The sequence below is a fragment of the Myxocyprinus asiaticus genome, chromosome 10 (genome assembly GCF_019703515.2).
Source record: "Myxocyprinus asiaticus isolate MX2 ecotype Aquarium Trade chromosome 10, UBuf_Myxa_2, whole genome shotgun sequence".
Taxonomy (NCBI): Eukaryota; Metazoa; Chordata; class Actinopteri; order Cypriniformes; family Catostomidae; genus Myxocyprinus; species Myxocyprinus asiaticus.
In genome coordinates this window covers 6543495-7115633 of record NC_059353.1, presented here as the reverse complement: position 1 = coordinate 7115633, position 572139 = coordinate 6543495, and the positions used below count along the sequence as shown (strand labels likewise).

Sequence of the window (572139 nt, the reverse complement as noted above, 5' to 3'; positions counted from 1 at the left end):
AAAATTATTGACAGCCCTTTTCTAAAGTAATTTATAAAGTCTTCAAAAATTGGTTTACATTTTCATAAACAGCAATAATCTGGCTATGACAGTAATCTGAATGTGAAATTGACATGTAAGAAACATCATCTGATTACCTAAAATATTACATATTTAAAATATTTGGAATAAGCATGATTGAATTGAGATTACATGTAAATCTCAATTCAACTATGACCCTCTGGATTTTGCATCATGGAGCAGTCAAACCGCTTGATGACAAATTTTACCTTTCAATGTTTTTAAACTTAAAAATAAAATATACAATTATAAAATTACAGTTAAACTGTAAAATAACTGTGAGTACACTAAAATTAAACTGTAGCACGAATGTGTTACTGGATACTGGAGGGACTTCAGGAACTAATTTGGACCCATATACTCTACACAGGAGTCAGCAAATTTTATAAACTGTAATAACATCTCAATTGGAATTTCATTCAATTTAAAAAATTTTGAAACAGACCAATAGTCAGACTATTGCAGCCCATATAAATGTAGCTAATGTCAGACATGAAGTCCCTTGAAGAACTGCAGGTGACAGTTGATTTACTACATAAGTGCAATTCTCAACTTGAAATGACTCCTTCAGTTTAATCATAGGCTAGTATTCCATATCACTTTTATAAGCTTGGAACCTGAAGTTTCAACAGGAAAAATGAATACAGGAAGCTCCTACCTTCACAAGTTGGACTTTTATTGGCCCATATACTTTTAGTTTATATAACAGGCAATGTGCACACTTTACATATTCATTGCCACAAACTAGAAAAAATAACATGGCATACGGGTTTGGAATAACATAAGACTGAGTAAATGACATAATTTTAATTTTTAAGTGAACTACTCCTTTAACTGCTCCTTTTTTTTTTTTTTTTTTTTAACACAGACCTGACAAGGACATACTGTGCCCAAAATAATATGGTTGCATTTCATGAACCCTGGTCTCTTTTAAAAGAAGTCACTTAGGAGATTTTTGTGCAAAAGTCAGAATTCTTCAAAGAAAATTGTTAGGAAAGCTAAAATGTATTGTAAAATATTTGCAAATAATATTTTCATATATACAGTGGCAAGGAAAATTATGTGAACCCTTTGGAATTACCTGAATTTTTGTACACATTTGTCTTAAAATCTGTTACAATAATGAACAAACACTATCTGTTTTAACTAATAACACAAATTATTGTATTGTTCTTGTACATACTGAATACATCATTCAAACATTCACTGTGTAGGTTTAAAAAGTATGTGAACCCTTAGGCTAATGATGTCAACAAAAGCTAATTAGAGTCAAGAGTTGTCAAACCTGCCATTCAATTAATGAAACGAGATTGGAGGTGTGGGTTAGACCTGCTGTACTTTGACTTATAAAAAGCACTCAGACATTTTGAGTTTGCTGTTCACAAGAAGAGTCTGCTGACGTGGACCATGCCTTGCAAAAAAGAGATCTCAGAAGATCTCCTACGATCAAGAATTGTTGCTTTGCATAAAGCTGGAAAAGGGTTACAAAGTTATCTCAAAGAGCTTAGATATTCATCTGTCCACAGTCAAATTGTCTATAAATGGAGAAGTAACCATCCAGCCAAGATGACTCAAAGGGCACATCGCAGAATGCTCAATGAAGTAAAAAAAAAAAAAAAAAAAGAAAGAAAAAGAGCCCTAGAGTGACAGCTAAAGACTTAAAGAAATCATTGAAACTGGTTAACATCTCAAGTTCATGAGTCTACTATACAGAAAACATTAAGCAGGCATGGTGTCCATGACAGGACACTACTGCTTTCCAACAAAAACTTTGCTGAATGCCTGAATTTTTCCAAACTTTGGCACTCTGAAACTTTGAAATTTGTTTTGAAGGTTGAATTGTTTGGGAAGAACATGCAGCACTACGTATGGCTTAAAAAGGGTACTGCATACCAACATGAAAACATCATCCCAACCGTGAAATACGGTGGAGGGAGCTTCGCGAATTGGGGCTGCTTCAGGGCCTGGACCGCTTGCCATCATCGAGGAGAAAAATGAATTCCCAAGTTTATCAAGATATCCTACAGGATAATGTCAGAGTGGCTGTGAGCCAGCTGAAGCTCAGTAGAAGTTGGGTGATGCAGCTGGACAATGACCCTAAACATCAAAGTAAATCCACTACAGAATGGCTTAAAAAATAAAATCCAACTTTTGAAGTGGCCCAGTCAGAGCCCAGACCTTAACCCAATCGAGATGCTGTGGAATGACCTCAAGAGAGCCGTTCACATCAGACATCCTAAGAATATGTCTGAGCCAAAACAGTTCTGTAAGGAAGAATGGTCCAAAATTTCTTCTGAAAGTTGAGCAGGTCTAATCCGCAGCTACCGGAAACGCTTGGTTGAGGTTATCACTGCCAAAAGAGGATCGACCAGTTATTAAATCCAAGGGTTCACTTACTTTTTCCCAGTGCTGTGAATGTTTAATGGGATGTGTTCAATAAAGACATGAAATATTATAATTTTCGTGTGTGGTTAGCTTAAGCACATTGTGTTTGTCTATACTCGTGACTTTGATGAAGATCAAATTTATGACCTGTTAATGCAGAAAACCAGCTAATTCCAAAGGGTTCACATACTTTTTCTTTACACTGTAAATACTGACACTCTCCTTGCCGCAACCTAACTCAATGAATTCAAAGACACAAATCTTACCCTGTTCTTGTCCTAATCATAAGGTAAAAGTTCTCCTATTTTGTTTATAGTTTATGATTCATTTTCAAAGACCATGTCAAATGAATTTTCTAAAAGGCTACTTCCTTACCACAATAATTCACATTATGCACACATTTACTCTTTGAAAAATGCCTGATATGCAGAAAACTGCTTCGTTAATGCTGTCTTTTCACACGAGTTACATGCCTGAACTTCAGTCATTACTACTACCACTAAAACCAGCATCAGTTTTGTGGTTGCTCTGGTTTTACTACAAATACCAGTTCAACTATGGTTACTGTAGTAAAACCATGGTTAAATTTATTGCAGTTAATGCAATACTTTTTGTGAGGGAATGTAAAACTATTTAAAAAAAAAAAAAAAAAATCCCTGCCTTTCTACAGTAAGTCAGGAGCTCCGTAGTACGCAGAGGGAATTTTTTTTTAAAATTGGTCTAGTGTAGCAATAATGTACACAATGACAGATACTAACTCAATTACTAATGTGTACGTATATACTCCATATATAAAAGTAACGTGATTAAGTGAATGTGTTGATCAGATTCCTCAGGCCTCTGTCCATATAATAATCTCTGCTTGCTGTAGGTAAAGATCTGGTTGAGCTACCTCTACTGTTTCACTGTTAGTTGAGCTTTCACAAACCCTCCAACAGTCAATTAATTGAAATAACAGTCAGTCAATGATGACTTTTACAGTGATGTTTTTGATGCAAAGTTTTTGAAGCATTTGTTTAAACAGGCTCACTTTATTTCATTTTTGTTTTTCTTTGTATTTGAGGATTCGTTTTGTGTATTACTGTGTACAGTACCTACCATCTTTCATGAGGGAATGAACTACAATCCCATGAATGATGTGAATGCCATAATTGAACTAAAAACGATAGAAAAATAGAAAAGCCAAGTCGTTTTTATTTGTATAGCACTTTTCGCAACACTCATTTCAAAGTAGCTTTACAGAAATTATGCTGTAATGCAAGCAGTGGACACAGAAGTGTTCCTTGCTGTTCGATTGGATTGCAGTGATAGCATTGTATTCACTGTGTAGTCCATCTTAAGTTCGAGGTGCAGGCAGTGGCCACTGAAGTGTTCCTATTCATACTGCTGGAGTTTGCATTTGTTCATCCTCTGTGAAGTCCATTGTAGTAGACTAAAGTGATACAGACAGTGATCATCGCAGTGCCCCTGTCTGGTTGTCACAGGCTGCAGTTAGTAGTCATCGCTCAGCGACATATCGGTTGTGTGTGTGTGACATCGGGCTGGACCGAAGCTGGATCTGGCAGGCTCTGGAAACCTCAGGATAGGTATCCCGAGGATGAGACCAGTAAACAAATGGAAAAATATTAGCGTATATGCTATTTACTTTAATTTTAAAGCAGCCTTATATAATCAGAATCAGAATCAGCTTTATTGCCAGGTATGCTTACACATACAAGGAATTTGTCTTGGTGACAGGAGCTTCCAGTGCACAACAATGCAATACAGCAACAAGACAGAGATAATAATAATAATAAAAAATAAATACAAATAAATAGAAATAGAATAATAATAAAAATTGGATAGAAAATAAAGTATATACACAATAAGACAAAATATATATATACAGTACTGTGCAAAAGTTTTAGGCACTTGTGAAAAATGTTGCATAGTGAGGATGTCTTCAAAAATAATGACATAAATAGTTTTCATTTATCACTTAATGTCATACAAAGTCCAGTAACATAAAAAAGCTAAATCAATATCCGGTGTGACCACCTTTGCCTTTAAAACAGCACCAATTCTCCTAGGTACACCTGGACACAGTTTTTCTTGGTTGTTGGCAGATAGGATGTTCCAAGCTTCTTGGAGAATTCGCCACAGTTCTTCTATCTGTTTAGGCTGTCTCAATTGATTCAGTCTCTTCATGTAGTCTCAGACTGACTCGATGTTAAGTGGGGGGCTTTGTGGGGGCCATGACATCTGTTGCAGGGCTTCCTGTTCTTCTGTTCTAATCTTTTCTATTTGCAAAAGTAATGTTTGGGAGTCTAACATTTATATTTCCTATTGACACACTAAAGCTGAAGATATAAATAACCATCTTAAGACAAATGCTTTTGTGAAACATCTTATATGCCTAAGAATTTTGCACAGTACTGTATATATACACACACATATATATACATATATAAGTAGTGCATATATACAAATCTGTTATATACAGTGCAAAGGAATGTAATGGCAGAAAAGGTAGGATGTGTTGGATAGATATAAAAAGACTAAACTGTGAATTGCACATAATTATTGCTCAGTGGGGCAGTTTTAACAGTTCATGAGATGGATAGCCTGAGAGAAAAAACTGTTCCTGTTCCTGTGCCTGACGGTTCTAGTGCTCAGAACTCTGTAGCGTCGGCCAGAAGGCAACAGTTCAAAAAGGTAGTGGGCATGGTGAGTGGGGTCCAGAGTGATTTTTCCAGCCTTTTTCCTCACTCTGGAAGTGTACAGTTCTTGAAGGGGGGACAGGGGGCATCCAATAATCCTCTCAGCAGTCCGAACTGTCCTCTGTAGTCTTCTGATATCCGATTTCATAGATGAACCAAACCAGAGAGTTACTGAAGTGCAGAGGACAGACTCAATGACTGCTGAGTAGAACTGTATCAGAATATGAGAAGTGTTTCCAATTCTGACAAACCTGACTAATGCAACATAAATATGAGTTGAGGGATAAATTATTTGTATGTCTGGCTAAAAAGATGAGTCTTTAGTCTAGACTTAAACAGAGAGAGTGTGTCTGAGTCCCGAAAAAATGCTAGGAAGGCTATTTCATAGTTTAGGAGTCAAATAGGAAAATAATCTACCTCCTTTTGTGGATTTTGATATTCTAGGTACTATCAACAGACCGGAATTTTGCGATCGTAGTGAACATGATGGATTATATTGTGATAGATGGTTGCTTAAGTACTGAGAAGCTAGACCATTCAAAGCTTTGTAAGTAATTCGCAGAATTTTTAAACTTATACGGAACCTAACAGGTAATGTAAGGATAATTACATTTGGCTGATATGATCATATTTCTTGGTTCAATTCAGCACACTAGCTGCTACGTTTTGAATCAGTTGAAGCTTATTTCTACAATAGTTAGTTCTGGTCCTCATATCTGATTGGACGAGAGGGTTCAAAGTGTGCTGATAGCTCACACCATCAGCACTGGGACGCTTTCATGTTTGTATCACTCCACTTGTGTTCATTGCGTTCCAAACTAACATTTAAGAGCAGTGCAGATGTGTGAATTTTCATTCATCCCTGTGACATTAAAGATTTAAACCAGCAGGTGGCGACAAAAGACTGTCTTGTGTGTGTTGTGAGCGAGTTGAACTGACGTTTTCAAACTGTGCCAGCAAGTGCAGGAGGTTTTTTTAGTCATCCGGAATTGTCTCTCACTCCATGATTGCCCAGATTACTACTACACTATAGCTGAGAAATAGAGTTAAACTAACAGCTTTAGCATTACTGTCGATCACAGCTGAAAGTAGTGACAGACGGAGTAATAAAACACGCTCAGGGCACCTACCTGATACCCGCCGAGTTGGGAGAAGTTGTAAACTTTCAACATGGCAGACTAGAGTCTGGTTTCTGTGTTGGTGTCAAAATAAGAGATCCACAAGAAAACAACAAAATACTGACTGAAATACTCATAGAATAATTCCGATAGCACTTATATATGGGCTGCCCTGTGAATGCGCACAATGATTGCAATATTTTTAACACGTGCCTAAAACTTTTGCACAGCATGTTTTGTATACAGTATATGATGTTTTTGAATAATCTGAATTATATTTATTATTTATAATATTTGTAATTGCTATATTTGATTAGCCAAATGATCTTTATTTGGGGGCCTTTCTCAGTAAATATTGATATATGCGATAAATTCGATTAATCGGCAAATCATGTAATTAAAATTTTTAATTGATTGACAGCACTAATATATATATATTTTTCAATTACATTCTCATCCACATCAGACTATGCCTTGGTGATAAACCTGCAGAAGAATCTCTTTGCATTCCTGATTCATCTCTGTTAGACATACTGTATTTACATGATATTACAGTATAAACATTGCCTCTTTTGAAAAGATGGTCATGAAACTCTAAAGCTATCAGCTGTGGGAGGTCTAATTGTTTTCATTTTATTTTCCCATTTTCTAGATTATAAATATTCTTCAGTATCGAATTAATGCACAAAAGATGCTCATGGCTGTATAATTCAGATTATTTTACTGTTGTTTTTAAACAAACATTTAACAGTTTTTGAAAACAGTTGGCAAACATGTACAAAATGAGCTGCACTGTTTTGCTAATGGTTGTTTTAGTGAGAAAACATTTCATGAATTTTGATAGATGTGGTCTTTGAACGCATTTTGTACCAAACTTTAGCCCACAGACACTGTTGTTGGGCTGACTGTATGAAGAGTTTTAAAAATGTGTTCTCTATTGAGAAATTAGTGAAAGTGATTGTAAAAACTGTACAGTGACACTCCACTATAGCTCATTATCATTCTATAATATTTAATGCATTTCATAACGGAAATGAAAAATCCTAGGTTTAAGGATCTGTCCACATCGAATAGACTGTCAATATAAAAACTGGATAAGAAACAGGTCCCAAATGAATAATGTTCAGAGGTATTGTCAAATGAAAAATGGTGTAGAACCACAGATACCCTTAAGAACTGGCTGTCTTTGCTGAAAAAAATTAAACTAAAAAAAGGTGAAGAGGTCTGAACACTTTCTAAAGGTAATTAGTGTATTTTATTAGATGTTAAAACAACAACAAAACAATTGTGATAAACCAAGAAATGAAAACACAGGACACAATTCCATAGTTTCAGCATTTCATGTTTTAATTTTGCATGTTTAATTCTTCATTCCTGCTGCACTCCAAATCTACAATATTCTGAAAACGTGCACAAAAAAGGTTTTTAGGTTTTCCTTCCTCCTGCAAGAAATAAACAAAAACAAAAAACAAAAATAATACAAAACAAAACTATTACTCAAGCAGAGTAGAGGAAACTAGTGTTAATTCTAGAAAGTTTCTTCTAGTCATGTCATTGTTCAGTAACTCAGTCGCATCATATAAACTTGACAATTTGGAATCCTCCGGTCTGGGCTCCACACCACAAGGTTAAAAAAAATATTCTCTATTCTCTAAGAAATATTTTCAACTCATTATTATTTCAGTAATGTCATTTATGCAGAAACTACAGCGATACTCATCTCTCATCCCTCCCTCTAACAAAATCTCCTTCAGGATAAAAAAAAAAAAAAAAAAAAAAAAAGGAATGACATATTCAAAAGTTAATAGTCACCTGAAACCGATTCAAATGGATCTGATGCAGAAAAACAAGAGCTCATCTTCTTAAGCTCATCTCAGATTTTAAAACATCTGTAACTTCCTAGAGTTAAATTAAAATAAATAATGTTCAATACAGGGAAAGCATTCAATCTATCATAATTAGTTGCTCTCTTTTTTATTACTGTTTTTTTTTCTGTTTTTATAAGAAAAATCTGGCATAACAAAAACATATGTCTTTTCAGATTTTTCACACTTTCTCCACTGTCACTTTCTTGTGGTAATGTTAACTGACAGAATATGCATCAAAGGAAAAACAAGACATTAAAAACTGTACGCAAAGGGATTTTAAAAACATTTCCATGAAATAAATAAATAAAATACTTGTGTATATCCATGAAGCATAGCTCGGGTGGGTGAAAGGAAAGGATAGGTTGAGAATACTTGGTTTCTTTTTGCACTTAGTGTAAATGTGTGATGGAGGAGGAGTAAAGGGGCGGTGCGGGAGCGGAGAGCATTAGTTTGCAGCCAGTCCTGTTGCCTCAGATGAGAGTCTAAAACCACAAGATATCAATCAATGAAAGCTGTTTACATGTGCAAGACACAAAATGTAAATGTGTAACAACTGACTTCCACACAGCAATGCATCTTAAGGCAAATGTTAAAGCAGAGCTGGTTGTGTATGTAAAGGTTACCGTGCGTTGATGAGGTACTCGGCCAGACTTATGCTGGCTGGCGAACCGGTGATGGTGACCTGCCGGTCAGTCGAGCCCTCCACGGGGTTGGCGATCTTAATCTGTGCACCTGACATCTGACGAATCTCATTGATCTTGGCACCTTGACGGCCGATGATGCAGCCAATCAACTGTCAGATTTGATTAATTTAAAATGATTAGCAAAGACATCAGGTCAAACAAACCTTTAACCCTTAAATGCATACCTCAACTCTTTAGTGACATGGGACCAGTGTTGGGTAAGCACGAGTAATTTACTAATCGAGTACTTGTTCTCCACCAACTATTCAACTATTAAGAACACCACTCGAATTTTGCAAAATGATTTTCCTTTGCACATTTTTCTGTCATACGCAATGCTGAATTATACTGTGCTTTCCCTCTGCATCGCTCACCAAATATCAGTTACAACTGAGTTCACTGGGCAGTGCTGTGGATACGTGTCGTCAAGGTGTTGGTTGAGATTGCGTGTGCTTTAAGGCCAAGCCAACTGCAGCAAAACTTGCAGTATTTTGATTCTTATTGAATTCTAATCTATTGGTGTTTGACTGTTGTTAGAGTCATGCATACCAACTAATGAGGATCTGCTTTTATGGTGGAAAGAAATTGCGAAGCGGTACAAGAAACTCTGAAGCTTATCAGACCAGTATGGGTGTATGTACATGAAATCTCTGAACAAGAATCTCTGAATAAAAACATGTGAAACAACAAAAATGCAATAGTCTTTATGTACACTCAGAGTTTATATACACAATGCATTCAGAAATTACAGTATTCAGACCATTTTTTCCCCCACATTTTGTTATGTTGCAGCCTTATTCTAAAATGTTTTTTAAAAAAAAAAAAAAAAATCACATCAATCCACACACCATACCCCATAATAACAAAGCAAAAACCAGATTTTTTTTTTATAACTTTCCAAATTTATGCAGAAAATCCCCAAATCGAGGTGTGCTTGTCGCATCATACGAAGTACTGAGTTTGGGGTCTGAATACTTATTCCAATGTGATATTTCAGTTTTTCTTTTAATAAATTTGCAGTTACCAAAAATCTGTTTTTTTCTTTGTTATTATGGGGTATGGAGTGTAGATTTATGTGAAAAGAAAATAATTTAAATCATTTTAGCATATGGCTGCAACAAAAATGAAGGGGTCTGAATACTTTCTGAATGGACTGTATATGTGCATTACTCTGTGACACTGCCACATTAAGGCTATTTACTTACATGCACACACAAGTGTTTGCTACAATCAAGGAGAGAAAAGTGTAAATACATGTTAAAGTTGTTGCTGTAAGCAAGTTATGCTGTATGCATGCATTAATGCATGTTAATTATGTCCTGATCTGTGTTCACAAACAAAAATGTTTTACTAGAAAAAAATTGAGTTGGACTTCATATAAATAATTTACTTACAAGTTTAAGTTTATTTCTGGGACTTTTATTTAAACTGTTTTTGCTTCCTGTTAAGAACAGGAAGGACTCTTATTTTGAAACAGCCTCATGGCTTATCAGGACATGGGGTAGCCGTTTTGAGGAGAGAGTCAAAAGAAACTGGAGGATTACCTGTGTGGGGGCCTGCTGCCAGTATAAACAACTTTTCTCTTTCTTGGAATTGACTTGTGGATTAAGCTTTGTGGATTACTTGAAGCAGACCTTATTTCCAAGAGAAGACCATTTTTGGTGAGACTGTTTTTTCCATTTTTCTATTACTGTTGTTGGCCAACATGTTTGCATTTGGAACTTGTTGAAAAAATTATGCAATTTGAGAAGAACTGAGATTTTTGTTGGACTCTGGGATTTAATCATTTATTACTCATTTGGACTCACTTACTCTATGGGATATTTATAAATATATACACTTGTTTTGGTTTATGGTGCTGTATGTTTGTAGTTATGTTGCAGCATCATCAAATGTTTGTTCATTCTTATGTGCCACCTCATGTGTTGTGTTTACCAAGTTTGAACAATTTGGAACTGTTTGCACTACCCCAGATTCTCCGAACCTTTGAGGTAACTATTGAGTTTATTGATAAAGGTAAGCCCAATTTGTTACAGATGGTGGCCCATACGGGGAGATTTCTGTAAAAATACTGTGTGTATTGTTTCATTTTTACATTACAAATGGCTAAAACGGATTCCTCTATGGATAATGTTTCCTCTGATAATGTTAGGGATCAGGCTGAATCAACCCCTGATACTCTTCCTGATACAGTGGGTGGTGCAGAGTCCCTTCCCTTCATTCCTGCTCCTGGAGATACTAAATCCAGTTCCAGTGATTTAAATCAGTTCACTGTTGAGTGATATGTATAGTGATAGCCAAGCTGAGGAGAGTGAAGATGAGCCTCCAGTTCTGAACCCTGCTGGAAGTATGATTGAAAAACTTGGATCAGAAGTATCAAGTCTCACTCAAACCGTCCAAACATCGCAGACTGAGGTAAATTCCCTAAAAATGACTTCATATCATCCAATGAAAGTTCTGTAAATAGAGAAGCTAGACTCCATTGAACAATGATTTACAGATCTTGAAACAATCAATGCAAAGATCTTTAGCTCATCTAGAACAGGAAGTCATAAGCTGTCTCCAGAGAAGGGATGAGACATTGGAAAAAGAAAATTCCCTGCATCAGAAAAACCAGCACCCCAGTATCACAATTCACTTTGTCACACCCTTTCTGACACTGCCAACCAAAATGTATCCATTCCATCTGCATCTTACCCCAACCCTCCAATTAACTTGGAATTCCCCACTTTTGGAGAAAAGAGAGAACCATGTGATGTGCTGGAGTTTGAGAAATTTGAAAATTTCCAGACATTGAGATACCTATTAGATACAGAACTCATAGCCACACTAAATGCTGTTCTCATGAGATCTGCTATAAGTTGGTGGACGGCCGAAAAGAAGAAGATTCATAATTGGGCTGAGTTTAAAAGGTCATTTATGGCAGCTTTCCTCCTTACTGACAACCTCACTGAGGTAGAAGACCAACTGAAGCCATGGTTTAGGGTCAAACCAATGCATTCAGGACTTTGCCTATGACAACAGAGCAATGTGCTTGAAGTGGAAGGCTGACCTCCCAAAAGTGGAAGTCGTGAGGGGAATCTTGAACAGTAACTCTTCCCTGGTAGGCAGTCTGAGGGGCGCAGTGCATACTGTAGAACAGCTGGTAAAGGTTGGATCCATGGTCGAAAGATACCTGAACTCAAAGAAAGACTATTGGGCCAAAGTCAATCAACTCAAAGCCCATGAAAGAGGGAGGAGTGCCCCAGCTAGCCATAACATTACCACTAAAACCCCTGGTACTCAAACTCACCATGTGTCCCTAGTACAGTCTACTACTCCTCCACTGCTCAAATCTGCCATTGGAGTTTGTGGATTCCAAGTGGAAGCCATTGTTGACACCGGTTCCACCTACACTTTAATGCAAAACAACTGTGGGAAACCCTGGCGAAGCCCAGTGAGAACCTCCAGAATAGTTCAAGCAGGACTTTTGTATTAGCAGATGGAAAGGCACACACATCAGAAGGCTAAGTCTCCATGTCATACGAATATCACAGACTTGTGTGGACAGTGGACACATACGTCATGTCTGACAAAACAGCTAGCTTTTCCCCTCATCCTTTGTCTAGACTTCCGAAGTCGAACAGGCGTGTAGCTGAACATGGCAAAATGGAGCTATGGACTTATGATTAGAGGAAAAACTAATGTCTTCCCTTTCCTCCAACAGCCACTGTGGGGACAGCCCTGGATCCAGCAAAAGGAACATGCAACCTCCCTGTATATGGCTTTACCTCTAGAGAAACCTGAGGCCCTAACATCAGCCAAAATACATAGTGACATGATAATGAGCCATCCTCCAGAGGTACAACATATCTTGCATGCTTGGTCAACTGTCTGTTCCGACAAACTGGGACGAACAAACCAGACAACACACCACACCATAACCACCGATGATGCCCCAATCTGGAGTAAAGCATATGGAGTCTCACCCCTAAAAAAAGATGTTATTAGAGTGGAGATCGAAAGGATGCTCCAGGAGGGCATTATTGAACCATCACAGTCTTCTTGGTATCTCCAGTGGTCCTAGTCTCAAAGTCCAATGCCCATAATACACGATATACTAGAATCATTACATGGATCAAAATACTTCAGTACTCTTGACCTGAAGTCAGGTTATTGGCAGATGAAAATGGAGAGGAGCAGTAGGGAAAAGACTGCCTTCATTACCCCCTTTGGTCTCTCTAATTTTTTTGACCATGCCCTTTGGTCTCAAAAATGCTGGCGCCACCTTCCAAAGACTAATGGAGAGAGTACTGGGAGAACTGAGAGGACGCATTTGCTTTGTGTACATCGATGATATTGTGCATTCACCTACCAAACAACAACACCTGGAAGATCGAGGCAGTTTTCTGCAAACTCAAGAACTCCAACCTGACCTTGAATTTGAAGAAAAGTAATTTTCTCAAGACAGAGCTCAAATTCTTGGGACATGTCATTTCAAGGAAAGGGGTGGAGGTGGATCCTGAGAAGGTTGCCGCCATCACTGATTATCCCACTCCCCAAGGTCTCCTATCACTACAGAGATTCCTAGACCTGGCGGGGTGGTACCATAAATTCATCCCTTTTCTGAACTTGCTGCTCCACTGAACCATCTGAAGTGGAAAGGAGATGAGTGGAAATGGACCAGTGAATGCCAACAAAACCTGGACAGACTCAAAAACACTGCAACAAGCACCTGTGTTAGCACAACCCAACCTTACCCAGCAATTTCAAGTGCAAACTGATGCTAGCGCGGTTGGACTTGGAGCTGTACTTGCCCAGAACATCAATGGTGATGAGCGCGTAATTGCTTACGCTTCAAGGAGCTTAAGAGAAGCTGAGCTAAACTACTCTACATCAGAGGAGGAGTGTCTTGCAGTCGTATGGGCTGTTGAGAAGTGGCACCATTATCTGGAAGGAATTCCCTTTGTGGTGTTCACTGACCATGCTCTACTGTCATGGGCCTTCAACTCTCCGAAAGCCACATCATGGCTCACCAGACTTTGAGGTTGCAGCGGTTTCATTTCCAAGTTCAGTACTGGAAGGGATGGATGAATGAATGTGGTGCCAGATGCCCTATCAAGAGCTATCCAGGACAAAGCCATCATAGCCATGTGCATAGCAGAAAAATCCACCACATGGAACTCTGATCTGCCTTCAACGCTGGCTGAGATAGCTTTAGCCCAGAGCAAGTTAACGAGATGGAGATGATGGGAAAAGTTGGAACTAGGGATGATGAGGAAGACCGAATAAAGTGGAAAATCCAACAAGGTGTGTGCCAAGTTATGCCATATGCTGTAGGCACCAAGTACCAAATAGTCGTGCCAAATTCTCTCACACTGACTTTCATTTTATACTTTCACACAATCCTTTGGAAGCCCATCTGGGGAAGATGAAAATGCTCCTAAAAATCTTTGAGGTTGCATGGTGGCCAGATGTGCGCATGGATGTGTGGAAGCATGTAAAGGAATGTTCAGTGTGTCAGCAATACAAACCCTCTAACTCCAAGCCCCTTGGTTTCCTACAATCTACTGAAATAAAAGAACCTAATTACATGTTGGGTATGGATACCATGGGACTTTTTCCCAGGAGCAAGAAAGGCAACATCTTCCTTTCAGTTGTTGTTGACTATTTCACCAAGTGTGTTGAACTCTTCCCAATGAAGGACAGCAAGACCCCTTTGAATTTGCCAGATCCTAAAGGACGATATCTTTACAAGGTGGGGGGTCCCCTGATTGTGGACCCCAATCTCTTAGTCAGCTCATAGTGGATTTCTGCAAGAAATGGGGAATCACTCAGAAACTCACAACCAGCTATTATTCCCAAACAGATCTCACAGAACTAGTCAATAGGACTTTAAAGACCATGATGGCATCTTATGTGGGAGAAAATCATCGAGAATGGGACAAGTGGGTTTCTGAGTTTAGATTTGACATTACCACCACCAAACATGAATCCACCAACAGAACTCCTTCTGAACTTGCTCTGGGAAGACAACTGAAGGGACCCTTAGAAAGACTGATACTCCACTCTGCAAACCTCAATAAACCATCTTACACTGTAATGGAAAGACAACAACTCAACGAAGTACAGAAATCTGTGAGGAATGCTCAACTGAGACAAGCCAGTCACCGACTCTGTGACTGCCACATTAGGGCTATTTACTTGCATGCACACAAGTGTTTGCTGCAATTAAGGAGAGAAGAGTGTAATATACATTAAAGTTGTTGCTGTATGCAAGTTAAAACTGTTAATTTATGTCCTAATCAGTGTTCACAAGCAAAAATATTTTGCTGGACTTAATTTAAATAATTTACTTACAAGTTTGAGTTTATTTGTGGAACTTTTGGGGTGCTTTCACACTAGCATTTTTGGTGCGCACCTGGGGGTCGAATGACGTTCGGTTCATTTGGATAACGTGAACGCTGTTTTCCAAACTCTGGCGCCCACCCGGGAACCGCACCCGGGTCCGCTTGAAAAGGTGGTCTGGGGTACGGTTCATGTGAACTCTGGTATGGTTCGCTGCTAATATGAATGCAATCGTACCAAATTGCGGAAGTAAACCGCTTGTGATGACGTATAATTCGCATCTTTGCAGGCTCGCGATTGCAATTTCTCCTTCCTGCTTGTGTCCAGATACACCACCTTCAGAGAGCAGCTCACATTCTTCACATCTCTTGCAACACAAACGCTAATATTCATCACATCATTGCACATTCAATGCATCAGTGGGAGATAAACACAAGTGTTGTTCTGTGCATGGCAATTTTTCGTGATAAATCCAAAGAGACAAACTTTAATACTGCACTTAACACATTGACGTCTTCGAGTTGTTACCTAGTTAAAGTGGTAAACAGCTGCCGCTTGTACTCACATTGATGATGTAATCGGACTGCGATTCAGACAAATAATATGTGAATACAGATCGGCATGGGCAGCGGGAGGGGGAGGAAATGAACTCTGGTTCGGTTCAAGCAATCGGACCAAGTGTGAAAGCACCCTTATTCAAACTGTTTTTGCTTCCTGTTAAGAACAGGAAGGACTCTTATTTTGAAACAGCCTCATGGCTTATCAGGACATGGGGTAGCCGTTTTGAGGAGAGAGTCAAAAGAAACTGGAGGATTACCTGTGTGGGGGCCTGCTGCCAGTATAAACAACTTTTCTCTTTCTTGGAATTGACTTGTGGATTAAGCTTTGTGGATTACTTGAAGCAGACCTTATTTCCAAGAGAAGACCATTTTTGGTGAGACTTTTTTCTTCTTCCATTTTTCTATTTCTGTTGTTGGCCAACACTTTTGCATTTGGACGTTGTTGAAACTTTTTTGCAATTTGAGAACTGAGATTTTTGTTGGACTCTGGGATTTAATCATTTATTACTCAATTGGACTCTGGGATATTTATAAATATATACACTTGTTTTGGTTTATGGTGCTGCGTGTTTGTAGTTTTGTTTCAGCATCATCATACATGTTTGTTCATTCTTATGTGCCGCCTCATGTGTTGTGTTTACCAAGTTTGAACAATTTGGAACTGTTTGCACTACCCCAGATTCTCCAAAATTTTGAGGTATGAAACTATTGAGTTTATTGATAAGGGAAAGCCCAACTTGTTACAACCCTAATGCCATCAGTATTGGTTTCTATGTAATCTCTGGGTGAGTGAAAATGTTTATTTACTGTTATAAATTGTTTTTTACTAATGCATATTGTTCAAAATAAAGCATAGTTTGTTAAAGGTGGCTTTTTTTTTTTTAAACTGTTCTTGGTAATGTATTTGAATAAAACAAAATATAGATTTCACATACATTTTATACTTACAATGTACATGTACATGTTGTTGTACATACATTTCAATTTATGAGTAATCTGTTACTAATTTTCTGTGGGTTAAAAGTGTATGAGTACAAAATTACTTGATAATCCCCATCCCTAGAACTATTGTGAAAGAAAATTATAACAAGTACAACACATGAACAGCATGATATGGCTATTGCCATTTGGCTATGTCTGATACGCAACAAATAGCAACATCCTAACTTCAAATAAAACATTCAAGCTTCCAAGCATCTGAATCTTAAGATGGCATCATGTTTGTTTCAAAGGTCAATTAAGCAGAAACTCACATCATTTGGAATGGTCAGTTCATGAGAGCCTGTCTGTGCAGTGGCATCCATACCAGCTGCAGAGGAAAACAGTCAATGAAAGAAAACCTTCAAGCCAATAATGCATTACAGTTGAATAAATGGGATTTAAAGCTGAAGTGTGTCACTTTCCATGTTATAACACTTTCTCCTACTAAGCTTAACAGAGACAACAATAAGCCATTTGTTGGTTGATTTCCTCAAAAACACTATCTAAAGCACTATAAAACGTTGTTTGTTTTGAGCATCCCAACCTCCTGACACAACAACTCTGACTCAACCAATGGCGCAAGTTTGGGGTAGGACTATCAGTTTGTTCAAACAATGGCAAGATGGCTGTTTGAAAACTTTGTTTTCAGGAATGACCACTTCAGCTTTACGAGATGCCAAGTCCACACTAATACGTTTTTGTTTGATTTTGCTACACTAACACCTCATCCACACCAGAACGACAAGACTTTCGAAAATGCTCCCCATAACCGCATAATTTAGAAAATGATGTTAGAAAACTGGAAACTGAGGTTTCAAATGTAAACAGATTAGTGTGGATGATGTGGCCAGAGAAAATGTGTCCTCTCACCAGTGAACCCTTGGCTACTGGGAGCCAGAGGAAACGGACTCTGCTGCATTGCCAACTGGTGAAGTTTAGTGAGCTGTGAAGACAGAAAAGAGCACATAAACAACCTGAATACTACACTACAGAATTAAAGATAATAGCTGAGCATTATGTTATTCGCAAGAGCTTTTTCAGGGTTTTAACACTGTAAAACTGCCCCGCATCGAAGTCACAAATGCAGCCCTGAATCAGCAGAGCTCACTTATTTAAAACAAAACTGTCTCTTACATCAGGCTGAGGAATGGCATGTTGTCCCTGCACCGCATATGCCTGTAACACACACACACACACACAGACAAGCACACACCAGATGAAACACTGATATATCACACAAACACAAAACAGCTGCAGATAAACAGGTGCACACACACCTGTCCTCCTGCAAAAATAACAGGCGATCCTGAGGGTTTGGGTCGGTAAGGGATGGTCACACCTTTGGGAGGGGACTGAAATGAGAAAAAACAGAGGGATGATGGGTATAATAATTATGCATCAGATTTAGCTTAAACAAGCAACGTAAATTTCAACAGATCTGAGAAAACCGCATCCACACAAGCAACCCTCTAGACACATTGGAGAGAATTGTCACTTTTTATTTTTTACTCGCCAGTCTTTTGACATGACATGTAAGCTTAAAGCAACTGAAAACTGAAAAAGATAAAAGCAAAATGTACCTGTCTGAATTACTCTTTCCGGTATTCAGCTATATTAAAGCAACTTCACATGAGCAAGACTGCTGTTGGTCACGTATAAAAGCACAGCTGTGATTCGGCTGTAGACAGTATGCAGTTAAAGGATTATTCAGGGTTTAATACAAGTTCAGCTCAATCGACAGCATTTGTTGCATAATGCTGATTACCACAAAAATGGATTTTGACTTGTCCCTCCTTTTTTTAAAATAAATTAAAACAGGGTTACAGTGAGGCACTTACAATGGAAGTCAATGGGGCCAATCTGTAAATGCTAAAATGCTTAAAGTATAGCCACAAGACAAAGGATATGCTTGTTAACATGATTGTAGTGTGATAAAATCACTTACTAACCTTTTCTGTGTAGTTATATTTAGTTTTAAAAACTTAGTTGCCATGACAACGTGATACGTAAACCCTAAAACTACTGTAAAAAAAAAAAAGCAATGATTTAAACAACTTTACATACATTAAGTTTTAACAGAATTCTTAACAGAAAAGGTGCTTTTATAAAATTATAAGCTTCACATTTCTGCATTCAAACCCTTCAAAAAATGGCCCCATTCACTTCCATTTTAAGTGCCTCACTGTAACCTTATATTTGCCTTTTTTTTTTTTTTATATAAAGAAGAGGGTTGAAATAATTTTTTGTGGTAAATCAACATTATGCCACAAATCCTGAATTCATCCCTTTCATGTGCCATTGCAAGGCTTAATAAACCATTAAAGCATTCATTAATGAGATTTCTTGGCTGATGGAACTATTCTGCAATTGCCTGAAGTATTTTATTGCTCCACAAAGGTAGATACTTTTCTAACAGGCATTTAAAAAAAAAAAAAAAAAAAAAATGAATAAAGGCCAAGCATAGTAATAAATCGTTTATTTTACCATCTTTACATCCCTGGTAATTTATTATTCAATGTAACACTCTCTAAATCAGGGGACTGTTTTAATAATAAAAAAAACTGTCACAAAGCAGGCCAGTTTACTTATTACATTCTCAAGACATTACCCGTTTACACGCTAAAAGGGTCATGATGCGGGTCTCGTCAATGGGTTGGCTTTCCATTCAGCACACAACTGAATGAAACAGGCTACATGACTATGATAAATTATTACTGCAAGAGTTAGATTCACATACAGGTGTGAGGGACTTCAAAATTTCTAAATTGCACAAATAAAACAAAATTTAAAAAAAATACATATTCGTCTCTCACTTGTCTTCATAAATTGTAATTCTTTACCTTATATTACACTAAAAAACTAAATTTCCCTGGCTTGAATAGCTAATGCACATGCGCATTCTCGAGTTGATTGACAGGCAATGTCTGTATCTAAAAGGTGATTGGCTCTTTTACCTATAAGGCGGGACTTCCTTTCTACATCCATGGACCATTGGGCACTAGAGCTCCTTGGGTGGGTCTTCCAGTTTCGCCCATTCATTTGAATAGAAGTGGTCCATCTCTGCTAAATAGTCTCTGACTTGAGCACATCTGTTAAAGGTGCACTCAGCAACTTTTGTCTTTGTGTCATCTTAGACTTACACTGACGCCTAGTGGCTTGGATGCAGTATCATTTAAAATCAATAGTTTTCAGTTTCAGATGCTATAGTAGAAAGTATTCATTCATTCATGATTACTTTAATCAGTGAGTGAAAGTGTCCAATAACAGTACGGTTACTGAGATTAAGAAAGTAGTATTCAGCTGGTCATGTGATTCTAACATGGCAGCCCCCATTTGTGGACCCTCTCCATGTAGAATAAAACAGCTTTTATAAGGTTACTGATATGACTGGAGTCTTCATTTTAATGTGAGTGCTCATGATTTCCTACATACAGTATATTGCAAAATTACAATTCATGTCTTTAGGAGTTCAACTTTATTTTTTAAGAGAAAAAAAATTACTGAGTGCTCCTTTAGCTCCGAGCACGAGAAGGAATGTGTGCGTTTTTAAACAAAGAACTGCTCTCAAAACACTAATACTAGCTTCATGGATGCTCAGAGTACGTGTAATACACTACAGAGAACAGAGCTGCACACATACTGTAAGCACAGCGAGCAGCACTTGCAGGATATTTATTCATTTAATTAAATTGCAGCTCTTGGTGTTTGATAATCACATTCTCTCTGGTGCAGATCCAGCAAAAGCAACTGACTGCTTTCAGTTTACACAGCCCGGATCAACACCTGCTTTTTTCACGGCTAGACCGTCATGCAGAATTAGTGAATCAGTGACAGTTTTGATCCAGGCTGATATAATCCATGTTTCAGAGGAAGATCTATGAACGCTCCAAAGGAATATGCACTTCACAGGAAGAAATCGCTGGATTTGCACGAGTTTTGCAAGGTTCGTTAATTACATTTTAGATAGATATTGAACCCTGCACAAAATATACAAGTATGTGTGAGAACTGCTTTTTCTTTTGTAGTTTAATCATCACACTAGGCCATGTCACAATTTGATTTTAATTCAATACACCTTAAATGTCTCTGTCTTTCGGCAAATGGGTGATTCTCACGAAAACTGTAGTGGTACTATATTACTCCAAAATAAAAAATTATTTCTTCATTTTCTGTATGCTAATACAGACCCCCCAATTCTCAATACCACAATGCAATTTTTTTTAATTTAATTATGAAGTATTTATACAGTACATCAAAATAGTTCTCCTTTGATACAGCCTTTAATTTTGCTCATTTCAATTAGAAAAAATAATCAATGAACATGTAAATCTTGTACTGTAAATCCTTTTCAGTGTAATACAGTAAACAATTATGGTTATGAGAATCATCATTGAAATCAATGGGAATAGTCAATGTAAAATGTTCAGATGCGTTATGTTAATGAGAATTGAGGTAAAATGTTTCAAAGTGTCCCGAAAATAATGACCCAATGCAAATTATCTTAATGGTCCTAAATGTAGGCTTTGTTTTCTTTATGCAAAATATAACTTCATATCTTTTTCTGTATTTATTTGGGAATAAATATGACCAGAACATAATTTTGACAGGTTTCGTAAGAATGACCTACATTTAGGAGCTCTGAAAATTGCAAATTAAGATTTTATACTAAAGATATTTATACTAAAGATTAGGGCTGGGCGATACGGCTTCAAAAATTATATCTCAGTATTTTTCTGCCTATTGACAATATTCTATATATCTATATTATATATCAATAATTATGGATTTGCTCTGAAATGGCTCAAAAGTAAAACAATTTTTAATCAGAGGAACCATAATTTCATGCAAACAGCCATTGCTGCCAATTAGATTCAATATTGTAAAGGCATTAAATTAAAATCTATTTAAAAATAAAAAAGGCATGTTTCCCTACAGTTTTGCACTAAATGAACACAAGGGAAAATGAGATCTAATCATTGTCATTGATATGCACTTTTATATTTTAAATCCAATGATACATAGTAGCTTAAAAAAAGCATTTTTACCTTAATATATTTACCAAAATTTATTTGGTAAATGAACAATGTGTGCAAAAACTACACTTATTTTTTGAAGATTCCGGTTGAATATTGCAAGATACTAATCATTACTGTGGGACCCAGTCAAGTTTATTATTATAATACTGAATTATTATAATTATTTTGCAGATTAGATTTGTTTTATTTCAAAGTAATATATTTCTTTCCTATTTACTTTACCTTCAGCTGGAGCTTTTATTTTGACATCGAAAGTGCAGTGTGTAGTTTACAATGCACCACATCTGATGAAGCACTGTTGTCCACTCCTTTTCTGTTATACTCTGCCACCTTTGTAGATTTGTATAATAACTTGCAGCAGTTACTAAAGTTTGAAATTGCATTCAGTACATTATATATTTCACAATGCATGTGATCTGCTCTAAAAGCAGTAAAAACACGCATGAGTCCCACGTGCACAGAACAGCCCGTCACCCATTCTGAAGTGCACACGGACCATGTTTATCTGTCTTTTATCACAGCCCATTGCAATTTTATAATCACATGTGACCATATTGCCATTTTGGTGTTATTTTGATTATTTACGCTACCCAGAAGGATAGCGAAATTAGTCTACTGATGTGCTTTTTATTAAACTTAGAGGCCCTATTATGCTTTTGGGGATTTTACCTTTCCTTTTGTGTGTAACATAGCTCTTTGTGCATGTAAAAGGTCTGCAAAGTTACAAAGGACAAAGTCCACGCAAAGGAGTTATTCTCTCCCACAGACAACACTGCTCAAGAACTACAAGAAACAGCTGGATTGTAGTCCAGCTATTTCTTCCGTTAAGTATTTATATCACTATGTAACACATTTGCATAATGCCCGCCTAAGGGCTACTTTGGCCCGCCCTCAAACAATGTAGTTATAGCAGAGGCCAGGATGAGTTGGGTTTGTGTTGTCGCCATGTCGAGAAGACGCTGTTTTCTTCACTGCGAAAGCAAAACCTCTAAGGACTTCCAGAGGCAGACGAATTGAAGTATCAGTGGTTAAAATGTATTTTTACCATTATTCCTCAGCAGTACAACCACAACCAATGCCGGATTTTCAAGTCGGTTACCCCTGATAGATGGTGCAGTTCCCACTTTGTTGGGCCAATCTGGCGCTTCAGGATCACAACTTGTAAGTATGCTTGATTATTTGTGGATTTATCTGCTACCAAGAGTTCAAATGCGGAGTTTTGTGTTGTAGCTACGGTGTACACCCAGTGCACAGCTGTAAGTCTCTGCTAACCTGCTAGCTAATGATATTGTGTTGAAATAGTTTTGCTAATCAGCTGCGGGTCCACTTTTACCTACAATTGTGTAGAATTATGCAGATTGTTTGTCATTCTTAATATCATGAATAGTGATCAAGTGTGGAGATGGATTTCTTTTTACCAACGGTCATTTTATTTATGCAATCCACGGTAGTGCTAGGCTAACTTGCTATGTAAAATTATTGTTTTGGTAAGGGTTTAATATTCAGCTGTGGGCCGGCATTTACCTAAAACTGTGTAACAAAATGGTCGATCTCAAGAGTCTTATATAATCACAAGCTGTAATGTTACGGCCGCTATCCACGGTAGTCCACGGCTAACTTGTTCACTAACTCTCTAGTACTGCCAGTAATGTCCAACCGGGAGTAAGCCTCTGTTCTCCGTTCATACCTCAGGCGTAAAAAGTTTGGCTAAACCCATTCCAGCAAAAGATGACTAACTTAGATGCACTACATGTCTTTTACTTGAAGCTTTGTTAGGTTTACAATAATCAGTGTACTTGTAAGTAAGCTACTAAATTAAAACTTACCATTGTGAAACGTCATGCTCAAGCCGTGCTTGCGAAGGTGGTTCGGGCTGATCAGCTTGTTCTTCCAAACTTTCATTATTTCATTCATTATCTGACTCGGGCTAGAGCTGGTACGGCAAAAACCGACACCATTGTTACCATAGTTACAGTAGTGTTTACAGCTGCTCAGGAAGACTCAAGAGCTGAAATTCGGTTATGGTAAGGGCCGTTATATTTCTGACATGCTCTATGCGATTGACCAATCACAACAGAATAGGCCAGCTGACCAATCAGAGCAGACTGGGCTTTGCAGAAAGGGGAGCTTTAAAGAGACAGGAGGTAAATCAGAGCGTATCAGCCAGATCATGAAGAGCGGGGAAAAGAAATGCACAGTATGAGAAAAATAATGTGTTTTTTGAACATTAAAACATGTAAACTTATTCTAGCAGACCCCCAAAATTAAATTATGAACCTGTAAATTAGCATAATATTTATGGCTCTTTAATAGCCAAATAAAAAGCACATTAAAATTATCACTATATTGCTTACCTTTATAGTCACTCAAATTATTGCGATAATATTGTGAATATTCGAAATATCGCCCAGCCCTTCTAAAGATATTTAACAACACTAAATTTAAGACATTAAGACTTTTCAAGAACCCGTGGAAACCAATTAATGATGACAGTTTTCATTCTGCAAACAATCCCTTCAATCTGTGTACACCATTTCTACAAATCAAAAGCCAGTGAGCTAATGTGAATTGAGGCCAGTGTGTGTGTGAGAGCGTTACCTCCAGCATGACCACACAGATCTGTTTCACACACTCGATGATGGAGAGTGGTGTTCCAGCGATAGTGATGGCTCTCTCAGTAGAGTTAGGCAGCATGTCTCCAGCCACCTGTACCTGAGCTCCTGTCGACTACAAAACACAGGAAAGAGCTTTAATATTATGCCCTTGAGTTCCCCTCAGCAAGAACTAGAGAACAACAGGGTCAACAACATGTAAATGAATCTGAATAAAACTTTATTTCAAACACAAATTAACACTAACCTCCCTGATCTCTTTGATCTTGCAGCCACCCTTGCCAATGAGCGATCCACACTGGCTGGCCGGCACCACGATTCGCAGCGTGACCGGAGGCTTCGAAGTGGCTGTGCTGTTAGACATAGAGCTGCTGATGTCCTAGTGAAACACACACACATTTTTCACATTTCCATACTCACACTGAAAATGCTGCCTTAGGAATAATTTTCACCAGTGATCATCTCATTAAAGACATTTCCCAGGTTTAATACAAGTTAAGCTCATAGTTTTTGTGGCATAATGTTGATTACAAAAAAATATATATATTTTGACTCATCTGTCCTTTTCTTTAAAAAGCAAAAAGGTTACAGTGGCACTTACAATGGAAGTGAATGGGGCCCACTTTTGGAAGGTTTAAAAGGCTGAAATGTGACTCTTCTGTTAAAACTTGTGTATTATATGAATGGCAAAGTTGTTTAAATCGTTGTTTTTACGTTTGTTTTAGGGTTTACGGTTTTGCATCATCATGGCAACAAAGTTGTAAAATTGGCTATAACTTTACACAGAAAGGGTAAGCGAGCAATTTTATCACAGTAAAATCATATTAAAACACATTTTGTTCACATCTTGTGGCTATCATTTTTAAGTATTTTAATGTTAACGGATTGGCCATATTCACTTCCATTGTAAATGCCTCACTTTAACCTCGATTTGGTTTTTTTTTTTTTTTTTTTTTAAGAGGAGAGCGACTAGCTGAAATTTATTTTTGTGGTAATCAAAATTATACTACAAATGCTGTCGCTTAGCTTGTATTGAACCTGGAATATTTCTTTAGAGTTCATGAAAGTAATTAGTACCTCCTCGAGTTTCTCGATGATCATGGAGAAGGCTTTGAAGATGGCAGTCGTGGGTCCTGCGAGGGTGATGATGCGTTCTGGGCAATTGCCTTCAGAAATGTTGATCCGAGCACCGCTCTGCAGAAACACAAACAAAAACCTTTTACAACTGGGTCTAAAGACAATTACATTAAATCTTGATAGTAATATTTTAAACACCAAAGCACACAGACTTCACCACATATCTCACCTCCTCTCGCATCTTCTTCACCGATTCACCTTTCTGAAAAACGCAAAAATCCATGTTGGGAATGGGAACACAAAACTACAGAACAATCAGCTAGCTTGTACCCTTCCCTCTTAATTTGATAATTTGTCACTCTCATTCTCAATCATCTTTAGAAAAAGCAAAATAAGAAAATTTGTACAAATACAGGAGAGTTTCAGCACCTGTGGTGTTTGGATCCCTATTAAAGCATTCTTTTGCATATGTACATTTTCTAAAATCCAAACACTTATTGCACTAACAGAAGAGCCAACTGTATTTTTGACATTATTGTTTTATGTTAATAAATAAAAGGTACATCTCTAGTTTCAACATGATTTGTACATCAGACCCTTTTTTTGGACAAGAAAAACTAGCTTTATACCATGTGACCCACATTAAGGTCTAATAGGATATTTAGATAACTTGAATACATAGACTTACAGGCTCTCCAATTTTGCAAAAATACCACAAAAGTGTTTTGTTTTCCAGTCTTTGGATTTTAATAGCATATAATGCTACAAGGGGTGCTTAAGTCAACTGATTTTAGAAATAAAATAATGATGCTACCCTCTTCTGAAGTTATTTTTTGACCTGTGGATTTGCTCCAAAATCATAGGTTTACAATACAATACTCTACAATATAATGGATTACCCACTAAATTTTGATACATGACATTTTATATTTTGGCTTTCATCAACATTCATGTTTGTCTATCAAAAGTTAAAATAAAAATTACAAAATGTTTAGGCCGGAGACCTCTGGTTGAGTTGACATGGAATGACCATGAAGGTGTTTTTAAAGATTTCCTGTTTGTGACATACCCAAAATTAAAGGCTTATAACTTGAAGAAAAAAACAAGGATGGTCAAGTGTTTGGTATAATTTTAAAGAAAATTTTTCACATTTCTTAATTATATAGATTGATAAATTCTGAGACTCTTAGCCTAAAGAAAATAACTTGAGCCAAAAATGTACTTTTTGTTCTTATTTTTCTGATTTTACATTATATATCTCTAGGTGTAAATAAGGTTGCTCTGAAAAACTGCCTTCATTTTGTTCCCAATCATGTCACATGTAACTGAGTAAAATTGTGTTAATTGGACAAAGCAATCAAAAATAATTTATCCTGGTGTCCAAAAACATCTCCAAACAACTAAAACATAATAATTGTACATAACTAGTTATACATGCAAATACAACAATTACTAAAAGGTTTATTCTCACTCCAAAGCATGCAGGCATGAGAAACAAGATCTCACTCAGTTCCATTCTGTGTCATTTGAGCCATCATTGAGTCTGTGTCATGTACTTGGTGCCATCTCCTGGTGGCCATATGTAATTAGAGTGAACGATCCTCTCTGCCCATATTTGGATGACTTCCACCTCTGATTGCAGTGACCCTGAATCCTAATACGATTGGTTTAGCATTCCATGATGCTGGACAAAGTACTACATTATTTCAGATGAAGTCATCTGATCGAGAAAAGCTAATGTGTTTTTAGCCAGATTATATTCTGTGTGCATATTGTGCTTTGTGTGGATTATCTAATGATCAATGTACCAGATTACATTGTGTGGGGACTCATTTTAAAGATAATCACCTCTAAGTAATGGTATGTGATATTCATGTTCTGTTTATTTTTCGTGAATTTATAAGCGAGAATGTGCCATAAAAGCAACACCTGTTTACATGTAACATGTATGTCAATGCCATATACTTAGCTATTACTCGCTATATTTTTGTCTATGAGTAAAATACATAGTATGGCTGTATTCTACTCTTCAAGAGCTTTCCAACAACATATGACACATAGCTATTTAATCAGTTTGATGTTTTAACCGATTACAATAATACGTGAAGTGCAAAATTATTTATAAACTATAAAAACTGAACACTTCTGATTTGTCTGCAAATTTCAAAGCACTTGTTCAGTTTTGGTCAAAAAGCCTACATGCATGTAAAGTAGAGCTCCTTAGCTTTAAAACGATACCTAATTTGTGTTGGTCAAGTGTTATTAATATTTTTATATTTTTTTCCTCGCGGGCCTGTCAGCGAGCAATCCAAGCTTAAAGGGTTAAATTTGTCGTGACAAAAATGTCACTTGCAAAAAATCTTAACCTAAAAAAGGCTTTATTTGATTTTGGAGTGAAAACTGAGCTGGACATGTTCTTGAGATTCACCCTTTTAATGCTTATTATTGTTGCGTGGAAGCAGGCATGTACAGCTATCACCGAGATGTTGGCTGTGTCACAAAACCAAGTTAAACCCCTCCCTAGACAGCCTTTTTGGCTGTTATCTGCACCTTCAGAGTCAACAGCATTTAAAGGCATCATAGGTAAGTTTTGAGGTTGCTCTATAATTCCCAAAATGCTTTCTCACTAAATTTCTGTTGTTCAAACCCACCTTCCCAATGATGCTGCCCACTTCTTTGCCGTGCATGAGCAGTCTGATAGTGAGTGTGACATTGAGTCCTCCTTCAATCACACCAGAGTCCATGATGAGCGATGAGTCAAGCTCTGGATCTTTGGTCACGGGTGATCAACCTGCCACACAACAGACATGCATTCAACATGCACACAAACAAGCAATGTCAGAATACATTATGCAAAATAAAAAGCTTAGGGCGTAAAACTCTTACAAAACAAGTACTGTGGTAGTACCATAGCAAAAAGTACTGGAAATAAGCATATTCATAGAGCATTATATTTACAAGGAACTCCATGGACTTACGAGTGTACATTAGAAAAATAAGAAATAAAAAAATAAAACATACATAACACAAGTCTCATCTAAAAATATGTTTTTCATTGCTCCTGATGCCAGTTATGCATATAAATATATCAGGTATTTGCGATAAAAATCCATTTAAATTACCTGGTTATTCAAAAATACATTCACTTCAGCAGGTTGTTCATCGTGTTTACCAGCTGCGTAACACGCTCAAATAACAGCGGATTGCTCTTTAAACGACACAAACCCGTTTCTGCCGCATAAACAGTGTTTATTTAATGATTTAAAGGCCACATTCACAGTGTGAATGTTTAAACATCGTGCAAAATCGCCAGAGAATAGATGCGCGTGATTAGCACGAGCGCTAGCGCTCTCCTCGCGCGGCCTACAGGCCCGTCGCGCTCATGGATGCGTTCAACGCCCGGAAGACTCACCTGACGCGCGAGGCGAGGCGGGGAAGGGATGAGGGTCCGGGGTCCGGAGGGTGAAAGGGAAAGGTTCGGGAGGGAGTTTTGAAAGGATTCGGGGAAGAGGGAAGACACGGCTGCGTGATCGAGCTCCACTCTTACAAAGACAACAAGATGAGTTCCAGTCACCTCTCACCCACGACCTTTCTGACGTCACTGCGCACTGACCCGCCCCTCACTGCTTACTGCGCAGTGTACGTGCTGCCTTAATATGGAGGACCAAGTCTGCCAAAATTAGAAAAACAAAAAGTACACAGAAATAAATAAATAATTTTTCAAATGTGACATTATACTTTTAGTTCCTTATTTGTGTATTTATTCATTTATTTCCACATTTATTTATTTGCTAATTTATTTATTTCCAAATGCATTTATTTATACATGTATATATTGCCTAGTTTTTTTTTTTTTTTTTTTTTTTTTTTTACACATTTATATATTTTCACATTTCTTTCTATGTATGATAATAAGATGGTGTGTTTTCTACTTCAGGCATAGCAATGGAACTCACAGTACTTCTGAGTAAAGTTTGGTGGTTGTAGTTGAAAAAATTAAATATAAGTCTACAGACTTGAAATATAGCTTCAGATGGGCGTGGATGTTGGTGATATGAGCTTGGGTTTATTAAAGGTTGGTGCCAAGGGTTTTATTAAGCCTTCAATTCAAAAATGAAAAATCAACTGCTTGTTTGTCAATCCATTAAATTTCTTGTATGTTCCAATGCAGTTTCTATTTGATCCCTTTCGCACATTCCATGTCCATTATGCTTTGCTGTAGTCAGTTGCCGAAGCTGGTGGTGACAGCATATACGAGAGCATCACAGGACAAACCACCCCAGCATATAGACGAGCATTCTGTTTTGCTCCATGGTCCGATCTCTGTTTCATAGAAATCGCAAAATATGGACTAGCTGCTATTAAAGCATGTTTTTTGTTGTTTTTTTTTTTTTTTTTTGGTTTTTTTTTTGTCATTTTGTGTTCATTTACTGTAAATAAGCAGATTATCACTGCATACTTATATACATATAAGTATATTTTTATTATTTTACTGTCTGTTTCTTAAATCTCTTACTTTGCATATACATGTTATCGTGGCGCCTGCAGGATTTAATCTGTGGTTATGCACAGGAACCTGGCCAAGTAAAGAAGTGTACCCTTACTGTCTACGGGGGTCCGGGTGATGCACCATCGGGATAATTTTTTTGCAAAAACAACACCAAAGTGTTCAATTCTGGTTACTTTGAGAGAATCATTTTTATATATTCTTCAGTGTGTGTACTGACATTTATGTAACTATTTGCTAAAAAAGCATTTCTAAAAGACTTCACGTAACACAGCACTAGTTGAAGTTTCTCAAAGTTACTACTCAACTTATTGTAGACATATCCAGTTCATCCATTGCTCTGTTTGATCTCTGTGTTTTACATGATCCAGAAACTGTTTTACTCCGTGAGAAACAATCTGAACTAAATCTCACTGGTGGCTACTTTTCTCAATTCTCACTTCTAGTGTTTATTTATTTATTTATTTATTTTTTTTCCAGATGGAATTATTTTTTAAGTATACAGTACAGCCTACATTATGGCTCTTCTTAATTCACTAGTTTCCAGCCAGACTTAATGAAGTCATGTGCTAACTTACATTTATATTGTTGTTCTTGGCAGATACATTAAACAAAAACGTAAACAGGTAGTTAAAAATATAGTTCACCCCAAAATTGTATTTCTGTCATCGTTCCTCAACCGTTCTCTGTTTTGTGTAGCACAATAGAGATGTTAGGCAGAATGCAAGTTTAAGTTACCATTCACTTTCACTGCATCTTTTTTCCATACAATGAAAGTGAATATTCAGACTAACCATCTGCCTAACATCTCCTTTTGAATTCCACAGAATAAAGAAAGTCATAAAAGTTTGCAAAAATTTTAAAATGTGAAGTGATGACAAAATTTTCATTTTGGGTGAACTATCCCTGTAAAATAGGCCACTGTGTTTCTCTATTTTAACATGTTCCTTTAAATCTCTCTCTCTCTCTCTCTCTCTCTCTCTCTCTCTCTCTCTCTCTCTCTCTCTTTCTCTGTGAAGACACACACATGCATGTTGGTGCAGCTATCATTATGAGGACTCTCCATAGACATAATGATTTTTATACTGTATGAACTATAGATTCTATCCCCTAATCCTAACCCTACCACTAAACCTAACTCTCACAAAAAACATTCTGCATTTTTACATTTTCAATAAAACATTGTTTATTATGTTTTTTTTAAGCGATTTGAATTATGGGGGCACTAGAAATGTCCTCATAAACCACATTTATAGCATAATACCCTTGTAATTACCAGTTTGTAACCTAAAAAAAGTCCTCGTAAACCACTTAAACCTGCCCACACATACATACACACACCCACACACACACACACACACACACACACACACACACACACACACACACACACACAGCCTCCTCCTTGAACCAGTCAGCATCAAGAGAGCAATGCTGAGCGATCCTCCGGCCGCAGAGAGACAGAAGTTTAGTGAAAATGAAAATTCTCTCATCATTTACTCACTCTCATGCCATTCCAGAAATATGGCTTTCTTTCTTTTGCAGAATGCAAATGAGGATTTTTAGAAGAATATTTCAGCTCTGTAGGTCCATACAATGCAAGTGAATGTTGGCCAGAACCGTGAAGCTCCAAAAAGCACATAAAGGCAGCATAAAAGTAATCTATAAGACTCCAGTGGTCTTTAGAAGTGATATGATAGGTGTGGGTGAGAAATATATCGATAATCCTTTTTTACTCTAAATCTCCACTTACACTTTCAGATCTGAAAGTGAAACTAAACAGGCATCACATGTGACTTTAAGTTGTGAAAGTGGAGATACAGAGTAAAAAAACACTTAAATATTGATCTGTTTGTCACCAACACCTATTATGACTCTTCTGAAGATATGGATTTAACTACTGGAGTCTTATGGATTACTTTTATGCTGCCTTTATGTAATTTCTGAAGCTTCAGAATCCGCCATGTCGGATCTCGACTAGGGCACCAAGTAAGCCAGAACCGTCACTGTTTATATAAGTGCGTGTCAATCATACTCGTGTTTTATACCTCAGTTTTCAGTATGTTTATTGCTTGGTTTGCATGTTGAGACTATTTTTGGTCGTTAAAGTTAGTATTTATGTGTCATTTCGCCATCGAGAAGTTCATTTGCTCACTGTGCGCTCACACTAAACTTGACAAGCATACGGAATGCTGCATGAGAGAGAAAGAGAGACGCGGTATGTGCGCCCTGACGAAAATTGAGAGTACTTGGCAAATTTGCAGCAAATTTTCCGCTCGCTATTTTCACACGCAAATGAGCTTTGTGGCAAACTTGCTGCAAATTGTCCATTATTGCCAAAGGTTTGCAGGAGGTTCACCATTACCGGTGAAGAGCTGCAAACTTCTGGCAAACATTTGTAGCAAAGCAAAAGCTCATTTGCATGTGAAAATAACAAGCGGCAAATTTACGGCTAGTTTAGATTTTTAATAAGGGCCACTTTACCAGAGTTAAAAATGCAGGTTAATGAAGCTATATGAACAGAGAAAAGTAGTATTGCCAGGAAATACTTAAAATAAAACCAGTATTGCCATGGCAATACTGGCAACGGCAGCTATGGATCACAAGATCATACCACTCGAAGTCAAAAGACAACTCAACCAACACATTGTGAAATGTTTCACTGTTATTTGTAAATTTATGTGTGTACTCCATTTTTTGATTCAGCATTTATTTTATATTGTGTTTTTTATAGCAAATATTCATAGTGATTCACTAGTAAAAATGCTTCTATATTAAACTGTTTTATAATGTAATGCAGATGTTTTAATTACAAATTATATAATCAGAATAACAATCTGAGTAAAATGTACTTGTATAAAAGGTGTTTTCCTTTTGCCAAATTATTACAATAAGGAATTGAATAGCCTTGTATGGCAGTGAGGTGTGGTCGACTGGCAAATCCAATCAAGAATTCATCAAATGGGGAAAACATCCAATTGAGACCCTGTACACTGAATTCTGTAAAAAGAACATTCTACAAGTTTACCTGCACATAATAAATAATGCATGCAGGGCAGAATTAGGCAAATATCCACTAATTATAAAAACACAAAATGGGCAATGAAATTCTGGAAACTCCTAAAACTCAGTGACCCACACTCATACCATTATAAAGCCCTGCAACACCAAGAATATAGAAAATAAACCAGCCCCCTCTCTCAGCTGGTCCAGAGCTTTTTTTATTTATTTACTAACATCTACTAACCCCTGTTACACTAAAGACCAGGACCAGAACAATATTGCCAAACTAAATAGAATAAACCAAATACAGTACAAATGAAACATAATTATATCACTTATAGGAAAACTGAAACACAATTATAGAGGAAAATGCAATGCTATCTGGCCCTGAAAATAGAATTTATCTATCTGTACACAGTGACAGATGAAAAACCACGAGCCACCTTGACAAGATACAGACTCAGTAGACACAACTTCACAATAAAAACACTATAGAAAAACTATAGAAGCACAATAGAAACACAACCTTACTATAGAAACACTATAGAAACACAACCTCACTGCCACAGAAAGAAAGGTTGTGTCTAAACCAGTGGTTCCAAACCCTGTTCCTGGAGGCCCCACAACACTACACATTTTGAATATCTCCCTAATCAAACACACCTGATTCAACTCATCAGCTTGTTGTCAGACTGAATAGCCAATCGATTCAGACCTCTTTGCTAACCTGTTTGGCCAACTCACTGAAAAGTACAGACTCAATAGAATGATTTATTTGTGAACTGGGCATCACTAGATCTGATTCTATGCAGCAGACTGAAATGTGGGACAAACATCAAGATCTCTCGGGACATGTTCGAGTCCAAGTCAAGACCGAGTCAAATTGTTCACGAGTCCTTGACAAGACCAAGACCATGAAAATCCAGTCTTGAGTACTACAACACTGGTGTGTAGCTTCTCATTTTTTAAACAACCATGTCAGAAGACGACTCCCGTGGTGTGTGTTTCAGAAGGGGCAAATTATTGGCCTGCATCATGCAAAGAATACAACTAAGGAGATTGCTGAAATCACTGGAATTGAGTTAAGAACTGTCCAATGCACTGTGAACCATCAGCTTTGCTGAAGAAATGTGGTTGGAAAAAAATCTTGAATGATCGTGATCGGAGACCACTTCAACGCTTGGTGAAGTCACATCGTAAAAAATTTACAGTAGAACTCCACACACACAGTGTGACAAGAATTTACAGGATTGGGACTAAACAGCTGTGTAGCCACAAGAAAGCCACTTGTTAGTGAGGCTAATTGGAAAAAAACAACTTCAGTTTGCTAGGGAGGATAAAGATTGGACTGTGGAGCAATGGAAAAAGGTCATGTGGTCTGATGAGTCCAGATTTACCCTATCCCAAAGCGATGGGCGTATCAGGGTAAGAAGGGAACCGCATGAAGCGATGCACCCGTCATGCATAGTGCCCACTATACAAGCCTCTGGAGGCAGTGTTATGATCTGGGGTTGCTTCATTTGGTCAGGTCTAGGCTCAGCAACGTTATCCAGCAATAAAATGAAGTCAGCTGACTACTTGAATGTACTGAATGATCATTTTTTCACTGACTCATTAAGGGCCGCACACCCTGCAGCTGTCATAAAATGCAAACAGATGTACATTGGCTGTTAAGCAACCTTTTCAATATTTCAACTTGTGTGACTTGACCGTATGTGACTGCCCCACCAGATGAGATGTCTTCATTCAAATCTATGACTGCGAAATGAGAAATATCAATGGATTTTGATAAACCTTATTATAAATGCCTACTACTTCTGGATATTGTGTAATTAAATGTGTTTTTTTTTTTCTGCACAATGCAAATGAAAAACCTTCATTTTTAAAATCACATCTATGAATTTCTACTTCCTAATTGCTGAATTATTGTTGTTGTTAATTTTCACAATAATAACTATAAAGGCCCCAGCACACACTTCATCGAAATCGAAGAACGAACAGGTGTGACATAATTTAGAACAAAATCTGGCAAAACCTAAGGTGTTTTGATTTCGTTTCAGTGGTTTGTAACAGCTCGCCTGGGTAAACTTTCAGGAAAACTTGTACTGGCTCCTAAACACCTTCTTACTGCCATTGGTCCACATCACTGGTAGGTGTGACCTTGAGCTCCACCTACTTTGCAGCCGACAGCTAATTACAGTTACGTTGTTAAGTCAGTTCAGATCAGTCAACATGAACACACCGGCATGCAGAGTTGTTAGAGAGCTGATGCTAATTTATGTACATCTGTACGATCGCTCGCTTAGAAACATTTTTCAAGAGCATGTCATGTGAATTTTTTGTTTAATTAGTCTACAAAAGGAATCAAATCTACTCAAATACTCTTAAGTGCCCATTCACTCTATTAAGATGCTTCACTCATGTGCCATCTGCAGTTGAAAGCCATTTACACATCTGCCCATAGTTATCATCTTATCATCATTTTTTTGTCTGTATTTTGCCCATTAACACATTTTTATACACCCATCTTTGCAGTAGTATCAGTTGAATGGGTGCTATTAGGGCAATGTACAGCATGTAACCGCATTATTCATGAATTCAGAATGTAAACATAACAAATTACACATTATCTACTGCATATACAGTATATTACTTTAAATCATCAACAGCTTCTTTTACTGACCTCATGTGAATTCTACTCATAGAATGAGGCATAAAGTCATTGATAACACATTTTAATGTCACATTAGTTATTGTTTTACCGAGCATCCTCATATTTAAATGTACTTCTAAATGGCTCCCACAGCGGTGTGGCAGGTGTCTGAATGTTTGCAATAAGTATGTTGTTGCTCAGCTGTTTAGAACTTCTTTTTGCCACAGAGTGAAGAAGCACTTCAGCATGGGTATGCCAGGGCCTTGAGGGGGACACAACCGAAGTTGTGTGAGGTGCTTCTGTCAAAAGTTGAGAAAAGTAAAAAATCTCTTGCATCATGTTGTCATTATATTTTGATTTTTGTCAACTTCAGATTTTTTTTTTTACAGTGTAGCACTGGGGAACAAATATTAGTTTCTTAATTTACAAAACAAAATGAAATAAATTTTAAAAAATGCAGTAAAATAAAGGAAAGAAGCTAGTAATAAAAGTGATATTATTGTAATGCACAAATATGGGCTATTACCAATATGACATACTTTATTTTGGCGCTATGAAATGCACATTGTAAGATGTAAACTTACTAATATTAAGAACAGTAACATTATTATTATAAAAATTATTTATATACACTTAATTTATATAGGGTTAAATTGAAATATTCTGACTGCGTGACCGAGTTGGGACTCAAACTGATAAAGTACAGTAATCTCTTAGAATTTCTGAAGGCAAACAAAGCCAGTTACTTTCTCCTACAATTAAGATTTTAGACAAAAGGAAATCTGATAGCTTGATCCATAACAATTATGAAAATTTGCCATAGTTCTTCCAAAGTATCCATAGTTTTAACAGCGGTATTTACTGTATAAGGCCATGGTAACCACAGGTTAAACCATGCATGCATGCTCCTCACTTGCATAGTTAGTAACTCCCTTAAAACAAACTATGGCAATTTTGTTATGAAAATAATTACATTTAGAAACTTTAAATACAAGAGAAAAAAGCTTTTAGACAATAAAGAACCAATATTTTTTGTAAGACATTTCCACAGTGCAGATCTTCCTTTTTTCCCCCTCTTGTATGGACTTAATCATTTGGTCTTAGCACCTGGGTCAGCTGTGAGAGTCCAGTGATTACCTCTTTCTGAAACTTTAAATACAAAATATATTTATATATATTTTTTAAATTGCCATAGCCTACTAAAGTGTAGGTGGTGATGTGAGGATTGTAAAGCCTTCTAATGTACAGTATATCTGTGTATGGCACAGTGTTTTCTCCTTTTCAATGCTGTTTAGAATATCAGGCCTTTTATATATGGTTTTAAACTACTTTAATCACCAGGACATTTGGGGTTTTCATAGGGGTTTCGCGACAGAGAATTCTGTACCGAATATAAACGGGTTCCGCGACCCTGCTCTGCGCTGCTCTGTTTATTGAGCCGTTCTGATACTTGGTCCGGTTAGGGAATAGCGCTGTTTAGTTTTACCGCTTTTTGGCTGTTTAATGTTTGATGGTTCTCGAACGCAACAGATTTCTATTAAACACAATACAGAATTTGAGATGTGCTGGAAATTACACTGTGGTGGGAAATGTAAGCGTAAGCGTAGTTCTAGCAGGATGATCTCGGGATTCATTCTATCAGTCATCTCATCCAATCACAATACAGCCTCCACTTTATAAGCCCTCTCAGCTGTCTCTCATTGTTGGCATACGTTGTTTTCACCCCACTCCACGCCATCACCACCACTTTAGGTCCCGTCCTGGGTGGGGGTAAGTTTCGCTCCCCTGCTGCCATCACTTCCGGCAGGATCTGACGGTTCAAGCAAGTATCCGTGCACTGAACCATAGGACGGGGCTTACACCAAATGATATAAGTATTTCTACGTTCGAAATAATCCCAATAATCTTGAGAATTTTCAGAAAAAATGGCCAAAACAACATAAATCTCCTGTGATGCATGTACATACAGTACACAGTTCTAACTATTTAGTAGACAATTTAAATAAACTAGTGATGTAAAAAATTTTTTTAACGAGACCTTCTAGAAATCCACAGTTCTAAAAGTACCTGAGGTTGAAGAAACACCCAAATAGATTTCAGACTATTGGACTATTTATAACATATTGTTTACTGTCTGCTGCCTTTGATGTTTCATCTTAGGATAGTCGCAAGATCACTTGGGACTGTGGGTGTTCTTGTGGTGCCATCAGACAATCAGCGTCCATGGACATGGAAATGACTGTCTAGAAGCTACCAAACACCCTGTTCTTCTCAACCTTTGTAAGACCTAGGAGAAACGGCAAACTGTGAAATGCCCTTGCAGGCTTTAAAGTGGGGAATGTTCCCACTAAACAGCATGTCACAGATTCCAACTTTTCACACTTTAACCATTGATTGAGCTTTCAAGGAAGGAACTGAGGAACCTTCAAGGAAGGAACTGAGATGGCAGAGGAGGTGGTGATGGAGGCAAATCAGCCTTCAATGGAGCCCATCTACATTGACATTTCTGTCAAAATCACTTAAAGCAGTAGGTTTTAGTGGTTTCTATCCCTCAACATAAGAGAAGCTAACAAGCATACAGTTATCGAGTGCTGTGGACATACTATGGATATTCAGCTGTCATATGGTTCTTAATTGTTAAGAAACACAATGCTTGGTACCAGTAGGGTCTTTTCTGTTTGAAAGCTGTAGGGAAGAGATTATTGTTAATCTCCATAGCCTTGAGAATGTCTTTCCATTGACAGTTTAGCATGTCGAAATCATGTGAATAAATGATTTAAACATTTATCTTGATATGTCAAATAATGTGGAAAAAGTTTGTTGCTTTATAACTCATTTTCGAATACTGCAAAAGGATCCCAAAAAGTAGTTTAAAGTTTAAAGGTTACTGTAGTTAAAGGTAGTTAAATAAGTTTAAAAGTAGTTTTGATGTACAACCAAGTACAACCTCTTTTTTGCCAAGAGAGTTAAAAGTGCAAAAAAGTTAAAAGTAATTTTTTCCTCATTAAAAAAGTTTAACTTCTAAAGACATGAATTGTAATTTTGCAACATATGTAGGAAATCATGACTACTCAAATTAAAATGAAGACTCCAGTCATGTCAGTAACCTTATAAAAGCTGTTTTAGCTTTAACACATGGGGGCTGCCATATTAGAATCACGTGACCAGCCGAATATTATACTCTCTTAATCTCAATAACCGTCCTGTTATTTGACACTTTCACTCATTGATTAAAGTAATCATGGCTGACTGCGAATACTAAATTTCTACAATGGCATCTGAAACTGAAAATAATTTATTTTATACAATGCTGCATCCAAGCCGCTAGGTGTCAGTGTAAGTCCAAGATGACACAAAGACTGAGTTACTGAGTGCACCTTTAAATCAATACAAGTTAAGCTCAATCAACAGCATTTGTGGCACAATGTTGATTACAACAAAAAATACTTTTGACTTGCCTCTAGTTTAAAAAAAAAAAATGCTGTACAAGTGAGTTTTAAAAGTAAAGCCAGTGCTGGGTATTATGGATTACATGTAATCTGGATGACATATTCAGATTCTAAAAACCAAGTACTTGTAATTAGATTGCATTTCATATAAAAATGCTCATAATCAGATTATAAATACTTTTTGACAACTGACATTATTACATATTAATCAGGCATCAGCAGTAAATCGTTCATAATTTAGTTATCCATCTAAGTCTTCTTTTTTAATCTTTACAAATTTAACTCTAAATCAGCCAACCGCTGATATACTGTAGTCGGCAAATATTGTGTCTTTGAGTGTTTTTAGAAGAGAGGAGGAGGGTTGTGGAATTTCACACACATACCTGATACTAGCCTCTATAGCCATGTGAATATAATTACACTGAAGATGGAGCGGTCTCACTCAGCATTTGACCACTGGATTTAACTTTTAAGAGACACAAGGTAAAAACATTACTGTACAATGTAAACTCTGCCTTCTGAAACTTAAAATGCTGTCCACTGCAAATAATTCCACATCAAATCTAAAGAAACATTTGGAGATGTCCTTGCATGCATGGTTTCTCAACTTTACATAGCATGTCGAACCAAATCCTGATGAACACATTTTAATTATTATTTAAATGATCACTCTGTGTGTCATGTAACAGTGTGTCCCTATGTCTTTGGAAGGGTTTTGTCTATCCAACACATCAAAATGCACAAATATGCATCATTTTATATTCACAATGTAATCCACATATAAATGCTGAAACGACTGCATTAGTGCGTTCAGTTTCCCAAATTGCTTTTGTATTCTGCTTCAAAAATGTTAATTATGCACTTTTGCTTTTGTGATAACTTTTGAGACCATTTTTGTGACATTGGTTGACAAATATAACTAGTCTTATCTGTAAGCACACATGGATGGTGTTTGAAATGCAGAAATTGCCAGAGTAAAACCATGTTTGGTTAATGCGCACCTGGGGCACCTTTCAATAATTCCACAAACTTTCCAATAAGAAATGACTTTTAAACTCAAACATATTTTAATATTTCATTGATGGAGGGCCAAGAACTCTATCAGCAATACGGGTGGAAACAGGCAACTCAGTGTCTTCATCATATCCATTGACCTTCACTAATTATTCATTCTGGAAGTTAATAATAATAATAATAATAATTCCTTACATTTATTTAATGCTTTTCTAGGCACTCAAAGCGCTTTACATAGAATAGGGGGAATCTCCTCAGTCGCCACCAGTGTGCAGCATCCACCTGGATGATGCGACGGCAGCCATAGTTAAAAAATTCATACCTGGAATGCAAAAAATAATCTTTTTATGTCATCTTGGACAAAACATACATATTAGTTCAAATGTGATTTTGTGTTTCATTACCTTAGTAACTGACAAAAAGCAAGTAAAACAAAAATCTAATTCTCATATTCTCATTAAGTAAATACATTTTCTTAATGCATTTAAGCAACATTGTCAAAATGGTATAGATTATACTACTCAAATGTATGTGACATCAAATAAAAAAAGAAGTGAACCAAAAATAATCAGATTAGATTACCTAAAATATAATCCAAGAGATTACAATACTTATTGCAATTTTAGTCATGTAATTTGAAATCAGAACCAGATTACAATTTGGAAGTAATCTTTCCAGCACTGAGGTTAGCCACAAGATACAGACTTTCTACATGTTATCATGTTTTAGTGTGATAAACTAATAACCTAGTGCTAACTAACCTTATCTGTGTGAAGTTATATCCAATACTGGGATTACAGGTTTCCCTTTCAAGTCAGTCATTTCGATGGTGCATCATTAGCTGAAGCTATGGGAACTCCTCCAAGGAGTGACAATCTTTGAAGCCCTTATTGAGTCACAGTAATCTCATTGGCAAATGGCACTTTGCGCTCCGTCCCTTATGTATGCCGCATCGGAGCACAGCGCCGATGAGATATAAACTGGAGCACAGCACCATTTCATCAGAATTTTTCTCTTCAGGGTCTTGATTTTATCTTTGGTACTGTTCAAGCCTGACTGATTGCTTTGTTGTTTGAACTGGCACACCTGAACAGCGAGTGGATTATTTTCTTCTTCTTTTTGTGCTTCCAACGATCAGCGTATCCTTTACACTTCTGTGTATTGCAATTGTTTTGTTCTTTTAAAAGATGGCATTTTGCAAATGTTTCCCTCTGTGTGGATGATGCTCTTTCCAGTGGGTATGAGCTCTGCTTTATCTGCCTGGGTCAGGCCCACCCGAAAGTAGCGCTCATTGAGACTGACTGTGTTCACTGTGAGTGCATAAACTAAAGATGCTGGTCACCACTCCTCCCGATATCCAATGTCTGCGGCTGCTGAGGGACAGCATGAGGAAGCTAAGCGAGGACAGAATGCAAAGATTTTGAGGATGATTTGTTGCTGGCTCAGGCCTCGTGTCTCTCCTCTCCACAATTTCAAGCAGCTATGACGATGTGCACACCACTATCGATGTACATGGTACGATCACATTCGCTGGAGATGATGATGAGGGGGATGTTATATCACTGAAGGCCTCTGATGGTGAGACCTGGTCACACTCGGCTGACCAGTACACTGGTATTTCCACCTGCAGGGTAGCAAAACCGAACTAGGAAGGCTTCCGATACTGAGTTGATCGAGCATCTCATTCCATTGGTAGAGAAACTCAAGCTCGAATGGCCCATGCCCAATGCACCTGAACATTCTCGACTCTATGAATGTTTTTTAACTAGCCGACAGGACTCTGAGTCCCTTCGCCCTGTGCCGTTCTTTACCGAGCTGCACGAACAGCTGGTTAAGACATGGCGCTCTCCCTAGTCAGCGAGAGTGTATTTCTCTGGTGCAGCAGCCTTCATGTCACTTGATCGATCTGTGCAGAGAGGATATTCAGAGCTTCCCCCAGGCCAAGCTGCTTTGACCCTGCATACCATGGTGGTTTTGAAGGCTTACCAGGCAGACCTGCTGAAGGACATGGACGAAATCTGCCCAAACCGAGAGTCATTCAAAGAAATGTGTCACCCCACAGACCTGGCACTGTAGCTACCGAGATCCTGGTGTCCGTTGAGCGTCACCTCTGGTTGAACTTATCAGAGATACGTGACAAGGACAAGACCTTTCTGCTCAATGCTCCAATGTCGCAACAGTGACTCTTTGGTGATTCCATGAGTTCTTTCACTGGGAGAGTCCAGTCGGCAAAGAAGCAATAAGTTGCATACATGCACACCTTGCCTAGACGAGATGGTGCAACCAAGGTGGCGACCATGTATGCGTTCCCACCTGTGCACTTGCTACACCAAGTGTTGTACAAGGTTCGGGAAGACAAGGAAAGAGTGCAGTTGTTTACGCTGGAGCGGCCCAACCACCCTTGGTTTCCTTTACTAGGTGGCTCTATGCCCTAAAGTGTCTCCTTTTCGCTGACTGGTGTTCCTCCCAAAGCGAGGACCCAGCACATTGGCCAGTGCAGACCGCTTTTTGAGACTTCCTTCGAGAATTTGCAGATTTTCTGTCAGGTCTAGAAGTTATAATGGATAGAGCTTTAATTTTTGGTGATTTCATCATTCACGTAGATAACAAAAATGACACATTGAGATTATCATTTATCAATATTCTCAAATCTGTTAGGGTCAGACAAAATTTGTCAGAACCAACTCATTGCCATTATCATACGCTAGATTTAATTCTGTCTCATGGAGTTGATGTTGATAATATAGCAATTCTGACATAGAGTGATGACTTCTCAGATCATTACCTGGTCTCTTGCATGTTGCGCTTAGCTAAGGTCACTCAATCTACAACACGCTATTGATCGGGTAGAGCTATTCCTTTGACCAGTAATATTCTTACAGATCTGTCCTAAATATCAGTATGCCAAAATGTTCATAAGAACTTGATGTAGTCACAGAAAATATGGATACTTACTTCTCTACCACTCTAGATAGTGACGCCCCCCTTTGATTAAAGATAGTTAAAGAGAAAGGCCCCACACTCTGGTACAATGACATTACTCATGCTCTGTAGACAGCAGCTTGAAAAATGGAATGCAAGTGGAAGAATACAAAATTAGAGGTATTTTGTGGTCCATGGAAGTATAGTGTCTCTAGCTACAACAGTCTCTAAAAACTGCCAGGTCTGCATATTTTAGCAAACTCATAGAAAATAAATACAACAATCAATTCTGTATGGTGGCTAAATTCACAAGGAACAAAGCTTCGACTGAACCAGATATTCCCTTGCAGCATTGAGAAGAGGTTCTGAGATTAAAAGAAACACCTTTTTCCTTAGCTTAGTGGGAATAGGTTCTAGAATACACGTTGTTGCTTTTGAAAAAAATTTGTTAGCTCTTCCTGACCTAAAAGAGTGAAGGACTGAAGTTGCTCGTAGGGAATAATATGAAACACTGTCTTCTGAGATGCTGTGGCAGACGGTTGCATAATTCCAGTTTTCTTTCTAATTTTCTCAAATTTGTAGGGCTGAGCAAAATGGTAGTCTCTTTAGATGATACATTTGAATAAGATATCTCTTTAACATGACATAGTAGCATTTTCCATTTTACTGTAATAACTTTACTTGCTCTAAGGACTGTAATATCTCCTATTATAAAGGTCTTAGGATCTCTTTTTCATATTGAAAGCTTAAGCGATTCTAACTGTAATTCATTAAGTTTAATCCTACGCTTTCCATCTAAATGGCAAGAAAATGTATGTGAACCCTTTGGATTTAGCTGGTTTTCTGCATTAATTGGTAATAAAATGTGATCTCATCTTCATCAAAGTCACAAGTATAGACAAAGGACAATGTGCATAAGCTTACAGCACAAAAAAATTATAATATTTCATGTCTTTATTGAACACATCCCATTAAAAATTCACAGTGCTGTGTAAAAAAGTGAACCCTTGGATTTAATAACTGGTCGATCCTCCTTTTGTCATGGAATGATTCAGGAATAAGGACCCAACTGCTGGAATGAGTGAAATAAAAATAATTGTATTAAAACAACTTAAAAATAAAACAGGTAACCCAAAACTCTCACGGGGGAGACAGGACTGAATGAGTGGCACCTGCTGGGGACTAAACAGACAGAGCAACAGACTGGTAGCTGGTGTCTGACGGGTGCTGTTTACTGGGTTGAGCAACAAAATGGTAGCTGGTGTCTGATGAGTGTTGGCTACTGGACTGAGCAACAGACTAGTTGATTGTGTCAGACAGATGCTGGCCACTGGACTGAGTAAAAGGCTGGTCACTGGTGTCTGATAGGTGCTGGTTATTGGGTTGAACTGGACGGACTCAGTGACTTCCTTAGGGAACTGGACGGACTCATCGACGGCCACAGGGAACAGGACGGGCTCGTCGACAGCCTCAGAAAACTGGACAGACTCAATGACTTCATGAAACTGTTGACAGCCTTAGAGAACTGGACAGACTCGTCTACGGCCACAGGGAACAGGACGGGCTCATCGACAGCCTCAGGGAACTGTACAGACTCGATGACCACAGGGAACAGGACGGGCTCGTTGATTGCCACAGGGAACTGAACGGGCTCATCGACAGCCTCAGGGAACCGGACGGACTCGTTAGCGGCCACAGGGAACAGGACAGACTCATCGATGTCCACAGGGAACAGGACAGGCTTGTCGACAGCCTCAGGGAACTGGACGGACTCAGTGACTTCAGGGAACTGGACAAGCTCATCGACGGCCACAGGGAACAGGACAGGCTCGTCAACGGCCTCAGGGAACTCAATGACCGCCATGGTTGGGAGCGCTGGTAGTGACTGGGGAACGGCCTCATTGGCCATGAGCGCTGGCAGTGACTGGGGAACGGCTTCTGTGGCTGTGAGTGCTGGCAGTGACTGGGAATTGGGCACCTTACTCGGCTTCCTTCTCCTCCTCCTCTGGACAGTCAGAAACAATGCAGTAGGAATGGCCGCCGCTTACTGGCGGTTGGCTGCGGAAATGACCTCGGCCTCCTGGCAGTCAGCAGCAGCCTCCTATGCCTCCTGGAAATCAGCAGTGGCCTCCTCCTTGCAGTCAGCCACATCTGCTGCCTGTGAGGAAGTATCATTGACCTTGGGCAGGGATAAAGGAAGGAAGTCCTTCGAGGCACAGGCTGAGATAAACATCCCATTTCAAGGCAAACTTGATCGTAGCGGCAATACTTCCCCTTCACCTGCCTCTGGGACACAAGACCTGATGGGCTCATTTAGACCAGCCCTAAACAATTGCATAAGGCTGGCCTGATTGTGACCCAGACCTGAGGACAGCACCAAAAACTCCAACGCATGCACCTTCACCGACTTGTCCTCCTGCCAGAGTCAGAAGAGTTTCTTGGCCTGCTTGGCTCTGCATTGTGTGGGAAGTAGTGAACAAAAAGAAAAACGAATTCCTGCTGTGTCCATGTTGGTCAGATCGTTATGCCATGGAATGAGTCAGGAATGAACACCCAAATACAGGAATGAGTGAAAATAAAAATAATTTTATTAAAACAACTGAAAACAGAACAGGTAACACAAAACTCTCATGGGGAGAGAAAACAAAACAAAACATAAGCTAGAAAAAGTATAATAACTAAGACCGACAGGGAACAGGAACAAGACAGGAACAGGAAAAGACTAACTAGTAACAAAACTCACAAAATGATCTGACAAATACAAGAGGGAAGAGGGCACAATATATAGAGGACAAAACGAGGGAGAGTGACAAGGGTAATGAGGAGGCGGGGACAGGGAATCACATGGCTAACTGAAACACAGACACAGCCAATTACACATACGCACGACAAACACACACAAACAGAAAACAGACAGAATGGCAGACAGAAAAGGATCATGAAAACTTTGGCAGCAATAACCTCAACCAAGCGTTTCCGGTAGCTGCAGATTAGACCTGCACAATGTTCATAAGGACTTTTGGACCATTCTTCCTTGCAGAACTGCTTCAGCTCAGCAATATTCTTAGGATGTCAGGTGTGAACGTCTCTCTTGAGGTCATTCCATAGCATATCTATTGGGTTAAGGTCTGGGCTCTTTCTGGGCCACTCCAAAAGGTGGACTTTCTTTTTTTTTAAGCAAATCTGTAGTCGGTTTACTGTACTTTGATGTTTAGGGTCATTGTACTGCTGCATCACTTAACTTCTACTGAGCTTCAGGTGGCGTACAGCCACCCTGACATTATCCTGTAGGATATCTTGATAAACTTGGAAATTCATTTTCCCCTCGATGATGGCAAGCAGTCTAGGCCCCGAAGCAGCAAAGCAGCCCCAAATCATGATGCTCCCTCCACCGTACTTCACTCTTGGGATTATGTTTTCATGTTGGTATGCGGTGCACTTTTTACACCATGCATAATATTGCATGTTCTTCCCAAAAATTCAACCTTAATTTCATCAGTCCATAAAACATTTTCCCAGTAGTGCAGTGGAGTGTCAGTGTGATCTTTGGCAAACTTCAGGTGCACAACAATGTTTTTGTTGGAAAGCATCAGCTTCCTTTGTGGTGTCCTGCCATGGACACCATGCCTATGAGCAGAGATGTTAACCAGTTCCAATGATTCCTTCAAGTCTTTAGCTGTCACTCTATGGTTCTTTTTTACCTCATTGAGCATTCTGCTGTGTGCCCTTTGAGTCAACTGGACTGGAAGGACACTTCTAGGGAGAGTATCCACAGTACTAAATCATGTCCATTTATAGACAATTTGTCTAACTGTGGACAGATGAATATCTAAGCTCTTCGAGATAACTTTGTAAACCTTTCCAGCTTTATGCTAAGCAGCAATTCTTGATTGTAGGTCTTCTGAAATCTCTTTTTTGCAAGACATGGTCCACGTCAGCAGTTGCTTCTTGTGATTAGCAAACTCAAAATGTTTGAGTGCTTTTTATAAGTCAAAGTAGCTTATACATTTCATTAAATCTCATTTCATTAATTGGATGCCAGATTTTCCAACTAATGACTATATTTATGACATGTCCCCATAACTTTCAAGCAGGCAGTTATCTAACCGCTCAGGATGGACTTCACTGGAAATTAACTGCCACAAGTCGCCTCTTGCCTGCTCACTGGGGACCTAAAGATAAAATACATTTGTACATTTTTAAAGCATGATTTTCAATCATGTTTTTCATTTAAACTGCTCAATGAGGACTTTAAGACATTGCAGACATTACAGTATCATTTTCTGTTACAGCATTATTTTTTGTAAAGCTGCTTTGAAATGATGTGTGTTATGAAAATCTCTATTCAAATAAAACTGACTTGACTCGACTTGACTTGAAGACTGTGCTGCTACTCGCTTTAGCATCCATCAGACATGTTGGGAACCTTCAGTCTTGCTTGGACTGGGCTTGTGTTAAGTTGTTCTCAAACCTAGGGAAGGTTATGTGCCCAAAGTATTGTCCCCTCCCTTCAGGGCTTAGGTTGTCATCTAGCAAGCGCTTTCTCTTCCTCAATTCGAGTCGGTAGAGGCTAATAGACTGCACATGCTTTTTCCTGTAAGGGCATTGCACATGTATTTTCAAAATCACAAAGCATAGCATACAGTGCCCCATGGGTGTTAAAGCTCATTCCACCAGGAGCATGGCATCCTCCTGGGCTTGGACTAAAGGTGTGACCTTAGAGGACATCTGTCTGGAAGCAGGCTAGGTTTGACCCAATACCTTTGCCAGGTTGTATAACCTGGACCTTTTTCCCCCTCTCTTCCTATATTTTAACAGCAAAGGAGGTCTGAGGTGTCAATGTTTCACTACACTATTGGCTAGTGTCATTGTAATATGCGGCAGGTCTTTGACCTTGGTGTTTTCTCTCCCTTCCCATTGTGATGTGAAAGAGAGCTTCTTATCAATGTTTCATTACCCAGACTGGCTAGTAGCATTGTTGTACTGTGTTTCACAAAAACATAGTTTTGTTTCTTCCTCTCCCTTCCAGTTTATCAATACGAAGGGGTGGCTATTTCAATGCTTTTTTCACAACCCTGTTAAACCTTTTGCATGTATGATCAAACCAGTGTGATTACACTAGGCTGGGCTCAGAGGTGTACAATAAACCGGTCTGATCTGCATTTGTACTGCTGTTTACCAGCAAAAGAGGGACTGAAGCAGCTGTCATAATGGACCAGCTGCTCTAATAGTCTTTTCAACATCACAATATCTTTATTTTAATATGTTACAAACATTCAAACAATCACTAAATAAAGGTTTAAAGCTGTTAAGAGCACACTGTTTAGATGCAGCGATGCTGCCATGTTTTCTGACATCAGACAAAGAATATACAAACTAGTCAGCCCATACAAGCCTTCTCCCATTATGTCCGTCACTCATTCTAACCACTTCCAGTGCTGGGAAAGTGGAAGGGGTAGGTTTTTAGAACCTTCTCTGTCGAACTCACAAACCCATGCTGCATTGTTTGTAAACAATATGGCAGCATGCATAGCCAGCAAGCGCATTCGCGATCTCATCTTATCTATCATAATAAATCATTATAAACATCTAAAAATCACATTATATGTTTGATAATATATAATCTGTTCTCTAGTGCATCTGTTGTGAAGTGTAAGGTAAGATTTTATTTTAATTACAGCACACATTTAAGAACTCATGCTGGGGGGGTCCGTCAGTACAGGAGAAACTCACGTGCGAAGATGTTAATCAATATCACAGCATTATGGTTCCCATAGCATCAGCTACTGACACCATGTCTACTTACACGTACACTTGCCGCACTACTGATTTCTTGTTGTTAAAGGACCAAAAGATGGATCTGAAAAATAGCAAATTTCTGTTTGATTGCATGTTTACTAATGTTTCATGAACGAAGTGTTATTTGGTACCTAATACATTTAAAATTAATAAAAAAATTGTCATCAAAATATGCAATTAGTAATCCAAAAGTTATCAGATTACATTACCTATAATGTGTAATCTAAAATATTACATTACTGATAACAATTTAAGCTGTGTAATTTGTAATCAGTACCGGAATACATTTTAGAAGTAATCTAAACAGCAATGTTCAGTAGTTAGTTAATACTTGTATCAAAATGCAGTAAAACCAGTTTGCCTGAATGAACAGAAACATTTAGATTTATTTTACATACATTTAACATGTGGTCAGGAGCAAGTGTAAAAAAAACAAAACAATGTTGCCCAAGATAGAAGACAATGAGATCATGCTTGTATTTTCAATTTTAAGATAATTGTTTTTATTAAGGAAATTTGGAATAGGAATTTGACATTTTATCATCCATTTTTTAATGAAACATGGGAGAATGTCTGTAAATATTATGCTGAGATGTGTGATTTGTACCTCCTCATAATTATTCAAGAGAAGGTGTGGCCTTAACCTGTGACAGGTGTTTTTCCTGCTATCTTGAAGCATGGGCTGAAATGCATTTGAATAGTACAAAATCAAGCTGGATGTCACGACACCTCTGAAATGTTTGTTTGCAACATGTGGTTGTGGCATGGGGGGGGGGGTGGTCATGTGTTGGTCTGCGGGAGAGGGAGAGCGGTAAGGTTCGTCACCTGGGTTGTGAGTACTCTAACACCTGTCTCTAATTATAGTGATGGTGGAGAGAGACCTGAAAAGGCATGCCAGAGTGTCAGTGTGGTAGAGAGAGAGAGCGACCAGAAAGCACGACAGCCCCGAACTGAGAGAGTGTTTTGTTATTTAGTGCTTTCATTTGTCTGCAAGTTTTTTTTATGTTATCAATGGTTACCGTCGAATGTGTACTGGAGCCACTAATTAAAGACTGACCTTGAACATGTTTCATTGTCTCCTGACTCCTCCTTGGCCCACGAACTCAGAACTTATCACAGTGGTGCCGAAAACCTGGGTTTGGAGGATAACGCCGTTATGGAGTCTACACTGCTGGACAAAATTATCAAGTCCCTCGCCAGCATCCAGCAAGACCAACACCAAGCCCTCATGGAGTTACGCCTGGAGCTGGAACAATGGTTCCAAGCCCTACTCCAGGCACAAGCGGAGGACCGGCAGGTGTTCTGGAGCCTGATCGTCAGAGAGGGGGCTGGTGCTGCGACCCCCTCGGAGCCCACCCCACCTGTGTCCCTGATGAAGATGGGTCCAAACGATGATCCGGAGGCCTTCCTCCATCTATTTGAGAAAACCGCTGAGGTATGGAGGTGGCCTCCTGACCAGTGGACAGCCCACTTAGTGCTCTTACTCTCTGGGGAGGCGCAGCTAGCAGCACAACAGCCTCCTTGATTACCAACACCTGAGGAAAGTCATCCAGCAACGGGTTGGTCGTAGCCCCAAGGACGAACGATTTAATAAGACCTTGAAAAACATGATTTGTAAGTTCGTACACGAAGACGCTAAAAATTGGGATAAGTGGCTCGAACCCCTGTTGTTTGCAGTATGAGAGGTCCCGCAAGCCTCCACAGGGTTTTCCCCATTTGAGCTACTGTATGGGCGTTGGCTGCGCATCATGCTCTGTCATATGGGAAGCTTTGAAGGAAGGACCTTAGAATAGCAAAAACCAAATTCAATACATTTTTGACCTTAGAGCAAAACACGACACTTTGGGACAGGTAACACAGGAGAATTTGCTCCAAGTGGAAGAACGTCAATGCCGACTGTACAACAGGGGCACTCGAATACATGAATTAACTAACACAGGGAGATAAAGTGCTTGTATTGCTGCCCACTTCGAGCTCCAAATTACTTGCCAAGTGGCAAGGACTCTTTGAGGTCACACGACGAGTTGGAGATCTTGATTATGAGGTTAGGCGAACGGATAGGGGAGGGGCACGTCACATCTTCCACCTCAACCTCCTCAAACCATGGAGGGAGGCGGTGCCTGTAGCCTTGGCAATGGTAGTTCCAGAGAGGGTGGAGCTCGGGCCGGAGGAGTTAAATGCAAGAGCCTTAATTATTTTTATATTACAATTAAACAGCCTTAGAGGACAATGCAAGAAAGCTTTGGTAAGGTAATTTGTTATGTTTCCACTGGAACTGATGTTTCCAAACTATTCTAAATCATGCATCTCTATGACCTGTTGCCGGCTGCTGCCATAGCAGTCTTCTTTTGGCTTCTATTTTTGTCATTTGACAGATGATAAACATTCAGTTCTGGCTTTTTTTTTGTCTTTGTTTGAAGTGCAAATAACGACGCTACAGTTTTTTGTCATGTTTTCTGTTTTTAAAATAGCCAAATCTATTTCACATATCGGATTTTTTCCCCGTTTTCTTCATAGGAATCAATGAGTAACTATAGTAACAGGGCCCGAGTGTATGACGCGTTGCCAACTGTATCTATGAGCTCGACAGCCCCTGGTAATCATTGTATGGAAAAGGAGCTTGAACATTCTTTAAAATGTCTCCCTTTGTGTATGATGGAAGAAATAAAGTAACATGTTTTTAGGGGTCCAAGCAAAGAAGAGTGGCGCTGTGATAAGCACTTTTACGTTTTCACTAATGTCTTCATAACTTTATGGGCTAGAATCTAAGTTAAATCAAGCAAAACAAAATCTGATCTAATTTCCGTCGATTACATTTGACCTTTTTTCACCATTTTGAGTTTTCTGAAAAACAATTTTTTAACTCCTCAGACTGTTGGTCTGATTTGCATGAAATTTTGCATGTATTATTTAGAGACCCTCATGAAAAAAACGCTATCAAAAGAAGTTTGGTTTGCCAAATCATTTAGAATATATAAGCCAATTAATTTTTTACCTGTCATCCAGACTCACTTATCAGCCTAAAGTACATCTTCTGAACGATTTTATATATATATATATATATATATATATATATATATATATTATACTGACCACTTTATTAGGTACACCTGTACACATACTTATTCATGCAGTTATCTAATCAGCCAATTGTGTGGCAGCAGTGCAATGCATAAAATCATGCAGAAATCATTGCATGATTTTAGGCTGCAGTGGGCACAGGCTCAACAAAACTAGACAGTTAAAGACTGGAAAAACATAAGGAAAAACTTGATTTCTGCTGAGGTAAACAGATGGTAGGCCCACTGCAGCCTCAGCTTTCTGTTCTTGGCAAATACTGTAAAAGTATTGTTCATTGTTATTCATGTTAAAGGTGCATTCAGTAATTTTTTCTTCATTAAAAAGTTTAACTCCTAAAGACATGAATTGTAATTTTGCAATATATGTAGGAAATCATGAGCACTCACATTAAAATGAAAACACCAGTCAAATCAGTAACCTTATAAAACCTCTGTGACGAGGAGGAGGGCCTGGACAGTTGGCTGAGGAACGAATGGTGGCGTGGTCGGTAACCAGAGTTTTTTTTTTCTTTTCTCTCTCCCCCTTTCTCTCTCTGTCTCTCTCGCTCTCTTTCTCTCTCCCCTCCCCTCATCCTACCCAGGTACCCAGGAGGCGGAGAAGACCAGCTGGCGATGGAATGGCCAAAGGGGCATTCAAATGAAAGCACAAAATAACAAAACACTCTCTCAGTTCGGGGCTGTAGTGCTTTCTGGTCGCTCTCTCTCCCACACTGATGCTCTGACGTGCCTTTTTAGGTCTCCCTCCGCCATCTCTATAATTAGAGGGGGGAGTAAGTGAGACTGGAGGTTTCCCCAACCTGAATTGGGCGGTGGGGGTATGTGACGAGGAGGAGGGCGTGGCCAGGCCGAGAGGATGCACGCCGGGTACTGAGTTGCCCAATCAGCGGGAGAGAGATAAAAGGAGGAGCCGTGGACGCCAGAGAGACGCAGCAGTGTTCGTGTGTGTGCGCTTTTGTTTATAATAAGTCTTTGTCAGTGTTTTATTTAAAGTCTGTTGATTGTTATTCAGTTTTGCATCCTCCTGTCCCGAACAAGTAGAGATTTGTTACAACCTTTTTTATTCTACATGAAGCAGGGGAGCCTCATGGGGGCTGCCAAGTTAGAATCACATGACCAGCTGAATACTACTCGCTTAATCTCAGTAACCGTACTGTTATTGGACACTTACACTCATCGATTAAAGTAATCATGGCTGACTGTGAAAAAGTAATTTTCTACAATGGCATCTGTAACTGAAAACTATTGATTTTGAATGATGCTGCATCCAAGCCGCTAGGTGTCAGTGTAAGCCTAGTAAAAAATAACTGAGTGCACCTTTAACAAATGCACTTGACTAATGTTAACAGATGGAACCTTATTGTAAAGTGTTACCCATATTCATTTCTTAAATATTTTACAAATCAGCAAATGGTTTGTCATGTTCACAAAACATACAAATAAACTTTCTCACATCTTCAAGATGAAAAACACATTCTATATCACAGTTTTCTTGGATTTACATTTATTTCTTTGAACAGGCTTGCAGCAAACTATACATATAACATAAAACAGCCTTCAATAAAGATCCAGTATCTTGGGTAAATCAGCAATTGCACACACTCTTTTTATCTGATTCGCAAGTACTTTCTCTTCTTATCGTGACAGTACAGGATTACATTAAGGAAGGAGTGAGTAGCGTACATTTCAGTGTCAACTAAATCTATGATTAAAACTTCATCGTAATACAGTTTCTACGGCCTCAGGCATTGTCTTGCTAAATATACAAATGAATCTGTGTCAATCTGAATGAGAACTGAGAAAAAGGAGGAAATGTATACACACATTCATGTCAGAGACCCTCAAGAGAAACAGCACTCCAGACCCTCAATGCTCGTGATTCTCTCATCCTGACTGGCTGATCAGGATGTTGTGAGAGAATTCAGAGCTGTGATTGGTCAGAGCTTTCAGTAGAATAATTGAAGCATTTGGGATATTTTGTAACTCCAGCAGCTGTAGTTCATAACTAAACTCTTTTTGATACGTTTTGTTGATATATCACAGCCAATATCATCCTTATTCATTGTCGTTGTGAAAACATACTGTAGACACAATGCAAATTAAATACTATGTCAAATGGTTTATGCACACTGGAGGTAGTCAGTACTTATAATATGTATCAAAAGCTACACAATGGCATACACTGTGTTATATGTGAATCTAGTAGTGTGTACTTGTATACACAATGATGAACAGTTTGATTTTAAGGCTCAGCCTTTCTCAGACTAAAGGGATGTTATTTATAGGACTCTCCTGTATTCTAATGCAAGCAGTATAGATGTATTAAAATATCTATGTGACAAGCTAAGTGCCATTTTCTTACTAAACAGGACCAACATGCAATGGTGAGCTACACAAGACAAAATACATAATATGAATCATGACAGAGCGAGTATTCTTTACAATTTAAGACAGTACAGAGCAAAGGATTGTGAGAATGAAGGCAATGAGGACTGAATGGCTGCATGCAGAGAACTGGAACATCTGAAGGGAGCAGAGAAATAAATAAGAAATTATAGAGAGTACATTGACCGTAATCATAGTTGCTAAGCTCATTAAAGTTTGTGTGAGAGTGCTCACCTGTGTTGAATGATTAACTGGCTGCAGTCTGCTGTTGCATGATGTAAATTTGTGAAGTATCATCCAGCACACTGCCACAGTGAACATCACTCCTGAAACATCAATAAGTGGAAATGTCATATGTGCATGAACTGTTCTGAATGAACCTTACACATTCAGTTCAAATGACATCAGGAGCTGATGATGACAAGCTTCATCAAAATTAAAATTTTCTGTTTAGACTTCATTAACAGAATTTACGCTGCACTTAAAGGTGCACTCAGTAACTTCTGTCTTTGTGTTTCATCTTGGACTTATGTCGGGTTCACACATCCTCAGTGAGCGGGGCGTGAGTGGCGTGTATTAACAGGTGACACCGTTTACACTGCAAGCGTGAGTCGCGAGGTGACGCATCCCAGAAGCGTCCCAGACGTGGCAGTGAGCGGATAGTTTCGCGGTTGAGCCTATTTTGCCGCGCGGCTCATGCTGAGCTCAGTGGCTCTGGGTGCAGTACAACACTAAAATAATCAGGAGGTTATTGAAAAGACAAAAGCAAATCAAAATGATTCAAACTGAACCTATAGTACACTACAATATATATGTCTGCATGCAAGTAAACTCAATAAAATAACTTAATAAAGGAAAGAATTAATAAACTGCCAGACATTTTGCCATTCTGTGTATATTGGTGTACAGAATAGACACAACATTAATCAATCACAACCAAGTGTGCTAATAAAGATGAAGTGCATGTTACTGCCTGCTGTTGTCCTTGAAAGCAGTAATAACCTTATTATGACCTTATTAAAGAAAGAAATTGGCGTAGGACCCCACTGATAACTTTATTTCCTGCGCACAGGCGCTGCTGTTTCTCGCGGAAGAGTTGCGGCCAACATGAAGTCCAATGCGACCACCCTGCTCACGCGCCGCTCACGCTTCGCTCACGCCATGCTTGCAGAGGATGTGTGAACCCGGCGTTACACTGACACCTAGCAGCCTGGATGGAGCATCATTTTAAATCAATAGTTTTCAGTTTCAGATGCCATTGTAGAAATTTAGTATTCACAGTCAGCCATGATAACTTTAATCAATGAGTGAAAGTGTCAAATAACAGGATGGTTACTGAAATTAAGTGAGTAATATTTGGCTGGTCATGTGATTCTAACATGGCAGCCCCCATGTGTGGACTAGGGGTGATATGGTTCTAATTTATCATGATTTGGTTTGTATCATGGTTTAAGGTCATGGTTTCAGTACAGTTTGGTATTTGCTTTGTTCAGAAAAAAAATATTACTGCCAAATCCAAAGAATAATCTGTTTGGTAAACACTTCAGCAGGTTTGCCCTTAAATAACAATCATTGTTTTACAACAGTAACCATAGTTTAACCATGGCATTTGTAGTAAAATCGTAGTAACCACAATATAAACATGGTTACTGTCATGGTTACAATATCTAGTAAAATCATGGTTACTATATAGAAACTAAATTTGTACTGTTATAAAACCATGGTTAATTGTATCAAAACCATGATTTCTGCTCAGAAAACCATGGTGACAGCAGTCATGGTATTGACTGAAAACTACAATATTACTATAGTAAAACCATGGTTAATTTTCATCAGGGTCCTTAACTAAAAAAACATTTTCTCTAATTACAAAATCAACATTTTAAATTAATACCTGCACTATTACGCTACATGCATCAACATAAAGTGCACTTCAAACTCATCTCAATATATTCAATATTCGGAAGCTGTACATCACTATAGAAGGAATAACCTTTCTATTAAAATGCATACAAGAAGGGATGTTGTGATAATGCTGCTAGAGTATTTTAATAATACATGGAAATCCCATATGAACACCCCAAGCGCTTCAGTTATTGTTTCATGCCTGTCCGAATTAGCACAAAGTGCCTGCTTAAAAATGGAAGGGAGTGTGTGCAGTTTCAGCTCACCTGCGGCTCTTTCCCTGGGTGATGTCGGCGTAAATTATTATCATGTATCAATGTATTACTATAACGGCATTTTAATGCCATTAATCAAAGCGCATTATTGATTATTGACAGATTACAGCCGCGCAAGGAAACAGGAAGAACTTGCGTGCGCCTTTTAAATAAACCCTCATGCGCATTATTGATATATATTACCAGTATACAGCACTCGCGCTGAGCGATGTCTGCATACAGTGCCTGTTTTGTAAATGTATTTTGACCATCGCTGTTGTAATTGATGGCAAAAAGAAAATGTTCCCAGATGGGGAAACGCAGGGGGCTTCTCTATCAGTGGCTCGTTTTCTCCACTTGCCATTTTCAACAACACACAATGCGTCAAAAACTGTGATGTCATCAAGTTGACCGACCTGAAACACAGGCGGCGCGTATGCATTTACAGATCCATTCAGGTGCATTAGCGGAGGTTATAACTGTGCCTGTCTGTTTGGCACTTTGTTTTCTTGACCAAAACGTATACTCCAGATGCGTCAATAAACTTGAGGTGAACCGACCGCGGTGCCAATGCTTACCGAACCATGGGTGGCGAACTCTACAGTTAGTTTTTTTGCTGAGAACCGTTTCACCCCTAGTGTGGACCATCTCCTTGTAGAATAAAACAGCTTTTATAAAGTTACTGATATGACTGGAATCTTAATTTTAATGTGATTGCTCATGATTTCCTACATATATTGCAAAATTACAATTAATGTCTTTAGGAGTTCAACTTGTTTAATGAGGAAAAAATTACTGAATGCACCTTTAAGATGACACTGAAATTTAGACAGACTGAAAGTCTATCCCAAGCCCTTTCGACATTTAATCATGTGCAGAATATGAATTAAAGATATCTATTATTACATTTTTACTAGTTTTAATTCTTAATATAAACAGTGGAATTACTACTAGTGAAAATGCAAATGTTTGATATCAGTTTTTACTTTTGCACTTCTTAAAATCTAAAATTATATTATTACTTTTGGAAATATCTATTCTTGATATAAAAAATCGAATTTCAACTATAAAAAACATAATGTGTCAATAATAACTGCATTTAACAGCATTTTCAATAGTAGAATTTCACAATTGTCTGTAATTCACTCCTGTTGAATACACAATTACAGATATCTATAATTAATTTCTTACTAGTTAAAATTCCAAATATACATATCAGCTATCTTACTAGTAAAAATATTTTTGATATCAATAATTACATTGTTACTAGTGAAAATGTCCATTCCTGATATCAACAGTTATTACAACTGGAAAATGTTTGATATCTGGAACGTGATTGCAACTAGTAAAAAAGCCTTTTAAGATATATTTGGTAACACTTTACAATAAGATTTCATTTGTTAACATTAATTAATGCATTAGGTATCATGAACTAACAATCAACAACATATGTTTAAAGCATTTATTAATCTTTTTTATGTTAGTTAATATAAATACAATTGATCATTGTTAGTTCATGTTAATTCATAGTGCATTAACTAATGTTTACATATACAGTGCAACTTTTGATTTTAAAAATGTATTATTATATGTTGAATTTAACATTAACCAAGATTAATAAATGCTGGAGAAGTATTGTTCATTGTTAGTTCATGTTAACTAATGTTGTTTACTTAAGTTAACAAAAATAAACTTATTGTAATGTGTTTCAGTTACTCTTCAATTTATTGATAGCTGAAATACATTTACATATACCTAAAATACTGAATAATATGTTAAAATGAATTTACAGATACCAAACATTAGCATTTGTACTAGCTGTAATTAAATTATTTATATCAGAAAAGGACATTTGCACTAGTAGCAATGTAATTCTTGATATCAAAAAATATCATTTTACTAGTAAGTAGTGTATTTTGCTACTGTATGTGTATATTAAACTACTAAAAAATTAATTATAGATATCTGTTATTGTGTTTTGAACAGGAGTGAATCACATATTATTGTGAAATTCTGTGAATGCAGTTACAGATATCAGTAATGATCCTTTTTACTAGTTGAAATGTCATTTTTGATATCAAGAATGGGTATTTCCATGAGTAATGATGTCATTTTTATATTAAGACATTTTCACTAGTGCAAATGAACAGTATTAATTTATATCAAGAATTAGCATTTTCACTAGTAGTAATTTAATTGCTATTATCAAGAATTAGCATTTTAACTAATAATTGAATCGAAGATATCTATAATTTCTACTGTATCCTGCACGTGTTTAAATGTGGAAAGGGCTTGTGATAGTGTATCATGGTACAGGAGATCACTTACCTGTTATCATTTTTTATTTTTTTTCTCCCCTTTTCTCCCCAATTTGGAATGCCCAATTCCCAATGAGCTCTAAGTCCTTGTGGTGGCATAGTGATACGCCTCAATCCGGGTGGCGGAGGATAAATCCCAGTTGCCTCCGCATCTGAGACGTCAATCCGCGCATCTTATCACGTGGCTTGTTGAGCGTTTTACCGCGGAGACCTAGCGCGTGTGGAGGCTTCACGCTATTCTCCGTGGCATCCACGCGCAACTCACCATGCGCCCCACTGAGAGCGAGAACCACATTATGGCGACCACGAGAAGGTTACTCCATGTGACTTTACCCTCCCTAGCAACCGGGCCAATTTGGTTGCTTAGGAAGCCTGACTGGAGTCACTCAGCATGCACTTACCTGTTATCATTAATATCTGTGCTGTTTCCTACAGAAGAGAAAGGAACAGAATGAAAGGTTACTATTGTTACAAGTTTAAACAAATAGCATTCACATTGTTATGTAGTGCAGTCAAACAAATAAAGGCTACATTCACACAGTGGCAGAATACAGTTGTGGGTCCTATTTGGAGTTCTACATACGCTTCTGTTCATACACAGTTTGGTTATAGTGACAACCATAGATATACTGTACATATGTAGATGCCTCATTAGCAGCTGTTCCCTATCTGTCACTCACTCGACGTTGTGTCAATGTAGTGACACTAGGGGTCACTCTTGGGAGCCCCAAACACCTCTGCTTTTTTGAAAAATTGGAATTTGCATGCCACTCCCCCGGACATACGGGTATAAAAGGAACTGGTATGCAATCAATCATTCAGATTTTCTCTTCAGAGCCGAGCAGTTCTATTCATTGAGCTGAATTCATCCACCGAGTTCATTCACATCTCTCTGCTGGATCTTACGCCGCATTTCAGCGGCTTCTCCCCCTCTGCATCTGTGGTTTGAAGAGAATGCCCCTGGGCGCTTTGGCAGAACATTTAAAAGAGTATATTCTAAAAGAGTATATTTTCTTTCTGAAAGAGCAGCACACATGGAACGTCTTTTTAAAGACGCGTCTTTTTAAAGATGCCTTTCTGTTTGTGTGTTATTCCTGTTTGCGGTTGTTATCTCTCAGCTTCTGATGGCCACGATCACTGTCTTACGTGTCTGGGCACAGCCCATGCGGAGACATCGTTCATGGATGAGTCATGTCCTCATTGCGAGAAAATGACCACGAAAGCAAGCCACCCTAGCGGCTCCCCACACTGGTCCTTCTACCTACGGGTTTGAGGCCGCGTCGGTTAGCACTGGGGGCAATTTGGGGATATTAATGGGGCCACCTCTGTCAGGTATCCCCCCACGGACCTCCCATTCCCCAGTTAGACTTCTCGTTTGGAGCACCGGAAGACAATGAGTTATCGAGCACAGCATCGGAGAGCGGGCTCGTCCAGTCTGACGCAGAGGCTTCGGCTCAGCTTCCTCCTTCGGGAACGGTCACCCAGCCTCACGGCAATGCGGAAATGACGGACGTGATTTCCCGGGCGGCCGCGAGCGTCGGGCTAGAGTGGAACCTTCCACTCTCCCCTGAACCCTCGCGGCTTGACGATCGGTTCCTGGGCATGGGGCGCCGCCCACGGCCACGCCCCGCCCCATTCCTTTCTTCCCGGCAGTGCATGAGGAGCTGACAAGATCAAGGGAGGCACCTTTTACTGCCCGGTCCCGGTCTTTTGCTACCCTTGATGGCGGACCAGCCAGGGGGTATTCGGTGATCCCCAAGGTGGACAAGGCGCTTGCGGACCACCTGGCATGGGTGTCTGAGACTCCCGTCCAGGGCCTGTAGGTTTACGTTGTCCCTGACGGCTAGAACCTACGGTGCCGCTGGATAAGCCGCCTCCGCTCTGCAAACCATGGCTCTCCTGCAAGTACACCAAGCCAAGGCACTAAAAGAACTGCACAAGGGTAGTTCTGACCTGGGATTGATGCAGGAACTGCGCTCGGCGACCGACCTCGCTCTCCGGGCGACGAAGGTCATGAAGCGGTCTCTCGGGCAGGCGATGTCCACCCTGGTAGTCCAGGAGTGCCACCTTTGGCTCAACTTGGTTGAGATGGGAGAAGCGGACAAGGCATGGTTCCTTGACTCCCCCATTTCCCAGGTTGGTCTGTTTAGCGACACCATCGAGTTCTGGACTTTGCCCAGCAGTTCTTGGTGGTGAAGAAGCAGATGGAGGTTTTACAACATATCCTGCCCCGGTGCAGCTTAAGATCCCACACCCTGTCTGCTCATCGCCAAGGGAGTCTTCCTGCAGCAACAACACCGGCTCTGCCACAGCCCGCCCCCGTGGCCCGGCTCCGGCGTGGAGCCCTCCGCAGGAAGCAGACGCCACCCGTCTCGCGGCCGGCCACTAAGAACCCAAGGAAGGCTTCGAAGCGCCCCCGAGACGGGTGACCCAGGGGCGAGGAGATCCACTTCTCTGGGGCTGGTCGACAGACCACTCCATCCCCCAGTGGATGGCCGGGAAGAGAATCTTTTGTCGCCACATGCCCAGGAGGCTGCGGCACCCAAAAGCCTGACAAAAGAATGATTCCCTTGTCTCCTGGGTCACATTTCCGGTGCGCACGGCCGTCGTCACATCCATCGTCCCATTTTGGCAGGTATGGCGCTCCAGCAGCAGACCCCCAGCCCCTGTGCGCCCAGCTGTGGCACAAACACACCCACACGGGATTGGTTCCAGTGGACTACGGGGATGAGATTCCTCCTCCTCAACCAATCTTATGGTGGGTGGCAGGAGCCAGGTAAGTGCTTCGATGTCCCTGGACTCAGCGCAGCCACGGGGCCCGAGTCCCCTCGACATGGCACCTCAAGCTCCGCCCCGCCACGAGGCCCCACCCGCCGTGATCCGGCCACATCCGACGTGATCATTCGCTTGGTCCCCCTCGCCCAGAATTTGGGCGCATGGCTTGCGCTTTCCAACTCTTTTCTCGGTCTGGAGTTGGACTCAGTCTCCATGACAGTGCCTAGAGTTGTTGGCAGTACTGCTCGCCTTGCGGAGGTTTCGGCCGTTGATCCAGAGTAAGCAGGTGTTGGTCCGGACGGACAACACAGCGACGGTAGCTTACATCAACTGTCAAGGTGGTCTACGCTCCCATTGCATGTCACAACTCGCCTGCCGTCTCCTCCTCTGGAGTCAGCAGGACCTCAAGTCGCTACGAGCCACTCACATCTCGGGCGACCTCAACACCACAGCGGACGCGCTGTCACGTCAGGTTACCCACAGTGGAGAGTGGAGACTCCACCATCAGGTGGTCCAGCTGATTTGGAGTCGATTCGGTTGAGCACAGGTAGACCTGTTTGCTTTCCGGGAATCCTCCCACTGCCTGCTTTGGTACGCCCTGACCGAGGCACCTCTCAGTATAGACGCGTTGGCACATAGCTGGCCCCCTAGACTATGGAAGTATGCGTTTCCCTCATTGAGCCTACTTGCACAGACCCTGTGCAATGTCAGGGAGGACGGGGAGCAAGTCATCCTAGTAGCATGGTTCTCGGATCTCACGCTCCTTGATCGCACGACTTGACAATCAGGTTCCTGAGAGGCGATAGTAGGTTGAACCCTTCTAGACCGTGCCTCGTTCCCCCATGGGACCTCTCTGTAGTCCTTCAGGGTCTATGGGGAGCTCCCTTTGAGCCCTTGGAGTCAGCTGAGCTTAAGGCACTCTCTTTGAAGACTGCCCTTCTGACTGCGCTCAATTCCATCAAGAGGGTAGGGGACCTGCAAGCATTCTCTGTCAGCGAATCGTACCTGGAGTTCGATCCGGGTTACTCTCACGTGATCCTGAAGATTCCCATGACCCCTTTTAGGGATCAGGTGGTGAACCTGCAAGCGCTGCCCCAGGAGGAGGCAGACCCAGCCTTTGCGTTGCTGTGTCCGGTGCAAGCTTTATGCACCTATTCGGATCACACGCAGAGCTTTAGAAGCTCCGAGCAGCTCTTTGTCTGCTTTGGTGGACAGCGGAAAGGAAGCGCTGTCTCCAAACAGAGGATCGCCCACTGGGTCATTGAAGCCATCACGATGGCATATCAGGCTCAGAACGTGCCACCCCCTGCGGGATTACGAGCCCACTCTACCAGGAGTGTGGCGGCCTCCTGAGCCCTGGCCAGTGGTGCCTCTTTGGCAGACATCTGCAGAGCAGCAGGCTGGGCAACACCCAACACCTTTGCGAGGTTCTACAATCTCCGGATTGAGCCGGTCTTGTCCCGAGTAGTGGCAGGCATGAGCAGGTAAGTTCCGGGACAGCTGGCCGGGTGCACCGCTTCCGCAAAGCACCTTTCCCCTACACTCAATTGTACACTCTTGACTCCCAGTAGTGTTCACAGACTGTGATCCCTGGATGACTTCCTCCTTAGCCCTGTGGCAGTCGAGTTTGCGTAGAAACTCGCTGCCAGCTCAGTAAGTGTGCTGGTAAGGCCCTGTAATGAGGTAGGTGCTCCGCATGTGGTGGTTCCCCATAGGTAACCCCATGTGTTATATCTTCCATAAAATCGTTTCCCTCTTGGTAAACTACGTCTTCCTTGAGCAGAGGGCCCTCTGCTCCAGTCGCCATGCATGTAGAAACTCCTCCCCCCTTGGGTAGGACCTACCATGCGACTCTCCACAGACATACTTCCAACAAGACTCGGTAGGACCATGTGATGTATTTCCACTTGAAGTACCCCCCCCCCCCTTCTCTGGAGAGTGACACCCCCCCCCCCCCCCAATGTGGAAACTTGCAGATCCCAGTCCGTCAACAAAATTCCACTCTTTTTGGGGAGAAAAAAGAGGGAAAAGAGGCCTCGGCTGGGCTAGCCTGTCCATATAGTTGGGCAGTCGACTTGTTCCTGATGGACCGTTCGATGCTCATAAGAGCATTGGGGGAGGTTACGTGACAGCCTGTTGCGCTGTCTACGAGGCACACAGCAGTCTGCCCGTCACACACCACCAGTTCACACAACACAGTTCAGCTAGTTGTGGCGTTTTGTATAGGGACCCCTAGTGTCACTAAATCGACACAACGTCGAGTGAGTGACAGATAGGGAAAGTCCTGGTTACTTTCGTAACCTCCATTCCCTGATGGAGGGAATGAGACATTGTGTCCCTCTTGCCACAACGCTGAACTATCCGCTGAAATGGCTGGGACCTGGTCTCGGCTCCACAGCACAAAACCTGAATGAGTGGTTGCATACCAGCTCCTTTTATACCCGTATGTCCGGGGGAGTGGCATGCAAATTCCACTCGCCAATTCTCATTGGCCTTTTTTAAAAAGAGCAGAGGTGTTTGGGGCTCCCAAGAGTGACCCCTAGTGTCACTACATCGACACAACGTCTCGTTCCCTCCATCAGGGAATGGAGGTTAAGAAAGTAACCAGGGCATTCCTTTGGGCTGCGATATGTCGGTGCATCCACCATATTGGAAAGCTCAAGTACCGTCCGAAAACACATGAAAGTGAACTGACAGATGTGGTCTGCAACAGTCTTTTGCAGCTAATTTTCGCGAGATTAGATTTGCCATAAACATTGGAAATATTCTAGATGATATTCTAATATTGATAAAATGCTCTAATGAATCAGGTTGTTCATCAGAGCACACTACCTGATGCTTGACGTTTTTAATAAAAGTGGTGGGAATAGTGATCATAAACGTAATGGGATGGATAGGTCATAAATAGGGTGCACACTACGATTTTTATGATCCTTTATGATATTTGCTTGTCAGACTGTACGATATTATTCCAGTGATATTTTGCATAAAAGCCATTGCACACTGCATGACATTACTGTATGGTGACAACTACATTCTTGATCCTACGTAAATGTCTTAAATTTAGTGAATAAGACACAGGGTTTTGTGTTGAATACCTGTTTTGTGAATTTGTCCCTGACTGTGTGAAAGCATGCAAAGACAGTTACACACTCTCACACTCACCGTTCTCCACGTCGAGCGGACAGGAGCTCAGTATGTCTGTGGATCTCACAGTGCTGTATCCGACTCTGAAACACACAGCAGTGTGTGAGAGGAAGACAGGAGAACAGGAGAGAAAGAGACAGACACAAGGCAAAGCCACACAGACTCACGTGCTGGTTTTCTGGAGAGCGGTTTTATCCTCCTGCTGGAACAATGCGTTGCTGTAGGAGGTGACGGGTTTGCTCGCGCGTGTGGACGAGAAACTGATAGGTGACGTTGCAGCAACATGGTGTCCAGGTCTCACCGGCTTAGCTGTGACAAAATACAAACCATATTGTGTGTTTATACAGAATGTTCCATTTGCATACTTGCTTCAGCTAAATGCTAGCAGATGTCTAGAGTCTTAGACAGTGGCCCTTTCCCAAATGGCGCACTTGTTGTGGACTTGCGGTCTAATGGCCTTCCTTTTCACATGCCCACAAAGTCCACAAAACCTTAGGGTGTCCCATTTGACATTTTAGGGTTCAAAGTTCAGTTAAGATCATAACTCATTCTAGGTTGATTAAAGGAATATTCTGGGTTCAATACAGGTTAAGCTTAATGAACAGCATTTGCAGCATAATGTTGATTACCACAAAAAACTATTTTGACTCGTCCCTCTTTTATTAAAAAAAAAAGCAGAAATTGTGGTTACAGTGAGGCATTCACAATGGAAGTGAATAGGGCAATTTCATAAATGCTATGATACACATAGTTAACAAAAGTATAGCCACAAGACATAAACATTACACGTTAACATGATTTTAGAGTGATGTAATCGCTTACTAACCTTGTCTATGTGTAAAGTTAAAATTAACTTGTTTTGAACCTGGAATATCCCTTTAAGGTCAAAACTCAATTTTGGCAAAATGTGTAGTTATTGGAATTTTCATTTCCAGGGAAGTGTATCTTTATCTGTATTCACTGTCTCAGAGGTGAATGCTGTTGAACATATAGATAATATGAAGTGAAAAAAAAACTAAAATTGATTATGAAAATACTGAATGTGAAGAAAACAAATGTTGCATGTTGCAGTACCAATCTGCGCAGCATTGGGACGACGCAGAGGATAACGCAGACGCATGGCGTCACGGATGCGCTCAACCTCCTGCTGGTAGCGACGGCGGTCGTTCATCGCACCCTGTTTAGCATCCTTCAGTGCTGTCTCCAGCGCCCGAACGCGCTCAGCCGTAGAACGAAGACGCTTCTCCAATTTCGGAAGTTCACAGCGCAAATCTGCATTATCACGTACCAGCTGCGCAAACAGAAAGTGACGAGAATGCAGTTTAAATATAGGGTGCAATCTGATAACACGGTAATTAGTTGCTGTAATCTTATTACTTTTTGTCAAAATGTAGTGCAACACATTACATTTTACATTATTGTAATCTGATTACAGTTACTGACTTTCAATTAAGGTTAATCACTTTTAAGTACATTACTTGGGTTACACATATTCCAAAATAATATTGTTTATCTAGAACACATCTAAAATATGGATATATATGTACATATCACATGTACATATCTGTTTGCGTTTCTGTGTAAGCTGAAGGGACAACAAGGAAGAATGAACAAGGAGGAAATATACAGTACGTAGACATTTTTAATTTGCGAGTGGAAAAACAAACTTTTCTGTGAATAGTATTTCAGAAAGTAATTCATAAGTAAAGTAATTAGTAATGTGAATACTTTTAGATAAAGTAATCAGTAAAGTAATCTTATTACAGTTTTCAGAAGTAATCTGTCATTTGTCATAGATTACTTTGTGAGTAAGTTGCCCAACACTGGTACCACACAACAGCTCAAATAGCTTTTGTAATGTGAAGGGTTAAATTGTTTATCAGTATTTTTGTCGAGTTGTATAATTCAGTGTCAACAACATAAAAGCCTGTCCAAACCAACCTGATGCAACTAAACGATATTGCAATATGTAAATATATGCAAACAAATTTTCACACCAAAAGTATTCACACCAAATCCAGTGGCAAATTTTCATCATTCTTTAAAAAAAATGGGTAACACTTTAAATTAAAGTTCCCTCTGTTAGTTGCTTATAAACGGGTTAATTAATGAACAGTAACATATTTCCAGATGTATTATAAATTACTGACATGCTGTTTTAACAACATTAATTAAAAAGGCGACTGTCATGCAATACTTGCCATATAGTGAGCTATTTTACCTCACATTATATATGCTTAATAACACTTCTTCAGACCTATTAATCTATGGAAATGTACCTTGAAGTAAAATGGGCACGTGTTAAGCATTTATTAAGGAGTTGCCAACATTAGAAACCTGTAAAGTTCAGTATGGTTTAATGGTCATCAGGCTTTATTATATGATATATGCTGTGAATGAGCATGAAGACCTGAAGTGCTTCTGCAGAGGACTTACTAGGACTAGTTAGGTTGTGACTAGGGTTGCCACCCATGAAATCGTTCCAGATCGCTAATTTAACACTGATACAAGTTGGAAATTTTGCATATGGTGGGTAAGGGACCATCTGAAAAGTCCACACATTGTGCTAAAACGTGCTAATAATGTGGAGGGTGTGGTAAGGGACCGTCTAAAAAGTCTGTGGATTTTTTTCTATATAAATGTTCGATAAGATGTACAAAATTACATAGATTGAACAATGTATGAATACAATCACTGAGGCATAAAGACAAAAAGTACAGGTTTAGGAAAAAAAAACATAATAATAAAATAAATAAAAATGATTACAAATAAATACTTCTAAACCAACCAAAATGTAAATAAGTAAATAAGATAAATAAGTAAATAAGACATAGTAAATAAGATAAAGAAGATAAATAATCGAAAAAATAAAAATTTATATATATATGTTTTTATATATAAAAGATGTTTTTTTATGAGTCATGGGTCAGGAAAGTACTAATTTTAGCATATAAAAAAGGATATAAAATTTGTATTATTAATAACTCAACACATTTGAGTGTTAATAATGCATTTGAGTTAATAACTCAATGCATTTGAGTGTCCCATATTTTACAACTTCAAAAGTGGCAACCCTAGTTGGGACAGCACTCAGACTAGCACCATTGTTTTGACATTAACGTGACAAGGAAAGTGACAAGACATGAGAGACATTACAGTAATGAATATAAACACAAAATGACTTAATCCCTCCTTTTAATCTCACTTTAATAGTCTATTTTTGCGGCAATGTGACATAAATCATGAATTAGGCCATTTTTTGTTTTTATTAATATAAATATGAATTAGTTTAGATATTAAGTATTGATAACATGTAAGTTAAAATGCACACCATTTGGCAAGTATTGCATGAAAGTCAACCTTTTTTCACATTGTTAAAACCGAATAGCACTGATTTATAATTCATTTGTAAATTTCTTATTAGTCATTAATAAACCCTTTTATAAACCCTTAATACAGGAAATATAAATGTAAAGTGTTGCCAAAAAAGTGTTTACCTGAATAAATTGTTCTTTTTGTCCTTATTTGTCTGAATTCTATTCTATTCTATTCTATTCTATTCTATTAATCAGTTACCAAAGTAACACACTCTGTTTCATGTGTTAAACAAATATCACCATTTCACAATAAATATGTCAATCTGTGTGTGTGTGTGTGTGTGTGTGTGTGTGTGTATAAGTGTGTCCCGACCTGTTTATGAACCTTTGTAAGCTGATCCAGGTTGTTCTCAAGAAAGGAAATCTTCTGTTTCTGAGTGTTAGACCCCCCACTATCATCAGGTCCAATTTCTGTACTCTACACAAACACAGCATGTCAAAAAGAACATTTGTTAAAATGTATATTCATCCGATAGAGTAGAAAATAAAAACAATCCATCAGTCAGACAGATAATGTTCATGTGCAGAACTGACTTTTTTAACCCGCGTCGTGAGGTCTTGAACGAACAGTTTGCGCAGGTTGTGGAGGGTCTGGAGTTCACGGGCCTGAGACAGAGTGAGACACACATGAGACCACAAACAAGTATATGAAAGTCAGTCTGTTAATATTCACTGTAACTATCGTGTTCATACATTTTTGGCATACTGTACATCTAATCATCTAAAATCTAATAATCATGTTTATTGCATTTGTTTCGTTGCAATATGCACTTTGTTTCACCTCAACATCTTGATGCATTTCATAATTTACAGTTTTTTAAAATAAATTCAGAAGACTTATTAAGAATGTGAGACCAAATCCTCCCATGACACCACCGAAATTGTGTTTACTGAATTCACGCAGATGGATGCAGGCTGTTTTTAATCATAAATCTATCGTTTGTACATTGTAAAAAAAAGAAGAAAAAAAAAGGTATGTTTTCAAACACTTTATTGCTTAATTTATTTCTTTATAACTTATATCTCTTTACAATATAAAGCACCTCAAAAGAGTTTAACAGTCAATCTGGCGTTTTCTCAAAATGAAAAGAAACAATTTTGCTATAAAAATTAAAAATAAAAGTCTTTTCATTGTAGTACAGAAATTCAGATGTGCACTACGTACAGTAAAAGGATATGATTTCAAACTTTAAAATAAATAAAGAGTGTATATGTAAGACTTACAACGGTCTCCTCCAGACCTTTGAGATCTTGTTTCGATTGCTCATGCTTCTCCTGCTGGAAGCTGATGAGAGAGAAAACACATACAAACATCATTCACACACACCTTAAGGGGACCAAGTCAAAACCTGACCCACACTCACATAACATCATTTAAACACACATATGTAAGTAGTACTAACAAATGACAATAAAGCACAACAGTGCCCGCCCACTTTTTCAGCCGTCTTGGATCCGGAAGTATTTTTCCCATTTATTTCTTCCATAGGGATTTCATAAAAGAGTTCTAAGCCAACCAAACCGAGGGAAATGACAACATTACAAACTCTGATTTGAAGCATAAAAGTATTTAAAAATCTGACAAAAAGACAAAGGTATCTTCACTATATTCAATAAGGGAATGAACTACAATCCCATGAAGCACTGCGAATGACATAATCAAATTAAAAACTATGGGAAAATATAAAATTTTTCATTTGATGTTGTTGATTATACGTATAGAAACAATATTGTTTTAGTTATATTGCTAAATATTCAGATATTTGCAAATATATAAGTAGTTTACGTCATTCACATTGGATCGTGACTGTCTGATTGGTGGATCCTTTACCTTCAGGATCATGGGTAGTCTAGTACTTCATCAGGAATTCTGCTATTAAACTCAATGTCTATAAAATGAAGTTGAAATAAAGTGGACTGATGGCTTCAACAGAAGCACATATCATCGATTAACAACCTCAGAGCTGACGTTAGGCCTGTCTTTAAAGAGGTCATGTCATGAGGATTCAAATTTTCCTTGATATTTGTCATATAAGAGGTCATTGAACTATAAAAACATACTGTAAGTTTCAGAACTCAAAACATCCTCTCTAGTCCAAAAAGAGAATTTATGGTTTCCACTCTGCAAAAACGACTCGCGTGGCTTAAATTGATTTAAAACAAAGTTCCTGAACATGCCAATGTGGGACTATACCTTTGTCTGACACATTTCTCTAAGGATTCTTTTGAGAACCAAGATTTAGGCTCTGCGAAGAAACGAATATTGAAAGAATATTGCCAACTACTGTATATTGGACAATTTGAACAAAGTTAATACTACTGTTTCATTTATCTGAGTTTGTTTGATATGTTGAATTGTATAGTCAGCCATTTTTATTGCAAAATAAACCATTATCAGGACTGGATAATTGCTCATAAAATATTGATTTCAGATTAAATAATTTTATTATGTAGGAAGAATGCAACAAAGGACAATTGTGTAGTATACGCTAGTAAGGTTGCAAGCTGTCCCAACTGTCTCGTATTAGCCAGGACGTCCCATATTTTGGCAGAAATAAACGCGTCAGGATGCCCATTGTCCCGTATTTAAGTATGAAAGGATTGAGGGGGACTCCCCACCTGGCAAACATCCCATATTTACCTTTGATTTGCAAAGATTTTAGACAGTAATAACAGTGGGCGTGCATACTGAAGTCTTAAAAGGGACACAGCGCAAAAAAACAAAACAGACAGAGGGCCAGAGACAAGGTGGAAAAGGTCATGCAATACTATATTAAGACTAGTTTTTTGTGCAAGAACCTTTCCTAACATTAAAAGTTAACCTCAAGAAAAAAGTTACAAGTAAATGAATTCACCTATAGAAAAAATAAATGGCATTTTTACTTCTGGATCTAGACTGTTTCGCTCTATAAACTCACACTCTGCTCATGCACACTGTGTTTAATAGTTTGTATTTGTGTATTTGTGTGTAGTTTAACGTACGACAGTTGCTCCAGACATGCGCTCTTGGTGTCGTCCTGCATCTTCAGATTACTGAAGCTGGACCTCACGTGCACTAACTCCAACTCCAGAGCCTGATTCTTACTGTAAGATCAGTTATGACATCATCAGCACTGCATGTGATTTATCATATTCCAGGATTCGACTGAAATGTTCACTGTTACTAGATTACATTTACAGTGTGCTCCAACAGTCTGAGACCACTAGTAAATATTTAGCATTTTTCTTATTTAATTCATATTTTTTCATTACAAATTATATTATCAGCATATTTAAGTAAAAAATTGAACCAAAAAATTAGCATGAATTTGAGAAGTGTTTGGTATGTCCCCCTTTTTCTTTAATGACAGCATGCACTTGAGCTGGCATGAACAAAACCTGATGGTCATGTAAGGAATTCAAAACTAAATGTTTTTAATTTAGGTTCGTTTGTATTTTTTTGTTCCGTTCCGGTGTTCCGCGGCCTCCTTTCCAAATGGTAACTGGTTACAATTAAATAAAAATGGTTAATAATGTTCTTTTTAAAATGACAGTACTCTGTGCTAAGGGTGGGTGATTTAACAGTTGCTGTGTTGCCAGATCTTGCAAGAGAAACAAGCGACCTGGTCTGGAAAAATAAGCTCAAAACAAGGGACTTGTCTCAACAAAATAAGCTAAATCCATTTGCTAGATTTATTAGCATAGTATACAGTAGCCTATATAAAATAATGTCTATTAAATATGTCCCCAAATATAATTAAAATAAAAGCATTTCAAATACACAACTGGCCAACTACAATCAACTAATAATCTCTCTCTTGTGCGCAAACACTGGTGTAAATAAAAAAATGAACTGTTATAAACCCTTTGGTCCTTGCTTTTATATATATATATATATATATATATATATATATATATATATATATATATATATATATATATATATGATCAGAATGAAATAATAACATTATTAACTGGTTACCAGCATTTAAAAGAATGTTAACAAGCTCAGTGTCACAAATCTGCTTACATTTGATTAATGACTTGGAAATATCTGAGAATCTTCTGCTACATCATAATGACTGATCTGCATTTTTCATTGTTTTACATTTGTCAAAATACTAAAACATTGTTTATTTCATGGATTTAATGGAATTCTCAGACATTTGGACCCCACTGCACACAGTATATCTATATTCATCTGTACAGAAAAAAATTGTTTAATATGACTGACTCGGTAAGCTCATCAATGAGTCGCTGTTTCTCGTTGATTTCGTCACGCAGGTGACTGAGCTGCATCTGTCTAGACTCAGCATGCACTGCAGGACGACCAGAGGCCTTCTACACAAACACACACACCGAAAAACATGACAATAACACAATTAGATTTCCCACATCTGTACAGGGCAGTAAGATGTAATATTCAGTTCAGATACTGTATAATCTAAAACTATATTTGACTTTCACTGATCATATAAAATCATATTTAGTGTGCAGACTGGGAGAGATGTGTGGAGAAGGTGAATTCAGTCCTTCGAGGTGAATAACCAATGAGTGACCATCATGAACAACATCTCCATTATTTTTAGAGATCCTTTTACAGTTATTGCTGGGTGGATCTTCATTTGAATGTCAGGCAATAATCTTTCAAATAAAAAAATATTTCAATAATTCTACTTGTTTGTGTACAAATATTTGTCTCCAAGACTTTCTGCTTAACAGACAGACTGATGTTTCACAGTAGCTTACTTTTTAAGATTTCCCTTTTTATCCATTTTTACTAATGTCAGTGACTTTTGGAAATCACAATTTTGAAAATGTCCTTATATTTCCAGACTTAGCAACTTAATGTATTAAACAAAAGAATGCAAGTTGACTCTTACCTTCCCATCAGCTTCTCTGTCTGCCTTCTCTCCTCCATCCACATCTGTCCCATGACTCTCTGATAGACACACATACAGCACCATTAATACAGCAGTGTGTGTGTGTGTGTGTGTGTGTGTGTGTGTGTGTGTTTGTGTATATATTAACTTAAATCCTTTAGGGACAAATCTTACAAATATCTGACAAAACTTTCCTTTGGGGACATTTGTTGACATCCTCAAAGTTTTGACATACTGTATTGACTGTCAATTATATTATTGTGGCAGACGAGTAAAGCATTGATTAGACCAAGCATACTCAACTTTGGAAAGTTCAGGGGCCACAAAGCAAGATCCGTTTAACCACAAGGGCCGCACACTTTTATTCACTTTTTTCATTTTATAATAAAAGATTTTACATACTTTTTTATATTAATGAGGTGAGTAAACCATATGTTTGCTAAACATGTTCTTTTTTTTATTACATCAATATATCAATTATTGATCAGGACGTTAATTTATTGATACATTTTTGAGGCATCGATATATTAATATCGGCCGACATTTAAATTAGAAGCCTAATTTGTGTGCTTTCAATTCAATGCCAGTTGCATTTCATTCAATCTAGTCTGACGTAATAGCTTTGGGAGACCACAAGGAGGCAACATAATATTTATTATGCAACAAGCAGCCTTATTTATATCTGAAAAAAAAATCACAATATATATCGATAATCATCGCGAATATTTTCTGATTATTGATACGTGAAAACGGCATCCATCCCAAGCCTTAAAATATATATAAATATATGGCTTAATTCTTGTTTTGTGGTCATTTCAAAATTAAAAAATTAACTGTGAATATATATATATATATATATATATATATATATATATATATATACATACACACACACAGCTGAAGTCAAAAGTTTACATACACTTAGGTTGAAGTTATTAAAACTAATTTTTTAACCACTCTACAGATTTCATATTAGCAAACTATAGTTTTGGCAAGTTGTTTAACACATCTACTTTGTGCATGACACAAGTAATTTTTCCAACAATTGTTTACAGACAGATTGTTTCACTTTTAATTGACTATATCACAATTCCAGTGGGTAAGTTTACATACACTAAGTTAACTGTGCCTTTAAACAGCTTGGAAAATTCCAGAAAATTATGTCAAGCCTTTAGGCAATTAGCCAATTAGCTTCTGATAGGCTAATTGGAGTCAATTGGAGGTGTACCTTTGGATGTATTTTAAGGCCTACCTTCAAACTCAGTGCCTCTTTGCTTGACATCATGGGAAAATCAAAAGAAATCAACCAAGAACATTTTTTTTGAACCTCCACAAGTCTGGTTCATCCTTGGGAGCAATTTCCAAATGCCTGAAGGTACCGCGTTCATCTGTACAAACATCAGTACGCAAGTATAAACACCATGGGTCCACGCAGCCATCATACCGCTCAGGAAGGAGACACATTCTGTCTCCTAGAGATGAATGTAGTTTGGTGAGAAAAGTGCAAATCAATCCCTGAACAACAGCAAAGGACCTTGTGAAAATGCTGGAGGAAACAGGTAGATAAGTATCTATAGCCACAGTAAAACGTGTCCTATATCGACATAACCTGAAAGCCTGCTCAGCAAGGAGGAAGCCAATGCTCCAAAACCGCCAGAAAAAAGCCAGACTACAATTTGCAAGTGCACATGGGGACAAAGATCTTACTTTTTGGAGAAATGTCCTCTGGTCTGATGAAACAAAAATTGAACTGTTTGGCCATAATGACCATTGTTATGTTTGGAGAAAAAGGGTGAGGCTGAAGAACACCATCCCAACCGTGAAGCATGGGGGTGTGCAGCATCATCTTGTGAGGGTGCTTTGCTGCAGGAGGGACTGGTGCACTTCACAAAATAGATGGCATCATGAGGAAGGAAAATTATGTGGATATACTGAAGCAACATTTCAAGACATCAGCCAGGAAGTTAAAGCTCGGTCGCAAATAGGTCTTCCAAATGGACAATGACCCCAAGCATACCTCCAAAGTTGTGGCAAAATGGCTTAAGGACAACAAAGTCAAGGTATTGGAGTGGCCATCACAAAGCCCTCAATCTGATAGAAAATTTGTGGGCAGAACTGAAAAAGCATGTGCGAGCAAGGAGGCCTAAAAACCTGACTCAGTTACACCAGTTCTGTCTGGAGGAATGGGCCAAAATTCCAGCAACTTATTGTGAGAAGCTTGTGGAAGGCTCCCCAAAACATTTGACCCAAGTTAAACAATTTAAAGGCAATGCTACCAAAGTGTATGAAAACGTCTGACCCACTGGGAATGTGATGAAAGAAATAAAAGCTGAAATAAATAATTCTCTCTACTATTATTCTGACATTTCACATTCTTAAAATAAAGTAGTGATCCTAACTGACCTAAGACAGGGAATATTTTCTACAATTAAATGTCAAGAATTGTGAAAAACTGAGTTTAAATGTAATTGGCTAAGGTGTATGTAAACTTCTGACTTCAAATGAATATATCTTTAAACCGGTTTGTCACCCAAAACCTGTTGACTCACGCTGCTGTGGCTGAGACGAGTGTGTGCATCGCTAAGAGAAACTGAGAGTGCGCACAAACTGTTTCTATCAACTTGCATGCAGACTAACATCGCAGTCATGTTATACTAAGTAGCCAATAAAAAGATTTACATTTACATATTTTTTGTTTAATTAATTCTTTACATCCGTAATTGTATTTTATTTAATGATAAACATCACACGGGACAAAAAAAGATGGTTCGAGGGCCATAATTACCATGGGATAAGACAATACAAAAAGTGGCTTCAGTAGTCAATATATTGTTTGGTTTATTTCCATATCATTGAACATAAGTCTATTACTGGCCTACAGTCCACAGCAATATATTTTGCAATTGAGTTTGTCAATCTGTCTGAGGTAGACTTAGGAGATTCTTGTGTTCTGTCTCCTGCACATGTGCCAGTGGGACACTTTTGGAGTACCTCTAGCCATTAAGATTGTGTTTTTAGAATGCTGTGTCAATTTAATTATAGTTGGAAACTTCCAAAAATACTTCCCGGGGGCCTGGGTAGCTCAGCGAGTATTGACACTGACTACCACCCCTAGAGTCGCGAGTTTGAATCCAGGGTGTGCTGAGTGACTCCAGCTAGGTCTCCTAAGCAATCAAATTGGCCCGGTTGCTAGGGAGGGTAGAGTCACATGGAGTAACCTCCTCGTGGTCGCGATTAGTGGTTCTCGCTCTCAATGGGGCGCTTGGAAAGTTGTGCGTGGATCGCGGAGAGTAGCATGAGCCTCCACATGCGGAGTCTCCACGGTGTCATGCACAATGAGCCATGTGATAAGATGTGTGGATTGACTGTCTCAGAAGTGGAGGCAACTGAGACTTGTCCTCCGCCACCCGGATTGAGGTGAGTAACCACGCCACCATGAGAACCTACTAAGTAGTGGGAATTGGGCATTCCAAATTGGGAGAGAAAAAAAAAAAAACACTTCCCGAGAGAGACCCCTGTATATAATTTAATTTAATGGACCCTTTTCACAAGTCTGCGTTCGTGAAGCGGAAGTCGTCATAGTTGGTTAAACTTGAATGGCGGTGAATGGGGCACCACATCAAATTTAATTTTTGCTTACCCGTTTGCTCCAACAGCAAAAGACAAAATCAACGATTATGCTTTCACAGCTTTTCAAAAGAAGATAAAAATATAGCGCTGGATAACAGCAGTAAGAGAGAAACAGGCCAGGTTTTTTTTAAACATATTCCAGGGTAATATAATAATACAAAGTACAACATTTACAATAAATATTTTTAAATTGGAAATATAAAAACTTTGCTACATTTATGTTGTTAAAGAAGGCGGAAATGCCCCATAGCAGGTCTGTGAAAAGGGTCCATATAATATAAAGTAATATAATGTCATATAATTACTATTAAATAAAAACAATAGAAGGCTATGGTATGCGTTATGTGTGTTACCTGAGTTCTGCATTATGTAAAGTTCTTCACTGAGAGCATCATAATTGTCCTCTAACTGTCTCTTCTTATGCTCCACGTTCTGCATGTACTCTGTGAGAGAGCGGATCTTTGCCTCGTGCTGGTTACACACACACACACACACACACACACACACACACACACAAACACAAAGACATGTAGTTAGTTCCATACATGAGCAGAACTCAAACAGTAGATTTGGGCCCACAGTAACATGAGAGACCAAAGAGTCAAATGCAAATCTGTCCATGATGACTCAGAGATCAAGCTGGAGGTCAGGAGGTCAGCCTTTTCCATCATAACATTGTGAATTTTTCTTGGATTTGTCTCACTGATACCTGAATAAACAATGAACTTGATGTACTGATTAAAAAAGAGCATGGGCACTATGTGAAATAATCTTTCTCACACAGACACACACACACAAACCTGTGAGATGAGCAGCTGGCAGGAGGACAGCTCTCGGCTGGTCTCCTCCATCTTGCGATGGCACTCGAGCTGCATGCTCTCCAGCTGCCTGCAACGTTTCACCATCGACTTCACCTCCGACTTGATCTTACTAATGTAGAGGCGTGCAACGGTGAATTCCTCCTCAATCGCACCACTGATCTCCACCGGCTACACACACAGAGACAGAGCCTGAGAATACTGGAGAGATTATGTACAAAGACACTACACTTCATCATACTTATATTAATCAAAACATGAAATGCCCTAATTCATGATTTCACAATGCAGCAAAAATAGACCTTTATAGTGAGATTAAAAGGAGGGATTATGTCATATTGCTACAGTCCGCTTTGTGTTTATACTCATCGCTGTAATGTCTTGACTCACTTGTGTAACACTGCGACTCACTTTCCTTGTCATGTTGATGTCAAAATAATTGTTTAACTAGTCCTAGTTACCTAAAGTCCTCTGCTAAAACACTATTCAGCTCTTCATGCTCATTCACAGCATATCTCATATAATAAAGCCTGATGACAATTGAACCATACTGAACTTTATGTACACATAGGTTTTTAAAATTGGAAACTCCTTAATAAATGCTTCATATGTGTCCACTTTATGTGTTTCCTTTAACTGGTGGTTCAGGAGGAACATAAGGTAGCTGCGGTTCACCTTCCATTCTCGCGCTAGCTCTGCACAGCGTCAAGGACCCGCGCTGATGACGAGTGATTATCTGCGCGAACAAGTTGCACGTCGGTATGCAAATATAGATTGACAGACAGGAAGGACATCCTATCATTACATTCGGACCGAATGCAATGATTGGTCGATCATTTTTTAGTCCTGTCCCTTCCACAGAAGATTTATATATATTTTTACATGTAGACCACTTAAATTATTGATTGCTATCAGGATGTGAAGAGACTTTCAACCAATATAGCAAAAAATCTTCTGGAAAAGATTGCACACCCTAGCTTTAACGATTAGATCTTCATTAAAACATGCAATTAGAAGCACATGTTTTTTTTAATTAAGGTTGTTAATTGAATATGTTCCTCTTTCCTATTTTTGGTGTGGCACCAAATAAAGAAGAGTTAGACCTGAAGTAATCCAAAAGTAATTAGATCAGATCAGAGGTTTTCAAACTTTTTGCTGCGAAGGACCTCCAAATATGATAATGCCCTTAGTGTATAAAGACATATTTATACTGTTTGAGAAAAATATTAAATGTGAATTTATAAAGACAACATTTTGTTTTCAGTATTAAATAATTGGCTTATATATAGTTATTGTACTAAAGCCAAAGCAAATGAATAAAATATTATCTGTAAAACATTACTTTGTAGTAATATTTATAATATTTAAGTTAACAGTGTGTCTTTTTTAAACACACAATTAGAGTAATGTTAGATGTATAAAGATATACATTTTCAATTTCAATTTATTTGCATAGTGCTTTCCACAAAAAATATAATTACAAAGCAGCTTTACATAGAATAGTATCTATATTAGCTTTTATTTCTTACTGTTAAAAACTTTTCTATAAGATTAACTGATTATTGTTGTTTAATTTGTAATCAGTACCAGATTACATTTCAAAAGCAATCTACCCAAGACTGCTTACGCATCAAAGTTTTAGACACAGAAATGAGAAAAAAAGTAAATTTTTATATTTTAGTTTTGAAAATTAGCAGTTTGCGAACCTCTGCTCTAGACAACAAACAACTGATTTGCATCTCTTGTCTTACTAATTTGATTTCTCCGTTGCCGACGATGTTGCTGAATTCACTGAGGTCCTTCATCAGTCCGTTCAACACATCAGCGATGCGCTTCCTCTGCTGTGAGCTCACTTCCTGCATCTGCGCAAGTTCCGCCTCCAATTCCATCAGACTGGCCTGGAAAGAGCCGAAGCCGTTTGAGCACACCATGAATAAGCTCTGTGCACATATCAATGGCTGTATGATGTGACAAAGATCACCATCTTATGGCTGAGCTGCTCTGCAAGCTGTTTGTTGTGGAGACTTTTCTCTTCCACCTCCTGACTCTTCTGATCGTAGTTCACCGCCAGCTCCTCCAGCGCTTGCAGCACCTCACGCACCTCCGCTTTAGCGCTCTCACTCTCCGTCTGCAAGCGGCCGAGCTCCGTCTGCACCTTATCACTATCCCCACGCGTGGACGCCAACAGCTGTAACACAAATGCACAACTATTTTCATTCACCTAGATTTATAGAACAATAAGACACTCGGGAATTGTTACCATACTAGATATTTGAAATAAAAATAAAAATCCAATGGATTTTAATGATATTAAATGTTTTAAATGCCTAATGTATTAACATGAATTATCAGTGCCATATGAGTGTCACTCTTCTTGAAAATCTTTTACATTTTGCTAGTAAGCAACATAGCTCTACTGGTCCACCAGCTAGACCAGCACTAAACCAGCACTAACTCACTGCTTAACCAACATCCTGTAGTACGATGCATCATTGGAGAAATGAACTAGCTAGTCATGACTGTTTCCCAAAACCGTAGTAACTATGTCGCCAGCCATCGTTCGAACCACGTTGGACCAACAATATAGTGCTGTCATTAATGACGTTACGCAGGGGGTGAAGTAATAACTTATGAGGATATAAAATTATAATTGTTCATTTACATGTTCTACAGAAAGCTCATTAATGCACGAAAGCTGAATAAGACATGAAAGCGTCATGCACTATGTAAATGCGACAGATACATTATGGTGCAGTAATGGGGCTTCCCTCCACATTAGACTCTGGGGTTCCCCCGTCGCACTTTAGCATATACGCACATGCACACTCTTCAAAAACATATAAGAACTTCACTTATGCATTAAAGTAAACATATAAGCTGTGTTCTCCAACAGAAACAGTGTATGATAAAGCGCTTTCTCTTAACGGTCTTTAATGGCTGCATTGGCGTTAACGTGATGTTTCAGAACACCGCTTTCTGCAAAAATCTGGAGTAAGATGATTTTTAAGTGCATGTAAACATTGTCAAAGTCTTGACAGAATGAAAGATATACATGGAATAAAATATATAGAAGCGTCATTGAAGTGAAATGGTGTCCACACAGCAAACTAACAAGGAACTATGCTTCTAACCACAGGTAAAGAGCTGCATAGTTCAACGATTTGGTGTTTTCTGTAGTTCCAACAAACATTCACAAACTGCATCGCAAAGTGATGTGTGGTTGGAATCACTTTCGGGAAACACCAAATTGTTGAACTACGTTTGTAATAATGGAACTTGCGACAATAGTTTGCTAACGATGCTTTTGGGAAATGCACTGAGAGGGTTAGCCTCCTTGCCACAATCCTCCCTCCTTTCCTTCAGGCTGGGGAGCCGCCTGCATGACGTACATCCCCCCTCTCCACCCCTCGCGGTCAGTGGTCATTCCTTTGCTTTCAGGCGGCCAGGCTCCACATTCCCCTGGCAGATGGCTGCGGCTGCTCCTTTAGGGTGGATGGTAGTGGCGAGGACTCCCTCCTCCTTCCCGGGTTTCAAGCACCAATATAACAGGGTAAAAGGGGAAGGAGGAGGCGAGAACCGGCTTGACAATATAAATAATAATTTAAAGATTAACTTAAAAGCAAAAGACATACAACACAAATGCATATGGGGCAGCTGCCTGTAGCTCTCTCTCTCCCGAACCTTTATCCCTCTCGTCGGCTTGATTAGCCTGATTAGGGGCCGGGCGTGTGTCATCACGGCCCGGACCCGCTCTCCTCCTTGCCACACTCCTCCCTCCTTTCCTTCATGACGTACATGCCACCCCCCACCACAACCCCCCCCCCCCCGCGGGGGGGCGTGCCCTTTCAGCCCCACCTGCCGGCAGGTCTTCCTAACCTTCTGAGATAAGGGGAGGGAAAAACAACAAAAAAAAAGAGAGGGAAAGGCCAACACGGAGCGAGAGGAGAGAGAGAAAAAAAATGCGTCGCTCTGATACGTCGCAGCCTGGTCCTCGGTCACTCCTCCACCCTCTAGTGGATGACAGCTGCTCCTCCCCAGTGGCCTGACCGCTGCAGGTGGTCGGTAAGGAGCCCATCCTCCCCTCGTGGTCGGCGGTCATTCCGCCGCTTTCAGGCAGCCGGGCTCCTCCGTCCCCCGGCGGATGGCTGCGGCTGCTCCTTTGGGGTGGATGGTAGTGGCGAGGACTCTACTATGGCGCATCCCTCCTCCTTCCTGGGCTTTGACACCAATGTAACGGGGTAAAATGGAAAGGAGGAGGCGAGAACCGGACGAAGCATCAAAGTAATTTAATTAAACAAAAACACACATACATAAACACATACAGGGCAGATGCCTGTAGCTCTCTCTCTCCCGAACTGCCGCCTCTGGCGGCCTTTATCCCTCTCGTCGGCTTGATTAGCCTGATTAGGGGCCAGGCGTGCATCATCATGGCCCGGCCCCGCCCTCCTCCTTGCCACAGGCATAAAGTCATGTCCTCCGCAAGAATTAGACTATATTGTGATGAATGGTAATATGTTTAAAGTTGAATTAATTCCACACTAAAAGGTGAAAATCTGTCAAATGAAATATTCACATACGGTAATTAACAAAAAATATTAAAGAACTGACCTCATCCTGGTCCAAGATCTGCTCCTTCAACTTCTCCACCAGCTGACACTGAAGATTAATTTCATCATCCTACAGCACACACACACACACACACACACACACACACACACACACACACACACACACAGAGTTACTGGCAGTTTAGAAGTGGAAGTAAAAATCATAGGCTGCAATAAGTTCATGTTCGTCTTGTTTTGCATATATGGGTGTTTCTTCAACTTCAGGCCTTCAAGTTATTTACTTGCTGTGTCATGTGTACAGCAGCTATATATATATATATATATATATATATATATATATATAAACTTCTTGTTCAAGAACAGTCTGTACTGAATAATGATGACATATATGACAATTTACCTGTAGCCCCAGTGTTGCTGCATGTCATTTGCGTATGTATCCTGAGATGGTCTGAGATCATATACAGTGTTCATAGATGACACTATTCTTGTTTCAAGATGACTGACAGAGAAGAAATAGTAAAAACTCATCATATGCGTGTGAGAGCCAAAGCGCCAATGACCCTCTGAATACACAGAGAATCAGACACGCACATTGATGGCTTTTCTTTTGTCTGTTCTTCAAAATATCAAGTGTGTTTCTACAAGCATGCGTCTTTGTGTCTAATGGCATTTCTTGTCGTATGTCAGTCCAAGACGTCTTACACGTCACCCACCATAGTGGTGGGTAGATGAGCAAAATTACCCGTCAACGCGCATGAAATACCCCCATTTAGCAGGTGACGGGTTCTAATTTCATACCCTGACGATAGTGCACCCTACTCAAATACATAGGTTATATACTATAGTATAGTCATGCTTCAGTGAGCATAAGTGAATAACTATTTATTATTCTCACTGTATTTAATGAATTACTAAACATTCCTGTCTAAAAAATCTTTATTATAACTGTGCCTATTTAAAAGTTTGACTGTCAGAGAACATTGTAGTTATTTATATTTGTCTATATGTTATTTATATTTTCTATATTTATTTATAATTGCAGAACCACACTCACACATAGATACTCAATAAAGACTTCTTACTTGGAATACAATCCTGGTGTGAGACATCCCTGTTCTTATCGGACACCCTGTAGTTGTTCATCTCGTACTAGCAATTTAAATTCATTCCACAAATTGTACAAATTGTGTTTGAATTTTTTTTAAACAAGAATTAATTTTTGATCCACAGTTCTAAGAGGGCCCAAAGTTGAAGAAATACCCATACACTGACTGTATAAAATGTATATGATGGAATATGTACCAATTCACATGGTGCACAGTGAATTTGATATTTGTTATTTTGACTGTGTGTGTACATCAATAATAATCCAACTGTAACCTTATCATCCAGCTGTCTGTAGAGTTTGCGGATCTCTTCTTCATATTTCTGCCTCTCTTCTTCAGAGATTCGCACCACAATAGAGGACGTGTCCGAGTCTCTCTCTCTTTCACGCTGACGCTCAGATGATCTCTCGTTATCTAGAGACACGTCATCACTGCTGTCCAGCTTCACCACATCTGCATCAGCTGGATCAGTCTGCTCCATCTCTGGAACCTTCTCTCCTTCAAAATAAAACATCACAATCTATTTAATCCTCAGTTTGTCTCACAATAATCAAAGACAACAAAACAACACGTGTCATTGTACTTCAATACAAGTGCGATTGTTCTTTTTTCAGATTGCACTGTGAATAAATGTTCAAAATACGCAACTATCACACTGTTTTAAAATTATAACCATAACTCTTCAACATGTTAGCATGAGACTAGTGTGATAAAATCACTTACCACCAATGTTAAGTTACTCAAAAAGTAATCCACTAAAAATGACTAATTACTTCTCTAAAAATTTTAATCAGATTGCTTTACAGATGTTTCATCAAAAAGTAATCACATTAATAATTACTTTATTTTTAAGTTACTTTCTAACAAACGTTTCACAGAAAAGTTTTGTTTTCTGCACATCCAATTCCAACCAATGTCTCTATTTCCTTCGTGTATAATTTTGCACACCTTGCACACATTTTGAAAATCTGTAATTGCAATATAGTTTCATTTACATTTACGCATTTGGCAGACACTTTTATCCAAAGTGACTAACAGTGCACTTATTGCGGGACAGTCCCCCCGGAGCAACCTGGAGTTAAGTGCCTTGCTCAAGGACACAATGCAACCTTCTGCTTACAAGTTCTGTGCTTGAGCCCACTATGCCACCACCACTCCAAGTTACACCACTAGTTACAAGATTTTAAAATGTAATTGATTACACTACATTTTTTTAAATTAAAAAGCCATTAGATAACAGCAGTAACTAATTAAATTGTAATCAAATTACACTCAACACTGCTTACCATCCCTGTTTGTGCAAAGTTAGATCTTTCAACTCATGTCATGTCCAGCTAGTAAAGTAAACCAGGTTACTTTCGCTTGATATTCACACAAGAATACCAGGAAGGGATGTGATATGTAAAGCACTTCTTACATGGAGCAAACTCAGACCAGAAGGTCATCCACCTAGAAAAGTAGTCCCATCTCAAGAAGACAATTTAGACAATTTAAAGCTCTTTTTATACTAATAATTAATATATTACCCCACCTCAAATGGCGCATTTGATGTGGACTTCGTAGGGTGACCCTTTTGTCATTTTATGATTCAAAAGTGGTTCACAACCTGCAATATGCTGTTTTCTTTAGTGGACTGCTAGCCATCAGTGTGTGTGTGTGTGGACCGGTGAGAGGAGCTCTTATGTCTCACCACTGCGCCAGCGCTTCAGCTCCAGCTCCAGCCTCTGGATAGTGTCCCTAAAGCTCTTGTTCTTCTCCTTCTCCTTCTCATACTTCCTCTTCCACTGCTCTGCTGTCAGCTCCAGGTTAATAGATGCAGTGTTCTTGATTGTCTTAGCACTAAAACACACAAACACACACACACACACACACACACACACACACATAGACAGAGAGATTTCAGTATTGCCTATAAAGGGTTGTAAACAAGACTGACACAGCACTTGTAAGAAACACAGTAAAACACAGCACAATGGAAATGTATTTTACAACAGCTTGTTAAATTGGTTGAATTGATTTTAAATGTAATTTTCTGCCAGTTTTTGGAACATGGAACTGTAAATAAATGTAAGTAAAGGATAATGTACAGTCCGTCGGATATTACCGCAAAATAAATCCTGACAGGGTGATCAGGACCCTGATACGAACTTGAGCTGACTGTACATTATCCCACTTATTACCAGTGTTCGTGTATCTGATTACAACGTGATTAGTTACTGTAATCCAATTACCTTTTAGTACAACAATTAGTGTTTAAATTCTAGCAACCAGATTATAGTTGCTGACTCTAAATAAGTTTAAAGAATATTCTGGATTCAATACAAGTTATGCTTAATCACATACTGTATGTCTGTTTGTGTGTGTGAGAGTGCGTGCGCTCCCTAAATTAGTAATTGTAAAGGAGAAAAACATGGTGCCAAATCTATGATTTTTGTGCAGCAATGAAAAGGAGGAAATATAGAGATTGTTTTACATTCCTTAAGTGGAAAAACAAAAAATTTTCTGGTAAAGTTTTAGAAATTAACTTAAAAGTAATTCCTAATGTGATTACTTTTCAATAAAGTAATAAGTAAAGACAGTAACCTGACTACAATTTTAGAGAAGTAATTAGTCATTTGTAGTGAATTACTTTTTTGACTTACTAAGCACAGCTTATTACACGACTACTATGTAACTAAATGAATAAAATGATTGCAATGTTGCATTTACAGTTCTGCTTTATTTTTTGATTTAACTTCAATTGATCTGAAGTTCATGTTAACCGCGCATTTTGCAGGTTAGATGATTATGTTTCATGATGGGAATACAAATGTGATGCTTCAGGGCTGAAATTTTATTTCAGCAAGTAATGGGTCTAAAAAAAAAAAGTTTACAGTATGAGTATTTAGCACGGCAGAATACAGTTTTGTTCCATTTCTCAACATATATCTTCAAAAATTTCAAAATTCAACAATTATGGACATATGAGTGTATGTATAAGTGTGTGTGTGTGTGTGTGTGTGTGTGTGTGTGTGTGTGTGTGTGTGTACCGCTGTCCAAACATGAGTGTGGATTTGGTCTCTGCATCGTTGTAGCTGGATGGGGAACAGCAGATGAACATAGTGGTCCTGCAGTTTCCCCCCAGAGAATCCTGCAGAATCCTGGTCATCTTACTGTCACGGTACGGTACGTGAGTCTTCTGCTCACACACACACACACACACACACACACACACACACACACACACACACACACACACACACGGATCAGTAAAAGAAGCTGTTTGAACCACTCGATGATAACTGAAAGCAAGATATTTGCAGTAGATAATGTGTTATTTGTCATGTTTACATTCTGCACCCTTAAGAAATTCGAGTGCCACAAATTCGGCACTGATAATTGCTCATTAAGGAAATGAGCTTTGCGCCAAACTTGCGGGAAATTGTCCATTGTTGCCAAAGGTTTGCCTCCTGGAGGTTCACCACTACCGGCAAAGAGCTGCAAACTGCGAATCACAAGCTCATTTGCGTGTGAAAATAACGAGCGGCAAATTTGCTGCAAGTTTGCGGCAAGTTTAGTTTTTTGTAAGGGCAATCGTGTCGCTAATGCTAATGCTAATATGCTATACGTGGCCATAATAGTGTCAAACCAGCAAAACTTTTAAACTTTGGCCCGTTTAATTCACGCTCCGAAGCACTGGTTCGAAAACAAAAGATTCATAAAGGTTTTGGAGCTTCGTGAAGCAGTTTTAAAAGTGGCCATCATTAGCAACAACCAGGGTTTAAATTGGGACGGAACAGTTCGGAACGGTGTTCCGGCACCTCCGATTAAAAAAAGAAGGGAGTTAGGGTTCCCCCTCCTCAAAAATCCCAAATTAATCACTGACAACAACACAACCTACCACACACGAGACTCATGACTCAGTGTTCTCAGCACTCTCAGAACGTTTCTGTGCTCGATACACACCAATTCCAGCTCATGCTCTGATTGTGTTATACACTATAGACAGAACAAATATGCTCTCAGTTTGGTTTGGGCGGATCGCTAATGTTTGCTGAGCATGTTATATTGAAAGAGCTCCAGATTTACTTTAATTGCACGTTTGGGTCATTCTAAATATGTTTGGCCACTACAAGTTACTTAACAAATCTATGACAGGTGTTGTGGCCAGAAGAGGAGATGAGAGCATTTCACCATATTTAGAGCTCAACTACACACAAGTAACACAAACTCAAACTACACACAGAAACTCAAATGTGTTTTTTTTTTTTTTTTTTTTTTTAAATAAAAGGCTCGAGACTACATAGCAATGCCATGTGCAAGTAAAGAAATATAATATAATATAATAAACTTGCAGTAAAGCATGGGTGAAACATGACTTAATTTTGGTCAAAAGAAATCAACTAAGTTTAATACCTTGTTCAACATGATAGCTGGTGATTTAATGTAATTTAATGCCTTTTTGTTGTTTTAGAAATTATTTACAAGCTGTAGCAACATGGGGTTTTATATATTTATCATATTGCAGTTCTAATCGCAATCAAAATATTTTTCAAAATAATCACAATGTAATTTTTTTGTCCAAATCATTCAGCCCTACCATTTTCAATACATTTTGTCAACTTCACACTGCCCTTTTTTGTAATTATGCATAATGTGTCTTGGTGAGTATTATTGATTTAGTACTATAAACTGCTTGTTTAAGTTACTCTTAAAAGTTGATTTTTATAAGTATCTTCCAAGAACAACAATGTAATTTAGCACATGGCTGCATCATGTCTTGCTGGGAAACAGGTTACTGAAGAGAGAGGCAATAATGTATGTCTTTAAAAACTGTTCCACCTGAATAAAACTACATGTAAACATTGAGAAAAAGAGTCACCCCACGAGAGTTAGGTGAGATTGTTGTAAAATTACAAATGTTTTTCGAATTTGTTTTTGCCATGCATTAGTATGTGTGTGTGTGTGTGTGTGTGTGTACACAGTACTTACAGTTCCTTCAGCAAGTGCAGAGATGACATTGCCAAGCGAAGACAAAGACTTATTGATGTTTTTAGCTTCATCCAGAACAGCTCCAGCTGCACCAGTCTTACTGACCTACACATCAACATTTAGCACACACAAGCTTAACTTGGATCATATATTTCATTTCATTTCATTGCTTTTTAAGCAGACTGAGAGTTTTGAGGTTTTGACAGATCTTTCGAAACATCTATCATTTACTATTTAACTAAACAAGAATCGCTAAAATCACTAAAGGACATTTTTTAAATGTTAACAGATGTGTTAAACATGATGTGAGACAATGATAGCACACATTAGAGGAGGTTAATTTAGGCAAGAAAGAAAGGAAAAAGGACATGGGACATTCAAATAAAATAGCTAAGATTAACTGCTCATTTTTGTTAAAATTTGTCATCTGGAACCTCAGCGCAGCAGAAAGGGTTGCCACCCGTACCATAATATATGGGATCCCATCCCGTATTTAAAGATTAAATTATGTGTCCCATATCGAATCTGAATTTTTCGGTAGCCTCCCAACCTAAATTTAAAGCACATTTAATGATATTCATTTCGTGTTCGGGACATTAAATGTGCTAAATATGCTTTTAACTGAAACGTGCATTCCCTAGGGCTGATTGAAGCCTTGTTTCACATGAGTGTTTTCTGTAAAGTGGCCAACTCATGGGTTATTCAGAATATCTAGCCCTTTAGAAATCTGTAGAAAAAGGTGTTAATTAAATTAAGTTATTTTAGTTGAATTCCCTTGAAGTAAATAAACAAAAACAAAATAGAATTTAAAAGGTTCCAAATGCTTAGTGAAAAGCAGTCTGCACTGCCCATGGTAGATTACTGCTTAATTATAACATTACTCATTCTGTTATATTACCTAGACGTGCTCTGTTTAAAGATGTAGATTTAAAGTTTTTTTTTTTTCATATAATAACAAAGAAAGACTCAAGACCTTTTCACTGCCAGCCAGATCCACCAGGTACAGTTTTCCACAGAGTTTCTGCTCCGTCTCCACATGCTCCTGTTTGATGTTGATCAGGAAGATGCTGTGACTGCGAGAGCTGTGCTCATTCATATCTGACAGAGAGAGGATTTTGGATTTAGATTTGTGCTGTGCTTGGTTCCGGAACTATTTTTCCCGTTCATTTTTTCCATGGGGATTTCATAAAATCCTTCATGAAAGAGTTGTAAGCCATGAACAAATCCAACCAGCTCTGAGGTGAATCCCAACGTTACAAACTTCAAAAAAGTATGAGAAAATCAGACCAAAAGACAAAGGTGCAAGACTGTGTATTTTACGTCTTTCATTAGGGAAATAAACAACAATCCATCGAAGCATTGCGAATGAAGTAATACAAATAAAAAATATTGATTTAAAGTATAGAATCAATATATTTTAGATTTATTGCAAAATATTCAGATAAATACAAATGTATATGTAGTTTGAGAGTGTAGGGAGAGCGACTCGACTGCATAATTCACAGTGTGTCATTGGAGAGGGTGATCGCTGCAGAGCTCTTTTGCTGTGCCTTGTTTGCTGCAATTTTCTGATTGGTGGATTGTGGGATCATTCAGTGTCATGAGTAGTGTAGTTCTTCACCAGAAATTCCACTATTAAACATGATTTTTAAAAATAAAGATGAATAAAGTGGGCTGATGGCTTTAACAGAAGCATTTACCGTTGATTGATAACCTCTTAGCTCATGGTAGGTCTGTCTTTAATGGTTTTTAAGTTATCATTAAAAATCAATTCGTCTATGGAGAAAATGAAAGGGATTTTTACTTCTGGAACAAGACTGTTGTGCTATATTGTCAAACTGAAGGACATATACTGTTGCATTATGTCTACCATGATGCTGAGTGCATATTATGTCATTTTGAACCAAGGACCTTGCTAGCGTCATTTTCGGTGGTGGGAAAAATACAAAATTATGGTGAGTAAATTATTTTTTTTTGTTGTTGTCTTTTTCTTCTTTATTAGACAGATTACAGTGGAGAGGTGACAGGAAATGATAGGGGAGAAGAGAGGGAGTGGGATCAGGAAAGGACCTCACAAGCTGGGAATCAAACTCAGATCACCCTTGATGCATCTGCATTACATGTCATGAGTACAGCCCGCTAGGCTACAGCTCTGACAGTAAATGAAGTCTAAATGTCCAAATCACTCACTGGTGACAGCAACGTGTCGATTGGACTTTCCTTCATCGATGACGTCCATGACCTCCTCAGGACTTGACACAAAGCGCTCGGTGCAGCCCTGTTTACACAACAATTTACACACACAATCTCATGACACACTCATAATGCCTTTACACTGGACAGTTTTACTTGGTTTCTGTTGATATAATTTTTTATAAATTAAATAATAAATGTTTTATCATCATCATTAAAATATGTGTTGCTGGTGGATGTGATCGGTCACCTTCACATACGGGACGCGGTTCTTATCCTCATGCACAGACAGGTTGGTCTTAGTGACTAAAAACAAATGACAGAGCAAGGAAACACAATGAGGGATACAAATATTACTGTACTGAATTCTGTATGCACAACTTTTGATTCCACAAACCATCCAGAAGATCTCGGATTTTCTCCATGTATATCTCAAAGTAGGAGACCTGAGAAAGACAAACCCTGATTTTGAGCAAACACACATTTGAGAGCGTGTGATCAAAATTTTAAATGGATTGTCAATATTATTGTTATTTTCTTTTTTTTACAGATTCATTTGTTTTCATTGTATTCCATTGTACAATTTGTATTCCAGAAAAATTGTTCCTTTATATGTGTATTTTCTTTTACCTTGATGTGGAACTCCAGATTTTCATCCATGGAGAAGATGTGGTTGAAGATGTCCTCAGCGATGCGGGGAATGATGCCCATCTGCTGTGGGTCATGCAATTTGCCCTGCGGGTGGTGTCACAGACAAACTCTGAGTTTCTTATCAAAATTCATCCCAGTTCCATGGAAACGTAAAGCCTTTTACGAATATAGTAGGCTATGTGTAGAGATAGACTGATGGTAGATATTTACACTTTTCTGCTTGATTGGTAGTCATTTTTTTTAAATACATATGATAATAGTTCTGTTATCTACCTATCTATCTATCTATCTATCTATATATACAATTATTAATTTTATGATTCTTATTTAAATACTCATAGGATAATATAATGTATGTGCTAATATATATATATTTAATATCTACTATGTTTTCATTTTTGTAGTCTAATGATTTAATAGTTGTTATTAAATATCAGTTCTGCAAATTGATTATTGGACATGTAAACTTAAAAATGATCTGTATCACAATTGGCTGTAAAAAATCAGTATCAGTAGATCTCTAGCTACAATATGTGCCATATCAGTCATTTTGTCAATTAAAAATGACCTTTGAATGTCATTCACATTTCACTGAAGTGCTAAATAATGTAATAATATGTCATAAAGAAAAATATCTTAATATAAAATATAATCTCAAATATAATTTGGAGATGAGTGGACATGTTTTACCTCCATGGTATGGGTCTTCCCAGAGGAGGTCTGTCCATAAGCAAAGATTGTGCCATTGTAACCTCCCAGCACATCTACATGTCCACACACACACACATGGGAAACATCAGAGAGTTAATTTCTCTGCAAAATACTCTTCTACATAACAAATATTGACAAGCATATTCATTGATGTAAACAAAAGTTCGAACACAGGCAAAAATTTCAGTCAGTTTTATATACAGTATATTATGGCTCAGATATACTGTATATGATATGGCCTGACACACACTGACCTTTGACGATCTGCTTAGCACAGGTGTTGTACACTTGCTCTTGGGTGGTGTTGGTGGGAAACACACGATCAAACACATAAGATTTACCCTGCGGCAAAAAAAAAGAGATATTTCACACACACCAACACACACACACATGTTGGTGCAGCTATCATTATGAGGACTCTCCATAGACATAATGATTTTTATACTGTACAAACTATAGATTCTATCCCCTAACCCTAACCCTACCCCTAAACCTCACAAAAAACATTCTGCATTTTTACATTTTCAATAAAACATCATTTAGTATGTTTTTAAAATTATTTGAATTATGGGGACACTAGAAATGTCCTCATAAACCACATTTATAGCATAATACCCTTGTAATTACCAGTTTGTAACCTAAAAAAAGTCCTAGTAAACCACTTAAACCTGCCCACACACACACACATTTACACAGACACACGCACACATTTACACAGACACACACACACACATTTACACAGACACACACACACATTTACACAGACAAACACATACATACACACACACACACACACAAGCACATACACACACACACATTTACACAGACACACACACACACACACACACACACACACACACACACACACACACACACACACACACACACACACATTTACACAGACACACACACACACACACACACATTTACACAGACACACGCACACACATTTACACAGACACACACACACACATACATACACACACACACACATTTACACAGACACACACACATTTACACAGACACACACACATACACACACAATGTTGTTGCAGCTATCATTATGAGGACTCTCCATAAACATAATGATTTTTATACTGTACAGTCTATAGATTCTATCCCCTAACCCTAACCCTACCCCTAAACCTAACCCTCACAAAAAACTTTCTGCATTTTTACATTTCAATAAAACATTGTTTAGTATGTTTTTTAAGTGATTTAATTATGGGGACACTAGAAATGTCCTCATAAACCACATTTATAGCATTATACCCTTGTAATTACCAGTCTGTAACCTAAAAGAAAGTCCTCGTAAACCACTTAAACCTGCCCACACATACACATACACACACACACACACATTTACATACACATACACACACACACACACTCAAAGGGACAGAGAGAAGTACATACACATCAAGGGCTAAACCTTCTATTTTATCAGGTAAACTTCTTAGAGGAAAATTCAGGGCTCAATACAAGTTTAGCTCAGTCGAAAGCATTTGTTGCATAATGTATATACCACAAAAAATTATTTCGATACACTCCTCCTTTTTTTTTTTTTTAAAAAAAGCAAAAATCCATGTTACAGTGAGTCACTTACAATGGAAGTGAATGAGGCAAACTTTTGGAAGGTTTAAATGCAGAAATGAGAAACTTATAATTTTAGAAAAGCACACATTAATTCTTCCATTAAAACTTGTGTATTATTTAAGCCGTAAAGTTGTCCAAATTGTTTTTACAGTCGTTTAGGGTTTTAATGTTTACAGCGTAAACATATAACTTTAGAAAAGGTTAGTAAGCAATTTTATCACACTAAAATCATGTTAACGTCTGTTTCAAATCTTTCATTTGGAAAGAAATACAATCTAATTAACATCTGCCAAACATCTACAAAAGATCAGATTTACAAACATTCTAAATCATAAACGTCTCAAAGACATCTGATGAATGTCTTATAGACATCCGAGACATACTTATTGATATACGTCTTTTAGATGTATTGCAGATGAGCAAACGACGTAAAAAATATGTCTTCCAGATGTAAATACACACATCAAATAGATGTCTGGGTGATGTACGTGTGCTATCAGGGAATATAGCTATTATTTATTTATCCACTTTCAATATTTCTACAGTTTGTGGCACTCTTATATGCTACACACTGCATAAAATTCTCAAAACAAGTATAAAAACGTCTATGTTAATTTCCATCTATTAGTCCAAACAGATATTGGCACCTTATACTAAAATAAATCATTCAATATTCAATAGGTTATCATGAGCAAATCATTCTAAATGTCATCGTCACCCTCTACCACACCCTGATCATCTATCCCACATATCACATAATATTAATGTTGACACATACTGTAAATTCAGCTTCATTTGTCCTGTCACTATAAACATTTACACAACTCTAGTATCATATCTGTGTTATCTATTTATTTACTTCTTTCACCTTAGTCAAAGAATACCCATGATCAGCCACTCCCTGTCTTCATTTAAGACAATTAGATTTGTTGTATTACATTAATGAGAATTTGCTTGAGTGTGTGTTTGTGTGTGTGTGCGTATGTTGGGGGATTGGGGGAAAATGTAGGCCTATGTATAATTGCCAAAATATTGTGTTAATGTTCTTAAAATATACTTAAAAATAGAATTTCTTATTTTTTCTTTATTTTTCTATCAGCTGGACATGTTCTTGACAGGTGTGTGAGATTCACCCATAATGTTATGCTTTTATTATGTGTTACTCTATTTAACTACTTATTCAAATTCAGGTCAGGGCACAAAATCAGTCACGTAAATATTAAACGTAGGTCATACAGAAATGGCCTGTAAGGGCCTAAACACAGACTGTAGAATAACATCACTGACATCCACAACTATACATTAAAATTACATTATTGTATACCCTACTACGTATACGCACTAATATATATCAAACACAAACATACAGCCAATTTACAAATATATATATATATATATATATATATATATATATATATATATATATATATATATATATATATATATATATAAACAAATTATGATACGAAACGGGCCCACAGCCTCTATAGTAGCCTATATGTGCTGACGTCATACTGATCCAATCTGCTTTTCATCACTGTAATTATACATTCAGTCTATGAATCAGCATATGTGTGTATGATGTGAGATAAAGCCTCATTCTTACTCCGATGATGACGGTGTCGTCGTCTTGAAATGTGGGCAGAAATTTGTCCCCGCGCAGGACCTCGGACTGATTCAAGGGCCTGAAGCGGCAGAGCACTTTAATATTACACTCAGATATTGCGTCCGTCATGATCTCGTTCGATATATTATCTGAATATTAAAACAGAAGATGATATATAGATTAAAGCAGAAGATGATAGCGCAACTGCCTAAACTCAAGCAAATGGCGGCTGACCGTCGATACAAGAATGTATATGCTGCTGAAATCCTTGGATTACTAATCTTTTGCAGCTATGAAATATATTGTCCTTGAACTTTATGAGGATTTCCCTTTAAAGCGATCAGCTGCTGATCCGGTCGTTATTGTTGTGAAGCGGCGGTCGCAGTGATGTGATAGCGAAGGATGCTGCTGTTGTCATGAGGGATGCGGCGGAGGCAGGGCGTGTCAGTCTGGACCACTCACACTGAAGGACGATTCTCGTGAAGCACTTGGTCAAAACAGGCGGGGCTTAGCGGCTCAGACGATGTCTTTACATTATAATCTTATAATTGTAACTTTACACTGCGCATTTTCAGCGAAAGAGCGAATAGGCGGTGTTGTCACGTGATACTTGTTCCTTTTCATAGCGCGGGTCGGGATGGACCAATCACAGTCGTTTGTGATTACTAAATACGGCATATTATTTAATAATTTTAAAGAGGTTTCTGAGGATAATTTCTGTTTGGATTTTAGGTACCAATCTTTGAACTGGAATGGATTCAAAAGATTATACATTCTAATGTAGAAATGTCTGCAGTAAGACACACATTTGCCTGTAATTTAAATGCGGTCACACGGAGGACTGATCCATTGAGCCGCCGAGCGCCCCCTGGAGGAAAACAACATTTGTGTCTCATACTGTGGAGATCGGCTCGTTGACTCCAAGAGGTCCTCGCTGCGGACCGTAGCACGATGACGTGGTGGATTTTATCTACTATGTCACGGACATCCATTACTAGTGGATTAAATCCATGTTTTACAGTTAGCTAAACTTAAAAGATATGAAGAGGAGACTGTCTTTCTAAAATAATGACTCTCCCCAAAAAAGAACTGGATGGCTTGTTGGATGCAGAAATGATAGACCTGGCTGAATTGCAAACTCATTTAGGCTCATTGTATAAGTATAGAGCAGATGGTTCCTTTATTCGCTGGAGAAGAAGATGGCTAGAGCAAGGAGAGCAAAGTTCAGCATATTTCTTTTGGATGGAAAATCATAATGCTAAGAACTTTACGGTTAACTCTCTGAAAATCAATGGTATTGTCACATCTGATTCTAAAGAAATTGGTTCTTTTTGTGCAAACTTCTGTTCTAATCTCTATAAATCAAAATTTTGTAAGAACTCAGCTTCTCTATTTTTCCAGTCTTTAAAGGACATTAAGACATTATCTAATGATGTAAAGAGTGCTTGTGATAATGATATATCTTGTCGAAATATTTGAGTCTATCGATGCTCTTAAGAACAATAAGTCTCCAGGTATGGATGGGCTGACAGCCGAATTTAATAAAAGCTTTGCTCAAGAATTAGCGCCTTTCTTGCTTGAGACTTATTTAGAGAGTACTGATTCGGAAATACTCCCACCTACCTTATCACAGGGGTTCCTCACTTTAATACCTAAACCTAAGAAAGATACTCTCTTGATAGATAATTGGCACCCAATCTGTCTTTTAAACAATGATTATAAGGTATTAGCTCTAATAATGGCCAAAAGACTCAAATGTGTTGGGCACAATTATAGATGAAGCTCAGTCTGGCCTTATCGCAAAAAGACATATCGCTAACAATATACGCCTTGTTCTAGATTAGCTAGACTATAATGAGCTGATTACAGAAAAAAGCTTGATTCTCTTTTTAGATTTTTACAACGCTTTTGATTCCCATGAGCACGAACTCCTTTTTCAGTCCCTTTACAAATTTGGCTTTGGTGATCCCTTCTGTAAAATTATTCGAATGCTATATAAAAACGGCAATTGCTCAATTAAAATTAATTCTGGTACTTCTCCTAGGTTCGGAGAGTTTAGAGGAGTTCGTCAGGGCTGCCCTGTCTCGCCTTACATGTTCTTAATAGCTGCTCAACTTCTCACGTCTTTTCTGCTGAATAGCCAATTACAAGGAATTAATATAGCTGATAAACATATTCTTGTAAGCTAACTAGCTAACGACACCACACTTTTTTTGAAAGATGATTTACAGATACCTGTTGCTATTAGTTATATTAAGGTCTTTTCCAAAGCTTCTGGTCTAACTTTGAATTTCGATAAATGCGAATTGCTCGCTATAAAATCTTGTTCTGCCTCATCCCTGTATAATATTCCTGTATAAGTCTCAAGTGAGTTATTTAGGTGTAACCATTTGCAAAGGTGATAGTATGAGAAGTAGCTTAAAATATGATCCAGTGGTTGCAAAAGCTAAGAAGAAATTGAATTCCTGTCTACAAAGAGATTTGTCACTAAGAGGAAGGGCTCTTCTCTCTAAAGCTGAGGGTATCTCTAGATTGACATACCCTGCTCTTTCAATGCATGTGGATAAATCTGTCTGTGCAGAGATTGACCAAATGCTTTTTAATTTCTTATGGAGACACAAAAGGCACTACATTAAAAAATCTGTTGTTATAAACAGCTATGAACATGGGGGCCTACATTTTCTTGACTTTTCTTCTTTAAACTATACATTTCAAATAAATTGGTTAAGGCAATTCTTAAATGACCCTGAATCTATGTGGAATGCCATTCCCAAATATATTTTCTCTAAAGTGGGTGGTCTCTCCTTTTTCTTATTATGCAATTATAGTATTTCTAAATTACCTATTGAATTGTCACATTTCCATAAGCAGGTACTCTTGGCCTGGCATTTAATTTACAAACATAATTTTAGTCCCCACCATTATTTTATTTGGAATAACCAGGATATACAATATAAAAATAAGACTTTATTTTTTCCTGATTGGTTCAACAATAATATTCTTTTGGTTTCTCAGCTTATAAATATGTATGGTTTTTGGCAAAGTACTGTATTCCGGTCACTCCTAGGGATTTCGCTATTGTCATGGATGCTATTTCTTGCAGTGCTATAGAACTTTTAAAAGGCTCAAGTGGATCTTTTCCCCCTTTTACTTCTTTAACACTTCTTTGTTTTTATTTTTATTTTTTATTCAGTTTTGAAAACATATACAGTCCTATTTATTCTTTAATTTGATTTGGGATTAAAATCGTATTTTATACTCTGTCACGTATATTACAGAAGGACAAAGACATACAGTATATAGCCTTTATGTCATTCATACATTAATGATTATAACATGCCGATGACTGCTTCTACACATCTATGAAACAACGTCTCTATAAGACAAGAGTTACAGATGGATCTTTTCAGTCTCTAAACCTTTCAAAACAAAAAGGACAAATAAAAATGGGTAGGCTAGTAGATATTTATTGCCAAAAAGAAGTTATATAAATTATGGCACAAGTAGAGCAGTTTTGTGGAGATAAAATACAAAACATTTCATATATCCAGTATTTAAAATAAACATCAAACTTTGAAGCTGCCAGAGAAAAACAAACATTTATTATATGGATGAATTTATTAAACATTAAATCTTATATAGACACAGATCTACTGGCAGTAGTTAAACTACTCACTTTTAGTTATTCACTAGGCGAATATAGCTAACCTGTCAAACAAAACTGGATATAGGCTATATGCCATACTGACGACAACACTCAATAACAAAATATTGTAAAGAGAATCATTATGTAGCTGTGGGCGTGCACATTAAAAACATCCAGCACATCATGGAAATCGACTACGTCCACTACGTCATCGCGCTACAGTCGGCAGCGAGGACAGTCTCGTTAACTGTGGAAGAAACCGGCAGCCCATTGCGCAGTTTGACAGCGCGTCAGCAGGGGTGTAAAAAGTACTCTGAAATTATGCTTAAGTGAAAGTATGGATACTGAGTGAAAATTTGACTAGTATCTAATAATATGAAGCTTCAAAGAAAGTTAGCTATGTTGTTGTTTTTGAGAGTTGATGCAATGGGAACTCCTCCCAGGAGTGACAAACTCTGAAACCCTCTGGATTGGCAGATGGCGCTTGGCACTCCGCTCCTTATGCGAGCGTCATCACGGGCATATAAAATGGAGCACAGTGCTATTTCATCAGAATTTTTCATTAGAATTTTTCTCTTCAGGGTCACAATAACATCTCTCTTGCTCTAGAAACTTAACTAATCACTTCATAGTTTGTAAGTGCACCCCTGAACAGCGAGTGGGTTATTTTGTTCTCCCTTTCTGTTTCATGTCATGTCCACAGCAAAACTCAAATATGCATTACCCCCTGCCCTCTTACTACACCAGGAGCTGTGCAAGGTTCGGGAAGACAGGGAAACCATGCTGCTGGAAACCATGCGCTGGAGTGGCCCAAACATCCTTGGTTCCCAGAGCTGGTAGAGCTGTTGGATGCTCCCCCGTTGGAAATTCCCTTGAGGAGGAATCTGGAAGAGGTATTAGGGAGGCCAGCAGGGGGTTTATGTCACTCCTGGCACAAAAATTCAAGTAGCTCCAACAAACAAAGATGAGCTGCTTGAATTTTTGCACCAGGAGTGGCATAAAATCACCCAACAGCAATGTGAAAGACTGGTGGAGAGCATGCCAAGACACATGAAAGCTGTGATTGAAAATCAGGAATATTCCACCAAACATTGATTTCTGAACTCTTCGTAAGTTAAAACATTAGTATTGTGTTGTTTAAAAATAAGTATGAACTTTTTTCTTTGCATATATATATATATATATATATATATATTATCATAATGATAATTTTGCAACATACAAATGGAGGCTAAAGAGTAGACAAGCACAGAAAAGAAACTTCTTGTTCAAGAACAATTTCTGAGGCTGTACTGAATTATGATGACAATTCACCTGTAGTCCCAATGTTGTTGCATGTAATTTGTGTATGTATCCTGAGATGGTCTGAGATCATATGCTGTGTTTATAAATGACACTATTCTTGCAAACTGTTTCAAGATGACTGACAGAGAAGAAATAGCGAGTGTCAAATCGCAAATAACCCTCAGAATACGCTCCGAATCAGACACTGCGAATCAGACACGTGCATTGACGGCTTTTCTTTCATTTGTTTTTCAAAATATAATCAAGTGTGTTTCTTTTTTTTCTTTTTTCTTTTTTCTTTTTAATGCCCAATTCCTTACGTGCTCTAAGTCCTCATGGTGGCATAGAGGATGAATCTCAGTTGCCTCCGCGTCTGAGACCGTCAATCCGCACAACTTATCACGTGGCTTGTTGAGCGTGTTACCGTGGAGACATAGCGCGTGTGGAGGCTTCACGCTATTCTCTGTGGCATCCACGCACAACTCACCATGCGCCGCACCGAGAGTGAGAACCACCAGGAGTGGCATAAAATCACCCAACATCAATGTGAAAGACTGGTGGAGAGCAGGCCAAGACGCATGAAAGCTGTGATTGAAAATCAGGGTTATTCCACCAAATATTGATTTCTGAACTCTTCCTAAGTTAAAACATTAGTATTGTGTTGTTTAAAAATGAAGTATGAACTTGTTTTCTTTGCATTAATCGAGGTCTGAAAACACTGCATCTTTTTTTTTATTTTGACCAGTTTTTTTTTCTCCAAAAAATGACAATATTATTATTTGGAATTTGGGAGAAATGTTGTCAGTACTTTATAGAATAAAACAAAAATATTAATTTTACTCAAACACATACCTATAAATAGTAAATCCAGAGAAACTGATAATTTTGCAGTGGTCTCTTAATTTTTTCCAGAGCTGTATATATAAAATTAAAGTGGCTGGTAAAATTGGGCATTAACCCACCACTGTGGCTGGTGGGCAAAAAAGTTAATTTCATACCTGGTCTCATTCCCTACTTTCAGGGAACCAATGTTACAGTCATAAACAAGACAATTTGTAGTGCAACCATAGTAACCATAAAATGTATGATGTTTTACTACAGTAACTATATTGTAACCATGATATTCATAGTAAAACCATAGTATTAATACAGGAAAATCAAAACCATAATCATTCTGCCCAAAAAACATGGTAAATACAGCTTTACTATAGTCACAACATGGTTAATTTGTGATACAAGTATGGCTTTTAAAACCATGGTTTCCACCAAAAAAAAACACACCCTTATGAAAATGAACCATTGTTCCATTACAGTAGACCTGCGGTAACCATTTAACCTTTATTTTTTAAAACCATGGTACATGTACCAAAGATTAACCATGGTGTACTTATAGTAAAACTAACCATGTTTTTTGGCAGAATGATATATATATATATATATATATCATATATATATATATATATATATATATATATATATATATATATATATATATATATATATATATATATTTTACCATAATGCCATGGTTTTCCTGTATTATTACTATGGTTTTATAATGAATATCATGGTTAATATATGTTTACTGTAGTAAAACCATAGTACATTTTGCATTTATAGTTTTACTACAAATATCATAGTTAAACTGTAGTTACTGTAGTTAAACAATGATATATTTTTTGGTTACTATGGTTTTACTACAAATACCATTGTTCAAGTATGGTTATTGTACTTAAACTATGGTTAATTTTTATAAGGGATGGATAAAGGTATTGTGATGGAACGCAAGACTATTCCAGGAAATAAATTCCCTGTATGACAGACTCCCTGTCCTCTAAAAATACAGTATGTTTTGTAAGCCTATAATACCTCAGGTTCGTTTTTGATCTTTATACACTGTAAATGCAGTGAACTTTTACCAGGAAACACCTTTCTTTTGCACCTTTGGAAAATAAAACACTCTGTGACATTGCCCTTGTCCCAGTCACTCTGTTATGCCTCGGGCCCTTGGTGCATCCAGACAAACTGATAACGAATCTGTAAGGCGACTTCATGAACCGACTGCATATGTGCATGTCTGTCAGTGAGAGGGGAGGGGGTGCGTGGGGCTGGGTCATCCAGCATCTGTTTAAACCACTCACAGTGTCACTCACATATCCGCACAAGTATTTGTTCCCCAGTTCAGATCAGTCTGGTTGTGAATGAGTTAACATTAACTTATAAACCTAATATAAACATAAACGTAACGTGTTATTGAACAAAGTCTTTGAACTAAACTTATTCAAGACGTTGGATTTCAGTAAAGCGTAAACCATAAACAGGTATGTATGTTTAAATTAGTTTAGGTCCAATTATTTATGAACAATACTTTTATTAATGAGAATGTGAGCATTTAAAAGTGATTATATTAACATATTTTCAATATGTAGCTTAGAGAAAGTCTGCCTAGCAAGATATCCTAATTTTGGTGGTCACAAGAGTTTCTGGCCCAGGAATAGAAATAGTGAGAGTGTGTGTGTTAGACAAGCTAATTTAATTGATCGGACAGATATTTACAATATACTACTACATTATATGGGCATGCTATTATACAGCATATTTTGACTAACATTTGCAATGAGCTTCACTTCTTTGTTTGCCATTCAGCTACTGTATATGCTATTCAAAATGACTGCTACTGTTCCTGTAAAATCATTATGATTTATTTTTTTAAAGTTGACAATGAGGGGCATTCACATTTTTAATGCAATTACAAATGCATTAAAAATCATTTATATGCGATTATAACAACATGCATAAAAAGGTGACTTTCGTACAATATCTGACAAATAGTGAGCCATTTTACCTCAAATGTTTTAAATGCTTAATAACACTTATTAAAGTGTACCTTAATGTAAAGTGGACATATATGAAGATTTTATTAAGAAGTTGCCAACATTAGAAACCTGTGTACATAATGTACATAAAGTTCAGTATGGTTTAATGGTCATCATCAGGCTTTGTTATATGATATATGCTGTGAATGAGAATGAAGCGCTGAAAAGTGTTTTTGACTTTAGGAAACAAGGACTAGGTAAAACCATTCTTCTGACATCAATGTGACAAGGAAAGTGACAACACAAGTGAGTCAAGACATTACAGTAATTAATATAAACACAAAATGACATAATACCTCCTTTAACTCTCACAATAATATTCGATTTCTGCCACATTGTGACATAACTCATGAATGATGACATTTAATGTTTTTATTAATATTAGTTTGAATAAGTGTGTTAATTAAGCATGTGTAACATCTGAGTTAAAATGGCTCAATATATTCGTCAAGTATTGCATTAAAGTCGCCCTTTTTATTCAAATTTCTTATAACTGCATATCAATGATTTATGGTGCATTTATTAGTCATTAATGAACCCTTTTATAAACCCTTAACAAAGGGAACATTAATGTAAATTGTTACCAAAATATGTGTACTGCAACAAAGTACCTTGGCCCTGTCACAACTGACACCCTAAGCCCTTACGGCCCTCCTCTTCCTCTGGAATTTGGTGACGTAAGTGAGTGCAGATCATTGGGGTGCTAGTCAGCAAGACCATGAAGGTTGTAAAAGCATGCATTTGGGACAGATTTCAAGACTTCAATCAGATGAAGCACTTTTATAAGTTATTTTTCAAATGCATACAGTTTTATAAATTATTATTTGAAAAGTCAAGTCATGATAGATAAGGAACACACTAAACTAACTCTTGGATATTTGCTTTTATTAAATGATTCCAAGCAACACATTGATAATAAAGCTTTACACAATTTAATCAATAACCTCTAAAAAACAAAGCGCACATATAACAAAAACAAAACCCCATCATTCAAATATTTATAGAACATATAAACATGATTCAGATACCTGGGTGATTGCAGGCAGGTGCTTAGAACAGTCAAATTTGTAGAAAGGAGAACATGTGTCTCACACACTGCCATAGATTGCAAAATGTTATATTTATAGACACAGCCACACTTCTTCAGGTACTGTATATATATATCGTCGGTAGACCGAACGTTGCAATATCAATAAATATAAGCAAGCTTTTTTTTTTTTTTAATTTGGAATGCCCAATTCCCAATACGCTCTAAGTCCTCGTGGTGGTGTAGTGACTTGCCTCAATCTGGGTGGCAGATGACGAATCTCAGTTGCCTCTGCGTCTAAGACCATCAATCTGTGCATCTTATCATGTGGCTTGTTGAGCGCATTACTGCGGAGACATAGCATGTGTAGAGGCTTCATACTATTCCATGCACAACTCACCATGTGCTCACTCAGCACACCCTGGATTCGAACTCGCGACTCCAGGAGTGGTAGTCAGAGTCTTTACTTGCTGAGCTACCCAGGCCCCCAATATAAGCAATCTTACAAGCTACAGCTGTGTGCACAAAAGTATTCTCTCCTGTCTTGATATTTTAGAGACTCACAATAATTCTGAAATCCTCTTTGAAACAACGATAACAAAGGTTTAGTGTTAAGATGCTTACTTTTATGAATGTAAAACTTCCTAAAGAAAAACTATTCAATCAAAACTGAACAGGAGTAATTAAATCTCTGGAAAACTGAATAAAACAAAGTTTTGAACAAATGATACATAATAGACTAAAAAGTGATACTATTTACACAAGAAAAGCAAGTGATACGTCATTGACAATCAGGAAAAAACTATTTTTGAAATAACTATTTAATCTGCAACTGACATCGCCTCGTCCGCCATGTTTTTTCCTCTGGCACAGACACTCTGAATCAGCAGCAGGGACTGTTAGGTAGTAGACCGCTAGGAGCTCGCACCATTGCATTCTTAGCCAAAGAATGCACCGAGGCCGAAAAGGAGGCATTCGTGAACACCCTTCTGAGTGCTAAAATGTCAAATGGGACACCATACAGTCTTGTGGACTTCTCGGGGGACGCGCAAATGTAGGCCATGAGACCACAAGTCCACACCAAGTGTGCCATTTGGGACAGGGCCATTGATATCCCAATCCTTATTCTGACACTGAATGGATGAAAAAAACTTTGCAGTGATGTTATCAATTGGTTAAATTGTAAGTTTATGTAATAGACTTCATATTCATCTTTTTATGTTCATTTTGGTGTGTTGGTAGAAATGATGACATTATTCATGAACAAAGAGCATCATATTGTAATGTGTGATGATTGTGCAGGTGCTGATTTCTGACTGACTATTGACAATCAAGCAGTGTTTATGGCTCAGTATGACCAGTGAGTGTTTCCACAGCTCATACAGTCTTTGAGGAATGTGTTGAGTGTAAACTGTCCATTTACTCTGGGTAAATGTTGATTGTGTTTCAGACTGGAGGATAAAGACTCGCTGGATATTCATGATAACCCTCCAGCACCAGACAATGTTGTAAAGGAGGAAGACAACACAGTATGTCTGTCAATAATTCTCTCTGTCTCTCTCTCTAACTCTCTCTATCATGCAGCGTTGGGAAGAAGTTAAAAAGTAGTGACACTACTAACTAAACTACTTTTTTTCAGTAGCATTAAAGTAGCTCATCTATTTTCACAATAGGGTAGCTTTTCCAGTAGCATAAGCTACATTTTCCAGCAAGTAGTGGTGTCGAGTCACAAAATGCTACATTTGTCAGTGACATAACATTGTATTGTGAATGCAGGAATGGAGCTGAGGAAGTAATCAAACACACTCACCTAAACTGTCCTTTCTCTCATGTAGCACTGGGAAATCCAACAGATAATTTTCCATCAAATGATCAAGTGAAATGGTACTTTTGGACAGTTCATGTAAATGAATCTGTTAAAATAAATGAATCCCTTATATTTAGCGTTGGGAACTCAGTTTAGTGAGTCCGTTTTTGGACGGTTTATGTAAATAAACTAGTTCACATAAACGACTAACTGATTCACCAGCCTGATCTCACATAAAAATCAGTAAGCATGTGCAAATTTTTCTTTAGACAAAATCGGTATCCGTTGACCGAATTTTAAAACACTGCCCCCAGAGGCTAAAGCGGTAAGTGTTTTAGAGCATATAAACAAGCGTGACATCCATTTATATCCAGGAGAGGTCGCCAGAAGCCCGTTGTAAAGATAATTATTTTCAGCTGTACAGGGGTATAAAACAGTGAAGAGAAATGCTTATTTTATTTAATCTACCCCCCAACCAAAACCCCTAACCATTAGTAGAGACAAAATGCAATGTTAGGGATAAAAATCACACTGATTGTTTATTCAAACATGATTACCTCCTCGTTTGAATGAGGATTGAACTGTGGTCTCTCGTGCAACTGATGCAACGCACTACCAGTTGCGCTACAAAGGAAAATATTAATTCTAATTCATTTTGCACCTCACTATGGGAAATGCTTCAGGAGTTACCTATCATGGAAGCAAATAATAACATCACATCTATCCATGGCAATGACAAACATATCACAGCAGTGACCAACTCCAGAATGGACTTTAGAAGACATTATTCATTAATCTTACAGTTCATAAAAAATGTTTTAAACACTGGACCTTAACACTTACTTAGTTTACTAATCTTAAACCATGATCTGCACTGCACATAAATAACTAATATTGGCATTATACTCATGGTGGTTAGCCAGAGGGGAACTGGCCCCCACAGTGAGCCTGGTTTCTCCCAAGGTTATCATGGCGAGCAGGGCGGGGCCGAGCGGTGTCTGAGCAGAGAGAGGCCGGGAAGATAAGTGGTGAATGAGTTCCACCTGTGTGCCACACCGGTCTCGCATTCCAGTGAGGGGCGGCGAGAGTATTTAAGGAGAGTAGACAGCGGCAGAGAGAGACGCGCGAAGCCTGTCTGTGTGTCTTTATGTTCATACGTAACTGGCTGAAAAGCAGTGCGTGTTTTTGTTTTGTTACACACTGAAAAGTGTTTATTAAATGTCTACGTGTTTGTCGAGCCGGTCCCAGATTCCTCTTTTGCCATCCTAGAATTGTTATTTTTCTCCATTAACCAACATCTTATGGAGTTTTGTGTTCCTTGCCACAGTCACCTTCAGCTTGCTCACTGGAGTTCTAAATACAATTATTATTTAATTTTTATACACAATTTACAATCATATTTAATCAAACTACACAATGATCATTCTAAGACTTTATAGATATTACAGTTTCATTTTTTGTTAATGCATGATTTTCTGTAAAGCTGCTTTGAAACGATGTGTGTGAAAAGAGCTATACAAATAAAAATGTACCACACTCAAGGTATTACCCATAGTGAGAAACCTCACTCTGGTTGTCAGAAGAAAGTTTTGCTACAGTAATATTGTAGAAACCATGACTGTGACATGGCTTACTTACAAAAACTGAGCAAATTGAAATGTTAGGCAAGTTAATTGCCTACCAGATTACATGTCAAATGACCTATCAGCTTACACCATGTGAGCCGATTGGCTTGACATATTACATATGAGCAAGCTGATTGGCTTACAGATAACAAGTTCAAAGAACCTTGAGTTTCATGCCTGAACTTAGCCAATTCATCCACTTAGCTATAAGTAGCGTGTAACTTGGGAAGCTAAAGTTTCAAAGCAGCTTTCCCAATACTGCTATCATGTACACAGACACACTTCTCACTGTCTGTCATCCACAGGTGTATTTTGTGTATGATGAAGAGGTCGAGGAAGAAGAAGCCCCTCCTCCTCCCACCCCTGAGCCGGTGCTCCAGGTCAACGAGAGACCACACAAATTCAAGGACCACTACTGCAAGAAACCCAAGTTTTGTGACGTCTGCGCACGAATGATTGTTCGTAAGTTCACATTTCACACCAAAGGTCTGTCTCACAAAGCCAACTGAACAAACTCAGATTTTCAGAGTAGGTTTCAGGTTGACAAAAATAGACAGATCCAAAACAGTTTAAAACAGGTTCAGCAGTCTCACAACGCTCACTATAAACCTTCTTGGTCAACTCAGAGTTGGATCCTGATTCATGATTAAACCTGAAGCATGTCACATGAATGAGTTACATTTGCAGCGAACAACCAATCGCGTTAAATTTAAGAGAGTAAGCGCACTGTATTTCTTCGCTGCAGATCAAGAGAACATTATGGAAATTATGAATTAAGAATTACAAAATTTACACAGCACAATAGATCACTATGAAATTATAAAAAAATTAAACACTATTTACACAGCAAAAAGAAACACGCAGCAGCTGTGAAAGCTTGAGATGACTGCTAAAAAAATATGTGGATATAAAAATAGCTGACTGAAATTGAATGGAGTATGGAATATCTGAATGGAGTAATTTTTTAATAATCTACATTATTATACATTAAGCATGCATGTGAACTATTTAAGTTTAATCAAATAGATCACATTATCCATAATTTATAATTTATAATAATAAATAAGTGGAATTCAAGAGGGCTGGATTGTCAATTAAAGGAATAAACTATAAAAAAAAATTATTAGAAAGTACTTGGAATATGAGCTGATGGTGTGCCTGATAAACTGATAAGACCTATGTTGCTCTTTCCTTCTAGCATTATGACAAGCAATAAAGGCATAATTGGTGTGCCAATGTGCTTTTATAAAACTTAAAACTTTTAAAATTGTATTATTATTAATTATGATGCCTTGTATTTATTCTACTTGCTATTTTATACATGTATATATGTAAATTAGGGCATGCTCCTATGGGATAATATACAGGTGCATCTCAATAAATTAGAATGTCGTGGAAAAGTTCATTTATTTCAGTAATTCAACTCAAATTGTGAAACTCGTGTATTAAATAAATTCAATGCACACAGACTGAAGTAGTTTAAGTCTTTTGTTCTTTTAATTGTGAATTTTGGCTCACATTTAACAAAAACCCACCAATTCACTATCTCAAAAAATTAGAATATGGTGACATGCCAATCAGCTAATCAACTCAAAACACCTGCAAAGGTTTCCTGAGCCTTCAAAATGGTCTCTCAGTTTGGTTCACTAGGCTACACAATCATGGGGAAGACTGCTGATCTGACAGTTGTCCAGAAGACAATCACTGACACCCTTCACAAGGAGGGTAAGCCACAAACATTCATTGCCAAAGAAGCTGGCTGTTCACAGAGTGCTGTATCCAAGCATGTTAACAGAAAGTTGAGTGGAAGGAAAAACTGTGGAAGAAAAAGATGCACAACCAACCGAGAGAACCGCAGCCTTATGATTGTCAAGCAAAATCGATTCAAGAATTTGGGTGAACTTCACAAGGAATGGACTGAGGCTGGGGTCAAGGCATCAAGAGCCACCACACACAGACATGTCAAGGAATTTGGCTACAGTTGTCGCATTCCTCTTGTTAAGCCACTCCTGAACCACAGACAACGTCAGAGGCGTCTTACCTGGGCTAAGGAGAAGAAGAACTGGACTGTTGCCCAGTGGTCCAAAGTCCTCTTTTCAGATGAGAGCAAGTTTTGTATTTCATTTGGAAACCAAGGTCCTAGAGTCTGGAAGAAGGGTGGAGAAGCTCATAGCCCAAGTTGCTTGAAGTCCAGTGTTAAGTTTCCACAGTCTGTGATGATTTGGGGTGCAATGTCATCTGCTGGTGTTGGTCCATTGTGTTTTTTGAAAACCAAAGTCACTGCACCCGTTTACCAAGAAATTTTGGAGCACTTCATGCTTCTTTCTGCTGACCAGCTTTTTAAAGATGCTGATTTCATTTTCCAGCAGGATTTGGCACCTGCCCACACTGCCAAAAGCACCAAAAGTTGGTTAAATGACCATGGTGTTGGTGTGCTTGACTGGCCAGCAAACTCACCAGACCTGAACCCCATAGATGAGAAACATGAGACCAAAAAATGCAGATGAGCTGAAGGCCACTGTCAAAGAAACCTGGGCTTCCATACCACCTCAGCAGTGCCACAAACTGATCACCTCCATGCCATGCTGAATTGAGGCAGTAATTAAAGCAAAAGGAGCCCCTACCAAGTATTGAGTACATATACAGTAAATGAACATACTTTCCAGAAGGCCAACAGTTCACTAAAAATGTTTTTTTTATTGGTCTTATGATGTATTCTAATTTTTTGAGATAGTGAATTGGTGGGTTTTTGTTAAATGTGAGCCAAAATCATCACAATTAAAAGAACCAAAGACTTAAACTACTTCAGTCTGTGTGCATTGAATTTATTTAATACACGAGTTTCACAATTTGAGTTGAATTACTGAAATAAATGAACTTTTCCACGACATTCTAATTTATTGAGATGCACCTGTATATATATATATATATTTTAATCTGGTGTCTAGAAGCAGTATTTTAAAATTGCCTTGTGTAGCATAAATGTAAATATGCGATTCAAAGCATTACATTTGAAGTATTCACATGATCTTCTAGTTGAAGTTTCTTACAATGTCCTTTCAAAAAAAGTAGCCAGATGTAACAGTACCATGGTACAGTGATGGCAATATGATGGTCTTTTGATACATACCATGGTATTTACATGATGGGTACCTGACGTATCTCAGTACTCAGATTTATTTTTATATCATCTAAACATCTGTAGGCGAGGCAATAATCTGACGTGCTGACAGGCAATCGTCTGTTTTCCATGACTTATCGGGTCCTTGAATAACATATAACGTGCGAGGAAGGGCAGCCGGTGGAGTCTCTGGTGCCTCTCTAGGGTAAGGTGGGAGTTGGTGTCCTGCGCAGACTGCGTAATATGCATATAGGGAGCGGCGGTACTGTACACCCAAAACCGATTGCATTGCTTCAGAAAACATGGAATAAAACACTGGAGTTATATGGATTACTTTTATGCTGCCTTTATTTGCTTTTTGGACCTTCAAAATTTGGTCACCATTCACTTACATTTTATGGACCTTCAGAGCTGAAATACTTTTCTAAAAATCTTTGTGTGTGTTCTGCAGAAGAAAGAAAGTCATACACATCTGGGATAGCATGAGGCATGAGGCATGAGTAAATGACAATCCCTTTAAAATGTATAAAAAATAAAAAATAAAAAATAAAAAGGCAGAGAAAAAACTGTTTTAAAATAGATTTTAATATTTGAACCTTTGTCCACCAAATTTGTCATGTGGTGTAACCAACCTGCAGGTAGACATTTTGTTGTTTATGTTGGCAAAAACCATAAAACAGAGAAGACCCCTTTAGACCCTCAAGCCTATGTGTGAAGTTTAAAAAAAAAATTATGAAAAGGCACATTTTGTTCAGGTCATGTGGTGTAACCCTGCAAAAACATCTTGATATTCTTGACTCAAAAATTCATGATTTTGTAAAGATATGACTTTTTTTAATTAATGATTAAATTGTGTACACTCTCATGTATTAAAGGTGCAAAGAACTTGATGGTTACACCATATGACATTAATTAATTAATTTTTTTTTTTTTTTTTGTAGAAAATGCTATAAATGTTTTTCAAACAATTATGAAACCAAATTAGACACAAAGATTACATTTCTATTAACTTGACATGAGTCTTAAACTCGATTTTTAAAAGATTGTTAATTTTTATCACCTCGGACAACCTTTTTTGTCAATGACCCAGGTATCACAGCCAACCAGGCCTGCAAAGAACAGACCCCAGACGGCTTTGACTCCCCTGATGATGCTTACTTGTGGATTAATATGTCAGGGTTGTGCAGGAAGAGAGGACTCAAACACAGCCTGAGAGCTGAGGGATTTATTTATAGTGTCAAATAAAAATAAGAACTAAGGACAAACTAACCAACAAGGTAATTAAACAAAGACAAGGAATAGTGGTGGGCCGTGCATTTAAAGTCTAGGCCTTCTGTGTGATTCATGCCATTATGAAAACACAGTTTCACAATGAATAAGACACTCTATGCCTTTGGGCATCATACATTATGTCGCAGCTAACTAGTAATACCAACTGACATTTTAAAAACACATCCACACGCAAAAGCCAGAATTTGAAACGACACTTAATGCTCAAGCAAGCCTAATTTTAACTGCAGCATGACTGTTTTCTGAAATGAACGTCTCCCGAACAGACATTCAAAAATCATTATTTTTCATATGAATCTACCAAGGAGGTCTATAATACCTGGAAAAATCTATCTAATAATATTTTATTTATTTAAATGTTCAGTCAGGGTACACGGTTATGCTGCGTTCCATTCAAGTTGGATGAGGGATATTCCTACTTGATATCTCTGACCATAAATGCATTCCATTCCCCAATATTCGGAAGATGACGTTTAAGGAAACAAAACTGCAATGCTCCTGTTAGCTTAGCAGGGGTTTGACTCTCATTAGAGAGTCTCCTAGCAACCCAACTGATAAACAATGCTGCAGCGCTAGCATTTGTGCTTCAGGTGTATGATTATCAAAAGAGATTATAATGTTTTATACACCTGTTTCTGCAGGCATTTATTAAACAAGCTTTAATATCATGTAATGTGGAAACAAACTCATTTATCGATATTACTTAATAAAGTGAATGTTTATCAGTTACTTTGTATATCTTCTCGAGTGTCGACGTGTTTGTATGACATCATGCACCTGCATCTCGGCGATATTGGAGTTGAGAATTTCTGCACGAGCGTACAAGTTGTAATTCTGATTTTAAGATGCATTCCATTGCACTTTTCCTAGAAGGAAGTTGTAAAATCCAACTTTCCGAGTTGAATGGAACGCAGCACTACTTTTCAAGACTTGATCCGACACTGAATGCTCAAGCAGCCTAATTTACACTGAGAAAACTCCTGATGTTGCTATAACAATGCAAAAAGCACTTACCAATTTACTTGAAGTGAAAATCAGTCCTCCTTTCCTGTTTAATAAATTAAGCAATCACACGGTCATGCAGAACATCACGTGTTTTTAAATCCATAAGGATCTCTTTCTCAGTGATTATGTGGCAGTGACAGCCTACTCGTCAGCAAGATCTCGTGCTTTTTGCTCTTGAATTACATACATCACTTAAAGCATGATTGCATCACTCAAGACCAGCTAGAAGGCCTTGACTGGGACATATCCTAAAGATCACACCCATCAAGAACAAATAAATCAATCTGAATGGCTGATGAATCTGACAATCTGACTTTAGTTGCTCATTCATTTACACTGTTGAGGGATTCTGAAGAAATTCTGAAGGCCTGACGGGGTGGAGCTCAGACTTACGCGCTGTTTCAGGCATGTAATTTGTGAAACAGTTGTCACACTTTGCTTGTAAGCATCAAGGAATAAATTCTGACTGGATAAACTTTTCGTTTTTCTCTATTTGTTTGTAGATTAATTAAAAGTGGAAAGCGATTAAAAATACATAGGCAAAAAGGTGATTGAGAATGAAAGGATGAAAAATATTTATTTATTTGGCATGTTAGGCCAGCAGAGAAGGCTTTGCTGGCCCTGAGAAATCAGCACTGACAAGGAATAATCCCAACCAGAATTAGAGAACAAGAACAGGCAAAGCAACAAAACGAACTAGCAAACACAGGGCAAAATAATGGTGTTTCTCAATGATAGGACTTACGTTCTTATGAAGACCAGTCTTGCCTAGCTACCTTAAAAAGATATCACATACTAACAAGAGTGTGTGACAGGGAGGCAAACTGGCTGGCGGGACACAGAAACACAACACACAGAAACACAACAAAAAACTATGACAAAATAAAAACAGGGTAGAGCCTGACATAATGACCACACCTCCAATGATGTACCCAAGATAACAGATGTCTGGTAATTTCTCAGATCATGAATCTGCTACTTCCATAAAAGAATGGCTGTACGCTTAATATTTTAGGTGTTAGCACTGGTGCTTGTGAAGTTAAAAAAAATCATTAGCACAATCTAAAATATATTAGCACACAGAAGAGTATGGTCAAAATTGTTTTATTGTTATTTTTGTAATTATTTATTACTATTTTTATCATTACTCCTACAATTTACTACTACTACTACTACAACAACTATATAGCTTAGAGAACTCTATACAAAGGCAGGGCCCTCATCTGTTTTTGACACCAGAGCCTCAGGGCTGCAACATGCGCTGGGTGACAGGATGATGACATCCAGTTCAAGTATTTTCTGGACTTCCTTGTATAAAGCTGAAATAAGCTGGGCTGACACCCGTTTCGGGGCTGCTGCTTTAAATAGAATTACTGAGCGAATGATCACAATCAAATCAGCAATGATGATACAATATAAAAATACTGACTATAAGTCACTGACTATAAGTCTAAAACACAATATATTAGAGGTTTATTACACAATATACATACTCTTGTTGACAATTTGGTCATGTATCCATGAGTAGTTTTGGAATTATGGCAGGGGCCCTTTGTTCAAAAAAGTTTGAGAATCCCTGCTTTAAGAGATTCATGGGAAATTTGGTTTACATCTTACAAAACATAAATCTTTTTACAAAGTATTTTGTTGTACTAAATAATTTCTGTTCCTCTTCTTTCTTTTAGTCAACAATAAATTTGCCTTGCGCTGCAAGAACTGCAAGACAAACATTCACCACTCGTGCCAGTCATATGTGCAGTTCCAGAGATGCTTCGGCAAAATAGTGAGACGATATCACATCACTTTTTATCAATCGCTTTATATTGTGTTATACACATACTGTGTATGGTACAATCTGATGGTCAGTATCATTGTTTTTTACTAATACTCTATTTATCTCTCTTTGTGTCAGCCTCCTGGTTTCAGACGAGCATACAGTTCTCCTCTGTATGATCAAGAGATTAATAACCCTGGTGGGTGTGATGAGTATATTTCTTATAAAGACTAATTTTCACAATACAATGTTTCTTAACTGAATTTGAATGACACATGTGTAGGTCAGCAGAACCGCACTGATCCGGTGTTTGACACGCTTAGAGTGGGTGTGATCATGGCCAATAAAGAGAGGAAGAAAGGCTCAGAGGACAAAAAGAATGTAAGTATCCTCATTCTGACACCCTTTAAGGTGCTATTTCTCATACATAATATCTCATATATTATGTACTTTCTCATTCCCCTAGCTTAATATGCAGAGTTAAACTATTAGTCAGTCTTGTAAAGATAGTGACAGTCACTGACCTTTGGCAAGCAATGCCCACTTAGACAGGAAGAGACTGTCTGAATGGCTTGTAAAGTGATCAATCACAGTTCACTTAGTCATACCTGGCGTTTAGGGATAGCTTTATGTAAGATGACCACAGAATAATGGCTTTTTTACATACATAACTGAGAAAACACAGCAGAATATACAGTTCTGCTTATGGAAATAGTTCCCCTTCTGTCACTCACTCGATGTTGTGTCGATGTAGCGACACCAGGGGTCACCCTTGGGAGCCCCAAACACCTCAGATCTTTGAGAAAACGCCAATGAGAATTGGCGAGTGGAATTTGCATGCCACTCCCCCGGACATATGGGTATAAAAGGAGCTGGCTCGCAACCACTCATTCAGATTTTTTCTTCGGAGCTGAGCGGTTGTGTGTCAGCAAGCTGTCTTCCACTACCAGTCCATTCACCTCCCAAGAAGCGTTTGCTGTTGGATATATGGCGCATTCCAGCAGCTTTTCTCTCCTTCTGCACAGATCTGTGCAGATTACGCCCCTGGACGCTTTGACAGTGCTATGAGAGTTTATATTCCTGCAAAGAGTATATTTTCTCTATTAGAGCAAACACATTGACATGAATGTCTTTTTAAAGATTTTTCAAGATGCCTTTCCGTCTTTGTGTGATTCCTGGATGCGGTCGCTATCTCCGCTTCCGACGGCCATGGGCACTGCCTCACGTGTCTGGGTCATCTCCTTCTTCTGGTGGAAAGCCACTCTAACCACCCCCTGCACTGTGCCTTCTACCTCTGGGTACGAGGATGGCCCGGCTGGCGCTGGAGGCGAGTTGGGGGCTTCAATGGGCGTGGCTCCGCCGGGTAAATCCCCGCAGACCTCCCATTCCCCAGCATGCTCATTTACCCCCTGCGAGTTCCGAGAGGAGACCAGCTCGCCCCAGGGCCAGCTTAGTGTCCCTTTCGGAGCTCCGGAGCGGGATGAGTGCTCGATCGCTGCATCGGAGAGCGTACTGGCGATGTCAGACGCCGAGGACTCGACTGGGCTGCCACCTTCGGGTCGGCCCGTCCAGTCTGAGGCTGATGGCGAGATGCCATGCTTGCCCGGGCTGCCACATGTGTCGGATTGGTGTGGAACCTTCCACCATCCCCTGAGTCCTCGCGGATAGATGATTGGTTCCTGGGTTCAGGGCACCGCTCACAGCCACCTATCCCCCCGCCTCCCTTGTCCCTTTCTTCCACGAAGTACACGACGAGCTGACAAGGTCGTAAAGGGCACCTTTTCTGCCCAAAACCGACCTCCCAGCTTGTGCGCTCTCACTACCCTCGATGGCGGGGCGGCCCATGTGTATACGGAGGTCCCTCAGGTGGATAAGGCGGTTGCGGTGCACCTGTGCCCACAAAGCGCAGCCACCTGGGGGGATTGCCCGGCACTCCCTTCCAAGGCCTGTAGGATGACGTCGTCTCTGACAGCCAAAGCCTACAGCGCCACTGGTCAGGCCGCCTCTGCCCTGCATGCCATGGCCCTCCTTGCACTAAAGGAACTGCACGTGGGTAGTCCTGAACCCGATGTGATGCAGGAGCTGCGCTCAGCGACTGACTTCACCCTCTGGGTGACGAAGGTCACGGGCCAGCATGAGTACCCGGAAGGCTCCTAAGCACCCCTGAGACGGACAACCCAGGGAGCAAGATGTCTGCTGCAAACTGGACAACCGGGAACTGAGCACCTGCGACTTAGACACCACGAACGCGGCCCCCCGCCTTTGCGCGTCCGGTCGCACCATACTCACACCCACGGCCAGGTGGTTGTGACGGACTATGAGGACGGTGAAAAAGTCCCTCTTCCCCCATCGCCGACCCCCCCGATGCCGGGTACATGGAGCAAGGTAGACCCTGTGCAAGGTCAGGGAGGACGAGGAGCAGGTCACCCTCGTGGCCCCGTATTGGCCCACCCAGACTTGGTTCTCAGACCTAACGATCCTCGCGACAGCCCCTCCCTTGCGAATTCTCCTCAGGAAGGACCTTCTTTCTCAGGGATGGGGCACCATCTGGCACCCGTGCCCAGACCTCTGGAACCTCCACGTCTGGCCCTTGGATGGGACGTGGAAGACCTAAGTGGCCTTCCACCAGCAGTGGTAGAAACAATCACTCAGGCCAGAGCTCCCTCCACGAGGCAGCTTTATACCCTGAAAGTGGCGTCGGTTTGCGAATTGGTGTCCTTCCTGAGCTGAAGACCCTCAGAGATGCGCAGTCAGGTTAGTGCTTTCCTTCCTGCAGGAGAGGCTGGAGGATCGGCTGTCCCCCTCCACTTTGAAGGTGTACGTGGCCACCATAGCGGCACACCACGATACAGTGGATGGTAAGTCCTTAGGGAAGCACGACCTGATCATCAGGTTCCTGAGAAGCGCCCAAAGGCTGAATCCTCCTAGGCCACGCCTGTTCCCCTCAAGGGATCTCTCCGTGGTCCTCCTAGGCCTTCGCGGAGCCACCTTTGAGCCTCTAGAGTCAGTCGAGTTGAAAGCCCTCTCCTTGAAGATGGCCCTCCTGATTGCGCTCACCTCCATCAAGAGGGTCGGGGACCTGCAAGCATTCTCTGTCAGCGATACCTGCCTGGATTTCAGTCCGGGTGACTCTCACGTAATCCTGAGATCCCAGCCGGGCTATGTGCCCAAGGTTCCTACAATCCCCTACAGGGATCAGGTGGTGAACCTGCAAGCACTGCCCCAGGAGGAGGCAGACCCAGCCCATCGTTGCTGTGTCCGGTGCGTACTTTGCGCATGTACTTGGATCACACGCAGAGCTTTAGACGCTCTGAGCAGCTCTTTGTCTGTTTTGGTGGACAGCGGAAAGGGAATGCTGTCTCCAAACGGAGGCCTGCCCACTGGATCGTGGATGCCATCGCTATGGCATACCAGGCCCAGGCCATGCCTGCCCCTTCAGGAATACGAGCAAACTCCACAAGGAGTCTGGCATCCTCGTGGGCACTGGTCCATGGCACCTCTCTAGCAGACATCTGCAGGGCAGTGGGCTGGGCGACACCCAATACCTTCACGAGATTTTACAATCTCCGGGTTGAGCCGGTTTCGTCCCGTGTTCTATCAGGTACGAACAGGTAAGTTCGGGAATACGGACAGCTGGCCGGGTGTATTGCTTGCGTATAGTGCCTTTCCCCTCCAAAGAGGCGAAGATGTGCGCTTCTTTTCCCATGCGAGTTCACAAACCCGTGAACCCTGAATGTCCTTCCTCCCTAGCCCTGTGGCTCACGAATTCAGCGGAGGAATTCACAGTCGGAACCAGTACGTGTGCTAATATGCCCTTACTGAGGTAGGTGCTCCACAGGTGCCGGTTACTCCAGTAACCCCCTGTGATGTATTTTCAGCAATACGGAAAACCTGCATCTCCCTTCGACAGAGCCCTCTCTGTCCTGGTCGCTGTGTTTGTAGAGCTTCTCCCCTGGGCTCTGAGCCCACATGACATGCTTGCCACATGTTACCTCCCCTCCGGGCAGGATGTGGTCTCCGCTGGGTCTTTTCCCGCGCATATATTGAGCGTTAAAATGGCCCCAGCCAAATAACTGAATACTCTGTGGAGAGAAAACATAGAGAGAAAAGGCCATGGCTGGCGTGGCCTGCTCCCATACTAGATACTCCTCTAAAGAGCTTGGAGTATTTACTGTAAACACAACTTTGTTTCCATGAGGTCTTGTATAAAATGCCTATTTGACTCTACTGCCAAAGTTACACGCTTTACATTTAAAGGAATGTTCTGGGTTCAATACAAGTTAAGCTCAATCGACAGCATTTGTAGCATAATGCTGATTCCCATAGTAAATAATTTAGACTATATGAGCTGTAAAGTTTTTAAATCATCGTTTACCAGGATTACAGGGTTTACAGTGTTATGTCGTCATAGCAACAAAGTTGTAAAATTAGATATAGTGAGTATTTGAATGTTTATGTATTGGCCCCATTCATTTTCATTGCAAGAGCTTCATTGGAACCTCGATTTTTGCTTCTTCTTTTTTTTTTTTTTTTAAAGAAAAAAAGGGGCGAGTCAAAATTATTTTTTGTGGTAATCAACATTATGCTACAAATGCTGTTGATTGAGCTTAGCTTGTATTGAACCCGAAATATAGCTTTAAAGATCCTGAGGAATTAACAGATGTGTGCATGTGTTCAGGACATGTTATGAATTATGAGTTTTAATGTAATAAACAAATATGTTTGTTTTGTGTAGATGTTGATGATGATGATGGAAGAGGAGGAAGCTCAACAGCCAAAAGAAGATGAAGAGATTGTTGAGGGTGAGTTACAAAATTGAATTATTTATTATATGAAAATATAACTATTATTACACATACCATGTAACCAAATAATGTTTGGCAAATTTACATTTATTGAAACCCAAGAGGACTATGGGCTTCTCCAGCTGAATCTTGTTCTTCCCAAGATTTTTCTACCTCCACTACTTAAGTTAGGGAGATTTTAACATCTTAGAGATTTTTCTTTCCTATGTACTTGACTTTATTATTAGCCTTGAGGTCATCTATATTCTGGTGTCAAAAATGAACTTTTAGCAAGTATACACTTTTAAAATGTACAATTGTTCTCTTCTGAGAATACAGACCAAAATATTGATGACATCAATCTTTTATGCTGGAATATATACATATTTTTATCCGATAAAATACTCTCTAGAATGAGAATGTCACTTATACCACCTGCAATCGATTAGCAGTATCAAGTAACAGATTATGATTTGTCATTGTGTCTTTGATTATGCTGAAGCTTGCACTTTATTTCCTTTCCCATGCCATCATTTGGAATTTTAAACATTCTAAAATCTCACATACACACACACACCACACACACACACACACACACACACACACACTGTTGTTACTCCAAGAAATGCAGCCGTAGCCATTGTTTCTAATTCTAAATTTAAATTAGAAAAAGAGGCTTGGGTTACTCATTCAAACTAGCAATGACAGCTTGGGCTTTATCTAAAGGCTGGATTACACTGCGCGACTTTAATCCTGATTTAAGAGTCAAGCTAGTCGGCACTAGTCAGCGCTAGTCGTCTCCAATCTGCAGATTTTGGGCCAGTCGGAGTCGGAGAATATCACATAGTGTATGATGGGTACTGATTCCGATTTCTTACCCTAGTCAGAGGATATCAATCAAGGTTTAACTTTTTGAGCCGACTGCACGATTGCAGAGGAAATATATTAGTGTATGATGCTCCACAATTAAAATCTGAAGTCATAAGGTGAGCAGCCAATGGAAATCGAGCACGTGGGGCGACGAAGCTCACGAAATGGAGAAGGCGAACAAGCACTCAAAGTGGATTTAACTCCACTCACCTTCAACTCACGTTGTAGTCTCTAAAGGCCATACTGGCTGCATCTTCCAAACCAAGACAGCAACAAAATGCGCTTTACTTGTTTCTTTCGCAACACTGAACAGAGCAGCAGCAACAACATCACCAGCTGTATCCATGTTTGTTTACATCTGTCATATGCTCCTAGAATGGGAGGGCGTGGGTTTAAAAAGTAAAAAGTGAGTTTTAAATGACCGTTATCACCTCTCACAGTGGAGAGTAATTGTCTGCGAAGGGGAATAGGGCATAGGGATGTTGACTTCTGAATGGAACACATGCTGGGCAGCTGGAAGCGAGGAAACTGGAGTTTATTTATATTTTGAATACAGCCATTTTTCGCTGTATTTCTTGGGATGTACAGCACCAGTAAGTGTTCTTTATTATTATTATTTTTTGTGTGTGTATTGTGATTAAAAACACTGATATATTGTCATTAGTGCTGTCAGTAGATTACATTTTTTAATCGCGTTTAATCTCATGATTTTTCATAGTTAATAGCGATTAATCTCAGATTTTAAAAGTGTTGAAATTTGACTCTATATACTTATTTCCTGTCAAAATGCGTTTATTTATTTCTTTAGAAAGAACATCACAACAGAACAAAACAATATGTAACAATAATGCTTTATTAACATTTTCCAAACTCCACAGTACAAAGACAGAAATTCACTAAAATAGGACCAATTCAAGTAACATTAAACATTTACCAAAGTCTAAGTGGGATGTTGACTGATTGATAGAACTACTATTCATTGCAATGCACATTAAATCTCTTAAATCTCATCCTCCACAATATTTATCGTCATCAGGCTGTTTTTTCACTTTGGATATGGAATGCACATATCTTTGGAGCGGAGTGTCAACAGACCCTCCAAAGGAGAATAATCTGCGCAGTGGGCTTGTAAGAACTGACATGCTCATGTGGTAAAATTCTGACTAACAAAAGACATAAAGAACTTAACTTTTGTCACAAGTCCCATCAGCATTTGTTTTATAAGAGGTCCTTTCTCTGGAACAGACTCGCTGTTGTGTGTTTGTTTGTAGTGTATATACAATTGTAATGTCCCCGCTGGACACATCGCAATGGTTCCGCCCTGTAACCAGTGTTCAGAACTCACACGGAGCTGAATGAAATATCAGAATCTAATGTCAGATGCTTTAATCGTGATTAAGAAAAACATTTATCGTTTGAATTGATCGGTTCTCACGTCAGTGGAAAAGCAGACAGAATCTGCATTAAATCTGTTTCACCAGCTAAACACCAGCTCTGGCATGAGCAGCAGCATGGTGGAAAGGGTGTGTGTGCATGTGTATGGCTTTGCCAGGGGTTGCGATGTAAACTAAAGCCTATAACTTAAGGCTATATTTAAAAAAGCCATTAGCCGTTCAACAAGTCCTGCCCCAACTTCATGTTTCACTAGGAAATAAGTTGACAGGCCAAAGAAATATGGGCATGTCAAGGCACTTAACGGGGACATTAAAGTAAGGGTATCTATGTTTGGAAATAATTGCTCCATTTCCCTGTTTCTTTTTCTTGTAGCCGTATAATTATTATCAGTTGACATGTTACACTTCTAATTTAAAAGGTATTTCTATATTTGGTAAAACAAATTTTAAAAATGTTTAGCTAGTTGATGACACTTTGTTACTTACAGGTTAAAGTCATCGAAGCTCTCGGCGGACTCAGAAGTATGCTTGTAAGTCGGGATCAACGTCCTCTTTGTTTTTTGGCCAGCGTGTCTTTAGATGCATACACAATTTAGCAAAGACTGGGCAGTTGTTGCAGGCAGACCGGAACTCTTCCTTGGAAACTGCACTGAATGCAGGAGAAATTACAGCAACAGACTCAATGGGTTTAGCATAATCACTGTTAGTGTCAAAGTGGCAATCCTGACAAACAGTCTGCAAAACTGTTCAGGGGGCCAGGTCTGTACTGAACACCTTAGTCAAACTCCAATCTGACAATGCCTAGGCCTGCTTGGCTGTTGCCTTTACTTGTGAGGAGTGTGGTGAGAGCTTCATGGCAAGTGCGTAGTAGGAATTTCCTTTCCCACAGCCATGTACGCCATTTCCCAGCTGCCCAGACGAAAGCTAATGCTTCCTTTCTCACAATCGAATATTTACGCTCTGCGTCAGACAGAGAACGTGAAGCAAAAGCAATGGTTCTTACTACCCCAGTGTCATTAAGCTGAGTCAGTACAACACCAACATCTTAGTCAGACCATAGTATTGTTGTCACAGTACCAACATTTCAGTAGTCGGTATAGATACCAGTGAAATTTCACGGTTCTCGATACCAGTTTCGAATTGAACACACTCCTTTAGCCTATTTACAGTTAAACTTCAATGTAAATAATAAATTAAAAGATATGCATGTTTCCTTAACACTTGTTTGTTTTTAAGCTAGGTCGTACTGAAATCTGTTTAATTTTTTCCCCAAATCCTTATTTTTCCAGAATTCCTTGTTTTAAAGTTTAATTTAATTTCACTATCAAAATGGTGTCTAACCAAATAATTTTCCTTACAATTACGTATCAAAATACCACTGCATTTTTTTTCAGTACAAAAGCACTCTTGCTTGTGATATATTGCTTAATTTTTATTATTATTACAATTATTATTCATTAATAATTACTTATTATTATTATTATTATTATTATTTCTACAGTGAGGATTACATTTTTACTATACAGTTATAATATATTTCTGTTGCCATTTCTTCAATTTCAGGCGTTTAGCTTTTATTATGAATCGTGCTTTTATTTTGACATGTATTTTTGACGGAAGTTTAACCTCTCCGGATAAACAGTTCGCTACGTGGCCCAGTGTGATCATTAAAGTGCAAATGCTGTTATTTAATTATATAAATTATATAAAAATAACGCTTCAGAGTGGATTAGTGCTCTGCTCTGTCATCTCTCATACAACGGAAATTATTCTCATTGTTTGTGGAGTTTCCAGTGTATGAGCGGTCTGCTTCACACATTTATTTAAAGCTCATGCAGCTCATACAGACTAAGACTGCAGCATTTTGCGGTTTAATAATCACACTAGGACATATCACGATTATAATTTGATTAGTCGTGCATTTCAGCATAAAAGGAGTAACAGAGCACACGCTCAAATAAGCGTGTGAGCATTTGAAAGCAGTTGTGTGTCAGTAAGACAGTGTGCGGCTACCAGATTGAGTTGGTGCTCGGTACTACCGGTACTGTGGAATTACTGGTATCGTTACATCTTTTTTATTTTAGTACCGACTTGGTACCGAAGTAGCGGTACTTCTGACAACACTAGACCATAGGGTACTCTACACTGGTATAGGTCCTCATGTGTGATGAAATTTGTGAGTCCTCTGCTCTCCTTATATAGCTGTACTTGGTAGTAGCCTATGCGTTTTTAAGATCCAGAGAAGAGAACATTAATGACCCATGTAGCTCAGACAGTATGTCTTCGATCAAAGGAAGGTGATAGCTGTCTGGCACTACAGCCTACACTTATTTCTGCATTTTGTAACGACAATGGTAGAAACTCAAAAAAATCAATCTTTTCAATAATTCTATTTTCATCTGACATCACTGCCTGTACTGCTAGAGATAAGTGATGACGCTTTTGTAGCATTGGCTTGAAACCTGGACAGATCTTTCCTTAAGTTCTTTACGGTTTTGATGGTTTTTACTTTTACAGAGGGCAGTGGTAGCTCAGCGGTTAAGGCTCTGGGTTACTGATCAGAAGGTCGGGGGTTCAAGCCCCAGCACTGCCAAGATGCCACTGTTGGGCCCTTGAGCAAGGCCCTTAACCCTATCTGCTCCAGGGGCGCCATATCATGGCTGACCCTGCACTCTGACCCCAGCCTAGCTGGGATATGTGAAAAAGAAGAATTTCACCGTATATGTGCAAATGTATAATGTGTGATAAATAAAGAAAATTATTATAATTATAAATTATTTTTTTGCTCATCTAAATCCAGGAGTGGCTGGTACGGAAGTAGGGCTAATTGTAGACATAGATGGTGTGTTGGACTGCTAAAGCATGGCACAGTATGTGACATGTTCGACTACGCAACCACATTTACATTAAGTGCTTTAAATAAGTCACGGTCAGTGAAAAAGTTTCCTGATTTCATTAAAAAATAAAACTTACCAACAACAGTCTTTCCCCAGTATGTCACATTCTGTCTCAGGTAGCCACAGAGGTATCCTGTCCTTCGAGTAATTGAGGAGGTTCACTTTCGATGGGGCCAGGGCACATTAACTGAAGTGTTCTTTGTAAATGTGCTGTGGCAGGATTGATGCACCAGAGCCAGTATCAACCATCATCTTCATGGTGCAAGTCTGTGTGGGAGATATGGCTTCAGTAAAATTACACATAGGGGCTCCATAATATGAGTTGCAATAATTCATGCTGAGGACTGTCACTTCAGGGAAGCATACTTCATAAACTGATTCCGATGCTGATTTGCACACTATTGCAAAATGTCCAAGTTTTAGACATTTTGCATTTACAAAAAGATTTTTAGGGCAGAACTGGTCATTTGCAAGATGGTTATTAGAGCCACAACGGTAAAAGCACTTTTTCCTGTGCTCTTTGCAAGATGGTTAGTAGAGCCACAACGGCAACACAGTACTTTTTCCTGTGCTCTTTGTTGTTCATTCAGCTTATTTTTTTTGTTTATGCTTGTACATCCACTTCTTTCCATGCTTTTGCCACTACTTGTTTTATTTCCCCTTCTGCCATGACTTTGGACCTGCTCCCGCAGCTTCAATTTGCCTTGCAATGGTCAACATCTTATAAAGTGTTAGATCTGGCTCCAGTTGTAATCTTTCACTTTTTTTATTGCATGCTTTTTTCCCCCAATGTGGTTGCTTATCATTTCATGCTCAGTATTCCTAAAAGTTCACCACTTCACAAAGCGCTGCTACCTAGTTGTCTGAAGCGATACCTCTCCATGACAACATTCAGTTTTGGAGGGAAAAAATGTCTCAGGCTTGTAAAAATCCATTGTATGTATCAGCTTCATGAGGCATGGTTTTGTAGTTTCGTTGCCATTCCATTCTCAAGCAGTGTATTAGCAGAGCTTTCTTCCTGTCTACAGAAAACGTCATGGTTACTGGTGTAACCTCCGTTCCCTGATGGAGGGAACGAGACGTTGGTGTCGATGTAGTGACACTAGGGGTCACTCTTGGGAGCCCGAGACACCTCTGGTCTTTGATAAAAGGCCAATGAAAATTGGCGAGTGGTATTTGCATGCCACTCCCCCGAACATACGGGTATAAAAGGAGCTGGTATGCAACCACTCATTCAGGTTTTACGCTGAGGAGCCGATATAAGGTCCGGCCATTTCAGCGGGTAGTTCAGCATTGTGGCAGGAGGGACCAACGTCTCATTCCCTCCATCAGGGAACGGAGGTTACACCAGTAACCATGACGTTCCCTATCTGTCACTCACTCGACGTTGGTGTCGATGTAGTGACACTAGGTGTCCCTATACAAAACGCCACAAGGCTGAACTGTGTTACGTGAACTGGTGGTGTGTGGTGGGCAGACTTGCTGTGTGCCTCATAGCCAGCGCACCAGGTCGACACGTAACCTCCCCCAACATAGTTATGAGTGTCGAACGGCCCTTTTTGGGGACAAGTCGACTACCCAGAGATAGAGACAGGCTTAACCCAGTTGTGGCCTCTTTCCCCTTCTCTTTTTCCACTCCCTAAAAAGAAGGGGGATTATCCGACTGGGCCGCCAGGTCCACACCTCGCCCCAAGAGAGGGGGGGATATTTAAGTGGAAGAATACATCACATGGTCTTTCCAACCATGTGGAGAGCCTTCAAGGTAGATCCTGCCCAATGGGGGAGGAGTTACTACAACATGGAGACTGGGGCAGAGGGGCTCTGCCCAAGGAAGACGCAGTTTGCCAGCAGGGAAACGAACTAGCGGAAGACATAGATCGCATGGGGTTAGCCTTACAGGGAACCGCCACATGCGGAGCACCTACCCCAGAACCGGGCTCTTAGTTAGTGCATGTACTGGGCTGGCAGCGAGTCTCTCCGAAAACTCGACTGCCACAGGGCTCGGAGGAAGTCAACCAGGGAACAACTTTTGTGAACGCTACTGGGAATTAACAGCGCACGTCTTCAGCTCAAAAGGAGGTGGAAGGCGCTGTGTGCAAGCGATACACCCGGCCGGCTATCCCGGGCTTATCCGCTTGTGTTGCGTGCCACTACCTGGGACGAAACCGGTTCCACCCGGAGGTTGTAGAACCTTGCAAAGGTGTTGGGTGTTGCCCAGCCTGCTGCTCTGCAAATGTCTGTTAGAGAGGCACCTCTGGCCAGGGCCCAAGAAGCCGCTACACCACGGGTAGAATGGGCTCGTAGCCCTACCGGGGGCGGCATGTTTTGGGCGAGATATGCCATAGTTATGGCGTCAATGAGCCAGTGGGCGATCCTCTGCTTGGAGACAGCGCTTCTTTCCGCTGTGCACCAAAGCAGACAAAGAGCTGCTCCGAGATTCTAAAGCTCTGCGTGCGATCCAAATAGATGCGTAAAGCACGCACCGGACACAGCAACGACAGGGCTGGGTCTGCCTCCTCCTGGGGCAGTGCTTGCTGGTTCACCACCTGGTCCCTAAAAGGAGTGGTGGGAACCTTGGGCACATAGCCCGGTCGGGGGTCTCAGGATCATGTGAGAATAGCCCGGACCGAACTCCAGGCACGTTTTGCTGACAGAGAACGCTTGCAGGTCACCTACCCTCTTGATGGAAGTGAGCGCAGTCAGGAGGGCAGTCTTCAAGGAGAGTGCCTTAAGCCCGGCTGACTGCAAAGCTCAAAGGGGGCTCTCTGTAGACCCTGAAAAACTACAGAGGTCCAATGAGGGAACGAGGCACGGCCTGGAGGGATTCAGCCTCCTGGCGCCTCTTAGGAACCTGATGATCAGATCATGCTTCCCTAAGGACTTACCGTCGACTGCGTCGTGGTGTGCTGCTATGGTAGCAACGTACACCTTCAAGGTGGAAGGGGACAGCCTCCCTTCCAACCTCTCTTGCAGGAAGGAAAGCACTGATCTGACTGCACACCTCTGGGGGTCTTCCTGACGGGAAGAACACCACTTAGCGAACATGCACTTCCGGGAAGAAAGGAACGGGGCGGGGCGTGGCTTTGAGCAGCGCCATGAGCCCAGGAACCAATCACCGAGCCGCGAGGGTTCAGGGAAGAGCGGTGAAATCCACTCTAACTGACGCTCGCGGCTGTCCGGGAAAGCATGTCGTCATCTCCGCGTCAGCCTGTGACTGGGCGATCGACCCCGAAGGGAGGAGCCCAGCTGAGCCTTCCGACTGGACGAGCCCGCTCTCCGATGCTGCGCTCGAGAGCTCATCACTTTCGCGGGCTCCGAATAAGAGGTCGAACTCGCCGTGAGACGAGCCGGCGGACTCACCCGGAAGCCCGCTCGGGGCAGACGAGCATGCTGGGAAATGGGAGGTCCGTGGGGGGATACCCGGCGGAGGCGGTCCCATTGGGGTCCCCAAATTGCCCCCAGTGCTAGCCGCGCTGGCCTCAAACCCGTGGGTAAAAGGACCGAGGCGGGAGCCTCTGGGGTGGCTCACTTTCTTACGAAGGCGAGCCGCGACCGCAACGTTGCCATGGACATATTCTCGCAATGAGAACGTGACCATCCACGAACGCTGTCTCCGCGTGAGCAGTGCCCAGACACGAAAGACAGTGATCGTGACCGTTAGAAGGCGAGAGATAACGAGCACAACCAGGAATAACACATAATCGGAAAAGCATCTTTAAAAAGACGCGTCTTTAAAAGGACGTTCTGTGTGTGCGCTCTTTTAGAGAAATATATACTCTTTTAGAGGGGAAAAATGCTCTTTCAGAAAATATACTCTCTAGTTTTTCTGCCGAAGCGCCCAGGGGCGTTCTCTGCAGTGCACCAGTGCAGAGGAGGGAGAAGCCGCTGAAATGTGCCGTCAGATCCAGCAGGTGAATGAACAGTAGTATTCAGCTCAGCGAGCATGACCGTTTGGCTCCGAAGAGAAAATCTGAATGAGTGGTTGCATACCAGCTCCTTTTATACCCGTATGTTCGGGGGAGTGGCATGCAAATACCACTCGCCAATTTTCATTGGCCTTTTATCAAAGACCAGAGGTGTCTCTGGCTCCCAAGAGTGACCCCTAGTGTCACTACATCGACACCAACGTCGAGTGAGTGACAGATAGGGAACTCTTCACCTCCAATGGCTAGCAGGTAGTTAGTAAACAGGTTTTCCCATGAATCAAAGGAAATTTTCAGTTAAGCTGGGCATTGCAGGAACACTGATGGAGGTTGTAATGAGAGCAGAGCCATCTTTGCATTATCGTCACCACTTGTTATGTATGTGTTTAATAAAAATAACCGAGAACAAGGTGTGTGTAGGGTGACCATACGTCCTCTTTTTCACGGACATATCCTCTTTTTTTGGACCTTAAAAAAGCATCCCACCGGGATTTCTACATTTGCGAAAATGTCCGAGATTCAGGTTTAGTTGCATTGTGATGTACATCTGGTCTAATACTTCATTGTGTGTGCATGCATATTTGCATTGCTTTAATGCCTCTTTGTAAGTCCTGCCTTCTCGCACACCAATTGGTCAATTATAAGAGGGTTGCAGCAATTATTGGCCAAATTCCTGTCTGTCAATCTCTCCGCGAACGCGCAATGCGCTGTTATGTTCGGCATCAAACAGTTGCTTGACAGTAGCAGCAAATGTCAGCTGAGTGGAAACAATGTCCAAACGAAAGTGCAAATTTACAGAAGATTTGCACAAAAAATTCCCATGCTTTCATCCATTCGAGATCCGTGGGAAGCAGTATGTATGACATGTAAAGCTGGCACTTATGTGTCAGTTGCTAATAAAGGTGCAAGTGATTTAGAAGCACACATTAGCTCTGCAATGCATAAAGGGTCAGCAAAAGGTGAAAGTTCATCAGGTAAATTAACGGACTACTTTTTGCGACCAGGTAAAATTGTTATCACATTGCTTCATTTTCCATGGCCATTCCAAATAATAATAGTAATTGAAGGTACACTCATGGCATCAAATATTTTATTTTAGTACACGGACATTCAAAAGAATGTTGGACATTTGTATTTATTTATATATATTTATGTTATGCTAATAGAGTGTCTTTTTCACTGTATTAAAGTTTGCATTCATAGTAACACTGTTTTGAACCCTATTATTCCACCCCACCACAACGTGCTTGGGCGCTGCCCATGCAGAGACAACGTTCGTTGACATGTCATGTTCTCACTGCGAGAGCATGACAATGGCAACGTTGTGGTCGCGGCTTTCCTTCGTTAGAGGGAAAGCCACCCCAGCGGCTCCTCACCTCGGTCCTTCTACCTACAGATTTGAGGCCACGTCGGTTAGCACTGGGGGCAATTTGGGGACCTCAATGGGAGCCACTCCGCCGAGTAACTCCCCACTGACCTCCCATTCCCCAGATCTGCGATCTCATTCGGCACTCGCAAAGTGGATGAGCTCTCGATTGCAGCATCAGAGAGCGGGCTGGTCCAGTCTGGTGGCGATGCTTGCCAAGGCGGCTGCGAGCGTCGGGCTGAAGTGGAACCCTCCAGTCCCCCCGAACCCTCACGGCTTGACGATTGGTTCCTGGGCTCGGACACCTGCTGCAGGCCTAGAGATGGTAAGCTGACCGGTCCTAAGGTGGGTACCCGGAGCCAGGTAAGTGCTTCGATGTCCCCAGACTCAGCACGGCCACGAGTTCGGGGTCCGAGCCCCCTCAACGTGGCGCATCCGGGTCCGCCCCACCGTGATGCCCCACCTGCCGGTACGTCCGATGCGATTGTCTCCTTGGTCCCCCTCGCTCAGAGCTTGGGGGTGTGGCTTGCGCTCCCCAAACCATTGCAATGGCTGACCGGAACTATTCGCCAGGCACCCGCCTGGTTCAGCGGCGTCCGTTTTACCTCAAGTGCAGGGCGAGAACGCCGCTGCCCTCCCTGCGGAGATTGCGTCCCTTCTGCGGAAGGACGCGGTAGAGCCTGTCCCTCCAGCCAAGATGAAGAAGGGGTTCTACAGCCCCTACTACATCGTACCAAGGAAAGGCGGTGGGTTGCATCCAATCCCGGACCTGCAAGTTCTGAACTGGGCCTTGCACAGACTCCCGTTCAAGATGCTGACGTGGAAACGTATTTTAGCGAGCGTCCGGCATCAGGACTGGTTCGCGGTGGTAGACCTGAAGGACATGTACTTCAACGTCTCGGTTTCTCCTCGGCACAGGCCCTTTCTTCAGTTTGCCTTTGAGAGCCGGGCACACGAGTACAAGGTCCTCCCCTTCGGTCAGTCCATGTTGCCTCGCGTCTTCACAGAAGTCGCAGAGGCAGCCCTTGCCCCGCTAAGGGAAGTGGGTGTCCGCATCCTCAACTGTCTCGATGACTGGCTGGCTCTAGCTCACTCTCGAGACTTGTTGTGTGCACACAGGGACCTGGTGCTCAGGCACCTCAGCCGATTGGGGCTTCGGGTCAACTGGGGAAAGAGCAGCTCTCCCCGGTACAGAGCATCTCTTTTCTCGGGTTAGAGTTAGACTCAGTCTCTATGATGGCGCGCCTCACGAGCAAGCACACGCAGTCAGTGCTAAACTGCCTGAAGTTGTTCAGGCAGAGCACGGCGGTCCCACTGAAGCATTTTCAGAGGCTCCTGGGGCATATGGCGTCCTCGACTCCATCGAGCATCAGACTTGAGTCACGAGGTGGGCATGGCGCCATGGCACACATCGCATGGTGATCACACCGATCTGCCGCTACCTGTTCAGCCCTTGGACGGGCCTTGCATTCCTGCGGGAAGGAGTCCCCTTAATGCAAGTACCCCAGGCGTGTCGTGGTTACGAAAGATGCCTCCGAGCGTGGCTGGGGTGCCGTGTGCAACAGGCATGCAGCCGCGGGCTCCGGGACAGGGCCGCAACTGCATTGGCATGTCAACTGCTTCGAGTTGCTCGCAATGTTGCTCACCTTGCGGAGGCTTCGACCGTTGATCCAGGGCAAGCACGGTGCGGATGGACAACACAGTGATGGTAGCATACAGTAGCTGCCAATGTGGCTTGCGCTCACGTCGCATGTCGCAGCTCACCCGCCGCCGCCTCCTCTGGAGTCAGCAGCGACTCAAGTCATTGCGAGCCACTGTCGCGATAGGTCATGCTCAGGGGAGAGTGGAGACTCCACCCCCAGGTGGTCCAGCTGGTTTGGAGTTGATTTGGTTAAGTGCAGGTAAGCCTGTTCGCTTCCCGGGAATCCTCCCACTGCCCACTCTGGTACGCCATGACCGAGGCTTCCCTTGGCACAGATGCACTAGCACACAGCTGGCCCCAGGGGCCATGTTAGTATGCGTTCCCCCCAGTGAGCCTACTTGCACAGACCCTGTGCAAGGTCAGGGAGGACAAGGAGCAGGTTATCCTAGTAGCACCCTACTGACAACCCAGACTTGGGTCACAGACCTCACACTCCTTGCGACAGCCCCTCCCTGGCGAATTCCCCTGAGGAAGGTTCTCCTCTCTCAGGGATGAGGCACCATCTGGCACCCGCGACCAGACCTCTTCATGTCTGGCCCTTGGACGGGATGCGGAAGACCTAAGTGGCCTACCACCCGTGGTGGTAGACAGGATACTCAGGCTAGGGCTCCATCTACGTGGCGCCTGTATGCCTTGCAGTGGCGTCTGTTCGATAAGTGGTGTTCTTCCTGACGCGAAGACCCCCTGAGTTGCGCAGTCGGGTCGGTGCTTTCCTTCCTGCAGGAGAGGCTGGTGGGGCGGCTGTCCCCCCCACCTTGAGGGTGTACGTGGCCGCTATGGCGGCACACCACAGTGCAGTTGACGGTAAGTATTTAGGGAAACATGACCTGATCATCAGGTTCCATAGAGGCGCGAGGAGGTTGAATCTTCCCAGACCGCACCTCATTCCCTCATGGGATCTCTCCGTGGTCCTGCGGGGAGCCCCATTTGAGCCCTGGAGTCAGTTGAGCTAAAGGCAGTCTCTTGAAGACTGCCCTCCTGACTGAGCTCACGTCCATCAACAGGGTAGGGGACCTGCAGGCGTTCTCTGTCAGCGATACATGCCTGGAGTTCGGTCCAGAATACTCTCATGTGATCCTGAGGCCTGACCGAGCTATATGCCCAAGGTTCCCACGAACCCGTTTAGGGATCAGGTGGAGAACCTGCAAGCGAAGCTGCCCCAGGAGGAGGCAGACCCAGCCTTTTCATTGCTATGTCTGGTGCGTGCTTTGCGCATCTACTTGGATCGCATGCAGAGCTTTAGAGGTTCTGAGCAGCTCTTTGTCTGCTTCGGAGGACAGCGGAATGGGAGCGCTCACTGGGTTGTTGACACCATCACTATTGCATACCATGCCCAGGATGTGCTGCCCACCTTGGGGCTTTGGGCACACTCCACCAGGAGTGTGGGGCCTCCTGGGCCCCAACCAATGGCACCTCTTTGGCAGACATTGGTGGAGCAGTGGGCTGGGCAACACCCAATACCTTTGCGAAGTTCCTCAATCTCCGGGTTGAGGCGGTTCGTCCCACGTGTTGTCAGGTATGAACAGGTAAGTTGGCGGGACAACTGGCTGGGTGTACCACTTGCGTATAGCACCTTTCCCCTCCTGGAGGGGGAGATGTGTGCTTGTTACCCCCCAGCCGTGTTCACAAGGTCAAAACTGGCTACCGGGGAACCGACGACCCACTTTTCCACTGACTTGAGAACTGAAAGATGATCTAATTGACAATATTACACATAACCAGCTCACAAACACACACAGCACGATCAGGCTGGAGTCATATTGCAAGTCCAATACAGATGAATGAGAAACAAGTGAGTTAAAGATCACAATATTTCAACGCTTGAATCACAATACACTAAACTTAAAGAAGACCACTTACTTGTTCTGTTATCTATTACAATATTTGCTGGCCAAAACAATGTTTTGATATTTTTATACATTACCTTTTCCTTTTTTGTTGCTTCATGAATCTTTTTGTACCTCTATTGTTTTACTGTTTAGATTTTCCAGAAAAAATATAAAGGCTGTTTAATGCAGGTGTAGTTTTAAAGAGAGGCATATATATTGTTTTGGTGGTTGTGATGGAAGGACATGGAAGTGGAAGTCCAGATACCGTACTTCCACCCGCCCAATTGCGCACTTCTTTGGGTTTGCTGTGAGTCCCGCTTGTCTCAATGACCTCAGGACAGCCCTCAGATGCTGAAGGTGCAGCTGCCAATCATTACTGTAAATAACGATATCATCCAGATAGGCAACAAACCGAACGGAAGCATCACGAATTGATGTAATCCGAACGGTGTGGAAAATGCCGTCTTTTCAAGGGACATGGGAGTTAAGGTGATCTGCCAATATCCCTTTGTTAAATCTAGTGTTGAATAAAAGCAAGCCGCGCCTAATCAATTGAGCAGTTCATCAATCTGAGGCATTGGGTACGCATAAAATTTAGACACCTCATTGACTTTTCTATAATACACACAGAACCGTACCGAGCCGTTACTCATCGGGACCAGCACCACCAGGCTGGCCCAGTCACTGTGGGATTCTTCTACTACTCCCATATCTAGCATGGCCTTTCATTCTTCCTGAACCACCTCTTTTTTGTGCTCGGGTAATCGGTAGGGGGGACTGCGTACCACTACTATAAGGTGCTCTATGAGATTCGTACAACCGGGAAGGGGCGAGAACACGTTGGAGAATTCTCCTTGCAACCTGGTAACCTCCGTGACTTGTGATGGTGAGAGGTGGTCTCCGCAATAGACCGGGGTGAATCGATCGGTGGCTTTTAAGTTCACCTCTGGTCTGAGCTCCTCCCTCTCTGGAACCACCATTGCCAACATCACGAGGACCGCCTCTCTCCATGGTTTTAAGAGATTGAGGTGGTAAATCTGACGTGCTCTGCCTCTATCCATTCGTTTATCCTCACAATAGATTTCCTCGACACGCCTTGTGACCTCAAAGGGCCCTTGCCACTTGGCGAGTAATTTAGAGCTCGATGTGGGGAGTAATACAAGAACTTTGTCTCCCGGTGTTAATTCCCGTAGTTGAGTACACCTATTATACAGCTGGCTTTACGTTCCTGAGCCTGGAGCAAATTCTCCTGTGTTAATTACCCCAGTGTGTGGAGTTTTGCTCTCAGGTCAAGAACGTATTGAAATTCATTTTTGCTGTTTGAAGGTCCCTCCTCACAATTTTCCTATAGGACATCGAGCACGCCATGCGGTCGATGTCCGTACAATAATTCAAATTGGGAGAACCCCGTGGAGGCTTGCGGGACCTCTCGTACTGCAGATAATAGAGTCTCGAGCCACTTGTCCCAATTTTGCCCAAACTTACGAATCATATTCTTTAATGTCTGATTAAATAGTTTGACCAAGCCATCCATTTGGGGGTGGTAAACGCTGGTCCGAATCGATTTAATCCACAATAATTCGCATAGTTCACGTAGTGTACATGACATAAATGTTGTGCCCTGATCAGTGAGGATTTCTTTTGGAATCGCATTTGGGAGATTATTCTGAAGAGTGCCTCCGCAACACTATGTGCTGAGATGTTGCGCAGAGGCACTGCTTCTTGATATCATGTTGCATAGTCCACCAGAACCAAGATAAAGCGATGCCCGCGTGTCATCCACTCTAATGGCTAACCAACTGCGAACGTCCCTGCGAATGCCCGGCCAATAGAAACGGGCCATTAGACGGATTAGTTTTTTTTTTTTGTCCTAAGTGACCCGCCATCGGATTATGATGACCCGTCCGGAATAGCTCTTCGGTATTAACAATTGTGTTGTATCCTCTCTTGTCTGAGTGTCCTGCGTACCGATCCTTAATAATCAGAAAATATGGGTATGAGAGTGCAATGTCTGGCTGGAGGCGTTGACTATCAATCATTTTCACTTGGTCAAAGGCGTGCCTAAGGGTCTCGTCTCACATCTGCTCGAGTGGGAAATCCCCTGCAGGGAATCCTCTAAAGGATGGCTTCCCCCTCCGGGGAACCGGGTTTGGTGTAGGAATTCCCTGTTTCCAGGGAACAGGAACAGGATTTGGGGAAGGTGAGGGGGACTGAAGAGAGAGAGAGAGGGAGCGAGAGCGAGAGAAGGGGGCTCGCCAGCCCCCTAATATGCTACCATATGGTCCTCAGCCAACTGGACACCGGTCAGTGTCATTGGATCCACTCCGCTGTCCCTTTTGGTTGCCGGGCAATGAACTGTTCCAGTACCACCAGATCGAGTACCTCCTCGGCATCGCGATCTTCAGCCAGCAGCCACCTTCGGCAGGTGTCACGGGGCTGTCGAGCGATGCGTGGCCGAGCTCGCTGAGCGTCAGCAAGTGGAAGTGTTGGCGATGTTGCTCTGGGCTTTGGCTGACCCGTTGCATGATGGCTTTCTTCAGGTCTTCGTACACCAGGAGGTTGGACACAGGGAGTTGTCGAGCCACAAGTTGGGCTTCCCCGGATAACAGCAGCAGTAGGCAGGCTGCCCACTGAGTGCTGGACTACTTCCACGCTCCAGCCGTCCGCTCAAAGAGCTCAAGGAACCCCTCTGGGTCATTCTCATCTTTGTCAGCTTGATATGCGGCATGGCAATAGGTAGGTCCGGGGTTGTGGCTGAAGACCCCTCCTGGTGTACCAAGCTCCTGCCGGTCCTCCACTTGAGCTTGGAAGAGAACCTGGAACCACTGCTCCTGTTCCACATGCAGCTCAAGCAGAGCCTGATGTTGGGCTTGGCAGGGTCTTGATTACTTCGGCTAGTGGCAAAGACTCCATAACTGCATTTTCTTCCTCCAAATCCAGGGTTTTTCTACCACTGTGACAGATATCTTGCTCTAAGGAGGAAGCAGGAGCCGGGTAAATAATCCAAGTCTTTCATTGACAGCACTTTTCACTGTAACACAAAGTATTGGCTTTTCAACACAACATGCACCCACAACACGAACTCGGCTGCGTGCGTCTATCTCTCTCCCCTCCAGCAGTCTGGACAACCTTTTTACCCCCCTCCAGCTCTCACTGAAACCCAGAACAGCTGTTAGAGATAATTTCCCACAGGTGTCAATCCTTACCATTCTCCTTCTCCTGGCCTCACTTTCCACAGACGTCGCTCGGCCACGGCCACATCACCACAACAAGTTTGCATCTACCTTGAAGAATCTGCAAGATATTTATCATTTAAACAAAAAATAAAAGGGCTCATAAAAATGCCTAGTGCCTCATTCCCTTATGAAAAAATTAAACCACATACCCCTGCACGCCTGGCTCGCAATATAAACCATGCCACTATTGAGCATTTTGAGCGTTTACTAATGCTTCTATCACTACCACCCTCGAAAGTCCCCTTTCTCACTTGAGTACTGAGGATCTGCTCACTTTGTTTAACTCATCTTGTTTCACTATTTTAAATTCTATTGCTTCGTTAAAAGTTAAATGTGTTAAACCCAAATCCGAGCCCTGGTTAAATAATGTTACCCGTGTTTGCAGACAAGCTTGCAGGAGAGCCGAGAGCAAGTGGAAGAAAGACAAGCTCCATGTGTCTTTTTAAAAGATTCTCTGCATACCTATCAGAAGTTAAAGAAGCTAAGAAAAAATATTTTTCAAACATAATTGATAAAAACTGTCACAGGCCCAGAGTCGTGTTTAACACCATACATTCTTTTATAAAAATATTATCAAATATTAACAAATATTATCTTAGCTTTTTTGTTAATAGGATTGCTAATATTATATCTCTTAACTTGTCTTCCAGTCCTGCTGTTTTAATCAGTTTGAGCCTCTTACTATTTCGTTTCTGGCAGAAATAGTAGACCACTTGAAGCCTTCCAACTGTCCATTTGACGTTATTCCATACAGGTGTCTAAAATAAGTTTTTGATACTATTGGAGCTAGTATCCTGAATATAATTAACAGTAGTCTTGTAACTGGGTCTGTTCTGCCATATTTTAAACAGGCTGTAGTGCAGCCTCTTCTTAAAAAGCCTAACCTGGACCCCACTCTATTTTCAAATTTTAGACCAATGTTTAAACTGCCTTTTCTTTCATTTATGCATTTGGCAGACACTTTTATCCAAAGTGACTTACAGTGCCCTTATTACAGGGATAATCCCCCTGGAGCAACATGGAGTTAAGTGCCTTGCTTAAGGACACAATGGTGGTGGCTGTGGGGATTGAACCAACAACCGTTTGCTTATCAGTTCAGTGCTTTAGTCCACTACACCACCACCACTCCACTTTCAAAGGTCCTGGAGAAGGTTGTTCTTAGCCAACTGCAGAGCTACTTGGCTAAATATTCAGTTTTTGAGGTCTTTCAGTCTGGGTTTAGGTCACACCATAGCATAGAAACTGCTCTTTTAAAAGTTTTTAATGATATTTTGCTATCGGTTGACGTGGGAGACTCTGTGGTTCTTAAGCTGCTAGACCTCAGTGCAGCATTTGATACCATAGATCATGGCATCCTTATCTCCCACCTTGAGGAGTCAGTGGGTTTCCAAGGTACTGCCCTTAAAAAGTTTTTCTTTTCCAACAGAAGTTTTTCGGTTAATATTGGTTATGTTACATCCTCTTCAGCCCCCCTTACTTGTGGGGTTCCTCAAGGGTCTATTCTAGGCCCCACTTTGTTCTCACTTTACATGCAGCACATAGAGTCCATTATTAGAAAGCATGGCATATCATTCCATTGTTACACAGATGACATGCAAATTTATCTGCCACTGAGTAAGAATAACGGGAGTGTGTTAGGATCCCTTCTTAATTGCCTAGATGATATTAAAGCTTGGATGTCGGTGAATTTTTTAAATTCAATGAAAGTAAAACAGAAATTATTTGGTTCGGGGGCTTTGATATCCATGACACCTCAAAATTGGGAGCTTTGGCCCCCTTTTGTAAACTGGTGTTGAAGAATCTAGGTGTAGTATTTGACAACTCTTTGAAATTTGACAATTCGAGTTTTTTTTTTTTTTTTTTTTTAAGATTATTAGCAAAAGTTAAACCCTTCCTTTCTTTTGCCAATTTTGAAAAGGTGATTTATGCATTTATCTCCTCAAGATTGGAGTACTGTAATTCTCTCTACATCGGAGTCAGTCAGTCGTCAAAATGCCGCCACTAGGCTGCTGACAGGTAACCGTAGGCGTGATCATATCTCCCCCATTTTAATATCTCTTCATTGGCTGTATGTTCATTACAGAATCGATTTTATGCTGCTACTCTTTGTTTTTAAATCGTTGAATGGGCTGGCGCCGATCTATCTCTGTGACCTCCTGCACATACACTGGCGGCCAAAAGTTTGGTATAATGTACAGATTTTGCTGGTTCGGAAGGAAATTGGTACTGTAATTCACCAACGTGGCATTCAGCTGATCACAAAGTATAGTCAGGACATCACTGATGTAAAAAACAGCACCATCACTATTTGAAAAAAGTCATTTTTGATCAAATCAAGACAGGCCCCATTTCCAGCAGCCTTCACTCCAACACCTTATCCTTAAGCAATCATGCTAAATTGCTAATTTGGTACTAGAAAATCACTTGCCATTACATCAAACACAGTTGAAAGCTATTTGGTTCGTTAAATGAAGCTTAACATTGTCTTTGTGTTTGTTTTTGATTTGCCACATTATGCAATAGACTGGCATGTCTTAAGGTCAATATTAGATCAAAAATGGCAAAAAAGAAACAGCTTTCTCTAGAAACTCATCAGTCAATCATTGTTTTGAGGAATGAAGGCTATACAATGCTTGAAATTGCCAAATAACTGAAGATTTCATACAAAGGTGTACACTACAGTCTTCAAAGACAAAGGACAACTGGCTCTAACAAGGACAGAAAGAGATGTGGAAGGCCAGATGTACAACTAAACAAGAGGATAAGTACATCAGAGTCTCTAGTTTGAGAAATAGACACCTCATATGTCCTCAGCTGACAGCTTCATTGAATTCTACCCGCTCAACACCAGTTTCATGTACAACAGTAAAGAGAAGACTCAGGGGTGCAGGTCTTATGGGAAGAATTGCAAAGAAAAAGCAACTTTTGAAACAGACAACAAAAAGAAAAGGTTAGAGTGGGCAAAGAAACACAGACATTGGACAACAGATAATTGGAAAAGAGTGTTATGGATCTTAACCCCATTGAGCTTTTGTGGGATCAGCTAGACTGTAAGGTGCGTGAGAAGTGCCCGACAGGACAGCCACATCTATGGCAAGTGCTTCAGGAAGTGTGGGGTGAAATGTCACATGAGTATCTGGACAAACTGACAGCTAGAATGCCAAGGATCTGCAAAGCTGTCATTGCTGCACGTGGAGGATGTTTTGATGAGAACTCTTTGAAGTAGTTTAAGAAGTTCAAATTGTTATTTGAAAAATGTATTTATTCCAAACATTTGGCTGCCAGTGTACATAAGAATTCAAGGTCACTTAGGTCCTCAGATCAGATGACCATTCCCAGGTCCCGGTTAAAGCTAAGAGGTTATCGTGCTTTTGCAGTCCTGGCCCCGAAGCTTTGGAACAGTTTGCCCCTGCACATAAGAATGGCTCCTACTTGATCTATTTTTAAACCTCAGTTAAAAACACATCTTTTCTCTCTGGCATTTGGCCATACAGAGTCTTGATAAATGATCTGTTGTTTGCTCAATGTAAACTTTTTATTTTTCTCTTATGTATTTTATATTTTAATTTTACAATCTTTCATTGTACAGCACATTGGTCAATGGTCTGCTGTTTTTAATTGTGCTTTATAAATAAATTGTTGTTGTTAAATTTCTTGGAAAGATATTTTTTCAATGTTTCGTAGGTGGAACAATCCAAAAACACTTTAAACAACTATACAACCCATTTAACAGACTACAAATGAATATTCCCCCTTATAGTTGTTGATATAAGTACACATTGTTAAACCCCTGCTCCTTTTTACTGGATGAAGCAACATCTCTGTGTCTCAATGTGCTATGGATATTGTCCAGTGTCATATGCAGAATCTCCTGTAAATAACATGTGTAAAAGTAAATTCTCTTGAGTCATCTTGACAGCATTTATCAGCATAGGAATCAGTAGTTTCCAGCACTGCACCAGATGTAAGGATGGGATACCCCTACCCCCCTGAGGCAAAACGCGGAAGTGACTGTGCATAGTATACTCAGTTTATTTGAGAGACAACAAAAGCAGTTTGCATTTCAACAAATCTACCATATATTGTTTTGTTTTTTTAATTATTATTATTCTCTCCAAAAAGAGATGTTGAATGAACACTATCTTTTACTGTTAGGAAAACAAGATGGAGATAAGAAAGACAAGACAGCAGCAGATGACAAAGTAAGACAACACTGGACTTGTGTTTATGATGTGTTCATTAAAATATGGAACAAAAGGCATGCGCATCCAAAAATATATAAATGTGAGTGCAAATTCACACATACAAAAAAATAAATAAAGGAACCGCACACCTAGAAAGCTCCTACAGACAGGACTTTAATAAATAGAGTTTCTAAACAAAATTCCTAGTCAGAACTACAGATACCTGTAATCCTATGACATTGCGAAATATGAAGACTTCTTTCTGTGCAATGGGATGGTTTGATGTCCCATGTAAAAACACATTTTTATCAGTAGGTTTACGGTATAAATAAGGTTTAGGTCCATCTTCCTTTCTTACAATCGTAATATCTTATTGACATCAAAAGATAAAGTGAATTGCAGATATTTATTTCTTGTATTTACAAAAATATGAAATGAAATGAATAAACTCTCAGGTCCAAACCAAATAAAGAAAACATCTTAGCAAATCTTGGGAGGCATCTGAGGAAGAGCCCAATGGCTCGAAGCGTTACTTAAGTTCTGTTTATGGAAGCTTTCTAGGTGTGTGATTTATCTATCGGTTTATTTATCTTTTTAAAACCGGTAGCATGGATTCTTTCAGCTATATACAGAATGTATTTACTGCATTTGCACAGTCAATAATTTAATCTGGATTAAAGGTGCTGTAAGCTGAAATAAGTGTCCTGAGATACAGTATCTCACCAGTCTCTGTGATAGCTCTAGAATCTGTAAACAGCAAACAAAAATTTGGTTGCTGGTTGAGGTCTTTGATGCATTTGCCTGTCAATCATTTTACGCATCCTCACAGTTTTGTAGTTGAAGCACATCATTGAGACTTAATGGCATATTCAGATTCATAATAGTTGTCTGTTGAGGGCGCTATTTTACTCCTTTTGTGTTTAACAACTATGGGAACACACACTAATGCTGCTCTTCTGCACGGCATGGCATGGGTTTTATAAAGTGGGGTGTGGCTAATTCAACAGCTCAGTCTTGTGGAAATAAGGATGGCTAAAATCGCTTGCAGCACCTTTAATGTTTGAGCAAAGAATAAATATCTTTAATGTTAATGCCCACTAATCAGTGAACACTGTCTGTGTAATGCTTTTAAGGGTTTTTGTGTGATATTTCCATTGTTTGTTGTCTTGGTTCAAACAATGGAATGTCCTGGTTTTTGGTTCATGTCAGTTTTTTGATACTGTTGTTTCTTGTACTCGAATAGTTTCCTGTTAATTGTTTCCCTTTACGGTCATTTAGATGCTGCATCAGCAGTTGACGCTATGGGAACTCTGTCAGGAGTAAAGATTAGTGAAGCCCTTAAAGAATCATGTAAATTTATCCTCATCATCTATTTTGCACACCTTCAGCAAAACCTACATTTCTTATTCTTCCCCGATAAAGCACATGTAAACCTGCAGGATTAAGGATCTCTGTGACCTCAGGTGCCCCTAGTGGACCCGGTACCACCTGCTCTGCACCCCCAAGCAGTCCTCTGTACATGTTGGACTGATCTGCATAAACCCTGGTCCAGCGGTACTGTTCCTCCCCTCTGGGCTTAGCAAACTCAATTACGTTTGGCCATGGAAAAAGGGAGTTAATCCCTGCCATTATGGACCTGAAACACATTTGTACGCCCGTTCCACATCCCCAAACAGACCACACAAAATACCTCTGTCTTGCTTGCTGGGGGTGGTGTGGTGCCCTCTTTTGTGTGCTGCAGTAGAGTATTCTCCTGCAAATGTTGTGGTTGTTGGCATCTTATAAAGTCTCAGCTTCACAACATGGGGGTAAAGTGGCCTATGGTCTATCCAACAGTGTAATCTGAACTGCATTTTTAGGCTGGTGCTACATTAAATTTGCAAAATAGGCAATTTGCGTTAGTCTAGGTCTTTGACCGTTAGCGAGGGGGCTCGACCCTGCAGAGCAGACCACCACGAACCTATCCGCGTTTGTAGGGTCAGTCCATGCCCCTGGACAGACCCCTGGATATGCCCTGCCTATAGCGATCAGGTACGTGGAGTTTAGTACACCGTTTAAGGCCATAGTCAAGTGTCATACAACATTACCATTACTGGCATGCCATAGATTTGCTATGACGGAACGTATATTTTCCCTGAACAACTGACTGTTTGAAGTCCCTCACTCATTTGTAGGGTAGAGTTGAGTCTGAGCATTCACAGTCGGGCCAGTGTTATTTCGCCTGAGGCGCTACCCATGTTAGACATGCCCTGTTGCACCCTGGAGGGTGGAACACATGATCCACACCAGAAAAAGGACATACTTAGCCCATTGTTGTGCCATGTGAATGCTTCTCTTTGGCTGCCCAGATTTTCAAAGTGGGTAATTCAAGTAATCAATGTTGCGTGCTATGTTTGCTTTGAGCCCTCTTCGCAGAAATGGTCTATTTTATTGCAGGAAGTTCAGTCGCTTCCTCTGCAAGGGAGCAATAGAAATAGTTCCCCCAGAGCAGGTACTATTTGGTTTCTACAGCTTCTACATTCTGGTTGGAAAGATGGATGAAAACATGCATGCAAATTTTGATCTCAGGAGGCTAAATCAGGCATTTTGACCTAATCATCATTCAAAGACATTTTGCCACATGTCTGTATGGTAGACTGGTTTGTGACCGTGGACCTGAAAGACACGTACTCCGTGTCCAAGTTTCCCCTTGTCACAGGCGGTTCATCAGGTTTGCCTTTAAGGAGGTAGCTTATCAGTTCAGGGCTCTGCTGTTTGGCCTGTTTTTAGTCCTCTGCACTTTCAATTAAGTGCATGGAACCAGCACTCGCTTCCATGAGTCCCTCTCGGTTTGGAATTTGATTTATGCTCCATGAGAGAAGACTCCTGGAGGCGTGTGTTCAGACCATTCGACAGTGCCTTTCTTTGTTCAAACCTGGGCTAAACCGTTTCAGTGCACAGGGTCTTATGGTTGTTGCTGCTGCTGTCACCCCATTAGGGTTGCCGCACATGAGGACTCTTCAGTGTTGGGTAAATGCCAGAGTCCCCCATTTCATGTGGCAGAGTCGCATGCATCTTCAAGTCATGCGCCACTGTCTGGCCATGCTCTCGATTTGGAAATAAACCTTGTTCTATGAGGAGGGTATAGCACTGGAGCAAGTTCCCCATCGTGAGTTAGTCGCGATGGATGCATCATTCTTGGCCTGGAAAGCCCTGTGTGACAGACATCCAGCCTTCGGCACCTGGACAGGGTCTTTTTTGTTGTAGCACGTAGATTTCTTGGAGCTTTGGTGGTCAATCTGGCTCTCAAAGGCTTCCGATTGAAATTGCAAGGGTTTCACGTTCTGATCAAAGTGGACTGCACCTCAGCAGTCTCTTGTCTGAATCGCCAAGGGGGAGTGCATTCTCAGCTGATGTTTAATCTGACGAGACTCATCCTCCTGTGGTCACATCATCACCTGGTTTCTATGTCAGTGGTGCATGTTCTGGGACATCTGAACTTTGGAGCTGACTTGCTCTCACATCATGGGGTCATGCCAGGAGAGTAGGGCTACACAGTTTGGACAATAAGTCATATTGCGATTATTTTGAAAAAAATACTGTGATTGTGATTTGAACTGCGATATATTAAACCAAAAAACTGCACTCTTAAAAATATTTTATACTATTTTTAAGATTTATTGATTTGTTTTTTTTGTTTTTTTCACCCAATTTGGAATGCCCAATTCCCAATGCGCTTTTAAGTCCTCGTGGTCGCGTAGTGACTCGCCTGGTGGAGGATGAATCCCAGTTGCCTCCACATCTGAGACCATCAACCCACGCTTCTTATCACGTGGCTTGTTGAGTGCGTTGCCACGGAGACATAGCGCATGTGGAGGCTTCACGCCATCCACTGTGGCATCCGCGCTCAACTCACCATGCGCCCCACCGAGAACGAACCACATTATAGCGACCACGAGGAGGTTACCTCATGTGACTCTACCCTCTCTAGCAGCCGGGCCAATTTGGTTGCTTAGGAGACCTGGCTGGAGTCACTCAGCATGCACTATTTTTAAGATTTAAGCATTTCATTATCATAACAAATTCCATCAAATTTAATTGTATAATTTGTAACTAAATTTAGTTAATAGTAATATATCGATCTTTTATTTTATAATATAATCAAGCTTTTATTTTTGTGGGAAATACAGTAACACCTTAAGAGTGTCTGATTGTAGCACAGTTAACAAAATCTGTACTGTACAATGTGCTGTTCATTTTAATATTTTCTCCTCCTCTGTCCACAAATACTCTGTGCCATGGGGTATTTTATTTGTATATTAACTTGTAGCTTCCAAACATATTTGGAATTATGTGAAATTCCAAATATGTGAAATTAAAGTGAATTTGGAGTGCTTGAAATACAAAGCGTTCAGTGTGTGTAAGCAAACAGAACCGAACTCGGAGCACATCTGTTACTCTGAGCACAAAATGGAGTTGTGGAGCTCAGAACTGCTCTGAAAACACTGCAAAAAGGCACCAACAAAATACAGACCGGACAGAGCAACATACTTTTCTTGGTGCAAAGTATTTTGCACTTCCTGCAAAGGAATTTTGGATGCTGGTCTCACTCTGTCCACGCTTAAGGTTTATGTGGCAGCAATAGCCACGTGTGTATGGCTTGTCTGTGGGCAAACATCTGTTGATGGTGAGATTTACGAATAGGGTGGCATAGAGGCTCCTCTGTTTGAGCCTTTGGAGTTTGTCTGCTTGCTCACACTCTCTGAAGACTGTGTTGCTGTTAGTTCTTGTTTCTGTGAAGCATATTGGAGACCTACAGGCCCTGTCTGTGAACAGTCCTTGTCTAAATATATCTCGAAAGTAAAGTGTTGCTTTGGCTGCTGGTTGGTTTTTTGTTTTGCCTTCCACCCCTTTTCAGTCTCAGGTGATTGCTTTTCAGACCTTTTGCCCTCCTCCTTTTCAGTTAGATGAGGATGGGTGTCTGTATTGCCTGTGCCCTGTTAGAGCCTTGAAAACCTTTATTGATCATACATGCTAAATGTTTAAGTCTGATCAGATGTTTGCCTTGTTTGGCGAACACACAAAAGGGTCTGACCAATTCCAAACAGAGGCTCTCCCACTGGGTCATTGAGGCAAGAACCACATCTAACAAGAACATGGCTTTGTCTTGACCATGGTTTAAAGGCCATTGCTTAGGAGGTTATTTGTGCTGTCAGATACTTTTATCAGGTTTTATAGCCTGGATATGTCTCCCCTTGCTTCCCAGATTTTGAATGTGCAGTGGGTTAAGGCTCCCTAACTACTCAATTACAGTTTTTCATTACCCTAGGTTGGCTGTGATCACTTTTTTTTGTGTGGCAGTAAGCAGTACTATGGCGCTGTGGAAGTCTGTTCCCATAGCAAAGTTACCGCAATGAAAGGGAATGTCTTGGTTATGTATATAACCCCACTTCCCTGAATTAGGGAACGCGATGCTGCGCAGCTTTGCCACACTACTGTTTTTATGGCTGCCAAGGGTCATGTTCTCTTCCCTTCAGGAGGAAATCTAAGATCCTGCTGAGCTCCAGTGGATCTTAAGTATCATCTTCCAATGAATGACCATGATTCTATAAGGGCTTTAGTAATTGTCACTCCTGATGGAGTTCCCATAATGTCAGCTACTGATGCACTGTCTTAGGGAACCAGGGATATACATATTCCAGATGTTCTTCTGCCCTGATTTAATCCACTTTATTGAGTCTTATTCCCTTATGAGTTACTGGCCATATGTGCATAGTCCTTGGATTCGTTTTGTTGTTTGGTAAAACTTTGTTATGGTTTGTAGTGTCTCTTTTTTAGTGGTGTTTGCAAAGGCAAGCATCATACTGCTCATACTGATTTGAACAAACCTCTAACCCAAACAATTAAACTTCACTGTGGAACTCATCCTGCACCGTTTGTGCTTCAGACATGAATGATGATCTGACTTACGATTGTTACCTTGCAAATAAATAAATAAATACTATTCAAATATATGAATGCATCTCAATCTGAAATTTTCATTTCTTATAACAGACTGTAAAAGTCAGTTACGATGCTGTCACTTTAACAGAATATACTTTGATCTTAAAGAAGCTATGTATTCTATACTGTGCATTATGCTGTAATTGGCCTTTGTATTTGATGATTGTAGAATAAGAAGCAGCAACAGACATTCAGCCAGTCTTATTATCTGGCGCTGTATCGCTTTAAAGCCATCGAGAAAGATGACTTGGACTTCCAGTGAGTCTCTTTTTTCTCATATTTATAGTTCCTTACTATAGTTATTAATATTATTCAACATATACATAGGCTTCATAGATTAGTTCATTTTTCATTTGATTTCGAAGTACTGCTGGTGGTGAGTTTAACTGTGTATGTGTTTCAGTCCAGGAGATCGTATCACAGTCCTGGATGACTCTAATGAGGAATGGTGGAGGGTGAGTTACATAGTAGATAGTAGGTAGTATGCTACATATAAAAAGTGTATATTGTCTAGTAGTATATTACAGTATGTTTAGTTAGCTACACATAAAAATTCAAAGGGGGAGTTGAAAAATAAGAGGGATTGGTGATGTGCACATTGCGTTCATTGGTTGTTTGTTTTGAAAAACAAAATCAAAATTATGCTTTGAATGTTTTTTTTTTTTATATATATTTTTATTTCATAATTTAAAAAAAAAAAGATCAAATGAGATAAAGGTTGTTATTTGTTCATTCATTTTGTTGGTATAAAATGAGTATATTGCTTGAATATTTGATTTGCACATGTGGGTGGACCTGAAACGTGATTAATCAACATGCTTTGGTCTCAGTGGATTTATCCAACATCCCACCAACTGAACACAGCACCAACCCGCTATAATGATGCCGTAGCTCTGATTTTAAAAGGCAGGATTTATTACAAAATGACTTGTTAAAAATTGCACACACACACACACAAATACAAACGTCTTTGCACTGTAAATAAAAAGACTATTAGAATATTAGGTTAATACTGATGCATGTATTAAAGTGAAAGGGATACAATTTGATTTCTTGCTGACATAAATCTGTGTGTGTGTTCGTGTTTGCGTGTGTTGTAGGGTAAGATTGGTGATAAGACAGGCTACTTGCCCATGACATACATCATCAGGGTGCGTGCTGGCGAACGGGTGTATAAAGTGACACGCTCCTTTGTGGGAAACAGAGAGATGGGTCAGATCACACTGAAGAAAGATCAGGTTAGTGTGTGTGTGTGTTAGTATGTTTGCACTTGAACATTCCTGTCCATAGGTGAATTACGGACCGGGCCATTGGGACCAGTGCCTAGGGGCGCTTGACTACCAGGGGCCCGGGAGGGCCCTGGGCTGCAAGGTCTCGCAGCCCATCTACTTTGAAAAAAATATTTAATATAAGCTTGAATATGTGGGGCCCACAGCTTATACAAGGCCCTTTTAATAGGCCCCTGTGACTATGAGGGCCCTCAGTCCTCTTATAGGACCCTTTTGCCTTCCTGTTTCTAATTAAATTTTTTGAGCCACTCTTTAACCCTATAATGCTGCTTGTATCATATTTGATACATGATTTTCTAGAGCCTCTACATCATCAATATGATTAAAACTTGAAAAACCTGTTGCATGCGGTGTACTTGATGTTTACTGTCTCCTGGTGAAAGTTTCCATGCTCTTCTGGAAGTAGAAGACCTAGAAATATATTTTCCAAAATGGCTACCTTCACATTGTGATGCACTCGTCTTTTTGATGTGAAATCTTTGCTGATTTTGATAAAGTAAAATGACCAATAATGATTTTTTTTTTTTTTTACTGATATTTCAAAATAGCATTTATTGAATTGAAGCAACATGTGCTCACATAAAATGTCATTATTATATAGACAAATCGTGTTGAAAATGTGTGTATCAAATATCATACAACAGGCTTTTGATGTATATCGCTCAATCATCCTTCCGTTCCATTCATGTCCACCACAATAAAAAAGCTTTTAAAATACTGACATATAATTTTTAAAGATATATTTGAAGTGTGATTTATTTCACATATGCAGCTTGCTGTCATTACATAGATCTTGTGGTTTTTATACATATCTCATGGTTTGTTATTATAATGTGATCTTACTATAAAAAAAAAAAAAAAAAGGTTTTACAAGTTTCCTTTTTTTCAAAAATCAATATAGTGTTTGGTGTATAAAAACATGATAATTGATTAAAAAAATAATATTGCATTTCAGGTGCCGAACTGTAATGTCATACATTTCTATAGAGCAAGGAGAGGAAGTTGTCATGGCCAAACATTTGAAAAGCTCAGGGTGTCCTCTTCAGATACACAAATGAAAATTGGCCTCGGGGCCCTTGCTAGTCATAATCTGCCCCTGGTCCTGTCTCACAAGGCCGGTTTAAGTGGCTCTCCGAATAAGTTTCAGTTTAATTTGAGCAAACTCTCTTTTTTCAGTCTCACAAAGGTGAGTCGGTTTTTACAAGATAACCTGCTCCTAGGCAGATTTTGTTTTAGGTAACAAATCTGACACAGATACTGAAACAATCAGCTGTGGGGAAAGTGACAGATCTCTGAAGTCATTCCCCTTTTCTCTCACTTTAAATTAAAGTGCACTTCACAGGAAAGTTCACTTTTTTTTATGAAACCTACTCTAAAACCACATCAAGTGTTTTAATTATTTTTGTCACTAGAATATTCAAAATCAAAACTTAACTTTAGATGCCAGACAAAAGGCTTTACACAATCTACATCTATGTCTAATATTAATTTAAACTACCCATACTCCTCATACTTGAGAGAGTGAGACAGGGAGCTTGTTCAAATCCATGTGTGTGTATACTGTGTTCTGATGTGTAGATTGTGGTGAAGAAAGGAGAGGAGGTGAATGGGTATCTGAAGGTGAGCACTGGACGAAAACTGGGCTTCTTCCCTGCTGACCTGCTACAAGAGATCTGAATGAACATCATCGTCTGATGAAGATTCAATCATGAGGGAATAATAAGAAGGATGGACAGAGAAGGAGAAATTAAGATGACAACACCTGATGTCATAAGTGACATCACAGAAACTCGTTAGCATGAATATGTGTGTGAGACTATGCAATAATATATTTATTCATTGATTGTCAATGTATAGATATAGTTTTTGTTTAAAAAAATGTTCAGACATGTTAACTCTCTGAAAAATTTAGCATGTTAATCTGGGTATGACATATTGATAGGATATTGGACTTGGTAGACTATATCTGCTACGCTGATGCTGGACTTGCTACTTCTAGAACATACACAGTCATACAGAGTTAAGCATGTGGAAATTGTGCACAATTAGACAAAATGCAAGACATGCCGCATTGAGCATGTAGGACATGCTGCTACACAAATCGACATACAATCCCCCATATTAGACAAGTGGAGCTGGGATGGAGGTGGGTTTTAGAGAAAATCTCACACAGAGTGCTGCAGTGAAACCAGCTTATTTGCAAAACTAAGCTATTTAAATGTTAGACAAAGAGAGAAACAAGTAAACTGGTTACCCGATTACATGTCAAAGGACCAGTCAGCTTACTGAGTCGATTGGCTTAACATGTCACGTGAGCGAGCCGATTGGCTAACAGATTACAGCTTGCGCTACATAGGGTCATTTATTATTTTTGTTAATGATTGCCAAGCGATTGCCAAAAATGGACATGAAAAATAGTATATTAAACTTAAATTATTAGTAGTATTATATTTTGCATGTGTTTGACTAAACTTTTAAATTTGCAGCAAAAAATCTTCAAAATTGTTATAAATTCACTGCTTCCACTACTCATATATATAGATCTAGGTAAATATCTCATTATAGCACAAATGTAATACTTCAAAATCTGTATTTCTTCAAATTTTGTGAATTTTCCAGGCTCAAGGATTCGTCTATCCAAATTTTGCCAAATAAAAAAAGTATTTCCTGTTCTGTTTTTGAACTAGAGTTTTAGGTGTATGCATGATAAAATTCACACAAGACATGCCAACTTACATAGGAAGAGAGTAGAGACTATGATAAGTGGCCAACCACAGTACATACTGTACAGTATTGTTTCTTAACTCTTAAGGGAAAGTCAGCCCTGTATTAGCATTTCTCAAACAATTGATTTTGATTCTTCTTCACAATATTCTGCAATTAATTAAACCTGATCTGCTTGACTTGCAGACACTATTCAGACTTGGTTTTGTAGATAATTCCTGAAGTAAAAAGCAGTGCTTGCAAGATAGCAATAGAATACTGTTAGGTAGGTTTAGGTTTTAAGCTTTAGTTCTATGTAAATATGTGTACAAGAATCAGCTCATACAGTAATACAACACCAAATTTGCTATATAAATGGCCTATAGATTAAATACAAGAAAAGCAGTGTTGGGTAAACTACTCAAAAAATACTAATTACATATCTAAAATTGTAATTAGATTAGTTTACTGTTTCCTTCACAAAGTAAACACATTTCTAATTACTGTAATTTTAAGTTACTTTCTAAAACACTTTTCCCAGAAGTTTTTGCTTTTCTGCTCAACCAGTTCAAAATAATATCTATTTTTCCTCCTTGTTCAGTTGTTCGAAAACAACTCATACATTCAGCACCACACATTTCTCCCTTACAATGACTTGTTAGGGAGTGCATGCTCATCAAATTAACATAATTCATGTTTTAAATGTAATCTACATAAATGGAATTATTTTAGAAATATGTGAAACACAAGCAATATACTAAAAAGTCAATCTAATTGTAGTTAAGTCAGTAACTGTAATCTAATGACAAGAATTTGAAATGTAATGTGCTACACTACTTTTTGACTGAAACGTAATTAATCAATTACACCCCACATAAAAGACATGACCAATCAAACCTCAGTAAGCAAATAAATGCAAGAAACAAGGCCAATTTCATATCAGTATGCAAATTTAAATAATTAAAAGAAGACAACTTGGAACTTGCGTATCCATCATAGCTTTGTTGATTACAGCAAAATATTTAATCACTTCATTGATTTAATGATCCAATTCTATATCCATCCATCCTCTATAGCCACTTGTCCTATGTAAGGTCACAAGTAGTGCTAGAGCCTATCCCTGATGTCTCTTGACAAATATTTAAGGACAAAAAAATTGCTCCAGGTAACAGTGGCTATAATAAAATCACATATAAAAAATAAATATGTCATTTTGGTTCTTTAGATGACATTGGTTACATTATGAGTGCTGAATCAATGTCAAGATTTTCAAAATGTAGGCTTATCTTAAACAACTAATAAAAAGTTTACAAATAACAAAAATTATCTACAGAAATTACATTACTGACATACAGTTTGTATGGAGTCTGTACATAAGTGGTTCAGCCTGAATTCATGTATATAACATGTTAATTGTTTTTACAGTAGGTTACTGAATTAGTTTAGAGAAATATGTTGAGAAAAAATGTATTCTACACATCAGGGAATAAATAGGCATAATTAATAATCATTTAAGTATTTCAAAATTAAATATATCTGCAAGCAAGCAATGGCAGACCCAAGCACATCTGGTCCATTTCCAATCGATGGCTTTCGGAAAACAATGCAAGGTGGACACATGCATTTGGCATTTGGCATTATTCTAAACAATTTTGAAGCAATTTGGGTAAATATAAGAGGACTATTTTAAAGTCTATTTTAAGAGCCACACTTCCTGCTGCCAGGTTGTGGCACTATGACCGTGACCCAAAAGTCACATCAATGTGATTAGCCCCCAAGGCTAAACATAAATCAAAATTTTGATCTAAATCACACATTGCACACAGAAGAAATGAGACCCATTTTTCACCATTAATTTAATGTCTTGCCATGGCAACACCGTTCGATATATCAAAAATCTGCTTACAATTTAGCATCTTCAATATCTTTGCATAATGTCTAAATGTGTTGATGTACAGAGCCACCCCACACGCCCATGTGTGAACTTTTGCCCTGTGGCTGACGACTCTGATGTATGTGTAAAATTTCATGAAATGTTAAGCATGCCAAGTGTCTCAAAAACACCCAAATAAAGGAAGAAAGGAATAATAACAAATGGCAGACTTTCTGTTGGGTGGAGCTTATGACTGTCACATTGAAAGTTGTCCGGCTTGATGAGATCTATATGTGTACAAAGTTTGGTGACGGTAGCTCAAAAGGGGTGTACTACAGAGCCCCCCGAACATGCCCATCTTCTAGGTGGCACTACAAATCCCCCGGTTGCTATATAGATGTCTATGGTGTTGAGTGTAATTAGCTAGCAAAGTGGATTTACAGGTTATAGAGTTGCCAAAATTTATCACAAGTATTTTAAAGTGTTCAGGGGATGTCATAGCAACTGGAAGCAGAGCGGGGAGATTTTAAAACATGAGTACTTCATTCATAAGTCCACAAGATCCTACCTTCTCTGTAAGACACTGCTGAACATCTTCTCATGTCATTACCCATCACATTAAAGCTAGACTTTTAGCCCTTGTTGGACTACTAAATGGATTACTATAGCTATAGGGCAGGAACTCTTAGAGATGGGGAGGTGGAGGGATGCCAAAAGGATTGTCGCCAGTGAGAGGTAAACAGCGGTTTATACTATATTCCACAGTTAATTGGTAGATTAGATGGGCAGGTTCCTCCTGAACCATGACATTTTATTATCTTTGGCTAATCAAGTTTTATCATATCAATGTACTGAAGCTGCAGTTACTAAATATAAGTTAGCAATGATGAAACATCTTTAAACAGAATGTTTAAACTTACTTGCAACAACTTACCTGCTATGCAGATGCAGTTGAGAACAATCATTAATGGGACAAAAGCTTTTGTCATCCAAGAAAGAGATATATCGTTGAAAGAGATATATCGTCAAGATGTCAACTACAGTCTCTCTCATACCAGGAGAGCTCTCTCACTCACTCGGTTTGCCCAGTTCCTAGATTCTTTGGCTGCACGTCCTCTCCACCTTTATTCCCTTTCTTTCTCTGTCTGCCTGTTCTGGTTGCCTGGCAGTAGTTTGTAGCTCACCTCTGCCTGCTAGCTCTCCATCCATCTTCGGTTTGGCCTACATGCCACGTCTGCCCCTCCTGTTCAGCCACCGACCAGCCCCTCCTTTTGGGGAACTTGACAAAATATACAAAATATATTGAAATGAAAAGATAAAATGAATAACAGAATAAAAATGAATTAATAAATAAAATTAATAAAAAACATATATTATATTAGTACAATATTATTATATAATAATACATATAATGGACTACTCTCTCTCTCTCTCTCTCTCCCTTAAAAAGCCGACCCATTTGTTCCATTTACATCTTCCCCAACCAGCAGTTTTTGCTCTTTTACCCCACCCTAGTCATTTTTGTGTGCTGTCCAGATTGTTTGATAAATAGGAAATGAGAAAAGTCGTGTTTGACAGACAGCTTACAAACAGTAGGTGCTCATTTTTATCATAGAGACAAGAGGCCGCACCAATCAGAATCCGCACCTGTCATGATGCGTCTCATTTCTAGTATCTAGTAGTAAGTACATTTCTAGTTTTAATATTGTTTGTCCATCAGACCAGGGACATGCATGGGGAGTGGCTATAGTGGCCCAAGCCACTGATCCTTTGCTCTCTCGAGTAACTAGCCGAGTTCATAATGGCATACTACCCACACTACTCTTACTACTTCTGTCATATGTGTCTATGGCAGAAATAGTAGTAATAGTATGGTAGTATGCAATTCTGAACTCATCCACTGTTTTTGTTACTACTTGGTAGTGATGGTTTGTTCGTGAACAAATCTGTCTTTTTGAACAAATCTTTTATGTGAACGAATCATTCTCGTTCACCTCCATACACTGACTCATTTTGACTAATGACTCAGACTTCTCTCTCTTTCGAAGCTAATGAGCTCTACTGCTTTTCATGCCTGTAAAGACTGACTATAGCATGAGCCAATAGCATTCGAGTGCAGGCTATGAGGCAACATATCTTTGGTTTTACCCTGCTTAACAAATACGCCCATTGACTGAAACTGTCGAGTCGGTTATTTAAGTCTGAACCAGATGAGATGTCTCATTCATGAACAAACTGAATGTACTGGTATTACTAAATGAATGAATCACTCGGTCATCTCGTTTGTGATCGAAAATCTGCTGAACGACTTAACAAGAGAAGGCAAGTCATTCATTCAGTTTGGCATGTGAGTCAACTGGTTCAACAAGGAGAGAAAGAGGTGAGATGCAATAAGACAAGTTATAGGTATGCACAAAAAATAATCCCCAATTCATGAATGTGCACAAATGACTGAAGACCATACAGTTAAAAGGACATGAATTACGAATGGAAATGTTGTGCTTTGGTGCACAGTACAAGGTATTATTAGGCTTTTCTTGAACTTTTTCTGTCTTGGTAAAAGTTAAGCCCAGCATTTGACAAAGAATACAAAAAATAAGACCTTCCATTTGTGGTGAAAGTGGTTATTATTTTTTAACTCAAATTTTTAAAGTGTCTTTCTACATTAGTAGACATACAAATCCCAATTGTGTTGCTTTTAAAGAGCCAATATTATTCGAGAGCGTGATGTTAAAGTGTATAATTGGTTTGTCCCACTGAACAAATATGCCACTTTAATGAACCAGTGGGTCATTTCGTTCATGAATGAACTGAATGTATTGATACACTCGTTCGCGAATGACATGAATGAATCAGTCATCATGAATGAGGATCAGCTGAATGAAAGGAGAAGCTGAATGTCATTCGTTCAGTTCCTCAATCTCGTTCAACAAGAAAAGGGGCCGGATTAATTATGAATAAAAGTGAGTGATGACCACACATTACAATGACATACGAAAGTTATTGAAACTCATGATTATTTTGTAGGCTAGTATTGTTGTCTTTTTTGTATAGCTTGATAAATAGCCATGCTCAGCAGTTCACAGTATGACAGATATCCTTTGTTGTCATTTGTGGTGAAACGCTTATGATGCTTAAACACTCTGCAGTATTGAAGTCTCTTAGTGGAATTGTAGACACGCAAATTTAATTTAAGGACTTTTTCTGGTCGAGAATGACTGCTTTTGGTTCAATGCAAATAACACCACAACAGGGTTTTGGTGATGCAGTTATGATGAGCTACTTTTTGTAAATGTTCTGTTCTTCTTCCTCTCTAGATATGCCAACTTGTCTCAATCAACAGAAGTTTAATCAGAACATTTTGAAAAATGAATCCTATTTTTCATTTTTACTCAACATGTACAGTATATAGCTTATTTTCACTTAAACAATTTTAGGTCTACCCAACAATACACAAAAAAATGGTTGGGAGCTATAATAATAGCTTATTTCCTAATTTCAACCTGTTGATTTGCTTATCAGATTTCTTCAGTATAAGGGGCTGTTTACATGACAACATTTTCAACTAAAAACGGAAAACTTTTTATGCGTTTTGGCTGTTCGTTTACACGACAACGGCGTTTTGAGGCCTGAAAATGCAAACTTTTGAAAACGGGTTTCAAAGTGCAAGTTTTTGAAAACGATGTCGTTATCGTCTCCGTGTAAACATACAAAAACGGCAATCTGTGAAAACGCACGCATATTACGTGTTTAGTCTATTGGCATGCACGCGAGTACTTCAAAACAATGCGCGAGACATTCAAAACTACAATGGCGGACTACAGGTCTGAGTTTGTGCTGCTCAAGACTTGTAGTAATAAAGCAACATCATCATCCGTCCAGACAAAATTGCTCGATGCTTTCACCATCTTCACTGTTGTATTCACCGCTCTGTGGAAGAATGCTTATGTGCGAAGGCACGTACTGTTTCTTTACAAAGTGACATTGCCAACTACTGGCCTGGCACGCATAATACAGCGCTTTTAGTTGTTTTCGCGGATCCGTGTGAACGGGGATCGTTTTGACAACGTTATCGTCTGTACGTGGAACTTTTAAAAAATGCAAAGGAAAAACTTTTCCGTTTTTAGTACATCGTTGTCGTATAAACGTACCCTAAATGTCTAACTTTATATCTTTACGCAGTTCACTTTGATTGCATAACAGTATTGTGTGAGTTTGCAACAGGTTCAACTTAATCCTTGTGTGACCTTTGGGACATTTATGTCCTTTTCATTTTTTCGATCATTTTGGCTGTGTTAATGCCAATGGCAATGTTCAAAACCAAAAACACTTGATTAATAAAACAAACTCCCACGAGTGGGAAAAACATAAACAACCCTGAAGGGGACAAAAGTAATCCAAGGAGTGGCAGAGAGAAGCAGGACCAACCGGACCAGCCATACAGGAACAGGAAGGTGAACCAGGAAGGCTGGAACACGTAAGTACACACAGGTACTAACTAAAGAACAATACAAGAGAACTAGCACTGGATAGTAACCACGAGGAGACTAAAATAGGGAGAGAAATCAAGCAGGTTAATACAGGGCAGGTGTTACTATTGAAACGATAACAAGCAAACAAGGAAGCGGGGTGTGACATCAGACCGAGAAGCACGTCGCTCTAGAAACAATAACAAAACAGGCAAAACATCCGATTGGCATGAGCGCACATTGCCCAGACAATGAGGCGATATACACTCAACGAGTGTACACTCATAAACACGACGAGGGCAGACACTCGTGTGAGAATTCGGCCACATGCACACCCAACACCTTACCGAAGTGACCGAACCTCAGCACAAACATGAAGACAGCTCGCGACCCGGGCACAAGAGACAGACGTGGAGTATGAATGTCTGGATTCTGACACAGACCGGAACCAAACTAGACAGGAAGTCAGGACCCAGGCACCATACTCCATACATGAAACCCAACAGACAGAAGAGCGCACGGCCGGGAATAAAACAGAGACCGCACGCTCAAGACAGACATGGGCGGATAATGCCATGGTTCTGTCAGACTCAGGGCCGGAGTGGGATTCATATTCAGCCCGGGATGTCATTTCCAAGTCAGCCCACATCCAAAAGGGGGGTTGGAGGTGAAGATGATAACAATAAAACAAGATCACAGCAAAAATATGCAATATATGTAATTAATTTAATTATTTAAGCTCTCCATGTCATTATACCACATACGGCATTCACTAAGATTTTCACTTTGTCATAAGACATCATTGTATGTGTTGTAAAAATAAGTGAATGTTAAAGGGATATTTGATCATTTCCTCACCCTCATGCCATCCCAGATGTGTATGACTTTCGTTTGCAGAACATGAATGAAGATGTTTAGAAGAACTGTTGATCCATTCAATGCAAGTAAATGAGAAGCAGTGAGAAACAGATCAACAATTAAGTCATTTTTTACTATAAATCTCCACTTTCACTTTCATAAGCACTCTTCTCTTTTAAGAGTTCTTCTTCTGTTTTTGGTGATTTACATAAGCATATCACCCCCTACTGGGCAGGGAGGAGAATTTATAGTAAAAAAAAAAATAATAATAAAAAAATAAAAAATAAAAATAAAAAAATAAAAAAAAAACTTAAATATTGATCTGTTTCTCACCCACACCTATCATATCGCTTCTGAAGACATAGATTAAACCACTGGAGTTGTATGGATTACTTTTATGCTGCATTTATGTGATTTTTGTACCTTCTGAGTTCTGATCACCATTCACTTGCATTGAAAGGACCAACAGAACTGAGAAATTCTTCTAAAAAGCTTCATTTGTGTTCAGCAGAAGACAGAAAGTCATACACATCTGGGATGGCATGAGGGTGAGTAAATGATGAGATAAATTTCATTTTTGGGTAAACTAAGTTTATTTTAAAGACTATCTAGGTACATAATAACACTATAGAACTGTAAATGTTTATAACTCTTTCAAGATGTACAGGCTCACACTTTAAATGGTCAGTGCTTTGTATTTTAGATAATTAAAATAGCAGCAGATCCAGTGAAACAATTAAGTTTGAGTGATTGTTTTTACATGTTTACATGCCATTCAAAAACGTGCCATTTTACAATGATAAGAGTGAAATAAAAGACTAAAAATAACACTGCTGTACTTTTCTTTTATTTGGAATGTAAATGTTCAGGACAAAGGCAAAATGGTTACTGTCTCTTTAAGAGGGTTTTATCGCATGATACAACATTGAAGGCACTTTGTGCAGTTTGTTTCATTGAGTTTATTCTTCTGAGAGCTGTAAAGTCCCATTATTTTCGTACCGTGTCGTGTTGTTGCATCTGTATTCATTTACTTTAAGTATTCTGTTATTTTGTGCCAAAAAAAAATTGTTTTGCTATTATCATTCTGCACTGCTAAGGAAGTGGATTTCAGAGATTAATTGATTGAGATTGTGAGACTGCAGTCAGTATTAAACTTGTGATGATCTTGTACCTGAAGCACGTTCATCCATTCAGCTATTAGTAGCCTATATGTTCTCGATGGATCTTTCGTGATCCTTCCCGCGCTGTCAAGTGAAGCGGCGCAACATCAGTTTTGTCTCTCACGTGCTACTCTCATTTGTTTGGGTGTGACATGATAAAATACAGACTGCGTCCGCAATAATATGGAACGCAATTCTGATCCTTTAAATACCGGATGTTACGGACTGTTGGCAATTGTTATGCGACATATGATGAAAGTTTATCAATCAACATGAGGACCTAACCTGCCCAATTTTTGACCGGCCAGCGGGAATTCTCCCGATTTTCCCTATTGCCACTCCGGCCCTGGTCAGACTAAAACCAGACTAACAGAGAGACAGGACCGTGACAGCCAACAGCATGCATTTTTGCCAAAGGTGTGTATTTTTGGGGGAATTTTGATATTTCAACCTCAGTTCCTATAATACACTGTGTACACAAAATAGTTACACTCAGGACCTTAAGGACAAAAATATCCCCATTGAAACCCATTAAAACTGCAATATTTGATCCCAGTGCCATTAAAGCATAAATCATGAATTCTATGATATTATGCTTTCAGTTCAGAGCCCTGGCTTCTGAATTAATTTTTTTTTAAATATATTTTCCACCAGATGGCACCATTTTTCTCATGTTTAGCCTATGGAGCAAATACATGTTTTTTTTTTTCCTATTTTCTGTTTGCTGTATTATAGAGCACTGCAGACCAATTGAATGTGATGCAGCTAAAATTGTGTGGGTGTGTTAGTATGGATGTCAGAGTGTGTTTTGTATGTGTGTATTATTTGTGTGTGTAAAAAACAACAGTGGCATTATGTAAACAAACTGGTATTTAAAGGGTTAAAATCCTGAAAATGAAATGAATGTTTGGTAGTTATGATCAGGACTGGTGTTGGTTAAAAGCTTAACTAATTGAAAGTGGAAAATAATATTAATATTATATATATATATATATATATATATATATATATATATATATATATATATATATATATATATAATTATTATTATTATTATTATTATTATTATTATGGCAGTTTTTTGACGCGGACATTTTTGTCCTCTAAACTGACGCACAAGAGTAAAAAGCCAATGCAACCCTTAGGATTTAAAACTGTCCGGTTTGTATTTGATGCCTGATTACATTTTTGATGCCTGATTACACGATGGACAGCAAAGCTACAGTGCTCACTTTGTCCACTAGATGTCAGCGGAGCTGCAACTTTACACCGTGAAGTCCTTACAAAGTGAATTCCGTGACAGTATGATGTAATAGATGTTTCATACCGTAGATATTGCCATCTTAGAAGATCTGCCACAAAATAATGTATTTGAGAGAAAAAGTAGAATTAAATTACTTTTTATGCTTCGTCTTAAATGTACAAACGTGGATGGCTATCGGTTAAGGTCTTATTCACTAACATACTGGCAATGTTTTAGCCTTTACAATTATCAGTTATCAAATTAAATGACAATATTAATTGATTGGTAAATCACGATAAATACGAGAAGCGACTAAAAGTGCATTTCCCAGTGTCACCGAGGAGCATCTTTACAATAAAACATCCAGGGGAAGACTCGGGACAGGATGAAGGGGGTAAATGCGTGCTGATGACGTCAGTGATGCACCTGCGAAGGGCTCTGTCACATCATCTCACTGGCGCTGCTTTAGAATGAACGGAGAGAGAGTTAGTCGCCGGTGAATTCATCCTCTGTCAGACGCAAACGCTGGATAAATGGGCTGGAAGAGCAGAACAAATCTGAGAGGAATTAAAACTGAACTGTCTTCGCGTGGAGAATCTGTTTGTTTAAGTTTAAGTGAATAATTCGTTCTCGCGCGATCCATTAAATGACCATTAAAAACACGCGCTTCTCTCCTTTAATTTACAGATGACCGATTCAGCAACAATGGCAGGCTCAGACATGGTCTTTTCCGATGTTGAAAGTTTTCTGGACGAGCACCCTGACTTACTAGAGGACTATTTAAACAGAAAAGGGAAGCAAAGTATGGTGCAAAAGTGGCTCAAGACCCACCAAGCAACCAAAACTCCGGCGAGCTCCAGCACGGAACCGGAGAAAGCGGCAAACGCCTGTAGGAAAGACAGCTGGGCGAGCAGAGGTGACGGGCTACAGAGACGAGCGTCGCAGAAAGAGCTGCGGAAAACATTCGCCAGGTCCAAAGCCATCAATGCCAACAGGACTTACGATGAGCACGTCAACTCCCGAGCCCAGGAGCCGTTGACCAGCATGAGGAGACGCGCTCTGCTGCGTAAAGCCAGCTCGTTACCCCCGACCACCGCGCACATCCTCTCCGCCCTGCTGGAGTCCCGGGTCAACATCCCTCAGTACCCCTCCACCGCCGTAGACTACAAATACTATCTGAAAGAACACAGTGAGAGGGAGTTCTTTCTGGAGCTCGTCAAAGACATCTCCAACGACTTGGATTTGACCAGTCTCATCTATAAGATTCTTGTGTTTGTATGCATCATGGTGGATGCGGACCGGTGCTCGCTGTTCCTGGTGGAGGGTCCGGCCAACAAGAAGACTCTGGTGTCCAAGTTCTTTGATGTGCATGCTGGGACAGCAGTGTTGCCCTCTCTGAGTAACTCGGATGAGGTGCAGGTTCCCTGGGGAAAGGGAATCATTGGATATGTGGCTGAACATGGGGAAACTGTCAACATTCCCGATGCATATCAGGTGAAGCAGTTAACAATAATATTTCTAGTCCTTATAAACTTTAACATGACTGAATCAACATGGATACATTATGTTACACCAACAAAACTTATGTAAAGGATCAGGTAGAAATAGCTATTTAAAGGGATAGTTCACCCAAAAATGAAAATTCTCTCACCATTTACTCACCCTCATGTCATCCCAGATGTGTATGACTTTCTTTCTTCTGCAGAACACAAATTAAGATTTTTAGAAGAATATTTCAGCTGTGTAGTTTCATACAAAGTAAGTGAATGGTGGCCAGAACTTTGAAGCTCCAAAAAGCACATAAAGGCAGTCCACAATGGGGCCAGTCCATTAAAGCTCAAATAAACATAATTTCAAAAGTATAGCTACGAGATGTTAACATTACACAGGCGAACATGATTTTAGTGCCATACAATTGCTTACAAACCGTACAAGTGTCAAGTTATAGCTAATATTACAACAATGTTGCAAATCTTTTAGAAACTTTTTTAGAAAAATTGCAAATCTAAAAAGTTTGCTAGATTTATGCTGCTAAATGATGTGGAAACGTGTCATCACAATATGTGAAAAGTGTCACATTGGATATAAATTTACACAGAAAATGTGAAGCGATTTTATTACACTAAAGTAATGTTAACATGTACAGTATAATGTTTACGTCTTGTGGCTATACGTTTGAAACAATGTGTATTTTAGTGTTTATGGACTGGCCCTATTCATTTCCATTGTGAGTGCCTAATGTAACTACTTTTTTTAAATAATTGAGAGGCGAGTCTTACTTTTTTGTACTAATCAACATTATTCCACAAATGCTGTTGATTGACCCTTACTTGAACATTGTTTTTAAGAATGTTGACACTGCTCTTTTTCCATACAAAGAAAGGCTTCTTTTGTGTTCTACAGAAGAATGAAAGTCATACAAGTCTTGAACAACATGAGATGAGTAAATGATGACAGAATATGGATTTTTGGGTGAACTATCCCTTTAATTCTTAAATGCATGGGTGTTTTGCCAAACATTATTACATACCTTGGGTTTTTAATGACCCGGCACTTATATCTATCACAAACTGATCTCCAAAATGCCCAGCATTTTAAAGACAATTATAAAATAATAGAATATATACAAGTTATAGTATACAAGTTATATTTTGGTGTTTTATTTTTTCAGATATTAAAGAGATGATGCAACAAATGATAGAACGGGATTCATTACTTCCATTAAATTTTATGCGAGTTGTGCTCCGTGGGGCGGCAGAAATTTGAGCATCCTCCGGAGTCATAGGTGGGCCTCGCCAACAGACGCTTAGCAGCGTGTGCGAACATTCATAGAAAACAGTTGTTTAGGATAGACCTTTTTCACACTCCGGGATTTGGAACGCGGAAGTAAACGTTTGCAGGGTAAACTTCGACAGCGGTGAATGGGAGATCACAGCAAATCTTTTTTTCACTTACCCATTTGCTCCAAGACCAAAAGAAAAAATTCACTATAACTTCTGAATGACTTTCCAGAAAAGGAAAAATAGAGAGCGGTGGATTAAGACAGTCAGATGGGAGAAGATGCCAAATTTACTGTCACTCTCTCAGCAGTAACAGAAACCCCCTCGCAGCTGTGGTAATTAATTTTTTTAAACTAATTCCAAGGTAATATAACACAAAGCGTAATGGTATAAACTCAGTATTTAAAATTAGGCGGAATATAAATAAGTAGGAACGCTTCATTACAGTCTGTAAAAAAGGTCTATTTTAGCATGCGCAAAGTCGTCCGCCAGACGTGTCCGTTGTGCAACCTTCTTGAGTCTGTCATAATCAGACAAAAACCTGAAGTCCCCCCTCCATTGTACGAGTTGGTATCACCCAGCTAGTGTTGCGCAATCCCCCTCTAGCGAAGACGGCCGTGTTACATGGTACCTGTTACTTTTCCCAGCACTGGCCAGGATGGGCCAGTAACAGTTGTTTATTATTGCTGGATAATATAATAGGTATATAAAATGTTCTGAGATTTAAATGCAGATACATGGATGATTTCAGTTCATTCAGTTTACAAGCGTCAAGCGCCCCCTGCAGGAATAAAACTTTGTGTCTCACAAGACACAGTCACTGGCTGACAACATGTGCAATTTCAGTCTGTAGGTCTGTTACCCACACAAAACTTTTGTATGAATTTAGAAAACATTATATATATCACACAAGTCATATGTGATGTGCAGGTAAGAATTCAATTTTTCTGAAAGGGTTAACATTTTTCTGAAACATTATTGTAATGAAACATTACAGCCCCCCTCAAACCAAATCTACGCCACTGGGTACACATATGTACTTATTAAGTCTAAATAAACTTACAACTTACTGAATTTCAGTAGTACACCCAAATGTCAATTGTCGTATCATACTGTTCATGTGTTGTACTTGTGAAAGTTTACTTCCATGTTGCTTCTTCATCAAAAAGTAATGTCAAATATAAATCAAGTTAATCACTGAAACAACAGTGCCACCTTGAGTAACAAATAACGTATATTATTTATGCATACACAGATGGGATACTGATAACTTGCCATTGTTGCACAGAAAATCAACATGATATTGTAGTAATTTGTATGAATATGGCACTCATTTGTCCTGTAATAAACAAAGAAATAGATATCCTGTGATAGTAAACGTAAATAGATATGAAATAACTAAAAAATATGATTTATTGAAGTCAAAATATATATTGCGACACTGTTACACACCTTGGGTCACTAAAGACCATATACACTTTTGGTAATTACAAATGTTTTTTTATTGTTAGACGATTCATAACAGAAAGTTTGAGGAATACTAAAGAAGTGGGGGCATAACTCAAAGAAATGGATGAGGTAAGTAGGTGGAATGAGGTCCTGGGTCACTAAAGACCCGAGGTATGCATTTAAGGGTTAAAGTGGTTCTCTGGTCTTAGCTGGCCACATAGTTTCCACTGGTCAGACTGGTCTGATTTGATGGTGGTCAGAGTGGGAGACCAGCTGGGCATCCGGCTAAACCAGCAGAATACCGGGTTGGGAGACCAGCCAAACCAGCTTAAAGATAATTACTTGTCAGATAGACAGTTGAGTATTTTATTGCCATCACTGATGATGATTTGGTTTGATTATTCCCTGGGATCCATAAAAGGCCTTAGTGAAATAATGAGTTGGGTGAGAGTATCTAAGTATTGATTAGTGAATCGATCAGCTCTGACAAACTTCACTCTCTCCATTCTACAGTTCTACTCCTGATGTCCTGATGATGATGATGTCAGTGCGCAGTTCTTTAATTAGTCTGTCAATCAGCGTTTCCCTTTTCATTTAGCAAGCAGAGCAGATCATTAAAATTACATTATTTATATGCATAAACTCAGCATTCCAGCAACTATTCAAACACAAGTTGGAAATGTGGGTATGAACAATGCAACTGCGGTTCAGCAAGGATTAATTAACAATAATTAATAAATGTAACATTTTATTAAAGCTTTCATTTACAGGTCATTAACATTTTAGTATGCATTACATACTGTCTCATTAGTTTATGTATATTCAAATATGAAAAATATATGATTTATAGCTCCATGACATTTGCAGCTATTTATGTACATCTGTGTACATCATTTGTTAAGCACTATTTAGTGTATAATGTTTTCTAGTGTATTATATAATATTAGCTACAGTATTATAAATTAGGGGTGACTGGGACTAGTAATCACACATTTTACTCAGGGTAGGTTGTTTTTTTTTTTTTTATATAGACACATACATCAGTTTTAATTATAAAACAGGTATTAAACATTTCCACCGTTATTGCAACAAGAAAAAAGGCAGTTAATTGAACATGTTTACCAATAGTGGGGCATGTTGTCACATGTAAATTGTCACAATGGGAACCTGCCATTCAAGACCCCATTTAAGGCTATTTAAGGGCTTTTCAGAGGCATATAAACTGTAAACAAATCATGAACCTCAAAACAAATCATGAAATAGCACAAATATAAAAGGTAACACAAAAATATCACATTATTGTTTTGGCCAATTATTTTAATTAATAAACTGTATATGATGCAAAAATTTAAAATATGTGAGAGACAACTTGCCTGACTACCTGACATTAATGAAAAATACCTCTACTTCTTAATGGAATATTCCGAGTTCAGTTCAAGTTAAGCTCAATCGACAGCATTTGTAGCATAATGTTGATTACCACAAAAAAATTATTTCGACTCACCCCTCCTTTTTCTTAAAAAAATCAAATACAAATACAAATCAAGGTTACATTGAGGCACTTGCAATGGAAGTGAATGGGGGTTTAAATTAAAGAGCACCTATTATGGTTTTTCAAATATTACCTTTCATGTAGTGTGTTATATAGCTGTTTGTGAATGTAAAAAAGTCTGCAAAGTTTCAAAAATCAAAGTGCACGAAATATGGAGTTACTGACTCCCAAAAGAAAGAACCGATTCTGAACACCTGAAACGAGTCGTTAGTAATTCCAGACTTACTTCCTGTACTAACCTACGTAATTTGGTAACAAAAAACCCGCCTCTGGTCTGTTTACATGTACAGCCAGTGCAGGCTGTTAGCCTGTTAGCTGTTAGCCTCTGCTAACAGGCTAACTCACGTTATTGTCAAACAACATATAAACTTACCACTGAGAAACATCCTGTTCTCATCGTGCTTGCAATGGTGGTTCGGGTTGATCTTCCGATGTATCACTATCGGACTCGGTCTCAAATTGGTAAGGTAAAACAGACGTTTTTTCAGATGGAGCTGAAACTCGGATATGGTAGTGGGCGTTTCCTTTCAGACACGCGCTGAAAGCGGTAGACCAGTCACAACAGACTGGGACATCTGACCAATCAGAGCAGAGTAAGCTGTCTGAAAGGAGGAGTTTAGAATGAATCCTTTAGAACGGATCATTGAACGAGTCGTTTTTGACACTGGGAAAAAAAGGTAATGCTGCAATTTAAATTATGAGCAAATTAAAGTGTTTTTTGACCTTGGATGCATGTAAATCTATTGTATGAGACCTTTAAAATGAAATTAGGCACGTTAAAAAATCATAATAGGTGCACTTTAAGAAATGTGAAGCTTGTAATTTTGTAGAAGCACATACTGTGTATGAAGTCTTCTGTTAAACTTGTGAATTATTTGAACTGTAAAGTTGTTTGAATTGCTGTATTTATGTATTTATACTCCTGGTAGAATAGGCTTTTATGCCCATGGCATATTGTATGCCTTGCAAGTCAAATGTGAGTGCACTAGCATCCACTACCCAGTGGGGCATTCTTTGCTTGGAAATGACCAAACCCTTTGACCAAACCCCCAAAGCAAATAAACAGTTCTGATACCCTGAATTGACTCGTTTGGTCTATTTACATTAGTAATGACCTCACAGAGCAGAGCATGTGTAGTCCCTTAGCCTCATCTGACTCAAGGGAGGAGGGGAGAGAATGCTTGTAGGGTAACAACCTAAGCCCTAAAGGGGGTTGTCAGCACTAGTGAAACATTGTACACATGCTTTCATTCACCACAGTGTGCATAGAGAGACCATAGTGTAACACCAATACTAACCATTTGGTCAGTGATCAACCTTCTTCCTCTGTAAAGGTCTGGGAAGAGAAGAAAGATACATGCAGCTTATAAAACCTGGCAAAGGTGTTAGTGGAAGGGTTAGAGACACGCCCTTTGCCCTTGCCCTGGAGGAGGCCATACTCATGGTAGAATGGGCTTTTATGCCCATAGGACATTGTATGCCCCTAGAGTCATATGTGAGTGCACTAGCATCCACGACCCAGTGGGACATTCTTTGCATAGAGACGACCAAACCCATTGTGCGGCCTCCAAAGCAAACAAGCAGTTGTTCTGATTTCCTGAATTGACTTGTTTGGTCAATTTACATGCGTAATGACCTCACAGGGCAGTGCATGTGTTGTCTCTTAGCCTCATCTGACTCAAGAGAGGAAGGGGGAATGCTTGTAGGGGAACAACCTGAGCCCTAAAGGGGATTTCCAGCACTTTGGGTGCATAATCTTCCATGGGCTTAAGAATGGCTTTTGACAGGCCTGGTCCGAACTCTACACAGGAGATATTGACCAAAAGGGCCTGAAGGTCCCCAACATTTTTGACTGATGCAAAAGTGAGAGTATGCGCACTCTTCAGTGAGAGTATGTGTAATCTTACCTCCTCTACTGGCTCAAATGGGGAACCCGTAAGCATGTGTTGCGGGTGTTCAGGACAGAAATATAATGGTCCTCTTTGGTCCTTTAAAATGGTAAAGGTGCAGAGTGCAATAATTTTCTGAATAAAGGCTTTAAATGCCAACATTTTGTATAATTGTTTTGTTTTAAAATGTTTTTTAAGTTCACACAGTACAAGACAAGCACTGTGTCTGCATTGCTAGCAGTCATCTTTTCTTTCTTTTTTGTGCTGTCTCAAAGAAAAGACAAATATAATTACAATTTCTTTTCATCACTGATTTATCTGTAAAATTACATGACAAAAAGAAAATACAGAAATTCACAAAATGATTTACTGCCCTCAAGTTGTCCCTCATTGTGAATCTTGACAGCCTATGCTCACTGTAAACTGTTATTCTATAGAATAGAGCTGCTTAAAATATCTATTTTCATGTTCCAAGTAAAAGGAACAGCATATGGGTTTTGAACAACATAATGGTGAGTAAATTAGTCAGTAAACGTACATTTTCCATTTTTAAGTTAACTTTAACTGGTGACTCATTTTTGAGCCTGTTGTACAAAGGTTCCTCAGTTTGTTCCTAGGAGGCAGCAGATGTCCAAACCCAGCCCCCGCCCTAATCCTAACCATATGGAGCCTTGAAGGCTGAGTAGCCTGACAGGAACAACGCATGGCACCTTTCACCCATCGCGATTTTTTTGAGCACAGACCTGACAAGGACATACTCAAAATAAACGTACTGTACATGACATATTATAAATTAAAAATAGCGAATTTCGCCAAATGATGAATAGTTTGCACCCTTGGAAATTACTGTCGGTCAGTACAACATTTCAATCATAAAACAGTGGTCAAATATTGCATGCTTAGTTAGATACTTACATCTTACATGACACTAACACTCTTAACATGAACTGCCTGCTGACGCGTGGCACTGGAATAATCCACGAGATTCCCGTTTAGCTTCTTAAACTTGAGTCCCGCCTTCATCGATTTGATCTCATATGACACTGACGAGCGGTGTTAGACTGCTGAGCGCGGTAAAAATTAAACTTTTTTAAATCATTATGTTATTCCTGAAACAGCTTAATGACAATTAGATAGCAGTGCATAATGGACTGCAGCAGAACAGCAACAAGGATATCAATTATCAGGGGGAAAATTTGGTCATATCTGATTATTGAGGGGACTGCTTTAAGGCATACAGCCGCCTCATTGAGGGGGCCCTGGGGGGCGATTTATGTGCCACACAGTTTGTGCAACTTTCCAGGTGCCAAACACCAGACGTACTTTGCATAAGGCTCCCCCGTGGTGACAACTTTGCATCTGACCGTCTTGGCTAATGTCACACTTTTACATTAAAACTCGGTTCTCCTCAATTGACCTGTTTCATGTGATATCATTATATGACCGGGCCACCATGTTTGTGACCAAAATTTCATATACCTTCCATGTGATATGCTGTGGGATGCGGCAAAAGCTGGCTACATTTTTGTTTCTATTTATAAATTATGAAACGATAATGATAATGCTGTTTAATTACCAAAGTCAAGCAGCGATGAAGGGGGAGAGTACGGATAAAACACTTCTGGGTCTTTGCTCATTTATTCAGACATGTCAGTTATCTGTAATATGTCAGTTATATTTAAAACATCATCGATTCGGACACAATTAAATTGGAAATGCACATAGGATGATGTTATTCATAACATCCAGTATATCATAATTGTAACACACTGTAATAAATAAAAAGCACTATAATGTGAATATATAGGATACATTTTATGTGTATATACTAATGTTAGTTAATAAACAACACATCATAAGATTATGAAGCACAGACATTACTCACATCACCAGACCACAATGGAAACATATTAGTCTTGATACACTAATATGCCTTGGTTGCTTTGTGTATTCATTATGAGTTAAAAGCAGCTCTTACATTCATGCAGATAGGATCATCGCAGACGTGTTGTAATATTGTGATCAAATCAGAGCAGAAAACAATACAAACATTTTTAACTTCTGAATGAAAGATGTTTTTGGTGATGTACCAGGAAGCGTGTATACTCGCCGGTCACACATCAGACTCACTGATGAACGTAGATGAATCGTGTCCACAAAAGTCAAATTTGGTAATATTTGTGCTGACTTCAGCCCTTTATATACCTTTCCTGGGACTTGGCATGAATCAAAAGTGTTTTATGAGGTATTTCTTCATATTGTTTCACAGGTGTTTTTCCATTCACCACCACTGTTTCCTCCCGCTGATGGTCATAAATATGATGGCTGCAGGGAAAAAGTAACGTCACTGAAACAGGTCAATACCTAGCGTGGCTTAAACAGCGACACATTACAATGAGGCATAGCTGACCATGTTGCCAAGTGTGATGAAGGACTCTGGGGCTGAGACAGCACTGGAGAGATCTCATCCGTAGTAAGCTTAGAAGGGCAACGGTAGCTACAGTGGCCATTAAGCACAGTGCTCGCTTTTTTGGAACTGATGCATTCAAGTGTAGGAGAATGGACTGAATGCTTTAACTGGTCAGGTGCCAACATGGTTACCGAGTTGAGTTTCATACCTTGGAAGGAAACTTGCTGACTGGGCACTCACACACTCTTTGTCCAGTTGCCCTTGAGGCCCCAGTGCGCTAATACAGGGCTCTGTGCTTGCACGCTTGTACCTTCAATTGAGCTATCAACAACCAATTGTTGAGGTAATATGGTGCTGCTCAGCCTCGGTGGCATGAGCTCCACATTTACACATTCATACATGTGCAAAGGGCCAAAGACATCCAGCAGGACAGCGCCTTGAATTGGAATGCAGTCCCCTTGAAGGCGAATCTAAAAATTGGCCTGCAGCATATGCATCTGCAAATCTCTGAGTATTAACCTTGAACGCAGACTTATAAGTGTCCAATTCTGATGCCTCAAGTTCAGTATGCGCCCCAGCCCCCCGTCCTACTTGGCTATTGGAAAATTAATGGCAGTAGAAGCTGTTCTGTGCCTTGCATGCTGGTACTTCCTCTATTGCATCTCTGGCAAGGAGGTATTGTACCTCTGAGGGTAAAATTGTTGAGTACCACACTGTATGGTGGAGGACAGAATGCCGTTGAGTTGAGGTGGTTGCCTTATGAAGCACAAAGCCATGTTCGACTGTGCTTAGTGTGTGGCCGCCAGTGGCTGTACGCCCTTACCCATTGGGAGGTGGTCCCTCAGCGCAACCGAGTTGGCTCAGTTGGATTTTTGCTCACTTTTGAGAGCATGTTTGTGCCTCATGCAGCTGCTATGAGGTCTGTCAGTTGTGCTGGGGCATGGCAGAGTTCTGACGTACTGAACAGCAAAGACTGAAAATAGCGTTCTCATTCCTGGCATACAACGGAGGGGAAAGTGAGAGCGTTATCCTGGAAATGCGGAAGAAACCGCTCCACAGCATATATCCAACATACGCACATGCCTCACGATGAGGATTTAAGTTTGTGTTGTGCCACAGCAATTCTCTAGCATGGCGTCAACACAGTAAAAACATGCAATGTAATGACCTGTGTAACGCCACAAACTGTGGGGAAACCGAGAGGGCTGTTTAGGTGACACCTAAAATCTCTGTGTTGTGACATGGCAGTCTTCTGGCATGGCATCAAAAGCAGTAAAAACAGGGCTGACCATCCTGTGTTACTGTGGAGATATCACAGTTCTTGTCCCTGACTCACAATGCCGTGGAAAGTGAGAAGTAGATTTCTGACAATTTTAGCCAGGGGTTTTCCTCCACGGGCACCAGGGCACCAATAGACCCGCCATTTTCCTGGGCAGAGATCTTGTTAAACAGAGTGCCAATTCATGGCACAAGAATTGCACTAGAGGCGCCTGCTCTGCAGACTGAATAGGAATAATGTCAAGTCAAATGTGCATTTCTGGAAGGGGCAGGACCGGCGACAAAGCTCGAAGTTGGCCGACACGGTGAAAACCTTTGGCAGGGCTCTCTCCAGCTTGAACTTTGTCAAGCTTTATTCACCTTATGCGCCAGAGAAACAAGAGTGCAGCCATCTTGAGAATTTTGTCTCGGAACTTCCGGTCTAGTGGTTCTATATAGATAACAATGGTGTTGATGTCAAACTTATAGAGTTGGCAAATGTTACCTTGAGTATTTTAAAGTGTTCAGGGGATGTCATAACAACTGGAAGCAGAACTGGGAGGTTTTAAAACAAGAGTACTTCATTCATAAATCCACAAGATCCTACCTTCATGCTGTGGACGTACTGATATGCCTTTGTGCTTACAAATGTCCAACAGACAACACAGAGTCACTAAAAATATCTCTGTATGACACCTCTGACCATCTTATCATGTCATTCACCCATTATGTTAGAGTTAAGGTGAGTAGATTTTTTGAGTGTAAAACCAGGACGGGGGAAGGGGTGCAACTATATTTATACACACACACATACACACATATACATGTGAAAGTGTATGTTTTATTTTATATTCCATTTTAATCACATTTAAGCCTCTTAAAAATGTAGGGTGACAAATTAATTTTAATAAGTACAACTGTTATTTTCTTTAATGGTATGAACTTGCATGTAAAATAATAAGAGCTGTCCTGTTTGAAATTTCATCTCAACTAGACATTTTAACAGAAATTATTAACAAGTTGAATCCCTAAAAAATAAGCAGAATTACACGTATAACAATTAATCGCTTATATCATGAAAATGTGCACTAGCTGTCCAAATGTGATCTACCAGGTCCAATTTACCTTAGTGAGTGTCAGAAAACAAACTTTTACAGTGACAGAAAACACCTCACTAGCATTTTCATGGATGAAAGTGGTGGTGTAGACACACCATCAACTATTTGTGAAAAATAGTTTCTGTGCTCCCACACGTAATCCATTTTGATCGACTCTTCTCAGTAGCTTTAATACAAACAGGAAGTTAGATGACACAGTTTGGAAGAGCAGAACACTGAAAGGGGCGGGGCTGAATATGGTGAATAGGAGAGTGGACTGAATGCTTTAGCCAATCATGTGTGCTTACATGGCAATCAAGTCAAGTTTCATTCTTAGGAAGGAAACTTACTACTATATCTCAATAATTAGCTTATGTAATGTAGAAATGTAAGCTGCATCGGACAGAGCTACTGTGACAGGTATATACCCTGCAGCTGGAAACAACTCCTCGGTGGAGTGGCCAACTGAATCTGATAAACAGTGTTATTAATGGTGTTTGCTTGGCAAGCATCACTGGAATATCAAAAATGTGTGTCGTGTGTAAACATTTATATGAACTGGTTTTATTCAAGTCAAAAATACTATTTAACGTGTGAATCAACCTGACTACATTAGATTACACCAACAAAACCAATTTTCAGTGTTAGGTTAGGTAGAAATAGCTCCTTAAGGTTAGAGGTGACCACTTTTTACATTGTATATTCTGTCTTTTTAGGACCATCGTTTTAGTGATGAGATTGATAAACTCACCGGCTATAAGACCAAGTCTCTGCTGTGCATGCCTATCAGAAACAGTGATGGAGAGGTCATCGGGGTTGCACAGGCCATCAACAAGAGCCCCAATGGAGCACTCTTCACAGAAGATGATGAAAAGGTATGGCATATACACGTTTAGAGTTTCAATGTGTCAAACGCTCTGTTTTTATTTTACAATCGCTGGTCCTCTCTCCTTTTGTCTTGGAATGTCAGGTAAAAAAAAGTCAGGTAATTTTTTGATTTTATTTTTTATTTTTTATTTTTTTCATTGAATGAAAAAGATAAATTTGTCAACCTGACAAATTATGTTATACTAACAAAATTAAAATGTAAGGTTTAGGTCAGTTAGAAATAAATCCTTGACCTAACAATTGCAGCTTAGCACTTTCTCAGTGTGGGTCAACATTTACATTTATAGGTAGTTGGCATTAAATACTTTGGGAAGTTAACATGTCCTGTGGTGTGACATTTTATACTTCATCTAAACAGCATCTATTTTAAACAGCATTTTGGATTATTATTATTATTTTATTATTATTATCATCATGCATACAGCCTTTATGACCTCATATTAATTGAGAGACTATTTGTTACACAGCAAGACCATTTCATATAAACTAATGAAGGCAAAAAGATGATTAAAAATAGTGTGGGGTGACCAGTCATAGGACCTATACAGTACACTTAACCAAATTGTAATTTAAAATCTTGATGTTGTTTAAAAAATGACTGCCTTAAAACTACCCTTAAAGGAACGTTCTGGGTTCAATACAAGTTAAGCTCAATTGACGGCATTTGTAGCATTATGTTGATTACAGTAAATAATAATAAAATAAAAGCGAAAATCACAGTTACAGTGAGGCACTTACAACGGAAGTAAATGGGGCCAGTTCATAAGAGCTACAAACACACAACTTCAAAATTATTGCCACAAGAAGTAAACATTATACATATTAAAATGAGGGACACGTCAAAATGATTTTTCTTGGTAATTATCATTATGCCACAAATGCTGGTAGTTGAGCTTGTCTTGTAATGAACCCTGAACATTCCTTTGAAGTTTTTGACAGATTCTCTTATCCAAAGCACTTAACATTGCATTCAAGCTATACATTTTATTTGTACAGTATGTGCATTCGCTGGGAATCAAACCTTGGTGTTGCTAAAACAACACAATTCTTGAACATTTTGTCACAACTTGTTTTCATTGCGTTCTACCTATTACATTTTTTTAGATGGAAGTTTTTTTAGAGTTGTGACTACATAAATACATTTTGTGGTGTTGAAACATTACTGATGAAACTGGGCGGGGGATTTTCATTTCCCAGCATGCTTTGCATGGGACTTTATAGTGAGAACAAATGTTTAAAGTTATTTTATGCATTTTTGTACAACATGAGAATAGGAGGAGATTTGTTAATGTTTAATATTTTGTTATATTGGTATTTAAAAAAGAGTGTCTGTAATGCTGGAGTTTTGGGGGTCACCATTGTGGTGAAGATTGGCGCTTATGCTTAGGACTTTCATATGATACTTGATTTGAGTGGTGTTTAGCTCTACAAGCAGATGCTATTAAATTCACATTGCAACAGTTTCACTGTTCTCATACATGCTCACCTGGCATATACTAATGATTAATAAAGTAAAGTAAGTTAGACCAACATAAGAAAGTGATTTAAATAAATCTTAATAAGTTTGATGAACCTAATAAAGTTGAATTACAACTGCTATAGTACATTCATTTGACCTAATCCAACTAAATTATATTGGCTCAACCAAACTGACTTATTAGAAATGAAAGACATTCAATTATGTTTAAAAACGTTCTCCAATTCAATTAACTAAGGGTAATGACTTTTGAGTGCATGCGAGCTACAGGTTCTAAACATTTCATTTCATTTCTTCTCACATATGAACAAATCTTTCTTTTGGATTTTCAGCTGGTTGGTTGGTGATCATCTCTCAGGCCATTGAAGGCTAAAAGCTGGTAGTCAGGGTACTTAAAGATAACTGATCAAATTCTGTCTTTGAATGAAATGAATAAACTAACACCGACACACAAATATTGTGAAACTCTCAGGGGCAGATCTACCGGGGTGGCATCGGGTGGCAAATGCCACCCTAAGAAAAAACATTGCCACCCCATGTGCCACCCCAGCATTAGTATCCTGATGTATAAAAAAAATAAATGTACATTGTGTAGGGGTTTATTCGTTTCAAACTGCCTTAAATTTCAAGATTAAAATTGCAGATCCAATTTAAGGCAGCTCGTCGAGGTGAGTTTTGGATCTAATGATAACGCTGGCTTTTCTGTGTCATGGTGATGGTCATTTTCAGGGTGATTCTGTAAATATGGGCTCTTGTGACATGAGTTTTTAAGTGTACATTTTTAAATCAGTGCAGCAATATATCAGTGCGCTTTGTCCCGCGTCCCGCATGTCACGAGCAGTATTTGCGCATTTACCCCGCACCCTTGCAGGTGTACTGGAAACTATCACAGCTGCTTCGGGCTGATTAACAGTATAAATACATGTAAACATCCATGTTAAGTGTAAATGCCTTTTGCTCTACCAAACGTGTGATTGACAACTGGACCGCGAACATACAGCATTTCTGCGCGTGGTACCCTTCGCAGGCTGCGTACTCTACATTTAGAGAGTGGCGGTACCGTGTACAGAACTAATGATCTAAAGTCTTTCGACACTGAAAACAGTAACTACACTGAACTAAGAAATAACAGCTATGAAATAGTGAAAGTAGGCATTAATAAAACATGATTTTGCTTTGGTTTATATTTCAGCATTATATGTAATATCCCATATGTAATATTCATGATTTCACTGTAATCATTACTAGAAAGGTTTCCAAACCTCTCTTCTTATTGACAAATTCATCCAGATCTGACAAGAGCCCTTAAAGGGTTAGTTCACCCAAAAATGAAAATTCACTCAACATTTACTCAACCTCATGCCATCACAGATGTGTATGACTTTCTTTCATCTGCTGAACTCAAATTAAGATTTTTGGAAGAATTTCTCAGCTCTTTTGGTCCATACAATGCAAGTGAATTGGTGCCAACATTGTAAAGCTCAAAAAGTAATCCATAATACTCTAGTGGTTAAATCAATATCTTCAGAAACAGATGTGATAGGTGTGGATGAGAAACAGATCACTTTCACATTTTTCTTCTTCTTGTGTTTTTAGTGATTCACATTCTTCTCTGCATATCACCCCCTGCTGGGCTGAGAGAAGAATTTCTGGCAAAAAATGACTTAAATATTGATCTGTTTCTCACCCACACCTATCATATCACTTCTGAAGATATGGATTTAACTACTGGAGTCGTATGGATTACTTTTATGATTCCTTTATGTGCTTTTTGGAGCATCAAAATGTTGGCACCCATTCACTTACATTGTACTGACCTACAGAGATTAAATATTCTTCTAAAAATCATAATTTGTGTTCTACAGAAGAAAGAAAGTCATACACATCTGGGATGGCATGAAGGTGAGTAAATGATGAGAGAATTTTCATTTTTGGGTGAACTATCCCTTTAAAGTGATAACTCAGCCATAATTTAATATTCTGTCATCATTTCCCTACCCTAATGTTGTTCCAAACCCATGTGACCTTTGTATTCTGTGGAACACAAAATATGTTATACAGAATGTTAGGGACTGACAGTCACAGTTACCATTCACTTTCAAATATAAATATATATATATATATATATATATATATATATATATATATATATATATATATATATATATAATATCTACTTATTGTGTTGCGTGGAAGAAAGAAAGTCATATGGGTTTGGAAAAACATGATGGCGAATGATGACAGAATTTCCATTAATAATAATAATAATAATAATAATAATAATTCTGTAATACATGTTAAATGTGTGTAATGTAATGGAATATATTGGAGGTAAAGTCTATTATTTCATTTGTGAAAGCCACTATTGAGTACTCTTTTAATTGGATACTTTCTTACTCAAGTAATTATTTATGTTAGCACTTTTAATTCTACTTGAGTAATTTTTTAATTTTTAAAGTAATTGTACTTTTATTGAGTACAGTTTTTGGCTACTCTACCCACCTCTGGTGCAGACGGATGAGACATGTCCTTAACACTTTTTGAAATCGCTTTCATCAGGTATATGTATAATCCAGTTGAAAAATCTCCAGTTCTTGAGTAGGAGTTTCTATTTCATCTGATTTGTGTGTGTTTTGACTGGCGATCCAGCGCTGGAATGTGTTATTTTGAATGTTATGATGAGGTTTGTTGCGGCTGTTATTAGTGTTGTTAAGTGTCAGCAGTTTTTCCACAGCTTGCGTTCTTTTCTGGTGAAATAGAAGAGCAAAATGTGCTCCACATCTCTGATGTACAGATGCAGATGCAGTCTTGGTTTATTATATATAAGAAGTTATATTTGGGCGAAATTATATGTATTACAAACAAATCAACATACCAGAAATGTCATCAGGTGTCAGATAGCCAGCTAGACTGTGTGTAGGGTCTTATAGGTTGCCATGGAAATGTGCGTAGTAGTTTGACAACTGAGGGGAAATTATAAGCGCTTTTTTTGTATGTGAACGTATCGGATGGGAAAAAAAACGTCAATAATTTTTTTATCTCCTCATAAACACCTTTTTATTAAAAGTGTGCAACAATAAGTATGCATACGTCAAGCTGTAAGGTAGCTAATAGTTAACATAATATTTTGTTTAGACTGGAATACCTGTAACTGCAGGCAGCTCCCTCTCCTTTTGTAGCCGCTTAACCATATGCTTACAGATGGCAATGGGATCCAGTGTGCAAGGGAATGGATTCCATCATGTCATTGTACTCCAATTTAAGTAAGATTGTTGTTGATACATTGCGTTGTTGAGCAGAGTGACACAGTAAACAAACATCAGTTCTGAAGTGCATTCTGTGTGTGGGTCTTTTAGTATGAGTCAGGCAGAACATCACATCTTAAATTTGAGCCACTGTCCCTTTTCAGCTTCACACCTGCTGTATTTCATACAGACACCTTTTATAAATCATGTGGAGAGCGACTGTTCGACTACAGGCTGACAGCATTGACTAGGTTAATTGTAGTAAACTAGTCTATGCAACCCCTAGGGCAAATTAGAACCCGGAACATCTAAAAACTAGAGGCAATTAGTCACCACCAGACCAGTCAGTCATGTTCTTAATTAAAGTGCTTGTCTATGTGTTCATCTACTAAATAACAAAATCCCAAGGCTGATGGTGGCAGTTGTAGAGATGAAATTACTATACGATGTGACATATTTGAGTGCTTGAATCGGTAATTAAGAATGGCTGTTGATCAAAACAGGTCATTTAAAAGAATTTTTACTGTGCATAACATAATTAATATTCATTAGTTTCGCAGCACTGCCCCCTACAGTGCAATTGTCATACAGTTTTTATTTTATTAGGCCTAACTTTGTGTAAATGTTTGCTTTCAAATGGCTTATTCCAGATGTTACAAAGGTGATAGGTCTACAGGACTTTATAAGCAGAATAACATCAGATATGCATGCATTCTCCATCCATGGGTACACTTAACAAAATAAAACAGTTTGGCCTGCATAAAGTGACTTTTAGTTCAGACTGCCAGCTCTGTATGTCAAGCTAAGTGTAACATTGCTGGCAAAGACAGGCTGATGAAGACGATGATGAAGTTAGAACCCAGGTGCAGTTTATTTACATAAGTGAAATCCAAAAACCCTAACTATATACATGAACAAATACAAAACATGGACTTGACTATAATTTGACTTGACATGACATGACATGACATGACATGATTTTTGACTTGACTTGACTTGACTATAAACTTGGCATAAACTTGGCATAAACAAACAATACCTGACCATGGACAATGGCAAACATGAGTCTTAAATACATGGACAAGGGTAACAAGACAAACGAGTTAACCAATGACAAGACAGAACTGATAACAAGGTAACTAGACAATAAACCAATGAAAACAAGACACATGAACATGGAGGGAAACATGAAATCACATGACCAGGGGACCACCTGACAAAATCACATGACAGGAACAAACATAGCATGGAACAAAACACATATACCCCTGACACTAAGGAACATTTAGATTTTTTTATGTGTTTAACAGAGATTGGTACCTTAATCCATAAGAACTAGGCATGGGTGCTTGCTTTGGTGTTGCGACCCCTAATAGTCTTTATGCCACCCCATGAAAACATTTATATATCCGCTTCTGGAAACTCTTTATGCACACACACAGCTATTTTTTTTTTTTCACTCTTTATACTTTCATTAACATTTGTTATCATATCAGCCCTGGACATTTGATTGTAGCCCAATTTATGCTTAAAAAGAAAATGAAACATAAATTGTTTATAACAATTAACATATCAAAAACGTAATACACGTTCACACAAATATGAAGACAATTTTACCCCATTCACTCACCCTCACGTTATTCAGGCCCATATTAATTAATTTTTTCCATGAAACACAAAATGTCTGGCCGAATGTCCAAGCTACTCCTTTTCATACAATCAAATTGGATGATAGTGTATACTGCCATGCTACAAAAAGTACAAAAAACAGCATAAAAGTAGCCCATATCACTCGCTGTGCGCTATATTCCAAGTCGTTGTTCAATGATAATCTTCCCCTCTGCTGAAGCTCAAATCTCATTTGTGCATGTGTTCAATTAACTTTTAGACATGTCATGGTTGGTTTGAAGTAATTGACGGCAAACATCATTGCTTCTCGCATGTCACTTGGGGTGCGTTTCCCGTACAACTATGTAACTCACTGCTTAACCACCATAGTACGATGCATCTTTGGAGAATTTAACTAGCTAGTCGTGACTTCCCAAAACTGCAGTAACTATGTCACACATCCATCGTTCGAACTATGTTGGTTCAACATCATAGAGCTGTCATTAATGATGTAACACAGGGGGTGGAGTAATATTAAATTATAATATCTCATTTATTTGTACACCAGAAAGCCTTTTAATGCGAGAAAGCTGCTGAAGACAGGAGAGTGGCATGCACTGTGTAGATACATACACTACAATAGATGGATTTCCCTCTACGTCAAACTTCGGAGTTCCCCTGACACACTTGAGCATATACACATATGCACACTCTTCCAAAAAATATAGAATTCACTTATGCGTTAACATAAACACATGTCACTGTAGTTTAACAAATTACTTTGTTCCATTTTTCCAAATGTCCATGTTTTTGTTTATTTGCTTTGTTCTCTGACAGAAACTGTGTGTGATTAAGTGCTTTCTCTTACAGTTTTTCTCAATCGATTTTACACAATTCTCTAAACTCAGGTCACTGCTCTCAATACAATTAACACAGCCATCTGAACACTTTGTAATTGTCCTAAACAGACTGCATTTTTCTTGATTTTCCTCATTTTCTCAAAACACTACATACAAATTTCTCTGATCTAAAATTCATGCTTTTAAAACAGTTAACACAAACAACTAAATTAAAGTAATACTCACAAATGCACATGTCAAGTTGTCAAATGCCTTCATGTTAATATCTGCTGTGTTAGTAATGCACAGCAAAGAAAATGCAAATTACTAAATTTTTCACACAACTGTCATGACTTTGCTATCTATAAAAGGGGTCAAATATGAAAATTCAGAGCAAACAAACAATGAGGAAGAAGAAGAAGAAGAAGAAGAAGAGGAAGAACCCTAACCCTTACCATAACAGAATATTTGATCTCTAAGCAGAGAACTTTAAGAACATGAAATTCAGTACATGAAATTGAATGTGCTGCAGTGATGTCATCATGGTAGTGAAAGGTCTAGCTTTGCTTTGATGTCACAAACTGTGTGTTTATGTAATGACCCTGTCATTGGATAACTGTAGGTAGTGTTGATGTCTATCTGTGTAAAGCTGGATGGTTTGTGTTGGTGTCAGTTGCCCATGTCATCATATGTTCTGGGAAATCGGTCAGCATGCCACGCTATCATGGAAAAGAAATAAAGTGTCTCGTTAACATTGACCTTGAGTAACAATGAAGACTTTATAACACAGAAGCAGTTCTCATATGGCAGAGTCATTAATCAGGGGCCGCTGCTGAAATCCCTGAGCCCGCACCGCTCTGTTTACAGGAGCTCAGATGACACAGGTAATACAAAATCTTTCATGGAGAATAGGCGGAGCCTATCTCTGAAATGCATAGACATGAACATATTCTGTATCATACTGCCAAGGGACTCACTTTTCTTTCTCTCTCTCTGTTTTTCTTTTCTCTAAAAGTACTAAGTTACTACAATATTTTTGGACAGGTTCCATGTGTAGATGTGTATTACCTTGGAGTACTATGAAAAGGTTCAGTGAACAAATATAATGTCTAAGATTATCAAAATGAAACAGTTCTTAGAAATCTAATATTTGCATTAATCTGTTTTATACGTTTTCAAATTTTTTTTTTTACCATTTTTAACAAAAGTTGTGATTTCACGGGCCCTATTTTAAGAGTGCTAGCGTTAATCGCAGCATTATGCCATAAGACAGGCCTATTCAACTGGTGGCCGTGGGCCAAATCCGGCCTATTTGAAATTTTTCAGTGGTCCGCTCGAGGTTGGCTAGGGGGTTGTGTCTGTTCACACTGTTTTTCAATTGTTTTCCTATACAAACTTGCGCTAAACAGACATTGCGCCCTGTCTTGATGTTTTTACAGTGTCTCATGCATGTGCGGCGTGTTTTTAGACACTTTTAGTGATTGCGCTACAAATAATCATTATCCATCCTTTTAAAGGAAGGGGAAGATTAAAGACGTAAAATCATGGATGACTGACAAGCGTGAGTTCGGAGCAACAGAAAAGTTATTTTCATTAATTTGGTCAAGAAATTTTAAAAGTCAAAAGTTTTTAGTATCAGTCTGATGTACTCTTTCTGTAATGGACAATTTTTGAAAGCACTTGTTTTTAAAAAAAATTGTTTTATCTCAAGTTACCTGTATTTTTTCCCCCAGAATTTCCTGCTAGGTGGAAATATTTCTAATGATAAAATTAATTGATTAATTAATTAAAGCTATAAAACACAGATGTTTTATTTATATAGTAAACAAATATTATAGGCCTGCTATAACAAAATATCTGTAGATAGAAGCTTTTCGATAACAAAATATCCTGGCTTGGCCCACGTGCCCCGAAGATTTTTTCCACCTGGCCCATTTGTCGATGAAATTTAATAGCCCTGCCGTAAGACATAAGTGCAAAGTCAGTGGGCATGGCCATGACGTTTTTGTATTTTCGTGCAAGCATGTGCTAAGTCTGGGCGCAAGTGGGATTGGTGAAATTGTGCGTTTGATGCACAAATGGGCTGGATTAAGTGCAATTTAATTCTGAGGTTCTTCTCCGGTTATTCCAGCATCTGCGTCCTATTATATAGTCCATTCCTTCAAGCACCAACGATTTAAACTAAGACAGCACATTCATAAGAAGTTGGTAGTGTAAATTGACTGTATGCAATCAATTAAAAAAATTGAAAATCAAGTTATTTTGTGCATTAACTGCATCCTTGATGAATGTCAGGCATATTTCTATGACAGTGACAAAATCCTTTTATACACATGTAAAATGTGATTGTCGTCAGAATTTGGATGTATGCTCCTTTAAATGATAGAAAATGTATGTATTATTAATCATTTTCATCTACTGACACACAAATTATGGCTAGTATTAAAAGTGATTGCATTGGAACACAATTCATTTCTACTGGGCAATTATTATTATTATTTTTTTTAAAGTTCATTTATTGAAACACGAAAAAATTCAACCAAAAAATATTTCTAAATTCAAATTAATCCTCAAATGAAACTAAAATATAATCAAAATAACAAATGGGCTCAAATTTTACTCTCTCCAACTTCTTCCACTGGCCCCTTTTGCAATGACCTTTTGAGTCACTCTAAAACAGGTAGAAAAATAAAAATCGACATTTAGATATCGGCTAGGACCATGATTGTCAGGGACTTAATTTAATGTTCCACTATATTTTAAGAGTTTGGACATTAACTTTATTACCACCTGCTCGTGGAATCTCCAAACTGCAAATGCAGGAACTGAATTTGGACTTTGCGCTGAGTTAAGAGGTGGTATTGAAACGTCTTAGCGCAATGACCTATTTCTCAGGAAAATAGCAAATAGCGCTTTGCACCACTTCATTTACACAATACACCCACAGTTTGGGCGCCTACACCCACAGTAGCACAAACACTCCCACTCACGCCCACTTGTGCTTTGCGCTGGCACGAAACTTGTACTTAAAATTAGCACAGTAAATTCTGTACTCGATTCAAACATGTAGAAATGAATGCTCTATCTCATAAGTAAATATTATTTAGGATTGTTTGTTATCTTTACAATGCGTCCCCAAATATTGATCATAATGTAGAAATGTAGTAATACTTATTTGCTGATTTGAGTAAATTTATTTGGTAAACAAAATAAATAAATTGAACGTAACTTTTCGAAGCTGGTGTTCATGCTAGACTGGAAAAGCGTGAAAAAAACTTGCGAAAGAAATTGTAAGTAAATCTTACTAGTCATTTTTACAGTGTGGACAAAAGTTTTTCAAATTTGAATGATATTTAAAAATAAAACTACTTCACTAATATATACATGTATATACAGTAAACAGTACATATATGCTTATATTTTTCATTTTATATTTGTGGGAAACTAAAGTCATGAATGTCTCATGAATGTGAATATGAGTGTAATTGTTCAGCATAAGATTTTATGAATGTTCAGGATGTGAACGTGTGTATGGATAATACGTACATGCAAATTTATGTGCAAAACTTTATTGTGTATTTTACTGATTCTATTGGTCCAGTGATGATGGCTCCACACTTTATCATTGTGTGGTGAATACACCAATCTTTCATCAGTGTGAATGAAACAGATGCTGTGGGTTTAAAGCTGAACTGGGCATCTCGTATTTCTCAGGGTAAGCAGTGAGTGCAGCACTGACACCGGTTATAAAGGATGTGTGCGGAGGCGTCAGGGATGCTGAGAGAAGACACACAAATATGTGTGTGTGTGTGGATTTGCTGACGTCTAAATGAGGCATTGTATTATTTTGTGGAGAACGTTATTTAACCTTTATCTCACAGTCACCAGCCACAACCGCTTACAGACTGAGGCATTTGGTCTCTCTGTCCAGTATTAAAGAAATAGTTCACCCAAAAATGAAAATTCAGTTATAATTTATGCACCCTCACGCCATTCCAAACCCGTGTGACTTTCTTTCTTATTTAGAACACAACAAGCAGATAGTTTAATACATGTTTCAGTCCATTTCAGCACAGTGGCAGTGTATAGTGATTCACTTTCAAGCTTCACAAAGGATGCATACATATCATGAAAGTGGTCCATATGGCTCTTGTATTACATTCCAAGTTTTCTGAAGGCTTTTTGGTAACACTTTACATTAATATTCCCTTGTAAAGGGTTTATAAAGGGGTTCATAAACTGTAAGTACTTCTATTTGCATTGCTGTGCCAGCTAATGAGCATGTGCTCTAACAAACCACTGTAGAGGACATGCTTCAAAGCGACGGCAGATGAGCGAATGGTGTGTTGCAATGGACGGAGAGAAGTGTGATCGTTTCTTCAAATGGAAATACAGATATTATTTTGATTTCATTCAAATTAAAAAAAACAAAAACATTACTGTTCAATGCAAACTGTGCTCAATTTCCAAAGAACTTTCTACCGCTCTTAACTCGACCAGCATTTTGTCTAAGCACCTAAACAGAAAGCATTCTATGGCAATACGCATTGCTAAAAGAATGCACTGTCACGCATCACTGTGATCGCACTTACAGATCTGAAGACCCTTTGCAATCGAATGGGGATAAAATGCATCACAGAAAAAGAGTAGAATTTCCTGAGTGAATATCGCACAATACTGAAGCCCCTCGCCACTGCCTTGGATATCTTACAAGGTGAAGATCACTGCTATTATGGCACCATTCTACCAACACTAGAAGCTCTCATGTCCAAAACTTTGGCACTACAGCATGAGCTTACAGGAACTGCCAGATGCAATTGTACAGGTAAGCCTCTACACTGTAAAAAGTGGATAAATGCAATTGTTATTTCTGTCAATCAGTTATTTATACTTGATGTAAACATTTTGTTGGTGTTCCCTAATGTATTCAGGTTGATTCAGTCAGATTAAATATTTTTTACTTGAATGAAACCAATTAATTTAGATGTTATAACATGTCAAAACAGTAGGTGATAAAATGTAGTTGTGCACATTTGCTGTTCTCTGTCTTTCATGTTGGAAATTCTTTGGATTGATAGAAGGTATTTTGTACTTACAGGCCATAAAATTGTGATTAATCCTTGTTTTGGACAGTAAAAATGCTATATTGGCGGCTGCCACTGTACCCCGGTTCAAGCTACTGTACGCTGGATTAAAGATGAGGAGAGGAGAAACAATGTGAAGTTACTACTGACTGCGGAGTGTCATGCCTGGTTCTCTGAGAACCACATTGTAAAGCTTGCAGAGCAGAAACCTTCTACCTCCAATTACAATAATTTTGGGGGGTTTGAAGAGGAGGATGTGTCTTATTCTGCAGAGCAGAAGTCATGGACCACTTGAATACATCTCAATCAAGTCCAGAACTGCAACACCATCAAGGGCTCCAGAAGAAAGACTTTTCAGTCTAGGAAGTCTTGTGCTGACCCCAAGGAGAAACAGACTTTTCAGCAACAATTCAAGAAACTTTTGTTAATGAGATATACTGTATATATGCTATTTTACAGAAAAGCAAAAATTAAGTCGGCCTGTAAAAAGGTTTCAGTAAAATAAATCTCTCTCTCTCTCTCTCTCTCTCACACACACACACACACACACACACACACACACACACACACACACAGCAAAACACAAACACAAACACACGTACACACCTTTCATGACGTAAAGAGGCCACACTCATATACATGCACACACAAACACACAAGAGACCAAAATAACTCAAACACATACAAAAGATAAAACAAAACAAAACATTGGTTTCAATGTTAAAATGTTTAATCCACAAAATGACTGTTTCTTTTTAGAAAGTGAATTAAATTTATTTTCTGTTATTGTATTTTACACAAATGCACACACACACACACACACGCACACACACATGCTGTACATGTACACACACACAAACAGACATACTGTACATGCACATATACACATGCAACACACAAGCAAACATGTACATGCACACCAAAATAAACATTCAGATACACAATGGTTTTAATTTCAAAGCTGTTTTCAAATGGGTTTTCAGAAATGTTTTCAGTTTATTAGGATTTTTTTCGGTCTTTCACATGAACAGTAAACAAGCGTATATGCCACATACAGCAAAGAAGGTTGTAGATAGCGGACACATTCACACGCATCTGAAGATATTGTATTGTTAGGCATGTTAGAGATAAGAAAATTCATTTGCATTTTTAGAAATGCATTGGATCTTTCTTTAGTCAAGTTGCTGACTTTGTCATTTTGCTGTAATTTTGTTATTGTTTTCAGTCAAAATTAAAGTGTCACACTTTTCGCAGGTTTGATGGGTTTTAGAAAGTAACTTGAAAAGTAAAGTTATTAGTAATCTGATTGGTTTCCCATTAAGTCATCAGTAATTTATTTGCAGTTTTAAAGAATTAATTAGTAATCTGTTGTGGATTACTCTGTGTAGCTTGCCCAACACTGTTATTAAGGACTAATAAGTCATTTACAAATGCATTATAAATAATTGATAATCAGTTATAACAACATGCATAAAAGGTTTACTCTTTTGCAATACTTGCCAAATTGTGAACCATTTTACTTCACATTTTATAAATGCTTAATATCTCTTATTCAACATTTATAACCCCTCCTATTATAGCGAGATTAAAATCCCTCTTTTTAATCTCATTATAATAGTTTATTTTTGCTGCATTGTGACATAAATCATGAATTAGGACATTTATATCGATTATATCGATTATATTAATGAACCCCTAAATAAACCCTAAACAAAGGGAACATTAACGTTAAGTGTTAAATGAAATACAACAACACGTCATTTACCAAGGCTTTCAAATGTGTTCAATAATTTAATGAATTTAATTACACTTAACAAATCTCAAAGATCTTAAGAACAACTCCCAATTTATTAGAAGTATTTTGCCAGGATTTTGTGATTGAGCAGTTTACAATATTTCTATTCTCTTCATTATCTTTATTCTGCATGATAAGATGTTATAAAAAGTTATAACATATGTTGTTGGATATTAATGATTTATAATGCATTTGGAAGTGACTTATTTTTTATTAATGAACCCCTTTATAAACAATAAACAAAGGAAAACATAGTAAACAGTGTTAGGTATAATCTTTAAAGTACTTGATTACTGTAATCGTATTACATTTAAATAAAAAAAATAATACTTGTGCTGGAAACTTCTCAGAGAAGACCAGGAGACTTGGTCAAAGCAGGATTCTTTATTGTAGAAGAACATGAGGCATCAGTCTACAGGTCAGAATGTGCTGTCATGTGCGGCAGTCATCATGTCTAACTAAACGAGGCATATGTTGTATTTTATAGGCATTCAGTGGGCAGTCCTTATCCATATTGGCCTTACACACAGGGGTGAAACAGAGATGAAACAATGTACCCCCAACTGTAAGCTCAAATAGAACTAATCTAGATAAGTATCACAAAATGGCTTAAGCCCTTGTGAGCTCCAGCATGCCTAATCTAGATAAAAAGTATCACCAAAGGGCTTGATGCACACCTGGTCCCGAGAATAAGAGACAGGTCAACATTCACGCACAGTTTGATTCTTATCAAGAATGAACTAAGAAACAGGAATCATTTTCTGTGGTCATCCTGAATGCTAGATTCTATATTGCTGTAGTTTTTTTTTTTTTTCATGTGATGTAATGAAATACCGTGGACCACCTGATTTTATAGTGACATTTAAATTTGCAATCCCACACTTGTAATCAGATTACAGTTACTGACTTTCAATTAAGTAAATTACTTTTAAGTACATTACTTGGGTTACACATACAGTATTTCTAAAAAATATATAATGAAAATAGCATTTAAAACATGAATTGCATTAATATGAACATCGGTTTCTGTAACATCTTAAGGGTATGCGCCCCCCAACGAAAAGTAATCAGTAAAGTCAGTAATCTGATTTTTGTTTGACAATTTTAGATAAGTATTAAGTCATTTGTAGTGAATTACTTTTTTGAGTAACTTATCCAACACTGAATATAAAGTGTTACCCTTTTTTGACATTTCAACAGCCCAAAATTCCTTGATCACAGTGGCTTGCGTGATCATGTGAGAACTTGTGTTGTTTAGTGCTAGAAACAACGGAAGTTCTCGTGCTCATTGAACATCAAATGGCCGTCAAGATTTTTACTGAAAAATGAGTTTTATATAGACTACTTTTTGTCCTTTTTGGAGCTTGACAGCCACTGTCCCATTCACTTTAATTGTATGGAAAAGAGTAGCCAACATTCATCAGATCTTCACCTTTTGTGTTCAACATAAGAAAGAAAGTCATACAGGTTTGGAACGACATGAGGGTGAGTAAATTATGTCAGAATTTTTATTTTTGGGTGAACTATCTGTTTAAACACGTCTGAACCACAGACAGAGTTCAGTAGTGCCATTGCAAAGTGATTTAATGTGCCTTTCTCTGTACATTAGCATCATGTCATGCAAGCCAACTGACTGCTGAATTAATGATGAAACTCTTCCCAGTTCCAGAGTTAAAAAAAAAAAACAAGAACAGAGAAGCCGAGCTATAGTTTCTAGCCCACAGAGACAAAGGTGCCACTTTTAGATTCTGTATTGGTAGTAAAATCTTAGTACTGCACCAAATATTTGTGTTTTTCAACCAAACACACAATATAGTTGTCATATTGTGTATTTTATGAAAATGTGACATGTTGTGCTGTTCATTTTGTGGGGAAACAATTATGGATTACTCATTTGCATGAGTACAGCACTTACAGAGAAGAGGACTGTCATCACACATTATGAATGAAGTTTAGGATTTATAGTAATGCTGCTCTTATGCGAAATTGTATGCTGTTTTTCTGTGTGAGTTTGTTTGAGCAGATCATTAGTGGTGTTTGTAAAGGCAAGCATCACTATTATTATTGCTCATACTTATAAACCCTAGTGTTTACCTTCAGTTTGTAATTGATATTGCACCATTTGAGCTATGGAATGATCAAACCATGCGGCTGGTTTAAGAGAGCTGTGCAATTATGTAAGTTTGCCGATAAAATGGGTGAAAATTCCAGTAGAGTTTCAATGAAGGAGGATGGTATTGAGAGGATTAAAACCTTTATTGAAGTGCCTATGTTAGAAGGTAAACATATTGTTATCATTTAGAATAAAGATAATGAATATGCTGTATATTGTAAACTAATCTTGGCAATTTTTCTTTTGTTGTTGTTTAGATCTTTGAGATTTATTTAGAGTAAGAATGCCATTAAATTATTGAACTCAATGGAAAGCCTTGAAATTATAAATTTTGGTTTATGAAGAATGTTGTTGAATTTTATTTAACTTTGTTAACACTTTACATTAATGTTTGCTTTTCTGATGGTTTACAAATGCATTATAAATCAGATATATGCCGTTAAAGCAACCTGCATAAAAATTGCAACTTTCATGCAATACTTGCCATATAGTGAGCATTTTAATTTACATGCTATAAATGCTTAATATTAATTTATTCATACTTATAATTATCAAAAACATAAAATGTATTTATTCACGATTTATGTCACAATACATTATTTTTTTTATTTTTTTTTAAATCGTATTCAAGATTTATGCAGCAAAAATAGATGATTATAATGGGATTAAAAGGATGGATTATTTAATTTTGTGTCTATATTCATTATGGTAATGTCTTGACTCACTTATGTTGTCACTTTCCTTGTCACGTTGATGTCAAAAGAGTAGTTTTAACTAGTCATAGTTACCTAAAGTCCTCTGCAAAAACACTTCTCAGCTCTTCATGCTCATTTACAGCATACACCGATCAGCCACAACATTAAAACCACCTGCCTAATATTGTGTAGGTCCCCCTCATGCCGCCAAAACAACACCAACCCGCATCTCAGAATAGCATTCTGAGATGATATTCTTCTCACCGCAATTGTACAGAGTGGTTATCTGAGTTACCATAGACTTTGTCAGTTCAAACCAGTCTGGTGACCTCTCTCATCAACAAGGCGTTTCTGTCCGCATAACTGCTCCTTACTGGATGTTTTTTGTTTTTGGCACCATTCTGAGTAAATTCTAGAGACTGTTGTGCTTGAAAATCCCAGGAGATCAGCAGTTACAGAAATACTCAAACCAGCCCATCTGGCACCAACAATCATCCATGCGATTATCTAATCAGCCAATCGTGTGGCAGCAGTGCAGTGCATAAAATCATGCAGATACGGGTCAGGAGCTTCAGTTAATTTTCACATCAACCATCAGAATGGGGAAAAAACATCTCTCAAGTTTGTTGTGAAATGCCACAGTATTGTGAATAGTCTGGTGAATTCTCTGTGAGATTAATAGAAGGCAGCGCTGTGGAATTACTCTGTATTCAGTACAATATCATAGTCTCTCAGACAGTGACGCAGAACAGTATGACGCAGATCTCTCTCTCTCTCTCACCCTCTCTCTCTCTCTCTCTCTCTCTCTCTCTTTGTACAGCTGGTCTTCAGTCCCTTTGTGTACTGCCTCTCTGCTCTAATAAGATTTTCATCAGAAATTACCCTTACAAAAAGCACTGATCCAATGATAATACATAGTATAATACAATGGTAGCTGTCCAAAAAAAAAAAAAAAAAAAAAAAACATGTATTTTGGACCAAGGTATTATCTAAAACATGGAAATAACATGGTACTTTTTATAAAAGAAAAAAGCATTCTAGGGAGTTGTCAACTGTGCTTCTGAATCCAGTACTAAAGACATCTACTGTATGAATTGTTCATTTTTTCAGATTTTAAAACTCTGTCCCTGGTTTCGTTCATTACAGGTGGCTAGAGTGCCAAACATTTATAAATGTATTCACACAAACACACACCAGTATGGCTGTACATTCTCAGTGCAGAGCAGCGTGAATTCAGCAGCACTGTGTTGAGTGTTGTGGGAATGATGATGTAATGATGTTTTGTGGGCTGCTGCCTGTGGATTAAACCCCATAGAGCTGATCACACTCATTCATTCTGCATGTGAGATGATGAGCGTTGTGAGGTTCTGTATACAAACACTGCATTCATTATACTGCATTTATAACATGTGTTTAATTCACTTAAGCTCATGCAGAATGTTCTATACATAGTCCACCTAAAATTAAAGTTTCTGTCATTCTTTATTAACTGTGATGTTGTTCCAAACTGTGAAACACAAATGGTGAAACTTTAAAAAATATGCTGGCCACTCTTTTCTATATAACTGTGTACGTCAAGCTCTAAAATAATAATAATAATAAAAAATAAAAAAACGGCATATGAAAGTGTCCATACGGCTTGTGTGTTATATTCCAAGTCCTCTGAATCCATACAATAGGACTATGTATGTTGTCTTTCACTGATAATCTTGATTTAGCTCTCTGGCTCATTCTTGAGAGTTCGTCGCAAGAGAAGTAGTGATGTCCAGTGGATGAACAAATTGCTTCTTTGAGTCAGATCTTCACAAAACTGGTCTAAAAGACTGATGTGGAATGATCCGGTTCTCAAATTCAATTCACACCCAGAATTGCTATTCTATGTCTTCAAAAGACTTGGAAAAATGCAGTTATATGGACCACTTTTGAATGGTGGTTCTGTTGTCATTTTGGAGCTTGACAGCCCCAGTCCTCATTCACTGTTAGGATATGAAAAAGAATGGCCAGGATTTAAAAAAAAAAAAAAGAAAGTCAAATGAGTTTAAAACAACATGAAGGTGAGTAAATAATGACATGCCAGTTTTTTTTGGGGGGGGGGGGGGGTTAACTATTCCTTTAAATGGGGTTCATATCATGAGAAATCAAAGTTTCCTTGATCTTTTAAAATAAAAGAGTTCAGTATACAGTACTGTGAGAACATACTGAAAACATCCTCCCTAGTGAAAAAAAAAAAAATCATCAATTGATTACAACTGATTACGCTGCAACAAAAATTACTTTTCACTTTCACACAAATCACGAGTAACCAACTACATTTACAAGCTTGTTCGAGCGTGATAAAATTGCAGGTAGCTCAACTGATAGAGCGTTTCACTTGCGATGCAAAAGACTGGGGTTCGAGTGCGACGCGTAAGCTGAACGTGTCACAGAAGCACCACAAAATGATGTGGTTGCTGCAGCAATTGTGTTTTTATATAACATATGATACAACTTCTTTAATACTTCACATGACCGTATGACTTACATAACTGAAGTCTTGATCTTTATCTGTTATGTCCAGTGTGTGTTACAGGAATGGTTCAGTGGGCTATAAAGTCATTTGTTTGGAGTGAGTGGGTTAACTAGACCAATAGCTGCAGAATTCAAAGACCTCCGACTTTCGCTCTCTCTCTCTCTCTCTCTCTCTCTCTCTCTCTCTCTGTCTGTCTATCGCAGGTGTTGGAATGCTCATTTAAAGTTTTAAATGCTTTCTGAAACTGAGTTTCTCTGCTGGCGGAGAGAGAGAGACAGAGATCACAAAGTCCTTTCATTTCAGATTTCAAAGCAAGAAAGAGCGAGATGTAAATCTTATGACATATCCTATATTATCAGTTGTAAACAGATGTTTATTACTGGCAAAACATAGTTTCTGTTGCTTTGTGTGTTTGTTTGTTTGTGCCTGTGTGAACGAGTGTATTGGAGATTTACTGATCTTTGTTGAAAATAGGCCACAGGAGCCCTGAGGTGGTGAGCAGTCACTGCTTACCTGTAATCCTGGCTCCTTATTCCTCCACTCAAACACAAGGCTGAGATGAGCATAACACAAACACCAATGATGTTTGTAGACACCAGCAAATGCAGTTCAGATGCATTAATTGCAGGGAAATTTAAAGAGGTTATACAGTTAAAAACGTCCTGGTTACTTGCGTAACCTCCGTTCCCTGATGGAGGGAACGAGACGTTGTGTCGATGTAGTGACACTAGGGGTCACTCTTGGGTGCCCGAGACACCTCTGGTCTTTGATAAAAGGCCAATGAAAATTGGCGAGTGGTATTTGCATGCCACTCCCCCGGACATACGGGTATAAATGGAGCTGGTATGCAACCACTCATTCGGGTTTTATGCTGAGGAGCTGAGACAAGGTCCGGCCATTTCAGCGGGTAGTTCAGCGTTGTAACCAGGACGTTCCCTATCTGTCACTCACTCGATGTTGTGTCGATGTAGTGACACTAGGGGTCCCTATACAAAACGCCACAACTGGCTGAACTGTGTTACGTGAACTGGCGGTGTGTGATGGGCAGACGACTGTGTGCCTCGTAGCCAGCGCACCATGCCGACACGTAACCTCCCCCAACATATTTATGAGTGTTGAACGGCCCTTTGGAGACAAGTTGACTACCCAAAAGATAGAGACAGGCTAACCCAGTCGTGGCCTCTTTTCCCCTTCTTTTTTTCCACTCCCTATCCGACTGGGCTGCCAGGTCTAGTCGGGGGTTGTCTCTCCCAAGGGGAGGACACCGCGGAGACCACACCTCACCCAAAGTGAGGGGGGGATATTTAAGTGGAAAATATGTCACATGGTCTTGTCGACCATGTGGAGAATCTCATGGTAGATCCTACCCAATGGGGGAGGAGTTAGTACAAACATGGAGACTGTGGCAGAGGGGGCGGCACATCCTGGGCGTGATATGCCTTAGCTATGGCGTCAATGAGCCAGTGGGCGATCTTCTGCTTGGAGACAGCGCTTCCTTTCCGCTGTGCACCAAAGCTGACAAAGAGCTGCTCAAAAGATCCTAAAGCACCAAATAGATGCGTAAAGCGCACACCGGACACAGCAATGACTGGGCTGGGTCTGCCTCCTCCTGGGGCAGCGCTCGCAGGTTCACCACCTGGTCCCTAAAAGGGGTCATGGGAACCTTGGGCACATAGCCCGGTCAGGGTCTCAAGATCACGTGAGAGTAGCCCAGACTGAACTCCAGGCACGTTTTGCTGACAGAGGTCAGCAGGTCTCCTACCCTCTTGATGGAAGTGAGCGCAGTCAGGAGGGCAGTCTTCAAGGAGAGTGCCTTAAGCTCAGCTGACTGCAAAGGCTCAAAGGGGGCTCTCTGTAGACCCTGAAGTATTACACAGAGGTCCCATGAGGGAACGAGGCGTGGTCTGGAGGGGTTCAGCCTCCTGGCGCCTCTCAGGAACCTGATGATCAGGTCGTGCTTCCCTAAGGACTTACCGTCCACGGTGTCGTGGTGTGCTGCTATAGCAGCAACATACACCTTCAAGGTGGAAGGGGACAGCCGCCCTTCCAACCTCTCCTGCAGGAAGGAAAGCACCGATCCGACTGCGCATCTCTGGGGGTCTTCCCATCGGGAAGAACACCACTTAGCGAACAGATGCCACTTAAAGGCATACAGGCGCCTCATAGAGGGGGCCCTAGCCTGAGTGATCATGTCTACCACCGCGGGTGGTAGACTGCTTAGGTCTTCCGCGTCCCGTCCAGGGGCCAGACATGGAGATTCCAGAGGTCTGGTCGCGGGTGCCAGATGGTGCCCCGTCCCTGAGAAAGAAGGTCCTTCCTCAGGGGAATTCGCCGGGGTGGAGGCTGTCGCGAGGATGTGAGGTCCGAGAACCACGTCTGGGTGGGCCAGTAGGGTGCTACCAGGATGACCTGCTCCTCGTCCTCCCTGACCTTGCACAGAGTCTGTGCAGGTAGGCTCACTGGGGGAAACGCATATTTGCGCAGGCCAGGAGGCCAGCTGTGTGACAGCGCGTCTATGCCGAGAGGTGCCTCGGTCAGGGCGTACCAGAGCAGGCAGTGGGAGGATTCTTGGGAGGCGAACAGGTCTACCTGTGCCTGTCCAAATCGACTCCAAATCAGCTGGACCACCTGAGGGTGGAGTCTCCACTCTCCCCTGAGGGTAACCTGCCGTGACAGCGTGTCCGCTGCAGTGTTGAGGTCGCCCGTGATGTAAGTGGCTCGCAGCGACTTGAAGTGCTGCTGACTCCAGAGGAGGAGATGGCGGGTGAGTTGTGACATACAACAAGAGCGCAGACCGCCTTGGTGGTTGATATATGCTACCATTGCCATGTTGTCTGTCTGAACTAACACGTGCTTGCCCTGGATCAACGGCTGGAACCTCCGCAGGGTGAGCAGAATTGGCAGCAACTCGAAGGCAGTTGATGTGCCAACACAGCCGCGGGCCCATCCATAAGCTGTGTGCCCGTTGCAGACAGCGCCCCAGCCCGTTTTGGAGGCGTCTGTCGTGACCACTACGTACCTGGAGACCTGCTGTAGGGGAACACCTGCCCGTAGAAACAAGAGGTCGGTCCAAGGGCTGAAGAGATGGAGACAGACCAGCGTGATGGCCACGCGATGTGTCCCGCAGTGCCATGCCCATCTCGGGACTCGAGTCTGAAGCCAGTGCTGAAGTGGTCTCATATGCATCAACCCGAGCGGGGTGGCCACCGCTGAGGATGCCATATGCCCCAGGAGCCTCTGAAAGAGTTTCAGTGGAACCGCTGTCTTCTGTTTGAACACCTTCAAACAGGTCAGCACTGACTGTGCGTGCTCGTTCGTGAGGCGTGCTGTCAGTGAGACTGAGTCCAACTCTAAACCGAGAAAATAGATGCTCTGAACCAGGAAGAGCTTGCTCTTTTCCCAGTTGACCCGAAGCCCTAATCGGCTGAGGTGCGAGAGCACCGAGTCCCTGTGTGCACACAACATGTCCCGAGAGTGAGCTAGGATTAGCCAGTTATCGAGATAGTTGAGAATGCGAATGCCCACTTCCCTTAACAGGGCAAGAGCTGCCTCTGCAACCTTCATGAAGATTCGAGGGGACAAGTACAGGCCAAAAGGGAGGACCTTGTACTGATACGCCTGACCCTCGAATGCAAACCGCAGGAAGGGTCTGTGTTGAGGTAGAATCGAGACGTGAATGTACGCATCCTTCAGGTCTACCGCTGCGAACCAATCTTGATGCCGTACGCTCACCATAATGCGTTTTTGCATCAGCATCTTGAACGGGAATCTGTGTAAAGCCCGGTTCAGTACTTGCAGGCCAAGATTGGCCGCAACCCACCACCTTTTTTCGGTACGATGTAGTAGGGGCTGTAAAACCCCTTCTTCATCTCGGCCGGAGGGACAGGTTCTATCGCCCCCTTCCGTAGGAGGGTGGCGATCTCCGCATGCAAGGTAGCAGCGTTTTTGTCCTTCACCAAGGTGAAATGGATAAGGCTGGACCAGGGGAGAGCGGAGGGTTCCACTCTTGCCCGACTCTCGCGGCCGCCCGTGAAACCATGTCCGTCATCTCTGCATCAGCCTGTGACTGGGCAATTGTCCCCGAAGGGGGTAGCGTCCGACTGGACAAGTCCGCTCTCCGATGCTGCACTCGAGAGCTCATCAGCTTCGCGGGCTCCGAACAAGAGGTCGAACTCGCCATGAGACGAGCCGGCGGACTCATCCGGAAGCCCGATCAGGGCAGACGAGCATGCTGGGGAATGGGAGGTCCGCGGGGGGATACCCGGCAGAGGCGGTCCCATTGGGGTCCCCAAATCGCCCCCAGTGCTAGCCACGCTGGCCTCAAACCCGTAGGTAGAAGGACCGAGGCGGGGAGCCGATGGGGTGGCTTGCTTTCTTACGAAAGCAAGCCGCGACCGCAACGTTGCCATGGTCATGTTCTCGCAGTGAGAACATGAACCATCCACGAACGCTGCCTCCGTGTGGGTCACACCCAGACACCAAAGACAGCGATCATGACCATCTGAAGTTGAGAGGTAACGACTGCAACCAGAAATAACACACAATCGGAAAGGCAACGCCCAGGGGAGTTCTCTGCAGTGCACCAGTGCAGAGGAGGGAGAAGCCGCTGAAATGCGCCGTCAGATCCAGCAGAGATGAATGAATAGTCGTGGGAATTTAGCTCAGTGAGCATGACCGTTCGGCTCCGAAGAGAAAATCTGAATGAGTGGTTGCATACCAGCTCCATTTATACCCATATGTCCGGGGGAGTGGCATGCAAATACCACTCGCCAATTTTCATTGGCCTTTTATCAAAGACCAGAGGTGTCTCGGGCTCCCAAGAGTGACCTCTAGTGTCACTACATCGACACAACGTCGAGTGAGTGAGTGACAGATAGGGAACTTATTTTCCTTTTCTTTTTTTTAATACAAGAGTTTGATGTACTTTGTAGACATACTCACTTAAAGGAATTTCAATCAACTTAAAGGAATATTTTTTGTTCAGTCATTGATTTAATCTCACTTGACAGCATTTGCGGCATGATGTTGATTACCACAAAACATAAAAGTGCCCATTTCTTTACAAAAAGCACAAATCAAGGTACATTGGAAGAGAGTGGGGCCAATTTTTGGAGGGTTTAAAGGCATTACGTTAATTCTTCTGTTAAAACTTGTGTATTATTTGAGCTGTAACATTGCTTAAATTGTTGTTTTCACTGTCTTTTTCAGCCTGATCTCACATAAAAATCATCAAGTGTGTGCCGTTTTTTCTTTAGCCGAAATCGGTATACGTTGATCGAATTTGAAAACACTGCCTCCAGAGGCTAAAGCGGTAAGTGTTTCAGAACATATAACAAGTGTGACAACCATTTATATCCAGGAGAGGTTGCCAGAAGCCAGTTGTAAAAAGAATTGTTTTCAGCTGAACAAGGTGTAAAACAGTGAAGAGAAATGCTTATTTTATTTAATCTACCCCCAACCAAAACCCAAATCTAACCCTAACCATTAATAGAAACAAAATGCAATGTTAGGGATAAAAATGCAACCTCATCACACTCATGATTATTTATACAAATGTGATTACTTCCTCATTTGAATGGGGATTGAACTGTCATCTCCCATGCAACTGACACAATGTGTTACCAGTTGAGCCATGAGGGAAAGTAATTGTTGTTGTGCCTTTAAAAAATAATGTCCGATGGGAGATAGGGCATGTCAGTGAGTCGGCATACTGTTTCTGATCCTAGGATACCGGAACCTTCAGTAACAGCATGCCGACTTCCTGTGTGATTATGTTTTCTTTTTTGGGGTTACGCAGTTGCATCGCCATGGCAACGAAGCTGTAAAATTGGTGATAACTTTACACAGAAAATGTTGGTAAGTGATATTATCACACTAAAATCAATTTGTGTTTACATCTTGTGGCTATACTTCTGAAACAGTGAGTATTTTAACTTTTCAAGATTGACCCCATTCATTACCATTTTAAGTGTCTCACTGGAATCCAGATTTTTGCTTTTTTTAAAGAACAGGAGGAACAAACTGAAATGAATTTTTGTGGTTAACATTAATCAACATTATGCCACAAATGCTGTCATTTGAGTTTAACTTGTGGGTCATTTCTTGGGATTCGGTAATATTTAAACTTTAATTATTAATTTTTTAACTACATTTGATTAATTGCCTGAATTCTCCATACAATTAGGCACATATTACACCAACAAATCATATTTTCCCACCTCAGGCATCAAATCCCTATTATTATTTTCAATTTTTCCTGATTTGGACACCTTTTGTTCTCAATCCCCAACCGGACATAATGGAATTGGTTTGAAAATGTTTCTACACATTACTGATTATAAAGTCAACAACTACCTACTGCTCATGTGTCTCTCATACCAATTAAACAACTACAAATATAACATTTGAAGCTACAAATAGACAAATTCTGTGTATGTGGTCTCATTATTTTTGTTAAAAATGTTATAAATTCAGATTTTAAACTACCCCCCCCCTTTTTTTTTTTTTTGTCCTAGCCCTTATGTTAGACTGTGATCAGCAAACAATACATTGTTTTTTTAGTTGTGTTCTCATTTTATTTATCCAATAAAATTGTCTCAGTTTATCTAATCTGACTGTAACGGGGTTGAAGGGACACACAGTGGCGGGTTTTCGATTTCTGAGGCCCCAAGCAACCGACCAAGCTGGTGCACCATTTTGAAAAAATGTGCTTAAAAAATTACATTAAATTTATTTTAAATCATCATTTTAAATTCATCCTATCAACCATTGTAGCCAAGTACATTCAAAATGTTTAATGAAATAAAAATCTATTTGAAGATAATTAATGCATGTTTTCCAGTTTTTCCACAATACAGTAATTTAAAAAAAAGCAATATTTACCTACATAAATGTATTTAAAAAAAATTTTTTTTTGAACAGGGTGTGCAAAATCTACTATTTCACCCAGTAACATTTTGGAATTCAGTTGTTATTTATTAATTTTATAACCCAACAATTATTTATTGTTGTCTAGTTTGCCATTATAATATGATACAGTATTTTTATTACTTTGAGGATTTGTTGTATACAATAGTAATATCTTCCTGTCTTATTTACTTTCACCTGGAGTTTATATTCTGATGCTGAGGCTGTATTTTATGCAAGCATTGTAGGCAACATTCGTAACTAACAATAAATATACAAAACACGGCAGCCCCTCAGCACACTTGAGCAGAAGGGAAAAAAAAACATTGCAGTTTATCAAGTGCTGAAATTTGCTTGTTGCAGAACAATCTGGAATAATTGTAACAGTCCCCTCTTTGCAAACCGAACTTGTTCAGAATGTTAAATCTTTGTGATACCTGTGCTGAAAAAAAACACACAAAAAAAATCTAGACACAGTTCAATGACTGATACAGAACACAGGTGTCTCGGCATGCATTTTTGAAACCTGAAGCTCTTATTAACTAGACACTGTGTCTAAAAATGTGCCAGTCCTCCGTGAGACACTGAAGAAACAGTGAGACGCGGTGCAGCAGGTATGGATGTTCGTCCAGCGCGTTTACACAGGAAAACAATGGAAAGCAGAGCAGACGCAGGCAAAAACATGTTCGTGTGAACAGCCCCTAACTCATCCGTTTCGGACGGCCTATATATTTTTACATAAATTACCCCGACGTCCAGGGCCCCACGCAATTGTGTGGTTTGCATGGTGGTTAAAACTGCTACTAGGGACACATCAACTTTCACGTTCGTTGTGTGTTGATTATTATCATATTTCCTCCAAGATTTCCCCTTAACTTTATATTACATCATCGACAACCATTTAATAAAGACATCATAAGACATATTTACATAAATCTAAAATGTATTATTTGTGTGCAAAGTTTATGAATACTTTTCTAGGCACAAATTCATTGAAGGGTCTAAGGGACATCACAAAAAGCTTGGTATAAGATAGAAGGAAGACATTCTTTTATGATAAAGATTATTTTAATGATATAATTATTTTACTAATTAAAATATACACCAACATCTTATACATTTCATATCAACAATCGTTGGATATTTCATTTTGGTGAACCACCATTTTAAAAAGTCTGGGGGACTGAAATATTAACAAATTCCACAAAGAATGACCCTTGTATTGAATCTGGAATATTCCTTTTTAAAAGTTATCTCCCCAGTCCACCCAGACCATTTACTGAAACTAAACTGCAAAAATGGCTCATTGTGAAATCTGTCATGAACAGATTAAAGTATACCCAACCACATTTACATTTTAAAGGCACCTATTCATTATACAGCAATTGGGCTGGGGCTCCCAAACGCATCGTTAGTGAATTATGGTCACAAGTTTCATCATTACCAACATATTTCAACGATTTGGCATCTCCCAAAACCGTAGTTCCAACAAACATTCGCAAACAGCGTCGCAAAGTTGTGTAGTTGGATTTACATCTCTCCGCCTGTGGTTAGAAGCATAGTTTCTTGTTAGTTTGTGGTTTTGTGGTGTCGATGTGATTTTTTTGCAGCTGGGGTGTGTTCTATTCAGACTTATCACCCCTATGCCTTATTCCTTTCAAAGACTTCATCTTTCACTCTGAGAGCTTTGAAAGGCTTGAAGTTGTGGTGCTCAAAGTTATTTTTATTGGAAATTCAGTTTGAAACGATCTTCTAGTGTGACTGTCACAACTGTTCTCCCTTTGAAGTGCCCTCCTAAGGCATTATTTATGACATTTGGAACGCAGGATTGGCTTTGTTTCCACGTAGAAAAGGTGAGTTATGTTTCCCTGGTTTTTGTCTAGACTTTTATGTTGAAATTCTTGTTCAGTTCCCCATTCCTGTTTCCTGTGTTAGTTTTGTTGTCCTTTTGTGGTTTAATTTTTGACTAGTTCTCCCTGATTGTTTCCCCAGGTGTTCCTTGTTTTCCCTTGTGTATTTAAGCCCTTGTTTTCCCTGTTTTCTTTGTCAGTCTTCACATGTATTGTCATGTTCTGTTCCTGGGTCCCTGTGTTTTGTTTTCATTTTATTTTGAGTTACCTTGTTCATCTTTTGTTTACATTAAAAGCTGCATTTAGATCCTCCATCCTCGCCTGCCTCGTTACAAAAATTCTGACCAAAAATGGATCTAGTGGCTGTCAGAATTCTACTCCTTAAACAAGGGGACCGTCCAGTTGAGGATCACATCCGTGAGTTTTTAGAGCTAGCGAATTTAGTGCACTATCCAGACTGCTCTCTGGTGGTTTTCTTCCGGTCCAGTCTGAATTGTGCACTGAAGGAACTAATGACTCCGGCTGATCCTCACTGGACACTCTACAAATATGTGGAGAAGGCTCTGGAACTTTGCGGTTCCCTTTACACAGTGGATTATGGTGGGAACCCCGGGCCAAATCCTGCATCTTCAGCTCCCTTGCTCCAAGCCTCCCACGGCCCCTTGCTCCAAGCCTCCCACGGCCCCTGTCTCGAAGCCTTCCATGACCCCTGTCTCCAAGTTGAACGATCTGCAACTGATGTCGGTGCATAGGGCCATGAAGACTCTACCTCACAAATTGCCAGCGCCCACGCCTGCCACGGCCAACGAGCCAGCGCCCACGCCTGCCACGGCCAACGAGCCAGCGCCCACGCCTGCCACAGCCAACGAGCTGGAAGCCTCATCCGTCCCAGAGCCAGCGTTGCCGACTTCGGCCATCCGGAGGAGGAGGAGAAGAACGGCTTCTGTTCTCAAGTCTCCACCCATGCCCACAACCACGGAGGTCGTTCCCGAGTCTCTGCCCGTGCCCACGGAGGTCGTTCCCGAGTCTCTGCCCGTGCCCACGGAGGCCGTCCCCGAGTCTCTGCCCGTGCCCACGGAGGCCGTCCCCGAGTCTCTGCCCGTGCCCACGGAGGCCGTCCCCGAGTCTCTGCCCGTGCCCACGGAGGCCGTCCCCGAGTCTCTGCCCGTGCCCACGGAGGCCGTCCCCGAGTCTCTGCCCGTGCCCACGGAGGCCGTCTCCGAGTCTCTGCCCGTGCCCACGGAGGCCGTCTCCGAGTCTCTGCCCGTGCCCACGACCACAGAGGCCGTCTCCGAGTCTCTGCCCGTGCTCATGACCACAGAGGCCGTCTCCGAGTCTCTGCCCGTGCTCACGACCACAGAGGCCGTCTCCGAGTCTCTGCCCGTGCTCACGACCACAGAGGCCGTCTCCGAGTCTCTGCCCGTGCTCACGACCACAGAGGCCGTCTCCGAGTCTCTGCCCGTGCTCACGACCACAGAGGCCGTCTCCGAGTCTCTGCCCGTGCTCACGACCACAGAGGCCGTCTCCGAGTCTCTGCCCGTGCTCACGACCACAGAGGCCGTCTCCGAGTCTCTGCCCGTGCTCACGACCACAGAGGCCGTCTCCGAGTCTCAGCCATTGTTTATGACCACAGAGGTCTTTCCCGAGTCTCTGCCAGTCATCCCGGACTCTTTGTCTCGAGCCTCCCATGGCTCCGTCTTCCATGGCTTCACCCCTCGACCCTCCCACGGCTCCGCCTTCCACGGCTTCACCCCTCAAGCCTCCCATGGCACCGCCTTCCATGGCTTCATCCCTCAAGCCTCTCCTGGCTCCACCCACAGTTTTCAATGGCTCCGCCCGCTCCCCCAGAGACTATTCCTCCAGCGGCTCCACCCACTCGTCCAGTGACTCCTCTTACAGCGGCTCTGCCGCCTGACCCATTCCCTGTCCTTTGGCCGCCACCCAGGCCTCCTGACCCTGGTTTTTGTCTAGATTTTTGTTGAAATTCTTGTTTAGTTTCCTGTGTTAGTTTTGTAGTCTCTTTTTGTTTGTTTTTTGTTTTGTAGTTTTATTTTTTGATTGGTTCTCCCTGATTGTTTCCCCAGGTGTTCCTTGTTTTCTTTGTCAGTCTTCACATGTATTGTCATGTTCTGTACCTGGTTCCCTGTGTTTTGTTTTCATTTTATTCTGAGTTACCTTGTTCATCTTTTGTTTACATTAAAAGCTGCATTTAGATCTTCCATCCTCGCCTGCCTCGTTACACTTATAGAAAACAAATGTATACTTCTTGTTTGCAGTAGTCTTTCAATTAATGTTTGCAGGGGGAAAAAAAACATAGACCAAGGTAGGAAATCACACAAAATGTTTATTAACACAAGTTATGTCAGTCAGATGAAATAATAGAAAATACAGTAACCAAACTGTATTTAAAAATGAAAAGAGTACCCAAACATTTTCTGAATTAAATGTTGCTGAGCTCTGCTCCTGCAGGATGCATTCTGCCTTGATGTGGGTTCAGTGGATCATCATCATCAGTAGCAGCAGCATCTTCATCAGCACCAGCATGACCCCCTCTTTCTCCTTTTTTGAGGAGTTTTGGGGAAAGTCAGCGTGGTGCTCATAAGCTGTAACAGCAAATGTGTTACTGCTTTCACAGCCTTGCTGACCTTATACTTGCTGAGCCACAGGCCATCACCAACTACCTCCATAAAACCTCCCACAGCACGATAATGCAGTGCAGCTAAGAAATGCACTGATGGACTAAAGGCGTAATTTCTTCTTGTGGCCCTCTTAAGGTGTGGTTTCACAACCTGCAGCAATTCAAGGATCTTTGTCCTTCGAATCCAGAATTTTCTTATGTTGTCATCATTAAATAGAGAGTCAAGTGGGGAGAAATGTGTCCTTATGTAGGCATTTACATACACTACCTGACTTCTGCATTGCCTTCTGTGCTCAAGCTGTAGGATTCTTTGTAAAGCCGCCATTGTTGAGCATTTGATACATAGATACTGTATTTATTAGGAGAGTCATTAATACATCTGCTACTGATGCACCAGAGGAATGGATAGAAACACCTTGGTGGCTAATCATCTTCTAAATTAACTAGCTAAATGAGAGTGTTTCATCAATGATTTGTGACAGTAATAGGGCACAGCTTAATTTGATTATCAAATTATTGTATTCATCTGTTAATGGGATTTTGGTTTTAAAATAGGCTGCTTTCATGCTGTTTTTTTTTTTTTTTTTTTCATAGTTATCATGCTGTGGCTTGGGGAAAATGATAAGTAAGGCCTCTCTTGAGAATTGTCTGAGGATTTAAATAAAGGATGTGTTTTGTGTCATGTTTGGCTTATATTATCATGGCTATTATCTTGTGTATTGATAAAATCTTTACATAGCCAGCTTTAGTTACTTGACTGTTGTAGTGTATGTGATGGTGGGTCACCACTGCATAACAATAAATGTTTGTATTTCATTCCATACATAGGATTCTTAATCATACTTACAGTATATAATTTATTAATGACATTATTCTGGTAGTTGATTATGAAGAAATGACATTGTATGACATGATTCACACAATAATTGCTTACATTTGATCTGGCATTCCAATGCTACTGTGATGCACCAAGTCACATCACCTATTATGTGCTCATTTCTACATGTTAAACTACTGAACGAATTCTCAGTGTATTAGAAAACACTAACTCAAAACACATATTAAAAATGACAGAGTATTTCTGGTCATCAAATGGGATATTATATTTTGTATTTAAATTCAGTTTGTGAAGGGTTTCAACTTCTCTGTCACTGAAAAGCTACTTGAAAATCGTATGTTTGTTGCCATGCAGCACCACACAGCTTCACCAGAGCCCCATTTGACAGACCCAGTCTGTACTTTTCACTCCATATATATTTAATTCTATATCTTTCATTGTGTCAAGAATAAAAGTGGCGTTCTTACTGGTTTTTTGATGAGTGTGCATTTAAAGTGAGGTAAGAGGGAAACCCCACAATTGCAGCTCAATACTGCGAGAGGTCGCGTTGAAAACAAACACACCAGCAACAGAGGAGCATGTGAAAATAAAGCGAAACATCGGAGAACAGAAAATAACAGAAGTAGTCCTCAGATGCCATGTTTGTTATTTACAGCAGCATCATGGGGAAATAACGTTGCTGTGGAGCTGCTTACTTACCGAACCACTTGTATATTGTAGTAAAGAATGTTTTGTAATATTGTAATAAAAAATGTTTTTTTATTTTGTCAATGATAATGATGACGAGACAAAAAAGGCGCAACATGACGATAATTAAACGATTTTATTAAAGCACACTGTTGATGAAAATATGACGAGATAAAAATGATACTGCAAGATATTAACAGTGCAAGATCTAAAAAGAAGAAGAAACATTTAGATAATCTGTATATAGCAGAAGATTTTAGATATGGATTCATCTTATCCAATAATCCAGTATGTTGGGGATTTCTCCAATTAAGCTGCATGAGTTGAACACGCTAACACCGGCAAAATGAACCGCTTTAAAACGGGGTAAAAACCTCATTCAAACGCATCCTATTTACACATACATTTAATCAATATATCCGCAACATACGTATATGTAATACAACAACTTACATCTGCACAGTGAAGCGAATGAACAGGTGAACTTGGACTAAATAATGCACTAGTCAGAATATGCGTAATTTGCATTGCGTAACTTGCGTTGTAAATGCATGGTTTCCACGCTACACGCAATGTAATATCCTTTCACGGAAAATTAAATAAGTCTCTGAAGCATGAAGAATTCAGAATACAGTAGGCTTACTTCTAAAATGTAGCTAATACTTCAGTTATTTCAGGAGCTCAGGTTTTTCACAACAAGGACAGTATGTACATTTCTATGTTTGATACATGTTTACATTAGAAAACGTTTATACTTTTTTTTTCTAAATGTTTGAATATAAGTTTGGTCTGTTACGGTTTGACAAAAAAAAAAAAAAATTGTCCATGTTGCACATTATCATCAACTAAAAGATATTATTCACATTGACTAAAATTATATGTCATTTTTGTCAGAGTAAAACTGACAAAAATTAATGAATATTATATGACTAAATATTGACTAATTTTAAATGACATTTTCATCAAAAGACTAAAACTGTGAAAAAATTAACACTGACCAGCTGTCAACATGGGTGGACCAGTGCCACCCTGGCCCTTAAATGGCTTTGCCAACTTCAGCCACTTTTTTCTCATATTGGGATCATTTAAAAGGATATGAGCAGCAGGATATGCTCTACACAGCCAGTTTGGTGGACTTCCCTCACATTCAGTGTTAATTTTTTCATTGTTTTAGTCATATTTTAAGTATTTTGATGAATATTCCTTTAAAATTAGTCAATGTTTAGTCAATGTCATATCAACTTTAGTCAGTTTTACTCTGATGAAAATGACATACAGTATAAATTTAGTCAAATATTCAAACATTTAGAAAAAAAAAAGAATAAACATTTTCTAATGTAAAAATGTATCATCATATTAGGTCAATGTAGTTAGTCTTTCTAAAAATAAATTATAGTATTTATGAATACAATATCACCTAAACACTTTAAAAGCATTATTTATTACAACACAGTTTCTATACGAAAAAGTATAATTGATTTCACCTATAAGGTTAGCCTATTTAATATGATACTAACATTTTGTTAAAATACCTCAGTTAATGTTACTACTGTAAAATCATAATGCATTTTAGTAAGGAAGGGTGATTGTGTAAGACTTGATAACTGCACCTTCTAAGGGACTGTTGTTGAATTCCTAGATCGATTTGGCAAAGAGAATAAAATGTCCCATCACCATAATGTTAATGTGGGAAAAAGTAAATAATAATATCGATATTTGATATGGAAATATCAATACAATATCATGAGGAAAAATATCACGATACTTTAACATATCGATATTTTTTCCCACCTCTGATATCTTCTGCTATATACAGATTATCTAAATGTTTCTTCTTCTTTTTAGAACTTGCACTGTTAATATCTTGCAGTATCATTTTTATCTCGTCATATTTTCATCAACAGTGTGCTTTAATAAAATCGTTTAATTATTGTCATGATGCACCTTTTTTGTCTCGTCTTCGTTATTTTTGACGAAATCAAAAACCCCTTTTTCAACTAACGTTTTCGTCTGTGATTTCATTGACAAGATTAACACTGCGGCTGGTCCACCCAATCAAAACTGACGAAATATACTAAGTTTTGAAATAAAAGGAAAATGCATTTTGTCGCACACAAAATGGCTCACATGCAAGATAATCTTAATAGTCCTGTATATAGTGAGAAAAATGTGTTTTATTTCAAATTAGAAAACTTTGATATGATTATGGTGAACTGAAATGTGTCGCGACGCTTCTCGCCGAGTCGCTCACATGCAGCGCTGTACAGTCATGCCTATAAACAGATCCGCTCAGCACCAAGATAATATATCCACATTTTGTCTTACTTCATTAAAAATAATAATAATAATATAATAATTGTGTGGAAGATGTTTCTGTAGATTTGTAGGTTTCTGCATTTTTGTGGTTTGTCATGGGCAGAATATGAAATTAGCACATTAACTTTGCTCATCTACCAGCCACTGCGCATATGACGAGTTCTCACTCTTTCTTCTGTCAGTTACCTGGGAACAATTTGCAAGAATAATGTGGTCTGTGAGAATGCTGCATATACTGTAATCTCAGACCATCTCAGGATGCAAAAACATTGGGACTACAGGTGAATTGTCATAAGTGTCATAGTCAGTGGTGGCCCGTGCATTTTAAGTCTAGGCCTTCAGTGCCTTTCATGCCATTAAGAAAACACAGTTTCACAATGAATAAGACACTGTATGCCTAGCATACATTACATGGCAGTCAACTAATAATACCAATTGACATTTTAAAAACACGTTCACGCACGAAAGCCAGAACAAAGGAGATCTAATACCAAGAAAAAACTCTAATAATATTTGCAATTTCAATTTTGCTTGCAATAAATTTTGTTTCGTCAGGGTACACGGTTACTTTGCAAAATTGTATTCGACACTGAATGCTCCAGCAGCCTAATTTACACTTAGAAAACTCTTGATGTTGCTATGACAATACAAAAAGTGCTTATCAATTAGCTTAAAGTGAAAATCAGCCCTCATTTCCTGTTTAATTAATCAATGATCATGCAGAACATCTCGTGTTTTTAAATCCATAAGGATCTCTTTCTCTACGGCAATAACAGCAGTGATGACAGCCGACTTGTCAGCAAGATCTCGCACTCTTCGCTTCAAATTACGTACATCACTTAAAGCGTGATTGTGTCATTCAAGGTCAGCTAGAAGGCCTGGACTGGGATATATTCCAAAGACCACACCCACAATAACAAATAAATCAATCTGATTGGCTGATGAATCTGACAGTCTGACTTTAGATGCATATTCACTGCAGTGTTGAGGGATTCTGTAGAAATTCAGAATCCCTGAGGGGGTGGAACTTAGACTCACACGCTGCTTCAGCTAAGGAGCATGGCTTCGGGCATGTGATTTGTGAAACAGTTGTCACACTTTGCATATAAGCATCGAGGAATAAATTCTGATTGGATAAACTTTTTGTTTTTTGCTATTGTTTGTAGATGAATTAGGAGTGAAAATACAATCACTTATACCAAAAAGGTCAATGAGAATGAAAGGATGAAAAAATATTTATTAGGCATGTTATGCCAGCAGAGAAGGCTTTGCTGGCCCTGAGAAATCGCCACTGGTCATAATGCAGTACAGCCTCAGAAATGGTTCTTGAACAAGAAGTTTCCCGAACCTATACTCTTTTTCGGACTTCTAGCGGAGTGTCTGGCCGGAATTTCTAAACTGCTTAAAATGTCCGGGATTTGGCTTAGTTTTCTTATTGATGTGCTCTTTAGAGTCGTAAAACATTCTCTGTCTGTTTATTTGCCATTAAAAGCAGTTTAAACCTAGTGCTTCTGTTTTATATTATATCTTTATGTTGCCTCTCTCTTTGCGCATGTGCTGTGTTTGAGGGCACAAGAGAGCATTTTATCTCTTGACATTTCTTTTAATTTATGTACTGTGTTTTTTCTTTGCATGCAATTTCTTTCTAAGCTGTCTTTACTTTGATAAGAACCTAAATGGAGAAATAAATATTTCGCAACATAGCAGCAGCTCCATGAAGCCCAGAACTTCAGCCAAAGGAGAGAGTTTGTCAGCTTAATTAAAGATTCAATCTTCGGGGAAATAGCCAACACCTGTGGACAGCAGGAGGACTGAAAAGTGTCTAATAATAATAATGTTTATTGCATCTTATATTCATTTATTGTGTTTTGTAATATGGCCGTTTCATTTTTCATCACATCAATATTACCTATTAAGGTAAATACCACATAATAATTTTAATAATTGTTCAAAAACAAATAATTATTGTCATTGTACCAGTAATTATGCAACTATAAGTATTAAGCTGCGTAAATGAGCGAATATTGACTCATAACATCTGAGGAAGTGGGTACAATTCATTATATTCACAATGAAATTAGGCACAGAATAGAGCGCCACCCTGTTTCACCTACTGTAGGTCCACTTAGTATTCGATTCCCCTGACATAGGTGTGGGAGTTGAACTGCTGGGTTCATCGTTTGGTTGGTCAAGTATTCTGTAACAATGCGCTGATGCTGACAATGGAGACGAAGACGACGATGAAGCGCGAACCCAAGTGCAGTTTATTATAAAAGTGAAATCCAAAAACCCTAACTATCAACGTGAACAAAATACAAAACATGAACTTGACTATAACATGACTTGACAAACTTAACTTGACCTGACCTGTCTTAGCATGACAACGTTACACCAAACAATACTTGACAAAGGACAATGGTAAACATGAGGGCTTAAATACATGGACAAGGGGTAAAACAATGACGAGGGAACCAATGAACAGACAGAACTGATAACAAGATAACAAGACAATAACCCAATGAAAACAAGACACGAGAACATGGAGGGAAACAGGAATCACATGACTAGGGAACAAATGACATGAAACAGGAACTAAACTTTTCAAAATAAAAGACATGAAAAACATGAATCAACAAAATACACATGACACTTATACAGTACATAAGTATTAAGTATTTGTATTTGTATTTGTGTACCATAATGTACTGTGTTGTTGTCCAACCACGTTGGGCTGTTTGTGCATTTCCACTATCGCGGGTTAGACCGGCACACTGAGTTTATCCATTAAAGAACCAATGACCGCGGCGGACGGATTACGAGCCATTCACTGCGTCTCTGAGTAATAAAACTAACGGTTGCCATCTCTCCCACGATCGCTAAACCGGCTTCGGTGCCGTCACCCTGTTCTCTCTCTCTCGTACTAAATGGAGTGAATTAACAGAGGTTCATGAGGAGCATGTTAATTTTAATCTGACAAATCACAGCCCACGAGCAGGAGTATATAAGCCGCTGCTTACCTGCTTCCTGTGAGACAGCTCTCCTGACATGAAAGTCTTTCCGGCATTCAGCCCCTCCCATTTCCCCATGAACAGATCCAGACAGACGGATCATCGGATGCAACTTCCCTTCAAAGCATTCGGCTCCACCAGAACAGCTCTTCCATCCAAACAGTCTCATTATTCAACAGAAGTGCCACAGCATCTCTTTGTTTTTTAACAGTATTGACGGCTACCACGTTGTGTTTATATATTTGTCTTTTTTTGTATTTTATTTTTTTATCCTGTCTGTCTTTCTATGCTCCATTCGATGAAGCAGTTTATAGCGCAAAGTTGCTGCCACAAACTGGCTGCTCCTGCACAATAATGTGAAACAGCTCTCTATGACTGCTCATATGTTCTCTTATCTAAACTTTCCACCTGGAAAGCAGTGCCAGCTGCCTCCATGAACGGGCGCCGTTCCGGCTTCATGCCATTAGAATTCAATTTTATTTGAAAGCGAAAGAAACAAAGATTAACTAATTAATCCAACCACCATTTCAACCCCCAGCATTTTTAATCAGGTTCTGCCGCACAGGTGATGCCTGTCAGCCTCATTACCACGCCACAGCTTGTTTAGGGGGCGTGCTTTATTCACCGATTGTTCCTCATCTTCTAACATGAATATCACGATTGTTTCTCTCTCCAAAGTGCCCTTCGGAGCGTGATTTATTTCATTCTGAACACAGGGGCATCATGCAACACAGAACTCCCTTCAATCGACAGATAATCTAATGACAAATTATTTTCAAACCAATTCAGACATTTTAACGCAAGCTCGCTGCTGCGCAGTACTGGCTCTGACCATTCCACAGCACACTGCAGTTATACAAGGACTCTGTCCGAACAGACACAAGCCGAATTCGGCTCCGCAAGAGGCGGATCATGCGCCACGTTCCAACTCATTCATAATCATTCTGCAACGTGTCTCGCTTCCTCTCAGCATTATTGACATATATTGACCTATATTGTACAGCAGGGGGCAGTCATACTCCTAAGGAGCGAATGACCACAAGCGTATCCTTCAGTAATGATTGCAAGTCCATTTCTCCTGCATATCTGCATGCAGTACAGAGCCAAAGCTCTTATTTCTCAGATCATTTTATGCTGTTTTTTACATTGTTTATTAAGATGTACTGTATTTCCCAGCACATATCTCCTGTATTTCTGTATGCAGTGCAGAGCTGCAACTCAATGCATTCCTAGATAATTCACACCTATTGCTATGCTATGAATTTCCTATGCAAGTCCTATGTAATATATTGTACTACAGGTGACAGTTATACTCCTAAAGAGCGAATGGCCTAAAGTGAATCCTTCAATGATGATTGCAAGTCCATGCATATCTGTATGCATGTATTTCTCAGATCATTTTATGCTATTTTTTCACAGTTTATGAAGATGTACTGTATTCCCGAGCACATTTTTTCTGAAGTTTCACCTAAATATGATTATTTTGTCTTTTCTACAGCAACGCCTGAAATTGTGCCTTCCGCAGGGTCTCACCAATATTACTTCCAGCAGGTCTCTGTGAGAGCCCATTTAAATTCTTGTCACTGGATTGTACACAGGTTTACCTCTCACTTTCTCTATCTAGGTGTCTTTCCAAAACTTCACCATTACCTACTGAGGAGCCAAAGATGGCCACCATTTTAGTTAAGAAAGCTCAACTACGGTGCTTCTGCCTTTGGCTCAAAACATCCCTAAGCAGCACAAATGTGCTATCCACGTGCCACAACTACAGCGTCTTTTGGGTCATGCAACAAACCCCCACGACACCACAAAGCAGCGCAAACGTGTTGTACAGGTGCCGCAACTGCAGTGTCCTTCGGACCATGCGAAAAACTCCCACCACACCGCAAAGCAGTGCAAATGTGCTGTACAGGTGCCGCAACTGCGGTGTCCTTCGGACCATGCGACAAACTTCCACCATACCGCAAAGCAGCGCAAATGTGTTTTTCCAGGTGCCGCAACTGCGGAACCTTTCAGGCCCTGCCATTAAATCCCCCACAACACCGCAATCATGTTTCCTGTTTCCTCTTATGTTTCCTCTTAAGACTCAAGGGGCACAGCTCATAAATGTATACTCATCAAACCGCTATTCAGCAAGGTTCTTTACTCTGTGCCACCCACCATTCGAATGCAGCGTGGGCCCTCCCGTTCGAACGCTATGCAGGCTTTCCCATCGAATTGTAGTGTGGGCTCTCCCGTTCGAATGCAGTGTGAACCTCAGTGCATTGGTCGTAGGCTCTCCCATTCGAATCGCAGTGTGGGCCCTCCCGTTCGACTGCAATGCAGGCTCTCCCATTCGAATCACAGGGTGGGCTCTCCCATTCGAATGCAGTGTGAGATTTCACGTCATTCATTCTGTGGGCTCTCCTGTCCAAAACGCAGTATGAGCTCTCCTGTTCGAGTGTAGTGGTGGTTCAGTAATTTTAAGAGCCTTTTAGCTTTTCCCGTTAACCGTGGCATTGGCATTTCCTTTGCTCATGGTCGAAATGAGCCTGACACACAATAAGGTGTGCCTAAATGTGATAAACTATGTGTGCCATATTTGATACTGCAGCCACAGTGCCGCACCAGATAATGTGCTGCAGCACCCACCCATGCTCGATACTGCCGCAGCATTGCCCGCATGCTCTCAATTATGCCACAGCATCACCACTTTTGCATTTTGATACTGCCGCAGCATTGCCCTGCCATGACAAATGTAATAAAGTTGTATTCTTAACTAACATTTTGCTTCCCTCAAAGCTGCATATAAACATAATTGACACATTTTCCATAACTAACCTTCTGCTTCCCTTACAGACGTATATAAAGGTACATATTCCTAACTAATATTTGCTCCTCCTACAGGTAAGTACAAACTAACATTTGCTTCCCTTACAGGTGTTGATGATTCTAATGAAGTCTTTTGTGCCCAACTTTATACCGCAGCAACAGTGCCCTGCCATGACAAATGTAATAAATTTGTATTCTTAACTAAATGTTTGCTTTCCTCAAAGCTGCATATGAACATAATTGACACGTTTTCCATAACTAATCTTTTGCTTCCCTTACAGACGTATATAAAGGTAATAAATTAACGTATTCCTAACTAACCATTTGCTCCACTACAGGTAAGTACAAACTAACCTTTGCTTCCATTACAGTTGCTAATAAATCTAATGAAGTATTTTGTGCCCTACTCGATAACACAGCAACAGTGCTTCACCCATACCAATTGTGTGTACACAGTTGTTAATATTTTCTCCACAGGCGCTTTCAATGTCTAAGTTCCATACTTTCATAGAAGTGCATCTACAGCAATGGAAACACAGCAGCGCTCCCACAGGAGCTCCTTCGCTATGCCCCCAAATACTCAATCCACTGCCGCCGCAGTGCTTTAAACTCTGCTCCCACAGAAGGCAAAGCCTTTTTTTCTTTGCTTCTCAGCAGCTGCAGCTAGCATTACAGGAGATAGCGGTCACCACCTCCTCTTCACAAAGCACCATATTTCCCTATCTATGGGTAGTCTATTGAGTGAGGCTACCATCGCAAACAAGCCCCGCTCCTCTCGCTCTCTTCCCTGTTCGATTGCTGTGAGCACTCTCTCTCTATGGAGCAGTCTCCCGTTCGAATCGCAGTGTGAGCCCTGCCTTTCGAACACAACGTGAGCCAACTAGTGCTCACTTTCCCCGTTCGACTGCTTGCTGGGTTTACCCATTAGAATGCTGTGAGCACTCTCTCTCTAAGGAGCAGTCTCCCATTCGAATCACAATGTGAGCCCTCCCTTTCGAACTCAACACGAGCCAACTCTCGTTCTCATTCTTCCCGTTCGACTGCTTGCTGGGCTTACCCATTTGAATGCCGTGACTGCTCTCTCTCTATAGAGCAGTCTCCTGATGGAGGAAACGAGACGTTGTGTCGATGTAGTGACACTAGGGGTCACTCTTGGGAGCCCCGAACACCTCTGCTTTTTGAAAAAAGGCCAATGGGATTTGGCGAGTGGAATTTGCATGCCACTCCCCCGGACATACGGGTATAAAAGGAGCTGGTATGCAACCACTCATTCAGGTTTCGTGCTGAGGAGCCGAGACAAGGTCCCGGCCATTTCAGCGGGTAGTTCAGCATTGTGGCAAGAGGGACACAACGTCTCGTTCCCTCCATCAGGGAACGGAGGTAACGAAAGTAACCAGGACCTTCCCTATCTGTCACTCACTCAACGTTGTGTCGATGTAGTGACACTAGGGGTCCCTATACAAAATGCCACAACTAGCTGAACTGTGTTACGTGGACTGGTGGTGTGAGATGGGCAGACCGCTGTGTGCCTCGTAGCCAGCGCACCAGGCCATCACATAACCTCCCCCAGTGCTCTTATGAGTGTTGAACGGTCCTTCGGGAACAAGTTGACTGCCCAACAAATAGGGACAGGCTAGCCCAGCCATGGCCTCTATTCCTCTTTTTTTTTCCCCAAAAAGAGTGGAATTTGTTAACCGACTGGGGGCCATAAATGTCTACGTCGGGGGGATCACTCCCAAGGGGAGGACACCACGGAGACCACACCCCGCCCAGAGAAGGGGGGGGTATTTCGAGTGGAAATATGTCACATGGTCTTTCCGAGTCTTGTCGGAAGTATGTCATGTGGAGAAGTCGCATGGTAGGTCCTATCCGAGGGGGGAGGAGTTTCTACAAGCAGAGGGGCCTCTGCCCAAGGAAGACGCAGTTTACCGACAGGGAAATGATTTAGCGGAAGATATATCACATGGGGTCACCTATGGGGAACCAGGGCATGTGGAGCAGCTAACCCAGTACAGGGCTTAGTTAGCACATGTACTGGGCCGGCAGCGAGTTTCTCCGCAAACTCATCTGCCACATGGCTAAGGAGGAAAGTCATCCAGGGATCACAACTTGTGATTACGACTGGCAGTCAAAGGTGCACGTCTTCACCTCATGCAAGCGGTACTCCCTGCCAGCTGTCCCAGAATTTACCTGTTCGGACCTGACAACACACGGGATGAAACCGGCTTAACCCGGAGATTATAGAACCTCGCAAAGGTGTTGGGTGTTGCCCAGCCCGCTGCTCTGTAGATGTCTACCAAAGAGGTGCCACTGGTCAGGGCCAGGAGGCCGCTACACTCCTAGTAGAGTGGGCTCATAGTACCACAGGGGGGCGGCACATCCTGAGTGTGATATGCCATCACGATGGCGTCAATGTCCCAGTGGGCGATCCTCTGCTTGGAGACAACACTTCCTTTCCGCTGTCCACCAAAGCAGACAAAGAGCTGCTTGGAGCTTCTAAAGCTCTGCGTGTGATCCAAATAGATGCATAAAGCATGCACCGGACACAGCAACGCCAAAGCTGGGTCTGCCTCCTCCTAGGGCAGCGCTTGCAGGTTCACCACCTGATCCCTAACTGGGGTCATGAGAACCTTGGGCACATAGCCCGGTCGAGGTCTCAGAATCACGTCTACATACACCTTCAAGGTGGAGGGGGACAGCTGCCCCCCCAGCCTCTCCTGCAGGAAGGAAAGCTCCGATCCGACTGCGCATCTCTGGGGGTCTTCGTGTCAGGAAGAACACCACTTAGCGAACAGACACCACTTCAAAACATACAGGCGCCTCGTAGAGGGAGCCCTAGCCTGAGTGATCGTGTCTATCACCGCGGGTGGTAGGCCACTTAGGTCTTCCGTGTCCCGTCCAAGGGCCAGACGTGGAGATTCCAGAGATCTGGTCGTGGGTGCCAGATGGTGTCCTGTCCATGAGAAAGAAGGTCCTTCCTCAGGGGAATTCACCAGGGGTGTCTTTCGTGAGGAGCGTGAGGTCCGAGTACCACATTTGGGTGAGCCGGTAGGGTGCTACTAGGACGACCTGCTCCTCGTCCTCCCTGACCTTGCACAGGGTCTGTGCAGGTAGGCCCAATGGGGGAAATGCATATTTGCATAGTCCAGGGGGCCAGCTGTGTGCCAGCACATCTATAATGAGGGGTGCCTCTGTCAGGGCGTACCAAAGCGGGCAGTGGGAGGATTCCCGGGAAGCAAACAGGTCTACCTGTGCTCGACCGAATTGACTCCAAATCAGCTGGACCACTTGGGCATGGAGTCTCCACTCTCCCCTGAGTGTAACCTGTCGTGAAAGCACGTCCGCTGCGGTGTTGAGGTCGCTCGGGATGTGAGTGGCTCATAGCGACTTGAGGCGCTGCTGACTCCAGAGGAGGAGATGGCGGGCGAGTTGTGACATGCAACGGGAGAGTAGGCGGCCTTGATGGTTGATGTTCGCTACCGTCGCTGTGTTGTTCATCCGGACCAACACGTGCTTGCCTTGGATCAATGGCCGGAACCTCCGCTGCGCTCGATAACTCATTGTCACAGAGACGAGCCGGCAGTCTCATCTGAGAGCGAGCATGCTGGGGAATGGGAGGTCCATTTACAAGGCAGAGGTGCTCCCACTGAGGTCCCCAAATCACCCCCAGTGCTAACCGGCATGGCCTCATACCCGTAGGCAGAAGGACCGAGGCAGGGAGCCGCTGGGGTGGCTTGCTTTCTTATGAATGCAAGTCGCGACCGCAACGTTGCCATGGTCATGTTCTCACAATGAGGACAAGACCCATCCACGAACAGTGTCTCCGTATGGGCAGCGCCCAGACACGTAAGACAGCGATCGTGGCTGTAAGACAGCGATCGTGGCCGTCAGAAGCGGGGAGATAATGACTGCAACCAGGAATAAAACACAAACAGAAAGGCATCTTTAAAAAGATGTTTCCGTGTGTGCCGCTCTTTTAGAAAGAAAATATACTCTTTTAGAATATACTCTTTTGCTCTGCCGAAGCACCCAGGGGCGTTCTCTGCACTCCACGGGTGCAGAGGGGGAGAAGCTGCTGAAATGCACCGTAAATCCAGCAATTTTAGGTGAACGGTAAAGAGAACTGAGTTTGAATTGCATTCAGTGCACTGAATGCAACCGCTCGGCTCCGAAGAGAAAATCTGAATGAGTGGTTGCATACCAGCTCCTTTTATACCCGTATGTCCGGGGAAGTGGCATGCAAATTTCACTTGCCAATTCCCATTGGCCTTTTTTAAAAAAGCAGAGGTGTTCGGGGCTCCCAAGAGTGACCCCTAGTGTCACTACATCGACACAACGTTGAGTGAGTGACAGATAGGGAACTGTTGAGTATAATTGTTGGCACTGATTTTGTTGATACAATGCCATTGTTTGGTAAGACTGTTTGCCTATTTACTGAGAAACAAGATTAACTTTGTTTCACAAATGGAGACTACATTTGTAGAGCACTTTCATGCATTATATGTTTTTAAAACAAGAGCTCAACTTTTCAATTCTGCCTGGTCCACTGCGGTACTATAAGCCCTTTCAAATTAAGAAGTTGTGTGTAAAAAATTATTTTTTCTATGCTGTACCAGACATTTGCTTTGGATGAGTCAGTTACTTGTTTCCTCATGCTGTCATATACAGTGTGTTTTGAGTGCCCTGTAAAAATTGTGCATGTAGAAGAAACAATAAATGTATTCTTTCAGTTTTTGTATTGTGGAGTAGGGGTCTATGTATGATAACCATCACAAAAATTACCACAGTATTACAGTATCATGGTACTGAGGTGCATTGATAATATTATTAGCAGTTTAATATTCAGTTATGAAATATGTAAACACAGAGAAATATTTCAGTTATTACAAATTCTTGAACTTTATTTTGGATTACTTCAGCGTTAATCCTTTAACTTTTTTGATCTTGAACATCAGGACACTCTCTTAATCTGATAAGGTAAAAAAAGAAAACAAATCACAAACAGGTAAAACAATAAAAACTAAAAGATTTTGCATTATGTACATGTCAGATGATTATAACAAAAACAATTTTTTTTAATTATTTTATGATTTTTGAAATTGAATTGTAATAATTTGTAATGATTATTGCCCAGGTTAACACTTAAGAAATGCATTTGTATGCATTCAGTAATTTGTTGCATTTGTGATTTAGTTCAATTCTAAACAATACCTACTTAAAATATATTATTCATTATTCAGTTTATTTACTGGCATTTTGTCCAATACTGTCTATTTTCTGCCACAGTTTCACTGTCAATTTCCTTCATGCATATTTCCTACACTCCAAAGCCATGCATTTTGTAAGCCCTATTTAGTACTATGTTTTACAAATAAAACATATTATTAGTAGTATCAAACATATTGTTGGCCTACTATTGCACTACACTTAAATCCTTGTGCTTAAATCCGTTTGCTGCATATGTGAATGTGACAGAAAGCATAAACATAACTTTAACCTACCTAGTAATTACAAATTATATAAAACTACATTGAATCTGGTGTTTTTATAAAACAGGCTATAACTTACTATCCTGTATACTGTATTTCCACTTACTTCACTTTTATTGTCACACAACCATATACACAAGTGCAATAGTGGGTGAAAGTCTTGGGTGCAGTTCCGAGCAACATAGCAGTCGTGACAGTGATGAGACATAGATGAGACATATACCAGTTTACAATAAACAGATTTACACATCACAATTTACATATCTAATACACACATAATTACACACAACACAATATACAAATGATAATATACAATATACAGTATGCAATACACACAATATAGAATATTGAACAGTATTCAATACACACAATATAGAATACACTTACTCACAATATAGAATACACATTATACAATAAAAATAGTATATATAAAATATACAGTAGGTTGTATTTTACTGTATTGATAATCAGGCTGTCGGTTGATAGTCAATTGCCAGTGTGCTATTAAGAGAGAATATAATTTAAGACAGTCCAGAGTGAGATAATAACATTAATAAAGTGCAGTGCTGATGTATATTGATCGTGAGAGATCAAGAGTTCAGAAGTCTGATTGCTTGGGGAAAGAAGCTGTCATGAAGTCAGCTGGTGCGGGTCCCGATGCTGCGATACCGCCTGCCTGAAGGTAGCAGTGAAAGCAGCCCATGGCTTGGGTGGCTGGAGTCTCTGATGATCCTCTGAGCATTTTTCACACACCGCCTGGTATTGTATGTCCTGGAGGGAGGGAAGCTCATCTCCGATGGAGTGTCTGGTAGTTCGCACCACCCTTTGCAGGGCTTTGTGGTTGTGGGCGGTGCTATTGCCGTACCAGGCAGTGATGCAGCCAGTCAGGATGCTCTCTACAGTGCTGGTGTAGAACCGTGTGAGGATGTGGCGGTTCATTCCAAACTTCCTCAGCCGTCTCAGGAAGAAGAGGCACTGATGAGCCTTCTTCACAACGGCCTCAGTGTGGACGGACCATGTGAGTTCCTCAGTGATGTGGACACCGAGGAACTTGAAGCTGCTGACTCTCTCCACCGGTGCTCCATTGATGGTGATGTGGCTGTGTTCTCTGTCTTTTCTCCTGAAGTCCACCACAAGCTCCTTTGTCTTGCTGACGATGAGGGAGAGGTTGTGCTCCTGACACCAGCATGTCAGAGTGTGCACCTCCTCTCTGTAGGCTGTTTCATCATTGTCAGTGATCAGACCTACCACCGTTGTATCATCAGCAAACTTAATGATGGCATTGGAGCTATGTTTTGCCACACAGTTGTGTGTACAGGGAATACAGGAGTGGGCTGAGAACAAAGTCCTGCGGGGCTCCAGTGTTGAGGGTCAGTGATGAGAAGATGTTGCTGCCCATTCTAACCACGTGGCGTCTGCTTGACAGGAAGTCCAGGATCCAGCTGCACAGCGAGCTGTTTAAGCCCAGAGCCCGGAGTTTCACAGCTTGGAGGGCACTATGGTGTTGAATGATGAGCTGTAGTCTACAAACAGCATTCTCACATAAGTGTTCTTTTTTCCAGGTGGGAGAGAGCAGTGTGTATTGTAGATGCAATGGTATCATCAGTGGAGCTGTTGCTGCGGTAAGCAAACTGCAATGGGTCCAGTGATGGAGGCAGCACAGAGCAGATGTAATCTCTGATTAGTCTCTCAAAGCATTTGCTGATGATGGGGGTCAGAGCAACAGGACTCCAGTCATTTAAGCAAGTGATTTTGGATTGCTTTGGTACAGGCACAATGGTGGACGTTTTAAAGCATGTGGGGACCACAGACAAGGAGAGGGAAAGGTTGAAAATATCCTTAAAAACACCAGCCAGTTGGTTCACGCATGCTCTGATGATGCAGCCCGGAATGCCATCTGGACCCACGGCATTACGGATATTCACCCGTCGGAAGGATCGGGTTACATCTGCTACAGAGACGGAGAGTGAACTAACCTTTGTAGCTTCGGTCGCGAGAGCTCTCTCCACGAGGGTGGTGTTATTTCCCTCGAAACGAGCATAAAAATTATTTAGCTCATCCAGGAGAGAGGCAGCGGTGTTCGTGGCAGAGTGTTTATTCCCTTTAAAGTCCGTGATGATATTAATTCCCTGCCACATGCTTCTAGAGTTGGTGGTGTTAAACTGTCCTTCAATCTTGTCCCTGTACTGACGTTTGGCTGCTTTAATAGTTTTGCGGAGTGCATAACTGGCTTGTTTATGCTCCTCTGCATTCCCGGAATGAAAAGCAGAGGTCCATTTGACATCGCTATTTGTCCATGGCTTCTGGTCGGAGTAGATCCATATTGTTTTGTTCGGAACAACATCCTCTACGCACTTTCTGATGAAACACGTTACGCAATCAGCGTACACCTCGATTTCGTCATCAGAGGCGGACCGGAACATCTCCCAGTTCACATGATCAAAACAGTCTTGTAGCGTAGAATCTGATTGGTCTGTCCAGCACTGGATATTTCTGAGGGTGGGTGCTTCCTGTTTCAGTTTCTGCCTGTAAGCAGGCAGAAGCGGAATGGAAGAGGAGTCTGATTTGCCAGATGGTGGGCGGGGGAGGGATTAGTAGCAATCCCGGAAGGGAGAGTAGCAATGGTCCAAAACCCGGTCCCCTCGTGTGTTGAAACTGATGTGTTGGTGGTATTTTGGTGCAATTGATTTAAAATTGGCTTCGTTAAAGTCCCCGGTCACAATGAACACAGCCTCAGGGTGCGCGGTTTCCTGCTTGCTTATACTCCCATACAGTTCCTTGAGTGCCCGGTCTGTGTCGGCTTGTTGCGGGATGTACACAGCAGTGATAATGACCGCTGTGAATTCCCTCGGTACCGAGAATGGTGAACACAGAAGCATGAGAAATTCCAGATCAGGAGAGCAGAAAGACTTGATAGAATGTACGTTCCTCTGATCACACCAGGATTTATTGACCATAAAACATACACCACCACCTCTGCTTTTACCTGAGAGGTCTTTCGCTCTGTTCGCTCGGTGCACGGAGAACCCTGTGGGTTCGATGGCTGAATCTGGAATCTCAGCAGACATCCAAGTTTCCGTAAGGCAGATAATGCAGCAGTCCCTCGTCTCTCGTTGGAAAGAGATCCGCGCTCTCAGCTCGCAGAGCTTGTTGTCCAGAGACTGAATATTTGCCAGTAGAATACTGGGTAGTGGGGGTCGATTTGCACGATGTCTTACTCTGATGAGAACGCCGGCCCCTTTTCTCTATCTCCCCTTTTCCTTCTGCATTTCCGCAGCCGGGCTGCCCAGACAAAGGGCTCCGCTGGCGTGTTTGTAAACAGCGGGTCGGCATTGAGGAATTTAAAGTCCGGTTTTCGGTGTGCTATTGCAGAACCAATGTCCAAAAGTGTTTGTCTGTCGTAGACAATAAGGCAGACAACATCCAAGACAAATAAAACATAGAATTGTGAACAAAACAAACAAAAAACTGCAGTGTTGTGTCAGAGCTCACAACGCAGCAGCCATACTCGGCACCATCTTGAGTCCAGCATTCATCCACTTACATTCATCTCTGCAAATTCCGTGGAATGGTGCTCATGGAGAAGGTGCTTAATTGAAAGTGTTTCCCGCCTGAGTCGATACTATTTTGCGACAAACTTTACAGACTGGGTAACCATCATCATTGATGATGCCTTGTGGGTCTTTAACATACCCAAAGTAATTCCAGACAGCGGATTTCAAATGCTTTGGTGGCGGAAATAAAGGTTCAGGCTCGGACATCTCTGTATGATGCGCTCGTGCTGCACTCATGCTGCGCTCCGCTCGTGCTGCAATTCTGATGTGCTCATGATGCACTGCGCTCCTGACACCTATGTCACCTTTAAAATTGAGTCACAGTCGAAACTAACATGAGGAAGGTGCAATTTAAAGATTTATTTTATCTCGCCAAGTTTATATGATGCTGTGTAAATGTAACCGATTCTGTCTTTATTAAACTTATTTTGGTTTTAGAAAAGTTCTGAAAAAAATCTGTCTTTATAACCATGTAATACCGTCAATGAGAAGATTTCAACGGTATGATAACCATCCGTATTAAAACCGAGGTATATTGTGAAACCATAAAATCATTGCATCTCTATCGTGGAGTGGTTTGTGGAGTGGGGATGGGTGTGGAGAGCAAATATAAGCTATTACATGGAATACCTATCATACTTTAATGTATAATCAACATTATTTGAGTTTCAATTTAAAATTTAAAATTGAGCAGGAACTGCTACTATTCAGTGTTACTTTCACTCTGGTTCAGTGTTAAATTAGAAGCTCTTATCAACTCCAATTCAGTGTACTTATATTTCAAATTTGCAGTGTGGGATAGGAGAAAGAATTATTATTAAAAAAATTATTACATGAGCTTTAAAATCATCCTAGTCCACAGAATGGTTCCCCTAGTTGAAGAATCACCCATAAAGTTGTTGTTTTCAGGTGAAGGTGAACTCTCTTATTTCATTAGCTTAACAGTTTAGATGAGCAGAATGTGTGTTGTGAGAATCAGTAGATCAATCCCGTAGGTTCAGGTCACATCGTCTCATTATTAAAAACTCTTTACAGCATGGTAAACAGGCTCAATGCACCAGTCTCCCCTGCAGTCCAGACTAATGGGTAGACAGACAGAATCCAATTACTCCACCACCCTGTTTACCTGCGGTGTCTATAACCATAGGACTGACAGATTCATACAGGCCTCTAGTCACACTGACTTGTCCTAAGGCGAGATCTGATGTGGTTCCTGACAGATTTTTTATAACAGGTGTTTAATATGAACTCAGTGCCTAGAAGCAGGGTCTCTGGCTTTCAAACAGAAAAATGTGAGTGTGTGTTGGTGTGTGTGGCATTTGGTGATTGCTGCAGGAGATCACAGACCTTTAAAAGCAGTGAGAGAGGAAACAGCAAACTATTATATAGGAAAGCAAAGTTATGCCCTGTCACACGACTTCATACTCTGGACTGTAATTAGTTTAAAGAAAATATATTAATTTATTTAAAAATGACTGCTGGCAGAAGAAGAGAGCGAGAGCGAGAGAGAAGGGGGGGATCCTACAGTGTATCATGTAGATGTGCTACACTCTTACCAAAATTTCCATGGTAACCACGGTTTCCACCAAAATACTATAGATATTCCAGTTATTCTTGCCACTACCAACTTCATTAACTTCGTATTTGCACTACAGTAAAATTCTAAAATGATTCTGAAAATGTCTTACACTGTTTGAAGGAGATCCCATATTAATTTACTATGATTTAACAATAATCCTTATAAAAAAGTAAGTTGAGGGGGTAATAGAGTATTTTGTTTCTCCACAATCAGTCTTTTTTCATCCATCTGAAATACTGTACAAGAATGAGGTTAAGTTCTAAATTTATAGACCACATGGGCTGTCACGTGCATTTATTTATCACAGCTACAGCTGTGTATGGGTATTGCTGTTAACCTTTTAGAACTGCTCTTTATTTAAAAGTATTTAAAAGGCAGTTTTGTGGCAGTGTGTTTCATTGTCCCCTTCTCCATATCGCGGCCGCCTCCGGCATATCGCGGCTCCGTTTTGTGACAGTGTGTTTTGATGTCCCCTTTCGGGTTGGGGGTTAGAGCCCCCCCATCTGCCCCCCCACTCAGAGACCCTAGTTTCCTATTACTTCGTTAATTATGTCCAATGATAATGTTATACAAGTTTTTTTTGTTTTGTTTTGTTGTTTTTTTTTTTTTGCACCAAAACAGTCACAAGTTAGGAATATATGATAATTTTCCACCCAGTTTTTGGCCCTCTGTCTGAAACACTTGGTTTTGGCCTAAGCGCCTCCTTAAAACTTCAACGTAATCACACTGTTATGATTGGCAAACATCCTGCAGCCCCTCAGATACAGCAAACTCAGCTGGAAGAGAATGAACAAGCCCCTCAAGATATAAAACTAAATTTCAGGGTTACACATAACGCACATCCAACACATTGCATCCTAATATATTAAACTGTTCATCTCAAACACAACTGTTAACACTCAGCACCATAAACTATCAAACAGTCATGACATTTTAAATATTTATAAATGAAACTGTTTACTTACGATTTTGCGATCAGGTCCAAGTGTTTTTTACTTCCCTATTCTTCAATAACAGTTCCTTTACAAAGCTTGAATCATACAATGACTGGTTCACAAGCAATCCACACTGACATGAGCCAAGAAATTGCACACATCATAGTCCAATGCATGATGAAATGAGCACACACATACTGTAGGCGCACTGAGGTGCACATTGCCGGAAACACATCGAAACAGTCAAAGACGCAGATGGGTGAAAGAACGCATCCATGACACATTTGTGCTCAAAACAAGCTGAATGAAAAATATAAGCTTCTCCCTTTCAGAGTTGTAACCGTGTCTTTTAAAAGCAGCGAGATACATGGCAGTGGTCAAAGAGTCTGTATAGTTCATGATTATATACACAAATAATTCAAAATAGTCCAGATGGGTCCCCTTTGGTGTTATGTTAGGAATAGTTAGCCACACAAGGCCTTCTCTCCTGACTTGAACTGTGCACCTGTGGGTGGGGCCAAGGGTGCGATGGCACATGTTGTGGGATGTGTAAATACAAATGAGCAATGTTTTGTGACTTCACAAACAGACACAAGACATTTCAGCAGGGTGGCAACTATAAATGCTCTTTTTAGACTGGGGGAGGAAGTTTTGAGTTTTGAAATGTACAATATGTTTTTACAGTACAGTTACCTCTTATATGTCTAAATATCAAGGAAAATTTGATTCTCCATTTCATGACCCCTTTAATAAATATAGTGACTAAAGTGATAATGTAGTATTACTCATTTGTCCTGCACTAATTCCTGCATAGTTGTGATGGAACAGTGTTAAAAAGTGTTACCATTTATAGCAAAGGCCTCCAATAAATGTGGCCCCTGAGCACAAGTGTGTGTGTACATGCGTGTGTGTGTGTGTGTGTGTGTGTGTGTGTGTGTGTGTGTGTGTGTGTGTGCAGGTTTAAGTGGTTTACAAGGACTTTTTTTAGGTTACAAACTGGTAATTACAAGGGTATTATGCTATAAATGTGGTTTATGAGGACAATTCTAGTGTCCCCATAATTCAGATCGCTTAAAAAACATACTAAACAAAGTTTTTTTGAAAATGTAAAAATGCAAAAAGGTTTCTGTGAGGGTTAGGTTTAGGGGTAGGGTTAGGGTTAGGGGATATAATCTATAGTTTGTACAGTATAAAAATCATTATGTCTATGGAGAGTCCTCATAATGATAGCTGCAACAACATGTGTGTGTGTGTGTGTGTGTGTGTGTGTGTGTGTGTTGATCCAGCGATGAATCAGAAGGTGACGGGTTGATACCGCTGCACCCCCCTCGGCCTTAACACAGCAAACACCTCTTGAACTCTTATGTCCTACTTCACTTACTCTCTTGCTTTCTCTTTTTCAAAAATACTTTATTTTCAAAAATAATATGTACTCTAACCAATTGTATATTCTACATTAATAAATGATCCTGAGAATAGTGATCATTTTATAGATATTGTCTTGGAGTCCTCTGAGATAAACAATGTTTTATGCCTTTCTCAGGTGTAAATCTCAGTGGTACTGAGTTCAGGGTTAACAAGCATGTTCTCATGGTTTTATTAGAATATGTTTATTATTGTAGTTGGAGAGTCTCTCACATCTCTGCTTTTCATTTGTTGTTTTTAAAGGAGTAGTTCACCCAAAATAAAAATGTTGTCATCATTTGATCACCCTCATATCGTGTCTTCCCTGGAACAGAAAAGGAGAGGTTTTGATGCAAGGATTTAACCAAATATCCAAGACTGGGCATACCAAATGTACATTTTTAAAACTGATTATTTACATATTGATCAACAACTAATCTGAATATTAGAGTTGACACGTGTTGCTGTATTCCAAGACTTCTGAAGCCATATTGCTTTAAGTGATGAACAAAATCGAAGACCAAACAAAATATTTTCCACTCTCAAATGTAATGTGCACTTGCGTGTATTCAAACCTGGCATGTCAATACACGTTGTGCCAGTTTTGGCATCAACAACACTAAACACCATTGGCTCTCATGTGTCTCATGAAAAAATGTGTTTTATATGTGTTTTATAAGTTGGAATACATGGATAATCCTTAATGCTGCCTTTTGGTCCTTTTTATGCTTGACAGCCCAAGCATGCTTTCATTGTACTGTATGTAAAAGAACATTCTTCAAAATACTGGTAACACTTTACATTAATGTTCCCTAAAACCCTAAAACCCACCCTTAATACGCCGCCCTGGTGCCAACATCACACACCCTACCCATTTCACAAGCAAGAGGGAATCTCAAGCTGAGGTATCAGACTATGGAGACTAGCTAGCCCTCCAAATGAACATGGTAGAGACTGAAGCTGCCATTGTTTGCTTATTTTGGTCTTTGCTTGGTGGAAAGCGACACCTGACTCAGCAAAACTCTGCCTTTGACATTGACCCCACCTCAATGCCCAGTTGGCATTCTTTGGCTAAAGAGTAATAGGCGGGCCAAAGGCGCTTGGCTGTTGGCCCCGAGTAAGCCCTTAGGAGCCTCGATAAAGCCCATGGTGGGCCTTGAGGCGGATGGGCTAAATGAGGAGTTAATTATATAGAGAATTTCTGAAATTACAGGAAACACCTCTTTCAATAGCTTAGTGGGTATTGGGTCTAGCATACATGTTGTTGCTTTTGATGTTTTAATTATTATTTTAGCTCTTTCTGACCTTTAACAGCAAAGGACTGAAGTTGCTCATAGGGAATACTGAAACACTGTCTTCTGAGATGCTGTGGCAGACAGTTGCATAATTAAAAATTTTTCTGATGGTTTAAATTTTATTAGCAAAGAAATTCATAAAATCATTACTATTGTGCTGCAAGGGAATATCTGGTTCAGTCAATGCTTTGATCCTTGTCAATTTAGCCACAGTACTGAATAAATCCTTAGGACTGTTGTGGTTATTTTCTATGAGTCTGCTAAAATATGCAGACCTGGCAGCTATTACAGCCTGTCTGTAGTTAGACACTATCCTTCCATGCACTGCAAAACACCTCTAATTTTGTACTCTTCCACTTGCATATCATTTTCCAAACTTCCCTCTTAAGAGTGTGTTAGTGTGATCATTGTACCACGGTGGGGTTTTTTCTCTATAACGTTTTTTAATTGAAGGTGGGTGACTTTATCTAGAGTGCTAGAAAAGACTGTATCCATATTTTCAAGTTCTTATGAAATTTTGGCATACTGAGTATTTGAGACAGATCTGGAAGTTTATTAGTGAATCTATCTTTAGTGGTCGAATGTATAGTTCTACCTGATCAATAACTTGTAGATTTAGTGATCTTAGCTAAGCACCACAGGCAAGAAACGAGGTAATGATCTGAGATGTCATCACTCTGTGGCAGAATTGCTATATTATCAACATTAACTTCATAAGACAGAATTAAATCTTGTGTATGATTATGACAATGAGTTGTTTCTTGTCACATTTTGTCTGACCCCAACAGAGTTGAGAATATCGATAATTGATAATCCCAGTGTATCATTTTCATTATCTATGTGCATGTTGAAGTCACCAACAATAAAACCTCATGTTTATAACAAAAACCTGGGGGAGTAGACTTCCATCCATCCATCCATCTTCTATACCTGCTTGTCCTATGTAGGGTCACGGGTAATGCCAGAGCCTATCCCAGTTGTATCAGGTTAGCTACTTGTCCTATGTAGGGTCATAGGTAGTGCCAGAGCCTATCCCAGCTGTCTCGGGCCAAAGGCAGGGAAACACTCTAGACAGTAGGCCAGTCCATCACAGGGCAAACACACACAGACATACTGCTCTCACCTAATGGCAATTTAGAGTCTCCAATTCACTTGACCTGCATGTTTTTGGGCTGTGGGGGAAACCGGAGACCCCGGAGGAAGCCCATGCCAACACGGAGAGAACATGAAGGCCTGGGTGAGTCGGAAGTCGAACCGGGGACCCGGTTCTTGCTGTGAGGTGACAGTGCTACCCACTGAGCCACCGTTCTGCCCTGTCTGGCTTCTGTGAAATAGAGTGCATCCAAATTATGATCTGTAATCATTTATTTTACAATCAGTGTTTTGGATGAAAGTGATCTAATGTTTAGTAACCCTGCCTTTATAAAATGTTTATCTTCATTTCTTTCTTTTTTTAATTTTTTTTTTCATTTACAAGAGAAAAATTTAAACATAATTTAAATTTTTTCTAAATTAATTAAAGGTTTTTGTTTGGTAGTTCAGGGAAAAGATACTCTCTCTATATGATATCTAGGTGATACAGTCTCTAATTGTTGTAGTTTATATTACCCATGTGACGTCTCAAGGCAGCTAGCAGACAGTTGGTTTAGCCAGTATTCTGCTTCCTACTAATAAGTCATTTACAAATTCATAATAAATCATTGATATGTGGTTATAACAACATGTATTGAAGGGTGACTTCCATGCAGTACCTGCCAATTAAGGAGCCAATACACCTCACATACTTAATAACACTTATTCAACATTAGTAATCTATAAAAATGAACCTTAATGTAAAGTGGACACATAAGAAGAATGCCAGTATTAGAAAACTATGTACATAAAGTTCAGTATGGTTTAATGAGCATCATGCATGAAGAGCTGAAAAATGTTTTTGCAGAGGACTTTTGATAACTAGGACTAGGTGAAACCATTCTTATGACATCAATGTGACAAGGAAAGTGACTGCACAAGTGAGTCAAGACATTACAGTAATGAATATAAACACAAAGCAGACTGTAGCAAAATGACATAATCCCTCCTTTTAATCTGACTATAACTGTCTATTTTTGCTTTATTGTAACATAAATAATGAAATAGACCATTTTATATTTTTGTTTAATATAAGTATGAATTAGTGTATTTGTTAAGCATTTATAACAAGTTAAATTGCTCACTATTTGGCTAGTACTGTATGAAAGTCGCCCTATTGTTTATTGTTATAACTGCATATCAATGATTTATGATGCATTTGTAAATGACTTCGTAACCACTATATAAACTTTTAACAAAGGTAAAATTAATGTAAAGTGTTACAAAATTATCTCTGTTTGTGTTCCATGGAAGAAAGTGATGCATACAGGTTTAGAATAACATGAGGGTGATTAAATGATGACAGAATATACATTTTTGGAGCAAACTAATGCTTTATCTCCACATGCTGAACAGTTTAAGTCTTCTGGGGATCGTTGTTCCTGTATTTATTAAGCTAACCCTACAGTAAGATCATATCATATCCTCGACACTGGAACTCATACTGTATTGACTCTCCTCTCCTAAACACTCTTGTGTCTGTGCAGGTGTTGCAGATGTACTTGCCCTTCTGCGGTATCGCCATCTCAAACGCCCAACTGTTCGCTGCCTCCCGGAAGGAGTATGACAGGAGCAGGGTAAGAGCACACAGAATAATAGACATACTTCATTAAAACCCCAGTCTATCTCAGGAGTACCCCTCCCACTGCTGACAGGATAGAGCACAGTGTGTGTGTGTTATGGATGTTATGTGGGTGTTTATTACGTACTATGTGTGCATCTATGTATTGATCTTCTGCTTCTTACACAGAGAGCTGGATTGGATTTGGATTAGGAAAAGATGTGTGTGTGGCTGGGGAAGCATAAATCTGGGTCGTGGCTTCTCTACAGCGTCATCAACACATTTTACATATTGATCACACTAGAACATAATGAGAGAAAATAAGAATGAAAAGGAGATGTAAGGGTGCTCGCTCACTACAGGGACTTGCAGTAGCAGCTAACATGAGTAAAGTAAAAGTAAACAATATCAGCGCCAAGCCATTAATATGACGATTTCTGTAGACCCCCCTATCATAGATACAGACAGTGTGTAATATACTGTATACACACATGCAGTATATTCTGCCACTTTATTTTGTATCTAACTGACTGCTCTCAAATATATACTAAACAGTTACATCATCTGTTGTCTAAATAAAAAATAAATAAGAAAGTGTAGGGAAGTTCAGATGAGGTAACCTTGTTTTTACTTTAAGAAATATTCCGGGTTCAATACAAGGAAAGGTCAACCGACAGCATTTGTGGCATAATGTTGATTACCACAAAAAAATAAAATCGTCCTTTTCTTTAACAAAACTAAAATTGAGGTACAATGGAAGTGAATGGGGACAATTTTTTGGAGGGTTTCAAGGCAGAAATGTAAAGCTATAATTTTATACAAGAACTTACATTGATTCTTTTAAAACTTCTTTATTTGAGCTGTAACGTTGCTTAAATTGTTGTTTTTATGGTCATTTTTTTGGGATTACGCCGTTACGTCGTCATGGCAATGGAGTTGTAAATTGGAAATAACTTTTCACAGAAAGGTTTGTAAGTGATTTTATCACACTTGAATAATGTTTACACATATATCATTTATGTCTTGTGGCTATACTTTTGAAACAGTGAATATTTTAAAGCTCAAAAATTGGCCCCATTTACTTCCATTGTAAGTGCCTCACTTTAACCTCAATTTTTACTTTTTTCTAAAGAAAAGGAGGGACAAGTCTAAATAAATTTGTGGTAAACAACATTATGCCACAGATGTTGTCGATTGAGCTTAACTCGTATGTTTACAATAATGATAGTTTTAAAGTAATACATGAATATAATTCAAATAATGTTTGAGGTGAGCTGGACTACTGGCTCAACTGTCTTGCGCAACTTGCCCTGTGGTCATAATTTTGGAAAAAGGGGCTGCATTGTGTAATTCGAGGTTATTTGTTCATCCTCATGATGTTATTTTTTCCATTAATACAGGAGAAATTTTGAAGATTCTTCATGCGGTTCTTTTCCATAAAACAGTTCATAGTATCTGTCATGTTTCAAAATAGATGAATAAACACAATAAAATAACCAATAAAGTAGTAATTTCTACTTATTATTTGCTACAAATTTTCTCAGCTGAAGCTCTGAAATCACATTTGTGTTCAGTTTCAAAAATGGCACATAGACGCGACTTACCTGGTTTGAGGTCATTGAGGTTAATACACCATTAGTTCTTGCTTTTTTTTTTTTTTAAGATGAGCCAAATCAAATATTTAGAATGGGGAATGAGAACTGAGAGCGGCAGCCTACAGTAGGTGAAGGTTTTCAGGTTAAATGTTGGCCTGTTCCTTACATATAATGGTCATATATCATATATGGTCAGTTTTGGAGCTTCATAAACATGGTTAACCCTCATGGGTCGACGGAAGCGCCGGCACGTCCTGCTGGATTTTTTCCTCATAACAGTGGAAACAACTTAAAATACTCCGTCATTTTTGGGCATATAGATAAGTGTAAGACATCATTAAAAACTATAAAGGGTCTACTTTTATTTGTATACACTCACAATAACAACAAAACCTTGTGCTTTTGTAAAATAAAGAAAATAAACAGGGTGCGCTTTCAGCCGTCTCTGTCTCTGTGAGCATCTTTCTGAAACACATCACAAAAATGAACTGAAACTCCGCGAATACTTATCACACAAACATGAAACATATGTCTAAAGAAAGCTTAAAACGTCTACTTTTAAATAAAACTATTCAAATTTAAAACAAATATTCTCCTGCAATGTAATCTGTATGAAACAAAGTGATGTACAGTTTCTCCTGGCTCAGCTAATGATCCCTAATGTGATCACACCCACCAGCAGAGCACAGTATTCATACGGTAATGTGCTGAGGTGATCAATGCAAATGGTAAACGCCCCCTAGGCAAGTTTTATTTTATATATATATATATATATATATATATATATATATATATATATATGGTGAAATTCCTAGACGAGCTCTTCCCGACTCTGCTCGACATAACAGGCCATAAACTGGAAACCGAGCGAGCTCACAGAGTCCCAGCTCACAGATCCGCTGAGGGAGACAGGCCATGATCAATTCTGGCCAAATTTCTGAGATCATCCAATAAAGATCTCGTGTTACGCGAGGCGAGGAGCAAAGGAAAGCTTTCTTGGAAAAGCCACAGCATTTTCTTGTTCCCAGACTTTGCGAATTCGACAAGAGAGAAATGTGATCGATTCAAGGAATGCAAGAAACTCTTACATCAACAGAAGATCGCTTTTGCACTGATGTTTCTGAACAAATTGAGAATAGATACTAAGGATGGCCGCAAAATATTTACATGCCCACAGCAAGCATTGTCTTTCATAGAGACAATGGGGTGAGTAAGACATTTGGTGTTCTCATGTGGCCCCCAAGTGAACTTGACTCGCTGAATATACACTTGACTGTCTGAGGAAGCTGGGCACCATTTTGTTTCTTTTTGTGATGGTTCCGCCTAGCGGCTGGAGTTTGTTTTGTGTAGTAACACTCCTTCAAGAAACACTTGCATCGACGGAAGATCGCTTTTGCACTGATGTTTCTGGCCAAATTGAGTATAGATATGAAGGATGGCCGCAAAATATTGACATGTCCACAGCAAGCGATGTCTTTCATAAAATCAATGGACTGAGGAAGTCATGGTACGTTTCTCGTGTGGCCCCCAAGTGAGCTTGTCTCGCTGAACATACACCTGACTGTCTGAGGAAGCTGGACGCCTTTTTTGTTTCTTTTTGTGCTGGTTCCACCTAGCGTCTGCAGTTTGTTTTGTGGAATAACATTCCTTTGGGACAGTTGTGGATGAATCTGCTCGTTCTTTGTGCTTATGCCTCCTATTGGCTGGAGTTTGTTTTGTGGAGTATTTTTTGCAGGACATTGGAAGAATTAGGTCATCTGCTTCATTCATGAACAGCCAGCTCACTGAACATTCGATTGACTGTCCGAGGAAACTGAAGGTTTTTGTGTGTGTGTGTGTGTGTGTGTGTGTGTGTGTGTGCGTGCGGGTTCCGCTAGTGGCTGGAGTTTGTTTTGTGGAGGAACACACTTTCGATACAGTTTTGTGAATGAATCTACACGTTCTTTGTGTTTATTCTGCCTATTGGCTGGAGTTTGTTTTATAGATTATTTTCTGTTATGTAATTCTGTCTCACAAAAATTTGTACAGCGGCACCGGACTTGAGCAATCTGACAACAAAGTTGTCGCAGGGACTCTCGTAGGCATGCATGGACTGTTTGAGTTCAGAGGGATGGACGGCAGTTGGCGCTGTCGTGCGCAGGGTTAATGCGCACGTTTTTCTTTTTTCTGTTTATTTGGTTCAGGGGGAAGTTTGGTGTTTGATTGTTGCACTAATGGGGAATGTGGTCTTTATAATTTTGTTTTTGACACACAATCTATTTTTTATAACATGTCAAATGTCAAATGTTAATATGAGTCTCTCTCCACGTGGAATGTGAATGGGTTGGGGCACCCCATAAAAAGAAGGAAGATTATTTATTTTCTAAATGTTAGAAATATGATATAGTGTTTTTTCAAAAAACACATCTTTCCCCGCAGGAAGCTGTAAAATTTGGGAAGATATGGGGTGGACATGCTTTCTTTAGTGCTGGCTCAAGTAAGAGTAGGGGAGTCATTACATTGATAAGTAAACATCTACAATTCAAATGCCTCAAACATAGTAAAGATAAATTAGGAAAGTCATTATTGTTTTAGCAGAAATTCAGGGGCAAATGTTGATTTTGGCTAATATTCACGCACCTAACGCTGATGATCAGGGCTTTTTTATAGATTTTGAAGGGATGTTGCAAGCCGCTGGCACCCCTCATTATATAATACTGGGAGGAGACTTTAATCTTTTGATGGATTCAGTCCTTGATCATAGTGAAGCAAAAGTGTGTAAGTCCCCTAGAGCAACACTGACACTTCACAGAATGTGTAAAAATCTTGGTCTTACAGATATTTGGAGACTTTTGAACCCATCTGGTAGGGACCATACATTTTTTTCATCAGTCCATAATATTAATTCTAGAATTTTTTTTTTTTTGTTTGTTTGTTTTTTTTTTTTTTTTTTTTGGTATCTAAGTCCCTCATTTCATCTGTTGTTGATTGCTCAACTGGAAACATCTTAGTTTCAGATGCCCTGGTGAGTTTTGAGGTGTTGCCACATATGGAGAAAAATAAATCATATAGTTGGCACTTTAATGTATCCCTTTTGCAAAATCCTGATTTCCAGCAAATGTTAAAGGCTGAAATCAATGTTTATATGGAGAACAACTGGTCCTCAGTATCCACTGTGGGCGTGGCTTGGGAGGCACTTAAGGCAGTTCTTAGGGGTCGGATCATACAGTATGACTAATTCATCAAAAAATCCAAAGCACGAGAACTCGTGGAGTTGAAAGGGAATATTAAAAGTGTGGAGGCAGAGCTGAAGCACCGAATGTCATCTGATGGCCTCAGGGAATTGACCCGATTGAAATAAAGATGTAATACTATTTTGTCACAGAAGGTGGAGTTTTGGTTATTCAGGGAGAGACAGTCATGCTTTGAGTTGGGGGACAAAGCAGGGAAGCTTTTGGCTAGATATATAAAGCAGAGAGAGTGTTTTTCTACCATTCCCTCAGTGAAATCTGCAGGTGGTGAAATTTTTACCTTGGCCATTGATATTAATAATGCTTTTAAAGAATTATATCTTGATCTCTATAGTTCCACATCTTCGTCTACTGATGAGGATATTAGAAAGTCTGTGGAACCAATAGAACTTCCTAAGCTGATGACTGAGCAAAAAAATTATCTTGATTCTGAGATAACCTTGGAGGAGCTGGGTGAGATAATTAAGGCCTTGCCTACAGGCAAGATGGCTTTGCCACTGAATTTTTTAGATCTTATGCTACAGAACTGGCACCACTTTTGTTAGAAGTTTATACAGAATCATTAAAGAATGGAAAGCTTCTGCCAGCCATGACACAAGCCCGGATCAGTCTGATTCTTAAAAAAGACAAAGTTATCATCCAATTTCCCTGATCCAGCTAGACATTAAAATATTGTCAAAAATTTTGGCTAATGATTAAGGAAGGTTATGACATCTCTTATACATTTAGATCAGGTGGGGTTTATTCGGGGCCACAGCTCTTCTGATAACATTAGGCGTTTCATCAATATCATGTGGTCAGTGGCGAATGATCAGACTCCAGTCGCTGCCATCTCACTTGATGCTGAATAGGCATTTGATATGGTAGAATGGGAATATCTTTTTTAGATTTTGGAAATATACGGGTTCGGGAATACCTTTATTGGATAGATTAAGTTACTTTATAGACACCTGGTAGCGGCTGTACAAACAAATGGATTAATTTCAGATTATTTTACTCTGGATAGGGGCACCCGGCAGGGTTGCCCTCTTTCCCCATTTTTGTTTTGTCTTGCCCTGGAACCATTAGCAGCCGTGATAAGAAAGGAGGATGATTTTCTGAGGGTGATGGTGGGAGATGTGGCGCATAAGCTTTTGCTTTACACAGATTAAATTTTATTATTTGTCTCCGACCCTACTAGATCTATGCCTTGCCTCCATAGAATTATTAATTCCTTTTCTAAGTTCTCAGGATACAGAGTTAACTGGTCTAAATCTGAAGCTCTGGCTCTGACAGTGTACTGCCAGTAATGGCTTTCCTGCCGGGCACCTTCCAGTGGCCCAAACAGGGCATTAAGTATTTGGGCATTTTATTCCCAGCAAATTTGTCTGATTTAGTTAGAGTTAATTTTGATCCCTTAATAAAAAGGTTTTCGAGCAATGTGGGCAGGTGGGCATCATTACATTTATCTATGATTGGGAAAGTTAATGTTATGAAAATGAATTGTATTCCAAAATGTAACTACCTGTTACAATCTCTCCCTATAGATGTACCCCCCTCTCTTACTTTGAGCAGTTTGATAGCATAGCGAAGTCCTTCATTTGGAATGGTAAGCGTACTAGATTACATTTCAATAAGTTGCATAGACCAATTGACAAAGGTGGGCTAGGCCTACCCAATAATATTTTTTATTATTTTGCATTCGGTCTCATACATTTGGCTTACTGGTTGCTTCCACCTGAGAGAGCCCCTCCCTGGTTTTGTATTGAACAGGAAGTTCTTGCCCCTATTTCGCCATTGCAAAGCCTTTCTATCAAACTAACCGGAGAAGTTAAGTTACACCCTGTTATCTCTCATTTGCACTCAGTATGGACAAAAGTGTCCAGAGTGTTTAATTTAGACATTTATTTTAATGTTGCCTCAAGCATATGGCTGAACCAAAAAAATAATGTATTGATAAGTCCCCTTTCTGCTGGTCAGAGTGGATTGTGAGGGGGGTTACTATACTCGGTGACCTATATGAGAGTGGAGTGTTGAGATCATTTGAAAATTTTGTTCCAACATTTTGGGATTCCCAGATCTCATATAGGTATTTACAGCTGTGCCACCTGCTCTGTATTGTTTTTGGGAGTAGCATACACCCCCGTAAAGCGGCAGATACTCTGGGAGAGGTGATTAGTGCTTTTGGAACAGGTCATGAGGCATCAGTGTATTACTCCCTGTTAATTCAGAATCTGGGGGACGAGCTCTAACTTCTATCAAGAGTTAATGGGAGAAAGATTTAAACTTGGTATTGGAGGAGGGAGTGTGGGTTAGGATTCTAAAAAATGTCATGTCTGTATCTAGAGATGCAAGGGTCCATATTATGCATTTCAAGATTTTACATAGATTCTATTGGACCCCCTCTAGATTGTATAGGCTTGGTCTTGAAGATACAGCCACCTGCTGGCGATGCCAATCGGAGGATGGAGACACAACCCATGTTTTTGGGGGGTGCATTAAGATCCAAGGGTTTTGGTTGAGGGTTCAGAATTTGTATGTGATGTCTTGGGCACTCGGGTTTAATTTTGTCCCAGACTCTATATTCTGGGAGATGGGGCGGTCATCAATGTGTGGAATAAACATGTGGAGGATTGGGTCCTAACCAGTGTTATGGTCGCCAGACAGGTAATTTTGAGGGGTTGGAAGTCGGTTGGAGCACCCACATTTCAGGAGTGGTGCTCGGAGATGGGGAGAGTGGTGGCCTTAGGAAGAAGGATCTTATAGAAGATTAGGAAATTTGGATTTGTTTGTTGGGAAATGGGGTGGATACTTGGCATTCTTGGAGGGTTCTCAGGTGGAATAGTGGAGAGAGAGGGGTAATTGTCAATATGTGTGATTTTTATATATATGTTTTTTTTTTCTTCTTCTTCTTTATTAGTTGTTTGGTTTTTGTTTTTGTTTTCTATTGTATGTGTTCATGTATGACCACAGGGGTGTTTGTTGAGGTTCGGGGTGGGGTTGGGAATGGGGAGGGGTGGTAGTGGGTGTTAAAAGTTGATTTTGTGTATTTATGTTTTGTTTTTCTGTGTTTTAATAAAAAATGTTAATCATAAAAAAAAGAACATTTTATGTGTGCTATTCCAAAATAAATTGCTTACAGCACCTTTATTCCAAAAACATACTTTACCCAAGTACACATACGTAGATGTGAGCACTTGGCCAATGCATTGCTAGCCCGCAGTCAAGTTGAACTAGGGTAGCCAGACATCCTGTTTTTCCTGGGACAGTCTCGTATTTAAGCACTTTTTCTAGTGTCCTGACTTATTCTGAAAAAATCATGTTTTGTCCCATATTTCCCCTCTCCTAAAATTTCTCTATCGCCTATGCGGCTGTCTCAGTCACGTGAGTATTCTATTCAAAGGTAGCCAAGGATACGGCTTGTAAAACCAATAAAATCACACAGTGTTATTTGAAGTACATGATTGGATTAAACTATCCAGTCACAGTCTCCTATCAATAGACATCCAGTTAGTGAACTGATTGAAGAGTCAGTTTGAAAGAGCACACAGATGAAATTGCGGCTGGAAAAATGTCAAGGAAGCATGCATGTACATTTAATGAGGATCTTCAAAAACAGTTTAAATTTCTAAAAAAGGAGTCACAGACAGAGCCTAGTGAAGTCACACAAAAACACAAAATCAAGCTTACATAGCTAGAAGTATCTGCAGTCAAGTACTTGCGTAGAGTATGTTCCGATCTTTAATCTTTACCCAAATAATTATCATGATTTTTTATGTTGGCAGACCACCAACATGTACAGTATTTTATATATGTTTTGATCTGGTTAAATTTGCTTTGATTTCTTTTTTTTTTTTTTTTTTGACAAAACATAAGTTTACGTAGGAAATGAACTTTTACAGGTAAAAACAATGTTTAAAAAATAGTTAACCCAAAAATGAAAATTCTCTCATCATTTACTCACCCTTATGTCATCCCAGATGTGCATGACTTTCTTTCTTCTGCAGAACACAAATATTTTTAGAAGAATATTTCAGCTCTGTAGGTCCATACAATTCAAGTGAATGGTGGCCAGAGCTTTGAAGGTCCAAAAAGGACATAAAGGCAGCATAAAAGTAATCCATAAGACTTCAGTGGTTAAATCCATGTTTTCTGAAGTGATAGGTGTGGATGAGAAACAGATCAATATTTAAGTCCTTTTTACCATAATTTCTCCTCCCTGCCCAGTAGGTAGTGATATGCACAAAGAATGTGAATCGCCAAAAACAAAAGAAGAATGTGATAGTGCAGGTTTATAGTTAAAAAGGGCTGAAATATTGATGTATTTCTTCATTATATCGCTTTTGAAGACATGGATTTAACCACTGTCTTATGGATTACTTTTATGTTGCCGTAATGTGCTTTTTGGACCTTCAAAGTTCTGGTCACCATTCACTTACATTGTATGGACCTACAGAGCCGAAATATAATTCAAAAAATCTTTGAATTTCTTCCGAAGAAATTAAGTCATACACATCTGACATGCGGGTGAGTAAATGATGAGAGGATTTTCATTTTTGGGTGAACTATCCCCTTAACAGTAAAAATGCTTTGCACCTTTCCCATGTTCTCCTCTCAATAATAAACATGTTATGTTATGATTGGTCAGATTATAAAATTATACAGTTTATTTGATACAGGGGGTTGGTGCAGTTGGTGGTGTGTTTGGAACTGTTGTCATTTTTACTGTGTGTAGGCTCTTCTGGAAGTTGTGAACGATCTGTTTGAAGAGCAAACCGATTTGGAGAAGATTGTGAGGAAGATCATGCATCGAGCGCAGACCCTGCTGAAGTGTGAACGCTGCTCTGTCCAGTTGCTGGAGGACATTGAATCTCCGGTACTCTGCATCTCTCTAAAGGGCTTGTTCACCTAAAAATTTTATTCTGTCATCATTTACTCACCCTCATGTTGTTCCAAACCCATAAGACTTTCTATCTTCCGTGTAACACAAAAGGTGAGTTTTTGAAGAATATCCTGGCCGCTCTTTTCCATGTAATGTAATTTCCATGTGCCAGCCCAAGTGAATGGGGACTAGGGCTGGCAAACTCCAGAATGTAAAAAAAAAAAAAAAAAACATCACCATAAAAGTATCATAATATATTATATATTCCAAGTCCTCTGAAGTCATACAATAGCTTTGTCTGACAAACAGACAAAAATTTAAGTCATTATTCACTGAAAATCTTCCTAACCATTGTAGCTTTTAAATCAAACATGGTGCCATTGATGTCAATTATGTTAATTGGTTGCAAGATACGCAAGAGTGTCAAATGCCATTGACACACCATTTTGTAGTCCATATAACTTTTGCAGTCCATTTCAGTACTTCAGTGGAGGTGAAGGCTATCGCTGAATAGCAGCGTAAATTTTGGTCTGTTCCTCTCAAAAAGCTACCATATGATTTCAGAAGACTTGGAATACAGTGAACGAGTTGTATGGACTTCTTTTATGATACTTTCATGCTCCTTTTTGGAGCTTGACAGACCCAGTCCCATTCACTTTTATTATATGGAAAGAGCTGCCAGGATATGTAAAAAAAAGAAAAAATCAATGTTTCTGTTCTATGGAAAAGTCATGCGAGTTTGGAACAACATGAGGTTGAGTAAATGATGACAGAACTGTCCTCTTAATTCTGCCCACTTTAATGTCTCCTTCAGGTGGTGAAGTTCACCAAGTCCTTTGAGCTTCTGTCACCCAAGTGCAGCGCTGACATGGAGAACAGGTGCGACTAATGGCAGGTTAAACATTCACACACACTCACAGGCAGATTCTCTCACACAAACATACTTCTACTTTATTTAACCTCCGAGAACAATTGAGACCTGAGCAGTGCTGCTTAAGTGCTAATGAGGCCATTTCAGAGTTGCAGCGTTTGTTTGCAGTTAACTGCAGCAGGTGGAGTTTGTGCTCATGAGCTGCTCCCACTGTGACAACTGTCTCTATTACCCCATGAAACACACATACACACACAGCTTGAGTGAGAGATGTGTCAGTCTCATTGCCAGCAGGAGTGTTCGCCTGTGTGTGTGGGCAGGTTTGGGTGGTTTACGAGGAAATTTGTTTAGGTTACAAACTGGTAATTACGATGATATTATGCTATAAATGTGGTTTATGAGGACATTTCTAGTGTCCCCATAATTCAAATAACTTAAACATAAACTATGTTTTTTTTTTTTTAAATGTAAAAATGCAGAATGTTTTTTGTGAGAGTTAGGTTTAGGGGTAGGGTTAGGGTTAGGGAATAGAATCTATAGTTCGTACAGTATAAAAATCATTATGTCTATGGAGAGTTAGTTGCACCAACATGTGTGTGTGTGTGTGTGTGTGTGTGTGTGTGTGTGTGTGGGTGGGTGGGTGTAGCAGAGGGTGGCATTCATAGATTCCCTCTGTGCTGGTGAATTTTAAGTGTGACTCACCCACAGCACAAATTGCATCTCCATATTATGCAACCAGCAGATATTTTTGAGGCAGTAATTAGCTAATTAGAGGAGGTAACGTGTTTTAATGTATAGTTTTTGGTTACAGCTTGTAGCATTTTGTGTCTACGGTGTGTTGTATTTTTCTGTTGCTTTGTGTAGTAGTTTGTGTGTACAGTGTTTTTGTACTATAGGTTGTGTGTACTGGGTTTTTGTATTGTAATTTGTTTGTATGGTGTATTTGAAGTATAGTTTGTATCTACAGTGTTTCTGTATTGTAGCTTGTGTGTATGGTGTTTTTAATTTGTAGTTTGTGCCTCTGTTGTATTTATGTCATATTTTGTGTGTATTGTGTTGTAGTTTGTGTGTGTGGTCTGTGTTCTGGTTTATGTGTACAGTATTTATAATATGTTGCATGTCCATGTTTTGTTTTTGTATTTTGTGCATACTGTGTATTTGTGTGGTAATTTGCTTGTATGATGTTTTGTGCTGTAGTTTGTGTGCACAGTGTTTTATGCTATAAGAGAATGTTGAGATTGATGAGACTCAGTGTTGTAGGTCGGATTATTGTGCGATATCTTTTATCTGCAGCCCACACTCACTGCTCCAGTGTGTCCAGTACTCAGCACTCACCAAGTCTCAAAGCCCTGAGCTCAGCTCTTAAAACAACAGACACTATTTTACTGCACACACACACACACACACACACACACACACACTCACACAGAGCAAAGCTGCAGACCTGCAAGCGCATGCCCAATCAGGAGGCAAGGAATAATAGCAAACATATTATTTGTTTGTGACTGTTTTGTTTAGCCAGTGCCAATGAAGCACACAGGTTTGGTGATGTCAGTGATGGGACATCAGGGAGCTCTAACGCACAGATGTGTGTATAGTCACTTATTCTCTGCACCTGTCTAATGTTTCTGCAGAGGACTGTCTGAAGAGAACACACACAGTATCTCTCAACACACACTCACACACACACACACCATAAGTTTCAAAACATTAGACACAATCGCTTTCCCAGGTTTAATGTGCTTTGAGATAATTAAACCACAAATTCTAACCAAAATGTATTGAATATATTTAAGAACATTTCTGAACAAATGTTTGGGAGGAGAATAACTTTACGAAACAAATTCATAGGCATGCTGTCGATTACCACATACAATAATTTTGGCTCGTACCTCAGTTTGTAAAAACAAACAAAAATCGCATTTATGGTACTTTCATTTAAAGGGGACCTATTATGCAAAATTCACTTTTACATGGTGTTTGAACATAAATGTGAGTCGGCAGTGTGTGTACACATCCACCCTACAATGTTAAAAGTCCACCCACTCCTCTTTCTTATATTTCTATTAATCAAAAACAGTGTCTCAAAATTACTGGTTTTCGTATCCGCTCTAAAGTGATGTCACTTTAGAGCAGGCCACGCCCACGACTGGTGACGGATTCCACCCTATTATCATAGATCCTCCCCTGAGTGATCGACACACAGTCTGCCATTTTTTTCTGTGCTGGAGCAGCTAAAGTGAGAAGAATAATGTCTCAACTTCGTAAGCGTCATATTCATGTACTCCCGGCATCAGAGCCACTGAAGACGCAGTGGACAAGTTTTGTTTTTGAAGAAAATGTTCCCCAAAACATACCAAAATTCGTGTATGTTTGTGCAGATCATTTTACACCGGACTGCTTTGTGAATGAGGATCAATATAAAGCAGGATTTTCAAAAAATTTGACTCTCAAGCATGGATCAGTACCAACTGTTCGTGTTCCAGCTTTATATCCTGAAGATGTAAGTATCGCACTTTATATTTTGTGAATGTTTGCAAATCGCCTTTCCGAATGTGCTTGTTAGCTGATTCCACGGCTAATGCAGCTGAAGTTACCATTGTCTCTGATTGTATTCACGGAGACCAGAGCTCTGTATGTCGTTATAGCTTCTTTGCACATGACGTCACGTCACTGCGTTGCTGTGGCGTGAAATGCAGATGGAGGGCAGGAAGTGATTTTCTACATAAGAAGCACTATCAAAAACTCAAAATGCCTATGTTTTGCATCGTTTACGGTTGCTCATACATATATGGCTGAACTCCGGTATTTACAGTGTCAGTCATATTGGTTCTGATTTGTTGTTGCTATAGTATCCGAAGCAGGAGCTGTAAAGGCAGAGCCCTCTTCCGGAAAGGGGGCGGGGAGCAGCAGCTCATTTGCATCTAAAGAGACACACACGAAAACAGCGTGTTTTTGATTCCAATCAAAAAGAGGCATTTACAACATGGTATAATAAATTATCCATGGGGTATTTTGAGCTGAAACTTCACAGACACATTCTGGGGACACCTGAGACTTATATTACATCTTGTAAAAAGGGGCATAATAGGTCTCCTTTAGCTTAATCATATACACTTACAACACAAATCTTTGACCCTGTTTACACTTGGTATTAAGATGCGTCTCAAACACGTCTTCTGTGACCACTTGTGATCAGATTTCGAGAAGAGGGTCTCTGATTTTGTGACGACATACATCAATCACCAGTCTTTGTGTTATTGCATGATAATAAAGCACGAAAAGGTCAGAAAATAGAAGGCGTGGGGAATTTTTATTTTATTTTAGTGGAGTACCTGTGTTAGCGGTAGGGTTGGGAGGGTTACTTTTAAAATGTATTCCACTACAGAATACATGGTGTAAAATGTAATTTGTAAAATATTCCGTTAGATTACTCATCGTCAGCAAAGTAATCTAAATACTTTGGATTACTTCTTCAGCAATGTCAGATTTTTTTTTACTTGTTTTTGACTACAAACAAGAAAAAAACATGAAATAAATTTGCCAGTACATTAAAACAAAATACACGTATTTAAAAATACATGCTCTGAAAAAGCCTATATATCTTATGCAGTGCAGCTTCTCAAGTAAATAAATTTTAAGGATTTATTTGATTTTCTTTTACAGGAAAAAATACCTAAAAAAAATCTTATGAAGAGTAATATTTTTGCTGTACATCTTTTCACTAATATCAAAGGTCTTACTAGAGGAAAAAAAAAAGATCTAACATGGATTTTACTGATAGAATTCATTATAATTGTGACTGGTAACAGGTGCATCTAATGGCTAGAAATACCATTTTACCTTGACATAATGCTAAATGGCAATTTACACAAGGAACTATTTCTGATGCTTCAGATGTATTTCAAAACCCACAGAGTGTGCAAAACAATATCTTCTTCCAATCGTTTGTGGATTCTGTTCGTAGAATGATGCAGAAAATTTATTATTTGGAGCTTTCTATATGATGCTACAGGCTACATTGATTAGTAGGCTATTTCTCATATAAGCATTCTTCATTCTTGTAAAAATATCCAAACCTCATAAAAAAATGGACAAACTATATGGCCTTGTAATTGTTTATTTATTGGATTTATATTTAATCTGTTAGTATCATGTCAGAATGGAGGACCCACAAGCAGGATGCAGCAAAAGACAATTTTATTGAAATTCAGCAATGCAGTACTGAATATAGCAGTTAGTGATTTAAATTGTCGATCAGGGAGCAATCCAGAATGTCCCGAGCCGGGACCCAACATCTCTCCTCTGGACTGTAGCCCTCACAATCGACTAAATATTGGTACCCTCGGCCCCACCGTCTCACATCCAGAAGACTGCTGATGGTGTAGGCGGGAGCCCCATCAATCAGGCAAGACAGAGGTGGATCGGGAACGGCGGATGAGTGCAGTGGAGACCTGAAGACAGCTTAATTTTAGAGACATGGAATATGGGGTGGATGTGCCACAGAGGGGGAGGCAGCTTAAGGCAGATGGGCACCAGACTGAGAACCTACTCAACGGGAAATGGACCAATAAATATAGGCACGAGCTTATGAGAAGAGACTTTAAGGGGAACATCCCTGGATGAGAACCAGACTTTCTGGCCCACAGCATATATAGGTGCCATAGTACGATGTCTATCCGCTCAAGCCTTAATTCGGCCTTTCACCCTGAGAAGAGCTCGCCTAGCCTGTCTCCACGTGCGACAGCAGCGTTAGATAAAGGCATGGGCCAAGGGCACCGCAACATCAGGTTCATGATGGGGAAAAAGAGGAGGTTGATACCCGACACTGCAATGGAAAGGGGAGAGACCCGTAGATGACAGCGGTTGGGAGTTGTAAGTATACTCCACCCACGGGAGGGGTTTTGAGCATCCACACAATGAAGGATCCCCTCTAGACTTTGGTTGGTTCTCTCAGTTTGGCCGTTGGTCTAGGGATTGAAACCAGAGGACAAGCTAACCGTAGCCCTAGCTGCCTACAAAACTCCCTCCAGAAGTTGGACACAAACTGGGGGCCCCTGTCGGAGACCACATCCAATGGAATACCGTGAATCCGAAAGACCTAGTCCATGACAGCAGCCGCTGTCCCACGAGCTGAAGGGAGTCCCGGGAGCGGGATAAAATGGGGTAGTCCCGCGATGAAGTCAAGAGCAATGTGTGACCAGGGTCTTGAAGGCACAGACAGGGGTTGAAGGAGTCCAGCCGGGTCTTACCAAGCGCACAGACTGAGCAAGCCAAGATAAACGTATGTCTTACCCCATCGATGGCCACCAGAATCGATGCCGAATAATGGCTTCCATACATCTCATTCCCTGGTGGCAGGCTATATTGGATGAGTGGCCCCACTGCAAAACTGTGGACCAGACCGATCGCAGAACAAAGAGTAAGCTCGCTGGCAGTCCTTTCGGGCACATCACTTCCTGAAGCGCTCTTTGCACTTTTGATTTGATCTCCCACGACACAACTCCTATGACCCGAAGAGGGGGAAGGACGGTGTGGGGGAGACTCAAATTAACATTCCCTTCAAAAAAGTGAGTGAGTGTCTGGTTTGATGTTTTTAGACCCTGGTCAGTAGGAGATGGTGAAGTTAAACCTACCGAAAAAGAATGCCCAAGAGGCCTGTCTCAAGTTAACCTCTTAGCTGATCTAATATACTCTAAGTTCTTGTGATCGATCCAGACCAGAAAAGGCTCCTTGGAAGCCTCCAGCCAATGACGCTACTCCTCCAAGGCCAGTTTGACAGTGAGCAACTCACAATCACAATTACTTTGTGAAGACGGTTGCTCCCTGCAGCAACTCGAAGGCTGAAGATATCCAAGGTAGTGGGTACCTATTCTTAATGGTGATGTCATTCAGCCCTCAATAGTCAATGCAGGGCCTTAAGGAACCGTGCTTCTTCTCCATGAAGAAGAACATGTATAAATGACTCTGAGCCCCAGAGTCAATGAAGGCTGACACAGGATGGGAGGTCCCATCCCAGGAGGTCAAACCGGAAGGTGAGCGCAAAGAGCAAAGGAATTGGCAGGACCCAGTTAACAGACAGAAATTTAGCTTCTACTAAACCGGGAAGGAGATCAAAGCATTACACACTAAGACAGTCCAACAACTGAACTGAGCCCGTGGAGGCACATATAAAGGGAGAGCAAAATGAGCCTCAGGTGCAAACACTTACAAGCACGTTGGTGCGAGTAATAATCTCAATGCAGCACCAGCCGTGCACGGCACAAGAGAAATTTCAAACAACCAAAACAAACATGTTACAAGCATACACACACACACAAACACTAACAGTAGGAAGAAATAGCCCAATCAGCCCTGAATCCCTTTTTTGTTGCTATTGATCCTCAATAGTGTCAGATCCACCTTTTCAGCCATATCACCAACCATATCACCCTGCGGCTCTTGCCTGGTTGCCCACTAAAGCTAAGCAGGGTTGAGCCTGGCCAGTATCTGGATAGGAGACCTCCTAGGGAAAACTAAGGTTGCTGCTGGAAGAGGTATTAGGGAGGCAAGCAGCGGATGCTCAACCTGTGGTCTGTGAGGGTCCTAATGCCCCAGTATAGTGATGGGGACACTATACACTAAAAAGGCACCATCCTTCAGATGACATGTTAAACCGAGATCCTGACTCTCTGTGGTCATTAAAAATCCCAAGGCACTTCTCATCAAGAGTAGGGGTGTCCTGGCCAAAATTCCCCCTATTGGCTTTTATCTATCATGGCCTAATAATGGGCCATTCCCCATACCTGAATTGGCTACATCAGTCTACTCTCCTCTCCATCAATAGCTGTTGTGTGGTGAGCGTACTGGTGCACTATGGCTGCTGTCGCATCATCCAGGTGGATGCTGCACACTGGTGGTGGTTGAGGAGATTCCCTCGATACTATGTAAAGGGATTTGTGTGCCTAGAAAAGTGCTATATAAAATGTAAGGAATTAATTTTCACTCATAACAGTATGAGAGTGACCTCTGTCTGCTTGTATTAATGTAACACATCAGTTAACACAATCCACTTTACCAGCTGTTCAAATGCTCCTCAGATTGCTTCACTCAAAAGCATAAATGTTTTCCAACTAAATAGACTAAATATAAAATGAACAAAATGACAATAAAATGCAAAGTAGTCTCTTCAGTTACCAAAATACTTTTTGAAAGTAACTGTATTCTGATTACCAAATATTTAAATTGTAGCCATAGTGGAATACAGTTACTCATAATTTGTATTTTAAATACATAACACTGTTACATGTATTCCTTTACTCCCCAACCCTGGTTAGCAGAGTTTCAAATGTGTGTGCTTCTCATCTGTGTCACTGCATTTCTCATCTGTGCCACTGCATATCAGACACACTGAAGAAGATCTGTGAAGTTCTCCTGCTTACATATTTATTAGCTTTTTCAGATTTTTCAGATGGTTATTTCCTTTTAACACTAGATTGCAAAAAGGGGGTCAAATTGACCCGAAGGGGTCTGATGTTTGGAAGATTTTATCAATAAAAATATGATACAATTCCATTAAAGCCTCAAAAATCTTGTTTGTGACCCTTACCAATGTCATTTTCATATTTCTTGGTCATATTTTCAGAAAAAATTAAATCTTTCTATCACTACCAAGACTGCCTAAAGGAGGTCAAAATGACCCATATGCATTTCCTATGGAATTTTGACTTAACATGGTATTTTTTTCAACATTTTTTTTTTTTTTTCAACTTTTACATTTACATTTTGAAGCTCTGATTTCAGATCTTTTAAAAGATATTTTAAATCAGCTAGCTACTAAACTACCAGAGCTAATGTTTAGGTAGCTAGCACATATACTGTATATGTAAGATTTTGAAGCATAGACATTCAAATATTCTAAATCAGCTAGCAAGCAAACTATTAGCAAGTTAACTATTAGCAAAACATGCTCGCATGTAATGCAGAGGAGGCTTTGGACATGTTCAATGAGTCGCCCATAATGGCTTTGGAGTCAAAATCAGAGTACTCAGATGATGATGATCCGGACTACAGACCAGGTTGTGCTGGAGATGACTGTCATTGTGACAAAATATTGTTTAGTTGTTTAGAACATTCCAGTTGAGAAAGCTGTCTGCACTATTAGATGTTTTGAATGTGTTTGTGATAAAGGCTCAGAAAGAGTTGGTTCAGGAAAAGTTGAAATTATTTGAAAAAATACTGAATTTTATCTTTTAATTTTATAACATTAAAAGTGAACAAATAAACATTAAAACCGTTGTGAACAAACGTATTCTTAAATTCTTGAAGATAAAGATGTAAATAGGATACCTTTTCTTGGAAGAAAAAAATAAAATAAAAATTTGACCCTCTTCATGCAGGTTTTTTGAGTCATGCATTCTAGGGTTAAAGCCGCACATAACTGGCAAAGTTAAAACTCTAATTAGTTTTAGTGCAGCAGTTGATTGACAGGTGAGGGGTGGTGCTTCGATATGGTCCAGGACGTATTCAGGACGAATTACCTTTTCACACCTCAAATGCGATGTGGTTACATGCACATGCACATGCACAGTTACATGCACATGCACAGTTGTACAGTATGTAGACATTCTTTTACTTTTCAGAATATTACATATACTGTAGGTCTTGATATTTATATAAATGTGTTTGAAAATATATGTCATGTGACACCGTCATGTGCAAAAGTGAGTTGAGCAGCCAAAAACATTACTCAAGTAAGTGTACTAATACTTTTAAAAATTAATTACTCAATTAGAAGTAAAACTGTTAATGTTAATAATTACTTAAGTAAGAGTAAGAAAGTATCCAATTAAAAGAATACTCAAGTAGCAAGTTAGTTACTTCTAATCTGATTATTATTAACACCTTGCATGCATGAATCATGTGCCTATGTCATCCTTTATACCCTCTGTTACAGTGATAGCTCAAAGATGAAAATAATGTTATCATTTATTCAACCTCATATTCTAAACCCATGTGACTTTCTTCCATGGAACACAGTTAAGGAGATGTTAGACAAACTGTTAGCATCATTTACCATTCACTTTATATTTTGAAAGTCTGTCAACATTCTACCTAACACCTTGTTTTCGGTTCTAGAGAAAACCAAAAGTCACATGGGTTTGGAAAAATAAGAGCGAGTATAAATGATGAAGAATATTCATTTATGGGTGAACTATCACTTTAAGGAGGCTTGACATATTTGGTCGGGTCTGACAATTAGAAGAAAAGTTTTGAAACGGTCCTAGTAATTATAACAGTATATAATGTAAACAATGTCTCACAGGCCAAATTATATTATTATGTATTATATTATATATTATGAATTATGAATCAAAGCAAGACCATGCATTATTAACGCCAACTGACGCTATTTCACAACTTTTTGAAGTCCTGCATGGATTCTTAGTTCAGTATATTCTGTGGCTTACAGTATATACAGTGACAAAAGAGTTTAGATAATTATGTACACAGAAAAGTTCAAAGGCACCTTATCTCTGTGCTTAGAAGTGCGTTTGGGCTTATTTTAGTTTGGAGCTTGTTCTCTGTTGTCCTTAAAAAAAACACACCACACCCATCAAACGCAGAGGCGCTGTTCACGTAGAGTGTCGCTGTCTGCTTAGGCTGCATTTACAGTTTACAGTGAATATTTGGTAGTTATGATCAGTTGGTCAAAAAGTCAATGAAAGTGGAAAATAACTTTAATATACAATATTTTTTATGGCAGTTTTTTGACACAGACATTTTTGTCCTCTTAGGTACTGAGTGAGATTTTCTTTTTAAATCTGATACTGCGCAAAAAAATAACAATGCATCAAAATCAATGTTGTTGCTAATCATTGGCATATTCCAGAATGTGATAATAAAAAAATAAATTAAAAAAAATTTCTCTTAGCATTTAGTATATTGAAAATAATTCTTTTTTTTTTTTTCATTATATAAACAAACTGACATTTAAAGGGTTAAAATCCTGAAAATGAATGAATATTTGGTAGTTATGATCAGGACTGATGTTGGTTAAAAAATGTACTCACTGAAAGTGGAAAATAATAATAATAATAATATAATATTATTATGGCAGTTTTTTGGTGTGGACATTTTTGTCCTCTAAGGACCTCTGAGTAACTTTTTTAAATTGATGCACAAGGGTTGCTTGTTTGGGTGTGCAATGAAGGCATTGCATAACGTAACTATTCTTGTGAAAAAAAGTGTTTATTTGGAGCATTTGCTGCTAATGCTTTGCTGGACTCGAGTGACAAAGCGCAGCTATAAAGTTTCCATGTCGGAAAGTTCCCATTCAGAATTCTCTCAATAAAATACACATTTATTAACACTTATTAAACTGAAACCAGTAATGTTGCGAAAGGAATTTTGTAATGAAGTAAAAGTAAAAAAAATAAATTAAGAAATTTACTTGAGAAATAGTCAAAAGTATAATTAAACCTACTTTTAAAAGTTTTTTTTTTTTTTTTTTTTTTAAGTAAATGTAAATGTTTCCTGGTGAAATTAACACTAGAGGTGCTACAACAACTGTGTGTTTTATACACTTTCACACAAATCACGAGTACAACGGCTAATTATGATTTATAAACACTTAGTTTTCGTTCTATTACTCACACACTGTAATGTTATGATATCATTATACTATAACGCATCATTTCAAAAAACGAAATATTTTAACGTTTGTATTACAGACCCACCTATATTTACACACTTATTCCAATGTAATTAACTTGTGAGCTAGCTCACCTGATAGAGTGTTTGACTTTGGAATTGGAGGACTGAGAAATATGCCTGTCCTTCACAGGGACGTTATGTCTGTTATTTAGTTAATTTCATCTGGGATTTTGGGTTCTCTTTAGGTACCGCTGGAACAATTACTGTATGTAAAAATTATTTGTCCTCTGTTGCGTTCTAAAACAGCTTGGAGCAAAACAGCAGAGAGATGCGTCTCCATTGCTCTCCCAGACACACTCATGCAAACGCCACATCTCATGCACTTACATATACACAGACACAACACCTGTTCTTTCACACAGTCTCACTAATTTATCTTTTTGATTCGAGCTCTTCCTCTCTCAGACATCAGCAGCGCTTATCATGTGTGATCTTTGGAGAGTGATCTCGAGCATGAGAGAATATGTTTGATCAGACTCTCTTAGCCCACAGCACAAGAGACTTAAATGTACCACGTGAAAGAGATTAAAAGAGAGAGAGAGATGGCAAGGCTACATCAGGACTAACTCTCTGCTACACGTGGGCGTTTATGAGAGTTGGAGCGTTACCTTCTCGTTGCTTTTGTGGGCTCCGTGGAGCCTTATTAAAATGCAGAGAAAGTCGGTTAGCTGTAAATTACTGGAGAGGGACTGACATTGCGAAGAGCTGCCGCTCAGCATGTGGGCTGGAGGAGCATGTGAGGCCTTTTCTGGCCAAGACGATATCTAAGGGGCCGTTCATACAGGATGTGTTCCTGCGTTCTGCTGCGCTATAATTGTTGGTCTATATAAACATGCACTAGACAGACATTTTTGGCTGTTGCAATGCGTGGCACTTTTTTTTTTTTAATCAGTTTTATTCAATAATTTAGTGTTTCGCGCCATGAGCTACAGTGTTTTTAAGGCAGATTAATTTTTTAGAAGTGGGTCTCGAGACATGCATTCTGCTCCATTCCACTTTTTGAATGCAAGAACCAACACTTATTACAAAGCATCACTTTTTGTCTGCACCACCAAAATGCTGCCCTTGATATTTTAAACGTAACAATACAAGTTAATTGAGCTTAACTTGTATTGAACCTGGAATATTCCTTTAAGTTTCACTCACACAGAGCTATTGTGTGACTTTGGAGGACTTTAAATGTAGCATTAGTCATTTGGACTACTTTTATAATGCTTTTTTGTATTTTTTAATTTATTTATTTATTGTGACTGTACTTGTAACTGCTTGTTTGGTCTTTAATATTGTTGAGAATGGGTGAGGTTTAGGCGTAGGGGTGGGGTTAGGTGCTCAAAATATCTGGACAATAGAGTAATGGAACTAAACTAATTGTGATTAAATGTACCTTTCTGTTACATATTGTTGATAGGTGGATAGGTTTAGGAATGGGTTGAGTCAGGGAATCTAATATACTATTTGTTAGTATAATGTAAGTAAAATCATGTATTTCTAAGTATAAGAAACATATTGCAGTTAAACATACAATAATATCCGAAGGTTGCAGAGCCTGTGACAGAATCGTCTGAACTGAGGAGAGACTGTTCTGTCCATGATGTTTTCATGGTGATAGAAAAATGTTGCTATGATGACACCTTGTTTATGAGACTGGTGTGTGAGCGGCCCCTCAATTGCTTGGTCCGAGCTTAAGTTAATTTTTTCCCCTTAAAGCTTAAGTGTGAATGTTTTCAGTTAAAATATTTCTTCTATCCCAGCTTAATATGCAGAGACAGCTATAAGTAAAGGCGGTTGCACACGGGACGAGAGGCGCCATGCCACGTCGCTCTGTGGCACGGCAGAAATTTGAGCAGCCTCCAGAGTCGTAGTTGGGCATTGTCGACAGATGCTGAATGGCGGTGGTGGTGTGTGTACATTCACAGAAAATAATTGTTTTGAATTTTAGAATGCGCCATGTCATCTGCCAGACATGTCCAGTGTGCAACCCCCTTAAGGCATATGTAGGTTTATTTTCTCTATAAATGTAAACACTTGGTCTCTGTGGTGCTATAAAAAAAACCCTCTGTTTGTTTTGAGCAACCCGTTCATACTGACACAATAACATTGATACAATGGTAACACAATGGTGTGAGTTGGTGGCGGGACTATCTTTTTGTTCGATCAACAGCAGACAGGGGGCATATTCAGAAAGCTGTTTGAAAACAAACTATTTCTTTTTGCAATTCCGTTTGGCGCTAGTAGCGCAGAAATCACACACCTCAGCTTTAAGTTCACTTACAATGGTAGTCAAGGTTTCTTTCCTATTTCAAATTACTTTCCTTTTTTGCTGACATCACCCAAACACCCTCTGAAGTTTTCCTTGCCTCCAACTGCTTGTAATATAGAAACAACAGCACAAAGTGCATGCAATAAATTAATGAAATAAAGTTTTTTTTTCTTGTTAAATATTCTGTTTCACTTGGAAATCACATTATGGAAATGAATGCTTAATTTAGACTTTAAAGGACCATTTTCCACCCTCTTTCTGACTCTTGGAATTAAATAGGCTGTTTTTGCAACTGTACCTTTAATGGTGCATCTGTTATGATTGGCTGACCTCATAACATGTGGAATGAGTAACAACACTTACCTACTGACAGTAGGAAAGAGGATGTTTTGTTTTGTTTTATTTTGATAGTAAAATTGAACATAAAGCATGGTATATTATAAATTTATTTTTGATTTATGGAATTGTTTTATTCATAAATGTAAAAGGTCATCACAGAAACAAAATTTCACACACTTCAAAATAGAATGTTAACAGGAGTAAAAACAGTAAAGCGCTAAAGAGTATTAACTTTTATAAAGCCTTGAATATCCCCTTTTGAATCTTAATGTTAATGTTACATTGTATATTGTATAATCTATAGTCTTTTGTATTCTGTATATTGTCGATATACCTTTTTGTAAGTATTTTATTATTATTATTATTATTATTATTATTATTTTCTTTTAGTTTATTTCTTATGCTTTCAGTTGGTTTGACTGTCATGTCATATTGATTAAAGCAATAAAAAAATTTTTTTTTTTTAAACTGACAGCTTTGCTCTCGTGTCAGATTGAACGAGCTGTTTTAGCAACTTTTAAAAACAGAGGTGTAAATACCTCCTGTTCAGACACAGAGCAGTTCTTGTGTTTGTATGTGTCACTTCCTGTTTGTCTTGTTTACAGCTTCAAGGACAGCTTGGAAAAATCATCCTATTCTGATTGGCTGATTAATAACAGTATCGCTGAGCTTGTCGCCTCTACTGGACTGCCTGTAAATATCAGCGATGCCTACCAAGACCCACGCTTTGATGCTGAAGTAAGATCAATAAACTATGGATGAATTAATGAATTTTATGAACATTTATATGTAACATTCATATATCAAATTTATGGGCGTTTCTGGAACTTTGGGCACTTTTAGCACTGTTGATGTCTAGTCTTGATAGTCTAATTAAAACATTCTTTAACACTTTCACTAGTTTTTTAAATTTCTCTTCTATCAATGTCCAACTGTGTATTTACATGCTTCACAGGAGATTTATGTCATTTTGTTCTTTTTTCTTTCTAAAACTCATGAAAACTCGAGCTGGACCATTTACACGTGCATCAGCTGGGCTTCCCTCATTAGCCACGCTTTATCATCATGTGCGCTCCAGAGATAGATAGTGCAGAGCTAATCACATGCTAGATTCAACCAGGCCTCCCTTGATATTGTGGCACAGATCATAAAACGTATGCAACTTTTGTATGAAATGTATGAAATTTTACACAGATTGTTCTACATTACAGCACTTTTAAGGAAGTCAGACATCTCAAATGGCTAGACAGCCTCGACATTATAAACAGCACTGACGAGTAAAATGGGGATACAAAACTGTGGCATGTACCAATATAAATTATAAGACTTTTCAGTATACACATCATCACCCCTTTACTAAAATGTATCATGTTTTATGACCGAAATGTTACAGATTCATATTAAGTCCATTAGGGTGTATCTATTAGACTTTATTTTCATAAGAACTGTGAGAGTTGCAGTGAAAGTTTTCTAAATGTGTTTAGACTATTAGTTTTTTAATAACAAATACTATAGTTTATTTTTTAGAAAGACTACAGTATCTACACAGACCTGGAAATTACTCTCAAAAATACTCTTTTCAAATGTGATATTTAAAGGAATGTTCTGGGTTCAATATAAGTTAAGCTCAATCAACAATATTTGTGGCATAATGTTGATTAGCACAAACATGAATTTAGACTCGTTCCTCCTTTTCTTAAATTTTTTTTAAATTCAAAAATTGAGGTTACAGTGAGGCACTTACAGTGGAAATGAATGGGGCCAATTTTGTAACGTTCAAATACTCTTTTTTTTTTTTTTTTTTTTTCAAAAGTATAACCACAAGACATAAAGGATATGTGTAAACATGATTTAAATGTGATAAAATCACTTATAAACCTTTCTGTGTAAAGTTATAGCCAATTTTACAACTTTGTTACCATGACGATGTAATGTCAACAAACCCTAAAACATCTGTAAAAATTGCAATTTAAACAACTTTACAGCTCAAATAATACACAAGTTTTAACAGAAGAATTAATGTATGTGCTTTTATAAAATTATAAGCTTCACGTTCTGTTTAAACCCTCCAAAAATTGTCCACTTCAGTTGTGCCTCATTGTAACCTCGATTTTTGTTTTTTTTTTAAGAAAAGGAGAGACAAGTCGAAATAGTTTTTTGTGGTAATCAACATTATGCCACAAATGCTGTCGATTGAGCTTAACTTGTACTGAATCCGGAACATTCCTTTAACTTGATTTTTTTTTTCTCTCTCTCTGTGGGACATAATTTTTGAAACATTATCAAATCAGTTCCACATATTAAATATTGTTATGGTCCGTGTTTATTTCACATTTTGTTTAGATTGATATTGTTTTGAACATTGAAGAAAGTGAAAGAAACTCCCTTAGATTTCTGCTCTGTAAATGACCTTTAACCTCTGTCAGCTGTTATATGTCTCATGTAAACTGGGGCGGATTATGACTAGCAAGGGCCCCGGGGCCAATTTACTTTTAGGGCCCTCTGTCAATTATCTTTTAAAGTTGAGATCTACACAAGCTGTTTTCATTGATTTAAGTCTCTTTTAATACCTGTTCTGTTATTTACAGTCAGATTAATTCAAACACACAGCACGGATATGGTAAATAAACCGATCAACTGAAACATGTTTGCTGAACAGCCACTGTACTTAAAGAGACAGTACCATTTTAACATTTGTTATACAAAATGTAAACTCAGTGTAAATACTACAAATTATGCATACAAATGCATTTATTTAAAGGAGCTGAAATAAATTATGAAATATTTTAACTTGATCAAACACTTTAAATATTGATGAATTTAACAAATACAGTAGGCTCCTACAGTATCTATCAAGGGTTTGGTGAAATTTGGCAAAGAGTTCAGGCAGTTCTGGCTCGCGGTGCTATATATTTTCTAACTCATCTGAATGATGGGTTGCGTTCCATTCAGAAGTGATCATCCCTACACTCTATTTCCTTCAAAGACTTTACTCTCCATTGTGAGAGCTTCGAAGAGCGGAAAGGTGTCGGGCTTAAAAATAGTGGTCATTTGGTCATATTCTTCCATCGAAAAGCCCTGCTAAGGCATCATTTAAGCCTTTTCAAAGTGTCCAAAAATCCCCTAGACTACATAACACTGACTGTTTTAGACTGTTTTTTCAAACTTCAGCTGTCAAAACTTACAAGCCCTTTAATCTGCTGTAAGATGCTCTCTTCTTTCTTTCTTTCTTTCTTACTGTTAAACCTGTAAAAAATTTCTAACTTCAAGAATTTAAAACTATTTTAAACTTACAGACATGGTTTTGTCAGATCAACATTATAGTTTGTCTCAAAAAACTTTATGTATCTAGTTTAATCAGTAATAAGCCAAGTTATTTTTTGTAATGTAGGGCAAACATGCAGATATAGCAATGAATAGTATAATAAATGTTTTTGTTCGACAGTCCATTTATACACTGAATAAAGCTTAACCATATAAAGCCTAACATATAACCTAACATATACTTTTTAAACCTGTTTAAACCTATTTTTCTATAAAATAATAAGCACATGTTGCTTGAATTCAGTAAATATTTCTTTTGAAATATCAGTAACAATAGAAACGTTATTGCTAATTTTGCTTTATCAAAATCAGCAAAGATTTCAAATAAAAAGTTGAGTGCATCAAAATATGAAGGTAGCTATTTTGGAAATTATTTTACAAGGTCTTCTACTTCCAGAAGAGCATGGAAACTTTCACCAGGTGGTGTTATAACATTAAAGAGTGGCTCAAAAAATTTAATTGGAAACAGAAAGTCAAAAGAATCCTATAAGAGGGCTGGGGGCCCTCCTGGGGCTAAGGGCCCTCATAGTCACAGGGCCCTGTTAAGGGGGCCTTGTATAAACTGTGAGGCCCACATATTTAAGCATATACAAACATTTGTTTTCAAAGTTGATGGGCCTCCCCAGGCCCCTGGTAGTCAAGGGCCCCTGGGCACTGGCCCCATTGGCCCAGTCCGTAATTCACCTATGCATGTAAATGTCAAGATCACAGCATTATATAACACAATGTCTTCAGATTATGATCTCATATTTTCGCTCACTTCTCCTTTGAAGTTATCATTCAGAGCATCTTCATTTGTTTTTATGGTAGGGTGAATAAGTGTTTTGAATTTCTTTAGGCAGATCAGTTCTCAGGCTTCCACATTAGATCAGTCCTGTGCGTCCCCATCTGGAACAGTAACCACCAAATCATAGGTAAGTTATACAGTTAAAGGAATAGTTCACCTAAAGATTAAAATGTTGTCATAATTTACTCAAAACCTGTATTGTGTGGTGTGTGTGATGCTGCTGTTTTTCTGCTCTTTGAGTTGTATTATTGTTAGTGCTGCTGGTTAGACTTTCTGTCTAACTGAATTAACATATGACAAACCTGTGTGTGTGTGTGTGTGTGTGTGTGTGTGTGTGTGTGTGTGTGTGTGTGTGTGTGTGTATGTGTGTGATCTTTTGCTCTGTGCAGTGTGCGTGGGCGAATATGTGTGTGTGTGTGTGTGGGAGGACTGTCAGAGACCGAAAGTCATTATGAGCACAAAACAGGCAGTAGAAACGGAGTCAAGGATGTGTTCATTCAGAAAGATTCCTCTCTCCCCCTGTCTTGTGCTTTCTTTATATGTGTGTATAGAGTATTTCAGAGGGTTTCAGAGTATTTTTTGGTTTTGTCTCTGTCAAATTTCAAAAACAGATCAGATTCTGAACTCAAATCACGTGTCTAAAGCCAGTGCGAGAAATGTCAGCACCATGGGGAGAGAAAACATCTAAATCTCTGGTTTGAGTGCATTCATTTAAAACCTTCTGTCCACAAAGAAAATATTTTAACAAATGCTCTAAAAAAAAAAAAAAAGCTGTATGTTAAAAATGGAATTCTACATATTACTAATGTTTAATATGCAGTACATAGACTGTGCACTGACATACATTTAATGTATATACATACAGTACTTAATATTTTATTACACATTTTTTCACATTATACTATATTTAAAAATCTGTTGGCAGTATTTAGTGCATACTGTGCAGTATGCAGTAATTGGTAAGCTAGTATTCCATTCTGAACAGCCAAAATCAACCACAATTTTTAGCATCTCCTTTTTGGACTGAATTAAAAAAGCAAAATAGCTGTATTTATTTTAGGGATAGACCCTTCTCGCTGAATAAATAGCCCAACGACAAAATATCCCTGGCAAGCAGCCTTAGAGACACGAGTTCTGATCCTATGGGAACAAGGAAGTTATTTTGTTAATATAATCAGTGTGATTCAGAGGTTGCATTTTCCCCCTAAAATTTAATTTTTACTCCACTGATGGTTAGGTTTAGGGTTGGGATTTGGGTTTGGGGGTAGAGTTAATAAAATATGCATTCCTGTTGACTGTATTACATCATGTAAATATACAGCTCAATTTTGGCACCACTCTGTGGTTATTTCACCTGGAAAATGGAGCTCACACATGCCCATATGTTCAACAACACTTCCAGCTTCAGCCACGGGGGGCAGTGATTCAAATTTCAGTAAGCATAGATCGATTTCAGTAGCAGAACATTTGACCTACTTTAGCTGAATTTACAGTGAGATCAGTCTGCATTTCCAAAATTGTTACGAATTTTCTGGTCGTGAAAATGGTCGTGACTTGAATTGTGTGTAAAACAAGACACAATTTTACTCTCTTCATGTGTATTTGTTGCAGGTGTAGCTCAAGTATTGAACAGGTTAGATGGAAAACCATTTGATGATGCAGATCAGAGGCTGTTTGAGGTATGATATATTTTTTAGAAATGCTGGGTACAGTGTCCTTTTAACATAATATACTGTAAGTGATTCTTTTGCAATCCGTCATATTTAACCCAAAATCTATACAAAAAAATATGAAATTGTATTTTTCATAAAGAAAACAAAGCCTATATTTAGGATAAGGCTGTTGTTTTAATGTGTTGATTCAGTGCGATTAATTATGTAGAAAATAATTTAATCATGCCTGATCATACATAAATTCTGTTATGAGCCACTTTTTCTACAAATCGAGCAATTCAAGCTTGAAATACCACCTTACGCAGTCGGCGGGGGGCAGTCAGGGCAACTCCAGCTGTACAGGCAACAAACCAATATCTGATCAAATACAGCTGGATGGAGCAGAGTGCAGGGGTCTCGAGACATTCAAACTACATTTAACTTGACAGAGCTCTAAAACACAGCATTTTTCAAAACCAGTAAAATGCGACCACAGTAAAACACTCCAGAAGCATCCATCAGATGCATGTATAGACAAAACACAAGAATGCATCCTGTGAGAACAGCCTAAGTCTACAGGCTAACAAACTCAATTGCAAATTGGATTGTTGTGGAATCTAGGCAAGTGAAAAGCTTCTATTTAAAGATACAGTATGGAAATAAACTAAACAATATATTGACTAAAGCCACTTTTTGTTTGGTCTAATCAATGTTTTAATTGTCTGTCTCAATAATGTAATATCTTTATCATATCATCATTGTGTGAATTATTATATTTATTATATGCGTTAGGCCTATCTGAATTATTATATTTATAATTATTTTAATTATTATATATTGAATCATCTTCATTTGTGGGCCTATTTTGGAAAATATTGATCTGAATATTGAATAAAAATGTAATTGATTGACAGCCCTAATTTAGGACCATTAATATTTTTTGCAATGTGACATTATTTTCATGACACTTAAGCCCATTTTTCCCACCAATTCTCATTACCGTAACACAGTCATTTTATACTGTATTGCAGTAAAAAAGATTGTTGCACAATTTTTTTTTATGAAAATCAGCAATAATGAAAGGCAGTACCAAGGGAATACTACTATGATATATAAAAACAATTTATTCATACGTTTCTAAATAAATTATATATTAATCATAATGACCTTTTTTTTCTTTTTCTTTTTTTTTTTTTTTTGCATTGTTTTAAGAATTTGGGGGTAAAATGTGTTTAAGCGTCATAAAAATGTCACAATGTAAACAATCATAATGGCCTTAAATAGGCTTAGTTTTCCATATTTAAAATATAATTTCTTATTTGTTTGTTTTGATTTTGGAGTAAAATAGGACCTGGGCATTTTCTTTTTTTTTTTTTTTTTTTTGACAGGTTTCGTGAGAATCACCCTTATGTCCCTGTCTTTCACACTTTTCATTTACTCTTGTTCTTTTACTCTTTCTCTTCAGGCATTTGTGATATTCTGTGGACTGGGAATCAATAATACCATAATGTACGACCAAGTGAAGAAGTCCTGGGCCAAACAGTCTGTCGCTCTCGATGTATGTCTCTACAAAATATACACATAGTGTACACACAGTCAGAGCCTGTGATTGGCAGGATATTTCTAAATTATTAGAGTGTTTATGTGGCCATTTGTAATTGTTGGGAGGTTAGATTAGAAATATGTGTGTTTCACATACATAGGCCAGACGTGTCCATCAAACAGACCGGGTGGGTCTGGCACTGCATAGTTCCTTGAACTCCTCCTCTTTTTGCATTCTTTGTATGGAATGGAAATAAATTATTGTTGGTTGTAAAAAAGGTCAGTAGGTGTACAGCACTGTGCATTGTGTTTGGTGGGATGGTTCGACACAAGTCAAGATGGAATATAAGATGGGAGTGTCTGATTGGTTGAATATTGACCTAGTTCCTGTTAAGGGATGGAGCTGAATGTAGGAGCCGGGGGATCTCTTCTACTGACTCAGAGTAAATGTGACACTCAATCATCCCACAAACCAACTTTCTCTCTCTCTCTCTCTCTCTCTCTCTCTCTCTCTCTCTCTCTCTCTCTCTCTCTCTCTCTCTCTCTCTCTCTGTGATACACATGTATTTAAAGGGATAGTTCACCCAAAAATTCTCTCATTATTTACTCACCCTCATTCCATCCCAGATGTGTATGACTTTGTTTCTTCTGCAGAACACAAAGATTTTTAGAAGAATATCAGTTCTGTTGGTCCTTTCAATGCAAGTGAATTGTGGCCAGAAATCTGAAGGTCCAAAAAGCAGATAAAAGCAGCATAAAAGTAATCCATATGACTCCAGTTCTGGCCACCATTCACCTTAATTGAAAGGACCGACAGAGCTGAAAAATTCTTCTAAAAATCTTTATTTGTGTTCAGCAGAAGAAAGAAATTCAAACTCATCTGGGATGGCATGAGGGTGAGAAAATGATGAGAGAATTTTCATTTTGGGGTGAACTATCCCTTTAAGTGATCATGACAGTCCCTCCAGACTATTTATGCAAAAAGGACTGCAAAAATGGATTGTGAATCTTCATATCTGTGATTTTACAAACATTGTACATTTCACATAGATTGGCCAATCATAACAGAGACCATATACTTATAGAAGTCTCAAATGTACAGTAGCAAAAACAGCTGTTGAATTGGGATAGAAGGATAGAAGGTTAGAGAGAGTTTGACTTTCTCAAATGGACAATGATCATGGTGAAAGAAACCTTGAGTAACACTATAAGTGGACTTCAGGGGAAAATGTTAGGGAATTACTCCTTTAAAGAATATTCCAGGTTCAATACAAGTTAAGCTCAATCAGCAGCATTTGTTGCATAATGTTGATTACCATAAAACAATTATTTTGTTACATTTTTTTTTTTTTTTTTATAAAGTAAAAAGGGGGGGTTACAGTGATGCATTTACAATGGAAGTCAATGGGGCCAGTCCATACACGCTAAAATACACGTCAAAAGTATAGCCACAGGGCATAAACAATATGCATGTTAACTCTCGCACCCCCATCGGCCTCTTCAGCACCAGCTATCATCTGTTCTAGTTCTCCCACATTCTAATGATGTCATTAAGTTGTTATCATCTGCACCTGCCTCCAATCCCATGGCAATCAAGGACTCCATATAAACCCTCAGGTTTGAACACTCAGTGTCTAATCTTATCTTGGACATGTACAGACTGCACTACTCATTCCTGTAGTGTTTAATTGTATTCTAGCCTTGCCAGTGTTCTTCTCTAATGTAGTTATATTACAGCTTGTATTCATTTGTGTTATTCATACTTTTTGTGGATTGTTTTTTATCTGTGCTGTCTTCATTAATGTCCCAGCATTTGGGTTCACTCCAGCTCTCCGAGTCATCCTCTAGCCTGACATTAACATGATTTTAGTGTGATTAAAATTGCTTACTAACCTTGTCTGTGTAAAGTTACCATATATCCAGTACCAGGATTACAGGACTTTGCTGTCATGGCAATGAAGTTGTAATATTGAATATAACTCTACACAAGTTAGTAAGAAATATGACACTAAAATCATGTTAATGTGTAATGTTTGCATCTTGTGGCTTCACTTTTAATGTTTATGTATTGGCCCCATTCCCTTCATTTTTAAGTGCCTCACTGTAACTGTGATAAGATATTTTGTCTTTTTTTAAAGTCAAATCATATCAAATCAAAATCACTTGTCATACAGCCATATACACAAGTACAATAGTGTGTGAAATTCTTGGGTGCAGTTCTGAGCAACATAGTAGTTGTGAAAGTGATGAGACATATACCACTTTACAATAAACATCAGATTAACACAACACAATTAAAAATCTAATATACACATAATTACACACAACACAATATACAAATAATAACATACAATGTACAGTATACAATACACACAATATACACATTATACAATAAAATAGTATATATAAAATGTAGTAGGTTGTATTGTACTGTATTGACAGAGGGACAAGTCGAAAATAATTTTGTGATAATCAGAGTCTGTGAATTGAGTTTAATTTGTATTAACCCAGAGTATTCCTTAAAGGTGCACTCAGTAACTTTAGTCTTTGTGTCATCTTGGACTTACACTGATACCTAGCAGATTGGATGCAGTATCATTTAAAATCACTTGTTTTCATTTTCAGATGTCATTGTAGAAATGTAATTAGTCAGCCATGATTACTTTAATCAATGAGTGAAAGTGTCCAATAACAGTACGGTTACTGAGATTATGTGAGTAGTATTCAGCTGGTCATGTGATTCTAACATGGCAGCCCCCATGTGTGGACCCTCTCCATGTAGAATAAACAGCTTTTATAAGGTTACTGATATGACTGGAGTCTTCATTTTAATGTGAGTGCTCATGATTTCCTACATATATTGCAAAATTACAATTCATGTCTTTAGGAGTTCAACTTTTTTAATGAGGAAAAAATTACTGAGTGCACAATAAAAAACACAGATAAATACTCACCTGTTAGGATCTAAAATCACCTTGAATCAGACAACTTCATTTAAACAAAGTAACTGATTATTTATGTGTAATCAGATAGCAACAGATGTTGGTGTGTTGACAGGAAATGTATGCATCCTGCCTAAGACTGAGAGGGCTGTTGTATGTCTACAAATAAGCAAATACCAGTAATAAAAGTAAATTGAGTTTCTTTTGTACAACAGTAGAATGTTCTCCTCTTTTTATTTTTTTTTAATTTTTTTTTTTTTAATCTGCCCATATTTATATATATATAAAAAAAAATAGTTTAGCGGGATATTGTCAGGTACAGTACATCCTTTAGCAGATGCTTTTACCCAAGGTGATTTACAGATGAGGAACAGAACAAGCAATTTGTCATACAAAAGCTAGCAATATCTGCAGTATTTCAGTGCCAAGTTCCAAAAGTAGCTACAGTACAGTGGTACAATAGTACATATTGTAATCGACCAGCAACTGCATATTATAGCAGAATTGAAATGATATATTATTAATGCAGAGTGATTAAGAACTCTGTTCTTTAAAAATGTCAGTTTAACAGTGTAAACATAGACATGTTTATAATATGACCTGATAGAAAACCTGCTCGACTGAGTTAAGAATGGAGATGACAGTAAAATGTATGTAGTTTTATAATGTATTTTAAGAAAGGGCACACCATCAGAAACCAGAAGGCTGCCATGAGTGAGTTGTAGTATCTTGGTTTTGGTCTATACAAATTCAATTCAGCCTGTTAGATATCAGAATTGTGTAACTGCACGTAGAGATCTTTAATGATTTATGATTTAATGATTAATCTGATTTGTGTTTTCCATAGGTGCTGTCATATCATGCTACTTGCTCAAAGACTGAAGTGGATAAGTTCAAGGTAAAGATTAATACACCATTAAATTGCTTAGAGAAGATTATATTTTAACATACAGCTAAATGTTATATTTTAGTAGTAGTTAAAACAACAGAAGCTTGTCAATAATTAAATCCCTTGATTCATGATTATATAAACGCTTCAGTATGTACTGTTGGTCTGAATGTGTGTGCAGTATATTTAATTCAGAACAAAGCTATTCAATATCTCATCAGTGTTTGTGCATTATTGATATCGTCTCTGTGGAGTTTTGTCCATTTTTTCTAGCCGTGAAATGACACATTTTTATGTGTCAACTTTCCTGTGAAATGTTATTTTTAAAATGTGTTAACTGGATTTTGCTGGGAGCTTTTATAGCACTTCATTTAAAAGTACCGACATGTTTGCAAGAATACAAGAATCCATTGCTGAAAGCCAAATACAGGAATATTACATAATATACAGTATATACACTGATGAGCCAAAACATTATGATCTAATATGCTGTTGGTCCTCCACGTGCCGCCAAACAGTGCTGACACACCGAGGCATGAACTCTACAAGACTCATGAAGGTGTCCTATGGTATTTTGCACCAAGACATTAGCAGAAGTTCCTTCAAGTTCTGTAAGTTGCGAGGTGGAGCCGCTGTGGATCGGACTTGTTGATGCTTAATCGGATTGAGATCTGGGGAATTTGGAGGTCAGGGCAACACCTTGAACTCTTTTTCATGTTCCTCAAACCTTTCCTGAACAATGTGTGCAGTGTAGAAGGGCGCATTATCCTGCTGAAAGAGGTCACTTCCATCAGTGAATACCATTGCCATGAAGGGGTGTACCTGGTCTGCAATGATGTTTAGGTAGGTGTCAAATTGATGTCCACATGAATGGCCAGACCCAGGGTTTCCCATCAGAACATTGCCCAGAGCATCATACTCCCTCCACCGGCTTGTCATCTTCCCACAGTGCATCCATGGCACACACATACATGGCCATCCACGTGATGTAAAAGAAAACGGGACTCATCGGACCAGGCGACCTTCTTCCACTGCTCCAAAGTCCAGTTCCAACGCTCGTGTGCCCATTGTAGGCGCTTTCGACGGTGGGCGTGGGACAAGTCCGCAGCTACGCAGCCCCATACTCAGCAGGGTGCGATGCACTGTGTGTTGTGATATATTCCTCCTGTAACCATAATTATCATTTTCTGTGACTTGTGCCACAGTAGACCTTCTGTTGGTCTGGACCAGATGGGATAGCCTTCTTTGCCCTTGTGCAATGAGCCTTGGGCGCCCAACACCCTGTCGCTGGTTTGTGGTTTGTCCCCCCTCGGACCACTGTCAGTAGGTATTCACCATTGCTGACCGGGAGCACCCCACAAGACTTGCAGTTTTAGAGATGACCCCTCTGACCCAGTTGTCTTGTCAATGTCACTCAGGTCTTTAGTCCTGCCCATTTCTCCTGCATTCAACACACTGACTACGAGAACTGATTGTTCGCTTATCATTGAATCTACCCAGACTTTGACATGTGGCCTTGTTAGAAGATGATCAACGTTATTCGCTTCACCTGTGAGTGGTCATAATGTTTTTGCTCATCACTGTATATACTACTCAAATATGCAAGTGTCCCTGTCAGCACTTCATTTATTTTCTTACCATTTAATAAACAGCATTTATCCATTTATGCTAAATACTGTACATTTGAATTGATGAATGAAAATACTGTGCATTCTCAATCTGGACAATCATGGCCCTATGTAACTGTAGATTATACACATTTTTAAAGTTTACCACCACTTTTAATTAACTTACTGCTTCTAGGATTAAATTACTGTGCCTTTTTTCTTCACATTAAAGGAATGATAATTTGCTTATCGTTTACTCACCTTATGCCATCTCAGACTTGTGGGACTTTCTACTGTGAAACACAAACAAATTATTTTATGAAGAATATATTTTGTGTTATTGCCATACAATGCAAGTCAATGGGGATCAAAAGTTTCAAGCTCCAAAAAGGAAATAAAGGCAGCATAAATTTAATCCAAATGACTCGAGTGGTTTAATCCTTGTCTTCTGAAGCGATACGATGAGTTTTAGGTGAGAACAGACCAAAACCTAACTCCTTTTTTTAATTAAATCTTGACATTTGCTGACATCAAACTTCAAGTCACGACAGAGAGATTGCATATGTCAAGATTTATGGTGAAATTTGTGGTCTGTTTCTCACCCCAAACCGATTAGATTACTTCAGAAGACATGGATTAAACCACTTGAGTGTTGAACCCCATTGACTTGTATTGTATGGACAATAACACATAATCTATTCTTCAAAAAAAAATTGTTTGTCTTCCAAAGAAGAAAGAAAATCAAATGTGTTTGAGATGACATAAGGGTGAGTTAATGATAAGAGAATTATCCTTTTTGGGTGAACTATTCCTTTAAGTGTTTTCAGAGCTGATATTAGCTTCTTTCACATCTTATTAGCTACACATTCAGCAACACTGGCTGCCGGTTGATGCACGTATCAAATTCAAGGCGCTGATGCTGACATACAGAACAGTCACTGGGTCTGCTCCAGCATACCTAAAATCATTTATGCAGAGCTACGTGCCCACTAGAAGCCTGCGGTCGGCTAAGGAATGTCGCCTTGTTGTACCAACGCAAAGAGGCACCAAAACACTTTCCCGGACTTTCAGCTTCATCGTACCAACTCCATCCGTGAAGCTGACTCACTTTGTCTTCAAAAAAACGACTAAAAACACATCTGTTCCATGAGCACTTAACCAGTCATTAAAAAAAAAAAAAAAAATTCCTGTTGCACTTTATTCTGTTTTGAATGCTATTATGATGCTAGTGATACTTTGTAATACAGCACTTTTCATACCACTGTCTCCTAAGATGATTCGCTTATGTTTTCCTCTTTTGTAAGTCGCTTTGGATAAAAGCATCTGCCAAATGAATAATGTAAATGTAAATGTAATGTAACACTTGTCTCTGAGACAACAAATACAGATATCTGACAGACACTGTATAGGTCATTGCAGTGACTAAACACATCACAAGATTGGCCTAGAACAGAATGTTATGAAATACATCAAATGTTAGATAACAGATAAAAACTAAACAGAGGACTGCACTACTAGGCCATTTTTTGCCCCCAGATTTAAAATATCTGAGCCATTTTTGTCACTTTCAGCATCTTTTTTGCCCCAAGCCTTTGTTTTTATTATTAACAATTTTATTGATTCCATTCAACAAATTAAATAAACATAACAGAAAATGCGGAATCAAATTATATAAAATTAAACCTTTCCCCCCGAACATCCCGCCCCCCACCCCCTGACACAAACACTCACGCCAGTGGTCATAAATATTTTAAAAAACACAAAAAAACCCAAAAACAAACAAAAAAAGCATAAAAAGTATACTTTCAAAAAACAATCAAATTGCACACACACATATAAACTAGAGATCCCTCTCAACTACCCCTCCCAGAGAGCCTTCAAAAATGGCCAAATATCTGCCCCATTTCCTATTAAATAACCCTAGATTGCCCAGCCTTCTATACAACCCTTCTTCAAAGGCCGCCACCCTCCCCATCTCCAAGCACCACTCATGAAATGAGGGCACTCCAGCTGACCTCCAACCCCTTAAAATAACCTGTCTGGCGATCATGGCGCTAGTTAGGACCCAACTCTTTATGTGCTTATTCTCAACGTCAATGACCACCCCATCGCCCAAAATACAGAGTCTGGGGCAAAATGAAAGCCGAGTTCCCAATACATCACATACAAGACTCTGAACTTTCAACCAGAACTCCTGGATCTTAACACACCACCAAAAGACATAGGTTATCGCCAGCAGGTGGGTGTGTCTTTAAGACCAAGCCTATACAATCTAGAGGGGGTCCAATATAATCGATGTAAAATCTTGAATTGCTTAAGGTGCACCCTTACATCTCTAGATGCAGACCTGATGTTTTTTAGAATCCTAGCCTACTCTCCCACCTCCAATACCAAGTTTAAATCTTTCTCCCATAATCTCTTGAGGGAAGGTGATGCTCCATCCCCCAGACTCTGAATTAGCAGGGAGTAATACACTGATGCCTCATGACCTTTTCCAAAAGCAGTAATCACCACTCCCAGAGTATCTGCCACTTTTGGGGGGTGTATGCTACTCCCACAAATAGTACAGAGCAGGTGTTGCAGCTGTAAATACCTATAAAACTGAGATCTGGGGATCCCAAAATGTTGAACCAGATTTTCAAAGGATCTCAACACTCCACTCTCATATAGGTCACTGAGTGTAGTAACCCCCATCACAATCCACTCTGACCAACAGAAAGGGGACTTATTAATAAATAATTTGGGGTTAAGCCATAAGCTTGAGGCAACATTTAAATAAATGTTTGAATTAAACACTCTGGACAATTTTGTCCATACCGAGTGTAAATGCGAGATAACGGGGTGTAACTTAACTTCTCCGATTAGTTTGATAGAAAGGCTTTGCAATGGCGAAATAGGGGCAAGAACTTCCTGTTCAATACAAAACCAGGGAGGGGCTCTCTCAGGTGGAAGCGACCAATGAGCCAAATGTCTGAGACCAAGCGCATAATAATAAAACAAATTCTTGGGTAGGCCTAGCCCACCTTTATCAATCGGCCTATGCAGTTTACTGAAATGTAATCTGGGACGTTTACCATTCCAAATGAAGGACTTCGCTATGTTATCAAATTGCTTGAAATAAGAGAGGGGGACATCTATAGGGAGTGACTGTAGCAGGTAGTTAAATTTTGGAATACAATTCATTTTAATAACATTAAGCTTCCCAATCATCGATAAATGTAATGAAGCCCACCTGCCCACATCGCTCGCAAACTTTTTATTAAAGGGTCAAAATTAACTCTAACTAGATCACACAAATTTGCTGGAAATAAAATACCCAAATACTTAATGCCCTGTTTGGGCCACTGGAAGGCGCCCGGCTGAAAAGCCGTTATCGGGCAGTACGGTGTCAGAGTCAAAGCTTCAGATTTAGACCAATTAACTCTGTATCCTGAGAATTTAGAAAAGGAATTAATAATTCTGTGGAGGCAAGGCTTAGATCTAGTAGGGTCAGAGATGAATAATAAAATATCATCTACGTAAAGTAGAAGCTTATGCGCCACGCCTCATGCCATCACCCCTGGAAAATCATCCTCTTTTCTTATTGCGGCTGCTAATGGTCCCAGGGCCAGACAGAACAATAATGGGGAATGAGGGCAATCCTGCCGGGTGCCCCTATCTAGAGTAAAATAATCTGAAATTAATCCATTTGTTTGTACTGCCGCTTCCGGGTGTCTATAAAGTAACTTAATCCATTCAATAAAAGTATTCCCAAACCCATACATTTCCAAAATCTTAAAAAGATAACCCCATTCTACCATATCAAACTAAATTTTAATGTCTAGCTGGATCAGGGAAATTGGACGGTAACTCTTACACTCGCTTGGATCTTTGTCCTTTTTAAGAATCAGACTGATCCTGGCTTGTGACATGGTTGGCAGAAGCTTTCCATTCTTTAATGATGCCGTATAAACCTCTAACAAAAGTGGAGCCAGTTTTGAAGCATAAGATCTATAAAATTCAGCGGCAAAGCCATCTGGCCCCGGAGCCTTGCCTGTAGGCAAGGCCTTAATTAACTCGCCAAGCTCCTCCAAGGTTATCTCAGAGTCTCAGAATTGTTTTGCTCAGTCATCAGTTTAGGGAGATCTAATGATTCCACAAAGTTTCTAATATCTTCATCAGTAGACGAAGACGTGGAACTATAAAGATCAAGATAGAATTCTTTAAAAGCATTATTAATATAAATGGCTGAGGTAAAAATTTCACCACAAGCAGATTTCACTGAGGGAATGGTAGAAAAAGACTCTCTTTGCTTTATATATCTAGCCAAAAGCTTCCTTGCTTTGTACCCCGACTCAAAATATGACTGTCTTGCCCTAAATAACCAAAACTCCACCTCCCGTGACAAAATAGTATTATATATGTATTTCAATCGGGTCAATTCTCTGAGGCCATCAGACGACATTCGGCGCTTCAGTTCTGCCTCTGTAATTTTAATATTCTATTCCAACTCCACAAGTTCTCGTGCTTTTGATTTTTTTGATGCATACTGTATGATCCGACCCCTAAGAACCACCTTAAGTGCCTCCCAAGCCACACCCACAGAGGATACTGATGACCAGTTGGTCTCCATATAAACATTGATTTCAGCCTTTAACATTTGTTGGATATCAGGATTTTGCAAAAGGGATACATTAAAGCGTCAACTATATGATTTATTTTTCTCCATATGTGGCAACACCTCTAAACTCACCAGGGTGTGATCTGAGACTAAGATGTTTCCAATTGAACAATCAATGACAGAATAAATGAGGGACTTAGATATCAAAACAAAATCTATTCTAGAATAAATCTTATGGACTGATGAAAAAAAATTATAGTCCCTACCATATGGGTTCAAAAGTCTCCAAATATTTGTAAGACCAAGATGTTTACACATCCTGTGAAGTGTCAGTGTTGCTCTAGGGGGCTTGCACAGTCTTGATTCACTATGATCAAGGACTGAGTCCATCAATAGATTAAAGTCTCCTCCCAATATTATATCATGAGGGGTGCCAGTGGCTTGCAACATCCCTTTAAGATCTATAAAAAAGCCCTGATCATCAGCGATAGGTGTGTAAATATTAGCCAAAATCAACTTTTGCCCCTGAATTTCTGCTAAAACAATAATGACTCTTCCTAGTTTATCTTTAATCTGTTTGAGACATTTGAATTGTAGATGTTTACTTATCAGTGTAATGACTCCCCTGTTCTTACTTGAGCCAGCACTAAAGAAAACATGTCCACCTCATATCTTCCCAAATTTTTCAGCTTCCTGCAGGGAAAGATGTGTTTCTTGAAGAAACACTATATCATATTTCTTACGTTTAAGAAAAGAAATAACCTTCCTTCTTTTTATGGGGTGCCCCAACCCATTCACATTCCACATGGAGAGAGACAATTCACTCATATTAACATTTGACATTTTGACATATTAGAAAAAATTGATTGTGTGTCAAAAATAAAATTATAAAGACCACATTCCAACATTAGTGCAACAATCAAACCCCAAACTTCTCCCCGAACCAAACAAACAGAAAAAACAAAGACATGCGCATTAACACCGCACATGACAGTGCCAACCAGCATCCATCCCTCTAAACTCAAACAGTACATGCACGCCAACGAGAGTCCCCGCGACAAATTTGCCATCGGATTGCTCAAGTCCGGTGCTTCTGTACAAATTTTGTGAGACAGAATGACATAACAGAAAATAATCTATAAAACAAACTCCAGCCAATAGGCAGAATAAACACAAAGAATGTGTAGATTCATTCACAAAACTCGAAGGTGTGTTACTCCACAAAACAAACTCCAGCCGCTAGCAGAACCAGCGCACACACACACAAAATAAATAAATAATAAAAATAAAGCCGTTCAGTTTCCTCGAACAGTCAAAGGAATGTTCAGTGAGCCGGCTGTTCATGAGTGCAGGAGATGACCTAACCATTCCAATGTCCTGCAAAAATTGTTTTCCATGAAACAAACTCCATTCAATAGGAAGCATAAGCACAAAAAACGAGCAGATTCATCCACAACTGTCCCGAAGGAGTGTTATTCCACAAAACAAACTCCAGCCACTAGGCAAAACCAGCACAAAAAAAAACAAAGAAGGCAGCCAGCTTCCTCAGATGGTCAAGTGTATGTTCAGTGAGACAAGCTCATTTGGAGGCACGTGAGAAACACACCATGACTTCCTCCATCTATTAATTTTATGAAAGACATCGCTTGCTGTGGGCATGTAGATATTTTGCGGCCATCCTTAGTATCTATTCTCAATTTGGCCAGGAACTTCAGTGTAAAAGCGACCCTTCGTCGATGCAAAAGTTTCTTGAAGGAGTGTTATTCCACAAAACAAACTCCAACCGCTAGGCGGAACCAACACAAAAAGAAACAAAAATGGCACCCAGCTTCCTCAGACAGTCAAGTGTAGGTAAAGTGAGACAAGCTCACTTGGGGGCCATATGAAAATCACCAAATGGCTTACTCACCCCATTGCCTCTATGAAAGACAATGCTTGCTGTGGACATGTAAATATTTTGCGGCCATCCTTAGTATCTATTCTCAGCTTGGCCGGGAACATCAGTGCAAAAGCGATCTTCCATTGATGTAAGAGTTTCTTGCATTCCTTGAATCGATCATGTTTCTGTCTTGTGGAATTTGCAAAATCTGGGAACAAGAAAATGCTTTGATTCTTCCAAGAAAGCTTTCCTTTGCTCATTGCCTCGCGCAACACAAGATCTTTATCGAATGATCTCAGAAATTTGGCCAGAATTGATCGGGGCCCGTCTCCCTCAGCAGATCTGTGAGCCAGGACCCTGTGTGCTCGCTCGATTTCCAGCTTAAGGCCTGTTATGTCAAGCAGACTCGAGAAGAGCTCGTCTAGGAATTTTACCATATCTCGGACCTCCTCATGCTCAGGAATTCCAAAAATTCGGATGTTGCTTCGCCGATTACGATTCTCCAAATCCTCCAGTTTTTCCCAAATGTGTTCCAAGTCTATCTTGTTTGCTAGTGGATTAGCAGCTAATTCCGTCTCCGTTGACTCCAGATAATCGATCCGTCTCTCGACATCCCCGATTCTTGTAACCAGATCGATCGACATATTACAGCAAGATCCTCTGAGTCAGCAACAACTTTCGCCAGCAATACAGACATGCTCGCCAGCTGGCGTTGAATTTCTCCCACCGCACCATCCAAACCGACTCCCTGGTCTGCGGGCCTGTCTGAGGTATCAGCTTGAGCACGTAAGTGTCTTTTAATATCTCCAGAGCCCAAGGATTTGGAATTCTTTGCCATGTTCACTTCAAAGAACTGATATGTAGCAGCGTGTATCTAATCTCACCGGTTTATGACATAAAATAATTAAAAACTAGCAAAATGCACAGAGCTTGCCGTTTACACGTCGGCTCCTCGCATGGCGTTAATTTCAGACACTATTACTGAGCATTGATGATTATATTAATAAATATCTATAATTAGAATTAGTCAATGACGAAACAACAATGCCTAGCTCCTGCTGCCAGCCTTTTCTCATTAGATCTGTGAATGTGTGTGTGAATCTATTTGTAGCATCTCATTAACACGACTGTGAGCTTCAGTCAGTATGAACACTCATGGGTTACACAAAATATTGACACAAGTTGCATTGCATTCACAAAACTTCAATTGAGAGAAAACGCTGCATACTCTCTCTCTCTCTCTCTCTGTTGTTCATATTTTCCTCAGGCTGCGAACATTCCTCTGGTGTGTGAACTGGGCATTGATAAACTCTCATTTGATGATTTCTCTCTGGATGTGGACGCCATGGTCACTGCAGCTCTGCGAATGTTTATGGAGCTGGGAATGGTGCAGAAATTCAAGATAGACTACGAGGTCTGGTGCACACACACACACTTTTTTTTAATGATTGAATTTCTTAAAATCTCCACATAATCATCACCATCCACATCTCTCTCTCTCTCGCTCTTTCTCTCTCTCTTTCTCTTTCTCTCTCTCAATAGACTCTGTGTCGCTGGCTGTTGACAGTGAGGAAGAACTATCGCATGGTTCTGTATCATAACTGGAGACACGCATTCAACGTCTGCCAGTGCATGTTTTCAATGCTGACTGTGAGTGACCCACACTGTGTGTGTGCTGTTCTAGGGTCAGATTTAGAGCAGCAGTATGTGTGTGAGTGTGTGTCAACATTTAAATATAAATACATTATAAATATATTATAATCATAATTAGATGAATGAAAAATAGAAGTATTTTAAGTAGTGGTCTTAGACTTTTGGACCCCATTGTGTGTGTATGTATTTGTTTGCAGACGGCTGGGTTCCAGGAGACACTGACAGAGATGGAGATTCTGGCTCTGATAGTGGGCTGCATTTGCCATGATTTGGACCACAGAGGGACCAACAATGCTTTCCAAGCCAAGTGAGACTCTGCTACTACTCAAACACTATCAGTTCAAAATTGAGTCCTTGAGCATCCTTGTGACAGTTTGTAAAGGTCAAACATTTCCAAGAGGAAATTGGGAAACTTTCATAAGTGTTATTACATAAAGCTCTCTCTGTATCTTCTTTATCTTATCTTAGCTATGTCTGTCTTTATCAATCCAATCTCCTCTAAAAGCAGGAGTCTGATTGTCCATGGCTTTAGTTTGACATCTTTTTAAACTGAATGTATTCACTAACAAGTGTAGATGTTTAGCATGTAGGAGCTGTGCTGGAGTCTATGTGAGCATGTGCACGGTTATGTAGAATTACAGTGCATCCGGAAAGTATTCACAGCGCTTCACTTTTTCCACATTTTGTTATGTTACAGCCTTATTCCAAAATGGATTAAATTCATTATTTTCCTCAAAATTCTACAAACAATACCCCATAATGACAATGTGAAAGAAGTTTGTTTGAAATCTTTGCAAATTTATTAAAAATAAAAAATGGAACAAAAATCACATGTACATAAGTATTCACAGCCTTTGCTCAACACTTTGTTGAAGCACCATTGGCACCAATTACAGCCTCAAGTCTTTTTGAGTATGATGCTACAAGCTTGGCACACCTATTTTTGGGCAGTTTCTCCCATTCTTCTTTGCAGGACCTCTCAAGCTCCATCAGGTTGGATGGGGAGCGTCGGTGCACAGCCATTTTCAGATCTCTCCAGAGATGTTCAATCGGGTTCAAGTCTGGGCTCTGGCTGGGCCACTCAAGGACATTTACAGAGTTGTCCCAGAGCCACTCCTTTGTTATCTTGTCTGTGTGCTTAGGGTCGTTGTCCTGTTGGAAGATGAACCGTCGCCCCAGTCTGAGGTCCAGAGTGCTCTGGAGCAGGTTTTCATCAAGGATGTCTCTGTACATTGCTGCATTCATCTTTCCCTCGATCCTGACTAGTCTCCCAGTTCCTGCCGCTGAAAAACATCCCCACAGCATGATGCTGCCAACACCATGCTTCACTGTAGGGATGGTATTGGCCAGGTGATGAGCGGTGCCTGGTTTCCTCCAGACATGACGCTTGCCATTCAGGCCAAAGAGTTCAATCTTTGTTTCTCATGGTCTGAGAGTCCTTCAGGTGCCTTTTGGCAAACTCCAGACGGGCTGTCATGTGCCTTTTACTGAGGAGTGGCTTCCATCTGGCCACTCTACCATACAGGCCTGATTGGTGGAGTGCTACAGAGATGGTTGTTCTTCTGGAAGGTTCTCCTCTCTCCACAGAGAAATGCTGGAGCTCTGTCAGAGTGACCATCGGGTTCTTGGTCACATCCCTGACTAAGGCCCTTCTCCCCCGATCGCTCATTTTGGCCAGGTGGCCAGCTCTAGGAAGAGTCCTGGTGGTTCCAAACTTCTTCCGTTTACAGATGATGGAGGCCACTGTGCTCATTGGGACCTTCAATGCTGCAGAAATTTTTCTGTACCCTTCCCCAGATCTGTGCCTCGATACAATCCTGTCTCGGAGGTCTACAGACAATTCCTTGGACTTCATGGCTTGGTTTGTGCTCTGACATGCACTGTTAACTGTGGGACCTTATATAGACAGGTATGCCTTTCCAAATCATGTCCAATCAACTGAATTTACCAAAGGTGGACTCCAATCAAGTTGTAGAAACATCTCAAGGATGATCAGTGGAAACAGGATGCACCTGAGCTCAATTTTGAGTGTCATGGCAAAGGTTGTGAATACTTATGTACATGTGATTTTTTTTCATTTTTTATTTTTAATAAATTTGCAAAGATTTCAAACAAACTTATTTCACGTTGTCATTATGGGGTATTGTTTGTATAATTTTGAGGAAAATAATAAATTTAATCCATTTTGGAATAAGGCTGTAACATAACAAAATGTGGAAAAAGTGAAGCGCTGTGAATACTTTCCGGATGCACTGTATATGACTATCTTTACTTTGCACACATGAGTGTCGATGGGATTTGGGATATTGAATGTACACCACAGAATTCAGAATGGCAATAGAATGACATTTCTGTCATTCTCAGGACGGGTTCAGCTCTCTCTCTCCTATACGGGACATCAGCCACACTAGAACACCATCACTTCAACCATGCTGTTATGATCCTGCAGAGTGAGGTAAACTTATACAAACAATACCATCATAGAACTTAAGCCCTAATGCAAACAGTTACAATCAATAATACAAACAGGTTACTATAAATCCTATTTTAGAACTTAAGCAATGATATAAAGTTTGCAATCAATTCCATTCTAGAACTTAAGAAAAAATACAACAGTTTGCAATCAATTCTATTTTAGAACTTAACCCATAACACAACATTTGCAATCAGTTTGCAATCAATTCCATGCTAGAACTTAAGCCATGATACAAACAGTTTGCAAGCAGTTTTTATTCTAGAACTTGAGCAGTACTTCAAAGAGTATGCAATCAGTTCCATGCTAGACCAAATACAAACAGTTTGTGAGCAATTCCATTTTAGAACATGAGCAATAGAGTTTGCAATCAATTCCATTCTAGAACTTACTGTAAGCCATGATACAGATAGTTTGCAATTGATTCATTCTTGAGCTTTTGCTATCAAACACAGTTTGCAATCAATTCTATTCTAGAACTTAAGCCATGATACAAACAGTTTGCAAACTATTTTCATTCTAGAACTTATGCCATAATACAGTTTTAATCAATTCCATTCTAGAACTTGAGCAATAATACAAACTGTTTGTTATTAAATCCATTCTCAAACTTAAGCCATAATAAAAAAAGTTTCCAACCAATTCCATTCTAGAAATTAAGCCACGATTCAGGCAGTTTGCAATCAGTTCCATTCTAGAACTTAAACCATATAAAACATTTACAAACAATTACATTCTAGAACTTACTGTAAGCCATGATACATCAGTTTGCAACTGATTCCATTCCAGAACTTTTGCTATAATACAACATTTGTAATCAATTCCTTTCTAGAACTTGAGCAATAATACAAACCATTTGCAATTCATTCCATTCTCAATCTTAAGCCATAATAAAAAGTTTCCAATCAATTCCATTCTAGAAATGGAAATTGCCATGATACAAACAGTTTGCAATCAATTCACTGTAGTAACTGACAGATGTTGACTGCGGGAATAATTGCTTTCTGCAGATACAGCATGTTTATCTGTGTCACTGTCATTAGCATACAAATGAGCTCTGGTCATCATTTATTCAGAGAAAGAACATTTCACTGACCAGCAGCCAAACACAAGTATTAATTACGTTGTTTCTTAATTAAATGGGAGCAGTTCTCCTGCTTTAATCTGGTAGGGATGGATTTGGGCTATCTGTCCTATTCCCATGATTCTACACAGGTACAACGAATATGTGTACTGCTCTGCTTGGAGAAGCCCAGAATTTTACAACAATTAAATAAGTCTATGTTCATGAGTTCTATGTTCATCTTAACATCGAAATAAAAAACACCTTTGCGAACATGTAGCAAGATATAGCAAGAATTGTAACGCATGCCCCTTGTAAATGCAAACTGTAAATGTAAGTGTGTGTGTAGCATGTATGTGAGTGCTTTATTAAAGAAACTTGTCTTTGCTTATCTTAATCCACCATAGGGGCTCGATCACTATATTTGAAGTTCACACATGCATTTCTATTTGTGTGTGTGTGTGTGTGTGTGTGTGTGTGTGTGTTTATCGAATGCTCTGATGTTAGAATGAGTGGGAGGGTTCCAATCAGAGTCACATGATAAGTAATGGTTACTGTATATAATCATACACAGACCCACTTTATATGGAAGTGTATCCTGAGTCACTTGGGCTTTTCTAAAAAGCACCTGTATGTGAAGTCATTGCAACAGTGAGTCTCTATTAAACTCTATAAGTGCCATCAAACTTCCCCAAAATCTATCTCACAAGGCCGAACAATATTTAAAGGTGAAGTGTGCAATTTCTGCACCACTAGCTCACCAAACAGATATGCAATAATGACTGTTTTCAAACAGGTTTCCTGAACATTCACCCCATCTTCCATTGTTTGTACAAACAGATAATCCCGTCCCAAAGTCATGCCATTGATTGAGTCAATGTTGCTGTGCTCAAACAATGTTTTGACAGCACCACACAGTCACAGTGTTTACACTTTACTGGATAAATCAACCTACTGTATAAATGGCTTACATTAAGAAGGTATTTTAGGTTAGCATAGAAAAAATTACACACTTCTCCTTTAATGGAAAGTAATGAAGATAAGATTTCTAATTGTTTACATCTTTGCTCATGGTTATATGTCTCTCCAGGGTCACAATATCTTCTCTAATCTGTCCTCACATGAGTATGGAGAACTCATGCAGCTCCTGAAACAATCCATACTGGCTACAGATCTAACACTCTACTCTCAGTAAGTACTTCTGCGTTTACTTGAATAGTCTGGGACAATTTGCGTTTTGCTGTGGTGTTTCTCTTTATAACAAAACTGATAGTTCCACCTCTGAAATATGATTGGATGAACCATGTTCAAAGCATCAACTGAATTCTGAATTATCCACCAAATGTATATGGGTGTTTCTTCAACTTCGGGCACTTTTAGCACTGTTGGTTTCTAGAAAGCAACTTCTCGTTAAAACGTTTTTCATATTCTCGCTAGTTTTTTTTTATTTTTTCTACTAACACTGTCCAACAGTGTATGTACATGCATCACAGGATATTTGTCTTTTTTGTCATTTTTTATTTTTTTTATTTTTTTTAAGTCATGACAATTCCCACCACAGTGTAATTTCCAGCACATCTTAAATTCTGGATTGTGTTTAGAAGAATTCTGTGCTGGAAATGACATTTCTAACTTGAAATGAATTTAAATTAAATGGCCGACTCCTTTGTCTTGCTAAGGCTTATTTCATAGCTAACATTTTATGTTACACAATTAATACACAAAATTAAATATTTTTGCACTTTTTGCAGAATTTGGCAAAATTACAGCTTGATTGTAAATGACATCCAATAAAAAGTTATTTTTACCTCGAATTTTCTTTGTTTTCTTCAAACATCACTTGTCTCATATTTCACCTAAAGTGTGCTCTTCACTGACCCTTTTGTCCACTTTGGCAACAAGTACACTAACTTCAAAATTATAAGGGGCAAAATTGTTTGATGTGGTGGAAATGACACCACAACTGTGGGACAGTTGTAATTTAAAAAAAAAATGTGTAGAAATAATTTTCAGACAATATATATTGAAATGGTTTATGTTTGATTCACTCTTTGTTTAGATTATCATAGTTTTAAACATGTTTATGCATAACAATTTGAGTTTTATAATGGATTTTCATAGTTTCATATTGAAAGTCTGGGTCTGGGATGTGGCTAAAACACTCAAATCTGTGCATAAAAGACATACGAAAAGTACAAAAATAAATGATGAAGGCCTGGTTAAAAGTTTCCAATTCTGTTTTAACGATACCTTCATATGCCAAAAAGAAAAAAGTTGAAATCTGTTTGTTTTGATAAAGACCAGCTCCTGAGACAGTTGAAGAAACACCCATAGATGGACAATATCACATACAGTTACAAAAATGAACTATATTACTAGGTGGAAGAATTGTTTATTGGGCATTAAACACTTTTGGGAAGTGTGTGACACGTTATACTCCAACTAAAACTATTTTTAACAGCATTTTGCTAATTTTTAAATCATTTGTATGATTTATGCATTTTCATGACCTCAAATTATTGAAGAAACTACATGGAATATTTGTACTTTCTCACATTAAAGGACAATTTTAAATAAAGTGAAAAGTGAAGGCAGATAGGTGATGAAAAGTGGTGAAAACCCTAAAAGAAATCATTTTCTGCTAGAAAATATAAAAAGGCTATAAGTATTAACCTAAAACCTTGATGGGCATTTTATGCTTTAACTACACTACTGTGCTCTTAGTGTATTTTTTTCATATTGTTGTTACTGCATTTTGTGATGTGCTTAAGAATACCCTTTTACCATGGTAAAATCACTGTAATGTACTGTCTCTAATGGCTTATCGCTTTACTGTAAAACTGAACCCTTGTATACCACTTAAAACCCGTTTGTGTGGCAACCTCTCTTATTTATTTTTGATTTAGATTTGTGTGTGTGTGTGTGTGTGTGTGTGTGTGTGTGTGTGTGTGTGCGTGTAAAAATATCCCTGCTCCATAAATCAGGAGTGATTCGATGGTGATTTGGGCAGCAGATATTGTGTTTACCTAAGCTCATAGTGCCGCCATGTGGAAGGACTGGGAACTGCACTTGAGTGCTGATAGAATGATTTTCATTCACAGGAACAGAAATTCCTTTTTTGAGCTGGTGAAGAAAGGTGAATACAACTGGAATGTGAAGGAACACAGAGATATGTGCAGGTCTGTTGTGCTTTCACACATTTACTTGCTATCATAATAAGGACACATCATAGAATTATATTGTCTTTATATGTGAAGCTAATTCTAATAACTATAGACTAACCCTTACCCTATCCAAACCCCTTTCAGAAAACTAGAATTTTTTCAATAATGAAGAATGTCCTTAAAATAAAACGCACTTTTGAGGACACTTTTGTCCCCACACTATTGCTAAATTAACTCAAATACAGAGCGCTTTTATTTCTGAACTCTTCTCAGGTCGATGTTGATGACAGCATGTGATTTGGGAGCTGTCACTAAACCCTGGGAGATATCATGCAAGGTAGACATTCGTACCCAATACACCACAGCTGAAGTACGAGGAGTGAATATTACTGAAGTATGATCTGTGCTCTATAACAGGTCGCAGAACTGGTGACGAGTGAGTTTTTTGAGCAGGGAGACAGAGAGCGATCAGAGCTGAAACTTACTCCCTCGGTAAGATGAACACTTTGAAAAACATAATCTCATAAACTTCTGAAGGAATGTTGTGGGATCAGTACAAGTCTATTAACAGCATCTGTGAAATGGTGTCGATAATCACAGAAAACATTGTTGACTCATCCATCCGTTAGTAAGCAGAAACAAAAATCTTATACTTTTACAATGGAAGTCTATGGGGCAAGGCATTCCAGAGGGTTTAAAAGTAGAAATGTGAAGCTAAAATTTTTGTTAAAGTGCTTATATGAATTCTTTTGAAAAGTCTGATTGTTTAACTTTGCACAAGCAAGGTTAGTAAGTGATTTTATAACATTAGTCTCATGTAAACAAGTATAATATATTTACAGTGTCTATTTTAACTAGGGCTGTCCATCGATCAAAATTTTTAATTGAATTAATTAAATGATATGCAGATTAATTAATACAATTAATTGCAATTAATCTATATATATATATATATATATATATATATATATATATATATATATATATAATTTTAACAATATTATAGCAATATATAATGATTATATAATTATAAATGATTATATACAAACAGTATATATATATACACACACACTGGCGGCCAAAAGTTTGGAATAATGTACAGATTTTGCTGTTTCGGAAGGAAATTGGTACTTTAATTCACCAAAGTGGCACTCAGTACTCAGATCACAAAGTATAGTCAGGACATTACTGATGTAAAAAACAGCACCATCACTATTTGAAAAAAGTCATTTTTGATCAAATCTAGACAGGCCCCATTTCCAGCAGCCATCACTCCAACACCTTATCCTTGAATAATCATGCTAAATTGATCATTTGGTTCTAGAAAATCACTTGCCATTATATCAAACACAGTTGAAAGCTATTTGGTTCATTAAATGAAGCTTAACATTGTCTTTGTGTTTGTTTTTGAGTTGCCACAGTATGCAATAGACTGGCATGTATTAAGGTCAATATTAGGTCAGAAATGGCAAAAAAAGAAACAGCTTTCTCTAGAAATCCATCAGTCAATCATTGTTTTGAGGAATGAAAGCTACACAATGCTTGAAATTGCCAAAAAAAAAACTGAAGATTTCACACAAAGGTGTACACTACAGTCTTCAAAGACAAAGGACAACTGGCTCTAACAAGGACAGAAAGAGATGTGGAAGGTCAGATGTACAACTAAACAAGAGGATAAGTACATCAGAGTCTCTAGTTTGAGAAATAGATGCCTCAGCTGACAGCTTCATTGAATTCTACCCGCTCAACACCAGTTTCATGTACAACAGTAAAGAGAAGACTCAGGGGTGCAGGCCTTATAGGAAGAATTGCAAAGGAAAAGCCACTTTTGAAACAGAAAAACAAAAAGAAAAGGTTAGAGTGGGCAAAGAAACACAGACATTGGACAACAGATAATTGGAAAAGAGTGTTATGGATCTTAACCCCATTGAGCTTTTGTGGGATCAGCTAGACTGTAAGGTGCGTGAGAAGTGCCCGACAAGACAGCCACATCTATGGCAAGTGCTACAGGAAGCGTGGGGTGAAATGTCACCTGAGTATCTGGACAAACTGACAGCTAGAATGCCAAGGATCTACAAAGCTGTCATTGCTGCATGTGGAGGATTTTTTGATGAGAACTCTTTGAAGTAGTTTAAGAAGTTCTGAATATTTTTTTTATTTTTTTATTTTTTTATTAATTTTTTTTTTTTTTTCAAATTGAAATAGTAATTTTCCATGTTATTAATGTCCTGACTATACATTGTGATCAGTTGAATGCCACTTTGGTGAATAAAAGTACCAATTTCTTTCCATAAGAGCAAAATCTGTACATTATTCCAAACTTTTGGCCGCCAGTGTATGTCAGACAAGTAAATCATTGATTAGTCAATATAAAAGTGTCTTTAGAAGGCAATATATTATTTATTTCAGTCATTGGCCTACAGTCTACAGCAATCCATTTTGCAATTCAATTCGTCAATCTGTCAGAAACAGATTTATTATATGGGACACATCTATGTGTACATGCATCAGACGGACGGTTTTGGACCGTCTCACTCGTGTCTCGTCATAAAAACAGTGTTTTTAGGACACTGTGTCAAGTTAAGCGTAGTTTGACAATTAGAAAATCATGTTTTGAGAGCCCTGCATTCTGAGTCACGTTCCGTCCAGCTGTGTTTCGACACAAGAACTTGTCTTTATCTTATGCTGTCAGAAACTGTGGTTTGTTGCCTCTGTACAGTTCAAGTTGCGTTTACTGCCACCTGCTGTCTGAGACTCGTAAAAACATAAAGTTGGTATTTCATGTGCAATGCCTTGCCCCAAAGACTTATTACTGTATTACTGTTAACACAATCATTATTTTCTGTTGCAGTCAAAGGCATGCTTTTATTCTGATCCAAACAGTAGGTCTTTTATCATGTATTGAAGTGGCAATTGATTGTTATAAATGTCACAATTTTTAAGATGCTGCATGAAACGTTTGAATAAGACGTCTGGTCACAGGTTGCATTGAGCTTACGTCATAATTAAACACACACACACACATAGAGTGGCCAGCTGCACAGGTATAAAACTCTATATCACACAATTTCTCTGTGTACATAACAGATTTGTAATTACCTGATATGGTACAATCCAATCATTTTAAAAGTGCAAGAAATAGCAGTCCCACCGCACACTAATACACACAGTCACCCACAATTAAAAAGGAAATTGAAAACTCGTGGCCAACTTTCTACAATATATTTCCTCTTTGCTTATATTTGGATTATGAGGTAGAAGGTGCACATTAGAAAGATAGCACAGCTTTGAAGCTCAAACACACTCTTGAAATGCTAGCCTCAGGTTAAACGTCTCAGTCTTTAGTTCCAAGTGTGTGGGTGTTTGCATGATATATTCAAACACAGAGCCACTATCTCTCCACAGCAGCCTGCCTGCACACACACAAACTCACTTTACACATGTGTATGTCCAGTAAGAAAAGAGCACAGCCATTATCAGCTAAAACAGAGGAGCCCATAAAACGAATTGTCTCAAAGGCCTTTCAGTTCGTAAGCAGTTTGTAAGTAGAGATGGTGAATGATGTTAGGAGAACACACGCAAAGGTTTAAAGATAGTTAAATTAAAGTTAATGTTTTATCGAGTTTTAAATCAACAAATCCTCACGTGTCAACTCGTGTGCTCTTCAAAACTCGTACACCGTTCCTTTGCTTCGTAAGCGCAGCGCTCTATCAGTTGAGTTACCGTGCAATCTGATCACATTTAAACAAGCTTGTAAATGTAGTTGGCTATTTAATGCAAACGTTAAAATGTATTGCCTTGCAAGTCATGCAATATAGTAAAAGTGATTAAATGTTGTTGTTGTAGCACATCTTGTCTTAATTTAAACAGGAAACTGCCGTGATAAACACAACGAGCCATGTAAAAATCATTTTGCAAAAATGGAGATGTAGTAACGTTGCAACCAAGTTGCAAATTTCAGAGCTGTGGCAAAGATGGGAGATTTTCAGCGAACGACGTTTAAAATTTCTGTCTGTTTCTGACACAAAGCTAGCATGTATTGTATCTATAGCACACAAGTTGTATGGACTACTTTGGTTATTTTTGGAGCTTGACAAACAAGCGAAACACATCCTTTTTGTTTTCCATGGAAGAAAAAAAGGCATACAGGTTTCAAAACGGTAGGAGTGTTAGTAAATGTTTTTTGGGTGAACTAGTACTTTAAACTCAAAACACTGAGGTGGGTTTGATCTTAACAGATTTTTTTGTGTGTGTGTGTGTGTGTGTGTGTGTATGTAATAGGCCATTTTTGACCGAAACCGTAAAGATGAGCTGCCGGGTTTACAGCTGGAGTGGATTGACGGAATCTGCGCACCACTGTATGAGGTAATGCTAGTCAGTGTTGTTGTGTTGGGCTGAATGGACTGCTCAAACAAAAGGAGCACGTTTTATAGCACCATGGATTTGAGTGTAAACAAGTGTTTACACTTTTTTCTTTGAGCAAATCAACCTACGAATGGCTTACTGTACTTAAAGTTGTCTCTGCATATTAAGATTGGACAGAAGAAAGTATTTTAGCATTAGAAAAAATTTGCTATAATCTTAACTTTCACAGACACAAAATACTCAATACATACCCTCTTTCTTTGGTATGAACAGAAATTTCAGTCTAGCAGTCCAGATCTGTGAGACAGGCGTCACGTGACATCATCCACACTTACATGCTCTTACTCCTATTTCCCCTTGATCCTCAGAGGAAGAGAGAGATAATGAGAGACAGAAAGGGACAGAAAATGTGAGTGGTGCTTACCCATGCAAAATTCCCCACCACGATTCTAGGGTGTTGTAGGTGGTTTCTAGGGCATTGCTGTGCAGTTACTAAAACCCAGTTTCCCACTGGTATTAAGATGTGTTTCATAGATTTACAAGGTCTTTGATCTTTGATGACTAGCGCCTCATCGGTCTGCATGATCTATCTGAATGATCCTACGAGTATTTCAGTCATGTTTAAGTGTTTTTTGTTTACTTGCGGAACTCTTATTAAGACACCAACACAGAAACCAGACTCTATTCCTCCATGTTGAAAGTTTACATCTTCTCCCAACTTGGCTTGGTAGGCGCCCTGAGCGTGTTTGATTACTTTGTCTATCGCGACTCTCAGCTGTGATCAACAGTAATGCTAAAGCTTAACTTTATTTCTCAGCTATAGTGTAGTAGTAATCAGAGTGATTGTGGAGTGAGTGACAATTCCGGATGACTTCAAAGAAGTTTGCACATTGACTGACCCAGTTTGACAATGTCAGCTCATTGAAAAGTCTGATTGAAAGTCGTCTACCTTTTAGAGGATAAAATGCCAAATTCATCGAAAAATAGCAGCGCTGATAAGCGGTTACTGGCATCACTGTTTGCGCCTGGCAAAAGTAGCTCTTCCAAAAAGTTGAGAGTTAATAAACCTGGTGAAGAAGTCTCTAACGCTACATTACTGTAGGAGATTCAGGCTCTTACGAGAAGATTTGACAGTCAAGACCAGAAACTAGAAGACTTGGCTTCCCAGATGAAACAGAATGCTGCCATAATAGCGTCGATTTAAAGGTTTAACGCCATGGAGGTGAACGAGTGCAAAGAAAGGGTTTCAGTGCTGGAGAAACAAATCTCGCTGGCCACTAAGGAGAACAATGATCTGAAAGCTTCCATCCAAGATCTAGCCAGATACAAAAGGCGATGGAATTTTGCATCAATGGTCTAAAAGAAAAGGGAAACGAAGATACCAGGCAAGATGTCATACATTTTCTGGGAAGTATTGCTCCCGAGAGTGCATCTAAGCTAGAGAACGCAGTGGATTCTGTGCATCGTTTGCCGAGAAGAGGTGGAAGGAAACCACATCAGGTTATTTTGCCGTTTACCATGCACCTTCACAGGGATTTCATTTGGAAAGCTCCGAAAAACTCACAGGTCTGTCAAGAACTTGGTGTCCGGTTTGCAGAAGATCTAATAAAGGAAGACAAGGCAGCTCAGGATGCTCTTTGGCCTCAAATCGAAAATGCAAGGAAGGCTGGGCAACAGTTGTATTCCCGAGGTCCATTTGAATACATCAGCGATCAGCGTATATCAACTATTTAAAAGGCAGATGAAGTTGAAGAAGAGAATCTTAAGTTAGTGTCTATGAGGAAAGATGTAAGAGTTAGTTTAGTTTCTCAAAAGAGATTATTCCTGTGTTCATTAATCTATTGATCTGATTAAGACATTTTAAGTTCATGTTCTCTTTAAATAAGTTATTTTGTTAAATGCGAGAGGTTTAAAAGATAAGGTCAAGCATAAGGCAACCTTTTTGTTTTGTAAGGTTCAGAAAGCAAATGTAATTTTTCTGCAGGAAATGCATTCCACTGAGTCTGATGTTCAGTTTTGGTGTACTCAATGGGGTGATAAAATAATGTTTTAGTCATGGTGCCTCACGATCTGCAGGGGTCGCTGTTTTGTTAAATAATGCTTCGGGGAAAGTAATATTTTCAAAAGCATATGACTTTGCACATTGGTTGTTTTGTGTAATGAATCTGGAGGGAAATATAATTATTCTTGTAAATGTATATGGTTATAACAATATAAATCAGAACAAAGAATTACTCTCTAAATTGACATATCTGATCAATGATACAAAAAGATTGTACTGAACAGATAATATTGTAGTGGGGTGGGGGGGAGACTTTAATATGGTTTTTGATGACTGGCTGGACTGTTTCCTTTAAAAGTTTACAAACTACCATTATAATTCTGTCTTGATTGAGTTTTGTGATACTGTAGGCCTAGAAGATATTTGGAGAATAAATTATCCAGAAAAGAGGCAATATTCATGGTTTAAACTGGATGGTACCCCTTTGATTGACCTCTTATAATGTTTCAGTGATTGTCAATGATCAGTCCATTAGTGCAGCTCCTTTAACGGGTCATTCTGTTATTTCTTTCTACATTCTTATGCCTCACGAAAAAATAAGTTTTACAAAAGGATATTGGAAATGTAATTCTTCATTGCTTAATGATGGATTTTTTTGTGATAATGTTAGACTAATTATTAAAAATTTTCTATACATTCATATATTTCAAAATGGGAATTTAATGAATTTAAAGTCTGCAGCTATTCAATATCCTTTAGAAAAAATATCACGAGAGCTCAGAAACAATTAGAAAGGAATTTGGTACAACAGCTGCATTTATACTGTAATATGAATGATCCATCAGAAGACGATAGACAAATTGAATTACAGTCGAAATTGGATGATTTGTTTCTTAAAAAAGCTAAAGGGGTTTTTATCATGTGCTAGATGGATAGAATAAGGCGAACAAAATACAGCTTACTTTTGGAAATTGGAAAAGAGACACCAGGTCCGAAATGCAATTAAATGCTTGGTTATTAATGGAAAAGAGTGTACGGACCCATCTGCTATTTCAAAGGAGATTTACTCCTTTTATAGGAATAAATACGCTTCATGTTATTCGCCGACAGTTTGTCTTTGCTTTTTTGAGTCTATTAAGAAACACATACCCAAGATAGAGGACAGTTTCAAATTGATATGTGATGCGGACTTAAGTATAAATGAGCTTGATGATAACGTTGATAAATTAACATTAGATAAAGCCCCAGGCCCGGACGGTCTCACAGCTAACTTTTACAAATATTTCTGGGGAGATACGAGAACAATTATACAATGTTTTTGAAGAAGCCTTAGGTAATTATACACTCCCGGAAAGTATGAAGCAAGGTGTTATTGTCCTAATTCCTAAACCTGGTAAAGATTCCAAATTCATTGATAATCTTAGACCTGTTACATTATTAAACAGTGATTATAAACTAATTATGCATGTCTTTGTGAACCATTTGAAAAAAGGATGACCCCAAAACAGTAGTCAAAACGCAATCAGGATTTATGAAGGGAAGGGTTGTTCATAATAACATTAGATTAGTTTTGGAAATTTTGGATTATGATGAGTTAATTGAAAATGAAGGTTTCATTTTAGTTTTGGATTTCAAGAAAGCATTTGAAACATTCGAACACCCTTTTATTTTTGAGACTGAAAAACTTTGGATTTGGAGAAAACTTCAGGAATGTGGTAAAGATGATATACATATGATGGTATCAATAGTTCAGATTCATTACCTAGATTTGACATCAAAAGAGGAATAAACAAGGCTGTCCTTTCAGTCCATCGCTTTTTATAATGATGGCAGAGATGTTAACCATTTTGATTAAGAATTGTGACAATTTGGGTGGATTGGATATAATAGAAGAGCAGATCATCATTAGCCAGTGTGCTGATGATACGACACTCTTTTTTAAGCAATGAAGAACACATTACAAGTCTTTTCAAAAGCTTCAGGGTTGCATCTTAATTTAAATAAGTGTGAACTTTTACCAATTTATGATTCAAAGCTGCAGAGTATTTGTGATATCCCACTTAAGACTACAGTCAAATATCTTGGTCTACATATTACAAAAGATTGGAAAGAAAGAGAAATTTTTAACTGTTCAAATACCGTAGGAGTTTGCAGAACAGAATTTAATATGTGGTTACAAAGAGATCTGTCTATTTTTGGTCGAAATATTTTAACTAAAATTGAATCCTTATCATGATGTATATATTCTGCGTATTCCATTCCAGTTTCTCCCCATAATATAAAAACAATAAATCAAATACATTTTCATTTCATTTGGACAAATAAAACACATTACATTGCAAGAGAAAGTACTGTTAAGGATTATGTTGATGGTGGATGTAAAACAATAGACTTTAATTGCATGAATGGGACTTTTAAACTAAAATGGTTAAAATCCTTTATTCGAAATAAAAACACAATTTGGTTTGTATTCCCCCGTTTAATGTTCAGTAAAATTGGTGGCATTGAATTTGTCTTAAAATGTGATTACAATATAAATAAACTGCAGATTAAGCTTTTAAAACAGTTACTTCTCTATTGGAAATTGATTTACAAACATAATTTAACTCCCCACAACTCCTCTCTATGGAATAACAGATATATATTGCATAGTAACATATCTTTTTACTAGGAGTGGTTTGATAAAGATATGATGCCAATGGCAACATTCTTTTATTTGATTATTTTTGTGCAAAATGTAGTCTTCATTTTAATAGAAGGGAATACAGTTCTCTAATTAAAGCCATTCCAGTTCAGTTTCTTCAGCTAGCAAAAAATATGGTTATGTAATCACCAGTAAACCCTCATGTCCCCTTGTTAATTGTGAATAAGAACAATTTTCTAGAAGAAAAAAATTTATAAGAAACACCTTAAGTCTAGAACTTTATCCCCTGCATATTCATAGAAGAGATATATACTGTATATAAATATTATAAGAAAATTGAAGTCAACAAATTGAGAACAGAGTATGTAAAATATCCAATTACACCAAAAGCAAAATAAATTCATTTTAAGATTATGAATGTCATTTACCCGTCTGCTGATTTTCTATGGTTACATTTAAATTTTGAACAAAACAATTGTTCTTTCTGTACTAATGATATTGAAACAACAGAACATATCTTTTTTTTCATGTCCAAATGTGAAAAAGGTTTATGAAAAATGTTTTGGAGTGGATCAAGACTTATATGGAGATGCCTGTACTAGAATATAAACATATACTGTTTGGGATTATCATAGATAACAAAGATTAAGAGTATATTTTAAATGTTATAATTATACTAGCAAAAAATGTTATACACAAAGCTACATTTATGGAGACCCAAAAGTTTTTTGAACGAAGTACAATTGTTTTTCAGTTCATTGAGATATATGAAAAAGAAGAATGCCATTAAATTATTTAATTTATTAGAAAGCCTTGGAATGACCTAACTTTGGTTTACAAAAAGTATGTGTTTTATTTAATTATTTTACATTTGTTTATTATTTTAATTTCATTCATTAATTTTTTTCCACTCATCCTTATTATTATGCTGATTTCTGCTCAGCTTAGTTGAGATGTCATAATATTTTGGTGCCTTGTTTGTTGTATTATTTGATGTTTTGCAATAAAAAAAAATGTGTTGAACATAAAACAAACACACACACATACACACACACATACACACACACACACACACACACACACACACACACACACACACACACACACACACACACACACACTCAAGACAGTCTTTTGTCGCCACCTGCTGTTTTCTATCTTTAATGTCACAAGGATGAATGAAAGTTCACACATCTGCACTGCTCTTACACATAGTTTGGAATGCCACGAACACAAGCGGAGCGATACAAACAGTAAAGCGTCCCAGTGCTGATGGTGTGAGCTATCAGAACTCTTGGAACGAGTCTCGTCCAATCAGATTCGATGACCGAAACTAACTGTTGTATAAATGTAAATCATTTGTTAATTTCACTGCAAAGAGCATTTTGTGAATGCTTACCTCTTTTTATAAATAAAAACGTTTGGTGTAGTGTAATATAAAAATTATTAATGAGAGTTATTTACAGATTTCTTAGAGGGCCGTTGAATTCTTAAACTTGAGAACATCTGGATTTTGATTAGCAATTCTTTATATGAAGAATAGCATACAGTTCATTCCCTCATTAAAGATGCTAAACACAGTTTGTAGGCTATTATTTTGATTTTCAAATATGCTTTGTTTGAATTAAATATTTCAAAGTGTTCATTTCAAAGCTGGTTGATTTGTTTTAAGGCTTATAAACTTATAAATATTGGGGAAAAAGATGCTAAACACAGTTTTTTAGGCTATTATTTAGATTTTCAAATATATTTTGTTTGTAATTAAATATTTCAAAGAGATTCATTTCAAAGCTGGTTGATTTGTTTTAAGGCTTATAAACATGAATGCTTATAGAGAAAATCAATAGATCCCTGAACGAATGGCATTGGGTGCTCACTGTTTCCATGGTAGCCATGGGTAACAAGATTGTGGGAAGTACTTCACCAGGAATTTGGTATGATTTTACTCAAAGTTGACAGTCATTTTAGAGTTCGTCTCCTTGGTGTCACCCTGCCTAAGAAGGCCATACGCTATCAGGCTGTGGACACTTGGGTGATACTTATGTATGTTCTAAGTATCCTTCAAGATCTCCTGGGGAAGAGAGAAGTGTTTGTCCAAATCACACCAGCTAACTACTTGCGTTCCTCAGGGATCAGTGTTTGGACCCGTCCTCTTCTCGACCTACAAAACATCATTCAGAACGATCATTAACCCTTTCGCATGTGCGATCACACAAGTGTGATTACACTAGTCTGGGCTCAGAGGCGTATGATCAAACCAGTGCGATCTGCATTCGTGCTGCTGTTTACAAGCAAAAGAGGGACTGAAGCGGTTGTCATAATGAACCAGCTGCTCAAATCTTTTCAACATCACAATATCTTTTTTATGTTACAAATATATAAATAATCACTAAATTTAAAGCTGTTACCGTCAGAGCGCACTGTTTTGATGCAGCGATGTGGCAATGTTTTCTGACATCAAACAAAGAATATACAAACTAGTCAGTCCCCTTGAGCCTCCCCCCATTCCATCCGTCACTCATTCTAACCACTTCCTGTGCTGGGAAAGTGGAAGGGCTGGGTTTTTAGAACCTTCTATGCTTCTATGGCAAACTCAGAATCCCATGCTGCATTGCATGTAAACAATATGGCGGCACGTATAGCCGGCAAGCGTATTCTTGATTGCATCTTATCTATCATAATCAATCATTATAAACATCTAAAAACCACATTATATGTTTGATATGATTTCCTCCAGTGCATCTGCTGTGAAGTGTAAGGTAAGATTTTTTTTTAATTACAGCATGCATTAAAGAACTCACGTTGGGGGATTCGTCAGTGCAGGAAAAACTAACCTTAAAAGGTTAAGGTACATGGTGTAACGGGTAGGGGATGGGCAAGGAGGAGCCGGGAACCGGCTGAGCAGTCAACGTGACTTTTAATGACAAACTCAACTTAAAACAACATAACATATAAGACACAAACACACACAGCAAGTGTGTGTGTGTCTCTCTCTCTCCAGCACTCCCGACTCCTCCTCTTATCTCTCTCCCGCTGATTGGGCCGCTCAGCACCAGGTGTGCACACTCACATCCCGGCCACACCCTCCTCCTCGTCACACATGGCTTTTCCTACCACTGCTGTGCAGATGATACACAACTCTACCTGTCTTCCAGCCTGACAACCCCACTGTTTCAGCATGTATCTCTGCCTGTCACCTTCACTCAACCTTTACCAAAACAGAACTCATAGTAATCCCAGCCAATCCATCTGTTGACCACAACCTCATTATTCATCTTGGTTCAACTACACTAATGCAAACCAGGACAGCCCAGAACCTGGGAGTGGTGGTTAATGATCACCTTAACTTCACCGCCCACATCATATCAACCACCCTGTTTTGCAGGTTCGCGCTTTTCAACATCAGGAAAATCAGACCTTTCCAATCTGAATATGGTGCGCAGCTCCTGGTCCAAGCTCTAGTCATTTTAAGACTGGACTACTGCAACGCTCTGTTGACCAGCTTCCCAGCTAGCATGATTAAGCCGCTGCAGATGGTCCAGAATCTAGTGGTGCATCAGGTCTCCAATCAACCAAAGAGGGCTCATGTCACTCCCCTCTTGATCTCACTCTACTGGTTACCTGTTGCTGCTCACATCAAATTCAAGGCTTTGGCTTTGGCCTTCAGGACAGCTGATGGAACAGCACCCCTTCAACTCACTCCTCCAGGTCTATGTCCCCTATCACTCTTTGGTGTCGATAAACAAGCGGTGCCTGGTGGTCCCATCGCAATGAGGTTTAAAGTCCATTTCAGGATCATTCACCTTCTCTGATCCTCTGTGGTGGTGATGGTGTTGGCACCAGCCCTGGGAAAGAAGCAGTGTTACAGTCTAATTGTGCAGGACTTGATGGCTCTATACCTCTTTCCAGATGGCAGGGGGACAAACAGACTGTGTCCTGGGGGGTTGGAGTCTTTGCAGATGTTGCTAGCTTTTTTATGTAATAAGCTAGCAGACACAGTGTCCAGGTTTGAAAGCTCAGAACCAATGATTGGCTGTGCTATTTTTACTGCACGTGAAAGGTTTTTACGGTTTTCCCCAGTGCAACTGGCATACCACACCATGATGCAGTGGGAGAGGATACTTTCTGTGGTGCTGCAGTAATAGTTCACCAGGATTGTGAGGGTAGTTTGGCCTGTTTGAGTTTCCTCAAGAAGAATAGGCTTTGTTCTGCTTTTTTCATCAGGTGAAGTGTGTATTGAGGGACCATGAGAGTTCTTTTGTTATGTAAACTCAAAGGAACTTGATGTCATTGACGCTCTCCACCTCCTCTCCATATACGCAAAGAGGGGAATGGATGGTCTTCCTGGATATCCTGAAGTCTACAATTATCTCCTTGGTTTGGTTGTGTTCAGTACCCAATTGTTGTCCGTACACCACTGGAACAGATGTTGGACTTCCTTCCTGTAGGCCGTATCCTCATTTTCTGATATAAGTATCATTATACTTGTGTCATCAGCAAACTTTACTATAGTTTTGGGAAATGTATTGGTAAGCAGTCATAATTGAAGAGAATGAATAGGGCTGGACTAGGCACACAGCCCTGAGGCACGCCTATGTTCAAAATAAGGGTGGGAGAAGTGAGGTTACCTATTCTGACATTTTGTGGTCTGTTTGTTAAAAAGTCCATAATCCTTGAGCAGAGTGTAGTGCCTAGGCCCAGGTTGCTGAGTTTGCTTATACATTTTTGAGGGATAATGGTATTGGAGGCAGAACTGAAATCAATTAATATCTTCCTAACGTAGGTGTTTGGCTGCTCCAAGTAAGTCAAGGCTGTGTGGAGTGCAAGCGAGAAAGCATCATCTGTAGATTACTGTGGAAATGTCTGGGGATGATGGCCTTGATGTGTGATAATATGAGTCTCTCAAAGTCTGTCGTTAAAGCAACAGGGAAGTAATCATTAAGGCATTTTACTGGAGACTTTTGGGTACAGGGATGATATTGGGGGACTTAAGACAGGTGGGGACATTGGTAAGTTGTAGAGCAAGGTTGAAAGAGGTAGTGAACACCCCTGCTAGTTGACCAGTACAGGCCCTCAATGTGCGGCCCGGGATCCTGTCTGGCCCTGCTGCTTTGTTGATGTCAGAGTGGCTCAGACCTGATGGTGCTGTAAGACAAGTGCCTGCTCCTCCTTTGTTGTTATTGTGTGGGCTCGAACTCTGGTATTTTGGTCATCAAAGTGAGTGAAGAACTAGTTCTGGGCATCAGAGAGTGCAGTGTCATTGCAGGAAGCAACTTCGTTTTCAGGAAGCTGCCTTTATAATCTTGAATGGCTTTAAGTCCTTCTGGGTTCAGGTTTGGCAAGGTAGCTGGGGATTCGGGCGAGGGCAATGGCAAGGCAGCTGGGGATTCGGGCGAAGGCAATGGCAAGGCAGCTGGGGACTCAGGCGAGGTCATGTAACTTGGTGTCTTTGGCGATGGCAGGCAAAAGGGAACTCTGGGAAGGGTAAGGCAACAGGGGACTCTGGCAAGGACAAAGTAACAGGGGACTCAGTAGCAGGGTGCAGAGGGGCTTCCATCACAGGGACCTCCATGACCACTGGATCGGGGAGGCCTCCATCACGGGGCCAGGACCACCGGAGCAGGGAATGAAGGGACCTTCACCGAGGGGACCTTTGGGACCACCGGAACAGGGAGTGGAGGGTCCTCCATCACAGGGACCTCCAGAACCACCAATGCAGGGACCTCAGGGTGGCGATTGTTGAGGGAATGCTGGGGCTTGAAGTCTTAGTGTAACTTAGCTGCTGGTCCATTTGCAGGAAATTAAAGATGAATTTTTTATGTGGTTGAGAATCACAATCCAGTGGCAATGACTCCCTTACAGATTTATTAAGTCCCAACTAGAATACTGTCCTTAGTGGCCTTTCAGGCATAATAGTCTAAGTTCAAGCTGTATTCCACTACGAACATGGATTCCTGAACACGGAATGCAATCTCTGCTGGGTTCATCTCTTGGTCTTGCATTCTGTAACAGTGATCCTCAGGCATGCGGAAGTTGTGAACCCAAATGCAGATTTTATTATATAAAATAAACAAGGCAACCAGTACACCCAAAAATGAAAATTATCTCATCATTTACTCACCCTCATACCATCCCAGATGTGACTTTCTTTCTTCTGCAGAACACAAACAAAGATTTTTAGAAGATTATCTCAGCTCTGTAGGTCCTCACAATGCAAGTGAATGGGTACTAAAATTGTGAAGCTCCAAAAAGCACAAAAAGGCAGCATGAAAGTAATACATACAAGTCTAGTAGTTAAATCTATATCTTCAGAAGCGATATGATAGATGTGGGTGAGAAACAGTAATATTTCAGTCTTTTTTTACTATAAATTCTCCTCATTGATCAGTAGGTGGCGATATACATGAAGAATGTGATCGTCATAAACAAAAGAAAAAGAATGTGGAAGTGAAAGTGGAGATTGATAGTAAAAAAGGACTTAAATATCGATCTGTTTCTTAGATCAATATTTACAATATTTACATTTGCATATTTAAGAATGGCATACAGTTTTTCATCAATTCATCAGCCTCAGCCTCTCATAAATTCAGCTTACAGGTCCGTGCGTGAGGAAAATATGATTAACACTGTTAAGGTATTTATTTACCTAATTTGGCATAACTGTTTCATTATGTTCTTTCCATGTTTTTGCATTTTGAGGAATATTGAATCTGTTTTTTGTGCAAGTGAGATGAGTAAAAAGCGCTGTGTCATATATATATATATATATATATATATATATATATATATATATATATATGTCCAGTTTATTTATATTTGCACATGTATTTTGCTATGCATTTTGAGTATATTACAAACGAACTCCCTAACTCCATTCTTTTTGAATGCCTGAATAATATAACAAAAGGTACAATGATATAAATACAAGTGGAATAATGTACATTAAGTAAAAACAGGTATAATATAAAATATGATGCCCAATATTTAAAATAATATAAAAGAAAACACAGCCTCATGGTCTTTTCTTTTTTTAATTATTGTATATTTGCATTGAATTCAGGGTTTCTTGTGCATGGTGAGAAAAAGAGCACCATAACAGGAATACTTTGTGTTATATTATCCTTGCAATGAAAAATGCAGTGAGGTTCAACCATTCAACCTGCATGTAAAGAGTCTTTTTATGTGATATTTTACTATGAGCTTAGTCAAAAGCAATTGACGAACCTCACTGCTATCTTTAATGCCAGGATAATATAACAGGCAGAGTGATATACATATTAAATAAATGTCACCAGGTATATTATATAAAATAAAAGGAAAGAATGTATTTACAGCTTCTATATTATTTACTGCATATTTGCATTGAATTAAGGGTTTTTGTGCGTGAGACAAGTAAACAAGCACAATGCCTGTGTCTGCCAGTTGATTAGCGCCACCAACACGTATTGTGCAGCAGCAGCGACTCTGGAAAAATGACAAAAAAGCTCATATCTCATTGGTCAGTCAGTTTCATCGCAGTAGAAAGAAAAGAAAGAAAATCGGACTGCTCGCCGTAAAAAAACAAAACAAACAAACAAACAAACTTTTTTGTCGCCGAACGATTTGTTGGACCCGATGTGAATAGCGCCATAGGAATCTATTGTTCCTTTTGAAAAGCTCATTCGAACCAAACATTCGCACCAAAAATTCAGGCTTGGTGTGAATAGGCCTTTAGTTCATACAGAATATGATATAGCAGGATTCAGTCTATGGAGCATGTAAGCCTCTTTTTAGAATTAAGGCTTAAAGAGAAAACAGACCTTAATAAAGCAACGGCGTGCATTTAAAGCAAACTTGGTCAATGAATGGATTTGTTGTTGATTACTCATGATGAGCTGTTGAATACATAGCCTATAGAAATCAGGAGACTGTAAGTGCATGATTGCACTCGCTTTTTTTAAAAATTGCCAATCGCAGATTAAGCTCATTCCTTATTAATGAATGACATGGGGTTTAATTGGATTCTGTCTCTACGTATTAAGATATTTGGATATGATCATACGTTTATATATTTATGATCATTATGCATGCTTTTACAGCTTTCATGAGAATTGGATTATAAATTACAGTTTAGCAGATGGTGCTGTTGGCTTTCATTAGCCATGTATGTCAGGTGCAGTTGCATCAGAACTAATGACAATACAATAACAATAGTGTGCCTTGGAATGTAATGTTATAAATATATAAAAATGTTTCTATTAAAACAATATTGATTTAAATACCCCTATATTTTGATATTAAGGAATTGACATATTTTATACGGTGTGTTATAAAGAAAGAAGTTTTTGTTGCTATTTAGTGTTTTGGGAGAAAATAAATCCAAGTGCCTTAAGCCCCCCTGTTGTACCATACTTATGAACAAGAAAAGTGTGTTTGCATTTGTAACAGCCCTCGCAGGGTTTACCGGAACAACTATTGGAATCTTTGCAAAACGAACATAGCTACGTGTTTGTCGAATGACAGAAATCTACTTTTTCTCTCTGTTTTTCCAGACTTTTGCCAAGTTAAACCCTAAACTACAGCCAATGGTTGACCTGATCAAGGCCAATCGAGTAAAATGGGAGGAGCTTCACCACAGGCACCAGCGCAGCCAGGAAACCACCAGTCCTGGTAGTCCATGTAACGGGGATGCCACCGCAACCAGCTGAAGCTGCACAGCCACAAGTGACAGCAATCCTTTCCACTCCGTGAGCTAACTGTGGGACAAGTATGCCAGATTTTGCCACATGCTTCTTTCTGACCCGCAGCTCTGCACACGGAAGGAGTTTTGACTTTTGCTGCACGCTTCTGACTGGCAGGCTTCGGGGCATTCGCTCTCTGTGAGCACTTCAGGCAACTGCGACTGAGTTTGTGTCTATCTCCACAGTGCAAAGACTGCACGATTAGCTCGCAATGACTTGTTTATGTGGAGAAAACTTAGGGATGTGTTCAGGCCCAGGGAGCTAACAGGCTGAATTAGCTCATTTATGGCTAGCATGCTAACATAAAGATTCTACCATGTTATTGGTTGATTGGTTCTATAAATTACTTCCAGCAGGGACTCTTTAAGGAAGATTGCTACTGTTTAATGCAACCTGGTCTCATAGGATCACGTTACTGTAACTACATGTTTACAAAATATGTTTTACGTGGGCTGTTGTATGTATCGCGACATTTTCCTGGTGAAATGGACACTAAAAGCGCTGCACCACCAATTACTTTTATTCACTTTCACACAAATCACAAGAAAATTGGCGGATTAGCAGTTATAAATGTTTATTTTTTGCACTGTTCCTCACACTGTGCTATCTTATGGCATCAAAAATGCTTTCATTATAGAGCATAACTTGTAAGGTAATATATTTTAACGTTTACATTACTTAACCAAATACATTTACAAATATATATAGAAGCAGTCAAGTTGGACTTGGGTACGAGTCCTGGAGAGCATGCGAGTTGACACGTGAGCCGAAAGTCTTATCGAAACACCACAAAATGTAGCTGTTTCAGCAATTGCGTTTTTATCTCACATTTGTTGTGAACATTTCACTCAGAACTGCGTGATACTTGTAATGAACCACATACATTTATTTAGCAAAAATGTTGCAATAGTCACGTAATTTTCATGAGATCAGGCTGGTTTAATGGTATTATAGTGCAGTTTTCCTTTTGTAGCTTTGATTACATTGTTGAATGAACACACTGGGACTCGATTCTATATTGTGCGTATTTCATATGAAGGAATGACTAATGCAGGTTTTGAATGTACAGTATGTTTTGCCTTTGTTGTTTTAGCTGATATATTTCAAAAGGATCAGGGGTTTACGGAGCCTCTGCGCTCTTGCCAATGCTTTCAATGCAAATTCACTCCAGCACTCTTCTCTGTGCCTTGGTTAAAAGCACCCATGATAATGCATGAAGCCCATCCCTGCATCGTGATTCTCTCTCCAGTTCATATTGTTTATCATGAGCGGTGCAGCCATTATGATGTCTTAGCCCTGCTTGTTTTATCATCATTCAGAACATAGCGTGAGAGATTGATTCATTAAGTTAGCGCTGTTCTTTACACTGTGTGTTTACTTAATTACCTCAGACCAAAACATAATTCATATTATTTAAAGGTGAAATGTTTAATTTCTGCACGACTAGCATCACCAAACAGTATCACAAAAATAATGAAAATTCAGACTTTCTCTGCATCTGCCATTGGTTGGAAAACAGATAGTCCTGCCCCAAACTCACGCCATTGGTTGAGCCAGTGTAGATGTGTCGGGGTGGTCGAGATGCACAAACAAACAGAGCAATGTTCTGAATGCACAACAGTCCCACAGTGTTTACATTTTACAGTCAGCAAATGGCTTTTATACACATCCCCTTTAACTTTTAGTAAATTCAATTAAACTTCAGGCTCATTTTGCCAGTCAACACAAAAATGTTGTGATAAATCTGAAAACATGTATGTGCCTTTACGAAGTAAAATCACGAGCTAAATACACACACTAACATAATTTTTGTTCAGAATTTCATTGAAGGGAAAGCTGAACGTTTGACTGTTAAATAAATCCTCTCTCCAATTTTGGTGAATCACTCAAAATCTGTCAAGAACATATTACATTTCACGCCTTTAAATTGAAAGGAAACAAGAACTTAGCCTAAATTTTGCGTAAAGTACCATTTAGGACTGTTAAGATTTTTTTTTTTTTTTTTTTTTTTTTTTTGTGAAATTGTGTTTTTATGACATGGACATTTTCTGCCCAAATTCTAATTACATGTTTTACATCTTTTAAGTTTGTTTGTAATTCTCATTATTCTCACTTATGATTCACATTAGATTATCATTACTGTTTTACACAATTATTATATATTTCTATCAGCATAAACTTAAATTTAAGTATTATAATAAAAGTATATACAGTTATGCTCAAAAGTTTGCATACCCTGGCAGAAATTGTGAAATTTTGGCATTGATTTTGAAAATATGACTGATCATGCAGAAAAGAACTGTCAAAAGTCCTGCATAACAAGGTAATGGAACTTTATAAATATGAAAAAGGATATAAAAAGATATCCAAAGCCTTGAAAATGCCAGTCAGTACTGTTCAATCCCTTATTAAGAAGTGGAAAATTCGGGGATCTCTTGATACCAAGCCAAGGTCAGGTAGACCAAGAAAGATTTCAGCCACAATTGCCAGAAGAATTGTTCAGGATACAAAGAAAAACCCGCAGGTAACCTCAGGAGAAATACAGACTGCTCTGGAAAAAGACAGTGTGGTTGTTTCAAGGAGCACAATACGATGATACTTGAACAGAAATGAGCTGCATGGTCGAGTTGCCAGAAAGAAGCCAATGCCACAAAAAAGCCTGGTTACAATATGCCCGACAACACCTTGACATGCCTCAGCTTCTGGCACGCTGTAATTTTGAGTGATGAGACCAAAATAGAGCTTTATGGTCACAACCATAAGCGCTATGTTTGGAGAGGGGTCAACAAGTATTGTGCTCCTTGAAACAACCACACCGTCTTTTTCCAGAGCAGTCTGTATTTCTCCTGAGGTTACCTGCGGGTTTTTCTTTGTATCCTGAACAATTCTTCTGGCAGTTGTAGCTGAAATCTTTCTTGGTCTACCTGACCTTGGCTTGGTATCAAGGGATCCCCAAATTTTCCACTTCTTAATAAGTGATTGAACAGTACTGACTGGCATTTTCAAGGCTTTGGATATATTTTTATATCCTTTTCCATCTTTATAAAGTTCCATTACCTTGTTACGCAGGTCTTTTGACAGTTCTTTTCTGCTCCCCATGGCTCAGTATCTAGCCTGCTCAGTGCATCCATGTGAGAGCTAACAAACTCATTGACTATTTATACACAGACACTAATTGCAATTTAAAAAGCCACAGGTGTGGGAAATTAACCTTTAATTGCCATTTAAACCTGTGTCTGTCACCTTGTGTGTCTGTAACAAGGCCAAACATTCAAGGGTATGTAAACTTTTGATCAGGGCCATTTGGGTGATTTCTGTTATCATTATGATTTAAAAAGGAGCCAAACAACTATGTGATAATAAATGGCTTCATATGATCACTATCCTTAAATAAAAAAATGTTTTTTTTGCATGATCAGTCATATTTTCAAAATCAATGCCAAAATTTCACAATTTCTGCCAGGGTATGCAAACTTTTAAACACTAGAGTATATGATATTATATTTATACAATATAATATTATATTTATATTTTATAAATATAATATATAAATAGTATTTTTAATATATTTAAATAATATATTTTTGCATTATAGTAATGAGAATGAGATATTTTTTACTTACAGTAATGAATTTTTATTATTATTATATTTATTTTACTTTTTTTGTGAGATTCAACCAGATATCATGATGCAAGGCAAAATACTTTGGGAATTTAACAGCATTGCATAAAAATAGTGCTCCATTCAGTTGGTTTCGTGGGATTTCATATTCGTTACTACAGTACAGTACACAAAATCCATGTTCAGGATCCATTTCCTTCCAGTGTTTCGCTTGTTACCACAACTTATGATGTCCAAGACCAGGTCCTGATCTGGGGTTTGTGAAACAATAAGTTTGTAGTGGAAGAAACCAAACAGTATGTTGTGGCAAGCATTTCTTAATTCGGGAGAGTAACTATACTATACTATACTATACAGTACATAGATCTAATGCTGACTGCCATTATGTAAACCAAATGGCTCGAAATAGCTTTAAATCTTAATGCTAATGCATTAATTTCTTACATCTGAATTGTCAACACTAACTTGTATCACCAACTTAAATGAATGCTTTATATTTTCAATTTTCCTGGTTGGAAGGAGAATTCAAAGACTATCACATTGTATTTTGAAATAGTTTTTGCCCATTTGGGTGTTGTTTACTGAATATTTCAAGGTGGTGAATGACATCAGGGGCTGTTTTATGTATCTATGGCTGCAACTTAAACAAGTAATATGATACAATCTGCACTTCCAGGTTCTGTTGGGTTAGTGGCCTCAAGGCAGTTTGTCATGACTATACTAAAGTCTCCTTCCATCAAGGAAAAGGAAAAGCCTTAAAGTCAGTTATATATCTGGATATAACCATGGTCATTCACTCACATCTGAGATTAATTAAAATAAATTTTTGCATATTCATCATAATAGCCTAAGTTTGTATTGTCTTTCCTGTTTTCTGCTCCTGTGTGTCCTGAAGTGGACTCTGCTTTATTTGATACTTCAGAATCAGAATCAGCTTTATTGCCAAGTATGCTTACACATACAAGGAATTTGTCTTGGTGACAGAAGCTTCCAGTGCCCAAACAATACAACAACAAGACAGAGATATTAATAATACAAAAATATAATAAAAATAAAAAGCGAATAGAAAATATAAGAATAAATAGAAATACACAATAAGACAATATATATATATATATATATATATATATATATATATATATATATATATATATATATATATATACACACACACACACACACATATGTACAAATACAAATCTGTGACTTGATTGCATTTTGAAAATTGTGTTGTGGTTGGTTTGAAAGGCTCATTGAGCTAAAACAAGTCTACATGCTCTTGGGAAAAAGAAAATACAAATTGATAAACGGTAAGGTTTAATTGCATGAGGAAATGTCTTCTCCAGAGATGAGCAATTACCTTTAATAAGATTCACCTGAACTTTCATTATTCAGTATTTGATTTAATGCACATGCATGGAACAAGCTATTGCATCACAGTGGGATGGGATATTTTCTTATTGTACAATTACATTATTTAGAATGTTTTACATTATTGAGAATGATTTCTTCTTTAGGGATTGTTTACTGTTATTGCCACTGTTGTTTAGATGACTCTGTAAAGCATTATGTAAGTTGATGAGGCTGTTTTGAATCTTCTTGTTTGTTCAACTCTCCTTTTGTCTGCCAGAGATTTATTGAGAATCCTGAAGCATGATTTCTGGAAGTGTTCAATTCAAATAAACTTGCTGCTAAAAATGTGCTGTCGCTGAGCTGGAAATTCATTGCATATAGTGTGTTTGGCACTTTTGCTGACTAGAGTATGTGTGTATATCTCACAAAATGGGTCAACATTTTGAGGGTCAACAGAACCATGGCCTAGTGGTTGGTGCAAATACTCTTGACACACTGAGCTATGCTACTAACGTGAGCGACATGAATTTGGGAGCACAGCAGTTGGGATCCAGAGGTAAAAATACTATTCATTTTCTCCAGAGAAAATTTTATTTTTTGTGATAATGTATAAACATTTCTTGACTGACCTATCTTGAGCTAGAGGTAAGCACAGGCATTAAAGAAATAGTTCACCCAAAAATGAAAATTCTCTCATCATTTATTCACCCTCATGCCATCCCAGATGTGTATGACTTTCAAACGAAGATTTTTAGAAGAATATTTCAGCTCTGTATGTTCAAACAATGCAAGTGAATGGGTACCGAAATTGATTGATCTGTTTCTCACCCACACCTATCATATCTCTTGTGAAGATATGGATTTAACCACTGGAGTCATATGGATTAATTTTACACTGCCTTTATGTGCTTTTTGGACCTTCAAAGTTTTGGCCACCATTCACTTACATTGTGAGGACCTACAGAGCTGAAATATTTTTCCAAAAATCTTAGTTTGTGTTCAGCAGATGGAAGAAAGTCATACAAATCTGGGATGGCATGAAGGTGAGTAAATGATGAGAGAATTTAAATTTTTAGGTGAACTATCCCTTTAAGTTGAACCCGAAACCGGCCTGTAACCTGAGACCGTGTGACCCGACTGGTACCATCAAATTTCAAGCCTCTACCAAACCAGAAATCTCTCACTCTCTTTATAACTTCTCCTGATTCATTCAAACCCACACCTGACCTTAACCCAAAATTATACTTGAAACTGAGCTGAACCCAGCCTGAAACACGACGGTTTGTTGGGTCCCACTGGGCTCGGGTCGGGTAGCGTGATTTCAACTTCATTAAAAAATAATAATAATAATAATAATAATTGCCAAATTCCCAGTGAAGAACTTGATGAAAATGATGTAATCAGGTCAGTCTTACACTCTTAAAAATTTAGTATGTGTGTATAGTTGATTTTATTTTTATGAATTTTTTTTGCAATAAAATTAAAATAATGTAATCAAGAACTTAAGAACAAGAACTTTGAAATTGTTTTTCACTAGTTTTACATAGTACCATTGTTTCTGATTTGATTATGTAATTCACAATGCTTCAACTTTAGTACACAGTGTTTCTGATTTTCAAATATTTTGAGTTGAATCAAATGTTATAATGTTGGGATTCATTTCGGAGGTGGTTGGTTTGGTTCATGGCTTAGAAATTTTAGAGAAAAAAAAAATAAATAATTCTCCACCCTGCTTCGTAGCAGCTACTGATCTATCAGTAGTAGCAGTCCTAATGGTGGACTCCAGATAGTCTCACGTAGCCAGACCTTTGACTAAAACAGCAAAGGTCTGGGATCTATAGCAGCTTCAATAAAGCACAACAGTCCGGAAGTAAAAATCCCATTCATTTTTTCCATAGATGAATTGGTTTTCAACGATAACTTATAAACCTTTAAAGACAGACCTACCGTGAGCTCAGAGGTTATTCATCGATGGTATATGCTACCGTTGAAGCCATCAGTCCCAGTTATTTCAACTTCATTGTTTAAAAATCGTGTTTGATAGCAGAGTTCATGGTAAACAACTATATTACCAATGGTACAGCAGAGAAAGATCCAGCAATCAGAGAACTGTAGCCAACCAAACCCTGCAAAACTTGCTTCAGAGCGAACGCCCACTCCAATGACTAACTCTGAATGACGTAATTGAGTCGGTGTCCCTTAAACTTCATATCTATTTGTGTATATCGGAATATTTTGCAATAAACTTAAAATATATTGTTTCTATACTTATAATCAACAACCTAAAATCAATAGTTTTATATATTCCCATCGTTTTTACACAATGGGATTATAGAACCCTCATGAAAGACAGTAAGTACACAGTCTTGTACCTTTGTCTTTTTGTCAGATTTTCAAATACTTTGTTTGTGATGTTGTGATTCACCTCGGACTTGGTTGGTTTGGTTCATGGCTTACAACACTTTTATGAAGGTGTAACAGGTTAAGGACGGGCAAGGAGGAGGTGGGAACCGGCTGAACAGTCAACATAAAGTTTAATCAGAAACTCAACATAAAACAAACAAACATAAGGACACACATGCAATGCGGCCACGTGCGTCTCTCTCTCTCTCTCTCTTGAACTGGCACCTCCGGCTCCCCTTTATCTCGCTCTCCCGCTGATTCAGTGCCGGCCGTGCACCATCACGGCCCGGTCACACCCTCTTTCTCGTCACACTGCTCCCCCACCCGATTCAGGCCAGGGCGCCACCTCTGTCAGCCGGTGGTCCACCCCGCCTCCTGTGAACCTGAGGGAGAGACGAGGGGAGGTGTGAGGAGAGGGAAAGAGCGAGCAGAGACAGAGAGACAGAGAGAGAGAGAGAGAGAGAGAGAGAGAGAGAGAGAGAGAGAAGAACTTGCTCGCCCTCTGGCGGACACCAGCTCGCTCCTCACCCTGCAGCGAGTCCTCTGGCCCCTGGCGGACGGAACCACTCCTCCCCTTCTTTGGCGGATGGCAGCGGTCTTGGATTTTCCCACCTCCTACTTGAAAACAATAGGTGTGTATTTGCATCTTGAAATGTTGAAATGGAGTTGAAATGAGAGCCGTCAAGCCAGACACTTTGTCCTTCCCGTCGTGTGCTGAACCTTCATCAGTCATAGATCGCACAATGTTTGCTTTCTTTATTGCAGACAAAGTGGAATTCAAATAGACAAATGCTTGAATATTACATATAATAATCAGAAACACTATTCATTTGAAAGGTTTATGTGCTGCGTAACACAGTGCCTGCTGTGTGTACAAGAAGAAAGTCCAATAAAAGCCTGTATTATTTTAATACCAATAAAGGAGTCAGTATTTTTAATAATTTTGAATGTTTTTATGAATAAACGTGATATTACTATTAAAAAAGAATTACAATATAACATGATATAAATATGATGTACTACGGATTTGTGAGAGATTAGCGAACTGGAGGAGTCAGAATAAACACCTTGGTAATGGCATACTACCATACTACTCTTATTTCTGCCATAGACTGACATAGTAGAAGTAGTAAGAGTAGTATGTGAAGTGCCATTGCGAACGCAGCCCAACAGGTCACCGTTGTCATGTTGTGAGTCTTGCTAATCATGAATAAGCTGTGTCTTTCAGAGCTTGTGCAGCTGCTTTGGAGAAACTGAAGTGGCTGAGCCAGATGGCTCTCGAAATGTTCTCGTGGTACTTTGATGGCATACGTCACGGTGACGCAGTGGTGGCACCATCTAAAGTTGGACAAAATTTCTAACTGACATACACTTCAAATTTCAGCCTCGATCGGCCTGTGCAGCGCTGTATAAATTCAACCACACTTAATGACTGAAACGTGCCTTGAGTCAGACATCCGGAAGCCAGGCTAGATCGATCCACGACCTCAGCAAGAAGCGGCATTTGAGGTAATTTCAAAGATGGCGGCTACCAACGATCATAAACCCTCATGCGAAATTCATGAGGGAAAATTCTTCACCATTGGCAGGCCATCGCTCAAAATTCACGATGGCGAGGATTCCCACTGAGGTGAATGTGAATTTCGCAGTGTGAAGGTAAATGTGACCACGCCTTTAAGGTCTTGCATCGCTCTACTAATGAGGTGATGAGTTGAGAAGGGTCTGCACTTGGATGACTTGAATCAGGTGTGTTTGACTTGGGGGAAGCGTTGAGAAATACTGCATTAAAATGTAGACAGATGCCACTTAACAGTGACCCCATGTGGTTAAACATATTTATGCACATTACAAACCAGTTTTCCACCAAGGTCTAATATGCCTGGAGAGTGCTGGACAGCTGCAGTTTATTCATCAGTGAGGACCACATGAGAACTTGTTTTAAGAAATCATTTAAAACCGTAAGTAGGAAAATTAAATAAAATGACATTTTTAATCATGACACAAGATATAAAATGTTCAACATGTTATTTTATTGCACAAACAGCTTAGACAAAATGTACTCTGATATTAAAACACATGGCCAAGAAATCCGGGAAAAGACAAGGGTAACTTTCATAATTTTCAGATTCTAATCTGTTAATACACTGTTTGTTTATTGTTTATTTTAAAGCTCTTCTTTTAGTGAAATTTAAGAGGCTTGTTGATGAAACCACTCAGGACTCATTCAGAGGGGCAAGCAAACTTCCTTTGGATCATTTGGATTTATAACACATTATAAAGCTCTTATGACATTTTATAAATGGTAGTGTCATTTGAGAAACATGTGAAAAAGCTCTGTTTGACAGGGCTGAGCGGTGGCATCTCACGGCAGTGTGCAGTGTTTATAAAAATAAAAGCCCTGCCAAGGCTATTTGATTATTTATTTAGGGTTAAATGCTTTACAAAAGTGCCACTGTAGTAAAGAAAGACATCTCTACCCTGTTAAATGGGACACACACACTGAGCCCGTTTACATGCACACCAATACGCCGATTACTCCCCAAAATCAGCTTAATAAAAAAAAATCAAAGAAAACTACATTTACATGAAATTTGAAATAATGAGTTTTTTCTCTGCTTTTGATGTTAAACCATGAAGAGGCATGTGCACAACAATTGCGTGCATTGGATAAGCAGGTAATGCGTTTACATGACCACACACGTTGTCGCCTTACTAAGCATAATCGATGTAAGAACGTGCATGTAAACGCGCTCACTGTAGCATTTTATAAGCGAGTTAAAGACATTGAATTAACCTGTTATTCCACATTTGTACTGTTGTATCTTTCTTTCACCTTCTACAGTAGTAGAATATATAAGTCTTCACAACTTCACAAAAGATGCACTGACAGGCCCGCTCCAGCTCTAAGATGTAAGGAGGGCGATCGGACCCTCCGGGTGGGCCGAACAGTTGAAGAGTGGGTGTGGTTGGAGCCAGACCTGTGCACTGATCGAGTTGAGATTTTCTGACAAGTTTAGTCTCATATTTCCTCAACACTGAATGCATACAAATCAAATGATGTAACAGTCACAGATAATGTTTTAGATCCAAGTTCAGGTCATCTCCGGCTTTTTGCATATGTTGTGTTAAAAAAATACTATTTATCGTGATGAATCTTCAGCAATCATACACTCAAAAATGTGCCATCATGTTTATATACAGGATGTACAGATGTGTGTGTGTGTGTGTGAAGCTGCAGCATGCCTTTAAAGAGCTGCTGACAGTCTTTGGTAGGAACACCAGGAGAGAGATTTAATAAAAATCAATGAAATTATCAAACAAATCCACTCAAACTAAAACCTCTGTCAGACAGGCAACATGTTCTAAGACGGCTGAATACACACATGATCAGGGCTTTAAAAGAGTAGCACACAACGCTGGAGCAACATCTCTGTTTTAAACCCTATATTTACAGGGTGAATTTTTTACAGATCTCGTTCAATGCATAAACTGAGGCACCTCTTAAAGAGTGAATCTCACAAAATCAATCAAGAACATGTCTACGGTGTCAAACTGATATCATCAGAGCATTTGAATTTGAAAAGATCACTGAATTCATGTGTGTAATTCAGTGTGACTGAAAATGTTAAATGTAAATTTAAAGGTTAATTTAAAATATTTCTAAATGTTTTGTGTGAATTCATCTTTAAATTCGGGTTGTAAAAAGTAATTATTCAAGCGGTCGTCTCAATATTCAGACTGCTAAATTCAGGTTGCAAAATTTTAGGATGACATCTGGGACAGCAAGGAAGGGCAAATATGAAAAAGAATCAGCACCATTTCTTTTTAATAACATTAAAAATGTTTTTTCAAGATCATGCATTTGGAGGCTTTTTCAAATTCAAACTCTGATGTTATCAATTTTACGACATTCATACCAGAGTCATATTTCAGCTCAAAATTAAAAGAAAAAAATAATTGAGCATAAAGAAATAACTTATTTCCCCCAGTTATCAATATAAAACTTTAGTTATATGAAATCTTACTCTCATTACTGTGCGAAAACATTACACAGCTCTGGAAAAAAAAAAAAAAAAGAGACCACTGCAAAATTATCAGTTTCTCTAGATTTACTATTTATAGGTACAGTATGTGTTTGAGTAAAATGAACATATTTGTTTTATTCTATAAAGTACTGACAACATTTCTCCCAAATTCCAAATAAAAATATTGTCATTTAGAGCATTTATTTGCAGAAAATGACAACTGGTCAAAATAATTCAGACCTCAAATAATGCAAAGAAAACAAGTTCATATTCATTTTTAAACAACACAATACTAATGTTTTAACTTAGGAAGAGTTCAGAAATCAATATTTGGTGGAATAACCCTGATTTTCAATCACAGCTTTCGTGCGTCTTCACATGATCTCCACCAGTCTTTCACATTGATGTTGGGTCACTTTATGCCACTCCTGGTGCAAAAATTCAAGCAGCTCGGCTTTGTTTGATGGCTTGTGGCCATCCATCTTCCGCTAGATCACATTCCAGATGTTTTCAATGAGGTTCAGGTCTGGAGATTGGGATGGCCATGACAGGGTCTTGATCCGGTGATCCTCCATCCATACATTGATTGACCTGGTTGTGTGGCATGGAGCACTGTCCTGCTGGAAAAACCAATCCTCAGAGTTGGGGGACATTGTCAGAGCATAAGAAAACAAGTTTTCTTCCAGGATAACCTTGTACGTGTCTCACATCCACTGTGAAATGTGGTGGAGGATCGGTGATGATCTGGGGGTGCTTCAGCAAGGCTGGAATCGGGCAGATTCGTCTTTGTGAAGGACGCATGAAGCAGGACAATGTTCCATATCACACAGACAGGTCAATCTGTGACCCAACATCAATGTGAAAGACTGGTGGAGATCATGTGAAGACGCATGAAAGCTGTGATTGAAAATCAGGGTTAATCCACCAAATATTGATTTCTGAACTCTTCCTAAGTTAAAACATTAGTATTGTTTTGTTTAAAAATGAATATGAACTTGTTTTCTTTGCATTAATCGAGGTCTGAAAACACTTTTTTGTTATTTTGACCAGTTGTCATTTTCATCAAATAAATGCTCTAAATGACAATATTATTATTTGGAATTTGGGAGAAATGTTGTCAGTAATTTATAGAATAAAACAAAATGTTAATTTTACTCAAACACATACTGTACCAATAAAGAGTAAATCTAGAGAAACTGATAATTTTGCAGTGGGCTCTTAATTTTTTTCCAGAGCTGTATATCATTTAAATTTGAAAGTACATTTATAAAGCACAACCGTTAAGTTACTTGATGTATTTATTTAATTCCTTAATTTTAATATATGCTGTTTTGTTTTTTGGAGATACATTTTCTTTATGCGATATATAATTTATTTATTTTTATTTTTTAATACAGTAATGAAAATTTGAATTTTTGCATTACAATTGGAGGGAAATGTGTTATATTATTAATAATGTCACAATGCAAAAAATCTTAATGGTCTTAATAATAAGTATCAACATTTTCTTTATGCAACAAATAATGTTTGTTTTTTCTTTTAATTTGAGACAAATTTAAACATAACCTGGATGTTTTTCTGTGAGAATCATAATACACATAGTTTATGAGAAACAGCTCGAAATAAAGGATAGAAAAGGCAAAAGTACAGTAAGGAAGAGAGGAGAAGAAAACAGACAGTAAACATTTAGAGTCACTCAGAATGAGGAGTATAGGACAGACAGACAGAAAGACAGACAGAAGGCACACTGCTTTTAAAAGCTGATTTCAGTCACTGCTAACATACTAAACACAACAGCAGCGGAAGACACAGAAGCATCCAGACACTTGATTATAAAAATCCTGCTACAACAAATGAACAATGGAAAGACCAGAGGGAAATGACATCATGCATTAATAATGAGGCATTCTGAGTAGTATGACAACTTTAAAATGAAAATGATGCAATTATTTACTCACCCTGTATGCTGTTATTTTTTTTACATAGAAAACAAAAGGAGAAAGGTTTGAACAATTGTTACACAGCTCTTGCCATTCAACAGTGTCTGTCCGGCTCCAAAAAAAAAAAAAAAAAAAAAAAAAGAAACAGTAAAAAAACATCATAAACAAATCAATAAAAATAGTCCAAATGATTTCTGCATTGTATTCCAAGTCTTCTGAAGCCATAGGATAGCTTTGTGTGAGGTTGACATTGACGGGCCATTTTTGACTCTGGACGTGGGCTGTGACCTTTGGCGAAAGTGAAGATTTGCATAATGATTCTTTTAAAATTTCTACTTTTGTGTTCCACTGACAAAATAACAGCATATGGGTTTATAATGACATTAAGGTGCATAAATAATGCATTAATTTTCATTTTTGGGTGAACTATTCCTTTAAAGGTGTCATTAATGCAAGAAGTCGGTGTTAAAGGGAAACAGAGGACTGGTTTATCATATTATCATATTACTGTGCACACACACTAAGATGAAAAAATAAGAATATGAAGTTTTAATCAATTATGATTAGATGATCATAGAAAACAGGAATCCAGAGTTTGGAGAAGAATTACAACAGGTTTCTGTTCCCAAAAATGTTCTTTGGGTCGATGTACTCCTTCACTGACTTCAGCATGCCGAGACCCACGACAGACACGCTCTCTTTCATCCATTCCTTCCGGAGTTTCCCCACTGAGAGAGAGAGAGAGAGAGAGAGAGAGAGAGAGAGAGAGAGAGAGAGAGAGAGAGAGAGACAGCAGGAAGTACATCAGTCTGGTGGATGATGAATGTTGTGGGGGTGGGTGGCTTGGCTGAAACGCTGAGATGTTTTGCTTGATGTGATTTATGGAGAGCAGTAGACTATCAAACTCATTATGCTGCCTGTGCTCCCAGTGGAGTAAAACTACAGCGCCACGTTTCTGCTCGCGCTCTGTGTGTGTCCTTTTCCACTCTAATCTACACTGTCTGTCTGTCCTTTTCATAACTAAATACCAACCAGCATACATCAATGTTAACTATATTATTAGTAAAGTAGAGAAAATTGCCTAACAAGCTATTAAACTACTACAAAACACAATTCATACATACAAAACATGCTTTCTTATATATATATATATTCTGTATATACACTGGCAGCCAAAAGTTTGGAATAATGTACAGATTTTGCTGTTTTGGAAGGAAATTGGTACTTTAATTCACCAAAGTGGCATTCAACTGATCACAAAGTATAGTCAGGACATCACTGATGTAAAAAACAGCACCACCACTATTTGAAAAAAGTCATTTTTGATCAAATCTAGACAGGCCCCATTTCCAGCAGCCATCACTCCAACACCTTATCCTTGAGTAATCATGCTAAATTGCTCATTTGATTCTAGAAAATCACTTGCCATTATATCAAAACACAGCTGAAAGCTATTTGGTTCATTAAATGAAGCTTAACATTGTCTTTGTGTTTGTTTTTGAGTTATAGATTGGCGTGTCACACACACATCTGTATATCCTGTATATAAACATGATGGCACATTTTTGAGTGTATGATTGCTGAAGATTCATCACGATAAATAGTATTTTTTTAACACAACATGTGCAAAAAGCCGGAGATGACCTGAACTTGGATCTAAAACATTATCTGTGACTGTTACATCATTTGATTTGTATGCATTCAGTGTTGAGGAAATATGAGACTAAACTTGTCAGAAAATCTCAACTCGATCAGTGCACAGGTCGATGGCAAAAAAGAAACAGCTTTCTCTAGAAACTCATTAGTCAATCATTGTTTTGAGGAATGAAGGTTATATAGTGCTTGAAATTGCCAAAAGACTGAAGATTTCATACAAAGGTGTACACTACAGTCTTCAAAGACAAAGGACAACTGGCTCTAACAAGGACAGAAAGAGATGTGGAAGGCCAGATGTACAACTAAACAAGAGGATAAGTACATCAGAGTCTCTAGTTTGAGAAATAGACACCTCACATGTCCTCTGCTGACAGCTTCATTGAATTCTACCCGCTCAACACCAGTTTCATGTACAACAGTAAAGAGAAGACTCAGGGATTCAGGCCTTATGGGAAGAATTGCAAAGGAAAAGCCACTTTTGAAACAGAACAACAAAATGAAAAGGTTAGAGTGGGCAAAATTGTTCACGTTATTAATGATCTGACTATACATTGTGATCAGTGGAATTCCACTTTGGTAAATAAAAGTACCAATTTCTTTCCATAAGAGCAAAATCTGTACATCATTCCAAACGTTTGGCTGCCAGTGTATATATACACTATATATATATATATATATATATATATATATATATATATATATATATATATATATATATATATATACACACACACACACACACACACACACACATGCACTACCGGTCAAAGGTTTTGTAACACTTACTCATTCTTTATTATAATTTTTTTTCTTCACATTTTAGAATAATAGTAAAGTCATCAAAACTATGGAATAACATAAATGGAACTATGGGAATTATGTTGTGACTAAACAAAATCCAAAATAAATCAAAACTGTGTTATATTTTAGCATCTTCAAAGTAGTCACCCTTTGCCTAGAATTTGCAGACATGTACTCTTGACATTTTCTCAACCAACTTCTTGAGGTATCACCCTGGGATGCTTTTTAAACAGTATTGAAGGAGTTCCCATCTATGTTGGGCACTTATTGGCTGCTTTTCTTTATTATTTGGTCCAAGTCATCAATTTCAAAAACTTTTTTTTTTTAAATAAATGTTAGTTTTATAATGAAATAAATTAATATGATGGCACAATTATATTTTTGTCTACAAAATGAATTTCAAACATTTAAGCATACGCCTTCAGATCAAAAGATTTTTAAGATCATGAGAAACTTTTCAGTCAAATGTTTCAAATCTTTTGACCGGTAGTGTATATATACGGTTGTCCAAGTCCAATTCTTTAAAAAATATATAGTTTAAAACATGTTAAGTTTGTAGAAATGTAAAATCTGTGTCAATGTTGGTTTCATACATTTTTGATAAAAATGTATAGCATTTTAATAAATGATTTAATTACTTAAAAAATATATATCAAGTGGTGTAACCATCATTTAAAAGGATTAAAAATACTTTCCTTGCTCCTTGAAAACACGTGTGTACATACATATACCATGAATTTTTGAATCACAAATAAAGATGTTTTCTTAAGGTTACTCCATTTGACCTGAACAAAATGCATGTATCAAATCTTTGTGTCCATAATGGTTTCATACATTCTTGATGAACATTTTTAGCATTTTCTACAAAAAATAAAATAATTTAATGACTTTAAAAATGTCAAGTGGTGCAACCATCAGTTAAATGGTATTAGAATACTTTCCTTTCTCTTTGAATACCTGCGAATGTACATAAAAATATCATACATTTTCCAGTTCCATTAGGGTTACTCCATTTGACCTGAACAAAACGCATGCATCAAGTCTGCAAAAATGTTATGTTTGTGTCCATGTTGGTTTCATATATTCTTGATAAACATTTATAGCATTTTCTAAAAAAAATAAATAATAATAATTAAATTAAATCATTTATGGACTTTAAAAATGTCAAATGGTGCAACCATCAATTAAATAGTATTAAAATACTTTCCTTTCTCTTTGAATACCCATGAGTGTACATAAAAATATAATACAATTTTCAGTTACAAATATCAAGAAGTTTTATTAGTTACTCCATTTGACCTGAACAAAATGTGCCTTTTCATAAAAATGTCAAAATATCACTTTTTTTTAATACTTCATGTACTTTATGAGGGTCTATAGGGGTCGGTTTAATGGTTTTTTTGGTCGCATGACAACAAAAAGGCTACCTGCACGTTGGTTACACCACCTGACTTTAATTTGGTGATTTGGAGAAAACTTTTTCAAATATTTATAATATTTTAAATCAGAATTGTTTTGCTGCTTATTTATTTAAATAATACAAAGTTATTCAAAAGAACGTATGCCAACATGTCTTTTTTAAAGAGTTTCAGCTTTAAATCACACTTTTATTTATGTTTTTTTTTTTTTTTTTTTTTACTTTCTCCGGACAGTTATACAACCCCCAGAAAAAATAAATCTAAATTATTTGAACTTAGAAAATGTTCATCATAGTAAATGTGTATTCAAGTAATTGTTTTGTGTGAATAGCATATTTAATGTCATTTTGAATAACTTAACAGATTCAGCCAAAAACATTTGTGTCGTGTCATTGACCCACATACAGTATTAGATATCATCAAAACAATAACATGTCCTTTATGGGTGTTTGGTTAATACTATACTACACAACACAGTGTGCAGTATCAATCATTAGTGTGAGCATCAGTTTGGGGAACCCTGATGTTACCTCTTTCTCTCAGTCCCTTACTCGCGCACTTAATATGATTGATAAGTGAACAGACGGCATTTCGTCACGTAATACGTTAGTGTTTCAGAAGGGGGTGGGGTTTAGGGCAAGGCCAGCTCGCTAGTGGCAACACCCCAAACCCAGACTCTGTCATACATATGCAAATAGGTCTTGCAGTGACTGAGCCAATCAATTTGCAAGAAAGAACAGACAGACGGCCCACCAATCACACAGCCAGCCAATCATGAGCGAGGCATATCGGCCCCTCCCCCAAACCCCCAGCGGTGTATTTGTGTCTACGCTGGGCGACAGACAGAAACAGAAGGTGGTATTGACTGCATCATTGCCTCCATCACGGAGATAATTTACACATCTATCATCTCGCCATCAGCCCATATTCTCGCTCTCTCTTTCCATCACTATCCTGTCACTATTCGTCTCGCGTAACCACATTTACACAGCTGAGACATGCAAAAACTGCAGCCAAAAGACAGTGAAAGACCACAGAACTAGAAGTTTGTATGTTTTGAAGTTAATCCCAGGTCTTCACCTGCATAAACACACATGCTGGTCTTCCTCCTGCGCTATCCTCAGGTGTGTATTTGTACACAAACACACATGCTGAGCTCTGGGACTGTGTTTCAGAGTAACTTGTTTGAGCATGTCTGCATGGTGCCAAACAAACCAACTTTAAAAACAAGAATCATGCTGTGAAGTCCAACAAGGATTCTTATAATCAGGGTCACGGCACCAACTAAGTGTTGAACCTTGCGCTTTGTGTTTGGACAGATATGAGTAAACTACATCACTAAACTAATGTGTTGGAGTGACAGGAGTTGTGAATACTGCTGGGAGGTTTGATTCATCTGAATGAATTTCAACTTTCTTTCTTTTGTTATATGAAGGTTTCATTTAAACTGACTTGGAAACTTTTTACCAGGCCTTCATCATTTATTTTTTGAACTTTCAAATGCCTTTTATGTACAGATTTGACTGTTTTAGTTTTTTTTCAAAAGTTAGTGTACTTGTTAATCAAGTGGACAAAAGTGTCAGTGAAGAGCATGCTTGAGATGAAATATGAAATAAAGTGATGTTTGAAGAAAACAAACAAAAATCACGGTAATTTTCACTTGTGAGCAGACTACTTTTATTGTGTCATTTCCGATCAAGCTGTAATTTTTCCAAATTATGCAAAACTATGAAAATATTAATTGTGTGTATTTAACATACATACAATGTCAGCTATGAAAGTAGCCCTAGCACTAGGATTTCAATTTCTTTTTTTTAAATGTCATTTCCAGCACAGAATTCTATTAAACACGTTACAGAATTGGAGATGTGCTGGAAATCACACTGTGGTGAGAATATTTAAGGTAAAAATGACAAATCAACTGTGGTGCATGGACATACACTGTTGGACATTGTTAGTAGACAAGTTTAACAAACTAGTGAAAGTGTGAATTATTTAATTTGTTTTAACAAGGTGCCCGAAGTTGAAGAAACACCCAGCAGAGTGCTAAAACTACACTCTTGCATTGGGTCTTCAAATTTTGCAATCAATATTTCTCAATATTTCCAATCAGTTTAAGCAAATAATTCAAAAGAGACTCTGTGCTGCTTTAGTGCCTTTATATCTCTTTCTTTCTCTAAACGCTTCAGGATGATGGTGCTCATCTCTTTTTTCTTTTTCTAGAGCACCAAGTCTATTTTAGCCGTTTCTCTAAAACCAAAAAGGGAAACTCTGTGTTGGTTTAGTTTACTTAGATGTATGTATATGTGGCCATTGTGTAACAAAGAAGATGTGTGCGTTTCACTGTATTCACAGCTCTGACCCGCAGTAAATACAGGTTAGTAAAGTGTGCGGTTCTTGATACACACACACACACACACACTTCATTTGTCATGCCGTGATTGTGTGTAGACAAAAGGGCCTGTCAGCAGGCAGATAGTACCGCAGTACTGTTATTAATCACAATTACAGAGAACTCCCCCACCACACACACACACACACACACACACACACACACACACACACATTCAGCATGGCTTTGTGCTTTCCCGGAAACTCTCTCTATTTTAGTTAATGGTCAGGAAAGTGTGTAACAGGGATTAGTCTCCATGGTCAACTAATCAACTTGTCGTCCAATAACTGACTAGTCAATCAATAAGGTCTCTTTATAACTATGTACATATTTTTATATATATATGTATTATACACTGTATATATGTGTCATTCTTTAACTTAAGGCCCTTTTAGCACTGTGGACTTCTAGAAAGTAAAGTCTCATTAAAATCTTTTCACACTTTTTTTTCCTACTAAAAATGTCCAACAGTGTATGAACATGCATCACAGGAGATTTGTCTGTTTTGCAATTTTTTTTTTCAGAAAGTCATTAAAATTCCCACCACTGTCGTTGTCGTTTTTGAAATGGCCGACTCCTTAATCTTGCTAAGGCTAATTTCATAGCTAACATATGTATCCTAAATACACACAAAATAGATATAGTAATTTTAAATATTTTCACACTTTTTGCATAATTTGGCAAAATTACAGCTTGATTGGAAATGACACAATAAAAATAGTCTGCTCACAAGTGAAATTTACCTTGATTTTTGTTTGTTTTCTTGAAACATCACTTGTCTCATATTTCATCTCAAGCGTGCTCTTCTCTGACACTTTTGTACACTATTTTTTTTTTTTTTTTTTAAAAGGGGACAAATTGTTTGGTGTTGGAAATAACTCCACAACCGTGGGAAAGTTGTCATTTTTGAAAAATTAATAGAAATCATTTTCATACAATAAATACTGAAATGGTTTATTTCACTCTTTGTTAAGATGATCATACTTTTAAACATGTAACATATTTTATAATTGATTTTCATAGTTTAATATTGAATGTCTGTGTCAGGGATGAGACTAAAACAGTCATATCTGTACATAAAAGGCATTTGAAAAGTACCAAATATACACCGATCAGCCACAACATTAAAACCACCTGCCTAATATTGTGCAGGTCCTCCTCGTGCCGCCAAAACAGCGCCAACCTGCATCACAGAATAGCATTCTGAGATGATATTATCCGAGTTACTTTGTCAGTTTGAACCAGTCTGGCCATTCTCTGTTGACCTCTCTCATCAACAAGACGTTTCCATCTGCAGAACTGACGCTCACTGGATGTTTTTTTTGTTTTTGGCACCATTCGGAGTAAATTCTAGAGACTGTTGTGCGTGAAAATCCCAAGAGATCAGCAGTTACAGAAATACTCAAACCAGCCCATCTGGCACCAACAATCATCCATGTGATTATCTAATCAGCCAATCGTGTGGCAGAAGTGCAGTGCATAAAATCATTCATATACGGGTCAGGAGCTTCAGTTAATGTTCACATCAACCATCAGAATGGGGAAAAAAATGTATCTCAGTGATTTGGAGTGTGGCATGATTGTTGGTGCCAGATGGGCTGGTTTGTGTATTTCTGTAACTGCTGATCTACTGGGATTTTCACACACAACAGTCTCTAGAATTTACTCAGAATGGTGTCAAAAACAAAAAAACATCCAGTGAGTATCAGTTCTGTGGATGGAAATGTCTTGTTGATGAGAGAGGTCAACGGAGAATGACCAGACTGGTTTGAACTGACAAAGTCTACGGTAACTCAGATAACCGCTCTTTACAATTGTGGTGAGAAGAATAGCATTTCAGAATGCTATTTTGAGATGCGGGTTGGCGCTGTTTTGGCACGAGGGGGACCTACACAATATTAGGCAGGTGATTTTAATGTTGTGGTTGATCGGTGTAAATGATGAAGGCCTGGTAAAAAGTTTCCAATTTTGTTTTAATGAGACCTTCATATAACAAAAAGAAATACGTTGAAATCTGTTTGTTTTAATAAAAATAAATCCCTGGGACATGAAACTGCCTGAAGTTGAAGAAACACCCAGATAGGTTTACACAGTAAGAACCCTCTTTAAAAGGTTGCATCTTTAAATTTAACCCCTTTAAAGCTGCGTTGGGTCTTGTGCTACTTAAGTGCCCAACCATGAGCTTTGCGTTTTTTAGAAGGCTTCAAATTAAAAATAGTCCAACTTTTAAAAACGCGTTGTGGAGGTGGGGGCATGGTCGAGCGCTGATTTGTGAATGGAGAGCGAGATCGGGAGATGAGAGCGGTAAGGAGTCACATCTGTGGCTGATTTCTCTAACAGCTGTTTTGTGTTTGCAGTGAGAGCGGAGGAGGATAAGAAGGGCAATCCAGACCGCCGGAGGAGAGAGAGAGAGAGAGAGAGAGAGAGACATGCAACAGAATTGATCTGTGTGTATATGTTGTGCTGAAAAGCAAACCAGTTTTGACATTACAAAGTGTGTTAAAAATAAAGACTTACATTGACATTTACCCAGCCCTCACTTCCTCCTTCAAGAGAGTAAGAGAACTGGTCACACGTGTCTCGAGACCCCATGATTCTGTTTTAGTGCGTTGTGCTATGTCTAGCTGTTTTTGAAAATGTAAATGTCCTGCATCAGGTAAACACAAAACCAGCCTAAAAATATATTTTTTTATTAAAATCTTTAAAATATCTAGTTTTGCCAATCCTAATTTGTAAATATCAGCTCGCCATTTCCTCTTTCTCACTTTAACATTCTTGTAACACTCGACCTCTCTGGCAAAACATGCACAAAGAGTCTGAGTGTGTTTTAATGTGTGTGTGTGTGTGTGTGTGATTAATGAGTCTGGTGAAGTTTAGCAAGCAGCAGTTGGATGGTAATGTAGATAAGTCATGTGTTTCAGACTTAATAAACCAGGACAAACCACTGACCCAAACTCAAGCTCAGCTCTACAGTTCTCAGTCTAGAGGCCGAGTGTAAATGTTTTTGAACATAGAGGTCAGAGTTAGGGACTATCCTCATTTATTTAATATGATTATAATTTACCTCCATGGTGGTGAGACAGGCTTCCTCCATTGGCTAGAATCTCCTCCCGGGCTGCATGCTATTTAGGAGAATAAAATAACATAAAATACTGGCAAAGTATTCTCTATATCCACTTTAATTAAAATAAAATAAAATAGATTTAACACCCACCTACAAACCTACAACTTAAAGGGACAGATCATTTCAGTCATCATTTGCTCTACCTCATGTCATCCTAAACCTGTATGACTTTCTGTCATTCTTGGAACACAATATAATTGTGCAGGTGCTGTGAAGCTCCGAAAATGACAAAAGCACTTTAAAGTATCATAAAAGTAGTCCACGTGACTTGTGCACTACATTCTAAGTCTTTAGCATTGCAGGAAAAAAACAAAATTAAAGTTGTTACATTTATGGTGCTTTTTTGGCACTCAATAGCCCCAGTCCCCATTACTTTTATTATACGGGAAGCAGCAGCCTGAACATTCTGCAAAATATTCACTTAAACACAACATGAGTAGTCAAGAAATAGCTTGTTCTGATCATTTACTTTGAATATTGAGGAACAATGTGCTGGTTTAAAGATGCAGTGTTAATTTTTAACTCGATTACGTACCTCCACTTGTTCATAGACGTGGACTGGATCACTCAGACCTCGGTAATTAAAGGCAAAATAGAAGTACACACAAGCACCTGCGTCATACGTCTGCGTAACTCTAGAATGAAAAAAGATGAAAATTCAAGTTACGCTGCCCACAAGTCCTCCTGGAAATTTCAGAAGCCTTACTTACAATCTGATGCACATTCTGGTTTTGGACACATTGTGTTATAATTTGCTAGTTTTTAAAGTAACTGGATACATGTACTCAAACCAAAATCTATGCATCTACAAATCAACATTTAATACAAATGTATGGGTTCCCTAGAATTGAAAATAATATCTTAACCTTTCTTGCTTCTAAACAGATAAACGGCATACCGTTAAGGGATATAACGGTATGATAACTGTTTTCATGGTATGATAACCATCACAAAAATACCCCAGTATTTCGCTATAACGGTATTACAGGTGGAGTAAGCGATTCCTGAGATAGACTGTTGATATTTGAGCTCAACACACCCCTCCCTTCAGTGCTCCTTCAGAAGCTCCGCCCACCAAATTCATGCATGCTGGAATAGTGTTGTGTGGATCGGTCCAATCCACTTTGTTTATTTTCCCATTTACAGAGCCAGGGCTGTGTACAAACACCGGATTTTCTTTCAGCGCACACACAGAACGGACAGCTAGCGGACCGTGAAGAGATATTTGCAGAATTTGACAAAAAGTGTATTGGATTAAAATGACTTCCTCCACCTTTAAGGTGCATTGATAATATTAATAGCAGTTTATTATTTATTTATAGCTAAATTTAGACAAAAAAAATAAATAAAAATAAATTCCCTATTGCTATTTAATTGAATAGCATACTGTCAAACATAATTTTTTAATTCTTATTTTAAGATATATTCAATTGAATTGAGCAAACTAATAATAATAGTAATAATAATAATAATAATTTGTAATAATTACTGCCCAGGTTAACAGTTCAGAAATGCATTTGATTCAGTAATTGGGAAATGTAGACATTATTTAAATACCCCTGGTACATACTGTATTTTCACCAACATTTATCTCTACAAATTCCATGGGATGATGCTCGCAAAGATGTTGCTTCAGGTTTGAATTGTTTTCAGCAGGCACTTTTTTGCAACAAACTTTACAAACTGGGTGATTAAGAAACATTGATGGTGCCTCGTGAGTTTTTAACACACCCAAAGTATTCCCACACCGCCAACTTCAACCATTTCATTGGGGGAGCTAAAGGTTCAGGCTCCGACTTGTCTGAGTGCTAGTCTGAGTGTCGCCTTTACAATGGAGTGACAGATGAATGTAAAATGAGGAAGTCGTAATTAAGAGATTTATTTTATCATGTTGTTTATATGATGCTGTGTAAATGTAGACGATTCTGTCTTAATTGAACTTCGGATTTTAGAAAAGTTCCGAAAAAAAAAAAAACTGACATTATATTCATGCAATACCATGAATGAGAACATGTATGAAAACCTACTGTTTAAAAACCTAGGTATACCGTGAAACCATTGCATCCCTAATTGGATCTTTTGCCCACAGAAAGAAAGAAAAACAAAGAGAAAGAAATTGTCATGCATTCCAGTGTCTGTCTTTGTGCCCCTTGACTTTGAGACAGAGAGAGTTTCAGGGCTGTGAGTTTGTGTTATCTAGTTCTGCAAAGGTTAAATGGGCACAATCAATCATGTGACACAGCAGGAGGACAGGAAATGAATGACTGAGAAACACGCTTCAGACTTGATCTGCCTTCGTTTCACTGCGTGTGTCACACTGAAGGTGAGATCAGAGTGAACATGTGAAAACCTTTACTTAAATAGAGTGGCCCCCAAAAACTATTTGGCCACTTAAGAATGTCTGAATGTCATTGCATTGGATAACATGTCAAACAATCTGTTGCAATGACAACTGCAAACAACTGATGCTAGAGTTTTTCTCAGAATTTGAGCCACTTTTGCTATGACATTTAGTAACAGTGATTTTTAGTGGATGGTTGTGTCCGAAACTGATCACAGCTGCCTTGCACCTCCCTGACAAGTCAGTCACTGACGGACAGTGTTTAACTCCTAAGATTATCTTACTGGTCACGTCACGTCATGTCATGTCTAGTGAACTACAAATTAATATATTTATGTTGGCTTGATGAAGCCAACATACTGTTAAAGCCAATTCACACTGCCCCAATAAACTCCAACACCAACATTCTAAAGTTGGCTGTTGGATTTAGAATGTTGAGAAGCACAACTGTCATTGTCAAACTGCCCCAACAAACACCAACAGTTGTGAAAACACTGACCCAACAAAACCCAACAAATGTGTTAGTTGTAGTTTGTTGTGGCAGTGTGAATTTGCCTTTATTCTACAAACTTAGTTTAGGGTTTTTCAAAATCCCTAAACAAAGACAAAATTTCTAACATTAACTCCTCAAAGAGCTTTCAAGCTACATCCATCAAACCTGGTGCAGACCTTCACACTGTTCTAGAATAGTGTGCTATGTCTTTTCTAACTGATCGGACTTACGGTTTTCGCACAGCAGACAATCAAAAATCGTAAAAATCCTGTAGACTTACATTGACGGAATGTTCAAACAGGCCAATGAAATTCTCGATAATTCAATCTCTGTCAAAAAAATTTAAATGTAAACAAACCCACACAAGGGAACGAAGTCCCTTTGGTAGGGAATGTATGAGGTAAATTTTAGGAGAGTTATAATGATGTTGAGAGAATAGAAAATAGATTTTACAGGTGTACTTTTAGTCTATAATCCTTTATTTTACTCATATATTATTATAATTATACATATTATATCCTCTACACCCATGTACTGAGGTATTTCAACTTGGGAATTAACATTACTTGCATTTGAACATCATATTTCGAGCAAATTGGTGTCATTTTATTTAGACAAATGATGTTCATTTCCGTTGAAGCAAAGAATTGTGGGTTGTGAGTGCCCCTGAAAGAATACACCTCTTGCATCCTACAAATTCCCGTGAAAGAAGGTCGCATTTAAAGGTCGCATTCGGAGTGTCCTACTCACTTTTCTGAAATGAGACATATGCGGCTGACAAATGCGACCTCCGGATGACGCAGCCTTCCAAATGAGACACAGCCTATCTATGTGACAGTCCCTCTGACTAGCTAGCTGCTGGTTTGTCTTACCATAATGTCTGTGTAACCATCAGTCTTCAAACTTTTAACACTCAGACAAGGCTTTGTCAAGCCAACATCAAAGTTTGTGTTGACATATTTTATCTATCTAGTTAATAACTACTCTGCTTATTTCTTAGTAGAAATGGAATCATGAGTTGAAAAAAATAAATAAATGACATTAATTCTTTAATTAATTAGCCTACTTTTTTCAACTGCTCCATCAGCGGTCATATTTATAATTTCAACTAACCACCAAATCACATTTCCAGGATTGGTGGATATCATAGTCAGTAAAGAGTACATTTATGCTGCCATCAAAAACCAACCATATGAAGGCATCTTAGTAGCAGGGAAATTATGCAAACATTGGATTCAGACATTGTCTTGTGGTGAAATCTTTTCCTTAAAAAGTTTTACGTTTTTTTTTTTTTTTTTTTTAGGTAAATGGCATTTTTGAAATGTTGTTCTCTAATATAAGGACATTTATAAAATTATAAGTGTAGTGTCAAAATACTTTTTAGTGTCACTGTAAATTGAAGTCACATCATTACGTCAAACAGACTTTAATATTTCAGAAAACAAGTTACAGGTGACAGAGACAGACAGGCCAGTGTAAGTATATTTGTTTGTGTGTGTGTGTGTGTGTGTGTGTGTGTGTGTGTGTGTGTGTGTGTGTGTGTGTGTGTGTGTACCTGCATGTGGACAGTGGAGGAAACTGTACTCCTCTCTCTTTACACTCCAACACAATCCTCTCCTTCACGTTCCTACACAAGTCCAAAACCCTGAGAGAGAGAAAAATGAATAATATAACATTTTATTATATTAATATTACATAATAACACTGTGTAACATTTTATTGATTTTTTTTCCTGGGTAGTAAGTGTTATTTCCTAATTGCTTATGCCTCAAAAGTATAGAAAATTGCTATTATTCCCCACAAACTTTGCTTTTGTGACCAGGACAGTGATATTTTGAAATGTACCTATTTCCAATGAGAAAACGGGCGAATTTGTGTCTTTTCGTTCACATAAAGTCAGAAAAAAACAACATATGAATCCAAATTAACATGTATTTATACTAAAGTAATACAAAAATGACTACAAAAGATTTAGAAGTGAGTAGTTTTTCGAGATTTACGATTATAATGTAAATCACTTTCACGAATCAGCCCCCAAATGAAGTCTCCCATCATGTTCTCGTTATACTGTTCTTGGTAGCGCCGTTCAAAGTCCAGTATTTCCTGATGGAAGCGCTGGCCTTGCTCCGAGTACGCTCCCATGTTCTCCTTGAATTTATCAAGGTGAGCATCAAAGATATGGACTTTGAGGGATTTCAGAGGTGGAGCTGAGGAGAGAAACCCATACTACCCCAACCAAAAAGACCTCAACGACTTGATTAGAGATCTTGGTCTCACCAAGTCCAATACCAAGCTTTTGAAGTCTAAGCTCAAGCAGTGGAACTTGTTGGATGAAAGTGTGCAAGTCGCAGATCAGAGGAAGCGTCACCAACCTTTTTCCAGCTTCTTCACCTGTCAAGATGGGCTCTGCTTCTGCCACAATGTGACCAGTCTGTTCATTGACAGCTCATCCAGGAGCCTCAAAGCCGTGCTGCTCCATAATGGTAACAAGAACCGAGTTCTCTGTGGGGAGGAACAACGTCAAGTGGGAGCCACTGGTGGACCCCCGGAAGGTGCTGATGCCACCACTGCCCATCAAATTGGGCCTTATGAAACAATTTGTCAGAGCACTAAATAAGGAGTCGGCAGACTTCAAGCCTACAAGTACCTTCAAGACTTCTTCCCTAAGCTGTCTGAGGCAAAGGTCAAAGCCGGTGTCTTCGTCGGACCACAGATAAAGAAGGATTTTGGATTCATATGTTGTTTTTTTCTGACTTTATGTGAACGTAAAGACACAAATTCGCCCGTTTTCTCATTGGAAATAGGTACATTTCAAAATATCACTGTCCTGGTCACAAAAGCAAAGTTTGTGGGGAATTATAGCCATTTTCTATACTTTTGAGGCATAAGCAATTAGGAAATAACACTTACTACCCAGGAACAAAAATTGTGTTACATAGTGTAATCAAAACTATGAAATGACACTAAATAAAATTTTCGTTTTGTACAGAAATTTATTTCGACAAAAACTATGTCTACAATCGAATCTAATTTCAAATTATTCTGATATATAGGCTTACTTTAGTATAAGTCTATAGATCAAAAGGTTTTAAAGATCATGAGAAGCATATGGTACATTAAGAAAAGTGTGTCTAAACTTCGACTGTTAGTGTAAGTGTGATCCAGCTCTTGAAATGATCTGTGTTAAGTCAAAGGGCCAAAATGCCCGGTTCACTTCAAGAAGGATGAAAGTTTTTATCTCTTTGTGTATGTCCAAGGTCTTCTGCAAACTTTTTGTCCTTTTAACTTTCCCACCCCCACTAAAGCACTCAGAAAGAGACAACAAAACCATCAAAGACAACGTGGGTCGGGTGGGGGGGTACAGAGAGAGGACACACAGTGTAGTGGGCAGACAGAAAGAAATGTTGCAAACTACCCACAGTCTGAGCTCTCACCTGTCCCAAGGCACAGATGTCTCAAACGACTCGCCGATCACATAGTAATCCATTCCCAAATCCTGCAAACACATAGGTGTTACATTCATGGACTGAAATTTACAGTGTATTTAGGAAATGTAGTATGCATCGATAAGACTCAAAGAATGAGCTAGATAACCTTGAGATATCTCAGACCATTCACACCTAACATGTTTTTGAGTCCATTGCTTTTCAATTGCTTTCTCTTTTTCTTTGACGCCTTTGACATTTGTGCTGTGCCTCACTGTTTTTATAGTGTCTCGTGCAGTAGCGGCACATTTTTTTAGATGCTGTGTCAAGTGTTTTAAAATGCATCTCGAGACATCTGAGTTTGTTTGTCTAGCTTTTTTAGTCTAACTTTTTATTTATTTTATAATATTTATGTGCTTTGTAATATTAGGCTTTACACAGAGTATCATGTGTTAGCTTAGCAACATGCTAATGGCAAATGCAATTGAAGTCGGGAAAAATTTGTTTTTTTTTGTTTGTTATCTGAGGTAATGAAGCACTAATTATAATTCCAGTGTTCTTAGATCATAATCTTGACCAACTGTTTATGAGATTTCCATGTTTCTCCATTCAAGTAGATAGGAGGGGCACTGTCGTAAATGGAAATAGCCTCCCAAGAGCATTCCAAAGATGGCCGACAGTGGACTGACTTCCTAGAAAGACTTTAGCTTTCAGCGTTTTTTAGATGCTGTGTCAAGTGTTAAACTTTTAAAAACATGTCTTAAAACACCTGCGTTCTGTTCTCATCATTACATCTAGTTTTTTTTTACCCAATATTTATGTTCTACGTATTTTTATGCTTTTTAACCTATCGCACTGTTAGCTTAGCAACATGCTAAAGGCAAACTCAATCTACATTCTGTTCTATTTGTTTGCGCAGCGTCTTGCTTTTTTTTTTTTTTTTTTTTGGTGCAAGAACGCCTCCATTCTGAATGGCCTCTTAGAAGGCAGTTACTTATACAGACAGTATACAGCAGTGCAACTCACTAGGTCATCGTTTTCCAAAGTATGCTATAAACGCTCCGTTTTCGGTTAATGAAAATGCCATTTTAGTGTGGATGAGAGGCATAAATGTAGCGAAATTAATGTATTTACAAATGAAAACATAGTGTGTATATGGCATTAGTTCACCCAAAAACTAAAATTCTATCATCATATACTCACTCTTTACAAACCCATATGAATTTCTTTCTTCTGTGGAACAAGAGGAGAAATTCTGAAGAATGCTGAAATTGATCATACTAACATACAATGAAAGTGAACAGGGACTGAGGCTGTCAGTCACTAACATTCTTCCTAAGACCTCTTTTTGTGTTTCATAGAATAAAGAGGGTTTGAAATGGCAAGAAGGGGAGTAAATGATGACTGAATTTTCATTTTTGGGTGAACTATCCCTTTAAGTGTGACTTCAAAAGTAAAGTTATTTAAAACTCTAGTATATCTAAATAAGAGCCAAGAAAAGAGCTTTAGTAACACACCCGCAGATATGCGATTACAAACGTCAGCATGTAACCCCTCTGACCGTTATCCTCTCCTGCAGCCAGACCTCTAAAACACACATACACACACACACACACACACACACACACACACACACACACACACACACACACACACAGAGTACCGGTTACTGGTAAGTGAAGAAAATAATATATTATCTGCACAGTTAATGTTTCAAATGAAAATCATGAGGCGTTGTGGTCTGGATAACATTTCCTGCATGAACACAAACACACATAGGATCAATAAGGTCAATGCTGGGATTTACCCTCTATCCATCACAATCAGCCTCTAATTAAATATTCTCAAAATCAACACAAGCTCGTTAATGCAGAAATCATTCAATGTGTTCACTCATTTCCAGGCACGCTCATATCACTGCCACTGAATGAGTCGTGATGAATGAGCGAGACATCTGCAAACGCTTCTGTATAGAATCAGAAAGATCAGTTAAGGTCAAACGGCACAACCCTTATGACCTGTGCTGAACTATACTGGTGAAATAGTTACTCCAGTTCCATGGAAACAGCATTAGTAGAAAACACACAAATGGTTTCTTACCCAAATTTGGCAGCGATGTCGTAAACCTGTTTCTCGTGCTGCAAAACCTTCCCACGATCCCCCTCAAACAACAGCGTGGCGACACACAGGTGGTGTGGGTCAAATCCTTTAAACTGAGAACGATATTCCAAGGTAAAACAATGTGAATTCAAAACTAACCCTATTCAATTTCTTAAATGTTCTTGGTCCAACTCTGCACAAATCATCAGTTTACAATATTCTGAAGAAAAAACAAAAGTTTTCCTAATCCCTCATCAACATACATGAAACATAATAATATTCTCCACCTCTGAAATGACTTGTCTTTTTTGCTTTCATCAGTGAGGCCTCACGGGCAGGGAAAAACAATATTAACCAATAATATCATAACTCAACATTTCACAAGTCGATCAAATCCCACCCTTGTCCCACCCTACTTTATTTCCTGCTGAATATTGTGTCACTCGTAAATATGTCACATCATAGAAGTAAAATGCATTGCAAATACTGTTTCATGTTTTTAAAATGTTTTTTTTTTTTTTAAGGCAATTGATTACACAGCCAATAAAATAAAACATCTTAGATTTTAAGAACAAAGTCTTATAGATGTCCCCCTCTCTTATTTCAAGCAGTTTGATGGCACAGCAAAGTCCTTCATTTGGAATGGTAAACGTCCCAGATTACATTTCAGTAAGTTGCATAGGCCGATTGACAAAGGTGGGCTAGGCCTACCCAAGATTTTGTTTTATTATTATGCATTCGGTCTCAGACATTTGGCTCATTGGTCGCTTCCACCTGAGAGAGCCCCTCCCTGGTTTTGTATTGAACAGGAAGTTCTTGCCCCTATTTTGCCAATGCAAAGCCTTTCTATCAAACTAACCGGAGAAGTTAAGTTACACCCTGTTATCTCGCATTTACACTTGGTATGGACAAAAGTGTCCAGAGTGTTTAATTTGGACATTTATTTAAATGTAGCATCGAGCATATGGCTGAACCCCAAACTATGTATTAATAAGTCCCCTGTCTGCTGGACAGAGTGGATTGAGAGGGAGGTTAATACGCTCGGTGACCTATATGAGAGTAGTGTGTTGAAATCCTTTGAAAATATCGTTCAACATTATGGGATTCCCAGATCTCAGTTTTATAGGTATTTACAGCTGCACCACCTGCTTTGTACTATTTTTGGGAGTAGCATACACCCCCCTAAAGCGGCAGATACTCTGGGAGTGGTGATTACTGCTTTTGGAAAAGGTCTTGAGGCATCAGTGTATTACTCCCTGTTAATTCAGGGTCTGGGGGACAGAGCTTCAACTTCCCTCAAGAGATTATGGGAGAAAGATTTAAACTTGGTATTGGAGGAGGAAGTGTGGGCTAGAATTCTAAAAACATCAAGTCTACATCTAGAGATGCAAGGGTGCGCCTTATGCAATTTAAGATTTTACATAAATTCTTTTGGACCCCTCTAGATTGTATAGGCTTGGTCTTAAACACACACCCACCTGCTGGCGATGCCAATCAGAAGATGGGGACACAACCCATGTTTTTTGGTGGTGTGTAAAGATCCAAGAATTTTGGTTGAGGGTTCAGAGTTTTAAGTGTGACATATTGGGCACTCAAATTTCATTTTGCCCCAGACTCTGTATTTTAGGCGATGGGGCAGTCATTAATATAGGGGATAAGTACATAAAAAATTTGGTCCTATCCAGTGTTATGATCGGCAGACAGGTCATCCTTAGGGGATGGAAGTTGGCTGGAGCGCCCTCATTTCAGGAGTGGTGCACAGAGATGGGCAGGGTGGCGGCATCTGAGGAAGTGTCGTATAGAAGGCTAAGCAACCGGGAGTTTTTTGATAAAAAGTGGGGCAGCTATCTGGTCTTTTTGGAGGGCTCTCGGGGAGGGGCAGTGGAGAGGGAATTATGGTTTTAAATTGTTTATATATATATATATATATTTCTTTTTTTCTTTTTATTTCTTTTTTTGTTATCTGCTTGTGTACTCTGGCTTGGCCACAGGGATGTTTGTTGGGGGTCGGGTGGGGTTGGGGATTGGGAGGGGGTAAGGGAAATAATGGGGTTTAAGGGGGATAATGGTTGACTCTGTACATGAATGTTTTGTTTTGTTATGTGTCATGCTTGAGGAGCAACCAATAAAAATTTTAATCTGAAAAATAACAAAATTATAACATTACAAGAATAAAGTCACAATGTTTGACAATAATCTTATAATAGGCCGTTTATGAAAATTAAGTCCTAAAGTTTTGAGAATAAAGTCAACATTACGAGAATAAAGTCGTAGGGCCCTGTTTTAAGAGCACTACGTCTTAAGCGCAGCACTATGTGATACGTCATACGTGCAAAGTTAGTAGGCATGGCCATGAAGTTTAGATTTGTTCGTGCAAGCATGCGCCAAGTTTAGGCGCAAGTGGTTTGGCGAAATCGCACGTGCAAAGCGCTAATGGGCTGGGTCAAGTACAATTTAATTCTGAGGTCCTTATCCGGTTATTGCGCCATCTGCATCCTTTTATATGTTAAATTTACTGTCAAGCACAGTTGATATATATGAAGACAGCCTATTCATAAGAATTTAGTATTGTAAATGGGATGTAAGTAATGCATTAGAAGAATAGAAATGTGGACCATTTGTGTCTTACATCGAGGAATCCTCTGCTCTGTGACTATGTTGTCGCCTGCGCTGCTCCGGACCGCGATGTTGGCTCTCGTCCTGCTTGCTTATGTCTCACCTGCAGTCTTGACGGTGTTACAGGATGCTTAAAACATGCTTTGCTGCTCTCCGATTGTTCATTGTTTTGTAATGAATATTTGTTACATGTTTCTCTGTTTATTTTTTACGTTTAATTTCTGTACAGCGTTCTTGAGCTTTGGAATGGTGCTATACAAAATAAACTTGTATAGAAAAATAAAACAAGCTTTGTGCCTTTTCATTAACATACAATACCACTCACAGTTTGCGCGCATCCTCCAACAGGTTACACAAGTACTCCCACCTACGGCCACTTGCGCTTTGTGCTGGCACAAAATTAGCTTAGAATTAGCGCTCTCACAAAAATGGGTTAAGACGCAGCGCACGGTCATTGCGTGTAGCACTGCATCTAGTGAGGACGCGAAAATAAAGCCCATAATATTTGAGAATAATATCATAATAGGCCTTTTACAAGAGTACTAAACTTTCGAGAAAAAAGTACTATTTTAAGAAATCCAAATGATGAGATTAAAGTTGTAATATTATGTGAAAAAAGGCTACTAACTAAATAAATAAATTGAAATGAAATATTGATTTGCATTGAAATTATATTGTTATGGGAGAAGAAAGAAAATCGTTGAACAGCTGAATTTCACTTCCGTTTTGCGTCAAATTCTGTTTACGCTGACTGCTACAAATTCTGACTGCTCATTATCCAGCTTATTACAGGACTACTTGCCAAATAAATAAATAAATGGACATGAAACATTGATTTGAGTTTCAATTATTTTATTAGCTTACTTGTAGTGAATGCAGACTGATACAAAAGTACGAAAGATGATTCGCAATACCCAAATGACCGGTCTTAATTCCTCGAATGTTCGGTTGTTACTCAAAATATCAGACCGCTAGATTGCACCATCGACCAATCAGAATCAAGCATTCCAGGGACCCGTGTAATAAGTAAAGGATAATGTACAGTCACCCAGTCATAATCAGAAAATAAACCCTGATCTCAAACACGAAGCAGATCCTAATTATTATATGGCTACTTACCAAATCAATAAATGGACCTGATGCATTGCTTTGAGTTGAAATTATTTTATTATGTAAAACAAAGAGACCGCACAGTGATATGAGAGACATGAAACTAGCACAGCTATGTTGGAAATCAAGTATTCCAGAAAGCTGTGTAATATCAGTATTTGATTGGTATGGCCACACACATTTACAGTTCCTTCTCACCTTTGTGATGTAGAATTTTTTCAACCCATCCAAAAATGACGTGAATATGGAGGACACTTGTGGCTTGAGTGCATGACCTGTAAAAACATTATTAAAACATCAGTTAAATATCAGTAGTAAAATAATTTATTAATCTCTTTTTTGTCAGCAGTCATAAGCTTTTTCTTGAAAAAGTGAAATGAATGACTCTCGTACTGTTCTACTGCCAGCAAACATCACTGAGGTCTGCTCATGGATTTCCCTGCAGACTCTGTGTCAAATGTATTAGTGGTGTGAACAATAGCACAGTAAGAAGGGGAGAGAGGGTGAGAGTGAGAGAGAGAGAGAGAGAGAGAGAGAGAGAGAGAGAGAGGGAGAGAGAGAGAGAGAGAAAGAGCAGTGGCAATGTTGTACAGAGGTTTGTCATAAATCATTCTGAGAGCCATTACTGATAAGAAACGCTGGTGAATCTCACACAGTCAAATATACCACTGGAAAATAACACAAAACCTCAGACAAATGCAAATCAACTTAAATCTGTGTGTGAAATGTATATTTCTATACACGTGTAACTATGTCTGGGTGGTATCACTGTATATACTGCAGTTACAATAGAAATATCAACCAATAGAGATTTTACTCTAATGTTTTTCCCACAGTAAATTTTTGTGCGGCTATCAGTGGGCAGGACTGCTTTTCGTTACTTACACGTGAGAGCGACTATTAAACAAAGAATAATGCAAAAATACAGAGTGGGACATGTCCAAGAAAAAAAAAAGAAATGTGTTATTAAGGGGTAATGTTTGGCTCAACAAGTTTACGGTTGCCCAGCAATGTCGCAACTAGGCAAAAAGCCCCAAAATTTATTAAATAAACAACAATTCACTGCTACAGGAACAGTGAATTTAATCTGCACTTTTTTGCCAATAACCATAATTGCATTTTTATTTATTTATTTTGTGTTTTATGCATTGTGTATTGATTAGGGCTGTCAATTTAATTTAGTGTGATTAATTAAATAAAATAAATATAACACATTAAAACAATTAATGCAATTAATCATGCCCCCTGACCATACACAAGTTCCGCAATAAGGAATTTTCTAAGTGCTTGAGCAGTTCAAGCCTGAGGTACTGCCTTTATGTTTTTGCGAATCAGTCAACAGTGGGCAGTCAGCGCAACTCCAGCTGTACTGGCAAAGAAACACACTTATAAAGAGCAGACAGCATAAAAAGATCCTCAAGCAGCAGGATGCGCGCTTGTGTTCAAAAATAGCTGGATAAAGCAGAACAGAATGCAGGGGTATCGAGTCGCATTTTTCAAAGTTTTAAACGACACTGAACTCGACAAGGCATCCTAAAAATGTGGCATTTATGGCATGAGACGTTGATAACCACAGTATAATTCCAAAGTAATTAGTTACTGTGATCTACTTACTTTTGAAGTTAAAAGGACAGATTGACAAACTCAGTTTCATATAGCAATAGATTGCTGTGGATTATGTGGTTTATGTTCAATGATATGCACATAAAACAAACAATATTTCGACTTTTTATGGCTTAACTCATCTGTCACAATGATGTAAAGTCTCTGAATTATATGAATTATTATGTTTATTAAATTTATAATTATTATTTTATTATAAATTGAATTATCTTTATTTGCGGGTCCATAGGGGGCGCTATAACGTGTAAAAAGTTTACTTCAAAAAGTGTCAAAATCAAAAAGTCCCTGTATACAGAAGCCAGGCATATGATGTATCATTTCAAAGCTAAGAATCTGAACTTTTCAGAGATAACCATTACTTCTGCATTTATGTTACTTAAAATAACAAAATAAGGCCTAACAAAATTTGTGTAAATTAGCACCCCCTAGAGGTAATAGGTAGAAATATTTATATTAAAAAAATAACAGCCTTACATGTAGCAACTAAATGCACAAGTCATATATCAAATGAAAGCTCTAATTCTCTGGAATGCGACTGTATATTTATTTCCTAATACCACAGTTCGAAACATTTTCAAAAGAATCACAGAGTGAAATATAGCCGCAAGCAGCAATCATCAGGGTTCAAGCACATATGGCCAGGACATGGCCAAAATAATTAAATTGGACACAACAGATCATGTGGATGCTGTGGACACAGCAGTTTTTTGTTAAATTTCTTTCAAAAGATATTTTATCACAGTTGCAAAATTAGAATTTTATTAGAATGACAACAGAATGACAATAGAATATGAAGAAGAAGGAGAAGAAGAAGAACAGATTTTGGATTGCTGGACAACAGCACATTACAAGAGCAAAAAGCTAATTCAAAGAGGATTTTCAAGGATTTTTAGTCTTGGCGCTCAATCTAGTGGACAAAATCAGTAATACATCTTTGATTTACCATGCATAAATGAGATTTTGGATTGCTGGACAATTAAATTAGGAAAAAACTGAACTTGAGAAAAACTTAAACAGATTTCATAGGGCTCTTCAATTGTTGGATAGCTGTTGCTATTTTTACTGCACAGATATTACATTACAAGATTGCTGGACAACAGCACATTACAAGAGCAAAAAGCTAAGTCAAAGAGGATTTTCAAGGATTTTTAGTCTTGGTGCTCCATCTAGTGGACAAAAATCAGTACTACATCCTTGATTTACCATGCTTAAATGAGATTTTGGATTACTAGACAATTAAATCTTAAACAGATTTCATAGGGCTCTTCATTTGTTGGGTAGTTATTGCTCTTGTAATGTAATATCTGTGCATTAAAAACAGCAACAACTCAAAGTCAGAGGATTTAATGGAATTTCTTAGATGCTGCTCTATCTAGTGAACAAAAAGGGTAGTACATCCTTCATCTGTCAGTTACTTATAATAATATTTTTATTTGCTGTTGACGAGGAAATTTATGAAATTTAGCACATGTCCTCAGATTATCATGGTGTGTATATGTTTTAAGTTTTGTCATGTTTGGACGTTGTGCACACAAATAAAAGCATAGTAGTAGTTACAGTTAAAGAATTCATTGACATATATCTTCTAAACAATTTGACATCAAAAATAAAAAATAATTAATTTTCTTTTTTTTTTTTTCTTTTGTCAGGACAGTCCCTAGATGATACGTACAAATTTTCGGCCTAGGAGAAGTTCGAAAAGGTTTTATCAGAAAATTCTAAATGGCAGAATAATAATGAAATAATATTTTTATTTGCTGTTGACAAGAGGAAATTAATAAAATTTAGCACATGTCCTCAGACTATCCTGGTGTGTATATGTTTGAAGTTTTGTCATGTTTGGACATTGTGCACACAAATAAAGGCATAGTAGTAGATACAGAATTCATTGGCTTATATCTTCTAAACAATTTGACATATACATTTTTTTTATAAATAAATAAATATTATATATATATATATATATATATATATATATATATATATATATATATATATATATATATATATATATGTCAGGACAGTCCCTAGATGATACGTACACATTTTTGAGCCAATAGGACAAACGGCCTAGGAGAAGTTCGAAAAAGTTTTATCAGAAAATTCTAAATGCTGGAAATAAAACTGAAGATATATTGAAGGTTTTGTTCGTCTTGTCTCAAGGAATCAGAGGAAATAATTTTGATTATAGCCCTTATAGATAAGAAGTTATTAGCAAAAGATTCTAATTAGCTCATTATAGCACCACCTTGTGGACGATTTTCACCAAATTTGGTATACAGCCTAATTATGGCGACCTGTAAGTGCGCCTTCAATTCCATAATGATCAGCCATTCACAATGCAAGTTATTAGCTGCTGAAGTTTGATTGGCTGCTGGTGGCCATTTTTGTTGATTTGTCTAATCGTTTTTGTAAGGATATGTTAGCACATGATCGAAAGATGATGCATGCCAAGTTTCACATTTTTCACTCGAACGGTTCCGGAGTTATAAGGAATTTTTAGCTGTAACACCCCTATTGGCAAAATTGCATCCTCAAAATGTTCTGATATCAAAGTATTCCAAGTTTCGTAAAGTTTGGACCATTGAGTAAATTAGGGCCATGCCCAAATAATTAATCAGCTAATATCAAAACGACCATCCTGCCAAGTTTGGTGTCTTTAGGACTTACGGTTTTGGCTGCCCATACACTTTTATGGCAGAAGAAGAAGAAGAAGAAAATCAGGACAAATACAATAGTATTGCTTGAACCCCTAAATATGATTTCTGTAAGTCCGAGAGCACCGATCACTGCTGCTGTAAGCCCCAAATAGCAAAAAACATTATATCTGCTTTTACCTTAAGTAGTTTTCTAAAAAAATGAGCCATGCTTTACTTGTCTGTGAGCTTGCTTGGCTGAATAATCCAATGTTATATCTTAGATGTTCAGAACAAAATATCCCATCCAACAGGAAAAGCATGCTAAACAAATCATCAAAAAAATATGTTTTCGACTATTTATGATAAAATTGAACATATCTTTGTAAAGGGGAGGATCTCATTTTTCTAATGACACTCAGATTAAAGGAATAGTTCACCCAAAAATGAACATTTGCTGATAATTTGTATCTGAGTTTCTTTCTTCATCAAAACAGAATTTAAGACTTTTAGGATTTCATTTCAGGCCTCCTCCTTTAAACAATGTCCTCCATTTTTTGCGGTCCAAAATGCTTTTTTAACTACAAATGTTCGCTTCCGTACATCTCTGTGACGTGCGCTCATGAGAGGGATGATGTAAGCTTGTTGGTAAGGTCACGCGTAATAACACGCTTCCTGACTCCTCCTCCACGTGACGTGTGACCATAACCAACGAGCTTACATCATCCCTCTATGAGCGCACGTCACAGAGATGTACGGAAGCGAACATTTGTGGTTAAAAAGTATATAAGTATTGTTTTGTTTCTCAAAGTAATCAATCGTTTGCGTTCAGTAGAACTTTATTTGTCGACTGGAGTTGTGTGGATTATTTTGATGCACCCTAAATATGCATTTTGGACCGTCAAAAAAATGGAGTACATTCACTTGCATTGTTTAAAGGAGGAGGCCTGAAATGAAACCCTAAAAATCTTAAATTCTGTTTTGATAAAGAAAGAAACTCAGAAACATCTTGGATGGCCTGAGGGTGAGTAAATTATCAGCAATTTTTCATTTTTGGGTGAACTATTCCTTTAAGCTTCTAGTCCACTCAGAGGCTGAGATTTTTGATAAAATAATAAAGGTGGTGCATGAGCTAAAAATAAGACTGAATGTCTATGGCAAGCACATTTTTGAGGGATAAAATACGTTAGACCGCCACCTACATTTCAGATCTGTATATTGTGATGGAATGTGATAGAGAAAAAAAAAATTCTAGTGCTTGCTGCCATCTAGTGGAATGAAATAAGACTTTTCAATTTGAGGTTGAGTGAACAGAATAAGAATTATATGTTTACAAAGTTAGAAAAAAAAAAAAACGTTTATCATAACATTATAAACACATACAATATTTATGAATAACTGAAGTCAATTTTTTTTTTTTTTTGGGTGATTTCTGAAAATTTTTGCAATTAGTCCACAGTATGTGAATGGTGAGCTTTTAAATTTGAGTGTGAAAAATTGTGATGACATGCAACAGAGTTTGATTTTATGAATGACTTTTCCAGGCCTAGAAAGCACAAATTAGAATTTTCCAATGCCAGTAGGAATCCTGTAGACAGCCGTGTGTGTGAGAGAGAAAGAGAACCATAATCTGTCTAAAACTCACTCACTCAACAGACAGTTCTACATTGTCATTTCAGACAGTGCACATTAACACTTTGAAACAATAATTCAAGTTTCCTTAAAGAGTATTTTTCAGTCTGCCCTCCTACAGTCCCAATGACGTTTAGTTTGTCAGAGTCTACACTTCCATAATGCTGTACCACTGACATTAGCACAGTGAATCTGTTTAAACGCATTGCAATTCTAATCACCTCAATATTCTTCAGGTTGTTATCATAAAACAGATATAAAAATAATACTGCCACACTTCTGGGCTTAAAGAGTGTGCATTCAGCAAAAAACATTCTGATTACAGAGATTGGATTCTTCATTCAGTCAATACATCTCTCTCTCTCTCTTTCAGAAGTGCACAGTCGATGAAAACACAGAGCCGTACAGAGTTAATGAGCTCCCTGGAGACAGGGAGAACTTTTCCACATATATCTGGCAACCCCTCAGAAATTCCCCCACATCTCCACATGTAACGATATAAAACTGTGTTGTACTGTGAGCTTAATTGCTGCCAGAGCCATTTGTCATTGTTCCTGAACTGTGTGTTTGTACGCTCGTTCGTTTGCTGCTCAGCTGGTAAAGTAATGATAAATTTCACTTTATACGAGTCGGTGTGAGAGGGGGTTCTCTGGAGATAAATTACAACAGATGAAATTAAACCACTTGATGTAACGAATACACAAAACAACAACATGTAATAAAAACAAAAACACTGCTCTCAAATGCTACATTTTTCGATTAATCTCTTCGGAGGGGAATTATATGAAAAGGGATTGCTGATTCTAAAGCGAGAGATGACTTCATAACAGATGATGTTTGAAATAAAGGCTTTCTTAACCTTTGTTCCAAAACCCTACATAACCCTTTAAAAACGCTCAGGTAATATTTATTTATGCCTGTATAGTTTCTTTGAAAATTATAACGTGGTCATTGACTGCATCAGAGAAATAAACATACTAAAAAAAAATCTGAAAGAGATTTTTCATTCTCTACTATGTTGAAATTAAATTATACATTATAAATCTGAAAATTACTTCAGTGATATACCTAATTTTTCTGATGGTAAAATACTTTCTCCTATTCCAATTTAGAGACAAATGATTTTCAAGTTCAGTCATGAAACTCTACATGGCGCAAGCTGATAGGCCCTTTGAACATGTAATCTTTTAAAGGGATAGTTCACCCAAAAATGAAAATGTTCTGATAATTTACTTACCCTCATTCTATCTGAGGTGTGAATGACTTTCTTTCTTCTACAAAACACTTTTGAAGATTTGTAGAAAAAGATCCATGCTCAGCAGGTCCTTAGAATGTGAGAGGATGGTGATTAGAAATGTGTAGGTCCAAAAAGCACAGACAGTCAGCATAAGAGTAGTCCATCCCATCTCCAGCGGTGACATTAATGTCTTCTAAAGCAAATCGATCACTTTGTGTGTGAAAAATAACGATATTTAAGCACTTTTTAACTATAAAAGATTGCTTGAAAGATTCATCAATGCCTAGCGTTAAAAAGTGCTTAAATTTCATTCTTTTTCACACACAAAGTGATCGATTCGCTTTAGAAGACATTAATGTCACCACTAGAGATAGGATGGACTACTCTTATGCTGACTATCTGTGCTTTTTGGACCTACAAATTTCTAATCACTATCCTCTCACATTCTAAGGACCTGCTGAGCCTGGATCTTTTTCTACAAATCTTTTGCAGAAGAAAGAAAGTCATACACATCTCAGATGACATGAGGGTGAGTAAATGATCATTTCTGGGTGAACTATCCCTTTAACCAATCAACTTGTGTTCTCTTTGTCTAACATTTAAATTGCCTCAATTGTTTGCAAGTAAGCTGGTTTCACTGCATCGCATTATGAGATTTTTCCTGTTTGAAACCATCCTCCTCCCCAGCACCACCTGTCTAAAGCTGCTTCAAGGGTATTGAGCATGCAGCAGCATCATAAAAAGATCTAGTCCACCAAGACCAATCCTACCAACTTGTCATTTCAATTACAACACCTTAAATCAATTCCGAGTAGTCATGACTGAACTATAAGTATGCCTGCCCAACAAAGCCAAAACGCAGGAACTAGGCTGACACTAAAAGCTTCAAGGAGTGTTGTTGTCCAGACAAATGTGAATTATAAAATAGTTTCACCCAGTTTTCTCTGAATCTGAGCATTGATGAGTCAAACTCATACGTCACAGGACAGGTTGTGGTCTAAAAGAGTAAATTTCAGCCATTTGACAAAATGTGTAGTTACTGTGTTTGCCTTTGTCCTCATGAGTGTAAAGAAACACTGTGCCTTTATCAAAACATTGATAGGGCAGCAGGAGTGTCAGATAAACCGGTTTAGAAACAATCATTTTTGTACAATTTAAATTTTTATGAGAATGTAATTGTAAATGTATATACTGTTAACTCACAAGATATTCACTCACAACATTCAACTGGTCATTGAGTATTTCATCACTAATCACTATCTGATCCTAGGGTTTCTGTGATTGGCTGGAGCAGTGGTGAATGAATCCCTCTTTGATCGGAGATCAGCCCACACAAGGCCGTATCCCATGGCAAACCCTCTGAGACATTATTGTAACCATGACAACACACCCTGCACTCCCACGCCAAATGCTTTGCGTCACTGTTCTCCACTCCTGCATGTTCATGTTTAGCTTCTTTTGTAAAATATTTTCAAAGAATCCCAGAAATTATCATCATAACAACTAACTCAGTACACACTGTTCCTCAGGATGCACTGCTCAGAGTCTTTTGACCAATGATTTTACATGGCTTTTCCAGTTGTTTTTTTTTTTATTCTGAGATAAGACTTTTTTTAATTAATTGTATTGAGATTCCACAAACAGTTACACACACTGAAATATTTTAGGGTTTGTGTTTCGAGACTTTAGGACAGCTGACGTTTGTCTAACACATGTCATAACTACACACAACGCAATAAAACAACATGAGATAAAAGTTAACTTTTCCATGTTAATCAGTTTTTCTCCAAAACAGCTAAAACCACGAAAAGTGATGAGCAAATGGACATTTTGTTGGTCGTTTGGTTTCTGCTGCGTCGCGTCGGTTAGCCACATCCACTGTGAACTGTCACTGCTCCAAAATCCCGCTCATCATTACTGTACATTACCATCAGATGTTTTTATTGGCTGTGATTGTGCTGTGGTGTGTAGCAGTTTTGCATTCATGTGAACAGACAAATTGCTTGACGCTGGAATCTTTTTACATCATGTCTGTTTAGGACACGGTGTAACTATGCTATAAACCTACTTGAGCCCTGAAAATTTCCAATAGAATTTCCCTTTAGATGAAATTAATTGCATAATTCACAAACTGATTAGAAGGAACAACAAAACTCACCGAACTGAAACTGCTCGTTGTCCATTAGCCGAATAGATGCTGGAGCACATCTCTGAAAGGGAGAAGAAATTAATCAATAATAAAAAAAAAAAAAAAAAACAGCTTTAATTTGCATCTTCACAGAAACAGATTAACACATGAGATGTACACTCATGAGCCAAAACATTATGACCACTCACAGTGGAAGTGAATAACGTTCTAACGTGAATCATCTTCTAACAAGGCTACATGTCAAGGTCTGTGTAGATTAGATGGTAAGCGAACAATCAGTTCTCGTAGTCAATGTGTTGAATGCAGGAGAAATGGGCAGGAGTAAAGACTTGAGCGACTTTGACAAGAGCCAAATTGTTATGGCCAGACGACTGGGTCAGAGCATCTCTGAAACGGCAAGGCTTGTGGGGTACTCCCGGTCAGCAGTGGTGAGTACCTACTGACAGTGGTCCGAGGGGGATCAAACTACAATCCGGCAACAGGGAGTTGGGCGCCCGAGGCTACTTGATGCGCGAGGGTACCAAAGGCTATCCTGTCTGGTCTGAACCAACAGAAGTTCTACTGTGGCTCAAGTCACAGAAAATTTTAATGATGGTTACGGGAGGAATGTGTCACAACACACAGTGGATCGCACCCTGCTGTGTATGGGGCTGTGTAGCCACAGACCGGTCAGAGTGCCCATGATGACCCCTGTCTACCATCGAAAGTGCCTACAATGCACGTGAGCGTCGAAACTGGATCTTGGAGCAGTGGAAGAAGATCGCCTGGTCCGATAAATCCTGTTTTCTTTTACATCACTTGGATGGCCGTGTACATGTGCGCCATTTATCTGGGGAAGTGATGGCACCAGGATGCACTGTGGGAAGACGACAAGCCGGTGGAGGGAGTGTGATGCTCTGGGCAAAGTTCTGCTGGAAACCCTGGGTCCGGCCATTCATGCGGATGTCAATTTGACACATGCCACCTACCTAAACATCGTTGAAGACCAGGTAAACTCCTTCATGGCAATGGTATTCTCTCATGCCAGTGGCCTCTTTCAGCAGGATAATGCGCCCTGCCACACTGCACACATTGTTCGGGAATGGTTTTAGGAACATGATGAAGAGTTCAAGGAGTTGCCCTGGTCTCCAAATTCCAAAGTTCTCAATCCGATTGACGCATCTATGGGATGTGCTGGACCATCAAGTCCGATCCACGGTAGCTCCACCTCGCAACTCACAGAACTTGAAGGATCTGCTGCTAATGTCTTGATGCCTTGGGGTCTTGCAGAGTCCATGCATCGGCGGGTCGGCTCTGTTTTGGCGACACGTGGAGGACCAACTGCATATTAGGCAGGTGGTCATAATGTTTTGGCATCAGTGTATAATGGGGGTCACATGTATAATGTATCCCTTTCCTTCAGCTTAAAAAAAAATCTACAATATTATTGTTTATTGAAGGTGCACTTGGTAATGGTTTATGTTGCGCTGGCCAACACTGCAGTTGCCTTGGACTTATACTGCCATCTAGCGGTGTGGATGCAGTATCACGCAAATGCAATAGCTTCCACGTAATGAAGCCATTGTAGAAATGCACTCATCTTTATCAGCCACGGTTCATTTATTCACGAGCAAAGTGTCCTGTAATGGGCGAGATATCGAGTAAGCAGTATTTCCACCCCCCATGAGGGGACTCAATCCACCTACTGATGTGACTGCAATACTTCATTTTAAACATATTTTTTAAAAAGTACTATTAATTTCTTTATATGTAAAATTTTTTAATGTGGAAAATTTACTTTTAAAATTTATCTTTCTACAATATTTTTGTAGTTAGGAAAAACAGTACAAAAATAGTTATACAGTATATTCCAATTAAAATACTGTACAACCCTATTTTATTTTAGTTTTTTTTTTTTTTTTAATTAAAAGCAGCCTTGGGCAAAAAGAAACGGAGAGAGAAACAGTGTGGAGGTCCTGAATAACATAATCAATAATTTAATTTTAAGTTTGGATCACAGTTTGTTTATGGACTAATAAGAAGCACTGCTGCATAGAACAGTGTGGTCATCAATAACAGCTACATCAGCAGCAGCCTCACAGACTAATGAGAACTAGACTAGATGTAAAGTAAGACCACTACAGAGTCTGAGCAGGCCTGCAGGTACACACACTATAATGAGACCTGGTGCAGTTCATATTTAACACAAACACACACATCTCAAAATCTTCAAATCAATGTATCTCTTAAAAAGACAGGTATACTCAGTCATAAGACATAAAAATATACACAGTAAATCCAGCACACTACTTTATATAAGGTACTTAAAGATGTAGAAAGGCACACAATATAGGGCTGGGCCATATATCAAATAGTCCCAATATAATCACGATGGTTTTTAAAATTAAGCATAAAATTAAGTTTCATAAAGAGCGCATCAGCAGACTAATTTCACGATTCTTCAGGGCTGCACAATTAATCAAAATAACATGGAAATGGCAATACGGTCATATGTGATTATTAAACTGCAAAAGACTGTGATTTAAAGAAAGATTTATAAACACGCATGTGTGTGCTTCAGAATAACCAGTTGATGCACTGTTCTGTGCACGCACATGGGGTTGTGAGCAGTTCACATGCATTGTGAAAGAAAAGTACTGCATGTTCAAGCATTTGCACAATTCCAACAAACATTAGTAACCACTACAAATCTACAAATGCAGCACAGGGGTTTAGAATGAATGCATTTTTTAAACAGACTAAATATCATAGATTTATACACTTATCAATCATGTCAGTTATTGGCCATAACATTAATATTATGGTCTTGCGATCAGTATCCGTCAAAATGTCAATTTATTAGTGTAGCAGAAAACTGTTCTCAAGTCAAATGTGGCCGCATACAGACCTGTCTGGCCACCTCTCTCAGGCACGCCACACCCTGCTGGAAGTTTGGGAAGACAACAGAACCATATTTCTGATACTCAGGGATGGGCCGGATCTTCATCGTAACTTCAGTCACCACTCCCAGAGTTCCTGTGGATTAAGACATCATCATAAGCACATAATCAGCATGTCAGTGGACTCATGAGCCAGGATTTTCACTAAGCAGAGTATCATAGCGGTGACTTCTTTATTGTGAGGTTTGATCACGGACGATCTGATTCAGTATTACACAGACTAATGGACTCTTCACACTGAGTGCTAATTTTTCCAGCAAATTTCAGCCAGATCAAAAAAACGAAAAAACAAAACAATGAATCCTCATGTAATGAACCATCTAGAACAGTCTAATTCACATTTAAAATTACAAAATAGTTTAAATGTTCTCACTACAAAGTGAACTGATTGAAAAGGCTAAGCCAATATGTGGAAGAAAGCTGCAAAAACTATAAACTTTTATGACATAACTTTCTGGAATACTTGATTCTGATTGGTCAGTCACAGCATTCTGTGGTCAAATATTTTTGTATAATAGGAAACAGATTTCCTACTGTACATAGCTAGTTTAATGTCTCACGTATCTAGAGATGGGAACCTTAAGGAATTTAACGATTTCGGTTCCAGTTCCTCTAAACGAATCCGGTTCCTTTACTGTTCCATTACAGACAGTGGTTGATTTGTAAAAACAATTCAAGGGGGAAGGTAAGTAACTAAAGCTTATGGGTCATTAACAAATAAATAAGTTTGTCTGAGGTGTTAAAAATAAGTTATCATTTTCAAATCTAGTATAAAACACTTAGAAATGTAATCTTTGTGTCCCATTTTTGAAAAACCTTAATAGCATTTTTTTTTTTTACACAATTTTAAACTTTAACCATCAAGTAAAAAGTATTATAATACTTTATTTGCACCTTGAATACATGAGTATAAACAAATTAATCATTAATTTCAAAAAAGATTTCAAATGCATTTTTCAAGGTAAAAATATCGGTTTTATAATTATAAATACATAAATTAATCATATTTTAAAAAACAATTGTTTCACTGCTTATTTTTTTTTTAAGAAATAACAATAAAAGATTATTCTGCACTTGTCATGCCAACATTTCTTTTTGCTAGAATTTCAGCTTTTCATGAAACATTTGAGACATTTTCTTATTTTTTACTGTCTCTTGACACCACATGAACATCAATATGACTATAAATGGGTTTTTTTAAATATGCTCATCATAGAAGAGGTGTATTCAAGTAAATGTTTTGTGTGAATTGCATTTTTTATGTATTTAATTTCTTTTTTTATTTATTAGTTTTGGACAAAACAATTAGCGTCACGTCATTGTCCCTTACGCATGGCCATAATATGCACCAGTTACCCTCTGTTATTCTATTTTATGATGAATTTTGTGAAAAGATTCCACGTAAAGATCATTAAAAAGGTTTTTCTCTAGATCGTTCGCTCACAGACACTCATTTTTCTACTACAATACAATAACCGAACTAGTAAGGGAAGTTTGGGCTGTTTCTATGAAAAAAAAATTGGTCTACACATATTTTATGGGTGAAACCCTGATTTATTTATTTTTTTTGTTAAAAACATGATGCTTACATGCTGTAACTGTACATTTGTCATAGCAATATCTTCCCTTCTGTTTTTAAAAAAAATAAAATGTATGTGCAGTATGTAGCATTTTTCATGTAATATTCACCCTTTTTTTTGCCAATGCGTGAACGGCTTGTAACGCAACTTAAAAAATGAGTCCTTCCCGGACTTTCTAGGTTGCCTATTAAAGCCTGTAGACTGATTTTCATGCGAAGGGAGCGGGTCGCTTTTGCCGGGAAAATCCAAAGGATGTGACGTTTATGCACACTCCTGAGAGCCTTGCCTCGATGCTTCTCTTCCTCTATTCAACAGCGACAACAGACAGTCTGCAACACTAGGTAACGTTATCTTAGAGGTGGAATCCAGCAAACGTCCGGCTCCCAGCACAACACTGACTCCTACACAAACTCCGAGTAAGCCAAAAAAAAAAAAAAGCTAACTTGATCTTGCCTGCTAACGCTGACGAATTGCAAGCTATCTTGCTTCGTAACTTTGAAATAATTTGAACGATCTTCTCTTTATACTAAATGTCAGGTTAATGTCAATGTTAATCTGTAATTATTCAGCAAGGTAAACTACAATAACACATGAAATGAATGCTAGACAATGTTCAAGATAATGCAAAAAGACCCATTCATTAGTGTAACGTAACTTGGTTATACAGAAAATATATACATTCTATTATCATAAAACAATAGCACATCGATATATCAAAATGACAGTTGTGATGGAATCACATCAATACTGAACTGTGTCAACATATTTATAATGTACAGTCTATTTTATAAACAGCTACTGTCATCATCCACCAAATTTAGCTAACAGCTATTGATAAAGCTGGCTAGCTAGCTAAAGCTGACATAGGCTATAGTATAAATGCAGTCAATGTATCATGCAAAGAAAAGTGATTACTTCAAACTACATTCAAATGAACCGACTTATAAGGAGTCATTGGTTCGTACGGTAATCAGAAAACACTGGTTTTATTATGTGAATGTGTACCACATTTATTATTATGTGCAAAATAAAGCTAAATAAAGTAAGACCACTCTGCTTCATGTCAGAGTCTAATCACCCCAGTCTGGTTTTATTTTGCAGTACTGTACATTATCCCTCACATATCTGGAATGTGTTTCGTTTTGTTCAGTTATCCAAACTTTGCTAGAAAATGACGAAAATTGACATTATGCAACTAGTTCTCATTTGAATTTTCTAGATTTTCATCTGCGATTCACATGATTTGAATAGTTCTTAACACCAAGCAAAGTCTATTACCACCAGAGAAACACACACTCTCTGCTGGGGGTCTGTGTGTTCATTTTCACCTGAAAGCTCAAGTTTCCTGCTCTTCTAAAGGAAGCAGAGATTTACAGATGGTGTGTTTTGTGACATAAAGCAGGTCAGTATAAAACGACACGTTTGGGGGGAGCAAAGCACAGCACAGCACGCTTCCTGTCCCACACCAGCATGACCTTTGACCCCTGGGTCTCTGCTTCTACACTCATTACTGAGTTCAGAGCACACATGTATGTATAAGTGTGTAAAACTGGTGATAAAGTCCTGTGGAGTGTTTATACTAGCCATCAGAGAAACCGCATGCTGTGCCACTAGATGAGGGTTTATCATGCTGGGCAGAGGGTTTATTCCAGCAACCCAACACTCCTCAATAACCAGTGAAGATCACTTTCATCAGTTTATTCTACGTTCAACAAACAAATTCTGTGAATGTCTAACCCAACCCTTACTGTACCTCAACCCCAGTAGCAGCAAATGTGAATCGAGTGAGAATGTTGCAGAACAAAATGTAGTTACACAATAAATACACTGCATTGTATGTATTCTTATGTTAGCACATAGTAGTTAAAGACACCTAATATAAAGTGGGATCGAGGACTCTAGTGTGAACACCCTCCAGAGTAACTCTTTCTATTGGCAAAATATGACTTAATGCCTTGTTCAACATGAGAGCTGCTGTTTGAATTAAATTTAGTTGTTTGTTTTGTTTTAGTGAAAAAAGTACTTGTTTATTTTTTTGTGTCAAAATTGTGCAGCCCTGTAATAAAATTAAAAAAGTGCTCAAATGACAGAATAATCGTGATTAAAATTTTGAGCAAAATAATTGTGTTTATTATTTTAGCCATTATTGTGCAGCCCTAACTGAGACATCAGAATTAGAAATCGAGATGTGGGAGTGTGCACTTTGACTTAGGACAGTAGGCGACCACCTAGCAACCATGTAGCAACACACTAACAACACTTTACTAACCACTTTGTTAGCCCATTTCCACCAAAATGGTTGGGGGGGGGCGGGTTCCTGGGTCGGTGCAAATTCTCAAACTGTTACGCACATTTCCACCATAGAAAAGGCAGTTCCGGGTTCGAAAATCTGGTTCCGCATCAGCCCCAAAAGCTTGCTGGTCTCTATGCAGGAACCGATTATGTCAGGGGGCGGAGGGCGTGATTGTTTCGTCACCAGGTAAAATTAACCTAACAACAACAACAGTAGCTACCATCTGCATGCAAGTACTTCATCACTCTATAACAACAATAAAAACCCCACAAAAATGTCAGACATCAAAAGCGTTTGGGAAACGCGGAGGAAACAAGCACTATACATGCAATATGGTCTTTTACAGAGATCCAAGATAAACTAGAGAGATCGCAAAGAAAAGAAGAAAAAAAAAAAGAGTCTACAGCAAGAAATGATGCACGCCGGTGTTTTGAAGCTGATCTCAGTAATTAATGGATTTGCCAACTTTGTTAGCTTTCCCTACACTCTTCTCTCTTAATTTGTGAATTTTTGTGTTCAGTAAGGGGATTTCTGACCAGCTACACACTAAGTTAGGAAGATCGCGGCTATCTGTTTAGTAAACCGGTGGGATTCTCAATCAAGACGTAAAAATAATATTACATGCAATGGCAAAAATCCAAATATAACCATCTGCTACACCAATGCTAATAACAATTCCACTGTTACCGCAAGTTAAGCCCCAATAAATAATGTAATTGCGTTACCTGTCGTCTTGAGCATTGAAAACAGGATTAAAAGCTGTACACAAACACTGTGACACGCCATGTTTGTTTATGGGCAGGTAATATAGTCACGTAAAACTACCACGTAGCCACGTATCCCGTTATGTCGCCATTCAGGTTTCAAGTCTGTGGAAAAGCGTTGCCGGTTTGCGATAAACTCCAGATTGCCCTGGCCATGGACCAGCCGATCATTGGCTCGACACGAGGACCATCGCATTTTGGTGGAAAAGGGCTAACAGTAGCAACACCCTGAAAACCACCTACAGCACCCTAGCATCATGGTGACTACTTCTGCATGGGCAAGCACCACCTAGCAATGACCAAGCAACCAGTTATAACACCCTAGCAACCGTGTAGCAACACACTTACAACAGCTTAACAACCACATAGCAATGCCCCGGCAACCACCTACCACACCCTATCGTGGCAGCGAGTGTTGCACAGGCACCACTCACATTTTCTTCAGAAAAAAACACTTGTTTACAGTAATGCACTTTCAATGGAAGTCTATGGGGCAAGTAAACAGACAAATGTATGCGATATTTGATCAGTAAAGTTGTCTAAATCAATCTTTTGAGGTAGGACTACTTTTCTAGGTGGATGACTTCTGGTCATGTGCTATCATTGACAATATTTTCTGTGGCGATATTGTAGATAGCACTTAAGTTTAACCTAGAATATTTCTTTAAATGTATGCCAATAACCGAGTTTACTATAAAGCACACACCCACACCTCTGAGAGTCCTTACATCTAAAGATCTCATGCCTCAGAAACAACAACAATAAATCTGTCATGTGAACTTTAGTGTCTAAGAGGGGAAAGGGTGAAATGGGCCCGTGTCTAAATGCCTCTGACATTGCAAAGCCATTAAAAAAAGCCAGATGTCCTTCCTAATAAAATCATGAATGCTTAATTAATTCAGATTAATCCTGGTAAATATTCATCCTCCCACAAAGAATTCATAAATATGAGCCATAAAAAGCACAAGATCATACTAGAAAATGCAAAGATGAAATTATGATGCATTTGAATCAATTTAAGGCTTCATTAATGGCTTAATGACTTTTAGGATACTGTTAATCCTCCTGTAATGCACCAGTTACTGTATGTGCTACAGCAGACCTGTAGGTATGTGTGTGTGTTACTGACATCAAGCAGAACACTGTACACTGCCTCTACTGGTTATCCTGTATAGGCAACTGCAAGCCAGCTGACCTCAGATAATATCCAAACCAACATAAACAACAAACAAAAAGTCATGCAAGTTTGATTGTCGAGATCCAATTGTCCAATTCCAATAATTGTAAACCAAAAAAATGTCTCCGTACTGTAATGCCTCTGGAAAAAAACTATTAACTTGAGCTTCTTTTTGTAAATATCTACAAAATAGGCATCATTTTATTTAAGCACAATATAAATCATTATTTACTGATTTTTATTTTGTGGTAAAATATGAACTTTTGTGAGATTCACTTGAAAAATCCAAACCTTAAGACACATAAAACACACAAAAACACATGTTCGTACCTTCTGAGCCCAGTATGAAGTGATGTATGTCGGGCCCAGTGGACATGCGGGGCCCCAGACAGCTCTTCTCAATCACTCCTCTAGGGGTTACCATCTTTATATGCACCACCTGTGAACAAAAAGCAAGATCACAGGTAACATAAAAGAACAACACGGTGTGTGTGAGGCTGAATCTGATTTACTTGTTCACAGGCTCTGTTCCAAACTCTAGTTTGGTAACACAGCTGCGCGTGTGTGGGCATGTGTGTTTGTGTGATTGATAGAGATCGACGAACATACCAGATCCTCGATGTTGCCATATATGTTCTTCTTCATGCCCGACGCCCTCGTCGCCACCCATCCGCCCAGAGAACTGAACTCCATTGAGTCCGGCTCATGTCCCGTGCAGTAACCGCTCTCATTCAGCTGCATAAAAACACACATACAGATCCACAACATAATCTCAGAAACCCTTATTGAAAATTACAATTAAGTCAGACAGGGCTGTATATATAAAAAACATTTAAAAGGATATTCCAGGTTCAAGCTAAGCTCAATTGACAGCATTTGTTGCATTATGAAGATTACCACAGAAAATATTTTCAACTTGTCCCTCGTTTATTGAAAAAAATCTCTGTTACAGTAAGGCACTTACAATGGAAGTGAATGGGGCCAGTCCATAAACATATATATATATATATATATATATAAACAAAGAGCAGCCTCAATTGCCTTTTTGCTTATAAAAACAGTTACAGCATAATAGAAATATGGACATACGTTTTCATTAAAATTTTATTTTATAAGAAAATGTATTAAGTGCCATCCTTCCTCTAGAAGATATAGGCCCTAAAATGTAATTTAAGATGTAAGGCCTCTATTGGTGCTGTTCAGTGATATACCCTGCAGTGACTGGAGATTTGGGGTGCTAATTACAGAACACAGATGAACAGGTGTGTTTGCCTCTCAGTTGTTACTAAACTGTGTGTGTTTTAGCATGGCTTGTCCAATCAGCATCCAGGACTGAAACGATCCATGTTATAATAAAAATTCTAAATGCAATATGGTCAATAAAACATAACAGCCTCACAGGAAATGTGTTTCTGGACAAACAGTGGTATTCGGGCTCTATGAAGTGTTACAGATCTGTCTCCTGTGGTCAGAACTCACAGTGCAGTTTGTGTGAGCGTGAGAGAGCTCATAGTGTTATTGATCAGTCTCAGATAAAAAACACACTCCAGGTGATTTTTTTAACTACAGCCCCTAGAAATACAAATACAAACTTTAATGTTCTGCCATCTGTGCAAACGATGTATCCTGCATTAACACACACACACACACACACACACACACACACAGTGATGGGCTGACTGTGATGCATGTCAAGCAGATGCACAATACTCTTCATCACACCATTAGTACCAGTGCCATTTCTCGACATTAGTTTGGGCCATCTGCTGTGTGTTTGTGTATTTGTGGACAGACAGGAAGGCACAAGCAAACTACCTGTTTTTACTCTTGAACATGAATGCCTTTATACACACAAACAAATACAAATACACAAATGCACAAATACACAAATAAAACATTTGGGACCTGCAGAAAACTCTCTGCTTAGAATTGAACTAGTTTTTTTTATACTTGTTTTAAGATCATACTGCATATCACTGACCTGTCTCTCTAGATCCTGTCCAATGATTCCAGCCTCCACATGAGCTGTGAGATTCTTCTCATCAATCCACAGTATTCGGTTCTATAAAAAAATACAAAAAATAACATGACAGGTCAAACTAATGGAAACCTCTCAGTTAAACAAGGAATGTCAGATTTATCACTCAATGGGAGAGAGAGTGAGAAAGAATAGAACAGAATTAGAATAGAATAAGAACATAGTAGAATACAATACAATAGCGCAGAGCATAAAAGAATAGAACAGAGAAGAATAGGATAGAGAAAGAGTCAAATACAATATAATATATTAGAATTAGCGTACAATAGAATAGAACAGAACTAAATACAATGGACTAGAAAAGGAGTGGAATAGAACAAAAGAGATTAGAAATGAATACAACAGAAAACAAAAAGAGTACAATAGAATACAATAGAAAAGAATACGAGTATAATGGAATACAGTAGAAAAGAATAAGAGTACAATAGAATACAATAGAAAAGAATAAGAGTACAATAGAATACAGTAGAAAAGAATAAGAGTACAATAGAATACAATAGAAAAGAATAAGAGTACAATAGAATACAGTAGAAAAGAATAAGAGTACAATAGAATACAATAGAAAAGAATAAGAGTACAATAGAATACAATAGAAAAGAATAAGAGTACAATAGACTACAGCAGAAAAGAATAAGAGTATAATGGAATACAGTAGAAAACAAAAAGAGTACAATAGAATACAATAGAAAATAAGAGTACAATAGAAAAGACTAAGAGTACAATAGAATAAAATAGAAAAGACTAAGAGTACAATAGAATACAGTAGAAAAGAATAAGAGTACAATAGACTACAGTAGAAAAGAATAAGAGTATAATGGAATACAGTAGAAAAGAATAAGAGTACAATAGAAAAGAATAAGAGTACAATAGACTACAGCAGAAAAGAATAAGAGTATAATGGAATACAGTAGAAAACAAAAAGAGTACAATAGAATACAATAGAAAAGAATAAAAGTACAATAGAAAAGACTAAGAGTACAATAGAATACAGTAGAAAAGAATAAGAGTACAATAGACTACAGTAGAAAAGAATAAGAGTATAATGGAATACAGTAGAAAACAAAAAGAGTACAATAGAATACAATAGAAAAGAATAAGAGTACAATAGAATACAATAGAAAAGAATAAGAGTACAATAGACTACAGTAGAAAAGAATAAGAGTACAATAGAATACAATAGAAAAGAATAAGAGTACAATAGAATACAATAGAAAAGAATAAGAGTACAATAGAATACAATAGAAAAGAATAAGAGTACAATAGAATACAATAGAAAAGAATAAGAGTACAATAGACTACAGCAGAAAAGAATAAGAGTATAATGGAATACAGTAGAAAACAAAAAGAGTACAATAGAATACAATAGAAAAGAATAAGAGTACAATAGAAAAGACTAAGAGTACAATAGAATACAGTAGAAAAGAATAAGAGTACAATAGACTACAGTAGAAAAGAATAAGAGTATAATGGAATACAGTAGAAAACAAAAAGAGTACAATAGAATACAATAGAAAAGAATAAGAGTACAATAGAATACAATAGAAAAGAATAAGAGTACAATAGACTACAGTAGAAAAGAATAAGTGTACAATAGAATACAATAGAAATGAGTAAGAAAAACAGTTTAGAATAGAATGCAATAGAACACAGCAGTATAGAATAGAACAACAGGATAGAACAAAGCAGAAAAGGATAGAATAGAATTAGAGTGCAACAGAATGGAACAGATGACAACAGAACAGATCAGAATACAATGCAATAGAACACAGATGTACAGAATAGAACGACAGAGTAGATGAGGACATGATAGAATAAAATAAGCACAACAGAATAGAACAGAACAGAATAGAGTAGAACAGAATAGAACTGAAAAAACAGGGCAAAACAGAATGCAATAGAATGCAGCAGTATAGAATAGAATAGAACTGAATACAACAATAGTACAGAGAAGAATAGAGTAGAATAGAATATAACTGATCACAATAGAATAAAATAAAAATACAGAATAGAACTGCATAGAATAGAATAGAACTGAACAGTACAGCATAGAACAGAAAAAACAGTACAAAGCAGAATAGAGTAGAATAGAATATAACTAATCACAACACAATAAAATAAGAGTACAACAGAATAGAATAAGTTTACAATAGAATAGAATAGAACTGAACAGTACAGCATAGAACAGAAAAGAATAGTACAGAGCAGAATAGAGCAGAATAGAATAGAACTGAATAAAACAGAGCGGAATACAATATATAGAGTGTAGCAGTATACAGTAGAAAAGAGTAGAATAGAATACAACTGAAGAAAACAGAACAGAATAGAATACAATAGAATTCAGCAGTATAGAATAGAATAGAATAAAATAGAGCCGAAAACAACAATAGTACGGAGCAGAATAGAGTAGAATAGAATAGACTGGAACACAATAGAATTAAATAAGAGTAAAACAGGATAGAACAGACCAGAATAGAATTTAAAGCAATAGAATAGAAGCATACAATAGAATAAACACAGAACCGTACAGAATAAGAACAGAATAGTACAGAGCAAAAAAGACTGCAACAGAATGCAGCAGTATAGATTAGAATAGAACAGAGTAGAATAAAAGTACAATAGACTAGACTAGACAGGACTAGAATAGAATCATACAGAGCGGAAAACAATAAAATAGCACAGAGCAGAATAGAGTAGAATAGGAAACAATCTTTACTGCCATATGTACTGGCCTGTGGGAACTGTTGTAGGTACAGCTCTGCATCATATAGGTGTAAAAAAAAAAAAAAAAAAAAAAAAAATCACAGTAATGCACAGCCTCTTGTGGCTTATTGCTTAAGCAGAATGTGCGCTATACAACACAATACATGAGTCAGATTATAAACACATACAGAAAGAAAAGAGAGATTCTGAGTACACTAGAGTGTTTCTACACTAGAATGAGAGTGAGAAAGAGCAAGTCAGAGAGATTCAGAGAGAGAGTAAGAGATTTTGATGAAAGTGCAAAGACTGACATTGTGAGCATATCTGCAGGGCTCCATGAAATCCACATGTCAAACTGATTCACTGCTGTTGAACTCAGCCCACATATCTGAGCTTACAGCATCAGGACAGAGAGAGGTCACTGTGTGTGTGTGTGTGTGTGTCCAGGTATAAACCACAAACCACTGCAACACAAACAGCTGTTTGAAGTCCTGTCTAATGTCTGCCGAACTGTAATGCTTTTTTGCTGACAAGTCAGCACATTTAGAGCTCCGTTCAACAATAAAAACACACATATAATCACACCTTCACCCTGCAGCCAGGGCATTAGCCGGTGTCTGATTCAGAGATTGTCAATGTTAACCTGCGTTTGTCCCCTGGTTTCCCGCGGGGTTAAATACACTTTAGGAAACAGCCCTGTCTCCACAGATGGCTCCGCCCCTCCACTATCAATCAAGCCACTGCACTCATAAAACAACCGTGCTTATGAGTCACTTCCTTTCATGTGCATGACCCCACGACCCCTACAACAGGTCATAGCCAGAGATGAAACACACTGAGAGGAGAAAATGAAAGAAAGTGAAAGAAAGAGAGGGGAACTGACACCGTGTGCTGTTCCAGTGTGCACACACATGTATCTGATCTGATTTCAACTCAGGAAAAAAGAAAAGAAAAACAAACATTATAAAGAAACATTATAAAATAAAATGAACATAAAAATACCTAAGATTCTGCACTATTTCTTATATCGTTATGCTGATAAAATAATTAACCCAAAAAAGATTATTTAAAAATAAAATATGTACATTTTTTTAGTGGTCTCAAATTTTTGGTCCCCGCTGTATGTGTCCATGTCAGCGTTTACTCACCATCTGAGATGTGTCCAAAGACACAATGGAGCGAGTCTCCTCATGGGGGCACTCTAGAGCACTGGACACACTCGTACCACCTGATCAGAGAAAGAGAGAGTGAGATGCACAGAGATATCGAAAAATTCTTTGTCTGTGTGTCCTTTACTTAAGTACTTGCCTCCGTATGGTATCAAGCAAGTGTTGTGTTTACAAGCCAGTTCCACAATCTTCTCCACATCCTTGTGACAGCCTGCAAAAATGAAATCTGGATAAATACATTAGATCTCATTCATAAAAATAAAAGCAGTGCTAAGCTTACACAATAATTTTGTCATAATTTACTCACCCTCATGCCGTTCCAAACCTTTATGACTTTCTTTCTTCCATGGAACAGATGAGATACTGTTAGACAGAATGTTAGGGACTGACAGCCTCAGTCACCATTCACTTTCAATTTACGGAAAATGAGTTGCTCAAAATGTTTCCTTGTGTTTCACGAAGACAGAAAGTCATATGAGTTTGAAATGGGGGTGAATAAATTATGACAGAATTTTTGTGTGTGTGTGTGTGTGTGTGTGTGTGTGTGTGTGTGTGTGTGTGTGTGTGTGTGTGTGTGTGTGTGAACTAACCATTCATGTAGAACTGCAGTAGTTCTGCGGCGCGTATTACAAGAGGGGCGCGAAAGACTACCCTAGTTTTCAAATCTCGTTCCCCTATCACACATTTAAATGTGCTGCAGCAACAATACACGCAAGAACCAATGAAGCTGTACACAATTTTTGCTTCTCTTGCAACTTTTGTCTTCTCCTCCTTGAAATATAGCGCACAAGTAAAATAGGCGGTTTTAATGAGGATTTTCGAGCTTGACAGTCACGATCACGATCCTCTCATCTCCCATTCTTGTGTTCCAACAATGAAAAAAGTTATGCTGGTTTGAAATGTCTTGAGAGTTGACAATTTTTTATTTTTAGGTAACTATTCCTTTAACATTGTTCCTTTAGTATGCCTTTTTTGTAGTAAAGGATCCAGAAAATAACAGAACAATGTAGGTCAAGTGACAAAAAATTATTACATTTTCAATGAATAGTGTATTTTTTTGTATTACTTCTGACGTGATTCATCAGAAACAGTTATATGAAGCTGAAAGAAAATGCAGTTTCTAAGTAGATTTTTTCCCCAACCCAAACGTTTTTTTAGTTTCAAAGTGAGGTGTGATCCTAAAATAATTGAGAACCACTTCCATTGTAAAGTATTTCTGAGTGAAACTGAATATTCAGAAGGAAATAATGAAAGGTGGGACTTGTTTTCATCCTCTGAGATTTGATTGGATTGTGATGTAGACTTGAAATAGGCTATAATTAGGGATGGGACAATATATTGAATTTTGGTATATCACGCACCAAAACAATGATAAATAAATGGCTCGATATTTCAAAATTTGCAACATTGTTTTCTGTCCATGTGATCATAAATTAAATGACCCATCAATCATCATAATCTCTCTATCGCTTGATTTTACCACTACTGCACTTTTTTCTACACTGTTTACAGGGTTCACACAAAGTCCTTAAAGTGCTTAAAATGCTTGAATTTAGCTTTTCGAAATGTAAGAACTGGTATACCTTGAAAATCCCATTGTTTTGATGAAAAGTGCTTGAGATGAAAGCGGATTGTTTCCTCCGTGTAATGTGTGTCCATCAAAGATGAGGCACACTCCACTTTCATTGAATAATGTGTCTTAATATCCTTTCAGTTCTTTACAGTCAGATAAAAAAATAGTAATTTTAATCTCACACAGCATGGATGCGCTAAAGAAATTTTAGAGATTCTCATTGATGTTTGTTGAACCTTTTAAACATTTCTAGTACAAATGAATGTAAACTCAATGTTTTTACTTGTAAATTGTACACATTATTTAAAACAGTGATAGCTCATATCATTATTATATACAACATTTCATGATATAATATTAATTAATATAATGCCGAATTTTTGTACTTTTTGCTCAAACATTTTTTAGAACATAAAACATTTTCTGTAATATTTAGTCATTTAAGTGTTATTATGTTGAATCGAGATTATATCGAATCTTGAACCTCATATCGTATATCGAACCATATCGTCCCATCCCTAGCTATAATACTATTGTTTAATATTATTATAACCTGCTCACGTAGCCTTGGCTACCTCAGCTGTAAAGAAAAAGTATTTTCAGAGGCGCAGGAAATTGTTACTTTTTTTTAAGAATAACGTACACTGATGAATCAGACGCAATAAGACCAGGAACATTAAATAAAAAAGCAAATAGGGTCAATTTTGATTCGATTTCTTTAAATGTGTTCAGATCAGGTAACAGATCAACCAATTTACAAAGACTGAGATTGATTTTTCTACATCTACAAAACACAAATCGCAAAAGATGGGATACTCTGATTTAGTCCTGGATGTTAGGATACAAAGAATGAATTCTCAGAGATAGAGAATGTTCAGGAGAAAGGCATAAAAAGGGGAGGCACATGATTTGCTGCCCACACGGGACTGTGCTCATTAAAGCTCAGCCATCAATCAGAGCTCCTTTGCGTGGTGAAATGGGTATTGTCAGAAATCCGCCAATCAGCAAGCAGCTACTCTGGCCGGCAGAGTGTCACTGGTGGCAAAATTCGCAATTCCCTCTAATTAAAGCTGTACCTCATGAATATTAATTAGCATTCAGCCACTGGTGCACTTAAACTAATGTTAACCATTTGCAGCCACTCACTCGGCCAAACCACCATGTCCGGCACCCGTCCTATCCTCCCCTCACGCAGGGCAAAGATTTCATGCAGGCAGTGTCCTGAGAAAAAGAAAACAAGAAGATATTTAGTTCATACTGTTATGGTATTTGGTCATGAATAGTAAAAAAAAAAAAAGAAAAGAAAAGAAAGAAAATCAGGCACAAAAATAACAAAATGCTAAAATACATGGTACAAATATGGCAACACCATAAAGCAGGAGGTTCACAAACTTTTATGTATGTTCACTACAAAAAACTTCTATGATGTAAAATATTGACTTGAAATCAGACTTCAGCAATGCTCTATCCTTTCAAAAAAATATAAGGAAATAAATGATAAATGTTCCATTACATAATAGTAAATTGTTATAAATGTATTTTACAAATTAAAAAAGAAAGAAAAAATAAATAAATAAAAAAGATAAAAAATAAAAGAGAAAGGAGAAAATACAAAGAAAAAAAATGAAACAAATAGAAAAGGAAAAGAAAGAAAGAGAAAAAAGAAAGAAAGAAAAAGAAGAATGAAAGAAAAGAAAAAAGAAAAGATAGATAAAAAATATAAAAGAAAATAGTTTAGAAGAAAAAAGAAAAAGAAGAAAGATAAAGAATAAAAGAGAAAGGAGAAAATACAAAGAAAAAAAGAACCAAAAAATTAAACACATAGAAAAGAAAAAGAAAGAAAGAAAAGAAATAGAAAATAGAAAAAGAAAAAAGAAAGGAACATTAAAAAAGAAAAAAGACAAGAATAAGAAAGAAAGAAAAAAGAAAAAAAATATTTGTCGTATTTCCCTCTAAAATCTCAAAGTATTTGAGTAAATTACTGTCAGACAGACAGACGGATAGATGGACAGATAGAATTTTATTAGAGCAAAATATACAATTTCTATTTTTTTCTTTTGATTTTGGGGTGAAACAGACGGGTGAAACGTGTGGTGGTGGTGGTTCTTTACCATGAGCTCTGAAAACCCGATCCTCTGGATCATGTGACATGGCCACGCCCACTGCTTTTAGTTCCTCAATGAATGGCTCATTCAGGTTAGGAGGCGCAACTGCACTTAAATTCAGAGTGGGCTAGAAGATAACATGTGCACACATTACACACATGAACACACATGAAACAAGAGTCTGGTAGAGGTCAAGTTACTGTCCACTTACTGTAGCAGGAGATTTATGTTGTAAATTAGCTCCAAAAGTGCCCTCAAACCAGTCCTTCAAACTCGGCAAAATCAGCCCACTCAGCCGATACCTAAAACCAACAACACCCAAACATATTTTAAGCTATTTCATAACAGGAAGAACCTTTCAACATTGCAAACATTGAAATTTCACCTGTGCAAGCTTGAGTAACAGTAAACAATACACATATGCGGCTGATAATAGTGTCTGCATTACACATCACACAAATAATTCAACAAAACATCAACATGTGTAAATAAAGACACCAAATTGTACAGTGTCATTACAGGCATTTTTCTAAACACCAATTACTTTTCTTGGATTTTTATTTTTTTATTTGTTTTTTACTATTTGTCATTTTGGCAACAAATATTAGGAAAAAAAAATAAAGAAAAACAAATACAGTGTATTATATACAGTATATACGGTATCAACTCCGTTACCACCACAATTTAGCTGTTTTTTTTTGTTTTTTTAGGTTAGGTTAGGAAAAATGTCTTTACTTCATCTTATTTTTGTTACATCAGTAGGAGACATTCTTAAATATCAACTCATGTCAATGGTTTGGTAGGGTAAACACAAAATAATTGATTAAATTAGTTTTCTTTCTAATAAGCACCTCATAACGTGATGTAACGTCTTACATTTATATAGTGCTGTCCTTGATACTGGATACCATATAAAAGACAATTATATCCCAACACATATAAATATTTATTAACTTAGCCTGAGATGGTGCAATTCCATTTATTACCACTTAAAGACATTATTTGTCTGATAGAACGTTTAGAATCATACAGAAATGGACTTGAAAACACTTTCTATGACAGGCGACAGCAGTGCAGAGTGCAGCCACTAGATGTCAGCAGCACATCACATACCATTTCAACCACAGAGGAGGTGAAAACTTCAACCTGACACAACTGAAATATTTCAGTCATCTGTGTCATGGCAGTGGTGTAATACTGTCATGTGCTAGTTCTTTCTCTGTTCTCACACCTAGAAGCTTGTTAACAGGAAATAAGTGATAACTTGCTATAGCAGTTATGATAACTTTATAAGTGTCCTCTTGGAGTGTCATCTTGTGTACGCTACTCGAAATGTAGGATTTTGAAGGAATTCTTGGCATATGCTTATAATAATCATTCCATGATGTGTATGACTCTCTTATTTAAATTATAAGGTGTTATTTGAATATCCTGTATGTGTTAAGAAGACATTTGCAAGAGAAACTATCTTGGTTTCTGTTAGATTATGCATCGTCACTGTGCATGTATGATTACACAGAAGAGGAGACATTCTGTAACTGTGTGTGTGTGTGTGTATTGTAGGTCCTTGCGACTGTATTTAAGGAACACACTGTACTAAATATTATTGCTCATAGCAGTGTTTTGGGTGCCACACTCTGTGTGAGACATCTTAATTTACAGTTACAATAATACAACAAGAATACTTTTGTGCCTTGTTCTTGACATGGCGATTGTAAACACAACAATCCAACAAAAAGACATTGGGCCATTCCATGTTAACTCAAAAAGAGATCCTCGGCTCAAAATTGTATTTTTGATTTTTCTTTCTTTTTTTTTTTTTACTGGTGAAAGTACATAAATGATAATGAAAGTCAAACTGTTCAATACTTTTTGTAGAGGGGGCGAAATAACAATTTTCGCCTTCAATTTTGGTGCAAAAATACAGATAAAAAAATTAATTAAAAAAATTTAAATGTGGCACTCATTATTTTATCTTTGCACAAAGATAGGTAGGTCTATTAATAAAATCAGTTGACTTTAGCACCCCATATTGCATTATATCCCAATGGTGTGTCCAAAAATTTGAAGAAAACAACACTTTGTTGTGTTGTTTTTGCAAGGTTGAAGTGCCTATAACTCCAGAATTATTAACCCTCCTATGGTAGTCGGTCATTTTTGACCAGAATAAATTTTCCTATTTTAATAAAAATGGTTTCCGTTTTCTGAGCAGTACAAGACTAGGTGACTTTTCCTCCATTTGCTATCTGAACATACAAAAAATAAATACAAAATTGGGGCTTGATTCGATAAGTCTAAGTGGTCATAAAAAAAAAAAAAAGCAACATCTTTGGTATTCGCAGTCAAAATTGACCGACCATTTAAGATGAATGGGAAAGACTAAAAAACAGAGCAATTTTTTTATCTGTCAAATACAATCAATAAATCAGCCACAAAGCAGAAAAAAAAAAAAAAACAAAACAGAAATTACAGGGTGAGACTCTAAAACATACTCAGTGCAAAACATACACACCCACTCACACACTAACACACTCACATAAACACAAACATGAACTGGTGAGACAATAACACAGAACCTTTTTTTTATTATTTTTTTACATTTGTCAAAAACAAATAAATCAGTTATAATGCCAAACACACACACACTCAGAAATATAGGGCTGAGACGATAACACCCACAATGCAGAACACACACACAAACATGCAAAATATTTACAGTACTCCGATTCTTCTGTTTTATACTCTAATTGAATTTTCAGAATTTTGCAGTACATTTCTGTTTCTTGATGTTCATTTTCTTGACATTTTTATATACATTTAATGAGTAATTACATTTTTATGTTTGAAATAATTTATTGGTAGAAAAATGCTTGTTCTGTGTCTTCTTTGTAACACCATGGTCAGGTTTGATTGCAAGCTTAATGATATTAACTGCAAAAACTGACATTTCAAATCAATTTAAAATGCTAAACTTTGACAAAGGTGGCTACAGCTCTCTACTGGCAGTTACTGGCATGACATGGTTTTCAAGTCATGTTATTTATATTTTGTTCACCAGATGGCAGCAATCTGCCTCCAATTTATGTCACATTCTAATTTTTCGTCATGTTTCAACGTATTGAAGTGTAGGTTCAGAATTTTTATTTTATTAAATTTTTTTAAATGTGCTTATTTGTATCTGCAAATTAATGGTACATTTAGAAATTTACATCTTTAAATAAAATCAAAATAGCATAAAATCCCAAATAATATAATAAATAATCCCATTGCATTGAAAGACTTAAGACATGCTGTGCCTGATGCTAGAGTCACGTTATGAATTTCAGTCTGATACATTTCGGAACGCAACAACACACAAAATCGAGCTTGCTTAGCTAGAATCATCTGCGTTCACATACTTGCATAGAGTATTTTTACAGTCTAAACATACTTTATAAGAAGGCCTACATGTAATCTGCAGTGACAGAACGCCGCACAATTGGAACGCCCCTCATTCTTAGGCCACAATAATCTGGATACATTTGAAATAAGCGTTTTTTGGTTTTGAAACACTCTCCGTCCACACTGCCGTTTTCAAGTATTTTCCAAAAGTTGTTAGTCTATACTGAAACATAAGAAAACTCTTAAATCCTCCGTTCAGTGTACAGTCTGAAACGCAATTGTCCTCGTGTTCCATCGCCCAACAGCAATTCCGAGTATGTGAAGGTTGTACAAAGTAACATTTGTTTTTAACAACACTATCAAAGTGAATATCAGGCACAACAATGCCGCTACAACATATAATACTTTCAGGCAGCTACCAATCAGAATGTAGCACTCTCAGTTCCAATTAACATATTTGATCAGGTTTAAACCCATTCTGCAGAATAACGCAGAAAATGCAATAACAAGACCGCAGATTCTGCCTGGGCCTGTTTATAAATCAGCAGTCAGGCTGCTAATCTGAGACCTTTCCAAAATGACCTGAGCATCATACTCACCTTTTCCCTGTGAACTCTGCTTGACCTATTTTATTAAAAAAGAACCTCGAGTCACTGTAACCCCAGCCATTCCATTTCATGATCTCCTGCCTGAGAGAGAGAAAGAGAGAGAGAGAGAGAGAGAGAGAGAGAGAGAGAGAGAGAGAGAGAGAGAGAGAGAGAGAGAGAGAGAGAGAGAGAAAGAGAGAGAGATTGAGAACATAGACAGTTTATATAGTTTATATGCTGTATTATAATAGCCAATAGAGTAATCAATGATATACAACCTTTATCACATACATCTTCAAATATGCTATTTAAATTATAGTGGCCATTCTAGCGGTGGGAATGAACCACTCCTAACTTTACATAATGATAATGACCACTCATGACCAAATGACCGAGTTATAAGTTACTATGTAAATTATGAAGGTCTTCTTGATATAAAGAAGAAAAAGAGATAAGAAGTTGTTTGAAAGAGTCAATAGCAGTTTCAGTAAATGTGCTTTTTCTAAAGAAAAAGTAAATGGTGCTAGGGTCAATGTAAGTCTATGGGCTTTTTCATTTCACCACTTTCATCACCCCTTAGGTGAAAATGATAAATCTGATTGCTTAGAAAAGTAACAGCACATCTATCTTCAACAAGTCTCAAGATATGAGATATCATTCATGTTAGTAAAACATAGTTTAATACTTATTACTTAGGGTTAGAGGTTTTGTTCAACGGCAAGCGTGAGCAACAGTAATGGGCCTTCTTCACAGTAGTAACATGCTATAAAAAAAAAAAAAAGAAAAAAGGATGCTGTGGGGGACAGACACAGTCTCGTCAATGGGTTGTACTTTTGTTTAAATTGGTTTTGATCGTTCAGCTGACAAAACAATTTAAAAAAACATAATTCGAAAAATAAATTCAGTAAAACAAAAAAACCCAGAAAACACAAATTTGATTTAAACTAGGACCTTTATATAGCTTTATACAGTGCATTTTATTGAAGATACATTGATATTCTATCCCTCACAACCTTGTTTTCAGAGCTGTCACAATTCGATTATTCGATTACTTGATTAAAACAATTCCCCGATTACAAAACTGCTTAATCGACAAATCGAAAGTAACGTGGAAACGTCCACACACGAGGAATCGAAGTTCGAACACATAACAACAAGAGGTGTCAGCTGTCCAAGAACACTTCACTTTAGATTTGAAAACAATGTAGTTGTCTGTCGACCTGAGAAAACATAACATTACTTCATCCAAGAGCGTAGAATACGCGGGGGATGAGGGAGACGTGTCCCCCTCACTTTCAATAAAACCAAAGTTCGTCCCATGCACTTTTTCACAGGTCAAATGTGTTTACTCTGTGTATTTCATACAGCAAATGTCTAAATGTGTAAATGCTAAAGTAAAAATTCACTGGTCATTCATATATTTAATTCAATTAAAAACTGTAATCGATTGAGAGCCCTAAAAATATATATCTTATATATTTACGTTCGTCTTGCACTAATCATTCTGTCCGCCTCACTTTTTAAATGATTGCTACGCCCCTGATTCAGCAATGCAACAAGACAACATCCAGTTTTCACATACTAGCTGGACACAGCACGGTAAGTTCACTAGGTAGACTGCATGCGATTTGCGGCGCTAAGTCCAGATGCGGGAGAGAAGTTGAGCTGAATTGAGTTTAATATCTTCATAAATTAATTTAACCATATATATAACTTATAATAAATAAAGGAGATTTGGGAGATTTCCAGCGAGGCAATTACTCTAGTTTTCATTCATATCCGGGTAAATATGGCACTACTCTTACTGAGGCCTTTAGACCCTGTTTACACCTGGTATTAAGATGCATTTCAGGTGATCCAATCACATGTGGTCAGAGCTAAATACAGGTCTAAACAGGGTCTAAACTGATCACAAAAACCACATACGAATGTGGTCAAAAATGCATGCGACCACATCGCATTTGAGGTGTAAACGCTAATCCGTCCTGAATGCATCCCGGCAACAGTGAAGTACAATTGACCCTCACCTGTCAATCAACTGCTATGCTAAAACAAGAGTTTAAACTTTGCTGGTTATGAGCGGCTTTAAAAGGACATATCCGTACGATCAGAAAATGTAAAAAAGCGGATACATACACAATCACGAGAGCACAACAGATCTTCTTTAGTTTGTCTGATATCAACACAGATGACAATCACGAACGCCAAGCTCATTTAATTCAGGTAATCCACCAAAATAACAGATAATTCTGCTTGACATGTTGCGTTTGTGCTTAGGTTAAATTTCAACCGCATCTAGGAGAAACAGTGCTCCATTTTTTTCTGCGCTTTCTTTGTCTTTCCTGACTTTGTTGTGCTTTAATATCATGCAGTAACACACTGACAGAGTGATTCATGTATGTCGTCATGAAACAGAGACCCTCCCCTCCAAATCAGAACACAAGTGGACACAGGATACGCATTTAAGAGACCAGTTGTAAACAGCGATGTGTAACCTGACCACATGTGATCGGATCACCCGAGATGTATTGTAATACCAGGTGTAAACGGGGTCAATGTGATGCTTGCCTCTATATTCCAAGTTCAGCTCACTCAAAAGCATTTGTGGCATAATGTTGATTACCATAAAAAAATCAATCTCAACTTTTCCCTCGTTTATATATCAAAAAAGAAAAAGCAAAAATCGCAGTTACGAAATGGCACTTACAAAAGTAAACAGGGTCAGTACACTATTTCAAAAGTATAGCCACAAGACGTAAACAATAGGTGTTAACATGATTTTAGTGTGATACGATGGTTTACCGGGATTACAGGGTTTACCAGCGACATCGCCCTGACAACAAAGTTGTAAAATCAGATATAACTTGACACAGATAAGGTTTGTAAGTGATTTAATCACACTAATATCAAGTTAACACAAATTGTTTATGTCTTGTGGCTATACTTTTTTAAAAGTTTGTATTTAAATTTTTATGAACTGGCCCCATTCACTTCCATTGTAATTGACACACTGGAACCAAAATTTTGTGTTTCTTTTTTTTTTTTTTTTTTTTTTTATTGAACCCAGAACGTTCCTTTAACAATCAGCATTAACTAAAGCACATGTTCATAACTGCAGGATTGTAGTGCAGCTGTGATCTCTTGAGCAATTCGCCTGCTGTGGAGACTCCAGCTACAAACACACAGTGTCAGTGTGCAGAAACACGTGAGTGTGTGATCTGAGACTGGAATGCTGGTCTGCTGCTGATCTTCTGAGAAAAAGAGACACTCAAACTCTGACAACATCTCATCAAACGCATGGGAAATACAGACAATCATGAAGACTTCTCCACAGCAAACGAAAGAGCAGATAAAAAAAATGAAAGAAAAAAAAAATCGCCCCAGACCTGACAAGACAGAGAGAAACAGAGACAAAGAGAGATGTTTTCTGAATATCTAACTGTCGATCTACCAGAGTGAGATAGTGGATGTGTTACCAGATCAATCTATTGATAGATAGTACCCTGAAAAATTCCCACAATTGCTTAAAGTAATAGTTCAGCCAAAAATGAAAACTCTGTCATCATGTCATTCCAAACTCAAGAATGACAAAAAGGCACCATAAAGAGTATCACTAAAGTCTTGTGCGCTATATTCCAAGTCTTTTAAAGTCATGAGAGCTTTGCTTGAGGAACAGACCGAAATAAGTAGTTATTCACTGATAACCTTCCCTTCCAGTGAGTCTGTGACTGGACCACTGAGTCAGGGAGTTAACCTCAAGAACCGGATCAGTCTGATACATGAACGAATCAATCAGATCGGTTTTGTGAGCTGGATCGACTAAAAGATCAGAATCAAAGAACAATTTATTCACAAATTGGATGTACTAGATAGGGGGATCTGCACAAGTACTCGATTAATCGAATACTCGTTCTGCACCAACTAGTCAACTATTAAAAACACTACTCGAATATCGCAAATTGATTTTCCTTTGCGCATTTGCCTGCCGTGAGCAACACTGAGTTATACTGTACTTTCCCTCTCACCAAATCTCGCAGTAACAATTGAGTCCACTGAGGGGCACTGTTGATGTGTGTCGTCGAGGTGTTACATTCAGAGAAGAGAAGATGGCGTCCATGCTTTTGAATAGTGATGGGAAGATGGGATAATTTCACTGATATGGGTCTTTGAATCTCGTTCAGCAAAATGAATGAAAATGAAAAGTAATTTTGTTCGTCACGTGAGAGCTGCAAATGCTCTACAGGAAACAGAATTGATTAGTTCACCTCCCTTTTGTATATTTGTCACATGACCGCTAGGCTCAGCATAGAAGACAAAAGTTTCATTTACAATTGACAATTACTGGTCTTTCGTAAATTTTTCTCTTTACAGTTCGGTGTGTTGCAGTTGTTTGTATCGTGATCAAAACATGTCAGTGTGACAATTAATGACATTTTAAAATCATATGAATTGTCATGATGAATTAAGCCAAGTGTAAAATTAGAGTAAATGGAAAATTATGTAAGGCATACTGAATTAAGGTCTACAGTTCACACTAAGGACATAAAGTTGAGGACACAAGTTTATTCAAAATCAATTCAATACTCAAGTCAATAATATGGGGTTTCCTCATAGCTTTTGTAGTCTATGTTATTTCCTGAAGAGGAGATAAAAGTTGTAAATCCATTATAAATAGTTTAGGACTGCACTTGAATTTAAGGCATGTTGCATTGTGAATGTGATTTTTCTCATCATACAGATAAAGTTTAAATCATTATTGAAACTAACCGTTTATTACAAGATTCAATGTTGTGGAAAAGAACAGAAATACAGAAATATTCACAAAATTATAAATTACAAGGAATAAAGAATCTAAAATTTGATACCAGATATGCTTTAACTGTAAGGGCAAAAATAAAACCTACCCAACCGCTTGTATTTAATGAAGGTTGGGATTATGAACTAATTTCTGTTTCCCATACAGAGCCTATGGGTACCTACGCGCCTATCATGTGGCAAATAAATGAAACACAAACTAAAAATTCTGCACATGCGCGGCCACAACAGAATGAACAAATCACTCACTAAGACTACTTCATGAACGACCGATTACTACTTTTGAAAGCAAAGCCTAGTGTAACACTAGCAATACTTGTAATATTTTGATTCTTATTGAATTCTACTCTATTGATATTCAGTTCTTGTTGGAGTCATGCAAAACAACAGACGAGGATCTGCTTTTAAACTGTAGTTGAAAGAAACAGTGAAGCAGTACAAGAAACTCGGAAGCTTACCAGTATGTGTGTATGTCAGGATCCTGCCACTTCTATTGATCTTGTTTATTTATTTTTTATTTTTTGTGTGGCTGAATCCTGACACTTGTGTTTTTCTTGTTGTGTGTGAGCACATGGCTTTGTTGGCTTTTTCATTACCATGTGCTGTCATGTCAGTGCTGTCTAAAGTGACACCCCGCCCCCTCATTTACCTTGTTATTAGTTTAGCAGATACACCTGCCTTCCCTCATTACCCTCTTTGTTTGCTTCCTTATTCAAATCCCCCCGTGTTCTCTGTCTTGTACCATTTTGTTGCGGAATGTATTGTGGAATGTTTCCATGTCTAGGTGTGTTTGTTCCTGTTACAAGCCTCATTCCTGTTCACTGCTGGCTCCAGAACCACACGGCCTTTGAGGCTTCCCTCTCCAGCCCAGCCAGTCAACAAACCTCCTGTTCTGGGACTGAGTTTTTGCCCTTAGGGGAACTTTGTTTTTTTTGTTTGTTTTTTTTAATTTAATAAATATATTGAACTCTGTGATTGAGTCCTCTCTCTCTCTCTCTCTCTCTCTTATATATACATATATATAATCTGTGATTGTTATTTATGGAAAACTTGGTAGCACATTACTTAAAAGTAAATTTGATTTCTTTTTTGTTACTGTATGCTATTAACCTGTATAGTTCTTTTCTCTGTCTATGTTTGGTACATGTGTTTCTGTAAATAACTGTAAGTAGTGTAAATAGAGTGAAATGCCACAGAAGCTGTAGGGATAGGGTGCCACTTTTCTTTGTGAGATATATATATATATCTATCACAAAGAAAAGTGGCACCCTATCCCTACAACCTATGTATGTATATATATATATATATTTCTTTTTTTTTCTCCTGTTTATTGATAGTTAGGGAGGGAGGCAAGTTATTTGTATTTTGTGTTTTGTTTATGTTGTAAGGTAATTGTTAGAGTTGGACTTTTGTTTATTATTTTGACCACTGCCCATCCCTGAAGTATTTTGTGTCTCTTCAGTCTGTGATGAGCATCATTTATGTTACACCTTGACCCTAGACCGAGGTTATAACAATAACAACATGATAACAAATTTATACAAATGTTTATGTAGACTCAAAGCTTATATAAGTGCATTACCCTAATGTTTCTAAACTCAGGGTGAGTGCGATGTTTTTTACTTTTAATATATATATATATATATATATATATATATATATATATATATATATATATATATATATATATATAAGCAATATCACATGAGCAAGAGTGCGTTATGCCCCTAGCACTGCTGTGATTCGGCCGCAGGTAATCAGAGCAGTGCTGATTTAGGGCCATATAGCATGATTGCGAGTGTGATATTGCTTATATACAACAGTTCAATGAACAAGTACATTTTAAAAAATTAGGAAAAACTGAGTACGGTTATAAAAATGCTTTTGTGCATGGAACTACTTTATTATGCGGCGGATCAGAATCTGCCATTGTTGGTTCAAACCAAATGATGTGTCCAAGCCTTCGTTAGTAATTCAAAAATGTCACTTCAGAAATAGTATCACAGCGTGTGCTGTTTCTAACAAGTTATTGGATAAACAAGGATGGATGGATGGAAATGTGTGTGTGTGTGTGTGTGTGTGTGTGTGTGGAGAGAGAGAGAGAGAGAGACGGAGCGTGTGCGATCACCTGTTGCCACACCCAAGCAGAGATACTTTCAGCTTTCTGAAGATCAGCTTTCTCAGTGGAAAAGTAGCTGTTCAAACGGGGGTATTTCTCCCTATTTCGCGGTAGCCGGTGCGCAAGAGTTTTTCACTGTAGAAACCGCAATGTCCTCCGCCATTTTAAACAGTGTGTCCACTCCAATGTGGAAAGTCCGATAAGAGGTAAGCGCCTTCGGTTTGTGTAATTAATCAGTCTGCTCTGTCTCTCAGCTGTGATGAGCCGTAATGCTGAAGTTGTTCGTTTAAAGCTGTTTAAAGCTACACTATATGGCCAAAAGTTTGTGGACACCCCCTTCTAATTAACAAATTTGGTTACTCCATTAAATCCAGAAAAGAAAAATCTTAATGTTTCTTTATGTAATGGCTTGGGATTTGTGTGCTTCCAAATTTGTGGCAACTGTTTGGGGATAGCCTTTTTCTGTTCCAGCATGACAGTGCCCCTGTGAACAAAGTGAGGTCCATAAAGAAATGGTTTACTGTGTCTGGCGTGGAAGCACTGAAAGTGCGGAGACCCTATTGTTGTTCTAATGATTATTAGGGCCCGAGCACCGATGGTGCGAGGACCCTATTGTTCTTCTAGGCATTTATAATTTTTTTCCCAAATGAATCGCATTTTTGAGAGCCTAAACATACTCGAAAACTCATGAAACTTTGCACACACATCAGAAGTAGCGAAAATTTACATCTGATATAGGTTTCAGAGTTAGGTGTGGCAAAATGGCTCGATAGTGCCACCTACAAATTTTCAATGATGTGTGCTTTACGCTACGTTTCACCTACACGTACGAAAATGAGTACACATGTGTAACATGCCAATACCTACTAAAAAGTCTCTTGGACCCATGCCCTAAACTCAATAGGAAGTCAGACATTTTGATTTTTCTCTTCAATTTTTGCTCAGTTTTTGCCATTTCCAGGCCTCGACTTTAACAAACTCCTACTAGAGATTTAATCAAATCTACATCATATTTGGTTATTCTAATCTAAAGGTGATGCTAAATTGCGAAGCTTATGAGTTTTCACTGCACGGCGTGACCGTGACGGTCTGAAAAAGTTCGATGTTTCGCCATGAAACAGGAAGTTGTTATAACTCATACATACAATGTCCAATCTGCTCCAAACTTCACGTTTGATAATAGTCCTGGCCTGAACACTTCTATATGCCAATATTCAATTATACATCTGAATACACCTACGTGCCAATATTCAGTTACAGTCATAGCACCACCTACTGACAACAGGAAATGACATGTTTTACACTGTGATACACTCTTAACAACATTTAAGTGCTAAAAAATAAAATACAATTTGAGTGACATTCCCCTGGCACTGCAGCCCCAACGTGCACCAGGGTGCGAGGGCCCGTTCATCGCTGCTTGCAGCTTTAATTAGGGCCCGAGCACCGATGGTGCGAGGACCCTATTGTTCTTCTAGGCGTTTATTATTTTTTTCCCAAATGAATCGAATTTTTGAGGGCCTAAATATACTCGAAAACTCATGAAAATTTGCACACGTATCAGAAGTGGCGAAAATTTACATCTGATAAAGGTTTCAGAATTAGGTGTGGCAAAATGGCTTGATAGCGCCACCTACAAATTTTCAACGATGTGCGCTTTACGCTACGTTTCACCTACACGTACGAAAATCGGTACACTTGTGTAATGCCAATACCTACAAAAAAGTCTCTTGGACTCATGTTCTAAACTCAACAGGAAGTCAGCCATTTAGATTTTCCTCTTTAATTTTTGCTCAGATTTTGCCAATTCCAGGCCTCGTACTTTAACTCCTCCTCCTAGAGATTTCATCAGATCTACTTCATACATATTCGGTCAGTCTAATCTAAAAGGCCTTGGTGATGCTAAATTGGGAAGCTTTTGAGTTTTCACTGCACAACGTGGCAGTGACGGTCTGACAATGTTTGATGTTTCGCCATGAAACAGGAAGTTGTTATAACTCATACATACAATGTCCAATCTGCCCCAAACTTCACATGTTTGATAACAGCCCTAGCCTGAATACATCTCCATGCCAATATTCAGTTATAGTCATAGCGCCGCCTACTGGCAACAGCCAATTCCAGGTCTTGTACTTTAACAAACTCCTCCCAGAGATTTAATCAGATCAACATTATATTTAGTCAGTCTTAATCTAAAGGCCTTGATGATGTTAAATTGCGAAGCTTTTGAGTTTTCGTTGAAGGGCATGTCCGTGGCGGCCTGACAAAGTTCGTTATGAAATGAGTCACATTTTGAGGCCTAAATATGCTCGAAAACTCATGAAACTTTGCACACAGCTCAAAAGTGGGGAAAATTTACATCTGATACTGGTTTTAGAATTAATTGTGGCAAAATGGCTCGATAGCGACACCTACAAAATTTCAACGAAGGAGCCCTCACGCAACGTTTCACCTACACGTATGAAAATTGGTAGGCATATGTAACATGTCAACACGTACAAAAAAATATCTTAGAACCATATCCTAAACCCAACAGGAAGTCAGCCATTGTGATTTTTCTCTTCAATTTTTGCTCAGTTTTTGCCATTTCCAGGCCTCGTACTTTAACGAACTCCTCCTAGAGATTAAATCAGATCAACATCATATTTGGTCAGTTTAAAGGCCTTGGCGATGCTAAATTGCGAAGTTTTTGAGTTTTCTTTGAATGGCGTGTCCGTGGCGGCCTGACAAATTTCGATGTTTCGCCATGAAAGAGGAAATTGTTATAACTCAAACATAAAATGTCCAATCTGCTCCAAACATTACATGTTTTATAAGAGTCCCAGCCTGAACACTTCTATATGCCAATATTCAGTTATAGTCATAGCGCCACCTATTGGCAACAGGAAATGACATGTTTTACACTATGATAAACTCTTAACAACATTTAAGTGCTAAAAAATGCTAAAAAACATTGCCCTGGCACAGCAGTGTATGTAGTAACATGGCTGCATCGGTGCTCGGGCCCTAATTAAAGCTGCAAGCAGCAATGAACGGGCCCTCGCACCCTGGTGCACGTTGGGGCTGCTGTGCCAGGGGAATGTCACTCAAATATTAGCACTTAAATGTTGTTAAGAGTGTATCACAGTGTAAAACATGTAATTTCCTGTTGCCAGTAGGTGGCGCTATGACTGTAACTGAATATTGGCACGTAGGTGTATTGAGGTGTATAACTGAATATTGGCATATAGAAGTGTTCAGGCCAGGACTATTATCAAACGTGAAGTTTGGAGCAGATTGGACATTGTATGTGTGAGTTATAACAACTTCCTGTTTCATGGCGAAACATCGAACTTTGTCAGACCGTCACGGTCACGCCGTGCAGTGAAAACTCATAAATTTCACAATTTAGCATCACCTTTAGATTAGAATAACCAAATATGATGTAGATTTGATGAAATCTCTAGGAGGAGTTTGTTAAAGTACGAGGCCACTTCTGATGTGTGTGCAAAGTTTCATGAGTTTTCGAGTATGTTTAGGCCCTCAAAAATGCGATTCATTTGGGAAAAAAATTATAAATGCCTAGAAGAACAACAGGGTCCTCGCACCATCGGTGCTCGGGCCCTAATAATCCTTAGAAGAACAATAGGGCTCTGCACTTTCAGTGCTTGGGCCCTAATAACAAACAGAGCGGATACAATAGGGTCCTCGCACCATCGGTGCTCGGCCCTAAAAAGACAAACAGTTGCTCTTAACACACCCGCACTGCTCTTACACTTTAGTTTAGAATGGCATGAACACAAGCGGAGTGATACACACAGTGAAGCGTCGGAGTGCTGATAGTGTCAGACTACAAAATTACTCGAAAATTACTCGAAAATGCAAGTACTAGGGTGGATGTCAAGACTTTCAGTGAATAATTACTTAAATTTTAGTCTCAAAGCTTTTGTATGGCTTCAGACAAATTGGAATATAATGCATTAGTCGTATATATGAAACATTTTTTAGCGGTGGGAAAAAAATAGATTCTGTTACAAATCGCGATTCTTGAGACAAACGATTTTAAAATCATCTCCCTGTTAAAAAAATTTAGACAATTACACATTTGCTTGATATGCCAATCTAATGACAGATAGATATAGGAAGCTATATTGGTGCGGTGTTCCACACAAACATGACAAAGAAGATTTGTCTCTCTAATTCTTTACATTAAGTCCTTTAATGCACCGCTGCTACAGCAATCAAAGCACAGCTTCTTTAATGTCGGATGTCAAATCATCTGCTGTGAGTAATGTTGATATTATTTTATCCACAGGTCTACTTGTGAGGTGGTGTGGAGAGTATTTTTTCAGGAGTCATTCTTCAGATTATGTCTGACACAGTTTTGTAAATAGTTTAGAAGTACAAAAGGCTCATCAAACGATTGGATGCTGTGAACTCCATGTTGCGCCTCATGTTGCGCAATATTTATAATCTAAAAATGATGCACTTTAAATGCAGAGCGAGGATTGCCCTGTGACTCAAAGAGCTCTGGTCACAATGAAGCACGTCATTCTGCGTCAGTATTGTGCATTAGCAGTTGTGTGACACTCTGTATAGAAGATTTTTGTGTTTCTTACTTTTCTTACTTTGATAGTTTTGTGTGATATAGGGCTTGCATAGACTAGTCGGGTAGTCGGCTACTTCATCCACTAGTTGGCGCTGTCGAAAGCTATCAAGTACTCGAGCATTAGTATACCGAGTGAAATAATTTTTTCCTTGGCCGGAAACACCGTCACCCGGCAAAGATCTAGCCTGCATCTTTCTCACCTCGAGATGCTTGTTTTTCTTAACACAAACCAGCAAACATGACAGCGAGCAAAGTATTATATATTATATATATATATACACACACACACACACACACAAGTAACCGACTACCAGATATTAGTAGTTGTGCAAACCCAAGTGTTTTAAGACGTCATTGTTATTTATTACACGACTCTCTGGAATACTCTATTCTGATTGGTCAATGGAGCCATCTAGCGGTCTGATATTTCTGAGTATCAACCACACATAACATATTAGACTGCTCATCCAGGTATTGCGAGCCATTTTCCTGCTTCTCGGATCACTGTGCAATCTCTACAAGATGATAAAATAATTTCAACTCAAATCAATGTTTCATGTCCATCCATGTATTTATTTATTTGGCAAGTAGTCTTGTAATAAGCAGTCAGGTGGTCATTTTCACAAAATAAACACCAACAGGACTCAGACACAAACCAGAAGTGCAAATCAGCTGTTCACTGATTTATTTCTTCTCACATAATTACATAATTTAAACGTAAATCAATATTTTATGTCCATGTATTTATTAATTTGGTTAGTAGACGTGTAATAAGTGGGATAATGTATAGTTAGCGAGACCTGATCACCGTGTCGGGGGTTTATTTTGCGATAACAACCGGCTGACTGTACTTTATCTCTTCCTTAGCCTATTTATTTGTTGAATATGCATTAGTTAGCCCGTTAAAGGCCTGGGCTTAGCATCCATATATCCCTATGATACACGTCTGATTGGGTTGCATGGACATAATGCAGCCACTGCAAAAAAAAAATTCTCTGAATTAGTGTTTTGTCTTGTTTTCTAGTAAAAATACCCTAACATTTTTCAAACAAGAGGCAGACCGATATATTGGTTTTACCGATTAATGGGTGCCGATGGTTGCTTTTTGGAACTGTCGGTTATCTGCAAAAATCTATGCCCATAGTTGCCTATAGTTTGTTTTGGGGGTTTTTCTCCGTGTTCCTCTACAGTTAGAATGGCTTGATTCTACAGTATAACAGCAGCCTCACTGACGTCTTGTGGGGATTTAAATCTATTATCACTGACAATATTCATCCATATTTTTATATTCACTTATGTATTTTAATTAGATAATCAAGTGTTCTAAACTGAAGTGAGGGCATGCAATTAAAAAAAAAAAAAAATTTTTTACCAGATGAGGTTTTTTTATTGTTATTTACAAGACAATCGTGTGTGTGTGTGTGTGTGTGTGTGTGTGTGTATATATATATATATATATATCTCGGCCAAAAGTTGGAATAATGTACAGATTTTGCTCTTATGGAAAAAAATTGGTACTTTTATTCACAAAACTTCTTCAAAGAGTTCTCATCAAAAAATCCTCCACATGCAGCAATGACAGCTTTGCAGATCCTTGGTATTCTAGCTGTCAGTTTGTCCAGATACTCAGGTGACATTTCACCCCACACTTCCTGTAGCACTTGCCATAGATGTGGCTGTCCTGTCGGGGACTTCTCACACACCTTACAGTCTAGATGATCCCACAAAAGCTCAATGGGGTTAAGATCCATAACACTCTTTTCCAATTATCTGTTGTCCAATGTCTGTGATTCTTTGCCCACTCTAACATTTTCTTTTTGTTTTTCTGTTTCAAAAGTGGCTTTTTCTTTGCAATTCTTCCCATAAGGCCTGCACCCCTGAGTCTTCTCTTTACTGTTGTACATGAAACTGGTGTTGAGCGGGTAGAATTCAATGAAGCTGTCAGCTGAGGCATCTATTTCTCAAACTAGAGACTCTGATGTACTTATCCTCTTGTTTAGTTGTACATCTGGCCTTCCACATCTCTTTCTGTCCTTGTTAGAGCCAGTTGTCCTTTGTCTTTGAAGACTGTAGTGTACGCCTTTGTATGAAATCTTCAGTTTTTTTGGCAATTCCAAGCATTGTATAGCCTTCATTCCTCAAAACAATGATTGACTGACGAGTTTCTAGAGAAAGCTGTTTCTTTTTTTGCCATTTTTGACCTTAAGACATGCCAGTCTATTTCATACTGTGGCAACTCAAAAACAAACACAAAGACAATGTTAAGCTTCATTTAATGAACCAAATAGCTTTCAGCTGTGTTTGATATAATGGCAAGTGATTTTTTAGTACCAAATTAGCAATTTAGCATGATTGCTTAAGGATAAGTTGTTGGAGTGATGGCTGGTGGAAATGGGGCCTGTCTAGACTTGATCAAAAATGAATTTTTTCAAATAGTGATGGTGCTGTTTTTTACATCAGTAATGTCCTGACTATACTTTGTGATCAGTTGAGTGCCACTTAGGTGAATTAAAGTGCCAATTTCCTTTTGAAACAGCAAAATCTGTTCATTATTCCAAACTTTTGGCCAGCAGTGTGTGTGTGTGTGTGTGTGTGTGTGTGTGTGTGTGTGTATGTATATATATATATATATATATATATATATATATATACACAGCACAACCCTACTTTTTACCAGCAATTTCTACATTACAGAGTCAAAGAATTATCATGTCAGACACAACTGTTCTTCAAATTCTTTCTAAAGAAAGGGGGTTTAACACAACTAAACATATCAAATCGCAGTATTTACAGAATCACAATATACAGGTGCTGGTCATATAATTAGAATATCATCAAAAAGTTGATTTATTTCACTAATTCCATTCAAAAAGTGAAACTTGTATATTATATTCATTCATTACACACAGACTGATATATTTCAAATGTTTATTTCTTTTAATTTTGATGATTATAACTGACAACTAAGGAAAATCCCAAATTCAGTATCTCAGAAAATTAGAATATTACTTAAGACCAATACAAAGAAAGGATTTTTAGAAATCTTGGCCAACTGAAAAGTATGAACATGAAAAGTATGAGCATGTACAGCACTCAATACTTAGTTGGGGCTCCTTTTGCCTGAATTACTGCAGCAATGCGGCGTGGCATGGAGTCGATCAGTCTGTGGCACTGCTCAGGTGTTATGAGAGCCCAGGTTGCTCTGATAGTGGCCTTCAGCTCTTCTGCATTGTTGGGTCTGGCATATCGCATCTTCCTCTTCACAATACCCCATAAATTTTCTATGGGGTTAAGGTCAGGCGAGTTTGCTGGCCAATTAAGAACAGGGATACCATGGTCCTTAAACCAGATACTGGTTGCTTTGGCACTGTGTGCAGGTGTCAAGTCCTGTTGGAAAATGAAATCTGCATCTCCATAAAGTTGGTCAGCAGCAGGAAGCATGAAGTGCTCTAAAACTTCCTGGTATACGGCTGCGTTGACCTTGGACCTCAGAAAACACAGTGGACCAACACCAACAGATGACATGGCACCGCAAACCATCACTGACTGTGGAAACTTTACACTGGACCTCAAGCAACGTGGATTGTGTGCCTCTCCTCTCTTCCTCCAGACTCTGGGACCCTGATTTCCAAAGGAAATGCAAAATTTACTTTCATCAGAGAACATAACTTTGGACCACTCAGCAGCAGTCCAGTCCTTTTTGTCTTTAGCCCAGGCGAGACGCTTCAGACGCTGTCTGTTGTTCAAGAGTGGCTTGACACAAGGAATGCGACAGCTGAAACCATGCCATGTCTTGCATACGTCTGTGCGTAGTGGTTCTCCCCCACATTTTTGAATGGGTTTTGTTTCACAATCCTCTCCAGGGTGCGGTTATCCCTATTGCTTGTACACTTTTTTCTACCACATCTTTTCCTTCCCTTTGCCTCTCTATTAATGTGCTTGGACACAGAGCTCTGTGAACAGCCAGCCTCTTCTGCAATGACCTTTTGTGTCTTGCCCTCCTTGTGCAACGTGTCAATGGTCGTCTTTTGGACAACTGTCAAGTCAGCAGTCTTCCCCATGATTGTGTAGCGTACAGAACTAGACTGAGAGACCATTTAAAGGCCTTTGCAGGTGTTTTGAGTTAATTAGCTGATTAGAGTGTGGCACCAGGTGTCTTCAATATTGAACCTTTTCACAATATTCTAATTTTCTGAGATACTGAATTTGGGATTTTCCTTAGTTGTCAGTTATACTCATCAAAATTAAAAGAAATAAACATTTGAAATATATCAGTCTGTGTGTAATGAATGAATATAATATACAAGTTTCACTTTTTGAATGGAATTAGTGAAATAAATCAACTTTTTGATGATATTCTAATTATATGACCAGCACCTGTATATCAAATCGGCAACTGAATATCATTGTAATGTCGAATAGGGAGGTCTGTGTCAATTCCCAGCCCTAAAACTTTCACTGTGCTTTTTTTATGACACTTGACAGCTACAGTGTATCCTGGCACAATAAGGGAAAATGAACAATAATTTTATCAAAAACACTAACAATGTATTGCCTTTGTGATGTGATATAAATGCATTTATTAAAATAAATGCAAGGTGTCTCAAAAGAGCTCTTTCCATTTGAACAACCTAAAAGCAAATGAGCTTTTCTAATACTGTTGGCACTAAAACAACCTCCACATTAACCATCTCTTTGACAACACACTTAAAACAGAAAATTCCAGCAGTATCTTATCAATAAAATACACACTGCTGTGGACTAAATGTAAAGTCTATTGCTCCAAAAGTTTCCACACACCCAGAAAAGATTACACATATGTGCTGACCAGGGGAAGTCAGATCAGTTCAGACTGAGAAGTTCGGGCAGAGAAAACAATGTCATATGTACCCTCTGTAGTGTCTAGGAAAGCAAAAAAATTCCTGGTACTCTTAAACAAAGGAACGACACATTTTTAGTCCAGTGTAGCGGCTTGAGATTTCTTGAGACCGTACATGCCATTATTTTAAGTCATAGGACACCCTGCCCTTACAAATACAATTTAAATACAATTATTTCTTTTAACTTAAATGCATAGACTGTAATATGGGCTACATCATAGTTAAAAAATGGTCTGCACTTATATAGCACCTTTTAACCTTAGTAGTTCTACACTGTCTCATTCACCCGCACACTCACACACCAATGACAGCAGAGCTGCCATGCAAGGCAGCTAGCCTGCCATTGGGAGCAACTTGGGGTTCAGTGTCTTGCCCAAGGACACTTTGGCATGTGGAATCATGTGGGCTGGGAATTGAACCACTAACCCTGTGATTAGCAGACAACCTGCCCTACAAGCTGAGCCACAGCCACCCAAATAACCAACACCCTTTCCTCAAGCTGCTGCTTAATAACTTAGAACAAATCACAAATACACTAAATGAAGACATGAATACATTATATATATATGGTTGAATCACAGCCATCTCTCATTAAACATTAAGAAAACAGAGTGCAAAATCCCATTACTATCCATAGCCAATTAATCACACAACCATTACAAAATGTTATAAATACCTTGGTCTTACTTTCGACACACATCAAACATACAAAGCACATTTTAACAAACTAGCGAAAAAAATGTAATACAAAATGATTTGTCTTTAAGAAAATACGTCCTTGTCTTTCACAAACTGTGGCTAATATACCTTAATTCAGTTATACTGTCATCTATTTCTTAGTCTCTTTCTACTGAAGATGCTCAAAATCCTATTATCCGAATTTATAATAAAGCTCATAAAATACTTTTTGCTCTTCTTCTTTACACCCATCATTGTTTGGCTTCACAAAACTCAAATTCCCTCAATTTTGAATTTATATTATCAAATTCAAAATAGATTATATACAATACTCATGCAAGACAATCACAAATTACAAGGTCAATCACTAACAAATTAAACCCTGTAGCCTACCAAATGTTAAGAATAATTACGGTAGACATAGATTTTTCATAATTTTACTGTAATTTGTATTTCTATCAAGTTAATTGTCATCATTGCAAACATTTAAACATTATACACTCACATCTGATGAACAATCAATCATGTAAATATTCATCTTCTTCACATTTGTTTTCTCATCAGTCTTTTCTGTTTATCTCCCTTACTTTTCTGTTTTTCTTTGACTCTCCGTTGCTTTTATTCAATCTAAAAACACTGTTTTTAATCTTTAAACTAGATTTTTTTGTTTTTTTTTAAACTGAAAGTGGATAATGACTAGGGCTGTCAAGCGGACAAATAGTATCATAAAAGTCATTTTACTGCATGACTTGTGCCATTTCATGTATTTATAACTGTATGTGAGGAGTAGATCAAGACAGACATGGCTTGTAGATGGATTATTGATATAATATTGCAGTATGGTTATAGAAAGGTTCACACAGAAACGTTAGGGGAACCATCATGCACAACGAAAAACAAACGTTCTATTTCCTTAAAAAGAAAAAAAGAAAAACGTTCCTGGCTAACAACAACAAAAAAAAGAACCTTAAAAGTTCTTTTCTGAGAACCAACAAATGTTAGTTGGATACCAATCTCTCATTCTGCCCCAGCTATCAAGTCTCGTTTACTTCATGTTTGAATAGATGACTACAGACTTTGTGGGTGAACTATCGATTTAAGGACTGATCGGAGTTTATAACGTGCACTGTTACGAGCGTAACCTCTATTACAGCTCAATGTAAATGGATAATAAGAATAAAAGATCGCTGAATCTGTCCATCTGTGTGCAGATATCTCGCCACCACACCCTCCTCCGGGAATGAATGAACACTTTGTTTAGATGGGAGAAGTGTTCTCCAGCGCCCATAATGACGCTGCTGCTGCTTTTATTTCATGTTTTACCCAACTTATGTTTAAATGTATCGTTTATTTATCTGAATGATCTACGTGTAATGCACACATAGCACACAGGTTCATGCGCGCATCCCCTCCGCACGTACTGTACCTTCTCTTCGGCACTGGTGTCAGTCTGCTCGGGGTGGATTTGGGAGTCTCGGCTTTGCACTCCTGGGCAGTGATGCCCGTACTTTCATCCTCTGGTCGTTTTTGCAAATGTCCGGATATGATCCTAAGTCTGTGCTGAGCGTTGCTGCTGCTGCTGTTTGACGCCATGCTGCTTCCGTGTTTGCTGTCAGAGGTCAGCGGGCGGCAGCGCTGCTCATGGAGGGATGTGAGGTAGAGATTACACACGCGACGCGTCACTCGCACCGCACTCCGCCTCTCTTCCCGCCCTGCTCTACTTGTTATAATACAGAAGACTTTTACCGAAATATATTCATAAATCATCCAATTTCAATATTTTTTTTTTTTTAGAATTAGCCCGTTTTCGCAAAATGAAAAAAGTGCGTCGGTAAATGATAACTTTAAGGTAAAAAGTCATAGGCTAATTATGAGATTTAAAAAATCATAAAGAGATACTAAATCGTCATTTTGAAATAAAAAGTCATAATTATAAGATTAAACGTCATAATTATGATATTAATGATTAAAAGTCATAGGGTAAGAGTGATTCTGATCGGAAAGCTCAGCTGTAGTATCAGAGCAAACAAAATGTTTCCTTTCTGTTCCCTAAAGGGTTCTAGTGCGTTACCTGTGCCCTTCTAAGAGTCATGTGACCGTGAGAGTGACCCAGACATGTGCTAGTGTGCCTCCTGTGGGAGAAGGGTATAGCTGCAGGCAGTGCTAAAAAAGGGGCGTGTACTCCAAATCGCCATTGAAGATATAGGGAGCCCCTAACCTAACCCTTTCCATAACCTTAACCTTAAGTGGAAGTGACGCCCCCTTTTTGGAGTAACCCCGCCCCATTTGAGAGATTCCGCCCCCCCACTTGGAGGTCTCCAGCCTGCAGCTATACCTACTTGTCCTGAGGTTCTGATGATGTCATCACAAACCTCTACACTCTCCATTTTAAGTGCTGCGCTTGTAAATAGAACATGTGGTACATTCCTTTTACAACAATGGAAAATGACACATTTTTGTGTTCACTGAGGTTACGGAATGGAATGCTTCATTGGAAAGTGCTGTGTTACTATTTTTTTGACATTTAGCAATTGTGGCAGCCTCTGCTATGCTAATTAAGCACCAAGATCATATACAGTATATACCACATAAACACATCAATCTCTTTGTGAATCTTGGACTTATATGATCCCAGTTTTCTTATGTGTGTTAACAGTTTAAGATTAAGGAATGACGAGACAGCTGTAGTGACGATAGATTTATTTGTGCATGTTGTTGAGGGACAAAGAATTTCGAGTTGTGGTCTTTTCAAGGAGCTGCAGCTTCTTCCAGATGAAATGATTGTTTCCTCCAGGCCTGAGCTTAAAACTCCCAAAACAAAGTTCTGTAATGCACTGACTGCAAACAATTAGAGTCGGAGTGTATCACAGAACTTTACTTGGAAAGCCACAGTGCTGCACACTAACCATCCTTCTTCTCAATGAAACTCCACCCACGACCTTCCATGAGAAACAGACAGGTTGCATTTCTCATCTGTACCACAATGCATGTCACAGTACCATCTCTTATGACAAATCTCTTGTGTGTACAGTATATAGCAAGTATGGAATATGGAATAGTCTTAAAATAAAAAGCGATTAGACTGGGTGATTAAATGATAAAACATCATTCAGGCAGTCATACTATGTAGGAATCCCTATGTAGGGGCCAGGCATTAATGTTCTCTTTGTTAATAGTTTATAAAGGGGTCCATTATTGACTAAAATGCAATTATTATATGGTTATATCAACATAACACAAAAAGGGTGACTTGTGGTCATGCAATACTTACCAAATAGTGGCCCATTTTACCTAATGTTATGAATGCTACCTAATTTAACAATTATTCAACATTAGTTACCTATGGAAATGTTCCTTAATGTAAAATGGGCACACATGAAGCATTTATTGATGAGTTGCCAGCATTAGAAACATATGTACATAAAGTTCAGTATGGTTTAATGGTCATCAGGCTTTATTATATGATAAAGGCTGTAAATGAGCATGAAGAGCTGAAAAGTGTTTTTGCAGAGAACTTTAGGTAACTAGGATTAGGTAAAACCATTCTTTAGACATCAAGCAAGGAAAGTGACAACTTAAGTGACTCACGACATTACAGCAATGAATATGAACACAAAATGACATAATCCCTCATTTTAATCTAACTATAAAATCTACTTTTGCTGCATTGTGAAAAGATCATGAATTGGGTCATTTGATGTTTTTGATTAATATAAGGATAAATACTTGTATTTATTAAGCATTTATAACATGTATAACATTATAACACTTTATTACATTTATAACATGGCCATTAAAGTTGTCCTTTTTATTCATGTTGTTATAACTGCATATCAATGATTTATAATGCATTTGTAAATGACTTATTAGTCATAAATTAACCCCTTTATAAACCCTTTACAAGGGGGACATTAATGTAAAGTGTTACCTAAGAATTGAAATGATGCATAAGATGCATAGTGCTGGAAACTTGGACTGATTTTTACTCACCCATGCACATACGCCACCAGCCCCAATGAAACCATATGTGGCCTACAATGCAGAAACAGATGCCTACTAGCACACGTTTCTATGCAACAAGTAAGTGCATAAAAAAAGCATTACAGAAAATAAAAAAAAAGGCCAATTGTGACACTGAAACAATCACATTTTATATGGACTTGTCCCATTCTGTCTATTTGCACAGTTGTAAAGTTACAACTGGGGCTGCCGATACGTAGAACAGATGACGTGTCGAAAAGAGTCGAAATTTGGAGCAGTGCAATACTTTATCAGAGCAGAATGTCATCCTGGAATACATCAACATTTCATTCTCAGTTTAACACACTTGTCGAATTTCACAATGAACCACATTAAGACAGGGGGAACTGAAAAAAGAAAAGAAAAAAAGAAAAAAAGTAACGTGAATGTCATATGTCATGCATTTACATACAACTTTCCCCTCAGACCTTTAAGTAACCATGTTAGTTTACACAGGACAACTTTAATTCTGGCCAGCGTTAGCTACTTTACGTCATCAGGAGGTGAAGATATCAGAGTGAGGAGATGACAGTGTTTTATAAGCATAAATGCACGGTCTGTGAGTGTAATGCACACTTGCAGAGGAGAGAAGGAAAGAAAACAATGAAAGAAAGAACATACCTGCTGCAACTCACGAGACATTCGACACACTGTATAAAGTTCAATGGGACAGGAGACGCTCTGTCCAAACGCATTCCTGTCGCTGTCAAAAAGCGCATTTTTTCCTCAGGAATTGAGCAGATGACGCTCTTGCAAACTGTTGATGAGGCGCATTCACGCCGCGTCCGTCCGTGTAGCAGCTGGAAGAATGTCGACGTGGAGCTGCCAATCGTGCGCGCGCAATCACGCACGCGCTTCGGGGGAAGAAAACTACATTTTGGTGGTTTAAAGACTGGGGGCTGGCTGCAGTGGTTAGTGCTGGAGCTACTTTGAGCTTAATAAGTGATGTAATGAGTCTTATTAGTGTCAGGGTAAGGTTTTTGTTTTTGTTTGTTTGTTGTCAATTTCTATATAAACCTGTTAAACATTTCTATTGTCATTAGAAAAAAGATAGGGTACAGTTTAATGAACACACATTAAACCTATAGGATGGCTTGTTGTACCACTATAGCCTATGGGGTAAGTTGTCACAACCTGTTTATTGACACTGATTTGTTGAGAAGAATACATTTTTGACATACTGTACTACTATCTAAAGGCCATAAAAGGCCATAGAATATATCTTTGTTCATGTTCTGGCCATAAAAAAGACACAAATCCTCCACAACACCTGTATTAAAAAATTATTATAGACATTTGTGCAATAAATTAAACAGTAAAACAATTAATGATACAGCAAAAATGGAAAACAAACCATATAAAAATACACAACTACTGTTTTGGTCAACAGAATCTGCAATTAATAAAGTATATACAGTAAATAGCCTTCAACCAGTGTTGGGAGTATTCTAATTACTTTTTGAGTCAAAAAGTAGTGTAACACGTTACCTTTTAAATTCTTGTAATTAGATTACAGTTACTGGCTTTCAATTAATGAATTGATTAATTATTTAATCAGTTCTTTTTTCTGAAATAATATTATTCATGCAGAATACATTTATAGCATGAATTATGTTTATATACTGTATATGTAGCAAGTCATTGTTAGGGAGAAACATGTGTTGCTGTGTGTGTATGATTCATAAACTAGGAGGAAATATAGACATTATTTAATTCGAAAACACTGAGTTAAGTAATTCGTAATGTAATTACTTTCCCCATTAAGGAATCAGTAAAGGAATCTGATCATAATTGTAGAGTAAGTAACTACAAGTAATTTGGACTTACCCAACACTGTCTTCAACACATGTGACAACTTGTTCCAACCAGACATTTATAAAAAAAAAAAAAATAATAAAAAAAATACCCTTGTCCCGAGAGCACAGTTAAACTTCGTTGATTTATCTTAATGTATGGCAGCGTGCTTTTATTGTGTTCACTTGTTTACCCAACAGCTATTAAAAAAATATATGATTAATGCAGTTTTAGTTTGGAGGATAGAATACACACAATGATCTCGGTGTTTGAAACTAACAAACAAAACACTTAAATTTGTGCAATTGGACTTGTCACTTAAAACTTTATAGTCACTGAGAACCATGTAACAATTAGCCCTGGTCACCCCTATTTTACAGGGTACGCAGACTCCATATAAACTACACTGAGAATACACAGAATATATGTGGCACTGAAGTCTCAGAATGATTTAGGTGTCATGATATACTTAAACTCGGGTGTTTAAACAACAACTGTTTTTTTTGTTTTGTTTGTTTTTTCTTTTTTTTTTTTTTTTTTTTGGAGATCATTTCAAACTTTTAAAACATTATCTGTGTGGACAGATCGTCCGCACACAGGACAACTCTGTGATTCATCTGTTTAACCCAAGCTAAATAATGTTACTTTGGTTTAATGTTTTGTCATTGTAAACTTTTGCATTGGTTTAAATGGTTAAAGATTTATACTGTGACAAAACGCACACGTGACCCTGACAAAGAACACGTCTGAACAGTAGGGGTCGCTAGCTGACAGGTAGAGATGCGGGTCATGCAGGTTAGTAGCGCCGTGTGCTTTAAATGTGCTCCTATTTCTTAATTATAAAGGCACACTGTAATGGCCAAGGTCATAGGTCACAATAGTTTTTACACAATAGAGACCACCTCCTCTTGATTTCCTCTGTAATCATTTGCAGGGGCGGATCTAGGGGAGGGGCCACAGGGGCAAGGGCGTAGATTTTGCTTGAACATGGGGGGGGGGGGGGGGGTTGCAGCGTGAAGCATTTACATGTTTCCATTGATCATTGTATAAATATTGGGGGGAGGGTCTACGCCCTTGCACAGGGGCAATGACACCAGCTGAAACCTGATGGCAGCTCACTCCCCACAGACGCAGAATGATACAGGCTTTACTGATGAGGTAGCCCATGTCTGCTAGCTGGAATTATTTTTATTTTTACAATATAGATATCTGCATTGGGTATCTGATAGCTTAAAGGGATAGTTCACCCAAAATGAAAATTCTCTCATCATTTACTCTCCCTCATGCCATCCCAGATGTGTATGACTTTCTTCTACAGAACACAAAGATTTTTAGAAGAATATCTGAGCTCTGTAGGTCCATATAATGCAAGTGAATGGTGGCCAGAACTTTGCAGCTACAAAAATCACATTAAGGCAGCATAAAAGTAATCCATAAGACTCCGGTGGTTAAATCCATATATTTAGAAGCGATATGATAGGTGTGGGTGAGAAACAGATCAATATTTAAGTCTTTTTTTACTATAAATCTCAACTTTCACTTTTACATCTGAAAGTCACATTTGGTGCCTATTTAGTTTTACTTTCTCATCTGAAAATGAAAGTAGATTTAGAGTAAAAAATGTATGTAGACCTACAGAGCTGAAATAGTCTTCGAAAAATCTTTGTGTTCAGCAGAAGAAAGAAAGTCATACACATCTGGGATGGCATGAGGGTGAGTAAATGATGAGAGAATTTTCATTTAACCGGTTTTATTCAAGTCAAAAATATTATTTAACATCACTGAATCAACATGAATACATTAGGTTACACCAGCAAAACTCATTTTAAAGGTTAGTTCATCTAGAAATAGCTCCTTGGGTTAACAACTTTCCACATTTTACAGTGTATGTAATAATTATGTTTGAAATTTCAAATCAGTATGTTACTAGAGAGCCCAGGATATAAAAGTACAGCTCAATGAGGTAGTTATTAAATAAACTGCCCGGTGTGTAAAGATACAGTTCGATTGAGTTGTCGTTAAATAAAGTGTCAAGGTTATGAAAGTCCATTTTAAGGTTCCGCTTTAAAGAGTTTAGTAGGGTTTACGCGTGAGTTGTGTCAGAAGGTAAAAAGGGGCGAATAACGCAATAGCTCAACGAGCGCTTCCTATTGGTCAGCGAGATTTGTGGGCGGGGCATCAAATGACTGGGGCTTTCCGTAAATTTTCATAACTCCACAGACAGCATTTCCTTCACAAGTGTATCGTCTGCCGACGACCGTCAGACATATTTATTTCAAGCATTATTTCATTTCGTTCCGAAGGATTACATACGAATAAATCACATTAGGAGTTACGGCGCAAAAAGGAGAGACTGTCTCTCAGAAATGATGGAAATTGAACTGCCTAAAATGCATCCAAGCCAACAGGTACATTTTATTATGTAATCATTTATTGTGTCGCTTATGACAAATGTTGTGTTCGCTTTTAATTGCAGTCGAAATTACACAAAATTGACCTTTGAACCTGTTTTGTGGGGCATCGTGTGACACCATATAGAGCTCATGTCTTAAATGTGTTACCAAATCATAATGCCAGTGACATTTCAATGGCCTGAAAGTTCCTAGATTATAATAATCGAGCTTGTTTTGAAATGGTTGAAACGTGTTTATCCTGTAGGTGTTTCTTTATCCCAGTGTCTGATCTTGCATTTTCACCCAACATTCTGCATAGTCATTGAAGTGGCGCCGTCCTAAACTAGAAGAAAATGGACATGTCTAAATAAATGTAGAAGCCGTGGTAAAAGGCTAGTAATGTCTTGTGAAGCTGGCATACGGCTAAACTCCTGTCATTGCGCTCAGTAGTTTTTGCGTGTGATCCAGCAGCGGTTGCTCTCTCTGCGCATGCGCACTCGCCGTCAGCGCCTTGCACAATAGCAGGCGGCTCCAATCTGGAATGTGGCTGTTTACTTTGCCCTTGTGTCCTGACGTAAAGATGTGATCCTCAGCTTTAAGAGATTAGTCCCCATCACAGTCTATGGCATTCTTTATGCCCAAACTATAGAAAACAAATCTTGGGTGTTGCTAAAAACTTTTTGGGTAGCCCAACGCTTTATTAAAACTTTTATTGAAAATAAAGAGTAATTGACAAACATTACATAATGCTTAACAGATCAGCAATGCATACACATGTGTGTGAAAACATATTAATCAGGTTTTCACGACATTATGAACTATTTAAATGTACTTAAGGTAAAAAAAAAAAAAAATATCTGTCTAATGTAATTATAACAGAATTTATAATATGGGTTTAATTAAATATATAAAAGAAGTGTAAATAATAGGCTGTAATAATAAAATAGTAAACATTAATACAAGTTATATGGGTCATTGACAAATAAGGTTGTCCGAGGTGATACAAATTAGACATATTTAAAAAATCTGATTTAAAACACGTGTCAAGTTAGTAGACATGTTATCTTTGAGTTCATGTTGTTTTTATAAATTGTCTGAAAAACATTTATAGCATTTTGTAAAAAAAAAAAAAAAAAAATGTAATTACTTTAAAAATGTCATGTGGTGCAACTGCATCAAGTGAAAGGTATTAAAATAGTTTCCTTGCACCTTGAATACAGGTGAGTGTACACAACTTCATCATTCATTTAAAAAAAAGTTTTCAAACATATGTTTCAAGGTGAAAAATAAATATTTTTTTTACAAATATCATGAATTTTTAAGTTCAGAATATCAAGAAGTTTTCTCATGGTTGCACCAAATGACCTGAACCAAATGTGCCTTTTCATTAAAATGTCGACATATTGATATTTAATGATATGATAAAATAATGATTTGTTTTTATATATTCACACACAGTCTTGTGGGTCTAACGAGATCTTCTCTGTTTTATGATTTTTGTCACATGACAACAAAATTTGTTGCACATCAACAGGTTAAAAAAAAAAATAATAATAATAAAATATTATTTAGCACAACTAATGGCAACATTTCTTTTGGCAAGAATTTCAGCTTTTAATGAGACTTTGAATTATTTTACTGTCTGTGGACGGTTGCACTGAATGACATTTTTTACTTTAAGCCCAAGAAAAATATCAAAATGACTGAACTCAGTAACTGAAATCATCTTAATCATAGAAGAAGTGTATTCAAGTAATTATTTTGTGTATATTGCATTTGTAATGCATTTTTGAATAATTTATTAGATGTGGACAAAACAAATGACCCAAATAATACTAATATGCCATATTGAATAATCTGCATTTTGAAATATATAATCATTACAGCATTTATTATATGCATTCAAATACAACTAGAAATAGGATAAATAATACATAATAATAATACAATAGTAAACGGTTATAAAAGTGATATAATATTAATATGCCATATATAATATAACAGCATTATTTATGACATATGTGCTTATACCACTCTTAAAAGCTTTTTATCCATAGTAAAAGTTATTTTAGTATTTTCTTACATTTGAAGTTAAGTCAGTATTGTCTATCAACAGAACAGTTAGGTGATGTAAGTTCACCTGTTTTGGGAACATTCTGGCTGGTGAAATAATAATATGAGGGTTTCTAAACCTGTTTAACTCTGGCTACGTGCAGTATCACTTACCTGGACCATGTGCAGTGAAAAAATAAAAACAGAACAAGGTGTTCTCTTGTTCCTACATTGGTATATTCCACATTCCCGCAGTCTTTAAAGGAACAGGAAGTGAGACAGTGTGAAAAAGAACCTGCTCTTCATCAGGAAACACTGCAGGTTTAATAAACACCTCTCGTTTCTTGTTTCCACTAATGCGAACACCTAACCTGGATAATGATTTCAACACTTCAGCCATTAATTATCTAGTTAGGTGTGTCTTGGATATACTTTTCACTCCTAAATACAATCCCATATATATAGGCATTGACAGACATCGATACTCGCATGCACGCACAGATGCAATACTCTGCCTGATTAGTCTCACATAGACTTATATCTTCACTATAACACATTTTAATATACGACCTTCGACCTTAGTCAGAGACACCATATTTAATTTGATGTGAATAAAAAACAAGGCTTGTTCTTTTCTGGAGTTTCTTTTGCGTTTTACGATTCGAAAAACGAGCAGTTATTTTGTATTTAGGCAATAGGCATACAAGTTTATATCTACTTGATATAAACTCCCCAATTGATGTTATTATGTTTCAATAACCTGTCAAATCGGCAATAAAATCTGACAACAATGTGAAATCATAAAGTTTGCATCTTTGGCTCAAATACGCTAAAAAACGGTATTTTTCAGGCTCATTCATTTAATGCGTTTGCACAGAAAGGTGATTGGCTCTTTTTGAAAGGTGGGACTTTCTTTTCTTCAGCCGCCATAGTGAGTGTTGCTATTTCTCCCATTTATTTATCTACAAATGGCCCATCCTAGCCTTGTTTCATTCACATTAAATTCAACACACCATCTACTATGACTAAAGTCAGTAATCTGTGAAGTATTCAGACTTGCATCATGAGGGGAGGGTGTCAGCAGGCAAAGCACATCACATGAACACATGCTTACTTAGTTAAGGTTAAAAGCGCTGGAGACCATCACAAAACTTAGCGTAAATATTGTTGCTAGGAAACTTTTCCACTCTAAAGATATGTGATTTGAGTTTAATCTGTGTATTATTTGTTTGATTACATATGCGATGCATTTGTAAACAGTAGGAGGAAATGTTTTGAAGGGCCTTTGTAAAGAAATATTTCCACTCAGAGACAACATCCAAACTAAACAGTATCAGGAATAGCTACTCTTACTATTTCTGCAGTGTATACAGTGAATATGTCGCTTCGTTGAACAATTGCTGTGCTAACCATAGCAAAGTTACTAACTAAACTCTGTAGTGCTTCCAAACAGCATGTATTTAGCATGCTAACTTTCACTAGTTAGTACATAAAGAAATAAAAGAGATTTATTTGAGTTACATTGACATGGCTAATTTTGTCGGGTTTGCACAATTCAGCTAGAATCTTTCTACACAGAGTGTTTGTGTTGAGATTACTTAGTAATTTTAAATTAAGAAAACTCATTTCAAACATGTGGAACCACTGTCCATGACTGAATCAAATTCAGCCAAAGAGCTTTTTTTTTTTTTTTTGAGTGTGGAAGAGAGAGTTTCTGTGCGTGCAGGAGGAGGGGGTCTAGCCCCTTCTCGTGAGAGAAGCTAATTTAACAGTTGTATAGATGTTTCATCATCCCTTTGGCTCCGCCCCTATCTGTTATCAGGAGCTGGAGAGGATGTGCGTGACCCACAGGCAGTCATGGCCTGTCGCTCCATGTTGCTGTCTGGAGGCCTCTGTGACGCCAGTAACTGATCCACTTATTTATCCATCTGGAGACCTTGTTTATGAAAGGATTCATTCGTTTCATATTGTGGTATTTATTTATTTGGTAATTTATGTGTTTGTTGGGCCAAATTTTATGGGCCAAATTTATAAACATACTGTTTTGAATAAAAGGGTCAGTTTTATTTTTAGACACACTCATGAACACTAAAATAGAAAATAAATTCTTAGGAAATAAGTAATGAAACAAATTGTTAAAATAATCAAAATAAATAATAATACAACAAATAAAATAATTTGAAAATACTTATATTTCAACACTGAAATTTAGAAAAAAATAAACTGAAAATAAATTATTAATAAATAAATAAAAATAAAATAGTATATAATAATAATAATAATAATAATAATAATAATAAATTCAATACATTGAAAATGCTTTACATTGTAATGTCTAACAAGAACTGTTGTGATGACAGCACTGATGAGTGATTCAGAATTGCAAAAACAAAAGTTGTTTCTTAGAACTGTAGTTCCTCTATTTTATGTATACACTTCTCCTCTGTGGAGTCCCTTGGGCCTTATGATCTGAAATTATATTGGAAGCTGATTTTCTACAGATCTCCAGTCACATGCTCAACATGGTCTTTCATAAACAGAGATATACAGAAGGTTTACGCAGAGCTTACCCTCTGCATAAACTGTATAACAGTTTATCACAGACATTGTTGATTTAATAGTTTTTTAATTCCAACAGCTTTTCATAGGCATGGAAAGACAGAGGCCAAGGTTTTGTAAATATTTTTCTCACTTAAACTGGTAACTATTTTAATTATCAGAATGAACAAATCTTCTTATCTGGTGATGTGTAACATTTTAACCACCAACACTTACTGACTTGCAGTAGAGCTCACCTTATAGTGACTGACCCATATGGGGTTTTCAATGGCGATGCATTTATCTAGAGAGCAGGATGGCCTATATAATGCCGATATACTGTACTATACAACACAAAATTGCTGAAATTAAAATCAACAAATATTTTGACAATATTCTTTAAATTCACTGACACAATATAATTGAAAATAAATTTCATTAAATATTAAAAACAATAATACAAATAATCGTAATAAAAAAAAAAAAAAAAAATGCTTTCATTCCAATACTGATATAGAGCAAAATAAATTATTATTACAGCCAAGTGGGCACGGTTATCGATAATAAAAAAAAAAAAAAAAAAAAAAAAAAAAAAAAGAATGGCCAAATATAGGATTTATAAAACAGATAGTTCCAGTCCTGGATGCTGATTGGTTAACAGCCATGCTTTATTCACGATAAAGCACAGCTCTGACCTCTTCACAGAACCTCTATTTGTATCACTCAGCAGTAGAGGTCGACCGATAGTGGATTTTGCCGATACCAATAACTAAGGTGGTAGGAAAGGCCGATAACTGATAAATAAGTTTTAAAAATCGATTTATAGAATATATATTATGGCGGGCAAAGACAAACTGTCCAAACTGACTAAAATCTCAGATGCAGATTTTTGTTGAACCAAAATCCCAATAATAACCTGAAAAAATTCAGATTTGGTGCATAACACGGGACTAAACAAGTCCGAAACACACTGGGGACTCTTATTTTGAAATGAATAAATGATGGAAAAACTATCGGCAATAGTTCCAAAAAGCAACTATCGGCACGATTAATCGGTAAAACCGATATATCGGTCTTCCTCTACTCCGCAGCACCCATAGCTGACAGTTGTTCTGTACATTTTTATGCTTAATATTTTTATTACATGGTGACCATTTTATAAAAGCAATAAGGCACTCGAGGCTGTGCCGTATTGTGAATATAGTCACGGCTGAAGGGGTTGCAGGATGGCCTACAGGATTTGAACTTTTTATGTCAGTATAGCACGGCCTCTCTTGCCTTATTGCTTAAATATAATGAAGGCTCTATAACATCTCCATATCTGATTCTGATTAAATGCTGGATACAAAACTGGATTCAAAACCATGTTTGGTCATATTTCTGCTTTGATTTTTTTTTTATTTTTAAATTATTAAGGATTGTGCCTTAAATGAATTGAAGTTTAAAGTGAAGCATCTGTTTAGAAATACACACATGACATGATTCTGTGATACATGCTAAATTACAGCAATTTTTCCAGTAATACCTAATTCTTTAGAATTTTCGAAATGCATGGCCTTCTCAATCTCTGTTATTTTTATTATTGCATCAATACCATTGGACTATATGCACTCGTTAAGTGCTGTTAGTCATTATTGTGGTAAAAATGACCCATTTCTCCTTTTTGCGTCTAAATATTATTCTTACTGACTTCTTGTCTACCAAGGTCATGTCAACAAATGCCAGGGACAAGGACACAAACTGTAATTTCTGTTTTCTGCCCATGAATTTAACAAACACCCTGATCTGAGGCATCTGTATAGTTAAAACAACATTGCGGGTGGGGGTTCATTCCCAGCTGCTGATTGGTTAGTTTAGAACCACTGTACTGTATAGGCCTTTATCACAGTCCGCGTGTCGTCACATCCGGCTCCGAATAGTAGCGTAACCAAACATCCACCCATCGATCTGTCTATGGACGATCACAGTTTTTCTAAATAAATTAAGCCAGCTTGGATGCACTTGGCAGTAAACATCAGCCATTTAATGGATTCTTTGCAGTAACACAGCACTTCACCATGTGTTATCTACCACTTTAATGTGTAATAGTATCTGAGCAAGGCGATTATCAGCGCAAAGTTTTCGCAGTTCATGAGGAGCTGCGCGCGCTGTTCAGCTTACTCCCAGAGGATAAATGTGCTCAACTCAAGTCCGAAGATACCGCGTTTAAGTGTTTTAATGTCATTGTTTTCACTATTGCAGCATGCTCATCTCTTGTGAATATAATACAGTTGTAGACACTGGGACAGTTTCATCTCTGTTTTATTTACATTGCATTCGGTCGCAACTCGTGAGTGGACGCTTCAATCATCATACTCAAACCACGAGGATATAACCCCACGTTTACAACGCTTAAACCAGTTAAACCAGTTTCTGTAATCGGACTCTGGGATGGAAACTTTATTTGAAAATGTTTAAATGGATCTTATATCATACATGGAGATTATATAAAGTAAGTACATGAAAGCAATGTGATCATTATCATCGCAAATACTCTGTAGAATCTTCACTCGGAATATACGTTTTATTTTGTGACTTACTGTTTACCCCTGTCTTGTTCTAATGCTCTTTAATGTGTAGTTGTATTATATTCTTGCATTCCTCTAATAAAAAATGTACTTATACTCTGTGAAGTGTTCCCTGTTCACATACATCCTGTTTAAAATAATAAAACAACATGACATCGTTTTTCTTTACTTCATCATCCCTGAGTAATGATTGTGCAGTAAGGTAGGTCTGTTTAGATTAAGTATTTGAGATGAATTGTACATAAAATAGTCCATAATAATTCCACGCTGTGAGCACTGTCATTGAAACAGACTTCAATGGAAGTTGTTTTACGCTACTACGCGAAGCTTCCGCTCTGCGAACGCGGAAGTTTGATAAAGGCCTACTCTTCCAGAGTCAGATCTGTGTTGTGTTCTTCTCCAGAAAGTAATAAAAATGTATGCTGGGTTTAACCACAAACTATAAAATTTCAGTATGCAGCAGTTAGTTTGGGAATACATGAAGGAAATTCAAAGAGAAGTGATGGAAATCTGTTTTGTGTTTAAATATAAATGGTTAATTGATGATTTAGTGTCATGAACTTTTTTTAATCAACATCAATATTTATGGTTAATATTTTTATATGAATATAAAAGGAAAAGTGTGTATTTTAGGTGCTGTAGTGGTCGACCGATATGGGATTTTTAATGGCCGATGCCGATATCCAGAGAGCAGGGGGCTGATAGGCCGATACAATGCCAATATATAAATATAGTAAATAACATAAACATAAAATTGCAAAAAAAAAAAGAATAATAAACTCTTATTTAGCACTGTATTTACTAAATTTCACACAAAATTTGTAAAAAGGAATCTAAAAAAATAATATTGTATTTTAAATGGTAGATAGCAGTTTCTTCAGATTTCTGTTTAGTCATCAAATTTTAGTCATTTATTTGCACATGAAGAAACTGTTGATATATTTTAGGAAGAAGGAAATAACAGTACACACAGTAGTCCAGCAATCATGAATGGCATGTTAGCAGTCGCATTTATTCAAGAAATACTGAATCAAACCAATTGTACATACAGTGCGTAGTGAATAAGACATTTACTAATAGCTTTTACCTTGGGCTGCATCGAAAAACATAGGCAGCTGACTTGCTACCTTGCTGCCTAATCAGTTAATGGCTTAACTGTCATCTGTTTTGAATGAATGGAACTCTTAAGGAAACTGGTCTCCGAACAGTTTGAAAAGCACCTTATTTTCATCTTACCACCAGAGGCAGCATTTTCCTGGTTTCGGACACAGCCTTGAAGTTTCACTCACATGCTTGTACGGATCCAGCGTGAGCCTCAATCTCCTGACAGTTTAAACAGCCTGGATTGCCTGCTTAGATTGTTACGGAGTGACCATCATGATTTGTGATCCTGAAGTTTTGATTCTGGCTGATAGAATACGCACATCAGAGGAAGATATTAGATGAGCGCTCGACGGGAATAAAACACTGGATTTTCATGAGGTTCATGAATTACATCTTTTTAAACAAGATATAAATTTACAGTTGCCGATAATTAAAAAAAGTCAGAATATCGACCGATTTATTGGCCTCGGCGATATATCAGTCAACCACTACTCTGTAGAAACGTTTTTCACCATTTTTAATAACCTTTTTGCCCTCACTAGTTCATGTAAACAGTTCTGCGGTGTGACAAATTCACATGGTGTTACACTTGCACTGATGCCACAGTGTACCATCCCAGACTCAAGCTTCATAATAACAGTGAAATACCACATTGTTTTTTATTCAGTACAGTTGTATGTAGAGTAGTAATATTCACAGATAGCAGAGGTATTCGGCTGAACTCAGTGGTGAAGTGGCTCAGACTATTAGCCCAGGCCAGGGGCTGTTCAATCAGATGGAACACAACAGACTGGAACCGGACACGAGGATCTCGAGACACATATTTCCAAGTTGAACATCTTTCCTGACAAAGCATTTAAACAACTCATTGCTTAATCTGAGAAACGCTTATAAGACAGCAAGACGCAATGGCCAAGCACCTCCACCAACTGTAATGGGCTGTTCACACCGAATGCTTTTGCAACCATCCATTTGTTTTTCTTTGTAAGTGCACCAGACAGACATCTTTGTTTCACTTTGTTTTTGTTTATTCAGCATCTTGTGCAGGAGCGCTGTTTTTTAGATGATTTGTCTAATTAAAAAGAACTTTAAAAAGCATCTTGAGACACCTGCTTTCAGTTAAACTGTATTTGTTGCGCTGTGTCTAGCCTTTTTTAGTACAAGAATGCATTCGATCTTAAGTCATCTTCAGTGCTTGGCAAACATCCAAAATACGAATGCCCAGTTTTAGCATTCAAATGTGCATTTTTTTTCTTAAATTTGACAAATATTCACATTTTAATTTGACAGCCCTAACTCCCACACACTGACACACAGTGAAGTGTGAATAACGCAATCGAGTTGGTCTCCCTACACTCTCAAACTACTTAGGTCCTATATATTTGCATATATCTGAATATTTTGCTACCTTAGTTTTTTAAATATTGTTTCTATACTTAAAATCAACAACTTTAATTAAAAGTTTTATATTTTTCCATTGTTTTTAATGCTTCATGGGCTTGTAGTTTGTTCCCTCATGAAAGACATTAAGTACACAGCCTTGCACCTTTTTTTACTTCAAATTAAAGTTTGTGATGTTGTGATTAACCTTGGAGCTGGTTGGTTTGGTTCATGGCTTATAACTGTTTTATGAAAGATTTTCTAAAAAATCCCTATGGGATGGCAGAAAAAGTGGGTGGGTACTGTTGCATTCTATTTAGTGCAATGGTTCCCAGACCTGTCCTGGAGGCACCCCAACACTAAACACTTGGTATATCTCCCTAATCAAACATGGAGTACTCCGAGATCTGAAATGGGTGTGTCAAAAAAATGGAGACATACAAAATATGCAATGTTGGGGTGCCTCCATGACAGGTGAATGAGTGGACAAGTGAGCGGTTTCGAACAGTATATGCATGAATGTGTTAATTAGTGTGATCAGATTTGAAGATCAGATTTGAAAAGCAAAATCAGATTTATGTGTGAACAAAGCCTATTATTCATCTCATCTCTGTTATTTCTCTGTAGGATATGGAGCTTATAGATATCCTTTGGAGACAGGACGTGGACCTGGGAGCAGGGAGGGAGGTGTTTGACCTCAGCTACAGACAGAAGGAGGTAGAATTGCGTCGACAGCGTGAGCAGGAGGAGGAGAAGCAGCAGCAGCGTTTGCAGGAACAGGAGAAAGCTCTGCTTGCACAACTCCAGCTGGATGAGGAGACTGGGGAGTTTGTGCCGCGGACTGCACCTGCCACCAGCGCTCTGACGCATGCGAACACGACAAATACCGAAATCACACAGGTATGGATGCACAAATCCATCCAATCACAGAGCTGACAGAGAGGCTTGGGCGTGTCTCAGCTTATATGTATCATATGCATACACATACACATCAACACCAGGGCAACGGAGGATCTGCCGAATCTATCATAGATTAGAGTGTCTATGATAGATCTTTGCAATCTATCATAGACACAATCACACATGGAGATGTAGGTGGTCAAAAGGCCGCACCCTCCCCTCGTATTACAGGGTGCAGCTGCCTAGTTGCTTGGTAACTGCAGCTATGGCATGATTAATTGAACTCAGGTGGTTAAGGTTTCTGTGTAAATGCAATTCTATGAAATGGAAAACAAATAGGCAAGCAAACAACCCCGATAGAGCTTGCCTTGGACACTAAAGCTAGTTCGATCGAACATCAAACCGTTTTTCGGCTAACCAAGCCCAAATTTTTACTGCTCTGTCATTAATCAGAAACAACTAAGAAATTAAGAGGTCTCTTTTGTGATTTTGAGAAAACAATTGTCTGTGATTGCAGATATTGTATTTTGCAAGCTTCTCCTTTAATTTGACCTTTGTTGAATACCATGACTAAAGCTAATTTTCTTATTGGGTCCAAATTGCCCTCATTATGGATTCAGACCTTTTTTGCAACTTTCTAGTAAAATTATTGGTGGTTTAAAGCTTAAGTATGTAAATCAAATCTCTTTATTGTCACTCAACCATAAACACAACAGTCCAACAGTGAGTGAAAATCTTGGGTGCAGTTCCAAGCAACATAGCAGTCATGACAGTGATGAGACATTCTGCGACACTAGCACCATTGAATGGAATTGCAAAAATAAACACTGTTTTCAAAACAGCTTTCTGTATACGCCCCTTATCTGCCGTTGATCGAACGAACAAATAGCCCCAATGTTGGTGGGGTGGGTCTAAATAGGTCGCTCAAAGCACACAGGATTTTTTATAGTGCCACAGAGACACAGTATTAGAGAAAATGGCTTACTTATAGTTGTCTCTGCATATTAAGCTGGGAAATGAGAAAGTATGTTAACACTGGAAAAAGTTACATACTTCAGCTTTAAGTAAATAAATAAAAAAATGAAATAAAAAATGAGAAATAAAAATAATAAAATAATTTATTTTTTATTTTTATTAATGCATACATTAAAAGCATGCAACAGAAAGGCCAGAAACATACTTTAAGCAAGTACGCATAGAAATCAAATACATCTGGATAGGAATCTGTACAATAATATATTTTTGCTTATTTATTTTTACCTTTGTTGAATACCGTAACTAAAGCAAATTTTCATATTTCGCGCAAATTTTCAGAGACAGTAACGCAAGTATTCAGTACTATTGATGTTTCATTTGTGAACGAATCTTTCTTTTTGAACAAGTCTTTTAAGTGAACAAATCGTTCTTATTCACCTCCATGCACTGACTCATATTTCTTGTTCACTGGCCTCTCTTCCTTTTGAAGACAATAAGCTCTATTTTGTAGAACGAGACATCTCTGGTGGCTTTTTCATGACTGTAAAGACTGATTATAGCATGAGCCGATAGCATTCCATTACAGGCTGTGAAGGAGCATATCATTGATTTTACCCACTGAATGAAAACGCCCTTCACTGAACCAGTCGTGTCGGCCATTTGAGTCTAAACGAGATGAGACATCTCATTCATGAACGAACTGAATGTACTAGTAAACTCATTTGCGTTGCCCAAAATGAATGAATCAGGCGTCTCGTTCATGAACTAGGATCTGCTGACTGGCTGAGGGAGAGGAGGAGGCAAGTCGTTTGTTCAGTTCGGCAATCTTGTTCAACAAGAAAAGGGTTCGGATAAATTATGAATAAAAGTTACTGATGACCACACATTGCAATGAAATATGGAACTCATAATTTTTTTTTAGGCTAGTATTGTTGTCTTACAGTGTGTGTATAGCTTGATAAAAAGTCATGCTCAGCAGTTCACAATATGACAGATATGCTTTGTTGTCATTTGTGTGGAAACGCGCATAATTAGAATTGTTTCGGTCTTAAGTTACCCTGTGCTTTTGGTGTAATAACTTGTTCAAAATTTCAAAAATGCTGATTTGTCGCCAACTACTGGCGCAAAGGCATAATTTGCAAAAAATGGTCAATAAACGAATCAATGAACAAATCTTTTTGGTTCAAAAGACTCAAGTGACTGGGCTGAATTATAATCGCCACCACTACAGAGTACTTTACACAAGTACGCAGATGTGAGTGCTTGGCCAACGCATCTCCAACATGCGGGCTGGTTGAACATGCATAATGTGCGTTCTTGCGTAACTGTGGCGGTAACAAACCTCAGTACTCCAGGGGGCTATAGAGTTACCTTCAAAACTCTGTTCCATTAAACCGGATGTGTTAGTAATCAGGTAAGTTGCTATACATATATTGACTTTAACTTACTTGCTTAGCAAAATTCTCTTCAAACTATTGCTGTGCCATGACAATAGGTGATTTGAAAGAGAAAACCCACCGTAAAAGCGTTCTATGAATTCCGGCCTGAAACATTTAAAACGCAACAACACATGAAATCGAGCTTGTGTAGCAAAGTATCTGTATTCACATACTTGCATTCGGGTTTGTTTTGGCCTTAACGTCGATATGTAACCAGTAGACACTCTCACCTTCATTATAACTACATTTATCAGTACATGAAATACATCCTGTTAATCGTTCTAACTCACATGTTGTTAGGAAACTACTTCTCTCTGAATAGTGCTTATTCAGGTTTACAAAGTACCAGCATTTACATGTATGTTTCCTGCTTTGTGTATAGATGCAATGGTTTTATTTGGATGTATCTGACTGTGTACGTGCAGAATGGGGCATTCGCTGAGGAGGGAGACGCCATGTCATTTGATGAGTGCATGCAGCTCCTAGCTGAGACTTTTCCCCTGGATGAGCCAGCAGAGGTAATTATGGGATATATATCACCCTTTAAAACACTTCACACCCCATAGCAACAGAACACCTACTGTATACATGTCAGTGCACTTGAGTCTAATTGTATCTCTATTCTCTGTTGTGCATGTAGCCAGCTCCGCCTTGCCTGGATCCCTCGATTCTCCCTTCCACAGAGCTTATGATGCCCCCAGACATGACCGGCTTTAACCAGAATCCTTTGTTGCCAGGCTCTCTGGATCAAGCCTGGATGGAGTTGCTCTCACTCCCAGAGTTGCAGGTAAGCCCCCGTAAACCAGAGCCCACCTAACACCCTGGAGAAAGTCTGAGAAGATGCCATTAGCTCTAAACATCACCCCATATAAAGCTAAAAACAGTATTCAACACATTATACAAACCTATTACGGCAAAATCACCCATCCTAAAATTGATAGTTCACCCAAAAATGAACATGTTGTTCCAACACAAAAAGAGATGTTACCATGTTAGTTTCAATCACTATTCACTTTCATTTCTTTTTTTTTGTTTTTTGTTCAGTGAATGGTCACTGAGGCTGACGTCTCTTTTTGTGTTCCATGCAAGAAAGTACATAGGGGAGAGTAAATGATGACAGAACTTTCATTTTTGGGTAAACTATCCCTTTTAATGTCAACATGAAACAGCATTCACAACTAATTTTACTACTGTTATGTGACGTTTTTCCAAGTGAAACACATTTAACTAATCAGTGTAGGGTGGTACTTGATTTTATCCATTAGGAATGATTGGATTGTAAGTGTCTCTTGTGTACCAGAATTGAGCCAAATTTGAACGAGAGAAAAAAACAAAAAGGCTTTAATGGCTATAAAAAAGTGCTAAAATGGCTAAATTGCTATTTGGCTGTGGGTTAGCAATATATAATAGCCCATGCAGCCTTGGTGACATGTACCGTAAGGGAAAATCGTTTCAGATTAATCAAGCACAATAAGACCAAGAACATGTATTAAATGAGGTCCATTTTGATTTCATGTTGAATTGACATGTCAGACAGAGACAAAAACTATGAGGTACTTCTTGATTCACTTTGGTTTTTACCACATGTGGTTTAAAAGGCGTGAACAACCCTGTTGCTGAGCAACAACCAAATTACCCTTTCAGAGCTCATACTGCGGTTTTACTAGTGACTCAGGAATGTATACTTCATTTATTTTTGTTTGAATTTAACAATTTGTCCGTCTATACACTCTGACGGGTCATAACTACAAATAGTATTTTGTAATCCATCAATGAGTCCAACTAGATTTTTGAAGAAAATGTGAGTGTTGCTTTTCTGTGGAAAAACTGGCCACCATGGTGCTAGGATGTTGTTGGTGGTTGCTAAAGTGTTCTGAGTAGTTTTTGGCTCATTGCTCAAAAGTCAAAAGAGCCCACCTCCAAGTCTTAATTATATTATGGTCCATTGTATTATGGTCTATTGATATAAGTTGGGTTCTTCCTTCAAAGGGTAAACTTTTTTCCTCGTGCCACTTTGTCTTGCGCATGGTTGAGCGCTCAGCCTCAAGTATACTTGACGCATGGACACTGCAACTTCATGATAATCTTTTAGCACAGTCAATGGCAGGCACATGAACCTGTGATGCACAAAGACAGACTGTTTGCATGCCTTGAAAAACTAGGCTGCATGCAGACAGTCTGCGTGTTCTGTGCCAGCAAAAATTGCATCTCACGCACGGTAGCGGCCTAATAGCAATGCTTGCCTTAGCAAGCGTCAGGTTTATTTATCAAACTCGCCACTAATGATAGTTTAATCCCAACTCACATTGAAGCCCCATTTTGTGTCATATAGGTTTTCACATGTATTATGCTGTTCATATAGTGTTCTTTTATTTTTTTAGCAGTGTCTGAGCATACAGATGCAGGACACGTTGGATATGGATGGATTTATGAACACAAGCCAATCTTTAGAAGTACAGGACCCAAACTACAGCCAATACCTGCCTGGGATAGACCATCTCTCCTCCACCCACACAGAGGTGTGTCCTCCTGAATACATCACCACCTACGATGGATCGTTCAACACTATGGTTTCACCCAACCTCAGTCAGATGAGCCTGAACGGCCCAGAAGTGAGCTCAGAGTTTGGATCTGATGAATTTTGTAATCTGTTTCATCCTGAAATGGAAGTTAAAGTAAACAGCGGCTCTGTGACCTCTGATGGAGGAAATATGGTCAGCCAACTTGCTGAGACTCCCAGCGATCCTCCTGTAAACCCCATGGATCTTCAAAGCTTCTCTCCTGCAAACTTCGGCTTGGAAAAACCAGAAACTATGGCAGAATTCCTGGATTCTGATTCTGGGTTGTCTCTGGACACCAGTCCTCATATGAGTTCTCCAGGAAAGTCTTTGCATGGAGACGGATCCTACAGTTTTAGTGACTCAGACTCAGAAGATATGGATGGTAGTCCGGGAAGTGCAGAGTCAGATTATTCTGAGATATTCCCGCTGGTTTACAACTGCGATGGTGCTCAGCTTTCTCTCTCAGATAAATCCATGGTAGAACCGCAGGAGATGAAAGTGAAGAACCCAAAGATAAAGCCGGCAGAGGCCAGTGGCTACTCCAAACCTCCTTTCACCAAAGACAAGCAGAAGAAACGCTCCGAGGCCAGGCTCTCCCGTGACGAACAGAGAGCAAAAGCCTTGCAGATCCCCTTCACTGTGGATATGATCATCAATCTTCCTGTAGATGATTTCAACGAGATGATGTCCAAACAACAGCTCAATGAAGCTCAACTCGCCCTCATCAGAGACATCCGCCGTCGAGGCAAGAACAAGGTCGCTGCGCAGAACTGCCGCAAGAGGAAGTTGGAGAACATCGTGGGCCTTGAGTACGAGCTGGACTCGCTGGAGGAGGAGAAGGAACGCCTGATGAAGGAGAAAAGTGAACGTAGTACCAGTTTGAGAGAGATGAAGCAACAGTTGAATACTCTGTACCAAGAGGTCTTCAGTATGCTTAGAGATGAGCAGGGCAGGCCTTTCTCACCCAATGAATACTCCCTTCAGCACACCGCCGATGGCACGGTTTTCCTCGTTCCTCGCCTTAAAAAGACTCCGGTTAAGAATGACTAGATCTGTTCCTTCTTCTCTCCCCTTCCATTCTTGCTTCTATTTTTTGGTAATGCTTTTCTCTTGCTAACACCGTGTCCTAATGAGGCACAACACGATAGCAACAAGTGATAAAAGCTATGTCTTTGTCCTAACCAGCAATTATCACAATATATAAGTGGTAGAGCAATTAGTTGGTCACTTCATGCTATTTCTTGGTCAGTTCTATCTTGTTTCTATTTTTTTGTGGCATTGCGCTGGTTAGCCCCACCTACCGTGAAATCTCGTGGTCAAAAATCCTGTTCTGCATATCTGTGTTATATTAATGATGTGTTCCATTCAACTGAAAAGTTGGAATTTTCCAACTTCCTACTTTGAAAAGTGCAATAGAACGCCACTTGATGTCGCACTTCCAACTTGGAAACTCTGTACACCTATAGAATAAATGCTAGCAATTCAACATAATTTGCCAACTTGGTTCCAGTTTTGTTTACTCGCATGTAATTTTCCAAGCATCTGGCAATGGAATATCTATATGGTTGAAGATCAAAGACGTCAAGTCTTGCACATTCAGCTTGAAATGGAACGCAGCATAAACTTTGAATATGTTCTGATTGGCTGCAATTGTCACATCGCGCTGTTTCGCATATAGTGCATCACGCCTGGTTAGGATTTGGTGCAAGTTTTATGAAAAAGAAATACTAAATAGGAGTGTATTTTGCTTATGTACATCAACTGTTGAAATGGCAGAACTATTATATAAGTTTTGCATATTCTGCTTTCCTAATATTCTTAATATCTGTTTGATTTTGTACTCCTTTATATTTTCTCTGAGATTCTTTTACCTACCTGGTTTGTAAATACATTTATACTTTATTTGCTATTGAGATGGACAAATGTACTGTATATAAAAATAGATTCTACATTCTTGTATGCTAATAATTGTTGTGACCCTTTTAAGTCTGCACTTAAGTCAGTTTTTATATCTTAATTTACAATTCTATTGCTATTTTATCTCTGGACTTTATGGCTTTATGATAAATAAATATTTAAAACAGTGATGTCTTTGGCAGTTGTTTTAAATGGTTGACTAGTTGTTTTATGATGAGAAGGTGAATGGAGCAAAGAGGAACTGGATATTAACAATAAGGAAGTAGTCTTAAATAATTGGTTAAATTACATTGCAAAACTGCCTCAGAAAAGTGAAGAAAGGTTTAGCATTACTTGTTTCCAGATGCCAGTTGGTTTGATATTGTATCTAATGTAATGACATTCATACATTTTAAATGTAGCCTAATTGTCTAAATACTTTTTTTAAAGCCACTATATATCCTACTTCGCCATTACATCATAATATATTGGGACAATGCTGAGCATTATTTAAGAAGGGGTTGGAGCTGTAATTTTTCAGAAACAGCTTTTCAATTTGGCTCACCACTAACATGGTACCACACTACATATTCACACCATCTACCCTGATTTGTGAGATTAAACCTAATCATAAACTTTAGAGTGTGAAAGAAAATTTCTGTCCAGTGTGCTCCACTAACAATTTTCAACTGAATATTTACCTCAGCCCAACAACCCCAATCTCCCAGTGTTAGGCAACATAGCTCAGTTGTTTGGCTGCAGCCCATTTAAGATTAAAGCCCTAGTGGACAAAGAGCAGTAGAACAGGTCAGTTTTTTTGCTTTGCCAGCCACACACACGCAAACACACACAACCTTTGAACACACCAAGCCCTCTCTTTTTACACTACAGTGAAGCTCAACAGTCTGCTAGTTACACTAAAACAAACAGGGCCAACCTGTTCAGAGACCCGCATTTATGTGTCATGATGTAGGATCTATTTACAGTGTAGATAAAAGTTTACTGGCTGATAAAAAGCAGGTGATATATAGATCCCAAATGAATGCTGCTGTTGTTCTAATGAAACATTTAAAGACTTATGACTGCATTTTACTGCCTTGCTTTTACCCATCAACTAGCAGCCATGTTTTATATAACTAATTATAGTTTTTCAAAATAAACTGCCCGTCAACCTGCCTTTTAGAGTTAGGGTTGTACATTGAGCATTTAATTTTGTGCAGTTTTAAGCTATCAGAGTAATGGCATGTGACTTTTCTAAGTCAGCACTGATCTTAAATATTTACCCATGATAACGACCTTGATTACATAATCAACACAAACGCAACACACACAAGAAAAGTAAACACTCTTGGGGAGTTTAAAGCATTTTTATTTAATAAAACCATTTAATTTGGCAGTGCATTCGCACGCATTCATTCTCTGCTACATTAGAAATGTGTTCTAAAAAAAATTCAGAGACAGATTCTCATGAAACCTGTCAAGAAAAATCCTGGTTTATACAGTAACCCAAAATCAAGACACTGAAGAAATGAAGCCTACATTTAGAACCATTAAGATTTCTTGCATTGTTGTGAGAGTCCCCCAGCCACTGGGCGTTGCATCAGGAATATGGAGATGGAATTGTTTCATATTACAAATGGAAAGAGATTTACAAATAAAAAGTTGGTTCACAAATAAATTGAAACAGATCCACAAATAAAATGCAAGGAGTTTCACAAAAATGAAATGAATTCACAAATAAAAAAGAATGAGATTTATAAATATATGTTAGGAGTTTCAAAAAAATAAAGTGAATTCACAACTATATAAAATGAGATTTGCAGATAAAACAATTATTTACAAATATATTTTTTAACCCTCTGGGGTCTGAGGGTGTTTTGGGCCCTGGAGAAGTTTTGACATGCTTTGACATTTGTGCTTTTTTCAGTTCCTTAAAAACATATTAATGGCTAAAGTCTGAAAACACTGTATTCAGCACAAACTGGGCTACAATAATATGTGAACAACATATATGTACATGTTTGTATTTTTGAGAAAATAACGATTATGTGTGGTTTTTTGAAAAAAACATTTTAAGTCACTGAAATAAGTGCCATATAACACATACTAAACATTTGTTCACAAGACTTTTGAGAACTGGATCTTGTAGCCTAGAGTTTTTGCTACAAAAATGATGTGAAAACCATCCTGATCACTCATTCATACAAAACAATATAGTCATTTAACTTTTGTAAGACACTTTTAGTGTTAGAAAGGCCATATGCGAGGAGGCATGGATGATCATGAATATTGATGTTATTCACACCTGAGGAGACAAAGACCCCTCCCCTGAGAGAGAATGAATGTGAGGAGACTTAATGATTGGATGTACTGTTTGTAGCTTATTCACAAAATCAATTTTAAGTTAAAAGAAGTAATCTGACTATACATTTTCTTTACATAAAGGCTTTACTTAAAAGCTTTAGACCTACACTACCGTTTAGAAGTTTTTAGATCAGTAAGATTTTTTTTATGTTTTTAAAAGAAGTCTCTTCTGCTCACCAAGGCTGCATTTATTTGATCCAAAATACAGCAAAAACAGTGATATTGTGAAATATTTTTACAATTTAAAATAACTTTTCTATATGAATATATTGTAAAATTTATTCTGGTGATCAAAGCTGAATTTTCAGCATCATTACAGCAGTCTTCAGTGTCACATGATCCTTCAGAAATCATTCTAATATGCTGATTTTCTAATATGGGCATATTTACAGCACATTTTACACATTTACACCCGAACAGATATTTGCAAGCAGAAGCTTCATTGATGATAATGAGGCAGCATAAACACTAGTTAAAATATAATCTAAACATTCATATTATTTTTTATATCATATTACATATCATATTTATATCATAAAGCATACAATTTAAATACCTGCTTTAGCCGAAACAACATTTAAATGTAAATAATACTTGCCTATTAGGACATATTTCAAATTTCAATACTCTGAATACTGGCTGGCAAGTCTGGAAATAGTCCAACTAGTAAAATATGTACATGTTTATATAAAACAGCATGTCAACTAATATGTAAGTAAAACTAAATGACTCACTCATCCGAAATTGTATCCTCGGTTGGACCAAGTCGCTCTTCAAAATGCAAACGCGCTATTCGTCAGATTCCCGCTCTTCTTTTGAGGAAAATTTGAAAAGTCTTCATCACTATCCAGGAGCTTCCTCACCTGTGTAGTGTGCCATCTTCCAAACGCGCAGAAAATTAATGAACTTGATGTTTTTTAAGGCAATGTTGGGGGCGTTTACCATTTGCATAGATCGCCTCAGCACATTACCATATGAATAGCGTGCTCTGCTGGTGGGTGTGATCACATTAGGGATCATTAGCTGAGCCAGGAGAAACTGTACATCGCTTTGTTTCATACAGATTACATTGCAGTAGAATATTTGTTTTAAATTTGAATAGTTTTATTTAAAAGTAGACATTTTAAGCTTTCTTTAGACATATGTTTCATGTTTGTGTGATAAGTATTCACAGAGTTTCAGTTAATTTTTGTGATGTGTTTCAGAAAGATGCTCGCGGAGACAGAGATGGCTGAAAGTGCACCCTGTTTATTTTCTTTATTTTACAAAAGCACAAGGTTTATTGTTATTGGGAGTGTATACAAATAAAAGTAGACCCTTTATAGTCTCTAATGATGTCTTACACATCTCTGTATGCCCAAAAATGACGGAGTACCCCAGAAAAATCCGTCGACCCCAGAGGGTTAACTCACAAACACAACTCTGTCCAGCATTTATTTGTGGATCGCTTCTGTGCATTTGTGGATCGCTACACGCATTTGTCAATTTTGAAACAAATCTAGTGTCAAGATGTGCACACAACTCTACAAATAGGTGGAATCCACCCATCGTCTACTCAAGCCAATCAGATAATGGCCACATTACTCTGACCAATCATAGCACATTCTATCTTCAACCAATCACGCTTCGTTTTACTATCAGGGCAGGACCAGAGTCACAGAGTTCTCATGAGCATGGTATCAAGCACATACAGATAAGCTCCAAGACTGCAAACTTTTAAAGAAATGGACACCATTAGGGCAATACTGTGACTTAAGGTTTGTATAATTTTCTCTCAGTTATAAACATGTGTAGTGTCTTGTTAAATGTCAACAGCTGAAAATTGCCCATTTGTAGAGTGTCCAGATCATTAGCGTTATAGCTAACCTGGCTGACTGAATGAGTCTATTTACATTTTAACCAGCTTTTTGACTGATATGTGTCGACAAAACCTTTACTGACAGATCCAAACAGACACACTACTAGACACTACAAAAGATCAGTAGTACAGATAGTGTCTTTATATAACATGAATCATATTAGAAGATCTTAGGGGCACAAACCATCAATAAATTAATACCCTATATTACACAGTGTACAAGATCTGCTATGGCATCAATTTGGTTTCACATTATGTTAATGTATTTAATAAAAACAGTTGTAAGGTAATATTTATTAGAATTTTGCATTTTAGCACTCTTGTGTGAATGTTTTAGGAGGTACTATTACAGGGTCCCTTTCTAGAATACAGCATCATGTTCTGACAGTGATAATTGACTCCTGAGATCATGTTCATGTCCAATATGATTCATGTTTTCTAAAGACACTATCTGTACTACTGATCTTTTGTAGTGTCTAGTAGTGTGTCTGTTTGTATCTGCCATGTAACTTTAAGAGAAAAGGTTTTGACGCATTTCAGTCAAGAAACTTTAAAAATTAAAATAGCAGACTCATACAGTCAGCCAGGTTAGCTATAAAGCTAATGATCTGGACACTCTACAAATGGCCAATTTTCAGCTGTCGACATTTAACAAGACAATACACGTTTATAACTGAGAGAAAATTATACGAACCTTAAATCACAGTATTCCTCTGATGACGTCCTTTTCTTTAAAAATGTGCAGCCTTGGAGCTTATCTGTATGTGCTTGATTCCATGCTCATGAGAGCTCTGTGACTCTGGTCCTGCCTTGATAGTAAAACGAAGCGTGATTGGTTAAAAATAGAAATGTGCTACAATTGGTCAGAGTAATGTGGCCGTTATCTGATTGGCTTGAGTAGACGATGGGTGGAGTCCACCTATATGTAGATTTGTGTGCACATATTGGCGCTAGATTTGTTTCAAAATCGACAAATGTGTGTAGCGATCCGCAAATGCACAGGAAGCAATCCACAAATAAATGTGCATGATTTACAAATTAATGCTGGACAGAATTGTGTTTGTGAGCTAAAAATATATTTGTAAATAATTTTGTTATTTGCAAATCTCATTCTTTTTATTTGTGAATTCATTTCATTTTTGTGAAACTCCTTGCATTTTGTTTGTGGATCTGTTTCAATTTATTTGTGAACCAACTTTTTATTTGCAAATCTCATTCCATTTGTATGTTAATATGAAACAAAAATAACTCCATACAGGAAGGGCATCCGGCATAAAACCTATGCCAAGTCAAATATGCGGATCACGGATGGTCCGCTGTGGCGTACCCCTAACGGGAGCAGCCAAAAGGAGATTTGTTGCATTGTGACAATTTTGAACAATTGAGCACATTTTTGCCCCAAATTCTCATTACTCATCTCAATGTGTTTGCACATTTTACTTTTACTATTAAAATCAGAACATAATGAAAGGCAGTACCAAGGGAATAATTCTATGGTGTATAAATACATTACAATTTAAATATCATATCTTTTTTTTTTTTGTCTTATTTTTTATTTTATTTTTTGTATTGCAGTAATGGACATTGGGGGGTGAAAATTGAAGTGCGTAACGGTAATGAAAATGTCACAGTGTAAAAAATGTCCTAAAAATAGGATTCATTTTATATATATATATATATATATATATATATATATATATATATATATATATATATATATATATTATTATTATTATTATTATTATTATTTTCTTATTTGTTTCTTTTTATTTTGGGAGTCAAACAGGTTTTTTTCTTGACAGGTTTCATGGGAATCACCCTGAGACTATTAAAGACATTACAAAAATATTATGTGAATATATATTAATTATATTTACCCTGAATGAGAAAATATCTTCCCTGAATAAATATCCTACTAGAGAACTCTTGGTCTGAAATGGAAATTACCATGTGATGGAGTTAGAAGTCCATTTCCTGAAGCTGAATAAAGAATCAGCAAAAATGTTCTCAAGTTTAAATTGGTGAATCTAAATAAAACATGTCTAGGTCACATTTCACCTCAAAATCAAAATAATTAAATATAAATGAATTTTAATATATTTTATAAAAAATTTTAAGACAATTAAGGCTCCATCATGATTTTTGTTTTTTTCATGACAATCACTCAAAATTATTGTAATGCATTCAGATATTTAATTAATTATTTCCTTTATCATTCCCATTATTCTTAATGGCGAATAATAAAAAAATTATGTCATAAAGCAACATTCTTAATTGTCCTAAAATAGGTGTCATTTTCTTTATGCAAAATATAATTTCTTATTTCTTTTTTGATGTTGTGGTGAAATATGTTCTACAACTACACATCTTATTCTCTATTGCGTTTACTGAATTCTTCTATGTGACTATGGGAGGATATCTTTAGCAAATGCACATACATCTTGCATCTATTAATCTTACCCATCCATAACCACCGCTGAAAACGTGTCATAAATGATTTTCAGCCACCTACAGTAGATCAGGCGCCTCTTTTCCCATCTGTAAATTAAGCAGAATAGTTACTTTTACCTGCTCCTATGACTCTTTCTTCCTCTTCTGTCTCAAAACCTCATACTCACTGCTGGGTCTCACGCTAGCATTGGCTTGCCGCTAGTCTTCCTTTGCTCTCGCGGGGTACAGCTAGACTCATGGAAACAGACGCTAGCTTTCTGGAGACACACGTGACTCGCAACGCAAAAAGGCTTTTATTCTTTCCTCCTTTCTCATTTTTATATCATCCACACTTGACAGCTGGGACTGACCTGTCAGTCTGAGAGACCGATAACATCCTGTTTTTGTGTAAATTACTGTCTTTTGTTAGTTTCTGTCTAGGCCTTGGGCTTGGCGATATAGCTAAAATATGTCTCAATATGTGTCCCTTCTGATTATATTCTATATGTATCTCTATATTTAAGTATTTGCTTAAATTACTTTAATTTTACATGTTTAACCAAGATACAGTACCATAGTACTCATTTTTGTATCATACACACTTGCCAGCTGGGACTTACCAACTCAAATGCTCTTTTTGCTACCGTAGTCTAAACAACCTCATTCTCGCAGTTCATAAAATGAAGAATCCCAAAACTAGAGTAAAATGTATGGCCTTTAGGAAACTTAATGACCAAATATAAAGCACTTTAAAATAACTGTGATATTCACAATGTTGCTTCATTTTATTTTACCAGCAAAATCATTGCAAATATATTGTGAGTATGTCTGTTTGTCTGTCTATCTATCTATTGCCTGAAACAATGAGGAATCTAGAGTAAAGGTACAGTCTTTAGTAAACGTAATGGCCAAATAAAAAGCGCATTAAAATCAATGCGATATTCACAATATTTTTACATTTTGTTTCGTCAGCAATTCACTGCGAATATATCATGAAGATGTGATATATATCACCCAGCCCTATCTAGCTCTAATCTCATACACAACAACATATGCTCAGAACAGCTGCACTCTCTTTCAGACTCAATGACGCACTAAACTTGGTTAGGCAAGTTACTACACAACTTTATTTCAGCTGGTTTCTTTTTTCATTTGTCAAAATAGTTAAACCATCTAGACTTCTATCTTTACAGGTTTACTATCTTCTATCTTTACATCCCCTCAGATCTAATAAAGTCTACTCTGTTTTTCATTCATTGGTTAATACAACTCAGGAGAAACAACACATGTACTGTATACTCACAATATATCAAAATACACGTAACAATCACATGACATCACTGTCTTCAAATCAAAAATCAAAAACAACTTTTTTTTCTCTCCAAATAATATACTCAAGGCCACAACATCTGAAACTCAAACCAGTTATTTAAAACTGCTCTGGCTACAGTGTTTGATAACATAATATCTTTCTTTTACTCTCAAACAACGCTCAGAAAATTCACAGAAGGTTTGGGGTGTGTGAAAAGCTCAGAGAAAATAAGAGTGGGTAAAGAATATTAAAGGAATGTGCATACACTAACACACACTAGTTCTGGAGTGTCTGGCTACACTCTCTTGAAGCTAACATTAAAATCTGCTGCAGTAAGAGCTATAACTGGCAGATCTTGGCCCCTCCCACTTTCTCTCAGTAATCTTTCCTTTCCTCCCCACTCCTCTCATCTCTTCATCTAACTGTGGATCTGAAGCCTGTTGAACACACAGGGTAAAACACATCACAAGTCTTCCTGTGTAACTCTTCTGTGGAGTCTGTGTGTTCCAGATGTGGAGCTGAACTTACCACTGACAAATATACATGTTAATATCGTCTGGACCCATAGCCCCCGCCTCCACCACCAGAGCCGTAGCCGCCTGAATATAACAATACAAAAGATGCATTGTTTTAATTTAATAAAAATAATAAAATCAAAATTAAACACACAAAACATTTTATGAAACACAAACTACACATACAGTATGAATTTCATTCCATTTTAATTTTACTTCCTTAAATTCAAATTCTAATTACATCCTGTTTGCTACCTCAATGAAAATTCTATTCAAATTGAGGAAGTGAATAGGAAAATAAAAGGCATTCTTCCAGTCAATTCTGAATGATGCACAAACCTGCTGTAGTGGTATAGTGATGGTATTAGATGGTAATACCATTGTACTTTGCTATATAGCCAACAGTCCCATGATACTGATTTTTTTATTTACATGTTACTACAAAGTACTTCAAAGAATACCATGGTCATTTTTTGTTGGTGCTGGAAGCTGCTGAGTGGGGCTGGGTATTGATACAGATTTTGCAGATTCGATTAGATTCACAAGCTCTTGATTTGATTCCAGTTTATTTGGGTTATACAGGTATTTCAGTTATAATGTCCATTTCACTTACATATGAGAAAAATTCTCTCTCAGCTCATGCTGTTAATTATAAAGGGAATCTTCTAAGTACAATATCATTTTTTTTTTTTTTATCATTCGTTCTTCATCATTTGTCACATTTAAACTTTAATTTTCTTTTTGAGTGCTGTCAGTCGGTTAAATTTTGTTTTTGCGGTTAATCACATAATTTGAAAGTGCTGAAATTTGACACTATATGTACTTATTTTCTCATCAAAATGCATTATTTCCATCTTAGGATAGAAAACAAAACAATATGTAACAATATAATGCTTTATTAACATTTTACAAACAAAGCATTCCACAGTATAAAGATAGAAATGCACTAAAATAGCACCAATTCAAGTAACATTAAACGTTTCCCAAAGTCTAAGTGTGAGTTTGACTAATTGAAAGAACTAGTCCCCACATATTCATTGCAATGGGCATTAAATCTCTTAAACTCTCATAATCCACAATATTAATCTGCCGGTAGACTGTGGCTATCCGCTTTCCTACAGCAATCGTGAAGCTGCATTCATGATTCGCATCAGAGCCTCAGTGCCAGCGTCGCTTTGAATTCACCATGAAAAGCACTTGCAGACAAAAACGTCTCATTCTGTGTTTTGGTGATAGTTAAGATTTGGTGTGCTTCTTTATTAAAATGCACCTTACATAAGTTGAAAAAGTCCAACTTTCTCTATCATTTTATCACTGGCAGGGAAACTGTCAGAGATCATTTTATTTACTGAAATAACAACCTCCGCGGCTCTATCACAGGAGAGAGCATAACGGTCAACTAGCGTGTTACGACTGTACCGCCCATAGAATGTCTATGGGACCGACGTGTTATGCTATTTTATGCTAAGTTTGTAGGCTGGTTGAAGGGCTCTGGCACTGTTGTGTGTCTGTTTGCGGCATGTGGGTCAGTGTAATGACTCCGGGTGGACACATTATGAAGGTTCTGCCTTTCACACCAGTGTTTATGCTGTATTCACAGTAAATGCATTATAACGATTAAGAAAAATGTATGCATAATTTGTACTATTTCCAAGAATTTGCATTGATTTGAAGAACACAAGCTATAAAAGTAATGTCTCTTTAAGAATTATGGCAGTTCAGTGAACAACTCTGTAACACGGTTCTTTTTTTTTTTTTATTATTATTATTTTCTCCCCTTTTCTCTCCAATTTGGAATGCCCAATTTCCAATGCGCTCTAAGTCCTCATGGTGGTGTAGTGACTCGCCTCAATCCGGGTGACGGAGGACGAATCTCTGTTGCCTCCGCATCTTAGACCGTCAATCCGTGCATCTAATCACGTGGCTTGTTGAGCGCATTACCGCAGAGACATAGCGCATGTGAAGGCTTCACGCTATTCTCCGCGGCATCCATGCACAACTCACCATGCGCCCCACGGAGAGCGAGAACCACATTATAGCGACCACGAGGAGGTTACCCCATGTGACTCTACCCTCCCTAACAACCGGGCCAATTTGGTTGCTTAGGAGAGTCACTCAGCAAGCCCTGGATTCGAACTTGCAACTCCTGGGGTGGTAGTCAGCATCTTTACTCGCTGAGCTACCCAGGCATCTTTACTCACTGAGCTACCCAGGCCCCCCTGTAACAAGGTTCTTAAGATTGGCAAGGAAGAGGCGGGAACCAGCTGAACAGTCAATGTAAAACTTTAATAACAACCTGAACTCAAACATAACATAAATGGCAAAACAAACAAAGACGCACACACACAGCTTTGTGTGTCTCTCTCTCAAACTGGCGTCTCTGGCCCCCCCTTATCTCTCTACCGCTGATTAGTCAACTCAGCGGCAGGCGTGCGTCATCAGGGCCCGGCCACGCCCCCCCTCCTCGTCACACTCCTCCACCACCAGATTCAGGCCAGGGTGACCTCCGGCCTGACTTACCCCCCCCCCACTCCCTTCCTTGGAGGGACGTGTTGCCCTTTTGGCCATCCTTCCTCTGGCCGGCCTTCCCCGCCTCCTGGGAAACTGAGAGACAAGGGGAGGGAGAGGGAAGAGAGAGCGGGAGAGACAGAACGAGAACAAATGGCTCGCCGGTCCCCAGACACGCTGTCGCCTGGTCCTCGGCCAGCTGGGCAGCGGTCATCTGCGACGCCGGGCGATGGCACTGGACCTCACCTCCTGGAAGACATCAGCAGCTCCTCTGGCTTCTGGCGGATGGCAGCGGCTCCTCCGTCTCCTGGTGGAGGGCAGCAAGCTCCTCCGCCTTCTGGCGAACTGCTCCAGTACCACCTTACTACATCTCCTTGGTGTCGCGACCTCAAACAGCAGTGAGGGCTCTCCGACAGCGCATCCCTCCCGGGCTTCGGCACCAATGTAATAAAGTTTGTGATGGGGTGAAAGGAGGAAGCATTTGGCTTCTTTACTGCATCCATGCTATGTGTGATTAGAATTAATGGTTTATTATTTGTTTTTGTTTTTTTGTTTTTTTATCAACAACTGACTATAATGAGCAGAAAGGACATGAAGATCTCTTCTTTGGACACATTAAATGAAACGAGTCAAACAAACATTTTACTCTCAACTCGCAGTGAAAGGATCTCAGTGCTGAACTTCAAATACTACTCAAATAACTGGTGAAACCTGAACATTTACCAGCCAGTGTCTTAACACAGACCTTTTTAATCACATAACGCAAAATCTGGTCACATATGCAAGTGATTTACTCACATTCTAGAGCATTGCTCAATAGGCTGAAAGATCAATCTTGAGATTTTAAGAATCTATATCAGGATCGTTCAAATGAAAATCGCAATTAAATAGAAAATCAATATTTTTAACCAGCCCTACTGCCGAGTAGAGGTCGACAAATAGTGGATTTTACTGATAACGATAACTAAGTTTGGCAGTACCTGCTGATAACCAATTAATCAACCGATAGTTTTTAAAATTGATACTGAATGAAAAAATAGCACTCAAATAAAATAGCACTGAACTTTATTACAAAAATAAATAGTACTGACTGAACCATGAAAAATGATTGTACTTTTTTAAGTCAGCTGATTTTTAAATTGATGTTGTTTCCTTTGTCCACAAGAGGGCGCAATAAATACATAAACCATTCAGCACTGTTATATTATTGCATAGAACATTCCTATCCTGGCTGTTAAAAAAAAGAGCATTTCATTTTCAATTAATGAGCATAAAATAAAAAAAAATAAAAAAGTTTTAGTCATTCCATATTCTCATATGTTAAGTCAAATGTAAAATGAAGGGGGAAAACGCTTCAATAGACAGTTCACATGGTGTTACACTTGCACTGATTCCTACTACTCCAGACTCAAGCTTCATAATAACAGTGAAATACCACATTGTTTATTATTCAGTACAGTTGTATGTAGAGTAGCATTATTCACAGATAGCAGTGGTATTCGGCTGAACTCGGTGGTGAAGCGGCACAGACTATGAGCCCAGGCCAGGGGCTGTTCAAACAGACGGAACACAACAGACTGGAAATGAACACGAGGATCTCGAGACACGTATTTCTAAGTTGAACATCCTTCCTGACAAAGCATTTAAACAACTCATTGCTTAATAAGAGAGCAAGACGCTACAGCCAAAGACCTCCACCAACTGTAAGGGGCTGTTCACACCAAACGCTTTTGCAACCATCCATTTGTTTTTCTATATAAACATGCACTAAACGAAAGTCCTTGTTTCGCTTTGTTTCTGTTTATTCAGCGTCTCGTGCAGGAACGCTGATTTTTAGATTATATGTCTAATTAAAAAGAACTTTAAAAGCATATTGAGACACCTGATTTCTGTTCAACTGTATTTGTTGCCCTGTCTCTAACCTTTTTTAGCGCAAGAATGTGATCGATCTGAAGTCATCGTATTACATCGAGGATAAAAAAATGTAACTGAAATCAGATGCGTTTCTGATTTATTTATAAATTTATCTCGGCTGCATGAAGATATTCATTTGCTTTCTCACATCACAAGCTTTAAATATGCAACTTAGCTGGCTAACAAATGCATAAACGTGACCAGCTGGATATAAACTAATGCAAATAGATGGCAACAGATGGTTACAATCGTGACATTTAAACATTTGGGTAGGACTTACGTGTATTTTTGTCACATTGTTCTAACCGCTTGAGGTTAGCATCCTCTCAGCCTTGTTGGCAAACATACTGCTGTTCTCTACTAATGCAGCATGACATGACAACGTGTACTGTAACGTATTGTATACATACCTTTTCGTTGTTGTTTTAAATCCGCATCTGAAGGGTTCTGCTCCGTGCAGAGTGTAGTCTCATGTGTCAGAACCAACACCACAAGGCATCAGTGAAGTGATAGTTTTTATTTCGCCTCTAGAGGCCATTCTCTTTCTGTATAACCACAGCGGAACACTCCCAGCCGCTCCAGCACCGGACGCAACAGGGAAAAACAATCGGTGTGGCTTTTTGCCGATAACCGATAGTTCCAGAAATCTGTTATCGGTGCAGATTAATCGGCAAAACCGATATATCGGTCGACCTTTACTGCCGAGTAATGAGTATTGATTTATTTATATATTTATTTACCACCGTAAGGTCCTGAGTTCCTTCCTCCAAAATTATTTCCCTTCATGGGGCCGTAGTTGGACCGCTGCCCTCCATAATTCCCAAAGTCATTGTAGTTTCCACCTCCTCCCCCACCTCCACCACCACCAAAGTTACCTGAGATCACAATTCAAGTGTGTGAATTCAAGAGTGATTAAAGAGATAGCAATACAAATATTAATAAGTCATATGTAAATGCATTTCACCATTTTAACCAATACTTCTAAAACAATTAATTAATTTATTCAGCCTTCTATTTACATTTAGGTTCAGATAGCATGCTAATTCATGCTAATAGCATACTAAACTTTACAGCTAAATTAGTGTCTTAGCTTTAATGATTATATACCTCCAAAATTTCCTCCATCATTGTAGTTATCATATCCTCCAAAGCCTCCTACATCTTGGTTACCATATCCAGGACCTCCACCATATCCCCCACGGCCACCTCCACAGCCAGGACCCCCACCATAGTTACAACCTAACACCACAGATGCATGCAAAAATGAGTACTTCAGTGGTAATACCTTCTGAATAATTAGTGGACTAATTGTTTATGACATAGCTTTGTAACAGTTAAAAAATTGTTAGCATCTCTACAAATATGAGATATAAATACTTTTTCCATAAACTGATGTTTCAAAGAACAATGCAAATACAACCTTTACCAAAAAAAAGTGTTTCAGCAAAGCACTGTGGCGAATATTGCCAGTAATAAACATTTCTTTTTTTTTTTTTTTTTTGCAAAGGAGTCTGATTTAATGTTTGCATAATAGTACTGTCCCCACCAAATCCATTGTATCCATCTCCTTCGTAGCCGCCCCGGCCTCCTCCGTACCCCCCTGTAAAAACACAACAGGATTCAAAGTTATCGCAGGGTTATTTAAACTTTAGGTGCCAATGTACAAACTGTAGATGCAAGCTACACTTTAGATGGGATCAGATGTACAGTATCAGATGTCATCTAACCTCTGCCAAAGTTGCCACCTCCGCCCATAAAATTGCCCCCACCCCCATCACAATCTGAAAGACAGAAAAACCACTGAAAATGACCTATTCATGCGCTAGCTATCTTAATGACACATGATGTAAAATGCCTGCACTATAAGCATATGCAAAGATACAGCTTCTAACACCAAAGCAACATAAAAACTCATTATAAATCAGATAGTTATGATTGGTAATGATGTTCAACCTCAGTTCCTATAATACATCTATAATACACTGTTTACACAAAATAGTTTCACTCAGGACCATAAGGACAAAAATGTCCCCATTAAAACTGCAATATTTGATCCCAGTGCCATTAAAGCATAAAATCATGAATTCTATGATATTATGCTTTCATTCCGGAGCCCTGGATTCAAAATGTAAGTTTTTTATATTTTCCACCAGATGGCACCATTTTTCTCATGTTTAGCCTATGGAGCAAATACATGCTTTTTTCCTATTTTCTGTTTGCTGTATTATAGAGCACTGCAGACCAATTGAATAAGTGATGCAGCTAAAATTGTGTGGGTGTGTTGGTATGGATGTCAGAGAGTGTTTTGTATGTGTGTATTGAGAAACAACAGTGGCATTATGTAAACAAACTGGCATTTAAAGGGTTAAAATCCTGAAAATGAAAAAAATATTAGGTAGTTATGATCAGGACTGATGTTGGTTAAAAAAATTAATCATTGAAAGTGGAAAATAATATTAATATATAATATTTTTATGGCAGTTTTTTGACGCACACATTTTTGTCCTCTAAGGACCTCTGAGTAACTTTTTTTTAATTTACACACAAGGGTTAATTATATACTGTTGACAATTTACAAAGCACTATTTTAAAGAGTGATAAATATAAAACACGCTACTCACATCTCTGATTAGAAACCGCCTGCATTTCCTGTTTAGGAAGAGCCTTCCTAACTTCACAGTTATGAGAGTTGATTGTGTGATATTTTTGTGCTGATAAAAAAAAAAAATGACAAATAATGCATTTTGATCCAAACACGTAAAACACACCCATCTGTTTGCTCAATTATGGGACCTAAACTTATATTCCTTGGTACCTGCAAGTGTAACTGTTTATCTACATCCTATATGCATTTTTTACTTTAATGCAAATGGTGGTTTCCGTCTTCTCTCACCAACAATTTTATCCACAGTATCATGATCATCAAAGGTGACAAAGCAGAATCCTCTCTTTTTCCCAGTTGGATGCTCCTCCATTACATCGATGCTCTCAATCTTCCCATATGGCTCAAAGTATTCTCTGACATGATATTCCTCTGTGTCCTCCTTAATTCCACCAACAAAGATCTTCTTCACTGTCAGATGAGCTCCAGGTTTATTAGAGTCCTGGATAATTAGAGTAAATCTTTAAGTATCTAATGCTTCATTAAATGAACCTTAATTTGTGAGTAGATTGAAGACAGTGTGACTTTTAAAGCAGGTCTGAACATGACTAGTTAACACAACATGTCTGTCCATTAACTTTTCTTCCCGCAACAGCAAAATTTGAAGTTAAAATATATATGTACAGTATTGTATATTTATTTTTTAATTTTTTTTAAGAAAGCTAAACATAAATGATGATGAAAGCCCAAATATCAAATGCCATGGATCAATATTTACCAAGCAGTCCATTATTTTGTAGAAGGTCAAAATTATTATTTCCCCCTATGTTTTGGAGCTACAGGTAAAAAAATTAAATAAAAAAAGTCATTACAAAGGTGGCAGCATCATTATTTTATTTTAACAGAGTGATAGGTACAGTAGGTCTATTACTAAAATCGGTTGACTTTAGCATCCCTTGTTGCATTATATGCCAATAGTTAAATTTTTCTTTTTCCAAGGTTGGAGACTAAGAGCCTACAACTTTAGAAGTATTAAAGATATCTTAACAAGTTTTTCCCCTAGGATTTTTTTCAGCAGTGGTGCTGTTATGCGCGTAATAGTGTGTAATAGCTTAAAACGACCTTAGAATCATTATAGATTGGTTATTCGCCTTGTCATGTGTGTGTTTATTTATTAGGAGCTTTTGACACTTGAAGGGCTCTGGAAGCCCAGATAGCTGTAGTAACAACTGTCAAATAATTAAATGCCTCATCACTGAAAATTACTTGCAATATTTTTATAAAACATAAATACAAATAGATCATACAAACCAGGGGCAATTTTCCTCTTAGGAAGGATTTCAATCTTAGATGGGCTCAGCCCCCAATGACCCAATGTGCACGTTTAATGAATTTAATTTTTTTACATAATTTAATCTAGAATTCATTCAGAATATTGTCATTATCTATAATAAACATTTTAAAGTTATACAAAATGAATTAAATAGCTTAAAGAATACACAGAAACCATATATTATTGTATATGTCTATTTATTAGCAGTACGTCATTGTAATGTCATCAGTTACTTTTACTCATTCTTCATCCTGCTACTTTCTCTCCTTGTTGAACGAGATTACAAAAGTAAAGTAACGACATACCTCCTCCTCTCTTTCAGTTGGTCAACAGATCCTGATCGTTGTTAGTTCACTGAAGGGGAGTATTCGTTCAGTGGGTCAAACCAATGATATGCCCTTTCACAGTCGCACTCGAATGCTATTGGCTCATGCTTTAGTCATTCTTTATAGGCATGAAAAGCCACCAAATCGGCCTGGTGCTTCAAACTAGAGCTCATTGAAAGGGAGAGATGTAAGAGAACAAGAAATAGGAGTCAGTGTATGAAAGTGAACAAGAACAAATCATTCACTTAAAAGATTCATTCAAAAGACTGCTTTGTCCATGAACTAAACATTACTACTGCACGCACTGACGAAAACTTGCAGCTGACTGTGGCTAGAAAGCTTTACGTTGCATTATTGAACCGTGTGAAATGTTAATGCATATAGGGGAAACACTGATAATATCATTTTAAATTCTGGTTCAGAACAAACTTTGCTTGTTTTATCTTCATTTCTAAGGCCCTATAATGATTAAATCCCAGAGATTTGATGCTTTTAATGTGGCATCAATGTGGTTGAAAATCAAATGTGAGTCACATGGTATCAAGATGTCCAACAAAACAAAGGTCTGAAGTACAAATAATGTCGAAACTAGAATTATATCTTTATTTATTCACATAAAAACAATAATGGGTCCAAACATTTCAGAAATTTCCATCTGCAAATCTCTGGAATGAACCATCTGTGTACAAATAAAATAGTGACTGCTGCCTTTTAAGGATATAACTGTCATATTTACTCTCCTCTAAAAAAATTATGAATTACTCCGTATATATTGATCCATGGCATTTCATATTTTGGCTTTTACTGACAAAAATATATTCTTTTACCAGTAAAAAATATAAATGATTAAGAACAAAAATTTTAGTGGACACAGAATGACCCTGTAACTGGTCACCAATTTTTTTTACTAGATATTACTATTATTATTTTTTTGTTTTTTATTTATTTATTTTGCTGCAGTGTGACAAATTCGTTTTAAAAGTACTAATATCAATTAATCTTTCAATCAATAAGAGGTCATAAAACTGCATTTATAATAATTCTACAATAATTAGAAACATTTTGTACAGCATGGTTCTCCATGGGACACTGCTGGCATTACTTGAAACTTCAGGTCAACTGCCCATGTGGAGCTTTATGGTTTGAGTAAATCTGACTGCACCTCTCGGGAAACGGCACGCTTGGGCTCAACCATGCGACCGTCCACTTTGTGTGGCCGTGCTGACATTGCCGCATCCACTTCTAATATGCAAGAGTATGTCACAAATCCGAAACCACGCGAGCGTTTGTTACCTGGATCTCTCATTACCTGAGGAAAGAGACACTTTTATGGTATCATCAATTACAGCGCTTATGTTACTGTTACATATTATTCTTATATGCATTCACAACTCTTATTAAAACGCACTGTGGTAGTACCATGTTACAGTGAAGTATTAGATGGTAATAGCATGGTACATTGCACTGAATGATAACTATATTCAAATACCATGCATGGTATATTACATGGTATTCCAATGTGCTTCAAAGAATAACATGGTACCACGTACAACGCAACAAGTTATTAAACCAAACATAAAAGAATGTCATCCTGATCCGTATACTCACCACGCAGTCTGTCAGTTTACCCCATTGCTCAAAGTGATCACGTAAACTGTCCTCTGTTGTCTCAAAACTGAGGCCACCAATAAACAGCTTCCTGAGCTGCTCTGGCTCTTTACTGTCACGACCCTGCTCACATAAAATACACAAAGGCAAAATCAAAACAGACATCAACTTTTGACATATCACCTACTTATTATTACAGATATGCACAATTAACACAGAATGACTCATGCGTTACATAAAGCCCTAAAGCTATTAAATTAATCTTAACAGTTTAAAGCTGATTGTCAGACATGTTCCTTCTGGAGCCTATGAGTGGCCGAGCGGGGCTGGTTAGTTTGCGTCAGAGAGGGCATGGATGGCATCCTGCCAGTGTATTTACCAATCCTACTTTGATAAAGGCTTATGTTATGAATATTAATTACATTTCGTGACGTATGCTCAGCAGGCCTAACTGTTGTTGGCTGTTAGTCGAATCATAAGTCGAAGGCTTGCATCATAAATATTAATTAAGTTCCGTGATTGGACGCTCTAGGAAAGCAGCAGGAGCTACTTAACATTCATAAGCTTAGCCTAAATTATAGTAAAATCGTGGTACAGTATAAGAAAGCCTATGTGAGAGACGAATATAAACGATTACACACACCCTCATAGAATAAAAGCAACATGAAACCAGCGCCTGAAGGAGCGTCTGGAATATTTCAGGCCGACGCTTTCACGCGCCATTTTAGATATATTTGCCACGGTCCCTCCATAATATTGTTAATGTTCTCGAAATATTACAAGAATGTATGTTTTACAGTATTTTTGGACTGATCTACTGTACATCAAAAATAACAGGTTCAATATTTGGCTAACGCTGTCCAATACCTCCTCCCTAACAGTAACAACAGCAGTCTTTTAGGACAACATACCACAAGTACAAGCTTGGCATATATTTGTTCAAGAGAGTAATTGGGGGAAAGTGAATACATGCACCACAACAGCATGCATATCCACTCTGTTAAATCCAGCCGTTCATAAAAAAACACAGCTGGCTAAACACGTCAGCCGCATGCGCCATGCCCAACATTTCCTACTACTAATATACAGTAATAAACTGACTTAATGTTTATTCAATATATGTTTTTCAATTAATACTGTTAACACAGATGACGAAAAACACGCTTTAACGCAGAACTACAAGTTACCTTCATTCTGCAGCGTTTCCGCTCCCGCTACACGCTGAACTGAGATTGCGCATGCGCTTCAGGAGATGTAATGCCACACAATGACCAGAGAAGGCGCTGCAGTGCACGTATTTCCTTCTCATAAACAGGCAACGACATTTTCCATGTACTCCTTGCTGTAGCGCGATGACGTAGTGGATATAATCGCGTTATTTTTTTCCCCACACGTATTGACCTTTTTATTATTATTATTATTTTTTTTTTTTTTTTAAAGTTAATATTTCAACAGGTTGGTGGACTAGAGTTTTTACTGAAGTGCAATTTTGATGTTGGGAAACTACCAATGAAACTGTCAAACTTTCATAGACAGGTGCTTCTTATGTGGGCCCTAACCTACAATCAAAATGTTCCACCTCACAAATATACAATTTGGAATAATAGAGAAATAAAACATATTAGAAAAACAAATTTCCTAAAAGACTGGTTCGAGAAAGACATACTATGGGTTATACAGTTAATTAAGGAGGATGGTTCTTTTTTAAGAGTTTTTTTTTTTATCCGTTTTGGTAATTCCATTAGTCACAAAGAGTTTGAAAAAGTATTGAGATCCATCCCTGGAGGAGTAAGATTGCTGGTCAGGAATTTATCAGATTTTCCAATCTATAAAAAAGAAGATTTTATAACTTTATTCCTCTAGTAGGTGTAGATATTAGAAAATGTAATAATAGCAATATCAGATCTATGTGCAGTAGCAATAATACTCTCCCTAGTGTCATATATTGGAATATTAATTTGGAATATATTCACTGGAAATATACATGGAATCAATGTAATAAATACCTTATAACTAATAAAATAACTTTTAAAATTATTCATAGAATATATCCTATTACTAAATGATGTCAAATTGAAATTAGTAATGAATGTGCATTCTGTAAAGTTGAACATTATCCCACCTATTTTGGAACTGCCATCTTGTCAAAAGGATTGTCGCTCAATTTATGTGTAGAAAAACGAATTATACTTTTCCACTGAAGAAAACAATGTTTTACTTTATTTTCATCACAATAACAAAGATGTAAACTTTTCTTTTATTGTAAATTTTATCATTATTATGGAAGATTCTTTTTACGTAAGTTTAAATGGTCAGAAAAGAAACCCAATATTAACCTATTTTTGATAGACTTACAAGGATATTACAACATGATTAAACGCTGTAAAAATATTAAAGCCAAAATATTTGTAAAAATCTTTAATTTGTATAATTTAATATAATGCTGTTTGTATTGAAACCCCTGAATATTTGTATGGTCTCTATTTTTTTCCTCTTCTGAAAAGTCCTTCAAACATTATAGTGATTTTTTTCTTTTGGTCTTGGAGCAAATGGGTAAGTGAACATAATATTTGCTATTATCTCCCATTCACCGCTGTCGAAGTTTACCCTGCAAACCTTTACTTCCGCGATCCAAAACCCGGAGTGTGAAAAAGGTCTTTTCCGGCAACTCCCGCTATTGATATAATTAGACGTCAAATGATTGGGTGAAAGTTGTCTATACGTCATCAGCTTGACGACGCCTTCTGATTGGATGGTTATTTTATCCACCTTCAGGATAAGGCATATGATAATTCTATAACTTCTGACACTTTGCCGTTGTGTTTTTCTTTTTTATTAATAGTAAATGGCTGAGTGTATACAGTATGTGACATCACTTTGTCCTAAACAATAATGAGTGAAAAGAGAGATTTTTTTTTAATGACAAATCGATTTTGCCTGGCTTCCACATTAATGGTTTCACTGTATGCCAAATATAAGAAGATAATAACTATCACTTCCCATGAGAGAATATATATATATATATATATATATATATATATATATATATATATATATATATATATATATATATATATATATATAAATTTATTTATTTATTGTTGTTGTTGTAATTAACTATTTCAGACTTTTCTGAGAATGCAGTGGAAAAGAAATTGATCAGATAAGCACATAGACACCCTTAGCACTGAAAATACTGTACGGTAATTTTATTCAATTTAAATCAGAACTTGAATTGACTGAATAATATGTGGAGACAGATGCCTTATTATAACTATAAGACAGCAAGGTTTGAAAAAAACATTTTCAATTCACAGTTGACAGTGTATTTCTCACTTTTCTGTAAGCCAAGAAATATAAAATCTTTAAGAGATGTTGAAATGAGGAGCACATTGTAGTGAGGAGTATTTGATTTACATATTTGTTTTCTGTGGGTGAAGAGGATAAACAAGGAAAAGTAATTTACAAAATCCATGGTTATGACCATTTTTAAAAGCTAAGCTTTATTAAACAAATGTCCCAGTGTAATACTTTAATGCTAAGTAATAATGTACATAAAAACCAAAAGATCCACTACATCACCAAAATCCACTATGCAAGGGATTAGATCCACTACGTCATCGTGCTACAGTCTGCAGCGAGGACCCTCTCACATTTTCATTGTCAAATTTTTGCCATTTGATTTGAGGCCTGTAGTGGATCATTTCATTCATGAAGAAGGAATAACTGAGTGTTGTTCATTTATTTTATGATCATTGATACAACAATGTCCACTGGTGTGCAGGTATTTGTCAGCAGGCTAGCTATGTTTGTTGTTAAAATCTTTCAAATATAAAGGCAAAATATTCAACTGTTACTGTGCGATGCAGCAGGTGAACTCTTCAGATAAGTACTAGAGAGTATGGTGTGTTGAGTTGAGAGTATGTAGACTAAAGCATTGCTAATGACTAAACCACTGACCCCAAACATACTTCAGAAATGAGACGAGAATGACCTGTTCCTGACTTATCAAACAGGTCTGTGAATGTTACAAAAACAAATAGGATCCCAGGTTTAATCTTTGGCCATTGACTGCCTTTCCTTGAGCTTTGTCTCATATTAGAATATCAGAGTAGCTTTTTATAGGCCAGTTAAGAATCTGACTCATATTATCGTATACACTGTATAAAGATTGTAAGTATCCACATCCTGAAGCAACTAACATTTATCAGTTGGTTTGACCTTCAGATTTCTACTGGAGCCAAAAGTCATTTAAGAAGTTTTCCCAAATGCCAGTCACTTGCATTGGATCAATTGTGTTTGTTATGGTGGGATTCAACAGACCTCAAATAAATAGTCCACTTTAAGATTTATCTTCATCAAGTACATCCTGTTTACACTACCTTTTCGCAGATATGGTTTTCAGTTTTGTGTCCTGTTATGATTTTTACCATCACAGGTTTAGATGTTAACCACCACTTGCTCCACAGAGATGATCAACTGAGAGGGATGCAACAGTGAAACAAAATCGGCCGAATTAAATGTATACTTTTATTTTGCATTCAACCAAAAATGAATAAAAAAAAATATATCAATGGGAACACATAGATTTGTTTCTTATATATCTTACACAGCATATATAAAACATTTCTGGCCAATCAGAGGCCTCTGTTCAATTTGGGTCTGTATATGTTAATGTGATCATAATCATTTCTCTAGACAGGATGGATAGTCACCAGTCTTTGGTGTAGGGTACAATGGGGCTAAAAGCACACCTTAAGGAAAATTTGCCTTTTTATGTTCACTAAATGTATTATGGATGATTTAAATAATAGATTTTTTTTTTTTTTTACTAAATATTGATGGAGCAACATAACATTTTTGAAAAGAAACAATAACGGAAGGTTGTTTTGATTAAAATACATTTTGTTTTACATAAAAAATCAAAATCAAAAATCAAAATCAAACTTTAGACACCACACGCAAAGATCTTCTGGATCAGGAAAATTGTGATGTGCATACTGACAAACAGGTGTTTAGGAAAGTACTGTGGTAGGTTTTGTTGCTATTTAGTGTTTTGGGAGAAAATCAAATCAAAGGAGTCTTTTACCCCATGGGGCCTTTAGCCCGGTTGTACCCTACTACATTGAATGTGACCAGTACAACCAGTACAGCCATTGTATGCTGATAAAACACACACACACACACACACATGTGCAAAAAAAAAAAAACAAAAAAAAAAACAACCGTATTTGTACTTTGCCTATAAAAGTGACATTTATATTACATAATAAATGGAGTAATTAATATTTACATCCAGTTATTTAAAATCTTTGACTGTTTACTGATTTTATCTCAGCTTATGTCGTAGATATGTTTGTTTTATCCAAGGGTGTAGCAGTCATTTTCAAAATCCCCTCTTGGTCTTATCTTGTTGATGACATAACTGCACTATAATTGAGATGATGCAATTTCAGCGCTTGTACCTAAATTGCAAACACTTGCAAGGGACTGTTTGCATGTCTGGTGTGTAGTATCTGGTGAATGTTTAAATGTTTATAGATCAACACTCTTACTTTAGAAAATAATTTTTAATTCACAAGTAAAAAACAAAGAATTTTCTACTTGTACCCTCACTACTCATTTGCTCAGGCTGAATCTCACCTGACCTGTTAGGTAATTTGCTGTTTGGGTAAAGGCGTGCCCCATAAGAACTAAAACTAATATATATATATATTGTTTTTTTTTTGTTGTTTTTTTGATAACATTTAATTTGTTGTATTTTCTTATATACATTGGCTCCAAAGGGTATTTGGACACTTGGGTCAAACAAAAAAAATCAATGAACGTAATTGCATTAGATAATATAATATCAATTTGCATCCGCAAACATATTATACCTTTTCTCAGAACTAACTTTACATTTATTGGCCATTTTTGCAATGACGTTTAATCAATTGGTGTTGCATTGATTTTTAGTGGCTGTATGAAGTTATTTCTCCTCAAGTTCACACAGGTGTCCAACTCCACAGGAGTTCAGCACATTAACTATGAATAGTATATCAATTATTGTATCAATTTAAACCTAATAAACTTCTTTTTGTGATTTGTGATTATGAAAGTTTAGTGTAATCAGACTTTTCCAGCATTCCAACAGTGTCACCCTATAGGGCCAAATTACACATACAGTCAACAACATCAACAAAAGCAACATCACCACACACTCAAACCTTGAATTTGAGACTTATACTGTTTCTCTAGAAAGAAATGTCTGAACATGTATCCTGGTGTGTTCATTGTATTCCATTATTCCGTAATTTGACTGATCAGCTCTGCATGAAGTCTCTCATAAAGGGATAGTTCACCCAAAAATGAAAATTCTCTCATCATGCCATCCCAGCCGTGTATTACTTTATTTCTTCTGCTGAACACAAACAAAGATTTTTAGAAGAATATTTCAGCTCTGTAGGTCCATACAATGCAAGTGAATGGTGGCCAAAACTTTTAAGTAATCCATATGACCCCAGTGGTTATACATTCAGAAGAGATATGATAGGTGTGAGTGAGAAACAGATACATATTTAAGATACATCACTTTTTACTATAAATTATCCTTACTGCCCAGTAGGTGGTGATATGCACAAAGAATGTAAATCGCCAAAAACAAAAGCAGAATGTGGAAGTGAAAGTGAAAGTGGAGATTTATGTAAAAAGGGATTAAATATTGATCTGTTTCTCACCCACACCTATCATATCACTTCTGAAGATATGGATTAAACCACTGGAGTCGTATGGATTACTTTTATGTGCTTTTTGGACCTTCAAAGTTCTGGCCACAATTAATTTTCATTGTATGGACCTACAGAGCTGAGATATTCTTCTAAAAATCTTTGTTGTGTTCAGCAGAAGAAAGAAAGTCATACACATCTGGGATGGCATGAGGGTGAGTAAATGATGAGAGAATTTTTATTGGGGTCCCATAACTATCCCTTTAAGTTTTGGTATAAAGTTTAAACTGAGGGCTTAGGTTAGGGTGAAAAATGGGCCTTAAAATGGGGTAAAGGCTCCACCTGCTGGCCATTTATACACTTTAATTAATGTTTGTTTTTTAAGTAGCTTAGAAGATGAATGTGTAGTATTTGTTATCCTGATAAAGGAGCTTCCTGATCATGATAAAAATGTGTTCATAAATTATAATATAAGCAGCATACCTTTAATAGTTGAATAAAAGATCATCAGTGGCCAAAGTAAAGAGCTATCTGGCTGAAACGTGAATACAGGGATGCTGTTGATTTATAGCAGTTTTATGAGATGGTTATAATGTGTATAGTCATAACCACAATGTGACAGATGAAATACTACAACAATAAAACTGCCATTCTCACTTCCAATATTAGAGCACTTTATTTATTGGCAGATGACCGCTTAAGAAGTATTTCATGCTTTGCTAAAGGGTGGGCTAAATGAACAGTTTCTGTTTCTTGCAAAATATTTCATGTTTCATGTTAGTTTCAGCTCATTTGTTTCTTAATTAAACAGCTAAAAGCTCTCGGACACAGTGACATAATGTTCTGCTGAACATTGTGACATTTAATGAGCCTCTAGGATCGTTTTATCTAATGTGTGTCTATGATTGTGTGATCCTCTAATTTACTCAGATTGTAAACTGTTCATTTCAGTGCTATAAAACAGACTGTGTCACTCAAGCACACTGGGCCTGGATAAATTCTGCAAATCTGAGCTCTGCTAATTCAGAGTGAGGTATCCTCTGGTAATGTAAGGCTGAATAACACTTTAAATCTGTATCCAATGTAAAAATACAATGTTAAAATAAATGTTTCATGTCCATTTACTGTGTTTATTTGATAAGTACGCTGGTAATAAGCGGGATTATGAGCAGCCAGACAATAATTTCCGCAAAATAAACACCAACAAAACAGATGCAAACCAGATGTTTCTAGAGACTCTGTGATTTCTTTCTTCTCACATAAAACATCATTTCAATGCAAATAAATATTTAATGTCCATATATTTTAATTTTTTTATTTGGCTGGTATAAAGCTGGTTAATGTACAGTCAAGCAGACATTATTGTGAAAATACACCCCTTGAGAGTGAAACAAGATCCCGCCGTTTCATGTTGTGCCCTTCATATTGCATACTTGTTTCACACAGTACAGTGTAGTAAGCAGAACGTTAGTATTCCTTTCCAAACCCTACTTTTCTGTTGCAACTATCCAATACAATGTCCTTAACATTATGTATGCTAGTGTCCTTTTGGTCCGGTGTTCCATGCATGCTTGAACTCGCTCAAGTTTTGCTATCATATGACCCTTCTTAGCTCTTCTGTGTGTTTTGCTGTTATTGTCAGGTGGGATGCAGCCTCTCCATTCACTCCTGGGTGTGTTGTGACATTGATCCATTAGGTCTTTTGAGTTCTCCCCACATGCAACCTGTGGGCCAGTCATTGAGCTCATATAGAGAAGGTGAGTGATTGTGAATGCAGAGGTGTGTGTGTTTCAGTATCTGAGCTTTACAGATGCACCCGCCATATAAACAATCAAGCCACCCACACAAACAATGGGAAGGCAGACTGCTTCATAAACTCATCACACGCTTCAGTTCCTAAAGCCTCAGAGCTGCTGACGGAGTTTGTTTTTTTTTTAACTTATGAAATACTTGCTTGAATGAGGATCCCAGTAAAACTGAGAGTGAAGCTTTAACAACTTTTACAACTATCTGTTCAATCAACAGACAGTATTCGGAAAGCTTTTTGAAAACAAATGTTTTTGCAATTCCGTTTGGTAGCACTAGTGGTGCAGAAATTACACACTTTAGCTTTAATCTAGTAAAAACAACAACAACAAAAAAAAAAAGGTACTGATGATGACTGATTAAGAGTCAGCCCAAAATTAACTAGGACAGGTTTGACCTGAAGTATCATGACGTCACTCACTATGATAGACGGAGTGCGTGATCTTCTCTGGGTTTTAGGACAGCACTTAAGACAATAATTAACCAAACGTTTTATACCCTCTTAAAAAAATAAATTATATAACACTAACTCTGTGTGACAGCAGCTGTGCTCAGCAAGTTTTCTAAATGAATCTCCTGCACTCTTCTGCCAGGGAGGAGGATGTGTCTTTCAGCAAAGGGCTGCTGTTGGACTGAACACTGTCACCCTTCCTGCTGTACACTCCTGTTGTGAACATCTTCATTTGCAACTGTTAAAATTATTGCACCCCTTTAACCCTGCTATTGTGTTTGGGTCATTTTTGGCGCGGAAGAGGTAAATCATAATTTTTAAATATAGTTTTTCAAATGAGAACCAAACTTTGTGACTATGTCAAGACTGCCAAAATTAACATAATAATAATAATAATTATTATTATTATTATTTATTTTTTCAGATTTGTAGAAGAAATGATTTAAGACAGGCATTTCCATCCACAGAACTGCCGCTCACTAGATGTTTTTTGTTTCTGACATCATTTGGAGTAAATTCTAGAGACTGTTGTATGTGAAAATCCCAGGAGATCAGCAGTAACAGAAATACTCAAACCAGCCCGTCTGACACCAACAATCATCCATGCGATTATCTAATCAGTTAATCGTGTGGCAGCAGTGCATATAATCATGCAGATACGGGTCAGGAGCTTCAGTTAAAGTTCACATGAACCATCAGAATGGGGAAATAATGTGATCTCAGTGATTTGGACCGTGGCATGATTGTTTGTGCCAGATGGGCTGGTTTGAGTATTTCTGTAACTGCTGATCTTCTGGGATTTTCACGCACAACAGTCTCTAGAATTTACTCAGAATGGTGCAAAAAACAAAAAAACATCCAGTGAGCTGCAGTTCTGTGGATGGAAACACCTTGTTGATGAGAGAGGTCAAAAGTGAACCTTTTTTTTTTGTTTTTGCTTTTATTTGTTTGCAGTAATGAACTGATTTTTTGCAGAGTAGCTTCCTTTGTCAGCTAATGGGATTCTAGTACAAAACAGTCAAGAATCAAGTTACCAGCTCACATATTTGTACATCTGCACATCACATACTGGTGAGCTCTCAAAAAACTCTCATTACCACCAGTAGGTGGAGCAGGTTAATCCCAGATCTGTACTTGACTATTATACACTGCAATGATAATCTTGATGTTTTTATTTATTTATTTATTTTTATACACGACTATTTTTACACATTAAAACTATTTGTACATAAAATGTATAAGTTAACCCTCCATTAAAACATGCTGAACTGTATAGTAATGTATGTTCATACCCAAGAAATGGAAGAATGTGGCTCAGTGAACATCTTCCATACTTTGGATTTGATCCATCTGAACACTGTAATATTTTGAAATGTTAATATAAATCTGTATGTAAATATGAAGGATGCTAAGAATAGTTATAACAGAAACATTTTTATGTTCTCAATCTCAATCGAATTCAACAAACCAGTAACTGTCAATGTGGTTTTGAAATATCTCTCCTCATATATATATCTATATATATATCACAGCAATGGTTTTAAACATTTACAAAGAAAAAAACACACACATTACAATTTAATATATAGCAACACGAGGAATTCCCTCAAGTAACTGCATAATGATCATACTGAATTTGAAATACTTGTAAGAGTTATAACAGCCTGCCCTGAACATGATATAAGAGCATTGCCCGTTGGTGCATTTTTAAACTCTCCTTTAGATGGCGCTCTTATCCACGAAAAACGCAGTACACCATGAATAATCATTGGCCTTTTACGCCTTACGAAACAACGATGCATCCGCTGTCAGTAAATCCATTTCTTTTGTTAATGACATATATCCACTCATCTGCTTTTCATAACAAACAATATCTCCACTGTATCATCAGACGTGAATCGTTTTATTATTTCCAAATGTATTCAACGCAAACTTGTTAAAATCAAGAGAGCCAATGATCATTACGTTCAACATGAGGAAAAGCTGGCAATCTTTTAAAAATCTGTGTCAAAATGCCCGTGCCATGTTTTTAGAAATGTATCTCTGTATTCATATGTCACGCCCTCTTTGAAAAACAAAAGTTTGAATTTAACTGATCATCAAATAATCATCATTTTAAAAGCAATAACATATTTTCCTCGCATAGAAACATGTATTACTGACCTTGACACACAACCTACAGGGGTCCTTTTTATGAAATCATGCTCTTTTATGGTTTTATTGTTACATGACAAAATAATTGCTTCCTGCATGCTGGCTATGCCATCCTTTGATTTTGGGGACAAACTTTTTTCAAATAAGTTCAGAAACAATAAGATAATAAACGATTACGCCAAACTACATAATAATAAAGTTTTCCTCTTCTTTTTTGTACATCATTTCAGCATTTCGATTGAATTTATCACCCTAACATTTCTGATTTTAAAGCCCCACAAACATACCAACATTATTTTTCATTCAGAAACCCACAACTGATGAGGATCAATACAACGTGAACTGCATTTTAATGAACTTTTTAAATAAATTAATATATCCGGAAACAAAAAATGATAATCACGTCACTGACCCCCTTATCTGTCCCTGATCTTTCAGCAATGTTTTAAATTGAGTGTTTGGACAGATTTTCAGTGTGCACTTTGAGCTGGACCACACAATCTCAAGATGTCTTCGCACACCTCATTAGCACAGCGAAGGAGAAGCATTTGCAGCAGTTATCACAATGTGGCCTGACCCCGGCAGACCATGATCATTCTACCGTGATCAAAGGGCCACTGTGAATGGTGGGTGAGCAGAACAGCATGGGTGTGTCCGAAATCACTGCCTATTCCATATGTAGTGCACTATGTAGCGTTCACTCCTGACGTCACTTGGCGGCATTGAAGCTGCGCGCGCGCTGACCTTGGGAAATGACAGCGGTGACTCCGCGCTGAGCGAGCGGGGGGAAGCCCGACATAAAAGCTCGGCCCATACGGACATACGCAAGTGGAAACTCGAAGGAAACGGAGAATCGCAGACGGTGAACCAGAAAGTCGATATAAGTAGCGTTTACCACCCTCTCTCACGAGAGCAGAGAGTCCGAATCTCTCTCCCAGGAATTGAGGAAAAGCACAATCCCGCGCATCTGTTTCCTCACCCAGCACATAGAGGAAACTAGGCGTAAATCACAACTAACTAAAATAGAACCAGTGGTGTTATTCACAATGATCTTGTAGTCTTTGGGGTGGACTTCTGCCTCATGTCTGACACAAATTTATATTTGCACACCTACAACGTGTAGCTATGCCCATTATTTAAAATGTATATGGGGAGGTCAGGGCTAGTTGGCACACCTTTTACTAAAGTGATAGTCAAATTCTTTTTATTGATAATGATTCGAGAAGAATAGCCTACTTTTTATTAAAAATGTTATCTACTAACTAAAAATATCCAACAAATTTGACATATTATTAATGTATTATGAAAACATGATTATGAAAATATTTTCCACATGTAAATGTACTTTTTATTTGCAGAATTTAAAGAGTTAAACAACATTTACATAACACAAAACAATTATTCATAAATGCATCATAAATACAGCTATTACAAATATATGACATTGGTATTTTAGTTTGATAGAATTCACAAAAATGATCAAATGTAAGGTTTTAAACACATTATTTGAAACCAACACAGAAACGCACTTCTTATAATAACTGCTTATAGAGATATTTATCCCTTGTGACAAATAACCCCAGTTCCCCACATAAAGTATTTTTTGTAATCGGCTAAAGCAAATAAAACGTATCATCACACGGCAAGAGAAGCCATGTCATTTGTAGTAAACTACCCATTCTTGGCTGCTACCAAATTTATATTACATTCTCCACTGATAGAAATAAAATCAGAATTATGTATTGAAATATGCCCAGTGCTATCTGGTTCAACAAAGGATATTAAATCAAATATCTGAATAGCTCTTAGAGTTTACGGAAATTCAAACGGCAGCACGTTCTCTTTCCCAGAATCTCGTAAACAGCTCTGCATCGTGCTTCTTCAAGGCCAAAGCCCACAGCGATGAGCTCCACACGAATGCTTCAGCTGTCGGTATTTATGGCAGTGTATTCTGGTCCGTTTGAGGAAACAGATCGTTGGCTAAATACTGGACTGCTTGCTTACGTACTAGTTCAGTTCATAAACCTATTGAACTGCCTTGATGTCTTCTGCCTTCATTTGCAGTTGTTGTTTCATTTTCCAAAGTATGCTGTAACGGAGAGCATTTTTTAAATGCTCCATGTTCGCTGGATGAAAATGCTGCTCTAGTGAATCAGAGGCATAAACATAGTGAAATTAATGGGTTTTCAAACGAAAAAGCTGCATCCTAACTGAACCGGAACCTTCTAAGTGACTGATTTAGAATGCTCGGCAAAGGCAGGATTTCAAAATAGCATTCCTTATTCAGACACAGTGAATTCATAAACAGTAGGTTAACTTTTCTAGAGCTAAAATCAGTCTGTGCTTATCGAAATTCGAAGCACTGCCCCCAGTGGCTGAAGCAGGAAGTGTTTTGAACATTAGGGCACATGTGAGCTCAAGTTTCTGGGTGTAATGCCCACAGAGGGGTGCCAAAAGCAAGTTGTAAAGCGAGTTGATTTTAGCTGTAAAGGATGTCAAACAGTGAAGAGAAATGCATATTTAATTAACCCTACCCCCTAACCCTACAGTAAAAATCAAAGGAGTAAAAATGTATTATTAGAGGGAAATTAGAACCTCCGAATCGCACTCATCATTGATTATGCGAACGCGATTTCATCCTGCTTTTAATTTGGGACGAGAACCTGGGTTTCCCATACGGCTGCTTCTGCACGCTTCTGGTTGTGTCACAGGAGAAGTTAAACACACCTGAACCGATGCAAAAATGTCGATGGGCGATGTCACTTGTCAGTAACTTGGCATAATGGGGCCGGTGTCAATCTGGAACATTCGGAAACAACATTCAGACTTCCCTAGTGATCATGTTGCCATATTGATTCCAACAGAGTGTGATGTTAGCATGTTGCTAAGCAAAAAACATGATACTCCAGTGTGTAGAAAAATATATAGCACACACACAAATATGGGGTAAAATAGTCCTTTGCAATTTTTCTACTTTTCTAGAACATTTCAGTATTCAATTAAATATGTGGATATTTATAGTCAGTATTCCTCTACAATAACTAGGGTTATCACCTTTGTACTGTAAAATTTCTGGACACCTGATCAATGACCGTACTTATAATATATATATTATAAATGAATCTGGTTCATATGTGAACCTTTGGAACAAACTGATTAACTTAAATTAATCAAACTTTCCAGTGCTTCATATGAGAGCGGGAAAATTATTTAGGAGAGGTCAATATAAATGAACCATCTGAATGAACAGATACACTCAAATTAATCAAGGTTTAATGTTTCATATCTTAGACTTTTTGGAATAGCCTTCATGTTGGGAGTATGCCTCTAATGCCCCAAACTGCTCCCTAGGTAGGCATCTCACAGCGTGTAGGAACAGAGCTAACATTTCCTCATTAATTGTGATCCAATGTTGACAATGAAAAAAAAAGGCTTCTTGCCTTTCTGTGTCTGTGAAACAAATTGTTTCTTTATCGAGCCAATATCATTTTTCACTCGACGACTAAATAAATCAGCTAGATTGTTGGTTGGTCTATGAAGTTTCTGTGCCTTGAACATGTTTCCTCTTCTTACAGCACATGACGATAAAGTTAGTAGAGTTTTCATCTCTTCCACTGTACAGGTGTTGCTACTGTCCATGTCAAACGTACACATGCCTAAGTCCTGTCTTTATGAAACAACAGCCTTATATATTCACTGTCAGGTGGAATGAAATGATTCTGAATATAAACCAAGTTGATTTCTATATACTCTATATTGTGGTTTTGGAGAGTATTGATGCCTTGAAGCCTTCTCAGTGACTGTGGCAGATAATGAACTCACTCCACGGGCTGTGAACAGAGAGACGCACAACGACAAAGCTCTGGGACTAATAAGTGCTACAGGCCTCACAGACTGACTGAGACGTCATTAATAACAGAAACGTTTAAAAATGATAATTTTGTCATCGCTTGAGGGGTGTCCTTTTTTTTAAGGCAGACCTCACAGTTTGCTGTTGAAGATAGTGGCATGTGGAGATGGCACGACACAATTGATGTTTGAGAAAGGGACATCAATACAGCGCTGTAATAAAGTGGTGTTGACTGCAGGGATCCTCAATTGCGTTTCCTCGCCCCCATTCCGCACATGCACCCTTCCTTGTGCTTCCTGCATCCCAGCTCTCAGATGTGATTACTTTGCTTGGCTATTCATTTAGCAAGTCATTGTCAAGTAAAATCACCTTTGACTGTGATAAGCGAGCAAGGTGATGTGTTCAAGTCAACATGAAACAGTCTCTGCAACCCATATCCCTTCCGTAATCCAACATATTTCTGAGTGAAACTGGATATGCAAATCTTCAGATGTTATGAAGTGCAACAGTCTGGTGCTGGAAGGTGGTTCTCCATAGATTAATTGATTTTTAACGATAACTTATAAACCTTTAAAGACAGACCTACCGGGAGCTCCGAGGTTGTTAATCAATTGTATTTGCTTCTGCTGAAGCCATCAGTCTGTGTTATTTCAAATTTATTTGCCAAAAATCATGTAAATAGTGGAATTCCTGTTGAACAACTACACTACCCATAATTCTGAAGAGAGATCCACCAATCAGAGAATCACAGCCAACAAAGTGCACAAAAAGAGCTCTGCAGTGACTGCCCACTCCCATGATGAAACTGAGTCTCCATAAACTACTTATATATTTCTATATATCGGAATATTCTGCAAAAAACGTACAATTCATTGTTTCTTTACTTATAAACAACAACATTAAATCAATGGTTTTATATTTTTCAATTGTTTTTAATTCGATCGAGTCATTCGCAATGCTTCATGGGATTGTAGTTCATTCCTTCACGAAAGACGGTAAGTATACAGTCATGTACCTTTGTCTTTTTGTCTGATATTCGAAGACTTTCTAGCTTCGAATCAAAGTTTGTAATGTTGCAATACACATCGGAGCTGGTTGGTTTCATTTATGGCTATAAAGGATGAAATGAAATCCATATGGAAAAAATTTATTGGAAAAATACTTCCGGAACCAAGACGGCTGAAAAAGTGGGCGGCTGCAGTTGCACCCTATTCTGAAAAGACCGAAGAGAGAGAGAGAACAAAATCCTACGAACAAAATGTGGGCGTGACTTGATTTTATCCACTGGGAAATTACTGGACTGTAAAAGTGGTCTCTATATGACATGTGGTCGAGGGGAGAAGCTGAAAAATAAGAGCCATTTCAGAGGCGGAGCAAATTACCTTTTGATGAAAGATTGTAATAACATGCACTGATGAGTAATTCACAATAAAACCAGGAAGGTGTATTAAGAAAGTAAACATGGTCAATTTTGAACTCATGTTGCATTTAATCTCCTGGGTGTTGATTAATACTGGCAGAGCCAGAGCGAGATACAGTTTGAGGTAGCTAGCACAGGTCCCTGCAGGCATATGTGTGGGGTCCTATCTCGGCATGAGGGCTGGGCAGCTAAGCCTGAACTTACCTGCTCCTGCCTCACTCCTTTAATACCTGTTCATGCACAACAAACGAGGTAGAAAGTGCTGTCCTGACAGTTCGTGGCCACTGTGCTGTCAAGCCGGGGAAGTGGCAAGGAGAGGAGAGATGGGCAGGGCAGGTGTTTCCTGTGTCTCCTGGGATCAAGCGACTACACCTGCCGGCTGCAGGCCATGTGATGGATCGATGGAAGAGGAACTGACTCAGCTCTTTAGCCCTGCACAGGACCTGATTGAAACACTCTGTCACCACACAAACAATAACAGACATTCATCTTTTAGCGTCGGCAGGGGATGCTGAAGCCCAGTGCTTGTGCAGGACTGATGAGGGCAGTAAAGGGAAGGAGATTGGTTGGTTTAGGAAATGTTTCTGTGGACCCTTCGTGTCACATGGTGCTGCAGAGCAAACAACCTCTTCAGCAAAGGTTCTTTATGGAGCAGAAACACCTGCCTCCTCTCAGCCCCTTAAAATCCACAGATTACACAAGTTTACAAGAGGATAGAAAACAGCCGTTTAACATCATTCCATTGAGTCATTATATTCCAACCAACAGAACGTAGTTATTTGCATCACACACACAAATTCAGATCATCTCAAACTATTGTCTACACTGATGAATAAAAGGTTTAGAAGACAACTATGCAAAGATGTATGAAAAACACATGATATAAATCCATACAGGGGAGACCGGGGCTAGTTGTCACATGAATAGATTGTCACAAGGGCTTTATGTCTGTAATTAAGGTTTGAGTCAAGTTCAATTGCACAAATGCATTTGCTCTAGCAGTGGTATTGTATGCAAGTTTCAAACAATGTGTTCAAAACTGTCTTGAATAAGGATTTTTGTGAATGCTATTTTCCAATCTAAAATTACAATACCTTTATATATTTGTAATAGCTGTGGGATAAAACCACACTGGAATACATTAAAGGAAGAGTGAACTATAATAAATGATTATGAATGATAATGTTTTGAGGACATTATTTAATAAATGTCAGGTCAGGACAGATTGTCAAGTGTTTTGTATGTTGAAATTTTGTAACATAGGCTAATTACAATATTATTTGCTGACCAAAACACTGGTTTGATTTCTGCATTATCCTGAATTGTTTTGTCTTTTAGAGCTTTCTTTCTGTTTTTAATGTTAATTTTAGAGTTTAAATGACGTGGAAACGTCATTTTCCATCTGACAATTACAGTCTTTCACAATGTGTTATTATTTAGGCCTAAAAACGGTGGAATAACGATGGCAACAATGGTGGCAACGTTAAATAGTTTTCTTTCTTTTTTCTTTTCTTCTTCTTCTTCTTTTTTTTTTTTTTTGTATCCAAGATATTAAGGCATATTTTAGAAATATTCACCGGAGTTAAAAGCGAGACAACTAGCCCCGGTCTCCCCTGAATGCAAATCCCTTTTTTAAGTAAATGCAAATCCGAGTTTTAAGTAAATATGATAGTTAAATATGACAATAGGAAATGATTAAGCTGTCTCTTCAATCTTTAATCTAATTAGACAACCCTGAAAGGTGTTAGCGATCAAAATCGCGTGTTGTGCTATATTAATGTTGTTTGTGCAGAGTGCAGTTCCAGTCATAACCACTAGAGGTCAGCGCGCTCACACGGGCACATCCGCTCCAGCTAACACGTGTGGCCGCAGGCTTGTAAAGACAATGCACCTCTATCGTTTTGAGAAGCGTCCCATTGCACATGAAATTAAGAATCAATTTTTCATTCATGAAAGTCTTATTGTACCTCAGATGTTCACCGAGAATTCCACGCGACAATAGCATACACAAGGAAATACAAATCGGTTTGAACAGACTCGTGGAGTCCGAGTCAGTGACAGTAATAGATGGACTCCAATATTATGCTCAAAAACCTCTGAGGCTTATTGAAAATTGGAAGCGTAATCTTATCTAAAAGTAACATGCTATGAAGGCGTTATGAAAAGCTGCTTTGTGTGTGTGCACCGCTGCCGCCCCACACACTCATAAATCTTGAGGTGAAATAATTGTTTACAGTTGAAATTAATGTAACACGCATTCCTCAGCAGCTAATAAATTAGAGACGCTCTCATTAGCATCTGAATCGATTCCCCCCAATTCTCATCCAGTGCACAACACATGTGGCTAGAGCTTGCTCAACTTTTCTCTTTCTTTCTTTTCCCAAGCAACAAGAGAGAAAGAAAGGAGAAGAAATGCAGGTTTAAAAGAAAAACAATGCCTATAAAACCAAAGCTAATCACTGGTATGCAAATGCTGCAAAAAAAACAAACAAAAAAAAAAAACAACCAACATCCTAGTAATGTATTATTTTTTACTTGTTTTGGCCTTTTTCTTTGTGGTGTAATTTATAACTTCAGAGTGAGACGTTGGTTTTCAATGCAATATGACTTGTCTTTGCTGTGTAATTCTGCCGTTCTTGTGCGTCCTGTTGAAACTGAGATAAAGACAGTTTACTCAAAATGAAAATTCTCCCATTATACTCTCAACTTTGTCATCCCAAACCAGAATTAATTTCTTTCTTCCATGGAACACAAAAAGAGATATTTTGCAGAATGTCCTGACTGCTCTTTTCCATACAATGACATAAAGCATTCAGCAACCAATCAAGCTCCAAAAAAGACAAAAAGCACCATAAAAGTATCATAAAAGTAGTCCATATGACTTGTGCACTACATTGCGAATCTTCTGAAGCCATACAATAGCTTTGTGTGAAGAACTGAGCGAAATTTAAGTCATTATTCACAGAAAAAGGTTGCCCTCCACTATCACACTAAAATGTCATTTGTGCTTGTAGGACTGTCAAATTAAAAATCGAAATTCGAATATTCGTCAAATTTAAGAAAAAAATGCAAATTCAAATGCTAAAACTGTGCATTCGTATTTTGGATGTGTGCCAGGCACTGATGATGACTTCAGATTGAACGCATTCTTGCGCTAAAAAAGGCTAGACACAGCGCAACAAATACAGTTTAACTGAAAACAGGTGTCTCGAGACACTTTTTAAAGTTCTTTTTAATTAGACACAGCATCTAAAATACAGCGCTCCTGCACGAGACACTGAATAAACAAAAACAAAGGGAAACAAAGACATTCATCTAGCACGTGTTTACATACAAAAACAAATGAATTTTTGCAAAAGCATTTGGTGTGAACAGCCCCTTTGGCTTGGTGGAGGTGCTTGGCCGTTGCATCTTTCTCTCTTATAAGCGTTTCTCAGATTAAGTAATGAGTTTTTTGAAAAGCTTTGTCAGGAAAGGAGTTCAACTTGGAAATATGTGTCTCGAGATCCTCACATTCATTTCCAGTCTGAACAGCCCCTGGCCTGGGCTCATAGTCTGAGCTGCTTCACCACCGAGTTCAGCCGAATACCACTGCTATCTGAATATTGCTACCCTACATACAACTGTACTGAATAAAAAACAATGTGGTATTTCGCTGTTATTATGAAGCTTGAGTCTGGGATGATACACCGTGACATCAGTGCAAGTGTAACACCATGAGAATTTAATATGGACAGACTAAAACTTTTTATTTATTTATCTTATGCACATTAGTTGAAAATGAAATGCTATTTTTTTAACAGCCAGGAATGTTCTTTGCAATAATATAACACGGTGCTGTATGGTTTATTATGTATTCAATGTGCCCTCTTGTGGACTAAGGAAATAACGTCAATTTAAAAATCAGCTGACTTTAAAATTAAAATTTAATTTGAATTTTGAAAATATTTCAGCTAAAAATTCGAATTCAGTTGCTCTGCCCAACTGACAGCCCTATGTGCTTGTGCGTATTCAAACGTGGCACCTCGCCAAACTCCATTAAAGGTGCTGTAAGCTTTTTTTTTTTTTTCATTGAAAAGTATGCAAAAAATGTTCCTACTCCCTTAAATATATTAGTAAAATAAGTGTCCTGAGATATCTCACCGGTCTCCGTGACAGCTGTAGACTTTGTAAACCGCAAACAAAAATGTGTCTGCGGACTGCGGACATTGACACTTTTCACCTGTAAATCATTTTGCTCGTTCTCATAGTATTGTAGTTGCACGATGTTGGTCTCAATAAAGCTCATTTGGTATCTTTGGAGTGGCGGGTTTTGGAAAGAGGGGGCATGGCTAATTCAACGGCTCAGTCTCGTGGAAGTAGAATGGCTGAAATCGCTTACAGCACCTTTAATTCTCGTACGTCTTGTCACCAATTGTAACATGCAAAGTTTAAATAAGGTCACTGGTCACGGTTTACTTTTTTTGTATGGAAAATCTTTCTACAATTCTGCAAAATATCCTTTTATGTTTCATGTATGAAAGAAAATCATATAGGTTTGGATTGACAGCAAACCGATTTTTTGGATGAACTATTCCTTTAAGTGCTCTCTTTTTGCTGTGTTTAACAGTGTGTGTAACAGGGCTGTAAGAACATTAACAATGAGGTGGCCACATACCCCTTTTATATTTAGAAGTGATTTCAATAACCAATTTATAAACTTACATTTGGTCCCCCTCTCCTGCATATGTGTGAGTGGGTTGGCAGTGCTCTCTTATCTTGTCCTGTGCTGCTTATCTGTTCAGTGTACAGCAGCAGGTTTGCTCAGAGTCCACACCCCAAACCTCCAACCATGAACAGAGACACACAGACACACACTTAAGTTTATTTATGTAATAATGAGGCCATACCAAAGACTTATATTGTTTTATATAAAGCTAAATATAATTATTATTACATACATTATCTCTCTCTCTCTCTCTCTCTCTCTCTCTCTCTCTCTCTCTCTCTCTCTCTCTATATACATCAGGGCTGTCAGTCGAAGTTTTAAGCTTTTAATTTATTTAATTACATGATTACCTGATGTGACGATTAATTTATTCGAATTATTCACAATTAATTCCATATAAATATTTACTGAGTGAGGCCCAAATAAAGACAATTTAGTAATAATTAAAATAATTATAAATATAATATATAATAAATATTATAATTCAGATGATTCAAATATATTACATTATATACATACTGTATATTGTTTATTGCCAATAATAAAACGGATAGTTCCAGTCCTGGATGCTGATTGGTCAACAGCCGTGTTTTATCCACCTTTTTCCTGGAAGCAGAAGTGTTCCACGATTTGCCTGTTTTCAATTTCCGGTCTCCAGTTTTTTCACCCACATCAGCATATACTCTTAGCGGGTAAAGTGTTACATTTGTAGAAATTGTCAAAAAACATGTTAGTTATGTTGATACCATTAACTACTTTGAGTTGTTATGACAGCCAACAACTGCACAAGTTGAGCGTGAAATTAATTTTTACTCCAAATAACACTTAAATGGTTGTTGTTCTCCATCTGGATCACTAGTTTTGGTTAGTTTTACATTGCGTCTTGAGACCAGAAACAGAAAACAGGCAATTAGAGTCATCATGGTGCACCCAGTGGTTGCTCAGGAAAACTGTGGATTCATGATAAAGCACAGCTCTGACCTCTTCACGTAACTTCTGTTTGTATCACTCCGAAGCACCCATAGCAGACAGTTATTCTTGTTGCATAGCAATGTTCTGTGTACTATTTACTGCCAGGGACTATATTTTCGGGTGGAAGGATGGCATTTAATGATTTTATTTACTGCTTAAGTAAAGCATTTAGATAACACAAAAAGTGACTTTAAATTCCAAAAAATTTTGTTTTATTTACTTATCATTGAACATTACCCTATTATAAGAGCACTTTCATGTGCACTATTTGTCAATTTTGGTCTATGTATTCACACGTTAGACGGATGCTTTTGGAGCATCTTACTACTTTTAAGCATCCATAAGCACTGTGTATTTAGGATGCTGTGTCGAGTTAAACTTAGTTTGAAATGTTAAAAAAAGCATCTCGAGATCCGTACATTCTGTTGTGCTCGGTCCTGCTGTCTTTGAGCGCAAAAGCATGCCTGTGGAAGACTGAGCTGTCTGCTCTCGTTGGTTTGACAAGGTGTGTTGCATGTACAGCTGGAGTTGCGCTGACTGCCCCCTACTGCCACAGATTCACAGAAAACATCAAGGTGGTACAGCTTGAATTGCTTGACAGTATATAACTATAATTTTTTGCTAACCAATCTATAGCTAACTGACCAATACGCACATTTGCTTAACTATCTAAATGAGGACATAGCATAGATTGCTATTGTTTTAATACAGTACAAACTAATAATAATCACTATAGACTAACCCAAACCTTAACTCTACCCCAGAAAACATTAACATTAATGCAAACACACAATTCACTATGGACACATTAAATCAACAAATACTAAACTAAACACCAGCAAACATCTCCACATTAAGCTTTGATCTTCTATCAGCACACCCTAATAGTCTGTGTGTGAGTGTGTGTGTTTGTGGGGGGGTTCTGGGCTGTGATGACAGATTTACAGGATGTTTTGTATGGTATTGGTCAGCAGTTCGCTGTATTGAGGATGCATGTGACACGTATGACTCCCGCAGTGTCGCAGAGTGATGACATCCTCTTTCTAATGAGCATTTTTAGTGTAGCATGAGCAGAGCGCTGACAAATCATAAATCAGCCAGGGAGACCGCAACTCTCACACAGGAAGGATTCTTTAATGAACAGCCTCTCTTCTTCTTCATGAAAGATCTCTGGAAGCACACATACAAACTCCAGACCACCTCTCCAGGCTCATTCCTGTCCTGGTGCCCAGCGGTCTGCTAAATCACACACGCTTGAACGCAACACAGCACACACACTCGCCGGACTCTGAAGCCCTGAAGGTGCTTGTCTGAGTTGTAATTTGTAAAGTGTTAGTGGTTAAAAGTGAGCAGTGAATGCTGTGTGCTTGACATGCTTTAGACCAGTGGTTTTTAACTGGTTTTCCTTCAGGACATGCAAGGTAACCGTTAGGGTTAATATATGTCTACTCTACTCAAAATAGCAGGGAAGAAAGTCCACAGTGAGCTGCTATGAGCCAAAATACATAAGCACAATACATATACACTCACTGAGCACTTTATTAGGAACACCTGTACACTTACTTATTCATGTGATTATCTAATCAGCCAATCTTGTGGCAGCAGTGCAATGCATAAAATCATGCCAATACGGGTCAGGAGCTTCAGTTAATGTTCAATTCAACCATCAGAATGAGGAAAAAATGTGATCTCAATGATTTCGACCGTGGCAATATTGTTGGTTCCAGACCTTGCTATTCCTTGCTATTCTCAACCCTATCAGAACAAACACGTGGCCTATTTTTGTATCACGACGGCCCCAGTTGAAAAGCACTGCTTTAGAAAGCTGATTCTGCTACTAAACTTACCAGATAATGTCAGGGAGCCTGGATACACTCTTTCTCCATCAATCACACACACTTATGTGCGCATGCACATGCTAGAGTGTGTCTAGAAACACAAAAGAGCATTGTGGTGTAGTGGCACTGCAGACGGTCTATGCATCTTCTCTCTCAGAATGGAGTGTCTGGCATTTGTCCTCAACTGTAATTTAATTGTGTTCTACTGCACAGTGCAGTGTGATTGCTGACTAGTCTGTTAACCTTTTAAATGAGCACACAGCTGTGCTGCTGGAGAGGAGACTGAAAACACTAGGGAAAGAGAGAGAGAGAGAGCAGAGGAAGACACAAAAACAGGGTTGTCATGTAGTATTCTTTACATTGTTTTCTCAGTTGCAAACATAGCATTTCCCCACATTGTAACCTCCAATGTTTATGTAAACATCCAGTAATGTGTAAAATGTAAGTTCTCTGAATTGCATCTTAAAGGAATCAATCCTCTTTGATTTTCTTTCTACACAAAATGAGATTTTCATACAATAAAGTGACCAAGAGCTGCCATTTTGAAACCTCTGGTATTTAATGCTAGCTTCAAGTGCAATCGGAATAATACGTTTTTCACTTGCAAGTTGCACAAGAGCGACCTCTCAAATCTTAATTACGACAGGGAAACTCAGAGATAATTTTGATAACCGAGTTTCTGAGTTGGGAGGAGATGTATCCTTTCAATATGGCGGAGGAGAGTACGGTTTCTGTAGTGAATGACAGGTTTTAGTACTTTTTCTACATACAGCTTATTGTAAGTGCTTGCCTTTTCGGTCATATTGATTTATGTATGCCAGCAACCACTTGATGCATGTTGTACATTTTCACGTGGTGGAAATAGCTTTTATTTGACCAAAATTCCATTATCGTCAGCAAGCTAACTCTGAGTAATATGTATTATGGTTTCAAAATAAAAGTTCCTCAAAACAATATGTATGAATAAACCTGCCGTTGTCCATGTTTCTGTTCTTTCCGACAACAAAGCACTTGAATGTGACGTATTAATAATTACTACTTCAGAAGTGGGAAGTAGGATAATTCCAAAAACACATAAGGCAGCATAAGGCCAACACACATAAAAACACAACCTGATAAAACAAGAACAGTCCTGAACCTCTAAACATGGGAAAAAACATGATATGGTCTGATGGTTTAGTTTTACCCTATTTCCTGTGTGTGGGCAGATTTATGTTTGGAGAAAGCCAATGAATGCCTTCGATCAACAATTCTGTGGCCAAATGTTATAAATGGTTGGAAATCCATAACAGTATTGGCAGCCTTCTCATGGGAGTCATTAAGTTTGATGATTGCTCTGCGTGGTTAATTCGGCTTGGGAATATAAGACCATTTTACAAAATGAAGGGCCCATATGAAGAAAATACCCTCTTACACTCTAAGTAAATTCAGTAGTTTCTTTTGAATCGGTTCTTTTTTATGATTTGGCCAAACTTTTTCACAATAATGTTCTATTGGTTAACAATAGTTAATGCATACTGTATCATGAACTACAACGAATAATTTCTTCTTTTTTTTTTTTTTTTTTACAACATTTATTCATTTTGGTTAATTTTAATTCATCAAAATTCTGTTGTTCACTGTGTGTTCACATTAGTTTATATTACAGTAACTAATGTTACCGTATACAACTTTTAATGTAAAATATAAATGTATTAGTATATGTAGAAATGAACATTAACCAAGATTAATAAATACTGTTAAAGCACTGTTGTTCATGTCACCAACTGCTTTAACTAATGTTAATTGTAAAGTGTTACCAAATTTTGATTGGCTGCAACACTGTGAATCATATACAGTGCAACATTTGACACAATGTATGCAACTTAATCAAAATAAAGAACTATTTAACTAGATATGTACTGCATTTGAGTTGTTTGAATGAGTTCCATGAAATTAACCATCTGAACAAAGGGATTTGCTAAAATTAATCAGATTTATCAACATTATTCAATTTTTAAACCATCATTAACCTTTCACTTTCTTGAAATACTTGGTGACTTCCCTTCTTGAGGTAGCCAGTATCCCACAAAACACAGTTGTGAACTGGTATGACAGCACAGCAACTTAAAATGTTCAGACTGCAAAATATTAGGGCTGCAGAAGTGAACATGCTAACTTGAGATTTATTAAATATGTTTAAAAGTAGGGCTGTCAATTTAACATGTTAATTTAGCATGATTAATGGTCACACTTTATATTAGGTGTCTACTATGTACTAACATTAAAATACATACAATTTACTGTGTAACAACATGTTGTTCGGCAAAATTCTCACAAGATTCACATTTGCTGTTACTGAGGTTGAGGTACAGGTAGGCTAAGTAGTAGGTTTAGGGTAAGGGTTGGGTCAGGTTTGGGGTTACTTTAAATATAAGTACAATGCAACAACAAGTATGTACCTAATAACTACATTATATCAAATGCTTAAGTAGGTAAAGACTATATATAAAATGGAACCCGATTAATTATATAAACAATAAAGAGTTCAAAAAATGAAGGAATGTTCCTACCATTGGTGTAATTCAAGCTTGATGTACCACCTTGATGGTTTTGCGAATCTGTGGCAGTAGGGGGCAGTTACCGCTCTAGCTCGTCAAACCAATGCCATGTCCACACTAATACGTTTTAGTTTGAAAACGCATATTTTTCTCTATGTTTTGGCCTTCGGTCCACACTGAGACATAATTTTTGATAGTGAAAATCAAGCATTTCGAAAACCCTCTCCCAAGGGGATACATTTGAAAAAGGCGTCTTCGTGTTGTAGAATGGACAGGGGAAATGGAGATATATGAAAACTATGACATATTTTTTGTCATGTGATGCAGTCATGTGATCCATTCAACCCAAAACATTCAAGATGGTGGGCCATGTTGTAGCGGTGTTGTTGTGCCTACTATTCACTTTGATAGCGTTGTCAAAGATAAATGTTACTTTGTACAACCATCACATTGCAATCCTGCAAAGGCGATGGGAAGTTTACTCGAAATAGCTGTCCAGCGACGGAACTTGAAGACAATTGCCTTTCAGACCGTTCATGGAACGGTGATTTTACGCGTGTGCAGTGAGAGGATTTTAAGAGTTTCATTTGAATCTATGACAGCCCAAATTATATATTTCTGTTATTTTATCCAGGGCCGGTTCTAGACATTGCCCTAGACAAATTTTCTTTTGGAGGCCCCCTCCCCTCACAAAACATATTTCTGATTTGGAAACTAAACTAATGTATTATGTTAGAGCAGTAATGTAAACATCAGTTTTACTTCGGAGTAGTTCACACAGTTAATTGATGTTATAATAGGTGTTCGACTTTGGGCCTGCGCAGACTAATCAGTGCCTGTCTAGAAGTAACACATACTGGTTTAAAAAAAAATTCAGTGGATTATTATTATTATTCTTTACCGGTACTTATTTTTTATTAATTACTGTGGTATGACATGCAACAAAGTGGTAGCTTATTCAGATAATCACTTAATCACATAATCTGCTTCAAACGGAATAATTTATTTCAAAGAGTCAGTGCCATAAACTTTGCAAGCTTTGGCAAATCTAATATAAAATAGTTTCTGACTAGTTCTTCCTCAAAGGTGCTCATTGTAGCAGCCTGGTAACTTCTAAACGAAACTTTGTCACCTGATGAACTGATAGAATTCGGTGCACCCCTGTCTCACAAGAGTAGTTGCATTACAGCCAGACAATCAGAATGGATTTACTGCCAGCTCATTTTTGCTGTAATATGCATCATGCTTGCAGTAAATTGTCTATGAATATTCCATAGGCAAGCTGTCTGAGACTGTTTGTTTTACAAGTACATCAACAAAAACATAAGGGATTGTAAAATAATCAATCCCATATCCGTAACACATTTTGATATAATGACATACTTTTATTACTATTAATATTCATGTTATGATACATTATAGCCATTTTTAAAACGCCAACACATCGAAGAATATGCATTTTTTTTATGTCCTGCTTTTTAATAAACACTAATATAATAAATACAATAATATTTAATAAATGTTTTTTTTTTTTTAACATTCATTGTACTCGTTTAAGAATAGACCACAGAAAAACCTCTTATCCATCAACTATTAATATGAATAGCCTATTAGAGGAATACATCACATGACATTTCTCATTTCACATGGCATGAACTTCACACAAAACCCTGGCTTATTACCAAGTTCACATGTCTTTTGGAGACCCCCGACAATGTGGAGGCCCTAGGCAATTGCCTAGTCTGCCTAAAGCTAGCAGCGGCCCTGATTTTAACCTCCCTCTGTTCATACCTACACTGTAAGACTAGCAGTGGTCTTAATTCTCTAAACCTGTGCATGACAAAATTTTATCATGGGTAGGGTTGGGAACTGGTTCCATTCCTTACAAAATACTGGTATCTGATGATCTTCGTGACTTTTGGTTCCGTTAACGGTTCCCCTGCGTGAATTTTCAACCGATGCGGCTGGAACACTGTACTGAAATACTCTGACAGTGTTTCCAGCTGCACATTTCTGCAGCAGCGCTGCCCTCTACTGGGTCAAAAGCATAAAACACACAAACGAGCTGGCTTTGTTGAATCTACAGTGCAAAACAGACAGCGTTCCGGTATGGTCAGATTCTCGAAAGAACGATTTAGATGAGCCGGTTCTTTTGATTCTACAGCGCGAAACATACAGCGCTTCCAGAACGGTTCGATTCCCGAAAGGATGACTCATATAAACCGATTCTTTTGAATCTAAAGCAACAAACATACAGCACTTCCGGTCTAGTCCGGTATAGTATTAATCTTACACTGATGTGCAAGTTATGAATGTCCAACTCGAAATTAAATAAGAACTGTTGAAGTATTACAAGCTTGAAGTACAACATAAGACAACAGAACACTGAACACAGTCTAAACTGTCTCTGGAACTGTTACTGTTATGTCATGTGACTTTAGACCTGTAAAGACACACAAGTTTTGTAATACAAGGATTATATATATATTGTACATCTCTCTCAATACACTGGCAGAAATTTCTCAGCACCCCATCACATTTTGAACAACTAAATCACATTCATTTTAATGATAAATCCCACCAGTGAAGATTAAGCTCCTGTGGATTGCGTTGCCAGAGCATTTAGTGTCAGTGTGTGTGAGAATGAGAGGTGGGGAGTCTCTCTCTCTCTCTCTCTCTCTCTGTGTGTGTGTAATTCAGTAATCAGAGTTTCTGCCTGCTGCTGTGTCTCTCTGCTTAACCTTGACAAGTCAGTGTGATCCAGCCACAATTTGCTTATCTTAGTCCACACCAGCACCAGAGCACTCAGCAGGGCCCAGGGGCCGTGTCATTAACACTGCTTACAAATACATCACTCTCCCTCACACACCATCACTTACAGTATTCTGAAATGAGTATCCTACACTCACTACTTCAATTGTTATAATGAATTTAACATTTCAATGAATGTTTTTCATACTTATCATAAAACGAATAGAGCACAACAGTGCCCGTCCACTTTTTCAGCCGTTTTGGTTCCGAAAGTGTTTTTTCCATAATTTTTTCAAAGGGATTTCATAAAATTTTTCATAAAAGCATCCTAAGCCATAAACCAAACCAACCAGCTCTAAGGTGAATTTACAACGTTACAAACTTTGATTTAAAGCAAAAAAGTATTTTAAAATCGGACAAAAAGACAAAGGTACATGACTGTGTACTGAACGTCTTTCATGAGGAAATGAACTACAGTCCCATGAAGCATAGCTAATTATGTAATCGAATTGAAAATTATGAAAAAACACAACAATATTGATGTTAAGTTGTTGATTATAATTCCATTAAACAATATATTTTAAATTTATTGCAAAATATTCAGATAAATAAAAATAATTAAGTTGTTTGAGTATAGGGAGACTGACTCGATTGCGTCATTTACAGTGTGTCCTTTCCACCTAATTTTAAGTATAATTAATGCCTTAAAATTTTTGTCAAATCATTTCAGCTCATCATTGTAAATCTAGTCGTGCTTTGGTTTGCTCTCTGTAGGTTGATATGACTATAGAGCAGGTGTATTCAATAAAATTTCCTGTCCAGTCTCTACATTTCCTTCCCAGCAAAGGTCCGGAGCTTACATGGGGTCAGTAGTTATATGGCTATGAAATTATATAATATATATTTTTGAATAGTTTTTATAACTTGCCACTTTGGCAACAATAGAAGCCTACTTTGTAAAGAAATCAAAAATACATCTTAAACCGTCAAAAAAGTCTCTTCAAAACTGGGAAGGGATGAGGACATTGGGGGCTCAGAGACAGCCAAAGTAATGGGGTCTGAGGGATCATTATCATGACTTCATCAGTCGAGGACACTTGGATATGAATATTAAAAGATAAGATCAACAGTTCGTTTTGAAGCTGAATGACAGCAGTCCAGTTTTTGTGTTGAAATATCTATACCTATGTATGGGATATAGGTGGCCTTTTGAAGGATAAAACTACTGTATGGAGGTTCAGGGGTGTCCCCTGAGAGAAAACGTATAAAAATGTAAAAGTTTGAATTGACAGTTTTTATATTTTCCTTAAAGTGAGAATCTACAAACAAACATCATTTTTATTTTTTTTATTTTTTACATAACAACAGTGAAGCATTAAAATACTGTTTGTCTTAAAGTTGGTAAATTCCTCAGGTACATCTGCATATTACTCTTTATTTCTGTGGATCGACCAAGTCACAGTTTTCAATATCTCAATATCGCATTTTACCATTCTCACACACAGCTGGTAGGGAGTCGTGCTGGAAAGCATCCGCCAGACAACTCATGATAATAAGCAGGTTTTTCTTTTCTTTTTTTTTTTTTTAAGGGACTCGATTAATCTCTGGAAAAAGTCAGATTCCACACTCCAAAGAGTCGAGTCCATGACAAGACCAAGACCATTAAAATAGTCCTACATACTATACTATGACACTGTGTGCTATTTTATTTAGTGAAGTATGTTTGAAAAACATACTGGTTACGGCTATAACCCTGATTCACTGAAAGGAGGGAACAAGACGCTGCATCAGTAGCTGACGCTACAGGAAACGCCTCCCAGGAGTGACGATCTCTGAAACCTTTTAAATCACGACAATCTTTTGGCAGAAGTCACTTGACGCTCTGCCCCTGATTCACGCGTCATCGCAGGCATATAAACTGGAGCACAGTGCCATTTCATCAGGATCATTTGCCAGAGGGAATGTTAGCACATTTCTCGGGCCCTTACAGTGAAAAATTTGTAGTGTGGCGAGCGAACGCAGCTTCTTGTTCCCTCCTTTAATGGAACCAGGGTTACAGTCTAACCAGTATGTTAGTGGGTCAAACATGAAGTAATGAAACTAGCTGACAGGGTAGTAAAACATAAAAACATTGCTCTTTACTCTGAGAAGAGACAAGGAATGGCATGGACATCAGACCAACAGCCAGAACATTGAGAAATCAACTCTCCTTCGCAGCACGGATCTGGGAAGAGAGAGAGGAAACATCCAAGTTATGAAACCTGGCAAAGGTGTTAGGGGCAGCCCAGCCTGCAGCCAGGCAGATGTCCTGCAAGGACACACCTTTCGCCCAAGCCCAGGTGCTCTACCAGCTCCGGGAACCAAGGGCAGTTGGGCCACTCCGGAACAACAAATAGCATGGTTTCCCTGTCCCAAATTTTGGACAACATTTGGTGTAGCAAACGAACTAGAGGGAATGCATACTTGCATTTCACTGGCCATTTTTGAGTTTGAGCTTCAAAGCCCAGCGGAGCCTGAATCATGGAGTGAAGCAAACAGAGCCACCTCAGCTTCCCCATGTACCTCCAAAATCCTCAGAACAGTCTGAGGGTGAAGTCTTCTATCCCCTTGGTGGATCCCCTGACGTGAAAGCAAATCTGCACCACAGTTCATGTGACCGGGGATGTGCATCACTTGTATTGACAGGAGATGCTTTTTGCACCAGAGGAGAAGCTGGCGTGCCATGTTCAACATTGGTATCGATCGCACTCCCCCCTAGAGGTTTATGTATGGCACAACTGCAGTGTTGTCTGTCCAGATCAGTACATGAAGCCCTGCAGGACTGACCGAAAAGCTCAAAGAGCTAGGAAGACTGCAAGCAGCTCCAGGTGATTTACGTCCCACAGCACAGGACTTCCCAGCCTGTGTTGGACATGTCCATTGAGATAACTTTGCTTCTGGCCACTTGGCTAATAAAATGGAAGCGTTTTTTAAAAAGCTAGCATGGCTAAACAGCGGTGTGTCAATACAAGGCATAAGCAATCGTGTCGCCATGAATGATGAAGCACTCTTGAGTTGATCCAGCACTGGAGAGGCCTCATACCTAACAAACCCAATGGGGTGACGGTGGTAAAGTTCTACCTAGCCTGAAGATCATCAAGTATCAAAGAATAGACTGAGTACGTTCATTGGTCAGATGTACTCACAAAGTCAAATTTTATTACCAAGAAGGAAACCTGATGATGGGGCACCAACAAACTCTTTGCCCAATAGACTTAGAGATGATACAGAAACACAGCTTTGTCCTAATCGCACATCTCTCTCAAACTGAGCCGGAGACTATTCTCTATGGACATCAGGCTACCCATTAATCTGCTGATGGCTTGGGCAGTGATCTTGGCACTCCAAAGTACTAAGTGGTGTGACGCAGCTCTTTAAACGACTCAGGGTCTGGGCCGTTTTTGTCCATATCCTTGAGCAAGTCAGCATGGTAGGCCTACAAGATCGCCATGTTGTGCAAAGCTGAACCAGCCTGACCTAACACTGCGTAGGCCTTGCCACGGATATGCTGGCCTGGATTTCCATCTCAGTGCAGAGAAGGGGCATAATCGTCACAATCATGGTGTGCAGATCATCACAGGCGAACTCAATGGGCAAAGATGCTTGAAATGGAGATGGTGAGACAAATCCTCTTTAAATTCTCTACGCTCTACACCTGGCCTCACACACCTCACTCATGCAGTCCCTCAGGAGCCAAAGAAGGAGTATGGTGGGAGGGAGGGTTCCTGTCAGACAGAGGAATATAACACTCACAAGATGGAAGAAAAAGATGATGTTAAGAAAAAGGCTTTTTTACTTGTTTTCTAGTCAATAAAACACACAACACAATCCCAATGCAATAGCGTTTCAAACACGGAAGTGATAAAGGATATGGTTTTCGTCAGAGCACAAGCAGGGAAGTAGAAGATAATCCACTCACTGTTAAAGTGTGCAGTTTCAACTATGTGTAGCGAAGATTTGGGCATCCAGAGCATAAGAGATTTACATTTACATTTATTCATTTGGGAGATGCTTTATCCAAAGCGACTAGATGAAATTGCTACCCTGAAGAGAAAAATTCTGATGAAAATGGTGCTGTACCTAAAATATTCAGTTTAAAAAAATATATTAGCCATGTAAATGTTTGAATCAGATTACTTTCTCAATCGTATTCTAAAATACCTTGCGCTTATGTGGAAAGATGTGGTGCGCATGTATGTTTATACACGATACTCTTTGAGATACTCTTTGTCATTGCCAACAAAGCAATGACATATGCATTATTATGGGTATGTGGGCTCGCACTGAATATTCTGCAGGGCACATATGTTCTTTCATGACATTACATAAAGCAAAAAAGTACGTTGTGTCATTCTTTAAGCAGCAGGTGCGGTTACGCCGTTCTGTGTTCCACTGCGTGCACGTGACATCATAAAATTTCTGACGACGAAACCATGATTTCTAAAGCATTTCTTCTTTGCCATAGTGACAGTCAATCGTACGTGACATATTAGGAAATTAAATGTTAGAATATGTTTTACAAGAGATGATGCAAAGTGAACACAGTAAATAGCCTAAATATCCTCCTCAAAACTTATGTTAAATTACACACCGTTATATGCTTTGAATAAAAAAACTAAAAAATATTGATAGCCTATTAATAATAATATCTAGGTTTTAGATGTAGGCTATTTATATCGTACAAGAGTAAAACTCTTCTTCTGACAGTTATTTAACACCGCAAGCATCCCTTCTCTTGCTGTTTTAAATAGCCTACATTTTTTTTTCTTGAATTATTAAATGCTCCGTTCCGCTGTCATTATTGCTTAGTGATTTTTGCATAGCGTCCTATCCGCAGCTGTTACTTAAAGTCCCTATTATTTTGTTTCCATTCCACATCTGTAAACTCCTTTAAGGACAACTCACACCCACCTGTCTTTGCTTTGTACTTGCATTCAGAGATCCCTGCAATTATATTGGAGGAGAAATATGGCAAATATGGTTAAGTCAGACAAGGTTTTAGACGCTGCTTCTAATTCTTTGTTTGCCAAGTAGAGTGAGTAATATAAGAAGAAAGCTTTTCTGGCATATGTTTTAGATAACTCAACAAAGCAAAAAGGGCAATTACGGACTTTGGTGGCATTCTCACTTTCTCAGACTGACGCTCTTCGTTGTGTTTGGAATAGCATACATGTAATGCACATGTAAACGAATATTTGTATTGGATTGAAAAATGTAGGGGACATATAAACAGTATTTGCGTAGCCACTGACTGACAGCAGTCAGCACAAGATGAGGATGCGTTCTTGTATTCAAAATGAGAATGTGCAAAGGTAATCGGTTGTAATATTCGGCTAACTGCAAGGGTCCACGAAAAGTTATTTGGTTATTTGTCATGAGTTGGAAATAAAAAAAAAAAAAACATTTTATTGTGATGGATATGATTAAACACTTTTAAAAATAGCAGGGAATAAAATCCTTAGTGAGCTATGAGCCTAATTAGCACAATACATAAATCTTCAATGTATAAAATTACTTAAATTACAGTCAAACAATAAAATACAAAAAAAAAAAATCAAACAGTCAATGCCTGCAACGTAGTATTCTTAATCAACAGAAAATGTCATTTAAGTGCCAAACCAGACATGAGCTCTTCTCAGACACTTCACATTTCCGGAAGGCAGCAAATGCTAGTATTTTCACATGAATGGAGTTACACTACTGCGGTTTATTAGCCTCTTCGGGATACTTTGATTTTTAAACGGTTTGGCCTTTAAATTGTGGAATTATTGTCTGCACACCAGAGCAAAAGGGACAAAACAATAACAAAAAAATTTGCCAGGTGAAAAATAATCTGGAATCATATGTTACAGTCAAATGAAGCAGTCCTCTTTGCAACCTTAACTTTAATTAAGCATAATTAAACTTAATCTTTGTGACACCTGAGCTAAAAATGCTAATTTCATCTCAGAACGCAGGTGTCTCAAGATGCTTTGTATAGAAGTTCTTTTTAACTTGACACGGTGTCTAAAAAAACGGTCAAAGATGTCCATCCAGTGCATGCTGAGATAGAAAAACAATTGTAAAAAACTTGCAAATGCTTGAAAATACACATGTGAACAGCCCCTAATTTACCCTATACTTGAAAGTGTTTGTCGGGTTTAATTGGGCTCGGATTGGATTGAAGACCTCTATTGCACCTGTAGAATAATCGAATAGTGATTTTAGTATTTAAATACAGGCACGTCGAACGGTTAACCAAATAACAATTATCTGTGCACAGCTCTAGTCAAACACAGCTGAACAGAGCACAACCCCGCATGCAGGGATCTCGAGGTGTGTTTTTATAAATTTCATACAGCATTTAACTTTACACAGTGTCCTAAAACGTGGTGCATATGATCCAATACTACCAAAGTGAGAAGCGCTACAAAACCGTCAGTCTGATGCATGGGTACTGTACATAGAGCCTCTCTCTACAAATATTGATATATGATTAATTATGGTTAATGAATCGGTCATTAATTTGATCAAAAATGTTAAACGATTGACATGCCAACAATTTATTTAACATGTATTTTATCATATTGCTTATTGCTTTATCAATATTATATGTACTAGTGTCTTGTTGTGCCTAGCTCATCAATACAGCCATCATCATCTCTTTGGCCCTCTGTGTCCATGACAACAGGGCCCTGCTCCCAACTTGTAGAGGGGCCCAAACCCTTGCTCGCCTCATTCTGAATGCACTGTGCTGGGGTTGATACACATGAGGACAACTCTAATGAGCTTTGGGTGCGTGTGTGTGTGTGCGTGTAGGTTTAGCTGACGTACTAGGCATGGGATGCGCCAAGTGTGGGGTCCTGTGTGTATGTTTGTGTGCATTTGGTGTTGTGTTTAGGAGGTGAGAGTGGGGTGTGCCTCTGTCAAAGGGGCCAAAGGTGGGATGATTTAGAGGCTTGGGAGGAAGTTAATTTCTCTTGATCACCGAGTGCAACCTGCAGCCTTAATGGCGGCTGTAATTAATTCTGCTGATGCTAATCACCAGGGCTGGTCCTCACAATTATCAGCCAGCCGCAGATGGGGTGCGGCGCAGACATGAAAAATTAGGAAAATGAATCTGTAATGGGGTGACAGATCTAATCGTCATCAGAAAAAACAAAGTTAGAAGAGCGAAGAGTTGCAGGAGATCGTCCGAAAACCCACCGCATAAGACAAGCCCCTGACAGAGCTGAAAAATGTGAGTGTGTCCAAGGTGTTTGGTAATTGCTGGGCCATTGGATTCTTCCATTGTTTAATTTATCAAAGAGGGAAGGGAGTTGGGGGGTGGGGGGTGGGTGGGGGTGGGTTGTTTGTGTCCACCGTCATACACTGCAGAGTCACTGGAAGGTTAATCGGGTCTTGGTGCGGTACTTTGTGGCCTTCATAATCAACTCCACCTCAGCCGTACATTGATAAAGAAGTCGTCAATTTTGGCACTTACGCTTAAAGGGATATTTCACCCAAACATGAACATTCTGTCATCATTTACTCACTTGTAGGGCTGGGTAAAAATATAGATTTTCCCATTGTCATTCAATAATGTCTTTTTACCCTTTCTGTTCTTAAACAACATAAAATAAATTTTTTAAAGGAATATTCTGGGTTCAATAAAAGTTAAGCTCAATCGAAAGCATTTGTGGCATAATGTCGATTACCACAAAAATAAATTTTGACTTGTTCCTCCTTTTCTTAAAAAAAGGCAAAAATCGAGGTTACAGTGAGGCACTTACAATTGAAGTGAATGAGGCCAACTTTTTCAAAAGTATAACCACAAGACATAAAGGATATTTGTAAACATGATTTAAATGTGATAAGATCACTTATAAACCATTCTGTGTAAAGTTATAGCCAATTTTCAACTTTGTTACCATGACGATTTAATGTCAGCAAACCCTAAAACATCTGTAAAAATTACAATTTAAACAACTTTACAGCTCAAATAATACACAAGTTGTAACAGAAGAAATATAATAATATTTGTTATTTGTGATGTATTATTTACGTACACCATAAGCTCTCCCGCGTGACTTAAAAAATGTAAGTGCTCAAAGCCTAGTGTGACCATCCCTTTACACTGACACCTAGAGGCGTGGATGCAGCATCACTCAAATGCAATAGTTTTCAGTTATAGATGCCATTGCAGAAAGTCACTATTCACAGTCAGCCATGATTACATTTATCCATTAGGGGAAAGTGTCCAATAAAAAGGTGGTTACAGAGAGTAAGCAAGAAATATTTGGCTGGTCATTTGATCATAACATGGCAGCCCCCATGAGGGGACCCTCACCATGTAGAATAAAAAGCTTCTGAGAAGCTATTCTGCTCACCACAATTGTACAGAGGGGTTATCTGAGTTACCATAGCCTTTCTGTCAGCTCGAACCAGTCTGTCTTTTCTACGTTGACATCTCTCATCAACAAAGCACTTCTGCAGAACAGAAGAACTGCCCCTCACTGGATGTTTTTTGTTTTTGGAACCATTCTGAGTAAACTCTAGAGACCGTTGTGCAAATCCAAGGAGATCAGCAGTTACAGAAATACTCAAACCAGTCCGTCTGGCACCAACAATCATGCCACGGTCAAAATCACTGAGATCACATTTTTCCCCATTCTGATGGTTGATGTAAACATTAACTGAAGCTCCTGACCCGTATCTGCATGATTTTATGCATTGCACTGCCATCACACGATTGGCTGATTAGATAATCACATATAAGTAGGTGTAGTACGAATAAGTAGGTGTACAGGGGTTCCTAATGAAATGCTAAGTGAGTGTATATGAAATTAAAAAAAATGCAATTTCAAGATGTCATATTTATTGAGGGAAAACATGGAATTTGTACATTTTAAATAGCAAAAATATGACCAAAATGATAAAAAACTATTGCCTATATAAAATTTGTACTATGTATATTTTCATAATTTACCAAGTTAGAAGGTCCCCTGTATAATTAACAGCATTAGTTGAGAGAGAATTTCTTTCATATGTAAGCGAAATGGACACTATAACGGAAATATATCGAAACCGGAATAAAATCGAGAGCTTGTAAAACCGAATTGAATCGAATTGGGAAATCTGTATCAAAAACCAGCCCTTATCACTCTTATGTTGTTCCAAACCCATGTGACTTTCTCGCAACATTTTTCCATACAATGAAAGTGAATGGTGACTGAGACTTATTTGTTAATTCTGCCTAACATATTCCTTCATGTTCCATGGAAGAAAGTCATAAGGGATTGGAAAACATGAGGATGCGTTAATGAGGATAGATATTTTTGGTGAACTATCCCTTTAAAAACACACAGACACACACAAACACACACACAAACACACACACACACACACACACACACACACACACACACACACACGTTGGTGCAGCTATCATTATGAGGACTCTCCATAGACATAATGATTTTTATACTGTACAAACTATAGATTCTATCCCCTAACCCTACCCCTAAACCTAAATCTCACAAAAAACTTTCTGCATTTTTACATTTTCAATAAAACATTGTTTAGTATGTTTTTAAGCGATTTGAATTATGGGGACACTAGAAATGTCCTCATAAACCACATTTATAGCATAATACCCTTGTAATTACCAGTTTGTAACCTAAAAAAAAGGTCCTCATAAACCACTTAAACCTGCCCACAAACACACACTCACACACACACACTCATTGGCATGTGATTGGTGCAGTTACGCACATACAATCCAATGAGAAAATAAAGGAGCATGCCTGGTCGGAGGACAGGCCCTCCCAGAGGACGTTTCCTCTTCCAACGTCAAACAGCATTACGCCAAATACAACTGATTAATTGAAATAGCAGAGGAGCAATTTTTCATGCTGTGGCCTCAGCTGATCAGTTGGGCTCATCCTCGCCATTGTTTGCAGGGCTTTAATTACTAGTCTACTCATTCCCCTTTCAATAAGAGCAGCCATAGCTCAGCTTCCTAAGGAATTTAGAGGGTTAAACCACACCATCACTCATTATCATGATTCTGAGCTCCAGGAAACTCCACGATAGACTCAGCTCTCGGCCAGCAGCGATGCACAGTTTAAGTGTATTATGGATGAGGTTTGTAATTACTTGTGCTATATTTTCAACTTCCAATAACCACATGCAATCAAGTAAAGGGGAAGAGGTTATTTCATCATCAAAGAAGGCAAGCAGGCAAATTTATTTTGTGCGGGGACACAGACAGCTGTGCTATGGAGTAATCGTATATACCGTCTCATTAAGAAATCAGAGATGGCTTTGAAATAACATGTTTGGATCAACTCACTTGTTGTTTGGTTTTAGTGAAGAGAAGCTCTTTTAGGATACTTTCACACTAGAGCTTTTGGTGCAGACACAAAATAGTTTGACTTAAGAGTTCGGTTTGTTTGGTTGGTGTGAAAGAAGTTTCCAGACTCAGCTGTACACATACCGTACATACGACTACATACTGTATGAGTACACTTGAAAAAATGGTATGGGGCAAAGGGTCAAAGATTGGGTCTAAAAGCCTGGATCCAGAACTGAGTACCCACGAGCAAAGATGCCAGCATACAGGTTGTGTACTTCTAAAGGGGCATGTGCCAGCTGATGCACTCATGATAAATGGGAACACAGATTTCTTTAGGTATTAAGGTGCTTCAACATGACTTGCATGAGTGTCAAGCACTGTTTTGATCTCAACATGGAAAGTGCTGCAGAGAGCGTTTGACATCATCTGCAAAGAATGTCTGTTTGTGCTGACATGAAATGTATAATGATGCATCATCTGAATCTGGTAATCACTGGCTGATGCTTCCAAAGGTCAGCAGCAACAGGGTCAAAGTTTAAATTGTTTGGTGGTAATGCTGAAGCATCACTCAATAGAGCTCAATTGCTGGGTTTCCATCAACCTATTTTTATGTGAATTTTACATTTGCGCTTAAGAATACCTGAATGAAAATGGCGATATGCACATAAACTCTCAAAAGTTTATGCGCTAGGCAGAGGTGGATTTTCTAGAGTTTTGCATAAGCCAAAATGTGCATTAAGGGGATGTAAACAGTTTATTTGCAAAACGTTGATATGTTTGACCATTTGTGCAAGTTTTGGGTGTGTGAAAGCTTGATGTGACTGGCCAAAGAAAGGTCTGAGCTTGGCACACAGTTCTTTGAAGATAGCTCTTGACATTCGAAAGTGTTTAACCCACAGCTACTCCTCACAATCTGCGAGTGGGCACAATGGGCACGTGAGCGTCAGAACTGGACCATGGTACAATGGAAGAAGGTGGCCTGGTCTAATGAATCACGTTTTCTTTTAGATCATGTGGACGGCGGGGTGCGTGTGTGTCGTTTACCTGGGGAAGAGATGGCAGCAGGATGCACTATGGGAAGAAGACAAAGTGTTACTTTGACACGTACCACCTACCTAAAGATTGTTGCAGACCACACACACCCCTTCATGGCAACTATATTCACTGATGGCAGTGGCCTCTTTCAGCAGGATAATACGTCCTGCCACACTGCAAAAATTGTTCAGGAATGGTTTGAGGAACATGACAAAGAGTTCAAGGTGTTGACTTGGCCTCCAAATTCCCCAGATCTCAATCCAATTGAGCATCTATGGGATGTGCTGGTCCAACAAGTCCGATCCATGGAGGCTCCACCTCACAACTTACAGGACTTAAAGGATCTGCTGCTAACATCTTGATGCCAGATACTACAGGACACCTTCAGAGGTCTTGTGGAGTCCATGCCTCGACAGGTCAGAGCTGTTTTGGCAGCACGAGGGGGACCTACACGATATTAGGCAGGTGGTTTTAATGTTGTGGCTGATCGGTGTATATCAGTGGATATTACATTCATTCTCCACTGTCTCCTGGCAGCATTTAATAAAACAATGTATACTTGCTCCAATACCACATAGAAAACTCTTGCTCTTTTAAGGTGGGCTCTCACAAGATAATGCACATGATGTAGTGGATGTAAACGCACTATGATTAGCATTTCCTTTAGTTGATTGTTTTAGAAATGCATTTTTAAAAATGTAAAACATTTGGATGGAAATGTGAGTTATGTGGAATACCCTTTATAGACTAAGGCTGGGCTACGGATCACAGTTGCTATATTAAAGTAATACAGTCTAACTCATGGAAATGATCAAACCACTTTTGATAACATAAAATTTTCATGTTTTTCAAAAAAAACATCTCTGTCACACTTAAAGCGATCAGTAATTGTTTTGCTAATCGCTAAACGTAACTAAGCTAATGGGAAGAAAAAGTAATAGTAGAATAGTATTTCTTTTTTTTTTTATTCTGTTAAAAATAATGTACACTTAACTGAAATGAAGATTGTAGTTATATCAGTTTTAAAGTTAAAGCTGCTTTATTCTACATACACTATATTGCCAAAAGTATTCGCTCACCCATCCAAATAATTGAATTCATGTGTTCCAATCACTTCCATGGCCACAGGTGTATAAAATGAAGCACCTAGGCATGCAGACTGCTTCTACAAACATTTGTGAAAGAATGGGCCGCTCTCAGGAGCTCAGTGAATTCCAGCATGGTACTGTGATAGGATGCCACCTGTGCAACAAGTCCAGTCGTGAAATTTCCTCGCTACTAAATATTCCACAGTCAACTGTCAGTGGTATTATAACAAAGTGGAAGCGATTGGGAATGACAGCAACTCAGCCACGAAGTGGTAGGCCACGTAAAATGACAGAGCGGGGTCAGCGGATGCTGAGGCGCATAGTGCGCAGAGGTCGCCAACTTTCTGCAGAGTCAATCGCTACAGACTTCCAAAGTTCATGTGGCCTTCAGATTAGCTCAAGAACAGTGCATAGAGAGCTTCATGGAATGGGTTTCCATGGCTGAGTAGCTGCATCCAAGCCATACATCACCAAGTGCAATGCAAAGTGTTGGATGCAGTGGTGTAAAGCACGCCGCCACTGGACTCTAGAGCAGTGGAGACGCGTTCTCTGGAGTGACGAATCATGCTTCTCCATCTGGCAATCTGATGGACGAGTCTGGGTTTGGCGGTTGCCAGGAGAACGGTACTTGTCTGACTGCATTGTGCCAACTGTGAAGTTTGGTGGAGGGGGGATTATGGTGTGGGGTTGTTTTTCAGGAGCTGGGCTTGGCCCCTTAGTTCCAGTGAAAGGAACTCTGAATGCTTCAGCATACCAAGAGAGTTTGGACAATTCCATGCTCCCAACTTTGTGGGAACAGTTTGGGGATGGCCCTTTCCTGTTCCAACATGACTGCGCACCAGTGCACAAAGCAAGGTCCATAAAGACATGGATGAGCGAGTTTGGTGTGGAAGAACTTGACTGGCCTGCACAGAGTCCTGACCTCAACCCGATAGAGCACCTTTGGGATGAATTAGAGCGAAGACTTTGAGCCAGGCCTTCTCGTCCAACATCAGTGTCTGACCTCACAAATGCGCTTCTGGAAGAATGGTCAAAAATTCCCATAAACACACTCCTAAACCTTGTGGAAAGCCTTCCCAGAAGAATTTAAGCTGTTATAGCTGCAAAGGGTGGGCCGACGTCATATTAAACCCTATGAATTAAGAATGGGATGTCACTTAAGTTCATATGCATCTAAAGGCAGATGAGCGAATACTTTTGGCAATATAGTGTATGATGCTGGGTGCACATTCATGAGCGTCAACATGTTGAGATCACATGAACAGCCAAAAATGACTGGCTTTGTAATTGGATAATCACCTGCATTAGGATGCTTTCACTTACAGAATAATTTAATCATGACTTTCTGCGAATAGCGCAATTTTACAATGACAACAGTGACCGAGATTAACCCCATTTTATGACAAGTCAAAAGAATAGTAGAGTATCGAAAATTTGTATGAAAAAATATGTGCACCACAGAAGTATGAGAAATGGTGGGGTTTTGAAGTAGATATATTCTGACAATTTAAAACCTCAACCCCAACCATAAGCATAAGGTGTAATACTGTACCCAAACCTTAAACCTAGCCATGATTTTAAGAGGAAAATCACTGTTGTTTACCACAGAAGATAACATTATGGTTTGAAGAAAGACGTATTACAGGTTATTCAAATACATCAGGCTTTTTATTGCAGACTGAATAACAAAATTTGTTCACAGACAGTTCCTTTCTTGAAAGAATGTGGTAGGAGGTTAGCAACATTTTGATGCATGCATTGAATCGATTTGACATTTTGTTTTTTGATTGGTTGGTGTTTATGTGAATAAAAGTCATACGATATCATACGATTTTGTCATTTCGTACAAATTGTAACAAATTGTCATGAGACTGTGTTGGAACTTCTGTTTTTGCATGATTCTGCATCTATGCCGATAGGTGTCAGCAATCATACTGTAATACAAATTTTACTGTACCTTTAATCCATTTTTCATTGCTGCATGCAGCTCGAATTCTTCGCATTGTTTGCAATGCATCTGCATCAAATAACAAATGCGACTGTTCTGTGCATTTAAAGTTTCAGGAGTAAATAATGAAGCCAACATCTCCCTACCTAGCAACAGTGGTAAATGGCTGCCGCTAATACTAATGATTTGTGTGTGGTACTCATGTGGATTCGCAAAAGTACTGCCACGGCTCATGTTCAGACCAGCAATCAAACCAAGCCTTAGAAGCATTGCACTATTTCCATGGCCATCACGATCATGACCGGGCCCACGCCATATGGTGATGGTTACATAAATGTATTAACATTTAGTGAATAATTTAAGACTGGTGGTGTGACTGTGCTTTGTGTACTAATAAAGATCTGATGAGTTGAATAATCAGCACTCTCTTGGCCAGATGCCCACTCTGGGAACAGAGTCAATCAGTGTTTGTAGCTTGATTACTCCACACAAGACTTAGGTTTTCCAATAGTCATCCGAGGTCAATGGCTTACCGGCCACTAACGACACTCGGGGGAGATTGGCCGCATTATGGGTGAGAATCAATGTATTATAACAAATGGGCTAAGGGTGAACTCTCATTGTTCTCATTGCCTTGGCAACACAGTCACATGACCTCAGCCCAGGTGTTCCTGCATTAAGGATTTTACTGCGCAAAGATCCACCACATGCTGAGATCTCAACATTGAGGTCTCCAGTGTCTTCGCTTTATAAATAAATCAATAGCCAAATTGTTGTCCCTTACAAAAAGTACTTTTTTGGACATGGTACCATGAAAATTTTTGTGCATACACATCATAATAATACCATAATACCATAGTATTAATATTTACCATATGGTACAGTTGTGGTCAAAAGTTTGCATACCCTTGGAGAATTGGTAATATATGTACCATTTTTAAAGAAAACATGAGTGAGCAGGCAAAACACATTTCTTTTATTTCTTATGGGACTCATATTCAACTGTAGGTTATAACAGAATGGCACAATCATAAAACAAAACATGGCAACAAAGAAAAAAAATGACCCCTGTTCAAAAGTCTACATACCCTTAGTTCTTTGGCCTTTTGCTTAGGGTCATTGTCATGCTGGAAAGTCCAAGAGCATCCCATGCGCAGCTTTCATGCAGAAGAATGCAAATTGTCTGCCAGTATTTTCTGATAACATGCTGCATTCATCTTGCCATCAATTTTCACAAGATTCCCCTTGCCTTTAGAGCTCACACACCCCCAAAACATCAGAGAGCCACCACCATGCTTCACAGTGGGGATGGTATTCTTTTCACTATAGGCCTTGTTGACCCCTCTCCAAACATAGCGCTTATGGTTGTGACCATAAAGCTCTATTTTGGTCTCGTCACTCCAAATGACAGTGTGCCAGAAGCTGTGAGGCTTATCAAGGTGTTGTCAGGCATATTGTAACCGGGCTTTTTTGTGGCATTGGCGCAGTAAAGGCTTCTTTCTGGCAACTCGACCATGCATCTCATTTTTGTTCAAGTATCGACGTATTGTGCTCCTTGAAACAACCACACGGTCTTTTTCCAGAGCAGTCTGTATTTCTCCTGAGGTTACCTGCGGGTTTTTCTTTGTATCCCGAACAATTCTTCTGGCAGTTGTGGCTGAAATCTTTCTTGGTCTACCTGACCTTGGCTTGGTATCAAGGGATCCCCAAATTTTCCACTTCTTAATAAGTGATTGAACAGTACTGACTGGCATTTTCAAGGCTTTGGATATCTTTTTATATCCTTTTCCATCTTTATAAATTTCCATTACCTTGTTACGCAGGTCTTTTGACAGTTCTTTTCTGCTCCCCATGGCTCAGTATCTAGCCTGCTCAGTGCATCCACGTGACGGCTAACAAACTCATTGACTATTTATACACAGACACTAATTGCAATTTAAAAAGCCACAGGTGTGGGAAATTAACCTTTAATTGCCATTTTAAACCTGTGTGTGTCACTTTGTGTGTCTGTAACAAGGCCAAACATTCTAGGGTATGTAAACTTTTGATCAGGGCCATTTGGGTGATTTCTGTCATCATTATGATTTAAAAAGGAGCCAAACAACTATGTGATAATAAATGGCTTTATATGATCACTATCCTTAAATAATGCTATCCTTTTTTGCATGATCAGTCATATTTTCAAAATCAATGCCAAAAATTTACAATTTCTGCCAGGGTATGCAAACTTTTGAGCACAACTGTAAATGTCAAGAAATATGGCACAAACACACACAAAACTACAATTAAAAAACAATTATTATTTGATGTATATATATATATATATATATATATATATATATATATACGCCGATTAGCCACAACATTAAAACCACCTGCCTAATATTGTGTAGGTCCCCCTCGTGCCGCCAAAACAGTGCCAATCTGCATCTCAGAATAGCATTCTGAGATGATATTCTTCTCACCACAGTTGTACAGAGCTGTTATCTGAGTTACCGTAGACTCTTGTCCGTTTGAACCAGTCTGGCCATTCTCTGTTGACCTCTCATATCAACAAGGCGTTTCCATTCACAGAACTGCCGCTCACTGGATGTTTTTTGTTTCTGACACCATTTGGAGTAAATTCTAGAGACTGTTGTGTGTGAAAATCCCAGGAGCACCAACAATCATCCATGCAATTATCTAATCAGCCAATCGTGTGGCAGCAGTGCTGTGCATAATATAAAGCATATACGGGTCAGGAGCTTCAGTTCATGTTCACATCAACCATCAGAATGGGGAAAAATGTGATCTCAGTGATTTGGACTGTGGCATGATTATTTATAACTACATTTCTTATTCCGTATACATTATATTATATCTAAAGGTTGTCACATTTAAACCCCCAACCCCTTATTCTCAGTACACTGTAAAAATATTTTGTACGGTCACCCAATAAATGTGCTTCATGTTGTAACATCTAAATTAACTAGTTTAAAAAAAGTAAAAAAAAAATTTAATCTAACTAAATCAACCTGACAAATTAGGTTACAGCAACAAAACAAAAGTGTTACAAATTAGATGAAGAAGAAATAGATATTTGAAGTACGTACTTCAGGTTACCACTTTTATCAATATAGCCTACATTAATGCAAAAATAATAATGATACAATATTAAAGTACATTTGAAAAGTGATTTTGTCCATATACATCATGGTAAAGTTTGAGATGGCCAAAACAAAACAAAGCAAAGCAAAGCAAAGCAGAACAAAACAAAACAAAACAAAACAAAACAAAACAAAACAAAACAAAACAAAACAAAACAAAAAACTCTTAATGTTCCTAAAAAAGGCTTTTTTTTCTTTGGGCTAAATATAATTTATTATTTTTGTCATTTGATTTTGTGGGTGAAGTATGACCTGGGCAGTTTTTCCATGATATTCTTCCAATATTCTTTCATTTTAAGTACCTTACCATTTAAATATGATCCTACGTGAATATGGTATTCCACAGTATATATGGTGTATATGTAATGATTACATAATCATTCAGTGTCATACCACATGAAACCATCCCTGTACCACCACAGTCATTTTGGATGAGTATTTATGCATCTACAATACAAGTCAAAATTTTCGCCACACCTACTCATTCTTGATTTTTGCTATTTTCCACATTTTATTGAAGGATCCCATGTATGGTGGCCACTTGTTAGCTGCTTTTCCTTCACTATTCAGCCCAATTTATCCATTTAAGAAATTAACTTCATATATTAATATAATTATTAACTCAATACCCCACCGTGATTAATCCAAATGTCTCATTTCAGGTAAATTCCACTATACGAAAAAAGATTATGGCTCCTGTTCTTTCTGAATGCACTGCCAGCATACAATTTGCTCATATTAACACATTCATAATCTCATGAGATTAAATGCTAATGTCTTTCACTGTTTTCTGAAGGAAATTGACTGGTGGTCATTAATGTAAGGCTGCAAAATGTTTCTTTGCAATTGTTCGTTTCTCCTCTTCTCCAGACTGCCCTTTCCATATTTGCATTTTTATTGAAGTGAGAAAGCGGTTGAGCAAAAGATGGAGGGAATGAAGAACTATGCAGGGAGGAGAAACCTGCTACTGTACATTAAGTGGGAGTTAATTGAATGAATTCAAACGTGATAGATAGAATAGCTCCACTCTCTCCCGGTACATTCACAGTGACAGATCTGAATCTATCTCTATCTGCTCTTTCTGTCCCCCTCGCCCCCCCCCCCCACTCCCTTTAAATTAAAACTGCTCTGGCCTTTGTGAGGAGACGCTGAAGAGGAATCAGTGAGCACATTTATTACTGCCAATCATTACAAACGGAAACAGGGCCTCTGCGCCTACTGGGATTAATTCGAAACTGTAGGAGCTATATTCGCATGTTATGTTATTCATGAGGGTACTGTCCTGTTCTGACTGAGCTGACCTCTTCCTCTTATAGCAGATCTGAGACACAATTTCTTTTTAAAACTGGCCACACAAACCCACATGATTTTTGCATGGGTTGTTTAAGTGTGTCAGTATGTAGAGGGGACTCTAAATGCTAACGTGTTGCCAACAGAGCGCAACAATGACCAACCACTTTTTTTATCAGCCTTGGTTCCGTAAGTACATTTCCCATTGATTTTCTCCATAAAGATTTAAGCCAACCAGCTCAATAGCAAGTGCCTTACTTAACCTGTAAGCTTTTTTTAAAGAAAAGGAGGAATGAGTCAAAATAATTTTAGTGGGGCAAAATTAGTTTTTAATTCAATATTCATTGAATTCTCGCCTAGGGTCAGTAAGGGATCCAAGAAAGTCCTTACACTGTGCAAAAACGTCGATTCCATCAAAGCGTTCATTCAATTGACTTGCATGTTTTATCTATCAAACACTGCTATTAAAAACATGTCTAAAGGTTGTAGTTTTTATATACAACCCCAATTCAAAAAAGTTGGGACAGTATGAAAATGCTAATAAAAACAAAAAGTAATGATTTGTAAATTATATTCACCCTTTGCTCTATTGAAAGCACTACAACTAAACAATATATGATGTTTTACCTTGTAAATTACATTGTTTTTTTGTTTTTTTAAATGTACAGTAATTTCAGATCAGATGATTGCAACATGCTCCAAAAAAGTTGAGACAGGGGCAATTTAAGACTAATAACAATTTGACGAGTTGAAATAACAAGGTGATGTGACACAGGAGATGTTAAACCTGTGAGGCAATCATAGTCCTTCAAGAGCAAAGATAATTCGAGACTTGTCAATATGCCAACAGATGTTTCAGCAAATAATCCAGCACTTTGAGAACAATGTTCCCCAAAGACAAATTGGATTTCACCCTCTACAGTGCACAATATTGTTAAAAGATTCAAGGAATCTGGTCAAATCTCAGTGCATAAATGGCAAGACTTAAACCACTTCTGAATGCACGTGATCTCCGATTCCTCAGATGTCACTGTCTTAAAAATGTTTCAATATCATGAACATGGGCTTGGGATTACTTGAGTAACCTTTGTAAGTCAACACCACTCACTGCTGCATCCACAGATGCAAGTTAAGACTTTGCTATGCAAAGCAGAAGCCATACATCAACACTGTCTAGAAGCGCTGCTGACTTCTCTGGGTTCGGTCTCATCTTAGATGGAAAGTAGAACAGTGGAATTGTGTTTTTTGGTCTGATGAGTCCACATTTCAAATAGTTTTTGAGAAACACAGCCGTCGTGTTCTCCAGGCCAAAGAGGAAAAGGACCATCCACACTGTTATCAGCGTCATGTCCAAAAGCCAAAAACCTGCATAATGTTTGGGGGAAAATTCCACTTTTTAAACTTAACAAACTTGTGTCTTCAGTAGGGCTGCAACTAATGATTATTTTGATAATCGTCTAATCTAACGATTATTAGAACGATTATTCGACTATTAGGGCGATTATTGCAACGATTAATCATTAGCTCTAAACCGACTATTCAGCTTGTGCCCCGACTTAAAAGGTTGTATTAAACATGCTTGCTAACAATAAAGAAGACAAAATCATCTTTTAAAAATACCTCTAAATGACATTCATTGAATTAAAGGGAAAAAATACTTTTTATTATGTTTAATTCAGTAAAAATTTCACTACAAAAAAGTGTATTTGTCTTTTTTCCATTTAAAATTGTCTAAAAATCCTTAAAACAAGATACATTTACTTGAGAAGTAAAGATATTTAGACTTGCTTTAAGAGAATGTATCTTAAATATAAGTTTGTTTTGTATATAAGTGTATTTTTTCACTTAGTTATACTTCTGCGAGTGCAGTAAAGACAAAATACACTTATATTCAAGATCTATTCTCTAAAAAACAAGTCTAAATTTCTTATATGCTGCTTCTCAGGTGAATGCATCTTTTTTTAAAGGGTTTTTAGATATTTTAATATCTTTGTATTAATATTATATTCAACATTCTCAGATAAAAAATAAATAATTTCTTCTGCAGTATAGCTGCTAAAATAAATGTACATTGTTTTAAAGGAGTTTAAGGTATTTATATTGGAAAACAAGCCAAAACAAAAACAAATAATTTTTTTTTTTTTTTTTTTTTTTGCAGTGTATAATGGGGAGATGACTACTCTCTCTCACCTTTCTGTTCACTTCAATCCATCTTTAACTCACAAAAAAACAAACTCTCTTTTATTAATAAAGCTTTGTATTGCCAATTTTCTTCACGATAAGAAATGCACAGTGACATATATTATGATTCAATAATTTGCCATCGCGTTATAATCTAGCTGCATTAAGCACGCACAGTTGAGGGATGAGCGTCCCCGCAACAGTGTGTACCTCAGCCAGGTGCAGTTTCATTCTCTCCCCCTTAGATCGGGACACTTCGCGCAACTCATAGAAGAGGCACTGACCGCACAGAGAAATGCCAGTTTCTATAACGCATTAAATAGAACTGCATTAAAGATGTAACACCGGGGTGTTTCCTTTAAAGACGCTCGACATGCAAGTTTTGCTTAAACTGAACGTCAGCTCCGGCTCTGCTTATTCCACAACAAGAGTGCTTCTGTATTTATTTATTTTGTATTTTTGCATTATAATTCCCTCATTCTTTGCGATCTAAATCACCTGAAGCTGTTTGGAAAGTTTAGAGTGTATCTGGACTGTGAGATGTGTTTTCTTCCTCTTGAGGTGTCTCCTCAGTCAGGCGCGAGCTGCAGTGCTGCTCTTGTGTGCAGTCATTAGAGTTTCATATGATCTTATGTTACGTTAAGATCAAACGACTATTCAACAATGAAAATTTTTGTCGACAATTTTTTGTTGTCGATAACGTCGACTAATTGTTTCAGCCCTAGTCTTCAGTGCCTTAATGCTTAATAAGTGTTATTAGAATTGACAAGTCTCGAACGATCCTTGCTCTTGAAGGACTAGGCTGTTTTTGGAGGCTCCTTATATACTATGACATGATTGCCTCACCTGTTTAACATCTCCTGTTTCACATCGCCTTGTTATTTCAACTCGTCAAATTGTTATTAGTCTTAAACTGCCCCTGTCTCAACTTTTTTGGAGTGTGTTGCAATCATCTGATTTGAAATTATTGTACATTTAAAAAAAAAATAAAACAATGAAATTCACAAGGTAAAACATCATATGTTCAGTTGTAGTTCTTTTTATATAGCAAAGGGTGAATGTAATTTACAAATCACTCCTTCTTGTTTTTATTAGCATTTTTCATACTGTCCCAACTTTTTCGGAATTGGGGTTGTATAACTTATACTTCAATTGAATGAATGTTTGGACACTGCCGATGTTTTAGCGCTGTGGGTGGAATTTTTAGACGGTCCCTTACATTCTCGAGGCAATGAAATCAAACCAGAGCATTTTCAGGCGTAATTCTGCCCATATGACTGTATATTCTTTAAATTGATTATGCCTATAATATCTTTGTAAGATTGTTGCCTCCAGAAAGCAAGGGAAACTGAAATTCAAATGAATATTGAAACTACAACTAATTTCTGGAGATATTGGTGGAAGTTTCAATGTAATTAGCTCAGCATATTTGGACCTGATAGCTCCTACTTCAGCTCTACTTAATGTACGTTCTACATGCTGGTTTGGGAAACAGGTTTTCATCAAAATAATAATAATAAAAAAAAAGTAAAATAAGATTACTGTAATAGCGTGATTTCCCACGTTATTATAACAAAACTTTTTTCAGAGAAATATTTTTCTGTGTGTATGTTTGTCGGTTTTTCATATATGAAACAATACATACAAAATACACTGATGAGCCAAAACATTATGAAAACCTGCCTAATATGCTGTTGGTCCACCGCATGCTGCCAAAACAGTGCCGACCCACCTAAGCATGGACTCCTGAAGGTGTCCTGTGGTATCTGGCACCAAGATATTAGCAGCAGATCCTTCAAGTCTAAGTTACGAGGTGGAGCCACCATGGATTGGACTTGTTGGTCCAGCACATCCCACAGATGCTCAATCGGATTGAGATCTGGGGAATTTGGAGGCCAGGGCAACACCTTGAACTCTTAATTATGTTTCTCAAAACATTCCCAAACAATGTGTGCAGTGTGGCAGGGCACATTATCCTGCTGAAAGAGGCCACTTCCATCAGGGAATACCATTGCCCTGAAGAGGTGTACCTAGTCTGCAACGATGTTTAGGTAGGTGGCACATGTCAAATTGATGTCCACATGAATTGCCAGACCCAGGGTTTCCCAGCAGAATATTGCCCAGAGCATTACACTCCCTCCACCGGCTTGTCGTCTTCCCACAGTGCATCCTGGTGCCATCACTTCCCTAGGTAAACGGCGCACACGTACACGGCCATTCACGTGATATAAAAGAAAACGGGACTCATTGGACCAGGCAACCTTTTTCCACTGCTCCAAGGTCCAGTTCCGACGCTCATTGTAGGCGCTTTCAACGGTGGACAGGGGTCATCATGGGCACTCTGACCAGTCTGCAGCAACACAGCCCTATACGCAGCAGGGTGCGATGTACTGTGTGTAGTTACACATTCCTCCCATAACCATCATTAAAATTTTCTGACTTGAGCCACAGTAGACCTTTTGTTGGTTTGGACCAGACAGGATAGCCTTCGTTGCCCTCGTGCATCGATGAGCCTTGGGTGCCCAACCCACTGCCGCCAGTTTGTGGTTTGTCCCTCCTCAGACCACTATCGATAGGTACTCACCACTGCTGCCTAGAAGCACCCCACAAGCCTTTCTGTTTTAGAGATGCTCTGTCCCAGTCGTCTGGCCATTACAATTTGGCCCTTGTTCAAGTCACTCAGGTCTTAACTCCTGCCCATTTCTCCTGCATTCAACATGTTGACTATGAGAACTGATTGTTCGCTTACCATCTAATTTACCCAGACCTTGACATGTGGCCTTGTTAGGAGAAAATCAGCTTTATTCACTTCACCTGTGAGTGGTCATAATGTTTTGGCTCATCAGTGTATATTATATTATGAGGTGATTTTATGTTTTGCACTGTATGATCATATGATCAGACAACATATTTTAGTTTATTGGGGTAATAGACACAAACTACTTTTGTGAAGTCGGCATGTCATGTGACATCCTCTATCTAACACTTTTTAAACAGCAACTTTATAAACATGTAAAAATTGTATAACCCCTTAGTAATTGAGATATACAGTATTTGTCACGGTCTGGGTGAGTTGCCGGTTAGTCTTGTGTGTTTGTGTTCGTCCCTGTGTGTCTCTCAGCTGCCACTCAGTAGCCGTAATTAGTGTTTCTATAGCAACGCTAGTCTGTGGCTCACCAGTTGATCAGTGGGAGCTGTTTGCCATTTCCCTTTTCCCTACTTAAACTCCCCACTGTCTCATGTTCGTCACCAGTTTGTTGTGTGTGTAGTTATACCTCAATCTCTTTCACTGTTCTGTTCTCTGCTTTGTGTTTTGTCAGCTTGGCTCAAGTCAGTCGGATTTATTCCTGTTCAGTGGATTTCTCATTGTCCTGCTCTGTCCTGCGAACACAAAGCCTGGGTGCATCGCCTCGCCTGGGTGTCCCATCTCATGACGCTACCCCTCACCACCAGTTACGTTTCCTGCCTCAGCGCTGTGCCTCGCTGCAGTCGGTGCCATTCCACTCCTTTCTTTATCGACTCTCTCATGTTTATTACTGCTGTTAAATAAAGCTGTGAAATGAATCCTCCACATCTTGGGTCCTTCACTGATGTGTGGTGATATAACAAACTGGCCAGTGAAATGGACCCAGCTGAGGGATGGATCCAGTCTTCGTGCAGCTCTCGCTCAGCAAGCCGTGTTGCTGGGGTGCCAACAGGAGCAGATCACCTCTAACCAGGCCATGGAGATGATGGCTGTTCACCTGGTTGAGTTAACGAGTCTGGTGCAACAACTTCGACTAAGTCCCGATCCCGATCCCCTGCCGGGGGTTCCCGCCCCCTCTCCCACTGTGCCCCAAATCTCTGAAATTACTGAACCTTGGTTAAACCCTCCAGTGCCATACTCTTGGGAGGAGGGCTTGTGTCATTCGTTCCTATCCCAGTGCACTATGTTCTTATCCTTGCAGCCCTCCTCGTTCCCAACAGAGACAGTCAAGATTGCGTGTGTCATCACTCTCCTAATGGGGAGGGCTCGCAAGTGGGGCACTGCCATGTGGGACAACAACACCACTGCCGCTCTCCCTTCCAAGCATTTTTAGATGAATTTCACAAGGTTTTCAACCATTTGTCACAGGGCAGGGATGCTGCGAGGACCCACTCCGGACTTACCCAGGGTGACCGATCTGGGGATCGGTTTTTGCATGGGTTATCTGAGCATGTCGTGGACCTCCCGTTGTGCTTCGATGACCTGGTGAATCTTGCTATTTGAGTGGAAAAAGGGCTCACCCTCTGCCGCCGATCTCCTCTCCCTTGCTCAGCGGCATGTGCTTCACCCCCCCCAGTGCCCACTGGGTCATCTGGCTCTCTACAGAGGAACCTATGTGAACTCGCCTCCACCTGAAGAGAAACAATGTCGTCTCACCCAGGGCCTGTGTCTCTACTGCAGATGCCCCGGCCATATCTCTGCGGGATGTCCAGTAAAATGCGTAGCTCTCCTGCAGGTAAGGGGTTACTGGCGAACACCACCCCTTTAAGTAAATCCTCTGGATCCTGGACTCTTCTCCCAGCGTGACTGCAGTGGGGGTCCACCAGTCACCTGGTCTCTGCCTTGATCAATTCTGGAGCTGAGTGTAACTTCCTGGATGCTGATCTTGCCTCCAAATGGCAGGTTCCTATCATCCCTCTGGAGGAGCCCATCCCAGTGCATACCCTCAGTGGGATGCCCCTGTCGCTGGTGACACACTCCACCTGGCCGCTGACCCTCATCTCCAGAAACCACTCCGAACTCGTCACCCTCCTCTCTGGTTGTGCTGGGACACCCATGGCTTGTAATTCATAACCATCATATTGACTGGTCCACCAATTCTGTTGTGGCTTGGAGTTTTTTGTCTATCTGTCTTTCTTCTGCTGTCTCCCCTGTCGAGTCTTGTTCTGTGTTGCAGGATGAGCCGGTGGACTTGTCTGGTGTGCCGGTGGCCTACCATGACCTGGAAATGGTCTTCAGTCAGTTCCGCATTGCATCCTTCCCTCCTCATCGCCTGTAGGACTGCGCCATCCACCTGTTACCAGGCACTTCTCCACCGCGGGGTCAGCTTTACTCACTGTCTGTTCCGGAGAGGGAGGCAATGGAAAGGTATATCAATGATTCTTTGATGGCCGGTCTTATCCACCCTTCCTCTTATCTGGCAAGGGCGGGGTTCTTCTTTGTGGAGAAGGATGGTTCGCTTTGACCCTGCATTGACTATCGGTGACTGAATGATATTATGTTAAAGAATTGCTATCCTTTGCAACTGATGTCTTCAGCCTTCGAACTTGTGCAGGGAGTGACTATCATTGCAAAGTTGGACCTACACAGTGCCCCCATAAGGCTGTGCAGAGGTTTCTGGGGTTTGTCAATTTCTGTCACCAGTTTATCCAGAATTAGAGTCAACTCACCGTACCTCGCAATTTGTTGAGTCTCTGCAGGCTCAGTCCATTTTTCTAAAACTTAAAGAGAGATTCTGTTCTGCCTCTATTCTTGTTTCTCCCGATCCCTCTCATCAGTTCATGGTGGAGGTGGATGCGTCGGAGGTCCTGTCTCAGCGCTCTCCCTCGGACGAAAGGATGCATCCATGTGCCTTTTTCTCCCATCGTCTCACACCCTCAGAATGGAATTATGACGTGGGGAATAGCGAGTTGGTGGCTGTCCAGCTGGCGTTGGGTGTGTGCCGCCATTGGTTAGAGCAGTGGTTCCCAACCTTGTTCCTGGAGGCCCCCCAACACTACACATTTTGGATACCTCCCTAATCAATCACACCTGATTCAGCTCGTCAGCTTGTTAGAGGAGACTCCAAGACCTGAACTGGGTGTGTCAGAAAAGGGAGATATACAAAATGTGCAGTGTTGGTGGGCCTCCAGGACCAGGGTTTGGAACCACTGGGTTAGAGGATTTGGGGGTACCTTTCGTGGTGTGGACCAATCACAAGAGCCTTGAATTCATTCGCACAGCCAAACATCTTAATTCTAGGCAGGCACGCTGTGCATTATTTTTTGGGTATTTCAACTTTGTTCTGTCCTATCAGCCAGGTTCCAAGAACATCAAGCCTGATGCCCTCTCTTGTTGTTTTGAGGTTAAAACCCCTGCCAACTCCCTGGATACCATTCTTCCACCAACACGGGTGGTGGGCATGGTCTCCTGGGAGGTGGAGTCCAAGGTCCGTTCCGCATTATGTCATGCCACTGTTCCCGCTGATTGCCAAGAGGGTCTGTTGTTTATTCCGCGATCGGTCCGCACCCACATCCTACAGTGGGGCCACTCATCCAACGTGGCTTGTCACCCTGAGGGTGATTGTACGGCCTTGATAAGACAGAGATTCTAGTGGCCATCGCTGGCATCTGATGTCCGACTGTTCGTGGCCACTTCCCCGTGTGCGCAACCAATAAAACCTCCCACCATCCTCGGGCAGGGCTCCTCCAACCACTGTTTGTCCCTTCGAGACCCTGGTCACACATTGTCATGGATTTTGTACTGGCTTAACCCCTTCTCATGGCAACACTATCATTTTGAACGTAGTGGACTGGTTTTCGAAGGCGGCTCATTTCATCCCCCTCCCCAAATTGCCTCCAGCGAGGGAGACAGCGGTTGAGGTCATTAACCATGCCTTCCATAGCCTCCGGTTAGACATGGTTTCCATCAGGGGACCCCAGTTTGTGTCAAGATTTTGGGCAGAGTTCTGCCGACAGCTGGGGACGAAGATGAGTCTGTCTTCTGGGTTCCACCCCAGACCAATGGTCAGGTGGAGCAGGTGAACCAGGACTTGGAGAAGGCGCTGCGCTGTGTGGCCTTTCGGAATCCCTTGTCTTGGAGTTCTCATCTGGCATGTTCGTAGCCTCTGTCGTCTACTGGGTTATCGCCCCTTCAAGTGCTGCCTGGGATACCAACCACCCTTATTCCCAGCGCAGGAGCCCGATGCATTCAAAGATGCTGATGTACGTGTCAGCAAGCCAGAGAAGCCCTTCTGAGGACTGGCAACACAACAAACTCCTAGCGGACCGGCACCAGTCTAAGGCCCCTATTTACATGTGTGGGCAGAAGGTTTGGTTGTCTGCTAAGGACATGAAACATAGATTTGTGTTGAAACTGTGTAATTATGTGAGAAGAAATAAATCGCTGAACAGCTGAAATCAATCTCCAATTTGAGTCATGTTGGTGTATATTTTGTTACTAATTAATGTCTAACTGTTTACTATGCATCTTATTACCAGACTAGTTGCCAAATAAATAAATAAATGCACATGAAACATTGATTTAAGTTGAAATTATTTTATTAGCTTACTTGTAGAGATCGCAGAGTGATGCGTGGAGCAGGAGAGATGGCTCGCAGACCCCGGATGAGTGGTCTGATATAATAATAATAATAAATGTTTATTTTATATAGTGCCTTTCTGGGTACTCAAGGTCGCTTTACAATTCAGAGAGACACAATGACAGAGATAACAAAGTTATACACATTTCACACAACAATATCACATGGAGTTACAACAAAAGAAGATATATGTTTTGAGTTGGGTTTTCAATTCTCGTAGGGTCGTGAGGTTGCGAAGTGAAAGAGGAATGAAGTTCCATAATGAGGGTGCAGATATACAGAAAGCCCTGCCACCGAAGGATGAAAGCTTGAACCGTGGTACCTGTAGTAGGCTAGAGTCTGTGGAGGAATGTGAGTGAGCTGGAGTGTATGGATGCATGAGATTAGAAATATATGGAGGAGCAAGACCATGTAACGCTTTAAATGTGATGAGGAGTATCTTGTATTGAATGCGGTAGTGAACTGGCAGCCAATGTACGCTTTGAAGAATAGGTGTGATATCAGAAAATTTCTTTGAGTGAGTAAGGACCCGAGCTGCAGAGTTTTGGATATGTTGGAGCTTATTTACTGTCTTTTTAGGCAGGCCATAGAAAAGTGAATTGCAGTAATCGATTCGGAAAGTGATGAAGGCGTGAACTAGGGTCTCTGCATCCTTGAAATCTAATACGTGATGAAGCTGAGCGATATGACAGAGATGGAAGAAAGATGATATGGTGAGTAAGGAAATATGAGGAAGGAAGGAGAAAGCACCGGATCCTGTGGGATCCCATGCATAACAGAAGCAGTTGTGGACTTGGATTGACGAATAAACACGTAGTGTTGACGGTCAGATAGGTATGAAGTAAACCAGGAGAGAGCAGTGCCAGTAATACCTATAGCAGATAGACGTGAGATAAGTGTACTGTAAAATATGGTGTCAAATGCAGAGCTAAGATTTAACAAAATCAGAATGCTGACATTGCTGGAGTTAGCGGCTACAAGAAGGTCATTTACAACTCTAAGGAGTGTGGTTTCGGTACTGTGTCAAGGGTGGAAACCAGATTGAAAACATTCAAAAAGGTTATGTGAGGATAGATAAGATTTCAGTTGCATGGCTACAACTCTCTAACAGCTTTGATAGAAATTGCAAATTAGAGATTGGATGTAAGTTGTTCAGATCTGAGGGGTCTAGACCTGGACTTTTTAGGACTGGGGTGACAGCCACAGTCTTTAGCTCCAGTGGAACCACACCAAAGTGCAGCGATTGGCAGATAAGGAGCGCGATGGGCCTAGAAATAGCAGACATACAGTTTTTTAGTAGGAAAGTAGGAGCTGGATCTAAGTGACAGGATGACAAATTCGATTTCTTAATTAACTCAGAAATAGCAGCAGGGGTGGTCAGAGCGAAGTCAGTGAAGGAGCCAATCCTGAACCCAGTGAGATGTTCATGAGATTGAACAGGAGGATAGGTAGAAGGAAAGCAATTATAAATAGCTTTGATTTTATTTTGGAAAAAGTGGAGAAATTACTCAGAGCTCAGGTGAATCAGAATGAGATGTGACAGGAGGGTTAGTGAGTTTTCTAACTGTGGAAAATAGTGATTTGGGTCTATAGGATGCATTATTAATGAGAGCAGAGAAGAAGGTTGAGCAGGCAGTGTTTAGCACTGACTTGTATGACTTCATATGGTCAATGTAGGTAGCTAGGTGTACAGATAAACCTGTTTTCTTATAGTGGCGCTCTAAGCGGCAGCCAGTAGCTTTCAGGGCATGAAGCGCAGGTGTAATCCAGGGTGATGTCTGTGTGGAAGGGACAAGTTTGGCCTTAAGGGGGGCATGTATATCAAAGGCTGTAGAAATAGATTTATTATAGCTGAGGAGGATAACAGAGGGACTAGTATGTTCAGTAGCATAAGTGAGATGAGATATTTAGACTGATGCCAAATAGAGAGTAGGATTAATGGATTTGATATTACAGTATGTTATAGTGGATTTCAATCTAGGTCTAGAGATAGGTAATTCACAGTTGAATTCAATGAAAAAATGGTCAGAGATTCCCATCTGAGACCCACATACAGCGACATTGCTTAGTCCAGTTGTACAGACTAAATCAAGAGTATGGCCTTTAGAGTGTGTGGGAAAATCAACATGCTGTACAAAGTTGAAACAATCCAACACAGACATGAGCTCATGAGCAGCAGCACAATCAATATCAACATGTATGTTAAAATCACCAAGAAGTAATACAGAGGTAGACATTTCAGATACAAGAGTTAACAGTTCATTTAATTTACTAAAGAAATTTGACAGTGGTTTGGGTGGATGGTATAAGAGAGCCACAAGCAGCAGAGAGGGACCAAAGATTTTGAAGACTAGATATTCAAAGTTAACAGTCTCATGAAAGTCAATAATCTTGGATTGCAAGCTGTATCAATAGACAGCGGCCAGGCCACCGCCCCTTGACGTCAGGCGGGGTTTTGCTGAATAGCCGTATCTGGGGGAGTAAGCAGGTTAAGATGTAAATAATAATTAGAAGCTTGCCATGTCTCGGTGAGAAATAGAATATCCAGGTTTTTGTCAGATAGTATAGTACAGAGCAGGGTGGTCTTATCCGTCAACAACCGACAGTTAAACAGCGCAAAGACAGAGCGCTGACAGTCACTACGCGCAGGTTGGTAACTACGAGCCTGATCACAGGGTATAGTTATTAGTGAAGAATGATTTCTCAATAATTTCTAATAATTTCCCCTAATAACTAATGTCAACAACTGGAACCTTATTGCAAATTGTTACCAGGACATTTAAGGTTGCCCCTCTACAAGCTCATACAAGCCTGCCCCCCCCCCCCCCCCTTTTAAAATGGTCTAGAACCACCACTGATTATGCCACAAATGCTGTCAACTGAGTTTAACTTTGATTGAACCCGGAACATTCCTTTCAGCTAAATTGTGGGTGGTTAGAGAATAAGATGCAGGTTTTTGCGCTAAAGGTTTACATGCATCAGTGGTTCAACTGTTTAGTGAATTTAGCAGTTAGAGAGTGTAGGGAGACTGACTCGGATCATTCGGACTGCTTCATTAATGTGGGCCATTGCTGCTATCAGGCTGCTGAGCTCTTTTGCCCCAAAAAGTGTTTCCAAAGCAACTTCTCTGATTGGTGGATCTCTCTTCAGGATTATGGGTAGTGTAGATGAAATGTGGCTACTACAGAACCTGTCTTAAAAGTCTCTATAATATTATTTATACTTATATTTGGCTTGTGTCCCTCTTTCAGTTTAAGTTTGTTCAAATCCCGAACCTTTAAGTATGAGCAATAGCATAGTGATGCTTGCCTTAGCAAACACCACTAATACGATTAATACCTAATCAAAATAACAGCAGACTGCATTGCAGGAGAGTTAGACGTGTGTAAGGGTGATTGAGTGATTATTTTAAAGTGTTTTGCAATATTTCACACTGCTGTAGAATAATTGCATAAAAATCTTCAAACTTGCTTAAACTCAACAAAACAGGTCAGGATTTCATCATGGGTTCTTGCTTGATTCAAAGTACCTGCACTCCTTCAGATGAAGAAATACAATCTGAGATGGTTGCACTCACACTAGAAATTCAGCCCACACTAACATTCCTTGCATCTGAGTAATACTCTTGGCCGATGATGGGCCACATGGAATGGCAACTATGAGCGATACATCTGTAGTTGGTAGGTGATGACTCTGTGCATAACATTCCTCATTTGTGCTGACCTGCTTTAGTGACCGCTGACTATGTTCCCCATCCATACACTTCAGACACGGTTCCATTTAATTCTCAGTCCTGTCCAGCAGTCTCATATTTACACGCACACCTCTCCGGCTCCAGCATTCCCTTCCTCGCAATCAGGACTCTTGCCAGGATCTGTTTACAACTCAATCCTTCTCAACATGTACTTTGATACCTCTTAGATACTTATGTGTATGATGCAACATTCTGCTCAAAGCTCTTTTTAATAGAAAGCATTTTGAAACACCCGAGGAGGACTATAATACCTGGAGAAAGCTATTCGTTAGCATTTCCATGCAGCTCCGACACTGTAGATCTCATTCTCAGATCTCTTATAGTTTTGCCAGGGATCCGTCCATAAGGTTGACAGTATTGCCCTGGGCAACAGAAATGATCCGGTCAAATGGACAAGCTAGAGACACCTGTTCTCAATTAGAGCATAAAAGGAGAACTGGCATACGAGGAAGGTGAGCATTTCTCCTGACAAAACCTAATGGCTCTTTTCAACCTATTGCCAACAATGCACCTAGACAGCTCAGACATCCCTATTCATCTGCACCAAACACTTATTACACCTTCCACATTTTATCACAACAAAACCTCACTGACCTGTTGGCTGTGCTTCATCCTTCATCACATTTATAATTTTAAATTCATTTTTAAAGCTTGCAGTATATTTTTCACTGAATAAAAAAAAAGAAAAAAAAAAAAACATGCTGTGAAAAACTAACTGATATTCAACTGATTTCTATTAAAAATTAAGTAGGATTCAGATTATTGACCCATTTAATCAATGCTGAGGTTTAGCCTTGAGCTCACAGTTAATTGGTCATGTTATTTACAGTACACCATAGCATGCCCGTCCCCACATGTCATTGGTCATGATGTACACATGATGGAAATCTTTAATCTAAATGCACATTTTAAAGGAATAGTTCACCCAAAAATGATAGTTCTCTCACCATTTTCTCACCCTTATGGCATCTCAAAGTGGTATGACTTTTTTCTTCTGTGGAACACAACCGGAGATATTTTGATAGATATGAAGTGTTTTTGTTCATACAATGCAAGTCAATGAGGTCCAACACATTCAAGCTCCAAAAAGGACATAAAGGCATCATAAAATATGATTTGTTTTGGGTGAGAACAGACCAAAATGTAACCTTTATCAGTATAAATCTTGGCATCTGCAGTCTCCTTGACACTGTCATGATCTGAAGCTCGATTACATTTTCTAGTGCTTGACACATGAAATAATTTCAAAACATGTATGGATATATTGACATCATATCATCACCAAAAAAATCTCTGTTTGTATTCTGCAGAAGAAGTTTGAGATGGCATAAGGGTGAGTTAATGATGAGAGAATTATAATTTTTAGGTGAACTATTCCTTTAAGATAAATTTTTAGCAAACACGCAAATTAATCATGCTCTTGGTTTACCAGTCTGGCTGAACCAGTGGAAGTAGAGATGCTAACTGTCAAATTTTCTCATTAAATGTCTAAATAATCAATGGATCAGTAGCTTGAAATTTCTAAATCGAGTGTACTGTAGGTCAGTGAACGATCTTGCAGGCACAGTATAGTAAGTTGTAAAATGAAGTAAAATTAAATGGTAAATCTAAATGTTTTAATCTAATAAGCAGTAAAGTGGTTCTATACTACTATGCCACAATAATTGCTCCTCATACAGTAATTTTGTGCAACCTTTAATATGCAACAGGTATCAGGAAATCTAATGTCATCTGGTAATTAATGCCTAAGGGCATCACAAATTTGTATGATAGCTAAATATCTAACAAAAAAATCTAGATTTAACATTTATATTTTGATTAGATATTTAAGATTTACCTCAATAATTATATTTAAGACTTAGATATAACATTTACTTTTAGATGAAATTTTTTTAACCTTAAATGTTTAAAAATTAGACATTTGAAAACAGCATTTTTAAATGTTTTTCAAAAATACAAGAACTTTTTTGTAGCACATTTTTACAATCAAAAATTTATGGCGCCCCACAGCACCATACCGTCCATAGACCATCATAGAGTACAGCGTCTCTGAGAGTCTGCAATAGTAATTGTATTTGTTACTTCATTACTGTAAAAAATTAGCATTGCAGAATCTCCTTTCTTTATTGATAACCTGATCTCCACAATAAGACTCTCAGCCTCAAGAGAAACAAACTGCACCTCTCCAGTATCATGACCTGGCCATTGTACACACATCAAAGTAAATAACAGTCCTGCTCTAGTATGAGCTGAAGAAATGTTGAAGTGGATACTGCTGCCTGTACTACTCAAACAAACATGTCAACAAAGTTCTCTGCAACCCTCTTTACTTGATTCTATTTTCAAGAAGGATACTGTCAGTATCAGTTGCTTCTGTTGCAGACCCCAGAGGCCGACCCAACATATGAGACTGTATAAACAGTACAGAAAAAGGAGACAGGACAAATCGGGGCTGTTATACATTATACATCTTCAAAAAATCAGCCTTTGCATTTCAAAGCAATACAATTTTGCTTTAAATGTTCATGTGTCATCTCTCTTTTTTCTTTATACATTCTGAAACTCTGGTATCACATATTTAAAAATGTATTCATCTTTTCACATGTTCAGTATTTCCTTTTTTATATTGGCATGAATTAAATGAATATGTTAGTTCAACGTATATGCCGACAGTAATTCGATTATCAATTAAACATTACAAAATGTCAGAATATTCAGTCTCTGTAAACATAAATTTGTATCTGAAACACTATTTACATATTGAGTTTTATACATATTGATTTTACCCTTAAAATCATAATTAGTAATCATAATTACAATTACCTTTTTTTACACCACAAAACTGTGGTGCATTTAACGTTCATTGTACTTAGCACTGCATCAGGTGAAGAGGAGCTCTCGAGAACATCGGTTTAGGCTTATGCAACTCTTAGGACTCTATTAACTTCAATAATGAACATAAGTAGAAAAATACAGGGTTACAAATCTTGACAACTGGAGTCTTCAATAACTACATATAAATGCTTTGAAGCATCAAGGAATCAGCTTTTCTCATAAAAGTTGACATATTTCCACACTGGGTTACATATAAAACAATCAATACTTAATACAATTACTTAGTTAATGAATCAGTCAATATTGATGTATTTTGCACATTATTTGTGTGATGCATACCCAGGGATGGGAGGGTTACTTTTAAAATGTATTTCCCTAGAGATTACAGAATACATGCTGTAAAATGTAATTTGTAATGTATTCCGTTAGATTACATTACTGACCTTGAGTAATCTAAATAATTTGGATTACTTCTTCAGCAAAGATGTTTTCACTTATTTTGACTATTACTAAGTTAATAAAAAGGGAAACAATCTGACAGTACAGTAAGGCAAAATACACATATTAAAATTACATTCGCTGAAAAAAGCCAACATACTGTATCTTATGCAGTGTTGCATCTAAAACAAGTGAAAATAAATGCATCTTGTTTTTAGGATTTTTAAGATATTTTTACAGTAGGGCAATACAAAAATTTTAACCAAGAATAAGATTTTTGCAGTACATCTTTGCCCTAATATCAAAGGTCTAACTAGAGAAAAATAAATATGATCTAACATGGATTTTCTTGATAGAAAAAATAGAATCGTTCCTGGTAACAGGTGCATGTAAAAGGCTTAGAAATAGCATTTTCGCTTAACATAAAGCTAAATGTTCACATACCAATTTACACAAGGTTAATTATTTCTGCTGCTCCAAACTTAAAAAACCCACAGAGTGTACACAACCACATCTTTTTCTGATTCTGAATACTCTGTATTAATGCTGCGTTCCATTCAAAGTCGTATGTAGGAAATAGCTAATGGCTAAAGCATTTGTAAAATACTTAGAGGCTGTTCAGACTGAACACATTCTTGCACTAAAAAAGCACGACACAGTGCAATGAACAGAGCAAAACACAGTTTTTTTCTCCCCAATTTGGAATGCCCAATTCCCAATGTGCTCTAGGTCCTCGTGGTGGCATAGTGACTCGTCTCAATCAGGGTGGCGGAAGACGAATCTCAGTTGCCTCCGAATCTGAGACAGTCAATCCGTGCATCTTGTCACATAGCTTGTTGAGTGCGTTACCCTAGAGACCTAGCGCATGTGGAGACTCACGCTATTCTCCGCAGCATCCACGCACAACTCACCACATGCCCCACTGAGAGCGAGAACCACATTATAGCGACCACAAGGAGGTTAACCCAACGTGACTCTTCCTACCCTAGCAACCGGGCCAGTTGGTTGCTTAGGAAGCCTGACTAGAGTCACACAGCACGCCCTGGATTCGAACTTGCGACTCCATGTGTGGTAGTCAGCGTATTTACTTGCTAAGCTACCCAGGCCCCCCAAAACACAGTTTTTAACAGTTAAAAAAAATGCTTGAGCTCCTGCATGAGACACCGGAAACAAAGCGTTATGCGGCGCAAAGGTCAAAGACGTCCATTTAGCACGTTTACATAGAAAAACAACTGAAAAACAGCATGCATGGATGCAAAAACACATTTGGTGTGAACAGCCCCTTATTCACATGACACAGCACTAGTTGAAGTTTCTCAAAGTTGCTCAAGTAAAAGTATCTCAAAAAATTTGCCTTTTGTTTCAAATGATTGTAGGTAAATTTCCACTTCATCCTGCGATCGGTTTGATCTCCGTGTTCTAAACTATCCTGACACTGTTATACTGAGTGAGAAATCACTGCAATTGATTCAGTGAGTCCGAATGAACCTGACTGAGCAGCAAATAGATTCAAGTCATTTTGCTAACCCATTTGGCCAATTTACTGAAAGGTAATCACTGATATTTTTGAAGTTATAAGTTGAAGCGCTCATGGTATATTTTTTGAAAGGACTCGACTAATCTCGGGGTAAAGTCCGAGTCTACACTTGTTCAAGTCTGAGTGAAGACTGATGTCCAAATGCTCCAGAGTCCATGACAGGACAAAGGCCATAAAAATATGGTCTCGAGACCGAGTTCAGTCTCGAGTACTACAACACTGCATGAAACGTTCTAAATTCAACAGATGTTTAGAAACCAAAATTGTCAATTTTGCAGTTCAACCAATATCATGTTAACATTATGTGTTGTTGGGCCTGCACATTTTATGGAATTATTTTAAACATTTAATGTTTGATTTGAAGGATAATTGTGTTTACCATTGATGTCCAATGAATGTCAAATCTGGGTCCTGAAGCAAAACCAGTTAAGGACCAGTGCTGGATCGGGTCCAGGTTTAGCCTGAAGGTGAAATCGGTCATATTGTCTTCTGAAGTTGAGATCAATCTTAAACCTAGCCATTCTCCAACTCCCCTGAATAACCACCCTTCTGCTGATTAGTTATGCAAGAAAAGGCCAATTTGACTGGCTCTGATCTAAAAGTGTTACTAATTAAAAATCAATCTGAGGGCCATTAGCATACATAGTCATGTGCCAAGGTTGTATTTTCCAGTACAGAAACTGTAATGAGTTCAAAGTGGTGTCAGACAGAGCGAAAGCAAAAACATCGCAGATAATCTGGCACCCGGCTCAAGCTTAACTTTACAGCTCATAGTTTGTGTAAACCTGCTGATTTGTAGTCTGCTTCAATTGATCCACTTACCCTGAAATGGATACAGCAGTAAAATGAATGTGGTTTTTCATTGGGTGCGAGGGGGTCCATAGATATCTATTAGAGGCGTATTTGGGGCTCCATAGATAACTATTAGAGGCCTATTTGTTGGCCTGGATGTGCGGGCAACAGAGGGCCACAGGAGCAGGAAGGCATTAGTCTGCTTTAAGCTGAGTGTTGCTGGATACAGAGGTGATAAATGTTGGTGAACTCTCAGTTGCACCAGGGGAAAAGCTGCACACTGACATGCACTCTGGAACTTATTACACTCACACAGGCATATTTCACACTGGCTTTGGAAAAATCAGCCCAATTACAGAGGTGTTACCGGAGCCGAAACTCAACCTGCACAGTAGGGATTCTCTGAGCACCGCTCGCCTTTAACACAGTCCATCTGACGGGACTGGAGTGTGTCTGTATAAGAGTGGCTCTATTACAAACCTTAGTAAGCTGCCTACCTAGACTGCATTTTAGGCATCATAGGAGTTCTCAAAAGCTTTTGACAGTAGGCAGAAAAGTTAAGGTGCCTTAAAATAAACCTAATTTTGGCCAACATCTATGGAAGCATCACATGTAACCCTTATGTGAAGTTCCAAAGTGATCTCATTAGTATTCAAAGGTGGTTCACCCACATGTTTGCATAGACACTGAAATATATTGACAGCATCTAAATGTTAACCATTTTACGTTTGAACAACTTTACACATGCAAATTCGTACAAATTCATTGAGGCTCAAAGAACCAGAAGTATTAGAGAATTGTGACAGCAAATCGGGAAGTTAGTGAAATACGTGTTAATATTACATCGTAACATCAACAGTGTTTCGCTTATATTTCCAGGGTATGCACAAGGTCCTTAAAGTGCTTAAAGTGCTTGAATTTAGCTATTAGAAAAGTACTGGAATACTTGGAAATCACCTTGTTTTGTTGAAAAGCGCTCAAAAGTGCTGGAAAATTAAAACAGATTATTTCTACACAGTTAGCATGCCTGAGAAACAAATATAAATTTTCCACAAATTTTTGATGATATTCGCAAAATATCCCCCGCACACAGCGCACAGACACTGCCCATGATTGGAAGAGGCCATCTGACCGACATGAAAAGCGACCAATCACAGCTTGTTTTGCTTTTTATTTGACATTTTGGGTGGGTAAAAAACAAAGAGATGCTCTGCTGTGTTGTTGCCACATCATTTCATCTTTAAATATGGAACGATCCCATATTTCATGTGACAAGTGGCAACCCTAAATAGCCCTTGTTGTTTAAATGCGCTATGAGACGCAGGCGAGGGAGACGAGCAGGCGCGCTGGTCAGGCTCCGTTGGCGGGGCCTTCGAACAATGCTGCCGAGCATTCATCTTGCGAATCTCCGCTCTCTCCCTAACAAAATGGACGAGCTACATCTCCTCACCTGCACAAACAAGGACTTTTCAACCTCTGCTGCCTTGTGCTTCACAGAAACCTGGCTGAGTGAAGCCATTACGGACAGCGCGTTACATCTGCCGGGCTTCCAGCTGTTCAGAGCGGATCGTATCGCGGAGTTAACGGGGAAAGGCGAGAGGCGGTGGAACATGCATTTACAACAATGAAAGTTGGTGTACAGATGTAACAACGTTAAAGAAGATGTGCTGTCCTAATTTGGAAGCACTCTTTATTAACTGTAAGCCTTTCTACTCGTTTATTCTGGTGAGTGTGTATATCCCGCCAAACGCGTGTTTGAACACAGGGCTGCAACAGCTGGCTGATCAAATCACAGACACAGAACAAAAATACCCGGACTCAGTTATTATTATTCTTGGGGATTTTAACAAAGCAAACCTCGCATGTGAACTGCCCAAATACAAACAGCACATTACATGCCCAACCAGAGACAAAAATATACTGGATCACTGCTACACAACAATAAAGGATGCATATCGCTCTGTTCCTAGAGCAGCTTTGGGACTCTCTGATCACTGTCTGGTTCATCTTCTTCCAACCTACAGACAGAAATTAAAATCTGCTAAGCCTGTATTAAGGACCAACGAAGCAGAGCTGGAACTACAAGCCTGCTTTGACTGAACTGATTGGAGTGTTTTTGAGGCTGCAGCCACAGACCTGGACGAGCTCACATATACTGTTACATCATATATCAGTTTCTGTGAGGATATGTGCATTCCTACTAGGACTTATTTAACATTTAACAACGAAAAACCATGGTTTACAGCGGAACTCAGGCAGCTTCGTCAGGCCAAAGAGGATGCTTACAGAGTTGGGGATAAAGTGTTGTACAATCAGGCCAGGAACACACTGAATAAGGGAATCAGAGTGGCTAAAAGAAGATACTCTGAGAAGCTGAAAAACAAGTTTTCAGCTAACGACCCTGCATCAGTGTGGAGTGGCATGAAACAACTTACGAATTACAGGACTCCTACCCCCAGCCCTGTAGGGAACCAACAGCTGGCTGATGACCTTAATGTGTTCTACTGCAGATTTGAAAGGCCCAATCTCACACCCCACACCCACTCTGACCTTCACTTCACACAAACACCAACACCTCCTGCAACTCCCCTCCTCCCCCCTCCTGCTACTCAACCTGCACTTAAGATCTGTGAAGATGTTGTGAGCCGCGTCTTTTGAAAACAAAGGATAAGGAATCACAGGGCCCAGATGGCGTTTCACCTGCATGTCTTAGATCCTGTGCTAACCAGCTGCCCCCCCCAACTTCACACAGATCTTCAATAGAACACTGGAGCAGTGTGAAGTTCCATGCTGCTTCAAACGCTCAATCGTTATTCCTGTCCCAAAGAAACCAAAAATCACAGGACTTAATGACTACAGACCTGTCGCCCTGACGTCTGTTGTCATGAAGTCATTTCAGAGACTGGTGTTGGCCCACCGATCATCACAGTCTGTGAAAAGAATCCTTTCTGACTTTGTTGAGGGGTTTATGTGCACACATCATGCAAACTTGATCATTCCAACATTACCTTAATGTAACATATCTTTGGTGAATAAGAATAATCTCAGAATGCATTGCGAAAAAATGTATGATGATAGACAGATTGCATGGAAATGTAAATTATAAATGTATTTTATTCAGTACTAAAAAGTATCAATTAAGGTAGTTCAATCTAATTAAAAATGGACAACTCCACCTGATATTTGTGTATGTTCTGAATTTTTTGTACTTATAATTGAGTTTTTAGCTTAGCAACATGCTAATGGCAGACTGTTGAAACTAAGGGAACGTTTATACAACAACGATGTACTAAAAACTGAAAAGTTTTTCCTTTGCGTTTTTGAAAAGTTTTGCGAACAGACGACAATGTTGTCAAAACGATCCCTGTTCACACGGATCCGCAAAAATGACTAAAAATGCTGTATTACGCATGCCAGGCCAGTAGTTGGTGATGTCACTTTGTAAAGAAACACAACGTGCCTGCGCACACAAGCGTTCTTCCACAGAGCGGTGAATACAAACAAAGAAGATGGTGAAAGCATCGAGCAATTTTGTCTGGACTGACGATGAGGTTGCTTTATTACTACAATTACTTTGCTGGAGAAGCATCAATAAACTCAAAATCTTGAGCAGCACAAACACAGTCCTGTAGTCCGCCATTGTAGTTTTGAATGTCTCACGCGTTGTTTTGAAGTACTCGTGCATGCCTATAGACTGAACTCTCAAGATTATTCAATAAACTCTGCTCATTTTTACCATCACTTTGTCTCCTGCCTTCTGTATTCCCCCTGCTGACTCTTGGGCTGGTAGGAGAGTAAGTTAACATAACAAGCTGTTGATGTTGACTGGTTTTGTATATCAGACAGAACTCTGAAATATGGATATCTTCTGATGTAGAAAGAGGTCTTGTGTACACTGGATCTAACATGCATTTTCACTGCCTCATGTTTTCATATTCTAAGCATATCATTGAATACTGTACAGGGCATCACATTTCTGTCTATAGGCTATATACATAAGCGGTGGGTGAATGAACTGCAGGGTAAAGGTACATCAAATAAAATTAAGTAAATAAATAACATTTAAAATACAAATACATTTTTCCCATCTGAAGCCATACATTAATTTCAAGATTTTCAAATTGCAGGTTCTGCCTACTGTACAATGTTTACACTCCATACAAAACACTCCAAATGAATAAATTGTTGACTATTGTTATTTGCACAGACACCAGTATTCATACTGATAATTATACATCTCAAATTGATGCCTATCAATCCATCATTCTTTATATAACACCTAATATGCGTGCACATGGCGTCATCGTTTTCACAAATTTGCATTTTTGTATGTTTACACGAAGACGATAACGGCATCGTTTTCAAAAACTTCCACTTTGAAACGTGTTTTCAAAAGTTTGCGTTTTCAGGCCCTAAAACGCCGTTGTCATGTAAGCGAACAGCCAAAACGTTGAAAACGTTGTTGTGTAAATGCCGTGATAGCCCTTACTAAAATTGAGAGTTCATGGCAAATTTGCCACAGACTTGCCGCAAATTTGCCACTGATTATTTTCACATGCAAATGAGCTTTGCGGCAAACTTGTGGCAGATTGTCTATTGTTGCCAAAGGTTTGCTGCAGCTTTACCACTACCGGTGAAGAACTGAAAACTTCTAGTAAACATTTGCAGCGAAGCACAAGCTCATTTGCATGTGAAAATAATAGTTTGCTAGAACACTAGATTTTTTGTAAGGGAGGCCCTGTCCGAGATGGCACACTTAATGTGGACTTACAGTCTCGTGGCCTTCGTTTGCGTGTGCCTATAAAGTTCACGAGAATGTAGTTGCCTTTGGCTTGCTCACTTGGGGGCCTGAAGACGAATAATTTTTAAAGCATGATTTTCAATCATGTTTTCATTTAAACTTCTCAATGAGGACTTTAAGACACTACAGACAATACAGCATCATTTTCTGTAAAGCTGCTTTGAAGCAATGTTTGTTGTAAAAAGCGCTATACAAATAAAATGGACTTGACCTGACTGTAGAGTGTACTATTTTGTCATTTTAGCGACTCGGAGGAGGACCGCAAAGGTGGAGGGTGCCATTTGGGACTTGGCCTCAGTTTAGTCTCTTGTGCACTTCATGTGAACAGTGCTGTTTGTGTGCCATTAAAAGAGCTCCCTATTATGAGAGTTTCAAATCAGTCACTTATGAAGTTCCATTTGTTAAATGCCTACAATATGTAGACAGAAGACAGTGTGGTAGCTTGTAAGGTTCTGGAACAGTGCCACTGTGTGTGTAAGTGGAGTATGTGTGTATTTGTGTGTGTGTGTGTGTGTGTGTGTGTGTGTGTGTTCATGTATGACAGTGTGTTTCTGACAAAGTGCTGGGAGGAAGGCAGAAGGATCAGTCTCGCTGGATCAGGTGTGATGGCGTATCTCAAGGACAGCTCAATGATAGGGCTGTCGATGTATTCCCCATCTGAGTGTATTTTTAGAGCTGCCATCATGGCCCTCATGCATATTTCAATAGATCTTTTTGTATATAAGGAGCGAGCACACACAGACAAGACTGAGCGCAGGCACAACATGACTGTAAGAAATATGGGCTCTATTCTCCTATCTGACAGAGCCCTCAGCTGCTCGGGAGATATGTCCATTTTGACTTTCAATAGATAGTGGAAAAATTTCATTGATTGCATTAGAAGACAAAAATAAAGGGATGACATTGACCCCCGGCGGTACAGGGGCCAGTTTCTCAATCACGCTCCAATTTGCACAGACTTGTCTCAACCTGAATTAATTAATGCACACACACACACACACACACACACACACACACACACACATGCACACACTTTAACTGCGTCCAAATTCCTGTTCTTTCAGAGTATGTACTGAATATGATAAAGAACTTGCTTTTCAAATGTTGATGAAGCACATTCGGTGGGTATCCAGGTGTGTAGTTTAAATACATTCCTGGACATGACATACTAACAACTGCAAAAATGATTTACTCTGGATTTGTTAAACAAGAAAATTTAACCATGAGGAACAACTTTCTTGGTACCTATACTGAACTTTTTCAGTGTTAAAATACTTTCTCTTATCCCAGCTTAATATGCACATATAAGTAAGCCATTCCTAGGTTCATTTTCTTGAAAACTGTAAACACTGTATCTGTAGTGCTAATAAAATCCCTCTGTTTGTTTGAGCGGCCCATCTTACCCAACAAAACAACACTGACTCACAAGTTGTGGGCGGGACTGTCTGTTTGTTCGATTGACAGCAGACGGGGGACATATTTGGAAAGCTGTTTTAAAAACAATACTTCCATTCGGTGGCGCTAATGCCACAATGTGCTTCCTGTAACATCGAAATTAACTGGTTTTATTCAAGTGAAAAATATTACTTAACATCACTAAATCAACCTGAATATATGATCTTAAACTAACAAAACAAATTTGAATGGTAGGATCAGGCAGAAATAGCTTCTTAAGGTAACAATAGCAGATTACCACATTTTACAGTGTATAATGCTTAATCTTGAAAAGAGCCAGCGGACTCGCGGTTCCCTGCCATTTTTCATTTTTCAAAATGTTGTATATATAGTGTCTTTAACTAAAATTAAACATTGGATACAGTGTACTTAGTGTGTACATACATGTTGCATGTTGTTTGTGAAACCATCATGAGTTTGATATTTGCTGCTGTCAGGGTTAGGGTTAGGGTAAGGGTCACTGTGGGACTCCAAATAGTATATGTTTATCACAAGCTTTTTACAAAACAAGGGTTACCATTTAGCCACTAAACCAAATGTATGTAGTGTAACAACACGTATGTACACAATACGTACATTGTATCAAATGCTAATGTAAGCACGCAGTAGTTAAATACCCTTAATATTAAGTGGGACCAAAGCACTATTTGGACAGGACTAGTTTTTCCAACCTAGTCTCATATAATGAACGTTACTATAACAACATTTTTGCAAACTTTGTGCCGCTTTCTACGTTTTGCTGCAGTTTCCCGGTGAAATAAACACTAGAGGCGCTACTACAAATTTGTGTTTTATCCACATTCACACAAATCACATTTATTTTTCACTCTGTTACTCACACACTGCTATGTTATGATAAACACTTTTACTCTAATGCATCATTTATAAAACGATACATTTAATGCTTGTATTACAGACCCACTGACATTTATACACTTATTCCAGTATGATTAGCTTGCGCTGTAGCTCACCTGGTAGAGTGTTGGACTTAGGACTGAGGCTCGATCCCAGCCAAGGACGCTCGAAATTAAAGTGCCATAGAAGTGACATGAAATTACACAATTGCTTCAGTAAATGTGCTTTTTATGTTGAATTTGCTTATAAAACACTGTCAGTTAGGTTTAGGTGTTGGTTAAGGGTAAGGATGTCTGTTTTGTTTACCTCTCATTTATCTTTTAGGACACTATTGGTTAGTTTAGGGTAAAGTTTTAGGTTAGGGAGGTAAAACATCCATCTAATATTCACCTTAAAACCTCGTCTGATTACAACACCTTTTACTCGCTTTTGCCACCCCCCCACTGGACATTTCACTTGGAAACTGCAGCCAAACGTGTAATGAAGCGCATCATTTTGGTTTGCAAAATGTTGCCATGCTCACGTAAATTTCATGAGATCATGAGTTTTACCTGAGGATGTTTCATATCCGTATTCTGATTTTAATCCCGTCTGAATCAAACGTTTTTCTCACACAACTACGGTTACAATTTTGGAGCAAATCACATCCTGTTTTTTTGGATAACTCAGGGAACCTCTATATTTTGAACTTTTTCGATTACCGTATGTAGCGCGGAGGAGGGCGGGGCCGGGCCGGAATACACACGCCCAGACCCAATCAGCTGCCACTCTCTCTCTCTCTCTCTCTTGAACTGCCGTCTCCGGTCGCCTTTATCCCTCGCTCGCCTCATCAGGCTGATTGGGGTCCAGGCATGCATCATTCTGGCCTGGCCCCGCCCTCCTCCGCGCTATACCGTAACTAAAACTAAATGTCTAAAGCTAAATTCATTATGAATTTAGACCTTATTGCCATCTTTCGGGCAAAATAACAGTTGGTGGTTCAAGTATTGCCTGCATTTTCAGAACACCGGCATCCCATTCTATTTAAAAAAGTTAAATCAATAAAGAGAGTCTGATCACAGACTGCTTAGGGGTACATTTCCCAAAAGCATTGCTTCCCAACTGTGGTCACCAGTTCCATCATTACTAACACAGTTTAGCCATTTGGTGATTCCCAAAACCACAGTTCCAACGAACATTCTCAAACAGCTTTGCAAAGTCGTGTGATTGGAACCAAAGCTCTCCAGCTGTGGTTAGAAGCAGAGCTTCTATTTAGTTTCCATTTTCTATCTCACCAGTCTTTTTTCTTGTTAGCATTCATGACAGTATTTTTCAAATGTGAGAATTGCTGTTGTTTATGATTTTCTAATTCCAGTTATATTTCCTTTTTTCTATGTTAATCCCTCTCTTGCCTTTTTGTCTTTACTTGTTTCAGTGGTTCTTGGATGCAGTTTAGGTTGAGCTGTGAAATGCTGCTGCAGTGTCCAGTGAGAGAACGTAATGAATTCTGATAGGAGTCGTGGGTGTGCAGTTCTGCAGATATATCACCACTCAGCTGAACATTATCTCATATAATGCTTCAATTTCCTCCATCTGATTAAATCAAAGTTTATGAAGCTGTCACTGCGCCACTGATGATGGAGCCATAATTTAGTAGTAATGCCTGTATTTGATGGCATCAGTGCTCACACGGCATGTCTTGGACAATTTGGGCCTCACATCTCAGTGTGGCAGCAGGGCCGTAGCAAGGAATTCTGGGCACACTGACTGTATATTGCTCTGAGCCTCTTTCATCAATACTACTGAAATTGTTGTGGGCCTGCTGCACCTTTGGGTCCCTAGAATCACAGTAATCTGTATCCTGTATCAGTTATATTCTTTTGAAATACTTTTGTTCAGTATGTTATTAAAGACAAAGTGTGTAATTTCTGCAGCACTAGCGTCACCAAACGGAAATAGTGCAAATATAGTGACATTTTTAACAGGTTTCCCAAACACTCCCACTGTCTTTAAATGGTCACCAAACAGGTTATGCCATTTCTGCCCCAAAGTTATGCCATAGGTTGTGAAAATTTTGTTGTGTCAGGCTGGTTGGTTGACACCAAATATTCCATATTTGGATTGTGCAATGTAGGCTGTTGGTTAATATTATTTTTCCCTCCCACATGGCCTTGGTTACATCTGCAGATGTTAGTTGTTTTAAAAGCAGAGATAGCTCTTGCATTTATAAGAAATGGTAAGTGCTTCCTCCCTGCTCAAAAATTGCCACCATGATACTGGGGCTGTGGGTGTGTGGTTGCTAGGGCCTTGCTAGGGTGTTGTTTGGATTGATTAATGGCCCAAATCAAAATATCAGACCACTATGTCTAATAGTGTTAATGAAGTCTATGATATTATTGTGCATGAATCATTAGTGCATGTTATTCTAGACAAAAATAAAATTCTAGAATAACATGCACTGATGAATAATGCACAATAAGACAAGAGGCATCTATTAGGAAATCAGATAAGGTAATACTGCTAGTCTAAGGAGACTTAAACAGTAGAAGTCTTGTCTTGTTCATGTAGCTCAACTGGTAGAGCATGGTGCTAGCAACATTAAGATCCTGGGTTTTGTAAATATAAATCAGTCCTTTTCAACTGGTTTTGCCTCAGGACCCAGATTTTACATTAGGCATCAAGTGGTGACCCAAATCAGTACCAAAATTGTGTATTGTTAAAAAATAAACATAAATGTTCTTAAATGTATTCATACTAATTATATTAATATAACATTAAATAAAATAATAGTCAATAATTAACTGCACTAAACACATTGGGGTTGGCACAAACCATATTTCTTGTCAGTGCAAGGGATTTTTAATGTGGTCACGGTCGTATTTTCTTTTATCTTGCTTAGTTTAGTTCATGGTTTTTGTGGATACAGGCATGTCACACTGACACTGTCCACGCTGGCATCTGCAAATTTGGCTAACTTCTACCAAGTGACTGATGAATTTGCACCAGAATACATTTTTGACTGGATGCACGGCCTTTGACATCAACGACATAAGATATTAGAAGTGTTTTCCTATTTTTCAAACGTGATTAAGCCTATTTTTTATTGATTTATTTTGCTAGCTTAACTTTGCTCAATTAAGTGGTTAGTTGCATTTTATTATTTATATTTAGAATTATCAGAACAGACCTGCAACTCATTTTTGGGTCATGATCCACCAGTTGAGAACCAATGATTTAAATACCAGTGTAAGGATCTAATCTAATCAGACCACGTGTTGTCATAATATCGCACATAAATGTACACATCATTTAAGTTAAACACAAAAGTGACTTCAAACCTTTGTAATTCTTCATCATTTGCCACTGCAGTAATTGGCCTTTAATAAGAGTGTTGGTTTTCCAGTGTGACATTAATTCTGAAACACAGGTAAGCTGTCTTAAAATTCCACCATGGCTGCATGTAGACCTCGGATCCATTGGAAATCCATAAGGATCATAGATTACCCTAAAACTTTCAATGTGCTTTAATGAGGAGGTGTGGGTGTCGCCATGGTGATGTAGCAGGGCATCCCATTTCCATTATTGACTGTTGCAGACACTTTGTGTGTGTGTGTGTGTGTGTAAATTGGCCCCAGTGGGATTTGTAGCTGGAAAGATCCCCCAGAAGTAAATCGCACTGCTGGAACATTTCCTCCTCTTTGGGGCCAACTCTCACTCTCACTCTCACTCACTCACTCTCTCACTCTCTCTCTCTCTCTCTCTCTCTCTCTCTCTCTCTCTCTCTCGAACTAATCAATAGCTAATTCTGTCTGGCTTCTCTGTGGTAATGCTAATGTCAGGTTCAGGACTTGTGAGGTTGAGTAGCATACTGATAGTGTACTTCTATGAAACACATCCTTTAAGCAATATAAAGAACATATACGTTTTTTTCACGATGGGGAATTCACACAAAAATCTCCTAGATGTGTATTTGTTGCATTGCTGTGATTCTCTCTCTCTCTCTCTCTCTCTCTCTCTCAGAGGAAAGTGAAACAATGCTTGCTGACCTCATCTAATTGAGTAGATGTTACCATAGCAACTCATTTCATCTCCAGACTGGTTCTATAAGGGAGTTACAGTTTAATGGTCTGAGCGGCAATAGTAAATGTACAGCATTTGGAAAGGGACTCTGAGCTCATGTGTATGTTTTGTGTCTGTTTATTTTTGCAGTGCAGTTTTATATTTATATTCCTGTACGGTGTGCATTATGTTCTAACTATATATTTTCCCATTTAATTATTAACTAGCTCTCTCTGTCTTTATGTTAAAACTTATATATATATATATATATATATATATATATATATATATATATATATATATTTGGTAAATGTTGCCATGTGTTGCCATCAAAATAATCCACACGACTCCAGTCGACTACAAATGTTCGCTTCCGTACATCTCTGTGACGTTTGCTCATGAGAGGGATGATGTAAGCTCGTTGGTAAGGTCACGTGTCACGTGGAGGAGGAGTCAGGAAGCATGTCATTGTTTACAAGAGAAACTTGTGCCGTTCACAAACCAAAACAGTCCAAAACAATTTCAAAACAATATAAAATAAAATAAAAAATCATTTCCAAATAATAATAATAATAAAAAACAATGTAAACAATGACACGCTTCATGACTCCTCCACGTGACGTGTGACCTTACCAACGAGCTTACATCATCCCTCTCACGAGCGCACGTCACAAAGATGTACGGAAGTGAATATTTGTAGTTAAAAAGTATATAAGTATTGTTTTGTTTCTAAAAATAATAAATTGTTTGTGTTCAGAAGAACTTTATTTGTCGACTGGAGTCGTGTGGATTATTTTGATGCACCCTAAATATGCATTTTGGACCATCAAAAAATGGAGTACATTCACTTGCATTGTTTAAAGGAGGAGGCCTGAAATGAAACCCTAAAAATCTTAAATTCTGTTTTGGTGAAGAAAGAAACTCAGATGCATCTTGGATGGCCTGAGGGTGAGTACATTATCAGCATATTTTTATTTTTGGGTGAACTATTCCTTTAAAGCTATTTCATGTACAAAACAAGCCCAGCTGGGACTTGTGATATAATTCAGGTATTTTTCAAAAGCATGTAAGGTGCATTTTAATTACCACAGAAGCACGTCAAGTCTAAACTATCGGCAAAACACAGAATGAGACGTTTTTGTTTGCAAGCGCTTTTAATGTGGAGTTCAAAGTGGCGCTGATGTTGATGCCTTGACGCGAATCATGAACACAGCTTCACGATTGCTGTAAGAAAAGTGAATAGCCACAGTCTACCGGTAGATTAATATTGTGGATTATGAGAGTTTCAGAGATTTAATGCCCATTGCAATGAATATGCAATCAATGGGGAAACTAGTTCATTCAATTAGTCAAACTCCCACTTTGGGAAACATTTAATGTTACTTGAATTGGTGATATTTTAGTGCATTTTTATCTTTATACTGTGAAAGTCTTTGTTTGGAAAATGTTAATAAAGCATTATATTGTTACATTTTGTTTTGTTTTCTTTCCTAAGATGGAAATAAATGCATTTTGACAGGAAAATAAATATATATAGTGTAAAATTTCAGCACTTTCAAAATCAGTGATTAATCGTGATTAACTACAAACAAAATTATGTGCTTAATCGCAATTAAAAATGTTAATATTTTCTTATTGTCTTATTATTTAGATAATCTGACACTATCTGGGCAGTTTGTAGATCCATTTGTGATAGATATACCGTAAATGCTGGGTCTCTAAAGACCCTAATATGTAAGAGTCAAATCTATTTCAGTGTGGCTTAAAAACAGCATATTATTAGTTACTTTAAAGACTGTAATTTTATTCCCAACAATGCATTATGTTTTTGATTTTTCTGAAAGGTATCTGAAAGGAAGGCATCCTTCCTACTTTGCACTATATAGTATGTATACTGTGCATAGTTTGCACATTTTCAGTATGCATGGAATACCCGGATGAACATTCATTTGCCAAAATGTGTAGTACACTGTATGGATACTGAATCCCACAAAGTAATTGTAGGGCTTTACTGGTTGTTTAGATCAGTGTTACTATCAGAAATAATTAATAATTATTTCTTTAGTTATTAATTAATATTTAAATTAAATAATAGAATCTAACTCATTAAAACCTCATATGGGGCTCCAGTAAATGTAGTGTGCTACGTTTAGGAGCGGGTTTGTTTATTAGCAATAATTAATAATTATCAAAAATAATTACTAATTATTAACATCGATGAAACATTGATTAAAATTAACAATAGCTTATTGATCCTTCAAATTCAACAATCATCAAAGATAATTATCAATTATTAAAAATCAATAGAATATTAATAAGGATTAATATCGCCGGGGAACCACCCTGAAATCAGGGACTAATAACCAGATAGTATAACAGTCTCAATATTAGATCATTCTCTTAGGAAAATCGACATCCGAAGAATATCGATTTTTGAAAAAAACAATTGAAGGCTTGAATGCGAGCACTGACATCCCGTCAGCATTTGACACAGGTGTATGCAAAACAAACCAAAACACTTCTCTTTGAAATATCACAAAGTTTATTTATGCAGTAATATCAATTAATAATTAATACAATACAGTCAATAAACTTCAGACTTACAACTACAAACTAAACAGTTATATGATCAGATATGGTAACCAAAATAATCCTATAACACATGAGGAAGGTGTGTGTGTGTGTGTGTGTGTTTGTGTGTGTAAGGAGGGACGTGCACAAAATGGCGGACGTGACTCTCATGGAGAGTACGTCACATGAGATTTCCGGACAGAGAATATGGCCGCGAATGTGGGTGGAGAGAAACCGGTAAATGGCGTCTGCCAGTTTACCGCGTGTATCCGCTTGTGCGATAGCTTAGGGACAAAGCTGAGCTTTATCATGAAGCTATCGACTAGCCAAAAATGTGTGCGAGAATGTTTGTGAGGGGTCGTGTGTGTGTGTGTGTATGGTTAGTATGAGAGAGAGAATAAAGTGACGGCCCCAAAGCCGGTTTCGCGATCGTGGGAGAGAAAGCAGCTGTTAGTTTATCACTCAGAGAGGCGGTGGACCCGCGGTCTTTGATTCTTTAATGTATAAACTCAGAGTGCCGGTCTCACCCGTGATGGCGGAAATGCACGACAGTCCAATGTGGTTGGACTACAACACAGCAGATCTCATTTGTGATAACAGTACATTACAGTAATACCTTGAGTATTATTAGCAGCAATGAGCGGACTCGGCGGTCTGTAAACTGTACAAGCAATAACCTTGATACACAAGAATAACACACTATAATATTCTATCTCTGCCCAGACATAAACCTCTTAATTGAATCGCATGAGGATGCAGCTAGAATGTGTGTTCATCCGTCGTTTGACTCCGACTCATTTCCTCGAGGCTCGGGTGATGACGGGAGGCTACTGATTCTCGGCGGCCTTGTGCCACGAGGCTACACCTGAGAGCAGTGATGAGCTGTGTCTACGCACGCGAGCAAAGTTGCTGGAAACAAATCCCGGAAGCATCTCAGAGATATTTCTACTCCTGATGACGTCATGGTTGAGGTGCGTTCTGTCTCGTGTGCCTCATCCAATAGGAGTTGAGAGTTCGATCCTTTAGTGAGCAAGGCTTCATGGGATTTGTAGTCTGTTTTGGACTCCCTTTGTTTGATTTTGATGCGATTTTTATCAGTAAGATTTATGACTTTGGGCCTCAGTCAGGCTTTTACAACTGTTAGGCCTGCCTTTGTCTTCTATCTGAATACATGAGGCCCAACATAATGCACTTGACTTGACCTTTCATTTCCAGCATGAAAATCTTTTTTTGACATCTATATTTTGACTCATTATGACATTCATTTTTTTTTTACACAAAATTTAATTAAAAAGGCAAGATAACTGTATTTATTTACAAGATAATAACTGGACACCAATCACACGCAACGTGATAAGGTCATGTGCCAGTAAATGTTTATTGTCGCATAATACGTTGTTTCACATACTATATAAAAACTTTAAAAAAATTAGCAGTGTACTGTGCTGCTCAGTATTTATTATGTTTTTTTGACATTGTATTGTGATAACATTGTATATAGCCAAATACAGTGGGATTTCCATCTCATACCATCACTGAACCGTGGTATCACCACAGTACAGCGTTTTGTAAACACTCTCTCTTTTTCTCTTCCTAATTAATGAATCTAATGGCCTACCCTCAACAGGATACATAATATCCCTGATTGAATAATAACCCCTCTAAATCAATATTCTTTATTGTTCCAGTTTCTGCCATGTCGACAGCAGTTTAATTTAAGACATTAGCATATTAAGAGGTGTTTCAGATGAATAATTACTCTTAAGATATATGCTCCCAAGTTCTAATGTCCAATTACGGAATAAAATAAAAACACAGAACCTGCAATTAGTTTAATTGGATTGCAGTATTACCAAGGACTAAAACAAAGAGAGCAACAGTGTGATTTATGATGTCACAATTAAATTACTACACTTATAAAAATGTCATCTTAAACGCCCAAGGTCTGTGAATCTTTCTCTCCAGTTTGAGTCATACATAATATTGCTACACATTGAGCTAATATCATCTTTAAATGCACAATTACAGGAATATTTAAAATTGTTACTGATTGTACTCATAAGTTCTGTTACAAAACATTGCTGTCTACTGTCTACATACACTGTTGAGCCAAAACATCATGACCACTCACAGGTGATAATAACGTTGGTCATCTCCTAACAAGGCCACATGTCAAGGTCTGGGTAGATTAGATTGTAAGCAAACAATCAGTTCTTGTAGTCAGCATGTTGAATGCTGGACAAATGGACAGGGGTAAAGACCTGAATGACTTTGACAAGGGCCAAATTGTAATGGCCAGATGACTAGGTCAGAGCATCTCTGAAACGGCAAGGCTTGTGGGGTGTTCCCAGTCAGCAATGGTGAGTAACTACTGACAGTGGTCCGAGGAAGGACAAATCACAAACCGGCAACAGGGTGTTGGGCGCCCAAGGCTTATCGATGCGAGAGGGCAACAAAGGCTATCCCTAAAGAAGGTCTTTACCCTTGTCCATTTGTCCTGCATTCAACATGCTGACTACAAGAACTGATTGTTTGCTTACAATCTAATCTACCCAGACCTTGACATGTGGCCTTGTTAGGAGATGACCAACGTTATTATCACCTGTGAGTGGTCATGATGTTTTGGCTCAACAGTGTATGTAGACAGTAGACAGCAATGTTTTGTAACAGAACTTAAGAACATAATGTACATGTATGAGTATAATCAGTAACAATTTTAAATATGGTTCGAATCAACAGAGGGTCTACTGTGGCACAAGTCACAGAAAATTTTAATGATGGTTACAGGAGGAATGTGTCACAATACACAGTGCATCGCACCCTGCTGAGTATGGGGCTATGTAGTCACAGACCGGTCAGAGCTCCCATGATGACCCCTGTCCACCTGAAAGTGCCTACAATGAGTGTTGGAACTGGACAGTGGAGCAGTGGAAGAAGGCTGCATGGTCCAATGAGTCCCGTTTTCTTTTACATCATGTGGATGACCATGTACGTGTGTGCCATTTACCTGGGGAAGTAATGGCACCAGGATACACTGTGGGAAGACGAAAAGCCGGTGGAGAGAGTGTGATGCTCTCGGCAATGTTCTGCTAGGAAACCATGCAGAACATTGTGTGGATGTCAATTTGACATGTGCCACCTACCTAAACATCGTTGCAGACCAGGTACACCCCTTCATGGCAATGGTATTCCCTGATGGCAGTGGCCTCTTTCATCAGGATAATGCGCCCTGCCACACTGCACACATTCTTTGGGAATGTTTTGAGAAACATAATTAAGAGTTCAAGGTGTTGCCCTGGCCTCCAAATTTCCCAGATCTCAATCCGATTGAGCATCTGTGGGATGTGCTGGACCAACAAGTCCAATTCATGGCAGGTTCACAACGCAACTTACAGGACTTGAAGGATCTGCTGCTAATTTCTTGGTGCCAGATACCACAGGACAACTTCAGGGGCCTTGTAGAGTTCATGCCTCAGCGGGTCAGCTCTGTTTTGGTGGCACGTAGAGGACCAACAGCATATTAGGCAGGAGGTCATATTGTTTTGGCTCATCAGTGTAGACCTTCTAAGGTGGGTCATTAACGCTCACATTGATTTTAATAGAGAAAAAATAAATCATTATTTAATGTCCTCTCATTTATTTATTTTACAGGGTGATACAAGACCCAGTCAGGATTTATCTTGCGATAATGATGGCCTAACTGCACAGTATCCTTTGTGTACAAACTTCCATTTCTAATTTTTTACTTTAACTTCTAATTTTCTTTGGAGAAATTAGGTTCTTTCTGGAAGCCTGGTTTGATTTCAACCATTGGCACATGCAAGTTCTCTAACACCATCCTGTTCTGTCATGGCCTTGAGTTGCTTTGAGGGATGTTCAGTGACTACTGACATTAGGACAGACCAGAGTACAGTGAAACCAATGAGTGGCAAATAAAAGCCTTATGTCTTTACTTTCGTCTGATAATGTGATTCAAATGTGTTTTCCTGCTTTTTTAGTTGCAACAGTGAAAGGGTAGGTCAAACTCATGAATGTGCACAAGGGCGTAGATTTTGCTTTGATCATGGTATAAAAATTGGGGGGTTGTACTTGCTTGTTTTTATTATTTTATTACTCCCCCCCATCCCCCCTGGAATCTACGCCTCTGAGTGTGCATGTATTCAGACACATGCAAGAACAATCACAGAAGGAATTAGTTTGTCCTTGACTGCGCTAGACAAACAATATGCAAAACAGAATTCAATCGCATGAAAAAGTAATTTTAAGTGACCTCAGAAACATGTCATTGTAATGGATTGTTCTATGCTGATTGGCTGTTGTTATCGTCACACACCCACAAATGGAAACATAAAAGGCAAATCATTTTCATTCATTGATATGCATTGTATTCAAGCCCAGATACCTGAGAACAAGGAATGATTTATCTGATTGTAATGCTGTAATGTTATTGTAGCATTCTTTGTGATGCCAAAGATGACTGAAGGCTTTGTATCTTCTCTACGAATACTATTATAGGATACCATTATAACATGCATTATTAAAAACGAAAAACTCTGTAACCTGATGTAACCTGACTGATCTGATTTTAAAGCCTATGAATGTGTAATGAATCAAGGGCCAGTTCAAAATTCATCAGGGAAAGCCATGATGGGAATTTATTGCAGTACCTAGATTACACTATGTAACACAATTTTGGTTCCTGGGTAGTAAGTGTTATTTCCTAATTGCTTATGCCTCAAAAGTATAGAAAATTGCTATTATTCCCCACAAACTTTGCTTTTGTGACTAGGACAGTGATATTTTGAAATGTACCTATTTCCAATGAGAAAACTGGCGAATTTGTGTCTTTTCGTTCACATAAAGTCAGAAAAAAACAACATATGAATCCAAATTAACATGTATTTATACTAAAGTAATACAAAAATGACTACAAAAGATTTAGAAGTGAGTAGTTTTTCAAGATTTACGATTATACTGTAAATCACTTTCACGAATCAGCCCCCAAATATACTCATCATACTTCAAGGCGTCCAGCAAGGTCTTGATGCTGTTGTAATCCTCTTTGAGGTGCACCGAGTGAGCCAGGGGAAGAGACGGGTACTTGTTACCATTATGGAGCAGCACAGCTTTGAGACTCCTGGATGAGCTGTCAATGAAGAGGCGCCACTCATTCTGGTTACAGGCGATTCCAATTGCCTCGAACAGACTGGTCACATTGTGGCAGAAGCAGAGCCCATCTTGACAGGTGAAGAAGCTGGAAAAAGGTTGGTGACGTTTCCTCTGATCTGCGACTTGCACACTTTCATCCAACAAGTTCCACTGCTTGAGCCTAGCCGTCAAAAGCTCGGCATTGGACTTGGTGAGACCAAGATCTCTAATCAAGTCGTTGAGGTCTTTTTGGTTGGGGTAGTATGGGTTTCTCTCCTCAGCTCCACCTCTGAAATTGTCATCTGGATCTACAACATCTTCCTCGCTCTCTGACTTGCTCCTCTCTTCTAAAGACGGCTGCTCTCTCTCCGGAGGAGTGGGTACGAGAAGCACATGGCAGTGTGGCACCGGGGCGATGGATAAAGGAAGGTCCGGGATACGTGATAGCAGGTGCATTCTTGTCAGTCTGATGTTTGGAAGGGTCCACCATGCAGAAGCAGCAGTTGCTTGAGTGGTCAGTGGGTTCCCGCAAAATTCTTGGGATAGCGAACTTCATGGCTCTCTTTTCCCCTCTGTACCATCCTACAAAAATACATTTATTTCACCCATGACTAATTTTTCATATATGATATATTTTTTCAATAACATTGAAAATTGTAAAACATTTTCAAATTAAAAACTTTTCAATTTTAAAAATGAACAAATTTTATAACCAAATTTTATTTAGTTTTTTTGCAGTGCTCACAGGTGAAATGAGGTGCTCAGGGTTTGTCTTGATCCCTGACAGGCATGCCAAAATATGCCTTGTAGGCCTCACACATCTTAGCAGATGCTTTCACAGAGTACTTTTTCACTCGTCTTGATAAATTGGCCGCAGACATAGCAAAATGCGTCTGCCGGATGCTTGCAGCCTCTTGATGCCATCTCAGAAAAATGCAGATATGTATCCACTTAGGCAGCTGGAAATAAACTGAACTGGTTGGCTTAAGGCCCCTGTATTTATACTACTATTTATATTACTGGAAATTTCTAGAAAGTTCTAGAAGTTACTCCAAGTTTACTCAGCACTGAATCTATCTGGAATGTTCTGGAAAATAGGTACATTTCAAAATATCACTGTCCTGGTCACAAAAGCAAAGTTTGTGGGGAATAATAGCAATTTTCTATACTTTTGAGGCATAAGCAATTAGGAAATAACACTTACTACACAGGAACCTAAAAATAAAAAAAATAATAATTGTTACACGGTGTTATATAAGTGTTTTATATGTTTATATTTGTTACATTGTTTATATTTGTTGCAAAAGAGATGGATGGATGGATGGATGGATAGATTTCACTTTTCAAAAGCTGTTAGTTGTTAAATATTAGTGTCACAAATGCCTGCTTCAATTGTGTTCACCCTCAGCCTTCGAGTGTGTGTGTGGGTGGGTTTGGGTGGTTTACGAGGACATTTTTTTAGGTTACAAACTGGTAATTACAAGGGTATTATGCTATAAATGTGGTTTATGAGGACATTTATAGTGTCCACATAATTAAAATAGCTTAAAAACATATTAAATTATGTTTTTTTGAAAATGTACAAATGCAGAAAGTTTTTTGTGAGGGTTAGGATTTGGGGATAGAATCTATAGTTCGTACAGTATAAAAAACATTATGCCTATGGAGGGTCCTCATAAGGATAGCTGCACCAACATGTGTGTGTGTGTGTGTGTATTTGCGTGGGTCTAAACTAACCCAATTTGTGGGCTGCTGAAGCCACTGGAAATCATGCAGTGAAGCTGAGTTTGTCTTTGCTAACACAATCACACTGGTTGACCTTCTTCCAGTCGGAGTGGATGCAGGCTCAGAAAACAGTTGATTGGCAGCAGGAGTAAATGCAAGGGGCGCCCAGCATCTCAGAGAGTATATGCACTGCACCAACTCTGACATAAGCCCTGACAAGACATACACATGGTCATACATCAGTGCCATACAGCTAGTCGAATCGTATGCACTCACACACACACACACACACACACACATTCACACACACACACACACACCCACAAACAGAAACAAGGCATGGAAGAGGAAGGAAACAAAGAACAACCTCCTCATCTGACCCTCACAAGAGCTCACTAAAAGTCTAGATTTTCCAAAGCATTTGACTGGGAAAATGAATGATCCATTGTGATAAACAGCTCATACAGGTAGCTGAGGATACAAGTCAAGAACTAAAAACAAAACCTCCAATTAAAAGTTCCAGTTCAAACACAAATTGCAATTACAAATGTACATTATAAAACAAATAGCTCCGACTCTAAATTCTGATTGAATGATCTGTGTTCAAAGCAATTGTAAAATGCTGATAAATGCACCTGTGACCACACATTCTATTGGCCTGTTTGCTTGACCAATGGCATAAAATCCCACATCAAATAATAAAGAGTGTATGAAGAGAGAGAGAGAGAGAGAGAGAGAGAGAGAGAGAGAGAGAGAGAGAGAGAGAGAGAGAGAATGTTAAGAATAGCATTCTATTCTCAAACTACTCTTACTATTGCTGCAGTATACTGTATGTACACTGTGTATAGTATGGATGGCCTGTCATCCCAACACAACTCATCATGGATGACCTACTATCTCTTTCTTGACTCATTATTTGATGGCACTGCCAAATGTTCAGACATTTTGAGTAACACTTCACATTCATGTTTGCTTTGTTGTGGGGTTCATTAATAACTAATTAGCCATAGGTCACAAATGCATTATAAATAATAGATATGCAGTTATAACAACATACATATAAAAGGGTGACTTTCATGCAATACTTGCCAAACACTGAGTCATTTCACAGCACATGTTATAAATGCTTAATTTCATATAATAACTGGGCCCCGCAGAGTAGTGTCACACATATGTGTTTCTGCAACATCCAGTTACGTTACAAGCTGCCAGATTCAAATCGGCTTTCGCGCCGACACAGGCTGCGCTGGTCAAGCGTCTGTAATTTATATTCACACAAACAGTTACTCATACAGTCTTCTAAACCACAGAATAAGTTTGTTTTATATACATACATCCAACTCGTCACCAAAGTACCATGATAAAAAGTTTACAGCTCTTATACGCACAGTCAATGCATAAAATGCGATCTTCCTCCGATGCGTGCTGCCATTTGTTTACATTAGTAGCGGTTGTCATTCATCAAACAAACAGCTACTCAAAGAGTCTTTTCAAGCACATAATATGTTTGTTTTATGTAACAAACAGCCTAATTGTCACCAAAGTACCACAATAACTATTCACAGCTTGTGTCTGCACAGCCATCATATCAAAACACGATCTTCCCATGCACGCAGCCACACCTGCTTATTAGGTGCAGATGCGGTTTTCATTCACACAAACAGCAACTCAAACAGTCTTTTCAGGCATTTAATATGTTTGTTTTCTGAAACAGACAGCCAAACTATCAAAAAAGCACCACGATAACAGTATAAAACCCGTATACTTACAGTGAAAACATACTGATGAAGTGTGGTTATCCGATGCATGCAGCCAAATCTGTTTACATTAGCGCTTGTCACACACACACACACACACACACACACACACACAATGTCTAAACCGGACTGCTGATATTATTTGTTCATTAGTTTTTTTTACAGCTATAAAAACTAAATAAATTAAACAAATACAGTACAGCAGACATAACCCATTTGTTCACATGTTTGCTATATTATATTCAGTATTTTATTTTATTAGAAATAAAAAATAAATAAAAAAAATACTCCTCTACACTCTGCCCACTTCTACATTGGTAACCTACGAAAATGCACCCTAATGTAAATTGGACACATAAATGTTGCCAACATTAGATGGAAACAATGTATGTACATATAGTAAGTTCAGTATGGTTCCACAATCATCAGGCTTTATATATTCTGTAAATGTCAATGTCAATGTCAATTTAATTTATATAGCACCATTAAACACAACCAGGGTTGACCAATGTGCTGCACAATTAAAACAGAACACTTAGACAATACAATATCATTACTAAAATACAGTGCAATAAAACGTCCTCATTGATTATATACCAAATCAAAGAGATAGGTTTTTAGCTTAGATTTAAAAACAGATAGTGATGGTGCATATCTAATACAGAAGGGCAGAGCATTCCACAATCTGGGGGCAGCTAACGAAAAGGCGCAGTCACCCCTACATTTCAGCTTCGACTTCGGGATGCACAACAATCGCTGGTTGGACGACCGGAGAGACAAAACCGGACGATGTTCAGTCAGTAAATTCAAAAGATAAGGAGGAGCCAAACCATTTAAAGATTTAAACACTAAAAGAAGAATTTTGATATGTACTCGATATTGCACAGGCAACCAATGCAAAAAACGTAAAACCGGCGCAGTGTGATCTCGTTTTTTAGTACTAGTTAAAAGTCTTGCAGCCACATTTTGAACTATCAGCAAGCGGGATAGAGCTGACTGGCTAATCCCAAAATACAGTGAGTGACAGTAATCCAGCCTAGATGTAATAAAGGCATGACTTTTTCAAAATTTTTACTAGACAGAATAGATTTTACTTTTGCTAGTAGTCAAAGCTGAAAGAAACATGATTTGACCACTGTATTTATCAAATTTGAAACCATCATCAAAAACAACACCCAGATTTTTAACCCAAGGCTTCACAGAAGAGGATAAATCACTGAGATTTATTTTGGGTGTACTAAAAGAATCCGACGGACCAAATACTATTATTTCAGTTTTACTCTAATTAAAATTAAGAAAATTTAAAGACAACCAAGCCTTCACATCAGACAAACAGGTCATAAGTGCTTCCAAACCATCAGAACTCTTTTTTAAGGGCAGATAGATTTGAGGATCATCTGCATGTAAATGGAACGACAGCCCATGCTTCCTAAAGATAGAATCCAATGGGAGCATATATAATGAAAATAGAATGGGAACTAAGATAGATCCCTGGGGCACACCACATGAAAGAGGAGCTGCCTCAGATGAATGTTCACCAATGTTAACTTTAAAACTTCTATTAGAAAGATATGATTTAAACCATTTATGAGCACTTCCTTCTATACCAGCACAGTGCTCCAAGCGAGCAAGAAGGACAGCATGGTCCACAGTATCGAAAGCAGCACTCAAATCTAGGAGCACAAGCACAACACATAAATGAGCATGAGAAGTGTTTTTGCAGAGAACTTTACATAACTAGGACTAGTTAAAAACATTCTTTTGACATCAATGTGACAAGGAAAGTGACAACACAAGAGAGTCAAGACATCACAATAATAAATATAAACTCAAATCGGACTGTAGCAAAATGACATAATCCCTACCTTTATCTTACTATAAAAGTCTATTTTTGCTACAGTGTAACAAAAATCATGAATTAGGGCATTTTATGTTTGAGATTGATATAAATGCGACCAAGTGTATTTATTAAGCATTTATAACATGTAAGTTAAAATGGTTCAATATTTGGCAAGTATTGCATGAAAGTTGCCTATTTTATTCATGTTGTTATAACTGCATATCAATCATTTATAATGTGTTTGTAAATAACTTATTAGTCATTATGATCGAACAAGCAATTATTGTTACGTTTTACTGATTATTATTATTATTATTATTATTATTTTTTATACAAAATTTAATTAAAAATGCCATATAACTGTTTTTATTTTCAGGATGATAACTAGATGCTGCTCACTTGAAAGCGTTCCTACGGAAACCTGGAAACATCAAGGAATTTGAAAGTTGTGATTTTCAGGCCTGGAAAAGTCATGGAGATTGATAAAATGTCTAAATTTGGAAATTTCAATAGTGAATATTCCATTCTGAACTCAGCCAGTGTATGGGTTAGTTTAGCTAACACTTAGCTAAATGTTTTATAAAAGATTTATATGCTCCAATATGCACAGAAACAAATCTTAACCTAAAAAGATGTGCTTCATGTGGTAACATCAATGAACTGTTTTGATTCAAGTCAAAAATATTATTTAGCTTCTTTGAATCAACCTGAAAACACTAGGACTAGGTAATAACAAAACCAACAAAACTAATTTTAAGCAGTGTTGCCAGCTTAGCAACTTTCAGACCCCTTTAGTGACTTTTTTTCTAAAAAGCACCAAGCGACAAATCTAGTGACTTTTTGGACAAACCTTAGCTACTTTCCGTAGAAGAGTCACCAGTACTGCCGTGCGAGCATGAGGTCTTGCTTTTCCTCTCTCTGTGTCTACTCTATTCAGTGAGTGGCAGACAGAGGAGCAGCACATTTTGTTGACCACACGGCAGCTAACATGGACGTGAATGAGCTGCGCATGTGCAAACAGAGTTGCCAAGGACCAATCAATAATCTGTATGGTTTGCTCCTCCTTCGTTTTAAACAACTTAATTTGACCATTATTTTTCTTGCTTACCACTCACTGTTACCCAGACGGAGGCTGTGTGCTATGTGAGAGAAAAAAGAAGACATTCTGTTGTTTCTAACTTTCTCTCTGAGTGATAATTTTTTATGTAAATATAGCCGAAATCACAGCACAGCCCTTGTCTTTAACTTATGTTATAAAATCAGGATTTTAGCAGTGCAGAGCAGCAGCTTGGATATTGCTTGGATGTGACTACTGGTTAACATGTAGTCTAAATGGGAGGCTGTAAGGGAGTTAGAGTGAAAGGAGAACACAGGGAAGCGGGTTTTCCAGGCTCAGGTAAGACTTTTAATCAGCCACCTCAGTGCTTTACAACTTCACAAACACATCAGCTTCACAGGCACGTAGTAACTTCAACTCATTAGCTTCACAAACATAACAGAATAAATGTAACAGCTTCAGCAGCACTGTGGCCTTCCTTGTGCCAGACTCTCTCTCTCTCTCTCTTCTGCTGGTGGCGTGGCTGCTTATATACCACTCTCCCCATGCTCACTGGAATTAGAAACAGGTGTTAAACATAATCTAGCTCAGGTCTTGGGCCTCAGGCAGGCCGCAATCACCGCAGTCTTGTCAATTTGGGGACGCAACTGCCCGTGGCCCAAGTGGAACCCCAGATACCGTACCTCCACCTGCCCAATCGCACACTTCTTGGGGTTTGCTGCGAGTCCCGCCCGTCTCAGCGATCTCAGAACCGGGCTCAGATGCTGCATGTGCCGCGGCGTAAGCCGAATGCGGTCTGAGGATTCGGTCCATGAGACACTGAAACGTAGCCAGGGCTCCAAACAAACCGAACTGAAGTGTCACAAATTAGTGTAATCCGGACGGTGTGGAGTAGGCTGTTTTTTCACAGAAAATTGGTGTCAAGGGGATCTGCCAATAACCTTTTGTCAAATCCAGTGTCGAATAAAATTGAGCAGTGCCCAACCAATCGAGCAACTCATCAACGTGAGGCATTGGGTATGCGTTAAATTTAGACACCGCATTGACTTTTCTATAATCCACACAGAACCGTACAGACCTGTCGCTCTTAGGAACAAGAACAACCAGGCTGGACCAATCCCTGTGAGATTCCTCTATTACCCCCATATTGAGCATTGCATCCAATTCATCCTGGACAATTTTTTTTTTGTGCTCGGGAAATCGGTAGAGATGGCTACGTACCACCACCCCCGGCTCGGTCTCGATGTGGTGTTGGATGAGGTTCGTGCGACCTGGTAGAGGGGAAAATACATCTGCGAATTCTTGTTGTAGTTTGGCAACCTCTGCGAGTTGGTACGGTGAGAGCTGGTCTCCGCAAGTGACCGGGGTGAAATTATTGTGTTTCGTATTCACCTCCGGCCCGAGCTCCGCCCTCTCTGTAACTACCATAGCCAGCGTCACAGGGACCGTCTCCCTCCATAATTTCAGGAGGTTAAGGTGATAAATTTGACGTGTGCCCCCTCTATCGGTTCACTTTACCTCATAATCGAGATCCCCCACTCGTCGTGTGACCTCCTTGCCACTTGGCGAGTAATTTGGAGCTTGATGTGGGGAGTAATATGAGTACCTTATCTCCTGGTGCAAATTCCCACGAATACCTTATCTCCTGGTGCAAATTCCCGCAGCCGAGTTCCCCTGTCATACAGCCGGCGCTGTCGTTCTTGAGCTTGGAGCAAATTCTCCTGTGTTAGTTGCCCCAGTGTGTGTAATTTTGCTCTAAGATCAAGAACGTATTGAATTTCATTCTTACTGTTTGAAGGTCCCTCCTCCCAAGCTTCGCGAATGACATCAAGCACGCCGTGTGGGCACTGCCCATAAATGAGCTTGAATGGGGAAAATCCCGTGAAGGCTTGCGGGACCTCTCATACTGCGAATAACAGGGGATCGAGCCATTTGTCCCAATTTCTAGTATCCTCATGCCGGAACTTACGAATAATATTTTTAAGGGTTTTATTAAACCACTCCACCAGGCCATCTGTTTGTGGATGGTAAATGCTGGTGCGAATTGACTTAATGCCCAATAATTCGTAAAGCTCGCGTAGTGTTCGTGACATAAAGGTTGTGCCCTGATTTGTGAAGATTTCTTTCGGAATCCCCACCCAGGTGATTATCTTGAAGAGTGCCTCCGCAACACTACGTGCTGAGATGCTGCGTAGAGGCACTGCTTCCAGATATCACGTTGCATAGTCCACTAGGTCTAATACAAAACAATGTCTGCGTGCTGACCACTCTAATGGCCCGACAAGGTCCATTCCAATTCTCTCGAAGGGGACCTCGATCAGTGGAAGAGGGCACAATGGCGCTTTTGGGGTGGCCGGTGGATTCACCAGCTGACATTCACGGCATGCCGCACACCACCTGCGGACATCGCCGCCAATGCCCGGCCAATAAAAACGGGCTATTAGACACTTCAGTGTTTTCCTTTCCCCTAGATGACCCTCCATGGGATTATAATGAGCCGCCTGGAAAACCATTTCCCGACGGCTCCGCGATATTAAGAGCTGGGTTGTATCTTCCTTTGTTTGAGCATCCTGCGTCACTCTATACAACCACTCATTTATAATTGCGAAATATGGATATGAAACTGCGACATTCGGCTGGAGTTGTTGACCATCGGTCACTCTCACTTGGTCAAAGGCGTGCTTGAGAGTTTTCGTCTCGCGACTGCTCCAAAGGGAAATCCCTTTCGGGAAATCCCCTGAGAATGGGAGGGGCTGCAGCCTCTCCCCTCCTCACGTCATCCTGATGTGGAGCAGCCAAAGACAGCCCCGGCTCCGCCTGCCCTGCCAGAGGATCGCACATTTCACATCTCATCACTTTCGGGCAGGACCCATCCACACATATTCCCTTTAAAACATTTCTAAATTCAGGCCAATTAGTCCCCAAAATCAGCGGATGGGTGAGGCGGGAACTAACCGTGGCCTCCACTCTATGTTTTGTTCCCCGGAATTTAATCACAAGGGTCACCACAGGGTAGTTGTGAATATCCCCATGCACACACTTCACCCTCACCGTTTTAGTTGTGCCCAACGCCCCGTGTTGAACCAAGCATTGCTGGATAGAGCTCTGATTACAACCCGTGTTCACCAAGGCTTGGTGTGTACCCCCCTTGACTCTTACCGGTATCAGGTACGCTCCGGCCCGATCGGGGGCAGCCTGCGGAGTATCGGGAATCTGGACCACCGTTCCCAGCTTCATCACAGGGCATTGATCCCGTAAGTGCCCCGGATCCCCACAACTCCAGCAGGCCGGCCCAGGCGCCACGCCCGCACTTGCGTTGGCGGACACTTCCACCTGTGGGGGAGAGTGGCAGGGCACTGTAGGGTCTGACGGTGGTGCAAATCCCCGTGTGTGGGGAACTGGCCTCGGCGGCAGAGCTCCTCACCTCCGCGGGGAAAGAACGGGCCCTGGGGAGAGAGCAGAGTGAGAGAGAAGAGGGGAGGGGGAAGAGACCGGGGAACACCATCTTCAGGAGCTGGGGTGGAGGCAGGGAGCTACGGCTGTCCGGGGTCATGGCCGGGGCTTTCTCCTGGCCGAGGAGGCTCCAGATTGCATGCCGGTCCTCCGCTTGAGCCAGCAAAATTTCAAAAAACCAGCGATCCTGGTCCTGATGGAGGGCTTGCTGATGGTTCTTATGCAGGCTAACGAGGGACTGGAGGATCTTGCTCAGCTGGGAGGGCTCCATGGAACATACTTCGACTTCCCGGGTTTCGGCACCAGTATAAGGAGGTTAGAGTGAAAGGAGAACACAGGGAAGTAGGTTTTCCAGGCTCAGGTAAGACTTTTAATCAGTCCTCAGTGTTTTACAATTTCACAAACACATCAGCTTCACAGGCACGAAGTAACTTAAGCACATCAGCTTCACAGGCACATAGTAACTTCAACTCATTAGCTTCACAAACATAGCACCGTGGCCTCCCTTATGCCAGACTCACTCTTCTGCTGGTGGCATGACTGCTTATATGCCACTCTCCCCATGCTCACTGGAATTAGAAACAGGTGTTAAACATAATCTAGCTTAGGTGCAAGCGCCCTTACCACTTTCTCTCTCTCCCCGAACGGATGCTTGACCACGCCCCCCGCTGCCACAGCGGTATTTCAGTCACTATTTCATACTCGTTCCGTTGTCTGACAACAGAAACAGAACAAATATGTACATGAGAACAGTTTTATTGGGAATTTGGCTGTATTAAAATACAGTATGTGAACACAGAGAGTAGGAGAGAAGCAAACAGATGTAAAGGGCTGACACAAGGCAGAATGCAGATATGACACAGTGACGTCATGAATATGCTAATTAACGCATGACGTCATCTAGCGACATTTAGCGACTTTTTGAGCAGGCTTTAGCTACTTTTCATTGAAAGTATTGGCGGTACTATTTTAAGGGTTAGATCAGATAGAAATATATACTTAGGGTAACAGTTGCATGTTACCAGTTTTACAGTGTTCATTAAGACCTCTGAATTTCCATGGAAGGATAAAATATTTATTTTTATCCTGTAATGACAAATCTCTATAAAACACTGAGTGCATTTACATGCACATTTGTACCCCAATTAAGCAAAAATAGTTTAATAAGCCGAAAGCATATGTAGTCATGTAAACGCCTTAAGCATTTTTGTTTTGTTTATTCGGGGTAAGATCATAAATGGTTTAAGAAAAAACTGATTGACACACATAAATTTTTGCCCCTTAATCCTATTTCACAGCCTGATCTCATGAACATAACGTGACTGTGGAAATATTTTTGCTAAATGAAATTACATGCTTCATTACACATTTGGCTGCAGTTTGCCAGGGAAATGTCCAGCAAGGGGTGCCAAAAGTGAGTGAAATGGTGTCATAATCAGACAAGGTTTTTAAGGTGAATGTTAGATTGAGGTTTTAATGAATAAAATTTACCATCCTAACCTAAAACTTTAACCTAAACCTAACCAATAGTGATCTAAAATTAAATGAGAGGTAAACAAAACAGACATCCTTACCTCTAACCAACACCTAAACCTAACCGATAGTGTCAAAAAAACAAAATGTGACATGAACAGCACATTTTTGGAAGCAACCACGTCATTTTGTGTCGCTTCTATGACACTTTTTTCTCACATGTCAGCTTGCTTGCTGACACATGAATGTTTTCATTTCACCATCAATAAGAGAAAATGACCATATAATTTGAAGTCTCGTGTAAACAAGTTTTTTTTTTTTTTTTTTCGTTGTCTGATTTTTTTAAGAAGCTGATTTTTGGTAGATTTCAGCGTATTGGTGTGCATGTAAATGTACTCACATTAAAAAAAAATTTGCCAGGTAACCTAAAAGATGTGCCTCATATGGTATTTTCTAATGTAAATGAACTAGTTTTATTCAAGTCAAATATGTTATTTATTAGATTCCTATTACTTTAATAGAAAGTGATTTTTAAGGGTCAGATCAGGTAGAAATAGCTCAAGGTAACAATTGCACCATTTTTTAAAGGGAGAGAGACTGCATGGTGCCTCAACAGGACTCAGCTTGTCTAGACTGTGTGTGTGTGTGTGTGTGTGTGTTTGTGTGTGAATATCGTGCCTCTGCAGCAGGAAGCAGGGCTGCTTTAGATGCCTGCATTGTCATGTGACACATTCCCATTAAAGAATTGCTGTGTTGCGAGGCCTGCTATTTTTACCCGGTGTGCACCTGGACGGCCCCTCAGACCTGCTCCTGCCTGCCTTGCCTCCATTGCACAGCACCCTCAGGTGTTTATGAAAACACTGTCATCTTCTTTCTCTCTATCTCTCATTGCCTTCCCCTGGCACACAATTACAGCAGCTGCAGTCGGATTTAATTGGTCAGATTGGGGGAGTCCAGAGCATCTGATGGCCGTGGATTATCTCTTTCTTCTACTCTCGGCCCTTAAAAAAATCATTTGTAAACTCCCGGGTGTAATTACTGAGACCCATGACTAATTGTCCCATAAAATTAGCCTTGGTCTCACTTTCATTTTTACTGCATGGAATATTAATTAATGTTAACTCTCAATCTCTCTACCCCCTCCTTTCTTACCCCTTCTCGATCGCCCTCTCTCTTTTCTTAAGCACATCTTTTGAATATTCAATGTCGGTGTGAATAATAGCCAGGGGCTAAAGCACTACATTAGAATGTCAACACATTCAAATCACTAAAAATACAGATCTGGAATTAAAAAGCTGAGCTTTCGGTCATAAAATAACCTCTCAGAGGTCAGCGACTGAAATAAGCAGCTACTTATGTAAATATAATCTCCTCTGAAAGCTGCAAGGTGTCGGGAAATACTGTATGTTAAAGAGAGCCCTTGCTTCTGTCAAACACGCATCCTGCTTGAATTCACCTGTTTATTTAACCCATTTGATAGAAGGCAAGTTGAATGAATCTCATAAAATCTTATTTTGCATAGTGTGATAACATAATGTGCACATTGCAATGTCACCCTGAATAAAGTGTCTTCCCAAAAGAATACATTTGTGTAATAATATGGAAATTCACACTTAGCTCTGAATATGATTAACATTTTAATCTTACTGTAGGCATTTTCAGCAGAACCCACTGTAGCAATATTTTTCAGAGTAGTTTAAGTCAATTTCTGAAGTGGCACCTACATTAAAGTCTAAGTTATAAATAAGATATTTCAACCATTTAGGTAACATGCCACAAAAAGCCTACTATAGACATTTCAGCAAAATTGAAACACTAAAACTATTATAAAACAGACAATTCATGAAATAGCAAAAATGTAAAAGGTATTATTGCAAAAATATCAGAAATATTGTAATTAAAAATTGTATGAATTTATAACATTTAAAGGAATAGTTCCCCCAAAAATGACAATCCTGTCATTATTTACTACCTAATGTGGCTCAGAACCCGTATGACTTTCACTGTAAAAAGTAGTAACCTGCAACTGTTACCTTAAGGAGCTATTTCTTCTTGATTATCTAGTAAAATTAGTTTTGTTGGTTTAACCTTATGTATTCAGGTTGAATGAGTGATGTTAAAGGAGTCATGAAATGCTTTATATATATATATATATATTTTATTATCTTCCCTGAGGTCCACTGATAATTAGTAAAGTTTTTTTTGCACCAAAAACAGTCATAATTTAGTAACATATGATCATTTTCCATCCTGTCTCTGGCCCTCTGACTGAAGCGCTTGGTTTTGGCCTAAGTGACTCCTTAAAACTTCAACGTAAACACCCACTGTTATGACTGCTAACAATGTGGAGGCCCTCAAATACAACCATATTTGAAACTCAATTGGAAGAGAATGAACAATGCTCCACAACATAATAAAACTAAATTTCAGGGTTTACAAATAATGCACATCCAACACATTGCATCCAAATATGTTAAACTGTTCATCTCAAGCACAACTGTTAACACTCAGCGCCATAAACAATCATGACATTTGAAATATTTATGAATGAACCTGTTTACTTACTGGTTTGCTAATGGGTCCAAGTGTTTTCAACTGCCCTATCCTTCAATAACAGTTCCTTTGCAAAGCTTGAATCATATTATGACTGGTTCACAAACAATCCACGCTGATATGTGCTGAAAAAATGCACATACATAGTCCAAAGCATGGTGAAATGACGCGCACATAGTCAGAAACACGTTAAAATGGTCAAAGACGTCCATCTAGTGCATGATTACATACATAAAAACACACACACACACACACACACACACACACACACACACACACACACACACACACACACACAAAATCCCCTGAATATTTTGTGTGAAATCCACCTTCATTATATAACTGACCACAAGGAGCTCTAAAATACCTGGAGAGAGCTAGCCATTAGTATCCCCATTTACCTCTATGACAGTGCTCAGATACGCAAGGTTCCCAGAAGTACACAAAATGGAGGCAGCCATCTTTGCTTATGGGTGCTCAGTTCCAGGATTGGATAACATGTGACCGGTTACTGGTCAATGGGAACAGACGGGGGGAAATATAAATCCATTTAATGCTTTTAGTCCTTCAAAAAACATCTTACACTGAAAAAAGATGTACTATAATGTAATGAAATAATTTTGATTAAAATGTTAATTAGAACAACAACAAAAATTTATTAAAAAAACACGGCTACGTTTGAATGGCTGTGAAGGGAGAAACATGCTTATTGACATCGCAGGGTGTAGTTCCAGCATCTACCAGCAGGGACTAACGGGGACCTGCTAACCAGCTAATTCCTGACCCCTTGATTGACCCTTGCCTGTATGTACTGTTTGTTAGTGTGCTTTTATTTGTTTATTTGTTTACTTACCAGGTATAGCAAAAACATATTGATATTAGAATTTGTTTTGAAGGAAAGAATACTCAAAAATTGTATAATAGGTATTTAAAGGTGTTCTAAACCAACATACAAAAGCACTGCTAGAGAAAACACATTTGTGAATTTGGACTTCTGTCTCAAAACCTAATAGTTACTGAGATATAGCCTTTGTGACAACATCCCCATGTGACAACTAGCCCCAGTCTCTGCTGTTACTCAGGACAGTGTGCATTGTTGAGGGGTGCGTTTCCTGTACAACTATGTAACTCACTGCTTAACCACCGTAGTACAATGCATCGTTTGCAGAAATTACCAAGCTAATCAGGAGTGTTTCCCGAAATCATAGTAACTGTGTGGCACATCCATTGTTCGAACCACATTGATTCAACAATATAGAGCTGTCATTAATTTTCACGGAATTTCTAACGTTACGCAGTGATAATTTCTGCAGATATGAAATTATAATAGCTTATTTACACGTACTCCAGAAAGCTGTTTAATGTGCAAAAGCTGCTGAAGTGCACTATGTAATGCGACAAATGATTGTGGGGCAATAGTGGGTTTTCACTTTACATCAAACTTTGGGGTTCCCCCGATGCACTTGAGCACATATGCACATGCGCACTCTTTAAAAACATACAACAATGGCAATTATGCGTTAATATGGACACATAGGCCATGTTCTCTGACAGAAGCCGTGTGTGTTAAAGCGGTTTCTCTTAACAGCCTTTAATTTGCATTTGTTTATGTGGCGTTTCAGAACACCTCTTCCTGCAAACCCTGGAATAAGCAGTTTTCTTAAATGCATGTAAACATGGTTAAAGTCTTGACAAAATGATAGATATATATGGAATAAAAGATACAGAAGCCTCAGCAAAGTCAAATGATGTCACACAGCAAACTAACAAGGAACTATGCTTCTAACCACAGTTGAAGAGCTGTAGTTCCAACCACACAACTTTGCGATGCTGTTTATGAATGTTCTTTGGAACTACGATTTCGGGAAACACCAAATTGTTGAACTATATTTGTAACAACAGAACATAGTTGGCAAATGATGCTTTTGTGAAATGCACCCCAGAATGGTTCTTTGCTTCCAGCAAATCCCTGCTGAATGCAAAAGAGAAAGGACAACCTTTACTAGCCAATAGGTTCAAATGTATGTACTGCAAATGGCACAGTTGGATCCCAAGAGAGCAAATCACCTCTATGCAGGAGCGCAGCAGGACCAGGAACATTTTTCACAAAACTTCATTCCTCCAGAATGGGAACCTGTACTCCAAACCTTTAACTTTAGTACATTTAATGAAGCTATAGAATAAAATACAATAGCATAAAATAACAACATAAAAGATCAGATGCCATAAAAAATAAAAAAATAAAAAAAAATAAAATAAAAAAAACATTTTTACACTACACTTCACACTTTTCAGTCCTCCTGTTGTGCCCATGTACTGCCCTGAAGATTTGTTATTTTTTTATGACAAACTCTCTCCACTGACATTTTGTGCTTTTTACATAATATTAAGCATGAATAGTATGTGAATATAGCCGAAGGGCTTGATTTTCCCCTCACATGGCTTGACCTGTGTTCTTTTTCATTGTATTTTCTGACTTTTTTTTTTGCCGCTGACACTTAAGTGCAAGAAATGTTTTTAATTTTATCTTCCCTGATATTTAGTACTTTAAAATTATATTTCCTCGATATAGCCAACATTTTCAATCATTTAAGATGACAATGCATAGCAAGCGCGAGTCTGATGAAACAGGTGTTCTATTTAAAAATTTGTAGAGTAAGTGAAAATACTTTTAAAAGTGTTCTTTCATTTATTTTTCTGGCTGAAAGTAGCAGATCTCTCTCTCTCTCTCTCTCTCTCTCTCTCTCTCTCTCATATATATACAGTATACACTGATGAGCCAAAACATAATGCCTAATATGCTGTCGGTCCTCCGCATACCACCAAAACAGCGCCAACCTGCTGAGGCATGGACTCTACAAGACTCCTGAAGGTGTCCTGTGGTATCTTGCATCAAGGCATTAGCAGCAGATCCTTCAAGTACTGTAAATTGCGAGGTGGAGACGATGTGAATCGGACTTGTTGGTCCAGCACATCCCACAGATGCTCAATCGGATTGAGATCTGGGGAATCTGGAGGCCAGGGCAATACCTTGAACACTTCATTGTGTTCCTCAAACCATTACTGAACAATGTGTGCAGTGTTGCAGGGCACATTATCCTGCTGAAAGAGGGCACTGCCATCAGGAAATACCATTGCCATGAAGGGATGTACCTGGACTGCAATATGTCAAATTGACGTCCACATGAATGGTTGGACCTATGGTTTGCCAGCAGAACATTGCCGAAAGCATCACACTCCCTCCACGGCTTGTTGTCTTCCCACAATGCATCCTGGTGCCATCACTTCCCCAGGTAAACAGCGCACATGTACACGGCCGTCCACATGATGTAAAAGAAAATGGGACTCATCGGACCAGGCGACCTTCTTCCACTGCTCCAAGGTCCAGTTCCGACGCTCGCATGCCCATTGTAGGCATTTTGACGGTGGACAGGGATCATCTTGGGCACTCTGACTGGTCTGCAGCTACGCAGTCCCATACGCAGCAGGGTGTGATGCACTGTGTGTTGTGACACATTCCTCCTGTAACCATCATTAAAATATTTCTGTGACTTGTGCCAGAGTAGACCTTCTGTTGGTTCAGACCAGACGGGATATCCTTCATTGCCCTCACACATCGATGAGCCTTGGGCGCCCAACACCGTGTCACCGGTTTGTGGTTTGTCCCTCCTCAGACCTCTGTCAGTAGGTACTCACCACTGCTGACCGGGTGCACCCCACAAGCCTTGCTGTTTTGAGAAATGCTCTGACCCAATTGTCTGGCCATAACAATTTGGCCCTTGTCAAAGTCACTCAGGTATTTACTCCTGACGATTTCTCCTGCATTCAATACGTTGACTATGCTCATCAGTGTGTGTGTGTGTGTGTGTGTGTGTGTGTATATATATATATATATATATATATATATATATATACAGTTGTGCTCAAAAATTTGCATACCCTGGCAGAAATTGTGAAATTTTGGTATTGATTTTGAAAATATGACTGATCATGCAAAAAACTGTCTTTTATTTAAGGATAGTGATCATATGAAACCATTTATTATCACATAGTTGTTTGGCTCCTTTTTAAATCATACTGATAACTGAAATCACCTAAATGGCCCAGATCAAAAGTTTACAGACCCTTGAATGTTTGGCCTTGTTACAGACACACAAGGTGACACACACAGGTTTAAATGGCAATTAAAGGTTAATTTCCCACACCTGTGGCTTTTTAAATTGCAGTTAGTATCTGTGTATAAATAGTCTATGAGTTTGTTAGCTCTCACGTGGATCCACTGAGCAGGCTAGATACTGAGCTATGGGGAGCAGAAAAGAACTGTCAAAAGTCCTGCGTAACAAGGTAATGGAACTTCATAAAGATGGAAAAGGATATAAAAATATATCCAAAGCCTTGAAAATGCCAGTCAGTACTGTTCAATCCCTTATTAAGAAGTGGAAAATTCGGGGATCTCTTGATACCAAGCCAAGGTCAGGTAGACCAAGAAAGATTTCAGCCACAATTGCCAGAAGAATTGTTCAGGATACAAAGAAAAACCCACAGGTAACCTCAGGAGAAATACAGGCTGCTCTGGAAAAAGACGGTGTGGTTGTTTCAAGGAGCACAATACTTGTTGACCCCTCTCCATACATAGCGCTTATGGTTGTGACCATAAAGCTCTATTTTGGTCTCATCACTCGAAATTACAGTGTGCCAGAAGCTGTGAGGCGTGTCAAGGTGTTGTCGGGCATATTGTAACCGGGCTTTTTTGTGGCATTGGCTTCTTTCTGGCAACTCGTCCATGCAGCTAATTTTTGTTCAAGTATCGTCATATTGTGCTCCTTTAAACAACCACACCGTCTTTTTCCATATATATATATATATATATATATATATATATATATATATACTCACTGAACACTTTATTAGGAACACCTGCACACCTACTCATTCATGCAATTATCTAATCTGCCAATCATGTGGCAGCAGTGCAATGCACAAAATCATGCAGATACAGGTCAGGAGCTTCAGTTAATGTTCACATCAACCATCAGAATGGGGAAAAATGTGATCGCAGTGATTTCGACCGTGGCATGATTGTTGGTGCCAGACAGGCTGGATTGAGTATTTCTGTAACTGGTGATCTCCTGGGATTTTCATGCACAACAGTTTCTAGAGTTTACTCAGAATGGTGCCAAAAACATGAAGTGAGCAGCAGTTCTGCAGACGGAAACGCCTTGTTGATGAAAGAGGTCAACAGAGCATGGCCAGACTGGTTTGAGCTGACAGAAATGCTACAGGAAATCAGGTAACCACTCTGTACAATTGTAGTGAGCAGAACAGCATCTCAGAATGCACAACACGTCGAAACTTGAGGTGGATGGGCTACAACAGCAGAAGACCATGCCGGGCACTTTATGAGGACCATAGTGTTTATAATAAAGTGCTCAGTGAGTGTATATATAACAGTGCACGTGCGCACGTGCGCGAGAGAGGGCACTCTGCCATTATCAGACAGAAAAATCTAGAAAAGCAGGGACGTGCACAGGGAGGTGTCTCAGTGGCCCGAGCCTCTGCCCCTTTGCCCTCCTGGGCTGAGGTGCCCCTCTGGAGAAAGAAATTATATTTGCAAATATTCATTTTGCAGAAGTTTTTTATCCACAGTGTCAAAGTGATTAATACATGATGAATAGTAAAACACTCTTTGCGTAATTTTTTTATTGTTTGTTTATGTAAACATGCGCTAGATGACCATCTTCAGCTGTTTTTTCTCAGTTTGATTCACTGCCCCTCAAAATGTCTGTGCACGGCCCTGCCGAAAAGGACACATTAAGATGATTAAAATGAAAACTGATGTGCAGTATCAAATACACAGAATATATGATACACCTAACTACAGTAGAGAGCATATCAATATGACGACAAAGCAAAATCCCGGACATTTTAGGCATATTTAAAATCCCGGCCAGACTTTTTTTTCAGGTCCGATAAAGAGGACATGTCTGTGAAGAGGACTTATGGTCAACCTAGAAAAGCTGAAATATAAAATGACCTAATTTGTGACATTTCCTTTATTATTTTAGTTTTGGAGTCATGGCAATGCATTTTAGTTTCATTTAATTTTTTTACCAAATATGCTATTTTTATCTCAGATAACAAATTTTTTACATGTAGTTTTCATTGATGACAACACTGGTGGTGGTGGGTGAGGGCACTGTTAGTTTGTTGGATGTACAGTTTAGAGGCCTTTCTCACTCTCAATACGACCCTGCAGGCTTCAAGTGAAGCTCAGAAACATGGAAATCGAGGATGTCTGGGTCACTTCCTGTTTGTATAGCTTAATTCCATAGGGCTATTTTGCAGCTCTCCATGCTGGAAGTACGTTTGGAATCAAAATTCCACCTTGAGCTCAAACATATACAATAATGGCTAAAGATTCCAGATAATATTGAACTTTTTGTGGAAGGAACCTTGAAACGAATGACCCAATAAAAATAAACTCAATGCAATTAATTTCACCACCATCAAATTAGCCCTGAACACCCTTCATTATAAAAATATAGCCTGTACCAGTTGCACAAGATTCTTTATGCTTTGCATTGGATTTGTGCTGACATTAATTAGAATCCAGGCCGCACTGATTACTTTAATATCTTACCTCTATAAAAACTGAGATACATTTGGACACATCTCTGTTCCAAAACTTAGTGAGTGGCCTGCAAGACAGCATTTTAAAGACACCCTGAAAATGCTTGAAGAATGCAGTTTTATTTTCTGTTGACATATTTTCAGAATGATCACACGGGAAGTCGACATGTTCCGAATGTTCCAGTACACTGGACATCGACCCCATTCTGCTGAGTTACTGACCAGCGCAATCTCCCATCAGGCACCTTTGCATCAATTCAAATGTGTTTACCTTCTCATGTGGCACTACTGATAGCGTGTCAGGCTAGCAGCCTTAACGACATGGGATCTCGTCCTGTGGAAACCAGGAAGTAATCTTGATACATAATCATATACAAATGTGATTCTGATTGAATTTTTGCTCTAAAATGGAATTTTTACTCCACTGACGGTTTGGTTTAGGGTTTGAGTTAGGATGTCTGATTAGTAAAACATGCATTCCACTTCACCAGGAGCGCAACAACACATTTTTGGCATGTATGCAAATCCACTTTGGCACCCATGGCCATATTGAACTTTTTTGCCTTCCGGGGAGCCACTGGAATTTCGGTAATCATGGACCGATTTCAGCAGAAGAAATTTAGCCCTACTGTTGCCGAATTCACAGTGAGATCAGTTTCATATTTTCTATTGGAACAGCAAGTGGGGGGGAAGGGCATATTGATGGCCTTGTCCGTTTAAAAAAAAATAAATAATCAGTAGCCTTTTGTTTTCATCACAACCTTGAATTATGATTTGCTACTTGTTATAGATAGTTACAGGCAGGTGATATTAATAATTAAGGGGGAGGGACGTTCGCATTTTATAGAGCATTTTATTGGAGAAACCTTGCAAGATGCCCCTGAAGGCAAGAGAAAGACTGTTCATTTTAAATGTCTATATTTGCAAAAGTTTGCAAAAATGTAGTCAACTTAGGAGTATGCTAGCATATAGATGGCCTCATTTTTACCCAAACAGATGAGGTTTTTAATGTTTATGTTTATACTCCATCAAGTTTCAAATCAATAAAACATACCTCCCTACCCTAAAACTTAAAACTAACCAGTGTAATAAAAACATCCTGATCTCATGAAAATAATGTGACCGTAGCAACATTTTGCAAACCAAAATTACACGCTTCATTATACGTTTGGCTGCAGTTTTCCAGGGAATTGTCCAGCGAGGGGCACCAAAAATGAGTGAAATTGTGTCATAATCAGACAAGGTTTTTTAGGTGAATGTTAGATGGAGGTTTTAATGAGTAAAACGTACCTTCCTAACCTAAAACTTTAACCTAAACCTAACCAATAGTGTCCAAAAAGCAAATGAGAGGTAAACAAAACAGACATCCTTACCCTAACCAACACCTAAACCTAGTGACCTAAAAGCAAATGCGAAATGAAAAACACATTTTCTTAAGCAACCAGTAATTTTCTCCAAAGTCTATCAGATATCAGCTTGCGTGCAAAGCTGGGCACGAGCCTCTGTCTTCTGAGTCTTCCACTGAGCTACAGCACAAGGTAATCACATCGAAATAAGTGTGTACATGTAGGTGGGTCTGTAATACAAGTGTTATAATGTATAATTGTTTTTAAATGATGTGTTAGAGTAAAATTGTTTCGATATCATAACATAGCAGTGTGTGAGTAAAATAACAATAAAATAAGTGTTTATAAAGTCATAATCTGCTGTACGTTGTACTTGTGATTTGTGTGAAAGTGAATAAAACACACAGTTGTTGTAGCTCCTCTAGTGTTAACAGTGTAATGAAAAAAGCACAGAGTTTATTAGATGTAAACAGATGTGTTTTTGTCGAGTTTTCACTTGACTTGACTCACAAAAGATTCACCTCACTAAATGGGTCCAAACACAATGTGACACAATCACTAATCAGTGGATCTATAGATGCATAGATAAAATAATCTTGGAGAAAATGGACGATACCACATATAATTTCTTGTCATTCTGGGGGCAGTCTCTTGTAACACAGTGGACCAATCACAGCTCTTGTGGTCTGCGTCGATGCGACACACAGTTACATTTTTGAAGAGGTGCATGTCAGGCTATGCTGTAGGCTACTCCATAGCTATGCACAGCCTATGGTGTAGGTTCGATGCAGATGTATAAATTGCCCTTAAGTGTTAATCAGCCATATTACTCTATATTTGTGTGAAAGAGTAAAAAACCCATTGTTGTAGCGCCTCTAGTGTTTATTTCACCAGGAAACTGCCACGATACATACAATGACGAAAAAATCATTTTGCAAAAATGTAGGTGTAGTAATATGATCCTATGAGACCAGGTTGCAATTTTGTTTTCATGTGATCTTTTAGGTATCACTAGTGCGCACCTCATGCGAAGGCTGAGCGTTACAAATTTATGGGGTTCCATTTTAGTTTGGATGTTGTTTTAAAAGGCAGCTGCCTCTGCAGGCAGTGCTAGAAAGCTCACTCCAAGATTTGGAACAGAGTTAGAGAAGGGATCCTTATATGTGTGTGTGTATGTGTAATGTGTGTGTGTGTGTGTGTGTGTGTGTGTGTGTGTGTGTGTGTGTGTGTGTGTGTGTGTCTGCAACAGCTGTGATTTTGAGGTCAGTCAGGTGAAGGTAGTAAAACTTTAGGAACTCATCACACAGGTGCACCTGTAATCTACTCTATGGCCCAGAGACATATGAGTTATAACTCAACTGTGTACACCAGCTACATGTCCCAAATGTCCATTTTCACTCTGTAGAGGTTTGCTCATGATTAAATCTCAGTATTAGGGCAGAAAGTTTGCCATGGCTGCTTGACTGATAATATTTCATGTGTTTTTAGAACAAGATACTGATTGTACTGGTGATATGACATTTACAAAGTACACGATTATTATTGAAATTGTGTGCTGCACAATATAATAGATTGTGTATCCATAATTTGCAGCAAGGCACTAGAACAAATAGTTAAAAACCATATTACATTGATTGGTTGAAAAGGAAAATATGGACAGCGATTGGTATATTGGTAGTGTTGCATTTCCTTTTAACTTCATATGCGAGGCCTTTATTAATGCAGCCTAATAATCCAAAAACAGAACCACAATAAAATATGATCAATGAAGGCAGGCAAAGACAGATGAGAACTCTGTCACCAAAGAGACGTCACCAATTTATCTCTCTAATTCCTCTCGGCAGGGTTCTTCTTCGAAAGAGAGCAGATCACACTTACTCGAACCAACACATTTTTTTTTTTTTACTTTGTACTAGTTTAGAGCAGTAATACTATTATAGCATGTCTCTCAACCTTACAGATGAATTTAATTTGCTCTAATGAGATGAATGTTCTACAGCAGAGACTGTGAGTTTATGTGGTTCATTTGTTCAAGGAGGAAGTGAGGTCACATAGCAGAGAGGCAGATGAGTCACTCTCTAACACAAATACTCCATTTGAATGTATACACACACTAGAGTTCAGGACAGGAAACCTGTTTTGTGTAAGTGTGTATCACACCTCTCTCCTCTCTCTCTCCTTCCATCCTTTCCCTTCCTCTTTATTATGGATGCACAATACCCCTTTTTCTCTCACGATACCAATACACAAACTGATACCAGTGTGTGTGTGTGTGTTTTTTTTTTTAATGAGTTTACAATATCTATACCTTACTGTGTGGAACTGATTGGGAGTTCTCTTTTATGTGTAGATAAACACAAACCTCTAACTACACATTATTTTATTATAAAAAAATAACAATAAAAAAAATGTGTAGACTATTCAGACAAATTTTGAATCTGGATTTACAGTAAGTGGTATCAGATCTCTTTTGTTGTACACTTAGTTGTGATAGAATATCAGTCCACTTTACAATCACACAGTTATTTTTTGGACTTAAATATTAGTTTAGCTATTTGTAATAATAATGATAATGATAATAATGGTGATGTAAGAATAATAATGATAATTATAACAATAAAACTTTTGTCATTTTTGTTATTATTATTACTACACATTAGAGTTTTATTTTACAAGATAAATATTTTAGTCGTAATTTCTTATCTTTAAAACCCTCTGGCTTTTATTTTGGTCTGACTTTTATTTTGGTATATTGGACAGTCCCGATTTTACAAGCAGTTTCTCACGCCCAACACAATCAGGATGCATGTCCAGATAATTAGTGGCTATCCGCTTTGCTACAGCAGTCGTAAAGACTCATTCATGATTTGCATCAGGGCATCAATGCCAGTATCAAGCACTGCTTTGAACTCCAAATGAAAAGCGCTGCAGACGATTTTGTGATACATGTAGATAAGACTTGCTTCTGTGGTAATTAAATTGCACATAACAGGGTCTAATAACAGCTCTAATATATATATATATATATATGCTCTAACAATGATCTGTTTCTAAATATGAGACAAAAATAAACTCTGCCCTACAGATCACTAAACTAACCACAGAAAGGAAACAAATTGGTAGAAACCTTTGCATTACAACTCCCGTTGTCTGGCATTTCAACAGACACAAGGTCAAATTTAGCTTAGCTCGTAAATCGTTTTGGTTGATTGTCTACATTTGCTTCAAGTAGTAGGGGGAAGGCCAACCACCTGAAACCATAAAAAAGAGATCTGCCAACCCTTGGTGTTAGCGTCATCGTTGCCCCTGTTATGAACCTGAAACACTGGGGACATGGGGGAGGGAGAGCTTTTATGGCCTCATCTTGGCTCACAGAAAAAATGGCATGCTGCTGCACTTTCTCAGATAAACTCTCCCAGACACAGACACATTTCCAGATAAACACAACCTAAGAGGTGAGCTGTATTTGTCTCCTTCCTTTCAATGCAAAGAGCCATGCTGCCAGAGCCTAACAGCCATTAGAGCACAACACTGCATGACATTTTCAAGTGATCTCAACCTGCTCAATGCTGTTCTCATCATAACTTTAGTTTTCAATTTTCTTTATCTTTTCATGCAGAAAGGAACAGTACACTGTAAAAAAAAAAAAAAAAATTTGTCAGTTAACCTTAAAATGTTGTTCATGTTGTAACATCTAAAGTAACTGGTTTCATTGAAGTCAAAAGTGTTAGTTAATCAGAATAAATCAACTTGACAAATTAGGCTACACCAACAAAAGCCATTTTTAAAGATTAGATCAAGTAGAAGTAGATCCTTGAAGTCACAACTGCTGGTTACCACTTTTTTAGTGTGGCCTTTTTGCAGTTGCATGGAAATAGATGCTCAGGGGCATTACCAAGATGGCCGCCCAGGAGGACTGACTTGCTTTGGCTAAGTTTTTTTAAAACATGGCAAACATTTGTGGTGAATCACAAGCTCATTTGCATGTAAAAAATAATGAGTGACAAATTTGTTGTTTATTTAAATTATCGTTCTATCTCTGTGTTTGTTGTTGGATAATCAGTCAAACAAATATTTTCTCTATTATTCTGAAGTCATTATTTGTGCCTTTCCGAATAAGGTATTTGGATGAGGGATCATCCCTATTTGTAATGCAAATAACCTGAAATAATATGAATGCAAAGCACAAAGAACACATGCATGAGACAGACCATCAGTTTCATCAGAGCATTAGGTGGGTTTTTGCTGCTCATGGGAACTCAGACAATGAAACCCCAGCCATTTAATGACTTCAGAAAGTACTAGTAAATGAGCTCAGTCTATATTGAGAGTCATAAACCACACACACTTAAATACAATGGATACTGAATACTGTGAATCAAGAGGGATCCCTCACATCAAAATTATCTGGTTGGTTAAATGATGAGACTGGCCCAGTTACTTCACACATCTGGAAATCAGATCAATGTCAGATATCTCTTTCTGTGGGGGAGTAGTGTCATCATTGGATTTTTAATGATAACACAGGAATCCAAATCATGAAAAACATGATTCCAAATCAGGAAATCCAATAATCCATAAATATTACCATGTGAAAATATTTAATACTAATATTATAGTTCATACACTCTGTAAGTGGTCCAGGTTCCCTAGTCATATGGACCAAAATGAGATCTGAACCCAGTTTTAGGGTCAGGGACAGTGTGAATGCATAGATAACTGTTTTTTTTTTTGTTGTTGTTGTTGTTGTTTTTTGTTTTTAAAAGAGTAGAGAAAACACATAATAAGAAAGGTGCAAGACACATATTCGACTTCTGTTCTAGAATAGTATCACCAGCATCTCTTTTAAAACAGATGTTTAAGACGCATATGTGCCAAACCTTCCCATATTTGATTCAAAAGATTTTCTTAGTGCCAACAAAATTATTAGCTCAGCCAAACACATAATTTTCTAATGTGTTAAATATTTTTGTATTGTTTAATGGCACTGTTGATTCTCAACAGAATACCAATGAAAATACTTTTTGCACCCAGAATAAGTGTAGTTTTTCCCACTGCACCTAAATTAGAGATACAGAAATGTGCATTTTCTGGTGTATTCGCTCAATTCCCTTATTTATATGTCAATATGTGATTTAAATTAAAAGTGCAAATGACCATGGCAATCTCAAATAGCATGTCGTCGCAGTCAGGCAATTATATATCTTAATAAGTTCTAAATTATATATCTTATTCTTAAGGCGTCAAGGTGTACTTTCTTAGTGCTTGATTTTAAGGATTGATCAGCATGGACCGGTTGATAAAACAGTTTAAACAGATTTTTAACTAGAACTAAGAAATGAATTACTGTCATGTAAAAGACATTTAAAATTACCTGAGTTTTATTCTGAATGGATAAATATATGAACAGAATCTCATTTCAAACAAGAATGCACCCTGTGCACAATATTATCTTTATTTCACAAGTGGGTTTCTTACAGTAATTACAGTTCCATTACAATTCATCTAAGCAAGTACTGTATGACTTATTTAGATTTAACAATGCAATATCAGAAACAGCACTGAAGTAAAATATAAAGGAAATTACTAACTGAAATAATAATAATCAAATAATAAAGGCATGATTTTTAATCTTCTATAGACAGTCAGCCAGCGTGATTAATCTAGTTATCCATTCATGTGAAAATGAGGAGAATTGTTTTGGAAAGAATAACACTCGTTATTTTGTGTTTTACACTTTAAAAAAATCAAACATGTTTCTGTCCAAGTACTTAAGCAACAACATGATACCAGACTTTGTTTAGTTAAAACATTTTAATAAAAAAATGTAATAACACAGAAATTAAATAAATGTCAGAAAATGACTGAAATATAGCAGAATTACCTTCACCTTTGAGGTACTCTGACAATTTATGGATTTGTCAGCTGTCTCTGTTGTCATCAATAATTCGTCTCATTTTATCTGGAAAAGATAAAAAATGTAGGAACAGTTCTCTGTTGATAACAGAAATTCTTTCTTCACTCTTATACCTATTGATACCTAACCTCTAGTTAATGTTTTCATGGAAATATGGAACTCGCGGCATACGCAGCTGGCTGGACTGACGCATCACATGTAGATTTACTGATTGCAAACATCCTGCAGAAACATTTCTTCATAGAATTTCTCATTGCCATCCTTAGACATTGCACGTATGGTCTTTCGGCACGGAATTCTGCATTGATCAACGTGATCAAATCATCTTATTTGATTTGTTACATGATAAATTCACTCTTAATCATTTAATTGTCAAGTTATTTAACTTATCCTGCCACTGCATCAGCCAGCCGGCATCGGTCATTCCAGCTCTTGTGATTGGTCACGACTACATTGGTAGTCTGCTCTCTCACATCTTGATTTACAAGTGCACAAGTGAGTTTTGCTTCAGGTTTATAGCAAAAGTAGTTTCAAAAGTCAAGGCGGGAAGATTTGAAGTTGCAGTGGCAGATTTGAGAGGTTGTAACTGCCAATTTGTGGTTCCCTATCTGTCACTCACTCGACGTTGGTGTCGATGTAGTGACACTAGGGGTCACTCTTGGGAGCCCGAGACACCTCTGGTCTTTGATAAAAGGCCAAAGAAAATTGGCGAGTGGTATTTGCATGCCACTCCCCCGAACATACGGGTATAAAAGGAGCTGGTATGCAACCACTCATTCAGATTTTCTCTTCGGAGCCGAACGGTCATGCTCGCTGAGCTGAATACTACTGTTCATTCACCAGCTGGATCTGACGGCGCATTTCAGCGGCTTCTCCCTCCTCTGCACTGGTGCACTGCAGAGAACGCCCCTGGGCGCTTCGGCAGAAAAACTAGAGAGTATATTTTCTGAAAGAGCATTTTTCCCCTCTAAAGGAGTATATATTTCTCTAAAAGAGCGCACACATCTTTTTAAAGATGCTTTTCCGATTGTGTGTTATTCCTGGTTGTGCTCGTTATCTCTCGCCTTCTAACGGTCACGATCACTGTCTTTTGTGTCTGGGCACTGCTCACGCGGGGACAGTATTCGTGGATGGTCACGTTCTCATTGCGAGAATATGTCCATGGCAACGTTGCGTAAGAAAGCAACCTTCGTAAGAAAGCGAGCCACCCCAGAGGCTCCCGCCTCGGTCCTTTTACCCACGGGTTTGAGGCCAGCGCGGCTAGCACTGGGGGCGATTTGGGGACCCCAATGGGACCGCCTCCGCTGGGTATCCCCCCGCGGACCTCCCATTCCCCAGCACGCTCGTCTGCCCTGAGCGGGCTTCCGGGTGAGTCCGCCGGCTCGTCTCACGGCGAGTTCGACCTCTTATTCGGAGCCCGCGAAAGTGATGAGCTCTCGAGCGCAGCATCGGAGAGCGGGCTCGTCCAGTCGGAAGCCTCAGCTGGGCTCCTCCCTTCGGGGTCGATCGCCCAGTCACAGGCTGACGCGGAGATGATGACATGCTTTCCCGGACAGCCGCGAGCGTCGTTTAGAGTGGATTCACCGCTCTTCCCTGAACCCTCGCGGCTCGGTGATTGGTTCCTGGGCTCGCGGCGCCGCTCAAAGCCATGCCCCGCCCCATTCCTTTCTTCCCGGAAGTGCATGAAGAGCTGACAAGGTCGCGGGAGGCACTTTTTACTGCCCGGTCCCGATCTTTTCAGCTTCCCCGCTCTCACTACCCTCGATGGTGGGGCGGCCAAGGGTTATTCGGCAATCCCCCGGTGGATAAAGGCGCTCGCGGTGCACCTATGCCCGCAGAGCGCCGCCGCCTGGCATGGGTGCCCAAAGCCCCCGTCCAAGGCCTGTAGGTTTACGTCATCTCTGACGGTCGAAGCCTACGGTGCCGCTGGACAAGCCGTCTCCACCCTGCACGCCATGGCTCTCCTGCAAGTCCGCCAAGGCGCTAAAGGAACTGCACGAGGGTAGTTCCGCCCCGGGATTGATGCAGGAACTGTGCTCGGCGACCGACCTCGCTCTCCGAGCGATGGAGGTCACAGCGTGGTCTCTCGGGCGGACGATGGCCACACTAGTGGTCCAGGAGCGCCACCTTTGGCTCAACCTGGTCGAGATGGGTGAGGCCGACAGGACACGATTCCTTGCTGCCCCCATTTCCCAGGCGGGCCTATTCGGCGACACCGTCGAGGACTTTGCCCAGCAGTTCTCAATGGTAGAGCAGTAGATGGATGCTAGCCGGCTATCCTGCCCTGGCGCGGCTCAAGATCCCGCACCCCATCTACTCATCACCGAGGGCGTCCCCCTGCGGTGACTGCACCGGCTCCGCCGCAGCCCGCCCCTCCGGCCCGGCCCCGACCCGCGTGGAGCCCACCGCAGGAAGCCGACGCCACCCATCTCACAGCCGGCACCGAAGAACCCACGGAGGTCTTCGAAGCGCCCCTGAGACGGGCGACCCAGGGACAACGAAACCCGCTGCTCTGGAGCTGGTAAGCAGATCTTCATTTTTTTGTTACCTTTTGCATTTAATTGCGCTGCATGCTCAAGTGGCTGCAGTACTCAAGAGCTCAGCAAGAGTGGTTTGACCACCGTCCACCACTCCATTTGGCAGGTTGGCACTCCAGCGGCGGTCTCCCGTCCTGAGCGCCCAGCTGTGGCACAAATCCGCCCCCGATGTGACAGTCTCCACGGGTCACGAGGACAGGTCTCTTCCTCCCCCGTCCCAGGCTGTTCCGGGGGTGGTCACAAGGAGCCAGGTAAGTGCTTTGATGTCCTCTGACTCAGCACGGCCACGATGTGGTGTGGCACCTCGAGCTCCGCCCCGCCGCGAGGCCCCACCTGCCGGTACATCCGATGACGTTGTCCCTTTGGTCCCCCTTGCGCGGAACTTGGACGCATGGCTTGCGCTTTCCAGTCCGTCACGAGGGCTGGTCCGGACCGTCCGACTCGGCTGCGCGATTCACTTCGCCGGGCATCCGCCCAGGTCCAGCGGTGTCCACTTCACCTTGGTGAAAGACGGAAACGCTGCTACCTTGTGCGGAGATCGCTACCCTCCTACGGAAGGACGCGATAGAACCTGTCCCTCCAGCCGAGATGAAGAAGGGGTTTTACAGCCCCTACTTCATTGTACCGAAAAAAGGCGGTGGGTTGCGGCCAATCTTGGACCTGCGAGTACTGAACCGGGCCTTACACAGACTCCCGTTCAAGATGCTGACGCAAAGACGCATTCTAGCGAGCGTCCGGCATCAAGATTGGTTCACGGCGGTAGACCCGAAGGATGCGTACTTTCACGTCTCGATCCTTCCTCGACACAGACCCTTCCTGCGGTTCGCGTTCGAGGGTCAGGCGTATCAGTACAAAGTCCTCCCTTTTGGCCTGTCCCTGTCTCCTCGCGTCTTTATGAAGACCGCAGAGGCTGCCCTTGCCCCGTTAAGGGAGGTGGGCATTCGCATTCTCAACTATCTCGACGACTGGATAATCTTAGCTCACTCTCGAGATGGGTTATGCGCACACAGGGACCTGGTGCTCTCACACCTCAGCCGACTAGGGCTTCGGGTCAGCTGGGAAAAGAGCAAGCTCCTCCCGGTTCAGAGCATCTCTTTTCTCGGTTTGGAGTTGGACTCAGTCTCCTTGACGGCGCACCTTACGAACGAGCGCGCCCAAGGCGTTCAAACAGAAAACAGTGGTTCCACTGAAACTTTTTCAGAGGCTCCTGGGGCATATGGCATCCTCGGCGGTGGCCACCCCGCTCGGGTTGATGCATATGAGGCCGCTTCAGCACTGGCTCCAGACTCGAGTCCCGAGACGGGCATGGCGCCATGGGACACACTGCGTGGCCATTACGTCGGTCTGTCACCGTCTTTTCAGCCCTTGGACCAACCTCTCGGTTCTACGAGCAGGTGTTCCCCTAGAACTGGTCTCCAGGCGCGTCGTGGTCACGACAGACGCCTCCAAAATGGGCTGGGGCGCTGTTGGCAATGGGCACGCAGCCGCCAGCCTCTAGACGGGTCCACGGCTGCGTTGGCACATCAACTGCCTCGAGTTACTGGCAATTCTGCTCGCCCTGCGGAGGTTCCGGCCGTTGATCCAGGGCAAGCACGTGCTAGTTCGGACAGACAGCACGGCAGCAGTAGCATATGTCAACCGCCAAGGCGGTCTGCGCTCCCGCTGTATGTCATAACTCGCCCGCCGTCTCCTCCAACGGAGTTAGCAGCACCAAGTCGCTGCAAGCCACTCACATCCCGGGCAACCTCAACACTTCGGCGGACGCGCCGTAACAACAGGTTACCCTCAAGGGAGAGTGGAGACTCCACCTTCAGGTGGTCCAGCTGATTTGGAGTCGATTCGGTCAGGCACAGGTGCACCTGTTCGCCTCCCAAGAATCCTCCCACTGCCCACACTGGTACGCCCTCACCGAGCCCTTCCTCGGCATAGACGCGCTGGCACACAGCTGGTCCCCTGGCATTCGCAAATATGCGTTTTCCCCCAGTGAGCTGGCTCGCACAGACCCTGTGCAAGGTCAGGGAGGACGAGGAGAAGGTCGTCCTGGTAAGCACCCTACTGGCCCGCCCAGACGTGGTGCTCGGACCTCACGCTCCTCGTGACAGCTCCCCCCGGTCAAATTCCCCTGAGGAAGGACCTTCTTTCTCAGGGAAGGGGCACCATCTGGCACCCGCGCCCAGACCTCTGGAATCTTCCATGTCTGGACGGGACGCGGAAGACCTAAGCTGTCTCCCACCTGCAGTGGTAGACACGTTCACTCAGGCTAGGGCTCCCTCTATGAGGCGCCTGTATGCCTTTTAAGTGGCGTCTGTTCGCTAAGTGGTGTTCTTCCCATCAGGAAGACCCCCAGAGGTGCGCAGTCAGATCAGTGCTTTCCTTCCTGCAAGAGACGTTGGAAGGGAGGCTGTCCCCTTCCACCTTGAAGGTGTACATTGCTGCCATAGCAGCACACCACGACGCAGTCGACGGTAAGTCCTTAGGGAAGCATCATCTGATCATCAGGACCCTAAGAGGCGCCAGGAGGCTGAATCCCTCCTGGCCGCGCCTCGTTCCCTCATCGGACCTCTGTAGTTTTTCAGGGTCTACAGAGAGCCCCCTTTGAGCTTTGCAGTTAGCCGGGCTTAAGGCACTCTCCTTGAAGACTGCCCTCCTGACTGCGCTCACTTCCATCAAGAGGGTAGGTGACCTGCAAGTGTTCTCTGTCAGTGAAACGTGCCTGGAGTTCAGTCCGGGCTATTCTCACATGATCCTGAGACCCCCGACCGGGCTATGTGCCCAAGGTTCCCACCACTCCTTTTAGGGACCAGGTGGTGAACCTGCAAGTGCTGCCCCAGGAGGAGGCAGACCCAGCCCTGTCGTTGCTGTGTCCGGTGCGCACTTTACGCATCTATTTGGATCGCATGCAGAGCTTTAGAATCTCTGAGCTGGCTCATTGACGGCATAACTATGGCATATCTCACCCAAAACATGCCGCCCTCGGTAGGGCTACGAGCCCATTCTACCCGTGGTGTAGCGGCTTCTTGGGCCCTGGCCAGAGGTGCCTCTCTAACAGACATTTGCAGAGCAGCGGGCTGGGCAACACCCAACACCTTTGCAAGGTTCTACAACCTCCGGGTGGAACCGGTTTCGTCCCAGGTAGTGGCACACAACACAAGCGGATAAGCCTGAGATAGCCGGCCGGATACCCTTCCACCTCCTTTTGAGCTGAAGACGTGTGCTGTTAATTCCCAGTAGTGTTCACAAAAGTTGTTCCCTGGTTGACTTCCTCCGAGCCCTGTGGCAGTCGAGTTTTCGGAGAGACTCGCTGCCGGCCCAGTACATGCACTAACTAAGAGCCTGGTTCTGGGGTAGGTGCTCCGCATGTGGCGGTTCCCTGTAAGGCTAACCCCATGCGATCTATATCTTCCGCTAGTTCGTTCCCCTACTGGCAAACTGCGTCTTCCTTGGGCAGAGCCCCTCAGTCTCCATGTTGTAGTATCTCCTCCCCCATTGGGCAGGATCTACCTTGAAGGCTCTCCACATGGTTGGAAAGACCATGTGATGTATTCTTCCACTTAAATATCCCCCCTCTCTTGGGGCGAGGTGTGGTCTCCGCGGTGTCCTCCCCTTGGGAGGGACACCCCCCGACTAGACCTGGCGGCCCAGTCAGATAATCCCCCTCTTTTTTAGGGAGTGGAAAAAGAGAAGGGGAAAGAGGCCACGACTGCGTTAAGCCTGTCTCTATCTCTAGGTAGTCGACTTGTCCCTAGAAAGGGCCGTTCGACACTCATAACTGTGTTGGGGGAGGTTACGTGTCGACCTGGTGCGCTGGCTATGAGGCACACAGCAAGTCTGCCCACCACACACCGCCAGTTCACGTAACACAGTTCAGCCTTGTGGCGTTTTGTATAGGGACCCCTAGTGTCACTACATCGACACCAACGTCGAGTGAGTGACAGATAGGGAACGTCATGGTTACTGGTGTAACCTCCGTTCCCTGATAGAGGGAACGAGACGTTGGTCCCTCCTGCCACAACGCTGAACTACCCGCTGAAATGGCCGGACCTTATATCGGCTCCTCAGCGTAAAACCTGAATGAGTGGTTGCATACCAGCTCCTTTTATACCCGTATGTTCGGGGGAGTGGCATGCAAATACCACTCGCCAATTTTCATTGGCCTTTTATCAAAGACCAGAGGTGTCTCGGGCTCCCAAGAGTGACCCCTAATGTCACTACATCGATACCAATGTCTCGTTCCCTCCATCAGGGAACGGAGGTTACACCAGTAACCATGACGTTGTCCTGCGAAAGTGAATTAAAGAACAAAATTAAATATGTAATACAAATTTGTGTCTGTCGTTGTATTTATATGAATGTAATTTTACACATTTGTAATTATTATTCGTCTGCAACTTTGAGTTCAAAACACAGGTTTTGGATTATTGTCTGTGAGTGCAGATTGCAGCATTTAACTTCAGATTTTTATTTGACAAGTTTTCACATCGGGACTGTGAGTGTAAATTTCAACTTACAAGTACAAATATTTATTGTACAAGTTCTCAAATTCAAATCTACAAGCTCTCGAGTTTTGCAACAGATTTAACTTCATATTATATCAAAGGTCCTACTAGAGAAAATAATATATGATTTGATTTTCTTGATAGAATTCATCAAATACTGTATAATCGTGCCTGGTAACAGGTGCACTTAAGGGCAAGAAATAGCATTTTAGCTTTGCATAAAGCTAAATGTTCACATGACAATTTACTAGTGCTGTAGAATTTAACGCATTATTAATGCATTAACGCAAAATTGGTTTAAAGCCACTAATTATTATTATTTGTTTTAATCCCCTTTTCTCCCCAATTTGGAATGCCCAATTCCAACTACTTAGTAGGTCTTCGTGGTGGTGTGGTTACTCACCTCAATCCGGGTGGCGGAGGACAAGTCTCAGTTGCCTCCGCTTCAGAGACTGTCAATCAGAGCATCTTATCACATAGCTCATTGTGCATGACACAGCAGAGACTCCCGATATGTGGAGGCTCATGCTACTCTCCGCGATCCAAGCACAAATTACCACACGCCCCATTGAAAGCGAGAACCACTAATCACGACCACGAGGAGGTTACCCCATGTGACTCTACCCTCCCTAGCAACCGGGCCAATTTGGTTGCTTAAGAGACCTGGCTAGAGTCACTCAGCACACCCTGGATTCAAACTCACGACTCCAGGGGTGGTAGTCAGCGTCAATACTTTCTGAGCTACCCAGGCCCCACTAATTTTTTTAATGCTGGTAATGCGTAATATGATGCTTTCAATAAACCGCAGTTCATGAGAAGCGGGTCAGTTCGCGCAAACGCAGCTAATGTCACATGCATTGCCATCAGGAAAACAGATGGTGGGAGACATTATGCAGAGACCTGCGGCAAGCATTTTATCAATGTAGCATAGCAGTAGAACATGCCCGCAAAGCACAGATAGAGCTCCCAACATTGTAACCTCATTGCTGCGGCAAGACAGCTGCCATTTGAACACCTGCCTTGCACTGCGAGGCACCGTGTGAGCGTGAGGTGATCATCTGTGTTCCCTGACTGCTACCGGGTCCTTGAATAATATAAAACTTGTGAGTAAGGGCAGCCGGTGGAGTTTCTGGTGCCCCCTTAGGGAGTTGGTGCTCTACGCAGACTGCATAATATCTGTATAGGGAGAGGCAGAACTGATTACCGGCTAACGGAAACCCTGCTGCTGTCTACAAGGTTCTGTCACAGCATCTCTGTTTGATAATGCACTAGCCAATGCAGAAGTTGGAGACATTGCTGGAACCCTGCAATTAATCTAAACTGTCATTAACCCATTTAATCCCACTGGGATTGTCAATTGTGAATGACAGTGCAGACTTTTTTGCATGTCTGTCAAAACTCCATAAAAAGAAGCAAATAAATCCTGTCATAATACACTTACAACTCCCATATTGTACATAATTTGAATTGAGTTGTGTTGTGTTCATTTTCTGTTGTTCAACTCTGTTGGTGGGGTAGGTTTTGTGTGGATGACTGAAAAATACATCTGGATGAAGCATATTTTGTCCACTCATATTTATGAAGATATTGTGATTAATCACAATAAACGACAAAAAATAAAAAAATAAAAAAATAAATAAATACACAAGGTTACACAAGGTTAACTATTTCTGCTGCTATAAACTTATAACTATAAGCTTCAAACCCCCCCCCCCCCCCCCCCCCCAGAGTGTACACAACCAAATCTTTTTCTGATTCTATGTGGATTCTGGTCATAAAATGCAGCAGAAAATATATTAGGCTTATTTGTAGCTCTCTATGTTATGCTAAAGGCTACAGTGGTTAGCATTTCTCATATAATCATCCTTTATTCTTGTAAAAATACCCAAACCATGTAAAAAAAAAAAAAAAAAAAAAAAAACATATCTTTGTAATGGTGTATTTATTGGACTCATGTTTCATCTGTCAAAGCGTTTTCTGTTAAACTGTAGAAACTGCTGTAGTTTCTGGAGTAGGCTCCCATGGAGAAGTCCCTCAATGACATCATTTTCACCTTTTCACTCTTAACAGGCGCCAAACAAAAAACAAAAAAAACAGCAGCTGGCAACAGGAAGTGCCTGCCAATGTCTGTCAGAAGAGTAGGAGGAACATGCTGCTGACGGCTGCCAAACATTAGCATCCAAACAGTGACAGCAGCCAATCGCTAAACTCCCAGAGTAACGAATGACAACAGCAAACATTTCTCAGTGTTAGAGCTTGAGTTCATATTATAAAAATATGATTTTCTTCAATTACATATGTAAAGATTTGACTTAATATTGTAAGCATTGTCGTTGTTATTTCTTGTTTTGTTTTCTGAATTAGATTATTTGAAATCACAACTGCTCAACACTGTAAACTGAACTTGAAATGTTCGCATGCAGCTGTAAAATATTATAAGGTTTATATATTTAAAGGTTTATATATAATAAAATGTCAATGGGCAACAAAATGCTGTCATCAGTCATTCAGACAACAGGTGTAACATTCTAATTATATATGACATTAAATGCAGATAATTACACAGGCATGAGTGCCCAATATTAATGGAGATCTCTGTAATTTTTTCCTCATTACAAAAGTTGAACTCCTAAAGACATGAATTGTAATTTTGCAATATATGTAGGAAATCATGAGCACTCACATTAAAATGAAGACTCCAGTCATATCAGTAATCTTATAAAAGCTGTTTTATTCTACATGGAGAGGGTCCGCACATGGGGGCTGCCATGTTAGAATCACATGACCAGCTGAATACTACTCACTTAATCTCAGTAACCGTGCTGTTATTTGACACTTTCACTCATTATTAAAGTAATCATGGCTGACTGTGAAAACTACATTTCCACAATGGCATCTGAAACTGAAAACTATTAATTTTAAATGATGCTGCATCCAAGCTGCTAGGTGTCAGTGTAATTCCAAGATGACACAAACGCAAAAGTTACTGAGTGCACCTGTAATATATTTTATGGTCTGAGAAAGACCATAGTCGGGAAAGGCAAATGTCAAGAAAAATTTTTTTTGGTCTTTAAAAACAATGTTTTTGTTTTTTATTTAGGCTTAATTGGAAATTTTAGGTTTAGTTCACCGTTATACTAAAGCTTAATTATAGTGACCTGCAAAGGCAAAAAGCAGCAGTGATTACGGGTATGTTTAATGTGTGTCACTCCATTTTGTATTGGCAAGTGTATCATAACTCTGAATGAAGAGAGCGAGATCTCAGCAAAACAGTCTGCATTTGTGACACCCTCGGCCAAAATTGAGTTGTTTTAAGTCTGCTAGTGTGGCACCTTACATTACACCACAATTAAGATAAAACAATACACAACAGCATCTTAAACATTAAATAATTACATTAAGTGCAAAGCAACTCCAGTATACAGAAATCACCATATTATTAATCAAACGTTAATATTGCCATGCATTATAACTTTACTGAACAAAGATCTGCTTATTAAATGACCCAATGAAATGACCCAATGAAACAATGCATTTATGTGTTTAATAGTGAATAGCTAAGAACTGTTTACAATATGATGGGCACAAAAGTTAACCATTCATTAGTCATTTAGAAATGTTGCCAGCATTTTCCACAAGTAAGCTACAATTTTTACTAGCAATACACAAGTCCTCAATATCAGCTGTTATGAGAGTCATATGACAGTCCTAGTCGTGATTTTATGAACACTTAAACTTAAGTAAACCAAAGATGAGAATCCAGAAGCGTGGTTTTATTTATAATACATTCAGTTTGGCCTTTCTGTAAGTGCTTTCAGCTAAATATTAAAGGGAAATTTTCACATTTTCATTATGAAGGAGGAAGAACCACTTCCGCTCAAGCCCGCTAGTGATTGGTGGCTGCCATCCACAAGCTCCTCACACTTCTGGTTATTTTTACAGATACTTCCAGCTTCCATCGACAGGTACTTCCTGCTGTCAGCTGCTGATTTTCTCTGAACCCTTACTGTATAACAGTGTGAAAGCACCCTCTGTCTGCTCATATGAATGCAACACATCATAAGAAAGTGTCCTCAGATCGCATCATTTATATGGAGAAAAGTTTTTTTTAACTGAACTAAATATTAAATGAAAAGTTTTTTTTTAAATAAAATGTAACTGTATTCTAATTACCAACTATTTAAATTGTAACTGTAATTGAATAGTTACAAATATTTTGTATCTCGTAAATGAACACCATCTTAAAATGGCAGATAGTCAAATAAAATGTGAGAAATCCTAGATATGTTTGTTTATTTATTTGACTTTTTTTTTTTTCTCCCCAATTTGGAATGCCCAATTCCCAATGCGCTCTAAGTCCTCTTGGTGGCGTAGTGACTCGCCTCAATCCGGGTGGTGGAGGACGAATCTCAGTTGCCTCCACATCTGAGACCGTCAACCCGTGCATCTTATCATGTGGCTTGTTGAGTGCGTTACCGCAGAGACATAGCGCGTGTGGAGGTTTCACTGGTATGTCAAGATTTTCACTGTATAATTATTTACATTTCGTGTTGTTTTTCATTAAAACCTATTGTATGCCTTCAGAAGATTTATAATTTAATGCAAAAGCCACAGAGACTACTTGTATGATATTTCTGGGTCCTTTTTTAAGCTGAATTTTACTGAATAGATGGACTGGGATATTCATCAAATGTTTTCCTTTTGTGTTCTGCATAAAAAAGAAAGTCATATGGGTTTGGAACAGATGAGGGTGAATAAATTAAGAGAACATTTTCATTTTTGGGTGAACTAGTCTACTTTTTAGGAGCACAATAAATCATTAAATAAATAATTTGTTATTTTTATTTAGCTGGCCCCTCTCTGTCTACAACCAGAATCAATGCAGAGTATTAAAATTAGTGACATCTAATTTTCTAAGGTAACATACCATAATCTTGCCAAGTGTACAGGGGGAACTATGTTGCCAGTGGTAAGTGTGGATGTAAGCAGTATTACATTTGTGAATGTCAGTGTGTTAGTGTGACTTTGGGTGTGTATATGTGTGTGAATGTGAATATTTAATGCTGCATGGTGCTGAGTGAGCAGAGAGAGACATATGTTCAATGTTCTGCAGGGTTGTAAATCGGTATCTTTGCTCCCCAGTAAGAAAATGCACCAATCTCAGCCTGGACCTGATCTACTCAGACACACCCACTCCACAATGACACCTCCCACAACTAGACACTGCAGAGGGCCTACACAACACACACACACACACACACACACACACACACACACACACACACACACACACACACACACGTTGGTGCAGCTATCCTTATGAGGACTCTCCATAGACATAATGATTTTTATACTGTACAAACTATAGATTCTATCCCCTAACCCTACCCCTAAACCTAACCCTCACAAAAAACTTTCTGCATTTTTACATTTTCAATAAAACATCATTTAGTATGTTTTTAAAATTATTTGAATTATGGGGACACTAGAAATGTCCTCATAAACCACATTTATGGCATAATACCCTTGTAATTACCAATTTGTAACTTAAAAAGATGTCCTCGTAAACCACCCAATGTCTGTGTGTATCATTGACTCTTCAAGAATTTTATCCTTGATATAAAGTATATGCTCACTTTGTTAAAACATGATTGCATTTACCCATCTTTATTATTTACAAATTTTATTTCTGTAGTAAATGCAAACTTCAAATTAAGCTATGACTTCTATTCTTTTTTTTTCTCCCACTTTTCTCCCCAATTTGGAATGCCCAATCCCCAACGCACTCTAGGTCCTCGTGGTGGCGTAGTGACTCGCCTCAATCTGGGTGGCGGAGGATGAATCTCAGTTGCCTCCGCATCTGAGACTGTCAATCCGTGCATCTTATCACGTGGCTTGTTGAGCACATTACCACGGAGACAGTGTGCGTGTGGAGACTTCACGCCATTCTCCGCAGCATCCACGCACAACTCACCACGCGCCCCACCGAGAGCGAGAACCACATTATAGAGACCACGAGGAGGTTACCCCATGTGACTCTACCCTCCCTAGCAACCGGGCCAATTTAGTCACTCAGCACACCCTGGATTCAATCTCGCGACTCCAGGGGTGGTAGTCAGCGTCAATACTCGCTGAGCAACCCAGGCCCCCTGACTTCTATTCTTAACACTTTGAATGATGGCTCAATGAGGTACAGTACTTGAACTCATCAAAAAGTATCCTCTTCATAGTGCATCACAACTGTTCTCTTGAACAATACTACACTGGTTGGAAGAAATTCATTTTACGATTATACAAAGTTCAAGTGTCTAAACAAAGTAAACTCTAATCACCATAATGGTGACTTCAAATGAAACAAAATGACATCGGCAACACAAAATAGACACAAACCTCTATTAAAAATAACTTTTGTACATCGTATGAAAAACAAAATAACCCTCATTTCTTAAACATCCTCAAACAACATATTAAGAGATTGTTGTCCAATAATCTGTTTTATTTACAGTTGATGTACATCTCAGTTAGACAGATTCAATTGTTGTGGTGTCTGCTGGTTTGTTCTCTTGTTTTGCTGTTCTTGTTGTTCCTCTTTCCTTCAGTAGATCCTGCTTGTAAACAGCAGGTGTCATCACTAATGATCAATCATCACTCAGAGAGAGTGTACCTACTTTATCTCATTAACTGTTTGGCCAATTCAACATTCAACACAGAATAGATTCAACACTGCTCAGAGTTAGTTTTTAACACTCCTGTAGAGTGGACTCATGGAGATGCCAAGGAGTGTTAATTTAACACCAGGGATTTTGCTGTGTACTACTTTTTATGCAGTATGTATTCTGTGCACAGTATGCACATTTTCTGTATGCATAAAATACCCACCTACTACATTACATACTTTACATACAAACATACTATGACCTACTACATTTGTCAAAATGCGCAGTATGCAACAAAACTAGCTGAACTAGGTACTTATATCCACAATACAATGCATTTGACATGACGAATGAACTGGAAGTATCAGATGATTTTAACACCTCTTTCTTGACCCATTATTTGATCCGAATTACAAGACATTTTCACACAAAATTGCATTACAAATACTAAATAACTGTTTTTATTTTGGAGATGATAACTGGATGCCACTCATGGAGTTAAGTGCATTAGCCCTTTAGTTTCGACCTCTTATCACATGGAGAATATAAATTATAAATCTACAATAATTTTTTTACTAGATGAAATTCCAAATACTGTACAAATATCAGCAATGCACTTCTTACTCTTCAAAATGATAATTTTTTATAACAATAATTACATTGTTACTACTAGTGTAAATATCCATTTCTGATATCAGCAGCTGAATTGCAAATAATGAAAATGCTATTTTTGGATAATAACATATTTGGTATTTCAGATGGTAACACTTTATTTTACAGTGTCCGTTTTTTTACGTTACATTTACATTTAGTCATTTAGCAGACGATTTTATCGAAAGTGACTTACAAATGAGGAGCATAGCAAGCAGTTTGTCCTACAAAGTCAACAGTATCTGCAGTATCGCACTGCCAAGTTCTCATTGTGGCTGGTATAGTACAGAAGCTAGCGTAGAAGTTTTTTTTGTTTTTCTAATATTGTTAAATAATAAGTAAGTGCATTTAGTGTGGAGTGGTTAAGTGCTCTCTAACAGACTTGTTTTCAGCTGGTTCTTGAATGTTGAGATGGTTTCAGCAGATCTTATGTAAGTTGGAAACTCATTCCACCACAGAGGATCAGAGAAAGTGAATGATTGTCAAATAGACTGTACCTCTATGCGACAGGACAATCAGGCGCCGCTCGTTCCCTGGCCACAAAGAGCGAGTTGGAACATAGAGCTGGATGAGTGAATTGAAATAAGAAGGTGCTGTTTCAAAGCCTTGAATTTGATGTGGGCAGCTACAGGTAACCAGTGGATTGGGGTGACGTGAGCCCTCTTTGGCTGACTGAAGACCAGACGTGCTGCTGCATTCTGAACCATCTGCAGTGGCTCAATCATGCTTGCTGGGAGCCCAACCAACAGATCATTACAATAGTCCATTCTTGAGATGACCAGAGCTTGGACCAGGGGCTGTGCAGCATATTCAGACAGGAAAGGTCTGATTTTCCTGATGTTGTAAAGTGCGAACCTGCAAGACTGGGCGGTTGATGAAAAGTGGGCATTGAAGTTAAGCTGGTCATCCACCACCACTCCCAGGTTCCATGCTGTCCTGATTGGCATTAGTGTAGATGTAGAAGGTTGTGGGCAACAGACAAGTTGGCTGGGATCATGAGGAGTTCTGTCTTAGCCAGGTTGAGCTGAAGGTGATGTTTCTTCATCCAGGCCAAGATCTCCGAGAGGCAGGTAGAGATACGAGACGGTGGGCTCATCAGAGTGGAACGACAGGTAGAGCTGCGTATCATCTGCGTAGCAGTGGTAGGAAAAGCCATATTCCTTAATTATCAGTCTGAGTGATGTAGTGTACATCGAGAAGAGGAGGGATCCAAAAACTGATCCCTGAGGAACACCAGTGGTCTTTGACACCTCTCCTTTCCAGGTGATCTTGAAGGATCTGCCTATGAGGTACGACTCAGAACATCAAAGTGCAGTTTCTACAATGTCCAGGTCAGAGAGAGTGGACAGGAGATATTACACATCTTACATGTTACTATTTACTATTTTTCAGCCATGTGAATGAATGAATGTTATATTTACATAGCGCTTTTCTGACACTCAAAGCGCTTCACATACAGAACAGGGGACTCTCCTCACCCACCACCAGTGTGTAGCATCCACCTGGATGATGCGACGGCAGCCATAGGGCACCAATACACTCACCACACACCAGCTGTAAAGTAAAGAATACAGCTATGTAGCCAATTCAGGGATGGGGATTATTAGGAGGCCATGACTGATAAAGGCCAATGGGGGAAATTTGGCAAGGACACCAGGGTTAAACCCATACACTTTGCAAGTGACCTCATATTTTTAGTGACCACAGAGAGTCAGGACCTCAGTTTAACTTCTCATCCAAAGGACCCTTTTTACAGTATAATGTCCCCATCATGGGGTGTTAGGACCCACACAGACCACAGAGTGAGCACCCCCTTCTGGCCTCTTTAACACCTCTTCCATCAGCAACCTTAGTTTTCCCCAGGAGGTCTCCCATCCAGGTTCTGACCACACTCAACCCTGCTTAGCTTCAGTGGGTAACCGGTCTACCAAGAAACCGAGCTCCAGGGTGATATGGCTGCTGAGATATGAACAGTAGCATGCAATCTCTCAGAAAGATTTAGCAAGTTAATGTGGGAATGACATAGTGATAGGATATTGGTCTTGGCTATGCTGCTGCTGCAGAGCAAGTACAGAGACTTGCTACTGCTAGAACATACACATACATACTGAGTTAAGCATGTGGACATGCTGCTGCTGCTGCTGCAGCACAATAAGAAAATACACAAGACATGCTGCATCTAGGATTTTTGCATGCTGCTGCGCAATTAGACACTAATATGATCCCCATGAAGCAGATCTAGACAAGTGGAGCTGGGGAGCAGGAGGGTTTCAGTGAAAACTCTCACAGTGCGCTGCAGTAAAACAGGCTTACTTGCAAACGGAGAAAATTTAATGTTCTGCAAAGTGAGAGTACGCAAGTTGATTGGCTTCCCGATTACACTACAAAGGACCTATCAGCTTACACCATGTGAGCTGATTGGCTTGATATATCAAATGTGAGCAAGCTGATTGGCTAACAGATAACAAGTTCAAAGAACCTATCAACTGTCACCATTCAGAGTTTCATTCCTGAACTTAGTCATTAAAAACAATAAAAATATGTAAAATGTATTCAGTAATTACCTATGTAAATACACAGTAACATAAAAGAGTAATTAAAGATTTCTTAAAAGGCTTTCTTACCAGTAACAATCACATTACAGATATCTGAAATTAACATTGCAATTAAACACCAAATAACCAATTTAGAAAATGAGCATTTTCACTAATTGTAATTTAATTAAAATTATACTAGTGAAAATGATATTACAGATATCAAAAATTATGTTTTTTACAGTTGAAATTCCATTTGTGATATCAAATTATGTACTTCTGCAAGTCAGGACGTCATTTTTGACATCAAGAATTAACATTTTAACAGCTATTGCAATTGTAATTGCTGATATAAAAAATAAGCACTTTCATTAGTAGTTATTCCATTCCTGATATTATTGAATTGTTAATAACTGTAAATCACATCCTGCAAGTGATTAAAACGACTTGCAAGCCACGAAACGGCTTGCAATATTGTAACAACATTGCTGCATGCCACTGTTTGAAATGTTTATCGTCGTTACGGTTTTACACGTTGTTTACAAAAACGGTAGGCAGTATTCAGTGTATACTGCACAGTAAATGTTACACTACTGTACATAGCCCAAAACACTCACTCATTCACTTACATTTTCTATGCACCAGCATATACTGTACATGTACAACACCTAAACGGTGAAACTGCCTCAACATTCGTGCACTCCACATGTGCTTTACCATTTCTCTCTCTTTCTTTAGCTTTTTTCTTTTGCTCTCTCACTCTCTGTTTGGTCATTGTAGTAAAGTAGCACACAGTGCTCAGTCTGAGTGTCAGGCAGATAATGAGCTCCATAAAACCATCAGACAGGCGGAATTAATGTGTGCAGGATGTGTCTGCCGTTACTCACCCTGCCCCCTGTAAGTAGCTGGAAGAATTATAAGAAATACCTTTCTTCTGCATTGATCAGGGGGCACCACAGAAATATTAGTGTGTTAAAAACCTGGTAAATGCTTGCAGTAATTCACTTTCTCTCTCTCTGTTGTTGGGGCTTGGCCAAGATCTGCTTGCTTTATGAGGCCTGTCAGGTTAAATTCTCTTTAAATTCTGAGGTAACATTCGTCAGGAATAATGGTCTGTTCTATGTGTGAATGAAATCACGATTAAAGGCTCAGATACACTCACAGCTGAGTTATTCTTCCTTCTTCACTCAGAGCTAGAAAAAAGGCTGAAACAGCTGAGCAACGGTATACTGTCTGCAAACATTCGGACACCGGCCATGCTGCATGTAGAGGACCACTTAAATATGAGATGCACGCTGTCCTGTCAACAGGGTTGGGAGGGTTATATATGTATTCCACTACAGATTACAGAATGCATGCTGTAAAATGTAATTTGTAACATATTCCATTAGATTACTCAAGGTCAGTAACGTATTCTAAATACTTTGGATTACTTCTTCAGCACTGGTAGATTTTTTCACTTGTTTTGACTATAAAAACTCTGCCAGTACAGTAAGACAAAATACACATGTTAAAAATACATTCTCTGAAAAACCTAAATATCTTATGCAGTGTTGTTTCTAAAACAAGATTAATCAAATTTATCTTGTTTTAAGGATTTTTAGATATTTAAAAAAAAATATATATATATATTATCAAGAATATGATTTTTGCCCTAATATCAAAGGTCTTACTAGAAAAAAAGAAATTATGATCTAACGTGAATTTTCTTGATAAAAAAAATATATATATATAGGATCGTGCCTGGTAACGTGTTCATGTAAAATGGCTAGAAATAGCATTTTAGTTTAGCGTAAAGCTGATAATTTACACAAGGTTTATTTCTATTTCTTCTGCTCCAAACTTACTTCAAACGTACTTCTCTGTATGAATGTAACACATCATAAGAAAGTGTTTCACCGCTGTTCAAATGCACTTTGAATCACATCATTTATATGAATACATTTTTCCATCTGAAAGGACTAAATACTTAATGAAACAAATGACAATAAAATGCAAAGTAATCTCTTCAGTAATCAAAATACTTTTTGAATGTAACTGTATTCTAATTAACAATGATTTAAACTGTAGTGGAATACAGTTACTTATATTTTGTATTTTAAATACGTAATCCCATTACATGTATTCCTTTACTCCCCAACCCTGCCTGTCAACAGACTACCCAGATCTTTGAGATGTCTGTTTAAAAGCATTTCATCTGGAAAGCATCACATTTTAATGAACATCTGCTAAACATCAAAAAAGATCAGATTTACAAACATTCTAAATCATAAACATCTCAAAGACATCTAATGAATGTCTTATAGACATCTGAGTGATGGTTTAGATGAGCAAACAATGTAAAAAAAATATGTCTTCCAGATGTAAACACACATCAAATAGATGTCTGGTTGATGTTTTTGTGCTATCAGGGTACATGTAAAACATTAACTAATGTGACATTAAAATTGATATCAATGACTACATGCCTTATTCTATGACTAGAATCCACATGAGATCCAGTCTCCTATTTCTCAAAGAAATTCTCGAAATGTCAAAGAAACTACAGCACTATTGAGAAAGAGGCCTTTGCCTTAGTGTTGGCTCTCAAACACTTTGAAGTCTATGTAGGTGGAAGTTGTGTGCCCCTATGTGTGTATACCGATCACAACCCTCTGGTTTATCTCACCCCAATGTGTAACCTAAATCAACGGTTAATACGTTTTTACAGGAATATAACCTGATGATTCAACACGAGGGGAGTAGAAAACATTATTGCTGATGCTTTATCCAGGGCCTGTGATGACGGTAACTGAGAAGCCAAAGAAATAATTTGGTTCACAAACCTTGTTTGTAAACTTGGTGGTGGGGGTGTTACGTTCTTGAGACGTATGCCTGCTGGGGGCGTGTGTTCTGTGTTTTATTTCTCTCTTTAATGAAGGAGCTGAAGTAGCAGCTGCAAGCAATGACACCCTGCTTGGAGATGCAGCCAGATCTAAGCTATATAAGGCAGAGTTCCTTTCAGGGGAGGAGAGACTTTGAGACTTGTGGTCTACTCTCCATGTGCATGTCGTCAGGGATCTTTGATTCTCCTGCCCCAGAAACTTTGTGCTTGAACCTCTTTGTGAGCAGAGAGAGTTTTTGGGTGTTTAATCATCTTGTGCTGTGTGCTAAGACTGAAGAAAATACTAAATTGCTTGACTTTATTTATCATTTTTGAACACTTTGTTGATATAGAAAATTGTAGGGAGGACGATGCCATTTTGTGTTTATTGACCACCTTTTTCTCCTGTTTTTGCCTAGTTAGGGAGTGAGGGTAGATTTCTGTTTGTTTAATTTTATTTTATCAAAGGTAAGAGAGTTCCACTCCTAACTAGCTAGAATACCTTTTCGTTTATTATTTTGGCCTGGTCCCCTCCTGAAGCCATCTTAGTTTGTATTTAAAATCTTTTTTTTGAACTTGTATGTTGTGCAGTCATTCTGGGACAGGAGACAAAGGCTCCTGAATTTTTTTTTTCTTTTTTTTTCGTGTTCTTTTGTTACCCTTTTCCTCAAACCCTAGGCAAAAGGGGAATGGGATATAACATATTGGGCATAAACATAAAGAAGCTGTTTTAACCACTCGATGATGACCCAAATAAAACCTATATTCAACATCAAAATGAGGTCGATTCATCAACATTTACCGTCTACCCATTTGGTCGAAATCTTAACGTTTGTTGTATGTTGAAACTTGGTTAGAGAAGTCTGAGTTCTGCGCATTCGCGTATTTGAATCTACACCGGGCCAGCCGTCAGTGGATGCGTCGCTAGAAAAACATAAGCATTTAACACACTGTTTTGTCAGTATATCATTGAATATCACTTCAGATTTGAATTGTTTTATCCTTTAGTGTATTAAAAACATTCCTGCTTGGTAATTTTGTAATGAAATGCCCTATTTGCGCACTGCCCAGTTTTCCGTGAGGCAGCCGGTAAATCAGGTACATTTAGATAATTCACCATGTTGGACTCATTTCAGTTGTTGTAGATGGTTAACTTCAACATGATCAATTTCACTCATATTTTCTAAACTTTAACATTAGTTCATTAATTTTTCTGTCTTCCACTCATGAATGTCTTATGACGCGCGTGCGAGCCTGCAGTGGTGTCGCGCGAGTCATGACAAACCAATAATACATAAGGTGAATAAATATTAAAACTGTCATTACTTTCTCAAAGACTGTGTTTTAATTTTAGGGACAAACCTTGTGGCATTTTCTTCACTAATGTTCATAGAGGTCCAAATGAGCATGGCAAAGGTAGAAGCCTCAAGTTATCTTTATATTATTACAATTGTATGTCTCACAACAATTTAACATACAGTTAAATACATTGTCATTGCTGTACCTATAAATTGTGCTAGGAAACAGTTGGTGTCTGTTGTGTTTTAACTAAAGGATTAAATTTGATGATTAGTAGTAGGACTGTTAATAATACCGCTTAATAATATCACTTGTATTTTTCTATTTCAGAGAGATGTCCAGTGCCTTATCCCTGTTTCATTTGCTTCATGCTACAGAATGTAATAGTTTTTAGACAATAATATTTTTTCATTTTGAAAATTTTCAGCTGCTCTTTTTTTTTTTTTTTTGAGGGATTGTCTTTGCAGTAAATCCACCCCAAAGAGGATCAAATACAGAAGACAGTGGTATTCTTTTTGAGTATTGTATTTTAGTGCCAAATATCTCAAGATAATGTTTGATATACTGTAGGGTGGTGTTAAAATAGAGTAACCTGTTATTTCTGTATAATTCTAGAATTTACATTTGTAAGACTTGATTTTATTATGGAATGACCAACTGTTGAAATGCAGTTGATGTCTTTTCTTTTACCTTGAGGGAGGAACTTCACAACAGAAGCACATCACTGAATGGAAAATTTCAGATTTCCCATCATTGATCACAATTTTCCACCTTTGCAAGCTTTTGTATCGTGCCAGAGGAGGTTTGTGAATGCATGGATTAAGCATACAATGTGCAGACCAAAAACACAGATGTAAATGGAAATAAATGTTGTCTGTACACTTACTGATGCTCATGAATTACTCCAGAAAAAAGTTCTTATACAATATTTTGTAAGTCTGCTGATCATTAACCCTTAAAAGGGCAAGAACATAAAAATACCTCATAAAATAATTAATGAAAACATTAATTTATTGCTATTTTCTAACATACTGTATAACGGCCCAAATATTACATTTTCAAGTTTTATTCTTCAACATAATGCGTTTATTGACAATTTTGCAGCATGTAGCCTATTTTCCATGAAAACAACATATAAAAGGTAGGAACATTTGCCATGAGGTCATTTGACTTCTTACAATGCTGCCATGTTACTTTAAATTAAGATTGTGAATTGATGCCAGGGTTTTACTACAAAGTCACATGACCTCAGTATTTGCAGGGACTCTATTTTCAATAATTTCACAAAAATTTGGCCAAATTACTCACTGTTCCTCGCTTCAGCCTCTCAAATGCTGTATCCCCCCAGCACAAAAACCTTTGTAGGGTTTAAAGCATCAGAAGAGTTGTAACAGTAATGGGAATCCTCCTGTGACCAGATAAGATTTGATACTGAAGTGGGTCATATGGCAATATTTGAATCGCATTTGTTTTTTTTTTTTTGTTTTTTTGCAGGTCTTGTGTTTTTCTGTGAGCCCCAGTTGAAGACAGAAAAATTAGAGATGTTGGCCTTAACCAGTGTCAACCTGGACAGCTTTGGAGCTTCAAAGCTTTGGTCACCATTCACTGGAATTTTATGAACCTACAGAGCTGAGATATTCTTCTAAAAATCTTACTTTGTGTTCTGCAGATAAAGGAAAGTCATACACATCTGGGATGGCATGAGGGTGAGTAAATGATGAGAGAATTTAAATTTTTGGGTGAACTAACCCTTCAAGAAAACCTTTAGATATAATTGTAAGCATATTGTCACTAAGGGATTGCTTAATTTAAAGGGAAAGTTCACCCAAAAATGAAAATTCTCTCATCATTTACTCATGCCATCCCAGGTGTGTATGACCTTCTTTCTTCAGCAGAACATACAGTATTTGAAGAAAAATAGAAAAATATCTTAGCTCAGTAGGTCCTTAAAATGCAAATGGATGGTGATCTGAATTTTGAAGCTCCAAAAAGAACAGACAGTCAGCATAAACGTCATCCAACTCCAGTGATTAAATTATGTCTTCTAAAACAATACGATCGCTTTTGTTGTGAAAAATATCAATATTTATGTACTTTTCAACTCTAAACCATCGCTTTCAGTAAGCAGCAGTATACACATTCACGAGAGCGCTGTGTACACATCTCTCGTGTGATGAATTCGCGTTGGCATGTTACAGGTGTAATCGCACGTTTTTCTCTAGGTTGAGACATCCAGGATATGCACACAAATGCACCATTCTGAATAAACAAACAGGTAAATACAGATCTAAACCAAAACCAACAAGGCTTCTGTTCAGCGTTCCTCTTACTCAGCTGTAAACAGCGCTGCTCTTCCATGTGTGTCGCACGTGCGTCAGTTCTTGTGAACATGCCAACACGATTACACCACACGTGTATACCGCTGCTGACCAGAAGCGATACTTTATAGTTAAAAATTATTTAAATATTGATCTTTTTTGCACCAAAAGTGGTTGTTTCACTTTAGAAGACATTAACAGCTGGAGGCATATGGGTGAAATTTATGCTGACTGTCTGTTCTTTCTGGAGCTTCAAAAGTCGGATCACCATCCACTTTCATTGTATGGACCTACTGAGCTAAAATATTTTGCTATTTTACTTCAAATGTGTTCTACAGAAGAAATAAAGTCATACATATCTGGGATGGCATGAGGGAGAGTAAATATTAAGGAACCGTATGTTCCAAACCTGTATGTTATTCTTTTGTGAAACACAAAAGAAGATATTGCAACACTGAATTTCAGTCAGCCACTCACTTTTATAGAAAAGAAAGATGCATTGAAAGAAAATGGTGACTGGACATGTAAATCCCCAATGTTCTGCCTTATCTCCTTTTGTGTTTCACAGAATACAAATGTCTAAGGTTTAGAACAGCATAAGGGTGTGTATGTGATGACATCATTTTAATTTTATGGATGAGCTAACTCAGCTTAAAATCTGTAAAATTGACACTACCTTTAAATTAGCCTATTATTTGCTATTATACATCCATTTGTGAATGCAACAGTGTGAAGGTATTTTTCTATAATTGGCTGTTAATATAAATTTTTATATACTGTAGAAAAAGTTAACTCCAAAGAATTAGGTATTTGTAAATTTATATTTTGTACAAATAAACAATGAGTAACTGTATGTGCTGTGTGTTTAAAGAGTACATACTGTATATAGGCTGATTTATTCATTTTTAAGTATGGGATTTTAAAATCAAAAGTAGAAAATATGTTGATTGTATAATGTCATTTCACCCAAGTTAAGGTGACCAGATTTCTGAAATGAAAAACGGGGACATTTCTAGTTCAGTGGTAAATATGTCATTGAAATTCCACATGTTAAATGTCACATAATTAAAAAGAGGGACAATTCGCATGTTATTTATTTTGACCATGGTGAATGTAGTAATGTGATGAACTATAGTATATCATACTCTATTGAATATGTCTCAATGAAATTCTGATACGCAGGTAAAGTTGATAGTTTTTAATTGTCTTCTGTTACGAGTTCATTCTTTTCTACACTGTATACAGTAGATGACATTGTGGCATAAAAGTGAACTAAACAAACATATATAAACAATGACTGAATATAGGAACTATTGCAGATGACTCCACAGCACAGGGACACCCACCCATGGTCAGACTCTTTACATCACTCTTCTAACTCTCTTCTAAAATTCCTTCTCTTCTCCTCTTTTCCTTCACCTTTACATTGCACTTTCTTAAAGGTAAGATGGTAGGCTGCTAACTTGCTGGCAAACTGGCAGAGGAATTTCAAAAGAAGTTAGCTTACTTGACTACCATTTCCCTCAGCATTACAACTGAAATCATATGAAACACTTACACTATGTATTATATCAGGGCCTGAAATTCATTTCTGAAGGGGGGATTGCCCCATTTAGATGCCTCATATTGTTTGGGATTTTTCTACTTTGTAGTCATGACACAAAGATATTCAGTATTGTATAATAATTATTATTACCCTATTTCACCTAACTGTTTCTATCAGTTATCTCATATGGATATGGACTTTTATTTTGATCAACTTAAAATTTGCATTATGATTGCTTCTTTTCAATCACTTGTTTCTCAGCAAGGCGCAATGTAATCTATGCTGTAATGTGCAGACTTACATTTATTGTTGTTCTTTGCAGATACTTTAAAATACAGTACATACAAATAGAGCCACATCCCTGCGACTTGATCAATACAGTTTCTATTATCCGAAATAACTTTTAATGTTTCAGTGTATTTTGCCCTAATCAGCCTCACATATCTATAGCTGAAAAACACTTATAGTTTCTCTCTTTCGATCCCTCAAACACACACACTCCGCTGCGCGTCGTGACCACATTACCACCTCAGGTGTGCATTATTTTTCAACGGGCCATAGTCAATTATTCCTTACATATTTTCACTTAGCGGACTGTTTTGAACGCATAGTAAAAAGGGGACATTTCCAGGGACAGCTCCAGTCGGGGACAGACCGTCAAAAACTGTGACTGTTGGTGACGTCTGGTCACCCTAACCCAAGGGAAATCAACGTTGTATCAATGTCAGGTGAGCAAACCAATTAGATCGATTTTACATTGAAACTGCACTGATTCTTTGATGTAGTTTCACCCAACTGAAATCAACATTCATTCAACGTCAGGTGAGCAAACCAATTAGATCGATTTTATGTTAGTTTTCAGTGGCGTGAACGACGTAGATTCAATGTGACTTCGATGAGCAAAAACATGTGAAATCAACGTCGGAGATCAATGTCGTTTCGATGCCGCTAGAGACATCGATTCTACATTGATTCTATGTCAGTTTGCTCTCTGGGGATTTAAAGTAATTTATATGCCGTAGAAAATATGTTATGTGTGATGTTTACATTCTGCATTGTGCTAATGCAAATGCGCTATATGTGGTCATATATGCACCAGCTACACTCTGTTACTGAATTTGATAGACTTTTGTAGACTTGATCTAAAATTTATATCAAATGACATGGTCTTAGAAAATATCTCTACGTGGACGATCGTACAGATGTATATAAGTGTGCACCATCTTGGCAACTCAGTGAACAGTGTGTTCATGTTGATCTTGACTGAATTATGAAATTAACCGGAAAAATAAATTCACAAATGGCAGTAAGAAGGTGTTTAACAGCTGGTACGAAGTCTTACTGAGAGTTAACGCAGGCAAGCTTTTTCAAACCACCGCAATGAACTCAAAAACACCTTTTTGGCAAGATTTTGTTTGAAATGACAAACATGGGGTGACACCCATTCTTTCTTTCATTTTGCTAGAAGTATATTGGGGCCTTTAGACTTCAGTACATATAAATAACTTGGAATGAGATCAAAAGTCATTGGCATCAGAGTAGTGCCTATGAGTGAGTTCGGAATGGCATTGGCCTACTATATGTACTTTTTTCTGCAGTATGCTGTATGTATACTGTGTACTGTATACTGTGCATAAAATGCAAATTGTCTATATGCATACCTGGATGATGTGCAGTATACAACCAGAGCACACTGCATGGGATCTGCCTACACAGTCTCACAGCGAAATTGTAAGGATTCATATGACTTTTCTAAATTTGGCTAATTCGAATGATACTGTACGACTGCATGAATTCGCATGACTTTCACTGCAGCCAGTGATGCAGCTGGACATCGTTTCCATCTAATACACAACAATTACTTGCTTCTGTCACACACAACCACTTCCTATCATGTTTACACACTCTACTGATCGGTTAGGTTTAGATAAGGGGTTTGGGTAAGGGCATAATATTAATAAGTATGAAACTTGCGCTTACTTCCGCATTAGACATCCGGGCATTTGCACGTGATGAAATCGTACAACTTTAAATGAACGAACTCGTACGAAATCGTACGAAATAGCCAACTCGTAAAATATGTACGGATTTTCATGAGACTGGGTTGCTTTGTAGTGGTTTTATAATGAGCTGATTTTTTATATTCGGCCTGTCCATGTTTTGTTGTCCAAGTAAGTCCATTAACACACTTAATGTAGTATATTTTTATTTTTTATTTTTAAAGGTTCATTCTCACTGTAAACTGCACACTTTTACATATGCAGGTGTTTCTTCAACTTCTGTCAATTTTATAACCCAGGGGTCTTTTTGTTATGTGAGGGTCACATTAAATTGACTTTGAAACTTTTTACCAGGCCTTCATCATTTATTTATGGTTCTTTCAAATGACTTTTATGTACAGATTTTACTGTTTTAGTCTTGCCCCAGAACCAAACTTTCAATATATGAAACTATGAAAATGCATTTTAAAAATAAAAATTATTACGTTTAAAACTATGATAATCTAAACAAAAAGTGAAATAAACATAAACCATTTCAATATTTATTATGTGGAAATGTTTTCTATCAATTTTTCTAAAATTATGACCATCCCACAGCTGTCATTTCCAACACACCAAATAATTTTGCCCCTAGTAAAGTTTTTTCAAAAGTTATTAGTAGTAGTTCACCAAGTGGACAAAGGTGTCTGAGATGAGCATGCTTGCGATTAAATATGAGACAAGTGGTGTTCAAAGAAAACAAAGAAAAATTTAAGTAAATATCATTTGTTAGCATTTGCTAGATTTTTATTGTGCGTCATTTCTAATCAATCCATAAAATTAGCCTTAACAAGACAAAGGAGTCTGCTATTTTATTTCAAAAACATTACAAATGCCATTTCCATCAGTCATTTGCAGCACAGAATTCTATCAAACACAATACAGAATTTGAGATGTGCTGGAAATTACACTGTGGTGGGAATTTTCATAACTTTCAGAAAAAAGAAAAAAAAAAGCATTTATTTATTTATTTATTTTTTTTACATAAATCTCCTATGATGAATTTACATACACTGTTGGACATTGATAGTAGACTATTTTTAAAAATAAGAGAGAGTGGAAAAATGTAGACAGTAGGAGTATACAGTATACACAGCACAATATGCTCAGTACAAGAGTATTTCATTCTGATCATAACGCCACATACACACGGGCATTTCATACACCCCGCAACTTAAATGAATGGGCATCGCAATTGCAGCGTTTTATTAGCTTAACATTACCATAAATATAAAGTCCAAATCTGAATTGAAATTTAAATCTGATTTGGTCGGGTTCAAACAGTCAGTGTCTCTGAGTGGCTTATTTTTGACAAATGAACGTGACAGACAGGGGATAATAATTTGACAGGTGACAAATGTGTGGCTGTGATAGCATCTGAAAGCCAGGCTACCTGAAATATGACTTATTCTATTAAAATAATTCACCTAGGATATTGAATGTTTTATTAAAGACCTCAACAATTTGATAAGAGCAGCTTCCATAAACACTCTGTAGCATGAGGCCGTGGGAGAGAAATAGAGTGTGTTTTAGATTATTTGCCGTCTTGATGCTGAGTTGCTGTCAGTTGTTCGAATGATGATCTGATATGCTTTCACCACGGATATTATACAGACAGTAATCATTCTGAAGAGAGCCTGTACATCTGGCAAATATTCACAGCTGTAAGCCGATGTTTTTAGTGTTTTAATAACAGAACTCTTTGATAATGCTAAAAGTTATTTGGCAGGGCTATCAGCTATGAATAACAAATGCAGAACTGTTTTATTCAGACACTAATCCCATAAATATCATCTGATTTAACTGGATTAGATCCAGAAAAAACCAAACAAAAGTAAAACCTAATCTTCTCAACATGTGCAGAACAACATACTGAAATCATTGACCTCTCCCCTCTCCTTACACGCAGGCCTTTATGTGTATGCGTGTGTGTCTACGGTCTAATGCAATGGTATGTTTCCAGTGTTTAATCAAGGCTGTGTATTTGCTGTGGCCATTTGTTTTGAATGAGAGGCGTCAAGTTCGTATGAATTGTTTCATGTTTTGGAGGGATAATTCCATATATTACAGACAGTTTTGCATCTGAAAACATGCTAAGATTCTTAGAAGAACAGTGGGAGAGAGAGTGATGGAAAAATGTCAGCATATGGGCAGTTACCTTCTAAGGCTAAGGGCAGATTTAGTGATTTGGGGGACCTAGGCAAAGTTCAGGAATGGGGCCCTCTTCAACTGCTGCGATTCAACACGTTACATGAAACACACTCTGACAACCATAAAATATACATAACAAACAATACATACCAATACAATACCTATTTCTGTCTCACACTTCCTTTTTATTCAATGTACTTTTCCTCCATCAACTTGAACTTTAATAAACTATTTACAAGGTATCTAAACAGACTAAAACTTGACTCTCCGTGCCTTGGCTTCAGCCAATCTTTTTATCAAACACTCCATGTCTCCAGCAGCAGTGTCATCGACATAAGCTTAACATCATGGTAGCTATTTTCATGAGTGTCATCAACACCTGCATCATCATCATCATCATCAACACTGTACATGTTACTGGTGAGTGCGTGTTCACGTTAATCAGCTGTGCTCATGGAATCAGTGCTGCAGTAAGAGTTCAGAGAAAACTGTGTTTTTCCCTTTGGGAGTGTTGAGGTGAACTTTTTAAATTCCTCCCTTTTTCTCCTTTTCTCTACCCCATTAGGATATTTCAATTTTTTTTTTCTCTCCACAAATTCAAACCGAACCGAACTAGCAACAGTGTAGTGCATACGGTGAAATCACAGTGCTGAAAATAACAGCAATATTAATCATATCTATGTTATAACAGTGATATTTAAAATTTCAGCATACACAATTTAGCAGTAATAATAATAATAATAATAAATAATTTGTATTTTTAGGGGGCCCTCAGCTTTTGGGGAACCTAGGCGGTTGCCTTCCTTTGCTTAATGCTAAGTTCGCCCCCGTCTAAGGCAGCATTTTAACCAAAATGTAACCTCACAAATCACTGATTTCCTTATTGAAAAACAACTTAAATCAGCCTATGGTGGTTTGCTGGCCTTAGCTGGTTGACTACCTGGTCTCCAGCTGACAAGTGCCCCTCTAAAACTATCAAAACAGAAAAGCCTGACCAACTTCGTGGCCATATAAAACCAGCAAACCACCATAAGCTGATTTAGCAGGTTTGAAATGCTCTACATAAGCAGCAACTCCATGAATTATCACTTAATATCTACAGAGTGTCATTTTAGCACACTGCTAAGCTAGCACCTTGATACTTTAATAAGCACATACATAGCACATACATCTGTTTTTATTCTATTCTTTTTAGCATAAAAAAAGTTATATTTATTTTGAACATTTCTCTCAAATCCATCTGGTACTGTCTTAGATTTGGGCCAGAATGAGGTTCTCTTCTAAGCCAGCCTTAGTTTGTATCAGGAGTGCACATATGAAGCATTTATAAACAACCTAGTCTCACAGAAGGAATGCTACTATGACCAAATTTTTCCAAATTGAGTTTTACGTGCCGCTTTCTATGTTTTGCTGCAGTTTCCTGGTGAAATTAACACTAGGTATTACAACAACTGAGTGTTTTATTCACTTTCACACAAATTATGACTACAATGGCTAATTATGACTTTATTAGCACTTATTTTTTGCTATGTTACTCAAAACCTGCTATGTTATAATATTGAAACACTTTTACTCTAACGCATCATTTGAAAAACGATACATTTTACTGCTTGTAATACATACCCACCTACATTTACACACAGGGGCGGACTGACACTAAAAAGTGGACCTGGACTTCCTGGCCCAGAGCGGCCCACCAAACCCTGCCTGCAACACACCACACAATAACACAAATGTTTGCTGAAAAAAATGTATAAAATTCTATTGACTGCTAGTCATGACAACGGGCCCCACCAGTGCAAAAATTGTCAGAACTTTAAAACATATAAAACCACTGTAAATGTGATGAGTGGATTTTTTAGAGAAAGCA

At 38.7% G+C, this 572139-nt stretch overlaps 7 protein-coding genes across 11 annotated transcripts; 3 read left to right on the top strand and 4 right to left on the bottom strand.

Moving 5' to 3' along the window:
* Positions 1 to 7588: 7588 nt before the first annotated feature.
* pcbp2 (poly(rC) binding protein 2) lies at positions 7589 to 29002 on the bottom strand. 3 transcript variants are annotated; one of them, XR_007898366.1, is made up of 13 exons: positions 28819 to 29002; positions 28058 to 28197; positions 25636 to 25668; positions 25407 to 25523; positions 24577 to 24708; positions 24316 to 24444; positions 17959 to 18033; positions 17816 to 17857; positions 17552 to 17624; positions 16954 to 17009; positions 8754 to 8923; positions 8075 to 8612; positions 7589 to 7704 (listed from the first exon to the last, which is right to left on the bottom strand). XR_007898366.1 is itself a non-coding variant. In XM_051709046.1 (12 exons), the coding sequence occupies exons 2-12, from the start codon at positions 28148 to 28150 to the stop codon at positions 8576 to 8578; spliced, it is 957 nt and encodes a 318-aa protein (XP_051565006.1). In that variant the 5' UTR covers positions 28151 to 28197; positions 28819 to 29002; the 3' UTR covers positions 7589 to 8575. The 3 variants fall into 3 exon arrangements, 2 of the variants coding, with proteins under 2 accessions (XP_051565006.1, XP_051565007.1); XM_051709046.1 differs by having other exon boundaries at positions 7589 to 8612; XM_051709047.1 differs by lacking the exon at positions 28819 to 29002 and adding an exon at positions 28529 to 28811 and having other exon boundaries at positions 7589 to 8612.
* Positions 29003 to 53320: 24318 nt separating this feature from the next.
* On the bottom strand, positions 53321 to 95296 carry LOC127447259 (kinesin heavy chain-like). Its single transcript, XM_051709024.1, has 29 exons — positions 94707 to 95296; positions 91759 to 91846; positions 91484 to 91557; positions 90773 to 90877; positions 90540 to 90588; positions 90393 to 90448; positions 90140 to 90227; positions 88923 to 89047; positions 87950 to 88054; positions 86008 to 86156; positions 84669 to 84817; positions 83253 to 83476; positions 81910 to 81978; positions 79283 to 79489; positions 79053 to 79199; positions 77284 to 77472; positions 76837 to 76954; positions 72854 to 72912; positions 72205 to 72311; positions 70974 to 71075; positions 69216 to 69276; positions 68526 to 68597; positions 68305 to 68409; positions 65689 to 65905; positions 64782 to 64923; positions 64633 to 64697; positions 59094 to 59121; positions 54450 to 54541; positions 53321 to 54353 (listed from the first exon to the last, which is right to left on the bottom strand). Exons 1-28 carry the CDS (start codon positions 94833 to 94835, stop codon positions 54463 to 54465), a joined length of 3108 nt encoding a protein of 1035 aa, XP_051564984.1. The 5' UTR covers positions 94836 to 95296; the 3' UTR covers positions 53321 to 54353; positions 54450 to 54462.
* A 6511-nt stretch (positions 95297 to 101807) lies between these two features.
* Positions 101808 to 152403, top strand: stac3 (SH3 and cysteine rich domain 3). 2 transcript variants are annotated; one of them, XM_051709045.1, is made up of 14 exons: positions 101808 to 101957; positions 102696 to 102758; positions 104842 to 104899; positions 104990 to 105068; positions 107277 to 107433; positions 114073 to 114170; positions 114300 to 114360; positions 114445 to 114542; positions 118897 to 118963; positions 140318 to 140364; positions 146498 to 146586; positions 146732 to 146783; positions 147429 to 147566; positions 149196 to 152403. In XM_051709045.1, the coding sequence occupies exons 3-14, from the start codon at positions 104883 to 104885 to the stop codon at positions 149292 to 149294; spliced, it is 1002 nt and encodes a 333-aa protein (XP_051565005.1). In that variant the 5' UTR covers positions 101808 to 101957; positions 102696 to 102758; positions 104842 to 104882; the 3' UTR covers positions 149295 to 152403. The 2 variants fall into 2 exon arrangements, with proteins under 2 accessions (XP_051565005.1, XP_051565004.1); XM_051709044.1 differs by lacking the exon at positions 102696 to 102758.
* An 8037-nt stretch (positions 152404 to 160440) lies between these two features.
* LOC127447412 (dual 3',5'-cyclic-AMP and -GMP phosphodiesterase 11A) lies at positions 160441 to 301936 on the top strand. The gene is made up of 20 exons (XM_051709284.1): positions 160441 to 161417; positions 173074 to 173232; positions 230539 to 230628; positions 240152 to 240292; positions 241113 to 241177; positions 255069 to 255201; positions 258626 to 258701; positions 260186 to 260253; positions 261692 to 261784; positions 265558 to 265608; positions 274953 to 275099; positions 275228 to 275335; positions 275536 to 275645; positions 277703 to 277793; positions 279965 to 280065; positions 281976 to 282053; positions 282312 to 282375; positions 282456 to 282530; positions 286320 to 286403; positions 299581 to 301936. The coding sequence occupies exons 1-20, from the start codon at positions 160611 to 160613 to the stop codon at positions 299734 to 299736; spliced, it is 2697 nt and encodes an 898-aa protein (XP_051565244.1). The 5' UTR covers positions 160441 to 160610; the 3' UTR covers positions 299737 to 301936.
* A 10386-nt stretch (positions 301937 to 312322) lies between these two features.
* LOC127447415 (alkyldihydroxyacetonephosphate synthase, peroxisomal-like) lies at positions 312323 to 385246 on the bottom strand. Its single transcript, XM_051709288.1, has 20 exons — positions 384678 to 385246; positions 366184 to 366273; positions 362415 to 362505; positions 362210 to 362330; positions 361245 to 361319; positions 358665 to 358736; positions 358505 to 358584; positions 354600 to 354680; positions 353228 to 353353; positions 352949 to 353057; positions 346753 to 346880; positions 343875 to 343926; positions 334787 to 334863; positions 330863 to 330975; positions 330280 to 330349; positions 328772 to 328833; positions 326893 to 326982; positions 323039 to 323138; positions 322444 to 322501; positions 312323 to 313840 (listed from the first exon to the last, which is right to left on the bottom strand). Exons 1-20 carry the CDS (start codon positions 385016 to 385018, stop codon positions 313719 to 313721), a joined length of 2058 nt encoding a protein of 685 aa, XP_051565248.1. The 5' UTR covers positions 385019 to 385246; the 3' UTR covers positions 312323 to 313718.
* A 6037-nt stretch (positions 385247 to 391283) lies between these two features.
* On the top strand, positions 391284 to 409061 carry LOC127447416 (nuclear factor erythroid 2-related factor 2-like). Of its 2 annotated transcripts, none has more exons than XM_051709290.1 (5): positions 391284 to 391473; positions 401727 to 401999; positions 404839 to 404931; positions 405054 to 405200; positions 406798 to 409061. In XM_051709290.1, the coding sequence occupies exons 1-5, from the start codon at positions 391432 to 391434 to the stop codon at positions 408022 to 408024; spliced, it is 1782 nt and encodes a 593-aa protein (XP_051565250.1). In that variant the 5' UTR covers positions 391284 to 391431; the 3' UTR covers positions 408025 to 409061. The 2 variants fall into 2 exon arrangements, with proteins under 2 accessions (XP_051565250.1, XP_051565249.1); XM_051709289.1 differs by having other exon boundaries at positions 406795 to 409061.
* Positions 409062 to 414055: 4994 nt separating this feature from the next.
* On the bottom strand, positions 414056 to 428913 carry LOC127447426 (heterogeneous nuclear ribonucleoprotein A3-like). Its single transcript, XM_051709307.1, has 11 exons — positions 428828 to 428913; positions 427641 to 427763; positions 427195 to 427341; positions 424665 to 424875; positions 424393 to 424482; positions 423499 to 423552; positions 423318 to 423371; positions 422879 to 423010; positions 422512 to 422646; positions 417363 to 417433; positions 414056 to 417271 (listed from the first exon to the last, which is right to left on the bottom strand). Exons 1-10 carry the CDS (start codon positions 428831 to 428833, stop codon positions 417381 to 417383), a joined length of 1005 nt encoding a protein of 334 aa, XP_051565267.1. The 5' UTR covers positions 428834 to 428913; the 3' UTR covers positions 414056 to 417271; positions 417363 to 417380.
* Positions 428914 to 572139: the final 143226 nt, after the last annotated feature.

What these genes read in the sequence shown, in the direction of transcription:
- pcbp2 (XM_051709046.1), bottom strand. Translation starts at nt 28,150, where the DNA reads ATGGACTCTGGTGTGATTGAAGGAGGACTCAATGTCACACTCACTATC. An exon ending in TTATTTTTGCAGGAGGACAG is followed by an intron (nt 17,858 to 17,958) that starts GTGTGTGTGCAC and finishes TGTGTGTTACAG; the next exon opens with GCATATGCGGTGCAGGGACA. An exon ending in AACTGACCATTCCAAATGAT is followed by an intron (nt 8,924 to 16,953) that starts GTGAGTTTCTGC and finishes CAAATCTGACAG; the next exon opens with TTGATTGGCTGCATCATCGG.
- LOC127447259 (XM_051709024.1), bottom strand. Translation starts at nt 94,835, where the DNA reads ATGACGGACGCAATATCTGAGTGTAATATTAAAGTGCTCTGCCGCTTC. An exon ending in TGCTAAGCAGATCGTCAAAG is followed by an intron (nt 91,558 to 91,758) that starts GTCAGTGTGTGT and finishes GTGGACATGTAG; the next exon opens with ATGTGCTGGGAGGTTACAAT. An exon ending in CTGCACTTGCTGAAGGAACT is followed by an intron (nt 86,157 to 87,949) that starts GTAAGTACTGTG and finishes GTGTGTGAGCAG; the next exon opens with AAGACTCACGTACCGTACCG.
- stac3 (XM_051709044.1), top strand. An exon ending in AGATGAAGAGATTGTTGAGG is followed by an intron (nt 118,964 to 140,317) that starts GTGAGTTACAAA and finishes TTTTACTGTTAG; the next exon opens with GAAAACAAGATGGAGATAAG. An exon ending in AGACAGCAGCAGATGACAAA is followed by an intron (nt 140,365 to 146,497) that starts GTAAGACAACAC and finishes TGATGATTGTAG; the next exon opens with AATAAGAAGCAGCAACAGAC.
- LOC127447412 (XM_051709284.1), top strand. Translation starts at nt 160,611, where the DNA reads ATGACCGATTCAGCAACAATGGCAGGCTCAGACATGGTCTTTTCCGAT. An exon ending in AACAATGCTTTCCAAGCCAA is followed by an intron (nt 275,646 to 277,702) that starts GTGAGACTCTGC and finishes TGTCATTCTCAG; the next exon opens with GACGGGTTCAGCTCTCTCTC. An exon ending in CCTGGGAGATATCATGCAAG is followed by an intron (nt 282,376 to 282,455) that starts GTAGACATTCGT and finishes GCTCTATAACAG; the next exon opens with GTCGCAGAACTGGTGACGAG.
- LOC127447415 (XM_051709288.1), bottom strand. Translation starts at nt 385,018, where the DNA reads ATGATTTATGAATATATTTCGGTAAAAGTCTTCTGTATTATAACAAGT. An exon ending in CTTCATACTGGGCTCAGAAG is followed by an intron (nt 346,881 to 352,948) that starts GTACGAACATGT and finishes CTTAATCCACAG; the next exon opens with GAACTCTGGGAGTGGTGACT. An exon ending in CCTCCACTGTCCACATGCAG is followed by an intron (nt 323,139 to 326,892) that starts GTACACACACAC and finishes TTTTCATTCTAG; the next exon opens with AGTTACGCAGACGTATGACG.
- LOC127447416 (XM_051709289.1), top strand. Translation starts at nt 391,432, where the DNA reads ATGATGGAAATTGAACTGCCTAAAATGCATCCAAGCCAACAG. An exon ending in AAATGCATCCAAGCCAACAG is followed by an intron (nt 391,474 to 401,726) that starts GTACATTTTATT and finishes ATTTCTCTGTAG; the next exon opens with GATATGGAGCTTATAGATAT. An exon ending in CCCTGGATGAGCCAGCAGAG is followed by an intron (nt 404,932 to 405,053) that starts GTAATTATGGGA and finishes TTGTGCATGTAG; the next exon opens with CCAGCTCCGCCTTGCCTGGA.
- LOC127447426 (XM_051709307.1), bottom strand. An exon ending in TACTGTGGATAAAATTGTTG is followed by an intron (nt 424,483 to 424,664) that starts GTGAGAGAAGAC and finishes TTTTTTTATCAG; the next exon opens with CACAAAAATATCACACAATC. An exon ending in AGGTGGCAACTTTGGCAGAG is followed by an intron (nt 423,372 to 423,498) that starts GTTAGATGACAT and finishes GTGTTTTTACAG; the next exon opens with GGGGGTACGGAGGAGGCCGG.